Source organism: Salvelinus fontinalis, chromosome 15, assembly GCF_029448725.1.
Source record: "Salvelinus fontinalis isolate EN_2023a chromosome 15, ASM2944872v1, whole genome shotgun sequence".
In the NCBI taxonomy this organism is placed as follows: Eukaryota; Metazoa; Chordata; class Actinopteri; order Salmoniformes; family Salmonidae; genus Salvelinus; species Salvelinus fontinalis.
Genome location: NC_074679.1, coordinates 34834226 through 35410941, shown reverse-complemented (window position 1 = coordinate 35410941; position 576716 = coordinate 34834226). Strand labels below are relative to the sequence as shown.

The 576716-nt window shown below is 43.3% G+C and overlaps 14 protein-coding genes and 2 pseudogenes across 34 annotated transcripts; 7 read left to right on the top strand and 9 right to left on the bottom strand.

Annotated features, from left to right (window-relative positions):
• Window positions 1-79787: 79787 nt before the first annotated feature.
• On the bottom strand, window positions 79788-85200 carry LOC129811875 (pinin-like). Of its 2 annotated transcripts, XM_055863575.1 has the most exons (9): window positions 84862-85200; window positions 84193-84264; window positions 84027-84104; window positions 82841-82916; window positions 82665-82759; window positions 82485-82560; window positions 82123-82278; window positions 81800-81938; window positions 79788-81673 (listed from the first exon to the last, which is right to left on the bottom strand). In XM_055863575.1, exons 1-9 carry the CDS (start codon window positions 84972-84974, stop codon window positions 80385-80387), a joined length of 2094 nt encoding a protein of 697 aa, XP_055719550.1. In that variant the 5' UTR covers window positions 84975-85200; the 3' UTR covers window positions 79788-80384. The 2 variants fall into 2 exon arrangements, with proteins under 2 accessions (XP_055719550.1, XP_055719551.1); XM_055863576.1 differs by lacking the exons at window positions 84027-84104; window positions 84193-84264; window positions 84862-85200 and having other exon boundaries at window positions 82665-82785; window positions 82841-82905.
• A 90-nt stretch (window positions 85201-85290) lies between these two features.
• Window positions 85291-88416, bottom strand: LOC129811876 (gem-associated protein 2-like). 3 transcript variants are annotated; one of them, XM_055863578.1, is made up of 10 exons: window positions 88102-88416; window positions 87908-87992; window positions 87441-87530; window positions 87296-87355; window positions 87094-87207; window positions 86936-86980; window positions 86742-86810; window positions 86153-86263; window positions 85911-85969; window positions 85291-85828 (listed from the first exon to the last, which is right to left on the bottom strand). In XM_055863578.1, exons 1-10 carry the CDS (start codon window positions 88218-88220, stop codon window positions 85789-85791), a joined length of 792 nt encoding a protein of 263 aa, XP_055719553.1. In that variant the 5' UTR covers window positions 88221-88416; the 3' UTR covers window positions 85291-85788. The 3 variants fall into 3 exon arrangements, with proteins under 3 accessions (XP_055719553.1, XP_055719552.1, XP_055719554.1); XM_055863577.1 differs by having other exon boundaries at window positions 88093-88415; XM_055863579.1 differs by lacking the exons at window positions 86742-86810; window positions 86936-86980 and having other exon boundaries at window positions 88093-88415.
• An 11338-nt stretch (window positions 88417-99754) lies between these two features.
• On the top strand, window positions 99755-117051 carry LOC129811871 (melanoma inhibitory activity protein 2-like). 3 transcript variants are annotated; one of them, XM_055863568.1, is made up of 23 exons: window positions 99755-100111; window positions 102416-102547; window positions 102659-102769; window positions 102933-103004; window positions 103102-103212; window positions 103365-103436; window positions 103582-103686; window positions 104137-104259; window positions 106729-106840; window positions 107028-107074; window positions 107166-107256; window positions 107566-107704; window positions 108149-108250; window positions 108511-108571; window positions 108686-108721; window positions 109915-109982; window positions 110086-110168; window positions 110437-110574; window positions 111157-111285; window positions 112958-113101; window positions 115238-115287; window positions 115807-115978; window positions 116209-117051. In XM_055863568.1, exons 1-23 carry the CDS (start codon window positions 100010-100012, stop codon window positions 116382-116384), a joined length of 2376 nt encoding a protein of 791 aa, XP_055719543.1. In that variant the 5' UTR covers window positions 99755-100009; the 3' UTR covers window positions 116385-117051. The 3 variants fall into 3 exon arrangements, with proteins under 3 accessions (XP_055719543.1, XP_055719544.1, XP_055719545.1); XM_055863569.1 differs by having other exon boundaries at window positions 99757-100028; XM_055863570.1 differs by lacking the exon at window positions 99755-100111 and adding an exon at window positions 100508-100590.
• Window positions 117052-118987: 1936 nt separating this feature from the next.
• On the bottom strand, window positions 118988-136170 carry LOC129811873 (F-box only protein 33-like). Its single transcript, XM_055863573.1, has 4 exons — window positions 135604-136170; window positions 127272-127382; window positions 126134-126801; window positions 118988-123472 (listed from the first exon to the last, which is right to left on the bottom strand). The coding sequence occupies exons 1-4, from the start codon at window positions 136029-136031 to the stop codon at window positions 123207-123209; spliced, it is 1473 nt and encodes a 490-aa protein (XP_055719548.1). The 5' UTR covers window positions 136032-136170; the 3' UTR covers window positions 118988-123206.
• A 3979-nt stretch (window positions 136171-140149) lies between these two features.
• Window positions 140150-144054, top strand: LOC129811874 (protein FAM177A1-like). The gene is made up of 5 exons (XM_055863574.1): window positions 140150-141061; window positions 141540-141716; window positions 141814-141880; window positions 142015-142112; window positions 142236-144054. The coding sequence occupies exons 1-5, from the start codon at window positions 141047-141049 to the stop codon at window positions 142419-142421; spliced, it is 543 nt and encodes a 180-aa protein (XP_055719549.1). The 5' UTR covers window positions 140150-141046; the 3' UTR covers window positions 142422-144054.
• A 4768-nt stretch (window positions 144055-148822) lies between these two features.
• LOC129812116 (serine/threonine-protein phosphatase 2A regulatory subunit B'' subunit gamma-like) lies at window positions 148823-151936 on the bottom strand (annotated as a pseudogene).
• A 400-nt stretch (window positions 151937-152336) lies between these two features.
• On the top strand, window positions 152337-175144 carry LOC129811872 (mitochondrial ribonuclease P catalytic subunit-like). Its single transcript, XM_055863571.1, has 7 exons — window positions 152337-153631; window positions 153741-153788; window positions 153973-154105; window positions 164863-164970; window positions 172826-172974; window positions 173194-173389; window positions 173550-175144. Exons 1-7 carry the CDS (start codon window positions 152679-152681, stop codon window positions 173679-173681), a joined length of 1719 nt encoding a protein of 572 aa, XP_055719546.1. The 5' UTR covers window positions 152337-152678; the 3' UTR covers window positions 173682-175144.
• Window positions 175145-181279: 6135 nt separating this feature from the next.
• LOC129811870 (NF-kappa-B inhibitor alpha-like) lies at window positions 181280-184071 on the bottom strand. Of its 2 annotated transcripts, none has more exons than XM_055863566.1 (6): window positions 183742-184071; window positions 183096-183201; window positions 182696-182909; window positions 182402-182490; window positions 182004-182261; window positions 181280-181775 (listed from the first exon to the last, which is right to left on the bottom strand). In XM_055863566.1, the coding sequence occupies exons 1-6, from the start codon at window positions 184032-184034 to the stop codon at window positions 181731-181733; spliced, it is 1005 nt and encodes a 334-aa protein (XP_055719541.1). In that variant the 5' UTR covers window positions 184035-184071; the 3' UTR covers window positions 181280-181730. The 2 variants fall into 2 exon arrangements, with proteins under 2 accessions (XP_055719541.1, XP_055719542.1); XM_055863567.1 differs by lacking the exon at window positions 183742-184071 and adding an exon at window positions 183330-183735.
• A 12858-nt stretch (window positions 184072-196929) lies between these two features.
• LOC129811869 (insulinoma-associated protein 2-like) lies at window positions 196930-200806 on the top strand. The gene has a single exon (XM_055863565.1). The coding sequence runs from the start codon at window positions 197356-197358 to the stop codon at window positions 199009-199011; it is 1656 nt and encodes a 551-aa protein (XP_055719540.1). The 5' UTR covers window positions 196930-197355; the 3' UTR covers window positions 199012-200806.
• On the bottom strand, window positions 199804-280548 carry LOC129811867 (ral GTPase-activating protein subunit alpha-1-like). 10 transcript variants are annotated; one of them, XM_055863553.1, is made up of 43 exons: window positions 280169-280548; window positions 261817-261927; window positions 261677-261726; window positions 260366-260423; window positions 259773-259816; window positions 259364-259541; window positions 259026-259141; window positions 255002-255140; window positions 254329-254543; window positions 253624-253881; window positions 251270-251452; window positions 250983-251054; window positions 250690-250838; window positions 250258-250381; window positions 249683-249852; window positions 249258-249325; window positions 248930-249106; window positions 248111-248251; window positions 245749-247233; window positions 244111-244235; window positions 243591-243807; window positions 243260-243442; window positions 242889-243047; window positions 242600-242793; window positions 242332-242430; window positions 241980-242135; window positions 241756-241884; window positions 238442-238567; window positions 237668-237726; window positions 235161-235269; window positions 233192-233302; window positions 232987-233055; window positions 232645-232779; window positions 230294-230477; window positions 227934-228921; window positions 224610-224681; window positions 224359-224482; window positions 224002-224157; window positions 217538-217696; window positions 216697-216824; window positions 206863-206987; window positions 204158-204266; window positions 199804-203593 (listed from the first exon to the last, which is right to left on the bottom strand). In XM_055863553.1, the coding sequence occupies exons 1-43, from the start codon at window positions 280272-280274 to the stop codon at window positions 203500-203502; spliced, it is 7854 nt and encodes a 2617-aa protein (XP_055719528.1). In that variant the 5' UTR covers window positions 280275-280548; the 3' UTR covers window positions 199804-203499. The 10 variants fall into 10 exon arrangements, with proteins under 10 accessions (XP_055719528.1, XP_055719533.1, XP_055719530.1 ...); XM_055863558.1 differs by having other exon boundaries at window positions 247051-247233; XM_055863555.1 differs by having other exon boundaries at window positions 259035-259141.
• On the bottom strand, window positions 275731-278380 carry LOC129811868 (general transcription factor II-I repeat domain-containing protein 2B-like). The gene is made up of 2 exons (XM_055863564.1): window positions 276347-278380; window positions 275731-276220 (listed from the first exon to the last, which is right to left on the bottom strand). Exons 1-2 carry the CDS (start codon window positions 278161-278163, stop codon window positions 276214-276216), a joined length of 1824 nt encoding a protein of 607 aa, XP_055719539.1. The 5' UTR covers window positions 278164-278380; the 3' UTR covers window positions 275731-276213.
• A 7634-nt stretch (window positions 280549-288182) lies between the features above and the next one.
• On the top strand, window positions 288183-358110 carry ttc7b (tetratricopeptide repeat domain 7B). Of its 3 annotated transcripts, none has more exons than XM_055863552.1 (21): window positions 288183-288374; window positions 292281-292435; window positions 293624-293792; window positions 302646-302779; window positions 305234-305355; window positions 315055-315133; window positions 315249-315427; window positions 317415-317478; window positions 318179-318316; window positions 324786-324869; window positions 324972-325076; window positions 325202-325319; window positions 326063-326120; window positions 326785-326857; window positions 330174-330334; window positions 336867-336983; window positions 338560-338657; window positions 340039-340227; window positions 344604-344744; window positions 348116-348318; window positions 355271-358110. In XM_055863552.1, exons 1-21 carry the CDS (start codon window positions 288254-288256, stop codon window positions 355490-355492), a joined length of 2730 nt encoding a protein of 909 aa, XP_055719527.1. In that variant the 5' UTR covers window positions 288183-288253; the 3' UTR covers window positions 355493-358110. The 3 variants fall into 3 exon arrangements, with proteins under 3 accessions (XP_055719527.1, XP_055719525.1, XP_055719526.1); XM_055863550.1 differs by lacking the exon at window positions 340039-340227 and adding an exon at window positions 341690-341749 and having other exon boundaries at window positions 288184-288374; XM_055863551.1 differs by lacking the exon at window positions 340039-340227 and having other exon boundaries at window positions 288184-288374.
• Window positions 358111-400061: 41951 nt separating this feature from the next.
• Window positions 400062-412394, bottom strand: LOC129811864 (calmodulin-1). The gene is made up of 6 exons (XM_055863549.1): window positions 412278-412394; window positions 407882-407912; window positions 407251-407394; window positions 404699-404805; window positions 401784-401919; window positions 400062-401080 (listed from the first exon to the last, which is right to left on the bottom strand). Exons 1-6 carry the CDS (start codon window positions 412278-412280, stop codon window positions 401052-401054), a joined length of 450 nt encoding a protein of 149 aa, XP_055719524.1. The 5' UTR covers window positions 412281-412394; the 3' UTR covers window positions 400062-401051.
• A 2947-nt stretch (window positions 412395-415341) lies between these two features.
• Window positions 415342-434238, top strand: LOC129812115 (nuclear exosome regulator NRDE2-like; annotated as a pseudogene).
• Window positions 434239-434249: 11 nt separating this feature from the next.
• LOC129811863 (epithelial cell adhesion molecule-like) lies at window positions 434250-437274 on the top strand. 3 transcript variants are annotated; one of them, XM_055863548.1, is made up of 8 exons: window positions 434250-435198; window positions 435423-435660; window positions 435772-435843; window positions 435945-436008; window positions 436266-436367; window positions 436584-436652; window positions 436853-436909; window positions 436994-437274. In XM_055863548.1, exons 1-8 carry the CDS (start codon window positions 435000-435002, stop codon window positions 437054-437056), a joined length of 864 nt encoding a protein of 287 aa, XP_055719523.1. In that variant the 5' UTR covers window positions 434250-434999; the 3' UTR covers window positions 437057-437274. The 3 variants fall into 3 exon arrangements, with proteins under 3 accessions (XP_055719523.1, XP_055719522.1, XP_055719521.1); XM_055863547.1 differs by having other exon boundaries at window positions 436584-436766; XM_055863546.1 differs by having other exon boundaries at window positions 436584-436909; window positions 436994-437273.
• LOC129811862 (26S proteasome regulatory subunit 4) lies at window positions 437264-484891 on the bottom strand. 2 transcript variants are annotated; one of them, XM_055863544.1, is made up of 11 exons: window positions 484817-484891; window positions 445840-445893; window positions 445563-445659; window positions 445207-445331; window positions 444788-444973; window positions 444524-444652; window positions 444170-444266; window positions 443455-443644; window positions 438829-438980; window positions 437835-437989; window positions 437264-437702 (listed from the first exon to the last, which is right to left on the bottom strand). In XM_055863544.1, the coding sequence occupies exons 1-11, from the start codon at window positions 484874-484876 to the stop codon at window positions 437568-437570; spliced, it is 1380 nt and encodes a 459-aa protein (XP_055719519.1). In that variant the 5' UTR covers window positions 484877-484891; the 3' UTR covers window positions 437264-437567. The 2 variants fall into 2 exon arrangements, with proteins under 2 accessions (XP_055719519.1, XP_055719520.1); XM_055863545.1 differs by lacking the exon at window positions 484817-484891 and adding an exon at window positions 446178-446240.
• Between the last annotated feature and the right edge of the window lie 91825 nt (window positions 484892-576716).

Here is a 576716-nt window from a genome sequence, read left to right as displayed (position 1 = left end):
AACAAAGCTTAAAAGTAATAGAATGGCAAAAGTATTAGCATACTTGATACATATCCATCAAATAGGGTTTATAGAAAAATAGACACAAACAAATACAAGAACATGTTTCAGTTGAATACAATACACAAAAGATGATACAGATGTACCAATAATGGCGGTTGATGCCAAAAAGGCTTCCGCTGTCTTGAATTGCCTTTTCTATTCAAATCTTTGGAAACTACATTTTTCCAGCTAAAATAAAAAATGTAATAAAAATATAATAAATGTCCTGAAGCAAAAATTATGTTAATACATTATCTGATGAAATTGCTTCAGAAAAGGAGCACCACACAGGGTTGTCCCCTTTTCCCCCTCCTGTTTGCACTGGCAATTGAACCGCTTGCAAATAAAATTGACATGATCCAAACGTAACAGGTATCAATATCGGTAAACTAAACTCATTTGCAGATCTCCTGGTATACCTGACCAATTTTGAAAACTCGATGCCCCCTTTGTTAAAAATATTTTCAGAATACTCCAAAATCTAAGGTTATAAAATCAACTTGGGAAAAAACTAAATAATGGCAATAGGAAAAAGAATAAATCACAATCTACAGCAATCTTTAAGTGGACCATAAAAAATATGAAAAACTTAGGATGCTTAATAAGTAACAACACATACATAAAGATAACTTTATTCCATTACTTAACAATATGAAAGCCAATTTAATATAATTGAATAATTTTTCCATAAATCTTACAGGTAGAATAAACTTCTTCCGAATGGCATGGCTCCCAAAGTTTTAGTATTTATTTCCGGAAATACCAATTACCCCATCAAAGACATTCTTTAAAAAAGTATACTCGGCCATGACTTTATATGGGCAAGAAAAATTCATAAAATAAAAATGAATGTTTTACGTCCAAAGTCTAAGGGTGGTTTTAACCTTACAGAATTGGAATTGTATCAACTCGATACTCAGGGCTTTTACTTGTGACATATAGTTAAATGCACTAAAGAGTAACTCATTAATTCTTGACTTCTGGGAATATAATAAAATCCTAAAGAAATGGGCGGAGTTGGAAAGATGGATGTCAGAAGTATTACAATGTAAATGTACTTTTAATTTGTCTGTCTGCTTGTTTCAAGACATGGCATATGAGGGTGCAGTGAGATAGTTGATGGGTTGGACAATTCTGTTCTCAGCAATCATCTTAAAATTGATCGATAAAAGCAGGCTTAAAGCTATATCAGGCCATACTCATAATCCAAATGTCAAGATTCTGGGTAAGACGCGTCAAGGCGAGACTTTCATGTCCGCTGATGATATATCAGGAACAATATAAACCCTGGCTGCATGGCAAAGAGTCAGATAGCAATTCAACATATTTAGACGATTAGATTATCTGAAAACAGCAAGGCATGTTTATTTGTTGTGTAAGTATTATCTACAGCTGTACCATCGATACCATACTGACTGGTTGCATCACCAGCTCGTATGGCAACTGCTCAGCCTCCGACCGCAAGACACTACAGGGGGTAGTGCGTACGGCCCAGTACATCACTGGGGCCAAGCTTCCTGCCATCCAGGACCTCTATACCAGGCGGTGTCAGAGGAAGGCCCAAAATTGCCAAGGAAACCAGATGAACGTGGCACCTTCAGGCACTTCAGAATTTTTTTCTGAGGTCTTGGCTGATTTCTTTTGATTTTCCCACCATGATGTCAAGTGAAGAGGCACTGAGTTTGAAGGTAGGATATGAAATACATCCACAGGTACACCTCCAATTGTCTCAAATGATGTCGATTAGCCTATCAGAAACTTCTAAAGCCATGACATCATTTTATGGAATTTTCCAAGCTGTTTAAAGGCACAGTCAGCTTAGTGTATGTAAACTTCTGACCCACTGGAATTGTGATACAGTGAGTTAATGTCACGCCCTGACCTTAGTTCCTTTGTTGTGTCCCTATTTTGGTTTGGTCAGGACGTGAGTTGGGGTGGGCATTCTATGTTGTGTTCTATGTTGTCTAGTTCTATGTGTTTGGCCGGGTGCTGTTCTCAATCAGAGGCAGCTGTCTATCGTTGTCTCTGATTGAGAACCATGCTTAGGTATCCTTTTCCCACCTGTGTTTGTGGGTAGTTGTTTTGTGTGTCTGCACCAGCCAGAACTGTTTCGGTCGTTATCTTTGTTATTTCAGTGTTCATTTAATAAACATGGACACGTACCACGCTGCACCTTGGTCCTCTCCTTCCAACAGCCGTTACAGTTATAAGTGAAATAATCTGTCTGTAAACAATTGTTGGAAAAATGACTTGTCATGCACAAAGTAGATGTCTTAACTGACTTGCCAAAACTATAGTTTGTTAACAAGACATTTTTGGAGTCGATGAAAAACGAGTTTTAATGACTCCAAACTAAGTGTATGTAAACTTCCGTCTTCAACTGTACATATGACCTCGACTAACCATTGCCTGCACATTGACTCTATACCGGAACCCCCTGTACATAGCCTCGCTATTGTTATTTAATTGTTGCACCTTAATTAATTGTTATATTTCTTTTTTTTTTTCTTAAAACTGCATTGTTGGTTAAGGGCTTGTAAGTAAGCATTTCACTGTTAAACTACACCTGTGGTATTCAGCACATGTGACAAATAAAATGTGATTTGTTTTGATTAACCGCTCATCAAAATATTAATCATTGTCGGGGGCTACCATGAGATGGGGAACAAATGAAGACAGACAGAAAATATAAAACAAAAGATATACATTTTAAGAGAAAGTTTGACATTCCCTATTATGCCCCTTAAAATACAGTATTATAAACAGTGGGGTCCGTAATGATTGACACCCTTGATAAAGATGAGCAATAATGACTGCATAAAATAATTAAAATATTGAGCTATAGAAAATGAATAGAAGGGAAATGATATTATTTTATACTTATCACGACTCCGGATATGACCCAGATGCAGACACAGGAGGCAGATGGTTCGGTTCTCAGAATATTTACTATAACAAAGGGCCAGACAAAAGGGCAGGTCGAGGGCAGACAGAGGTTCGTAATCCAAGGCAGTGTCAGGGCAGGCAGAAAGGTCGGAACCGGGAAGACTAGAAAACAAGAACTTGAGAACTGGTAACACACGGAAAACACACTGGGATGTCGAGACAAGACGAACTGGCAGCAGACAAACAGAAAACGCAGGGATAATGGGGGAAAATAGGTGACACTTAGGGTGGAGACAGGCACAAGACAGGTGAAACAGATCAGGGTGTGACAATACAAATACAATTGCTCAGAGAAAGATATTTTGTTTAACTTCTCAAAAATATAAGGGTCAAAATTGAGACCCCTAAAGATTCTTAGTAATAAAAAATGTAGTATTTGGTCCCATATTCTTATCACACAATGACTACATCAAGTGTGTGACTCTACAAACTTGTTGGATGCATTTGCAGTTAGTTTTGCTTGTTTTTCAGATTATTTTATGCCCAATAGAAATTAATGGTAAATAATGAATTGCATTGTTTGAGTCATTTTTATTGTAAATAACAATATAATGTGTTTCTAAACACTTTTACATTCCTGTGAATGCCACCATAAATACAGATAATCCTGAACTAATTGTGAATAATGATGAGGGAGAAAGTCACAGAGGGTCAAAGATCATACCCACAAGTCATGCTAACCTCTCACCTTTACCAATAACGGGAGGTTAGCATGTCTTGGGGGTATGATTTGACCTTCTGTAACTTTCTCACTCACCATTATTCAGTAAATAAAAGTGACTCCAAAATTACACAATACGGTATTTACCATTCATTGAATAGGAAATAATGACATACTCCTTAATATGTGCTCCTTCTAATATTTCAGATGAAACTCTGCAACTACTCAGCACAGCAGCATCTCTAGAACATGGAGAGGCTAAAAACACTCATGTGCTGCAGCAGCAGCAAGTCATTTCCTGCAGCACACAATAGAACTGTCTAGGCCTCAAATTAAATCACTTGAAGTGAACTCCACAAAAACTTTATATATAGGCCTGTTTTCTTCCCTCCGGATTTGCCGATTATTAAGTAAGCACTTATCCCTGCATTCCCGTCCAGATAAGAATAGGCGTTGCACAGCCATTCACTCTGTTTACAGCTCTGCACAGGCGGAGGATCCATGGGGAAGGAAGCAGCTCTAGACAGTAGACACCATGCCAAAGGGAGCTCTGCCGATTTGGCTGTGCTGCTGCGTTTCCAACCACATGGGGGTTTGAAGTGGACATCATTTTAATCATTAATGAGCATATGTCCTTATTGACTAAGTGTTTTGAAGAATTTGAAAAATATTTTTGTGCGAAAGACCGGGGGGATTCTTATTACAGCCAGTGAGCACGCTGTTATTATTGGGATATCTGATGGGTTGTTTGTTAATGTCTCAACTCATCAGCAGTGGTCAGAGGGCAAACTTAGAGCAGGTCGCACCAAGATAACCTACGACAGCGCGATAGATTGAACAATAGCCCAAACAGAGATGCTGGTTAGCGATTTTGCTTTCATATTGTTTACTATACTCGTGTTGTAAGCCGTTGCAATCTGCTTGGAGATTTACACAGCTTTTCAACCTCGAGCTGTAGCCACCCCATTCCCATTCTCTGGGCTACTCATTGTGTGCAGGCAGCTTTGCAGCTTTGTATTGTGTGGTTTATTGTTCTCTGACAATAATTGGGTTTTGGTCAGTCTATCTGGATGTTGTCATCATCACAGAATACTGAGGAAATTACTGGTAAATCAATCCAAAATGTCACTCAGCACCTGCATGCGTAAAGATGACATGGTCCCTGCTTTTATCCCATGGTTCACAGTGATTGAAAGAATCAACATTGTGTGTGTCCTGAACTGCCATGGCTTAATCCTAAAATGATCAAATCCCTTTGGCTAACCCCTGGATTACTCTTGGATTCAGACTTTGTTGTTCTTGTCATAGTGATGATGAAACTGCTGTAGTACATTGGTGTTCGTGAACTGAAGTCTCTTTATTTCTTGTTTGTAAGTCCCTTTCTTTCTTCCAGTTTAATCAATATACTGTATTACTGTGACAGTGTTTGAAGATGGCTGTCCTTACCTCGTCACTCCCTGCCTTTTCACATTTCCCTGCTTTTTCACTTCTCTCTTCACTACCTCATACCCCAAGGGGAATTAAGCTTGAACAACAATACAATTGTGCGTTGATGCTATCGATGGATGTTAAATCAATGGAACTGATTCTTGCTGGTGTTTGTTGTGTTGTGATTATTTGAAGTTGCCACCTAGTACCCAGTGTTTGTTGCTGTACCTGAACAACAAATAACACTTTTTTTACCAGTCCTTTTGATATGACAGATTTTTCAAGAGATGTGCTCAAACATCTCTACTTGCTGTGTCCATCAGAACATACAGTAATATCAAGTTTACACATATGTTTGCATGTGGAATACTTGAAGAGGAAACCCTTGGGTAAGGGCCTCACTTATGTTTGCATGAATGTGAAATATGTTGGTAAACACGTAACTGTGTTGCCTATGTGTGAACAAATATGCATACAAGATTGGTTTGGAATGATTCATTTAATGTTGGCTTGATTTCAAAAATTATTCTAAAGAATGTGTTTAAAAAAAATGCCAGCTTGACATGAAAAGGTTATTTTCTGCATATGATTCCTCTTTTCAACTCCAAATCCACCACTTGTGTTCATGGCCAAAGAGCTCTATTTTCATGTCATCCAACAAATGTAAACACCTGGAGTTTGGTAAACGAGATTGGCACTTGGATTGGAGCCAGTTCTATGGTCAGATGGCATACTAAGAATGGAGTGTTGTAAACAGAAACGGAGAATGGGGAAACCTCCCATAGCTTTAAGCAAAGCCAGTTCAGAAGGGAACCCAGAGAGTTGTGGCATCAGCTGATCGGATATTGCAGCAATTGGATTCATACTCTACTTACATGCGGTTTATTTAAGTTGACCAGTTCTACACATGCTTCCCTGATGCCAGATGTCACACGCACACTTGTGCTTTTATCTCTCCTGCCATTGCGTTGCTGCTGTAACTAGCTGTTACTCGCTATCCTCGCTGTTTTCGGCTATCCAATCTCCACCCCTGCCTCCACCTGTCTGGGTTCTGTGTTCTAATTTTATCATCTTTATATGACGCTCCGCTCTGGCTGTGAGCTGAAGGAGCAGAACCTAAGGCCAAGACCATGCATTGTAATCTTTTCTAAACAGTTCAACGTACACGTTTCCTTTCTGAACTGTATTTCCACTATTTGAAGTGCCTGGTGCTGTAACCCAAACAATTCACGCTGATGGAAGTTAAACTCAAAATGGAAGCAGAGTGCCCATTTATCAAAGCAGTTATCTTTTCATTTCAGATCTATTCTGAAAGAGTAGAGAGGCGGGAAAAATTCTTAATATGTTCAGGGATGTATCTAGCTAGTATCCCATTGGAAGTATTTCATTGGGGACCCAGTGAAGACGCTAATAGCTGGCTGCTGTGTTGCAGTTCTTTCCTTAATGCCTCTCAGTCAAAGTGAAGGTCCAAGCTGCAGGGAAAGCCATTATTCATGCAGCTAAATATCCAGTGGAAAATAAACTTCCTCTCCCTCTGTGACTATTTACATATCACTTACTTGACTATACTGTCTGTATATGAGGCCCTGGTGGAGCCATTCATACATATCACTTACTTGACTATACTGTCTGTATATGAGGCCCTGGTGGAGCCATTCATACATATCACTTACTTGACTATACTGTCTGTATATGAGGCCATGGTGGAGCTATACATACATATCACTTACTTGACTATACTGTCTGTATATGAGGCCCTGGTGGAGCCATACATACAGTTGAAGATGGAAGTTTACATACTCTTAGGTTGAAGTCATTAAAACTCGTTTTTCAACCACTCCAAATTTCTTGTTAACAAACTATCGTTTTGGCAAGTCGGTTAGGACATCTACTTTGTGAATGACACAAGTAATTCTTCCAACAATTGTTGATTATTTCACTTATAATTCACTTATATTACAGATTATTTCACTTATAATTCACTGTATCACAATTCCAGTGGGTCAGAAGTTTACACTAAATTGACTGTGCCTTTAAACAGCTTGGAAAATTCCATTAAATTATGTCATGGCTTTAGAAGCTTCTGATAGGCTAATTGACATCATTTCAGTCAATTGGAGGTGTACCTGTGCGGTGTAAGCACAACCCCCACCTGTGGACGTCGGGCCCTCATACCACCCTCATGGAGTCTGTTTCTGACCGTTTGAGCAGACACATGCACATTTGTGGCCTGCTGGAGGTCATTTTGCAGGGCGCTGGCAGTGCACCTCCTTGCACAAAGGCGGAGGTAGCGGTCCTGCTGCTGGGTTGTTGCCCTCCTACGGCCTCCTCCACATCTCCTGATGTACTGGGCTGTCTCCTGGTAATGCCTGCATGCTCTGGACACTACGCTGACAGACACAGCAAAACTTTTTGCCACAGTTCGCATTGATGTGCCATCCCGGATGAACTGCACTACCTGAGCCACTTGTGTGGGTTGTAGACTCCGTCTCATGCTACCACTAGAGTGAGAGCACCGCCAGCATTCAAAAGTGACCAAAACATCAGCCAGGAAGCATAGGAACTGAGAAGTGGTCTGTGGTCACCACCTGCAGAATCACTCCTGTTTTGGGGTGTCTTGCTAATTGCCTATAATTTCCACCTTTTGTCTATTCCATTTGCACAACAGCATGTGAAATTTACTGTCAATCAGTGTTGCTTCCTAAGTGGACAGTTTGATTTCACAGAAGTGTGATTGACATGGAGTTACATTGTGTTGTTTAAGTGGTCCCTTTATTTTTTTGAGCAGTGTACTTATTCCAGTTACTAATACGCATGCACCCATTAAGAAAATTACTGTAAAAACTGTTAAATCTCCTTGGATTGATGAGGAACTGAAAAATTGTATGGTTGAGAGGGATGAGGCAATAGGTATGGCAATTAAGTCTGCCAGCCCAACTGATTGGCAAACGTACTGCAAATTAAGTAATTATGTGACTAAACTAAATAAAAATAAACTACACTATGAAACAAAGAAATTATATCAAGAATGATAGCAAAAAGCTTTGGGGCACCTTAAATTAAATTTGTGGGGGGGGGGAGAAAAGCCAACTCGGCCCCTTCATTTATTGAATCAGATGGCTCATTCATCACAAAGCCCACTGACATTGCAAACTACTTTAATGACTTTTTCATTGGCAAGATAAGCAAACTTAGGGATGACATGCCAGCAACAAACGCTGACATTACACATCCAAGTATATCGGACCAAATTATGAAAGACAAGAATTGTACTTTTGAATTCTGGAAAGTCAGTGTGGAAGAGGTGAAAAAAAAAATCCCCAGGGTAGCTGTTTAGGCCCCTTGCTTTTTAAAATGTTTACTAACGACATGCCACTGACTTTGAGTAAAGCCAGTGTCTATGCATGTGGATGACTCAACACTATACACGTCAGCTAATACAGCAACTGAAATGACTGCAACACTCAAAGAGTGGGTGGCAAGGAATAAGTTAGCCCTAAATATTTCTAAAACCATTGTATTTGGAATAAAGCACTCACTAATCATCAACTAAATCTTGTAATAAATTGAGCAAGTTGAGATGACTAAACTGCTTGGAGTAACCCTAGATTGTAAACTGTCATGGTCAAAACATATTGATGCAGTAGTAGCGAAGATGCGGAGAAGTCTGTCAATAATAAAGCGATGCTCGGCCTTCTTAATAAGACTGTCAACATGGCAGGTCCTACAGGCCCTAGTTTTGTCGTACCTTGACTACTGTTCAGTCGTGTGGTCAGGTGCCACAAAAAGGACTTAGGACAATTGTAATTAGCTCAGATCAGGACAGCATGGCTGGCCCTTGGATGTACACAGAGAGCTAATATTAATAATATGCATGTCAATCTCTCCTGGCTGAAAGTGGAGGAGAGATTGACTTCATCACTACTTTTATTTATGAGAGGTATTGACATGTTGAATGCACCAAGCTGTCTGTCTAAACTACTGGCACACAGCTCGCACACCCATGCATACCCCACAAGACATGCCACACGAGGTCTCTTCACAGTCCCCAAGCCCAGAACAGACTATGGGAGGCACACAGTACTACATAGAGCCATGACTACATGGAACTCTATTCCATATCAAGTAACTGAAGCAAGTAGTAAAATTAGATTTAAAAAAAACAGATTAAAAAATACCTTATGGACTGCGAAGCAACACAAACATTGGCACAGACACATGCATACACACACGATAACATACGCACTATACATACACATGGATTTAGTACTGTAGATAGATATAGTTGAAGTCGGAAGTTGACATACACCTTAGCCAAATACATTTAAACTCACAATTCCTGACATTTTAATCCTAGTAAAAATTCCCTGTCTTAGGTCAGGTAGGATCACCACTTTATTTTAAGAATATGAAATGTCAGAATAATAGTAGAGAGAATGGTTTATTTCAGCTTTTATTTATTTCATCACATTCCCAGTGAGTCAGAAGTTTACACACACTCAATTAGTATTTGGTAGCATTGTCTTTAAATTGTTTAACTTGGGTCAAACATTTTGGATAGCCTTCCACAAGCTTCCCACAATAAGTTGGGTGAATTTTGGCCCATTCCTCCTGACATAGCTGGTGTAACTGAGTCAGGTTTGCAGGCCTCCTTGCTCGCACAAGCTTTTTCAGTTCTGCCCACAAATTTTCTATGGAATTGAGGTCAGGGCTTTGTGATGCCCTCTCCAATACCTTGACTGTGTTGTACTTATGCCATTTTGCCACAACTTGGGAAGTATGCTTGGGGTCATTTTCCAATTGTAAGACCCATTTGCGACCAAGCTTTAACTTCCTTTAACTGATGTCTTGAGATGTTGCTTCAATATATCCACATAATTTTCCTACCTCATGAGGCTATCTATTTTGAGAAGTGCACCAGTCCCTCCTGCAGCAAAGCACCCCCACAACATGATGCTGCCATCCCTGTGCTTCACGGTTGGGATGGTGTTCTTTGGCTTCCATGCATCCCCCTTTTTCCTCCAAACATAACAATCGTCATTATGGCCAAATAGTTATATTTTCGTTTCATCAAACCAGAGAACATTTCTCCAAAAAGTACAATATTTGTCGCCATGTGCAGTTGCAAACCGTAGTCTGGCTTTTTTATGGCAGTTTTGGAGCAGTGCTTCTTCCTTGCTGAGCAGCCTTTGAGGTTATTTCGATATAGGACTCGTTTTACTGTGGATATAGATACTTTTGTACCTGTTTCTTCCAGCATCTTCACAAGGTCCTTTGCTGTTGTTCTGGGATTGATCTACAATTGTTTTTCTGAGGTCTTGGCTGATTTATTTTATTTTTCCCATGATGTCAAGCAAAGAGGCACTGCGTTTGAAGGTAGGCCTTGAAATATATCCACAGGTACACCTCCAATTGACTCAAATGATATCAATTAGCTTATCAGATGGTTCTAAAGCCATGACATAATTTTCTGGAATTTTCCAAGCTGTTTAAAGGCACAGTCAACTTAGTGTATGTAAACTTCTGACCCACTGGAATTGTGATACAGTGAGTAATTGTTGTGAGTAACACTGAGTTATAAGTCAAATAATCTGTCTGTAAACAATTGTTGGAAAAATGACCTGTGTCATGCACAAAGTAGATGTCCTAACCGACTTCCCAAAACTATAGTTTGTTAACAAGAAATTTGTGGAGTGGTTGAAAAATGAGTTTTAATGACTCCAACCTAAGTGTATATAAACTTCCAACTTCAACTGTATGTGGTAGTTGTGGAGTAGGGGCCTGAGGGCATACAGTGTGTTGTGATATCTGCAATGTTTTGTAATGTTTTTAAAATTGTAGCTGCTGCTTTGGCAGCAGCTAATGGGGATCCATAATAAATACAAATACCACGAGGCTACCTGCCCACCCCATCTTCCTAATATTGAGTTGAACACAGATCAGGGTGAGTGTGACATCAATATTGTGAGTTAAAACAAAGGCAAATAAACGTGATGGTAATTCCAATGTATCCATTTTGACTGAACATGGATGTATGTTTCATGTTTCAAGGATTAAGTAGCTTGATGACAAGAAATGTGTTTCAGATAGTCCTTGGATGTCATTAAAGTTGTGTTTGTGTGTTCATTGCTACATGGATGATTGCATTAACACTTTAGTCATTTAGCAGATGCTCTTACAGGAGCAATTAGGGTTAAGTGCCTTGCTCAAGGGCACATTGACAGATGTTTCCTCTAGTTGGCTCAGAGATTCAAACCAGCAACCTTTTGGTTACCGGCCCAACACTCTAATCCGCTACGCTACCTGCTGCAACTATATTTATCTCTCGAAGTACCTGGAATCTTTCAGGTATGTGTTGCTCTTGCAATTCAATTCTAGAGAGAGGAATTCACTTTTTGGGTTAAGCCATTGTATCAAATCAGTGGATAAAAACTATTATCACTCTTTTGAACACGGTTAGGGTAAAATAACTTATTCTACCCTGCTATTATTTGTTACGTCTGAATTCCTGTTGTTATTGAGATCTGTGACTACTAAAGGGGCAGAGGTAGATAGAGAAAGCTACTTACTGTATGAGCTCCAACCTGTCATTAACTGTTGAAATGGAGGTCCTCAAGCTTCTAAATAGAGCTTTTGCATGTAAAAGTATGTTTAAAAGCCTTCATTTACATTTTTAACAGCTCTTATGAAAAGCATCCATATATCCTGGAGTAATTCATTCCTGGCATGAAGAAGTCAGTAACGCTGCCAAAAGGTAACTGCCAAAATAAAGGAAACACCAACATAAAGTGTCATAACAGGGTGTTGGGCCACCACGAGCCGCCAGAACAGCAATGCGCCACCACGAGCCGCCAGAACAGCAATGCGCCTTGATATAGATTCTACACCATTCTTCCATGAGAAATTCCAGCTGTCTCAGGTGCCACTCCAGAATCTCCCATAAGTGTTCAATTGAGTTGAGATCTGGTGACAGACACACACACTTTAAACCCACCTATGCTCCTTTAAGACCCCTCTTTTAAAGTCAAGTCACTGACATCTCTTCCTCTAGCCATGGAAGGCAAAATAATGAGGAACTGGGCATTTTTAAACATGACCTTAAGCATGATGGGATGCTAATGGCTTAATTAACTCAGGGATCACACCTGTGTGGAAGCACCTGCTTTCAATATACTTTTTAATTTTGATAATTACCTGTACTTCTGGGTTCCAATACTGGGGAAATTAGATGAGAAGAAGGTACTATAGTGCCACCTGGGTGTGTTTTGCAGTACTACTTCATGCAGATCTGTGACTACTTCATGCTGTGCTGCAAAATGATTTATGATTTATGCAATACCCTTACTATTTATGCAATATCCGCTGAGGAATCAATATTTACTGAGAGAGAGAGAGCACTACAGGCCTATATGGACACTGTCTCGGTTCTATGACCTTGTCTGTGATAAGATAGTTAGTCTGACCCCAATACCACTGCAGCATGCTGTACATGCCTACTGTAATATTCCTACACAATGTATCACTTTGACTTCAAGTGTACTCTCCATGAAAAAATCTCAACTCACAACCCCTTAATAGTTTACTATCAGGGCTTGGATAGACAGACACAGTTCAGTTATGTGTTGTTAATATATGATAGACCTACACAGCCTGAACTGCGCAGAGAACAACCACAACCCAGTCCAGTTCAGTGTTGTTCATCTACAGTAGACAACATGAACTGCACACTGAACCACAAGCCTCTAGGGTCAAGTCCTATTTCTCTAAGAGGCAGCAACATCACTGCTTTCTGTCCACATGTCAGCAGCATGGCGTGCTTGGTGTAGAGTGTGTGACAACAATGCTAGATAGAGGTGATGTCATATGCCTGATGCCAGCAGCCGCCAGCAGAGATTGCATACATGTTTAGTATGTATACAGTTGAAGTCGGAAGTTTACATACACCTTAGCCAAATATATAAAAAAAAACAGTGTTTCACAATTCCTGACATTTAATCCATGTAAAAATGCCTTGTCTTAGGTCAGGTAGGATCACCACTTTATTTTAAGAATGTGAAATGTCAGAAAAATAGTAGAGCGAATGATTCATTTCAGCTTTTATTTATTTCATCACATTCCCAGTGGGTCAGAAGTTTACATACACTCAATTAGTATTTGGTAGCATTGCCTTTAAATTGTTTAACTTGGATCAAATGTTTCGGGTGGCCTTCCACAAGCTTCCCACAATAAGTTGGGTGAATTTTGGCCCATTCCTCCTGACAGAGTTGGTGTAACTGAATCAGGTTTGTAGGCTTCCTTGCTCGCACACGCTTTTTCAGTTCTGCCCACACATTTTCTATGGAATTGAGGTCAGGGCCTTGTGATGGCCACTCCAATAGCTTAACTGTGTTGTACTTAAGCCATTTTGTCACAATTTGGAAGTATGCTTGGGGTCATTGTCCATTTGGAAGACCCATTTGTGACCAAGCTTTAACATCCTGACTGATGTCTTGAGATGTTTCTTCGATATATCCACATAATTTTCCAACCTCATGATGCCATCTATTTTGTGAAGTGCACCAGTCCCTCCTGCAGCAAAGCACCCCCACAACATAATGCTGCCAACCCCATGCTTCATGGTTGGGATGATGTTCTTTGGCTTGCAAGCCTCCCCCTTTTTCCTCCAAACATAACGATGGTCATTATGGCCAAACAGCTCTATTTTTGTTTCATCAGATCGGAGGACATTTCTCCAAAAAGTACGATCTTTGTCCCCATGTGCAGTTGCAAACCGTAGTCTGGCTTTTTTATTGCGGTTTTGGAGCAGTGGCTTCTTCCTTGCTGAGCGGCCTTTCAGGTTATGTCGATATAGTACCTGTTTAACTGTGGATATAGATACTTTTGCACCTCTTTCCTCCTGCATCTTCGCATGGTCCTTTGCTGTTGTTCTGGGATTGATTTGCATTTTTCATACCAAAGTACGTTCATCTCTAGGAGACAGAATGCGTCTCCTTCCTGAGCGGTGTGATGGCTACGTGGTCCCATGGTGTTTATACTTGCGTACTATTGTTTGTACAGATGAATGTGGTACCTTCAGGCGTTTGGAAATTGCTCCCAAGGATGCACCAGACTTGTGGAGGTCAACAATTGTTTTTCTGAGGTCTTTGCTGATTTCTTTTCATTTTCCCATGATGTCAAGCAAAGAGGCACTGAGTTTGAAGGTAGGCCTTGAAATACATCCACAGGTACACCTCCAATTGACTCAAATTATGTCCATTTTTGTATCAGAAGCTTCTAAAGCCATGACATAATTTTCTGGAATTTTCCAAGCTGTTTAATGGCACAGTCAACTCAGTGTATGTAAACTTCTGACCCACTGGAATTGTGATAAAGTGAATTATACATGAAATAATCTGTCTGTAAACAACTGTTGGAAAAATTACTTGTGTCATGCACAAAGTAGATGTTCTAACCGACTTGCCAAAACTATAGTTTGTTATCAAGAAATTTGTGGAGTGGTTGAAAAAATAGTTTTAATGACTCCAACCTAAGTGTATGTAAACTTCCGACTTCCACTGTATGTGATCGCCGCGGAAATTGAACCCACAACCTTTGCCATTACTAGCACCACCATCTTGCCAACAAAGCCACACAGAACCATTGTCTTGGAGGTTTGCATGGTGCTGAAGAATGGAGATGTTGTGATACGTTTCAAGCGGCCGCTAGCCTCTCTAACCACTCCCTTCATCAGCCTTATGCCCTCCCGCTTCACTCCCAGACAGGGTTAAATTCACAGCAGCCTGTCATTATAGATTGACATCAGTGTTGGACAGCTCATATTGTTGATGTCAGCTCATTCTGGGAAAGGGGATAAAAGTCAGGGGAGGAGGAGGGGGGTCAAGTGGGAAAGGGTGGTATTACTGTCTCAGAGAATGATGCTATTTTCTGACGGTAGACTTTAAGACGTAGCATCTGACATTGCACTTGTGATACCAGGAGACCATTGTAGCATACTGCAGGACAATCAGTCTTACACTTCTGGCAGTTGACATTACGTTATTATAGTCCTGTTATGAAGCCTACAATGCTTCATATCCCCCCCATTTATTGTGGATCTTCAGTATAGCTATTATAACTAGAGCTTTGACAGTAAAACACATAGTGCCTGCTTACAGAGATCAACAACAATATTTTCTACGTTTAGAATCACAGTAAAGAGTTTTAAATCCACATGGTTGCGAGTGAAACATTTTGCCCAGCAAAGAAAATGTTATACAGGCGTGTGTGTATGCATGTAAAATAAAATGTAAGGGTAAAGAACAGCTCATTAGTTTAGATTTTATCAACTGTCAGAGTCCTTTTAGCAAGACACGCCAGCATCCCAGAAACAGGACTGACATTCTTTCATTTAAGTGAGGTCCTGCGCCACTGCTTGAATGTCATTCAGCTCATGGTTCTGATTCAGCCCAGCATTTGGTCGGTCAGTGGGAGATATCAGTGTAAAATAGAGCTTTGGGATTCAAGCATTTACATTTTCAATCATTCCATTTCTCGCCATTGCCCGATATGTTGCTGAAATGACATGTTTAAAACCATATTTTTCACAAATGGACACAGTGCACAGAGGATACCTATTTGTGTAATGTAAGACACCCAACTGTTCCTTCTGAGCCACTCTCTCGTAAGCAAAATAGTAAATGCAGCTGGGTATAATGACCTGCCAAGATAAAGCAGTTAATTTGTGCTCTATATTATAAATGATATGTCTATATTATAAACAGGATGCATATAAACCAACCATTAAGCCCTTGTATGCACCAAAATATAAGATATAGCATATTCTTACTGATAGTATAAATGTTATTTGTTTGATCAAACATACGTTTTGTGAATGTTTTTTTAGGTTATGCATGTCTGTGACCATTTTTCCTATACCCCAGCCATTTAACTGGGCTCTAGAGAACTAGCAGACAAAAGGAGAGAGAGCGAGAGATGGAGAGAGAGAGAGGAGAACCCAGGATCACACATCTGTTCTAATGCTCCGTCCCCAGAGAGAGATGTCCCCATTCAGAGTTCAGCCCCAGAGGGATTGAAGGATGATGGGCCTTGTTGAAATCCGTATCTGTATCACAGCGGCTAGCTATACTACGTTGGTATTCCATGGCCTTTTTTCTGAGATTTACCCAGACAGCGATGTATAACGCGCCTTCCCCTGAGACATGCATTCACTTTGTTTAGTTGGTTGGTCGATAAGTTGGGTGTCTGTTTGATTGCTCAGTTGCCATACTATAAGAGTCATTTTTAGTCTGATATACAGTAAGGCAGGTGCTCCATCCATGTGTCTAGTCCATTTGAAAACACTGCATCACCTGAGACATGCATTCGATCTGAATGATGGTTGATAAATTGTTGTCTGTTTAATCGTTCATTTGATACCCATAAGAGTAATCACCAGGATAATACAGGGACAGTAGGCGCTGTAGGTCAATTTGGAGTAATTTAATCACCCGAGACATGTTTCCAAGGTTGGTTGATAAATTGTTGTCTGTTTTATTGTTCATTTGCTACCCATAGAGTAAGAGTGATTACCCGTATGAGACAGGTGCTCAGTGTGTCTACCAGGATAAGATGGATGTCCATTTGGAGAACAGTTTATTTTGCATTGGCATGTAATGAAGCGGCTATTCTGACTGTTCATCCATGCATTATCCTCCTCACACACAAATAAATAACTTCCTACCTTGACAGGAAAACATTTGATGTGTCTAAGAATGAATTAAAAAGTAAAATGTCCAATTTGGTTGTTATAACAGTGTGGGAGACTGAGGCTGCATCCCAAACGGCATCGTATTCCCTATATACTGTAGTGCCCTACTTTTGACCAGGACCATTCGGGACACATCCTTAGACTGTTAAAGGGAATGACACATTCCTCCTCTCCCTCATTACAGCGACATCAGAGGCAGGAAACCTGAATGTGGCTCACGCTGCTATCTTAATTACCCATTCCAATTAATGTGTCCTTTACTCTAAGGACATCTGGGCCAGAGTAACACTAAAATGAGGGCTGTAAAGTAAAAAGCTGCTCCTCTTCTATTCTTACCTAGCTAGGCTGTGGTGGGAAAGTACATTTGAGTGAAGTGTGGCCATGACATTTTATTAAGCATCATTATGATGAGTGATGCACACTGAATACCTTAGCAGCTCGTATTAATAATATTTAAGGATCGGACCCTTTTGGGGGGCTTTTTCACCAAAAATTACACACCCAAATCTAATTGCCTGTAGCTCAGTACCTGAAGCAAGGATATGCATATTATTGATACAATTTGAAAGGTAACACTTTGAAGTTTGTGGAAATGTGAAGTTAATGTAGGAGAATATAACACATTAGATCTGGTAAAAGATAATACAAACAAAAAAATGTGTTTTCTATTTTAAAAAATTCAGCATCTTTGAAATGCAAGGGAAAGGCCATACATTGAAATAGGATTGGTGTAATTTAGATGTTGTCCACAAGATGGCAGGAGTGTGTGTGCAAAGTTTCAGACTGATCCAGTGAAGAATTACTTCACGTCACAATATTTTGTATCGAGACTGCCAGGAGTTTGCCCAAATGTACCGAATTGGTCAATTTATACATTTTCAAGTACATAACCATAGAGAACATACAAAAAAATGCTATGGTATTTTTATAATTTTTTTACACAATCCCAAGAATGTCATACATAATGGTTCATTAGCTTCTCTACAGGGAGGGGGGGGCAGAGACAGCAGTGGGGTCAAACTGTAGAACCCAGTACCTACATTTGAATATAAAAATAGATTTTATCAAACAAAACTATGCTACATTTTATCTCTGGGACCCTCAGGGACAGGATTACTGAATGTAAGTACATTTTTGAGTTTCAGTGATAAGTGTTTTTGTTGTTGTGCACTATCCTCAAACAATAACATGGTATTTTTTTTGCTCTAAAAGCTACTGTAAATTGGACACAGCAGTTAGATTAACAAGAATGTAAGCTTTCTGCCCATATAAGATATGTCTATGTCCTGGAATTGGCTGTAGTTTAGAACGTCATTCTAGTCACATCATCGCATATTGAGCATTAACTGTCCCGGTTTAGGGACACCGAATACCTTAACTAGATTGGTTTGAAATTAGCAGCTCATATTAAGAAGGTAAATGCTAGATACAGGAAGATGTACTGTCGTGTCCTGAGGAATGACATGATGATTTTGACCTTGTCCATGGGAACATGTCAAATTGTATTTTCTTGCTTTTGCCAGGTGTTTGTCACTGGTTTGTTAGCTGTCACTATAAAAGCTCACTCATTAATTAAAGCTAGGTTAATCTTATCAGTCAGTTAATGTCTTCATGTAATGCAATGATTAGAGTTTAATCTATTACACTGATATGAGCATTGGTATTATGTAATTAAAGGTGTAAATTTCTGTTAAATGACCCCTCTGCTCCACTCTTAGTGAGAGAGAACTTCTTGTGCTCACAATTCTGCTCCACCTTTGATATGGACCAATGAGCAGAGTATGGCTCCATCCCAAATGACATCATATTCCCTATATAGTGCACTACTTGTAGTACAACAAATGTAGTGCACTAAATAGAGAATAGGGTGCCATTTTGGACAATTCCTATGATTGGCCTCTCTATTGCCTCTTTTAGACAAAAAATGCACTGCCTTTCTTTACAACAGATAGATATATTTTAAACTAATGTCATATTTTTGTTTAATCTGTTCATGTAGCACACAGCTTATTTTCAGTATGTCAGACCAAGTAATTTACTATGCAAAAACTTCAAGGCCTTTCTCCTTTAATGGTACACTCTCAGGTTCATCTGTGATGTCTCTCATTAACTATGAGAAAGCCATAGGAGCAGCTTACTATCGTCTCAATCCAAGGTAGTCAATATGAAGGTAATGAGCATGGCTTTAGTGTACGCACTACACAGAGGCCTGACAGCTGTAACAGATTAACAACTTCTCCAGATGAGTGCAATCCACTGAGTTCTCCATCCCCATTCTCAATAGGACGCTATCACTGTGACAGTGAATGGATAGAGGAGAGCATGGCAGTATGTGCAGAGAGACATTTGAGAAAGATTATACGACAATGAATGGTTGCAGAGTTATAACAGCTTCCATGGTATTATATCAACCAATCTGAACTTTATGCAAAGCGTGGCATTTGAAGTGATGAAATATGTGTGTGTGTGTGTGTGTGTGTGTGTGTGTGTGTGTGTGTGTGTGTGTGTGTGTGTGTGTGTGTGTGTGTGTGTGTGTGTGCATGCGTGGGCTGGTGCCCCATGCCTGCATACAGTATGTACTGTATGTTCAGTATGTGTGTGTGTGGCTAGGTTGGTGGCTACAGCAATATTTAGACCGAGAAAAATCACTCCACTCAATCCCAGGCTGAACAGGAAGGAAATAACTAATGGCACAGAATCTCAAAGAAACCGTTTCTCTAATCAGAACTCTACCACAGACAATTATTGTATTCTAGATTAATGTTCACAACAGAGTGATTCTTAAGACATATTTCACAACCCAATGGGTGTTTTCGCAGACAAGTAAAACAGTCTTGACATAGTGTTTTTTTAGATGTTTCAACTAAGAGAATGTGTTTTAAAGCCATGCTCTGGTAGAGTCAAGTCTCTTCTTCCTAGAAATGTTCCACCACAGATCAGAGTGTTTTTAGAGCCAAGCTGCAATACAAAGAGAATTTCCAGAGTCACACAGATTGCGTGGAGGTATAGGCTGTGAAGGGTCTCTCCCACTTAAAGAGATTGGAGACTGGAAAAATCTGTTTGTAGTCTATGACTGGGAGTGGGAGTTACAAGGTTATGTAAAGGAAAGGCTGTCATATACGGGACGATGTACAGTGCATTTGGAAGGTTTTCAGACGCCTTCACTTTTTCCATATTTTGTTATGTTACAGTCTTATTCTAAAATGGATAATATACTTTTTCCCCCAATCAATCAACACACAATATCCCATAATGACAAAGCAAAAACAGGTCCTCAGACATTTTTACAAATGTACAGAAAAAGAAAAAAATATATATCACATTTATATAAGTATTCAGATCCTTTACTCAGTACTTTGTTGAAGGACCTTTGGCAGCGATTACAGCCTTGAGTTGTCTTGGGTATGACCCTACAAGCTTGGCACAACTGTATTTGGGGAGTTTCTCACATTCTTCGCTGCAGATCCTCTCAAGCTCTGTCAGGTTGGATGGGGAGTGTCGCAGCACAGCTATTTTCAGGTCTCTCTAGAGATGTTAAATCATGTTCAAGTCCGGGCTCTGGCTGGACCACTCAAGGACATTCAGAGACTTGTACCGAAGCCACTCCTGCATTGTCTTGGCTGTGTGCTTAGGGTCATTGTCCTGTTGGAAGGTGAACCTTCGCCCCAGTCTGAGGTCCAGAGTGCTCTGGAGCAGGTTTTCATCAAGGATCTCTCTGTACTTTGCTCCGTTCACCTTTCCCTCGATCTTGATTAGTCTCCCAGTCCCTGCCGCTGAAAACATCCCAACAGCGTGATGCTTCACCGTAGGGATGGTGCCATGTTTCCTCCAGACGTGATGCTTGGCATTCAGGCAAAAGAGTTCAATCTTGATTTCATCAGACCAGAGAATCTTGTTTCTCATGGTCTGAGAGTCCTTTAGGTGCCTTTAGGCAAACTCCAAGCGGGCTGTCATGTGGCTTTTACTGAGGAGTGGCTTCCGTCTGGCCATTCTACCATAAATATCGGGTTCTTGGTCACCTCCCTGACCAAGGCCCTTTTTCCCGATTGCTAAGTTTGGCCGGGCGGCCAGCCCTAGGGAGAGTCTTCTTCCATTTAAGAATGATGGAGGCCACTGTGTTCTTGGGGACCTTCAATGCTGCAGAATGTTTTTGTACCCTTCCCCAGATCTGTGCCTCAACACAATCCTGTCTCGGTGCTCTACGGACAATCCCTTCAACCTCAGGGCTTGGGTTTTGCTTTGACATGCACTGTCAACTGTGGGACCTGATATAGACAGGTGTGTGCCTTTCCAAATGTCCAATCAATAGAATTTACCACAGGTGGACTCCAATCAAGTTGTAGAAACATCTCAAGGAGGATCAATGAAAACAGGATGCACCTGAGCTCAATTTCGAATCTCATAGCAAAGGGTCTGTAAAAAAATATATATATTACACATTTGCAAAAATTTCGAAAAACTTGTTTTCGCTTTGCCCTTGTGGGGTATTGTGTTTAGATTGATGAGGGGAAAAAGGATGGAAACAATTTTAGAATAAGGCTGTAACATAACAAAATGTGGAAAAAGTTAAGGGGTCTGAATACTTTCCAAATGCACTGTATGTGGTATGTAGCATGATCTGTGTGTTTGATGTATGTTAGAATGATCAGAAGTTGTGTATGTGACACACTCTGGAAAGACAGACAGACAGGTTGGAATTCCCATCATCCATCCGTCTGAAGCATCCCTCTCTCAGTGGTGGTAAAAGTAAAGATACCTTGATAGAAAATCACTTAAAAGTGAAAGTTCATTAACTTGAGTTCATTAACACAATCCTTCACTCAGTGACAGTTCTGATAGTTACGTGTAAATGTCGAAATAAAGAAAACACCAACATAAAGTGTCTTAATAGGGCGTTGGGCACCACAAGCCAAAACAGCTTCAATGTGCCTTGGCATAGATTGTGCAAATGTCTGGAACTATATTGGAGGGATGAACACCATTATTCAACAAGAAAGTACATTATTTGGTGTTTTATTGATGGTGGTGGAAAACACTTTCTCAGGCGCCGCTCCAGAATCTCCCATAAATGTTCAGTTGGGTTGATATGTGGTGACTGAGACGGCCATGGCATATGGTTTACATAGTTTTCATGCTCATCAAACCATTCAAGAACACTCGTGCTCTGTGGATGGAAGAATCATCATCCTATGTGGGCATATCCATGACAACCAAAATAATGGCATGCCCAGCATTTTTATACATGACCCTAAACATGATGGGATGTAAATTGCTTAATTAACTCAAGAACCACACCTGTGTGGAAGCAACTTCTTTAAATGTACTTGTATCCCTCATTTACTCAAGTGTTTCCATTATTTTGGCAGTTACAGTACCCATAGATAGCCTCTATCACTATCAACACTCTCAAAATATTAATATAGGATGTGTAGTGTAGACTAGAGGTATGCAATTATGTATCTTCTAGTAAATGCACGTACCAGCTTTTAGTCTGTTTAATTTTAATCAGCGTGGCCGATTTGATGCCCTTCACATACAGTACCAGTCAAAAGTGTGGACACACTTACTCATTCCAGGGTTTTTCTTTATTTTTACTATTTTCTACATTGTAAAATAATAGTGAAGACATCAAAACTATGAAATAACACATATGGAATCATGTAGTAATCAAAAAAGTGTTAAACAAATCAAAATATATTTTAGAGTTTAGATTCTTGCTTTGCACACTCTTGGCATTCTCTCAATCAGCTTCACCTGGAATGCTTTTCCAACAGTCTTGAAGGAGTTCCCACATATAATGAGCACTTGTTGACTGCTTTTCCTTCAATCTGCGGTCCAACTCATCCCAAACCATCTCGTCTTGAACACATACTTTTCATCCCCACAGCCTGGCCATATCATGTATCAGCTACAAATGAGATATACTCTGTTATGATACGCTGCTTTGACAATCCCCTCCATAAGTCACTCTTGGCAGCTCGTGGCTGTTTGCAGTGAGAGTGAATGGAGTTTATCGCTCAACTTATCAGCAGGCGTCCACTCTCCACTTTGCAGCTGGCAGGGGATTGTTGTGGTGTGTGAGTGTCAGTTTGACTCTCTCTCTCATGCACACATAAAAAATGGGGTTGGTGTCAAAAGCGTTACAATGTGTACAAAATCAGATAAGCCTTTCTCTGGAACACCCCATGACAAACAAAGTAGGTTAAGCCTAAGTATCCATGCAAATAAATATTGTATCATAATAATACATCATATGCAGACTCTTATCTTAGTCTTTAGATTCAGTCTTTATATTATCATTCAAAGCAGGCTACAACAGCCAATTATGGAAATAGATGAGAGGCCAGTGTGAAAGCATTCTTGGGGACCGTCATTATTATTTCCTTGGAATGCACCATTTTGAACAGACATGGTTCAACTGCCGCAGTGGTGACTCCTGTTAGTCATCCACAGAGAGAGAGAGTCATGGGAGAATGGTGGAGCTGGAGCTGGAGCAGGAAAACTATTGTATGTCAGAGGATATGAGGACAGATTAGCCATTTTAAAGTAAAGCACATTGAAAAAGGTTCCACCTGAACTATTTAAACTGCTTGGTAGAACTGGATCAGTGACAGTAAATATGTCACAGCAGTTTCACAAGATGCAGACCAGGTCTGAGTTTTCATATAAGAGATGCAGAATGATACATGCAGAGTTAAAGCTGCAAATGACAGCATGTTGCAGTGGTGCATACTGTCTGTAAACAATCTATAATTAGTTTGTGACATAGTGCAGTAATTAACGGGGTTCAGGTGTCCTATCCTCTGCAAACCCAGTTACATTCTAATCTAAACAAATCCAGTGTGTCCCACTTGCTTGGGGGGATAACTTTGTTGGCTCCTGTTGTCCTGCCTGTGCTAATGTTGTCATGAACAAATCTGAATTATCCATTCATCTGCATTTTTCATGGCCCAACACTAGCCTAGCAGGACACGCTAACGCAAACAAGCCTCCCCTCGGTTTCAGCTGGTTTATTTGGAACAAGATGCGATATGGTATTTAAACCCCAACACACACACACACACGCACACACACACGCACACGCACACACATGCACAAAGGCACGGATGCACGCCCCCACACGTGCACACACACGCACACACTCACAAACTCGTAAACACAATCATAAACAGACAGAGGGGATCTGCACTGCAGCTGTGGAAATGAATTATGTATTTTTGGGGTGGAAGGAATTGAAACTCAAAGAGACACATGAATTCCACACACAACTTAATGAATGTGAACAGGAGGGAAGTGGGGAGAACACATTATCTTACTCAGTGTGACTTTCCTTACCCTTCCCTTCCTAAACACACAGATTTACATAATGTACATACATTTACACACACGCACATACATAGTCAAAAACCTCCAGGGTCCCATCTCTCCAGCAGTGATACTCATTAACTGCTGTGTTAAAAGTGCTAACTGACAAGCTCTCCATCTATCCATCTTTCTCTCTCCAACTCTTTCTCTCATCACCTCTCCTTTCCATCTCTCCCACCACACATTTCTCCACCCCTCCCACCATCTTTCCCTCCTTCTCTCCATCAATCTCTCTGTGATCTGTGGACTGTAGAAACAGAGGAGGACTGGCCGCTCCACTTGATACAGTCTCTCTCTATCTTTCTCTCTCCCCTCCCTCAATCTCTGTCTCCATCTCTCCTACCATCTCTTCCTGTGATCTGTAGGCTGTAGAGAGGAAGAATGGCCGCTCCACTTGCTACAAGCCTCTCTCTGTACCCTCCTCATTAATGAGAATCGCTCCTCTCCTTCCCACAATCCCCAGGAGTGTATCTATAAGAGCACAATTCTTCCTGCAGCTTGTTACTGGACAGCAAGGATGTTAAAGCTACATTGTGGGATTTAGGGAACTGTTCAGTGGTCTTTTCAATTCTTGAAATTTAGACATTGATTCTTGAAGAATATAACTTAGAAATGCCTCATGAGCTTAGCACTGTCTGTCTTTATTTTCCCATAATGGCAAAGCAAACATAGATTGTTGAATTTTTTGCAAATGTATTTAAAAAATGAAATATCACATTTACATAAGTATTCAGACCCTTTACTCAATACTTTCTTGAAGCACTTTTGGCAGTGATTACAGCCTTGAGTCTTCTTGGGTATGATGCTACAAACTTGGCACACCTGTATTTGGGGAATTCATCCCATTCTTCTCTGCAGATCCTCTCAAGCTCTGTCAGGTTGGATGGGAAGCGTTGCTGCACAGTTCTTTTCAGGTTTCTCCAGAGATGTCCGATCGGGTTCAAGTCCGGCCTGTGGCTGGGCCACTCAAGGACATTCAGAGACTTGTCTCGGAGCAATTTCTGCATTGTCTTGGCTGTGTGCTTAGGGTTGTTGTCCTGTTGGAAGGTGAACCTTCGCCCCAGTCCTGAGTGCTCTGGAGCAGCTTTTCATCAAGGATCTCTCTTTGTAATATGCTTCAATCATCTTTCCCTTGATCCTGACTAGTATCCCAGTCACTGCCATTGAAAAACAACCCACAGCATGATGCTGCCATCGCCATGCTTCACTGTATTTGTATTTATTATGGATCCAACGCAGCAGCTACTTTTCCTTCGGTCCAGCAAAATTAAGGCAGTTTTTACAATTTTAAAAACATCATGATACATTCACAGACCATGTGCCCTCAGGCACCTACTCCACCACTACCACATATGCACAGTACAAAATCCGTGTGTACGTGTGTGTATAGTGCGTATGCTATCGTGTGTGCGTGTGTGTATAGTGCGTATGCTATCGTGTGTGCGTGTGTGTATGCATGTGCATCTGCGCCTATGTTTGTGTTGCTTCACAGTCCCCGCTGTTCCATGAGGTGTTATATTTATCTGTTTTTTAAATCTAATTTTACTGCTTGCGTGAGATACTTGATGTGGAATAGAGTTCCATGTAGTCATGGCTCTATTTAGTACTGTGTGCCTTCCATAGTCTGTTCTGGACTTGGGGACTGTGAAGAGACCTCTTGTGGCATGTCTTGTGGGGTATGCATGGCTGTCCGAGCTGTGTGCCAGTAGTTCAAACAGATAGCTCGGTGGATACAAGTAGTGATGAAGTCAATCTCTCCTCCACTTTGAGCCAGGAGAGATTAACATGCATATTATTAATATTAGCTCCCTGTATACGTCCTAAGTCCTTTTATACGGCACCTGACCACACGACTGAAAAGTTAGTCCAGGTGCGACAAAACTAGGACCTGTAGGACATGCCTTGTTGACAGCTGTCAAGAATGTAGAGCAGTGCCTTATTATGGACATACTTCTCCCCATTTTAGCTACTGTTGTATCAATATGTTTTGACCATGACTGTTTACAATCCAGGGTAACTCCAAGCAGTTTAGTCACTTCAACTTGCTCAATTTCCACATTATTTATTACAAGATTTAGTTGAGATTAAGGGTTTAGTGAATGATTTGTCCCAAATACAATGCTTTTAGTTTTAGAAATATTTAGGATTAACTTACTCCTTGCCACACTCTGAAACCAACTGCAAGTCTTTGTTTGTGTTGCAGTCATTTCAGTTGATGTAGTAGCTGACATGTATAATGTTGAGTCATCCGCATACATAGACACTCTGGCTTTCCTCAGTCAGTGGAAATTGATTAGTAAAGATTGAAAAAAAATAAAGGGCCTAGACAGCTGCCTTGGGGAATTCCTAATTCTACCTGGAATATGTTGGAGACGCTTACATTAAAGAACAACCTCTGTGTTCTGTTAGACAGGTAACTCTTTCTCCACAATATAGCAGGGGGTGTAAAGCCATAACACATAAGTTTTGCCAGCAGCAGACTATGATTGATAATGTCATAGGCCGCACTGAAGTGTAACAAAACAGCCCCCACAATATTTTTATCATCAATTTCTCTCAGCCAATCAAGTGCTGTGCTTGTTGAATGTCCTTCTCTATAACCGTGCCAAAAGTTTGTTGTCAATTCATTTACTGTAAAATAGCATTTTTATCTGGTCAAACACAAATTTTCCCAAAAGTTTACTAAGGGTTGGTAAAAGGCTGATTGGTCGGCTATTTGAGCCAGTAAAGGGGGATTTACTATTCTTGGGTAGCAAAATGACTTTTGCTTCCCTCCAAGCCTGAGGGCACACTGTCACACCCTGATCTGTTTCACCTGTCCTTGTGCTTGTCTCTACCCCCTCCAAGTGTCACACATCTTCCCCATTATCCCCTGGGTATTCATACCTGTGTTTTCTGTCTGACTATGCCAGTTCGTCTCGTTTGTCAAGTCAACCAGCGTGTTACTCCGTGCTCCTGCTTTTTCCTTTTCTCTGTTTTTTTTCTTGCCTGCCTTGACTCTGAACCTGTCTGCCTGACTATACTGCCTGCCCTGACCTCGAGCCTGCCTGCCACTCTGTACCTCCTGGACTCTGACCTTGTTATGATCTTTTGCCTGTCCACGACCATTCTCTTGCCTGACCCTTGGATTATAATAAATATCAGAGACTCGAACCATCTGCCTCCTGTGTCTGCATCTGGGTCTCGCCCTGTGCCCCTATACACACACTTTCTAGTAGGCTTAAATTGAAGATGTGGCAAATAGGAGTGGCAATATCATCTGCTATAATCCTCAGTAATTTTCCATCCAAGTTGTCAGACCCCGGTGGCTTGTCAATGTTGATAGACAACAACAAATTTCACCTCTAAAAACTAACTTTACATAATTTTAAATTACAATGCTTGTCTTCCATAATTTGGTCAGTTATACTTGGATGTGTATTGTTAGCACTTGTTGCGGGCATGTTATGCCTAAGTTTGCTAACCTTGCCAATGAACAAAATCATTAAAGTAGTTGGCAAAATGAGTTGGTTTTGTGATGAATGAGCCATCTGTTTTAATGAATGATGGAGCTGAGTTTGCCTTCCCAGAATTTCATTTAAGGTGCTCCAAAGCTTTTTACTATCATTCTTTATTTAATTTATCTTGGTTTCATAGTGTAGTTTCTTCTGCTTTTTATTCAGGACCTTATATAGACAGTTGTGTGCCTTTCCAAATCATGTCCAATCAATTGAATTTACCACAGGTGGAGTCAAGTTGTATAAACATCTCAAGGATGATCAATGGAAACAGGATGCACCTGAGCTCAATTTCTAGTCTCATAGCAAAGGGTTTGAACACTTATTGAAAGGTATTTTTGTTTTTTTATTTTTAATACATTTGTAAACATTTCTAAAAATCTGATTTCACTTTGTCATTGTGGGGTATTGTGTGTAGATTGATGAGGAAAAACATTAATCCATTTTAGAAAAAGGCTGTAATGTAACAAAATGTGGAAAAAGTCAAGGGGTATGAATACTTTCAGAATGCGTTGTATATATATATTTGTTCTTTCTGTCACGCAGAGATCCTTTAGAGATCCTTTAAATTCTCTATTTGGTAGGTCAGGGTGTGACTAGGGTGGGAATCCTATGTTTATATTTCTTTGTTGGCCGAGTATGGTTCCCAATCAGAGGCAGCTGTCTATCATTGTCTCTGATTGGGGATCATACTTAGGCAGCCCTTTTTCCCTCCTTCAGTTGTGGGATCTTGTCTTTTTGTGTTGCATGTGTTGCACTCATACCTTTACGTTTGTTGAGTTGTTTATTGTTTTTTGGTGGAACATTTCAAATTAAAAGAAAATGTACGCCTACCACGCTGCACCTTGGTCTTCATTTAACGACGGACGTAACAGAAGATCCCACCACCAACGGACCAAGCAGCGTGTTTAGGAGGACTGGACCTGGGAGGAAATCCTGGAGGGAGCAGGACCCTGGACAAGGGCCGGGGAGTATCGCCGTTCGAAGGAGGAGATAGAGGCAGCGAAAGCGGAACGGCGACGATACGAGGAGATAGCTCAACAAAGCAAGTACGAGAGGCAATTTTTTTGGGAAGGGGGGGGGGGACGGTGAGTTTGGCGGAGTCAGGGTTCAGACCTGAGCCAACTCCCCGTGCTTACCGTGGGGAGCGTGTGACTGGTCAGGCACCGTGTTATGCGGTGGTGCGCACGGTGTCTCCAGTGAGCATTCATATGCCGGTGCGCTCTGTGCCAGCGCCCCGCATTTGCCGGGTGGAAGTGGGCATCCAGCCAGGAAGGGTTGTGCCAGATCTACGCTCGAGACCTCCAGTGCGCCTCCACGGCCCAGTGTATCCGGTGCCTGCTCCACGTACCAGGCCTCCAGTATGTTTCGCCCAGCCTGGTAAGCCCTGTGGCAACTCCACACACCAGGCTTCCAGTGCATCTCCCCAGTCCGGTGAGACCTGTTCCGGTTCCACGTACCAGGCCTCCAGTATGTCTCCCCAGCCTGGTAAGCCCTGTGGCAGCTCCACGCACCAGGCTTCCAGTACGTCTCCTCAGTCCGGTGAGACCTGTTCCGGCTCTAAGGACGAAGCCTCTAATGATGATCCATGGCACGAAGCCTCCAGTGATGATCCATGGCCCGGAGCCTGTAGTGATGATCCATGGCACGAAGCCTCCAGTGATAATCCATGGCCCGGAGCCTCCAGTGATGATCCATGGCACGAAGCCTCCAGTGATGATCAATGGCCCGGAGCCTGTGGTGATCCATGGCAGGAAGCCTCCGGTGATAATCCATGGCCCGGAGCCTCCAGTGATGATCCATGGCACGGAGCCTGCAGTGAACATCCAGGGCACGGAGCCTCCAGCGACGGTCCCCGGTCCGGAGCCCCCAGCGAAGGTCCCCTGTCCGGAGCCTCCAGCGACGGTCCCCAGTCCGGAACCTCCAGCGACGGTCCGGAGTCTCCAGCGACGGTCCGCAGTCCGGAGCCTCCAGCGACGGTCCGCAGTCCGGAGCCTCCAGCGACGGTCCGCAGTCCGGAGCCTCCAGCGACGGTCCGCAGTCCGGAGTCTTCAGCGACGAGCTGCAGTCCAGAGCCTCCAGCGGGGGTTCCCAGTCCGGAGCCTCCGGCGACGATCTGCAGACCAGAGCCTCTAGCGGTAGTTCCCAGTTCAGAGCCTCCGGCGATGATCCACGGTCCGGTTCCTCCGGCAACAATTCACAGTCCGGAGTCTCCGGCGACGATCCACGGTCCGGTTCCACAGAAGCGGTGGGATCAGCGCAGGGAGCGGGGGCTACGTCCCGAACCGGAGCCGCCACCGAGGGTAGATGCCCACCCGGACCCCCCCACCCCCCTTCAAAGGTGCGTCCGGGAGTTCGCACCTTTGAAGGGGGGGGGGGGGGGGGGTACTGTCACGCCCTGACCTGAGATATCTGTTTTCTTTATATTTTGGTTAGGTCAGGGTGTGACTAGGGTGGTTACGTGAGTTTTTGTATTGTCTAGGGTGTTTTGTAAGTCTAGGGTTTTTGTAGGTCTATGGTGGCCTGATATGGTTCCCAATCAGAGGCAGCTGTTTATCGTTGTCTCTGATTGGGGATCATATTTAGGTAGACATTTGCCTTTTGGTGTTCGTGGGTTCTTGTTCTATGTTTAGTTGCCTTTTCTGCACTACTCATATTAGCTTCACGGTTCGTTTTGTTATTTTGTTCGTTTGTTCAGTGTTTGTTCTTATACTAAAGAAGAATGTACGCTTACCACGCTGCGCCTTGGTCTCCTCCTTACAACGGCCGTGACACATCACCCCTCAAAAAAAGTGAATTTCCTTACTGTGATTGTTTTCAATTGAATTAAACAAAAATAGCTTCTTAACAAATAGCAAATTCCCACACAATAATTTTGCGAAGACTGTCTGGGAGGGGTTTAAGTGGGAAGGGAAAAACTGAAAATTCGCTGTTATTGTCAGATAGGTTTGGAACTCTCTTTCTTATTGCCTTGGTCTACTAATTTACCACAAGGTGATGTGACAATGGAAGGCCAAAATCCCTCCCACCAAAACAGGCAGAAATTTCAGGTGGTCTTTTCAAACAGCTCTTACACTCAAAAGGCATTATCATAATTTTCACAATTCCACAGTATTATTCCAACCTCATAGTGTGGAAGTATATATAAAACACAGGAAATCATATTTTTGACTGCACTGGGCCTTTCATATATGTGTTTTTGCATCAAACCAAATCAAATGTTATTTGTGATGTTTTGTAAACAGCACGTGTAGACTAAAAGTGAAATGTTTACTTACGGGCCTGTCATGCCAAATAACGTCCCCCAGCCAAATAGTGTCCCCCTCTACGTTACAATGGGATTCGATAAACTATTAGCGTCCTTTGCTATATCAACGGTGTGATGACCTAATGATTAGAACTTTGGAGATCATTACAGCCTAAATGACGTTATGTTCATCATCGCTATGCAAACAAGGCTGATTTCCACGACAATTTCACTGTTTAAACAAGTTTTGTTTAGCTAATAAAATGAAAACATTAATTCAAACTACTTTTGGGTACCTTGTTAACATTACAATATGAAATTAATGTCTTAAACGTGCTACGTTTCAGAAATGGCAATAAAAATGTGTAATCTGCTTGACACATTAATGTTACTTACCTTATCGATCACGAAGTCAGCTTATTTCCACTCCAATCATATGCAAATCTGTTTGATTCATACACTGGCTCGTCTGGCTGTCATGTTTTTATTTTAACCTGCCCGTCCCTTATTGACACTGAAATAATATAATTTCAGTAGTCCTCTATTATGATAAAAACAATTATATCTCATATAGTTCATTAGTACACCCGTGTGGTTGAATATACGTGAATATTCACTCACGCCGCCAAACTTACCCTAGTAAAACTGACTATCCTACCGATCCTCGACTTCGGCGATGTCATCTACAAAATAGCTTCCAACACTCTACTCAGCAAACTGGATGCAGTTTATCACAGTGCCATTCGTTTTGTTACTAAAGCACCTTATACGACCCACCACTGCGACCTGTATGCCCTAGTCGGCTGGCCCTCGCTACATGTTCGTCGTCAGACCCACTGGCTCCAGGTCATCTACAAGGCTATGCTAGGTAAAGTGCCGCCTTATCTCAGTTCACTGGTCACGATGGCTACACCCACCCGCAGCACGCGCTCCAGCAGGTGTATCTCACTGATCATCCCTAAAGCTAAAACCTCATTTGGACGCCTTTCCTTCCAGTTCTCTGCTGCCTGCGACTGGAACGAATTGCAAAAATCTCTGAAGTTGGAGACTTTTATCTCCCTCAACAACTTTAAAAATCTGCTATCCGAGCAGCTAACCGATCGCTGCAGCTGTACATAGTCCATCTGTAAACTACCCACCCAATTTACCTACCTCACCCCCCATACTGCTTTTATTTATTTACTTTTCTGCTCTTTTGCACACCAGTATCTCTTCTTGCACATGATCATCTGATGATTTATCACTCCAGTGTTAATCTGCTAAATTGTAATTATTCGATTTATTGCCTACCTCATGCCTTTTGCACACATTGTATATAGATTCTCTTTTTTCTACCATGTTATTGACTTGTTTATTGTTTACTCCATGTGTAACTCTGTGTTGTCTGTTCACACTGCTATGCTTTATCTTGGCCAGGTCGCAGTTGCAAATGAGAACTTGTTCTCAACTAGCCTACCTGGTTAAATAAAGGTGAAATAAAAAAAAATAAAAAAAAAAATACTGTATATGTAGCTATTGTAGGTCATAGGATACAACAATGAATAATGTGGAGCAAATAAATGCAATCAAAGGATAACTTACAATAATGAACACCTTGTGAAACAGCTGTGAAAACCAACCTGCCAATATTTAAGATTTTAATACATAAACTTTTATCATTTTTCGTACAATTGTGTCATTCATTTATTTCACAGATTCTTTGTGCATTCACATGGCAATCATATACTAAAATAATGAATTCTGGTGTTTGGAATATAGAGGAGGTGGTTGCGAGGTTCTACCTGTCACTTGTTCTCAACAAGCAGCCAGTCTCAGAAGGGGGACTTGAAGAGGGACACTGCAAAGTCCAGGCACTGCTGCTCTCTTTGTTCTGAGTGTTTGCAGTGCTAGTGTTTTTAGTTCCTCTGTGTATCTCACGTATTATGTGCCCGGTATGATATAGCAAGAATACTTTCTTAACGGATAATGACAACATGACAACAGTAGCTGTAGATGATGTAATGAAAAGTTGGAGGGTGGTTGGTAGTGGAGGACATCAGGTGGATCCACGTCTGGGTGTTGGGCAGAAGCCCTAGGTCCTGGAGAACAGGAGCAGAGTAAAGGGAACAGGGTAGGAGACAGCGACGTAAACAAGCAAACACACCGGTTACACTTTATTGTGAGAAAATGTGATGGATTAGTGCAGTGTTATAAAATGGGAGATATGTACAGTTCAACACTTTTGGAAGGTATAGCCTACCTCAAGCTGGTCTAACTCCAACTCCGAGAATCAGACTGATCCAACCTCAAGGATACCTCCTTGGGGGCAGGTGTTGAAGATGTCCACCATCGCCTTGGAGGTGGCCTCGCTAGTCTCGTCCTTGATGGGTATCATACAAAACGAAAATCTATTTTTTGGTTCCAATCACCCTTTTTAATGGGTTACAGGAGGGAATTTAGAGTTAAGCACATACTCTTCCTTTACTGACCTTAATGGGTATTGCCTTCACCCACTTGGTAAAGTGATCGGTCTCCGTCAGACACCAGCTGTTGCCATTCCTGGATTTCATGAAGGGTTCGATGAGGTCCACCCCTAACATTTAAAGTGTTAGAGAGAAGATTACTTATGCTTACCTGTATCTGTGTCATACAGTATGCAGATGTTCATATTTGTAAGGATACTGACACACACACACACATTCTATAATATTGAACTATGCTGTGGTCAAATAAAGAAACCATTACCAAACTACTTTTCAGGGCAAAATTTGAATTGAGACACTTACCGATCATGTGCGATGATAAAACAACTTTGATGGGTTTCAACTCCTGTGCTACAGTCTTCACCCTCTCAAACTTTTGTTAGGCTCAACAGGGTACTGACCTTTTAAGCAAAAAGTGACAAATTGAAACATTGTGTGCGCTCCGATATGACATTAATTGAAATCATAATAATTTCTGAAATAATAGAATGTGATTGATAAACAAAAGGTTATTTCACTTGCCCAGCTGTCCATCTCCTTGACAATTCCCCGTCAGAAGAAGCGTAGGTTGATTTTGCCAATCATGCGCTGCACTCCGAAATGGCCACCATGCACCTCAGTCAACATCGCCTCCTTAGTAAAAATCACCCTCTTGTGTGGCTGGCCATGATTGCCTAACAAGTTGGAAGAGAAGAGTTGTTGAAATACTCAAGTCTAAGTACAATTGCACTACTGTCTTTCTCTCTCTGTTTCTCTCTCCGTCTTCCACTCTCTTCCCACCTCTCTCTTTCATCTTTTCTTTCTCACCCCCCTCCCCTAGTGAAGACTCCTAGTTAATTAAGGGCATTTGGAATTACCATAACTGCTTACACCTATCCATTTGATTGATGAGGTTTAACTTATCGCTAGACACCTCAATATCACTACCGAGTCGGTGTGCAGGGGTATGAGGTAATCTGAGGTAGATATGTACATATAGGTAGGGATCAAGTGATTAGGCAAGGGGATGTGATAAGTCAAACGCAGTGCAAAAAGGGTCAATGCAGATATTCCCGATGGCTATTGTCATGACGTTGGCCTGGGGGTAGGTTTATGACAGTCATAAATACCTCTTTCCCCCTTTTTCCCTCTCCCTACTATAACTGATGTGACATAAGAAAACCCCTTGGTTAACATAGAGATTCTGGGAACATCAGAAGTTGGGGGGAAATGAACTATATTCTGGTAATCCGACCAACTGAACATATACGGTGGTACTTAAGGTATATTATGTCAGTTCGGTTGCCCTCTGACACATTCTCATCAATGATAGAATGACATAAACTCTACTGTGGAAAGTCTAAACATCAGAGGTATCGGATTCACATGGAATTGTTGTTTAATTCAAATGTTTGAATATTAAATTATTTGTAAAGAGATTAAATGTAATTTTAGCTTCCAAATGAGAGATTTGGGTTTTCATAAGTTTGGGCTTCTGCTCAACCAGGAGCCCGCCCCTGTGAAGAGACATGGGTTATGAACTTTTCAGACACACCCCTCTCCCTCCACTATATAAAACCATTGACAAAAATATAACTTCCTGTTCCGGGTACATTAGGATGACGATCCGATGTCAGAATGGTTCAGATAATAACTACAGAACTAAGCCAACATCAGCATGGACTTTGGTTGTGAATGGTATGAACTTTGAACTCGTATTCACTACAGAAGTGATACCTCCTAGCCGCTGAGTTAGCAACAGCTGCTACAAACGCAGGTTAGGAAGGACAGTTAGAGTATCCCGTCTACTACACAACGACGTTACCACATATCCAGTGACCACCAGAGATATTCTTCAAAGGACAGAGGACTCGGGTTGGCGATACGGTCTTCCATCTACCACCAACCTACTGAAGCGCAGCTCAGAGTAAATATTTATTGCATTTTCCTTTTCCAAATGGGCGGTAATTTAGAATGCATAAGATACTGTATTTACGATAGCACAGCTTCGCCTCTGTCCCAGTCTCCCGCGCTTTCACTAAAACTCAGCCCCTTCCCTTTGTGTAACAAGCTGTCATATCTATTCCGCCCGCTAGGGACGTTTTCCTTTATGACGGCAATTTGTAATCAAGTTATGATTTAATTGTGTATATGTGATTAGTTAGGTATTTAGTAAATAAATAATTAAACCCAATTTTGTATTACTGATTCAACTTGTTAGCCAGGATTCTTGCAGATAACCAAGGATTTACAACTGTCAGAATATGAGACAGTTGATGACGATTGACGTTGACTGCTATTGACGTAAAATACTACTAAATCTTTAAGAGTTAATTCGGAAAATAACAGCACTATAAATATTCTTTCGTGGTGTCCCTCTCTAGTTAATTACATTTACATGATTAGTTCAATCAGGTGATATTAATTACGGAGAAATTATTTTATAGAATAGCAAGTCATAGCAATTAAACTGGCATAGCCAAAGACACGACACTATTAATGAACTATTTAACTAACTATTAAGCAATCTTATGGCTTGGAGGTAGAATCTGTTTCGGGTCCAGTTGGTTCCAGCATTGGTGCATTGGTACCGCTTGCCGTGCGGTAGCAGAGAGAACAGTCTATGACTAGGGTGGCTGGAGTCTTTGACAATTTTTAGGGCCTTCCTCTGACACCGCCTGGTATAGAGGTCCTGCATGGCAAGGAGCTCGGCCCCAGTGATGTATGCACTACCCTCTGTAGCGCCTTGCGGTCAGATGCCATACCAAGCAGTGATGCAACCAGTCAAATATGCTCTCAATGTAGAACTTTTTGAGGATCTGAGGGCCCATGCCGAATCTTTTCAGCCTCCTGGTAGGGAAGAAGCGTTGTCGTGCCCTCTTCACGACTGTGTTGATGTGTGTGGACCATGATAGTTCCCTATTGATGTGGATACAGAGGAACTACTTTTCCTGTAGTCCACGATCAGCTCCTTTTTCTTGTTGACGTTGAGGGAGCGGTTGTTGTCCTGGTGCCACACTGCCAGATTTCTGACCTCCTCTCTGTCGGCTGTCTCATCGTCATCTGTGGTCAGGCCTGCCAACGTTGTGTCGTTTGCAAACTTAATGATGGTGTTGGAGTCGTGCACGTGTAACAGTATAACTTTAGACCGTCCCCTCGCCCCGACACGGGCGCGAACCAGGGACCCTCTGCACACATCGACAACAGTCACCCACGAAGCAGCGTTACCCATCGCTCCACAAAAGCCACGGCCCTTGCAAAGCAAGGGGCAACACTACTTAAGTCTCAGAGCAAGTGACGTAACTGATTGAAATGCTACTAGCGCGTACCCGCTAACTAGCTAGCCATTTCACATCCGTTACACTCACCCCCCTTTCAACCTCCTCCTTTTCCGCAGCAACCAGTGATCCGGGTCAACAGCATCAATGTAACAGTATAACTTTAGACCGTCCCCTCGCCCCGACACGGGCGCGAACCAGGGACCCTCTGCACACATCGACAACAGTCACCCACGAAGCAGCGTTACCCATCGCTCCACAAAAGCCACGGCCCTTGCAAAGCAAGGGGCAACACTACTTAAGTCTCAGAGCAAGTGACGTAACTGATTGAAATGCTACTAGCGCGTACCCGCTAACTAGCTAGCCATTTCACATCCGTTACACACGGCCACGCAGTCATGGGTGAACAGGGAGTACAGGAGGGGACTAAGCATGCACCCCTGAGGGGCCACCGCGTTGAGGATCAGCGTGGTGGATGTCTTGTTGCCTACCCTCACCACCTGGGGGAGGCCCGTCAGGAAGTCCAGGATCCAGTTGCAGGTGGAAGTGTTAAATCCCAGGGTCTTTAGCTTGGTGATGAGCTTGGAGGGCACAATGGTGTGAACACTGAGCTGTAGTCAATGAACAGCAATCTCATGTAGGATGTTAATTTTGTCCAGTTGGGAAAGGGCAGTGTGGAGTTAAATAGAGATTGCATCATCTCTGGATCTGTTGTGGCATTATGCAAATTAGAGTGGGTCCAGAGTGTCTGGGATGATGGTGTTAATGTGAGCCATGATGAGCCTTTCAAAGCTTTTCATGGCTATAGTCATGAGTCCTATGGGGCAATAGTCATTTAGACAGATTACTTTGGCTTTCTTGGGCAAAGGGACAATAGGGGTCTGCTTGAAACATGTACAGTTGAAGTCGGAAGTTTACATACACCTTAGCCAAATACATTTAAACTCAGTTTTTCACAATTCCTGACATTTAATCCTTGTAAAAATTCCCTGTTTTAGGTCAGATAGATCAACACTTTATTTTAAGAATGTGAAATGTCAGAATAATAGCAGAGAGAATGATTTATTTCAGCTTTTATTTCTTCCATCATAATCCCAGTGGGCCAGAAGTTTACATACACTCAATTCGTTTTTTGGTAGCATTGCCTTTAAATTGTTGAACTTGGGTCAAACGTTTCGGGTAGCCTTCCGCAAGCATCCCACAATAAGTTGGGCGAATGTTGGCCCATTCCTCTTGACAGAGCTGGTGTATTGGAGGATGTATTGAAGGATGTGTATTGAAGGATTGTAGGCCTTCTTGCTCGCACACGCTTTTTCAGTTCTGCCCACAGATTTTCTATAGGCTTGAGGTCAGGGCTTTGTGATGGCCACTCCAATACCTTGACTTTGTTGTCCTTAAGCCATTTTGCCACAACTTTGGAAGTAAGCTTGGGGTCATTGTCCATTTGGAAGACCCATTTGCGACCAAGCTTTAACTTCCTGACTGATGTCTTGAGATGTTGCTTCAATATATCCACATAATTGTCCTGCCTCATGATGCCATCTATTTTGTGAAGTGTTAGGTTAGGATGTTAGGATCCTTGGGCAGATTATGTCGGTATTCCAGTCGTGAAGGATCGGCGGGTTTCTGTGCCCTGTACCGGCAGTAGAAGGGGTCCGGATATTGTAGCCGAGGAGTGGGCTTCAGGAGTAGCCCAGGAGCCCTAGCTGGGAGATGGGTCTAGCATGGTCTAGCTCCAGGCTAGTTGGTGCTAGCTCTGGGACGGAAACGTTAGCCAGGAGTAGTCAACCTGGGTTGCGGTTAGCTAGCTGTGATGATCCAGATGAAAAGGTTCAGAGTTTGCGGTAGGAATCCGGGGATATGAAGAGAAAAATAGGTCCGGTATGCTCTGGTTTGAAACGCGTCGTACGAACTAGCAAGAGCTTTCTGAGCTAAAGGTTAGCTGATGACCGCTAGCAATGGTTAGCTGACCGATAGCTGATAGCTGGTAGCTAGATCGCTAGCTAGCTTCAGTTGAGGTATTCCAGTTCGGAGGTAAATAAAAATACTTTAGAAAAAAAAACAGATCCACACCACATTGGGTGAGGCAAGTTGCAGGAGAGTATTTTGAAGTTGAGGTTTAGGAAAAATATTAAAAAGAATGCGAAGAAAAGATATAAAAATATATATACATGGGACAAGACAAAGACATCTGCTGCTATGCTATCTTGGATTGAGATGAATGTACTTTGGTGTGAAAAGTGCAAATCAATCCCAAAACAACACCAAAGGACCTTGTGAAGATGCTGGAGGAAACAGGTACAAAAGTATCTATATCCACAGTAAAACGAGTCCTATATCGACATATCCTGAAAGGCCGCTCAGCAAGGAAGAAGCCACTGCTCCAAAACCGCCATAAAAAAGCCAGACTACGGTTTGCAACTGCACATGGGGACAAAGATTGTACTTTTTGGAGAAATGTCCTCTGGTCTGATGAAACAAAAATAGAACTGTTTGGCCATAATGACCATCGCTATGTTTGGAGGAAAAAGGGGGAGGCTTGCAAGCCAAAGAACACCATCCCAACTGTGAAGCACGGGGGTGGCAGCAGCATGTTGTTGGGGTTCTTTGCTGCAGGAGGGACTGGTGCACTTCACAAAATAGATGGCATAGATGGCTTAACCCAGTGAGAGAAGGTCACAAGTGTTTCCCTAAAAGCTGTCTGGGGTTAAACATCTTCTATTGTACAGAAAGTAAATAGCTTAATCAAGTACGTACATCACTGGGGACAAGATTCCTGCCATCCAGGACCTATATACTAGGCTTTGTCAGAGGAAGGCCCGAAAAATTGTCAGACTGCATTCACCCAACTCATAGACTGTTCTCTCTGCTACTGCAAGGGAAGTGGTCCCGGCCAAGTCCAGGTCCAAAAGGCTCCTGAACAGCTTCTTCCCTGTATATAGCCTCATTATTGTTATTTTATTGTGTTACTTTTTATTTTAAAAATGACTTTCTTTTATTTTGTAAATATTTTCTTAACTCTATTTCTAGAACTGCATTTTTGGTTAAGAGCTTGTTATAAGCATTTCACGGTAAGGTCTACACCTGTTGTATTTGGCGCATGTGACATTCTGGTTAGCGCCAGTTTGCGCTGTTCTGTGAAGGGAGTAGTACACAGCATTGTACAAGATCTTCAGTTTCTTGCCAATTTCTCGTATGGAATAGCCTTCATTTCTCAGAATAAGAATAGACTGACAAGTTTCAGAAGAAAGGTCTTTGTTTCTGGCCTTTTGAGACTTAAATTGAAGTTAGTCTAATTAAAATGAAGACGGTTGAAATGAATTATGCCTCCTCAAATTTGCCTAATTTCAGCACCATGAGCTGTCCATTTCCGATTGATTGTGCAGCAGCTTCAAGTTCGCGCCACAATGTACGTTTCTCAAATCTGGCTTATTGTGAGGTCAATAACTCTGATAAATACATCATGGGCAAGAAACATATTGTTTTTATTAAAATCTAGTATAGTAGTAGCAAGCTATGAAAATTGACCTCTGGCTCTCCTTCTCAAACTGAACAGAACATAGGCTAGTCCGGGCGGAAGAAATCTTTTTGGAAGGAATAGGCCTAATCAAAAAAAAATTGGGGAATAACTATTTGACTCTCCTCCTGAACTGCCACTGTATGCCTACACAGCACATAAATTGTTAAGCAGCACAATAAAAAGTTTTGATCAGCAAGAGCAGAGCAGGCCAGGACTCAGGGTTGGAATATCCATTGCCGAGTGTAATGCAGTCTAGTTTTATCTATACCATCCCAACTACGCAAAAGACTCAGTGCTTCTGTGCTTCTCTGAGCATGAACTATATGTTTCTTTTACTTCCGGCGCCAACCGAGATGGCCGCCTCGCTTCGCGTTCCTAGGAAAATATGCAGTATTTTGTTTTTTTATGTGTTATTCCTTACATTGGTACCCCAGGTAATCTTAGGTTTCATTACATACAGTCGGGAGGAACTAGTGAATATAAGAGCAAATTCAACTCACAATCGTTACAACCAGGAATATGACTTTCCCAAAGCGGATCCAGTGTTTTGCCTTCCACCCAATACAATGGATCTGATCCCAGCCGGCGACCCTAAGCGATGCCGAAAAAGGGGCAAATGAAGCGGTCTCCTGGTCAGGCTTCGGAGACGGGCACATCGCGCTCCACTCCCTAGCATACTACTCGCCAATGTCCAGTCTCTTGACAATAAGGTTGATGAAATCCGAGCACGGGTAACATTCCAGAGAGACATCAGGGATTGTAACGTTCTCTGCTTCATGGAAACATGGCTCACTCAAGAGACGCTAACGGAGTCGGTGCAGCCAGCTGGTTTCTTCACGCATCGTGCCGACAGAAACAAACATCTTTCTGGTAAGAAGAGGGGCGGGGGTGTATGCCTTATGATTAACGAGACGTGGTGTGATCATAGCAACTTACAGGAACTCAAGTCATTCTGTTCACCTGATCTAGAATTCCTCACAATCAAATGTCGACCGCATTATCTACCAAGGGAATTCTCTTCGATTATAATCCCCGCCGCATATATCCCCCCCCAAGCAGACACATCGATGGCCCTGAACGAACTTTATCTGACTCTTTGTAAACTGGAAACCACACACCCTGAGGCTGCATTCATCGTAGCTGGGGATTTTAACAAGGCTAATCTGAAAACAAAACTCCCTAAATTCTATCAGCATATCGATTGTGCTAACAGGGCTGGTAAAATTTTGGATCATTGTTATACTAACTTCCGCGACGCATATAAGGCCCTCCCCCGCCCTCTTCCGGAAAAGCTGACCACGACTCCATTTTGTTGCTTCCAGCCTACAAACAGAAACTAAAACAACAAGCTCCCTCGCTCAGGTCTGTTCAACGCTGGTCCGACCAATCTGATTCCACGCTTCAAGACTGCTTCGCTCACGTGGATTGGGATATGTTCCGCATTGCGTCCAACTACATTATTGACGAATACGCTGATTCGGTGAGCGAATTCATTAGAAAGTGCATTGACGATGTCGTACCCACAGCAACGATTAAAACATTCCCAAACCAGAAACCGTGGATTGATGGCAGCATTCGCGTGAAACTGAAACCGCGAACCACTGCTTTTAACCAGGGCAAGGTGACCAGAAACATGACCGAATACAAACAGTGTAGCTATTCTCTCCGCAAGGCAATCAAACAAGCTAAGTACCAGTATAGAGACAAAGTAGAGTCGCAATTCAACAGCTCAGACACAAGAGGTAGGGTCTACAGTCAATCACGGATTACAAAAAGAAAACCAGCCCCGTTGCGGACCAGGATGTCTTGCTCCCAGACAGGCTAAATAACTTTTTTGCTCGCTTTGAGGACAATACAATGCCACTGACACGGCCCGCTACCAAAACCTGCGGGCTCTCCTTCACTGCAGCTGAGGTGAGTAAAACATTTAAACGTGTTAACCCTCGGGAGGCTGAAGAAATTCGGCTTGTCACCAAAAGCACTCACAAACTTCTACAGATGCACAATCGAGAGCATCCTGTCGGGCTGTATCACCGCCTGGTACGGCAACTGCTCCGACCACAACCGTAAGGCACTCCAGAGGGTAGTGAGGTCTGCACAACGCATCACCGGGGGGAAACTACCCGCCCTCCAGGACACCTACACCACCCGATGTCACAGGAAGGCCATAAAGATCATCAAGGACAACAACCACCCAAGCCACTGCCTGTTCACCCTGCTATCATCCAGAAGGCGAGGTCAGTACAGGTGCATCAAAGCAGGGACCGAGAGACTGAAAAACAGCTTCTATCTCAAGGCCATCAGACTGTTAAACAGCCACCACTAACATTTAGTGGCCGCTGCCAACATACTGACTCAACTCCAGCCACTTTAATAATGGGAATTGATGGAAATTATGTAAAAATGTACCACTAGCCACTTTAAACAATGCCACTTAATATAATGTTTACATACCCTTCATTACTCATCTCATATGTATATACTGTACTCTATATCATCTACTGCATCTTGCCATCTTTATGTAATACATGTATCACTAGCCACTTTAAACTATGTCACTTTATGTTTATATACCCTACATTACTCATCTCATATGTATATACTGTACTCTATACCATCTACTACATCTTGCCTATGCCGTTCTGTACCATCACTCATTCATATATCTTTATGTACATATTCTTTATCCCTTTACACTTGTGTGTATAAGGTAGTAGTTGTGGAATTGTTAGGTTAGATTACTTGTTGGTTATTACTGCATTGTCGGAACTAGAAGCACAAGCATTTCGTATGTGACAAATAAAATTTGATTTGATTTCATAGCCTATAGGCTCTGCAGAGAATCAGAGATGAGGGGCGGCATCGAGCACACATCAATATATAGCCTAATAAGAAACTAATTCTATTGACATATCATAAATTACATGACCCTCCCGTGGGCTAGATAAAAAAAATACTAAACCCTCCCCTTGACTGAAATTGATCAAGCATGACCCTCGCCCATTTTCGTCCAGGTACCCATTCTGTAAATTTCGATCCATCCCTAATTGCTGTTAATATGATTACTACTATCATTATTATTGCTTTATTACAGTCAGTCTTTGTTATTTTGTCAGCTCAGACCAGAGGTACACAACAGATCCATCGAGTAGAGCTCATATTCTTGCTTCTAAGTATTGTTTGTTTGTTTTTTCATTTGGACACTTGAAAACGAGATGGTGCATCTTGCAAAATGTCATATAAATAAATAACACCAGCCTGGTCAAAATCACCCGGCTTCCTCTATGGTAAATGAACAGACCAGAACACACTGAATCAGCATAGGACCCTACTTAGGAAGGCAGGTGATAGTGGAGCGATGACTGTGGCTGGATGGTCGCCCCCCTGCCCCCCCCCCCTCCCCCCCCCGGCTGGGACCCTAATGACTCTGGGAGCAGCAAGCGGAGGCAGAGAGAGCTAAGATGAGGGAGAGTTATGTGATTCAGGGCATCAACAAGAGTCTTCCACTAGAACAAAGTCTCCCTCCAAAGACTATGTTGGTGAGAGTGATCAATTGTCCTAAAAGGACGAGGTAAGCAAAGTGAGGGTTAGAGGGTTAGAAAGCAAAGGCACTTCTGTTGAATTATCGCTGTTGTTGGAGGAGCATGGTGTTTTCAAGTGGTGATTTTTCACGCACGTTAACTAAATGCATGAACAAAGTTGTGTGTGTCTATTCTTCTACCTGGGTGTTTCTATACATTGTTGTGCCAACATAGCTATCAATTGCATTTTGCAGTTGCAATATATTTTCTCCTTGAATAGTCGTTTTTGGATACATGGGCTTACTGTTACTGGTGGTTAACATACTAACTGTACATGTGTCAGCCATGTATTTCTGTGTTTATCTTATCGTAAAATATAACTTTGCCTTTTTTTATATTTATCAGAATTAAGGATGCATGGTGTGTCGGTGGTCTCTTGGAAAAGGGGTTCTTCCCTGGCTGGAACTCAATGCTGATTGGATCACTGTCTGGCTGCCTTTACATTGACCCCCTTTATTATTTATTTATTTATCTTAATTGTTTTGCACTGTCTCTATCCCCACTCTCTAGACTCTACCAACACATACTACAATGACACTCCAACACACACAAACACGCACTACATACGCTCACACACACAAAACACACACATGCATATTGACGCCACACACACACACACACACTTTCACAGTTCACATACGCTGCTGCTACTCTGTTTATTATATATCCTGATTGCCTAGTCACTTGAACCCTTACCCACAGTGCAGTGAAAAAGTATTTGCTCCCTTTCCAATTTTCTCTACTTTCGCATATTTTTGATATTGAATGTTATCAGATCTTCAACCAAAACCTAATATTAGATAAAGGGAACCAGAGTGAACAAGTAACATAAATAGATACTTATTTATTTAATTTCATAAACAAAGTTATGCAACACCCATTGCCCCTGTGTGAAAAAGTAATTGTCCCCTTACACTCAGTAACTGGTTGTGCCACCTTTATCTGCAATGACTGCAACCAAACACTTGGATGACATTTGTCCAATTATGCCTGGTGAAAACCAAACTCTGCATTCTACGTAAGAACCTTATACCAACGGTCAAGCATGGTGGTGGTAGTGTGATGGTTTGGGGATGCTTTGCTGCCTCAGGACCTGGACGACTTGCCTTAATAGAAGGAACCATAAATACTGCTCTGCATCAGAGAATTCTACAGAGGAATGTCAGGCCATCCGTCTGTGAGCTGAAGCTGAAGCGCAGCTGGGTCAGCAAGCAAGACAATGATACAAAACACACAATCAGGTCTATATGAAAATGCACCAATTTCAAGTTTTGGAATGGCCTAGTCAAAGTTCAGACCTATTCCCAGTTGAGATGTTGTGGCAGGACTTGAAACGAGCAGTTCACGCTTGAAAACGCACAAATGTCGCTGAGTAAAGCAGTTCTGCATGCAAGAGTGGGCCAAAATTCCTCCACAGCGATGTGAGAGACTGATCAACAACTACAGGAAGGGTTTGGTTGGAGTCATTGCAGCTAAAGTTGGCACAACCAGTTATTGAGTGTAAGGGGGATATTACTTTTTCACACAGGGGAATTGGGTGTTGCATAACTTTGTTCATGAAAATAAATAAAAATAAGTATATGTAACGGGCTTCCTCCTTCTCCTCATCCGAAGAGGAGTAGCAAGGATTTGACCAACGTGCAGCGGGTTGTGGATACATAATGATTTATTAACACAAAGACGAAACACGAAAACAAACACTTGGAAGGATACAAAATAACAAACCGACCTAAACAGACTTAAACTTAAGAACTTACATGTAACACGAAGAACGCACGGACAGGGAAAACAGACTACACAAAAACCGAACGAACAAACATACCGAAACAGTCCCGTGTGGTGCAACATACACAGACACGGAAGACAACTACCCACAACAAACAATGTGAAACAACCTACCTTAATATGACTCTCAATTAGAGGAAACGCCAAACACCTGCCTCTAATTGAGAGCCATACCAGGCAACCCATTAACCCAACATAGAAAACACATAACATAGACTACCCACCCAAAACTCACGCCCTGGCCAATTAAACACATACCACACAACAGAAAACAGGTCAGGAACGTGACAGTATATTTGTTATGTTGTTATTTGTAAACTCAGGTTGCCTTTACCTAATATTACGTTTTGGATGAAGATCTGATAACATTCAGTATCAAAATGATAGCAAAATATAAGTGCTTAAGGTTTTGCTTAGTTTTAATTGTTACATTTGTTGTCCACTAATCAAACAGATCACTTATGTTTTGTACAGTTCACCCTAAAACTTATGTCACTTGTCCTTTCCGTTGTCCACTGGCCCTATGGTACTGGAAATCCTCCTTTGTGTGCTGCATCTGAACAGACACACACAACATAGTTGCCTTTAAACATATTCAATATTCTGTTTTAAAAAAAGCTATTATAAATACAGCACATAGTCAAGTTAAATCTTTGTTCAATCAAAATCAATGTAAAATCAAACAGATAATGGAAAGGGTTGGTTTTTGTACTTGCCATTTGCCTTCATTGCACATTTATACATCCCACTTAACATGCATTGTACTTAATTGTTTCACTTGTACATTTTTTGTACTCTTTTATTTGCACTTCTGGTCAGATGCGAACTGCATTTCGTTGTACTTGTACTTGTCACGACTTCCGTCGAAGTCAGTCCCTCTCCTTGTTCGGGCGGCGTTCGGCGGTCGACGTCACCGGCCTTCTAGCCATCGCCGATCCACTTTTCATTTTCCATTTGTTTTGTCTTTGTCTTACACACCTGGTTTCAATCCCCCAATTACTTGTTCATTATTTAACCCTCTGTTCCCCCATGTTTGTTTGTATGTAATACGGTCTGTTATGTGGGCTCGCTTTATTGTATTGTATTTGTCTATTTTTGAGTAAATTACGTTTATTTACTCATATCTGCTGTCCTGCGTCTGACTCCTCTACACAAGCTGCACACAGACCTCATTACAGTACTTGTTCAATGACAATAAAGTTGAATCTAATCTAATCTTTTGTACCTTATAAATTCTGTTTTCTGTTCTTACCACTTTTCCAGTGATTGTAAACTCTGTCCAGGTTTATTCCCCCCTCTTCTTGTATGGTAGACTTTATTCTGATGAGCTGATCCAAGTGCTTCACCTGAAGGCAGTTCCTCGATTTAGTTTTGATCTGGTTCATTAGACTGAACCTGCGTTCATTGTCTACGATTGACGCTTGGAAAGTACCACACATGTCAACAAGTTGAGCCACGTCTTCCAACTCCTTACACTTCAGTGTCATCGTTACCATATCTGAAAATGTATTTAACACTCCCATTTTCATTTTCTTCTTTTACAATAAACTTGTAATCTGAGTGTTGCTTGCTGATGCTTTCCGGCTCTGACCTCAGTAGCGCTATGTATTTCTGGGTCTGCCTTTTTCCAGGCATCATCAGTCCCTATGAGCAACGCTGTGATGATCAGTCAGATTGGGTATTTGCGTTTCAATATTGTAGCCACTCCGTTGTGCTTGCCTAACATGACAGACACACCATCAGATGTGAGATCGCCATCTTCTGCAGACCCTGATTGTGTTCTGTGTAGAACTCGGTTACAGCATCCACGATATACTGAGCAGTGCAAACACATTCTGCTCCCTATACTTTTCACTGTGATGTCAGTGTTTTCATCTACCATCAAAGTGTGAAAACTGGCATTGTGGATGTTATTCATTACTTCTGTTTGGACCACTGTGTTTATGGACTCAACAAATTCAAATGCATAATTCTTCCTTCTCAGGGAGGGTGACATATTTAGCCAAGTGATCATGAGTGTCCTGAACAGACAGCATGGACGCATGTGTTCATTGTTATCGCAAGAATCACGTTATCAATGAGTATTTTCGCTTGCTGAGCTTCAGATTTTTTCTTTTGATTACGTGTTTTTTTTGCTCCCTCGCTTCTCTGTCCTGAAAGAAAGCAGAAATGCTTCCGTTGCTGCAAGGCCTTAACAGGATCCAAGTGTATTTTCTGAAGATAGACAACATTTTTATCCTAGACAGGGTGGATTTTTTTTCTGTCTAACTTTCTTTATTGAGACAAATGATGATGGAAACAATGTTTTTAGAATAAATGATGATTGCTGAATCATTTTGAAGGTATGCAGGGGAGGTCGCCGCGTTGCTTAAATATAAAGCTCCACTCCACAATTAACTCAAAATGCCTATGTCTTGCTAAATGCATTTTTTTAACTATAAAAATTGTTTCTTTGCAGGACAAGGATTGTCCTGACTTTCAAGAATGCCTGAATTGCTTTTCTGGTTGCCTGGAAAGTTTCACCATCCAATTATTTCAGCTCTACAGGAGTGCAAGTTTCACCAAGACATCAACCGTGGCGACACATTGGCACATGAGAATATGTCAAATATTAGTCAATTATGGCATTCTATCCATGCTGGCTTTCGCGGGTTACCTGAGACGTGAAACAGATAGGTGGGAGGGCAAACAAGCTCTCAACAATTTATTAATGCGCAATTTGCCTAAATGGATAATGGAAACTCTTCAACAACTACATTTTTATTTGACACTATAGGTTTTTGCAATACTGTAGGCGTGTCATCATTACGTCCAGTTGTTTTCATCGACACAAGATAGTTAAATGGAAACTGGAATTTTCCAAGCTGTTAAAAGGCTCAGTCAACTTAGTGTATGTAAACTTCTGACCCACTGGAATTGTGATACAGTGAATTATAAGTGAAATAATCTGTCTGTAAACAATTGTTGGAAAAACGACTTGTGTCATGCACAAAGTAGATGTCCTAACCGACTTGCCAATACTATAGTTTGTTAACAAGAAATTTGGGGAGTGGTTGAAAAATGAGTTTTAATGACTCCAATTTAAGTGTATGTAAACTTCCGACGTCAACTGTAGCATTCCCAGAAAGCATGGATTATTGAGTCATTATTAGTTTTACACTTCAGACATGACTCTGTCAATGTGCTGTGGAATTTGTGAATTTTGTCTCTTTTATAATACATTCTCTATATTAGCATGTGCTGGATTAAGCATACATTATAATTTTGTTAGATATGCCCCACCTTTCAGTCTTGGTTCCATATGCTTTCTGCAAGGTTTTGTATATCTGCAAACATTCTAAATGTCGACAAAAAAATTGCTTCTCCACACTGCCAGTTTATAATGGAGGAACAGAGTTCCGAGAACAGAGATCTATCCTAATCACTAGTGGAGATCCATTACAAAGCTATAGGGCTAGATTGAACAATTTACACAATCCAAAAAACAAGGAAAAATAAAAAAAATATAAAAATCCATTTTCAACCACACTATAAAAAATCTTTGCAGTGGAGTGTGATGTAGAACTTAATGGTGGATTGGTTTCCAAGGCAACCAGCATTATTTATTTATTTGATAGGAGCTGGCTGGCTGGCTGGCTAGAACCACTCCATCACATACAGGAATTAAACTTACCTGAGGCTTTCGGCTGTTTAAAAATAGAACACCATCGAATTAGAAGCCGTATGCAGAACCTGTCGCATGGGCGGGAGGCGCCCAGGAAAGAAAAACAGACGTAGCTTCAGTCAGAACACTTTATCAGATGTTAACGTCAATAGACTAGAGTCTCAGCTAGAGAAACATGGGGATGAATCCAGTTTGTAAAAAAAATGATGCTTTCTTTTCTTCAAGCAGCTGTGCTACTTTTCAGACTAAAAGGCGAAAGCCAGAAATTCTCTAAAAACAGGATACTTCATTTGGTTTAAACTTCGAAACAGACAGCAAAAGTGTGAGTTATGACAGTATTTTGAGAGGTGTCGTACTGTAAGAAAAACTAGAAAGGTGATGTAGAACTGACACTCTTACCTTGTAGCACAAAGATAACAGGCATTTGTTTGCCACTGACTGTTCCCATATGAGCAGGAAGGGTCTGGTAGACTATTTCTCAGTGGAGGAGAGATGAGCTCAAAAATGTTATCTCTGGCCAAAATTCCACAACAGTCCTCCACATTTAAAACCCTTACAAAAGGTACCCTATTCTCTCTCTACATTTATAACTTCTTCCCAAACTGAAAATAAGCTTCACTTGAAAGCGTTAAAACCCTCACATAAGATGATGTAACCTGGGGAGTATGGTTGCTATTCCCTATTGGCCCTAGTCAAAAGTAGGGCACTATATAAGGAATAGGGTGCCATTTAGGACACAGTCTATGTGTCCTCCTTGGACTCTTAATGCAGCCCTCTGAGGATATCTAACATGAGACAGGGACATGGGCACAGGATTCAGATTAGAACCAGACACATTAACAGTTCTTATGCTAATATTCCTCATCTTATAACCGGCTGTGACATACAGTACACAGGAGACCTGCAGTGGACTTCCCAATTGATCAATCCCCCACTGCCACGACACAAAGTCATCACCCAAATTTAGTTAAGGGTCAATAAACTCAAACTGGTAGATATTCTCTGTGACAATACCCACAGAGCCAACTAGACTAGGTAAACTCTATTCCAAGGTGAAAAGAGCACTGATCTGGCAGCACATTCTTTAACACTGTATCCAGCTACAGCAGTGTGAACAACACAGCTGTCTCCATCACTCACTACAGGATATTATTCTGTGATTGAAGCTGTACAGTACATACACTCGTCATACATATAGATACATAAATGTATGGCTTCCCTGAAACATGCAGTTGGTCTGTTAAGAATGTGTAGCTTTCCCAGTCTATTTTCACGTTGAACATTACCATTCTTTACTTATTCATGAGTGTACGATTTACACATGGTAATAGTTTTGCATAATAACTGTGATTCCAAGAAATTCAAAAGGCCATTGTTCTATGAAAAAGCTAATAGAAACATGGTCGACTGCACTGGAGCTGACAAAAGCGAGCTAGTAACACAAAAGCGCAAGAAGAAGGTTTTTCATTTTGACTGCCCTCCCTGATACTGTATATCAAACGGTGGCCCAGGTGACACTTTACCCTACTATCCTACAGCTCCCCTCTTCCTGACTTGGTGTCTCAGCCAAAGTGGTCAGAGCAGAGGATAGGCTACAGTACCCCCGGATCCCATGGCTCAGCCACTGGCTTTGATTCCCATCCCACCCAACAGGCCCAGGCTTTGTAGTGGGATCTGTCAGAAAGACAATGAGAACATAAGTTACTCCTCCACTCTGCTTGGCTTCCCTTTGTGGGAAAGGGCCAGTACCGCCAACCTATTTCAGCTGGCCAATACTACAAATGGAATAGGATTTTCATGTCTCTCTTTCTCTCTCGGATATTTGCAGGCCTGTGTGCATGCATGTGTATTTCTAAGAGAGAAATAATACACACAATTGAGTGGTGTGTGTGTGTGTGTGAGTTATGCATGGTGAAAATACACACTTAGGAATGTTAATGGGTTATTTAAATGCTCTGACAAAAAGTATGTGGCTTAGGAATCCATTTTACAGAACATCACTAAACAGATAGCTACAGTACTTTTTGACCTTTTTCACATTTTGTTACGTTACAGCCTTTTGTTCTCTTCAATCTACACATAACACACCATAATGGCAAAGCAAAAACAGGATTTTTGAAATCTTTGCAAATTTATGGAAAATAAAAAACATAAATACCTTATTTACATACATATTCAGATCCTTTGCGATGAGACTCAAAATTTGAGCTCAGGTACATCCTGTTTTCATTGATCAACCTTGAGCTGTTTCTACAACTTGATTGGAGTCCACCTGTGGTAAATTCAATTGATTGGACATGATTTGGAAAGGCACACACCTGTCTATATAAGGTACCACAATTGACAGTGCATGGAATTGTCCGTAGAGCGCCGAGACAGGATTGTGTCGAGGCACAGATCTGAGCAAGGATACCAAAACATTTCTGCAGCATTGAAGGTCCCCAAGAACACAGTGGCCTCCATCATTCTTAAATGGAAGAAGTTTGGAACCACCAAGACTCTTCTTAGAGCTGGGCGCCCGGCCAAACTGAGCAATCGGGAGAAGGGCCTTGGTCAGGGAGGTGACCAAGAACCAGAACCAGGTTCTTGGTCACTCTGACAGAGCTCCAGAGTTCCTCTGTGGAGATGGGAGAACCATCCAAAAGGACAACCATCTCTGCAGCACTCCACCAATCAGGCCTTTATGGTAGAGTGGCCACACGGAAGGTACTCCTCAGTAAAAGGCACATGACAGCCCACTTAAAGACTAAAAGACGTTCAGACCACGAGAAACAAAATTCTCTGGTCTGATGAAACCAAGATTGAACTCTTTGGCCTGAATGCCAAGCGTCACGTCTGGAGGAAACCTGGCACCATCCCTACGGTGAAGCATGGTGGTGGCAGCATCATGCTATAGGGATCTTTTTCAGTGGCTGGGACTGTGAGACTTGTCAGGATCGAGGGAAAGATGAACGGAGCAAAGTGCATAGAGATACTTGATGAAAACCTGCTCCAGAGCGCTCAGGACCTCAGACTAGGGTGAAGGTTCAGCTTCCATCAGGACAACAACCCTAAACACACAGCCAAGACAATGTAGGAGTGGCTTTCGGGACAAGTCTCAAAAAAATAAATGTTCACCTTTATTTAACCAGGTATGCCAGTTGAGAACAAGTTCTCATTTACAACTGCGACCTGGCCAAGATAAAGCAAAGCAGTGCGAGAAAAACAACAGAGTTACACATGGGATAAACAAACGTACAGTCAAGAACACAATAGAAAAATCTGTACACAGTGTGTGCAAATGAAGTAAGGAGGTAAGGCAATAAATAGGCCAATAGTGGGCCACTCAATGTCGAGTGGCCCAGCCAGAGCTCGAACCCGATCGAACATTTCTGGAGAGACCTGAATATAGCTGTGCAGCGTATTTTAGACATTTTCAAAAAATGTCTAAAATACAGTTTTTGCTTTGTCATTATGGGGTATTGTGTGTACAATTTTAGAATTAAGCTGTAACATAACGCAATGTTGAAAAGTCAAGGGGTCTGAATACTTTCCAAATGCACTGTATAGCTGTTCCCATAAGATAACCTGGCATATATCACAATGCTAACCTGACCAGCTGGCTGGTGATTATTTCCTGTAACATATTCCGCATCAGCCTATCAAAGATTTGAAACATCATATCCACCAACCAATGGCTTTTTCTTTTGGTCAACTTGGCCACCAGAGAGATATTTTTAAACCTCCAAATTCAAGATTTACTTTTGTTCCATTTGGTCTGTCACAATTTGTGTATGCCAATATTGCATGATGCATCCTTAACTAAGCTATTAGCTACTAATGTTAAGCTATCCATTTCACACATAAAAAAAAAAAAATGCCCATTCACCCTCTGAATGGCACACACACACAATTGATGATTCAATTGTCTCAAGGCTTAAAAATCCATATTTAACCTGGCTTCTCCCCTTCATCTACACTGATTGAAGTGGGATTAACAAGTGACATCAATAAGGGATAAAAGATTTCACCTCGATTCACCTGGCCAGTCTGTCATTGAAAGAACAGGTGTTCTTAATGTTTTGTACACTCAGTGTATGTAGGCCAAATAAACGTAATTATTAGCAGTGGGTTTAATTGTCGACAAGGCTGAAGAAATATGCAGCTTCTCATTAAATGTAGGCTATTCTTAATCTTCATTTTCAATGTGTTGGTTGCATTTCCCTTCGCAACACACTAAAATGTAATTCTACATTTCAAAGGAAAAAAATATATTTCACCTGGGATTTGAATTTGCCGCACCTGCAAATATTACCAGGAACCAGGCTCGCAACACTGAGCTATTCATCCAGTTTAAATGTCACACTTTTAGTAACTTTGATTAGCAGATGTTGCAGTTTGACTACTGTTAAGGACGCTCTCATGGAAAAGTGTTTGATGACGCCCACTACGTCAACATTTGTAATTGGCGGATGCAGAATTTGTTAGTGGACATAATCACTGACACCTGGTCAGGTTAGCATAGGGCTAAATGTGGCAGGTTATGTAATGGGAACAGCAAACGTTTTATCACATGCAATTACATTTTGTCTGATTTGCATTTTAAACTTTTTGAAATATTCACAAGTATGGACCCGATATGTGCAATTCACTGAAATGTTTGCTCATAAATAACATTATTTCTGGGGAACGTTTTAATACTCACAGGCAACATAAGACCATAATAGCTTTCAATACCTTATAAAGATTTAAGAGTGCCACAGAATAGTACGACATATAATAGCCCTACACACACATTATAAAATTAGCTTCAAGCTTGTTATCACTACATCCACACTCTCTCTGCTGACATGTTGGTGCTGAAGCACTTTCCAGCTACAAGTGGAGCTGATCTAAGTGCCTACACGCGCAAAGCAGAGCAGTTGGGTACACAGTAGTTGGGATGGATGATGATGGGTGGTACACATTGAGGAAATTCAACATAATGGTAGCTCTTCATTTTCCAATCCTGCTGTTTCCATGGCACTCTGTCTGCAGGTTAGGTCTGCATAGTTCTGTAAGGAACTACTGGAGCCTGTATAGTGCAAATCTATGTTTTTATAATTTTAACCAGGGAAGTCACATTGAGATTCACATATCCTTTTAAGGTATGGTATGGTATGGCAAGGGATTACCTAGGCAAGGTATGGTATGGCTCATCAGCACCAAGACATTTAGTCAGACAAATCAGATCTCTTAAACATTCATTTTCGTTCTATTATCTACACAATGGGCCATAATTGATTTTGGCCCAATAGGCCTGGCATATTCCCCATGTCAAGGACATTTGTTTTGATTGGGTTATTTTGCCTAAACCTTTAGGCCTACTAAAAACTATTTTTTCAAACAGAAAGGGTGTTTAGCATCCCCAGTGGATCTGCATGTGTGGAGAGGATATTCTCTGCTGCTGGCCAGTTCTCCAGGCAGTGCTTAATTTGAGCCGGAGCAGGATCTTGGTAGTGGTGCTCAGCTATTGAAGAGGACCCTACATAATCACGTCACGAAGCCTAAGGCTAGTCGTCTCCCTACTGAATATGAAACGTGGGAAAGCCAAATAAAAAATGAATAAGAAAAGGCAATCGAGTTTGACATTTTTCAAGTCTAAAAATACAGAGAAAGATGGTGAATCGAACCCAGAACGAACCAGATAACTGTCAGTGCCGGAGGAGAGGAAAGAGGGGCAAACTTTTCCTGATGGCGATGTAATCCTGCCAGTTCAGCATCGCCACTGGCACCTCCACTAGCTAGTAGGCCTACTAGCGAGTCAGACTCAGCGGGAGAAGGAGACATAGAGCTGGGGGGGACAGTGTATCATACACCGATGAAGTGCTCGGAGAAGGTGCAATTTGAAGTTTGCCCCTCATACAGAATTCAAAGCTGAGCTGTACAACATGCAAGAAGGTAGGGAGCTTGGGCCTAGAAACAACTGGAGGGATTAAACTAGAAAAAGAGTGGGTGGAATGTACAGTAATATCCTCTGACGTAAAAATAAACAAAGCTCTCAAAAAAATTGTTTTTGAACATGCCTGAACCAAGGCGCATTTGGTGGCAGCAAGCCTTGTAGACAAGGCTAAAGTGGACACCCAGGTTATAGTTAACACTCAAAATAAAAAATACTGTACAGCCAGAGTCTTCTGAACAGTCTTAGCTCATGGCTTCAAGCAAGAAATTGACTGTCAGGATCTAAATGGACTTGACATGAGTGGAGTCGTTGTGGGAGGTTTTGAAAACAAATGTATTATTTTTTTCTTTACAAACTTGTTCTGTACTGTGAAGTTAATCTGAATATGTGCATTATATCGTCACATAGGCAGGAGGCCTATATATTCTCATGTGTGTTCTGCTTTAGCCTACATTAACCAATGTTATTTGAAGTTATATCCGATATTTGTTCTACTGCTACATTGTCTTGAAAATGATATGAAATTCAGGTCCTGTAAAGCCAACAGCTGAGTATGTGTGCATATGCATATGGCCAGTGTTCTGCAGTGACATCTACAAAATCTGCTGGACATTGATGTCTAGAAAATTAGTCTATAATAAATCTGACTTGTGTAAGCACGCAGCTATACTCAAGTGTGTGGGCATACTACAGTGACATCTAAAATGCTTTGAATTAATCAGCATCTTGGAGAGGGCTGTCCATTTCACCATAGAGAGTAGGCTACTTGGCTGTTTATGCGGTCTGCTGCGCTGCTAAGTTGGGTTTGATACTTTTTTTCTCAATGTGTTTCAGTTCCTCAGAGCCACCCTGATAAACCCCCCCCCCCCCCCCCCCCCCCACACCCACTTACCATGTTTTCCTGGACCCCCGATTTACAAATTAAACACCGTCTCCAGGCACTATCGCATGAGCCTGAAGCCACAGACTGGCCAAACGTGTTTATAAAGATGAATTCAAAGACAAGAAGTCATTTTGTATTTCATTCTAAGTCACAGCCTGTATGCACAATATATAGACTGATTTAATACAACAAAATGCTGAACGCATTATGTCCCTACCAGCCTATTGTGTCGCACACGCAAATGCTTCACAATGTATTTCTTTTTAGGCTAGAGCCTTGAAATTATATAGCTTAAATAATTCATTTTTGTCTCCCTTAGTTGCGGGTTGGCAAAACCTCTGATTATATGCCCTGGTATGGGAGGATGCAGAGCGCTTAAAATCCGCTAGATTTTAAACTTACTTCGACTTGACCTCTAACCTAAACAGGAAACGGCATCACCCAGCCAGCGTCAACAAAACTAGCTTTTACGCTAGCAAGCTACATCTGTTTACATCATACCCAGTGTAGCAGCGTGAGCAACTAGTGATAGCAATCCAGAGAAAGAACTATCCCAGAACGAAAATATTTAACACGAATAACAAGTGACACATATCAATTTTCAGTACCTGTTAATGAATCAAGCTGACACCAACCAGAATAATTTTACATAGGGTCCTCTCGCATATTGCTTGGTCTGCTGCTACATCGGTGTATAAGGGCATAAGGCGAGACACAGATGCAGACACAGGAGGCAGATGGTTAGAGTCCAAGATGTTTATTAACAATCCAAAAGGGGAAGGCAAGAGAATGGTCGTGGACAGGCAAAAGGTCAAAACCAGTTCAGAGTCCCAGAGGTACAGAATGGCAGGCAGAATGGTCAGGCAGGTGGGAATGGAGTCCAGAAAACAGGCAAAGGTCAAAACCGTGAGGAATAGAAAAGCAGGAGCATGGGAAAAACCGCACTGGTTGACTTGGACATACAAGACAAACTGGCACAGAGAGACAGGGATAAATACACCAAGGGGAAATAAGCGACACCTGGAGGTGGTGGAGACAATTACATATGGACAGGTGAAACAGATCTGGGTGTGACAGTTGTGGACGTATAACAGGTAAGCTAAACAACCATTTTTGAGTTTAAGAACGACAAATAGCCAGAATAGTGGTGTTTCACTGTGAAGCTAATATTGCATTGCATTAGGACTGCTGGTGTTTTATTTCAATGAGCAAGCTTGCATTGTGATAACTAACACCCATGCTATTACACCCATGCATATTATCAAATGACACTGATGTTAAAGATAGATTTTATATTCACCTTATGCATACATAACTAATTGATAGGTGATATGATGCATTACTAGATTAGAAAGCCTAGACTACTTCATCCTAATGTAACCTAAATGCATTGAATACAAAACAAACACTGGCATACTACGCGGATTCCCTGTTCCATCTATTGCTGCCCTCTGGACCCTATGATCACTTGGATACATAGCTGATGCCTGCTGGACTGTCCATTAATCACGGTACTCCATTCTGTTTATTATTATTATTTATTTTTTTAATTTTAAATTTTCTCCCCTTTTCTCCCCAATTTTCGTGGTATCCAATCGCTAGTAATTACTATCTTGTCTCATCGCTACAACTCCCGTACGGGCTCGGGAGAGACGAAGGTCGAAAGCTATGCGTCCTCCGAGGCACAACCCAACCAAGCCGCACTGCTTCTTTAACACAGCGCGCCTCCAACCCGGAAGCCAGCCGCACCAATGTGTCGGAGGAAACACCGTGCACCTGGCCCCCTTGGTTAGCACGCACTGCGCCCAGCCCGCCACAGGAGTCGCTGGAGCGCGATGAGACAAGGAAATCCCTACCGGCCAAACCCTCCCTAACCCGGACGACGCTAGCCCAATTGTGCGTCGCCCCACGGACCTCCCGGTCGCGGCCGGCTGCGACAGAGCCTGGGGGCGAACCCAGAGACTCTGGTGGCGCAGTTAGCACTGCGATGCAGTGCCCTAGACCACTGCGCCACCCGGGAGGCCCATTCTGTTTATTTTTTGTTTATCTGTCGGCCCCCGCCGCGAACTCAGGCTCTGTGTGTAGTTAACCGACCCTCTCTGCCCAGTCATTGCCATTTTACCTGTTGTTGTTGTTTTAGCTGATCAGCTGTTGTCTCACCCGTTGTTGTCCAGCTATCTCCCCCAATCAACACCTGTGACTACTTTATGCCTCGCTGTATGTCTCTCTCAAATGACAATATGCCTTGTATATTGTTGTTTAGGTTAGTTATCATTGTTTTAGTTTACAATGGAGCCCCTAGTTCCACTCATCATACCTCTGATACCTCCTTTGTTCCACCTCCCACACATGCGGTGACCTCACCCATTATAACCAGCATGTCCAGAGATACAACCTCTCTTATCATCACTCAGTGCCTGGGCTTACCTCCGCTGTACCCGCACCCCACCATACCCGTCTGCACATTATGCCCTGAATCTATTCTACCACGCCCAGAAATCTGCTCCTTTTATTCTTTGTCCCCAACGCACTAGGCGACCAGTTTTGATAGCCTTTAGCCGTACCCTCATCCTACTCCTCTGTTCCTCGGGTGATGTGGAGGTAAACCCAGGGCCTGCGTGTGCCCAGGCACCCTCATTTGTTGACTTCTGTGATCAAAAAAGCCTTGGTTTCATGCATGTCAACATCAGAAGCCTCCTCCCTAAGTTTGTTTTACTCACTGCTTTAGCAGACTCCGCCAACCCTGATGTCCTTGCCGTGTCTGAATCCTGGCTCAGGAAGGCCACCAAAAATTTTGAGATTTCCATACCCAACTACAACATTTTCCGTCAAGAGGGGGAGGAGTTGCAATCTACTGCAGAGATAGCCTGCAAAGTTCTGTCATACTTTCCAGGTCTATACCCAAACAGTTCAAACTTCTAATCTTAAAAATGTATCTCTCGAGAAATAAGTCTCTCACTGTTGCCGCCTGCTATCGACCCCCCTCCGTGCCCAGCTGTGCCCTGGGCATCATTTGTGAATTGATCGCCCCCCATCTAGCCTCAGAGTTTGTTCTGTTAGGTGACCTAAACTGGGATATGCTTAACACCCCGGCAGTCATACAATCTAAACTAGATGCCCTTAATCTCACACAAATCATCAAGGAACCCACCAGGTACAACCCTAAATCCATAAACATGGGCAACCTCATAGACATTATCCTGACCAACTTGCCCTCCAAATACACCTCCGCTGTTTTCAATCAGGATCTCAGCGATCACTGCCTCATTGCCTGTATCCGCTATGGGTCCGTGGGCAATGGGTCCACCCCTCATCACTGTCAAATGCTCCCTAATACACTTCTGCGAGCAGGCCTTTCTAATCGACCTGACCCGGGTATCCTGGAAGGATATTGACCTCATCCTGTCAGTCGAGGATGCCTGGTCATTCTTAAAGTAATTTCCTCACCATCTTAGATAAGCATGCCTCATTCAAAAAATGCAGAACTAAGAACAGATATAGCCCTTGGTTCACTCCAGACCTGACTGCCCTCGACCAGCACAAAAACATCCTGTGGCGGACTGCAATAGCATCGAATAGTTCCTGCGATATGCAACTGTTCAGGGAAGTCAGGAACCAATACACGCAGTCAGTCAGGAAAGCAAAGGCTAGCTTTTTCAAGCAGAAATTTGCATCCTGTAGCTCTAACTCCAAAAAGTTTTGGGACACTGTAAAGTCCATGGAGAACAGGAGCACCCCCTCCCAGCTTCCCACTGCACTGAGGCTAGATAAAGCGGTCACCACCGATAAATCCATGATAATCTAAAATTTCAATAAGCATTTCTCAACGGCTTGCCATGCCTTCCTCCTGGCTACTCCAACCCCGGCCAACAGCTCCGCCCCCCCCCCCCCCCACATCTGCAGCTACTCGCCCAAGCCTCCCCAGCTTCTCCTTCACCCAAATCCAGATGGCAGATGTTCTGAAAGAGCTGCAAAACCTGGACCCGTACAAATCAGCTAGGCTAAACAATCTGGACCCTCTCTTTCTAAATCTATCCGCCGCCATTGTTGCAACCCCTATTACCAGCCTGTTCAACCTCTCTTTCGTATCGTCCGAGATCCCTAAAGATTGGAAAGCTGACGCGGTCATCCCTCTCTTCAAAGGGGGTGATACCCTAGACCCAAACTGTTACAGACCTATTTCCATCCTGCCCTGCCTATCTAAAGTCTTCGAAAGCCTAGTTAATAAACAGATCACTGACCATTTCGAATCCCACTGTACCTTCTCCGCTGTGCAATCCGGTTTCCGAGCCGGTCACGGGTGCACCTCAGCCACGCTCAAGGTACTAAACGATATTATAACCGCCATCGATAAAAGACAGTACTGTGCAGCGTCTTCATCGACCTGGCCAAGGCTTTCGACTCTGTAATCACCATATTCTTATCGGCAGACTCAATAGCCTTGGTTTATCTAATGACTGTCTCGCCTGGTTCACCAACTACTATGCAGACAGAGTTCAGTGTGTCAAATCGGAAAGCATGTTGTCCGGACCTCTGGCAGTCTCTATGGGGGTACCACAGGGTTAAATTCTCGGGCCGACTCTTTTCTCTGTATATATCGATGATGTCGCTCTTGCTGCGGGCGATTCCCTGATCCACCTCTACGCAGACGACACCATTCTGTATACTTCTGGCCCTTCCTTGGACACTGTGCTAACTAACCTCCAAACGAGCTTCAATGCCATACAACACTCCTTCCGTGGCCTCTAACTGCTCTTAAACGCAAGTAAAACCAAATGCATGCATCACCACCCTGGACCCCAAACGCTAGTAAAACCGCCCGACTAGCATCACCACCCTGGACGGTTCCGACCTAGAATATGTGGACAACTATAAATACCTAGGTGTCTGGTTAGACTGTAAACTCTCCTTCCAGACTGATTATTAAACATCTCCAATCCAAAATCAAATCTAGAATCGGCTTTCTATTTCGCAACAAAGCCTCCTTCACTCACGCCGCCAAACTTACCCTAGTAAAATTGACTATCCTACCGATTCTCGACTTCGGCGATGTCATCTACAAAATAGCTTCCAATACTCTACTCAGCAAACTGGATGCAGTCTATCACAGTGCCGTCCGTTTTGTTAGCAAATCACCTTATACCACCCACCACTGCGACCTGTATGCTCTAGTCGGCTGGCCCTCGCTACATATTCATCGCCAAACCCACTGGCTCCAGGTTATCTATAAGTCTATGCAAAGGTAAAGCTCCGCCTTATCTCAGTTCACTGGTCACGATAACAACACCCACCCGTAGCACACGTTCCAGCAGGTACATCTCACTGATCATCCCCAAAGCCAACACCTCATTTGGCCGCCTTTCCTTCCAGTTCTCTGCTGCCAGTGACTGGAACGAATTGCAAACATCGCTGAAGTTGGAGACTTTTATTTCCCTCACCAACTTTAAACATCAGCTATCTGAGCAGCTAACCGATCGCTGCAGCTGTACATAGTCCATCTGTAAATTGCCCACCCAATCTACCTACCTCAGCCCCATACTGTTTTTATTTTATTTACTTTTCTGCTCTTTTGCACACCAGTGTCTCTACTTGCACATCATCATATGCTCATTTATCACTCCAGTGTTAATCTGCTAAATTGTAATTATTCGCTCCTATGGACTATTTATTGCCTACCTCCTCATGCCTTTTGCACACACTGTATATAGACTTTATTTTTTCTACTTTGTTATTGGCTTGTTTATTGTTTACTTCATGTGTAACTCTGTGTTGTTGTCTGTGTCACACTGCTTTGCTTTATCTTGGCCAGGTCGCAGTTGTAAATGAGAACTTGTTCTCAACTAGCTTACCTGGTTAAATAAAGTTTTTTTTTTTTTTTTAAGGAGAACATGTCCAATTTCCTATTATGCATGCATATCAAACAGGAATATATATGAAATTAAATGAATACACCTTTGAAATATTATTAATGCGTTTCACTCCTTGCAGGGGATTAGACAAATGAAATGCAGTCCCCAGATGCCTAAGCCTCAAAACCAGAACTGTGGGGAGACATCAACACTTGTCATTTCAAAACAATTTGGACCCTTTAATTGGATTTCCTGTATCTGTGTATGAAATCTTACAACACAGTCCGTTGTACAAAAGAAGTAAAATTTCAAGTTTTATTAGTCATATGTACAGGATACACATGGTCCAATGAAATGCTTACTTGCAGGTTCCTTCTCAACTATAAAACAACAATAAATAGTCAAAGATAATACGAACATAAAGTAAATAGCTCAGTAGAATAGAATAAACCTTTTAGCATCCCCAAGTGAGGCACATCAAGGAGATCAACATTCAAAAGCTTGTTCAGTACATGAGGGCACATTTTGTCATAAAAGCCACAGGTTTTTTTATACACAGGACAGGAGTTTACAGGTTTTTGTTCTAGCCTTTCACTAACACCCCATTCAACTTATTGTGGTCTAAATTGTAGACAATGAATAATTGAACATGGTGTTTGCTGGGCAGGAATAAAAATGTGCACACGGTGCAGTACCCTGGGGCAGAAATCACTCGTCTGTATTTTACAATGAGCTTCATGTTACAATGAGCTGACAATTCTGCATGATAGAGAATAACGTGTGGATCTACTTTTAACATAGTGATGTTTCAAGTTCGGGAAAGAGGTTTGCAAGTTCTTTACATCTATCTGGCTGATGGGGTGGGATGTGCTTAAACCTGAGGAGAACAGAGCAGAAACATAATGCCTGGTTCCAGTTGCTGAGAACCACAACAACCTTATCAATGTACAATGATTTTGTAAACAGTTTTACATATTCATAGGCTTGATCAAGTTGTCACTGATTTACTTTCACTTTATCATTTCATTATTTAAAACATTTTCTTTATTTGCAATGGGGAAAGTAACAAGAAAGTTAGCTAACGTCAGGTGAACAGACTGCATGCATGTATTGACTGATCATGTATGAATGCACAAATAACTTGGCTGGCTAGCAAGCCTAGATTGAACAGAACACAGCTAGCTGTATTTCCTACGTTTTTAATCAAATGTTGTTAAAATGTCTTGCCTCCAAACCAGTCGGGCACAAATGTTTTGTCCTGCCATGGAGTGAAATGAACGCATCATTTGCCATCTGTCCCTGAAAACAAAAATACTATTTGCTACATGTTTAATTAGCTGGCTAGCAAGTTCACGAATTCAGGATAATAATAAAAAATGTCCGGGTCTTCAGAATTGACACTGATGATTGTATAATTAGTTTGTTTAGCTAATAACCAGGACGAGATCTCCTGCTAGCTAGCCATCGCTTCCTACGAACTAACTTAGCTTGGCTAGCGGGCTGATAAACAGCGGTGACTTAACATTTGAATTCAAAATTCATATGAAATAATTTGTTTAAAAAAAAAATGGATTGGTAAATAAATGTAATACTTACATTTATCAAAGTAATTTATTCCTTACATTTTCTCCCAAGTGGCAAGATTTTCTTATAAATTTCGCTGTATCGCAAGGTTTTATGGGATAGCTTCCCTGGCGAAGGGAACGAAAAAGTATGCTCCCATGTGTGCTAATAGAACGTCCAGTATACATATTTTGTGGAAATTCTTAAACTGGGACACTCGAAGTCAATCTTAAATCAATCATCGTTTATTGTCAGCGCACTGGTGATGTTGCAACCAACTCAATGCACCATAGTACACATGTCAATCAGGAGTTCTCATTGGGCGGTCCCAGTGTAACGGATGTGAAATGGCTAGCTAGTTAGCGGGTACGCGCTAGTAGCATTTCAATCAGTTACGTCACTTGCTCTGAGACTTAAGTAGGGTTGCCCCTTGCTCTGCAAGAGCCGCGGCTTTTGTGGAGCGATGGGTAACGAGGCTTCGTGGTTGACTGTTGTTGATGTGTGCAGAGGGTCCCTGGTTCGCGCCCGTGTCGGGGCGAGGGGACGGTTTAAAGTTATACTGTTACATTGGTGCCGTGACCCGGATCACTGGTTGCTGCGGAAAAAGGAGGAGGTTGAAAGGGGGGTGAGTGTAACGGACGTGAAATGGCTAGCTAGTTAGCGGGTACGCGCTAGTAGCATTTCAATCAGTTACGTCACTTGCTCTGAGACTTAAGTAGGGTTGCCCCTTGCTCTGCAAGAGCCGCGGCTTTTGTGGAGCGATGGGTAACGAGGCTTCGTGGTTGACTGTTGTTGATGTGTGCAGAGGGTCCCTGGTTCGCGCCCGTGTCGGGGCGAGGGGACGGTTTAAAGTTATACTGTTACACCAGCAGTTGTCTTATATACGGCTATACACAGTTATATTTGCATGATTTAGCATAATTCATTAATCATTACCGTTCTGTTTCATTCATGTGACTGACCAATACTGGTTCATAACATGTGACAGACCAATACCTCACGAGGCTTCTTCTCTCTAAGCTGAGACCTTGAAACTGAGATATCTTTCGTTGTCAAAAAAAGGTCTGGGTGTACTGCCAAATTGCAGCTACTGATAGTGAGGATTCACTTGCAGTCACTTGCATGAACACAGAAATTGGTTATTAGAGCAGCACATGAATAGAACACATAAATGAGTTATAAGAAAAGCACATGTATAACATTTCCATCACACTTTTTTTTTTATATATATATATTGTAATGACCTGACTAGATCATAAAGGAGCAATTGTCCAGACAGAGGATTGAGTTTACAAATTGACGGTTTATTAACCCAACTTTACACAGGCTACTGTTTGGCTGTAGCACACGCCAAATAAATGAAAGATAACCACAAGCCAACCGTGACCTTCTCTTGTGAAGGCCAGACGTAAGAGAGAACAAAGGCTAAACCTGGTCTTAACTTCCAATGCTCCATCCCCCTGCCCAACCCCCCTCCACGCCACTCCGCCAACCGCCAGGATGCCCGGCATCAGAACATTCCAGGCATTCCCGTGATTGGCAGATAGCAGGTTGATTGGCATGTCGGACCCCGCGTACACTGGGTACTGGTAAGTACAACACAACCACCTACTAGCCTAACACATAACACACAGCTGTCTGTGCAGGTCGCTACAATATTTTTTTTTTAATTGAATATCCGAAACATACAATATACTTGCAGTGAAGCCGCTCAACAACTACATCATACCAGTCATCCAACAGATTCCCATTCAGAGCGACACAGAAGCATCCTGGGTCAGTGCCCTGCTCAAGGGCACGTTGACAGATCTACCACCAGGCCAAAAAACGTGAACCCGAACCCTCCAAGATCCCCCCACAGTTCACAATAGCTGTCCCTCAACCATTCGAGACCCCTGCCCCCCCACCCCCCCAGAAGAAGAAAAATAAAAAATACAATGAATTATATTCCCCACCCCCAAGAACCCCCCAGTGCATCAACAACCAAGAGAACGAACTACTGAGAAAAAAGGAAAAGACAGAAGAAATCAGCAAAACAACAATGCAATTTTTGTTACAATAATAATACATTTAAAACAAAGGATATCAAGGACAACTAAAATCATAACAACAATGCCAACTGTATATGTTTGTGTGCATGTCTGGCACTATTACATGTATGTGTGTGTTCTTGTACTCCCACACAGCAACTCCACGCCCACTTGTCTCCAAATCCATCACACTTAGTACTTGCCTTTTCACGTTCTTATGTTTGGAATCGCCCTTGAAAAATGACAGTTTACTTCCGGACTCGCTAAATGCTTTAGTCTAGATAGAACACAAGTATGCATTTTGGAACACACCCCTAGTGTGTTCCAGCTAGTTTGAGCTGGCTTTAGGGGACACACAGCAGCTTCTAAAGAGACCTGTGGTCTCATTAAGCCCAGCTCTACCCCCACCCACTCTCGGCTTTGAAGCTTGAAGGGAAAAATCTCACTATTGATCTGAAAATCAGACTACTCTCAAAACAGCTGACCACTGAGAAAGTACTAGAGCTCAAAGAACACCTAAATGCAAGAGTCAGGAGGATTAGATCATTCAGTTCCGCTGTATAGGATGAAGGGCCAAGAAGAGAAGTATCGTAACTTATTATTAAACCCTCAAAATATTTGTGACGTCATTTCTCCAATAGCTTGCCTCTTTCACAGTCACTTGAACATTTTGGCAATTACCTGATTCTGTAGGAAGACCAGGAACCAAATACATAAAGTTTTTCATAACCCACTCCTGTTTATCATGCTGGTCACTCACACTGCCTCTCTCTACCATAGTACCCCCCTACCCCTGCCTCCCCCTACACCCCAGCACCTAAACTGTCCTGATGGGCAGCTCTCCAAGAACCGTCACTTATAGGCTTGTGGACAATCCTCAAAAAGGGCTTTAGTTTTTGAGATGAACAACCATGTTTTTTTTTACATCTGTAATGTCTCCCATTTATGAAATGGATGGTTGTGAAAAAAAATGTTTTACCCGAAAACGTGGTTAAATTGATAGATATTGTGACACACGCTCTAAACTCAAAAAGTGAATGCCTGGTTGGGGGGAACATAAGCTCATGTAACCCAATATTGCAAGCTCTGATATTGCTAATGTGGAATACAAGTAGTCAGTTGTCTGCACTACATACACAAATAAACAGCATTAGGATATCTTAATGCATCTTGGAAATATAGACCTGTAAACACAGAGATACAATAGGTGGAAATATAAACTATGAATATTTATGAACGTAAGCTTTACTTTTTGGTAGCTGATTAATAGACAACTTGCTCTCATTCAGTGCTGCATGGTCCTGTATGACAAAAATACACACAGTTACACGTTTTTTGATTTTGTGGGTATTGTAATCTAATCTGTTCTAAGGGAAACAAGTGGGCTGAAACAGTGAAAACTGTCATTTCTTTTCAGTAAAAGGTTCCTCTGTGGATTTTATATGTTTAGCCTCTTGCAATTACATAAGGTGGCCCCGCACACATTTGACTACAAATACATTATGGCTGCCACAATACCATTATATGGTGGTTTACAGTTTTCCACAATTGTTTACACACGTTTGCTGAATCTTTGGCTCATTTTCCCAAAACTCTAAACACAAAATGCAAAAAACTCTACAAATCTCTAGCAAAAGCAAACACTGCATTCAAAACTGTTTTCTCTTTCCAAAATGTTTTTTTTTTTTGCATCAAAATGACACACACACGCATCATATGAATACATCTGTCTACCAACCAACAACACACTGATGTGCTCAACACAAAACACTACTATGAATATCCCATAAGTAGGTTTATGCCTTTTGCATTTTCAGTGTTACACTGTAGCCGGTTGTAAAAGATTGTTACAGTAATGTATACCTACTCAAATATACATAAATAAACACACACAAATGCAATACAGTAACAAAAACATTGTCATGTATTTACAAAATGCAGTATTTTTGAACACTTGTGTTTTGTTTGTAACACTTTCCATATCCAACAGGAGAAAACCAGGAAAAACATTCAGTTAATAAAAGACAGAGACTTCATGGAACTGCCACATATCAGGAGGCCATTCAACAGCCAAAATGCCATCTGGAAAGGGCTGCCGTGCACTGCCCTCATACTACATGACCAAAAGTATGTGGAGACCTGCTCGTCGAAGATCTCATTCCAAAATCATGGGTATTAATAGTGAGTTGGTCCCCCATTTGCTGCTATAACAGCCTCCACTCTTCTGGGAAGGCTTTCTACTAGATGTTGGAACATTGCTGCGAGGACCTGCTTCCATTCAGCCACAAGAACATTAGTGAGGTCGGGCGCTGATGTTGGGCGATTAGGCCTGGCTCGCAGTCACGTTCCAATTCATCCCAAAGGTGTTTGATGGGGTTGAGGTCAGGATTCTGTGCAGGCCAGTCAAGTTCTTCCAACCCGATCTCGACAAACCATTTCTGTATGGTGGGCATTTTTATGCTGAAACAGGAAAGGGCCTTTCCTAAACTGTTGCCACACAGTTGTAAGCACAGAATCTTCTAGAATGTCATTGTATGCTTTCGTGTTAAAATATCCCTTTACTTGAACTAAGGGGCCTAGCCCGAACCATGAAATTTGGCCCCAGACCATTATTCCTCCTCCACCAAATTTTACAGTTGGCACTATGCATTCGGGCAGGTAGAATTCTCCTGGCATCCGCCAAACCAAGATTCATCCGTCGGATTGCCAGATGGTGAAGCGTGATTCATCACTGCAGAGAATATGTTTCTACTACTAGTCAAATGGCGGCGAGCTTTACACCACTCCAGCCGATGCTTGTCATTGCACATGGTGATCTTAGGCTTGTGCGGCTGCTCGGCCATGGAAACCTATTTCAGCTCCCGACGAACAGTTCTTGTGCTGACGTTGCTTCCAGAGGCAGTTTGGAACTCGGTAGTGTGTGTTGGAACTGAGGACAGACGATTTTTACGCACTTCGTGCTTCAGCACCTGGCAGTCCCGTTCTGTGTGTGGCCTACCACTTCGCGGCTGAGCCGTTGTTGCTCCTAGACATGTCCACTTCACAATAACAGCACTTACAGTTGCCTGGGGCAGCTTTAGCAGGGCAGAAATTTGACGAACTGACTTGTTGTAAAGGTGGTATCCTATGACGGTGCCAGGTTAAAAGTCATTGAGCTCTTCAGTAAGGCCATTCTACTGCCAATGTTTGTCTATGGAGATTGGTCAGACAAAAAATACCCTTCCAGTCATACAGGAAGGATACTGCCCTTGTCGCTGCATCTTGCCCAGAATGACCAGTTAGCTGTTCAACTAGGTAAGGCCCCAGAACTACAACCACAACTGGCTACTTTGTCTCCTCACCCTGTTAGGACACACTCATGTCTGGGTCACCTCAAAGACTTTGAATCAACCTTTAGTGGGGGAAAGAGGAGAAAAGTTAGACCTGCTATAGTGGCTGACTGTTGTATTAAAGGTTAATTTCCTGCAACTTGGTTATGCTACTATGGTTACCATTACACAGGCAGACCAATTCTGATATCTTTTCCACAAATTGGTCTTTTGACCAATCACATCAGATTTTTTTCAGAGCTAATCTGATTGGTCAAAATACCAATTAGTGAAAAAATTAACAGAATTGGGCTGCCTGTCTAAACACAGTCTATATCCTTGTTTCATGAAACACATTGAAAAGGTAGTTGGCTTCAGCATTGAAAAGGTAGTTGGCTTCAGCTAATCAAACATAACAGAGGCACGGCAGTGCTCATAGTCCTAGTTATAACAAGAGCCGTATGAAACCATTTTAAAGACAGAATAACACAATACAAAATTAACCAGGGCAATTCACATTACCAGTCAAAAGTTTAGACACACCGACTCATTCAAGGGTTTTTATTTTTACTATCTTCTACATTGTAGAATAATAGTGAAGACATCAAAACTATGTATCTCTGTGTTTACCAGTGTTGGGGAGAAGTGAACTGCATGTAGTTCAACTAGTAATTGAACTACATTTTGCAGTAGCTTCATTGTAGTTGAACTTGATTCAAATCTAGGTATTGTTTTCTGTACTTCATTACTATTTTGCTATGTAGTTACCTACTGGAACTACAGTACTATTTTTTGCCTTGTCACTAGCCTATTACTCCACATCTGTTTATCAGGCTGGTCACTCACTGTCCCTCCCCAGCACTCCCTTACTTCACTTCTGTAATATTGAGACCTGAAAATCTTTCAAATACTTTGACCGTTTTCTCACGCCAGCCTGGAGTGCCAGGGTTCAGTTTTAACACTATTCTATTGGTTCCATTGTGCAAGGCAAGCTCAAATAGTATTTGAACCCAGGTCTGGTACTGTTTATCCAGCAGTTTTCTTTCGGTGGGTCAGTCAGTTGGCTGAGGGAGGGAGGATGAGGATCAATAGAAGGGCTGCATTATCCGGCCTCATCAGAGACACAGGACGCTAATGAGCCGGGAAAAAGAACAGCTGACTACTCACTTTTGTCCTGTACACCCCCCCCCGGTCTTCTTCAGAGAATCATGCACATCTTCTGGCCCAACACAATATCAAACACCAACCTCCTTAGACAAACAAAGCAGGAAGCCATGGATGCCATACTCAAGAGACCCTGCTGGATTGGACAGGCCCTGAGAAAGAGTGCAGACTCCATCCCAAGAATAGCTGTCCATTGGACTCCAGAAGGCAGACGTACAGTGCCTTCAGAAAGTATTCATACCCTTGATTTATTCCACATTTTGTTAAATTCAAAATGGATTACATGTTTGTTTTTTCTCAACCATCTAAACACAATACCCCATAATGACCAAGTGAAAACAAGTTTTTAGAAAGTTTTGCAAATTGCTTGAAAATGAAATATAGAAATATATCATTTACATAAGTATTCACACCCCTGAGACACCAATACATGCTAGAATCACCTTTGGCAGCAATTATAGCTGTGAGTCTTTCTGGGTAAATATCTAAGAGCTTTACACACCTGGATTATACAATATTTGCACATGATTCTTTTTTTACATTATTCAAGCTCTTTCAAGTCGGTTGTTGATTATTACTGGACAGCCATTTTCAAGTCTTGCTATAGATTCTCAAGACAATTTAAGTCGAAACTGTCTCTAGGCCAATCAGGGACATTCAATGTCGTCTTGGTAAGCAACTCGTGTACATTTGGCCTTGTGTTTTAGGTTATTGTCCTGCTGAAGGTGAATTTGTCTCCCAGTGTCTGTTGGAAAGCAGACTGAACCAGGTTTTCCTCTAGGATTTGCCTGTGCAGGGCTCTATTCCGTTTATTTGTTTCCTAAAAAACTCCCTAGTCCTTGTCGATGACAAGCATACCCATAACATGATGCAGCCACCACCATGCTTAAAAATATGAAGAGTCGTACAGTGATGCATTGGATTTGCACCAAACATAACACTTTGTATTCAGTACAAAGTTAATTTCTTGGCCCACATTTTTTGCAGTTTTAATTTAGTGCCTTATTGCAAACAGGATGCATGTTTTGAAATATTTTTATTCTGTGCAGGCTTCCTCCTTTACTCTTTCAATTAGGTTCGTGTTGTGGAGTAACTATAATGTTGTTGATCCATCCTCAGTTTTCTCCTATCAAAGCCATTAAACTCGGGGGCGGAGCTAGCATGTTGGAGTGAACGGCTGCGTGTGAGAGGCTCCTGCAACTTTTTTGCGAAATAATCTAACTTAACCTACTTTATGATACTTTTTACAACAAACGTTTCTTTCTAATACAACATCGTAACTTTCTGTGTAAAAATGCCGAGTAATAAGCGACCAAAGGACAATAAATCCACATCGGAGGCCTACTCCACACCAAACAACGAGACAGACATGGCGGAAGGCACAGGCAACAACGTGACACTTAAAGAACTTACCCAGGCTTTGGGAGAACTACGTGTTGCTTTAGCTGAGGATCTTAAGGCTACTATTGCTGAACTGGACACCAAAATCGAGGGCACCATTCGAGCGGTCGCTTCGCAGGGCCAGAGTATTGTGGACCTTGAGAGGGCTTCTGAATTCAGCGCTGGTAGGATCGACGAGTTAGAGAAGCTGTGCTCGTCACTACAGGGTACTGTGCAGAGGCTTTCTGTGAAAGTGGTCGACCTGGAGGGCCGTTCCAGACGTAATAACCTTCGCGTTGTTGGTCTGGCAGAGGGGGTAGAGGCGGGCTCTCGCCCCACCGACTTCTTCGCCAAGCTATTGAAGGATGCAATGGGATCGGACGTTTTGGCTTCGGACCCCCAGCTGGACCGTGCACATCGCGCCCCTGTCCCAGTGCCTGGACCGGGTCAACGCCCTCGCCCAGTAATCATCTGTTGTCACAGTTTCAAGACCAAGGATCTTATCCTGCGCGAGGCCCGAATGAGGGGCAACCTGTTACATAAAGGGCACCCCTTCCGTGTCTATGATGATTATGCGCCCGATGTGGCAAAGGACCGTGGCGGCTACAGAGATGTCATGGCCAAACTCTACAAACTCCATCTTCGCCCAGCCTTGCTCTTCCCTGCAAGACTAAGAATTACCCCGCCCTCTGGTGAGAAGATGTGGCTCTCCTCGGTTTTGGACGCAGAGAAGTTTATCCGGGAACATACGCCAATCCCCCGTACAGGTTAGAGTGCCTTGTCATTGTGTGTTAGGGTCTGCTCATGGAATCGAATCCACACTAAACCATAACGGGTGAAACCGTATTGAACGGTCTCAACAAGGGCTACCGAACATGTAAGTTGCTGTGGAGGGCGGTCTTGGCTCTCAATTAAAGTCACTTTCATTCTGGCTGTATTCAGAGCGATGCCTATTTAGGATGCCTTCCAGGTTTGATCATTGACACTTTAGGATGAATATACGTATACAGTATTCCCCCCATTTTTTTTTGTTTCGTTATTTATTTTTTAATTCTTACATTTATTGTTATTACAATACCATTTATTTGGAGCTTGCAGGGGACTGGGGGTGATGGTGGGGAAGGGGCAGACACAGACACCTGGATAGCAGGTGGATGTTTTGTGCCGTTCTGCCTTTGATATAGCCGAGGGCCGCTCTCCCGATTAGATCCCTACCAGCCCTCTGTAGTGTCTAGGTAGGTGTGCGTACATATAATTATTATTTGTACTTCATAATTATTTTCTCTTAGCATGTTACTATTATGTATGTGTATATTTTAAATTAGTGTAGATTATTACTCTGGGGCATGAATGTTTCTGTATGTATGGGTATGTATGTGTATATGCGCATATGTAGATATGTATGGGTGTGTGTGTGTTTATGTATATTTTTAAATATATACCTTTATATGTATTTTTTGGGGATGTGTGTGTGTGTGTATGTGTTTGTATGTATATATGTATATATATGTGTGTATATGTATGTATGTATGTATGTATGTATATGTATATATATATATATGTATATGGGTAAGTATGTGTATGTGTGTGTATGTATACATGTATATAACCTTTTTATTTATTTATTTTCTGACTGGGGGATACGTTTAATTTAGAAAAATTCTTGTTTCCGATCTAACCCACAATATGTAAATGTACGGCTGTCTAAGTTGGTTGCTGATGGTTCATGTTTAGACCGGCAGTGCTTAGCAAAATAATCTTGTGATGCTATATCTTGCTTATCTCAGGGATAGATAGACCCAAGATGACGCTTAAGTGCGCAATATGTTTAGGTTGAAACTTATTCTCTTTAGGTTTATTAGATGCTAATTGGACACTTTATTCGCGGGAGCCTCCTCAGTTCATATGTTAGTAGAAGTTCTAGGATAGTGAGAGGTGAACGTACAGTTGGGATTTTATTTCTGTTTCACCTCTTGTTCGAGGTCGCGCCGTGCTTTTTTGGCATCGGCCAGACAATGTGTTTATTATTTTTATTTTTATTTTATTTTCTCTCCTATTTGTGTATGCCTGTTAAAGGTGGGTTGGGCGGGGGGGTAAATAGTGGGGAAAGTAGGGGAACAGGGTGGGAAGTAAAGGGGCTTGCAGGGGGGGAGGGGCTGGTTGGATACTGCTCGGGTGTAGCTGCTACATATGCTGATCGTGATGGTTTGGTGCGCTTTCTTACCTTTTTAGTGAGTTACAAGTTATGCAGGCCACCATAGGAACTACAAATGAGAGGGGGGCGGGGCTCACATTCACTTCCTGGAATGTCAGGGGCTTAAACGAACCAATTAAGAGAGGCAAGGTCCTAGCCCACTTGAAAGCACTCTCGTCTGATATTATATTTTTGCAAGAAACCCATCTGAAAAATAATGCTCACAGCAGACTTAAATGTAGGTGGGTGGGGCAAGTGTATCACTCTAACTTCTCTGCCAAAACGAGAGGCACAGCGATTCTGGTACGGAAAGGAATTCCCTTTCTACATAAAACCACTATTGTGGATAAAGAGGGTCGTTATGTGATCGTAATAGGAGAGATCCACTCTACTTCTGTAACTCTACTAAATATCTATGGGCCAAGCATTGATAACCCCTCTTTTTTCAAGAGTCCTTGCCCTGATTCCAGATATCTCCCATACTAACCTGATCATTGGAGGGGACCTTAACTGCGTGCTAGACCAATATTTGGACAGATCCTCTACCCGGCGAACCCCCACCTCCTATTCAAGTGAATTCTTAAATACCTACATAAAGAATTCTAACTTATTTGATATATGGAGGATCACTAACCCTACGGGCAGGGAATACTCCTTTCACTCTCATGTTCACAATGTTTATACTCGAATTGACTACTTTTTGGTTGATGCTAAACTACTCCCCTATACCTGTAATGTGAAGTATCATGATATTATAATCTCGGACCACAGTCCACTCACCTTCTCCCTGAGATTGGGTGACATGGTAACAAACGAGAGGGTCTGGAGGTTAAATCCTCAGCTCCTCACAGAACCAACATTCTGTGAACATCTTAAAGACCAAATAACATTTTTCTTTGATACCAACGACAACACAGAGACTTCCCCAGCATTACTGTGGGAAACACTTAAGGCTTATTTGAGAGGCTGTATCATCTCCTATCAGACTGCCAGGAGTAGGCAAAACAAGGGAAAATTGGTAGAACTGGAGGGACAAATTCACTTACTGGATAGGGAGAATGCTAGACATCCATCTATGGAGAAACATAAAAAAATTACCTCTTTAAAATTTGAATATAATCAGACTCTCTCAGCTAAAATTGCTAAATCTTTTATCTACGCCAAGCAAAAATATTTTGAGTTTGGTGACAAACCACACAAATTACTCGCCAGACAACTTCGAAAAATTGTGAGTGACCGAATGATTCACAAAGTTAAGTCTGCATCTGGGGAATTACTCTCTTCCCCCAAAGACATCAATGACAGATTCCGTCAGTTTTATGAGACTCTATATACATCTAAAGCCGATTCTAACCCCTTAATTATGCAAAACTTTTTGGATGACTGTAATCTTCCTGCCCTGAACCAGGAAGATTCTAACTTCCTGAATAAGGAAATATCTCTTGAAGAAATTCGAGAAACAATCAAAACTCTAAAGAGTGGCAAGACCCCGGGCCCAGATGGATACCCGGGTGAATTCTATAAAACATTCAGCAACATGCTCTCTCCCTACCTGCACAAAATGTTGGTTCAGTCCAGAGAGGATGGAGCTCTCCCATCTACTTTGGATGAAGCATTCATTACAGTTATACATAAGAAGGGTAAAGATCCGGAAGAGGTAGGGTCGTACAGACCAATATCCCTCCTCAATACAGACCAAAAGATTTTAGCAAAAACCCTGGCTAACAGGCTTAGCACTTTAATTGGCAAACTGGTCCATTCGGACCAGACCGGCTTTATCCCGAACAGAAACTCATTCTTCAATCTCAGGCGCCTCTTCAACATTATGTATTCTCAGAGGTTACCAAACATGGACCTTGCCGTTATATCTCTTGACGCCGAGAAGGCTTTTGACCAAGTTGAGTGGTCCTATCTATTCAAAGTCCTACATAAATTTAATATTGGAGATGGGTTCATAAATTGGATCCAGCTTTTATATAGGAACCCCTGTGCGAGAATACTCACTAACCAATCATTGTCGCCCCGATTTAACCTCTACAGAGGGACAAGGCAGGGTTGTGCGCTGTCGCCGATGCTCTTCGCCCTAATCATTGAACCTCTCGCTCAGACGATTAGATCTGATGCAGCAATACACGGCTATAATACTAAAGATACTCTAAATAAGATTTCCCTATATGCAGATGACATTCTCCTCTATGTAACAGAACCCCAAGCTAGTATTCCAGCTATTCTTGATGTGATTAATTTGTTTGGTACCTTCTCGGGATACAGAATAAATTGGAACAAGAGTGAATTAATGCCCATACGGTTACAAAACACCTCCTGGCTAGAACATCTTCCACTTAAGTTATCTTCAGAAAAATTTACCTATCTAGGAATTGTAGTTACCAAACAATATTCCTTACTATTTAAAGAGAATTTCCCCTCGCTGATGCAAAAACTAAAAACAAACATACAATTTTGGAGAACTCTCCCAATTTCTCTGCTCGGAAGAATTAATGCCATTAAAATGGTCTTCCTCCCACAACTGCTCTACCTATACCAGAACATCCCAGTATTCATACCTAAATCCTTTCATAAACAACTGGACTCAATTATCAATCCTTTCATCTGGGATTATAAAACACACAGGATAGGTAAAAAACACCTCTGCAAATCCAAGATGGAAGGAGGATTGTCTCTCCCAAATTTTATATTTTATTATTGGGCCGCTAACCTCCGTGCGGTTACGTTTTTGCTGGATGACGCACGTCCGTCACCCACCTGGCTTAGTATGGAGCGTGAGGAGTGTCACCCCTTCTCTATTGGTGCTGTGATTTTGTCGCCTGTCAATCTGGAGAGGTCACTTTATCGTAACAATCCTATTATACATAGCACAGTCCGAATCTGGAAGCAAATTAAAACCCACTTTGAGCTTAGACCAATGTCATTCATGCTCCCTGTTGCCAGGAACCCCTCCTTTGCCCCCTCCAACCTTGATAACACCTTTGAGCAATGGGGAGAGTTGGGGATAAGTACCATAGGGGATTTATATATAGAAGGGACCTTTGCTTCCTTTGAGTTGCTGAGGGAAACTTATAATCTTCCCAGAAATAACTTTTTCAGATAGCTACAAATCAGAGACTATGTTAGGAAACACCTCCCAACATTTGGGAACGCTAAGCCTTCCATGTTTGACGGATGCATAAAAACATCCCCCACCTCAGACAAACTGATATCTCGTTTATATGACTCTTTTCAATCGGTTAGCACACCCTCTACAGAGGCCATTAAGGCAAAATGGGAGGAAGAACTAGGGACTGACATTTCGATGGCAGACTGGGAAGATAGCTTGGAGTATATCCACACCTGCTCCATTAACTCCAGACATCGGCTCATACAATTCAAGGTATTACACAGATTACACTATTCCAAAACCAAACTGCATAGGATATTTCCTGATACATCCCCTTTGTGTGATAAATGTCAGGCTGCACAGGGTACACTTCTCCACTGCTTTGCCCTATGCTCTAGCTTGCATGGTTACTGGTGTGGAATTTTTAGGATCCTCTCTGAAGTTCTGGAGACTTCAATTGACCCAGAACCGCTTCTGATAATCCTGGGAGTGTCTGATTCCCTAATCGGACTAACCAACCCCCAAAAACAACTCATCTCTTACAGTCTCATTTCGGCAAAAAAACTAATCTTGTTGTTCTGGAAAAAGAGGGAAGCGCCCACTACCAAATTATGGCTCAGCGAATTGGCAAACACTGTACACTTAGAAAGGATTAGATATATTCTGAACAATAAATTATTAACATTTGATCAGATCTGGCAGCCTTTCCTCTCTTACTTGGACCATTCGGCGCTGTGAATTTGTACTTTTTAACGCACTCTCCATTGTAATATTTTAATCCACCTCTGGGCAGCACGTGCTGGCACCGCCACCCGAGCAGCGGGGAGGGGTATAAGGGGAAGGGATAAAGGGGGGGAGGGATAAAGGGGGGGAATAAGGGGGGGGTGACACCCACCCTCTTTCTTTCTACCTGTCCTTGTTTTGTATGTCTTGTTTTGTAATAATTGTTTTGTACCCAGAACTCTGGATCTTTTTATTTCTGTCTGCTCTTTTATGTTTAGTTAAAAATTGTATACCTGCCTTTCATACCTATACACCATTCCTGTGTGTGTTCAATAAAAATATTTGAACGAAAAAAAAAAAGAAAAAAAAAAGCCACTAAACTCAACTGTTTTAAAGTCACCATTTGCCTCATGTTGAAATCCCTGAGCGGTTTCCTTCCTCGCTGGCAAATTAGTTAGGAAGGACGCATGTATGTTTGTATTGATACACCATCGAAAGTGTAATTAATAACTTCACCATCCTAAAAGGGATATTCAATGTGTTTTTTGTTTTTTTTACCCATCTACCAATAGTCACCCTTCTTTGCGCGGCGTTGGAAAACCTCCCTGGTCTTTGTGGTTGAAATTCACTGCTCGAATGAGTGACCTTACAGATCCTTGTATGTGTGTGGTACAGAGATTAGGTGTTAAACACTATTATTGGACCTACGTGACTAAATCCCATTTTTACTCCTGAACTTATTTCGGCTTTCCATAACAATGGGGTTGAATACTTTTTGACTCAAGACATTTCAGCTTTTAATTTTTAATTTTAAAACAGTCTAAAAACATGATCAACTTTGACATTATGGGGTATTGTAATTTAATCAATGTTAAATTCAGGCTGTAACACAACAACATGTAGATAAAGTAAATGGGTGCAAATACTTTTTGAAGGCACTAAGAGGTGGAGGCCCAAGACAATCTGGTGGAGAACAATCAAGACCGAGGTCCAACAACATCAGCAGAGCTGGGGCATGGTGGAGAAGAGTGCCAGAAACAGACAAAAATGGAATGCCTTTGTTGCTGCCCAATGCACAAGCCAGCGTGAAGGGGATGAGTGGGCAATAGAGGAGAATCAAAGTAAGTCATAATTAAAGGAGTCTTGTTTAGATATATTGTATTATAGACATGGCAACACAGTATATGGTTTCAACAAGAACAACTCAGAGCAAATTGTTAGGGGAAACATCTGCCTGGCTACAGCGATTCAGAGGGAGATCTTGGGAACACAGCTGGGCCTCACTATTCACTAGCAGGCCTAGTAAACAACCTTTATCCTTGCACTGACCCCAAATCAAAAGTAAATATGCTACACACTTAAAATATTATAATGAACAACATAGCAATTGATTATGTGGTCGCCTGAGTGGCACAGCGGTCCAAGGCACTACAAGAAGCGTCACTACAGTTCCTGGTTTGATTCCAGGCTGTATCACATCTGGCCATGAATGGGAGTCCCATAGGGCGGCGCACAATTGGCCGGGGTAGGCCGTCATTGTAAATAAGAATTTGTTCTGAACAGACATGCCTAGTTAAAGGTTTAAAAAAAAAATGTACAACCTAGATTTTAGCATTCATATTGTTTGTCCACAAGTACTCAATGGCTGCATTTACACAGGGAGCACAATTCTGATCTTTTGCCCAATTATTGGCGTGAGCCGATCCAATTGTTCCAAGATCAATTAGTGGAAAGAAATCTGAATAGGGCTACCTGTGTAAACGCAGCCAGTGAGTCAGCAACAGAAACTCACTGAGGCACTACTGACACCAAGTGGACTTTACAAGTACTGCGCCTCTGGTATAACTAGAATGAAGGACTGACCACACAAAACATCTATAAAATCTAAAAGTCTCAGAGACAATGTTAATGCCTTTGCATCCAGTATGATTTGTATCCAGTCACACTACCAAATAACCCTGTGTTAATATTTCCATTTATATGCCAGTTATGAAGAGGGTGGTCAGTCCCATCTACAAACTTAAAATTGTCCATCTGTACATTTAGTACTGGACTCATTCAAGTCACTTGATCTAAATAATATAACTAGCAATAGCATTTGAGAAGCACCATGTTCAAATAGGACTACCTTCCATCAAGTCACTTGGCAGGCAGCGGTATGAAGGCTGGGAACTAAGGCAATGAATGTCATATTACAGATTGAACGTCTGTCTAGAACACCATCCTCCATATATCAATGTTAAAATAAAGTCCTAGTCTGTCAGAAGGTCTATCCATGAATTCTATGAAACATGTTTCATCCGTTATTAATCTAAAAACATTCTAAAGCGACATTCCAAAATACATGGAGTCTAGCATCCTAATTTGCATGTGGCATTTAATGACTATGAGGCTGTTAGCACTGAAAATACAAAAATATCTTAGAGCATTGACATGGAGGCATTTCAGACAAGTCAGTCAACAAGTAATCGTTTTTTTTTAATTGAAGATGTTAAGGTTTCATTTGGACAAAAAAAAAAGATTTAACATTACTTTCCAAAACAAGTGTCTTCCACAACGCATAGCTAGACATTGTGCATGGTCAGACTGGCTTTATATGGATCAAAAAGTTGTAGGTTACAAGTGTTTAACATTATACAACTGAAAATGCACAATTACCAGCTTTACAACACTGGATTCAGAGAATACACCAGTATGCAACTTCTTCTCATTACTTGTTCTAAAGCATAGCAGCAGACATTTATGGGAGAGAAAATGTAAACTTGATGCATCAATTACAGTAAAAGCAGACAATATAAAAGTCTAATAAAATAAAAATCGAGGTAAAAGAAGTCCAGAAACCAGAGCGGCAAGACCAAGTCAAAACTGACTGGTGACTAGAGAAAAAGCTTTGATGATTAAAACCCCACATTATTCGAAGAAAATACACTGAGGCAGTTTAGCTGCCCTCTTCTGGTGAATTGCATTTAAGGAAATCCACAACCTTTCAGTTACGAAAATGTATTTATCAAAAGTAGAAACAAAACATGACATGACAGCAGAACTCACTCAACTTTAACGCCTCTTTTCCTTCCTATCTGACTTGCGATCCCTGTCACCGCGAGAGGACCTCTTCCCTGACCGGCTGCCTTCAGAGGTGGTCCTCTTCCTGTCAGACTTGGAGCTCTTATCTTTGGAACCTTTGGATTCGCGACCACTGCCCTTGGACGACTTGTGGCTCCTCTCAACTACTGCCTTCTTCCGCTCCCTGTCCCTCTCGGATGGCCGCCTCCTACGTTTCTTGTCCTTCCTCCCTCGGCTGCGGCTCCTGCTAGAAGAGCTGGAGGAGCTGCCACTGGAGGAGCTGCTCCTGCTGGAGGAGCCACTAGAGGAGGAGCCGGAGCTCCCACTGGACGAGGAGCCGGAGGAGCTGCTAGATGAGCTACTGCTGCTTCTGCCACCACCACCTCCCTTCTTGTCCTTTGACTTCTTACGTCCCCTGCTGGCTTCCTTGCTCGGGGGCACCAGCTCCTTGGGAGCCACAGCATCATCCTGGGCCTGGGCAGGCTGGGCATTAGTGGTCTGCTTTATGGCACCTTGATCAGCCTCTTGGCGCTGCTCGGTTGTGAGCGGCTCTGGATCCATTCCAGGCTCCAGTAGGGGGATCTGAACCTCAGGAGCCATAGATGTTACATCAGAGACTTCCACACTAGGGTTGCACTCTGAGAGCAGGGGTGTGGCCACTTCTGTACATGGCTCGTCATCTTCGGTTGGTTGCATTTCAATGCTCTTCTCCTGGTCGTCTGACACAGCTGTGAGGTCCTGACCGTGAAGGGGCTCCTTTTCTGCCTTAACCAGTTGCTGCTCTTCTACTCCTTTCTCATTACCTACCTCCACTGGACTATCCTCCATCTTCTGATCCCCATCCCTGGCCTGCCCTTCAGCCTCTCTTACTACTGCAGTACCCTCCATCTGCTCCCCCACATCTCTGAACTCCACTATTCTAGTGTCTTGACTGTCTTCCTCAGCCTCCTCCATCTCATCTGCTTTAGTCCCCCCCTTCTTAGACTCCTGCTCCCCAACTTTCTCTACTGGCTTTTTCTTTCTGTCCTCCTTACGCTTTACACCCTCACCCCCCTCTTCCTTCTTTTCCTCCTCTATTGTTGCCTCATCTTCCTCCTCCATCTCCACATCAAACCGGTTACCTGTCACTTTGACTACCTGACCCGTGGGCTTACCCTCCTCTCGATCTTCTTTCTTCAGGTCCTTACCCAGAGCGGTGTCCCTCTGAGACTGGCGCCGAGGCCGAGCCTCCATCTTATTCAGATGCTCAGCAAATGCCTCGCATCTCTCCTCAAACATAACTGAAAGCAGGGATAAAAAAAAATGTTTACGATTCAGTGACACCACAATGCACACCAAGGATAGGAAGTGTATTATGGCTACTTGTTGGAGGGCAGAATAATTTGGCTAATTGCACAATTGCTTACCATTCATTTTTTTCTGAGACTCATCTAAGAGCTTCTGAGTGGCTGAGCACATCCTCCCAGGCAGAAAGAAGATGGGTGGCTTGGTCTTTGTGCGGATGTACTTGACAATTTTTGTGTTGTGCACATTCCACTCCTCTTGCTAGAATACAAAAAAGTTCATGAGCATTCAATCGTCCCATCTACTTATGGGGAAAACTGACACACACACAGGTTTCATTTCACCTTAGTGCAATGTTATTACAGATTAAAACATAACATTTTTTTGGCACCAGCACAACCAATGAGGTTGAATATTGCTTTCAAGTTTCAAGAAAAGTCTTTACCAACTGAGCAAGCTCCACTTTTTGTTCCAACAGTCTCAGCTCTGTCTGCTTGGCACGCCTCTCCTCAAAGAGCTCTCGTCTTTCGCCCTCTACTTTTTTGCGCTCTTGTTCAGCTTGAACTTCCAATTTTTGTTCAATCTCAATGCGTTTCTTTTGCTGAGAAGATATAGATTAAAAAAGTATATATAAATTCACACACATACATACAATTTCCCCATTAGCAAACATTCCAAACTATAGCCTAACGACTGGAATAATTTTCACCAAGCTAGCTTGAAGGCTAATTCTGTAAGGGGACTTTTCATGCATTTACTGTATTAGAGTACTAGTTCACCAGTGTTAAGAGTAAACAATATTCCTACCCTATCCGTTGCCACATTAGATTCCTGCTTGAATTTCTGTAATGTTCCCATCAACAGGCCAAACATACGTCGATTCCTATAGGGAAAAAGGACAAAACAAAGAATAACATTTACATGATTTCTTGGAGATACACAAACTAAAGACCATTATTTCCCTAAGCATGTAAAATGACATGTTACCTTTGTTTTCCCCTCTCATCCATGGTCTGATCCTGGATCAGGTCTCGACGTGTACGCTCCTTGGAGGTAGCTACTACTGATGACTGCAACACTGGCTGTGTTTGGACAAAGGCAAGTTGGACTTTTAAAACATCAAGGTAAAATATTCAGACAGTGAGTGTATAATGATGGTCTACCTTTTTGACATCGTCATCATCTTCAGCGTCGCTGTCATGGCGTGAATCTCTCCTCCCTCTCTGGTCACCGGCCAGCCTATACAACAAAGACATGAGCAACACAAATGTGTGATTTACAGGCCACATCAAATAGAAACCCATTTGAATGCCACCAGGTGTAGGGCAATACCTTTTTAGGAGTGCCCACTGACGATTAATTGACGCCATATAGAAGTGACTGCAATAATCATGCAACAAAGAATGACAGCCTACTAAGTGAAAGTTGGGTTCTTGCACAAGATACCTTTCCCTCTGGCTATCTGCCTTGTCAATATCCTCGGTGTCTATTAGTTTCACTTGTCTGTGCATCCATCCTGTGTACGGTAACTAGTGGATTTGCACTGGTTTTATATTTATTTTGTTAACTACTCAACCGGGCATTAGAAGATGAGGGAAGCAAAAATGACTTAATCTTCCAAATTCTTAATCTCTTTAGAGGACATGTATGAGATCTGTACATTTTATTTTGCTGGATTAATCCCTAAAACATCCTAACACACTGCGAGCCAGTACCAGTTGATCAATTGTTGCAACAGAGAGAGCAAGCTCAAGACAGTAGACAGGCAGAGTAAGAAGATTATGCAATTGAAAGAGAACTTGAACCAACCTCCCTGCATACCCAGTGTGATTTATAGAGGATATTTACTTTTAATAATTATATGTTCTGACAACAGTGTTTTAAAATTTGTCCACTATTTTATAATAAAAAAATATTTAAATTCTCCCCGCCATGCAGATGGCTGTATCGATCCACTAATACAGTAGCAGTAAAGGCCCAGGCACTAACATTACTTTTGTGAGAAAAAAAATCCCTGTGCTGCAGACTGCTATATCAGTCAGTTATTATTAATAATAACTACTACTTTTTAAAAGTAACCTTTATTTAAATAGGACAAATTCTTATTAAGAATGACGGCCTATAGCGGCTAAACACGGACAATGCTGGGTCAATTGTGCGCCGCCCTTTGGGACTCCCTACAGCCCGGATTCCTAATACAGGAAGGCCCATTGAGAATTGTTTTTATAAACATTTTTATTGCAATTTCTTTGGGGGGGGGGGGGGGGGTTGTAACACCCCTACTTCCCAAGGCTATGGACTCATCTCCACTACATCTGGAAGTGGGCTAGATCTACAGATTACTCTTACCTCAGGAGTGCCCCTTCAATATCCCTCTGTTTCACTGGGGGTCCTCCTGGTCCACCGCTGATGTCGGAGAGTCCACGTCTGCAGACAAATACGACATAAAGCTCAATGAAATACAATCACCACACATAATGTTGGTGATAAAGCCTAAATATTAAATGTGTTTTACCTCAACAAGTTGATTCCTCGACCCCTACCTCCTCCAATACCTGGGATGGTTGGCCGTCTAACTTGGCCAGGTCTGTAAGGAAACGTTACATTTAGATGTAATGTTAACATAGATCGACCAGAGCTAGCTGTAACTAACATTGTTTTTAGAAAAACGAGGCCAACGTTACATGGGGGGAGTGTGGCGGGGGTATAGAAAAAAATATATATAAAAAGCAAAAATAAATCAATGTGGCATAGCTAACTGTTACCTCAAGTAACGTTAGTTACTCTGAATAGTCTGGAAATGAAACTGAATCGAAACTAGCCAGCCAAAGGACACTAGCGAGCAACAACCGAGTATCTAGCCAACTTGCTAACTTTACCAGTTGAACAATAATATATGGATATAACGTTAGCTAAGTAAAAACAGTAACGTTAGTTACCTAACTATAGTAATTGCATAAGTATTTGTACTTGCAGCTAGCTAGCCAACTAACACGCGGCCGATTCCATTCGACAGCACAGGCACACAACCAAGCGGCTAGCTGGTTATGCACGAGAATGGGAGATGCCATTTTTGTCGTGGGATTGGCATTTGTTGCTAGCTATTCTGCATAGTTAGCTAGAGGACGAACGAATGCTGAAAATGTTAATGCAATTTACATTTTAAAATGCCTTTTTGTCATACCTCAATTCATTAGGATCCCGACCAGTTAATTTACGAATATTATCGTCTACATTTTTCAAACTCTCTTTCGCTTTCTCAAGCTGGGCTTGCAAAGATCCCACTGCCACCGCCATCTTAGCTACAGTAACTACCTTTCCTCACGGGCACGCCAGCTAAGTGTTGGTCGCAAAGCATCACTGGGTGAAAAGCGCGCTTCACTATCTTGATTGACAACTCAAAAGCCCAATCGGCAACTTCGTTATCTTAACACACGGCCATAAATTGTAAGCTTTCTCCAGTCGACACGTCCATTAGTTTGTTGATCAATGAATGATTTTGATAATGACAAATAATTAGTCATTTGGTTGTTTTGGTCATAGAGTTACACCACAGAACAGTGGAGCCTAAAATATCTGGTAACAGTCACTAAAACACTCATTGAGAATAAAAGGATGTCCAATGTCTTTATGGCATACAGTTTTTCTTGATGGTACATAGCAGTGGTGGGCTTGTAGAGATGGAAGCCACAACAATTGTGAAAGCAAACATGTAACTCCAGCAATAGCAGAAAGTGAACAAAACTGTAATAGAAAAAAATAAACTGTCTAATTGCACCAGGTAGCCTAGCAGTTAAGAGCATTGGACCATTAACCAAAAGTCGCTGGTTTGAATCCTGAGCTAAGTAAAAAAATATGCTGATGTGCCCTTAAGCAAGGTACTTAACCCTAATTGCTTCTGTAAGTCACTCTGGATAAAAGTGTTTGCTAAATGCCAAATGTATTGGGTCAAATGTTCTCCATAAGACTAAATAGTTGCTTTATTTAAAGGCTTCAAATTGCCACAGTACAACTCCCTGTGGATCCTAAATCTGAGCATGGTGATGGGTTCATAGAGCTACAGCTCATGGGGTGATGAGTTTCAACCTCATCGTGGATTTCATCAACCCGTTTAGTCCTCCTTATCGGCCAAGTCGTTTTGATCAAAGTACCTATGTAAAACAAAAACAAAAACATGAGCAATCAAATGACACGGTTTCCTGGCTATAAGTTTGAGAAGTCAAATAAACTTACCTAGCAACAAGGCAGATCATCAAGTTGAGAGGAGACAACCTTTCATCTTCTTGGTGTTCCTGTAATGGGAAAGAAAGAAAAACAAAATAATGACTATAATATACTCTGTTCATCATTATCAAATATTATCATGCAAACATTTGAGCATCTAACATTAATGTAGTTACATTTTAGTTCTCCATAAGGAAGTTGGTTTGCGACCTTTCATCTCAACATTAATACAAGCCACTATATCACCCTACCAGTTTGGCCCGCACTTCAGAACTCCGTCTGGCCAGCTGTCTTATTAGAGAATGTGCTTCAGGGAGGAGAGGTTTCTCAAGGCAAGCCAGCAGTGCATACTGCCATCTTCCCTAGAGAAGTTGAGCACATATTAGCATTAAAAAAAGGCACAAACTCTGTACATAGCCCATCTATAATTTAGCCCAAACAACTACCTCTTTCCCTACTGTATTTATTTATTTAGCTCCTTTGCACCCCATTATTTCTCTCTACTTGCACATTCTTCCACTGCAAATCAACCATTCCAGTGTTTTACTTGCTATATTGTATTTACTTTGCCACCATGGCCTTTTTTTGCCTTTACCTCCCTTATCTCACCTCACTTGCTCACATTGTATATAGACTTATTTTTCTACTGTATTATTGACTGTATGTTTGTTTTACTCCATGTGTAACTCTGTGTTGTTGTATGTGTCGAACTGCTTTGCTTTATCTTGGCCAGGTCGCAATTGTAAATGAGAACGTGTTCTCAACTTGCCTACCTGGTTAAATAAAGGTGAAATAAATAAATACATAAATAAAATAATTAATTAAAGAAACTGAACTTACTAACTGTGGGACAAACTCTCTCTCTTCAAACCAGTTTATCAAGTACTCCAAAACTGCAGAGACTGTGGCCTAGAAGGGAATAATCATTTAGAGAGTGTCAAACACAAGTATTGTCATTTAGGTAATGAAGGAAAGCATCAATTGATGAACAATTAGTGTAGTAAGTATCATGCCAATGCTGTGAAAACACTCACCTGATTTAACCTGCTCACTATGCTAAGGAAAGGTGGAAAACCAACCTGGTGAAACAGGTGGGTAAATATCAAACATGATTAATGTCAATTTTTACACAGAAATCTTGCAAGATGCATCACTTAAATATTTCCTCTGTGGTCTATATACAGTTAGTTACCTTCACATAATCAAGGCCTGGATCTTCAGTAACAGGGTCAGTTGGAGGAGAGTTCAGATAAACATTTTCACCCAGGCAGAACTTTTTCCATTGTTCCTCTGCATCCTGTTTTGGCTAGATACAGACAGAACACATACTTTAGGTTTGCTGTATTTTACAATTCACTTTTACCACCAACAACAAAAATCATCCTCATACTTACCATGAACACATTGTCATCTAAAGCTTGACCACTCCAGTGTAGTCTGTGCTTACTGATACTCTGCAAGTAGTAAAACATTATCAGAATAAGTCACTTCAAAACAAAGCGACAAACAACTCGAAAGGGTAGTGAAATCTATAGTTACCCGTCTTATTTCTGAGAAGTTGCTGACTTGCTGTCGCTGCCATTTTAAACTCGGTGAAAATCCTTGTGGAGCAGCTTGGCAACCCGTGAGCTACCAAATAGAAGATTTGACAGGAAATTATACAGACAGACTCTCTCGCTCTCTCTCCCCTTTATACATTTTTTTTTAATTTCTTTTATTTATTTAACTAGGCAAGTCAGTTAAGAACAAATTCTTATTTACAATGACGGCCTACACTGGCCAAACCTGAACGATGCTGGGCCAATTGTGCACCTCCCTATGGGACTCCCAATCACGGCCGGTTGTGATACAGCCTGGATTCGAACCAGGGTGTCTGTAGTGACGGCACTGAGATGCAGTGCCTTAGACCACAGCGCCCCTCGGGAGCCCAAAAAAATATCTGCGTTGGCTGGGGAAAATCAAGACAGTAGGCTACATTTAATTTGTGTCAGTGTGGTGAAACTTACCGACACATTCACTGTCTGTTTCTTTCTCAATTTCTTTGGGTCAATCTTCGCCACCACAACATCTGGACAGAGAGACGCCTCTAATCTGAAAATGAGAAAGGCAGTGTTGTTTTTACTTAAGTGAATGCGTGTTTCCTGATCATATGCGTGAAAAAAATATCAAAAGATAAAGCTGAGGGACTTACTGAACCTGCCTCAGATATTCCTGGGGATTTCTTGGAGGCTCGTTAAGATTGAAGTCTTCCCCAGTTTCAATGCCGCATGTTTCCACAGGCAGAAGCCTGGGCATCAGTTCCTCCACGTCAGATTTCATGATGATGATGCAAAGTATATGGTCAGTGTTAGACTGATACGACGTTAAATTAACCAATGACCGTTGCACTTACTATTGTACTTCTTAAAATATCAGATTATAAAGGTTATTTTGTTGGATAACGACACAAGTCTCACGTCAAAACAAACGTTGTCGCCATCTTGTTATACTTTCGAATCAAGCCTGACGCATATAGAATGCGCCCGTTGCCATGGCGATTTAAAGAAGATGCTGCACGTGTATTTTGCATTCTAAATTCCACAGGTCAAAGTCGAAAATAGAATGTTCCACATATTTTTTTCTAACAAAATCTACTACGCCATAATGACTATACAAATACTTTAAATCACTTGAAGGGAGATAATTATCAAATCATTGGTTGTTTGTGTTTCTTATTGATCAGCTCTTGATACAATTAAATTGGTATCTTGTTACAAGTTAATCATTACCCCCCTGTTACATTGTATCTTGAATCCCTCATTTAGCTATTGAAACGTCCATACTTGTTGAGATTTAAGTCATTTAACATTTTTGCATTTAAGTCATTTAGCAGACGCTCTTATCCAGAGCGACTTACAAATTGGTGCATTCACCTTATGATATCCAGTGGAACAACCACTTTACAAAAATCTAACTCTTTTAAGGGGGGGGGGGGGGGGGTTAGAAGGATTACTTATCCTATCCTAGGTATTCCTTAAAGAGGTGGGGTTTCAGGTGTCTCCGGAAGGTGGTGATTGACTCCGCTGACCTGGCGTCGTAAGGGAGTTTGTTCCACCATTGGGGTGCCAGAGCAGCGAACAGTTTTGACTGGGCTGAGCGGGAACTGTACTTCCTCAGAGGTAGGGAGGCGAGCAGGCCAGAGGTGGATGAACGCAGTGCCCTTGTTTGGGTGTAGGGCCTGATCAGAGCCTGAAGGTACGGAGGTGCCGTTCCCCTCACAGCTCCGTAGGCAAGCACCATGGTCTTGTAGCGGATGCGAGCTTCAACTGGAAGCCAGTGGAGAGAGCGGAGGAGCGGGGTGACGTGAGAGAACTTGGGAAAGTTGAACACCAGACGGGCTGCGGCGTTCTGGATGAGTTGTAGGGGTTTAATGGCACAGGCAGGGAGCCCAGCCAACAGCGAGTTGCAGTAATCCAGACGGGAGATGACAAGTGCCTGGATTAGGACCTGCGCCGCTTCCTGCGTGAGGCAGGGTCGTACTCTGCGAATGTTGTAGAGCATGAACCTACAGGAACGGGTCACCGCCTTGATGTTAGTTGAGAACGACAGGGTGTTGTCCAGGATCACGCCAAGGTTCTTAGCACTCTGGGAGGAGGACACAATGGAGTTGTCAACCGTGATGGCGAGATCATGGAACGGGCAGTCCTTCCCCGGGAGGAAGAGCAGCTCTGTCTTGCCGAGGTTCAGCTTGAGATGTGACATCAACAGCTTGAAGGCAATGTCAATTTGACACTATGGAATTCAATGCAACCTGACTGTTCACCTCAAGGACGGCTTTAGTCAGGTTTTAGTATCTGGACCATTTTACATGACTGGACTTTCCAACATCAATATGGCTATTTCAACGATATACCTTTGGACATTTACTATTTGCATTTTTCCAACTCTAACTTGTGGATTATGAAAGGAAGTACAGCCGTTGCCAAAAGTTTTGAGAATGAAGCAAATATTAATTTTCACAAAGTTTGCTGCTTCAGTGTCTTTAGATATTTTTGGCACATGTTACTATGGAATACTGAAGTATAATTGCAAGCATTTCATAAGTGTCAAAGGCTTTTATTAACAATTACATGAAGTTGATGCAAAGAGTCAATATTTGCAGTGTTGACCCTTCTTTTTCAAGAGCTCTGCAATCCGCCCTGGCATGCTGTAGATTAACTTCTGGGCCACATCCTGATGGATGGCAGCCCATTCTTGCATAATCAATGCTTGGAGTTTGTCAGAATTTGTGGGTTTTTGTTTGCCCACCCGTCTCTTGAAGATTGACCACAAGTTCTCAATGGGATGAAGGTCTGTGGAGTTTCCTGGCCATGGACCCAAAATATCGATGTTTTGTTCCCCGAGCCACTTAATTATCACTTTTGGCTTATGGCAAGGTGCTCCATCATGCTGGAAAAGGCATTGTTCGTCACCAAACTGTTCCTGGATGGTTGGAATATCAGTCTGTCCCTGATGTTTTTCCTGGAGAGAAGTGGCTTTTTTGCTGCCCTTCTTGACACCAGGCCATTCTCCAAAAGTCTTTGCCTCACTGTGCGTGCAGATGCACTCACACCTGCCTGCTGCCATTCCTGAGCAAGCGCTGTACTGGTGGTGCCACAATTCCCGCAGCTGAATCAACTTTAGGAGACGGTCCTGGCACTTGCTGGACTTTATTGGGCGCCCTGAAGCCTTCTTCACAACAATTGAATCGCTCTCCTTGAAGTTCTTGATGATCCGATAAATGGTTGATTTAGGTGCAATCTTACTGGCAGCAATATCCTTGCCTGTGAAGCCCTTTTTATGCAAAGCAATGATGATGGCACGTGTTTCCTTGCAGGTGACCATGGTTGACAGAGGAAGAACAATGATTCCAAGCACCACCCTCCTTTTGAAGCTTCCAGTCTGTTATTCAAACTCAATCAGCACGACAGAGTGATCTCCAGCCTTGTCCTCGTCAACACTCACACCTGTGTTAACGAGAGAATCACTGACATGATGTTAGCTGGTCCTTTTGTGGCAGGGCTGAAATGCAGTGGAAATGTTTTTGGGGAATTCAGTTCATTTGCATGGCAAAGAGGGACTTTGCAATTAATTGCAATTCATTTGATAACTCTTCATAACATTCTGGAGTATATGCAAATTGCCATCATACAAACTGAGGCAGCAGACTTTGTGAAAATTAATATTTGTGTCATTCTCAAAACTTTTGGCCACGACTGTACACAACAAGAGAAGAAAGAAATATGTATCTCATATAACAAATTCGTTTTTTCCATCCTTTCCTGTAAAGTAAAAATTTCTATGATGACCTTATGTGACTTTTCATAGGCTTTAGTCGGGTCAGGGCCACAAGAGCATCGGGAGAGGACTGGTTTTAGACCCCATCATAGCACTGAGACTGCACTTGTGAAGGTGGTAAATGACCTTTTAATGGTGTCAGACCGAAGCTCTGCATCTGTCCTCGTGCTCCAAGACCTTAGTGCTGCATTTGATACCATCGATCACCACATTCTTTTGGAGAGATTGGAAACCCAAATTGGTCTACATGGACAAGTTCTGGCCTGGTTTAGATCTTATCTGTCGGAAAGATATCAGTTTGTCTCTGTGAATGGTTTGTCCTCTGACAAATCAACTGTACATTTCGGTGTTCCTCAAGGTTCCATTTTAGGACCACTATTGTTTTCACTATATATTTTACCTCTTGGAGATGTCATTCGAAAACATAATGTTAACTTTCACTGCTAAGCGGATGACACACAGCTGTACATTTCAATGAAACACGGCGAAGCCCCAAAATTGCTCTCGCTAGAAGCCTGTGTTTCAGACATAAGGAAGTGGAGGGCTGCAAACTTTCTACTTTTAAACTCGGACAAAACAGAGATGCTTGTTCTAGGTCCCAAGAAACAAAGAGATCTTCTGTTGAATTTGACAATTAATCTTGACGGTTGTAAAGTCGTCCCAAATAAAACTGTGAAGGACCTCGGTGTTACTCTGGACCCTGATCTATCTTTTGACGAACATATCAAGACTGTTTCAAGGACAGCTTTTTTCCATCTACGTGACATTGCAAAAATCTGAAACTTTCTGTCCAAAAATTATGCAGAAAGGTTGATCCATGCTTTTGTTGCTTCTAGGTTGGACTACTGCAATGCTCTACTTTCCGGTTACCCGGATAAAACACTAAATAAACTTCAGTTAGTGCTTATTACGGCTGCTAGAATCCTGACTAGAACCCCAAAATGTGATCATATTACTCCAGTACTAGCCTCCCTACACTGGCTTCCTGTTAAGGCAAGGGCTGATTTCAAGGTTTTACTGCTAACCTACAAAGCATTACATGGGCTTGCTCCTACCTATCTTTCCGATTTGGTCCTGCCGTACATACCTACACGTACGCTACGGTCACAAGACGCAGGCCTCCTAATTGTCCCTAGAATTTCTAAGCAAACAGCTGGAGGCAGGGCTTTCTCCTATAGAGCTCCATTTTTATGGAATGGTCTGCCTACCCATGTGAGAGACGCAGACTCGGTCTCAACCTTTAAGTCTTTACTGAAGACTCATCTCTTCAGTGGGTCATTTGATTGAGTGTAGTCTGGCCCAGGAGTGTGAAGGTGAGCGGAAAGGCTCTGGAGCAACGAACCGCCCTTGCTGTCTCTGCCTGGCCGGTTCCCCTCTCTCCACTGGGATTCTCTGCCTCTAACCCTATTACAGGGGCCGAGTCACTGGCTTACTGGTGCTCTTTCATGCCGTCCCTAGGAGGGGTGCGTCACTTGAGTGGGTTGAGTCACTGGCGTGATCTTCCTGTCTGGGTTGGCGCCCCCCCTTGGGTTGTGCCATGGCGGAGATCTTTGTGGGCTATACTCGGCCTTGTCTCAGGATGGTAAGTTGGTGGTTGAAGTTATCCCTCTAGTGGTGTGGGGGCTGTGCTTTGGCAAATTGGGTGGGGTTATATCCTTCCTGTTTGGCCCTGTCCGGGGGTATCATCGGATGGGTCCACAGTGTCTCCTGGCCCCTCCTGTCTCAGCCTCCAGTATTTATGCTGCAGTAGTTTATGTTTCGGGGGGCTAGGGTCAGTTTGTTATATCTGGAGTACTTTCCTGTCTTATCCGGTGTCCTTTGTGAATTTAAGTATGCTCTCTCTAATTCTCTCTTTCTTTCTCTCTCTCGGAGGACCTGAGCCCTAGGACCATGCCTCAGGACTACCTGGCATGATGACTCCTTGCTGTCCCCAGTCCACCTGGCCGTGCTGCTGCTCCAGTTTCAACTGTTCTGCCTGCGGCTATGGAACCCTGACCTGTTCACCGGATGTGCTACCTGTCCCAGACCTGCTGTTTTCAACTCTCTAGAGACAGCAGGAGCGGTAGAGATACTCTTAATGATCGGCTATGAAAAGCCAACTGACATTTACTCCTGAGGTGCTGACTTGCTGCACCCTCGACAACTACTGTGATTATTAATATTTGTGTTCATTTATGAACATTTGAACATCATGGCCATGTTCTGTTATAATCTCCACCCGGCACAGCCAGAAGAGGACTGGCCACCCCTCATAGCCTGGTTCCTCTCTAGGTTTCTTCCTAGGTTTTGGCCTTTCTAGGGAGTTTTTCCTAGCCACCGTGCTTCTACACCTGCATTGCTTGCTATTTGGGGTTTTAGGCTGGGTTTCTGTACAGCACTTTGAGATATCAGCTGATGTAAGAAGGGATATATAAATAAATTTGATTTGATTTGACTGTAGATTCCTTAACTTCAAAATAGGGGATGTGATATTTGTTTACCACAAACTCAGTGGTAAAGGAGATGATCTATGTACAGGAAGTGTAGGCGTTTTTCATTACAACCCATATTTTTACAGAAAAGTACCACAATACAGCTAAAATTACGATCAATTACATATATTTTGTTGAATGTGAAATATGCAATAATGTTTGTGCACTAAACTGTATTTCGGATTGATAGACGATATTGGTATTTTCTAAAATATGCTGTGAAAATTGAGGAAATTTATGCAAATCACAGAGAAAGAAGTAGCCACACAGGTAATCTTTGCAGTGCTCTATGCATTTCCGTTTTGGGAATGTATATGTGTACTGAAAGTATGTAAATTAAAGGGTGAATAATCGGTGCTTTAAACCTTTCTATTAAAGACATTCTGTTAAAGCTCTTCTTCTGTTCCTTCCAGAAACATGACTTCTTCTGCATTGATGAATATGGCACATTAATTGATAATGACTCCAGTGAGTGGGACAATGAAGTTTATATCAGTTCAGAATTTCAAGAGATCCCAACCAATAATGCTCGAGAATCTAAAACTTCCAAAGATGTCTCTGTGTCCAAACATCGTCATAGAGCAGTGATGAAACAAAAACAAAGATGCCAATCAGGCCGGAATGGAAGACTTCTCCATGAATACCAAACCTGCACCTAGCAAACAAGGTGGGTCTCAGGGGAAAGCCCTGATGATCCCAAAGAAGACATCCCAGAACAGTCTTTCAGGAGCAGGAAACGTGCTTTGGACATTGATGGGAACCAATTGGAGGAAGAGACAAAGCAGACCGAAATGTCTGTCTGGTTTGGAGATGGACTGACTAGTGCCTTCGGTTTTGATGAAAAAGCTCCAGAGCAGGAGAAGCCCATTGAAAAGGAAGTGGAAGAGCAACCCCCAACTTCTAACTCCTGGTTGAAAATTGGCAATAGAGATGTCTTAAATGTTGTCAGTCTTATCAGGATAAAGTTGAAGAGAGAGTATCAGCAGCAGGCAGAGAGGAAAACATTGATCCAGATTAAATGACAGGTATAACAGACCCACAGGACCTTGACTTAAGTCAGTCTCATCATGATGCTACAGTGGAGCAAATAAAAGAAACAGAGCACCAGAGATGATGACACTGGTAAGGAGACAGAGAGAACAGACACACACCCCTCAAAACCTGTTGGGGATTATGACGACGGTCAAGAAGACCGCAGTAAGAAATCACCAAAGGTGGTGAATTTAGAAAAGAGGACGATGCAGGGTGGTATGGCAGAATCTATAACAATGTTGCAGGCCTTTATGGGGAACAGGACAATGAGGAGGAGGAGGATATAGTTATAGACAAGGATAAAGAGTATAAAGATATCAGCCTTCAGTCAGAAACAGAGTCTCAGTCTGTGTTCTCATCCATGTTTGACACTCTGGCATCACTGTTTCAGGCAGATACCGATTACAAAAATGCTCAAAATGACGAGGTAACAGATATAAAACCGGCAGCCACAGATGCCAATAGAGAGATCTCCGCTACTCCTCAGACGGCTATCCCATATGATGGTAATGACAGCAATGAGGCTCCACATCCCCCTCCGTTAGATATAGGTAAGGTTCAGAGTGCTAATGAAATACAGGAGGCATTCAAAAAGCTCTTGACACAAGCAAGAATATTTCATTGTCCCACGACCCTCAATTAAAGAACACAACTGGCATACTGAATCTTGAAGTTGATCCTGAAAAAGCTTTCGCTGAGATCAGTGAAAATTATGAGCATAACTCTGCAGGTAGATTAGAGTTAGATGATGTCACCACCACTAATGAACAGTTTCAGTTGTCATGGAGATGTAGAGCCAAACCAATTTGTGTTGGACAATGAGGACGTGCAAAAATCAACTATGCTCCTCAATGGGCTTATGCATTCAAGTGATGAAGATGTCTCTAATCACCATCAAGAGAGTCCTGCTGCTGACCTCTCTGAAAATAGCCTGAATGATGTTGAGACTGATCATTCAGTTGGTCGGGACATTTTAGAAGGCTCAGGGATTTCAAATCTATCTGATTTGACTCTTATTCAGACAAAACCAGAAATATTAACAGAGGAGCTACTTGATGTATCGAAGGACACGTCTGTAATGCTTGCTGACGTGGAGGACATTGACACTACAGGCATTAAAGTGGTCTCATCCAATCAGACAGGAGAGGACAGTATTCTAGTGTCTCAGTGCTCGGCAGAAGAGGACAGTGATAATCAGACAAACACGCCAGCTACAGATGATGCTTCAGTGCTGAAGGAGATCACACAGACACCTGACCCCTATCTGCATAATGCTGATATAGCTGAATCTATTCTGAATCTATCCCTAGCTGAACCTGTCACTGAAAATGTCTCAGGACAGGAAGGACATAATTTGATTAGGAGGTGGAAAGTAAGGACAAGAATGAGAATACATTCAAGGCACCAGATAAGAATGTTCATGTTGAAGAAATTGACAAAGATTCAATTTCTCTGAAAGACTCGTTCTCTTCTAACTGTGAGGGAAGTAATTCCAATGTAATGTAAGTTGTTGATCAAGAATAATCTATCTCCTCTGATCATTCCAAGGAGTGGCACATTGAGGATGATCCATAGATAAAGTAGGGTTGATAAACATAACCCATGACCCAATGTTAGACTCAACTATACTAAATGATGGCACTACAAGTAACAAACTTGTATCTGATAAAGCCAATGATGGTAGGGAAAGTAATATAGTGGACAAAGCATCTGAGATAGAGGAAGAGGGTTCAAATATTGAAGTTACTGAGACAGAGTGGATAGAACCAGGGAAAATAGTTGAAGTTGAGCGAGACAATGTCTTTGAGAATGATGAAACACAGAGCCGTTCCAGACATGATGCTAAAATCAAAAGTCATCCTGATAGCTCAGAGCTAGTTCCCCCTGAGACAGTAACAGGAAATTAAGAAAGACAGACAGCAATCCTTGAGGAGGCAGATACAGAAAACTTGTCAGTGGAAGATTTCGTTCATGACCACGGGAAGTCAATGAATCTAAAAAAGACAGTGACGAGGAAAACGTCCTGAAGGATAGATCCAGGATGATGAATGACCAGACAACAGCAATTGAGGACAAAAAATCTGCCACAAGAAAACAGGAATCATATGGATGACAATAACCACATCTAAGAGTCAGTAGCAAGGATATACTTTCAAAAAGTACCAAAGGATTGCATAATAAGATCAGTCTTGAGAAGGAGAGAGCACAGGAATTAGGCCAACAGGATAGCGAAACCGATGATGGGCGAATTAGCTTTGATAATTTAAGTGCAGTCAATCAGCTTTCCCCCACTGATGAAGCTAATGATGTCATTACTCTGTCAGAGAGAACAGTAGACCATGATACATTGTATTCAGGTGAGAATTTCCTTTCAGATAGTTGTTCTAATTATCAAGAATTATCAGAACTAAAGAGATGAGAAGAAGAATAACAAGAACCCCTACCTGTTATTCCTGACTTGGACCTCCATGAACCAGAACCACAGTCTCAGTCACCTTCAGTAGAGGACTCTGACAGAACGACAACATTTTTGAAAGAATACAAGAATATCCAAAAGCACCTAAGTGCAGGTGAGATAACTACTTTGTTGTACTTGTTTGGGAAGCACATACTCCTGCGGCTTGACTACAGTCTAAGACGCTCAGAGACTTTGAATGAGGGCCAAGATGGTGATAAGGACCTTGCTATAATATCAGACTTTGAGAGGCTCCTGCAGTATTACATGGATGAGACAAAAACTCCATCTGGTGGATTTCTGGAGGATGAAGACAAATCCACAAAACGTGTGTCACTACAAAAACTAGAAATACTCTTGTAAAACATAACAAAAATATTCCTACCAGTGTTTGCATGTCTCTTGCATGTCAATATTGGAAAGGTTAGCATATTTTGTCAAAGTTTTTTCAATTTGGTCATTGTTAGAAGTGTGCTAAATCTGACCACCATTTATTGACAATGTCTTCATGTTTTAAGAATGAATTGGTGTCATAATACAATATGTTCTATTGCAGATACAGACAAGACAAACTGCATCAATGATGATGCAAGGAAAACGAAGACCTAACCAACCTGAAAAGAAAAGAAATCTCTACTGAGGGGGGCATTCAGACTGGCAGATGGATGGGCAAACCAGGGAGGGAGTTAAAGATAAGCAGTGGTGGAATATCTTTCGACTTCTGCATGTCAAGTCACTGGTGATACTATTGCTCATATGCTGATGGTTAAGGTGCTTCTGAAATGGCTCACTGTACAGGTAAGAATGTTTAAATGACTGCTTTAATATACCCCTTTGTCATCTATTGAGATGTAATGAGATCTAATTTAAAAGGATTGGACTGCACAATGCATGTGTCAATATGAATGCCCCCTCTTCATCATCATTATAATAGAATAGCTTAATTCTTCCAAGAGGGAACTTCGGTTGTGGAATTTGAATTAGACATAACAGCCCAATACACTATTAATTGACCCAATAGCTAAAGAAGCTGGTCCTTTAAAACCTCTGGTATGTTTCTCTGGTATGCAATATATCATCTATCACAGTCATCATCCAACACTTTGAGGAGTTGGCTTTGGTGACTAGGCTATTCACTGCACTGTGGTAGTGCAATAACATGAGCATTTTAAATAGAGAATAGAGAAGGAGGTTCAGGATGTTGACCAGGTGAGTGACAGGTAGTGTTTTGGACATGCACTGAGAAGTTAGCTGAAAGGTTAACACCCAACCAACAACAACTTCTGGGCCTACTCTGAAAGGGCAGGGCAGGTGACAGCAGAGGGACTTTGGTGACAGTTGGTCTCAGCTGGAGGGAAAGGTCACTTATTCCATGTTTATAGATTATTTGAGAATAGGTATAGAGGTTGAATATGTGTTGTTTTCAAAACATTTTTGAAGAGTACTACAATTTGCATTTGTTTCATCCAGGTTTCATCAGTTTGAGTGTCAGCAAGGATTGTCTATTATATTGACAAGATTGTAAAGTGACCCGCTCTAACAATGGAAAAACATGTCCTCAAAGATGGAAGGAGGCGGGATCAGGTGGGACCATTTTAGCCAATGATAAGGTAGATATGCATGTGAACAAAAGTCTATAGAGATAGAGGACTCATCTTTTATCTGTGCCACTATAGCATCTGTGACAGCACGGGCAGCGCCATTGAGGCTATCTCCATTTTAAAGTATTCAATGTTCTCCTTCTTCATTGGCTAATTGCTCCGAATTCAGTTGACTACTTTAAAATGGTGGAACCCTTAATGGGAGCGTTGGGCCAGTAACCGAAAAGTTGCTAGATCGAATCCCCGAGCTGACAAGGTAAAATCTGACGTTCTGCCCCTGAGCAACGCAGTTAACCCACAGTACCCCGGGTGATGATGTGGATGTCTATCAATGCAGCCCCGGCACCTCCAGGATTCAGAGGGTTGGGTTAAATGCAGAATTGTATAACTGACGAGGTATCCCCCTTTACCCACGCTAAAAAGGGTTATGTCCATGCTAAAACTGATTATATCCATCATAAGCACCTACAATAACATCTACAAAATGTGTATGACCAATAATCTCTATGACAACACCAACAACTCCGCTATAGTTTTTTCCCCCAAAGATGCTGAAATGCCATGTGCCTTCACTTATAACAGTGCATTTGTAACAAACTAACCATTACGAAACTTATATTCGACCAAATAAGACTCACATAGCAAATTAGCAATTATATTGTGTTGTTCACCAAATTAGACACTCTCATTGACCTCCATACAAAAATTCCTCACTTCGTGGACCGATTTTGGGGTATTTGGTATCCCTCGGACGTCCCTAAACTAAATATTAACCCCAACCTTAACCTCTACTCTAACCTAACTCTAACTTTAACCATTTTAAATGGCAACGTCATGGGGTAGGGGCGTCCCAATGATGCAAGATAGCGTGGATAGTTCTACAATTGGTGACGTTGAGAATATACCAACTCAACATTAAGGCAGGAAGTGGGGGCGTTGTAACATTTACCAATACTCCTTTTGAGTGAAAAGTCAAATAAAACACATTATTGTGTAGGATTAGAATTATACAAATCAACCAATATTCGTTTTAGGACAATAAAAAAGAAAGTGAGTCGTTTTAGCGAGTTCTGGGTGCATAAAATAGCATCAACCTGCGCACTTTTGAGCGTCATACGTGTCCTAACGCTCTAGTTTCATGTTGCCAACGATATTTCAGGATGACAGCTGGGCATTCGTTTTTTCAATGTTAATATAATCATGGAAATAATATTTCAATGAAATATTCGACAAATGGAAGATCAAACAAGTGGTGAGGCAGTTGCTACCCAATTGGCTGATTTTAAAATGACAGCAAGGACCTATTACACTCTAGCGGTGGAGAAAGTGAGAGATGTGAGTGTCAAATCCAGTTACCATGCTAGATAGCTAACTTGGACTAGTCAATGCTAAAAACATCAAATGGTGTAGCTAGCTAACGTTACCCAAGTTTGTAATTTCTGTGAATTCAATGATTCATTGCGTAGGACTGTAAAATATGGCTTATCTACATTGTTTAGTTGACTAGCTAGCTAGTGTATTGTCTTGTTGTCCACGAGAACACTGTTTCCTGGTAAGATAACGTAAACTAATGACATGTTAGTTAATTTAGCCAGGTAACTAACGTTAGCTATCTGTTGTATCCTAATGTAAGTGTGTTCACACTTGACTTTGTCCCTTTCAGTCCATTTTTGTGAACTCAGTGCGGTTCGCTTAATTATTTATTTTCTGCAGTGTGAACACGCCAAAGGAACTCAGACCCCTCAGAAGAGCCCCCGAAGCGAACCGATACCCTCTCGAGAGGTGGTCTGATTTCAGTTCGCTTGAATTCAGAGGTACGGTTCCCTTTTTAGGGTAATGTGAACACAAAACTTCCCAGGTTCACTTGTAATTATTCCTGCACCACACACTAGACTACTGCAACACCTGGCCCCCTACCATAAACCCTCACATTGGTACAACAAAAGAGAGAAGATGATGTGCAGATTCGCGGGGGAAAAGCGTGCTGTTTTTAGATATTGATTGTCAAGGATGCGCGGAAATTCAAAAATAGTGTGTGTGGTGCGGGAATACTAACAAGCGAACCTGGGAAGCTTTCTGTTCACATTACCATTAAAAAAAGTGAACCGGACTGCAGAATTCGTGCAAACCGATCTAAAAACAAAAAAAATAAGCCAACCGCACTGAGTTAACAAAAATTGACTGAAATGGACCAAGTGTTAAAACACCCTAAGTAGCTAGATTGCTGCCTAGTTAGTTTGAAGTTTTTATGTCACATACACAAGTACAGTGAAATACAGTTCTTGCAAACTCAAAACCCAACAATTCAATAACAATGTAATACAAAAAATATATATACAAATAAACACCCAAGAAATATGACCAACACAATAAGTAAGTAAGCATTCTATATACAGGGTCATTTACAATACCGTATTTACAATGTGCAGAGATACTGGAGTGATGGTAGATATGGGTAAGGTGTCTAGGCATCAAGATATAAGATAGAGTAGTAGCTATTTATCAGTCTTATTGCTTGGGGATAGAACCTGTTCAAAAGGCTGTTGGTGACAGACTTGATGCACCGGTATCACTTGCTGTGCAGAAGCAGAGTGAATAGTCTATGGCTTGGGAGGTTGGAGTCTTCAACGATTTTCCGGGCCTTCCTACAATCAATCAATCAATTTTATTTTATATAGCCCTTCGTACATCAGATAATATCTCGAAGTGCTGTACAGAAACCCAGCCTAAAACCCCAAACAGCTAGAATGCAGGTGTAGAAGCACCATGCCTGATATAAATGTCCTGAATGGCAGGGAGCTCTGCCCCAGTGAAGTACTGGGCTGTCCGCACCACCCTCTGTGTGCCATGCGATCGAGGGCGGTGCTATTGCCATACCAGGCAGTGATGCAGCCAGTCAAAATGCTCTCAATGGTACAGCTGTAGAACTTTGAGGGCCTATGCTATCGCAGCTTCTTCATGACTGTGCGCGTGTGTTTAGACCAAATTAAGTCTTTTGTGATTTGTACACCAAGGAACTTGAAGCTCTCAAACTGCTCCACTGTGTCGATGTGGATGGGGGCATGCTCACTCCTCCTGTTTCCTGTAGTCCACGATCGGCTCCTTGGTCTTACTGACGTTGAGGGATAGGTTGTTGTTCTGGTGCCACACTGCCAGGTCACTGATCGCCACCCTGTAGGGGGACTCATCGTTGCCGGTGATCCGGCCTACCACCGTTGTGTTGTCAGCAAACTTGATGATTGTGTTGGAGCGAGTACAGGAGTGGACTAACCACACAAACCTGTGTTGAGGGTCAGCGTGGCGGAGGTAATGTTGCCTACCCTCACCACCTGGGGTTGGCCCGTCAGGAAGTCCAGGATCCAGTTGCAGAGGGAAGTGTTCAGACCCAGAGTCCTAAGCTTGGTGACGAGATTGGAGTAGACAATGGGGTTAAATGCGAGCTTGTTGTGGCTCCTTGTTGCAATGACAATCACTTTACTTTTCAATCACTCACAACAACTAGCTGTGTGTCTGTGTTTAGAGGAAGTTGGACGTTTGCATTTTGACTGTTACGTACTCGCAATCCAGGGCCTGAAACCTGAATAAAAATACTATAGCAAGTCTTTTGATTGTAAGCAATTTATCTGATTTTCTACCCAGGTTGTTTCATCCCTTCCTGATGACATAAGGCCAGGTCCTGACCTGTATGGACTACCATGGGAAGCTGTCATCGTCACTGCGTTGCTGGGGTTGGGCACCCTCCTATTGTTCACCTGTAGGTTCTACCAATGTGTAAGTTGACTGTCTGATATTTATACCAGCATGCAAGTATAGAGATGAACAACAGCATTCTTTCTTTTGATCGGGGCGTGACCAAGCTCACACAATTGTTCTTGTTTCCAGATAAAGAGCAGACTATATTCTGGCAAAGAGAGGCGGATGGGCCTGAAGGTGGCTCAACTATTAGATGAAAAGTGCAAAGTACTTAAGACTTTGAGTGAGGTTCAACAAAAAGTGAGTCCTATGACAAAGAATGCAGTGTGTGTGTGTTTCTGTCTCACTGGATTCGCACACTATTCAATGCAATGCCCTCGGAAATTACATGTTTTGTATAGACCTGTGTGTTATGAATGCCTTTGCTACTGTTTGTTTATGTTTATTTATGTACATTTTTTAGTATGAAAAACTGGAATCTGCCCTGCGGAATAGTGGCGTTTTGGCTAAAGCCGCAGAGAGGGAGAATCTGGAGGTAAGACACAGAAATTACACAGTATAATTGTTCTCAATACTGAATGAACATTCTCATATTTCAAGTCCGAGTAAACCTATAATGGTCTCCTACTCAGGTGATGTTCCAGAGACTGAAACAGTCAAATACACAGCTTGGAGATGATATAGAAAAGTTAAAGGAGGACCTACATATCCAGAGAGCGAGGAGGTTGCAGCAGGAGAAGACGGTGAGTTTGACTTCGGACTGGACATTTTTTCACCTTTTCCTGTGTTTTGATGTTTATGCGTTGACATCTTTTATTTTTTCAGTTTCACTCTTTGCTCTCATATTTCACAGTTCTTTTATTTTTGAGATGTGGTGATTTGTGTGATTTTACAGATTGCAGATATGCAGGAAACCTTGACAACTGTAGAAGAAGAAACCAGGGACCTCAAGTCCCAGACAGAGCAGGTAAAGTATGACACTGACACATGTCCGCATTACAGTGTTATATATCTTGAACAACACGTTAATTGTAATTCCTTCCTGTTCGGCATGTTAATAATATCCACACACTTAGAGCCAGGATAGATTTAACACATTTTGCCCTTTTCAGGCACAGACAACCCTGAAAATATATGACATGAACAGTGAGAGGAATCAGAATAATCTGGAGGCAGCAAAAGAAGAGAAGGCCTTGCTCCAGGAGAACAATGTACAGGTATGTAACCTGACATATAAGATGTCAATTTACAGCTATAGCGAGGGGGGGGGAAGTATGTGATCCCCTGCTGATTTTGTACGTTTGCCCACTGACAAAGAAATGAACATTTTTGACATGCTTTTTTCTGGATTTTTTTGTTATTCTGTCTCTCACTGTTCAAATAAACCTACCATTAAAATTATAGACTGATCATTTCTTTGTCAGTGGGCAAACGTACAAAATCAGCAGGGGATCAAATACTTTTTTCCCTCACTGTATACAGTACCCACGAATCAGAGCCACTGATATCTAAATGTATGGCTCTGTCACTTATAGTGTTTAAACTCCAGTTCCATATCAGGCTTGGTTGCCGTTTATACAAAGAACCTGCATGGGTTGTGCTGAAGAGAAAGCAGAAATTGTCCTATATTCTGGTGTGGTTCTCACCCTCTCCCCCTCTTCCCACAGCTGGTCCAGGAAGCAGAGGACTGGGGGGAGCGGATGAGTGAACTGGAGGAGGAGATGAGGATGTGTGAGAGCTCCTACACTGGAATGGTGCAGGATGCTGCCACCAAAGACGAGAGCATCAAGGTTTGCATTCATATTACTGCACTGGAAAAAAACACATGCAGCTAAATGTGTGCCTATAACAAACATTTGCATATTCTTCATGTACTGGGAAAAACCAATCACCACACACTTTGAAGATTACTGAGGGTGTCAACTAGGACTGTTGCGGTGACCGTATTACTGCCACACCGGCAGTCATTAAGGCAGTCAAATTCCAGATGACTGTTTAGTCACAGTAATTAAGCTTCTCCAAGGGCTGCTGCTGGTCATTAGTAGCCTACCAAACTTGCTAACTGCCTGGTACTCAGTTCTCTGTTGTCCCTCTAATATCAATGTAAACACTTCATAGGAGCTCATGTTGCGCAACATTTCTATAGGCTATGCAATTGCAGGAGAAAACCGAGTGATGGCCGCTAGTAAAAAGAGGATCCCATCAGCTTTCTATAGGCTAGGAATACTATATTTATTTCTAAACTTTCCTAATGTTAAGCACATTGCTTATATTTACGACAGGAGTATAGCCTACCTGGCTGGCATGAAAATAAACCACGGGGAAAAGCATCCTCTGTTTGCAGGTGCATGATAATGGTCCATTCGAAATCAAGACAAATGTCACATATTATTTAGTATATGTAAAGACAAGATTAAATCAAAGAATAGTCTGATGGGTGACAATATTAGCCTATCACTTGTGAATTATATATAATTTGTGAATGATGCCCATCATAAGAAAATATGCCTTTTTTTTGCGACTTGTTCGAATCATAGTCGCACACCTCATGTAGCCTAGCCCATAGGTCTATATGTTTTAATATGGTTTGTGTCACAACTAAAGTGGCCAAATAACTTCTTAAAATTAAGCACATTGATCAGCTTTACAAGCGGTGTAGACCCTAACTGGCATATACAGTGGGGGGAACAAGTATTTGATACACTGCCGATTTTGCAGGTTTTCCTACTTACAAAGCATGTAGAGGTCTGTCATTTTTATCATAGGTACACTTCAACTGTGAGAGACGGAATCTAAAACAAAAATGCAGAAAATCACATTGTATGATTTTGAAGTAATTAATTAGCATTTTATTGCATAGGTCTCGACCGGCCGCGACCGGGAGGTCCGTGGGGCGACGCACAATTGGCCTAGCGTCGTCCGGGTATGGTAGGGTTTGGCCGGTAGGGATATCCTTGTCTCATCGCGCTCCAGCGACTCCTGTGGCGGGCCGGGCGCAGTGTGCGCTAACCGAGGGGGCCAGGTGCACGGTGTTTCCTCCGACACATTGGTGCAGCTGGCTTCCGGGTTGGAGGCGCGCTGTGTTAAGAAGCATTGCGGCTTGGTTGGGTTGTGCTTCGGAGGACGCATGGCTTTCGACCTTCGTTTCTCCCGAGCCCGTACGGGAGTTGTAGCGATGAGACAAGATAGTAATTGCTAGCGATTGGATACCACCGCTTTTCTCCCCACAAATTGGGCTTAAGGGCTGCTTTGCACATTTGCACATTTGTGGCCTGCTGGAGGTCATTTTGCAGGGCGCTGGCAGTGCACCTCCTTGCACAAAGGCGGAGGTAGCGGTCCTGCTGCTGGGTTGTTGCCCTCCTACGGCCTCCTCCACGTCTCCTGATGTACTGGCCTGTCTCCTGGTAGCGCCTGCATGCTCTGGACACTACGCTGACAGACACAGCAAACCTTTTTGCCACAGTTCGCATTGATGTGCCATCCTGGATGAACTGCACTACCTGAGCCACTTGTGTGGGTTGTAGACTCCGTCTCATGCTACCACTAGAGTGAGAGCACCGCCAGCATTCAAAAGTGACCAAAACATCAGCCAGGAAGCATAGGAACTGAGAAGTGGTCTGTGGTCACCACCTGCAGAATCACTCCTGTTTTGGGGGGTGTCTTGCTAATTGCCTATAATTTCCACCTTTTGTCTATTCCATTTGCACAACAGCATGTGAAATTTATTGTCAATCAGTGTTGCTTCCTAAGTGGATTATTTAAGTGTTCCCTTAATTTTTTTGAGCAGTATATATATATATATATAAACTCTAAACTCTGCCCCTGAGCAAGGCAGTTAACCCACTGTTCCAAGGCGTCATTGTAAATAAGAATTTGTTCTCAACTGACTTGCCTAGTTAAATAAAGGTTTAATAAATGTAAAAAATGTGTGGAAGCCAGGAGATGCTTAATGTTCTTATATTAACGGTCAATTACCGTGAGACCGACATTTTATTTGCTTGACAATCACCGGCTGATGACATTTTGTGACCGCCACAGCCCTAGTGTCAACTAACATTTAGTTAGTTGACACCCTAAGTGGCTATGGTCATAATGGTAATCCTCTATTGCCTGTTAATTATTGTAAATGGTATATACTGTGTTTTGTTGTATGTATCACTCAACAAAATACGTTTCCTTGGGGGAAAAACTATAGTTATTTAAATGGTAAAGCCTTCTCACGCTCTCTCTCGCTCTCACTCTCTCTCTCTCTCCATTAGTCCCTGACAGACTGCCTGTTGAAGATAAAGGACTGGGACTCAGTGCTGGAGGACGGAGCCAACGGAGAGGAGAGAAATGGGACACGAGGGGCGGAAAATGGAGAGGGGCCAGGTGAGGTTATGGTAGATAAGACTATAACCGCCAGTAGGTATGATCAACTGGCTTTCGCTCACCATCTCTTTGTATTATTATGCAAGATCATCGATTGGATTTAAAAAAAAAAAACATTTGTGTCAGGATATTGAGGAAGTGGGATATCTGTCTTCCCAGATTTAACTTTTGTTTTTTTTATACACAGATAACCATCAACGACAAAGAATACAGAAACTAATTCATGCAGCCAAGGTATGTCTTCACTTAAATAAAATTCAGTTTTACAAACAAAACTCTTGTCAGCAATAGATGGGAAATGAGACCTGTTTTTTAACATTTTTAGATGAATGCAGACTTGAAGTCAGTGGATGAAGACAAGGACAGGGTGTTTGCCAAGCTAGCAGATGAAGTCAAGGCCATGGAGGATCTCCAAGGTAAGCAGAGTATTATGCTGTTCAGTAGTAACTTTTCACTGCGGAGAACAAAACAAGAATATAACAAAGTACATTTTATAATGTACATAAAATGTCTGTAGGTTATATTGAAATGAGCTTGAGTTGCTGTTTTCATGATACAACAGACCCAAAGGGTTGGTTTCCCAGATGCATATTAAGCTGTGTCCTCCTGGACTAAAAAGGACATGCGTCAGTGTCCGGGAAACCAGCCTAAACTGCTGTAAACCTCTGACATTTAATGAAAAACCATGTCTAGTTTTTAACACCAGGTTGAAACTTGGGTTGCAGAGGGGATTAAGAAACTTGAGAATGAGAAGGACTCTCTGCAGACCGAGAGTGAGAAGTACACGGGCCAGGTGCAGAAACTACAACAGAAACTGCAGATCATGACAGAGATGTACCAGGAGAATGAGCTCAAACTACACAGGTACTATACTGGAGCCACTCTAAGGCTGACCCAAATGCACAGCTTCATCCATGAACTTTGTCATTTTATACAGGCTGTTCATAACAAACAAAAAAACATTTATGAAGGATTTATAAGCATTTATAATGGCTGATTTATGAAAGTTTGGTTACACTTCATAATAACTATATTCAATAAGTGGGACTATTGAACTGCTGCATGCCTGGTAATATAATAATATATGTAATGTAGCAGACACTTTTGCAAAGCAACTTAGTCATGTGTGCATACCTTTTTTATGTAAGGGTGTCCCCAATGGGAATCGAACCCACTATCTGTGGCATTGCAAGCGCCATGCTCTACCAACTGAGATGCACTGGACCACACATGGCCTGGTAATGTTTGTCTGATCATGGCTGTTCCACTCTGTGGTATGCATATAATGGGTGTTCTCCCTGGTGTCAGGATGCTGACGGTGGAGGAGAGGGAGCGTCTGCAGAAGGAGGAGAAGCTGACCAAGGCTGACAGGAGTATCAGCCTGGCCGTGGAGGAGCTCAGCAGCTACAGGTCGGCTACTGGACATACACACACACAAACCATCCCTGACTCCAGATATCACCTGTCTCCAAACCTACCCTGCAAATCTCTTGTTTACGGTGTTTTCATACAGGCCTGAAATTTAAAGGTATACTTTCAGTACACTTGCTGTCAATCGAATACATCCAATTAATTTTGTGAAACATAGAGTTGCACATGTCCAAAATTTTCGCAGGGCGTTTTGTATTGCGAGTGCTTACATCAAGGTGCTGTTTTGTTTCCACACAAAGGCAAAGAGCACAAGACCTGGAGGATGAGCTGGAGAAGACCAACCAGGCCTACAAGATCCAGGTGGGAGATCTGACAGTCTGTCATAAGAGACTAGAAGAGGGGGGAAAACATAAACCACATGCAATTATCTGATGTATGGCCAATAACAAATGTCATTCTCCCTCCATTTTTCAGATAACCTCCCAGGAAAAGAAGGCACACAATAACTGGGTAAGTACATAGTTGTAACACACTAGGGCGCACACCTCAGCTCATAGTCATGTTAAAGCGCAACTGAATGCATTTCTGGTTGAAAACAGCCTATGTGGCATCGATATTAGAAATTTTTATTCCAGTGCCAAAATTGACTAAAGTGTAAGTAGGATAATTTTGGTCATAAGGTCAGTATATTCCTAAACTGACTTTTGTGAGATTTGTGTAACTGAGGTCATCACAATTTACATAAGGGCTGGGTTTGGATTGCAACCATGCCCACTAACACGAGACGGTAACGGCAAAAATCTGCTCTGATTGCGCTCTATCCAATCGCAGAACCTCCAGGCAGTGAGACAAACTTGCCCAAACACTGCAAGACAGATGCAAACTCTGGTAATAGATTGTTTTTTAAACGGCACCGAAGCGCACACGTCGCCACTCGCCAGTGACTTGATAAGCTGATTTAGCTAACGTGGCCTGCCTGCTCAATGTGCCTGCTGGCTACTACTACATGGAACTTAGCTAGCTAGTGATGTTTGGGCACTGATAAACAGCGTGAAGCTTTTGATTTATTTAAGGTAGTTTGACAGCTTGCTGATGATGTTGTAGACATGTTCTCCGAAATCAGTCCTGAGTGCAGCCAGCAGCAGCTGACTCAGTACTCATACACTTTGCAGTGCACTGACTAGTTTTTTTAAATGTATTTATTTTTTACTTGAAAAATACTGCACCAAACACCTTAGCTAGATGTAAAATTGTGACTAAGACCTCCTTAGATCAATTCTGACAATTTTTAGAAAGTGATAGTGGCTATGTTGTTGCCATGGTGTCTCAAGAGGGACAAACAACAGTAACTTGCCAGGGTACAATATATACGAACATAACACACCCACATACATGTCTTTTTTTAACTTGAGAAATACTGCACCCAACACCTTAGTCACACAATTTTACATCTAGCTAAGAACTTAGATCAATTCTGACTATTTTGAGGAAGTGATAGTGGCTATGTTGTTGCCACGGTGTCTCAAGAGAGACAAACAACAGTAACTGCCATGGTACGATCTACGACCCACATCAAGCCACACCCCCAAGACCCACATACATTTTTCTTGATGAGCAGCAGAAAGACACATGCGGAATCGGAGCTTAAATGGGATTTCCTCAGCTTGGCGACTCATCTGTAATCTCTGTTGTCTGCATTGTAGCTAGCAGCACGAGCTGCTGACCGTGACCTGGCTTACATTAAAAGAGAGAATGCACACCTCAGGCAAAAGTAAGTACTAAAGAATACAGTCAGTTTCATCAGACGTGTTGCTACAAAATAGTATTTCCCTGCCGTGTGGAAAGTATTCTCCAGCTGTGGTGTCTCCATGCAGGTTGACTGATACTCAGTTCAAGCTAGATCTGGTGGAGAAAGACCCCTATGCTCTGGACAATATGGGCAGACCTCCGTTCAGAGGTGAGTCTACAATAACCCTCCTATCACCCTAACTATAATCATATCCTCCTCTGAATCCCAACTCGCTCCTCCCTACATTGAGACGATTGGATAGGTGAAAGCAATATGGCGACAATCCGAAAGTCAAGATTAAGTTATTAACAGAACTACTTACAGTATATCCATCCAATCCTCTCAGATCTACAGGAGTGCCTATCGTGTAATAGGGACTAGGTGTTGAATAGGTCATTATTCTAATATTTGAACTTTCTGTCTCCCTGTCCTGCAGGTGAAAGGTCACCGTATGGCCCCTCCCCCCTGGGTCACCCTGCCGCCGAGAACAGAGCCTTCCTGTCTCCGCCCACCCTGATGGATGGCCAGCCACACCTCTCTCCAAACTTCCCTCCCATGGGACCGGGAGGCAGAGGTGACTTCTCCAGTTCAAACCCCCTCTTCAGTGCAACATGTGGCACTGCACCGTAGCCAAATGTACATGGCTTGAGACGTGTGTCCTAGAAGCATTGCAGAGTATCATGTTCTAATCGTTGGCATGTCATGAGTTTATAAGTAGGATTCTATTTACGTTTTCTATTTAGTACCAACTGATGTGCCATGACATGGTGAAAATGCCATTAAGAAAGCAGGATAAATAGATTTAATTAAGTTTTGATTATTATTTAATCTCCTGTCAATTGAGTTATTGAGTAAAGCAATGCTGAAGTCTGTTCTTAATCACCTGATACAAATACATGCTGAATCTTAATTTGCTAGAAGGTTGATACATCTGTTACAGAGATGCTTATCTTTATAGTCTAAATTTCCTTGGTGGTGAGCATGCACCAGCAAAATAGGGAATGATGTGCAGCTGTATCACCTACAGAGGGAGCATTGTCTTTGCACATGACGTATTGTTCTGGTCTTGTCATCCTTGCTTCATGAACTCATTGACATGCTGTCTCTCTCTTTCTTGCTCACCTACCACTCCCACATCTCTCTCTCTCATAACCAGTATCTCGAGGCCTAGTAGATCCCACCGGTGGGGTGGACTCTGATCGGAGTGGTGGTCCTCACTCTGACAGTGGCTCGATATCTCCCACCTGGGAGAGGGATCGCAGGGGCCCACCTATACCCCCTCCAGGTACAGTGATGACCACCCGCTATCCCCCCCCCTATGATCTCAGCAGCCCCTCTAATCACTACAGACAGAAGATATTCTGATCTTCTAGTCTACTATATTGTGTGTGGAAAAAATACTAATTTGCATTCAGTATCAGCCCTAAAGGGTGTGTGTTTGTTATTTATTTACATCAGTATGTTTTACCATCTTTTGCTGTATAAAAATGTCCAGACTTTCTTTTGGGTTGTAGAGAAATATAATTAGTTATTGGGTGAGAGTGAGTTATATTTGTTAATCGACTGTCAGATTATTTCACAGCTAAACAATTCCCCTCAGTTAGTTACTGTTGTGATCAGCCGGCCCTGTGAGAGGTTTGAGATTCTCTTTATTGGTTCAAATCACTGTTGTCAGTCTGAGGTGCAGACCTAGTCGTGGGCAGTGAGTGTATGACTACTCTATATATACAAATGTATGTGGACACCCCTTCAAATTAGTGGATTCAGCTACTTCAGCCACACCCTTTGCTGACACGTGTATAAAATTGAGCACACCGCCTTAGCCTTACTGAAGAGCTCAATGACTTTCAATGTGGCCACCTTTCCAACAAGTCAGTTTGTCAAATTTCTGCTCTGCTAGAGCTGCCCCGCTCAACTGTAAGTGCTGTTATTGTGAAGTGGAAACGTCTAGGAGCAACAACAGGTCAGCTGCGAAGTGGTAGGACACACAATTTCACAAAACGGGACCACCAAGTGCTGTAGTGCGTAAAAACTGTCTGTCCTTTGTTGCAACACTCGACCTATTTTCCAAACAGCCTCTGGAAGCAACTTCAGCACAAGAACTGTTTGTCAGGAGCTTCATGAATTTTTTTTTTTTTTTTTTTTTACAACGCTACCTGCCCGACTGCGTAGTGCCAACTGTAAAGTTTGGTGGAGGAGGAATAATGGTCTGAGGTTTCAGGGCTAGGCCCCTTAGTTCAAGTGAAGGGAAATCTTAACGCTACAGCATACAGTGACATTCTAGACGATTCTGTGCTTCCAACTTTGTGGCAACAGTTTGGGGAAGGCCCTTTCCTGACAATGCGCCTGTGCACAAAGCGAGATCCTTACAGAAATGGTTTGTCCAGATCGTTGTGGAAGAACTTGACTGGCCTGCACAGAGCCCTGACCTCAACCCCATCGAACACCTTTGGAATGAATTGGAACGCCAACTGCGAGCCAGGCCTAATCGCCCAACCTCACTAATGTATTGAGGAGCCTGAGCCGCCACTGGTTTGTGTCGACTCGAACCAGGATCTCTAGTGGCACAGCTAGCACTGCGATGCAGCGTCTTAGACCACTGCGCCACTCAGGAGGCCCTGGAACTAGGAACCTTTTAACCATTTACTTCCGTTATCATGGGGGAGCGATTTAGCATGTGGCATCACTGTATTTTGATTAGTCAACAAAAAATTCCATCATACCCATTCTACTACTGTCACTCTTTTGTTGTGTACTACGTAAATGCATCATGATTTTATGCTTGTTTTTGTTTTTTTGTGAACTGCAAAGAGGCTTCTGCTTTTGGCTCCAGTCCCCTTTGGACAGCACACTGGTTGTTTTGATTTGGACATTTCTGTTCTGATCCCCATCCTCAGTGCAGCTGGTCTGAATAAGGCTGCTGAAACAGTGTACTTTCTCTCTCACTGCTCATAAAGGGTATATGTATCCAGACCCAGGCCTTCCCTATAGGAGACCCCTGCCCGGAGCCTTTCCCCTCGGGCCTATGGGGCCTCCCCCATCCAGGGGCCCCGGTCCTGCTGAGCCCCACAACTTTGGGCCCCACCCTGGAGATCAATCTGGTGAGAATCCTCCTTTTAGACATTTTCTCTCTGTATTACAGCGACGTATAGTTAGTTTAAAAAAAGTGATTGATACTGTATCTCTGCACCATAGCCACTCTGTCAAATAAACTTCAAAATTAGGTTTAGTGCTTGGAGTATGTAACTGAAGTGATGAAATACATTTCAGGACAGGATCGTTTTAATGCTGACGTGATTCAGACCTAGCTCCTTTGTCAGCAGCACACTGAATTGTAGGAGTGTAGATGATTAGTATACCTCTGAAGAATAATATGTTAGCTAGAGAATGAGCAGGATATTTTGCCCAGTGTTGGGTAACTCATTATGTAATCAGATTACTTTTATGAGTAACGGAGTACATTTTTTAAATTGGGTGATATTATAACATACTTCGTCAACTAACGTGTGCGTTACTTTCAGATTCATATCCCTACTGCATGCGTTTCCATGATCCGATCTCGACTTGTTTCCTCATTTGGTTCTTGAGCAAGCCATTGATGGCTTCTTTGATAGTAAAAGCCCGTAAAGGGCTTTCCCATCTAGTGGCAAGTGTGCCCTCTATACAGCTCTAGGGTCCGTGTATGTGCGATCTATAACCAGAACTGGCGGCTCGAGAGATATTTTGAATGAAAAGATGGCCAGATATCTGTACAGATTTTCTTACAGTGCATTTGGAAAGTATTTAGACCCGTTTTTCCACATTTTACATTACAGCATTATTGTAAAATGTATTAAATAAAACATTTTCCTCAACTATCTACACACAATACCCCACAATGACAAAGCGAAAACGTTTTATTTTTTAGAAATGTTTGTTAATTAAAAAAAATAACAGAACTGAGACTCAAAATTGAGCTCAGGTGCATCCTGTTTACATTGATCATCCTTGATGTTTCTACAACTTGATTGGAGTCCACCTGGGGTAAATTAAATTGATTGGACATGATTTGGACCGCCACACACCTGTCTATATAAGGTCCCACAGTTGACAGTGCATGTCAGAGCAAAAACTAAGCCATGAGGTCCAAGGAAGAGCGCTCAAAGACGGTTGTGTCGAGTCACAGATCTGGGGAAGGGTACCAAAAAATGTCTGCAGCATTGAAGGTCCCCAAGAACACAGTGGCCTCCATCATTCTTAAACGGAATAAGTTTGGAACCACCAAGACTCTTCCTAGAACTGGTCGCCCGGCTAAACTGCACAATCGAGGGAGAAGGGCCTTGCTTAGAGAGGATAACGACCCTACGCACACAGCCAAGACAATGCAGGAGTGGCTTCGGTACAAGTCTCTAAACGTCCTTGAGCCAGAGCCCAGACTTGATCAAACATCTCTGGAGAGACCTGAAAATAGCTGTGCAGCGACACTCCCCATTCAACTTGACAGAGCTTGAGAGGATCTGCAGAGAAGGGGAGAAACTCCAAATATAGGTTTGCCAAGCTTGTAGCATCATACCCAAGAAGACTGGAGGCTGTAATCGCTGCCGAAGGTGCCTCAACAAAGTACTGAGTAAAGGGTCTGACAAATATTGAAATATCACATTTCCACAAGTTATTTATTTTTGACAAGCAATTCTAAAAACCTGTTTTTGCTTTGTTATTGTGTGTAGATAAGGGGATAAAAAAAATCTGTTTTAGAATAAGACTAAGGTACCAATGTGGAAAAAGTCAAGGGGTCTGAATACTTAACGAATGCAGTGTGTGTGTGTAAGCAGCCCATATGATAGTCTACAAAAGCTGCGCCACAGATGAAAGGAGAAACTTGTGATCAAACTTGAGTTAGGCTACTTACTATCTTTGGTAGAGCGTGCGCAGCTCGCCTTGCTCCCTCTGACAGTCAAACAAACTGAGTTTGAGATTTTTTTCATGAAAGTAACTCAAAGTACTGTAACATGTTACTTTCAACACAAAGTAATGCATAATATGTAATGTATTACTTTTTCAAGCAATACATATTAATCAGAACATTGTGCCCAATGTGGAAACTCCCTTGTTTTGACAGAGTTGAGCTGATAGCATTAAAGAGCATGAATGAACCCTCTTTTCATCAAGTTCTTAAGGATTGAATGAAATAAACCTACCAAAGATTGAAGTGGATATAGCTAGGTTCTTACTGTGTTTTTTCTCTTGTGTTCTTGCAGACTCGTCATTTATGGAAAACAGCATGGGTCCTGGTGAAAATGAAAGAGATGTAAGTATTCTAACCCTTATATTAATACATTGGCTCATTCATGTACTGTCTCTCTGTCCATAGGTGCATATTTTGCTGCAAAACCAATTTCCCATTGGGGATAATAAAATGTTCTACTACAGGGATGGTTAACTTTGACGGGGGTGTGGGATTACAAAAAATCTGAGTTTGGCATCATGGCTCAGGGGTCTGCGTACCCACATTCAAACCCACACATTCAGTCAGAGCCGGCCCTAGCATTTTGGGGGCCCTGGGTGAAAGAAATCCCCCCCCCCCCCCCCCCACCAGAGAGAAAAACAGCGCTTTGCTGCAATTCTACTCATTTGCCATGGGGTGGAGAGAAATTAGCAGTTTCACAGATTTTCTGCAATTCTACCACATTTTGAAATTGCACTTGTATTTGACAGTTCAGACCCTGACTAACTAAAATTATTAGTATATATTTTTTTACCTGAACATTTTCCTGTAACGGGGTGATCAAATTAAGATCCTACATCTATATTTAAAATGTTTCCGCAGTCCCACATGTCAGCATCTGGAGATCTGAGGATGGGGCCTCCTCCCTTAGGACCTCCTGGTATGGGTCCCCTCCCCCCCATGGACCCTTACTTTGCACGCAGAGGCCCCCCAGGCCCTTTCGGACCCCCAGACTTCTTCCCCCCACGAGGTCCAGCAGGGCCCCCCATAGGCAGTAAGTATTATTCTCTGTATCCCTTACATATTAAAGGCTTATGTGCTTTGTACTTATAATGCATTTATAACTGAAGGTTATGTAATCATTTGGTTCAATTAACAAGCTATGGGTGAGATGAGGAATATCATTTTATACCACATTCAGTACATCTTGCAGGTTAAATGACTCTGCATGTATACTGTTAGACTAACTAAACATAAAGCTTTCCCCCTTGTTTACCCCTGAAGTGCGAGGACCACCTCCCCCGGGAATGTTTGGGCGATTTCCACCTCTGCTGCATATGGGCTATCCTCCCATGAGGCCACACCCAGACAGTTTTCCCCCTGGACCCCCTCCAAGGCCCTCCCCACCAGACAGCGAACAGCCTCCTGACCAGTCCCCTTCTCCACATGATGTCATCTGAGCCATCTCTCCCCGCCTGCTTCCTGTGTGGAACTTCACTTCCTGTTGTGCTGGTAGTGAGTGACTTAGGGTGTGCTCAAGGACTGTTTCATGAAGTGTAACTTTGTCATTTGACTGTCTTTCCCTTTTTTAGAGGCCGACAGTGGAATTGTTTCCCCACAGTCTCACACACACAAAAAAATAGATTAGTGACTGTTGAGAGAATACAACACCACCATGAATTTTACACAACTGGAACTACTGAGTGATTATCACTGTTGCTATGTGTATTTCTGGTGTTGAATGCAGTGTCTTCTTGAAGAAGTTCCATAGTTGTGTGAATCTGCTGATGGTAAACTGCCTGTGAGACTGCCTTTTTCGGAGTTGTGACTTGGGAAGGCTGTGTTTTCTTCCAATGTCAAAGGCTTTTTAATTTTACTTTGAAATAAGTTACTAATTTCTCCCTTGCATACTTGCCATGTGTATATATTAAGAAATTGTCAATATTGTGAAAGGAAGTGTATCACCCTTAATCCATTCACATTTTCTGTCAATTGACCTGAAAGATGTTCATTACCTTTTAGCTGTGAGTTCTTGACCGTCCATAGTTTGATCAAGAAATTACAGTAGTGTTAGCCTTGAGGGAATGAGATATTGTAAAAGTCTAATAAATTATGTTCAAGTGTTTAGTTGTCTTACATTTTCATAGATCAAATGATTTGGGGGATAAGGATAGAATCACAATATTATAGAATAAATGAATTTCTGCTCAAGTCATATTTACAACTGGCATGCCATATTGGTCCTCTTCATGTAGAACTAACCCTTACATTACCTAAAAAGGACCGTATCAGCTGTGCCGTTACACATCTAGCTCTGACATGTACAGTTGAAGTTGGAATGTTACATACACCTTAGCCAAATACATTTAAACTCAGGTTCACAATTCCTGACATTTAATCCTAGTAGAAATTATTTATTTTACTTTATTTTAAACTTTATTTTAAGAATGTGAAATGTCAATAATAGTGATTTATTTCAGCTTTTATTTCTTTCATCACTTTCCCTGTGGGTCAGAAGTTTACATACACTCAATTAGTATTTGGTAGCGTTGCCTTTAAATTGTTGAACTTGGCTCAAACGTTTCGGGTAGCCTTCCACAACCTTCCCACAATAAGTTGGGTGAATTTTGGCCATTCCCCTGACAGAGCTGGTGTAACTGAGTCAGGTTTGTAGGCTTCCTTGCTCGCACACGCTTTTTCAGTTTTGCCCACAAATGTTCTAGGTTTGAGGTCAGGTTTGAGGTCAGGGCTTCCTGACTGATGTCTTGAGATGCTGCTTCAATATATCCACATCATTTTCTTTCCTCCTGATGCCATCTATTTTGTGAAGTGCACCAGTCCCTGCTGCAGCAAAGCACCCCCAAAACATGATACTGCCACCCCCGTGCTTCACGGTTGGGATGGTGTTCTTCGGCTTGCAAGCCTCCAGCTTTTTCCTCCAAACATAATGATGGTCTGATGAAACAAAAATAGAACTGAGGACATTTCTTTGTGGGGCTGCACAGCCCTCCATGTGCTCGCCAGAGGTAGCCTGACTGCCATTAGGTACCGAGATGAGATCCTCAGACCCCTTGTGAGACCATATGCTGACACATGCACATTTGTGGCCTGCTGGAGGTCATTTTGCAGGGCTCTGGCAGTGCACCTCCTTGCACAAAGGCGGAGGTAGCGGTCCTGCTGCTGGGTTGTTGCCCTCCTACGGCCTCCTCCACGTCACCTGATGTACTGGCCTGTCTCCTGGTAGTGCCTCCATGCTCTGGACACTACGCTGACAGACACAACAAACCTTTTTGCCATAGCTCGCATTGATGTGCCATCCTGGATGAACTGCACTACCTGAGCCACTTGTGTGGGTTGTAGACTCCGTCTCATGCTACCACTAGAGTGAGAGCACCGCCAGCATTCAAAAGTGACCAAAACATCAGCCAGGAAGCATAGGAACTGAGAAGTGGTCTGTGGTCACCACCTGCAGAATCACTCCTTTTTTGGGGGTGTCTTGCTAATTGCCTATAATTTCCACCTTTTGTCTATTCCATTTGCAAAACAGCATGTGAAATTTGTCAATCAGTGTTGCTTCCTAAGTGGACAGTTTGATTTCATAGAAGTGTGATTGATTTGGAGTTACATTGTGTTGTTTAAGTGTCCCCTTTATTTTTTTGAGCAGTGTATATCCACAGGTACACCTCCAATTGACTCAAATGTCAATTAGCCTATCAGAAGCTTCTAAATCCATGACAATTTTCTGGAATTTTCCAAGCTGTTTAAAGGCACAGTCAACTTAGTGTATGTAAACTTTTCCAAACAATTGTTGGAAAAATGACTTGTGTCATGCAAAGTAGATGTCCTAACCGACTTGCCAAAACTATAGTTTGTAAACAATTTGTGGAGTGGTTAAAAAAAGAGTTAATGACTCCAACCTAAGTGTATGTAAACCTCCGACTTCAACTGTACACTGGGTTAATGGGAGGTACAATTACACCAAAGGTAAAGCACTGCCATAAACTAGGATCAGCACAGGATTATTGTAATTTAAATTAAGCCAACATGAATAACAAAGCCCATGTTTGTCTTTTGTAATGCTTTTATTCACTGGTTTAAAAAATAACCATTCAACATTCAGCTGGTTTACCCAATATGTCACTTAGGCTTTTCCTTCTTTAGCTATCTTGCATCACTTTTTCAAATCAAAATTCTCTACACTTGGCATTTTCACACCTGCACCAGTGGATTTCCCATTTGCAGATGTACTGTACATATCCAATGCGCTCACTTGGACAGCTGTTCTGTCAACTATGTCTCAAATATTTAAACATTTAGCAAAAATGGTAAAACCACCTTAAAGCTTAAACGTTCATAAATAGAGCCCCGGAAATATGTTGCATAAGAGTATACATTATGTATTGATATATACAAATACGCAGTTATTTTCTTCCCCGAAAGCTTATAAGGACACAGCCTAGGTGTTCGCACTGCTAGTGCCCCATGGCCACTTGTATGACTTATTTTGCATTAAAATATCCTGATTTTAAACAAATGCACAACATTCATACCACTTAAAACTGGGGCCTGCTGGCCAGTCTCATAGAGACCATGTCTGTAACCCACGGTAGCCTTTGAAACAGAGTTTCGCTTCCAAAGAATCAAGATCTTAAAACAATCACATTGTTATTTCCATTTGTAAGTGACAGAAAAATAAAAGCCACTGGATTATATGCGTTTGACTTGGCTGTAATGCAAGCAAGCCATTAAGAGTTGTGACATGTTTTAAGCTCACCTCCCTCCTGACCCCCACAACAGTGAACTGTGGTATGATAGTGGTGCAGGTTTTTAATAATGGAATAAAACAAAACAGAATCCTCACCTCAGGTCTCTTCAAGCGTTTACGCTCTTAATAAGGCTGGTACGAGGTCATTTAGCTGTAGCTTTCGAAGCACAATGAGGTTCTACAGGTAACAGTTAACTCTGATGGACCTGCCCTCAAGCAGCTCACTGTCGCTATATAGCTTCCTCCTTTTCTACAAGAGAGATGAGGATTGTGATGGCATATAAAATGTCAAGAAAATAAAATAACTGTAATAACTTTTCTCCAGAATATAAAAATAAAATACCTCCACTGCTATGCCTGTTAACATGCAAAGTGAGACTGGGCTGCACAACCACTTCTATATGACTTCACACAGCAAACCATTTTTTCAGCAAAGACCAATTGTGCATCATTTACTGGATCCAATTACCCCTAAAAAAAATATTTAAATTAAAAAAATTCCTTTCATACAGACATTTGGCCATTTTCTGTTGGTTTTTAACTCCCCAGTGGAATGTTCCTGACAGGTCTCATAGCAGCGTACAGGGCTGAAAGAATCAACCAAACTTGATTTTATCTATACTTAAATGACATTCACTTTTCACAATGAAATTGGTGAGCTAGAGCTCTGTTGTTGACCAAGCCACAGCACAGCTGTGCACCACATGTGGTCCAACTTCACCCCATATTCAGTAGGTATATTTCTAGTAGTATTTGTGGAAGAGCAGTCATAGTAGTACTTTGTGGAAGAGCAGTCATAGTAGTACATTTTGGCTGATCAGCCATTGGCCCTGCCCTATGCCAGCACGTTGGCACTTCATAAGGGTCGTTTCCGACAGTTATCTTTGGCAGCTGATGCAGACACGCTGACAGACCGTTTTGTTGAAACCAGTGACTTGTTGGGAGAAAGATTCTTCCTAACTTTCATCATTTATCTTTTAGGTATGGAACACCTCATGGAAAGGTTGTTTCCTGCTCACGGGTGAGAAAGCGGTACACCATGCTTTGCTTCAAGCACACCATACACCCCCTTCTTTGATGTATGCACTTCTGAAACTTTACACACACAACCAGCCCCCACAACAACAAAAAAAATGCAGAAATGCTTTAAACGGTAGTGAAATGCTGTACTAGAACTGAACACACACAAAAAAAAGAGCAAAAGCTACACTGGATTTAGGCACAGCATTAGGATGTTTTACACATTGTAACAATTGTCTGGCATTTGTCATATTCTAACAAGGTCTTACACTACCCCTTTTCAGCATAAACAAGTTAACTCCAAATATAGAATATTATCTACATCCTTTTTGGTGTGGTACTAAAAACAAAAAAAGGTAAGAATCCCTCTGTTAACATGTATATAATTTCAATATTCCTTTATCACTTCTCATGCATCAACCGTCGATAGACTATGTAAGTTTAACCCAAGTGGAACCTTGCATGCAGGCACATATCTTACTGCCACAACTAAACAGGTTAGTAGTGGATCCCATAGGCTGATCGTTACATTGTTTGAACCATGGATAGCACACACCTTGCCATCCGATGCCAGCTGTTTCTAGGCAAACTTATTTTCCCCTCAATATACAGAACTTTGCATACTGTGTTTCTCTTCCTTGACTAAAATGGCTGGCTTTGGTAGTACCAATGAAAGTTATGGGCACGGAGGAACACTACAAATAGTAATAGCCGACCGACAGCTTCACAAATCACACAAGAACAAGAGAAACCTACACTCCTCTTTTCCAGACTGTTCCAACATCTCAGCAGTACAGAACAACCACAGGTCACCTATTCAAAGCCACACACACTACTGCGTTATCAGTCAAGACTGGCTCCCGAAGCTTTACAAGCAACAAAAAAAATATGGATATATAAGGGGAATTCTGGATAGCAGACAACTTTACACATTAAAAAGGTTGTTTGCTCAGTGGTAGAATGTAAATATGAAGCTATCAAACTCAGATTCCCTCTACTACTCTGAGCTCTAAAACGTCAAATACACAATAGAAAACGCCATTAAAAGTATTTTCACAGACGCACATCGAGGATGTTAACCTTTTTAAAAGTTAAGAGGAAACGAGAAGGCGTGTCTAGAAAAATAAAATCAACAACCTCTGGTATGCGTAGTGTTGGAAGAGCTCTTCCCACAGTATTAGTATCCAGTCACACCACCACGCACACTGGCCCGCAGATCAACAGAAAGCTTTATATTAAAAGAAAGCCTTCAAATGGAGACATTTACTGGAAGTGCAAAAATCCTGAGATTTGGAAGCAAGCAAGCAAACGCTTCCCTCCATCCAACGTTCAGCTGGTGAAACACTGTGGCCCTGGAGTCAGCCAACATAGCTGTGAACAAGAGAAACATGTGCAAGGAGTAGCTTTTTGCCATTGTTTAAACACCTTAATCTTAAAACAAATGTACGACTAAGTTTGTTTACCCCACATGGTAAAACGGGCAGATTGGATGGCAAAAACTACTGATACTAGAAAACAAGGGGTTTTCCAAGGCAAATGTGAAGAAAACGGCATTACACCGACAGACTAGCTGATTGTTTCATAGTATATACATCCTCATCATCTTCATATAATCATGTTTTGCCCACCTGAGAGAGGATTTTTCTGAGAGCAAACTGCAGCGTACGACTCGCAACGCTAACCCCTGACTTAAGTACTGCAGCAGAACGTAGGAAACTCTGTGTGGAAACCGATCATATCCCACCTCTGGGTTGAGAAGAACCAGCAGGATCTTAGTCCCGTAACATAGCAACAATATCATCTCCAAAACACAAAAGTAAAGAGCAGACAGGATCTTGCTGGGCTGGGGGGGGGGCCTAACCACACACTCCATCAGCACGGTCCCTCCCTCTGCCGGAAGACTACAAGACTAATCTCCCATTTTAAAAGATTTGCACGAACAAGTACACAGGATTCCATCATTGCAAAAAGCCAAGGTGGATTAACTTCTTAACTCAGCACTTGCTGACAGACAAAACACAAAGCAAAAAAGAAAACTTGCAATACAACTAACTAAGCTAGCTGTGTAGAAAAGCCTCCTTACAACACCAATCGCTCATTTAGCTACTAAACAAATATTCAACTATACTCTCCTAATCATAAGCAGGATATATATAGATAGATATAAATATAGAGCTAATACTGGTAAACACGGCACAAAGGATAAGTTCATGCTACAGAGAAGAAAATAAACACAATTAAAAGATAAACGTATGTAAATGAGATGATGATCTAACCACCTTATAGGTCCCAAGACAAACACTGAGCATGTGCAGCAGTCAAGACCAGACCAGGGTTGTATTCATTAGGTCATTCAATGGAAAACGTTTTGTAACAGAAAATTTGCGTTGCTTATTGGTGAAGTGGGGTCCCTCCTGTTTAGGTCTTGTTTTCTTTTGTTTGACGCCTAATGAACACGACCCAGATGGCTGCCCGGTCTGGCGGCTGCAGCTCTAGCCTACATGCCCAAGCTGAAGCTCTGCATCTCCCTGTGGAAGTGCTGGGTGGGCTCGCTGAGGACCAGGTTGGAGTCCATAGAAGGGTGCCAGACGCGCCCCAGGCCCAGCGACACCTCCTTCACCAGGTTGTGGACGGGGTCACCCTCCATGAAGACCCTCTGGTCTGGGTCGAAGTCAATGCTCTCCTCGGACACAGCCAGGACCTTGAGGCTGGAGCCACGTAGACGGGAGATGGCCACCAGGTTGTGGGACCACACAGTGTAGCCTGTAGTGTTCAGACAGAGGAGAATCACATTGAACGCCACTGTAGAAAGAACATACTGGATACTGAATGTAAAACAACTCCATTTTATCTGTGCTATACATATCAACATGCTGCCAATATGACCTCTATAATACACACACAAGACATTAGGGCTGTCCCCTAATTTTTATTAGTCGACCAAGATACTGTTCTTTCAACCAATCGATAGGTCAGTTTTAAAACATGTATTTTTCCATATACTGACACATCCTATGAGTTTTAATCAAATCAAATATATGCACTGAGCTTGTCTGATGTTTTAAGCAAACCATTTGTTGAAATAATTAAGACACAAATGACTAGAGGGAGTTTGACCGCAATTGATTTGATTGTGCCGGACCTGGCTCAGACATGCTGCGCTGTGTAATAAATAAATAAATAAATAATAATTTTAAAAAAGACAGCGAGTGACTGACTAGCTCCCGTTGTCTCGCTCTCCTCACTGCTGCATCGACACCACAGAACATCAACAGTGTATCGCGCTGTCCGTGTTGCAGAAGCTGCAACATAATTTGCCATCTGAATGAAAAATTGTGTTACCGAAATCCCTAATCCCTAAATATTCCCTATTCCCTCAACCCTTGCTCTCTTTACGTAACCAATAGGGCCTGACCTACAGCATATCATAATAGCATCAATAAATTGGTTAGAAACTCTGAACACGTGACAGCAAATTGGATGCAGAGGACTGACAGGTAAACTCGAAACGGGATAATGTTTACTTGTTGCTTACTGGTAAAGGGGAAGTCAGATGTGTGGAATAAATTTGACTAGTTGTGGAAAATACTGAAGATCAAGAAAAATGAGGTAAGGAGCAAGTGCTGAATGCATATTATGTGTCCCAAACAAGTGTTGTTAGATTACAATTTCATTTCTCTGACCGTTTGGAACAATGTAAACTACACTAAATACATTATAAGTGGACCAGAGAGTTGGTTGAAAATTCTTAACTTAAATGCATTTCAAATTATGAATGACTGATGACATGAATTAATAAATGATTGATTCATGCAGTAGCCTATTAATACTGCCCTTGACTTTATCCCCCCCGTTACGTTAGTCGTATTATAAAATTGATTAAATAAAAACATTTGCTCAGGAGTCTACTCACAATACCCCAAAAAGACAAAGCGAAAACAGGTTCTTAGAAATGTTTGCCCCCCCCCAAAAAAAAAATACCTTATTTACGTAAGTATTCAGACCCTTTGTCACACACCTGTTTATATAAAGGTCCCACAGTTGACAGCGGAGCTCAATTTCGAGTCTCATAGCAAAGGGTCTGAATAATTATGTAGATAAGCCATCTGTTTTTAAATTTTTTATACATTTGCAAACACTTCTAAAAACCTGTTTTCACTTTTTCATTATGGGGTAGTGTGTAGCTTGATGAGGAAAATGTTTTATTGAATCCATTTCAGAATAAGGCTGTAACGTAACAAAATGTGGAAAAAGTCAAGAGGTCTGAACACTTTCCGAATGCCCTGTAAGTACTGAAATATAGGCCTAAGTTACGATATTTATACTAGACAGGATGCGCTCTTAGACCTACAGCTCAATGGTGGTTATACAAGGCTGCTCTACTAAGCCAACTAATGAGAATGAAATAACTTATGATCATAATATTAACAATAAGAAGGAGATCAAGGAAAAAGTGCCAATTGTGCGCCGCCCTGTGGGACTCCCGGGCACAGCCGGTTGTGACACAGCCTGGGATCGAACCAGGGTCTGTAGTGACGCTTCAAGCACAGCAATGCAGTGCCTTTGACCGCTGCACCAGTTGGGAGGCTTATGGATGATTTATAAAGTCAGGCACAATTTTCTTGGACAATTAAGGCAAAGTCTGTTTTCTCATCTCTCCTAACTTCGCTGCTGCCTCCACTGCATTGTTCTCAACACCATGCTGGTTAACTATTACGCACTTAGCAACATGGTCTAGTAAAAGGCGCCAATTCAACAGTGTACTGATGTGTTTCAGAACTGCGGACAGTGACTACATTCAAAAGTGTGAGAGGGCGCATTTGTTAAAAATGTTTGATTTGTGTTGCACCATTGTTCTTACATAATATAACCATATACAGTTTCAGTAGCACATTTCTTAGACTGCTGGACTGCGTCATCCCCACGGCTTCCACAATGGATCAGTCCACTCAGGCAGATGTCTTGTACACCATGATTTTTGTTGTTGTTGTTGCTACTCGGTCGACCAACAGCCTATCGCCCAAAACAATCAATCAACCAGTCGACTAAATGGGGTCAGCCGTACTAGACATTTTATTTTACCTTTACTTAACTAGGCAAGTCAGTTAAGAACAAATTCGTATTGTCAATGACGGCCTAGGAACAGTGGGTTAACTGCCTTGTTCAGGGGCAGAACGACATATTTTGACCTTGTCAGCTCGGGGATTCGCTCTAGCAACCTTTCAGTTATTAGTCTAACGCTCTAACCACTAGGCTACCTGCCGCTGCACATAACATTACTCCCAGAAATAACCAGTAATAAATATTTCTATCAGAAAATCTTATAGAACCCATGCCACTGGAAATCAATAATTCCCATTAAAATGTTAGGCTACACTAAAAGAGTGGTGAGCTATGTAATGCTAACATCTGGGCCAGGCTCACCGTGGATGACCAATACAGAGAGGTGTACGCAGCGCCAGGCCAGTAGGACCAGCGGGTCCTCGTTTCGGTTGATGCCAAGGTCAGGGAAGCCGGTGTCATCCCTCATCAGGACGAAGTGGCTCAGGGTCTTGTTGTACTGCTGGGCAATGAGCTCCAGGGTTCCGTCTGTGACCAAGGTGGAGTAGCTGTCCAGGTGGATCCTCTCCAGAGGCAGGCTTGGTTTTAGCACCCTCAGCAGGTTCTGGCTGCACACATCCAGTGCCATCACGTAGACCCGCAGGTTAGCGCTGCGTTCAACCAGGGCCTTCCAGTCGTCCTCACTGGCGGTGCCATCGAGCGGCTTAGCCTCCAGAGCAGCACCGTTGAGCATCAGGGAGAGACGGTGTAGCGGAGCACGGTCTCCACCAGCCAGTAGGTGGCTCAACTCAGAGGTGAAGTCACAGAAGTCGAGGGCCAGGGAACGCAGGTGGACCAGCCGCTCCAGCTCCACAGGGGAGACCAGGCAAGGCAGCTGGTTGTCCAGCAAGCCGAGGTGCTCCAGGGAGCCTGCGCTGTGGTTGGACAGAGAGGCCAGGGAGCATGGGGTCACCACGCCCAGCATGAAGGCGGACGACAGCCACTTTATCTTCCTGCTGTTAGACAGAACCTCCACTAACAGCTGTTGGATCCTACCCCGGCCCAGAGGAAAACACAGAAAGAAAGTTTGAAAACTCTAGACATTTGTTCTGTTCCATTTCTGCAAATAAAGGCCTACTCACTGACAATGAATACATAAAAAAAACTGTATGGGCAGAACAGAGATCCTATTAAAATGACCTGTGTGTTCTATGTAATTATATGAGGCAGAATTTCAACTGAGGACAGTTTGTACTGTGATTTTGAATGATTGTGAACCTAAGTATTTTGCTGTGCGACCTCAAAGAAAAATCAGGATCCTAGCTTTATTAACTCAAATAATTTTCATTGTGTTCTTAAATTTCTTTATTTGTGCCGACATTTTTCAATTTAGGCGCAAACATGTTCCTTGTAAAAAAAAAAAAAAAGTGTAGAGCCCTGGGCAAAAGTGTAGAGCCCTGGGCAAAAAAAAAAAAAGTGTAGAGCCCTGGGCAAGATGTAGCCTTGCCTAAAAGCTACTCACTCTTTGATTTTCTTGCCTCCTTGGTCAACCTGCTGGAGATAGGCACTGTCCAGAATGCCCTCATCCTGAAGAATGCAGGTATCCCCATACAGACTCAGCTTCTGGAGATTTCTGAGAGAAGGAGCGAGAGAGAAAGGGTCGAGAGAGAGGGTGTGTGTGTGTGTGTGTGTGAGTGAGTGAGTGAATGAATGAGAGAGGGCCAAGAGAGGTGGGTGGGGGGCAGGGAGAGAGAGATATGAGCTTTAGTCAAAACCGGACACAAATCAGCCATAGTATGTTCTAATTGTGGTCTGCAACAAACACAATCAAACAGTATACATGTCCTCACCAATTTGCCAGAAGGCCTCTGACAATAAATACCTTTCAACATCACACACTGGTGTCCACCACAAACCTAGCGGCTAGACACCACAAACATGGCGGACTAAATTCCACTCCATGGTGACTTCCTTCACCATTGAACGGAGTTTGGTCCACTACCACAAACTCAGCTTCCCGCCTTTGATTGTGCCACTAAATATCCCAAACAAGTGTGTTGTAATTGAATGAACACTGGAATTACTTAACAAAGAAATGCCTCAAGACACCTTTAAGCCATCTCTGTGGCAGTGCAAGTGTAACTTTTCAGGACACAAGTGTGTCCAAAAGATATTAGCATACTGAAAGTACACGTTCGAAAAGACAGAGTTGCATATCACCAGGGTTGGGGAGTAATGGATTACATGTAGTCCATTACATGTAAGTAACTACGAAAAAAAAAAAAACTGTCATCCGTTTCCAGCAAAAATATTGTAATCTGGTTACAGACACTTTTGAAAAACTAGATTACTTTAAGGATTACATTAAGGATTACTTTTGAATTCAGAAAGGATGTTTGCGAAAAAGGGGAAAAAGGACACTTCTGTTCAATGACATTCAAATCAGCATTGAAAAGGGTGCAAGTTTAAATCTATTCAACGTGTGCGAGTCTGACAGTAAGTCAGAGACCACTATGACGACAAACCAAATGTCTTTGATGGATCGCGGGAAAACAGCAGGAATATAACGTTTGTAGGCTACAGTCCAAGCTACGTCTTCCAATGGTGTGACTGCTATCGGCATCCAAAGATCATCCAACTTGAATAAATGCTTGGAGGCGAGGATGACAGCAGGTGTAGTCTACAACGATAAAGATATCACTTATTGATATCTACATAGCAGCAGTGTGATTCACATCAATCACACTTGTGAGGCGTCTGAAAAACAGACAAGTACATTAGAGTGTCTAGTTTGAGAAACAGACGCCTCACAAGTCTCCAACTGGTTCATTAAATAATACCGGCAAAACACCAGTCTCAATGTCAACAGTGAAGAGGTGACTCCGGGATGCTGGCCTTCTAGGCCGAGTTATTCTGTCCAGTGTGTGTTCTTTTGCCCATCTTAATCATATTTTTATTGGCAGTCTAAGATATGGCTTTTTCTTTGCAACTCTGCCTAGAAGGCCAGCATCCCGGAGTCGCCTCTTCAATGTTGATGTTGAGACTAGTGTTTTGCAGGGTACTATTGAATGAAGTTGCCAGTTGAGGACTTGAGGCATCTGTCTAGTTTGAGAAATACTCTAATGTACTTGTCCTCTTACTCAGTTGTGCACCGGGGCCTCCCACTCTTTCTATTCTGGTTAGAGCCAGTTTGAGCTGTTCTGTGAAGGGAGTAGTACACAGCGTTGTACGAGATCTTCAGTTTCTTGGCAGTGTCTCACATTAAATAACCTTCATTTCTCAGAACAAGAATAGACTGACGAGTTTCAGAAGAAAGGTCTTTGTTCCTGTCCATTTTGAGCCTGTAATCAAACCCACAAATGCTGATGCTCCAGATACTCATATAGTCTAAAGGCCAGTTTTGTTGCTTCTTTAAATCAGCACAACAGTTTCAGCTGTGCTAACATAATTGCAAAAAGGTTTTCTAATGATCAATTAGCCTTTCAAAATTATAAACTTGGATTTGCTAACACAACGTGCCATTGGAAAACAGGAGTGATGGTTGCTGATAATGGGCCTATGTATTAGAGGTCGACCAATTATCATTTTTCAACGCCGATACCGATTATTGGAGGACCAAAAAAAGCCGATACCGATTAAATCAGCCAATTTTTTAAATTTGTAATAATGACAATTACAACAATACTGAATGAACACTTATTTTAACTTGATACAACAATAAAATCAATTTAGCCTCAAATAAATAATGGAACATGTTGGTTTAAATAATGCAAAAACAAAAAGTGTTGGATAAGAAAGTAAGTGCGCAATATGTGCCATGTAAGAACGCTAACGTTTAAGTTCTTTGCTCAGAACATGAGAACATATGAAAGCTGGTGGTTCCTTTTAACACGAGTCTTCAATATTCTCAGGTAAGAAGATTTAGGTTGTAGTTATTATAGGACTATTTCTCTCTATATGATTTGCATTTCATATACCTTTGACTATTGGATGTTCTTATAGGCACTTTAGTATTGCCAGTGTAACAGTATAGCTTCCGTCCCTCTCCTCGCCCCTACCTGGGCTCGAACCAGGAACACATCGACAACAGCCACACTCGAAGCAGCGTTACCCATGCAGAGCAAGGGGAACAACTACTCCAAGTCTCAGAGCGAGTGACGTCACCGATTGAAACGCTATTAGCGCGCACCCCACTAACTAGCTAGCCATTTCACATCGGTTACACCAGCCTAATCTCGGGAGTTGATAGGCTTGAAGTCATAAACAGCGCAATGCTTGAAGCATTGCGAAGAGCTGCTGTCGAACGCACAAAAGTGTTGTTTGAATGAATGCTCACGAGCCTGCTGGTGCCGACCATCGCTCAGTCAGACTGCTCTATCAAATCAGACTTAATTATAACACACAGAAGTACTAGCCTTTGGTCATTAAAATGGTCGATTCCAGAAACTATCATTTCGAAAACAAAACGTTTATTCTTTCAGTGAAATACGGAACCATTCCGTATTTTATCTAACGGGTGGCATCCTTAAGTCTGAATATTGCTGTTACATTGTATAACCTTCAATGTTATTTCATAATTATGTACAATTCTGGCAAATTAATTAGGGTCTTTGTTAGGAATAAATGGACTTCACAGTTTGCAATGAGCCAGGCGGCCCAAACTGCTGCATATACCCTGACTGCTTGCATGGAACGCAAGAGAAGTGACAATTTCCCTAGTTATAAGAAATGAATGTTAGCAGGAAATATTAACTAAATATGCAGGTTTAAAATATATACTTGTGAATTGATTTTAAAGAAAGGCATTGATGTTTATGGTTAGGTACATTGGTGCAACGACAGTGCTTTTTTTCCGTAAATGCGCTTGTTAAATCATCACCCGTTTGGCAAAGTAGGCTGTGATTAAATGAGAAATTAACAGGCACCGCATCGATTATATGCAATGCAGGACATGCTAGATAAACTAGTAAATCAACCATGTGTAGTTAACTAGTGATTAGGTTAAGTGATTGTTTTTTTATAAGATAAGTTTAATGCTAGCTAGCAACTTACCTTGGCTTCTTGCTGCCCTCGCGTAACAGGTAGTCAGCCTGCCACGCAGGCTCCTTGTGGAGTGCAATGTAAGGCAGGTGGTTAGAGCGTTGGACTAGTAACCGGAAGGTTGCAAAAACAAATCCTCGAGCTGACAAGGTAAAAATGTGTCGTTCTGCCCCTGAACAAAGCATTTAACCCACCGTTCCTAGGCCGTCATTGAAAACAAGAATGAGTTCTTAACTGACTTGCCTAATTAAATAAAAGGTGTAAAAAAATCTAAATATACAAAAATGTTTTTTTTAATTAAAGAAAACATTTTAAAAAAGAAAAAAAATAATCTGCAAAATCGGTTTAACTAATCCAAAAATACCGATTGTTGTGAAAACTTGAAATCGGCCTGAATTAAAATCGGTCGACCTCTACTCTGTATGCCTATCAGCCGTTTCCAGCTACAATAATCATTTACAACATTAACAATCTATTTCTGATCAATTGGATGTTATTTTAAATATGGACAATTTTTTGTCCAAAAACAAGGACATTTCTGAGTGACCCCAAACTTTTGAACGGTAGTGTGACACACAAACACGTCAAAGTTTTAAAACACCTACTCATTTAAGGGTTTTTCTTTATTTTTACTATTTTCTACATTGTAGAATAATAGTGAAGACATCAAAACTATGAAATAACACATGTGGAATCATGTATTAACTAGGGATGCACCAATATGACATTCCGATACCGATATTTTCCTTGCCAAAACACCCGATACCGATAAACGATATTGAACATTTTGGCGCCATTTTAAGCATTCTTGTACAGTTAAATAGTTGAAAACACACAATAAGTTATTTTGTTGGCATATACGTATATCCCCATTACCAGTAAAACAATCAAAACCTATTTCATTTATTGCTGTGCCATTTCGTTGTTCATTTGTTCAGTCGTTATATTCTCAACCAGGATTTCATCAAGCAGTGAAGTTTCAGCGCCGTCTGTCCGTGGCCTTTCTTTCTCGGTGCGCACTGTTACTGTGTCCTTTTCCATCTTGTCCAGCTGTGTCTAATATTTCACATAAACCCCGTTTGTCTGCATCGAAGTAGCGGTCCTTGTACCTAGCATCGAGCATGGTGGCGACACAGTAAAGAGGCTCAGAGAGAATGCCTGTTAACGAAGTAGCGGTTCTTGTACCTAGCATCGAGCATGGTGGAGACACAGTCAAGAGGCTCAGAGAGAATGCCACCGAAAAGCTTGTTCACAGCCTCTAGTAGAGTACTTTTGCACGTTTTAACCCCGCGGTCTGTGTTGGCAGTTTTGTTGAGCAAGCGTTTCAATGACATGACAGATGGTATCACGTCTGCTGCAGATGCAGTTGATGAGCTTATTTCTCGCGTCAGTTGTTCAAATGGCGCTAGGAGTGTGTTCATGTTTCCAAGTTTCAAACATGTTCTCAAATGCCATTGAAATGGCAGCAGCGGTATGAGAACCAGCACATTCTTGAGCATGCAATACAGCTTCTCAGTACGAAATCCTTGTCGACCCACTATGCTGTCAGACTAAGCGCGCTCATGGGGCTGACATAGCTGGTCCAACTGTCAGTCGTGAAGCTAAAAGCATGGATGTGCGTGTCAACAAAACTAACTCTAGTAGGGCAACATCTGAAAAATAGCGCCTACTTGGTAGTGTGCACCGGGGCTCGACGTGCTCGACCAGTCGGCAAAAGCAAACATCATCCACAACAGAGAACGGTTGATTGTGAAGGGCAATGATTTCCATTATCTTGGCGTTAATGGATTTTGCCTTTGAGTTGTCTCGCTGAAATGTTCTTACTCTTTCAAATGACTGCTGGACTTCAACTTGTTTAGTTGTTGGAACTGTGTGCTTAGTTTTTTTTCTGCTTTTGTTCTTAGTAGTTGCTGAATGTCTGGGGGTGATGCACTTTGAAATGACTAATTAGGTTTGTGGTATTGAACGATTTCACTTTCTCCTTGGGAAATAGCAGCACAAACGCTGCATATAGCCTTTCTGTTATCTTCCTTTGAAACTTCAAAATAGATCCACACAGCAGACATTGTGGGCTAGGTTAGGAATGCTGTGTTGCACGTGTAACGCTGTATTTTTCGTGGCGTCATTACACCGACGTTAAACTGGACATCGGGCCAATGCCGATGTTGGCATTTTTAGCTAATGTCGGCCGATTCCGATATGCTTACCAATATATCGTGCATCCCTAGTAGAAACCAGAAGAGTGTTAACCAAATCAAAATATATTTTATATTTGAGATTCTTCAAAGTAGCCACCCTTTACCTTGACAGCGTTACACACTTCGCATTCTCTCAAACAACTTCATGAGGTAGTCAACCTGGACTGCATTTCAATTAACATGTGTGTCTTCTTAAAAGTTAATTTGTGGATTTTCTTTCCTTCTTAATGTGTTGTGACAGAGTATGGGGGGGAGGGGTTATACAGAAGATAGCACTATTTGGTAAAAGACCAAGTCCATATTATGGCAAGAACAGCTCAAATAAGCAGAGCGAAACGACAGACCATCATTACTTCAAGACATAAAGGTCTGTCAATACAGAACATTTCAAGAACTTTGAAAGTTTCTTTAAGTGCAGTCGCAAAAACCATCAAGCGCTATGATGGTTCTACAGCTGCACCATTGAGAGCATCCTGACTAAGAGACTTGTTTGGGCAAAGAAAAACACACAATGGACATTAGACTGGTGGAAATTTGTCCTTTGCTCTGAAGTCCAAATTGGAGCTTGTTGGTTCTAACTGCCGTGTCTTTGTGAGATGCAGTGTGGTTGAACAGATGATCTCTGCATGTGTATTTCCCAATGTAAAGCATGGAGGAAGTGGTGTGATGGTGCTTTGCTGGTGATACTGTCAATGTTCGATTTAGAATTCAAGGCACACTTAACCAGCATGGAAACCACAGCATTCTGCAGTGATACGCCATCCCATCTGGTTTGGGCTTAGTGGGACTATCATTTGTTTTTCAACAGGACAATGACTCAACACACCTCCAGCTGTGTAAGGGCTATTTGATCAAGTAGGAGAGTGATTTAGTGCTGCATCAGATGATCTGGCTTCCACAATCCCTCAACCAAATTGAGATGGTTTGGGATGAGTTGGACCGCAGAGTGAAGGAAAATCGGCCAACAAGTTCTCAGCATATGTGGGAACTCCTTCAAGATTGTTGGAAAAGCATTCCAGGTGAAGCTGGTTGAGAGAATGCCAAGTGTGCAAAGCGGTTATGAAGGCTAAGGTTGGCTGCTTTGTTTGACACTTTTTTGGTTACTACATGATTCCATGTGTTATTTCTTAGTTTTGATGTCTTCCCTATTATTCTACAACGTAGAAAATAGTACAAATTTAAAAAAAACTTGAATGAGTAGGTGTTCTAAAACTTTTGACCGGTAGTGTATATCCATTGATTATTGAAGAATATAACTTAAATACCTCATGAGCTTAGTTCATCTGTCACACTCCATGAGAACCCAACAAAATATAAGCTTGTTTTTCACCAATGTTTGTAAACATTGGAAATGTAAACAAATGCTGGATCAAACTATTTTGATATCATGGATGGTCAGTTCTTGCATCAATAGCTCTGTCTATTAATCTGAGAGTGGTTTCATTTCTCCAGGCCCATCCCTGAGCTTTTTACCAAAAACAGAGGCGGGGCGACCGTTTTGTTATTGTTTCATCTGGATTTGCTCTTAACACAGCTGCATATTATGAATATATCAAAGTGTCACCAACAAAAAAGTAAACAATAGGCCTATAGCAAATGCAGCATATGGCATTCATTTTTCAAATGTAAACAGCACTGTCAATAGTGCTCAAAGCATGCCGTTCCATGAGCCCAGCATTTATTTTTCAACTCGAATCAATGAGCCCAATCAATCCTCCATGACAACAAAATCATAAACAGTAGGGATGGCTAATAAATCCTTAGTTTTGGGGTTATGCTCAAGTAAAACAACTTGGCTAATCTATACCTCCAAGTCCTATTCTTGAAGATCACGTAGTATAACATTTATTGGAATGACTGAACTTCGGTTATTAATGTAAAGATATAATTTAATCGTATTATTATTATGTAGTAGAAATCAATGGGTTAGAAGAGGCCTGAATAACCAACCCATAAAGTAAAATGTAGCATCCATATAAGGCCAGCTATGTAAACTATAACATTGATTTATCCTGCAATAGATATCGTTCAATTGGTAACATACATTTTTGCATTCTTCTTATGCATCTTAAGGGGAAGTCATCTAAAAGTAACTTAATGTAATCACATTACCGAGTTTGGGCAATCCAAAAGTCACGTTACTGATAACTATTTGGGACAGGTAACTAGTAACGGATTACATTTAGAAAGTAACCCACCCAACCCTGAATGACAGCATGCTGCCAATGTCATTGTTGACCTCAGTGGTTGAGCCTAGCTAGATTCCCCGAGCATGACCACCACTGCTGCAATGTTGTTCAAATGTCATTTAAAAAACTCCTTGCAACATTCTTCGCACAGCAAGCAGAAAAACAGACTTCAAACTGACATGCCTTTTCCAAGTAGTTAGATTACAGCTTGAACAGACTGAAAACCACACAAGCAGTATAACGTTAAGCAGAAATCGTTAGTGTAACCACATGACCCGATTACGTAATGATAGTTTGTTTATAGCTAGGCTAGCTACTTAACGTTAGCTGACTACGACCCAACAAACACTCAAATTGACATGTACGGAGTTGCTGACTCAATTTGCTTTAAACATATATTGAATAATTGTAGTAACTATCCAACTACCTGTTGTTTCGAATACATCCGAGCACACACAACACCTGTTCCAAATAGGTGATCATTGAGTCTTTCCAGCGATCAAGCAATTGAGGGTCGCGTTCTACAGGTTCTATCCTGCCCTCCACTCCGCTCAGTGGGCTTAGATATCCGTCCACAGGGGTAACCTCGAGATGTAGCTCCCGCACGAAAGAGCCAAAGTTCCTCATGAGAAATTCTAATCTTGGGGTCTGTTCGGAGCCAGAGCCTTCCCGGTTTGCACCACCTCCGACACGCAACTTCAGCTCCGTCCAAAGCGATGGGTAAAACAGACACTCCCTCCAGCGAGAGCACACGGACGAGGCCCGAAGCTTGTCACGGTCGGACAAGAATGAAAATATATGGACGATAAGCTCGCTAGGTAAAGCCATGGCTCCGACACACCCGTACAAAGCCATGGCGCAGACCACTAAACTACTGTATTAATCGCGGACAGAAAGTGTAAATATAACCGTTGTAAGATTGTGCGACAACAGTCCAGTTCCGGTACTCGCTCTCAGTAAAACTAAACAGCCAGCAGATTTGCGTTCAATACTATTGGATCATACCACTTATGACTACGTGGGGATGAAAACAATACTCTGCAACGTTCCACATTTGAAAACAGGCCGACATCATTTATGTTTAAGTTACATATTCATATGTTAGATCATAATTTGTTTAACTTATATTCATATGTTTGATATACTTTCATTTTCTGTAGAATATGTTGTTAATTTAGTTGTCATCTGCAAATATAGTTATTTTATCAAACCATTTGCAGTAGTGGTTTGGCCCAATTACTTATTTTCGCCATACCTCTCAAGTGCGCAAGGGGGGATCTTTTACTGCAGTTGAGTCCCCCACATAAGGGGGCATTTTATTGAATTCTCTGCCCACGACAAGACCACCTCGTTTTCTCTTTGCACACTCTCTTTACCGTTACAGTGTAGGATACCATATTATTGACCTAACTAGCACAGCCAATGCTGTAGAAATGTAAAAGGAATTATTTTTCAAGGACAATATCCAATAGCAGATACCTTCATCACATTTAGGGGTATTTGATTGAATGCCATATTCACATATTTGGTTGCATCCAACAATTTCTTATCTGTAAACTGATGGAATGGGAAAAAAGAACCAATCAAGTTGAGGCAGGAATCATGGTGTAATTGAATGCCGAGTTTGAAATGAGAAGTGCATCGTGTAGAGAAGGAGAGAAAATGGCATCTTTGGGCTGGATGGCCTGTAAGATAAAGGACCGGTAAAAAATGAGGAAAGTGGAACATATGAGGAAATATGGAGTGGGTGATTGCACAAGCCTGCAAGATCTGACGAGGGAGAAAATGGTGGACAAGGAGAAAAGTGGAACATGTTTTGAGTGAATATGGAAAAGAGGACCATACAGAACTTTTGGAAGAGCTACAGAAGGAAATTGAATGTGACGAGAGTGAGGATGAAGTACCTGCGGTGAAGACCGCCGAGTTGGAGCCTCGCCCCGATGATGACAAGGATGATTCCGGCCCAGTGTGGAGAGAATGGATACTTGTATTCTGGCTGATCCATATGTGGTTTCAGGTTGGATGGAAAAAGAGGTTTGGAACTGTTGAGTTGGTGAAAGTAACTCAACAGTGATTTATTGTGTTTCTTCCATCCAGAGGGAGAGGGCGCTCCGGACCATGCGATTAGGGACAAGAACTGTGACTTGCTTTGCTCTTCGAAGCAGGGCGCTGTTGAAAGGCGTGCTAATGGGGGTGGCATTAAGTATTGCGGAAGATCAGCTGAAATGGTAGATTCCTGGTGTCTGTGAGGCCCGCCCGTTTGGTGCGATGCAGACCTGGTGGAGAGCGTGGTGAAATGGAGAAGACATTGGCTGTTCTGCTGAGTTTTGATGCAGTCTTTGCACAAGACCAAGTTAACATGTGTTAGTTATCCCGTGAGAGTTTTTGTTCCAAAAATACTAGTGTTATAGGTGCCAAGCTTATGGGCATGTTGCAGCAGTGTGTAGGAGGGAGATTCCTAGATGTGAGAAGTGTGCAGGAGGGCATGAGATTAAGGAATGTGTAGTATCGGTGGAGAAAGTTGTGTGTGTAAACTGTGGGGGTGCCCATGGCACTGGAGATCGGAGGTGTCCGGTGAGAGAAAGGCAGGTTGAGGTTTCCAGACGTCAGAGTAGTACAGAAAGTGTCATATGCTGAAGCAGTGAAGAAAGTTGTAGAGAAAGATGGGTACAGGGTGAGAGATCCTGAGGGGATTCCTGTGAGTAGGCAGAGACCAATAGAGAGGGATGGGAATAACATGTGCTTCAGTAAGGTGAGGTTTCTTAGCATTCATAGCCATGGCTGTCAACTGTACTGTAGAAATGGAACATAAGTCACATAAAATAAAGGTGGTGGTGGCAGCTGCAGAGAAGTACTTAGGATTGTGGGGTTGTACTGCAGAAGATTTGCAGGGGGTGTTCTGTTCTCCCAGACCATTGGCCTAGAGTAGGATTAAATAGTGGAATGGGGTGGTGAGTTTTTTAGTGAGGGTTAATAGTTGGCAGGGTAATGTTCCTTTTTCCCAATTTTGTATTACCGGAAGTTAATGTAGGTAGGGCATGACTGGCCTCACACTCCAGTACAGTAGGTGGCAGTGTATTCCCGTAAAGGTTGGTTGCGATCCGTCAAACCAATACCGAAGAAGAATGGACAAAAGTAGTGGTGAAGAAGGGAATGAAAAATAAGTGTGGATAATTGAAGGGGATGATAGTATATCAGACAAGGATTCGTTTCTTGTTGGGATGCGATTTTTTGAAAAGGGTGATTATCTGGGAAATCAGTTTGGCGTCTCGAAGACGGTAAATTGTAGCCTGTCAGGAAAAGGAAAAATCAAATCAGAGTGACCAGGCGTGGGCTTGTCGTCCCTGATTAATTGTGCGTCTGAGGAACAGGGCAGTGGGCCTCACAAGAATCGAGTCACCCGAAGTATCATGCTTCAAACACCGGAGTAGGGGTAGGGCACCTGTTTTAAGGGAGTTATCTCTGGGTTGTCAATGGAAACTGAGGAAAATCTTGCGAAAAGAATCCCTTGCGACAAGAATCCCAGGTGTGGTTAGTGCCCGTCACTTGACCCGCATGGTGGATGGAAGAAAATGTGTTCTATTTTTTTTAATGATGTCACATATTTTTTTTAAATGTATTAAAATGTTTTCTCATCTATCTACACACAATACCCCATAATGACAAAGCAAAAACCAAAAAACCTTATTTACATACTGTAAGTATTCAGACGCTTTATTATGAGACTCAAAATTGAACTCAGGTGCATCCTGTTTCCATTGATCATCCTTGAGATGTTTTTACAACTTGGAGTCCACCTGTGCTAAATTCAATTGATTGGACATGCTTTGGAAAGGCACACACCTGTCTCTACAGTTGACCATGTATGTCAGAGCAAAAACCAAGCCATGAGGTCGAAGGAATTGTCCGTAGAGAGCCGAGACAGGATAGTGTCGAGGCACAGATCTGAGGAAGGGTACCAAAACATTTATGCAGCATTGAAGGTCCCCAAGAACACAGTGGCCTCCATCATTCTTACGTGGAAGAAGTTTTGAACCACCAAGAGTCTTCCTAGAGCTGGCCGCTTGGCCAAACTGAGCAATCGGGGGAGAAGGTCCTTGGTCAGGGATGTGACCAAGAACCCGGTGGTCACTCTAACAAAGCTACAGAGTTCCTCTGTGGAGATGGGAGAACCTTCCAGGACAACCATCTCTGCAGCACTCCACCAATCAGGCCTTTATGGTAGATTGGCCAGACGGAAGCCACTCCTCAGTAAAAAGCACATTACAGCCTGCTTGGAATTTGCCAAAAGGCACTTTTTATATTCACACATTCAACAGACATTCAACAGACATTCGCCAAAAGCCATTTAAAATTGTAAAAATCAATAACTCATTGTCACAGAAACATAAAAATAGATATAGTTTATTCTATACATTTCTAGCATACTTTTACAACCTTTGTTTTGAAAAAAAAATCTAGTTTTGATGGAAATACATAACATCTATAAAATGCCATTTTAAACAGTATAAATCAATAATTAATTCACAGTTTGTCACAGAATCATCAAATTAGGTATGGTTTATTCTATAAATTTCTAGTATACTTGTACAACCTTTGCCTTGAGTAAACATTCCTGTTCTGATTTGATAGAAATACATAAAATCTATAAAATGCCATTTAAAGAAGTATAAATCAATAACTAATTCACCGTTTGTCACAGAAACATCAAACTAGGTATTATTTTTCTATAAATGTCTAGGATACTTTTACAACCTTTGTTTTAGGTGAAAATTACAGGTTTTCATTTTATAGAAATACACAAAATATATTTACATATTTCTATAAAATCAAAACTGGAATTTGTATTCAAAACAAAGGTTGTAAAAGTATGCAAAACGTTTATAGAATAAATCATATCTAGTTTGATGATTATGTGACAAACGGTTAATTAGTTATTGATTTTAACATTTGTAAATGGCCTTTGGCGAATGTCTGTTGAATGTTCGAATGTGTGAATATAAAACCAACTTTACCTCGGTTCTTTAGTGACCATAGAGTTGGGACACCCATTTAAAGTCCCATCTTCAATTTTATTGAGGAACATTCCATTGTTAGTTAGTACTTCAACATTATCAAAATGAAATGAATGTTGTAAAAGTGTATGGTATAAATTACAGCAGCGTTTCTTAAAGAATGGGTCGCAGCGGACCTGTTAATGGTGAGTCGCCACGTAAATGTATAATTATTTTCATTAATTACTGGAATTTATTTGGCCAAGTGCAACTGCGCTCTCTGCTTAGCAGCGGTCTCTGCTCAGTTTGGCGGCTGCGCGAGTGGGAGAGGTAGAGGGAGATGCCCGTGTTCTTCGCGGTTTACCGGATATTTTTTCTGCAGTTTTGTTGAAGATCACTCCGCGACCCACACGCTGCAGCGCTGTCGTTCATGCCACTGACTTATTATTCCCACTCGCCATCACTCACCGCTGTCACGAAATGGACTCATGCTAGCCACAAGTTCTGACTGAGCTCAATCGTCATGAAACGCAAATACAGTGATTACTTTTTGTCTCATTCATACAAACTTTGAGAAATAACGAGGAGCGCCCACAATGTGTTTTGTGTGGGGAAGTGCTTAGAAATTAGTCTCTCATAACGAACAAATTAATAAAACGACACGACCAAACATCCAGGCACAACATGACGGTAAACCCAGGGAGTTCTTTCAGAACAGGGCAGAATGCTTCAGGAAACAGTGCTTCGATTTTTTGCAAGATCAGTTGTCTTGAACAAACTGATGTTGGAAGTAGGACACTTCCGAGTTGATTTGAACGCGGCATAAGAACGGCGTCGCTGTATCTCTCTAATGTCATCATCTCTTTGTGGCAAGCTATGGACACTGAAAAGGTGTGATTATTCAAATGTTATACCTGTTCTCATGAGTTTAGCCAACAAAAAAACGACTGTGTGTGTGTTTTTTTTAGCTAGCTGGCTAGCTACTTCATTGTACTGTAACGTTTGCCTCAGCACCTGGCTAGTAGCTATCTAGCTAGTAGGAAGCTGTCTCGAACAGGAATAAATATGTGCATTCTGTTGCCAATTCGTTCACAATTGTATGTTTATACGATATGCATAGCTAGCTACCATAGTAACAGCCACTAGCACGCTTTCATTCGCTACGGTACGAATTAAACACTCACAGAAACTGCTTGAATAAACATGCTGCGTTGGAATGTTTTCATTCAAATGTGTGACAAATGTCAACAACCATAATGTAGCTGCTATTCTTTCTAGTAGTTAAATTATGATAGTAAAATTCTGTTTCTACCAACTGTATGTAACCAAACACGTCTGGAGAATGAACTGTTGTTATGATGATTGACAGAGCTCCAATATGGTGAAGGAGTTTGAGAGTGTGGAGCTGGGAGACATGGGGATGAAGAAGCAGAAGGTGCCCCGTAGAACGATTTACTTTGCCAGTGGCGAGACCATGGAGGAATACAGCACAGATGAAGATGAGGAAGTGCAAGTTTCTATCGCTGTTAAGACCTCAGCTGACCCGGTTGGTTTCTCTGGACTTTACTCCATGACATGCACTTGAATATAATGAATAATTCCCACATTAACTTTGTTTTCTTATTGTCATGTTTTTGATACAGTCCAAGTTGAATTGGGGTCCATACTTTTGGTTTCACATTTGGAGAGTGGCAACCTCCACTATTACAGGTAAATGTGGTATTTTGTATACTACACTCTAAAGATAAACATGTATGATGAGTGACTTAAAATGTAGCCTATATAAATTGAATGTTCTGTGTGTTTTTAATACTGTGCCTCTGCCTTGTGCTTTTTACTTTCAGTTTGTGACTATCTTGGGGAGAGAATGGCTTCATTGTTCGGAATTACCTCACCCAAGTACCAGTATGCTATTGACGAGTACTACAGAATGAAAAAGGAGGTACGTTGTTGTCTTGTCTTTGTGGAAAGCATCTGTTTACAGACCTTGGAATGCTTCATTACTTCTAATTTGTTACTACTACTTTGTAATATTCCTGCTTCTCATTCATGTTGTGACTGACAGGAGGATGAGGAGGAGGAGGAGAACCGGCTGTCTGAGGAGGCAGAACGTCGTTTTGAGGAGCACAACCAGGAGATCCAGCAGCCAGCCATGGAGCAGCCGGAGGGCAAAGCCTCCTTCGTCAGCTTCGAGCTGGATCAAGATCTCACACCTGATGCCAACAGATGTCCTGCCCCCATCCCCACCTAACAGTTCAATTAAATAGGTGTTTCCATTTTTCTCATTTCCCGATGTTGCCTGCTCAGACTTTTTTTTTTTGCTACAGCATAGAATTCTTATTTTTATCATATTGATTGATATTGATTTAATGATGTATCCTCAACATTTTTTCAATGTACTTTTCTTATTTTTGCCTAAATGATCATGTTCTATGTAAGTCACGGATTTAAAAATATATGTACATTTTTTAGTTGCTGCGTTGTAAATATGCATGAACTTTTGTGTGCAATGAACATTGCTGTGCTGTGTGTCAGTGACAATGAATGAGCACACGGATGATATCTGATGCTGATTTTAACTATTTGCAGGTTTAAGAAAGGTCTTTGATTTATTTTTTCAGGTTACACAATAAGTTAGCAGCTATTTTCAGCCAGTTAGCGGCGATAAGTTACCTTTTTCTAAAACCATTCCAGATGTGCACAATGTTATAGGAATAGTAAAGATTTATTTGAATGGAAAATTATTTATATTAATGACCAACCATGAAAATCTATTTATTTCAGAATGCCCACAATTATGTTACTATGAGAAGTTATGCACAGTGCTTTTCAGAGTCCATCACTTTAATGTTGTGATCTGTCCCCAGGCCTTTCCTGTAATAACTTCACACGTTGCTCATTGGCATCTGTGCGAAGACTTTAGACATTACTGTTGTCCAGGGCCGTATATTAGAAATACAGTGAGCTCCAAAAGTATTGGGACAGTGATTATTTGTTGTTTTGGCTCTGTACTCCAGCACTTGGAAATTGAAATTATACAATGACTGACTTTTTGTACATGGTCCCCTAAAATTGGGGAATTAAAAGTATTGGGACAAATTCACCAATGTATTTGGTCTGATATTCCTAACACAAATTGGGCACAAAATAATCTGAAACACAAACAAAACAGCAAATGACTCCAACGAGTTTGTAGAGTCATATGCTTGATGTAATCATTGTGTGCTAAGAATATGGGACCAAATAAACTTTTGACAACTTTGAATCACAAGTGAATTTGTCACAATACTTTTGGGCCCCTAAAATGGGGGGGGAGACCATGTACAAAAAGTGCTGTCATTTCTAAACGGCTCATATGGATGAAAATACCTTCAAATTAAAGCTGACAGTCTGCATCGAAAGTGCTGTAGTACATAGCCAAAACATGTGTCACTGTCCCTATCCTTTTGGAGCGCACTGTATCTCTGCTAGAGCTGAGCTTATCTGCTATTGTCCCTTCTCAGTGTACAGGGCTTGAGAGGGATGCCTAAGGTAAAGTCAAACATGATAAATTAATGTTAAAATCTGCTACTCTCTTTTGGAATGCAGTATTGTCAAGATAACTACTTTTTACCGTGTATAAGATTGCCCAAAGAGTTTGAAATGCCAAGAGACACTTTATTAAGACAGATGTTAAACAATTTATTTTCCCACCCTACTGTACTATGTACACACAAGGAAAGAAAATCTTAAGAGTCCAACATACTGAAGAAAACAAATATTTTCTAATTTATTAATGTAAACCGGTTTCATTTGAAAGCTTTTTATAATAATTTGTGTAAAATACATAGTATTTTCTTTTTCTATATGAACTGTACATTAATAAACATTTAAATTACATACAACTGTCTTGCCAAGTCCACAGTAGTGTGTGTCAAGAATCTTCAACTGTAACATACAGTCCATTCGGGAAGTATTCAGACCCCTTGACTTTACCACTTTTTTTTTTTTTTTTTTTTTAACGTTAGTCTTATTCTGAAATTGATTTTTTTTTTAAACATGCCTCAATCTACACATAATACCCCATAATGACAAAGCAAAAACAGACCTTTAGAAATATTTACAAATATATCAAATGAAAAAAAAATTTTTTTACTCAGTACTTTGTTAAAGCACCTTTGGCAGTGATCGCAAAGCTTAGCACACCTGTATTTGGGGAGTTCCTCCCATTTTGCTCTGCAGATCCTCACAAGCTCTGACAGGTTGGATGGGGATCGTCGCTGCACAACTATTTTCAGGTCTCTCCAGAGATGTTAGATTGGGCTCTGGCCGGGCCACTCAAGGACATTCAGAGACTTGTCCCAAAGCCACTTCTACATTGACTCGGCTGTGTGCTTAGGGTCGTTGTCCTGTTGGAAGGTGAACCTTCGCCACTCAGAGGTCCTGAGTGCTCTGGAGCAGGTTTTCATTAAGGATCTCTATACTTTGCTCCGTTCAGCTTTCCCTCGATCCTGATTAGTCTCCCAGTCCCTGCAGCTGAAAAACTTCCCCACAGCATGATGCTGCCACCACGCTTCACCCTGGGATTGTGCCAGGTTTCCTCCAGACGTGACGCTTGGCATTCAGGCCAAAGAGTTCAATCTTGGTGCCTTTTGGCAAACTCAATGCAAGCGGTCATGTGCCTTTTACTGAGGAGTGGCTTCCATCTGGCCACTCTACCATAAAGGCCAGATTGGTTGAGTGCTGCAGAGATGGTTGTCCTTCTGGAAGGTTCTCCCATCTCCACAGAGGATCTCTGAAGCTCTGTCAGAGTGGCCATTGGGTTCTTGATCACCTCCCTGACCAAGGCCCTTCTCCCCCAATTGCTCTAAGAAAAGTCTTGGTGGTTCCAAACTTCTTCCACTTAAGAATGTTGGAGGGCAATGTGTTCTTGGGGAGCTTCAATGCTGTAGAAATGTACCCTTCCTCAGATCTGTGCCTCGACACAATCCTGTCTCGGTGCTCTACGGACAATTCCTTCGACCTCATGGCTTGGTTTTTGCTCTGACATACATGGTCAACTGTAGAGACAGGTGTGTGCCTTTCCAAAGCATGTCCAATCAATTGAATTTACCACAGGTGGACTCCAATCAAGTTGTAGAAACATCTCAAGGATGAACAATGGAAACAGGATGCACCTGAGCTCAATTTCGAGTCAAATAGCAAAGGGTCTGAATACGTATTTTATTTTTAATACATTTGCAAAAATGTCTAAAAACCTGTTTTTGCTTTGTATTTATGGGCTATTGTGTGTAGATTGATGAGTTTATTTAATACATTTTTGAATAAGGCTGTAATGTAACAAAATGTGGAAAAAACAAGGGGTAGAAATACTTTCCGAATGCATTGTATATCCTCTTAATGTTGGTCTTGCAGTCCTTCCCAGTTTGACAGAAGATTCATGTATTGTCAAGGTCAGCGGTGTCGCTGTCATTAGCAACCAGAACTTCTGCTTTCAAAAGTCCAGAAGCCGTTGAAATCAATGAGGATGCTGGTTACTGTGTCTCATTGGCTGCTGTTCACTAGATCCTACATGGATCCTTTGGCTTCACCATGTCAAAGATATTATCCTGAAGGCACAACATTGCAAATTGTTTTAAAATTACTTATTATTGAATTAATTATTCAAATCATTATGTAAAGCATTCAAATCCCAACTAGTACAAATGAGAATGCAGGTTGGGTCTGTAAAAAGTTGTCAGGGAACCATAAGATTTAATGGCATGACACATCAGTAGCCATCTTTCCATCCAATTAGCTACAGATTTTCATGGGAATATTCTAAAATCCACATAAAGAAAATATGCACATTTTCCCAACAGCGGTGTTTCCACCAAACTGACTTGAAGATAAACATATGCGTGTGATGATGTAGTGCACACAAAATAAAAAAATTTTGCTAACGTTTTCATGTACCGAATAAAAAACTAAAGTTCAATGTGTTTCCATCGCATTTTCAGCTCTATCGATAGTTGTCACAAACAGCAAATATGACTACTCTCATCTTTGCACTTCCACTCTAGCCAACAGCTCGCAGATACTGTGCGGGTAGGCTATTCTACATGAGACTATTATGGATAAGAGCGAGAATATTTTTATTTGTCAAACGGCAGTCAAGCATCAATCATCATGTCACCAGAATATGACCCTCGATATTTATTGGAAATGAGCATCAATATTACTGTGCACTTTCACACTGTGAAGTTCATCATAATTGATTTAATCTGTCATTTAATAAACTGCATGGTTTCCATAATCGTAGTAGGAGTCAGGACCACACACGTGACTCCAAATTTACTTCAATAGGATGGTTATTATATAAATATTTGCGCATTAAAAAGGTTTCCACCGCTATTTCTCACATAATTAATTCCGTCGAAACAAAAAGATCCCACCATGTCAAATGAACGAATTACTTTTTTTTTTTTTTACGTCAGATAAATAAATAAAAATTATGACAGGTCCTATTGAAAAATTTGTTGGTAAACTTTCCAATTGTCGACAAAACAAAATACGCGAGACAAGGTGGGCTCTTTTTGTGTCGGTCAAATTATTTATACGAGAAATGTCGGTGGAAACGCTTTAAATGCGCAAATATTTATATAATAACCATCATATCGAAGTAAACTTGGGAGTCATGCGATGGCATGTTATGTGGTCCTCCCACTACGACTTTGGAAAGCATAAAGTTTATTAGACTACAGATTTAAAACATGATATACTTCACAGGGTGGTGATAGTGCATGGTGAAGAGATGTGATGCTCCTTTCCAAATACTGTGGGTCTTATTCTGGTGATCATCGATGCTTGGCTGCTGTTTGACAAATGCAAATATTTTCGCCCTTTGTCCATAATAATATCATCATGTAGTAGGCTACCTGTACTGTATCTGAGCTGTTGGCTAGAGCCCACGTGCCAAGACCAGAGTGGGCACATTCGCTATACAACGCAATTTTGTTGTTGTTGACAAAACCACCAGTAGAGTTAAATGCAATGGAAACCCATTTAACTTGTGTTTTCTATTTGATATCTGGGAATTTAACCCAAAAATGTGTTTTATGTGCACTATGTCATCACACACTGTCTTTTATCCGTAACATGTCAATGTGCATATTTATGCTCATTTAAAAAAATATTTGCATGAAAATCTGTCACCAATTGGATAGTTTATGGTGGGAAAATGCACAAATTGTTTTATGCGGATTGTAGAATAGGCCATTCGCATGAATATCTGTCGCCAAATGGATGGAAACCTAGCTACTAACTACATTTTCATTCACAGTTATGTGAGTAAAGTCATACAAATTTCACAGGGTGGTGAAAGTGAACAGTGATGACCTTGATGTAGAGGTCTGCACGAGACTGATTTCTTCAACTCCCACCCACTACTGCAAGAACTGGTCCCGAACCCAACCGCAGTAATTGTGAGTATTTCTGTCTGTAATAATGCCCTTTTGTGGGGAAAATCTCATTCTGATTGGCTGGGCCTGGCTCCCAAGTCGGTGGGTCTATGCCTTCCCAGGCCCACCCATGGCTGTGCCCCTGCCCAGTCATGTGAAATCCATAGATTAGGGCCTAATGAATTTAAGTCAATTAACTGACTTCCTTATATGAACTGTAACTTTGTAAAATTGTTTAAAGTTGCGTTTATATTTTTGTTCAGTGTAGCTAGCTTTTAGCTACTTGAAAACCGAAGCACATGTGTCTCAGTATGGAAAATGCAGCCGAGACATTCGGCCAAACAAAATGCATATGTATCTGGTGGACATCTGGCATTACTGGGCTATATCAGCCAATAGGCTAGATATAGTTTGAAGAGAGCAGAGTTCGGAGCGAGAGCAGACACTTGCACTTTCTCTTGAGCTATGTTTGATAGCCTACTTTTTAAGAGTGGGACGGTTTTCAGACAGAGACAAATATGGGTGATCAATGTGTATTTCTAGGCAATGTAGTAAACTATAGCCTATTCATTTTTAAGAAGGTAATTTCCTTGGAAAGATAACTGCCCCATGCTTCTCCGCCCATGCATAGGCTAGCCTACTATTTTAACCACACACGCACCTGATCTTGTACCTATCTACTGAACTTGAAGCAGCAAGAATGATGAGAGCGAACACTTGATCTTTCTCTTGAGCTAATCATTTTGCATATAGGATATAGCCTACCTTTTAGGAGGACAATTTGCAGGCAAAGACAATTAAATGGGTAATCAATATTTATTGAAAATAAAAAAGGTGCAATGCTCGCTCACCATGGTAGCCAATAAGCGTGTTGACCTTTCAATAGCGACCTAATTTTTGGATTGCAGCTCGACTCAAGTTAGTTGAGCACCCTCCACTTCTTTCCATTATCAATATTAATTTACAGACACTGTAGTAAACTATAGCCTATTCATATTTAAGTTAATTTACTTATTTCATAGAGCCCCACAGTGGAGGTGTCATAATACCCATAAAACCTAGCGGTCAAACAGAGAAATGTTTCCAATCGTTTTTCCACCATTCACTTTTCCCATTGGGTATTTTAGAAAGACTTATATTAAGGGCTGTGTTTTGTGTAGGCTAACCCTGGTGTGAAGTTTTGATAACCGTGTAACAAAACTCTTGGTAGAGTTGAAAATGCGATGGAAACACATTGAACGTTAGATTTGTATTCAGTACATGAAAATTTACACGAAAGAGTACACAAAATGTATTTATCTCATGCACTGAAGTCTGTTTGGTGGAAACACACCACCGGTGGGAAAATAAAACATTTCTTTATGCACACGTTTGTATATTCGCATGAAAATCTGTCACCAACTGGAGGGAAACCAAGCTAGCATTAAATATTGTATCAGCAAACTCAGATAAGATCTTGGGGAAACAAAAGCAGCAGCACTGAACTCCTACTGAGCACTATGAGTTATGGTTAACTCCATACAAATCCTTGACACCCACAACCTAATCCCTCCACAACATTTCTGGATGAGACTTATTTCCGGATACTTCCAGCTGATTTTACAGTAACCAGTAGAACACTTCAGTTACTTCATCCATGGTGAATATGGTAATGGGGCAAAGTCTATTTACCTTGACATCCGGGGAAGAATATTGTCTCCTGCGCATGGAATTTCATCAACTCCTGAAAGGCCTGGTGAGATTTTTATTTTATTTTTACATAATAGATGACAACACTTTTTATACAGTGAGCAGGATAGCAAGGTCCCGCTGTCTGCTGTCTCCATTGACTTCTATTATCTCTGGCCCAATGTGCCATGTTCTGTCAGATGTGCATCTCACCCGGAAGAAGTAATTGAGAGCGAAGACATTGAGGTAGCCCTTGTTCCCCACGTGCGTCTTATAGTCCTGCTAGAGATACACACAGAGTCAAGACCAGATTTAGTATTAAATCAGGTCCTATGTTTCCCCTATATTTGTGGCGGCTGCTATATCGTTGCCACCACACCAAAAAATGTATACAAATCAATAATAATAATTTTTAAGGTAAGAGTGACAAGTTACACATCTTCCTCAGATTCTCATGATTGTCTGAGAAATCTCCAAGGTAACTAGCTAGCTAGCTAGTAATCCTGGAAGTGTAGCCAACCCTATTAATAGATGTACTGTATGTAATAGTTGTTAGCTAAAATACAGTAATGTTACGCTAGCAAAAACATTTTTTGAGTTAATATAGAATTGGCTATGATGTCATTGAGATCAAGACATAAAATTAAACTGTCCTCAATTTTGAGATGAGTTTCAAAGGAAGAGAACATAATTTCATTTTCATGAATTTGAGTAGAGTCCTTTAAAAAAGTTAGCGGAAGTGACCTTCTCACAGTAGTTTAACAAAAAAAAACTCCCAAGGGAAGACCCCATGCAGATAAAGTTTTTACAATTTCTCCGTCGTAGGTGAGGCACTCCCGGTACACGCAGTCCAGAAAGACGCTGGTCAAAGTGCCAGTGCCGTAGCGAGACAGCTCCTCCTTACTGAGCATGCCGTTGTGGTCCTTGTCCAGATTCAGGTATTGACCTGCAAGAGGAAACAGATGATCGACCATCTTACCAAGACAGAACAAAGACATCTAGAGTACCTTTTTTTATTTTAACATTCAGGTATTACCGGCTTCAGATTAGTCCGATGTCTATTAGGCAAAATGTTGAAATCAAATAGCTGCTGCTTACAATAAACTCGAAGAGCAGAGGGTGCAGAGAACCAGTTGGATTCCTGGCTCTTCTTGGAAAGCTCCTCATCTCTTAGCTTAAGTAGATCATCCAAAAAAACTGCAGGCCAAGATGTTTTGAATCTTAATTTTCCCTGGAAATTAACATAAATAAATGGAGCAAGATGTTTGTTTGTAAGAGTGGGCACAGGCAAACAAGTTGTAGGCATGATCAATCATCGGAATCTTACAGATAGGAATTCAAAACCTCAGCGTCTCTTATACATGTATAAGTCTGCACATTTGACTAGTGTTTCTGGTTAGTTATCTAACCAATCCGTAAAGAATCCAGGAAGAAGAAGAACTTGCGGACAGCGGTGCAGACATAGAAGGAATAGAAGGACATCTCCAGGCCATCCAGCTGAGGGAGTGTTAGCACAAAACAGGGCCTCCCGGGTGGCGCAGTGGTCTAAGACCAGGTTGCTAGCTGTGCCACCAGAGACTCTGGGTTCGAGCCCTAGCTCTGTCGCAGCCGGCCGCGACCAGGAGGTCCATGGGGCGACGCACAATTGGCCTAGCGTCGTCCGGGTTAGGGAGGGTCTGGCCGGTAGGGATATCCTTGTCTCATCACGCACTAGCAACTCCTGTGGCGGGCCGGGCGCAGTGCGCGCTGACCAGGTCGCTAGGTGTATGGTGTTTCCTCCGACACATTGGTGCGCCTGGCTTCCAGGTTGGATGCGCATTGTGTTAAAGAAGCAGTGCGGCTTGTTTGGGTTATTTCTCGGAGGACGCATGGCTCTCGACCTTCGTATCTCCCGAGCCCGTACGGGAGTTGTAGCAATGAGACAAGACAGTAACTACTAACAATTGGATACCACGAAATTGGGGATAATTAGGGGGTCACATTTTTTTTTTTTTAAGAAAAAAAAGTGGTGGCTCCAAAATGACTAATATGCAGAGTACTCACTTGCACTTTACTCCTGCTTTGTCTCCAAACTTCAGAAAACAGTCATAGCTTATAATTGCCTCTTCTCCTGTCATGGGTGACACTTGGTCCAGCAGAAACCAAAGGATCTATATAACAGAAAGAAGATTTAGGTCAAATAATTAGGTTTGATTACTTGAATAGACTTATGTACTTTTCTGGTGCTTGTAAAGCTTTCTATTTTAATAAACATGCGTTTGATTCTGCCAGATGTTAGTCTCACTTGTAACTCCTCATTTGTTCAGAAGCTCCAGGCTCTTCCTCTGCAGAAAGATGGCTCTGGACTCCTCTCGCAGTTTCTGTCGGAGAACTTCATCCTCTGCAGGAAGCTATATGGGTCACAAAGATAAAAGACTTCATTAAACATGACACACGTCAATAATATCATACTTATTGTAGGCTATAAAGCTGTTAAAAATTGCTGATTAGTTAAAATGTTTAGTTAGAATGTTAGAGATTGTCAGAAAATGCAATTGCTTGCCCTGTAGTAGAAGCGTGGAATGTTCTTGTAGTTTTCTGTGCTGCTTCCTCCCCTCCACTCTGTGTAGTATTTAGTGAAGAGTATTGTCTCGTCTACTTTCTTCTCCTCAGTCCTCTCATGTGAACAGAAATTGATAAATCAACGTAACATGAAGGTTCAATCATTGAAATACGTGGGTAGATGGCTAGTGTGGCTACCGGTAGTTAGTTATCTAGCTGGATAGCTACTTCTTACTCAAAAATAAAGAAGTAACGTTAACTAGCTATTCAGGTTTCTATTAAATTTGCCTAGCTAGCTACTTAAATAAACACAACCAATATATGGATGCAGCAAACCATTCATGGAGGATGCCAATCTTCTTTTCAAAAGCTCTTTCCACACTACCTTATCGTTTGACATTTTACTTCTGTTTATTCGTAATAACAGGAAAACTAGCTAACCAAAGTTATAACTTCTAACTCCAGCGTCTCTAAAATTTCTAAACAATCGTAGCTCGCTTGGGATTGGTCGGCTATCGACGTGAACTCTGAACTGCAATGTCACATGATTGTGACGTCATGAAACGCGACTTTCTGATCACAGGCATGCCTTCTTCTGCAGGTGAATACTCCGTAAAGTGTTATTTAGCTACATTTATTTAGCCAAATTATCATCCAAAACAAGTGCATGTAGATATTGGGCCTCCTGACTCCTTATCGAAATAATAAAACCGGCAAGCTGGTTGTTTGTTTATAGGTAATGTCAATTAAAGTCTCTAGCTAGCTAATTAGTTTGAAGCTAATTTCTTAGTGTCCCTGACTTCACTTGACTGTTTTTTTTTCAACACAGACATGAGACAGCACATCTGACAGTGTACAGTAGTAGTATATTGTAACTAACTATGAGCTCCCTCCTGATATTAAAAACAAGAATATGTCTGAAATACATTAGCCCACTCTTTAATCCAAGCACTGCTGGCTTTACTCCCCTGAATAATGTGATTAGCAAGCTATCAGTTAGTTCCAGACTTTTATGCACTAAAGGAGGGAGTAGACATGCAGGTAACAACAGGAAAGAGGACAGACAGAGGGAATTCAATATCAGAGAGAGGCTCCCTTTTCCCAAGTCAGTGTTTGCTGCAGGGACAGCCAAGAGAACTGCTGAATACCAAAAGAAGAGGGCTGAGGAGGAACCAAACTTCCCCAGAAAGAACAAGAGAGTGGAACCCCCAGACCACCCTCTCACTGCCTCAGAGTGGAAGAGCCTAAAATTGACTTCACCGAATCCTGATCGCTTTGATGTCCGGATGATGTCATCAATGCTGGCTGATGGGACAGACATCAACGTGGCCAAGTCCCTGCTGGCCTATGTTGCCATGGATACCGGTACGCTGTCTTACGAGCTGCTACTGCGGTACCTCACCCTGTGTGTCGGCAGTGGCCACCACTCTGAGGTGTTTGACATGTATGATATCATGAGGAGCCGGTTCAGGACATTAGACACTGGAGCCTCCAGCCTGTTCATAAAGGGCTTCAGCAGGACAGAACGCTGGAAGGAGGCGCTGACCATCCTGGAGAACATCAAGAGGGCCATCACGCCATCACCGCGTAACTACGGCGATACCATCGCTGGGGCGGTGCTGCATGGTGACGGTGACACTGCCTGGGCCCTGTATGCTGAGCTGATGGAGAAGGGCCTCATTCCCAACCAGGAGACATGGCAGGCCCTGTTCCAGTGTGGTCTCTCTCATCAGGGCCACGAGGACGGGCTGCAGTCCATCCTCCTCCATATGAGGGACAACCAAATCTATCCCGAGGAGACTCTGGCTAAAGATATCAAAGCTTGGTTTGAGAGGTAAGTCCTGAATATAGGTTACTAAATAGGCTTACAATCACACAATGTTATTGGGACAAAGCATGGGTTGTGCCTATTTTGGTTTGATTATGATATCTTCTCCTGCCAGTCTTCCAGAACAGAAGTGGATTGGCAGCTGGTCCCCCGTAGACCCCAGGTAACAATATAAACTTTATTTTCATTTTCTTCATTAAACCATTAGACCTAATGAATTTAGAGTTTGAATCAGCACTTCATACACTACTTCTTTTATACTTCTACTTCTATTCGAAATCTAGATGGCTGGAAAATGTAAATTCTTTATTAACCTCTGACCCTGTTACCTTTGCCTTTTTAACCAGGGGAGTGTGTCGGAGCTGCCAGGCAGAGCTGGAGTCCATCCAGCTGAGTCGGGAGGAGTACGCCCAGCTCAAAGACAGGGTGATGGGGGACGTGATCCAAGGCAGAGACATCTTCAATAAGACCACTCCAGAGGTTTGGGAACCTCTTTTTCTTAGTTTGTCTCCCTCTTGTCCTCTGTCTCTGCATTGATAGTGTCCACACACATTATGCAAATTGTCTACACTACAGATCAGCTTTATGTAATTGGTCAGCCAATCATTTTGAGTACAGTTGGTTGTAATATAAACGCAACATGCAAAAATTTCAAAGATTTTACTGAGTTACAGTTCATATAAGGAAATCAGTCAATTGAAATAAATTAATTTGGCCCTAATATATGGATTTGACTGGGAATACAGATATGCATCTGTTGGTCACAGCTACCTTAAAAAAAAGGTAAGGGTGTGGATCAGAAAACCAGTCAGTATCTGGTGTGACCTCCATTTGCCTCATGCAGTGCGACATATCTCCTTCAAATAGAGTTGATCAGGCTTTTGATTGTGGCCTGTGGAATGTTGTCCCACTCCTCCTCAATGGCTGTGCGAAACTATTGAGCCGTGCATTATCATGCTGAAACATGAGGTGATGGCTGCGAATGAATGGCATGACAATGGGCCTCAGAATCTCGTCACGGTATCTCTGAATTCAAATTGCCATCGATAAAATGCAATTGTGTTCGTTGTCCGTAGTTCATATCTGCCCATACCATAACCCACAGGTGTCAAACTCATTCCACGGGGGGCCGAGTGTCTGCGGGTTTTCGCTCCTCCCTTGTACTTGATTGATGAATTAACATCACTAATTAGTTAGGAACTCCCCACACCTGGTTGTCTAGGGCTTTATTGAAAGGAAAAACCAAAAACCTGCAGACACTAGGCCCTCCGTGGAATGAGTTTGACACCCCTGCCATAACCCCACCACCACCATGGACACTCTGTTGACACAACTTTGACATCAGCAAACCGCTTGCCCACACGATGCCATACACACGGTCTGCGGTTGTGAAGCCAGTTGGACATACTGCCAAATTCTCTAAAATGATGTTGGAGGCGGCTTATGGTAGAGAAATTAACAATCAGTTATCTGACAACAGCTCAGGTGGACATTCCTGCAGTCAGCATGCCAATTTCACGCTCCCTCAAAACTTGAGACATATGTGGCATGTGTTGTGTGACAAAACTGCACATTTTAGAGTGGCCTTTTATTGTCCCCAGCACAAGATACACCTGTGTAATGATCGTGCCATTTAATGAGCTTCTTGATATGCCACACTTGCAGTGGTGTAAAGTATTTAAGTAAAAATACTTTAAAGTACTACTTAAGTAGTTTTCTGGGGTATCTGTATTTGACTTTACTATTCATATTTTTGACTACTTTTACTTCACTACATTCCCCCCAAAAATTATGTACTTTTTACGCCACACATTTTCCCTGACACCTAAAAGTACTTGTTACATTTTGAATGCTTAGCAGCACAGGAAAATGGCGAAATTCACGCACTTATCAAGAGAACATCCCTGGTCATCCATACTGCCTCTAATCTGGAGGACTCATTAAACACAAATGCTTTGTTTGTAAATGATGTCCGACTGTTGGAGTGTGCCCCGTCTATCCATACATTTTAAAAACTAGAAAATTGTGCCGTCTTGTTTGCTTAATTTAAGGAATTTGAAATTATTTACACTTGTACGTTTACTTTAGTATATTTTTAGTATATTTTTGCAAATGTATTTACTTCTGATATTTAAGTATATATAAAACCAGATACTTTTTGACTTTTACTCAAGTAGTATTTTACTGGGTGACTTTTTCACTTTTACTTGAGTCATTTTCTATTAAGGTATCTTTACTTTTACTCAAGTTTGACAATTTGGTACTTTTTCCACCACTGCACACTTGTCAGGTGGATGGATTATCTTGGCAAATGAGAAATGCTCAATAACAGGGATGTTAACAAATTTGTGAACAAAATTTGAGATAAATAAGCTTTTTGTGCTTATGGAACATTTCTGGGATCTTTTATTTAATCTCATGAAACATGGGACCGACACTTGACATGTTGCGTTTATATTTTTGTTCAGTGTGTAGTTCGACAGCAGAAAATAGTTGAGTACAATGGCCACTAGATAGTGCTAGTGTCGTATCAAACCAAATCTGCACATGTGAATTCAACGACAAGCACTGCCGATTTCTCCACATGCACACATTGAGAATTGCACAAGAAATGTGAAAAACCTATGGCAAAGTTTTATTTTGGATTGAACTATTCCTTTGGTACTGGATGTTTTGGGGCTACATTTTTTAAGTATTGGTCAAACTTTTCAGCCATTAAATGCAGTGTTTCATGATTCAGTGTTGTTCAGGGCTGATCTTGCTTTACTCTTAGGGTTTGCTGTTGTTTAGGGGTTTATCTCCTGAATTAAACAAGATATTTTGCTGCATGAGGGCCAGTTGTATGAGCTTGGGGGTCTACTGATTAAAATAGCAAGTCGTCCTTCAAGGGATCAGGCCTGTTCCACAATTAGATGAGATGATGGGGATTTCCAGTTGCAGAACATGTATCTCCCCGTCTCTCTCTCTGCATCTGCACTGAGCCCGCTTTTAGAGTCAGTCAGCACAGCCACACATTTCAAACATTGGTAAAGGCTGGTCAATATGTAAGTGACAAAATACATTTGACCCTTTACTGGCGAAGACCCGTTTCACCTCATTGTAAGGTTATTTGATGATAGCTGCTTGTAGGCTCTTCTCAGGTCAAAATAAGTGTACTGTAACTAGCTTACCTCCATTTGTCATTGTCCTATATGTGGTCATTTATGTTTAAAGTTAAGACATTCTGGATCGTGGACGTGCCTTCTGTTTCCTGCTATGATGATCACAGGCCGTGTTAGGAGTGTCAACAGTTTGGCCCACATTAGAATATAGTTGAATAGCCCTGTCATAGCCCTTCTAAGGATAGCCGTTCCACTCCCTATTTAATCTTGTTCTTGTGACTGACAGGGTTTGAACCAGGGCTCTTGCATGTCACAAGACTTTGTTAGTAGAGCTGGGACGATAAACCGAAAATGATCGACACCGTCCATATCTTTCACTTATTGCTGGCATTTTGCTGATATTGTTCATTACGGTAAGTAGCCTATACCATAGAAATGTAAAGTTTGAAATTAAATATGTTTGCTGATATGGCTGATTGTTAATGGGACAATTGATGGCCACAACCATCAAACTAGTTGTAGTAGTTAATAACAAACAAAACAATTGCACATTGTTATAAACATATCGTTCTATTCATCGTTATTGCATCAATTCAGGCAGTTGATCACAATATGGATTTATACCCATATTACCCTGCTCTATGTGTTAGCCCACTTAGCTAAAGCCTATAGGGATCCGTTCATGAGTTTAATGTAAAGGATGACACATTGCTTGCTTAACGAGTACCGCATCCCCCTGATTCAGCTCATACTGAGACTCGAACACAGGACCTCTGCCTTGCAAACATACTTGACCGCCCTCCTGAAGTGTTCCAACCCACCAAGGTATTTAAAAAGGCCTTCTTCAATTGCACAAGGGTCGAAGCTTCAGGCTTATGAGTGTGTTTCACAGATCCCTATCTGCTACGTTCACCCCCTAAACTCACTCCACAGCGACCCCAGTTGTTGAACCAGCGCATCTGTAGATCCAAGTCCAGTGGCACAATTGTAAAGGACATCACGTTGACTGCTTAGCGAGTACTGCTTCCCCCTGATTCAGCTCATATGGAGAGGCCTTCTTAAATTGCGCAGACTGAGGAGTGAGTTTCACAGATCCCAATCTGCTACACTAATACAAGTATTCAAGATCCAGCAAGGTTACTCATCAAAAGAGCGTGGTTTGGTGATCCATGCTTATGTGATGAGAACCTTGCCTGAGACCTGAAGACGTGTTAGTTTGACATGTGTTAGACGTGTACGTTTTAAGTCTCCGGGCAAGGGTAGTCTTTATAAGGTTAACATGTTTCTGACTGTGTTAGCCTATTGAGCTAAAGCTTAGGCATTGGTCCTGTGGCTTGGATGGGTCTCTTCAAGGAGTAGGTCAAAAGGGGTTGAAGTGTAACACAGGTGGATCAGTGACCATGTTTGTGTGATGAGTAACTTGTCTGAGACCTGAAAAGTTGCATTGTCTGGCACACAGGATATCTGGCTTAGAAAGCGCATCAGTCAAGCTAATTCCGGTCTCAGGCAAGGTTGCTCATCACATGCATGAAACACCAAACCACCTCTGTTGCACTCTCATTGAATGGGGTGCAGAGATCCTTCTGCTTCTGTTTGCCACAGAAAGTGTTGTTGTTGTTGTGCAGTACTTTTAGACTTTTCCTCAAGTAATATTTTACTGCTTGACTCACTTCTACTTGAGTCATTTTTTATTGAGGTATCTTTACTTTTGCTTGAACACCTTCCTAATATTGAGTTGCACCTCTTTTTGCCCTCAGAACAGATTTACTTTGTCAGGGCATGGACTCTACAAGGTGTCAAGTGTTCCACAGGGATGCTATCCCATGTTGACTCCAATACTTCCCACAGTTGTGTCAAGTTGGCTGGATGTCCTTTGGATAGTGGACCATTCTTGATGCACACAGGAAACTATTGAGTGTGAAAAACCCAGCAGCGCCTGGCACCTACTACCATACCCCGTTCAAAGACACTTAAAACTTTTGTCTTGTCCATTCACCGGCGGAATGGCACACATACACAATCCATGTCTCAATTGTCTCAAGGCTTAACAATCCTTCTTTAACCTGTCTCCCCCTTCATATACACTGATTGAAGTGGATTTAACAAGTGACATCAATCAGGGATCATATATTATCTGGATTCACCTGGTCAGTACGTCATGGAAAGAGCAGGTGTTCCTAATGTTTTGTACACTCAGTGTATATTGTATAATAAAGTGATATGCTATTTCATGGCAGTTTATTTGGGAAATGCAATTTCCTTTGATTACTCAATTGCATGTCAGGATGAACTGTAATACATTGTTAAGTCCCTGTTCTGAGCTGTAATCCCTCTTTGTTGCTTTAGATAACACTAGTCTTGTTTATATCTAGGCATAGCTTGGACATTTTCTGGCCTGCTGCAGTCATATAAGCTGCACAAAAGAGTTTCACATTTCAACCCTCAACAGGCTCTCACATGAGTGACCCTGGAAAGTCCCTGTGTGTGTGTGTGTGTGTGTGTGTGTGTGTGTGTGTGTGTGTGTGTGTGTGTGTGTGTGTGTGTGTGTGTGTGTGTGTGTGTGTGTGTGTGTGTGCGCAGACTCTAACCCCCCATGGTTACATGAGTGAGTAGTTTATGATGTGGAAAATAACGCCCTCAGTCCTGGGGCAGCAGCTTTGCTCCTATGCAGCATTGGTGTTTTCTTTGCAAGGTTCAACTTCATTGTAAAGTCTATCACATGAAAGAGTGCAAGAAAAATGCATATAGAACAAATTGAAAAGCAACGGTACCATTTTTTATTAAGTAATTTTGTCTATGATTCACAGATTAAAATTAGAACCCACTCGTTATGGTTTGTCTGCAGTGCAGCACTGCTTTATATTAGCCTATTTCTCGGTCTGTCCCAATTAATACTTTCAGAGGTGAATTCCTAAAATAAGCATAACATAGTCTTGCACTGAGAAGTAAGATATTATTGTTGCTCTGTAACTAACCAGGATATAAAGGGCAACATTTTGCAGCAGGTTGACAGGGAACACCCTGGCTTGCAGGGTTTTAGAATATAGACCCAGTCATAGAACATAACATAACAACCTGTTCCTCGCGCTTCAGACTAGAAGGAGATGACAGACCGGTGGAACAGCCACATGTATTTTTATCTACAATTTTTGTTTTGGGAGGTTGGATTGAATACATTTATGTGGAATGTCACTGTATAGCCTAATGCTATTAAGATATCAAAGCAAATGTTATTTGTCACGTGCTAAATACAACGGGTATAGAATTTACCATGAAATTATTGCTTGGATGAGGTATTTCAGATAGATACCGTGCATTCGGAAGTATTCAGACCCCTTCCCCTTTTCCACATTTTGTTACGTTACAACCTTATTCTAAAATTGATTAAATATCGTTTTTCCTCATCAATCTACACACAATACCACATAATGACAAAGCGAAAACAGGTTTTTAAAACAGTGCATGTCAGAGCAAAAACCAAGCCATGAGATCAAAGGAATTGTCCTTAGAGCTCCGAGACAGGTTTGTGTTGAGGAACAGATCTGGGGAAGGGTACCATAACATTTCTGCTGCATTGAAGGTCCCCAAGAACCTTCCAAAATGACAATCATCTCTGCAGCACTCCACCAATCAGGCCTTTTTGATAGAGTGGCCAGCCTGAAGCCTCTCCTCAGTAAAAGGAACATGACAGCCTGCTTGGAGTTTTCCAAAAGGCACCTAAAGGATTCTCAGACCATGAAAAACAAGATTCTCTGGTCTGATGAAACCAAGATTGAACTCTTTAGCCTGAATGCCAAGAGTCATGTCTGGAGGAAACCTGGCACCATCCCTACGGTAAAGCATGGTGGTGGCAGAATCATGCTTTGGGGATGTTTTTCAGCGACAGGGACTGGGAGACTAGTCTGGATCAAGGGAAAGATGAACGGAGCAAAGTACTGAGAGATCCTTGATGAAAACCTGGTCAGGACCTCAGACTGGGGTCGAAGGTTCACCTTCCAACAGGACAACAACCCTAAGCCCAAAGCCAAGACAACACAGGAGTGGCTTCGGGACAAGTCTCTGAATGTCCTTGAGTGGCCCAGCCATTGCCGGAACCTGATCAAACATCAGAGACCTGAAAATAGCTGTTGGGTGACGTTCCCCATCCCAACCGGCCAGAGCTTGAGAGGATCTGCAGAGAAGAATGGGAGGAACTCCACAAATACCGTGGCAAGATTGTAGCGTCATACCCAAGAAGACTCAAGGCTGTAATCGCTCCAGAGGTGCTTCAACGAAGTACTGAGTAAAGGGTCTGAATACTTATGTTAATGTAGATTTTTTGTTGTTGGAAAAAGTCAAGGGGTCTGAATACTTTCCGAATGCACTGTATGTACACGAAGCAGGGTAAAGTGACATTATCTGGATATATAATAGTAAGAGTAAACTGAAGAACAGAGTAGCAGCAACATATAGTGTAAGAGTGTATGTTTGTTTTGTGTCGGTTTGTGTTTGTGTGCTTATGTAGTGTATGTGATTGTGTTTTGTGTGAAAGTGTCAGTGTAGTGTGTGTATATAGTGTGTATATATAGTCTTGTGAGTTTGCATAGAGACAGTAGGTTCCGGGCAGATAGTCCGGGTAACCATTTGATTAACTATTTAGCAGTCTTGTGGCGTGGGGGTAGAAGCTGACCACATTAAAAATACCCAAATGCGGGACAACAGGATGATTTTGCTGGACAGTGTAGTCTATCTGTGTGACCCCCCTCAACCTTTTTTTCTAAATTAGTAGTGTTTGAATTTGTTGATTAAATGTGGAACATGATTGTTTGGTTGTGGGACACGGGACCAAGGACCAAAATGTAAGACTGTCCTGCACAATCTGGGACATGTGGTCACCCTACTGTGCAGGTGTGAGTGGGCCATGTTAAGTCCTTAATGATGCGGAAGGCAAGGAACGTGAAGCTCACGACCTGCTCCACTACAGCCTGATCGATGTGGATGGGGGCGTGCTCTCCCCTCTTTCTCCTGTAGTCCTCGATCAGCTCCTTGGTCTTACTAGCGTTGAGGGAGAGGTTGGTGTCCTGGCACAACAATGCTATGTCTCTGACCTCCCTGTAGGCTGTCTCATTGCCGTCGGTGATCAGGCCGACCACCGTTGTGTTGCCAGCAAATTTGATGATGTTGTAGTCGTGCGTGGCCACACAGTCTTGGGTGGATAGGGAGTACAGGAGTGGACTAAGCACACACCCCTGAGGGCCCCCCATGTTGAGAGTCAGCGTGGCAGAGGTGTTGTTGCCTACCCTCACCACCTTGGGCCAGCCCGTTAGAAAGTCCATGACCCAGTTGCAGAGGAAGGTGTTCAGTCCCAAGGTCCCCAACTTGGCGATGAGCTTGGAGGGGACTATGGTGTTGAACGCTGAGCTGTAGTCTGAACAACATTCTCACATAGTTTTTTCCCCTCTTGTCCTGGTGGGAGAGGGCAGTGTGAATTGACATTTTGCGTCATCTGTCAATCTATTGGGGCGGTATGCGAATTGGGCTGGGATGATGGTGTTGATGTGTGTCATGACCAGCCTTTCAAAGCACTTCATAATTACAGATGTGAGTGCCAGGATGATTACAGTATTTTAGGCAGGTTACCTTGGAGTTCTTGGGAACTGGGACAATGGTGATCAGTTTGAAGCATGTTGAGATTACAGACTAGGACAAGGAGAGATTGAAATTGTCTGTGAAGTCGCAGTACTGAGGCGCCGCTAAAGCTTGGGGTTCGATCCCGTGACCGGGAGCCCCATAGGGCGGCGCACAATTGGCCCAGCATCGTCCGGGTTAGGGGAGGGTTTGGCTCATCGAGCTCTAGCGACTTGAACTAGTACTTGTCCTCTTGCTCAGTTGTGCACCAGGGCCTCTTTCTATTCTGGTTAGAGCCCGTTTGCGCTGTTCTGTGAAGGGAGTAGTACACAGCATTGTATGAGATCTTCAGTTTCTTTGCCATTTCTCGCATGGAATAGCCTTAATTTCTCAGAACAAGAATAAACTGATGAGTTTCAGAAGAAAGGTCTTTGTTTCTGGCCATTTTGAGCCTGTAATTGAACCCACAAATGCTGATGCTCTAGATACTCATTTAGTCTAAAGAATGACAGTTTTATTGCTTCTTTAAAATCAGCACAACAGTTTTCAGCTGTGCTAACATAATTGCAAAAGGGTTTTCTAATGATCAATTAGCCTTTTAAAATGATAAACTTGGATTAGCTAACACAAACTGCCATTGGAACACAGGAGTGATGGTTGCTGATAATGGGCCTCTGTACACCTATGTAGATATTTCATTAAAAATCTGCTGTTTCCAGCTACAATAGTCATTAACAACATCAACAATGTCCACACTGGATTTCTGATCAATTTGATGTTATTTTAATATACAAAAAATTAGCTTTCTTTCAAAAACAAGGACATTTCTAAGTGACCCCAAACTTTTGAACGGTAATGTAGGCTCCTTGGTGATTTAGACATTTTATTGGTTCCAGACATTATTGCAGATACGCAGTTGATAAAATTGTTTCTCAGCATTGTCTCCTTTTTCCATGTGGAAAACTCAGTTATGCAAGAACAATGAAGAAGAGCCATCAAATGTAAAATCATCTCTCCCTACCAGGGAGAAACTCTGGAGAGATGCAAAGGTGCATCCTATCAAGTGTAACTGGGTGGGTGCCATGCTGTGCTCAGCTAAACCCATTCCCTCCACAATGGAACTAGAGTGGAGATCCATTGTCTCTGACTCCATCAAAAATGACATCTAGGCACAAGTCACGTGACCCTACAACCTCTGGGATTTCCCAGTTCTTCCAGTCCCATTGTGTACCTCAACTCGCCATGACAACTGCTAGTGCTGCAGGGGAGCAGATAGCAACACAACAAGCTGTGTTAATAAGGTAGAGGTGAAGTAAAGGGGAAAGTAAGCTCGTCCCCAGGCTATTAGTTAACAAGATGTATGTGAATGTCTATGGCCTGAAACAGGGCCTGAATGTTTCTTCAATACTTAATGTCCTTTAGTTGCAGAAATCGTTCTCCCTTCTGCACCACAGAGGGATTCCCCAAATATTATTCCTCTTTCCGTCCCATACAGATGTCTCATTGCGATGCTGTTGCTTACAAAGCTTTAGCTAAATTTGCTAGTTTTTTTTCCTTTTTTTCTCTCAGGGGTATACAGTACTTTACGGTTGTTCTGGTGGACTTTTAGGTTTGTATTGGGGGTGTTAGGGGATTTTTCAGGCTCTTTGCTAGCAGAGACAAAGAAGTGAAAGTACTGGCCTGTTCCATGGGCTACAGTATTGTATAATGGACACTTATACCACATTATTTGTTGGTTTGTAGGCTGTAGTTGGTCTGTCTTGTTGCATTCTCAGGGAACATGGTGAATATATTGGCATCTATATGTGATGAAATTAATAAAAATATATATGTCGCAATCCATTTTCTCCCATTTTTTTCATCACATATAGATGCTAATATATACACCATGTTTCCTGAGAATGCAAACAAGACTGACCATGTATGTCGCAATCGAGAAAAAAGTATTTACCAAACTCATAACGTTCATGTGTCAGTGGATCTCTATTTCCTATGTACTAAGCAGCAGTGACAGCAACATGAGACCTATGCATACATGCAGTGTAGAATGTACATGATAGACAGACAGACAGATGGAGGTGTGGCCTGGGTTGGCATGTGGCCTATCCAGAAATTCTGCACTGTACTGTGTCCTGCCAGATTTATATCTGGAGCCAGTCCAGGTTCCCATTGAAACGGAAACAATGAAAGAAAAACAAGAGCGAGAGGGAAGTCCTGGCTGTCGAGTTAAGTAAATATTGACCATGCCATGTTTGATTTATCTTGCCCTGCTACTGAAGTTCATCCTTGTTATGTACAGACCAGCATGCATCCTGAGCTGGTGCTCAAGACTTTCGAGTATTTCTTTGTGAATAAGTATGTGAATTTCCCACCCCCTCATAGATCACCTGATAGCTGTGAGACATTTCATTTAAAAAAATATGAAATATAATATGGACTTGGCATGCACAAACATTTCAAATGGAAGCATAAAACATTCAACCACATAAACCGGAAGCTTGGGTAACCAAGTGTTTCTCCCTCTCCTAGGAGCTGGAGAGCTTCAAGAACTTTGTCAAGCGGAAGCCGGCCTTTGACGTGGTCATAGATGGACTCAACGTGGCCAACATTGGCATCAAAGGGAACCAGTCGCAGACGGTGAGTTCTCTGCGAATGTAAGTCCAGAATACATCATTGTCATGCCTAGTTTCGCAAGCAACAGACCTGCCAAACTCACTGGAACAACAATCACAGTGTATGAAATGTTCTGAGTTGGCACCATTGATCTAACATGTAAGGATGTGGTGTTGATTAGTGATGGGGGGGACGATAGTTACATTTTGGGATAATATTTGATGTCATTTTTTTACCCCCAATTCTGTGGTATCCAATTGTCTGATTGCTGAAACACGACCCAACCAAGCCGCACTGCTTCTTGACACAATGCCCGCTTAACCCGGAAGCCAGCCACACCAATGTGTCGGAGGAAACACTGTAAACCTGGCGACCGTGTCAGCGTGCATGCGCCTGGCCCGCCACAGGAGTCGCTAGAGCGCGGTGGGACAAGGACATCTCTGCCGGTCAAACCCTCCCGGACGACGCTGGGCCAATTGTGTGCCGCCCCATGGGTTTCCCGGTTGTGGCCTGCTGCGACAGAGCCTGGACTCGAACCAGGATCTCTAGTGGCACAGCCAGCAACTGCGATGCAGTGCCTTAGACCACAGCGCCACTCGAGAGGACGACGGGGATATTATTTTTGACGATATATTGTACTGTTCTGACAATATCGCAGTATCATTTTTGCGGAGGTTGGCTGTATCTGCACCAAAACTCCAGTATTTTTCCTTCATAGCTTATTCTCCATCTTCTTTTTAAATAGGGAGCCAATTCGTTTTCAGCACTTTTATTTTATTGACTGATCAACATTCCGTTTATCGTGGCTCTCTATTGTCCCTCTGCAGCAGACATATGGTGAGCAATATGTTTAGAACATCAAATCACAATAAAATCACTGTCCCGATTCACTATATATATATAAATATATGTGAAAAAAAGGAACCGTCCCTTTTTCAGGACATTATCTTTCAAAGATAATTCGTAAAAATCCAAATAACTTCACAGATCTTCATTGTGAAGGGTTTAAACACCGTTTCCCGTGCTTGTTCAGTGAACCATAAACAATTAATGAACATGCACATGTGGAACAGTCGTCAAGACACTAACAGCTTACAGACGGTAGGCAATTAAGGTCACAGTTATGGAAACTAAGGACACTAAAGAGGCCTTTCTACTGACTCTGAAAAACACCAAAAGAAAGATGCCCAGAGTCCCTGCTCATCTGCGTGAACGTGCCTTAGGCATGCTGCAAGGAGGCATGAGGACTGTAGATGTGGTCAGGGCAATAAATTGCCATGTCCATACTATACTCTGAGACGCCTAAGACAGCGCTACAGGGAGACAGGACGGACAGCTGATCGTCCTCGCAGTGGCAGACCACATGTAACAACACCTGCACAGGATCGGTACATCCGAACATCACACCTGCAGGACAGGTACTGGATGGCAACAACATCTGCCCGAGTTACATCAGGAACGCACAATCCCTCCATCAGTGCTCAGACTGTCCGCAATAGGCTGAGAGAGGCTGGACTGAGGGCTTGTAGGCCTGTTGTAAGGCAGGTCCTCACCAGACATCACCGGCAACAACGTCGCCTATGGGCACAAACCCACCGTCACTGGACCAGACAGGACTGGCAAAAAGTGCTCTTCACTGACGAGTCGCGGTTTTGTCTCACCAGGGATGATGGTCGGATTTGCGTTTATCATTGAAGGAATGAGCGTTACACCGAGGCCTGTACTCTGGAGTGGGATCAATTTGGAGGTAAAGGGTTCGTCATGGTCTGGGGGGGGGTGTGTCACAGCATCATCGGACTGAGCTTGTTGTCATTGTAGGCAATCTCAACGCTGTGTGTTACAGGGAACATCCTTCTCCCTCATGTGGTACCCTTCTTGCAGGCTCAGCATGACATGACCCTCCAGCATGACAATGCCACCAGCCATACTGCTCGTTCTGTGTGTGATTTCCTGCAAGACAGGAATGTCAGTGTTCTGCCATGGCCAGCGAAGAGCCCGGATCTCAATCCCATTGAGCACATCTGGGACTTGTTGGATCGAAAAGGGTGAGGGCTAGGGCCATTCCCCCAAGAAATGCCCAGGAACTTGCAGGTGCCTTGGTGGAAGAGTGGGGTAACATCTCACAGCAAAAACTGGCAAATCTGGTGCAGTCCATGAGGAAGAGATGCACTGCAATACTTAATGCAGCTGGTGGCCACACCAGATACTGACTGTTACTTATGATTTTGACCCCCCCCTTGTTCAGGGACACATTATTCAATTTATTTTAGTCACATGTCTGTGGAACTTGTTCAGTTTATGTTTCAGTTGTTGAATCTTATGTTCATACAAATATTTACACATGTTAAGTTTGCTGAAAATAAATGCAGTTGACAGTGAGAGGACGTTTCTTTTTTTGCTGAGTTTATATAGCATTGTGTGAATCACAAATCATATCGTATCGGCATGTAAGTAACGTGATAAGATCGTGAGGTCTCTGGCAATTCCCAGCACTACTATTGATGTGGCTTCTGCATTGCAATTAGACTGCAACCTATCTACAGTAGCTATTAGAATCTAATGCACATGCACAGCTGGTGTTACCACTTCCATTTCAGTGTGTTTAGGTTCATACTGACTCACTGTTAGTCTCACTCAGTCTTCCACACTAACCAAACCACAGTCAGCGTCAATCAAAAGCAATATCCCAATGCAGGGGATGTTTCCTAAATCTGAACTTTTTTACTACTTGAGTGGTCGAGCATCAGTCATCATCATGAAAGCAAATACTCTCGAACATCTCAGACTTGGGTTGAATCGGTGGGAGAAAATAATTTTTTCCCCCACTGATGACTAAGGCTGGAATCACTGTCAATATTACGAATTCCTAGTAATGGAATATAAAGGGTGTCTATCTTGTATTTGTAACTCAGTACAATTAAGTAATTCTGGACAGGATGTACGGTATGTCTGCTCCCTCTCTCCGGTTGCTACTAGGGGATGATATAGTGCACAGCACAGCCACGCCAGCATGTATAGACCCCTCGGAAAGAGCCAAATACAAATATCCGTCTTGAATTCCAATGAAGTGAATAAGTTGTAATGCCAGTCCACATAAGTTACCCATGTGCTTCCCCCACTTGAGACACAGAGGAGATGGCATTGTCACAGCTGCATGGTGCTGTGGGAGGCTGTTAACAAATGACAACACTTTTTCATGTGGGAAAGATGGGTATATTTTTAGTGCTGTGTATATTTATTTAACCATGGGCTCATAGCCGAAGAAACGCACACAGTATTATATCTGTGCTCTGTAAGCAGAACCCTCAGTCACCACAGAGTCTGGCCAGCAGTCTGCCATGCATACACAAACACACACACAGTGTGAATAATCCCTCCACCTCCCCACAGCTGTTTAGCATCTCGTTTCTTTGACAGGTGAGCTAAGCATTAGTGAGGAGCAGGGGGGACTGTGGCCTCAGGGCACTGACTGCATAGAGTAGATATGAAAAACCTGCTCCCAGCTTTCAAATACAGCAGTTCTGTATTTGTATAAATGCAGCACAAGTAGCTTTGTTTCAGCACACCTACAGACTCTGATGCCTTATTGAGGGGATTTCTCTAACATTGTAATATGACTAAAATCAATATTTGTGGTGCTGACTTCTGTCCTAGTTATCAGCTAAAGGTCACATCTCCCCAACCCACTCGTCTGCATTCTCAACCACATCAGACAGACATACATGTCTGAGTTTTTGCATGTGTGTGAAACTATGACTCTACCAACAGATATTTGCACTTAGTTATTATACTGAACAAAAATATAAATGCAACATGCAACAATTTCAAAGATTTTACAGTATTTCACATGACTGGGAATACAGATATGCATCATTGGCCACAGATACCTTAAAAAAAAAAAGTAAAGGGCTGTCCGGGATGACCAAGCAGGCAACGAGAGACAACTTATTAGGGTGCAAACAATATAAGGGTCAGTAACGACGGTGTGTGGGTAAATTCACTGGGGAAACCAGAAAAAAAGCCATATTATAACATATGTGTTGTGATAATTGCGTTGTTTGCTCTATAACCTGATAATTCATATGCCTAAAGGCAGACAGTAAGAAGACAGTGGCAGAATAAATTCAACCATACCTTTATTTTATCACAAAACCGGATAGCAACCTCTGTCTGGTTTAGTCTTCAAAAGCATATTGCATGTAACAGACCGTTACATGACCTACAGCATGGTCAAGCAAGTTAATGTTTCCGACATTTTCGGGACACAAAACAACTATTGATTTAGAACCACAGAGAGTTACCGCAAGTCTCAAAGAAAACAGGAGCTGCCTCCACTATTCCAGCACCATTTCAACTTCAACATCATCAAATCACCTCTGCTTAGTCTAATACAGTGACAACTAAAAGATACCAAAAACAATTTAGCCCAATCAACGTAAGCTGAATATGATGTGGCTGCCCAAGGTTCTGATTTTTGTGTGTGTGCGTGCTCGTTTGTGCAAAAATAAAACTTGACGAAACGGACTATCACTCAGTCATTAGGTACTTGCTTTTATTTATTGTTGTCCTAGGCTACCTGGCTAAAATGCTTGCTCGCTAGCCTAACTTACATTCATGGGCAACGTTAGCTAGTTAACATTAGCCTTCTATATACATATGCTACAGTGCATATTGAACTTCCATCATCTCAGGCCAGGGGCACAACAATGTATGAATTAGTGGTTGGATCAGAATCACCGTTATAATCATTGGCCAGTATGGAGAATGGGGTGAACAGAGCGTTGGCATTTCCCAACGCCCCGCCGGAACCCTATTTTAAGCCTGCGATTCCGTTTGGGCCTCCTTTACCAGAACACCGCGGCATCCATGCTGCAGACATGAGGCTGTTAAAGCCCATTTATGTTTGATCCAAAAATGTGGTCGGAGGCCGTGTGGATGGTGTGACGCAATAGCGGGGCCTCCGAAGGCACGCAGAGGCCAAATCGAGCTCTTTACGGCATCGCTGTGCGCCTCTTAAATGTTGTAACAATGTGGAAAGCTTCGTATAGCTCCGCATGACATGATTGGTTGACGGTAGGCGAGTGTGGGAGGTCCTGTATAAACACAAACTCACTTCCTTGACAACTTCCTTCACAACAGCTCTGCACTACTCAGCGAAGCGCACAAAGTATGAATGCCCTGACTTCTGCAGAGGCCATATCACCGTAAATGCGGCACGATAAATGCCAACGTCAGATTGACCATGTAACGCCGTTAAGACTGCTGGGACACGGAGGTAAAACTAGACATTACATTGAACTGTGACTATTTGCTTGAGAATGGTTAAATGATAAAGTTAGAGAATTGAGTTAAATTATACCAATGACTGTTACCACGTAAACTATGGAGCATGAACTCAACATATAAACAATGATAGCAAATGTCAAACAGTATTTCTGCAATTAAGTTATGTATGGGATATAAGAAACAAGCTATGTGTCACGTCATCATTTATATATTATTTGTATCGCCATATACAGTACATAGTGCAAACTGAGTACATAAAATGAAAGGAATATTTGTTAGGCAGGGGTTTTTACTGTGTGGCTCGTGGTGCGGCTGTCACAGGTGCATGGATCAGAAACCTGTCAATATCTGGTGTGACCACCATTTGCCTCATGCAGCACAACACATCTCCTTTGCATGGAGTTGATCGGGCTGTGGCCTGTGGAATGTTGTCCCACTCCTTTTCCTGAGCGAGGCAGTTAACCCACTGTTCCCCAGGCGCCGAAGACGTGGATGTCGTTTAAGGCAGACCCCGCACCTCTCTGATTCAGAGGGGTTGTGTTAAATGCGGAAAACACATTTCATTTGAAGGCATTCAGTTGTACAACTGACTAGGTATCACCCTTTCCCTTTTAATGGCTGTACGATGTTGCTGGATAATGTCGGGAACTGGAACACGCTGTCGTACACGTCGATCAAGAGCATCCCATATGCAGGCCATGGAAGAACTGAGACATTTTCAACTTCCAGGAATTGTGTACAGATCCTTGCGACATGTGACTGTGCATTATCATGCTGAAACATGAGGTGATGGCGGCAGATGAATGGCACGACAATGGGCCTCAGGATCTTATCGTAGTATCTTTGAATTCAAATTGACATCGATAAAATGCAATTGTGTTCGTTATCCGTAGCTTATGCCTTCCCATACCATAACCCCACTGCCACCATGGGACACTCTGTTCATAACGTTGAAGGCAGCAAACCACTCACCCATATGACGCCATATACAGCGCCTTCGGAAACTTTTTTTGTGTGACTTTTTCCACATTTTCTTACATTACAGCCTTATTCTAAAATGGATTAAATTGTTTTTGTCCCTCATCAATCTACACACAATATTCCATAATGACAAAGCAATAAGTGTTAAGAAATGTTAGCAAATTTATATAAAATATCACGTTTACTTAAGTATTCAGACCAACGTAAGTATTCAGACCGTTTACTCAGTACTTTGTTGAAGCACCTTTGGCAGTGATTACAGCCTCGAGTCTTCTTGGGTATGACACTACAAGCTTGGCACACACAGTTGTGGAGTTTCTCCCCTTCTCTGCAGATCCTCTCAAGCTCTGTCAGGTTGGATGGGGAGCATTGCTGCACATCTATTTTCAGGTCTCTCCAGAGATGTTCGATCGTGTTCAAGTCCGGGATCTGGCTGGGCCACTCAAGTACATTCAGAGACTTGTCCCGAAGCCACTCCTGTTCTGTCTTCGCTGTGTGCTTAGGGTCATTGTTCTTTTTGGAAGGTGAACCTTGCCCCAGTCTGAGGTCCTGAGCGCTCTGTAGCAGGTTTTCATCAAGGATCTCTGTTCTTTGCTCCGTTCATCTTTGCCTCAATCCTGACAAGTCTCCCAGTCCCTGCCACTGAAAAACATCCCCACATTATGATGCTGCCACCACCATGCTTCACTGTAGGGATGTTGCCAGGTTTCAGGCCATCTTGGTTTCATCAGTCCAGAGAAACTTGTTTCTCATGGTCTGAGAGTCTTTAGGTGCCTTTTGCCAAACTCCAAGCGGGTTGTCATGTGCCTTTTACTGAGGAGTGGCTTCCGTCTGGCCACTCTACCATAAAGGCCTGATTGGTGGAGTGCTGCAGAGATGGTTGTCCTTCTGAAAGGTTGTCCCATCTCCACAGAGGAATTCTAGAGCTCTGTCAGAATGACAATCAGGTTCTTGGTCACCTCCCTGACCAAGGCTTTTCTCCCCCAATTGCTCAGTTTGGCCAAGCGGCCAGCTCTAGGAAGAGTCTTGCTGGTTCCAAACTTCTTCCATTTAAGAATGATGAAGGCCACTGTGTTCTTGGGAACCTTCAATGTTGCAGTAATGTTTTGGTACCCTTCCCCAGATCTGTGCCTCGACACAATCTTGTCTCGGAGCCCTACGGACATTTCCTTCGACCTCATGGCTTGGTTTTTGCTCTGACACACTGTCAACTGTGGGACCTTATATAGACAGGTGTGTGCCTTTTCATGTCCTATCAATTGAATTTACCACAGATGGACTCAAATTAAGTTGTAGAAACATCCTCAAGAATCATCAATGGAAACAGGATGCACCTGAGCTATTTTTCAAGTGTTATCGCAAAGGGTCTGAATACTTATGTAAATAAGGTATTTCTATATTTTAGTTTTAATACATTTTCAAAAATGTCTAAAAACCTGTTTTCAATTTGTCATTATGGAGTATTGTGTGTAGATTGAGGGGGAAAAATCAAATTAATCAATTTTAGAAAAGGGCTGTAACGTAACAAAATGTGGATAAAGTCAAGGCATCTGAATACTTTCCGAATGCACTGTATGTGATGATGACTAATTGTGTTGGTGTTTCAATGCAGCTCCTGGAGGTGGTGTCGGAGCTTGAGCGCCAGGGCCTGGTCATCCTGGTCCTGGGGAGGAAGCACATGCAGCGGCCCTCACGCAGCTGGGACAGACATGACATGAGCTTGGTCCAGCAGAAGGCCCACTGCTTCTTCACTGACAACATGTGAGTTCAGCCCTATGTGTCTTGCAAACCATAGCTTTCTGGTAGATCATTCATATCCATATTATAAGAGTACAGGTCACTCTTGCAAAAGAGACTTTATCTCATTGAGAATAACTAAAGGCTGAAAGAAAAAATGTTTTTGTGCAATACATTGGCTAAAGTAACCAATGTGGATTCTTTGGGTTTGTTTGGATGTTGACACCTCTGCTTGTTTGTCAGTTCTGAGGATGACCCTTTCCTGCTGTATGCCACACTGCACTCTGGGAATCACTGCAACTTTGTTAGCCGGGACCTGATGAGGGACCACAAGGCCTGCCTGCCAGACGGTGCCACCCGACGCCTCTTCTTCAAGTGGCAGAGAGGCCACCAGCTGGTGCTGAGCAGCTACACCCCAGGAAAGAGAGTACGATTCCAGGTGAGAGTAACAGGGAGATAGAGCTTGCTTATTTATTACACATCAATGCATAGTATAGTATCTGTTGTCTACATGAGGACCTAAAAGGCACATTGATAAACAAATAAATATGACATGTGTATGTTTATTACAATTCTTGTATTCTGTAAATTTTTTCCAGAGGATATTAAGTTATGACACCATTGTCCAGACAAATGGAGGCTCCTGGCACATCCCCTATGATGAGAATGGGGCAGAGAGATGCACTTATGAAGTTCCACAGAAGTGGCTGTGTCTTACCAAGGCAAAATAAGGACCCACTTAGAACGGTTTGATCTTCACAAACCTGTCAATACAGTGCTCGTTAATGAAACTATAGCATGTGGAAAAGAATAAAAGACTGAAAAAAAAGTTTTGTACTTTTCTTGTAGTCCTAGAATATTTTTTTTCAAAATGCATTCAGTAAGCCAAGAGGTGTCTAAAACAACGTTTGTTGGATTGACCCGGACATCAACTACTGTTCCTAAACCAATTCCGGGATCATTATCGTGCATGTTTTTTCCTCAGTAGTTCTGTTTTCAGTTTGCAACTTTTATACACATTTACTTGTTTACCAACACAATGTCCCGAGGGTCGAGTGCAGGATTTGAACGACATATTACCATCTTCTCTGGAGAGCAGACTCAAAGTCGGTTAGTATGGGATAGTTCTGAAGAAATTAAAATACCAACTTGCCCAGTCATTATTGTAGCCAAACTATAGTAGGTAGTTAATGTTAACTAACCTGGCCATAGCTAACGTTAGCTCAGTTGTAAAATATTAAAGTTAACTAGCTGCTTTATAATGTCAGTGAATGGATAAAGTATGTTAATATTGTCAGATTTCTAACAGCTAGTTTATTGATTATGTTTGCTAACTACAGCAGTTAGGCAATTAACTAAGTTGGCTAGTTAACCTAGCTAACGTTGCAAGCTGATCAAATTCATATCTGCCACTATTCATGCTGAGTTTGAAACAGTTACTATAGTAAGCTAACTTTTAGAACTAGCTTTTCCTGTCATGCTATTTGACAGAAGTAGACCGTTACACCATTGCCATAGGAGGCTAACTTAGTAGCAACTAGCTGTCCAGTAATGAGTTGTCATTCTTTGAGTGTCTTGGCACAGATGCGTTCATGGTCTGAGCACGTCAATGTGGTGAATAGCCTTCATCATGACATGCAGTGACAGCTTTGAAGCTGTTAATCTTTCACCTTGACAAAAGTCTGGAGTGATGCATCATTTTCCCCTGTTCTGTTTTTGCGACTGCACTTGAAGAAACTTTCAAAGTTCTTGAAATGTTCCGTATTGACTGACCTTCATGTCTTAAAGTAATGATGGACTGTCGTCCAGGCGGTGGCTACTTTGAAAAAAAGTAAATTATAAAATATATTTTGATTTGTTTGAGCACGTCTGGGACCTGTTGGATGGAGGGTGAGGGCCAGGGACACCCCCCCCCCCCCAGAACTTGCAGGTGCCTTGGTAGAAGAGTGGGGTAACATCTCACAGCAAGAACTGGCAAATCTGGTGCAGTCCATGAGGAGGAGATGCACTGCAGCACTTAATGCAGCTGGTGGCCACACCAGATACTGACTGTTACTTTTGATTTTGACCCCCCCTTTGTTCAGTGACACATTATTCAATTGCTGTTAGTCACATGTCTGTGGAACTTGTTCAGTTTATGTCTCAGCTGTTGAATCTTATGTTCATACACATGTGAAGTTTGCTGAAAATAAACGCAGTTGACAGTGAGAAGACGTTTATTTTTTTGCTGAGTTTATATATATATATATATATATATCTCTTTGCAGGATCCTGACAGAGACTGAAATTGATGTCCGCCTTGTGTCCCAGTCAGAGCGAGATTGAGTGTTTCCTTGTGTTCCAACCTAGAGGGGAGACTACCCTAGAGAAATGAGAGCACTACCACAGATCTTCAGAACAAAAGCCCTGACTTGCTGTACATTTACGCTGTTCAATTAAAGATAATGTTTTTGAGATTATTTTCCCATATAGATATGGTGCATATATCCAAAGCCTAATGCTGACTATAGAAATCTCTGAAACTCCTCTTACTTACTTACACGCCAGAGTGGCACAGCTGTCTAAGGCACTGCATCTCAGCGCTAGAGGCTTCACTACAGACCCTGGTTGATCCCGAGCTGTACAATTGGCTCAGTGTCGGGTTTGGCCAGGGCAGGCCGTCATTTTAAATAAGAATTTGTTCTTATCTGACTTGCCTAGTTAAATAAAGGTTCAATTAACTTACTAACCGACATAAGTGGTTTCAGCTCTTCTGGAATAAATTGTGGGGCACTCTAGTATTAAGCATGAGAAGAAATACTCACCAGCTCAATACATTAGTGATGCAACAACACAAGAATATTATAATTAATTGATTGCTACTAGCTCCTATCAGTGCAGCAACAATGTCAAACAAGTACACATATAATAAATCACAAATGTCAGAATGAATCCAGTTAACCGAAATAACACTTTCAGTAATCCAAATGCAATCTATGCGTATATACAGTTGAAGTCGGAAGTTAACATACACCTTAGCCAAATACATTTAAACTCAGTTTTTCACATTTCCTGACATTTAATCAGAGTAAAAATGCTCTGTCTTAGGTCAGTTAGGATCACCACTTTATTTTAAGAATGTGAAATGTCAGAATAATAGTTGAGTGATTTATTTCAGCTTTTATTGCTTTTGTCACATTCCCAGTGGGTCAGAAGTTTGCATACACTCAATTAATATTTGGTAACATTGCCTTTAAATTGTTTAAATTGGGTCAAACGTTTCAGGTAAACTTCCACAAGCTTCCCACAATAAGTTGGGTGAATTTTGGCCCATTCCTCCTGACAGAGCTGGTGTACCTGAGTCAGGTTTGTAGGCCTCCTTGCTCGCACAAGCTTTTTCAGTTCTGCCTACAAATTTTCTATAGGATTGAGGTCAGGGCTTTTTGCCATTTTGCCATAACTTTGGACGTATGCTTGGGGTCATTGTCCATTTGGAAGACCCATTTGCAACCAAGCTTTAACTTCCTGACTGATGTCTTGAGATGTTGCTTCAATATATCCACATAATTTTCCTTTCTCATGAAGCCATCTCTTTTTTGAAGTGCACCAGTCCCTCCTGCAGCAAAGCACCCCCACAACATGATGCTGCCACCCCCGTTCTTCACGGTTGGTATGGTGTTCTTTGGCTTGCAAGCTTCTCCCTTTTTCCTCCAAACATAATGATGGTCCTTATGGCCAAACAGTTCTATTTTTGTTTCATCAAACCAGATGACATTTCTCCAAAAAGCACAATCTTTGTCCCCAATGTGCAGTTGCAATCCGTAATCTGGCTTTTTTATGGCGGTTTTGGAGCAGTGGCTTCTACCTTGCTGAGAGGCCTTTCAGGTTATGTCGATATAGGACTCGTTTACTGTGGATATAAATAATTTTGTACCCGTTTCCCCCAGCTTCTTCACATGGTCTGTTGTTCTGCGATTGATTTTCACTTTTCGCACCAAAGTACTGTAACGACCCTGTGTTTATAAGCGCCGAAATTGGCTCTGCCGCACGAGCATGCTTTTGTGGCACAGTCGATAGCGCGCCGGACCTCGGGCTAGAAGGTCGAGGGTTCGAGACCTGCTCCCTGCTGTTTCATTACAGTATGTTCATCTCTAGGAGACAGAACGCGTCTCCTTCCTGATTGGTATGACGGCTGTATGGTCCCATGGTGTTTATACTTGCGTACTATTATTTGTACAGATGAACGTGGTACCTTCAGGCATTTAGAAATTGCTCCCAAGGATGAACCAGACTTGTGGAGGTCTACACATTTTTTTTCTGAGGTCTTGGCTGATTTCTTTTGATTTTCCCATGATGTCAAGCAAAGGGGCACTGAATTTGAAGGTAGGCATTGCAATACATCCACAGGTACACCTCCAATTGACTCAAATGGTGTAAATTAGCCTATCAGAAGCTTCTAAAGCCATGACATCATTTTCTGGAATTTTCCAAGCTGTTTAAAGACAGTCAATTTAATGTATGTAAACTTCTGACCCACTGGAATTGTGATTAAGTGAAATACTCTGTCTGTAAAGAATTGTTGGGAAAATGACTTGTGTCATGCACAAAGTAGATGTCCTAACCGACTTGCCAAAACTATAGTTTGTTACCAAGAAATTTGTGGAGTGGTTGAAAAACGAGTTTTAATGACTCCAACCTAAGTGTATGTAAACTTCCGACTTCAACTGTAGATGGGAGGGGTTGAGGGTAGCTGAATGCTGTGACTGGATGGTCTTCAGATATAGATGGGAGGGGTTGAGGGTAGCTGAATGCTGTGACTGGATGGTCTTCAGATATAGATGGGAGGGGTTGAGGGTAGCTGAATGCTGTGACTGGATGGTCTTCAGATATAGATGGGAGGGTTTGAGGGTAGCTGAAGGCTGGCTCGAAATACCAACAAAAGATAACTAATGTAAGATACAGTGCATTCGGAAAGTATTCAGAACTCTACTTTTTCCACTTTTTCTTACGTTACAGCCGTTTTCCCCCTCAATCTACACACAATACCCCATAATGACAATATCAAAAACAGGTTTAGAATTATTTCGCAAATGTATTAAAAATAAAAACTACACTGCTCAAAAAAATAAAGGGAACACTTAAACAACACAATGTAACTCCAAGTCAATCACACTTCTGTGAAATCAAACTGTCCACTTAGGAAGCAACACTGATTGACAATACATTTCACATGCTGTTGTGCAAATGGAATAGACAAAAGGTGGAAATTATAGGCAATTAGCAAGACACCCCCAAAAAAGGAGTGATTCTGCAGGTGGTGACCACAGACCACTTCTCAGTTCCTATGCTTCCTGGCTGATGTTTTGGTCACTTTTGAATGCTGGCGGTGCTCTCACTCTAGTGGTAGCATGAGACGGAGTCTACAACCCATACAAGTGGCTCAGGTAGTGCAGTTCATCCAGGATGGCACATCAATGCGAGCTGTGGCAAAAAGGTTTGCTGTGTCTGTCAGCGTAGTGTCCAGAGCATGGAGGCGCTACCAGGAGACAGGCCAGTACATCAGGAGACGTGGAGGAGGCCGTAGGAGGGCAACAACCCAGCAGCAGGACCGCTGCCTCCGCCTTTGTGCAAGGAGGTGCACTGCCAGAGCCCTGCAAAATGACCTCCAGCAGGCCACAAATGTGCATGTGTCAGCATAAGGTCTCACAAGGGGTCTGAGGATCTCATCTCGGTACCTAATGGCAGTCAGGCTACCTCTGGCGAGCACATGGAGGGCTGTGCGGCCCCACAAAGAAATGCCACCCCACACCATGACTGACCCATCGCCAAACCGGTCATGCTGGAGGATTTTGCAGGCAGCAGAACGTTCTCCACAGCGTCTCCAGACTCTGTCACGTCTGTCACATGTGCTCATGTGCTCAGTGTGAACCTGCTTTCATCTGTGAAGAGCAGAGGGCGCCAGTGGCGAATTTGCCAATCTTGGTGTTCTCTGGCAAATGCCAAACGTCCTGCACAGTGTTGGGCTGTAAGCACAACCCCCACCTGTGGACGTCGGGCCCTCATACCACCCTCATGGAGTCTGTTTCTGACCGTTTGAGCAGACACATGCACATTTGTGGCCTGCTGGAGGTCATTTTGCAGGGTGCTGGCAGTGCACCTCCTTGCACAACGGCGGGGGTAACGGTCCTGCTGCTGGGTTGTTGCCCTCCTACGGCCTCCTCCACGTCTCCTGATGTACTGGCCTGGATGGTTCTGACTTAGAATATGTGGACAACTACAAATACCTAGGTGTCTGGTAAGACTGTAAACTCTCCTTCCAGACTCACATTAAGCATCTCCTATCCAAAATTAAATCTAGAATCAGCTTCCTATTTCTCAACAAAGTCTCTTTCACTCACGCTGCCAAACCTACCCTCGTAAAACTGACTATCCTACCGATCCTTGATTTCGGCGATGTCATTTACAAAATAGCCTCCAGCACTCTACTCAGCAAATTGTATGTAGTCTATCACGGTGCCATCCGTTTTGTCACCAAAGCCCTATATACCACCCACCACTGCGACCTGTATGCTCTCGTTGGCTGGCCCTCGCTTCATATTCATCGCCAAACCCACTGACTCCAGGTCATCTATTAAGTCTTTGCTAGGTAAAGCCCCGCCTTATCTCAGCTCACTGGTCACCATAGCAGCACCCACCCGTAGCACGCCCTCCTGCAGGTATATTTCACTGGTCATCCCCAAAGCCAACTCCTCATTTGGCCGCCTTTCCTTCCAGTTCTCTGTTGCCAATGACTGTAACGAATTACAAAAATCACTGAAGCTTGAGTCTTATATCTCCCTCGCTAACTTTAAGCATCAGCTGTCAGAGCAGCTTACCAATCATTGCACCTGTACACAGCCATTTGTAAATAGCCCACCCAACATCCCCATATTATTTATTTATTTGCTCCTTTGCACCACAGTATCTCTACTTGCACATTCATCTTCTGCACATCTATCACTCCAGTGTTTAATTGCTAAAATGTAATTATTTCGCCACTATGGACTATTTATTGCCTTACCCCCCTAATCGTACTACATTTTTACACACTGTATATAGATTTTTCTATTGTGTTTTTGACTGTACATTTGTTTATCCCATGTGTAACTCTGTGTTTGTCGCACTGCTTTGCTTTATCCTGGCCAGGTCACAGTTGTTCTCAACTGGCCTAACTGGTTAAATAAAGGTTAAATAAAATAAATAATAATTTGAGTCTCATATTATTCATTTCATTTTTTTTTATACATTTGCAAACATTTCTAAAAACCTCTTTTCTCTTTGTCATTATGGGGTATTGTGTGTAGATTGAGGGAAAACATAATTTTATACATTTTAGGCTGTAACAACAAAATGTTGAAAAAGTGGAAGGGGTCTGAATACTGTCTTCATGAAGACAGTCCGGATTTTCCATCTGAAGGCTTTGTCATTTCTCCTTGTCATGCTGAGTCATACGACTCCCTCTTATCCCCCATTGGGGCTCTTTTCTGAATTGCCTGACTGCCCCTCTGTGTTTCCTGCTCACTTGGGGCTTTGAGGGAGCATGCTATGACTAAATCATTTGCCTTCACTTGCAGAGGTTTCTTTGAGAATATACCACTGAAAAGTAGAGCGTCAGGGGCAATATTACTCATCTTTGTAGTATAAACACTAGTAGCGCTATGGTAGAATCCCGTGAGGTTTTTAGCTTGTACAACCACACTGGCACTAGTCTCAGATTTCTAGCAGACTGTTAAAACACGCAGTTAGTTATACTGCATCTTCACATCACATGACCATAATTACATTGGAGAATCCCTTCTGACTAATTCTAAGTGAGGAATTCCGTGAAGTTCCTCATGTCTGGAATACCGTGTCTGGGAACTATGACTCCCCAGCGGAATTTTCAACACTGCCTGTATTGGCCCTTCCCTTACAGGAAATTCCAGTGTACTCATCTATAATAATATAGATACAGACCTCTACAAGTCTATGGATATATGTTACGGCTCATCCTATGCCTGCGACTCATTCTGAAGCCTGATCTCAAGCATCTTTACACTTCAGTCCCTTATTCTGTTAAGGCATTGGTGATTTGCCATTATATCTTCATAATAATGTGTTTGTCTTGAACACTGACCTTTCATGATCTGTTTGATTTATTTAACATAATTAAATAATTCAGTCTCAGATATGGTCACATTCCAAATAGTCCATTGGGCATGTTGCCTGCACTTTCAAGTACTGGAGAAAACTAATTTTTTCAAGTACTGGAAAAACTAATTTCTTTCATCACCATCTCCCACACTGATGGAAAAACACCAGAAATCAAGAGGAAGTTAAATGTCATATTTTAATTTACTGGAGTTTGTGGCTTGCTTTACCCTTCCACATGCAATGGATAACATTTACAGTAATGTCAAACTTTATACATTTACAGTTATAAAAAAAATATGTATTTGTATTCACAGCCATTTACAATATAATACATGCTGATGCTATTACATCGTTGGTTGGATGTAAGCTTTGTGATAATGAGTCTTTCAGAGAGCCATAAAGAGCATTATTTATTGGCATCCATTTAGTTTATTTGGCATCTTCTCATTGGTTCACACTGTCCATCATCACTATGTCAGTCCTAGGGTGTACCCCAGCCTTCTGCAATCCTCAACCTCTGAGGTTGGCACCACTGCTGGGCATGCCACTGTACCATAGCTAGAGCCTGTGGGCAGAAGAGCTTCTCCCTGTCTGTACTACTGTTCTCTACAGGTTCTTTGGTCTACTTCCTACTTGTGCATATTCCATTGGATGTCATCATACCAACATGTTACCTGCGAAAGGAAAGGAGAAGGTGGATTAGAGCCAAAGTTAATTTATGACTATCTAAAACATCCAATCTGCTAGGTTCACTCATGACATACAGCTAGATATGCTGAACCGTTTTCACAGCTGTTTCACCAGAGAATATATGGAAAAACTCTACGCAGCAATCACACACAGTAGAGATGCCTCACACACACCTACAGTCCACATACTCACATCAGTTCAGTCACACTCACCTCTTCCTCATCAGACTGTCCCTCTTCCTCACTGTCCTCAGACTCACTGTCTGGCAGTTCTCTCAACTCCTGAGCCGTCAGCTCATACAGTTCCCTTTGGATTGCAGCGTTCTGGCGACCGTAGGTCAGGTGGTACGGCGTGTGACCTCCATAGGTTAGGCTGTTGACGTTAGCGCCGTTACTGACCAGGAGCCGTACCAAGTCCAGGTTCTGTAGGTCCACAGCCAGGTGGAGAGGGCTGCGGCCATTACACTGCTCCTGGAATGCCAAACAAGTGTCAAATAAGTTAATGGGAAATACACAGTATTTGGGTGCTTTTTAGGAAATGTGAATGACATAATCAAATGGACTATTGCGAGGGTGGGGTTGAAAAAAGGCTAACTTGCTGCATAGCCTACCTGTGCATCGATGTCAGCTCCGAGAGCAACAAGGCTCTCCACAAGCGAGAGAAAGCCATGGATAGAGACCAGATGCAAACAGTTCTGACCTGAAACAGAGAGCAGAGGAAGACCAATGATCAGAGAACAGGGTAATAATACTTTACGTTAAGTTACTCTTATACCTGTGTAATTACTACAGTAACATTGTTGTTAGACATTATTTTTGTAATTGTTTAGTTCTAGTAATGGCCACAGGTTCCCCACAAGCTGAAATAAGAAACAGAAAATAAACTATGTTTTTCAGTGTCTTACCACTGTAGTTTGGTGTGGCCATGATGGCTGTGAGCTGGGTCGAGCAGCCCTGGGTCTGGGTGAGGACACTGAAGCAGGTGAGAGAGCCCTTCCTACAGGCAATGTGGAGGGCTGTATTGCCACTGTCGTCCACTAGCATTGGGTCACAGCCAGCCTTCAGCAGACGCTCCACTATCTCAGCCTGCTCTGTGATCACAGCCAGATGGAGCGGAGTCTGTATAGGGGAGCAGGACGGGTATGGTTAGGAACTGGAAGTATGAGTCTCTCTCTGCCCCTTTCTCTATCTCTCTCACACACACCTTTTACAGTATTTGTGTATCTACTTAATTCTCTCTCATACACACACCGTGTACTCCATCTAAGCATTTACTGTAATTGTGCAGGTCCTAACTGTATGTACCTGTCTCTGGTAGTTCTGTTGATTGAGGAAAGGCTCATTGCATGACAGCTCTATCAACTTCCTTGCACAGTCCTTGGCTTCATGGATAATGGCAAGGTGGAGAAGCCTGCATAGAAGACAAGGGGGAATTATTAACTGCTCAGACTACTCAAAAATAAATGAACATGAATCCTCAATACGACATAAGGTTAACACTTAGAATGAAAAACAGGCAGCACTTCACAGTCGTCACACCTTTGCTTCAAGCTATTTCTACTAGTGGTGTCTTGACGCACTGGCGCACGTTGCAGCGTATCTGGTTTCTGGCACGAGGCCCGGGACTTTCCCGACCAGCGGAGTGTGAGCGCCGCCTTCTTTGACCCCCAGCCATAGTACATTCCGTTCTGAAAGGTTTGTTTACGTAAAGCCCACAATGGCCATAATCACTCTCCCCCAATACCTTCCTTGTGCATTGTTTAGATTGGAGCTACTTTGCATGCAAATGCAAACGTAACTTTTGCACACTGGAAGACAACCACAATTGCGCTATAATTAGTCGACTACAAAAATGTGCTAATTATATAACCTAGAAATAACAGTCGATTTCATGTAACTCTGGAAACAAAACTTGAATGTCTGTTGATTTGATTATAGTATCTCAACATACGTGTCTCCGTCCTCTAAAACGTGTTCCTTCCAGGGTTCATTGGCGCATTCGTCTCTCTGCGGTGAGGGACAATCCACACGAAGACACTCGAGCTCACTGGCGACAACTTCATATTCCTCGTCTTTGAGAGAGTCAAGACCGCTGTCCAGCCGCTCTTCGTTGATAGATTGCACTTTCCTATCCTTAGAATGTCGACCATCAGTGTTATAATCCATGTGGTTGAGGATACTAGCTCGATGAAGGTCCATTGTTGACACTGGCTGCTGTGCTGGTTGTAATTCGGAATTTGACATACACCAGCGTTAAATTCTCAGTAGTGTCGGAGGGGGGAGGAGTCAACACAGGGTGGGGGATTTCCAGGCGGAACGCAGGACTCCAAACGGTCTCCATGGGGAAATATGGGCCCCACATATTTTAATTCTGCATTTTCATACTTGTGGCCTCAACAGATTAGGTTTATGTTAGAACACTGCAAAGGGGCTTGGATATTTTTGCATAATCCTACATAAAAGCAAAGAATAGCCTAAATGAAAACAAAACAAATAAATTCACTCATGAAATTAAATTGTGTCAAGAAAACAAAATTTGATTTTGTGCATTGAGATTATAGACTATGATCTATTCTGCTAGTAGCCTATTGGCTGAGTAGACCTATCAAATGTTTTTATTTTTAAATATTTTGTGCCTCTGCAATGATATGTCTAATGACAGACATAATATTTCCTAATTGTAATGCAGTTCTAAGGGAAAGTCCTGTGTTTGCTTATTTATCCTGGGTGCCAATTTACTTTACTGTTCAAATTGTGCGGTTCTGAACAACAGGTTATTCTAGGGGTCTTTCCATTTGCATAACACAGGGGATGAAACACAATCACACACGTCAAGGTAAATTTCTCTTCGAATCAAAGCAACATAAACATAGCAACTATCTCCATGTTACCAGACCACACTGGCAGGAACATATGCACTCTAGTGGTAACCACTGTTCATCTGACTTCATAGACTGACAAAACATGACTAATGACTGATACCTCTGACAGGACCCAACTGATCTGGGGGGGGAAATTAAATTAAAAGAAGACCCATTTGTTGACATTCTAGCCCTGTGTATACCTGGTGCTAACATGGGTCCTGTGTCCTGATCTACTCTACATTCTGATTGTGCCCACATTTCCAGAAATTTGTCTACACATGGTATTAAAATGTGTCTGTTGTCTATCCACTGGGTCTGCATTGTGACCAGATTTCCTGGTCTATTCCTTTATGCAAATTATTTCACAACTATTCTTTCTAAATCATATTTATTGTAAGACACATTGATGTTATCAGTCAATGGTGCCACCTGTCAATGATTTTAGAGAACCGAATAATGATGATTTAAATGTTGTTTTCTCTGTTCAGTTCAGTCTACACTTGTAAGATATCCAGACACAATGAGTGTCTGACTACTGTACCTCGGGAGGTGGGCAGGATGAACATTTCACAATGTTCCTTTTGATTGTCTACACCTGTCTAAAAACGTGGGCACAATCAGAATGTCAACAAGATCAGGACAAAAGACACAACCAGGTATAAATGGTGCTTTTGAGTGTATGTCTATGGTTGAACCATGATTTGATCAATAACCAGTATAACAAGACAACTAATCATTTGACGAGGCAGGTGGCAGAAAAATATTTGCAACGAAGGAAAGAAGTCATGTTTAATTCACTGTGACACAGGACCGTGTGTTAAATCTGACTTTAAAGTCTAGGTACGGGAGGCCATCAAGTTTTTGATCTCTTATGAGAGGCCTTGTATGGAATGTTCTCTTGAGATATTCTATTGAGACACATGACTGGGTGGACCAGACGTGGTAGGAAACTCCCGGCACATGGAGTACTTTTTGAGGAACAACAAGAATGTCTTTCTCTAGCTAAATGTGTGTAAATAACAAGGGGGATGGGAGACTCTCTAGTTACACTAATGAGTGTGCAAGCAGAAAGACAGACACACACACACACACACACACACACACACACACACACACACACACACACACACACACACACACACACACACACACACACGTTGCAGCCTAAGTATAAGAAAATGCAGTATATTCATTTTCAAGAGAAAATGTCTCACCTGACATTGTAATAGATAACAACAAGTGTTGCTGCAGGTAGAATGTGTGATGGGTGGATGGGAGTTTCAGAGGAAACTCGACCTTGTAAAAACCAATGACATACAGTATATAGTACACTTAATATACCAAGGAAGGAGACAGAACGTGTCTCCTTCCTGAGCGGCATGACGGCTGCGTGGTCCCATGGTGTTTATACTTGCGTACTATTGTTTGTACAGATTAACGCGGTACCTTCAGGCATTTGGAAATTGCTCCCAAGGATGAACCAGACTTGTGGAGGTCTACATTTCTTTTTTTTCTGACGTCTTGGTTGATTTCTTTTGATTTTCCTACGATGTCAAGCAAAGAGGCACTGAGTTTGAAGGAAGGTCTTGTAATACATCCACAGCTACACCTCCAATTGACTCAAATTATGTCAATTAGCCTATCAGAAGCTTCTAAAATCATGACATCATTTTCTGGAATTTTACAAGCTGTTAAAAGGCACAGTCATCTTAGTGTATGTAAACTTCTGACACACAATTGTGATACAGTGAATTATAAATGAAATGATCTGTCTGAGAACAATTGTTGGAAACATTACTTGTGTCATGCACAAAGTAGATGTCCTAACCGACTTGCCAAAACTATAGTTTGTTAACAAGACATTTGTGTAGTGGTTGAAAAATGAGTTTTAATGACTCCAAACTAAGTAAACCTCCGACTTCAACAGTACCTCTGCTGCAGAGGATAAGTTAATTAGAGTTAACTGCACCTCAGATTGCAGCCCAAATAAATGCTTCACATAGTTCAAGTAACAGACATATCTCAACATCAACTGTTGAGGGGAGGGCATCCTGAGTGGCGTAGTGGTCTAAGTGCTAGCTGTGCCGCTAGAGATCCTGGTTCAAGTCCAGGCCCATGGAGTTGCTACAAGAACATCCCTGCTGCACAATTGTCTGGGTTAGGGGAGGGTTTGGCCAGCAGGGATGCTCTTGCAGCGAATCCTGTGGCGGGCCGGGCACAATGCATGCTGACACAGTTGCCAGGTGTACAGTGTTTCCTCAGACACATTGGGGCGGCTGGCTACTGGGTTAAGCAGCATTGTGTCAAGAAGCAATGTGGCTTGGCTGGGTTGTGTTTCGGAGGATGCATGCCTTTTCCGAGTCTGTATGCATCGATGAGACAAGACTGTAACTGTAACTACCAATTGGATAACACAACATTTCAGAGAGAAATGGGTAAAAGTCAAAAATAAATTAAAATATTCAGAGGAATCAGGCGTGTGTGAATCAGGCCGTCATGGTCGAATTGCTGCAAAGAAACCACTACTAAAGGATGCCAATAATAAGAAGAGACTTGTTTGGGCCAAGAAACACGAGCAATTAGACCAGTTGAAATCTGTCCTTTGGATGATTCCAAATTTGAGATTTTTAGTTTCAACCGTCATGTCTTTGTGAGATGCAGAGTAGGTGAACGGATGATCTTCGCATGTGTGGTTCCCACTGTGAAGCATGGAGGAGGAGGAGGTGTGATCGTGTGAGGTTGCTTTGCTGGACATTGTTGGTGATTTATTTAGAATTCAAGGAATACTTAACCAGCATAGCTACCACAGCATTCTGCAGTGATACGCCATTCCATCTGGTTTGCGCTTAGTGCGACAATCATTTGTTTTTCAACTGGACAATTATCCAAAACACACCTCCAGGCTGTGTAATTGGCTATTTGACCAAGAAGGAGAGTGATTGTGCTGTATCAGATAACCTGGCCTACACAATCACCTGACCTTAACCCAATTGAGATGGTTTGGGATGAGTTAGACCACAGAGTGAAGGAAAAGCAGCCAACAAGTGCTCAGCATATGTGGGAACTCCTTCAAGACTGTTGGAAAAGCATTCCTCATGAAGCTGGTTTAGAGAATGCCAAGAGTGTACAAAGTGACATCAAGGCAAAGGGTGACTACTTTGAAGAGTCTAAAATAGTTGTGATGTCTTCACCATTATTCTACAATGTAGAAAATAGTCAAAATAAAGAAAAACCCTTGAATGAGTAGGTGTGTCCAAACTTTTGACTGGTAATGTAAGTATCGCAATTAATAGTGTAGAAAATCTACTTTTTTGGTCTGTTTTGAGTGACAGACCCCCGAACTCATGACAGCTTGTGGTACTGTGTAACCATAGCAACGCATGTAAGCAAATGTCCATGTATGCTATTCTAGTTTACAAAATGATAGCCCATTGGTGATGTTATTAAGCGTGGATGAAGTGGTGATACATAGCAACTGAACTGTTCTTATGGATTTTCTAATAGTCCTTTCACAACTGTTGAACAAATAGTGCATTGACAATGAATGTACTGTAGTTAACGTTAGCAGCCAACCTAGCATGAAATGATGTATACAAAAAGGCCATCAGTGAAGCAAGTGTTTTTTACAGTCTGAGTGAACAGTTTGTTGTATTAAGAGTCATTTATTGATCTTAACTAATGCAATTTATTTTTTACTGGCTTCACGGGGGAGTAACAAGATGGATCTTAAATTGGTCAGCAATATTAAAAACATATTATTTTGGTATAATGCATTAACTTCTCCAGCTGTACATGACAGTAATCTACATTGTGTTGCTTTGTAGTGTATAGAGATGAGCTGGCTACAGGTTTTGGAAGATGAATATGTTAAAAAAATAAATCATTACAGACACTGTAATAAGTACATTTCTTAAACAATACATAGTACTGTATGAACTGAATAGAAGCCAATATTGTATGAGCTGAATAGAACCCAATTCTTTCTCAAAAGAGAATAGTTTTATTTTATTTTATAGATGTAGTATCTGTGATCTACATCTGTTTATATTAGTTACTATGCTGTTACTAAGCGGTGATGTATTACGACAGTTACTACACCTAATAGGAAATGCACATGCGCACTATTGTGCCCGGAGACTGTAGAGCACGAGAGGTTTTGACTAAACGAAAACTAACTGTACTCCCGTCTCCTGCCTTGTCATTTCTCCACAACACAAATATTACAGTGGCGACGAGGTGATTAAACTTCTTTAACGGACATTGTTTGAAGGGAAGAATGTTGCGTGAGTTATGAAACTCAAAATAATTATGTAATTCGTCAGTTGTTTTTTATTTTCTTTCGCCAGTAAAAAAGGCTAAGCACTGCTAACTGTACAGAATGGGTTTAATGACGTTTTTTTTTATTTAACCACCAGAGGGCAGTGTCACTATTCTGGACTCCAATAGTCTTGCTACTTAGCAGCAAGACTATTGGAGTCCAGAATAGCGACACTGTCCTCTGGTGGTTAAATACAAAAAAATACTTGAACCCATTGAAATTAGGCAATCTCAGTGGAGAAATATTGTCAAGATGAAGAAAAAAAAGGAAGAAGGAACGTAACACGGTGTGTACATTATTACAAATGAGTGCAGTGAATGAAGTAATTGCAGAAACTTCTGAAGTGGAGAATTAGATGAAAATGAAGGAATACAAGGAATAAGGAAACTGAACAATTAACTGTGAAAATGGCAACCATTGGCCGAGTACCAGAGTTTGAGGCTACGAAAGAGGATTTTGATTCCTATGTGGAGCGTTTTGAGCGTTGGCTGGCTGCAGATGAAATCAAAGATGAAAAGAAAGCAGACGTATTTTTCAGTGTTTTGGGTCCAACTGAGTATGGATTGCTGAAAGGTCTCATTGAACCAATAAAAGCAGTGGAGTTGAACTATGCAGAACTGACTGAAACTCTTTCTAGCCTAAGCAAATTCTCATTGCAGAACGTTTCAGATGTTACCAACGTCACCAGAGTCAAGGGGAAACCATGGCTGACTACATCCTTGCTTTGAAAAGGCTGGCAAGTACATGTGAGTTTGCACAATTTCTTGATGATGCTCTGAGACAAGTTTGTATGTGGTCTCACAGGTGAAGCATATCACAGAAGGCTTCTGTCAGAGAAGGACCTGACCTTTAAGAAAGCCTGTGATATCGCACTTGGACTCTAGCTCGCCCACAGGGATACTATTGAGCTATTGGGACATGCAGAACGTCAGAAAGGTGTTCACAAGGTCAGTGATGCACGTGGTGAAAAAGGCTCACAAAAGTCACTTTTCTCAGTCCCTTCCTCAAGGTTACACAAGAACAAAGCAGCCCACATCTCAAAGGTCTAAGCCAAGTTGCTACAGATGTGGGGGAGATAATCATCAGCACAGTGAATGTCGATTCCAAAATGAAAAGTGCCACAATTGTGGAAAGGTTGGACATTTACAGAGACTGTGTAAAGCCTCAAAACGCACAGCAAGAGTGCACAAAGTGTCAGACGCAGCACAAGAAGAGGAAGGTACAACTGAAACAGTATTGGAACTGTTCACAGTGTACACAGCTCAACAACAAAAAGATGGAATCTATCTCAACATGGAGTTAGCGGGAAAACTAACTGTACTCCCGTCTCCTGCCTGGTCATTTCTCCACAACACATATATTACAATAGAGTTCTTATGTTGCAGTCCCCACTAGATCAAAATAAATGCATGTATTTTTGTCCTTGAAACATTACGTTGAAATACTGTAAAATCCCATGAAACCTAGTTTTGTAATGGTGGATGGCGTCTTCGAACAGCGCCCCCTGTCCGTCATCTAGTGAATACATATCACTGGTAAGAACCTATAATCTGCATCTCACTGGTAGAGGAGGACAATGGTGAGGGTGGGCATTGATGGGAATACCTAAAACTCTACAGGACAAGAGTTTCTGAAACACTGAGAGCCGTGAGCAGACAAGAATGGTGACTCATAGTTAATACTTGTGAATTACTGAATCAAAATACAAAGGAAATTGTACAGTAGTGATGAGTGTCAAACATTAACCCAATACAACCCAATGCAAAACAATAAAGTGTGTTAATGAAATGGATGACTGTGTATTTTGTGTGAACTTTGTCTCTACAGATTGCATTGCTTTCTGATATAATTGTGGCATGTTAACAACAGTGACCAAGCATTTTCATACCATCAGCTCTCTAGTCGGACATGGAATAAGAGGAAATGCTCCTGACAGAGCTGATGTAACTGAGTCAGGTTTGTAGGCCTCAATGCTCGCACACGCTTTTTCAGTTCGGCCCACAAATGTTCTATACGATTGAGGTCAGGGCTTTGTGATGGCCACTCCAATACCTTGACTTTGTTGGCCTTAAGCCATTTTGCCACAACTTTAGTAGTATGCTTGGGGTCATTGTCCATTTGGAAGACCCATTTGTGACCAAGCTTCAACTTCCTGACTGATGTCTTGAGATGTTGCTTCAATATATCCACATAATTTACCTACCTCATGATGCCATCTCTTTTGTGAAGTGCACCAGTCCCTCCTGCAGCAAAGCACCCCCCACAGCATGATGCTGCCACCCCCGTGCTTCATGGTTGGGATGGTGTTCTTCGGCTTACAAGCCTCCCCCTTTTTCCTCCAAACATAACGATGGTCATTATGGCCAAACTTTTCTATTTTTGTTTACATTTTGACAATGAAAAATATTTCAAAAGTTCCATTTCTGAACGAAGTAGCATAGGCCTATGAGTGCCATGAACAAATAGTGTCGTAAATGTTTAAAAGCACAGTCAACTTAGTGTATGTAAACTTCTGACCCACTGGAATTGTGATACAGTGAATTATAAGTGAAATAATCTGAAAACAATTGTTGGAAAAATGACTTGTGTCATGCACAAATTAGATGTCCTAACCAAACTATAGTTTGTTAACTAGAAATGTGTGTAGTGGTTGAAAAACGACTGTATATACAAATACTAATCAGTGGGACTAGGGGACACGTGTGTGTGATGAAATTTCCGGAGGGATCTATGACATTTTTGGAGTGTAGTGCACACAAAATGTTCTTTTTCACTTAGGTCTTCATGTGTTGAATAAAAATCTCAAGTTCAATGTTTCCATCGCACTTTCAACTCTTTAGATAGTTTTGTCATAAACACAGAAGCGTTAAATAGGAAACTTGACTACTTTGGTCTTGGCACCTACACTCTAGCCAACAGCTATCAGATACATTGCGGGTAGGCTAGTCTACATGATGAGGTTATTATTACGGAAGTCCAGAGAGGACATATGAATTAAACAGTTAATCCCTTGAGATCACAACTTCTTTGTCTCATAATCACAACAGGAAAAAAGTTGTTTTGTCTAGGTCACAAGATAAACTCTTTAAATAGGAGTGTAAGTATTGATGATAGATTGACAGTATGGCTGAGGCGGCAGAGCCCACGGTGGATCACGCACACATTTTTATTGATTGCTACACTAAGGTATGGTACATTTCATGCTAATATCATGCTTTCATTTGTGGTTTGAGCTCATCAGTAATAAGTCACAATGTTAACAAGCTAAATGTCCCGTACCTTGAGCTAAGAGCATTTGGGGCATCTGTGCCCTCGTGGGGCATTTAAATCCTGATCGTTGCCACCCCCAAGACAAACAGCCAATCGCATGCAAGCAACAACGCAGCTAACTTGGCTAGTCTTGTGAGCAAGCTAGCTAGCTAGGTATTATTATTAGCTAGCTAACTAGCTTGTTATCTGTGCTGGTTGTCAGCTTGCGTAACTGATATGTGTATAATTGTAAGGGACACTGTGTTTTATGGATAATATTCAAATGTACAGAGTGGGTGAGCCTCTAAGGCTGAAATTGAGTCTCATCCACCTGCCAGGAATGCAGCTCACCCACTGTAAATGTTAATATTATCCACAAAACATGTAGTGTCCCCATACACAGATTACAAACAGCATAGATAACAAACTAGATAGCTAACAAAACTACCTAGTTAATCAGATAGCTTACAAGACTAGCCAAGTTAGCTGTGTTGTACCTTGTATGCGATTGGCTGTGGTCTTGGGGCCTGCAGCCTGGGAGACAGTGCCGCTTGTCAGGCAGGCATCTTTCAGGGCTTAAATGCCCCACGAGCTGATTGCATTCAATGCAGCAGCAGCCACGGGACTCCATGATGAGGTGGTTATAGTGCATGGTGCATCTGAACAAATGAATGGATGATGCGTGGTAGCCTATTTTTGATTATCTCATGATCTCCACAAAACAACTTTTGTTACATCGCGATCACAACAAAATGATCTTGTGAACAAAACAACCTTTGCAGTGATCATGAGATAAATCGTGATCTCGACATAATGAGGGGAATATTAGTTTTTTTATTAATATGTCCTCTGGACAATAATATTTTTATTTGTAAAATGGCAGTCAAGCGTCGATCATCATGTCACCAAAATAAGACCATTGATATTTATTGTAAAGTATAGCATCAAGCTCAACACTGTACACTTTCTCCACCCTGTGAAGTTCATCATATGTTATTTCATCTGTACCCTAAGCATGGTTTCCCGAGTTGGAGAACCACACACCATATTATCGCGTGACTCCAAGTTGACTTCAATATGGTGATTATATCAATATTTGCACATAAAGGGGTTCCACTACCATTTCTCGCATAATTAGTTGTACCGACACAAAAATGGTCCCACCATGTCAAATGAACAAATGATCTGTCTGCATTTATAAACTTCTACCGAAATGTTTTTTATTTTTAAAATGTTTTTTTTTATCACAGCTGTCATAATTATTTTTTAATATACAGGTATGACTTTACTCACATAAATACAACTGTGGATGGAAACATGGTTTAAGTCTCAGTTTGGCAACCCTTTAAGCCCAATGATGTGTTTTTCCAACACTTACAGAACTACCTCTCTAGCTCTAGCTCAGAATGTTTGTTTCTCCATCTCTTCAGCCATCTCTTTAAGTCATGTACTTGGCATGGATGGCTTACAACATATGCTTGTGTAGGGGACCAGTGTGGTCTCAGACAAGTGGACAGTTTCTAATGTTTCAGAGGCTACTGATGCCACAATAATCATATTGACACACAAAAAATATTCCTAAGAGATACATCTGGGTCAGAAGAGATGCACTATGTAGTGTTTGACATAATTCTTTAGTTTAGGACCTGTACGGAATGCAGTTTAGGACAAATGCAACCGTGGGTCACACAGGGTTAAAGGCAGACTGAAAACACCTGATTTGGATACATGTGATATATTGGGTTGAAACGATATCACTAGCTACACAACAGCAACATCTCAGTTCAAGCACAGCACAAGAAACATAAGAATCTGACATTCTGAAATAAAGAGAAAAATGTCATATAGATAAACTCTTTAAATAGGAGTGTAAGTATTGATGATACTTACACACTGATTAGTTCGTGCACTAATTTGAGCACGAACTAATCACAAGACACCAGAAGATGGCGACAGAGGACAGACATATTTCTTTAGTTCACGAAGAAAAAAAGCCTATGCATGTTCTGAAGACTTTGATTTACCAGTCGACCTTTACAGCAGTAGGCCTATATTATTCTAACTAGGTAGGATTACATGTAGACAGAGAGAAATAATTAAATAATGGAAAAAGAGAAAGAACGAAAGATGTTTCCGTTTAAGTCATAAACAAGACTGTCCATGTCTTCTTTCTAACGGGCCGGGGCAGAACATGAGTGCTAATTAAGAACAATCAAAAATGTAATTATTGAGCAATCTGTCGGCCAGGGAGCTACCAAATCTTGCAGGGCTGAAGCTGAGGCTGGAGCTGTCCGTCCCCCGCGGTGCTGAAACACCACCGCACCACGCACTAACAAGAGAGCCGACCATGAATCCAACACACACACTTAAACATCGTATAATGCTTAGTAGTACGAGGTCCCCAACAGCGATTAAATAAAAACAAAAAGCATCAGAAAAAATGCATATTATTATAAGGACTAAGCGATTATAGGCCACTGTGACCACATGCCAGGCTGTAGTCCAGACGTAATACTTTAAAACGGATGAAAAAGAAAAATCAATAAATTCATTTTCAGCAGTCTGTGGGATTAGAGGAAGGCATTGATCACACAGATAACATCTCAATAATCTGACATCGGGGCTAATCTTGTCAAAGCAGTAAGTCTATCTAGCAAGAAGAACGTTCGAAAATCCGGCCAAGGTCTAAACAAATGTTGTTTACATTTTGACAATGAAAAATATTTCAAAAGTTCAATTTCTGAACGAAGTAGCATAGGCCTATGAGTGCCATGAACAAATAGTGTTGTAAATGTTTCCCTAATGTTGATTAGATTCCTTTCATTAAACAAGGCGTAGGCTAAGCATGACATAGCCTGCTAAAATAGCTTATAATAAATAATGCAAGCTAGGCCCACAATTAAAATGTATTAGATGTTTTTAATACTACTTGATGCAAAGCCTAATTGTGATTTCCACTGAATGTGCATTGGATGTTATAACACTCTGTACAGAGACACCTCTTAATTCCCGAGGTGGCCCTTGTCAAGCGCACGTCAAAAGGAAGTACCGGTTCTCACGCTCATCCGCTTTGATTAATTTCCAGGGACGCCCCCTAACCACGAACCAACTCGGCACAACATATTGTAAACCACCAGGGCCAGAGCGATACGCTCCCTCGGGATAAAAATGCATTTGCTTCTCTGATCTCTTATCTGCGTCCCCAGCTTCGCAAGGAGGGCAGGAGAAACGTAAATGCTCTCTTTCCCGCTGGCAGGTTATCGGTGGGTTGGGTCTCCGCCACCAATTATCTTCTCTTGTCAGTGCCGTGAGCATCACTAAGCTTCTGCAGCGGAGATAACGCGTTGGTCTCACTAGGGAAAACGGACACGGAGATATTCTGTTAGATATTCCCATCGATAACGCAACAAAGAGAGAACAGATAGGCCTAGTGGAGATAGGGTGCTACGTCCCTAATGAAAAAAGCTATAGCACATCTCATTATCTTATGACCGTAACTGATAAAATAGCCTACATGTTTATACAGGCTGGTTCTGAATGCTGACAAATTAGGATGGCCATTTGTAAAAGCACAGTAGACCTAAAGGCTGAATAAATGAACATGAAGGACAGGCCTATCGATGAAGGTAGGTATACTTACCACTTTAGGCACTACCTAGGCTATATCATTCTGATAAGGGTGTCTGTTTGAATAAAAACAATCTGCATTCAGGCGACAGATAAAAGGTGTGGAGAGACAACATCTGTGTTTTATTGTTGATAGGACTAATTGGGCTCCTCCAATCCGAGTCACTGTACCCAGTTTTAATGACAGTTGGTAAAATCACGCACAAATGTAAAACATGAAGATGTCTGTTAAGGAGACGTATATAGGCTACTCAAGGGGAGCATTCGTAAGTCTAATGGATGTTTCTGTAACATTGTTGGCATAGGTTAGGTCCTACTAATGGCTGTTGAAAGATTGCATCTGGAAGAGCTCCCTCTCAAATTAAACGGCTTAATCGCGCGGTTACATTCGTTACTGCGCGCACAGCTTGCAGCCCCACAAAACAAATGAGAAAGCAGGTAAAGTGCATCAAATGGACAGATTAAGACAACAGACTTCTCATAAATGCTATAAATTACGCGGCATGCCAACAGAACAGAAAACCAAAACAATCATGTCATCTTAATTGCTAGTCGCTTATCAACAGCAGGATAATTCAAATCCGAATAACGAATTCCCAGAAAGGTTAGGCGCGTGAGGAAGCAAATCATTCATTCATTACGCACTTTGCTTGGAGAGAGGGAGTCACTCTATTATAATCAACATGATTTAGGAAATAACGACCTATCCTTGTTGTATTTGTGGCATAATATTAATATTAGTCATATGCAATGACATTATTAGGATTAAACAAAAATGTTATGGGCTATTTCTTATTTTGACATTTTCAACAATATTTGATCAAATTCTGGAGGTCAGTCTGTTTTTTCTTGCATTTGACCAGTTTATTAAACACATACTGTTCCTAAAGGACTTTCATGTATTTGCAGAAACTTGACTGTCTACGAGATAGTATAGTCCTACGCATCTCGGTAACACAGAAAAAACATTGAAAAATCACAAAACATATCTTAATTGCATGGTCAGGTTTTTTTTTATTGTTATACATCACTAATGTCAATGTAATATGGATAGCGTTAATTTAACGTTTTAGGACATCTTCTGATCCGATCTTGCAAATCGTGAATCACTAGGCAAGATGTAACGTTATTGATGGGTTATTAAGGAGAATATGGAAAATCAATGGGATGATAAAATGTTAAGTGTGTAACTGATTTATAATAATCCACTCCACATTAGTAATGCCTTTGTAACTGGATAGTCTCTTAAACGCTCGAGCGTCGCCCACTCCACTGTCCGTGCTGATTGGACAGGGCTTGGCCACAAACGGTGACTTCACAAAAAAACAGAAGGCGACCCCAAAGATAAAAAACAAGCCACGCTCATCGATGTGGCAGTGTCCTCCGTCCCTTTCACCTGTCAGTAGTCACCTCGCCCGCGCGCCTATCAGAAAGCGACCGCGAGCGCTCCTTCACGCGTAACGGCACTTCAAAGTTGACCCAGGAACCGTTCCGTTCCGGCGTTAAGATGCCCAGAGGATTTTTAGTGAAGAGGAGTAAACGCGGCTCAGCGGCTTCTTACAGAACTCGTAATGACAACGAACTGCCAAAAGTGGACATGCATGTGCATACACCGGAGGGGCGAACTGGTGTGCCTAATGCGTACCCAATTGTGCCGTTATCCGAGGATGGTACATTTGGAGAGCCATGGACCAGCGACCCGGCTGAAGCGGATCAGGTTCAGCTGCCGGAGAGCGCAGACAAGGTGGAGATCAGGGAGGACTTTGGGAAATACCCCCTACACTATCCCCTCACTGAACCGGACCATGACGGGTCTCCTGGCCGGGCTGACCTCTCCTATAGCCCGATAAAACCAGTTGGCACTGAGCTGGAAAAATCTTTCTTCGACCGGTGTATGAGTTCACCAACCGTGACAGAGACGTTCCCGATGAGCACGCCCGTGTCCTCAATAGAAAGACTTCTACTAAATCACGCGCCCTTTGGACACTCTGATATGAAATTCGACCCACCTGTGCACCTCTACCCATCTCTCCATCATGCTATGAAGCGCACGTACATGGAGCCGGAGCGAAAGACCAAGCCAGCACCCAAAAAGCCTAAAGTGATCAGGAAGCTCAGTTTAGAGGATGAAATCTTCACCTCACCAGTGCTTGGGCTGAGAATTAAGAAGGAGACCCCTGAATTTAAAGCAGCAACAGCATCTTCTGGTAAAAAGAAACCGTTGGGAGAATTCATCTGCCAACTCTGCAAAGAGGAATATCTTGACCCTTTCTCCCTCGCACAACACAAGTGCTCCAGGATTGTGCGCATAGAGTACCGCTGTCCAGAGTGCGACAAAGTTTTCAGCTGTCCTGCCAACCTGGCCTCTCATCGCAGGTGGCATAAGCCTCGTCCGGTTAACAACGGAGAGGCACAGAGCGCAAAAAAGTCACAACCAGAGGCACAGTTGCACGAGAGGACATCCGTGGAAGGGAAAGAGAATGCGAGCGAGTTGAGAGTTAACAATCAGCACCACGTCTCTCTGGACAGCTCCATTTGTCAGCGGTCCATCACGGTGGACAGCTCCCACAGACAAGAACAGATACTCAGGAGGGCACAGGAGAGCCCGCCGCCCTTCGATCCGCGCTACCGGGTCACGGAGAAAAGCATGGACCTGCACATCAGAGTGGGTGACAGCTCAAGCACAATGCATTGTCCGGAGACTGACGTTGCCTCTCCCTTCTTACAGAACTCCGGGACAGTTGAGGAGATTTACGAATGTCGCTATTGCAGCAAGAAGTTCCGAAGACAAGCGTATCTGAGGAAACATCTTGCGGCGCACGAGACAATCAAAGTCTCGCCCTATAACCAGATAGAGAGTGGGCAAATCACGTTTCCCTGTCACTTGTGCGGTGCCCATTTCCCATCCGCTGAAATTCGGGACAAGCACAGAGTTTGGCATGCAATGAGAGACGACATTCTAATGAATCCAGGGAAGATTGCGGGTAGACCAGAATTAATTAGACCAGACCTTACACAGGGAGATCAACAGATATTCACCTGTAAGCACTGCCCCTCTACCTTCTTCAGTTCTCCTGGGCTCACGAGGCATATCAACAAGTCTCACCCTACAGAGAACCGGCAGGTGATGCTGCTACAGATGGCAGTCCGGCCCGGCTGCTAATAGCCTAGTCTACTGCAACACTGTAACCCATGAGCAACAAGTGGATTCATTCATTACTACATGTGAAAGTATGAATGTGTTTTCTTTGTACTACATGTGATTGTATTGTAACTTATTATACTACCTGATCAGGTCAAAAACATTCACCTATTTTCATTACAAGATAGTATTTTTTGTGTTTGTTGCAATGACAGATTAGCCTACAGCCCACTATGACCACATTTTAACACTTGCTTTTGGCCATATATTCACTAATGTACACTATTGATTGATTTACAGTGTAATGATTGTTGAAACATTTAACAGTGAAAATGGGTATATAAAAATGTTTTAAATATTCAAGAGCTGTCATTTTAAGCATGTAATGAAAATAAGAGGTTGATCCTGTGAATGGGCCATCTCAAGAGTATCAGACCTCACCACCTTTATCTTAAAATGTAGTTCCTATGGAAATTGAATGTGCTTGTTCAGTATAGTTGTGGAATTGATTTCTAAACCAGCAAGGCTATCAAGATTAGTATTTTCATACAGAAAATCAAGCGTACCTGTTAGAGTATAAAACTGTTTTAGTGAGTTTAAAAATGTATTTATTCTATAAAATGTAATTGCTCAATAAATGCCTTCATGATGACGATGGTTACAATTATGTTGTATTTTGATATGTAGCCTAGCGAACATGAAAAAAAACTTACTTTGATTGTCAATAAACACAAGTCTGTGTGCATACTAATGATGGCTACTATACAGTATTTGATGAGATTCTCACAGAGCTATTCCAATAACAAGCAGGTGGTAAGAATACTTTTTATTGTCAAATTCCATTGCACACCCACTCTCTTTCTGGACAGCCATTACAAATGTATAGATACAAGTATGCCAATACTATTTCATTTTGTGTGATTGTGTGTAGATGTTATACCAACACATGCAGTTAGTAGGCCTACTGGCATCATGCAGTATTTGGTCAGTAGTAACATACAGTATAACTCCATAAATGAGCAAGTCATTTCTTTTTTAAATGTTTTTTAAACTTTACAGTATGTACAAGTTTCAGTCCCGTCTGAGTGTAGGGAGAGAGCAAACCAATCTTATCCAATCTCCTCAGCTTTAAGTAAGGATGCAGCATGATTTCCTCACTCTCTCTGGCAAGTTTTTAGTTCTCATCCTCGGTTATCTTATAATAACTCTATCGGAACGGATTTCAAGCTCATATATTCAAACGTAACACAAAAATAACATGGATTTGACCTTAGACATGGCAGCAGTTTTTAAAAGATATTACAACCAAAAAGGTCCAAAACAGGTATTTACAATCCCTTTCCTCTCTAGCAGAGAACCTATAGCTGAAAGCAAATAACGATAAAGTATAGCACAAAATAATAGCAGAATTCAAAGATAAAAATGCAGTGTTTGCCCTGTTAGTGTGTCGTAAAGTTGGACACAGTTGGCAACTGGAGTGACAAAGGGGTGGGTCGTTCTTGAATTGCAGTGGGATTTGCCTCCCTTGCCTTCGCAACCACGAAACACACTTTAAAATGACAAATATAGTTACACATCATACATGCTTTTGTCTATAGGGAACAGTTTATCAATACTAAAACATCATGTAAGTCCTTTATACTGCAACACTTTATGTTTATGCATTGTTTAAAGTACTAAGGATAAGGAAATTGGCTTTTTCCAGTAGTGATGTAGAGTTGTATTGACATGTTTTGGGGATTTAGTGATCGATTATTTTGAATACTAGAAAGTGAACAAAAGTATTTAATAGATTGTATAGATCAGGGATAGGCAACTCCAGTTCTCAGGGGCCGGAGTGCTGTCACACTTTTCCCCCATCCCTATACCTAACACAGCTGATTAAACTAATTGTATTCAAAACTGAAGATCATGATTATTTGATTATTGGAGTCAGGTGTGTTAGCAGGGGTGGGGGCAAAAATGTGACACCAATCAGGCCCCCGAGGATTGGAGTTGCCCATCCCGGGTATAGATAAATAAAAACAGGCCATTTAAAAAAAAAACTGTCCATCAGTTTTATGTCACTGGTGTTACCGCCTTGAAAATCACTCATTGCAAAGATATACAACGACCTTGAGCATTCCCTCCAGTGGCAAACTTATCGGGGAGGGGTCTATATTAAAGAAAATGTTTAGCTAATCACACCCTTTAAGTATGTCATAAATGTGAGGATTCCATTGATAATTTGGTGTTTAAATCCAACAGGTATTACTCAATTTAAATGAAGGGAAATTACATTGTGAGCAAAATTAATCATATCACTTTAGTAAATTATTTATATTTTTAATGACCTTACAAGAAAATCCTCAACCTAAAATGTCTCATCGGTGTTACTACTCCTATTGGTGGCACAATGCTATCATAATGGTAAACATTATTTAAGGTCATTAAGCTGCCATATTAGTTGATTTAGAATGGAACGATGTACCCAAATACATTTTTCTTTTTAAAGAAAAAAATTAATCCCCCCCCCCCCCAAAACTCCATCAGAACTCAAGAACGACCCAGGTACAGGTGTTGTTTGAGAAGCAGGCAAGGGTGGAAGACCACGATGAAGACCTGCTACAATACATGAAGCGGACAGGAGAGAAGTGTTCTAGACAAATAGCACATTAGCTTGCTGTGAAGCCCACCTGCAGAGACCCTAGCTGGAGTTTCAGAAGAACCCAAATAAATAAGTGGTGTCAAACTCATTTTGCCCAAGGGACGGCATTCGGTCTCCAACGAGGTCCAGAGGGCCACACTGAAAATGTTTTATACTCCCTCGCAGCCCAAATTGGCAAAAAATAGACAACAGTCTCGCTAATTTTCGATACTTCCTGTCTAGATTTAATTTAGGTGATTATTAGCGAGCTGGACAGTGAAGAAACGGTATATGGTTGTTTAAGCTCCTATTCAGTACATACTGTGTTAATACCAATACTTTACAGGAGGGAATGTCTCCATATCATAGGAGATGGTCCTCTTTCCATCCACATTTGTGTTGTTGCACAGACAGACACTCGACCATAACAGTAATGAGCTTTTTCTAGCTGTGGACAAAGCTACAGTACAGCGTTGTATTGGCCAACTTCAGGATGCAAGCTTTGTGATGACGTCCGAGGCAGAAGACCTCTTATATGAAACACAAGCAGAAGATCTGATCACACATCCAACCTTTGGTCGACGAATCTTGAAGTTAATAGAAGTTTAGTTTTTTTTTGGCAGCTATATTCAAATATGTACACAGACCAGATATGGTCCTCAACACTATACACCTTAAATATGTATTCTCATATATATAATATAGTCATCATAAGTGAAAAAAGGGCTGGTTCAATACAACACATTGTATATGAACAAAACTAAATAATCAGTAACATTCTTTATCAGGTGAAAAACAATTTTACAATCTCGATAAAAAAAAATACATGTGACCCTCAAAAGAACAACAGTAGTGAACTCAGAATGTCAAACTCAGTTGCACGTTTAGCGTGAAAACCAAAACCAAAATTTAAGTGCTTCACTTTAACCAAACAATTTCCATCTCACAATTCTAGAAACAAACATCTTCCAACTTCAAAACGTTCATCTCATCTTTGAACACTGGCTGACATCGCTTCAGTCCATAAAGAAAGTGACAACTCCTGTATATACAGAATACAGTACAAATATATATATAAATTTGTCTCACGGTGGACACAGTGACCAAATATGACAAATAATATTTTCTTACTTCGTGTTTCTTTGTTCTTTCTTACAAACTCTTACAATCCCTTTCCTAGTGGGTGCAGAGTCAGGTGCCCAGAGACCGGGGCCCAGAGACAGTGGCCCAGAGACAGGGGCCCAGAGAGCAGGGAGGACAGGATATTAGCCACTCTGCTCAGCTACAAGAGCAGAGAAAGACCACACTGTAGTTCATCTCAGTCTAATATCAAGTGATTTCAACCATCAACAATGCTACTTACAATGAACACATCTCGCATGTTGCCTTTATGCTTTCGGTACAAAACCAAACCGATGCTGCTTCTTTTATATATCTATGTATATTATATTTTGTGTAAGGTTTGAGGTGGTAGTGAGCATAGTTAACCTTGCCCAGGGGACTTGTGTATTCTGTTGGAGGCCCTGCTAGCACAAGCTGAGTCCTGGGGGCCCCTGAGGGTCTGGCTCTGTTCAAGGCCTTATCCTGCATCTTGGAAGGGTGGTGCAGTAGGGTTGATGCTAATTCTGACCCTGCAGGGCAGGCGTGTCCATGTCCATATAGTAGTGGGGGTACACAACATGCGATGCAGCACTGTTAGCAGGTAAAGGCTGGTAGTTGCAGTGCAGTCCTAGCTGTACAGTACAGAGAGTCAGTCGGTTTGTCTGAAGGCTGTGACCTCATGCAGGGCGTTGCATGGAGGACGATCAGCGGAGGGAAAGTCCGATCAGGTCTTATTGGCCGAGCCGGAGGAGCGTCGGAGCTTCATGGACATGCGGCTCTTGCTAGTACGAGGGGACATTGGCGAGGCTAACTGGTCGGCCCCGTCTAGCTGCACTGCTGCTGGACTTTCTCCCTCCTGACTCTCGAGGCATGAGCCTGTGGAAGGAGAGAGGGAGGGATGAAGGATAGGGGAAGAAACAGAGGGAGGGAAGGAGAGCACAGGCATTAGAGTCCTCCCGTACCTGCCCAGACAACCCACTACAGTCAATAATAAAACAGCAATGCTGAAGGTAGGGCCAGTTGCTGCCCCCCCAATACTACTGGATCTTACTCCTCCAGTCTACACCCTGCCTTTCTGAGGTTAGTCCCCAGCTCATATTAGCCTTAGTCTAAGGAAAGCGAGGGGAAAGTCAGTACATGCACTTTAGTTTCTACTACAGTGGTAGAGGTGTTACATCTCTTTGAAAATCATTGTTTTGACTTGTGTTTTAGTGACTATATTAAACAGAGAATACAGTTACCACCTCTTTTTAACTGTGATGAATCAAAGCATCAATGTGCATGAAATGAATCCAAACAACTATGGTGGTACTATTAAAACACAGGGATTTGACACCTAGACCGTCAGAGAACAATGCACAGGACACTAAAGAAAGAAGGAAACGGGGTAAGAAGGAACAAGAAAAAATGGTACTTTCACGTGTTCATGTTTTAGCGTACCATTCACAGCTAGCATGAAAGACCTTCCGTTTCAAGCCTTTGCCCTTTACCTTGCCGAGCCCAATGTTTTCTAGTGGAGTTTTGGGGAGGAGCAGAAATATCAAGCTCTCTTTGGTGGGGAAGATGAAGAGAAGCCACAAAGCCACAGGGGAGAGAGAGGGGAGGAGAAGAAAGTAGAAGAGGAGACAACAGGACAACGGAGGTCAGTAGAGGTGAATTGGAAAATGGGGAAGGAGAGGAAAAGGGAAGAGGAAGTAATGAGGCAGTTTGAAGGAATAGGCAGGGAAGGAGCGGTACAGCAGGGTAGAGCAAGCAAGGAAAGGATTGGAAAAACGCAAAAAGAAGAAGACAAAGACAACAGGAGAGAGAAAAGATAAGAGGTGTGAGCAGAGGGGGAATCAATAGAAGGCGCACAGAGAACAAAGACAGCAGAAGCACCACCTAAACACATCATCACACACACACTGTAACTGGCGCATTAATGCAATGATTCCACTTACTTACCAACATTTATGCTGTTTAAATATTGATCTTCAGGGCCAGCCATCTTCAATGGCTACATAACGTGTGTGCGTCTGTCAGTCCATGAGTAAAGAGAGCAACTGTACTGTGCTCTGACTGGGCTCATAAAACAGACTTGACTGCCTAACATTTACTGAACATTTCAGATGTAGTGAACACACATGTAAAGAGGTAAAGAAGCAGAGCTCTAGTAAATTCATGCTCAGGAACAAACAGAGGAACATAGTGGTTAAAATCAAACACAGGATTCAGAGTGGGAGTGATGATGAACAGAGGACAACACGAGAAAAGGCTTGAGCCTGTCATGGTGGAAGCATGCAAGGTCTGAGGTTCAATGTTAAAGTTAAGACACTCATCTGACAACATGATGGAGAAGAAACAAGAAACAGGGAACGATTGAGATCAGCAGATTTGGTCAGTGGAGAGAGAGAGACATAAGGATGGGGAGAAGTAGGGTGCTCATAACATTGTTACAAGTGAATCAGAAGGGAGCGGGGGTTTCCAGGAGTCTTACCTTTAGATATACACAAGTGATAGATTATGATCTAAAGGGGGAAACATAAAAAAAAAAAAAAAATGGAAAACCAAAAAAAAGGAAAAAATAAAAACAAAACAGAAATATGATCATTTGGGGTTAAGAGGAACAGAGTCCGTCGTGGACTGGTGTTATCAACACAAAGGCAAGAATTAAGGCAAGGTTTTAGGGCTGAAAGATACTCATCACATTCTGTACTAGGAGGCTAATGTATGCTAAAGCACAGGTCAATGACATAATTACATTACCATAATAATATTGGGGTATTTTTCAGCCACAAAACATGCTCATTTTTCTCATTGTGCAGAACAAAAACCGTGTACAATACACATGCATCTTTTTACAAATGAAAGGGTCACAAATTCAAACTGTCAAAAAGCAATGTCATGGACAGATTGAAAATCTTTAGTGATTTTTGAAAAAAATTCAAGATTGTATTTATTTTACTCTTAATGTAAGCTACTGCTTTTAATAAGCACACACCTTCTTACATCCGTGACTAACATTAGAAAGAAGAGGACAGGGAGAACTGCTCTGTGTCACAGTATAATGCTCTCCTTTAAGATTGGATATAAGGACAAGTCTTCTGGGTGACTGACCCTTTCATTTTCGGCATGCATGTGATGTAGCCTGTCGCCACCGAGCAGAGACAATGAAGCTGGAGAGAGAATCAATGTGATGTAGCCTGTCGCCACCGAGCAGAGACAATGAAGCTGGAGAGAGAATCAATGTGATGTTGGACCATGAGACCAGGTGTGTCAGCCAAACAAGCCCAGGTCCTGGCAGAGCACTTATCACTCCATGAGGGGCCCTAACTGGGGAGGGAGAGAGGGCACTACGCTATAGAGGGGAGTGTGAGACGTGGCTAACTGCTCCGTATGCGTGTGTGTGTGTGTGTGTGTGTAGGGGGGGGGGGGGGGTCTATCCAGGGAAAACACTTAGTGTGCATTGCTACAATAATACACAAAGAAACAACAGGTGCATAGACAGAACTAGTGCGGTTAAGGTTATTGCAGTAAGTGAAGGAGGTTTTCAATGCCAATACCTCCTAACTCGTAACTACACAGAAGAATTTGCGGATAATATCTCAAATAGGCCAAACTTCTCTACTGCTAACTAACACTACAAGAGCACTTAAGTAAAAACACTTTAAAGACCTACTTAGTTTTTTAGAGTACGCATAATTTGCACAACTTTTATTTCACTAAATTCCTAAAGAACATAACGTAATTTTTACTCCATATATTTTCCCTGACACCCAAAAGTACTCATTACATTTTGAATGCTTAGCAGGACAAGAAAATGGTACAATTCACATACTTGTAAATGATGCCTGAGTGTTGGAGTGTGAGTGTGTCCCTGGTTATCCGTAAAATAAACAACAAAAAAACACGGAAATTAAGCCGTCTGGTTCGCTTAATATACGGAATCGGAAATGATTTATACTTTTGATACTTAAGCATATTCAAACACAATACTTTAAGACTTATATTCAAGTAGTATTTTACTGGGTGACTCACTTTTACTTCAGTCACTTTCTATTAAGGTATCTTAATAGTATGACATTGAGTACTTTTTCCACCACTGGTTGCAATATATGAAAGATGGACTGTGATGGGCTACAGACCGAGTAGAGGGAGTGTCATACCGGGGTCTGAGAGGTGGTGGTGGTAGGGGGCGGGGCAGAAGACCCTCGCTGCGTAGTCCTCAAAGGTGGTTGGCTCTAGGTGGTGCTGGACGATGGTCTCCAGGTAACGGGCTCTCTCCTCGTAGCTGGTCCACAGGTCAAGGGTCAACGGTCATTCAGTATGGAAGACACTAGGGCACAGGACCTCTCTCACAAAAGGGAGGTACAATCTCATAGAAAATGTGAAACTGACCAGGAGGAAAAAATAAGGAGGTTGGCAATAATGCCCTTCGGGACTGCATTACCTGTGCAGCATTGTACCCACATACTTATTCGACAGAGTTATGATCAAATCTTACCCTCTCTCCCCGTGTGTGTGAACCAAATAAGTCTCCCTAATCAGAGACTCTCTGGTCATAATGACAACCATCCACTGCCATTAGAAGCTCCTAGGTAAAAAGAGACGAAAGACACAACCATCTCCGTCCAACCCATAATATCAAAAGTGTGTTAGGAAACCAACATTGGCTTTTCAATATCATGACATTTGGCAAGAGTGGCCTTTTTACTGTCTCTATTATCCAGTTAAGTAAAAATGATGGTATTCTGTTAATGGATTGGATTGGATTAGTTAGAATGTTGCATATGGCTTTCCCACATGAATACGGCAGGCAGATGGGCTAGAGAGAAGTGGAGAGAGAGGGAGCTAAAGACCAGAGAGAAAGAGAGAACATGGGAGAGAGTGACAGAGAGAAAGAGAGAGACAGAAAGGGTGAGGACCCTCTCCTGCTGGAGTGAGGAAGGGAAGAGGATATTTTGGGAGCAGCCGAGTGTTTCACTGCGCAGGGTGAGGAGCCACCTGGCGAACGCTGACACAAGGAACAGCAGCAAAACATTGTTAAACGGTAACACACACACACTGTTTGACATCTAACATGGTAAAGTGTGATAGGCTGCACAGCGGGGGGAGGACAGCACTCCAGTGGATCTGCCACCTGCATTTTCCCAGCACCCCACTTCCTGCTCACAGTTAAAGCTATCAAAGATGCCGCTCAGGGCTGTGAGAAGGCCTTGGAGCAGGGTGTGTGTTCTGTGTGAGTGCCTGTGTGTGTGTCACAGTAATAATGAAGAAACAAGTTAATGCACGTCAGCCAGCAGCCACCAGATGAGACGTCAACACCTCACCTCTTCATGCCGCTTAGAGAGAAAGACGCCCCACACGGCTCCAACACAACACGTCACTCTGACACCAGGGCACACTAACACTGGGAGGAAAACAACACAACCAATCTGGATGGATGTCTGAGATGGAGGGAAAAGGCAGATTCTGCAACACAGTGCTTCATCAAGTCAACAGATTTTCTACAGTTTACCCGCTCCAATGAAATGAAAAACATATCAGTGCGTGTATGTGTGTGTGTGTGTGTCAATTGGGTCTTGACATCAGTGCATCACGCTGATTCATTCAACGCCACCCAGACTGGTTACTGTATGAAGTACGTTCGAACCCAGTAGCAGAGCCTGTGTTTTAGGACACATGCCTATCTGAGTGTATAGTATCAGTACTGTGCATAACCCTCATTCACTGCACAAACGTTACTGTGTGAAGTGCTGCGTTGGGGGACCTGTATGTAGGTAGCCCAACATGCATTGTCGGACAACAGTAGCTGTGGCTGACCTCAGTTTTGAGAGGAGGAGTGAGCCATAGAAGCGCCACTGCTGCGTTATTTAATGGTAATCATTTCAGCCTCCTTTTCTCCTCTTCGCCTGTCCCTGCTCTGCGTGTGTCCGCCAACTCGCCCTGGTGTTGCGTCACTAATGCCACCCTGTCACCACGACAACTAATCCTCTGCACTGTTGACTTGAGATGCTCTTTTGTGTCTTCAAAAAAAAAACAACGAAGTGAAGAGAAAAAACAGATTTTTGCATTACACATCTTTCAACCATCAAACATGCCCTGGCCGGCTACAAATATACTGTAATTGAATTTGATGGGCATTACTTTTAACAGCTTGTTAAAGAAGAAAAGTGTCTTTAGAGAATGTGCATGGTTCTCTCTCCAGCCTTCCAGTCTCTCGAGTGGGGAGTGGAGCAGGAGAGGAGAGAGGGGGAAAAGAAAGGGGGCTTTTGTGTATCACCAGAAACTAATTTTCCCTGTGGATGAAAGGCAAAAAGGCAACAAGGGAAAAATGCACCTGGCTTCTCCCCCCCCCTCCTACAGAGCTTGTCATTGTCACCGCGCTCAACTCCCGGCTCTCGGAGGAAAGAGGACAAATTGCCAGTGAAGAAACACCAGAAGCGAGCTTGTTAGCACATTATCAGTGGTGGAGAGTGTGTGTGCGCGTGTGGCGGATGCTGTGTGTGTGTGGGGGGGGGGGGGGGGGGAACCGTGGTGGGTTACAGGAACAGTTCCCTGGCGTTGTGTTAATTCAGCACACAGAACATGCTGCTGCTGATAGCCTCCAAATGGATCACTTTTTTTGTTGTTGTGCCCTGCCTCCCTCCTTGCCCGTTATGAAGGAGTGAGTGTGCCAGGAGGAGGAGAGAGCTGCCAGCCTCCCCAGAGCACTGTGTTGCTCTAAACAAGCCGTTGCTCTCCTCTCTGCTCAATTTGGAGATGATTCAGGACCAAGAGCGTCGGCCTCTCCACTGAGCAGAGCAGAGCACCACTCCAATCACTGACCTGCTACACAGAGAGAACTCAGGCCCATCACTGACCTGCTACACAGAGAGAACTCAGGCCCATCACTGACCTGCTACACAGAGAGAACTCAGGCCCATCACTGACCTGCTACACAGAGAGAACTCAGGCCCATCACTGACCTGCTACACAGAGAGAACTCAAGCCCATCACTGACCTGCTACAAACCTCAGAGCTCACACACAATGACAACTGAACATGAAAAAAAAAAAAAAAGAATCCAAAACACACACTTCATCTGTAAAAAGAAGAGGAGGAGTCGGGAGAATTGACCCATCAGTTAATGCAGACAATACGCATGAGCTGTACAGAGGGCACATATCAGGCTAGCATTGAATTCTTTTAACGCAGCACTATTCCAAACCGCATGGACCCTTGGTATTTACAACTGTAAACGAGAGGGGAGAGGTGTAAGCCTAGCCAGGGGACCGAACTGACACCTACAGGGTGTCAGACACACACCAGCTGAGAGGATTTTTTTAATTGTACACTTGCTCATTCCTCCTCTCACACCACATCTAGCTCTATTTTAACCTAGCAGTCCTCAGTGGGGTGTTGCACTGCTGGCATCTTCAGAAAGAAAACGCATGCAGAATGTGGAGAGCCCACTGCTCTATTGTGAGACGAGAGCATAGCTACAGAGAGAGAGAGGACACATTTCCCAATGTCTCAGTTACTGTCCCTCTACACTGCCTCAATACAGCTCTGCAATGTGCCAGCCAGGCCACTGGGGCCCCACTAGAATAGCAGAGAGCCAATATGGACATGATCATCAACCCAGTTTAGAACGCACATTACATTCAACATCTGAGGCTCATCGACTGAAGCATACCGAACAGTAAAATGGCCCAACAATAGGGTTTTGGTGAAGGTCGGGGTTTTTGACACTAGATTTCTTCTAGGCTCTGGTCAAAAGTAGTGTACTATATAGGGTATAAGATGCCATTTTGGACGTAGCTCCGGTACTTTGAAATAACCACAGACCCCTGCGTGACTAGCGTTAGTCATCGGACCAGCGACTACAAGAATCCTAGGACTCCATTGCTTATCTCACAGCATGAGAATGATCAAATTGAATGATGGTAAAAAAATAATAATATGGGGTAGCAGAAATGGGCCCAACATCAGTGATTCTGACTGGCAGCGTTCATATAGCTACCTGCTTTATTCTGCGCCACAGGGCAATGGTAGAGAGAACAGAGCAGAAAGAGAGAAAGAAAAAACATCACAAATAATTTAATTTAAGGACTTTTACAGACTATGATTACAGAAATCTGTGTGTGCCCTGAAGTGCAGGGTAATCGGTTTATTCCCCCATCTGATGGCTGTGATATCGAAGCCCTAACAGTGATTTTATTACTGGGAGGACGGAGGGATGGAGGGTGCTGCGGCTGGCTGCCATAGCCCTCCTTGTCATTACAGCCAGTGCCCCCCTCGCTCCATCCCCAGCCACCAGATGAGAGGAGAGATAGCCCAGCTAATGCTTCTCTGCCTGGGGCCACACAGACATAGATCTGGGGCCCTCTGGAGTCAGATCCATTCCTATTAATCTCCTACCAAACCCAATTGGAGGCCTGCCTGTGAAATATTGCTCGCGGACCTGACCTGCAGCCCTGATTTATCTGTCGCCCGTTCTGCCTCTCCCCCCCGTCCGATGGTGAGATGGTGCTCACGCCGTGTGTCTGCTGACGCAAATTCAACGATTATGTAACATTTAAGGGCACAGAGGAGGGAGTGCTAATGTTATCCCGGGCATGAACAAACGCATATACACACTCGTACCTGGTAATTATGATTCATGAATTGCAGAAAGCGGGGCAGTTTACATGCGTTTCTGTCAATTGTTTTCTCCCTGGACTGTGCTCTGTATGTAGGAGAATCATTTATAAATCGTTTTATACAGCCAATACATTATATATTCTGTATATATATTCTATTAATTTGAACTGTACAGCCACATATCAGATGATACATTTCCTTATTATAGTGCAGTTCTCTATTGGTTTAAAAACACATTCCTAAAGGATGCAACAGTGAGGACTCAACGCCGTCACATTAACCTTTTGAAATATTTTTGTTGTTGAGGATTGAAAGCCACTAAGAGGAGATGTGTGCTCTTAAAAATATGGTCTTTATAATGATCTAGGACAGTCAGCTCTATAGTAGCAACAACAGTTACTGGGTGAAGACTGGTTCTGATGTGGTTCTAGTGTGTTTATCCAGGCAGCTGGTGGTCTTGGGCCTAGATGGGTCACAGGTAGTTTGCATTGATTCAGGCTGTGGGCTACCAGTCAGACAGCTCATCTACGAGCATACAGCATGCAACTGACCCGTGGCCAACACACACACACCTCATCTCAGCGCCTGTAGCCAACCTGCGGCGAATCCTAAACACCTTGTCAGAGAGCCCGCTCTCCACATCCGTGCCTCCCAGCCCCCCGAGGGGTTAGCTTGTTTACCCACTTTCCCCAACCAGGAGGGGGGCTGAAAGAACAAACCTTCTTATAAAAACAATCCCCATTATGCCTCTAGCTTATGTGTGAGCACAGTTCTGATGCTGAGGCACGAAAGAGACAACACAACAACATAGCTGGAAAACTAGAAAATGATTAACTAGGAGATAAAACAACAAGGCTGAAGACGTTCCATAAACACTGACTGATATCAACTGTATAAATAGTACGACATTAAGAAAATAATTATGCATAGGAAAATAATAATGTGCTCATGGATGCATCTTGATATATAATTTCACATTAGACTGCAATTAGATCGATAACCAGATCTACTTCTTATCTAAATTCAATTGGCTGACAATGTACGAGAGAGCACGGTAGTCGAGAGATATATCTGAATTAGTGTACAGATTGTTGTCTGTGCTAAATTAATAAATAAGTATATTTCCATGCAGCCAGAGTCATCATCAGCATCACAGAGGTCAGGAGGACAGAGCAGCTAGAGTCAAAGCCAGCCAGAAAATAAACAAAGTGGGTGAGAGCGATTAGTTGTGACCCCGCCTACGTTTATTTACTCCCCCCTTTTATACTTTGACAGGAAACAATTAGCGAGTAGCTAAACCCCCCCCCCCCCACACACACACACACACAGTCCAGCAGGCCACAGTGCTACTGGGACACAATGGGGCCCATTGTGGGAGCTAGCTGTGTGTGGCTGCGCTGCTCGTTAGGCATTTGGCTGGGCCTGGTTGTGTGTGGGGGAGAGTGAAGGGACAAAAGGAGCCCAAGCACAAAGCTCTCATCAGCTCGGTTGCCTTTGGAAAAGGCAGAGTCAGAGCAGAGGGAGGAAGGCACTGACCCAACGCTCCCTCTATCACGATCCACCATATGCTGACCCCAGCAGCAGGGCAGTGATTGCTGCCAATCAGAAGCCAGTGTGTGTGTGTGTGGCTGTCCCTACCGCCATTCTCTCACTGGCTCGCACACAAACCACTGGACTGGCAGGGCCAATGGGGAAGCCGCTTAGCAACTCTCCTCTCCCCCCTCCTCCTCCACAACCAACATTGTCTCCCCGGCTCCACAATCGGCCACTGACAGATGTAAGATGGCCGCGGCTCACACAGTTACATTTTAGTCTGCCTTCCAAACAGCTTGACAGTCCCCTATTCTCCTAAACACACATACCAGATAGGCAAAAACAGAGGGAGACCAGAGGCTGTGTTGTTGAACGTTATCAAGGGGCCTTACCTTGGACAGACCACATGGTCCACCGGCTGTAGAGGTGGTCTAGAGGGTAGATGGTCGGGCCCCTGGCCCTACGGCCAGAGAGGTCAACCTAGCTCTAATCACATCCAAACATTCTAACACTAACTAACCAGCGTGGTCACTCCGTTTGCTGCGCCGCTCAGGCATATGGTTAACTTATCCTGTGCAATGCCAGCTAACAACGTTGCAAGCCGGTACGCTAAAAGCATTTTATCACACTGCCCCCAAACACACTGGGAGGGAGTGCATTTGTGTGTATGTGTGACTGCCACAGAACAGATCTCCAAACTGGCTGTTTGAATGGCTGTTTACATGACCCTTGGATTACTCTTAGCGATGTAGCAACAAAAGCCTGATATCTGCGATAGGATAGAGGCCTGGGTTACGCTGCCTGTGTTACCCTGAGCCTCTCTCTGGCTGTGTTTGCCCAGCAGCTCCATGACGTGCCATGATTCGCAGCGCTGCCTGACGCCAGGTACTGTAGCAGCTATCTGCTATTTGAGTCCACCAGACATTAAGACCAGCAGCAGAAAAAGGGGGCCCTTTTTTCCCTTCCAAGCACTGATTTCACAGTCATGGCAAATGAGGGATCAGTGAGTGGAGGCAGATGGACGAGCCCCGGGGCCAAGAGCATGAACTGAAACTTAGTGTGGAGGAGAGAGTGGGGTCGACGGGCGCATGCAGGAGGAGGGGAGAAGAGGCAGAGGAGAGCGAGAAAAGAGAGGTAAAGGGATAGACGGAGGACAGAGAGAGTGTTCGCAACATCTAAAACCACGACTCAAACAAAAAAGGAAGGCTTCATCGCCTGGCGCTGCTCCGTTCAGAAAAAGGTACGCAGAGGATGAAGAATAAGAGGAGAAAAGGCTCTTTTGATGTGGTTTCACAAAGCAAGGCAGTCGGCAGGCGGGCAGCCTCTGGAGGAGATAAAGAACCCAGTGTTCTCCTTTATGAACAGGATCACTTAGCTGCTCTGGGGTTGGGCACTGCTGCACTCCAGGGGGATTGTGGGGGAACTAACCTACGTCACACCATCACTACAAGCTCCAGTTTGCTGCTGTAACGCAGTTTGACCTGATTTCAAGTCCACTCACAGAGATCATACATTATTAAATAGGGACTCAATATGTAATTCTAGGAGTCCACTATTCAATAGTATATCGGTTGAGTCTTCAATTTCCAATCCGCTGCACCCTGTTTCATAATCGAAAAAGGAAAATTACAGCACTGAATGCTAAATTTGTTCCGTAAAACAAAACAAGAATGCTAAATTTGTTCCGTAAAACAAAACAAGAAATCATTCCAGAACACAGCAGAACACAGGAAATAACCAATCATCCTTAGAGGAAGACAGGAAATCCTTTTCTCCAGTGGATTTCACTAATAACGCCATTACAATCATCATAATCAATAATGTTGTTTGTTCACATTGTACAAGAACGATCCGTCAGAGGTGGTGGTGTGGTGGTGGTGGTAGGGGGGTGGGGGGGGGGGTGTTGTTGCAGAACCATTGTACATCTACTGTTGAGGAATGAAAGGAGAGAATAGCCCAACATGCCCGCCCGCCCGCCCACCCACCGACCAACCAACCAACCGTTTACTGGCTGTGCTCTGCTGCTCTATCAACAGGTAACTAAGTACTGCTCAGTGTCACAGTGTTGCTGGTCCAGTGGGACCACTCAATTCCTTCTGCCTCAGTGCTCCCTAAAAGCCCCTCAGTGGAAGGCATTTAGAGAACATCTCCCTTAACACGCAAACACGAAAGCAGCAACCGCGGGCGCACACACACAGGCTTAAAACATCACTATGAATCATCCCTTACACAGACTTCAATTAGCTGCCTGCTGAAAGACAAGATCTCTCTGTCCCCCTCTCACACACATTTTGTCAAAAGAGTGAGAAAACCTGAAGTAAAAGAAAATAAATAAAAAAAGAGTGGAAAGAAACAAAACAAAGAGGGGCTGGAGGCAGATAGAGAGATAGTCTGGAAAGACATCCGTCGATAATGACAGATTACTGTAATTCTGGCTGTCAGGCCCATCGACCGGTGCAACTCACGCCAATCAATAGCCCAGTCCAGTATCGAGCCCTGCTCTGCCCCCCCCACACACACACACGGGTGAGATTGCTGCGAGCAGTCTCAAGCCGAGCCAAACAATCATTCGCTCCGAGAACATGGCAGATGCGAATGGCTTTTCACCCCCTTATTTTTTGCTTTGTTTTCGAGCAGTATTATCCTTTTTTGAAAAGAGAAGAGCTTGAAAAGAGGGGTTAGAGGTTTGAGATAGAGTATTTAGAGCTGGGGATTTGAAGCATGCGAGCTTGAGTGGTCAACATAGTAGCACTTTCCAGGGAGGAATAAAATAAATGACAAATGGGGAAGAAAGTATAGGTGAAATTACACATTCACTTCAGTACCTAGAAGCAAACTGGACTGGAGGGCAAAGTGGTACTTGGTTATAGATTAGAGTTTATTTCTACATGGCATAGAAACTGCTGGAGGCTTTCTCTATTGAGTCAAGGTATAATATACTGAAGCATTAACGTTCATATTGACATTACATACATTTTGTAACATTGTTACAGCGATATTATTATTGGATAATATTGAAACTATTTGGCAAAATTATGCTACTATTCAAAAGGATCAACATTAGTGATGGACTGAGTTTAAAAGCCATGCTATTAGTGATGGACTGAGTTTAAAAGCCATGCTATTAGTGATGGACTGAGTCAAAGTGAGAAGAAAGAGGAGAGGCCACGAGAAAGAAACTGCTACTGAAGCATTTCATTATTGGACAACATTGAAACAATTTGGCAAAAATTAAGCTACGTAATCACCTCAAAAATGTGCCATTCAAAGGGATCAAGTAAAATTAATGTTTTTAAGAGTAGCCATGATATTGGCGCTGGTGTGAGTCAAAGTAGAGGAGGCAAAATAGAAATCACTACGAAACCATTTCAAAAGCAAATTGCTCTGAATCATCGTTAGGAGACGATGGGCAATGATCAGAGGCTCCTGCGGTTTATTGGAGAAAAATGCTGTCACCTCTTCGCACCAAGCAGAATGTGAAGCTCTACATGTTGAAAAATACAGTGCGGAAGGGGATGAGACATCGATAATTATCGAGCGAGAGAGACGCTGTTCTACCATTACGTCTCTTTAGCTTGCAGTGCAGTCAGGATCTGGTCTGTCCGTCAACCTATTTCCTTTGCCCGTCTCTACAGCAAGTTGACACACACACACTACTGATCTCCCTTGCTAGTGAAAAATAACAAGCTCAACAAACAACACGTTAACGTGACAGCACTAGCCACAGGCGAGGATAGGCGTAACAGATCACGCAGTGTATTGTGGTTTTATCTCCCCCCTACAGGCAGTGTGCTGGACAGCTGAGGTAGGCAGAGTCAGGGTAGAGAGATGGGGAAGGATACAAGTTCTGGTAGAGGGGGATGAGGGATTTTAGAGCCCTGCTGGCATTGAGGGCTGTAGCCCGGACCATGGTGGGAAGGATCTTCTCATCCACTATGGCTCCATCAAACAGCGGCCCGAAAAATGGGACCTAGAGGGGGGATGGTTGGGGGGTAGAGTGAGAAACAGAAAACAACTATGGAAGTTACCATTGATTAGATAAAGCCAGAACGATATAAGAAACTTTATAAACCAATAACAGTAAATAGTGGTCTTTGTCTATCAGATCCCAGGGAATGCAATGTTCATTTGATAAAATAACATAAAAGCACTTTATGGCTGATGTCGTTTCAGTGCCAGAATTGACTTTCATGAAAGCCAGACCTCCTTTCTGTCCTTATCTGGCCATCTTTCCACATTTCCCCAGACTCTGAAGGGACAGACCCATCTTCTAGCCATATCTATACCACAATTTAATTCTAAGAATCCTGTTGACCCGATTAGTCCGGACATAACTGAGCAGGAAGCAGGAGTGCCACGAGACATGTTTATTTGGTTTATATAAATATATATAAAATAGAACACTGCAGCAGGAATAGCTGTTATTGTCCATTGTAATTTTTCAGAACAATTTTTTTTTTTTGTTTGTTGCTTTTAACCCAACCCCCCCATGAGAAACACACACAAAAAAGTGGGTTGGAAGCTAGGGTCAGTCAAGATGCGGCGCTCCTGGAGCAGTTTAGCAGTTAAGTGCCTTGATCAAGGGCAATGACAGGAAATGGGATCTAGGATACCTTAATGTGATGAAGAAAACATCTACAGACATGGGAGATTCGGGTGGATGTGGGACAGATCTGAACCTACCTCTGGCTTCTTGAGGATATGGATGCTGTACATGTGGTTCTTCATGGGGTAGATGATGATGAGGACGTCTCCAAACTCCGTGGGGATGATGCCTCTCCTGTAGTCTCGGGAGTGCTCCGACCACACGATGTGCACCTCATCATTCCCAAGATGGCGTAGCTAGGAGGACAGGTGAGAGGAGGAGAGGGGAAGAGATGAGAGAGAGAGCAACAGGGTGAGTGTCCCCGTCTAGTCAATGTCGACGTTTTCAAAAATAGTGTTCAAGTTCATGTAATTCATTCACATGGCAGAGGACGATTGAACACAGTCACACTAAGTGAGAGCCTGGAGCTTGGCATCCCCGATGAATGTCAAAACTAAGGCCGTCTTTGTCTGATACTCATTCTCTCAGGGCCCCCTATTCAAAAAGCATCTCAGAGTAGGAGTGCTGATCTAGGATCAGTTTCCGCCCCCTGTTCATGTAATCTTTTTCATTGTGTTCTAAAAAGCAAAACTGTTCCTATATCAGCACTCCTACTGTGAAACTCTGAATAAAGTGTCTAAGGCTCCTTCATTCATCCAGGATCTTCTAACACATTGTGTCCTGTGTGGGGCAGGCAGAGAGGTCGCTGGATGCCTAAGACTCCTCTATCATTAACCTTGAAGAGTGACAGGAGCTGCCCCGCCACACGCTGCTTTAGACCCCAGTACCCATCCGTCTTCCACAGCTCACTCCATCTTCTCACATTCACTCCATCTTTCTAAAGCTTTCTCCATCTTACCGTTCACTCAATCACTGAGGGCCACATTGTGTTCATTAGATACAAAAACGGACGAAAACAGGAGGGAGTACATGGACTTATCTAATAAGAAAAGCTCATAAAATGTTTCTGTTGTGTGCCCTAATGAACATGACCCTGGCCTGTATAGCACCTTGTTCTCATCCTCTGCTCTCAATAAATAGGAAACTCATTTTTTCCTCCGAGCAATTCACAAAATGTAATCCTTATCCATTGCAGAGCAGATAGCTGTTAGCTGCTGCATGAAACATCTCCCTCTTCACATATCACATCAGCAGCCCTCATTCATAAATCTTAAGACCCAGAGGGTGTGGATGTATTCTCAGCCTTCAACCTTCGATACGCCTGTCACTGTCTGTGGGGAGAACGGTACTACTCAAAACAACAAATAAATATGCGGGGCTGGAGTGTGTATGTGTGTGAGACTGACTCTGTTTGTGTGTGTGTGTGTGTGTGTGTGTGTGTGTGTGTGTGTGTGTGTGTGTGTGTGTGTGTGTGTGTGTGTGTGTCTGCTGGCTGCTCTCTCGCTGGCTGAGCTGACACGCTTTAGTGTCTGGTTAACATGGTTTAGTGTCTAGCTGCAGATTGCTCTGTTGGATAGCATCTCCTCCAGCCTCTCCAAATCCAATCAGCTGCTGAGGAGTCATGATATGAGTTTAACCAGGGGGACAGCAACGGCCAGATCTAATTTGGCTACATTATGGCCATGTGCAGCGCGGACCGCCGGGTGAAGAGGGAGCAGAAGCGAGAGCTACGCTCCAGGCCCCTCACTATGACAGACATGTGATGGGTCCAAAATGGCACCCTATTCCCTATATAGTGCACTACTGGGCTCTGGTCGAAAGTAGTGCACTACATAGGAGAAGGGGTGCAATTTGGGACAAACAAGGGGTTTGGGGGGCCCCCACCACCCACAGATACACTACATGACCAAAAGTATGTGGACACCTGCTCATCGAACACCTCATTCCAAAATCATGGGCATTAATAGGGAGTTGGTCCCCCCTTTTCTGATATAACAGCTTCCACTCTTCTGGGAAGGCTTTCCTCTAGATGTTGGAACATTGCTGCGGGGATTTGCTTCCATTCAGTCACAAGAGCATTAGTGAAGTCAGGCACTGATGTTGGGCTACTAGGTCTGGCTCGCAGTCGGTGTTCCAATTCATCCCAAAGGTGTTCGATGGGGTTGAGGTCAGGGCTCTGTGCAAGCCAGTCAAGTTCTTCCACACCGATCTCGACAAACCATTTCTGTATGGACCTCGCTTTGTGCACTGGGGCATTGTCATGCTGAAACAGGAAAGGGCTTTCCCCCAAACTGCTGCCACAAAGTTGGAAGCACAGAATCGTCTAGAATGTCATTGTATGCTGTAGCGTTAAAATGTCCGTTCACCTGAACTAAGGGGCCAAGCCCGAACCATTAAAACAACCACAAACCATTATTCCTCTTCCATCAAACTTTACAGTTGGCACTATGCATTGGGGTAGGTAGCGTACTCCTGGCATCCCAATAACCCAGATTCGTTCATCGCACTGCCAGATGAAGAGTGATTCATCACTTCAGAGATCGTTTTTCCACTGCTCCAGAGCCCAATGGCGGCGAGATTTACACCATTCCAGCCGATGCTTGGCATTGCGCATGGTGATCTTAGGCTTGTGTGTGGCTGCTTGGCCATGGAAGCCAATTTCATGAAGCTCGCGACAAACAGTTCTTGTGCTGACGTTTCTTCCAGAGGCAGTTTGGAACTTGGTAGTGAGTGTTGCAACAGAGGACAGACGATTTTTACATGCAACACGCTTCAGCACTCGGCGGTGACATTCTGTGAGCTTGTGTGGCCTACCACTTCACGGCTGAGCCGTTGTGGCTCCTAGACGTTTTCACTTCACAATAAAAGCACTTACAGTTGAAAGGGCAGCTCTAGCAGAGAAGTAATTTGACGAACTAACTTGTGGGAAAGGTGGCATCCTATGACGGTACCACGTTGAAAGTCACTGAGCTCTTCAGTAAGGCCATTCTACTGCCAATGTTTGTCAATGGAGATTGCATGGCTGTGTGCTCAATTTGTCTGAAATAGACAAATCTACTAATTTGAAATACTTTTGGCAATGTAGTGTACAAACCTTGCTTTGCTGCCATACATACCCATCTAAATTGCAGCAACGAATTATGAGTAGCGCGGTGAGGACTGGTGCAGTACATGAAGACAGACAGGCGTTTTGGGGGGCTGGAGGATGGAATGAGTGATTTGAGCAATGAAATGGGAGGCTCATATGTGAGATACGGTGGTTAGAATTTTCCTTCATTTTAGGGTCATATCTTAGAGGTCATCTGACGGACTGGATGCATGTTAGTTCACATTATCAGCAGTGTGAGTGAGGAACCAGACAGTGCTCACAGGAAGCAAGCAATCAGTGGTGTTTCAGGTCGTTATTCAACCCCTCAAATCAGACTGTGATAAAAGACACCCCTCCTCTCTCTAAACCGCTCATCACAGCTAACGATCCATCTGCTTATTACAGGTCATTATACACCACAATGTTCCTCTGGTACAATCCCAATCCTCTCATCTACTATACTCAATATGAAAACACTGCATCTATGCGTGTGTATTATTGGCCATCGCTATAAACCAATTAGAACGTCCCCCCATGAACGTCTTTCTCAGGTCAAACTAGGTTCCTCCCAAAACATACAGTGAGGGAAAAAAGTATTTGATCCCCTGCTGATTTTGTACGTTTGCCCACTGACAAAGAAATGATCAGTCTATAATTTTAATGGTAGGTTTATTTGAACAGTGAGAGACAGAATAACAAAAAAATCCAGAAAAACACAGGTCAAAAATGTTATAAATTGATTTGCTTTTTTAATATAAAATTTTACCCCCTTTTCTCCCCAATTTTGTGGTATCCAATTGTTAGTAATTACTATCTTGTCTCATCGCTACAACTCCCGTACGGGCTCGGGAGAGACGAAGGTCGAAAGCCATTCGTCCTCCGAAACACAACCCAACCAAGCCGCACTGCTTCTTAACACAGCGCGCCTCCAGCCAGCCACACCAATGTGTCGGAGGAAACACTGTGCACCTGGCTCCCTTGATGAGCGCGCACTGCACCCGGCCCGCCACAGGAGTCGCTGGTGCGCGATGAGACAAGGATATCCCTACCGGCCAAACCCCCCTAACCCGGACGACGCTAGGTCAATTGTGCGTCGCCCCACGGACCTCCCGGTCGCGGCTGGCTGCGACAGAGCCTGGGCACGAACCCAGAGTCTCTGGTGGCGCTGCGATGCAGTGCCCTAGACCACTGCTCCACCCAGGAGGCCCTTGATTTGCATTTTAATGAGGGAAATAAGTATTTGACCCCCTCTCAATCAGAAAGATTTCTGGCTCCCAGGTGTCTTTTATACAGGTAACGAGCTGAGATTAGGAGCACACTCTTAAAGGGAGTGCTCCTAATCTCAGTTTGTTACCTGTATAAAAGACACCTGTCCACAGAAGCAATCAATCAATCAGATTTCAAACTCTCCACCATGGCCAAGACCAAAGAGCTCTCCAAGGATGTCAGGGACAAGATTGTAGACCTACACGAGGCTGGAATGTGCTACAAGACCATCGCCAAGCAGCTTGGTGAGAAGGTGACAACAGTTGGTGCGATTATTCGCAAATGGAAGAAACACAAAAGAACTGTCAATCTCCCTCAGCCTGGGGCTCCATGCAAGATCTCACCTCGTGGAGTTGCAATGATCATGAGAACGGTGAGGAATCAGCCCAGAACTACACGGGAGGATCTTGTCAATGATCTCAAGGCAGCTGGGACCATAGTCACCAAGAAAACAATTGGTAACACACTAAGCCGTGAAGGACTGAAATCCTGCAGCGCCCGCAAGGTCCCCCTGCTCAAGAAAGCACATATACATGCCCGTCAGAAGTTTGCCAATGAACATCTGAATGGTTCAGAGGACAACTGGGTGAAAGTGTTGTGGTCAGATGAGACCAAAATGGAGCTCTTTTGCATCAACTCAACTCGCCGTGTTTGGAGGAGGAGGAATGCTGCCTATGACCCCAAGAACATCATCCCCAAACATGGAGTGGGAAACATTATGCTTTGGGGGTGTTTTTCTGCTAAGGGGACAGGACAACTTCACCGCATCAAAGGGACAATGGACGGGGCCATGTACCGTCAAATCTTGGGTGAGAACCTCCTTCCCTCAGCCAGGGCATTGAAAATGGGTCGTGAATGGGTATTCCAGCATGACAATGACCCAAAACACACGGCCAAGGCAACAAAGGAGTGGCTCAAGAAGAAGCACATTAAGGTCCTGGAGTGGCCTAGCCAGTCTCCAGACCTTTATCCCATAGAAAATCTGTGGAGGGAGCTGAAGGTTCGAGTTGCCAAACGTCAGCCTCAACCTTAATGACTTGGAGAAGATCTGCAAAGAGGAGTGGGACAAAATCCCTCCTGAGATGTGTGCAAACCTGGTGGCCAACTACAAGAAACGTCTGACCTCTGTGATTGCCAACAAGGGTTTTGCCACCAAGTACTAAGTCATGTTTTGCAGAGGGGTCAAACACTTATTTCCCTCATTAAAATGCAAATCAATTTATAACATTATTGACCTGTGTTTTTCTGGATTTTTTTGTTATTCTGTCTCTCACTGTTCAAATAAACCTACCATTAAAATTATAGACTGATCATTTCTTTGTCAGTGGGCAAACGTACAAAATCAGCAGGGGATCAAATAGTTTTCTCCCTCACTGTACACACACCATTTCAATATTCCCCCCCTGTCGGTCTGCGTTCATTAATGAGTCTGTTGTTGGTATAAGCAGCACCTTAGTGTCTGGCCAGGGCTGTGTGTGTAATGCCACTGTTGAAGACGGATGCTAGGGGAAGTGAGGGGACAGCTCTAAAGATACTTCAATGTTCATCGCCGCGGACATCTATGGCTACAGGCTGTATCATGGGCCGGCCTCACAGACAAACTCATTACAGCCCAAGCCCTCTGCGCTCTTATTCCATTTCTGCCTGCTGAAAAATAATACCAATGCAGATGGACATTCGTAGAAGAGAACAAAAACAACAGAGAGAGGTGAAGTCTGAGGTAAAGGTAAAAGTTAGGTGAGTGAGGTAAAGGGAGAGAAGGCTAGACGGAAGGAGAAAGGGCTTCATGAGGACATAAGAGAGAGGGGGATTAAGGTGAGAATATTGTTTCTCCCCCTTTCCCCCTGTTGCTGGAAGGACATTTCATTTCCTCTACTTTTCTGTAGCAAAACATGGCATGTTTCTCTGTGGGGCTCAAGTTCACACACACAGCTCTCTGCAGGTAGAAATGTGAGCCACCTGAGAGAGCTGGTCATATAATGGTTAGAAGCGGACTACGAACAGCGCCGTCTGAGACTGTCTTTCTGTTCCGCATTGTAGGAGTCGGGTGGTACAGACAAGCACTACAGAGTGATGTCTGTGTAAGAGACACAGAGCAGACATTGGGTATCTCTCTCTGTAGGGGATCAGTGGTCATCTAAGGTTGCAACACAAAATAACCTACAGCCTGCTGACTGGGTGAAAAGGGAGTGAGCGGTACAGACAGATTGTGCGCATCTCAATAAGAGAGTATAACAGGGTTGCAGTCGGACATTACTTTTTTCCACAAAGACGTCAACTACCATTTCCTGGAACATCATAACAGACCTTTTTGGTGAGTGAGTCGTCAGAGTCGGGGGGCATGCGTGTGGAGACGTGGAACATGACCTCGACGGTAGAGGTGGCGAAGTAAGGCGTGGTCAGACCCGTGCTCTTGTTCCTCTGAAGACCTCCCATGAAGCCACAGTGACTGGTCAGATTCACCTGTTACACACACACAAAGGACCATCATCACTGGACACAACCATACATTAACCCTAACAACCACCCACGTCACAAAGTCCCTCCAAGAGGCAGAAAACAATACAATGTAATATTAATATAACTCACTATTAATGATACATATAAGGCTTATATAAAGTGATGCTGAAAGGCTGTAGTGCAGAGAGTAGGGGTCTGTCTTACCTCCCAGCCCAGCCCAGAGACAAAGTCCTCGTAGGCCTGACTACCACTGGTGTTAGACAGGATAGAGTGCTTGTCCTCTTGCCCCTCCGCCACGTAAAACACGGCTATCTTGTGAGTCTCTCGACTAGAGGAAAAGAGGGGCATTGGGAGAAAAGACAATGAACAAGAAGAGAAAGATAAGGACATATTTGTGTTGTTCCCTAAAAGTAAAACAGTCACTTTTTCAGTCTGAAAGAGAAACAGTAACTTACCACTGCCTGGAGTCGAGGTTCTTCAGCTCTCTAAGCAGTTTCTCGTTCTTCTTCAGGAGATGGAAGTTACTCCTATGACCGAAAACAAGTGTATATGCCATTGGCATAAATAATTGTGGCATAGATTCTACAGAGCCTACAGATTATATTTACAACACCATGAGGTCTTGGTATAGATTCTAAAGATTATCAAGTTAGACTGCAACAACACACGGAGTATGGACAAAGTATCTATTCTAGTCTATTCTACAACAACAAGGCCCTGCATCCTCACTCCCTACAGGCAGACAGTGATCAGGTGATTAGGGCTATAGTCCACATACATTCACTAAGTAGCCCCAGACCTCTCCCTCCAGACTCTCTCTCCACCATGAACAGGCCCACACTACTAAATGGCCACCTCTTCGTTTTAGTCACAGTATTTCCTGGAAAATCAGACCAATCGAGCCAAACAAGACGCATGCAGTGGTGGCAGTAACTCTGAGACCCCCCCCCAAAATAAAATCACTCAAGATTTTTAGCCAAAAACACAACTACTCTGCTACTTTATAGCAAGCATTGCACAGATGATCCTGAGAAATCAATAAGCTTAGATCTTAGTTACCAGCGTCACAACATGAGATATGGAGTTTTTAAAATTGTGCATTATGTTCTCCCATCTGGAGCTTGAACATTAGCAGCTTAGTGTAGGCGAGAGGTCCTCAAGTGGGGGGTGTAAAAGCCACAACTACTTTCATGAAAGGACTTTGTTTCGTGGTGTTTCTCCTCCTCCCACCCTTTCACCATTTGAGTATGGGCCTCTTTATTAGCTTGTTACAACGTAATGGTCTTCATTTTCTCCATTGAAAGTGAGCCATTTCAGAGGCGGCAAGCGGGAACAGCATGAAAGGCCGTTATTACACAGTGCCTGCAAGCTCGCTACCCCGAGAGTGAATTGCAATATATTAGTCTAACGAGGAATAAACGGCAGTGTTTCCACTAGTCAAAATAATTTTCATGATGGAAAATGCTGTCAATGTAAACTTAAACTACTAAAACCAGATAAAGTATGTAGAAAAGATAAAAGGATCTATATATTTTTGATAAGATCATCTTTTAAAACTAACAATCACCAATAAAAAATAGACAGAGTCTAAAGTCGCTAACAGACAGCGCGCACTAGAAAGGTTGGCCCATTCATTTTCAATGAAGCCTAGACCGGGGCAAAATTCTATCCAGGCGGAGCGGTCAGTGGTGCTCGTGCCCGAGGAAGCAAAGCAGCCGAGGCGGAGAAAATAGGATTCTGCTCTATTTTTTAAGCTGTGCTGTCGTTGTTGACCAATCACAGTAGAAAACGTTGCCTGCGTGGTGATACGTCTGTACGCATGTCCAACAGCAGCACCAGCTCACTTGCCCACTCTAGCTAGCTAACACTATCAGTTTACAAAGTCACGTTTGAACAAAAATAATAGTTTTCTAATCCATTTTGGATGAATAATTTATGTTGCATGTATATACGTTTGTATGCATGCTTATAGTCTTATACCGATTATTTATTCGTACGTTGATAATGTTTGTTTATTTTGTTGCTATGGTCACCGGTGGCTGTCGCCCTCGTGTGTGAAGGCACTAGCAGCTTTGACGAGAGCGACAAGTGGTTTACTACGCGGGGTACTCTAGGTGATATTCTGCTGGCTGTCTGAAAAGGGTTAAAAATGCATATATATATTTTTAATAATGCTTGAGCCACTCATGGAAACAGTGTGTAGAATTGGAGGAATTAGCTTTAAAACAGCAAATAAAATATCTGCAGCCATGAGGGCCTTTAAAAACTTTAGTTAAGACCCCGCATTTGGCTACGCCCACTACGCTAACTTTTTTAAAAAAGTTTTAAATTTCCTTTATTTAACTAGGCAAGTCAGTTAAGAACAAATTATTTTTTTCCAATGACGGCCTAGGAACAGTGGGTTAACTGTCTTGTTCAGGGGAAGAACGACAGATTTTTACCTTGTCAGTACAAGGATTCGATCTTGCAACCTTTCGGTTACTAGTCCAAGGCTCTAACAACAAGGCTACCTGCCGCCCCAACTTTGCCACAGCTGCTGAAAACAACCCAAGGGGAAACACTGAATGTGGTATGAATGCCAGGGGAAGGAAAGTGATGCATTTTCCCCCCATTTAAAATCATGATTTAATAAAATGTTTTTTTTAAAGGAGAGAGAGGCAGGGTTTTTAAAAGTATGTGTCCTTTTATTCTCCCTTTCTGTGATGGGAGTAGGCTAATAAATGGATGTTCTAGTGCCTGACCCTCCATTCCACTCATAAGATAAGAGATCTTTCATATAAACCCCATCACACTCATAACCCCCCCCATTCAAAACACATAAACCTGTTAAAGATATATTTTCGGACGAGTAATGAAGGGGAGAAATTAATGGAAGGGGCTATTTTTATGTCGAGCACTGCTCCTGGATAGATGGATGGAGAAAACATGTGTTCACTGATAAACACGGCCATTAGGGCTCGATGTGATGCGCGGTTTCCATTTAGCTCAATTAGTTCTCATCAATAAAGACCCAGCATCCATCTCTCGTAATACAATGAGATAATACTTCAAAGACATCAATGCAATGGGAAAAGCCATCAGAAATAGCTGCTTCGGAAATGAATCTAAGTAAAGTAATTTAAGTGAAGTGTGGTGATAATGAGGTGGATGAGATTATAGAGAGAGAAACAGAAAGAGACAGACAGACGGACACAGAGAGAGAGAGAGAGAGAGAGGGGGAGATGAACAGCGAAAGACAGAGAGGGAGATAAACAGAAATACAAAGAGAGAGAGTGCGAGAGAGAGAGTGAGAGAGCTGGACTAGTCTAAGCTGATTATACTAAATCTGACGGGCTGAGACAAACAAGGCTTGCGGTAGCAGTGACACAGAATGCAGTTTCCCACTATCTGAATTTAGCACAGTACCTAGAACAAGCTAGGAAAACAAGCCAAAGCCGACAACAAGCTAAAGTTAAATCATCACATACCCATCCTCTACCTGAATCTACTGGATCTCTAAAACATTGTCATCAATGTCCCTGTTCTCTAAATTAATACCAACAGAATACATCTATTTCATTATAAAAACTTAAATCAACTGTAAACTATGATTTTGGTTGTGTTCAGTAGGGCATAGCCTAGCAAAACTTTTTGAAACGGTTTGAAATGGAAACTGAAATTGGGCTTTTCATTTTGGACAAGGTAGTACCTCGCTTTCACTCAGTTTCAAAAAGTTCTCTCCTGCTTCATGCCCCACTGAACAGGACCCTAGTTTGTGGTGTGGTTGGTCTCTCTTTCACCTCTTCTCCCAGGAGTTCATGCCCAGGATGTTGAGTAGCAGCCTGCAGTAGTAAAAGGCTGACTGGGGCCTGTGGGGCTCCGGCTCCCCCTGCTCCACAGCCCTCATGCTCAGCCCATTCCCCCTGTGCACCGCAAAGTCCCTCTCCTCAGCACACTGCTTCAGGATGGCATTGATCACGTCGTTCTCCTGCTTCTCCGAGACGCAGACAGGGGGCGGGGCGGGGATGTTGAGGGGGGCTCCGGCGCGCTGCAGACACTCGGGGCTGGAGTAGCCCAGGTACTGCAGCATCTCATCTAGAACGTCATCTTCTCGTAGGGAGTCCCAGGACGGAACCACCTCCCGACACACACGCTTTGCCTGCGGGGCCATCAGCTCCAAGGCACTTTCCTCCTCCCCCTCTTCTTCCTCCTCCACAGCCTCCCCCTGCTCCTCCTCTCCCAGCTCATCCTCTCCCAGCACCACAACCACTTCTTCTTCTTCCTCCTCCTCCAGTGCAGCCCCCTCTTCCCTCTCGCCAAGCTCCCCTGCTCGGTTCTTCTCCCCATCTGTATTCGTTCTCTCTGTAGGTATTTTACTGTAGAGGTGCAGGGGCTGGTTAGGAGCACCACAGTGAGGCGGGCCGTACAGTACAGCCGAGTCCCACGAGTGTTTGCCGGAAATATCCCTAACAATAACCCTCACACAGGCGCTGGTAGTGGTGAGGCCTGCAGACATCCCACCTCCGGGCACACCGTCCTCAGCCCGGATCTGGAGACAGGACAGGAGGGTGGTACCGTTCAGGACAAAGAACTGTAGGTTGGGCCCGTCGAAGAGCTCTGGGGCCAGGTCAGGGCTCTCGCTGTAGGGGTTGTCCATGTTCTCACAGACATGGCTGGTCAAGGTAGCAGGGCCTCCAGACATGGGGTAGTGGCCAAGGTGGTTGACGAGGTGGGTGATGACTGTCCTGGCTGCGATGGAGATCAGACCATGCTGGATACGGCTCCGTACTACAGGGAGAGAGGAAGAATAAGGAGATAAAGAGAGGAAGAGCTCTACAATTAGAACAGGGGTATGTATTGGAATCTGTTTAATGTTGACGTTTCAAGGCCAGTGTCAATAAACAGAGAAGAAATAGAAAAAGAGAAGTCAGCCAGTCAGTCAGTCAGCCAGTCAATAACATGTAGGTATCAGCTCATCCCAGTGGGACCAGGTATTTGTAGTGTCAGAGTTTATCTCCAACAGAGTGTAGAGAGATGAGGGAGAGGACTCTGTCTGTGGAATCTAGCCAATCAAAGCGCATTTAGGGTATGATGAAGAAATCAAGGTCTGTGTAGTAGAGCACTAGATTCCAGTTAGAACACTAGATACCTCAATTGCTCCAACTGAGAATCTCTTTACATTTCTGTGTGGCCCCATGCAGAGAACAAGCCAATGCCATCACACTCCGTGTGCTAGCAGCCATCCCTTTGCAATAAGCATAATTACAGTCCCACAGAGCTGCACAAACCCTGAGCGAGCCATTACAGGGAAAAAAGAATGTGTATCGACAGAACATGATGACAGGTTTCTCTCCCTCTCTCTCCAACAAAATCGAAGGTGCCCTTTCAGGTACAGGTCTCTCTTGCATAAGCAATTTTGATCTCAATGAGGCAAACCTGTATAAATAAAAAGGTAACATCTTCCCTTCCCTCTCTCCATCCAGCCATCCTCTGCCACACCAAAAGAAAAGGAGTGAAATAAACTAATAAATGGATAGATAGAGGATTATAGATAGAGCACCCACCGGAGAGAAAGACAGTTAGTTGCTAACAACTTTGGAAGGAAAGCAGCATGCCTCACAAAGTGCTCCAATGATTAGTCATTTTCTCCTGATGGAAAAAGCTGCAGGTGCCCAGGTACAGAGGCTCCCTGCTGCTCTGAATCTAACACAGGAGTCAGGACACAGAGGAACCTAGCTGCATTCACATCACATTCAGTCCTTAGCACTGCTACCTTTAACAAGCCAGGCCACACCTAGCACTGATATAGTGGTACCCTCCATTAGACACCATGATGAAGAAGGCTACAGACATATCAGGGCTAGGCCAGACCTAAGGCAGAGCAGCCACACTGACTGGACTCAGCTCATCCATGTTCCCTCTCCTCATCAGATAGTTGGTATTATTTCAGTGGGGCAACAAAAATGTCTGGATCGGAATAACGGTAAAAACATGGTTATAGTTACTCTGTAGTGTAAAGTGCAACCAATATGTTTCTAAAAAAGGGGCTTTTGAATATCCACGAGATTATATGGACTAAAACATGAACGAGTAGGATATGTAGAGATGACAATGTGACTGAGAAAAGGAAAAGTAGCAACAGAACAGGTAGTGTTCTTACCCTCGGTGACCGGCTGTAGTTTGGAGGAGCGTTCTGAGTCAGGGGAGTGGAGGGGCTCTGGTTCCTTCAGACTCTCCAGCAGCAGGAAGGGGTCGTAGTCAGGACTGGTCAGGTCTGACAGGTTCATGGGGAAATACCTGGGGCTGTTGAAGTTCTGGGCCCCATACACACAGCCATGCAGCACCTGTGAGTAGAGAAGGGAAGAAAGGGGAGATCGGAGAAAGCCCCAAGAAATCAATCAATTAACACTACCGTATTTCACATGACTGTAGTTTTCTATAGAGAGAGAAAGAAAGAAAGTAATTAAATTATCTGCCAATCCCGTCACTGTGCGTTTCCATGGAGACAGAGAGGGTGGTAATGGGAAGAGAGAATGCTGTGATTGAGTGCTGACTACCGAGGACTGACTACTGAGCAGTGAGTTGTGAGTCTGGGTGCACTGAGTGCCAGCTGTGGCATGCATTAGGAAGGAGTCTCCCCAGTCTGTATTAAAGATGTAACGAAGCAGTCCTGAACTGTTCCACCATTAATGACTCCAGAGACAGATAGACATACTCCCTGCCACAGAAAGCCTCTGCTAATAGCTCCATTACCAAAAAAAAAAAAACTAAACACAAAGAAATATTACTACATGGTTTGTGTTCGACACCCCCACTAGATGCTGCGGTCAACGTGAAGCAGAGATCCCTGCTAGCATATGTACAAGTAAAATCGGATACGTCGGCATTACAGTTGAAGTGAGAAGTTTACATACACTTAGGTTGGAGTCATTAAAACTCGTTTTTCAACCACCACAGATTTCTTGTTAACAAACTATAGTTTTGGCAAGTCGGTTAGGACATCTACTTTGTGCATGACAATTGTTCTCAGACAGATTATTTCACTTATAATTCACTGTATCACAATTCCAGTGGGTCAGAAGTTTACATACACTAAGTTGACTGTGCCTTTCAACAGCTTGGAAAATTCCAGAAAATTATGTCACGGCTTTAGAAGCTTCTGATAGGCTAATTGACATCATTTGAGTCAATTGGAGGTGTACCTGTGGATGTATTTCCAGGCCTACCTTCAAACTCAGTGCCTCTTCGCTTGACATCATGGGAAAATCAAAAGAAATCAGCCAAGACCTCAGATAAAAAGTCTGGTTCATCCTTGGGAGCAATTTCCAAATGCCTGAAGGTACCACGTTCATCTGTACAAACAATAGTACGCAAGTATAAACACCTTGGGACCACGCAGCCGTCATACCGCTCAGGAAGGAGACGCTTTCTGTCTCCTAGAGATTAACGTACTTTGGTATGAAAAGTACCTTGTGCAGATGCTGAGGAAACAGGTACAAAAGTATCTATAGCCACAGTAAAACGAGTCCTATATCGACGTAACCTGAAAGGCCGCTCAGCAAGGAAGAAGCCGCTGCTCCAAAACCGCCATAAAAAAGCCAGACAATGGTTTGCACATGGGGACAAAGATCGTACTTTTTGGAGAAATGTCCTCTGGTCTGATGAAACAAAAATAGAACTGTTTGCCATAATGACCATCGTTATGTTTGGAGGAAAAAGGGGGAGGCTTGTGAGCCGGAAAACACCATCCCAACCGTGTGGCAGCATCACGTTGTGGGGTGCTTTGCTGCAGGAGGGACAGGTGCACTTCACAAAATAGATGGCATCATGAGAAAGTAAAATTATGTGGATATATTGAAGCAATATTTCAAGACATCAGTCAGGAAGCTTGGTCGCAAATGGGTCTTCCAAATGAACAATGACTCCAAGCATACTTCCAAAGTTGTGGCAAAATGGCTTAAGGACAACAAAGTCAAGGTAATGGAGTGGCCATCACAAAGCCCTGACCTCAATTCTATAGAAAATGTGTGGGCAGAACTGGAAAAGCGTGTGCGAGCAAGGAGGCCTACAAACCTGACTCAGTTACACCAGCTCTGTCAGGAGGAATGGCCAAAATTCACCCAACTTATTGTGGGAAGCTTGTGGAAGGCTACCCGAACATTTGACCCAAGTTAAACAATTTAAAGGCAATGCTACCAAATACTAATTGAGTGTATGTACACTTCTGACCCACTGGGAATGTGATGAAAGCAATAAAAGTTGAAATAAATCACTCTACTATTATTCTGACATTTCACATTCTTAAAATAAAGTGGTGATCCTAACTGACCTAAAACAGGGAATTTTTACGAGGATTAAATGTCAGGAATTGTGAAAAACTGAGTTTAAATGTATTTGGCTAAGGTGTATGTAAACTTCCGACAAACTGTATATATTGTCTTGAAGTCAATCAATTCACAATGCTACTTCAGAAAGCTCATATAGAATGTTCCATTTTTGGATTGGGCATACCTTATAGATACAGCTGATGACAGACTTGTCTGGCTTGTCCTTGTCAGGGCTGAGTGTTTGGACAGGCTGCAGCAGAGTCTTAGGAGGCAGAGCCATCACCCAGTCCAGGAGGCACAACAGCAGAGACACCACCAACTAGGGACAGACAGACCACAACAAATACAGTTTGATTACATCCATAAAGCAGAGAACAAAATACTGGATCATGACAGAAAATGAATTGTGCTTCTGCAAAAAAACATGTCAGGCCAGTACTGTAGTACAGAAAACTAACAGTAACATTGTATTATTAATAGGTCTCCATTTGACTAGGAGAGTTGTGTATGAGGTGAGGTGACATACCCTCTTGTCCAGTTCATGAGGGGAAGATTCTGTAGTGGGGAGCAGGTGAGTTACGGTCGCTATGAGGATCTGAAACAAGAGTCAAAACAAAATTGAAAGCAAAAATATATTGTATTGTTTTGTAATTTAAAAAGGATACTCTTGAAAAGTTCCAGGAATAATTTACATACCATAACACATAAATAAAATGGACACGCAAATTTACCTCAACTATTTTCTTTGGAGTGTCTGGGGGGAATTTCTGAAGGTCATCGACATAGTTTATGAGCAAGTGCAGAATGTCGGAGGCCACCAGCGCGACAGTTTTATTTGGAAACTGAAAAACAAAAAACAGACAAAAACACTCACTACTCTCAGCAGATGTAGAGTAGTGTAGAGCAGGGATGGGCAACTTGAGGCCCGCAGGCCCCCCCTTTTGTAGGTCTGCAGATCAATCCCCCCGCCAAAAACACATAAAAAACATCTCAACTTACTGTTGCGAGTTAGAATAGTAGAATACACTATGTGCCATTTTGAAATGTGGTTGCATCAGCATTTTTTCACTTGTTTTGTCAGTAAATGACAGCCACTTAATAAGCACTTGTCAGCTAACATTTTGTAGATTGTAGTGAAGATGGTCGAATTAGCGACCGGGGGCGTCCATTGATTTTGTTAGTCACTCACTTAGATATCATATTAAAAACTGCAAACATTTCTCTACACCCTATGGCATAATTTCTAGAACTGCATGAAATTAGTTATACAAATTGCTAAATCTTCTCTCCCCTCCATGGCAAAATGGTAGAATTGCAGCAAACTTGCTATAAAACTGCCTCCCTCAACACAACTTAACTTAGGGCCCCCAAAAGACTAGGGCTCTGACTGCATGTGTGGGTATGCAGACCCATGAGCCACTGCAGCCCCTCATGATGAGTTCAATTTTTTTGTGGCCCCCACCCCCCATCAAAGTTGCCCATCCCTGTTGTAGAGCCAAGCTGACAGGAGAAAAACAGCACATTGTGTCAGAGACTGTCTTGATCTGTGATCAGGATTAAGGTGTGGATGAGCCTAATTCTGCTGACTGGAAGAGGCCCAAACACTCATTGAGAGGGAGGGTGGGGGGCTTGACCCTCCTCTCACTGTGAGAGGTGTAGGCTGAAGGGGCTCAGGGAGAGGCAACCCTCCTATTCCCTGCTCCTCCTTCTGGCACCATCTTAATTGCTTAAAAATCTCCTCCCCTTCATCTGCACCAATTAGGAAAGACTTGACAGGTGAAAAGGTGACAGGCTACTACCTGGTCAGGTGACAGGCTACTACCTGGCCAGTTATTCAGATCAGTGCAATAAAGGAAAGGAGGAGGTGAAGAAAGGACGGACATTTTCGACAATTGAGGAAGAGCCATTGTGAGTGTGTGAGGAGTGTGTGAGGGGCTCAGGGAGACAACCCTCCTCCTCTCCTTCTCATTGTGACCCTGGCTCAGGAAGACTGCAGAGTGCTTCTCCAGACCAGCAGTGCCAATGCCCACACAAAACAATGGGCCGGATCACCAGCCATCCCATTTGATTGGATAACATTATGGACAGGAGGAGGGAGAGAAGGGGGGCCCGTTGGGCAGGCGCCCTCATTTCAGATGATAGAAATATAATAATTCCTTGAGGTCGGTGGAGCATGCATTCTTCACTGGATTAGCCTTCTGTCTGAGGAGAGTGGAGCGCAGTGGAGAAGCCAAAACATGTTGACAGTCAGGCCAGATTTAGCTGGGTTAGAGTTTGGTGATGTGTGTGTGTGTGTGTGTGTGGGGGGGGGGGGGGGGGCACAGACCAGACCAGTCGGTACTGTCAGTAAGCTTCTTCTGGCTACTCAGTGCAGCCCATCGCTCTCTCCAGGCAGGCTAAAACTAAGTGTGCCAGTAAACACCACACAGACCAGGGCAGCCCCCAGGGAGACTGCTGCTGCTGTGCTACTTCTAACCAGGGACTGCAACAGAACACTTCCCATGGCAAGGGATGAAGGCAAGGCAACACATTTCAAAATTCAAGTCACTGTGCATGGCAGATGACGCCAAAAGCACCAAGGTTAAGGGTTCAATTCCTGCAGCGATCACATACTAGAAATGTACGCACTCACTCACAGAACTATTAGTCACTTTAGACAAAAGCGTCTGCTAAGTAAAGTGGCATATTATATATAGCTACCTTCAGAGTGACACAGATGACGTTGAGGGCTTCTTTGATCTGAGTGTGTTGGGTGCCGTGGACCAACTCCTCACACAGCCAGATACCCAGACTGCACAGGGCCACACACCTGACGGGGGCAAACACAACTACTATTCATTTTCTATTGGGCTGTTTTTTTAACAGACATCTTAGCCCATTATAATGTCACATGTTAAAGTTGGTAACCCATAAACCCACATTAACACATACATACAGTGCATTTGGAAAGTATTCAGACCTCTTGACCTTGTCCACATTTTGTTACGTTACAGCCTTATTCTAAAATTGCTTAAATTGTTTTTTTCCTCTCAATCTACACACAATAATGAGATTTTTTAGAAATGTTAGCAAAATGTATAAAAAAACTGAAATATCACATTTACATAAGTATTCAGAACCTTTACTCAGTACTGTGTTGAAGCACCTCAACGATTACAGCCTCGAGTCTTCTTGGGTATGACGCTACAATCTCTGCAGATCCTCTCAACCTCTGGCAGGTTGGATGGGGAGCTTCGCTGCACAGCTATTTTCAGGTCTCTCCAGAGATGTTAGATCGGGTTCAAAACCGGGCTCTGGTTGGGCCACTCAAGGACATTCAGAAACTTGTCGCGAAGCCACTCCTGCGCTATCTTGGCTGTGTGTTTAGGGTCGTTGTACTGTTGGAAGGTGAACCTCGCCCCAGTCTGAGGTCCTGAGTGCTCTGGAGCAGGTTTTCGTCAAGGATATCTCTGTACTTTTCCTCTGTTCATCTTTCCCTCGACCCTGACTAGTCTTGCAGTCCCTGCCACTGAAAAACATCCCCAAAGCATGATGCTGCCACCACCATGCTTCACAGTAGGGATGGTGCCAGGTTTCTTCCAGATGTGACGCTTGGCAATCAGGCCAAAGAGTTCAATCTTGGTTTCATCAAACCAAAGAATCTTGTTTCTCATGGTCTAAGAGTCATTTTAGTGCCTTTAGGCAAACTCCAAGCGGGCCGTCATGTGCCTTTTACTGAGGTGTGGCTTTTATCTGGCCACTCTACCATAAAGGCCTGATTGGTGGAGTGCTGCAGAGATGGTTGTCCTCCTGGAAGGTTCTTCCATCACCAGAGGAACTCTGGAGCTCTGTCAAAGTGAACATCAGGTTCTTGGTCACCTCCATGACCAAGGTCCTTCTCCCCTGATTTCTCAGTTTGGCTGTGCGGCCAGCTCCAGGAATTGTCTTGGTGGTTCCAAACTTCTTCCATTTATGAATGATGGATGCCACTGTGTTCTTGGGGACCTTCAATACTGCAAAAGAAATGTGGTACCCTTCCCCAGAACTGTGCCTCGACACAATCCTGTCTCGAAGCTCTACGGACCATTCCTTGGACCTCATGGATTGTTTTTTGCTCTGACATGCACTGTCAACTGTGGGACCTTATATAGACAGGTGTGTGGCTTTCCAAATCATGTCCAACCAATTGAATTTACCACAGGTGGACTCCAATCAAGTTGTAGAAACATTTCAAGGATGATCAATGGAAACAGGATGCACCTGAGCTCAATTTCGAGTCGCATAGCAAAGGGTCTGAATGCTTATGTAAATATGGTACCCGTTTATTTTTAATACATTTGCAAACATTTCTAAAAACCTGTTTTCACTGTCATTAAGGGGTATTGTGTGTAGATTGATGAGGAAAAACATGAATTTCATCAAATTTAGAATAAGGCTGTAACGTAACAAAATGTGGAAAAAGGGAAGGGGTCTGAATACTTTCCGAATGCAATGTAAACGCTTAATCAACTGGTAATGTCATTGTCAGTCTGACCTTGTATGAGACGAACAGGGACAATATGCTGTGTAGACTACAGTATAACCAAGGACAGTTCTAAATATCACCAATGTCCTCCCCATTCCCTCACGTCCAGCCCCCCAGGTCTCTCAGTATTTAGCTGTCTAACACCGTGGCACGGACACCCAAACTAGCACCTCTTCCACCGAGGGGGCCCGGTCCTGCAGAAGACAGAGACTGTCCACCAAATAGAACCCTATTCCATATAAAGTATAACATTTCTGACCAGGGCCCATAGGGCTCAAAAAGTAGTGCACTATATAGAGAATAGGGTTCCATTTGGGACACAGTAGACGGCAGGGGGAGTACACTACTCCTCACTCCCCCATAAGCCTACAGTCAGTGGATTACTTCAGATGACACTTGGCTTAATCTGTCTGTCTGGCTAGGTTACAGTATGGATGACCAGACAAATCTGACAGCATTGATTATTTCCCCCTCCAAAACCCCAGCTCTCATGGCCTATTGTCTGCCACAACCATTATCACCATTATTATTACATTAATCTGCTGGGCAGATGTCTTCCTCAGGTCAGAGAGACAAAGACTGCTTACTGTCATATGCTAGTAATCTACCTCACAAATGTCTATGTATGTTTTTCGTATAATCTATGTCAGTGTAAAGTGTTGATTGTCGTTTAATTCAAGAGTTCGTGACGTGAGAAAAATACCTGGCTGGAGCTGAAGGCTCATCTCTTGCTGAACTCAGGATGTGTTTGATGATGTGTTCCTGAAACAAAGAACAGAGTCAATCAATCAATCGACAGATGAATGTACGAATCAGACGGTTTTATTCTTCAGGCTTCAGCAAAATCTGTAGGTCTGCTGAAAACACAGATGCACACACAGACAAAACAGACTCCCTATTGGCTGAATTAACCAGTGCTTTGTCATTCATAGCCAGACCCAGGCTATCAGATGCCATCGTGTGAAATTCTCTGTCCAAATATGAAACGCTCTCATGCATGGAATTAGCTCTTTAACCAGCAATCAACCAAAAGCGACCCAATAACAACAAGGTCCTGTGAATGGGCGCCTGTGGCATAGCTAATCACCCATTAGAGAGTTAGCTAGGCTGGCGTTGATGCTCCCTCAGTACCACAGGGATAGAAATAAAAAAAGGTAATTAGGTTTAATGTGCGTTTGATACAACATCAAACAGTTTGTGGGTTAGGTGGTCTAACGGTTACTAGTGATCTAGTGGTTAATGACGCCACCTCCAGGTCATTAATGCCTATGTCAGTATTGGTAATAAACTCATTGCCCACTGCCCTTTGACAAACTCTGTCCCCCTCCTATCTTTTCAATATACCCCTCTCTCTGACCATCTTGTAAAATAGTACAAAATGACCACTTCTCTGGAACCGGTTCCTACAGGTTGAAGCTATAGAGTAAAGCAGGTTGAAGACAAGAGTTAAGCAACCACCCCACATGAGGACAGTTACCTTGACGTCTCTGAACTTGGTCATGACCACGTCAGCGGTGGTGGGGTGCAGGGCGGGCAGCTCCTCATACAGGTTAGGGAAACACACCAGAGAACCCAGCAGGATCTGAGCCTCCACCCGCGGGGCCTGACAGACGGACGGACGGGTGTCAACTCACATCCACAGTTAAAATCCATATCACAACACTATCCTTTGCAATCCAGTCATGGGCAAACACAGAAGACGACGGTGTTGAAACAGACTATTGAGCTGTACTGGGGGTCAGTGGAGTGTGGTGTGTACAGCAGTGGTCAGCAAAATGTTCTGAGTCAAGATCACTTTCGCAGTCAAAAAGCAAGCCGAGATCTAACACTCAAATTTATATATTTTTTTACATGTACTTAAAAGAAATGTAACATTAACCTAATGAAAACAGTTCTGTAGGAATGAGGTTTGGGCAGTAGGCCAAATAGATTATCACAGCATATTGGCTATATGTCTGGCCTGCCAATATTGTTATTCTCAGACCATATTATATTTCAAAACTAGAGCTTTGATAACAAAACATTATTCCCCGTTGGATCTCATCACTGGCCTATGTCAATCTACTATGCCTGAAGCCTGCCTACGGTTGCCTATGCACTTGAATGAGAAGTGCGCTTCAATTACCAAAAATTGCCCTACTTAAATTGTGGCCATCAAAACTGTTTTTAACACGTGATTGCCTTTACGAATTGTTGTGCAATGATTGGGCTTATAAAACTACGTTTCACTTCACAATAACAGCACTTAGTTGACCAGGACAGCTCTTGCAGAGCAGAAATGTGACTAACTGACTTGTCGGAAAGGTGGCATCCTGTGACAGTGCCACGTTGAAAATCACTGAGCTCTTCAGTAAGGCCATTCTACTGCCAATGTTTGTCTACGGAGATTGCATGGCTGGGCGCTCGATTTTATACACCTGTCTGCAAGAGGTGTGACTGAAATAGCCGAATCCACTCATTTGAAGGGCTGTCCACATACTTTTGTATATATAGTGTACTACATAGCCTACTCCAGCTGTAAAGTGGTGCCATTAACTCAATATTGAGATGTGATAAATGATATTCACATACAACTGTAACTCCCCTCTCTGTAAATAGAATAGTATATTTTTCATCCAATTGCATTTTGAACAACAGTCACATGGTTGTGATTATTAGAATGAACGTCGTTGTGCACAGTAGGAAGAGGGAGCGGCTAGCTCACACAGCAGCCGACAGCGAAACAGGGACAGGCAGATGCGTTCATATGGTTTATTTTTGGTCAATTGCACATTACTGTCAGAATAATGTCATAATACTTTTTTTGTATTTTTATTGTGAGCGAAAAACTAACGTGACAGCCTAAAAGTTTTTTTTTTTATTGGCACCCAAGCTACCACTTAATTTTCTCAATAGGGGGGGCGCTGTTTTCACTTCGTAAAAAATCGTTATTAAACTGCCTCGTACTCAATTCTTGCTCGTACAATATGCATATTATTATTACTATTGGATAGAAAACACTCTAGTTTCTAAAACCGTTTCAATTATATCTGTGAGTAAAACAGAACTCATTTTGCAGCAAAGTTCCTGTCAGGAAGTGAGAAGGTTCCAGGGTCAGCCTATTAATTTGCATGGAATCTATGGGTCTACATGCACTGCATACACCTTCCACTAGATGTCAGTAGGCAGTGAGAGTTGGAATGGGGTGTATAGCTCTATGTGAGGCCGAACAAGACCTCTTGGAACGGTGGGTCCAGTCTTTTGACTGTTCCGCTTGGCGCGAGGGACCTCAGGATTGCGTTCTGAAAAGCTTTCGTTATAGACGTTAGATATATACGGCTCTGATTTTATTTGATATATGTGTTAAAAACATCATAAACGAGTTATTTTAAACCGACTTATAAGTTTATATCAGTTTATTTCGATTTTCTGGATTTTCTTTGTCTTGCGTTATGGTGAGTTGGACACTGCTGCGCCACATGGCTAGCGTTGGCTGCTAATTCTAGAGATGAAGACGACATTCTACAACCGAACAACGTTTATTCTGGACAAAGGACAACTTGTACAAGATTCTGATGGAAGCTCATCAAATAGTAGGAACCATTTATGATGTTATTTCGTATTTCTGTCGAAAATGTTTAGACGTATATTCCGCCAGGATTTTGGGCGCTGTCTCGCTATAACGTAAGCTGTATGTCATACTAAAGTTATTTAAAAAAATCTAACACAGCGGTTGCATTAAGAACTAGTGTATCTTTAATTTGCTGTCCAACATGTATTTTTTTAGTAAAGTTTATGATTAGTTATTTGATTAGATTAGGTGCCTCTCCAAGATTTCTCCGGACAATATTTCTGCATTTTCACTACGTATTCACATTGTAAAACCACGATTTGTGCCGCTAAATATGCACATTTTCGAACAAACCATATATGTATTGTGTAATATGATGTTATAGGACTGTCATCTGATGAAGTTTGAGAAGGTTAGTGAAAAAATGTATATCTTTTGCTGGTTTATTCGCTCTCGCTAACGTTGCCTTGAACGAATGCGGTTGTGTGGTAGGCTATTGTAGTAAGCTAATATAATGCTATATTGTGTTTCGCTGTAAAACACTTAAAAAATCTGAAACATTGGCTGGATTCACAAGATGTTTGTCTTTCATTTGCTGTACACCATGTATTTTTCATAAATGTTTTATGATGAGTATTTAGGTATTTCACGTTGGTCTCTGTAGTTATTCTAGCTGCTTTGGTGAGATTTGTGATGGTGGCTGCAATGTAAAACTATGATTTATACCTGAAATATGCACATTTTTCTAACAAAACATATGCTATACAATAAATATGTTATCAGACTGTCATCTGATGAAGTTGTTTCTTGGTTAGTGACTATTTATATCTTTATTTGGTCGAATTTGTGATAGCTACCTATGCGGTAAAAAAAATTGTGAAAATATGCGGTGTTTTGCTATGGTGGTTAGCTAATAGAAATACATAGTGTTTTCCCTGTAAAACATTTTAAAAATCGGAAATGATGGCTGGATTGACAAGATGTATCTTTCATCTGGTGTCTTGGACTTGTGATTTCATGATATTTAGATGCTAGTATTTACTTGCTAGGCTATGCTAGTCAGCTTTTTTACTGATGAGGGTGCTCCCGGATCCGGGATGAGTACCAAGTAGAAGTTAAAAATGAGTGTCGCACTGCAAAGTCAAAGGGTCGCAAATGAGTATGTTTTGGTGACAGTTTTGAGCCCTGATTATTTTTGTGTATATGGAATCAGAAAGGGTGAATGGTGGTGATGTTCTCACGTTGAGCGAAGAGCAGGCTGTGACTCTGCTGGCTGCGATGATGAAGTCCAGGATGAGCATGGTGGCCCCGGGAAGGCCGATGCAGAAGAACCGAGGAGAACAGTGCTTAATGATGGTGTTCACTATGTCCTGAGAAACACAGAGAGTGAGAGTGTGACAGAGAGAGAGGGAGACCAATATTCACCATGACGCGAGGAGATTGGCAGATTGCCACATACACACACCTGGTCGACGTGCATGAGGCCACAGTGCATGATGTTGTAGAAGTGTGTGAGGAAGTCCGAGTTGGGCGATACGTCCTGCCTCCTCTTCATGATCTTACAGATGAGCTTGTAGGCGTGCAGCTTCCCCTGTTTGTACCTCTCAGTCAGCATGGTCGCCTGTACAGTGGACAACAAGCAGTCAGTGACACAGATACAAGAGTAGAAATATAACTTTGTTCACTTTTACGTCAGGGTCATGGTAAAAAGAAAGCTCGCCTGCATCTGCGCATTTGTTTCCCTGAAATTCAGAGGATAACGTGTGAAGTAACTTTTCCAGAACGGATTATATAAGGGAACGGTGAGAGGTACGTACTTTGAAGAGCCAGGGGGTGAGGATCCGAAGGGGAGGGATGAGGACCGGGGGAGGAGGAGACGACTGGTTGTCCAGAGAGATCCCCAGATTATCCCTGATCTGATGCGAGAGAGAGAGACACAATGAATGATAGAGGCAGAGAGAGAGAGAGGGGAGAGCGAGAGACAGAGTGAGTATCTTGTGTGAACCAGTCTGATGTGTGACGCGATCTAAGGGCCTGTCAATGTATGGAGTACACAGTCGGATTGGTTCCCGTATGATTCCCTACCTTGGCCAGGTTCTGCCACAGCTCACAGAGGTAGTCAAAGACCTGCGCGTGGATCTCTGGGTCCTTAATGGTGTTCACATCTCCCAGAATGCCTAGCATTCTCCGCCACATCACCGTGGCAACGTCAGCGTGCCAACCAGTCAGCGAGCCACCAGCCATCACACTGCAGTCCTCTGTAGGAAATTCACTGGTTTCTGAGAGGATAGAGAAGAGGGACGGCACTTTTAGTATCCAAAAAGGCTGAGTGTGTTGTGCGTTAGGTGATTAGAGCAGTGTGTATGTGTATTACCCAGGTCATCCGGAGTCCGTACTACAGAGTGACGTAGTTTCTCATCCAGCTGCAGGTCCTTGTGCTGCAGAGCTACATGTTCAGCGGTCAGCGTGGCTGGGGACGGGGTCTGAGAGCGGGAACCCCCCAGGGAATGCATCGGGGACGCACTCTCTGAACCTGGAGGGAGTCACAAACAAAGGAATGTCATTAATTAGGTAGTAATAATAGTTGATTGGATTTAATCCATATTTTATTATGGATTTCTATGGGTTTTTCCAGATGATTCAAGTGATTTGGTTAAGTAGGAAAGTCACTAAGATGTAGAAAAGGATGAGTGATGTGGACATTGAAAGGCAATGTATTCTGATTTGTTTATCTGCAGCTCTGACCTGTGATGGTGACGGTATCTGCAGACAGGCCAAGCTGGCTCAGACTACTGGTCTCTGAGTCAATGTGCAGGGTGGTGAGACTGGACAGCTCCGGTTCCTCTGCAGTCTGGGGTACTCCTCCCAGGCTGGTGGTATCCTGGTCCAACGACCCCGCACCACAGCCATCTGGACCAAAGCTGAAATCTAACAGCGCCACAACGGTCAGAGAAATAGTCCTCCTCCAGCATGTCAAGAGCAAGCTACAATCCACTCCACTACTATGTTACTTAGTTACACCGCCATGTTTTTTTACACTGGGAGCGAGCAGCAGCCGTGGTGACGTCAGACTTACTTTCAAACTTGCAGTTGGCGTACTGGAAGGCGTTAAATGAGTCCGATTGGCTGTCGGAGCTGATTAGGTCGCTGCTGCTGCCACTGGCTGGGGAGGTCCACTCGGAGGGCACGCCGGGGTCGTCCACGGGTCGTGTGGAGTTCTGACGGTTCAGGAGTTCTGGCAGGTCCTTAGGGATCTCCAGACTACCGGGGCTGCTGCCACGCCTGGTCATACCCTGCAAAGAGAGGTAGTTAGGACATGTGAGTGAGAGAAAGGGGTAGAGAGAAGATAATACTCTGATGTTAGGAATAAAGTTAACACTCAGGGAGCATGGCTGAGGACATTCATTTACTCACTCAGCTGATAAACTAAGTGTGTGTGTGTGTGTGTGTGTGTGTGTGTGTGTGTGTGTGTGTGTGTGTGTGTGTGTGTGTGTGTGTGTGTGTGTATGTATGTATGTATGTATATGTTTGAGAGAGAGAGAGTGAGAGAGAGACCGCGGGAGGTAGAGAAAATAGAGAATAGAACGGCGACTTACAGAGGTGCCTCCCGCTCGCAGACGCTCTTGGATAAACTCGTCCATCAGGTCTCCAAAGTTTTGGCTGCTGTTGCCTGCGTCACTGGACACAGGCCGCATCTTCTGACAAGTTTCCTCTTTGTTGGCTGTGTTCAGGCAGAGAGCAAAGGAACTACACGTCACACCACCGTTCTAAAAACTGACACACAGTACTACAACTACTAGCATCTTCACCTCACTAGCATACAGATCAACACAATAGCATTGGGAAAAAAATCTTCAACGCATGTCATTCCTATAGGCTGTGGAGAATGTTAAGTTCAGAAATGTGTGCCTGTGTAAAAGTATCAGTCCACACAGTAAGGTGATGTTGGTGTTGTATGTGATGTTATAAAGAGAACAAGAATTAAGGTAACTGATGCACAAAGCTCAACAGAACAACCTTAAAGAAAAGCCAACCAACACAACGGGGTACAACCAGTGAAGCGATGCAGGAGTTACTCACATGCATTCCCAGAGAGAGAGGCCATGAGTACAGCACACCACAGAACAGAGATTAGTCAAGCTATGTTAACTCAACTGTGGTTAGGTGAGAGGGTAGCCAGTGTGTTAACTGGGTAGCCAAGAGGTACTGAAAGATGAGGCAGCATACACAAAAAAGGCCATGACACATTATTAAAACAGAGTGGTAGTGGTTATTATATGTACTTTTTCTCTCCGTTGGGCTGGATTGTCAGAGAGAAGCAGAGAGCAAAGAGTTTGTCCCCATCACGCCCTGTGACTTTCTCTGGTTAGTCTGAGCTTCCAAATTGGTTTTAGTTCTAGTGACCTGCCATTAACAAAAAGTGTCTACTGCCCTAAGACGCCACTAAATCTTTGCGTTAAATGTTAAAATAGTATCAGTAAAACCTATGGGAAGAAAAAAGAAGAGACATGGGACTTTGCGGTAGTGTGTCATTGAGGTGACTCAAGAGGACCCAGCTTAAAGCTTTCCTGCCAGTTGGTAGTGCTGAAATCCTATTATCCATCAGAAGGGCTATACTGCCTCCACCTGGTTGGAGGTATAATGACATGTCAGAGCATCAGCACAGACTAGAGGACAGATACATTTCCCAGGCTCATGTTCCTGTATAAATGAAAGCAATGGACTTCAGAGGACAGTATAATGCTACACTGTGTGTGTTATATGTCAATGTATTATTGAAATTTGTTAGCCTGTTTTGGCCTGATGAGATTGTAGAATTGACCGGTGTGTGTGCAGTGAATGTGTTGTGCTGTATGGTGTTGTGTGATTTGAGGAGGCTGAGGGGGACGTGTGAGGCCGCATGCAGCATCCAGGGAGGGAAGGGGAGGGGCAGCAGAGATTTAGTCCCAGAAGCTGGAGGAAGAGGAGGAGGGGGGAGCCGTCCCAGGAGGAGAGGAAGGGGGGCCTTCGGCCGGGCTTTGGTTCTTTTTTTGGATTGTGTCAGCTACAGTACTTTAAAACAGGGAGCACAAAAAAAAGCTTGAATTCAATCCACATTCAGCAAAAAACTGTTAATTAAAAATGGAAAAGACGGAGGAGATAGAACGGTGGTGCTTTGTGTTTTTGTTTTGTCGTTTTGTTTTCCATGTTGTGGTAGTGCCTTGGAGCACAGCGACGCAACTGAAGTCTCTCACCTGGTGCTTTTCTTCCAAAATAGCCCAATACATGAGTGTACAGGTCCCTCAGGGGCGCCTCTGTGGCCCCGCCGGGGGCTTTGCTGTGCCGCTGGGGAGACGCGGAGCCGGAGGCGTGGGCCTTGGGCTTGGAGAGAGCATGGACCACAGATTTATACACACCGCCCAACAGAGCCCCCTGCTGCTGCCGAGAGGGACTGATCCCCGATTCCGCATCCTGGGATCTGGACCGGGTCCCACGGGGCCGAAGGGCAGAGCGCCCAAGACGGACACGCCCTTGCCCTGTCGCATGACCCCCCACTCCACTGCCCTCCCCATCAGGCTGCTCCCCGTTTCCGCTCACCCCCTCCCCTCCTGATCTCTCTTTACCCTTTGACCCACCCACTCCTGCCCCTCCAGACCCCCCCACTCCTACAGAGTGGCTGCTGAAGTGGCTGAGGCGGCGCAGCCTGGTCCTCCAGTGGGCCTCCTTGGAGTCTAGAGGGTTGTGGAACTGGACAGACTCTGTGGAGGGCCGGAAACTGACGTGCACCCCTCCCCCGTGGTGCTTTTTGAGCCTGCCCCGGACCAACCTAGGCTTGAGGGCGTGGTGGAGGGAATGGGACTGCTGCCGGGGCTGAGGGGCCTGTAAGCCTGAACCTCCTGTCTCGTTATTATACTCACACTCTGTGGCATCCTGCCTGACCAAGTGGGGCTCTCCTCTATTCTCTGTGCCCTGAGGAGTTACCTGCTGGTCTAGACTAGAGTGCCCCCTGCTGGCCAGCTCCCAGTCATCACTCTGCTCCAGACACTCATAAATGCTCCTCTCAGGAGGCTGCTGCTCTGCCTCTGCACTGTCCTCCTCTGCTGAGTCCAAGCTGCTCTGCTGCCTTACCTGGACCTGTCTCCTGACCTGCTGTGACCCTGACTGTACCGTCACAGCCACAGCGCTACCCTCCACAGCCTCACTAGGGCCACCCCTCTCCCCCCCTCCACCTCCCTCCTCCAGGCTTCTTTGCATCAGATACTCCCTGAGAGAGCTAAGCAGGTCCTCCTCACCCTCAGTCTCCCCCTCCTCCTCTCTCTCGGAGGACTGGGTGAGGGTGGAGGAGAAGGAGGTTCCACCACACGTCCAGTCAGGGGAAAGGGGGCGGGGGCCTATCATCTGCCACAGGTGGTCATAAATGCTATCCCCCACCTCCAGAGAGGCCACGCTGTTACCTAGGGTAGTGGGGTTTTTGGAGGGCTGCAGGGCGTGGAGGTGGGGGACAGAGACAGCAGTGGTTGGGTGAGAGGGGGGACTGTCAGGGACAGGAAGTGCACCTTTGACCCTCTCGGCGATGAAGGGCTCCATGATGTCGGAGGCGCTGCTGCTGCGGGGGAGCGTGGACCCCTGGGGGTCCAGGTCGCCAGACGCCGAAAACAACTCCGAGGCTGGGGTATCCTCGCTCTGGGAGCAGTGGCGGATCCTGGGGGTCCGAGAGGCCATCGGGGGATCGTCCATGTCTGGACAGAGAGGGGGGGGGACACAGAGCACAGCTCACTGGAGATGGGTCCTACTAACTCCACATGCAGGAAATACAGCGATGGGAATGGAAACAGTAAAATACACAACAATGTGGTCCAGCGATATGATCTTATATAGTTTGCAGACATATGCAGCTTCTGTGGGCATTGCAAAATCAAATCAATTGCATGTCTATAATTGCCTATACATCTAATATATGTGTATAGGATTAGAGGGTCAGGTGGTAGAAGGTAGGCGAGCATGTATCAATGGTTTATTCTAACCCAATATCGCTGGAACCAGGAGCACCAAACATGTTATGTATGCATGTTCACGGATACAAAAACAATGGTAGACAAAACATGGCAAAAACAGCATTCCTTTTCATGGATAATAAATTAATATTTCAGTTGCATCAAATAATATCCATATCAAAAGACAAAACAGCTGCCACAGAAGAAAAATACTAATTAGAATGCATCAATAATACCAAATGAGAATTCATCCAAAAATCGGCTCTGGGTTGACAATATCTGTCATTTGGAGCAGATGTCATCAAAACCATACAATGATAGGGAATAGGGAGGCACACCAAACCACTTGCAGGACAAACACTTTAAAAAAACTAAAAACACACCCCCAGAGTCTAGGCCTGAGAGAAATATCCTTTCAGATGTTTATGAAATGGTGTGGCAGCAAACAAGATCCCGCCCCCCTCAAGACAAGCAGGCTGTGTGGAGTCGCAAGCATAGAAAACATTGCATACACACATATGCAAAGACAGACAAGAAGTACACACAGATAGTGAGTGAAGAAGTGAAGTTGGTGGAGATACAGATAGAGACACAGGTACAGGCGTAGAGTAGTGGGCTCTACCTGCCAGCTTGTCAGCTAGGGGAGTGAGGACAGAGTCAGGCAGGAGAGGGTGGTGGTGATGGACGAGGACAGGGGCACTTTTAGCGCTGCGGATAAAGGCTTGGGACAGGAGGCTGTCGCCCGTAGAGCAGCTACGCAGGGCTGAGGGACGGATGGCCGCCAAAGAGAGGAGAGAGAAGGGAGGAGAGAAGGGAGAGGTGAAATAACGGGGGGAAGGAAGAGAATAAAAGAACAGTAGGGGTCATGAAAGAGGGACAGAGAGGAAATGGATAGAAAAGGGGGAGTTAAAAAGGGGGAAAGGAGGAAGGAGAGAAGGTGAGAAAGTGAGGGGAAAAAGTGAAGACGGTGACAGCAAGGTAGAGAGCAGTGACCTTCAGAGAGAGGAGGACAAGGAAAAGGCAAAGGTGACAAGCTGCTGTGTGGAGGCAGGTGGCTGTCTGTCTGTGTGGTTGTCTGTCTGCTTGTCTGTCTCTCAGGAGCCAGGTCACAGAGCCCTCCGTGAGCCAACACGATCCTCCTGCTCAGTTTAACGATTCTTCACTGGAGGACGCCTACACAGTACCGATTTCCCATTTCATTGATTATGTATAAATGGCTAAAATAAGAATAACTTGCCGTGGTCAATTTGATGACAGTTAATGGCAACATTGATCATCACACCAAAACCTTAAAATGTACCGTGTATAGATCTACTGGAACCATTACATACAGCATTTTAAACAATGCATAAAAGATAAACACTTTGACACGAGGTTAAGACAACCAACCATCCAGTATATAGACATGTAGTCTGATAAATATGATGGTTGTGACACTAACCCCCAGTCTTCTGGCGTATAGTGTTCCTGGCCTTCTCCATGCCCGGGGAGCCAGCGGTGGTGGCACTGCGCTGCCTCATGGCTGCTGCCTGGCCGCTCCCACTCCCAGGCTGGTCCCTGCTCCAGCCCTTAGAGAATGAACGGTCCACAGCCATTTTCTGGCCCTCGTGAGCTCCCCCTAGTGACCAACACAGAGAAGGGAAAGCTCGGGTACAGGTTGGTTTGTCTCTGTGGTGTTAAATAGAAAGGGAGAGGGAAAGAGAGGGAGAGCTAGAGAGAGTGGAAGCAGTGTGTCTCTAAGAGAGTGTAAAGCAGTGATAGAGTTGTACCTTTTCCTTTGTGTTTCTTCTGTTTCTGTTCGCTCAGCTTGTCCAGCGGCAGCTCGTTGAGGTCCAGACTGCAACATTTAAAAGGGGCCAGCACTTGTTAACTCGAAATGACACAACGACAAGGTTCCAGTTTAACAAAGTTTACTATACTATTCGAACACACTACAAGGTAGCCATTCCACTCAAGGCTAGGTCCATCAACAACAAGACTCCCTGCGCAGGCGCACTCTTGACTGAGTGATAGCCCCATAATAACAGAAATATAGGGATATTTAAAACATGAACTTAACACACTCACTTAGATTTGGTTACAATTTCAACCTCCATTTAATATTCTTTTATTTTCAACATGTCTTAACAAAACCCTTCGGCTTTTGCCTTCCTCAGTATGTGTGTGTGATGAGCACGTTCTCTCATGTTTTTACCTGTACAGGTTGCGGGCCAGAACCTTGGTGAGCGTCTCCATGGTGAGGGACCACTCTGTGACCAGCTCCTCCCAGCAGGTGAGCGAGGACAGCACGGCCAGCAGGTCGTCCCACAGCTCCCTGGAGATGTACACGTTCAGGTTCCCCTTGATCCACGCCACTATCAGGGTCTACCAGAGGAAGAGGCAGAAAGACTAGCATGAAAAGTAGAAACGTCCTTTACAAACTTCCCTTTGTTAGGTTTCATGCGGAGGAAGTTTGTGGCGGCACCATGGCTCTTTCTCAAAAGTCTTTGCTCGATTCCTTGTGTCCTCCTCTTCTGTCATTTCCCAAATTATTTTCAAATTGTCAGTGGGAAGCAAGGAGAGGATTCAAGGAATCAAGAGAAAACCATTGAGAAAGCACCCTCATGTGGTTAGTCACAGTATGTGTCCCAAATGGTTCCGTCTTCCCAATATGGTGCACTAGTTTTGACATCAGCCCTATGGGCCCTGGTGAAAAGTAGTGCACTATATAGGGAATAGGGTGTCATTTTGGGCACATCCACTGTATGTTGTGAGTGCTACGCTGGGTACCTGAAAGACTGCCCCAGCCAGTCTCCCTGAGAGGGTCATGTTCTTCTTGCCGTGGGGCATGATTGAGGGAGGTCTCTTCATCACACATTCGGTTACCCTCAGCAGGACCAGCAGGATCTGCTCCCTGCACAGACAGACAGACAAGCAGATGCACCACAAGTGAGAAGTGGTCACATAGGGATATGTTGCACAAAAAGTAGAAAGGCCCTGGCCCTACCTCTCCACCTGGGCCCTAACCCTTCTGTAGGCATAAGGAAAAACATTTAAGCTCCCCCACTACACTGCTTATACCTATCCAGACCCTTCAGATCTGCAAACATTGAAGGGTTAGGGCTAATGGGAGTTGTGGGGAACAAATTGGGTCTGGCTGTAAATGTATGCTATGCTTCCTCATTAAAATCCATGGGCTGCTCAGTTAGTGTTGTGCTATACCATGTCTTCTGGTCCATGGTTTCATGCATGACCAGGCTTCGGTAGATGTTAAGGACTCTCTTGCACATGTCAACATGTTCCTCTAGCAGCATCTTCAGCTCATTGGCTGGTTCCAGCAGAAACACATTGGCCGAGTTGGTGACAAACACCTGGGGTGGAAGAGAGAGGGAAATGACGGTGTTGAAGAAAGGCACTGAACTGGACAGTACCGTATGGAAGTTAGTGATTGTTACATAATTACTTAATATGGTTGCCTATTGTGCATAATATGTGAGTTGGCCAATAGAATATACCTGTAGAGTGGGCTGAACACCTGCATGCACACTGTACTCCAGCAGCTCTTTCTCAGACCCTTTATTCACCCTCTGAGGACACAGAAAGAACATATGTTAGACTGAGAGACCATGAAGACATGTGTCTACTTCTTTGTCTTGAGGGTCGTGTTCATTACCAAACGTAAGAAAACGGACTGAAAACATGAGTGACTACCTAGACTCATTTTTGTCTTTAGTATGCCCTAATGAATAGGCCCCTGGTGCATCTATCCTCACCCACCCATAGCCCTAGCTCCAGCCCTCACCTCTTCCTTCTCTGGGCCCTGCTGGGGTACAGGCTCCAGGTTAACCTCTCCGGCGGTGGAAAATATCCTCTCCTCCTCCGGCTCCCTCATAAACAAAGGCTTGTCCTCCTGGGCAAACCACTCCTGGTACACCCGCACCACCTTCCTCATGGCTGCAGCCTCACACATTGGCAACAGGAAGGCCTGAGGACAATACAACAACGTCACTGTGCTGGATTCAAATGGAGCTGACTTGTTTATCCTAGCGGCTCTCTGTGGAGCATACAGACACACAATACCAGACTTTTACAGGGATATTTAGTGGGTAGTAGTACTAGTAGATGTAGGGTCGTTCCACGAAATGAGTCCCTTTTGGGTAGTGTAACTTGAAAACTTTGATTTCACCTAATTTTAACATTGTCATGAACAGCACATTCAACTTATTAAAAGAAAACATGTTTTCCAATCTCAAGGAGGTTAAATAAATATAATAAGTGCCTATTAAGTGCCAAATAAAGTAACAGGGATGGCAATTTCATCTGAAATCTGCCACAAATCTCCTTGTGACATGGAAAGGAAGCTTGTGTGCAACAGGGAGGGGCAATTGAATGCAAGCTTCACAATAGTTGTCTTTTTTATATACATTTCTAGCCTGTCTATCTATGAGTAATAGAGTTGACGTGTTATGCTCGACCCACTCAGTTTTCCACCACAAAACACCAAGAAAAAAACAAAGAGTAGAACCAGCTAAACTGCTTTTACACTTTGATTTGACTATTAAATGTTCAATGTTTTTTTGAAAACATAAAAAAAAAAAAAATCAGTTCACGTGACCTTAAAAAATGAGGGACAGTTTTTTTGACCCTACAATGAAGTACTAATCACATGAAATAAATCTTTAAAAATTACTTTGTCAAAGCAACAAACAAGGGCTTTCCACTAACATCGTTTCCATCCAGTTTTTATGCGAATAAAGTCATACCGAAAAAAGAAACAAATCTGTGATGGAAACAGGAAGTTTCGGTACAATTGTATAAATGCTGGCAGATAATTTGTTCATTCGACATGGTGGTATCTTTTTGTATCTGTAAAATTATTAAGTGAGAAACGGCGGTGGAAACACCTTCATGCGCAAATATTGATATAAAAAACATCGTATTGAAGTAAACTTGGGAGTCACGCGATATGGTGTGTGGTCCTCCCACTACAACTTGGGAAACCATGCAGTTTATTAGGCTACAGAATAAATAATTTATGATGAACTTCACAGTGTGGTGAAAGTGCACAGTGATCTTGATGCTCCTTTCAAAAAAAATATTGAGGGTCTGATTCTGGTGACATGCTTGACTGACGTTTGACAAAAAAAACACCATAATAATCTCATTATGGAGACAAGCCTACCTGCACAGCATTCTCGCACTCCATCTGCGAGCTGTTGGCAAGAGCGTACATACCAAGACCAAAGCAGGCACATTTGCTATACGCAGATTGACAAAACTATTTTATTTGGTAGATGAAAACTTAAGCAGAAAAGTACATTTTGTGTGCACTACGTAATCACGTACAGATTTTTTTGGGAAACAAACCACTGGTGGGAAAATGCGCATATTTTCTTTATTCAGATTTTAGAATAGTCGCATGAAACCTAGCTAATGATCGTGAACATTAAGAAATTTGGGGGTTAAGTATCTTAAAACCTTTCTAGAAGTCACAGAAAGGGCACAGAGGTACATGTCAAACTGCTGAATTTTGTCACTTTCGCAAGTCCTCATTCATATAAAGAAATCTGACTTACTGAATTTTCCATGTGGTTCATATTAAAGGGCACTTCATTTAAAGCTGCAACATCTGTAACTTTTTGGGTGACATGACCAAATTCACATGGAAATGTGAGTTATAGATCTGTCGTTCGCATTGAAAGCAGGTGTAAGAAGCAGTAAATCTGTTCTGTGCGCTATTCCTATGCTTCCCGTTCATAAAAACATTTTTTGTTTCTTTTACTTTCAGTTTAGTACACCAGCTTCAAACAGCTGAAAATACATTTTTGGTTTTGGGAAATATGTTTCACAGCGGTTTAGATGGTACAATGATTCTCTAGAGTGTCACGTAATCTGAAATTAGGGGAACAATTACAATTTTAGCAACAAGGAAATGGTCGGAGCAATTTCGGCATAGTGCAGCTTTAATATAACAGGCTTTTACAATTCAATATTGGTGCACAATTTCTACTTAAAATATAACAAGGGACCAAAAGGGGATTTTGTAGAATGACCCAGTAGTAGTAGTAGAAATGTATTGATCCCAAGGACTAAAATGTATTTATTACAAACAGCACCAGCCAAACACAATGTACTGTATGAGTAAGTGTGCTGTACCTGTCGGAAAATCTCAGTGATGAAGTTGACATTGGTCCTGGAGGAACAGAGGACTCTTCTCACAACCTCCATGTCAGTGAGGTGCTCCTCATCCATACTACACAGGCTAGACGAGCTGGGCTCCCTCTCTGTCAGGGTGGAGGTGTTGGAGTGGGACTGCTCCTGCTCACAACCTATCCCTCCATCCAGGCTGTCTGCCCTGGGGCCCAAGTCATCCCCCAGCCCATGTCCCCGCCCTGCCAGCCCAGCTGCTGCCCTCTGGGAGACAACCAGAGAAACACAAATCATTAGTGACCACCGTTACAGCTTCGATAAGGCCTGGCAAATATATATATGTAACACAATGCATGTGTTGGAGATTCACTAGTATAACTCATAGACCGAGCAATATCACAACTCAAAAGCTGTCCCAGAGCCTGTGTTTAATGTGAAGATATAATTATGCTAACTCTTCATACCTCTTACCTTCCCTCAGGTGTGATGATGCCTGCATGACCTACATAGATGTTTTTTTGGCACACTCTCTCTATGATAACTAGACAGGAATGGAAAATATCGCATGGCACAAATTTTGGACCCGGGCTAGTAGAAATTGTTGTCCAGTAGCTCGGCTGCCATGTGCCCAAAAGTTCCATCCATGTAGCTAGATACTATACATTGTGCTAACCCTGGTGAACTCTCCTCGGGTGTGTATATGGCGCTTACCTGGATGTTCTTTGGCACACTCTCCCTCTCTCCGTCCACCCCAGGGATGTGTGTTCCAGTGTTGGAGCGTGGCTCCAGCCAGAAGGACACCAGCCAGCGGATGAAGATGACCCGGGCATTGAGGAGGCTCTCCTTAGTGCAGTACACTGCCTCGTTGGTCTCTGGGTCTTTCTTCACCACACTGTAGTAAGGCTTTGGTCTCATTGATGGAACCTCTGGAGGGGGGACAGACAGAGAGGGTGAATAGAGAATAAGGATGTAACGCTAATCCCCTTCTCACACCATTGTGCTACCCGTACTGTGCTGGCTCTGATATTTTCTTACCAGCATGGTTTAAGCGTATGGTCATATCAAATTATATTGGTCGCATACACATATTTAGCACATGTTATTGCGGGTGTAGCGAAATGCTTGTGTTCCTAGCTCCAACGGTGCAGTCATATCTAACAACACACAATACATAAAGCTAAAATGAAAAGAATGAAGAAATATAGAAGTATTAGGACGAGCAACGTCGAAAAATGTATGTATAACACGGCTCAGTAGTGTCAAAAAGGTTATCAATTGACTTCTATGCACACTGCACCACTATAGTATAATGCAAAACAAAAAAAATCAGCTAAAAATCAGTTTCTGTTTGTTTATCTCATACTAATTCAGATGTTATTCTCACCCAGTATGGGATGGTACAAACTGGTCTCCTTGGAAAAGTTGGGGAATATGTGCGGCAGGTAATATTTCTTGAAGTTTCCAAACAGGAATGCGAAGCCCTTCTCGTGGTTGTCTTTGCACTTCCACTCCAGACTTTTGGCCTGCAGGTTGTAAGACAACAACAGGGTGATTCTCATGAAATTGGTACTTGACAACAAAAAATAATACTAAATAAATATTAAAATTTAAAAAATCTTACCATAATACCTCGTGGATCACGATCTGTATTTATCGAATTCATAACTATTGTTATGTTTACTGATCAGATATTATGCATTTTACAACAATTTCTACAACTACCGACGCCAAAATTATCATTACCACAACAGTTTTTGAAGTCCCAAAAAGTTATCCGAATCAATTTCTAATATTTTTAACATTGCTCACCTAATGAAAAGGCCTGAGTTAAACAAATATACTGAACAAAAATATAAATGAAACATGTAGTGTTGGTCCATATTATAAAATATTATTTCTCTCAAATTTTGTAAACAAATTTGTTTACATCCCTGTTAGTGAGTATTTCACCTTTGACAAGATAATCCATCCACCTGACAGGTGGGGAATATTAAGAAGCTGATTAAACAGCATGATCATTACACAGGTGCAGCTTGTGATGGGGACAATAAAAGGCCACTAAAATGTGCAGTTGTCACACAGTATACTGAGGAGTATTTCTGTCTGTAATAAAGTCCTTTTGTGGGGAAAACTTTGTGACTGGCTGGGCCTGGCTCCCCAGCGGGTGGGCCTGGCTCCCCAGCGGGTAGGTCTATGCCCTTCCAGGCCCAGTCATGTGAAATCCATACAGTGCATTCGGTAAGTATTTAGACCCCGTGACTTTTTCCACATTTTGTTACATTATAGACTAATTCTAAAATGGATTAAAGACAAACATTCTTCAATCTACACACAGCACCCCAAAATGACAAAGCAAAAAAAGGTTTTTAGAAATCTTCGCAAATTATTTCAAAATAAGAAAAAGAAATACCTTATCTACATAAGTATTCAGACCCTTTGCTAAGAGACTCGAAATTGAGCTCAGGTGCATCCTGTTTTAAATGATCATCCTTGAGATGTTTCTCCAACTTGATTAGAGTCCACCTGTGGTAAATTCAATTGATTGGACATGATTTGGAAAGGCATGCACCTGTATGTATAAGGTCCCACAGTTGATAGTGCATGCCAGACCAAAAACAAAGAGGTCAAAAGGAATTGTCCGTAGTGCTCCGAGACAGGATTGTGTCGAGGCACAGATCTGGGGAAGGTTAACAAAAAATGTCTGCAGCATTGATGGTCCCCAGGAACACAGTGGCCTCCATCATTCTTAAATGGAAGAAGATTGGAACCACCAAGACTCTTCCTAGAGCTGGCTGCCCGGCCAAACTGAGCTATCAGGGAAGGGCCTTGGTCAGGGAGGTGACCGAGAACCCGATGGTCACTCTGACGGAGATCCAGAGTTCCTCTGTGGAGAAGAGAAGACCTTCCAGAAGGACAACCATCTCTGCAGCACTCCACCAATCAGACCTAAATGGTAGAGTGGCCAGACGGAAGCCACTCCTCAGTAAAAGGCACATGACAGCCCGCTTGGAGTTTGCTAAAAGGCACCTAAAAAAAACTCAGACCATGAGAAACAAGATTCTCTAGTCAGATGAAACCAAGATTGAACTCTTTGGCCTGAATGCCAAGTGTCACGTCTGGAGAAAACCTGGCATCATCCCTACAGTGAAGCATGGTAGTGGCAGCATCATGCTGTGGGGATGTTTCTCAGCGGCAGGGACTGGGAGACTAGTCAGGACAAAGGGAAAGATAAAAACGGAGCAAAGTACAGAGAGATCCTTGATGAAAACCTGCTCCAGAGCACTCAGGACCTCAGACTGAGGAGAAGTTTCACCTTCCAACAGGACAACAACCCTAAGCACACAGTCAAGACAACGCAGGAGTGGCTTCGGGATAAGTTTCTGAATGTCCTTGAGTGGCTTAGTCGGAGCCTGGACTTGAACCCAATCTAACGTCTCTGGAGACCTGAAAATAGCTGTGCAGCAATGCTCCCCATCCAACCCGACAGAGCTTGAGAGGATCTGCAGAGAAGAATGTGAGAAACTCCCAAAATACAGGAGTGCCAAGTTTGTAGCATCATACCCAAGAAGACTCAAGGTTGTAATCACTGCCAAAGGTCCTTCAACAAAGTACTGAGTAAAGGGCTTGAATACTTATATAAATGTGATATTTCCAGGTTTATGGTTTGTCATTATGGGGTATTATGTGTAGATTGATGAGGGAAAAAATATTTAATCCATTTTAGAATAATGTGGAGAAAGTCAAGGGGTCTGAATACATTCATTAGGGCCTAATGAATGTATTTATATTGATATGAACTGTAACTCAGTAAAATCTTTGAAATTGTTGCATGTTGTGTTTATATTTTTGTTCAGTGTATATTTAAAATGTATTTTGCCATTTCTCTTATTACCACAACCTTTTGTGAATCTCTTCTGTTATAATAGCTTGTGTACAGATGTTATTTTTAAATGGTGGGGTTGCTCTTTGCTGAGAACACAAACTCTAGATAGTGGCTTTATATACCCATATTTATTGACAACCAATCAAATGATTTTTTACAAAAAAATCTATACAATAGGTGTAAGCAGTGGTCCTAGTAAATAATTGAAGTTACCAGCACAGCACACCCACTGATTATATCTTACTAGAATTAGCTTATTATCATTACCGAAATGAAGGTTCGTATTACCGAAATGGACCTAAAAATGATCCAGTAATGAGAAAGTTGTGTTTCGGTAACGAGAGACCCTTAGCTCAATCTGAAAGTAATAGGAGACAGCCATTATCAGTCAGCAAACAGTTGACCACATTACTAAAGCCCATTCATGCCTCCATGTTGGTAAGGTAATGGTTCTCTAAGTTTTCCCCAAGTGGGTGTTTGAGAATAAGATAATAATTCTGGAGGCATATAAGTGAAGAAATTACATTAACTTGTGCTCATCTAAGGACTACTTCTCTAGAAGATGCATGGATAAAACTTTATTTAAAAAAATAAAGCAACTTGAAAAAGTGTTACGGTATTGAGAAATATGACAAGACTTTATTTTACTTAAAAATTATAGTTTAATGTAAACTTCAACTAGTATACAATTTGTATGATTTATGGACAAACCACAGCAACATTGTGTTTTTCGAAAGTAAAATTGTATAAAATAACTGAAGAATTTAATCTGGACGCATTTCGGTAATGAGAATTTGGAGGTGGAAATGTACAAAATTGAGGTGTATTCAAAATAAGACACTGTACCATAAACTAAGCATCTTAGCCTTCAGAATGATAGTTGATTGTTGCAGATGCATCATGGTTTTCTAACACTATTTGCTACTGCCATGGTTACAACTGGTTTCATGAGAACACCCTCAACACAACAACAAGAGACTACTGTTAACAAAGAATAATAGACAGGACAAGAGACAAGCAGGGAGAGGAGGCTTTGTCTGGGAAAGCCACGGAGAGAGAAAGCAGCACAGCCATTAGCTCAGTGAGTGTGTGTCAGTGTACAGTACACTGCAGCGAAAGCATGCAGATGCAAAATGTAATGGGTGTCAGTGTGTTGCTAACAGCTTAGCTTATTCCACTGTCCAACCTCCCCAAACTGAGCTTGAACCAGTGATCCTCTGCTTCGCAACACACGTGACCGTGCTCCTTGACAACGTTGTAATGGGTTGAGCCACCCAAAACGGTACTGATTGGATGGCTCCATCCGCAACATTTCAAGCTAGCAGTAAAGTGGGCCTTTACGGCACGTTCTTAACTCCGTTACACAAGCTTATTTAAAATGATGTAAGCCACTTTTCAGGGGGTTACCGTCGTTTGCACTTGCAAACAGACAGAAGGCCATGTCAAAAGGCTTGCCGGTAGGTAGTAGGTAATGCTGCATCCACGCCAAGCATGTTAGCAGTGTTAGTAATAAAGGGAAGAGTACCTGGTTTACCATGTATTTCAGAAGAGCCTCTAGAAAGTATCCTGTGAGGTCTTCCTGGCCCTTATCCCCTGACTGTGGAGGAACCAGGGGACTGATCTCTTCTGGAGTCACTTGAGCTAAAGGAATGGAAGAGAAAGGAACAAAAGCAGCAGAATCAGCACCTTGAGCGGTACACCCACAGTTATGTGTTCAATAATTTGGTACCTGTATGACTATTAAATTTGAAATAGGCCATATCAGTTTGAATATGAAATATTTGTTGGGTTGCCCTCAAGCTTCTTCCTAATAACATGTCATGAACAAGGTAACAGGTTTAGAGACAAAGCATTAATACTGACTCTCCTGAAAGCTGAGAGGAGGGTTCACCAGGTTGTCCAGGGTACGGGGTCCAAGCTCTGACTGAGGGGATGGGAAGCCAGGGATCAGACAGGCAAATATCCATAGTTGCTCTCTTAGTGCGTTACCCTGCAGGGCCTGCATCCATAGCAGGAACAGACGCACACCCTCCCTTCGGATCTACAGGGGAGAAAGAAAGAGAGTCAGGGACATTCTCATAGAAATCGACTCTAGTCAGTCTATTTCTATGAGCATACCATTACCAAATGCACACAGCAGTTGACACCATTGCAAAATAGGAAGAGAACAGAAAAACAGGAAGACTATTACAAAAACAAAAGTTGTACATTAATCAGAGGCAAGTTGGCTACTGGCGATGCTACTGACGAGTGAAGGACCAATATGATATACCTTTAAAGAGTTCCCAGTGTGCAACAGCTTCTTTAGGATGAGGCCTGTGAGGGGAGAACAATTCATATTAACCAGAATATGAATAACCAGCAACCCCCCCCCCCCCCCCCCAGTACTACAGCACATGTCAGAGTACTCGGTCAGACCTAGGAGACCCTCATCCCCAGGTCCATGGCATTCTCTGTCTTTCTCTGGGTGGCCTTTGTATCCAACTGCACAGTGGTCTCAGTGCAGTGGAAAAGGAGAGACCACCTAGTGGAGGGGTGAGGAGAGGGCAGCGCTGCGCACTACTCTCCTTCCGTTCTCACTCCAAACGCATGTTTGTTACAAATCATGTAGGAAATCAATTACCTACAGCCAGAACTAAGAGACATTGGCAAGGGAGGAGTGTGTGGGCCCAATACCCATGTAACTGGCTTAACCTGATTTCAAACACATGATGGGACCAAATGTCTGATGAGGTAAAAATCTAGAGACCAAAAAAAATAAAAAACACACTCGCACTCCCACTAACGTGAACACGTACCGGTAGCTGATAAAGACGTCCACACTCACAATGGCACAACATGTACAAGGGCCTAGTATAAATGTACCTATGCTGTGGAACTGCCATCGTCCGTGTATTCGCTCTGGTAGGAGTTGCAGAATCTTCTGTAAACAGAACATAAATTACAACAGTCAGAAACGGTATTTAAGTCAGTGGCGGTATTACTACCGTGTTGAAACAAAATAATCTATCTTGGTTGTGGAATATATGGGCAATTATCCAAGTAGTCTGTCAGACGCCTCGCCTCTCTGTCATGGATGAGGTAACCAGCTAAGCGGTAGATATCTCAAGAAGAAGAACATGAGGCAACCTGGGAGAGGTGAGTTGAAGACACACCTTCCCATGGACATCTTTGAAAGACAAGGGAGGGGTGAACATAAACCTACATTACAATAGTTTGACTAATCCCACACATTTCAACACCCGAAACAGGCAGCCTAACGGTTAAGAGGCCAGAACAGTAACTGATAGGTCGCTGGTTCGAATCCCCGAGCCGACTTGGGGACAAATCTGCTGATGTGCCCTTGAGCAAGGCACTTAACCCCAATTCCTCCTGTAAATCGCTCTGGATAAGAGCGTCTGCTAAAAGACTACAATGTAACTGTACTTAAGCCCTGTCACTCTGACACTCAATTCTCTCAGGGAATTGGCAGTGATCTTAGTTGTGAGGTTTCAAAGTTTATTTGTCACGTGCACATGATAGAGCAGGTGTAAAACAGCACAGTGAAATGCTTACTTGCAAGCTCAACTGCAGCATGTGGACTTGGCCCTCCCTGTAAGTAGACTATGAAGATGTAATGCCACATGACTCGTTCACACCCCATGTCAACTGATAAAAGGCCATTAGCTGTTTGGCAAACAAACCCATTTTGTTTGGACCAAAAACCAGCCTCTCAGTTCAACGCATGTGTCCATAAATATCACACACGTGCCTAAGTCATCTTAAATACTTATTGTCAAAGTGTGAGATCATGTAGATCCTTGAAATCTAAACAGAACATCTTGCTACAAGCCTTGAGGCCTCAGTGAATGTAGCCTCCAGTCTAATAACATCCCGTGGCCAGGCATATGCCTGTGTGTGTGTGTTTCAATGGCTCCACACTCAAGGTCTGGGGGATATTTCACACATGGGGATTGAGGAGTTAACAAGCCAACTTTAGAAAACATTCAGAAGCACCCTAATCTCTGATTTACAGTAGCCTACACACTAACCTGCTTAGGCTAACCCTCCGATACACCTACTCCATTCTACTTTCTAGGAATTCTGTGCATTATCGACCAATCAAGTCAGATGCCATCACTCAAGAATTGTGACATTTAAAACAACCCCTCAATATTTCAGAAGTAACAGTCTTACCTCAAATATGAATAGAATGGAGTCAAGTTCTTCCCTTTGCGATTTGTGACCTACAAAAGAGAAGTGAATGTGAGGAAGTGACTGAAACAATACCTGTGTCAGGCCAACCAACCAGAGTATTCTTGACCTTGTATTCTCACCTTTTTGTTTGAGACTGACTTCAATGGTGACAAAGTTCTCAAAGAACACATAGTAGATGTGAGAGTAGTACTGGTCAAAGAAGTGCTTCAGATCCCCCGACTCAGCATTTTCTGCAGAGAGAGAGTGAGAGAAAGAGCGAGAGAGAGGGGTCAGGTCACATGGTCAGAACAAGCTTATGGCCCTACTGTAGCTGTAACTGTACTTCGAAGTGGAGTCAGCCAGTCACTGCTTATTCTCAGCCATTTTCCCGCCCGTTATCAATTACTTCAGAGCTATCCGCCTCGAGGGGCTATTAACCCAAATAAAGAACACAACACTTCCACAACAACGGTAGTGGTGGACAAACACGTAGCAATGTGACCTTGACATCGTAAGCCAAGGCTCGGAGAATTCCAGTTGACCGACGAGTGTTTATGGTCTCATGTGACACACACAGACGGTGATAATAGGGGTGAACACTCAGAGGCACCGGACCCCTGGCACTGTCCTGGCTGAGTGGGCACACGCACATCAGGGTTTCCGTTAACCGGTAACAGCTGGCTTTTGGACAATATTTCTTTATAGAAAAGCAGAAAAATACAATTTCCACCAGCCAATTGTCCGAGAGAAGAAGAACATTAAATAGCAAAATAATATTTTTTTGGCCTATTCATTGATGGAAATACATTTGACTGGTCGTGCTTATCAGTCTATAGGTTCATTTGAATAATTTGGGGGAATTAAATTGCCGTGACTGTAGACTACATATTCGCTATGTAGACTATCACATTTGTACGGCATACAGATCTGTCAGACAGCGCGAGTGCTGCTGCTGCAGCATTTTAAACAGCAAATGCACAGGGAACGGAAGGCAGGCTTCATTAGTGCCTCACAAAACACTTTGCAATGAGCTGGAGGCAGTACCCATTTTGAAAACATGTATTTAATTTAGAGGTTGACCGATTATGATTTTTCAACGCTGATACCGATTATTGGAGGGACAAAAAAGCCGAAACCGATTAAATCGGACGATTTTTTAAATTTATTTGTAATAATGACAATCACAACATTACTGAATGAACACTTATTTTAACTTATTATGATACATCAATGAAATCAATTTAGCCTCAAATAATGAAACATGTTCAATTTGGTTTAAATAATGCAAAAACAAAGTGTTGGAGAAGAAAGTAAAAGTGCAATACGTGCCATGTAAGAAAGCTAACGTTTAAGTTCCTTGCTCAGAACATGAGAACATATGAAAGCTGGTGGTTCCTTTTAACATGAGTATTCAATATTCCCAGGTAAGAAGTTTTAGGTTGTAGTTATTATAGGAATTATAGGACTATTTCTCTCTATACGATTTATATTTCATATACCTTTGACTATTGGATGTTCTTATAGCCAGTGTAACAGTATAGCTTCCGTCCCTCTCCTCGCCGCTACTTGGGCTCGAACCAGGAACACGTCGCCAACAGCCACCCAGCGTTACCCATGCAGAGCAAGGGGAACAACTACTCCAAGTCTCAGAGCGAGTGACGTCACCGATTGAAACGCTATTAGCGCACACCCCGCTAACTAGCTAGCCATTTCACATCGGTTACACCAGCCTAATCTCAGGAGTTGATAGGCTTGAAGTCATAAACAGCACAATGCTTGAAGCATTGCGAAGAGCTGCTGGAAAACGCACGAAAGTGCTGTTTGAATGAATGCTTACGAGCCTGCCGTTGCCTACCATCGCTCAGTCAGACTGCTCTATCAAATCACAGACTTAATTATAACATAACACACAGAAATACGAGCCATAGGTCATTAATATGGTCGAATCCGGAAACTATCATCTCGAAAACAAAACGTTTATTCTTTCAATGAAATACGGAACCGTTCCGTATTTTATCTAACGGGTGGAATTCATAAGTCTAAATATTCCTGTTACATTGCACAACCTTCAATGTAAGGTTATAATTACGTAAAATTCTGGCAAATTAGTTAGCAATGAGCCAGGCGGCCCAAACTGTTGCATATACCCTGACTCTGCGTGCAATGAACGCAAGAGAAGTGACACAATTTCACCTGGTTAATATTGCCTGCTAACCTGGATTTATTTTAGCTAAATATGCAGGTGTAAAAATACATACTTCTGTGTATTGATTTTAAGAAAGGCATTGATGTTTATGGTTAGGTACACGTTGGCGCAACGATAGTCCTTTTTCGCAAATGAGCACCGCATCGATTATATGCAACGCAGGACACGCTAGATAAACTAGTAATATCATCAACCATGTGTTGTGATAGTGATTATGATTGTTTTGATTGATTGTTTTTTATAAGATAAGTTTAATGCTAGCTAGCAACTTACCATGGGTTCTTACTGCATTCGCGTAACAGGCAGGCTTCTCGTGAGGCAGGTGGTTAGAGCGTTGGAATAGTTAACCCTAAGGTTGCAAGATCGAATCCCTGAGCTGACAAGGTAAAAATCTGTCGTTCTGCCCCTGAACAAGGCAGTTAACCCTCTGTACCTAGGCCGTCATTGAAAATAAGAATGTGTTCTTAACTGACTTGCCTAGTTAAATAAAGGTGTACAAAAACTAAAATAAAACATTTTTTAAAATAAATTGGCATCCAAAATTACCAATTTCTGATTGTTATGAAAACTTGAAATCGGCCCCAATTAAAATCGGCCATTCAGATTAATCAGTCGACCTCTATTTTAATTGTTTGAAACCTGAATGTTTTACTACATATGAGGCATTTCTTACTTTGCTTCAAAGTAGCCTAGCCAAAATCAGACCATTTCCATGGAGGCAATTATTTTACCACCCAGTAGCCAAATGCACAATCCTAGTCATATTAGCAACCCATGCTAGTTGTTGCATATTGGATCTCACTTCTTTCTAAATTACTATCGGATCTTTTCATCTCTGTCACAGGAAAACGCTGGCATGTGCTGTGCGCTTTGACACCTGTGTTTTCCCATTAATTGCATTATGGAACAAACATTCACACAAAGCCTACTGTCTAGTGCGCATTGCTGCGCTTATGTGAAGAAATAATAGTTGATCAACATTTTAAGCTAAATGTTCCAATCTTTTGCATCCGACTCGTCGCTTTTAACTTTTCTTTATGTAGCCTAGGCCTACTGGTTGTACGCATTTAGGATCTAGGCTATCGCCCCACAACTGTCCCAGAGTCTATTTGGAATTTCTTTCTCGACAAGCTGACCAATAGAATAGGTACACTTTTCTACTATGGGGGATAGTACATTGACAGAAGCTACTTATTTTTCTGTTTGTTGCTCATCTTGTTGGCTGAGAAAAAGTTAATGTGGACAGTTATTCTATTACCTTCAAAGTGCGCATCAGAATTCGGTAAGACGGACCGCACATTGTTGCATCCTTGACTTGCATGTTCTGTTAATATGAATTACTATAATCTAAATGTGATTTCTGACATTATCTGAGTACAGTTGGTGGATGCGGTAATCTGGTTACGCACCCAATGCATATGGGGTCAGGTACATTTCTCAAAATGTCCAGTAAATTAAAATGCTGTCGGTCAAATGTCCGGTGCCACATTTTGCTAACGGAAACCCTGACACACATACACACAGATCATAGGGAGAGAAGCTCAGAGGCTTCTGACCCCTGGCTGAGTGTCAGATGGTCAGTATAACAACGAATTAGCCTTGAGGATCTGCCTGCTGCCTATCCAAAATGAATTGACACACTAATCAGCCAGGGAGGGTCTTCTGGAGGACGTTGCCAGGACAGTGTTGAGAAGCTTGCCAGTGGGAAAACACTACAGGAATAGGGAGACACATGGAAGCATCCGTCCTCCCTTCCTTTCCAGTCTTACTGAACACTGGAGAATCTCAGCAAAGAGGCTTTTAAATCCCCCATGACATGATTTACCCCTGTAATCCTGAACAGACCCAGAGAGGAGAGGATGGACAAATCAGGAAGAGAGGATGTGTGATTTAGCGAACCGTTTGTAAAATATTTCCAACAGTCATTTTTTCCTCGTCTGAATAATTAGAAAATCATATTAAAAGCCACACAGTGAGTGTTGCCTTCCCTTCTCATATAATGTGCAAACGTCATTCAGGAGTTGAGAACCAATTTGAGGACAAATTCTGGAAACGCTCTCACTGGTGCCACACGCGCAGACACATCAACAGGCTCCAAGAGCTCTTCTCTGACCTCTAAGGGATACGGCGCATATCTCGCATAACTGATGGGACAGACTCTGAACTAGAAGTCGACCCATTATGATTTTTCAACACCGATACCGATTATTGGAGGACCAAAAAAGCCGATACCGATTAATCGGCCAATTTTTTTAGATGTATTTGTAATAATGACAATTACAACAATACTGAATGAACACTTATTTTAACTTAATATAATACATCAATAAAATAAATTTTGCCTCAAATAAATACTGAAACATGTTCAATTTGGTTTAAATAATGCAAAAACAAAGTGTGCAAGTCAAGGATGCAACAATGTGCGGTCCGTCTTACCGAATTCTGATGCGCACTTTGAAGGTAATAGAATAACTGTCCATATGAACTTTTTCTCAGCCAACAAGATGAGCAACAAACAGAAAAATAAGTAGCTTCTGTCAATGTACTATCCCCCATAGTAGAAAAGTGTACCTATTCTATTGGTCAGCTTGTTGTGGGGCGATAGCCTAGATCCCAAATGCGTACAACCAGTAGGCCTAGGCTACATAAAGAAAAGTTAAAAGCGACGAGTCGGATGCAAAAGATTGGAACATTTAGCTTAAAATATGACTAGGATTGTGCATTTGGCTACTGGATGGTAAAATAATTGCCTCCATGGAAATGGTCTGATTTTGGCTAGGCTACTTTGAAGCAAAGTAAGAAATGCCTCATATGTAGTAAAACATTCAGGTTTCAAACAATTAAAATAGAGGTCGACTGATTAATCTGAATGGCCGATTTTAATTAGGGCTAGTTACGGATTTCAAGTTTTCATAACAATCAGAAATTTGTCATTTTGGATGCCAATTTATCTTTAAAAATGTTTTATTTTAGTTTTTGTACACCTTTATTTAACTAGGCAAGTCAGTTAAGAACACATTCTTATTTTCAATGACGGCCTAGGTACAGTGGGTTAACTGCCTTGTTCAGGGGCAGAACGACAGATTTTTACCTTGTCAGCTCAGGGATTCGATCTTGCAACCTTAGGGTTAACTATTCCAGCGCTCTAACCACCTGCCTCACGAGAAGCCTGCCTGTTACGCGAATGCAGTAAGAACCCATGGTAAGTTGCTAGCTAGCATTAAACTTATCTTATAAAAAACAATCAATCAATCACAATCACTATCACAACACATGGTTGATGATATTACTAGTTTATCTAGCGTGTCCTGCGTTGCATATAATCGATGCGGTGCGCATTCGCGAAACAGGACTGTCGTTGCGCCAACGTGTACCTAACCATAAACATCAATGCCTTTCTTAAAATCAATACACAGAAATATATATTTTTAAACCTGCATATTTAGCTAAAAGAAAACCAGGTTAGCAGGCAATATTAACCAGGTGAAATTGTGTCACTTCTTTTGCGTTCATTGCACGCAGAGTCAGGGTATATGCAACAGTTTGGGCCGCCTGGCTCATTGCGAACTAATTTGCCAGAATTTTACGCAATATTGACATAACATTGAAGGTTGTGCAATGTAACAGGAATATTTTGACTTATGGATGCCACCCGTTAGATAAAATACGTTACGGTTCCATATTTCATTGAAAGAATAAATGTTTTGTTTTCGAGATGATAGTTTCCGGATTCGACCATATTAATGACCTATGGCTCGTATTTCTGTGTGTTATGTTATAATTAAGTCTGTGATTTGATAGAGCAGTCTGACTGAGCGATGGTAGGCACCAGCAGGCTCATAAGCATTCATTCAAACAGCACTTTCGTGCGTTTTGCAGCAGCTCTTCGCAATGCATCAAACATTGTGCTGTTTATGACTTCAAGCCTATCAACTCCCGAGATTAGGCTGGTGTAACCGATGTGAAACGGCTAGCTAGTTAGCGGGGTGCGCGCTAATAGCGTTTCAATCGGTGACGTCACTCGCTCTGAGACGTGGAGTAGTTGTTCCCCTTGCTCTGCATGGGTAACGCTGGGTGGCTGTTGGCGACGTGTTCCTGGTTCGAGCCAAGGTAGCGGCGAGGAGAGGGACGGAAGCTGTACTGTTACAGTGGCTATAAGAACATCCAATAGTCAAAGGTATATGAAATACAAATCGTATAGAGAGAAATAGTCCTATAATAACTACAACCTAAAACTTCTTACCTGGGAATATTGAATACTCATGTTAAAAGGAACCACCAGCTTTCATATGTTCTCATGTTCTGAGCAAGGAACTTAAACGTTAGCTTTCTTACATGGCACATCTTGCACTTTTACTTTCTTCTCCAACACTTTGTTTTTGCATTATTTAAACCAAATTGAACATGTTTCATTATTTATTTGAGGCTAAATTGATTTTATTAATGTATCATATTAAGTTAAAATAAGTGCATTCAGTATTGTTGTAATTGGCATTATTACAAATAAAAAAATGTTTTATTTTTTAAAATCGGCATCAGCTTTTTTGCACCTCCAATAATTGGTATCAGCGTTGAAAAATCATAAATCGGTCGACCTCTAGTTTTGTCCAACATGTCTCGTCCACCTGGCCGTGCTGCTGCTCCTGTTTCAACTGTTCTGCCTGCGGCTATGAAACCCTGACCTGTTCACTGTGATTACTATTATTTGACCGTGCTGGTCATTTATGAACATTTGAACATCTTGCCCATGTTCTGTTAAAATCTCCACCCAGCACAGCCAGAAGAGGACTGGCCACCACTCATAGCCTGGTTCCTCTAGGTTTCGGCCTTTCTAGGGAGTTTTTCCTAGCCACCGTGCTTCTACACCTGTATTGCTTGCTGTTTGGGGTTTTAGGCTGGGTTTCTGTACAGCACTTTGATATATCAGCTGATGTAAGAAGGGCTATTTAAATACATTTGGTTTGATTTGATTTAAAACGGAACCCCGCTCTCAAAATCCAGCTTCCTCAGCTGGCCCAGTTGTGTGCCAGAACTGTTCCGTCCTGAACAATAGCCTAGCTTGGGGAAGGGAAGGGGACATGTTCTTGTTGACTTTCTCTGCAGAGATAGCAACAGGCAGAACCACTATTCCACCTCCAAAATAGAACACACGGAAGAGAAAAGTCTCCTTATCAGATAGGCTAGTGCCTGCATCTAAAATTGCACCCTATTCATAACTTCTGACCTAGAATTCTGGTCAAAAGTAGTGCACAATAGGGAATAGTGTGCCATTTGGGAAGCACACAGTTTGTAGAAAAGAGCAGCGTCAGGCGGGTAAGAACACTTAGGAGAGACTAATGGCCCGCTCTCTCTTTCTCGCTCCCTGGTCATGTTTACATGAAGAATGTAGTCAGCAGCACTAAGCCTCTGTCTATAGCACAGAAATATACTACTGCGATTAGGAACATTGACTAGGTCCAACCATACACATTGTCTGTCTGGATTTGTTCTTTTGACATGGTGGTAGTACTAGTACCATTCAAACCTAAATGATGCATTCAGACCAGTGCCTGGCTCCGACATCACTATGGCTGCACCCAAATGCCCCCCTATTGCCTATACAGTGAACTACGTTTGACCAAAGCCCATATGGTTCTGCACTGTATAGGAATAGGGCAACATTTGGTACACAGATTATGGTAGTTACAACAGAAGAGGGCCCCATTCATTTTATGAAATAGCTAACTTCAAGATATCCTAATAATAATAATAATAATCTTGAGCTCATTGGATTGTATGTTACAGCCTCATTTTGGTAGCGTGATGTCCACTGTTGTCTAGAGCTGCTCTCTGATAGGCTAATAGAATTAAACAGCATCTGACTGTAAATAAAAGGCAATAAAGAACAGGGCGTTGACTTGACATTATCAACTCCTCATTCCCAAAGACACAGACAGGCAGATGTTTTTCTGAGTTAGGCTACCACTTGCCAATTGCCATAATGTTTAGTCTACTGCTGCTTGAAATTATCGCCATTTGATAACTAGACCCCCCACCCCTCTATTCGTTTATTTCAATTGAAGATTTTGGTTAAAGAAACTGTTCTGTGAAAATATCACTTTAAAAAAGTTTATTCTCTGTTAATGCATATCCGAATGTTGTTGACTCATCCCATACGCATGTGGCCAAAGCATGAATTCGAGAACAAAAAAACACTTCAAGTTCCCCACCTCAAATTTATATCTCAAACAGAGAGATTCTAAAAAAGCTTGCTATTTCCTAAAAGGATGATGTCATCCTCCTGAGGAGGATGCTGTCTGATGAGGAGTCCACTTGCACAAATGTTTTCAATGACCGATATACACCCACACCATTCTATTGTTGGGGTACACCCACACCATTCCAACACAGAAAAGCTACTTTTTAAACATAGTTAATTGCAATATTTTGGAAGAAAACTATTTCACTCACATTGTTATTTATTGTAGGTTCATATTTCATAGAAATCAGGAAACACTGGACAGTTACTTTAAAGAAGCCCTGGATGTGGATTAAGCTACGGGAAACACTGACATAGGTTACACATCATGTGTGGCGTCATGCCTGAAGCTTGTCCTCTATGGCTCAGCTGCCATTACGGTCAGGTAGCCACACTTCTCTCTATTAGGCCGAGCCTATATCCTCAACATGTTTGCGTGATTCTTATCTGGGCCTGAAATTCCCCATGGATAGTGTGCGTGTCAGGGCACACCCATCCCACTTTCCACAGAGTGCAGTTCCTAGCCTACTCCCTCCTCCTTAGGTAAACTGAAGCCACTGTAGGTGTACACTCTGTGCAGCACTAAAAACCAGGGAACAATACCACTACTTTTGAAATAAAATGTGCATTTACAGTTACCTAGCTAAAGCACAGCACTCAAGTCATGTCTTTAGACTGTCACAATTAACGTATTTTTGCTAGATACTACAGTTGTGATATTAGCCTATAATTTTACATGAATTAACCTACACAATGTTTTCTTAATTCATCAACAACAAATAAGATGAAACGCTAGGCCTAACATCTAATTTAAAACATTACATTATTACACAGCATGTGGCTGTTGTTTCTCAGCAGCACACACGCCTCTCCAAACTCTGCTATTGGCACAGCAGCACAGTGACACGATGACAGTCTGTGCTCCCACAGTAGTTGCTGTACTGGGGGACAATGGAAACAGGAAACCTGGTAACGGCATTGAACACAATAGAGGAAATGGGTTCATGAGATGGAACTGCAATGTTTCACTCACAAGTCACAATGCCATGAAGCTTTCATCTTTTTCAGAGCTACTGCAAAACCAACATCATTCAACCATCTACTCTATTTCCACTCAAGAGCATTTTTTTAAAAAGCCTTTGAACAGACCATGCAACAAGGGGGCCTGTGGCTTTAAACTCAGGACCCTTTGAGAATATAGTATTGCAATTCCATGATAAGAGTGATTCTGGGACTTGAGCTGTGTTTCAATACTCATACTAACCGCACTAACTGTACTATTTGTGATGTGAATTGAGTACATAGTATGCTTATTGATCATAGTATGTCAAAAGTTCCCGGATGTCATACTAAATTCGTCAAAATAAGACGTATACGCGTAGGCTTCACATTGTTTTTAGATTTGAAGAAATTGGCCGAAAATATGCAGCCGAAGTACGAGAGTGGATACAAATTCATTGCTTTAAGTAATTATGACAAATGTTAAGAAAATATTGAGTAATGTAATGACTTCTAAAATAAAGTTACCTTACACGTTATGTTTGCTTACAATTTGTTAGCTATGTTGTCTTTACGAACCACATAACATATCATTACAGCAGTATGTACCGTTTGTTAGCTAGCTACCTAACGGTAAGGTTAGTTGGCTACTTATACATCAAACTTGCCAGTATATTAACTAGAGGCTAACTAACTACTTAACGTTTATTGACTTGATTATTCCCATCATTCTTAGCTTAGCTAAATGGCATAGTCGTTGTGCGTTCTCAATGGACATTCGGGTGCTTTCGTAAATTCACTCTGGCTATCTACTCTGATTTCAGAGCACTCGTCTGAGAGTACCAGAGCGCAGAATAATTAATTTACGAGCACTCAACACCCGTTGAATATGGCTGGTGTCAGTAAACTTCGGCAAAAAAATTGTAATTAAATTGTTGCCAGCAGCACAGTTACAGTCATCAACGCTCTGGATAACATGAAAACTGCTTAACCAGCTATGCTAGGGCGAGTAACATGATCAGAGTGTTCTCATTGTGTCCCTTCTGATTCCTGCTTACAAGCAAAAATTAAAGCAGGAAGCACCAGTGACTCGGTCTATAAAAAAAGTGGTCAGATGAAACAGATGCTAAACCACAGGACTGTTTTGCTAGCACAGACTGGAATATGTTCCGGGATTCTTCTGATGGCATTGAGGAGTACACCACATCTGTCATTGGCTTCATCAATAAGTGCATCGATGACGTCGTCCCACAGTGACTGTACGTACATACCCATACCAGAAGCCATTGATTACAGGCAACATTCACACTGAGCTAAAGTGCAGAGCTGCCGACGAACCATCAACCAGGATAAGTGTCTATACAGGACTAAGATCGAATCGTACTACACTGGCTCCGACGCTTGTTGGATGTGGCAGGGCTTGAAAACTATTACAGACTACAAAGGGAAGCACAGCCGAGAGCTGCCCAGTGACACGAGCCTACCAGACAAGCTAAATAACTTATATGCTCGCTTTGAGGCAAGTAACACTGAAACATGCATGAGAGCATCAGCTGTTCTGGACAACTGTGTGATCACGCTCTCTGCAGTCGATGTGAGTAAGACCTTTAAACAGGTCAACATTCACAAGGCCGCAGGGCGACGGATTACCAGGACGTGAACTCCGAGCATGCGCTGACCAACTGGCAAGTGTCTTCACTGACATTTTCAACCTCTCCCTGTCTGGAGTCCGTAATACCAACATGTTTTATGCAGACCACCATAGTGCCTGTGCCCAAGAACACTAAGGTAACCTGCCTAAATGACTACCGACCCATATCACTCACATCTGTAACCATGAAGTGCTTTGAAAGGCTGGTCATGGCTCACAACACCATTATCCCAGAAACCCTAGACCCACTCCAATTTGCATACCGCCCCAACAGATCCGCAGAAGATGCAATCTCTATCGCACTCCACACTGCCCTTTCCCACCTGGACAAAAGGAACACTTGAGTGAGAATGCTATTCAGACTACAGCTCAGCGTTCAACACCATAGTTCCCTCAAAGCTCATCACTAAGCTAAGGACCCTGGGACTAAACACCCCCCTCTGCAACTGGATCCTGGACTTCCTGACGGGCCGCCCCCAGGTGGTAAGGGTAGGTAACAACACATCCACTACGCTGACCCTTAACTTCTTATGGCTGCAGGGGCAGTATTGAGTAGCTTGGATGAAAGGTGCCCAGAGTAAACGGCCTGCTCCTCAGTCCCAGTTAGTAATATATGCATATTATTATTAGTATTGGATAGAAAACACTCTGAAGTTTCTAAAACTGTTTGAATTATGTATGTGAGTATAACAGAACTCATATGGCAGGCAAAAGCCTGAGAAAAAATCCAAACAGGAAGTGGAAATTCTGAGGCTGATTGATGTTAAACTCATCGCCTATTCAATTCCCTGTAATATATGGATCTGTTTGCACTTCCTACGCCTTCCACTAGATGTCAACAGTCGGTAGAACGTTGAATGAAGTTTATACTGTGTTGTGGGGCCAGATGAGAGGGGAATGAGTCAGTGGTCTGGCAGATTGCCAGTTCCTGGTCACGCGCATTCCTCATGATATGCTCCGGTTGGCACGTTATTGGATATATAAGATGACAACATCCTGAAGATTGATTATCTACTTAGTTTGACCAGTTTATTCGACTTGTAATAACTTTTTGAAGTTTTCGTCCGGCGTTTGCCTGCATCTGCGTGAGCGTTTGGACACATGTACTACACATGCAAGCAAAAGTAGCTACTTGGACATAAGTAATGGACATTATCAAACCAATCAACGATTTAATGTGGAACTAGGATTCCTGGGAGTGCATTCTGATAAATATCATCAAAGGGAATATTTATCATGAAATTTCTGTTGACTCCAACACGGCGGCTAATTTGGCTATTGTTCTGAGCTCCGTCTCAGATTATTGCATGGTTTGCTTTTTCCGAAAAAAATGTGAAATCTGACACAGCGGTTGCATTAAGGAGAGGTATATCTATAATTCCATGTGTATAACTTGTATTATCATCTACATTTATGATGAGTATTTCTGTTGAAACGATGTGGCTATGCAAAATCACTTGATGTTTTTGTAACTAGTGAAACTAACGCGCCAATGTAAACTCAGATTTTTTTATATAAATATGAACTTTATCAAACAAAACATACATTATTGTGTAACATGAAGTCCTATGAGTGTCATCTGATGAAGATCATCAAAGGTTAGTGATTCATTTTATCTCTATTCCTGCTTTTTGTGACTATCTTTCGCTGGAAAAATGGCTGTGCTTATTGTGGTTTGGTGTGACCTAACATAATCGTTTGTAGTGCTTTTGCTGAAAAGCATATTTGAAATTGGACACTTTGATGGGATTAACAACAAGATTACCTTTAAAATGGTATAAGACACATACATGTTTGAGGAATTTTAATTATGAGATTTCCGTTGTTTGAATTTGGCACCCCGCACTTTCACTGGCTGTTGTCATATCGATCCCGTTACCGGGATTGCAGCCATAAGAAGGGGGCCCCTTCAGGTGCATGCTCAGTCCCTTCCTGTACTCCATGTTCACTCTGCACAGCCAGGCACGACTCCAACACCATCATTAAGTTTGCTGATGACAACAGTGGCCTGATCACTGACAATAATGAGATCGCCTATAGGGAGGTCAGAGACCTGACCGTGTGGTGCATGGACAACAACCTCTCCCTCAACGTGATCAAGACAAAGGAGATGATTGCGGACTACAGGAAAAGGAGAACCGAGCACGCCCCCCCATTCCCACCAACAGGGCTGCAGTGGGGCAGGTTGAGAGCTTCAAGTTCCTTGGTTTCCACATCACAGACAAACTAACATGGTGTAAGCGCACCAAGACAGACGTGAAGATGGCACGACAAAACGTACACCCCCTCAGGAGATTGAAAAGATATGGTATGGGCCCTCAGATCCTCAAAAAGGTTTTCCAGCTGCACCATCGAGAGGATCCTGACGGGTTGCATCACTGCCTGGTATGGCAATGGCTCGCCTTCCGACCGCAAGGCACTACAGAGGGTAGTACGTACGGCCCAGTACATCACTGGGGCCGAGCTTCCTGCCATCCAGGACCTCTATACCAAGCGGTGTCAGAGGAAGGCCATAAAAATTGTCAGTTGCCATACTAGGCATTGATGCAACTCGTCACAATGGTGTTGGAGTCCGCTGTTTCAGCCTATGTAAGTGTCCATTGTATTTCTTTGCAGCGCATACATCATTTCAGATTATCGAAATTGATGAAATCTCAAATCTAGTACAAAGACATTTTAGAAGCATTGCCTCTATAGCTAATACCGGACACACACTCATTCTTCATCACGCAGTCTTCTAAACTCCCAACTCCATTTAATGCCAAGATTATTATATACATTTTTGATTATACTTTTGTAATGCTTTTTGTGACATGGATCATAATTACAGTTACAGTCTACCACAGGGGTGTCAAACTCATTTTCACCGAGGGCCACATCAGCATAATGGCTGTCCTCAAAGGGCCAGATGTAACTTATAAATGTAATCGAATGTAATGTAAAATAAATGTAACTCCTCCTTAATGTTAAATAACTCATTATTTATTATAACTTATTCAAGTGACAATTACAGTTGCATAGAAAATATATGTTTGCTTGTAGCTCTAACATAAATCCTTTTAAATTTTGTCAGCTTATGAAAACCCACATAACTCCATTAATGAAGGATCAAACTGTCCAAGTGAATAAAGAAAAATAACATAAAACTTAGCTGCAAAGAACATGTATGACACATGTAGCATTTTACAAAAAAAGGCTGCACACAGCCGTGCACCCAACTGATGGTTTGATGACAATTTGTCTGCATACACACATAAACCTGCAAACATTAAATAATTACTACAGCAGCTACACATAAATAATATGTAATCAACTAAAAATACCAAAATAAAGGTTGACTCAGTTCACAACTATATTGGTCAAGTTTTTCGGTTAGTCTTTGATGAGGAGATGCTGCCTGTCCTTGAACACACCAAGTGGATTCTCTCTCTACTATCGATTGATCATGTTCTGAAAATGATAAACACAAAACAAAATGCAAGCACAATCATTAAATTGCACACAGTTTAACTGTTCTTCTTCTTGGTTGAATTACATTTTATTATATTTTAATTAAGTTTAAAAAAAAATGCTTGCCTGTGTGTTTTCTGACCAGATGTCTGACACCGTTTTCCCGTTACCAGTGTGTCAATGTCTGGTTTTAGGTCCTGTGCTGAGGCAATGCGTAGAACAGCATGGAGGTTGTCATCCGTGAGGCGTGATCTGTGCTTGTTTTTGTTCAGATTCATTATGGAAAAAAACTGTTCGCACAGATAGGTGCTCCCAAACATGGACAGAACACGGGCAGCATGAAGTCGAAGCTGTGGCATCAAACCAGGAGGCAGCAGACGGTAAAAGTCCTGGATTGTAGCATCCTGAAACTTTGCTCTCAGGCCACTGTCGCTTTGAAGCTCAATTAGCTCCATCTGAAGGTGTTGGGGTGCAGTGCAGACATCGGTGGTGAAAGGATTGGCAAAGATGTCAAAGCCAGACTGTTGTGCTCTGAAGTCAGAGAAGCGCCGATCAAACTCAGTCTTTAACCAGCTCAGTTTGGTAGCCAACTGAGCACATGAAAAAGTCTCGGGAAATGAGGCTGACATGCTCTGACAAACAGGAAAGTGAACAAGATTGTCCTGTTTCACTTGCCACATCCATAAGTCCAATTTACGCTGGAAAGCCGTGATCGTGTCGGACATCTGCGTGATGACTTGTTTGCGTCCCTGCAGCTTCTGATTCAGCTGGGCGAGATGGTCGGTTATGTCACACAACACAGCAAAGTCACACATCCACTTTGGATCTGATAGTTCAGACATGAGTTTTCCTTTACTCTGCATAAAAAGAGCAATGTCTTTCCTGAGCTCGAAAAATCGCTTGAGGACTTTGCTCCTACTCAGCCACCGCACTTCTGTATGGTACAGCACATCCCCGTGTTCCGAGCCCATCTCCAGCAAAAACTGCTGGAACTGACGGTGATTCAGGCCACGCGCCCGAATGAAGTTCACTGTTTTCATGACTGTGGTCACAATGTCCTCCATCCCCAGCACCTTCCCACACAAAGCTTCTTGATGGATAATGCAATGATACGTTATCAAAGGCGTGTGACAGTTCATTTTTTGCATTTTCCCCTTCATTAGTCCAACCAAGCCCACTTTTCCTCCACACATTGCCGGTGCACCGTCTGTAGTTAATCCTACCAAGTTTTCCCACTGCAATGCATTTTTACTTACGGACTTCTCTACCGCATCAAAAATGTTCTGTCCCGTCGTGGTCCCATGCATTGCAGCCACATCCAACAGCTCCTCAGTGATAGAGAGGTCCGACTTTACGCCTCTAATAAAAATTGATAACTGCGCTGTGTCCGTGTTATCTGTGCTTTCATCAACAGCTAATGAAAAAGCTGTGTAGCTGCGTGTCTCCTCGGCCAGCTGTGTTGTAAGATTTTCTGCTAGTTCCTTCACTCGGTCGACGATGGTGTTTCTTGATAAACTGACATTTTTAAAAGTCTGTAACTGGTCGGGACACACCTGCTCACAGACCTTCAGCATGCACTGCTTCAAAAACGCTCCCTCTGAAAAAGACTTGGAAGCGTGGGCGATTTCTTCAGCCACAATGAAGCTAGCTTTCACCGCGGCCTCGTTTTTGGCTGTGGATTTCATGAACAAACTCTGCTGCGACCGCAGTTTGCCTTTTAATTCTTGGGCAATTTGTTGCTTTTCTTGAAGGCTAGCTTTAGCGTACTTAGCTCCGTGTTTGGTGTCAAAATGTCGACGCAGATTGTACTCTTTGACAACCGACACCGCCTCGTAACACAAAAGACATACCGGTCTTTCTCCTTGAAGCGCAAACAAGTATTCGCCTTCCCATCTTTCTTGAAACAGTCTTCCGTCTGCATCAACTTTTCTCTTTCTGGACATTTTGGGATCATTATTTATATCTCAATTCCACTCGTTGGCATGGACACTGCCGTGGCTAGCGTAGTCGAAAGGCATTGTGGGAATGTAGTTTTTGGTCAAAGCACGCTCTTAATTTATTTTTTGGTATTTATTTTTAGACACTCAAAACTTTTAAGCTCTCGCGGGCCACATAAAATGACCTGGCGGGCCACATCTGGCCCGCGGGCCTTGAGTTTGACACATGTGGTCTACCAGGTTGCGTGATCCCCGTAATGTTACATGGAAAATACAACTAATGGGACGCAGAATTAAATGTATATCACACTCGCGACCAGTTATTTTTCGTATTTGCATTTAATTTCTTTCACTAGCAAATGCAAGTGAACTGTTGGCACTTTAGAGCCCACTGAATGTCCATCTTATGCTCGCTAACGTTAGCTTAAAACAATTAGTGTTTACCTTTCCACAACAACACAGAGTCGAAAAGGGATTTGTCCATGTGTTAACGTACAGCTGACAGTCAGCAAACTCAGCATCACAACAAACAAGAGGGGTTGACACTGGGTAGCTACGTCAAATAGTAATGTATTAATCTCTATGAAATCTTGACACAAACTCCGTAAATGTCTGTGTGTTGCAGCTCAAGAATCAGGATGTTAGATTTACTCAGTGGATGTATTTTTTATAAAAAAGTGTTTAAAAAATAAAAAGAATCAGGCCCTATTAATTTCTGCATACTTTTAACTCTGATCTCGTACCTGCGTACATAGACAGAGAATTGCGTAGTTGGTACACAAAATGCATGCATGTTGGCAGGTCTGCTGTATTGAAACTTTGCCTGTTTGATGGTTCGTCGGAGGGCATAGCGGGATTTCTTATAAGCTTCTGGGTTGGAGTCCCGCTCCTTCAAAGCATCAGCACTACCTTTTAGCTCAGTGCGAATGTTGCCTGTAATCCATGGCTTCTGTTTGGGGTATGTACGTACAGTCACTGTGGGGACGACGTCCTCGATGCACTTATTGATAAAGCCAGTGACTGATGTGGTGTACTCCTCAATGCCATTGGAAAAATACCGGAACATATTCCAGTTTGTGCTAGCAAAACAGTCCTGTAGTTAAGCATCTGCTTCATCTGACCACTTTTTTTACAGACACTGGCGCTTCCTATGGGGATGCTTTTCCCACAGCAAGGACTGAGAGACTGGTAAGGATAGAGGGAACAATGAATGGAACCAAATGCAGGCAAATCCTCGATGAGAACCTGCTTCAGAATGCAAACAACCTTAGACTGGGGCAAAGAGTGAAGTTCCAACAGGACAATGACCCCAAGCTTACAGCCAACACAACGCTGGAATGGCTTCAGAACTAGAATTTATAAGTCCTTGAGTGGCCTGAGCCAAAACCCAGACTTGAATCCCATTGAAAGTTTGAACATTTCTAAAAACATGTTTTCACTTTGACAATATGGGGTAGTGTGTAGATGGTTAAGAAACACATATATTTAAACAATTTTGAATTCAGGCTGTAACAAAATGTGGAATAAGTCAAGGGGTATTAATCATTCCTGAAGGCACTGTATGCCCATCTTTAGTCCACAAATAGAGAATAAGGCAATTGGCAAAACAGAAATCAAAAACTGCTGACAAATGTGATTAACGTATATCAAAACATGGATAACATCTCGATTTCTTTGCAGAATAGAATAGATATGAACCATCCTAAACCACTGATTACAATCGGTATGCAACCATATTGCTTTGACATAACTTGTACTGTTTGCCACACATTTCAGCACAGCAAATTAATTTCAAGCGTTGCAATACAACAAAATATGATGTAAGCGTACAGTTGTAGCTAGCCATTATAATCTGTCCAATGATGGAGTAGAAACAAGCCAAGGCATGTTAGCTACTCTGCATCAACAGAAAAAGTCGCGAGCTCGCTTCGGGAGCTTTGGTTTAGCTGTAGCATCAAGCTACTGTATAGCCTAGCTAGCTAGCCGACCAAAATGTCTCATTTCGACTTACCACTAACAATCCGCAAGTGTTTCAGACGTGTCAGAACATCTTTTTTTGGATCCAACACTTTCTGTGTAGATTTTTTGACGTCCCCATGAGGCTTTTTGGAAAACATTCCGAAAGCAGAAGACGAAAGAATTTGTAGGGAGCAAGCCCCTTCTAATCTTCTTCAAACGATAGCTAACCACAAGTAAGCTGTGGGACCGTTGTCATTTGATGTAACGTTACTGCGACCTAACAGTCTTATGGACGATAAAATGTATATAAATAGATAAAATTAGTTGAGAGGTGTGCATTTTCCAGGAAAAAAAGCGTATGTAAAATGTTGCTACACTCTCCGTAACCCAACCAACACACCTCTCCGCAAAATCTCAAAACATGGCGGAGTTTGAGATATGAAAAACAAGGTAATGGAAATCAGAGCAATTCAACTACGTAATAGAGTAGCGAAATAATGTAGTGGCTGGTTTGATTCATTAAAACACTGTACATGACATTCAGAACATAATAAATGGCATAATGTTGCCCAAGCAAGAAAGCAATCTTTAATTGTAATTTCAAAGACCACTCAATGAAAACGCTAAAGTTTCATATTATATGGAAAAGTGAATCGATGGCTTTTTCTTCAAGTGTTTATCATGCTGATCTGTCAGACTTCTGTCTGTGTTCTGTCAAACAAGAGGCAGAGAGATCTATGTCTCAGAGAGAGATCTATTATATATTTCACTTGCTTTGGCAATGTTAACATATGTTTCCCATGCCAATAAAGCCCTTGAATTTAATTGAATTCAGAGAGAGAGTTGTTGATGTTGTTTTTATATTTGTATGTGTATCACTCCGCTTTGACAACATTGACCTTGTCATTCGTGCCATTAAAGCATATTGAATTTGAGAGAGAAAGAGTGACCAAAGCAGTGCCAAAAGCTTGACAGTGGAGGCAACAGTAATTAGGACGTGGGAGAGTGGATAGAAGAGGGTCCCTGACTCCCTTTATCCAAATGCACTGATTTGATTGGAACTGGACAGGTAACAGCACATTACTGAAGCCATGCAACTCATTGTTTTCCCCTGTTCTATGATCTGAAAGCTAATTTAGCAAAGTGAAAGTAGTGTAACTAGATATGTACTTACATCAGGTTTCGCGTAGGCTTGAATTATCAGCATATTAATTGAAAATTCGAGACAATTTTCTCATCTAAACTTTTCTTGATTTGATTTGTATGGTCTAACGAGGTGCGCTGCTTTGTCAAACCCTGCGGAGTGTAGTTAGATTCCTCCCTTTTTGTTCAATTACTTAATGGTGAAGTCGTTGTAAAGAAACTACAATTCCCCAGCATCGCAATATACGTCGATTACATTAGGGGGAAATCGTTTTAAAGAAACTACAATTCCCTAGCATCAAAATCTACGTCAACCACAGCGACCGTAAAAATGTACGAAAACAAGAAAATAGGTTGTTGATCTTAATTTGGGGTTAGGCATAAGGCTAGCATTGAGGTTGGGGTTAGGGTTTAAGAAGATCAATTGTAGAAATAGGCGGGCTATAGACATAATTATAACGTTGTGGCTGTGAGAATTAGTCAGTGACGACCCCCAGTGTGGACCACATTTATTGTTTGTTTTTAGCTTGGAAGCTTGCTGGCTAAGTTTAGTTAGCGTTCCTGTCAAAACTTACCTATATTATTCAATCAGACATAAAACTATATTATTTCTTATTTATCTTTATTTATGCTACACATTTGATTGTTTTAATTTTTTTACCACATCAATGTCACCCGATGAACATCTGTGTGATTTTCGAAAGCTAGCTAGTGTTAATTATCTTATTAACGTTAGCTAACGTACATTTTTGGTGATTCTGTTTTGTCGGTTTTATTCTCTAGCTAACGTTACCTAGTTAACCGTTTTTACAATGATTTGTAACTACCCATCTTTTGTTGGAAGTAACACGTTTGAAGAAAATTACTATACTACCAGTTAAAAGGTAACGTAAGTTCAAGCTTTGAATTAGCTAACGTTAACCATTAGGTCCACATTTTATCTGGCATTGATACAACCATTCTGATAAAAATCCACGCAAGGAAGTCAACATGCCGGTACATTCTCAAGAAAAGAAAGAGAGTAACCGGCACGAGGAGATGGAAGTCGATTATCCTGAACAAGAGGGGAGTTCAGACAAGGATGACACTGAGCTCGTCCGTGTCAGATGATGGGGATAGTGTAAGAAATTGTATTAGATATTGGTAACTTGTTTTAACAACTTCTCAACATTACCTATAAGTTGACACAACATACACACCCCCTCTTTCTCTTGGACATATGCTGGACACATAGGACATATACACGGCACCCACAATTCCCCTCCCCCATGACAATCACACAGACACACCCAACCCATGGTTGGACCTCAGGACAAAGAACTCTCAGGAACCAATGGAACGTGGACACCAGGCCTGATCAGGACTACCCAAGACCCAGATCGACCAACCGGAAGGCCGGACTCGCAGATCTACCTACTTTGCTTGTTGACTATATAGTACTGAACATTTCTGGAAACTGTCTCTTTCCCGGACGATTCACTAGGAGTCAGACTGAAAGAGCCTTGCTGCAAGATTTTACTAAGATATCTTTACATGTAATTAAACGGCCTTATTATAAAATATCCACCTCGTCCTATTGTCTCCTCTTGTTCTCCTGTCAACAGTAAACGTTTTACTAACAATAGCTCGGGTAAGAATTGTTTTACCAACCTAGTTTGTAAGCTACAAGTGATTTGCATAGCTACAGATGTTCTAAATGCAGCTAATGTGTTTCATTGGTATATTGGACATCATGCATGCATAGTAGAGATGGACGATGAGGACTGTGAAAGGAGAAGGATAGAGTACCTTGGTGAAATGACAAATCTGGAGAAACAATTTGGAGACCTGAAAGACCATTAAGTCACTGATTGGCATTGAACTTAGAAATATTATTCTAAATTCCATCAGTGTGTCTAAGGTTAACCAATTGCAACCGATGTTGTTTCTGTTCAGGTTGTACAAGGAGAGGTTGAGTCAGGTGGATGCGAAACTCCAGGAGTTGATTGTAGGCAAGGCTTCGGAGTACCTGGACCCCTGGAAAATCTGCAGGAGAACATGCAGATCAGAACAAAGGTTGGTAAGTCTGTCGCAAGCTAATCTTTGGATCATGTTATTTATGTAGCCTTAAACTGATTTCACAAATTGCTGTGGCATTGAACACCAGAGAAATAAAGGTTTCCTAGTTGTCATCCAAAAGTTGATGAAGCAAATTGCATAAACAGTATACTGACATGTCTCACTGTAAAATTATTTTCCTTCCCAGGGATCTACTGGGGGCTCTGTGTAGAGTCTGTAAAAAACAAGTACGACTGTGAAATCCAAGCTGTTTTCCAGCACTGGGAGGTGAGCATTGCTGCTGGGAAGTCCACATTTCATAGATCTACCCATGTCCCAGGGATGCAAGCTGGTTACCTTTTGCCGAAATTTGCCGTTTTGGACCCAAAATAGGTGAACTATGTGATTTGTGTAGATCCAAGGAGAAAAGTTTGGGAAGAGGGTGCTTTGGATCACCACTGGCTGTAGTAAGCGAACGAGTGATGCGTGTGTGGAGCAATACTGGCTGTATCCAAGGCTCATCCAATCGTTCACATAACAACAGAATGCAGCGCAGTACGCGACTGAAGGAAGAAGAGACAACCAAATTGCTTACAGCATCAGCGCGCACACTGGAAAGACAGTGGAGAGTGGAAAGGCAGCTTGCCAGTTACAGCAGCGCATCCCCTGAACAATAATGTAGAGGTAATGTTAGGTGAGAAGCCTGACCACGGAGGTAAGAAGGTGATGAAGCGTACTTCATAAGCTGTAACTGAAAAACAACTGGCATTTGGAACATTTGAAGTGAGGAAGAAAGTGTGGTGGAACAAGTATTGTTAGTGTAACGGATGTGAAATGGCTAGCGGGTACGCGCTAATAGCGTTTCAATCGGTTACGTCACTTGCTCTGAAACCTAGAAGTAGTGTTTCCCCTTGCTCTGCAAGGGCCGCGGCTTTTGTGGAGCGATGGGTAACGACGCTTCGTGGGCGACTGTTGTTGATGTGTGCAGAGGGTCCCTGGTTCGCGCCCGTGTCAGGGCGAGGGGACGGTCTAAAGTTATACTGTTACATTGGTGCCGTGACCCGGATGACTGGTTGCTGCGGAAAAGGAGGAGGTCGAAAGGGGGGTGAGTGTAACGGATGTGAAATGGCTAGCTAGTTAGCGGGTACGCGCTAATAGCGTTTCAATCAGTTACGTCACTTGCTCTGAAACCTAGAATTAGTGTTTCCCCTTGCTCTGCAAGGGCCGCAGCTTTTGTGGAGCGATGGGTAATGATGCTTCGTGGGCGACTGTTGTTGATGTGTGCAGAGGGTCCCTGGTTCGCGCCCGTGTCGGGGCGAGGGGACGGTCTAAAGTTATACTGTTACATTAGCGTTGTTAAGAATCTTGCTAACTTAGCTGGATCGAGTTCTCCGTTAGCCAGCCAGAGAAATGTTGAACAACATTAGCCAACTTATCTGATCAAATTATTGAGTTTTGAAAATTCACTGGCTAATAAAGTCAGACAGCTAACGTTAGTGACCTAACCAATTCGCTATAGTATTAACTGGTATATGACTCCTTGCCGTTCCTAAAGTTATAACGCGTTAGTTGCTTACTGGACCCTGGCAATCTGTGTGAAATGTTAACTAGCTAACGAACTAACCACTATCTGTTAACTAATGTTTCCCGTCTACAGTATGTGGTTCATTTTCAGAATGAGAGAATTCGGTGAAAATGAGGCGTTGCTTGTTTAACAAGTGGATTCGGGGATCAAGTGTATTGTAGCTGGAGCTGGGCCTGGCTTAAGCTGGATGCCACTATAGAGTTGAAAGGACACCACACACTTTACCTCTATCACTTTTTCAATACAGTGGATAAAAAGGGGTATGCTGGGTGTACTCTCCGCGTGAAATAGATCAATTATGCCAACAAATGGTATCATGCTCTGCTGGCACATTGTAGAACAGATGTCCACAGGCAGAAAGTGTAAATGTAATAATGTGCAGTGTAGCCCAAAGATATTGCTTTTGTTATGTTGAATTTGACAGTTACACTTGTGTGTGAGTGAGGGGGGATTATAAAATGTTTTACTCCGTGAACGTTATTTTTGCACACATGTAGCCTTGTGCACTTGATCGACGTCTACTATAGTGCCATTATAATAGAGAAAAAATATAATGCCTGTTTGTGTCATTCTATTTCTAGTGTTAGTGCAATGACTGAAAGTGTATGGTATGTACTAGCATGCTAGCAGGTACTATAGACTTCCAGTCACTAGTTAGCAATTACGCTAACGCTAGTTAACAACTTCCTTCAGACTGCACGCTGAGACATAAAAATGGTATCCACGTATCCAAATCCCTTTAATCTTCTCCCCCCTCTGCCCACAGTGTCATAATAACCACGACGAGGTGTGGTTTAAACGACTTGACAGCAGCAAATCTACACTGTTCATATCTCTGCTCCAGAAAGGAAAATGCACCATCAAACACTCCTAATTCCACAGGTCAACTTGCACCACTCCTAGTCCCTCTCCAAAGTTTAGAGGAGCTCTTCAAAGACCCCCACGGTGTCATCTTTTGCCCAGTTTTGTATTTTCTATAGTACAAGGAAGTCTGAATGGAGTGTTATCTATACTTAAAAGACAATTTATATGAAATACTCTCTTTTATGGGGGGGGGGGTTAATTTGATGAGATGGGTTCGGGTCCTCTGAACTGTATCATGTCACGTGTGTCTGTAGGTGTAAATATAACTAGAGTGAGCTCCAAAAGTATTGGGACGGTGATACATTTGTTGTTGTTTTGACTCTGTATTCCATCACTTTGGATTTAACATTATACAATGAGTTGCTGGCTGTCAGATTTAATTTGATGGTATGTTCATCCATATCAGGTGAACAGTCTAGAAATTACAGCACTTTTTGTACATAGTCCCCCCATTTCTTTTTTGTTTTTATTTTTTTTATTTCACCTTTATTTAACCAGGTAGGCAAGTTGAGAACAAGTTCTCATTTACAATTGCGACCTGGCCAAATAAAGCAAAGCAGTTCGACACATACAACAACACAGAGTTACACATGGAGTAAAACAAACACAGTCAATAATACAGTAGTAAAATAAGTCTATATACAATGTGAGCAAATTACGTGAGAAGGGAGGTAAAGGTATTCGGACAAATTCACTTGTGTATTAAAGTAGTCAAAATGTTTGTATTTGGTCCCATATTCCTAGCATGCAATGATTACATCAAGCTTGGAACTTTACAAACTTGTTGGATGCATTTGCTGTTTGTTTTGGTTATGTTTCAGATAATTTTGTGCCCAACAGAAATCAATGGTAAATCATGTATTGTGTCATTTTGGAGTCACTTTTATTGTAAATAATAATTGAATGTTTATAAACACTTCTACATTAATGTTGACTCTACTATGATTACGGATAGTCGTGAATGATGAGAATGTTAGATTAAAAAATATACATGCTAACCTCTCACCATTAGAATAACTGGAGGTTAGCATTTCTTTGGGGGGGGTTATGATATTTCTCACCATTATTCACAATTCATTCAGGACTATCCGTAACTAAATTAAAGTTGAAAGTCTGTACTTTAAACTCATAGTCATTGTATAATTTAAAATCCAAAGTGCTGGAGTACAGAGCCAAAACAACAACAGAAATGGTCACTGGTCCAATACTTTCGGAGCTCACTGTATGTTCCAATAGCATCTTTAGTGGGCAAGATAAAAACAGATATGGAGAAAATGAATTTCCAGACTCTGATTTTCTACAGGTTTGCCTTAACAGTAGCTCAAAGCCATAGGATAAATGCACAATATAAATGGACCAACACTGTTAGATCTATAGAAAGTTACAGTACATCAGCCTCCAATCTACTGTAACCTTGCCAAATATCCATTATTCTCTCTTGCCATACCTGTCTCTGCCAGTTCTACTTCTTGTATTGTTTAATCACCTATTATTATATTACTAGTAGAGTACCAGAAATGACTGTCTATATCTTTAAGTTGGCTAAATGATGTACACCTTCCAATGTAGTATTCATTTGTTTCTTGCCGTCTATCTTAATGACACTCATACTGCACTTCCAGATGCTGTGTGTTGCTGAGAGCAGAACCAATATGCGTCTTAAAGATGTAGTCCGGGATCTTATGTGGATGACTTAATACACAATGGTGCACAATTTTCAGGGACCTGTTTGGTTCATGAGAACTACTTTTAAAACTACTGGCTCAAATTATACAAAAGCTCTGGAGCATCATTTTAATGTACAAAATAAAGTGGGACTGCATGTTTTAACCTTTATATGGAGCAGGTTTTACTAAAGATATGCCTCTAAACCATAGAGAGCTGGAGTAGTAGCTGGAGTAGTTTGGAGATTCCAATAGATACAAATTCTAGCAATATCATCACCATCTACCACAGCCAGTTTCTTCTACCTAAACAGCCAAGTTTTATTATTCATATGACTTGGGTTAGAAAGCTTTTTTACTTGCCCAAGCTCTACTGCCAAGAATAAGCTCAATATTTTAAATGTGTATTGTAGGGCACTAATGTGAATGGTGTGAAAATAATGAACTGTTTTGTTCTTAAAACTGACTTGGAAGGGATATGTTTGAAAGCAAGATTTCAGCATGTCTGTTCTTGTCCTAAACCCTTTTGGGATAAAGTATCAATATGAATGTGTGGTATTAAAGTATTTGTATTTCATCATGACTGCCTGGTTGTACATTGTAAACATTAGAACCGTTGGCTAAACAAAACAAACATGGTGATATAATACATAGCTATGAATATGTCCTTACATGCGTTTTTGAAAATGGTAATAAAACCTGAATAAAAACATTGACAGTTCAACATCTGACAGATGTGAGAGTGACAGCTACCGGGGGTGTCGCTGTTTCCATTCCAACCCGTACCGCAGCTGATGATTCGTGGCTGTCGTGTTTTGGTCTCTGCTAACGCCGGAGTCTGAAGATGACAGCGAGAAAGTCTGGATCACGACTCGAGACCGAGATAGAACGATGCCGTTCGGAAGGGCAATGGGACAAGATACCAGAGCTTGTACGGCAGCTGTCTGCCAAACTAATATCAAACGGTAAGAAATATGTCTACGATTCGTGATTTACTTTTGCTCTGCGGTTCATTCAGCGATTTGGGGCCTGGACAGGGAGCAGAATCCAAGGGCTTTCTTAACCACGTCAACGTGAATGCAATTTCCATTGCGAGTCGGTTCCAGCTAGCCAGCCATTTCTAGGTCATCTGTAAAAACGAAATAATTATCTTGAAAAACCGTAATGGTTTATAACTATTTAGCGAAAACGTCAAAGCTCATTTGAGTGTGCATGCGCGCTCACTTCCTATTTCTTGTTTTGACAGTTTTCTGTAATTTAAGCCAGGGCTAGCCAGCATAGCTACCACCGTGTGCCTAGCTAAACTTGTCTTGGGCAGAGAGTATTCCTGGCGCTATGCATACTGGTTGAACGTTCTCATCCAGGAAAATTTTCTAAAATATTTTACTGAGCTAACTAGCAGTCTTACCAGTTGCATAAGGTAGACTCCATAAACATAGTTTAAGAATCTAACGTTACTTGTACTCCTGGCTCCATATCAATGACATCATCATAACATCGGGCGACTAACTACTTAATGAAATCAACAAAAAACTAAATTGAAATCTTTGAGCAATGAGTATCCCTCAAGGAGGTGAGAAATATTTGCGGTCTTGGCAGATTTGGGTTCCGTTGGTGTTTGTTGGTCTTCACTAGTTACCACAGACACAAAGTCATGAACCTGCCTATTTCTAAAATGTATCTTCTTAAAATCTAATTTGAAACCTAACCTTAACTACACTGCTAACCTTATGCATAACCCTAACCCTAAATGAAGACTAAAAACACATTTCTGTTTTCATAAATTTTACGATATAGACAATTGTACTTTGTGGCTGTGGTAACCAGTGGAAAACCTGTAAGCAGGAAGTCACTGAGATGGCATGATGATGTCATATTGCTGACTTCACCTTGAAATATCTTATTTTGGAATTAATGTATGTTTGTTGATGTAAACTGACAGGCATACCTATGTCAGTCAGACCAGAGGGTCACACTCTCCTGTCATGCATAATGGGCCAGTTAAACTCGTAACAAACTGGATTAGCCTACAAGTCACCTTAAAATCATAAAAAGCGTGGCATTTAGGGGTTGAATAACACTAATCCTACTAATCTTGTACAAATCTAAGCCTATAATCTTCTTCTAGTCTAACAAACATTGCACCACACCAGGCTTCTCAATGTGTAGTGAGTTGTCTTTTTGCATCAAGGAGAATGAGAGAGTTAGCCTGCCCAGTTCCAACCAGCAGTTTTGGTCCTCCCTATTTAGAGCTCGCCAACTTGTAGTCCTAATAACCGGAAATTAGTTACTTCTGGTTCGTTCAGCCATTCCTATGGAAAAAGAACAGGGTTTTAGGATCAACGGAAAAAATAAGGTCTGAGGTTAACACAGGCTTAGGAGATATTATACGTTTTGTTCTTTGCTATGGTATCAGTCAGTTAACATGATATTCATGAATAATGAAGCCTTTATGTGCTTAGTTTTTTAAAATTTGATTACATACAGTAAATGCTTCATAATTCACAAAAAAGTGAGGCTTGCAGATGAAAATGATCTCGTAGAACAAAACGTGTAAGATCTCCTAAACCTGGGTTCAACACAGACCTTATTTTCGGCATTTATCCCAAAACCGTACAAAAACTCCATTAATTTCCCCAATGGCTTTGTCCAACGAATCATGGCGAAGTTAGTGCCTAAAAAAAGACGCCATTACTATTGCTCTCTCTTCGCTCTTATCCCTGAGACATTCCACCTCAAAAAGGACAAGCGAGAGGATTTCGACACCCACCATCTCAGATTGTTCTGAAGTTGTTTCTGTAGTTAGAAACAGATAAGATTAGCATTCCTGAAACATATTATTTTGTATTATTAATTTGATCTCTAAGAAATGAAACTAATTGATTGCCCCCAAATTGGCCATTTTAATATTTAGGATTCATATAATCTTCAATAAGTATAGTACCTAACATCCGACAATTCCTCCTAATAATGAGGTAGCCTAGTGGTTAGAGCGTTGGGCCAGTAACCGAAAGGTTGCTTGATTGAATCCCCGAGCTGACAAGGTAAAAATCTGTCGCTCTGCCCCTGAGCAATGCGGTTAACCCACTGTTCCCCTGGCGCCGATTTAAATTTAAGGCAGCCCCACACACCTCTCTGATTCAGAGGGGTTGGGTTAAATGCGGAAGACACATTTCAATTGAAGGCATTCAGTTGTACAACTGACTAGGTACCCCCCTTTCCCTTTAAGACATGAGGAATCCTATAAAACTATCAGAAGCCACCCACTGACCCCCCCCCACGCCAATCCTATCCCAAGAACCTATATACAGTTTCAGTTTTCTATGTCTGACAAGTAGTATGGAGATGCTGCTTGTAGTATTGCTTCTTCATTTTTTTGTAATTTATTCCCTGTGAATCTAGGGATGGGTTTTTCCCTTGTTCAGAGAAATTAGCCACTATTTACCATAGTGTGAAAGTACTGCGTTATGCCCACTAGATGCCCCTGTTGATGCAACTGCCACCACATCCATTTTACTGGTCTCTTGTGTTTATTAAATGGATCACAACATTTCCTTTGCAACTTTGGGTAGAAAACCAATAGCTTTTGCTCATGATGAAAATAAATTGTATGGTCATCCTCACAATTCAAGCCAGTCCGCCCTGAAAGCAATTCCGTTTGTCCTTCTCTTAGACTTAATTTGTGTCCAGGAAACGACCCCTCTGTGTGGTTTATTCCGTTAAAAAAAAGGTCTGGATAAGTTAGACCATTCCTTGCATACAAGCAAACCATTAGGCTATAGCAGTTCTAATGGTTTCAATGTTATGGTCTCTAATGGTCTTCAAATAGTGAAAGTCCCAAACACACACTCTATTGCAGGGATCATCAACTAGTTTCAGCTGCTGGACAATTATATATTTTTTTGGAGCAGATGGTTAAGGGGCCAGAACATAGACTCAGACTGCAAATTGAACGCAAGAAGACAAAACAGAATATTTGATTGCTTATGTTTGTATAAAGTCACATACAGTATATCTCTGTATTATGCGTGGCAATGCTTTGGAACAGAGTTCCTAAATTTAAAACCACTTGGAGCTAATTTGCTGGTGTTTTTACAACAACAAAACAATTGAAATAAGGGTATTGGGCGGGGTTTAATGGTAAATGTCATTCATCACACTCCATATAGAGATGTTTTCTTATTGAGAATCATGCTACTGCCATGCAATGGTTTTTAATTGTATTATTTTATTAGGGTTGTCACAACATTTTAGTCACTATCCCTTAGGTGGCTTTTGACCATTTTACTCAATGATAAGAATAAGTTTGGTCCAAATTAGATGTTGGGTACTGTATTTGTTGAATATTGTGTGAAGCTATAAATTAAAAGGGACAGGTTGGGTGAAATCAATTAGCTTGATTTCTCAGAGATCAAATTAGATTTCAGAACAATCTGAGATGGTGAGTGTCACGGCTTGCCCCCCCTATCAACTTTCTGAATACTGATGCTGTAGTATTGTACAGATTGTTAGAGAACCTGCATGTTAGTCAGGGTTGACTGATCTGTCTTTACTGTGATATATTATTGGAACATGATGTGTGTTGTCATGCCACCTATGACTCTGGTAGTTAGCCTAGTTGGTAAAAAATCAGTGCCTTGTTCTAGGTCATATTCATTAGTGAACATCATAGAATTTTTTTTTCAAACTTTATGCACTGGAAAACAAAAACACGTATGTTATTGGACAAGGTCGGGTAGTCCTTCCCGGTTTCAGTCAATTTCCTTACATTTGGTGCCTATTGAATACAAGACCCTGTTGAACTGGGAGGGTAGTCTAATGTACCATGTCATGAAGCATACTGGAGGTGTAGTCTAAACTGTGTGTTTCAGATGACCTGGGGGAGCTGCTGCTGGGGGAGGCCAAGCTCCAGCAGTACATCAAGGAGAACCCCATCAAGCAGGGGGCCAGCCCCAGGGGCCCAAGACCCAGGCTAGTGGAGGTCCACAAGCACCTGACCGCTGCCCTGGACCGAGGGAACCTCAAGGTAGCTGATGTAACACAGTAGACTTCACCTATGACCATTATATTAGTATACATCATCTGTCTACTTTTCAGTCTAGTTCCGTCTTGTAATAGTGTTATAACATTCTAGTTCCGTCTTGTAACAGTGTTATAACAGTCTAGTTCAGTCTTGTAACAGTGTTAACAGTGTAGTGCAGTCTTTAATGCTGAGCGATTAGTGCTTTTTGAGGTCTGTTTCGGTTCGATTATTAAAAAGTAATCACGGTTTTCCATTTTGGTTTCGATTATTTGGATTGAATGCTTTAACAACACAGAATAAAACAATTATTAAAAGCCCTATGATGGTAGTGACTGCCCATTACTGCTTATCACTTATTAACCATCATTTATTTGCATTACTTGAATAAGATATTTTATTTGATAACTTTATTATTTAATTCCAAGTCATTGTCTAATCTCTATAGAGTTCCTGTCTATGCTGCCTGACAAAATCAATCTTTTAGTAATTTTTCGAAGTAAATAAGGCATACATTTATGACTGCTGAATACCAACTATCAATCACTCAGATCATGTATTTTCAGGTAGAGATACCTCGCGAAGCAACAGCTGCTCTATATCCACGATTGTGCATTCTTCTCCCCGTCTCCGTGTCTGCCCCACACGTACCTAACTTAGCAGGTGTAAAACAAACAGACCAGACAAGGGGATGCATAATGGATTGTCATTGTAGTTAATTACCAGGTTTTATTCACTAAATTACCTATAATATTGGCCTGTTGGAAACTATAACTCCCTACTTCATCTCACATCTCACAGTTCAAGCTGGATCTGAATTATCTCTAGAGAAACTGTGCAATGTGCGCGTTGAGCTCACAGAAAACAAACGCCCAAAATGGAATTGATGTCAGTCAATTAGTTGTTTAGAAAACGAAAAATAACTGAAATTCCAGTTAATTGCTCAGAACTGCCAGACTTATAACAGTATTCTAATACTACAAACGATAACACTGGTTTAATCAGTATCTGGCTTTACACTCACTGCCTTCCCAAACTGAGAGAATCCCCTTTGAATTATATAACCTCATAACGCTGCATCACTCCCTCGTGCAGCTTCTATGCCCTCTTTTTCTCTGAAGCGTGTACATTTAGCTACACATCTTTGTGTTCAGGAGAAAACAACACTATCTGTCTCTTTCCTTTCGTGCCTAGCCGGACTACATGCAAGAGGCCAGCATGTTAATGGCCAAGCTGTCCTACGTGGAGGGAGACTACAGTGAAGCCATCAACCAGTATGGCAAAGTGACCCTGGATGAGCTGGCGCTGGTGGGAGCCCCTGTCTACCGTCTCTCCATGATCGCCGAGGCATACGCTACCAAAGGTAAGAGCCTTGGGTACCAATTGTAGTACGCCTTCACATTACACCAGTCCGCGTTTTTCCTGGCTAAAAGAGGCATAGGTGGTGGGCGTGATAAAACCTCTGGGTGGCCCACCACAAAATACCCTGTGCATGAATAACCCTGCAAGTATTTCCCAAATCAAAATCTAGAGACATATTTCTGTTTCAAGGGGACAGAGGTATGGTTAGGGTGGTTCCCGTTAATACATGGAGTAGCCAGCCAAATAAGAAAACGAGCCAGCCAGGGAGTTCCGGGCTGGGGGGGTCCGTTTTTTGTTGTTGTTGCAGAATGTGCTCTATTTTGATGGCTGCTGGTACATTCTAATGCCTTGATTCCATCCGAAATACACAGGTGAATTACTGAATACTTTAACGACTTTACTTCACAGATTGGTAAAATTGGTTGTGGTATTGAGTAGAAAGGCTTTACAATAACAATTACTGAAAATGTATGAATTCAGTGTGTTAGTTTTGGATATCGTTTAGACCTATATGATCAGGACTATTTTCTAAGTAAAATAACCTTTTTTAACATTCAATCTGTCTTATCTTGAGATTAAAGTAATTTTTACAGCGTTACTACAAGATATGAATTGCCACTGATGTTTGTTCTTCAAATTATGTATTTTATTGTCTCTGCTGCTGTGGACACAGGAAAACCAATGTAATTTGGTTGAACTATCCCTTAGAATTTGGCCTGTCAATCAATCACTGTGGGTGGGACTTTGGCGGAAGGAAGTCAGTAGATTAGTAATCTATTTATAAATAGTAGTGTTATCTTTCAAGTTCATTTATTGTGGCAAAGACCTAAGAAAAAAAGGTAAGTAAACATGGATTCCCTGTTGAGAAACAATATAGAATTGCAGTAATTTAGTTACCTCTGCCAGATTGTGCACCCCCAAGTCTAGTTAAATAAATAAAAAATATATAAAAGTCAGGTACCCAAGAATAAACCTACAGGTATGATTTGAAGAATGAAGCAGGTGTTAAACATGGGCTTTACTACTCAGAAAGCAGCAGTTGACTACTCCATTGTCAACACTTTCATCAAATCAGAAGCCTATATCAACATCTAAAATACCATATAAGTTTCATGCCATTAGCTTTTAGAACCTTCAATCTGTTTTCTTGTATCATATTTTGGACCAGAATGAGGCTCTCTCTCCACTACCTATTGTTCCTACAGTGAGGATTAAACATCTTCATCTAATGTTTTCATTATTTATCTCCAGATAGTCACCAAAAAGCAGTAATAGCCTACCGGTATTCAAATTAGTGTGCCAAATGAATGGCTCTCTCACCGATGCAATTTGGTTCCGTTCACCTAAAAGTGCTGATCAAAAAGAGCCGAACAACCCATCACTAGTCTACACTGACGAGTCACTTTAGCGGACACTGGCAAGTCTCGACATGGTCTTTGAATCCTAGGAAAATACAAACAAGATCTTTAGTTTACTTGTCCCGACACGATACAACAGACATATACCTACGTTGTATGATTTATGAATAGCAAAGGGATCTAGGAGATGGACTTTATTCAGTTCGTCCCCTCTTATAAACTAGTCAACAAAAGCAACAGTAAATAGCCTATGCACCCCGAATCCGTGGTTGGCTGTAGGCCTATGAAACACGCAAAAGAAAATAAATGAATGTGCCACAAAACAATAATGAAGTGGATTTCCACTCATTGCTAGTTGCGTGTAAATTCACTCACCAGGAGTCAATAAAGCATCATGCGCTCCCTCTGTGAAAATAAAATTGACTGTAGCCAACCACAGTGCACAAAAATAACACCGGTACTGAGAGGCAGGACCAACAACAGACTGACAAACCAGCAGTGTTTCTCTGTCATCGCTTGCTTTGTGACTGACAGGCGCCTATCCTATCAATATACTGTATAACTAGAAGATGCATATTGTTCATTCTAGTGGGAGAAGGCTATACAGACTTTTCTGACTAGCAAATGTAAACTGTTTTTAAATGAAAAGTGGAAAAAGTAGCCGGCTGACAATTAGTCTATCAGCTGTTTAGCCGACCTCCAGCGCTTCTGGAAAACACTGCATAGCCTGAGTTTCTATTCAACCGCCAAGCCTCAGCTCCATCTCAACTCTGCTTCAGTGCTTTACTCTACTTTACACATTCCATTCCTGTCATTTTGGTGACTAGCTCGATAGGAAGTGTCATCAGTCAATTCCCAAGGACGTTGAGCCTAATCCGAAACCAAACCTGAGGCTACGGCCGAGGACAGGAACAAGTACAAGATGTCCCGCTATGAACTCCGCGGAGTCATCAAATGAGTAAAAGGACAAGGCTTCCAACACCCGCAGCATGTGGCAGAGCTACAGTCCGTTACAGATTACAAAGGAAGACCCAGCTGTGATCTGCCCAACGATGCCTCTCTCCAAGACAAACTCAATGCATTTTTTTTTGCACGCTTCGACAATAGCAACATCGTGTCGGGTGTGAGGGCTGCCACTGACCCCTTAGGATTGGGTAATCTTGTGCTCCGAGGCTGACGTAAGGTCTTTAATCAGTTTAACATCTACAAGGCTGCGGGGCTCGGCGGTTTTCCGGGGAGCGTTCTCAGAGCATGTGCGAACAGCTGGCAGGCATATTCACTGTCATTTTCAACCTCTCCTTGTCCCAGTCTGTAATCCCCACATGTTTTAAAATGATCACCATCATTCCTGTTCCCAAGTACTCTAAAGCTTCATGCCACAATGACTACCGCCTTGTAGCACTCAATCTGTAATCATGAAGTGCTTTGAGAGGCTGGGTATGCCACACCTCAACTCCATCATCCCAGACCCACTCCCAATTTGCATACTGCCTCAACAGATCCATAGATGACGCAATCTCAATTGCACTCCACACTGCCCTCACCCACCTAGATAAGAGGAATTCCTATGAACAGCATTTTCACATTGACTACAGGTTAGCGTTCAACACCATTGTCCCCTCCAAGCCCGTCACCAAGCTTAGGGCCCTGGGATGGGACACCTCCGTCTGCAACTGGATCCTGGACTTCCTGATGGGCTGACCCCAGGTGATGAGGGTAGCTACATCACCTCAGCCATGCTGACCCTCAACACAGGGGCCCCACAGGGGTGTGTGCTTAGTCCCCTCCTGAAGTCCCTGTTCACCCACGACTGCGTTGCCACGCACAACTTCAACACACATCATCAAGTTTGCTGACGACACGTCGGTGGTAGGCCTAATCACCGGCGACGATGAGACAGCCTACAGGGAGGAGGTCAATGACCTGGCAGTGTGGTGCCGGAACAACAACCTCTCCCTCAACGTCAGTAAGACCAAGGAGCTTCTTGTTCCTTGGTGTCCAAATCACAAAGGACTTAAAATGGTACACACGCACACAGTCATGAAGAAGTCGCGACAGCGCCTCTTCTCTCTCAGGAGGTTGAAAAGGTTTGGCATGGGCCCTCAAACTCTCAAAAAGTTCTACAGCTGTACCATTGAGAGCATCTTGACTGGCTGCATCACTGCTTGGTATGGTAATGGCACCGCCCTCGATCGCATGGTGCTACAGAGGGGGATGTGGACAACCCAGTACATCACAGGGGCTGGGCTCCCTGCCATCCAGGACCTCTATATCAGGCGGTGTGAAAGGAAGGCCAGGAAAATCGTTAAAGATTCCAGCTGCCCAAGCCATAAACTGTTCTCTCTGCTTCCAGTGCATCAAGTCTGACACCAACAGGATTCTGAACAGCTTAAGACTGCTAAATAGATAACAAAATGGCTACATGGACTCTAAGAGTTGACCTTTGTATTTAATTAGATTTTTGCACTTTCTCTATGCACACTCGCATGGCCCAACACACTCGTGCGCACTGACACTTCAACACACACACACACAACAACACTCACTCCATAATTTGCTTACACACACATAATATGCACATACATTTATACTGACTCTACACACACGCACACCCACTCGCATACAATCGTCATATATGCTGTTGCTACTCTACATATTATACACTACATGACCAAAAGTATGTGGACACCTGCTCGTTGAACATCTCATTCCAAAATCATGGGTATTAATATGGAGTTGGTCACCCCTTTCCTGCTATAACAGCAACCATTCTTCTGGGAAGGCTTTCCACTAGATGTTGGAACATTGCTGCGGGGATGCTTCCTTTCAGCCACAAGAGCATTAGTGTGGTCGGGCACTGATGTTGGACAATTAGACCTGGCTCGCAGTCGGTGTTCCAATTCAACCCAAAGGTGTTCAATGGGGTTGAGGTCAGAGCTCTGTGCAAGCCAGTCAAGTTCTTCCACACCGATCTCGACAAACCATTTCTGTATGGACCTCACTTTGTGCACGGGGGCATTGTCATGCTGAAACAAGAAAGGACTGTCGCCAAACTGTTGCCACAAATTTGGAAGCACAGAATCGTCTAGAATGTCATTGTATGCTATAGCATTAAAATTTCCCTTCACTGGAACTAAGGGGCCTAGCCCGAACCATGAAAAACAACCCCAGACCATTATTTCTCATCGACCTAACTTTACAGTTGGCACTATGCATTGGGGCAGGTAGCGTTCTCCTGGTATCCGCCAAACCCACATTCGTCAGACTGCCAGATGGTGAAGTGTGATTCATCACTCAAGGGAATGCGTTTCCACTGCTCCAGAGTCCAATGTGGCGAGCTTTACACCACTCCAGCCGATGCTTGGCATAGTGCATGGTGATCTTAGGTTTGTGTGCGGCTGCGAGGCCATGGAAACCCATTTCATGAAGCTCCGGACGAACAGTTCTTGTGCTGACGTTGTTTCCAGAGGCAGTTTGGAACTCGGTAGTGAGTGTTGCAACGGAATACAGACGATTTTTACGCGCTTCTGTGAGCTTGTGTGGGCTGCCACTTCACGGCTGAGCCGTTGTTGCTCCTAGAGGTTTTCACTTCACAATAAAAGCACATAGTTGACCAGGGCAGCTCTAGCAGGGCAGAAATTTGACGAACATATTTTTTGTTGTTTTGGCTCTGTACTCCAGCACTTTGGATTTGAAATGGTACAATGACTATGACTTTTTGTACATAGTTCCCCCATTTTAGGCCACCAAAAGTATTGGGACAAATTCACTTATGTGTATTAAAGTAGTAAAAAGTTTAGGTATTTAGGTATTTAGGTATTTGGTCCCATATACCTGGCATGCAATAATTACATCAAGCTTGTGACTGTACAAACTTTTTGGATTAATTTGCTGTTTGTTTTGTTTGTGTTTCAGATACTTTTGTGCCCAATAGAAATGAATGGTCATTTTGGAGTCCCTTTTTATTGTTAATAAGAATAGAAAATGTTTCTAAACACTTCTAAATTAATTTTGATGCTACCATGGTTACGGTTAATCCTGAATGAATCGTGAATAATGATGAGTGAAAAAGTAACAGACACACAAATATCATACCCCCAAGACATGCTAACCTCTCACCATTACAATAACAGGGGAGGTTAGCATTTTAGGGTGGTATGATATCTGTAACTTTCTCACTCATCATTATTCACGATTCGTTCAGGATTATCTGTAACCATGGTAGCGTCCACATTAAAATAGAAGTGTTTAGAAACATTCTATTCTTAGTCATAATTAAAAGTGACTTTAATTACAATACATTATTTACCATTAATTTTTATTGGGCACAAAATAGTCTGAAACACAACCAAAACAAACAGCAAATGCATCCAACAAATGTGTGGAGTCACAAGTACTCATTGCGTGCGATGAATATGGGACCAAACACATAACTTTTTACTACTTTAATACACATATTAGTGAACACATTTTTAGTACTGCATTGTTATTGATAACTGCATTGTTGGGTTCAGAGCTGTCAAGAAGGGCATTTCACTGTACTTGTGCCTGTGACATTAAAACTTTCAACGTAATATGTGGTGCTGAATCCCTCTGTTCTTCCCCTGTCATTGAGAAAGTGCTGAGGCTGGGGTGACTGTATTAGCTAACTTCGTGCCTGCCCTGCCGTGGCACCCCAGGACGCTGTCGATGTATGCCTACCGAGGGGGGACGCTTAGCTTAGTAGATGAGAACACAATGTGACCTAACCATCATCTCCTCATCAAGCAGGTCTGTGGATGCTCTCATACCTCTCCTTTTAGAACTCTGAGCCAATGTGTTGGATTGACCTGCTGTAAAATGCACACGGTTTTGACGGCGAAGTGGCGGCATTTAAATGTCCGTTGCTGTATACAGTGAGTGTACTTTTTAAAGCTTGATTGAATCTGTTCCTAAGCTGTGACATAGGTCATCTAATCATGCTTTGGAACAACATTATTACCAGTGTGTATTTGAAAATGTACATGACATGGAGGGAAAATGTGTTGTCTCTGAAATGACGAAACTGACACAGCAGGATCAGTACTCGCAGCTTGACCTCGTATCCCCTGCAATGTGTTGTTTGGCCATGTGGTGGCGGTAGAGGTTCACTGTTGTGGCGAGAGGAGTCCTCCGCTCTCATGCAAACACACACACCATACATACCACACACTCTTGCTCTCTCATTTTCTAATGCAGAGCACAGTGGATGTGTCAGCCAGGACTGCAGAGCTTTGATCAGAGTTCTGACAGACCAGCAGCGTTACATTGACTGTGAGCTGAGAAGAAGAAGAAGCACTGCCGTAGTGTGGAGCCTCAGCCTGTCCACCTCAATACAGCAGCCTTGTGTGCACACACACACACACACACACACACACACACACACACACACACACACACACACACACACACACACACACACCTGTCCCCCTCTATACATACACCAGCATACCCTAGGGTTTACACAGACCACCGAACGATGCAAGCCAAGCAGTACAGCATACATCACTGTGGAACGACTGCTTTGCGTAGGCAACCCCACCCCCAAATAGGCACACACACAGATGCACACTTAGGGCTTGACCTGAATGTAGAAAAGCTGACTGTTTTTCTAAAGCCTGAAACATCTTCAAATGAAAGTCTATTCAGATAAAGCTCTATTTTATGCTAACAGCGTCATTTCTTATATAGTCCTTTATTGGCTTTGCGAGGCAGTGTTGACCACATCATCGGAGTTCATTAGTCAGTTGTGTTACTTTGTCTGGACCAGCCATTTTGTTTGTCCGATGGGGGTTAATGGGAAGACTTTACTGCTGTAAAATTTTTATGAGCGTCCTAATCGAGAGGAGTGGAGGGGAGGAGGGGCTCAGGCTGGGCCTGTTTAGAGTAACACAGGAGCCCATTAGGCTGTTAAAGTGCCACAGTGGTATGAATAAGTTATGTGTGGCACGGCAGCAGCGAGAGCAGAACCCCACAACGACAAGAAGATCCACATGCTCCAGTCTTTAACCCACCCACCCGCACCACCACAAGGGTATATCTTTATAAGGCAAAGACAGGCCTGGCCGCTGACGTCCCTCTGCTGCTTCCTCGCTGTCTTTCTGTCTGTCTCTCTCTCTCTCTCAATCGCTCTCTCTCTCTTGCCAGAGGTGGTGATCGAGCATTTTCATCTTTCCATCTCTCTGTCTCTGCCGGCTCTCCTGTTTATCTACGTATACCTCTCTCTCCCCATCTCCCTCTCTGCCTCCATTTATCGCTCGCTCAACACACAGCAGTATTCATGTTCCAGTCATGTCCTATAATGAGAAGACGTCTGCACCTCTATGGTACTGGAGGTTTCAGGGTGTGTAAAGCAATCATGGGGAGTTGATGGATGAACCGTTTGGCTTTTATTGTTTGGACCCTTTTAGTGAATGGCTCCATTTGAGTGCCACACAGTTGCCGTAGTCTTGTGTAATTCCAGAGACTAGAGCTATTTATAATTAATTCGTTATTAAGGCTATCATCTATTATTAATGGTCGTTTTAAAAGGGGGCTTCGGAAACTGCAGCTTGGATTTCATAACAATGAGGTGTGTGTAGCCACAATGGAAGTGTTGCTTTCCTCCATATTATCTCATTACAAACAGAATGGTCTGGTGATTGACAGAGACACGGCCCAATCTACCCAGAGGTCAGACAGGGATACTCTTCCCATGCCAAAGAGTATCCTTTTAGGGCCCCGATTTTATTTTTTTCCTTACCACGTGAGTATACAAATAAAACTGCCTATAACGAGGGGCCCAGGCTACAACAAAGCCCCAGTTTTGTTTCCTTGCCGGTTACAAAATCAGGGAAACTACATGAGAGAAAATAGTGAGAGCCTTTATTTGTGAAACCAAAACAAGCAGCAGCCAGAAGTGGAAGATGATTGTTGTCCCAATGTCCTCTAGAAGAAAGGAAGGGGACTGCTATAAAATAAATCTGTCTCAGGTATCTTCTTCAGTCCTTGGCTGATGTGTGGTGTCCTTGACTCAGATCCCATACACTGGCTCCTGGAGAGCCCAGCCAGCCCCAGGGCCAGACAGAGCAGGACAGTGAGACACTTCCATTGCTCCTAGAGGCCCCAGACAGAGAAGAGCAACGAGACACTTCCATTGCCACCTAACCCTGAGTTTCTGGTTGCTCCTCCAGACGTCTGTCAGGCTAGTGCGTTGTCCTCTGAGCGTGTGATAAAACATTCAGGGGCTCTCTGCTGGCTGTCTGGGAGCCTTGATCACCTACTGATTCATATTGCAGCAGGGGCCCAGCCCGAGTGTGTCACTTTTTCCCTGGCTGAGGACATGCTTGAAGTAGCTAGAGAGGAAAGATGAGTGTACAGTATGCACGCACACAAGTACACACACACTAAAGCTTGAGCATGAACTTTAACCCTTGGTAGGCTGCATTGTGGCCACAATGTGTGTACAGTATACAGCATAATGAACTTCCTCTCTCCAGGTCTGTGTCTAGAGAAAGTCCCGGCTGCGTCTCCGTCCCTGTCCAATCGTAACGTGGACAAAGACCAAGAAGTGATTACCTGCTATGAGAAGTCTGGAGACATCGCCCTGCTCTACCTACAGGAAGTAGAGAAGGTAACCTAGCAACCAGCTGACATTGGCTTTACTTCTGGATGTGTTGACAGGAGGGAGAAGCTGGAGATGCTCTAATAATTTTGACCAAACCAAATAATTTTTAGGGGATCTAGGCTAATACTAACAAAATAACGCACCCTCTTTTAAAATTACAGTTAAGTCGCAATACGAAATACCAAGACCAGCCACCAGCAACTTAAGTAGTGGGGCGGCAGGTAGCCTAGTGGTTAGAGCGTTAGTCTAGTAACCGGAAGGTTGCAAGATTGAATCCCCGAGCTGACAAGGTGAAAATCTGTCGTTCTGCCCCTGAACAAGGCAGTAAACCCACTGTTCCTAGGCCGTCATTGTAAATAAGAATTTATTCTTAACTGACTTGCCTATTTAAATAAAGGTAAAATAAAAAACTAATGTTCTCGGATAGTTTCTGTTTGACCTTTTTAATGAATAGCTATCCATTCTTGGTGTCCCCAATAAGCTGATTGGATTTGGCTGTAATTAACTAATTAATTGATTGATTGGATTTAAATAGGGCTTTTTCAGTGCTCAAAGCGGCAACCATTTTGTGCCAGAATGCTCACCACACATCCGCTAATGTTTGGGAGTTTGATCTGCCTGTGTAGTAGTGCAGTAGGCCTATACCCCATCTGTAGTGCTGGTGTCTAGTATTAGTACCGTAGTGGTGGAAGGGGCCCAGGTCCATCAGGCAGGCAGGTCCTGGAGCTGTTCCAGTCTCCAGCAGCATCGACAGACTGCCCCAGGGTTTGATGATCTTGTTTTCTGACCTTGGCTGCTGTTTTAATCAGCAACTTTTTTTCTCCCCTCTGATTTGTTCTGCCAACACGTTTTTCTCCTACAGTTGTTTTTTTCTCTTTCTGTGTGCTGTTGTTTTTCTAAAATATATATATATATATACTTTTAATTCAGGGGGTGGATCAGCTTTAATATTACAGATTGTTGCTTCCATCAATGTAATTGTCTGCATCATTTCCAATCCCCCATATATGGGAAATGATGCAGACAATGCTCTGTGTTTCTCCCTCTCTCTCTTTCTTGCTCCCCCCCCCCATTCTGCCTTGTCACAGATAAAATAGTTTGTCACATTTTGCTGAGTCATCACTTGCCATTGACTACAATGCATTATGAACATGTGTCTAAAGCTTGGTCGAAAACGCTCCAAAGCAATCCCAAACAAACTCATATTACATCAGAATCCCATTCTGAATGATGTCTCTGCACTCAATTTTAGAAATGTTTTTCCACTGTGCCATAAATCCATGTATGAATGATGCTGTTTACAAAAACAAGATGCAAATATGGATTTATGGGACAGTGGAATTTTTTTCTAAACATTGAGTGCCAAGACATTCAGAATGGGATTCTTAATGGCAAGTGATGACTCAACAAAATGTGACAACTGATTTTTCTCTGTAACGAAATATAAAAAAATTGATGGCCTGTGTCCTTAGTTGACTCATTTGGCCCATTTTGGGCTCATGGTGTCATTTTAGTGACCAAGCCTCCGGATAGAGCTGTGTTGTTGCTCCAAAATGTCATGAAACTGTATCGGCTATTTGAATTCAATATTGAAACTCTAATCTAGTGGCATCGATTCACTCCCCCAAATAGACCCCTCCCTCTGCCTCCCTGTAACTGAACCAGCAGCGGATTCCATACAGCATGCAGAGAGACACTGGTACAACACCCAGGAGATGAATAGGGCAACAGGCCCTAGATAAACACCTGGCTGTAATGCTATCTATCACTCCTCATCTCCACAGAACCAGGCTAGTGCCGCTTTGTTCTGCTGTGTTCTGTTCTACTCTTTTTGGCTTACATAAGGCCAGGCTGCTCTAAGCGCCCTGCCTCTCTCTGCTTTTCTCTCTGCCTCTTTCTCTGTCTCTGTCTCTCTCTCTCTGTGTATTTCTCTCTGTGTATCTCTCTCTCTGTATCTCTCTCCTTCTCAGTCGATCATGTGCCAGGCAGGCAGCACAAGGTACTGTGAGGACACTAGCTACCTGCTGCTGGATGAAATGATTTCATCTGTTTGACAGACAGGGATGAGAGAAGAGTTGGAACACAATGGGGCCCGTCTGGTTGGACTGATGGAGAGAAAATAGGGAGAGGACAGGGATAGGAGGGGGAGGAGAGGGGGATGGTGAGAAGAGAGGAGCAGCCAAGGTTCTTCAATCTGCCCACTCTCCTCTTTTCTCTCTCTTTCCTTCTAGTCCTATTATTATCTCATGTTATCTTGGTTGTGTTTTCTTATCTCTCTGATTGGAGCGTTGCAGGCTGATTTTATGTATTGTGTATACAGTGTGATATTCTTTTGTTGATGCCCAGTGTGAACACTAGGCTGACTTTGTTCTCTGCGTCGTCAAGCGTTCACAGCAGACTGTTCTTAGACCAGTGTGTTGCCTGTGCTGCGTGTTCTCAGGTCAGTTTTGTGTGTTTCAGGCCCTCAGTGCGGGGATGCAGAACCGCAGTCCAAAGCCAGGCCCAGTGGCACAGGAGCAGGAGCTGGGATACTTCCTGGAGACTGGACTTCAGAGGGCACATGTCATCCACTTCAAAAACGGGTAGGAGAGAGGGCGTGTTGTGTCTGAGACAGAGGGCGTGTTTGTGGGCGTTTTTGTGAGCGTGTGTGTGGAATACACCTGGTAATAATAATCATCACTAACCCACTGTGTGTGTTGCTGCTTCACTGTCACTCTTCCCTCTCTGCTCCACACTCTTTCATCCAATCCAAGGGTCCATTTGTCTCAGGACAGATGGTAGGTATTGCTCCACTCCTCTCTGCCCCTCAGCCCCCATAGAGATGAATGCCCTTGTGGTACCATAGAGACTCAAGTTGACTTGCAGCTCAAAGCCAAAATGCTAAGCCTCAAGCCTGCCTGAAGAAGAGTGATTGGACTCAGCAGGCTCAATGGCTTGAACATGGGATTTGAGACAGGGTCCATAGCTGCTGTGGTTTGATCTAGTTAGCCATAGTTTGGTACCTGCCGGTTAGCTCCCCTGTAGGTTAGAGCAATAGCGTGTGTGTGACAATCTAGATCTGTTGATATGGAAGTAATGCTCCTAGGGTGTGGTGGTAAAGTTTTGTGCGTGCATGTGCAGGCTGAGTGCGTGCGTGTGCAGGCTGAGTGCGTGCGTGTGCAGGCTGAGTGCGTGCGTGTGCAGGCTGAGTGCGTGCGTGTGCAGGCTGAGTGCGTGCGTGCGTTTGCAGGCTGAGTGCGTGCGTGCGTTTGCAGGCTGAGTGCGTGCGTGCGTTTGCAGGCTGGGTGCGTGCGTGCGTTTGCAGGCTGAGTGCGTGCGTGCATGTGCAGGCTGAGTGCGAGCGTGCGTGCGTGTGCAGGCTGAGTGCGAGCGTGCGTGCGTGTGCAGGCTGAGTGCGAGCGTGCGTGCGTGTGCAGGCTGAGTGCGTGCGTGTGCAGGCTGAGTGCAAGCGTGCGTGCGTGTGCAGGCTGAGTGCGTGCGTGTGCAGGCTGAGTGCGTGCGTGCGTGTGCAGGCTGAGTGCGTGCGTGTGCAGGCTGAGTGCGTGCGTGCGTGTGCAGGCTGAGTGCGTGCGTGCGTGTGCAGGCTGAGTGCGTGCGTGCGTGTGCAGGCTGAGTGCGTGCGTGTGCAGGCTGAGTGCGTGCGTGCGTTTGCAGGCTGAGTGCGTGCGTGCGTTTGCAGGCTGAGTGCGTGCGTGCGTTTGCAGGCTGAGTGCGTGCGTGCGTTTGCAGGCTGGGTGCGTGCGTGCGTTTGCAGGCTGAGTGCGTGCGTGCATGTGCAGGCTGAGTGCGAGCGTGCGTGCGTGTGCAGGCTGAGTGCGAGCGTGCGTGTGCAGGCTGAGTGCGAGCGTGCGTGCGTGTGCAGGCTGAGTGCGAGCGTGCGTGCGTGTGCAGGCTGAGTGCGAGCGTGCGTGCGTGTGCAGGCTGAGTGCGAGCGTGCGTGCGTGTGCAGGCTGAGTGCGAGCGTGCGTGCGTGTGCAGGCTGAGTGCGAGCGTGCGTGCGTGCGCATGCTGAGTGCGTGCGTGCGTGCGCAGGCTGAGTGCGTGCGTGCGTGCGCAGGCTGAGTCTGCGTGCGTGCGTGCGCAGGCTGAGTGCGTGCGTGCGTGCGTGCGCAGGCTGAGTGCGTGCGTGCGTGCGCAGGCTGAGTGCGTGCGTGCGTGCGTGCGCAGGCTGAGTGCGTGCGTGCGTGCGCAGGCTGAGTGCGTGCGTGCGTGCGCAGGCTGAGTGCGTGCGCAGGCTGAGTGCGTGCGTGCGTGCGTGCGCAGGCTGAGTGCGTGCGTGCGTGCGCAGGCTGAGTGCGTGCGTGCGTGCGTGCGCAGGCTGAGTGCGTGCGTGCGTGCGCAGGCTGAGTGCGTGCGTGCGTGCGCAGGCTGAGTGCGTGCGTGTGCAGGCTGAGTGCGTGCGTGCGTGCGTGCGTGCGCAGGCTGAGTGCGTGCGTGCGTGCGTGCGCAGGCTGAGTGCGTGCGTGCGTGCGTGCGCAGGCTGAGTGCGTGCGTGCGTGCGCAGGCTGAGTGCGTGCGTGTGCAGGCTGAGTCTGCGTGTGTGCTGGCTGTGTTTCAATCAAACCTGAAGGTGGATGATGACCTCTTCCTTTTCGTAGGCCCGCCCCCATACTGACATCATGACCTCCACTATCCCAGCATGCTTAGAGCTCATCTCACAAAGGCCAAGAGCCTATAGGGCTCTGGATGAAAGTAATGCACCTTAAAGAGATACTTGTGCAATTTAGTATGCACACCATTATCAACCCTTTTCTTAATCGCTCTTTTTGCTATTGCCAATTCCCATACATTAATTATTTATCTCTCATGGAAGTTATGCGGAACTTGATCTTCTCATTTTAATACAGCTACATATTAAATCCACCATTAAATTCTCCTCAAGCATCCATTTGGACTGGTTGGTTCTCCTGGGAGGACCTATCCTTACCACAGTCTGCCTGGGAAACACTGTCTGTGTCCCAAAGGGCACATTATACTCTATGTGGTGCACTACTTTTGATGAGGGCCCATAGGGCTCTGGTCCAAAGTAGTGCACTACTGTATATAGGGAATAGGGTGCCATTTGGTACACGGACACTGTTCTAGAGCAAGGTCGATTTTTCCCATGGAAAATAGAGAGAACGGTTTCCCACTTCAAAGCAAGAGAGAAGAGATAAAAAGAAAAGGCTGCTGCTGAAGCTAATAGTTAATAGATGATGCAACACAGTCTCTTTCATGTTGAAAGCTACATATCTTCACCTACACTCAGCCTCCCCCTCCACACAGCTCTCTCTCTCGCTCACTCTCACTAATGAAACAACATGGGACACACACACACACACACACTGGTATAGTGGTGTAAAGACATATACACTACATAAAAACACCCTACGTACAAATCTCTCACACAGTCCACACACAGTTCCCACAGTATTTCAAGTGGGAAGGTGCTTTTCCTATCCTCGAGAATGCCAACGCTAAAAAGGAAACGTCTTCACTAAATAGCCAGCTGCGTACATGGCTAATGTGTAGGCTGTGAGTAGCGGTAAGTTTCTGTGGCTAAAGGTGTCTGCTAAGCTCATGAATAATGCGGTAGCGTTCCTGCCTGTGAATCTCGTGCTGCTCTCTCTGCTCGTAGATTTTTGAGGATCGAAATAATAAAACAAATCTTCCAGCAGTTTTTGTAGTTCATGAGGAGGAGGCCTTTTTGACTGGGCATGGACCAAGCCAATTCTTCAAACTATGCCTTTTTAATAATATGCCTTTATTGAAGTGTCATGTTAAATAGAACAGATTGTTTTGTTGTTAAATCTGATGCATCTTGTCCTTGGTCAGGGAGTGATTTCTGATTTCCTACAAGGAAAAGGTTTGGTTGGTTGGATAAGACTTTTTCTAGCGTACAAATGAACCAACTGGATGGATGCAAGGTGTGAGTCCCAGATGGTACCCTATATAGTGCACTACGTTCTACCAGAGGCCTGTGGGCCCTGGTCAAAATTAGTGCACTACATGGGGAATAGGTTGCTATTTGGGATGAATACTTGGTCTGTGCTTCCTCACTTCTTATTATCAAGCCACACACACACACACACACACACACACACACACACACACACACACACACACACACACACACACATTCCTTCCAGCCTATCTCCTTACTGTCAGTGCTACGTTGATTTGAGTTGATTTATGAAAAGGTGGCCTGACAGCAAATACGCATTAAGCCTGTGATGATGCCCTCATTTGCAAACACATACGCACCACCACGTTACACACCACACACACACAAGCCACCAATGATTCTGATGTACTCCCATGTAATGAACAGTTGCGCCAAGCACACCAATGAAAGACCGCAAAACCTACCCACCACGTTAACGCACACTATAAGAAATTGCCTAGTTTACTCATGAGACACACACTCGCACACAAAGACGATCGACCAAAACCAAAGCTAGCTTAGCGGCTGTACATGACCCTTCAGAAGTGTACATTGCGGTTCTAATGTGAGCGGTGGTCAAGCTATCGGTTAGCTCTACAGAGATGTGACAGTCAGTAAGTGATGCTGACACTTTGCTCTCTCTCTCCCAGCATCACCCCCTGTTCACCACACATTTAGATGGAGCTATGTATTCAGCATTTTTCTGCTTCTATTTGCGTTTCCTAGCCTGGGCCTGGGGCTGTATACTGTTTTCCACCCCTCCTCTCTTCTCTCTGGTCATTGGGACAGGGAGATGGGGGAGGAGAAGAGCGGAGAGGAGCCGCTTGGAGCTGGGCCGCGCTCTCGTCTGGTGTTACCGGGCAGTTTAGCACTCTGATCTGAACCCTAGTCAGCAGCTCTCCAAAGTTACAGTGTGACTCATCGACAACACAACAAATGCTCGCGGGCACATAAGATACTTTCTTGCGTTACGCACATAAACACCATCCCATGATGCTGTGATGCAGTCAGATAATGCATGTGAAAGGTGTGTGTGTGTGTTGTCAGTTCAGCGGGGGGAGTGTTAGCTGAGTAGGTGTGTCAGCATTGCTGTGTGTCTGATCCATAGAGGAGTGTTGAGCCAGGGTATTGACACCTACCATCAACTGACTCCCTCAGCTCAGTGACACACACACACACACACACACACTGATATGGGCATATTCACAGTATTTATAGGAAATCTATAGATTTTTTTTATTGCTTGTTTGTACAGGTCTATAATTCTGAGAACAGATTTTCTCAGAATAATCTATTTTCTGCTTGGTCTGTATCTGATACCGGTACAATATGTATCCACACTATCACTACTATGTATCATCTATCTACTATCACCACTATATATCATCTATCTACTATCACCACTATATATCATCTATCACCACTATATATCATCTATCTACTATCACCACTATAAACTCAGCAAAAAAAGAAACGTCCTCTCACTGTTGACTGCGTTTATTTTCATCAAACTTAACATGTGTAAATATTTGTATGAACATAAGATTCAACAACTGAGACATAAACTGAACAAGTTCCACAGACATGTGACTAACAGAAATGGAATCATGTGTCCCTGACCAAAGGGGGGGTCAAAATCAAAAGTAACAGTAACAGTCAGTATCTGGTGTGGCCACCAGCTGCATTAAGTACTGCAGTGAATCTCCTCTTCATGGACAGCACCAGATTTGCCAGGTCTTGCTGTGAGATGTTACCCCACTCTCCCACCAAGGCACCTGCAAGTTCCCAGACATTTCTTGGGGGAATGGCCCTAGCCCTCACCCTCCGATCCAACAGGTCCCAGACGTGCTCAATGGGATTGAGATCCGGGCTCTTCGCTGGCCATGGCATAACACTGACATTCCCGTCTTTCAGGAAATCACACACAGGATGAGCAGTATGGCTGGTGGCATTGTCATGCTGGAGGGTCATGTCAGGATCAGCCTGCAGGAAGGCTACCACATGAGGGAGGAGGATGTCTTCCCTGTAACGCACAGAGTTGAGATTGTCTGCAATGACAACCTGCTCAGTCCGATGATGCTGTGACACACCGCCCCAGACCATGACGGACCCTCCATCTCCAAATCAATCCCCTCCAGAGTACAGGCCTTGGTGTAACGCTTATTCCTTCGATGATAAACGCAAATCCGACCATCATTCCTGGTGAGACATAACCACGACTCGTCAGTGAAGATCCCTTTTTGCCAGTCCTGTCTGGTCCAGCGACAGTGGGTTTGTGCCCATAGGTGACGTTGTTGTCGGTGATGTCTGGTGAGGACCTACCTTACAACATGCCTACAAGCACTCAGTCCAGCCTCTCTCAGCCTATTGCGGATAGTCTGAGCACTGATGGAGGGATTGTGCGTTCCTGGTGTAACTCGGGTAGTTGTTGTTGCCATCCTGTACCTGTCCCGCAGGTGTAATGTTCGCATGTACCAATCCTGTGCAGGTGTTGTTACACGTGGTCTGCCACTGTGAGTACGATCAGCTGTCCGTCCTGTCTCCCTGTAGCGCTGTCTTAGGCGTCTCACAGTACGGACATTGCAATTTATTGCCCTGGCCACATCTGCAGTCCTCATGCCTCCTTGCAGCATGCCTAAGGCACATTCACGCAGATGAACAGGGACCCTGGGCATTTTTCTTTTGGTGTTTTTCAGAGTCAGTATTAGGCCTCTTTAGTGTCCGAAGTTTCCATAACTGACCTTTAATTGCCTACCGTCTGTAAGCTGTTAGGGTCTTAACGACCGTTCCACAGGTTCATGTTCATTAATTGTTTATGGTTCATTGAACAAGCATGGGAAACAGTGTTTAAACCTATTACAATGAAGATCTGTGAAGTTATTTGGATTTTTACGAATTATCTTTGAAAGACAGGGTCCTGAAAAAGGGATGTTTCTTTTTTTGCTGAGTTGAGTCTACTGTATAGCATCTGTATCTGCCATCGCCACTGTATAGCATCTGTATCTGCCATCGCCACTGTATAGCATCTGTATCTGCCATCGCCACTGTATAGCATCTGTATCTGCCATCGCCACTGTATAGCATCTGTGTCTACTATCGCTACTGTATAGCATCTGTATCTGCCATCGCCACTGTATAGCATCTGTATCTGCCATCGCTACTGTGTAGCATCTGTATCTGCCATCGCTACTGTATAGCATCTGTATCTGCCATCGCCACTGTATAGCATCTGTATCTGCCATCGCTACTGTATAGCATCTGTATCTGCCATCGCCACTGTATAGCATCTGTATCTGCCATCGCTACTGTATAGCATCTGTATCTGCCATCGCCACTGTATAGCATCTGTATCTGCCATCGCCACTGTATAGCATCTGTATCTGCCATCGCTACTGTATAGCATCTGTATCTGCCATCGCCACTGTATAGCATCTGTATCTGCCATCGCCACTGTATAGCATCTGTGTCTACTATCGCCACTGTATAGCATCTGTGTCTACTATCGCCACTGTATAGCATCTGTATCTGCCATCGCCACTGTGTAGCATCTGTGTCTGCAATCACCACTGTGTAGTATCTGCTATCGCCACTGTATAGTATCTGTATCTGCCATCGCCACTGTATAGCATCTGTGTCTACTATCGCCACTGAATAGCATCTGTGTCTACTATCGCCACTGTATAGCATCTGTGTCTGCAATCACCACTGTGTAGTATCTGCTATCGCCACTGTATAGCATCTGTATCTGCCATCGCTACTGTATAGCATCTGTATCTGCAATCACCACTGTGTAGTATCTGCTATCGCCACTGTATAGCATCTGTATCTGCCATCGCCACTGTATAGCATCTGTATCTGCTATCGCCACTATACAGTACCAGTCAAAAGTTTGGACACACCTACTCATTCAAGGGTTTTTCTTTATTTTTACTATTTTATACATTGTAGAATAATTGTGAAGACATCAAAAATAACACACATGGAATCATGTAGTAACCAAAAAAGTGTTCAATACATCAAAATATATTTTGGATTCTTCAAAGTAGTCACCCTTTGCCTTGATGACAGTTTTGCACACTCTTGGCATTCTCTCAACCAGCTTCATGAGGAATGTTTTTCCAACGGTCTTGAAGGAGTTCCCACATATATGCTGAGTACTTTTCCTTCACTCTGCGGTCCAACTCATCCCAAACCATCTCAATTGGGTTGAGGTCAGGTGATTTTGGAGGCCAGGTCATCTGATTCAGCACTCCATCACTCTCCTTCTTGGTCAAATGGCCCTTACACAGCCTGGAGGTGTGTTGGGTCATTGTCCTGTTGAAGAACAAATGATAGTCCCACTAAGCGCAAACCAGATGGTATGGTGTATTGCTGCAGGATGCTGTGGTAGCCATGCTGGTTAAGTGTGCCTTGAATTTTAAATAAATCAGACAAAGGCAAAGCACCATCACACCACCTCCTTGCTTCACGGTGGGAACCACACATGTGGAGATCATCCATTCACCTACTCTGCGTCTCACAAAGACACGGCGGTTGGAACCGGATATCTCAAATTAGGACTCATCAGACCAAAGGATAGATTTCCACCGGTCTAATGCCCATTGCCATTTCTTGGACCAAGCAAGTCTCTTCTTATTATTGGTGTCCTTTAGTAGTGGTTTATTTGCAGAATTTCAACCATGAAGGCCTGATTCACGCAGTCTCATCTGAACAGTTGATGTTGAGATTTGTCTGTTACTTTGAGGCATTTATTTGGAATGCAATTTCTGAGGTTTGTAACTCTAATTGTAGCTCCCTCCAGTAACCACGAGCACAAGCGTTCCTTGATTTTAACTGGCGGCTTTATTCTGTAGTTTTAGTCAGAATGATCACCTTCCGTTGTCACGAACCGGCTCGAAGCCCGTAACAAAAAAGGAGACAACGTGGAGATAAGGAATAAATAAAAAAATGTATTAAATAAGGTAACCTATATACAAATAAACAATAGTGTGTCTGCGTGGAGTGAATGTGGAAGAGGTCTATTTATCCTGGGACACACCCGGGCCCAGGTGTTTCCCATGTCGCTGACGACCGTCCCGGCTCCGCCCACCGGCATCCTAATAAGGAAACAAGAGCAAAGAGCGAGAATAGTGCAGACAGAGTGGGAGGGTCGTCACACCGTGAGAACTATAAAGTAAATGAAAATACAGTTAAGCACACTCGTACAACTTTCTTGTCTTACGAGTGACTTATTAGCTTGGAATAACTCTGAAGTGCTCACATACATAAACAGTTTAGCCGGAGCTATAACAGTATCAGATTAAACACATGAATAAAGGAAAAATACCTAATTGGCTGCTTATTACAGAAGGGAGGAAATCAAAACGTAACACTTATTATTCCTGGCATGAATTCACGCTTCATCCTTACTTATTATCACGTTACCATCCTAACATACACACTTCAACCTTGACGAACTACACCCGAAGACATATAAACTTAGCTAACACAGCGCGGGATTGCCTTCACTCCAAAGGTGTGTTGCTACGATAATGATCCCCGTTACAACAGTTATTAGCCACCTAGTTCCGCTTGTCTTATCATTTCCCCCACATAGCGAACACGTAAACAATTCAAACGACGACAGACTTACAGGTTAATTGTCAGTTACACTAATGAACTTATCCTCTGCAGCAGAAGTAACTCTGGGTCTTCCTTTCCTGTGGAGGTTCCTCATGAGAGCCAGTTTCATCATAGCGCTTGATGGTTTTTGCGACTGCAATTGAAGAAACTTTCTTGAAATGTTCTGCATTGAGTGAACTTCATGTTTTAAAGTAATGATGGACTGTCATTTCTCTTTGCTTATTTGTGCTGTTCTTTCCATAATATGGACTTGGTCTTTTACAAAATAGGGCTTTCTTCTGTATACCACCCCTACCTTGTCACAACACAACTGATTGGCTCAAACGCATTAAGAACGGAAGAAATTACACCAATTAACTTTTAACAAGGCACACCTGTTAATTAAAATGCATTCCAGGTGACTACCTCATGAAGCTGGTTGAGAGAATGCCAAGCTTGTGCAAAGCTGTCAAGGCACAGGGTGGCTACTTTGAAGAATCTCAAACATAAATTATATATATATATTTTTTTTTATATACTTTTTTTTGGTTACACATGATTCCATGTGTGTTATTTCATAGTTTTGATGTCTTCACTATTGTTATACTATGTAGAAAATAGTAAAAATAAATGAATGAGTAGGTGTGTCCCAAATTTTTGACTGGTACTGTATATAATCTGTGGCCTCAGATTTCCAGAACATTCCTCCATACTTTAGAGACAGATCATGACCTTAAGATATTTTTTGTTGCCGCAGTAACCTGACCCGGGGAGTGGGCCGCTTCCGGGAGATCCTCCGAGCTGTAGAGACCAGGACCACACAGAACCTACGAATGGTGGGTACTAGTGTGTGCCTGTGTGCGTTGTTCCTGCGTGTGAGTGTGTGCTTGCCCGCACGTGCACCCATGTGCTGTAAAACTATATGTGTGTGTGTTCTGTTTCCCTTTGTAGACCATAGCGCGACAGCTAGCAGAGATCCTGCTGAGGGGGATGTGTGAGCAGAGCTACTGGAGTCCTCTGGAGGACCCGCCCAGCCAGTCCCCCCTGGATGACCCCCTACTACGCCAGGGAGCCCCCTACACCAAGGACTACGCACTCAGCCGCAGGCCACGTGTCTACTCCGGAGAGAAGTATGGACCAACCTCTGCCTGTCTACTGGCTCTCTCTCTATTCTCTCGCTCTGCCTGTCTTTTTCACTACTGTGTTGCATTAAAAAGTCCTGTCCAGACTTTAATTGATATTCTCATATCATAATACTAGCCTGTGTACAGACAACACAATCCATGTGCCAATTCCAATTTTATTTTTCAGATTTTATGCACCAAATAGAACATGTGTAGACCTTACCGTGAAATGCTTACTTACAAGCCCTTAACCAACAATGCACTTCAAGAAATAGATGTAAGAAAATATTTACTAAATAAACGAAAGTATATAAAATAAATGATAACACAATAAAATAACAATAACGAGACTATATACAGGGGGTACCGGTACTGAGTCAATGTGCAGGGGTACAGGTTAGTCGAGGTCATTTGTACATGTAGGTAGGGGTAAAGAGACTATGCAAAGATAACTAACAGCGAGTAGCAGCAGTGTAAAAACAAAGTGGGGGTGTCAATGTAAATAGTCCGGGTGGCCATTTGATTAATTGTTCAGCAGTCTTATGTCTTGGGGATAGAAGCTGTTAAGGAGCCCTTTGGACCTAGACGTGGCGCTCCGGTACCGCTTGCCGTGCAGTAGCAGAGAGAACAGTCTATGACTTGGGCGACTGGAGTCCTTGACAATTTTTTGGGCCTTCCTCTGACACCGCCTAGTATATAGGTCCTGGATGGCAGGATGCTTGGCCCCAGTGATGTACTGGGCCGTACGCATTACCCTATGTAGCGCCTTATGGTCGGATGCCGAGCTGGTGTCATACCAGGCGGTGATGCAACCGGTCAGGATGCTCTCGATGGTGCAGCTGTAGAACTTTTTGAGGATCTGGGCACCCATGACAAATATTTTCAGTCTCCTGAGGGGGAAAAGGTGTTGTCGTGCCCGCTTCACGACTGTCTTGGTGTGTTTGGACCATGATAGTTTGTTGGTGATGTGGAAACCAAGGAACTTGAAACTCTCGACCCGCTCCACTGCAGCCCTGTCGATGTTAATGGGGGCGTGTTCGGCCCTCCTTTTCCTGTAGTCCACAATCAGCTCCTTTGTCTTGCTCACATTGAGGGAGAGGTTGTTGTCCTGGCAACTCACTGCCAGGGCTCTGACCTCTCTATAGGCTGTCTCGTTGTTGTAGGTGATCAGGCCTACCACTGTTGTGTCGTCAGCAAATTTAATGATGGTGTTGGAGTCATGCCTGGCCACGCAGTCGTGGGTGTACAGGAGGGGACTGAGCACGCACCCCTGAGGGGCCCAGTGTTAAGGATCAGCGTGGCAGATGTGTTGTTGCCTAGCCATACCACCTGGGGTCAGCCCATCAAGAAGTCCTGGATCCAGTTGCAGAGGGAGGTGTTTAGTCCCAGGGTCCTAAGCTTAGTGATGAGCTTTGTGGGCACTATGGTGTTACTATGGTGTTGAACACTATGGTGTTGAATGTTGAGCTGTAGTCAATTAACAGCATTCTCATATAGGTGTTCCTCTTGTCCATGTGGGAAAGGGCAGTGTGGAGTGCAATAGATTTGCATCATCTGTGGATCTGTTGTGGCGGTATGCGAATTGGAGTGGGTCTAGGGTTTCTGGGATGATGGTGTTGATGTGAGCCATGACCAGCCTTTCAAAGCACTTAATGGTTACAGACGTGAGTGCTACGGGGCGGTAGTCATTTAGCCAGGTTACCTTTGCTTTCTTGGGCACAGGGAATATGATGGTCTGCTTGAAACCTGTCGGTATTACTGACTCGGTTAGGAAGAGGTTGTGTGTATCTGCATTGGCAAAATGTGACACTTCTAGGCAGTTTACCTACAATCGGTTGCTAACTATCTCTCCCTCTCTTTCTATTGCCCTCTTTCCTCTTTTTCTCTCTCTCTGTTCATCCCCCTCACTGTCTTTGTCTCCTCTCTCTTTGTCTCTCTCTGTCTCTCTCACTATCTTTGCTTCCTCCCACCTGCTCTCTTTCCCTCCCCTCAGTCTGTTTTGTCCACAGGAAAACACAGAAGAGGCTCTGCTCCTGTTGCTGATCAGTGAATCTATGGTAAGACTATACACAAACACATACACACACACATCTTTTATCCCGCTATCCTGGCAGGTTGATTAATCTTTCAGATCACGCACCTTTTCAACAATAAAAACCGAAATCCCTTTGTTCAAATGTTAATGCATTCAAAGTTAATTTATTTTTTCTCCGTCACCAACTGTTTCATTCAGTAGAGTTTCCCCATCACACTCCCAAAGCAAGGCAAAGCATTGCATTGAAGTCCATGTTTGGAGGGCCTACTTTAAAAAAATCTTTCTTTCCTTTGGTCCATTAGTTAATTGGGTGTTAGATTTCCATGCTGTTAGTTTTTCCCTTCTAATGGGTGCTTTTAAAATCAGGGGCCCCAATCATCCTGTTTTCTGCCCAGTCAAACACAACACTCGTCTTTCTACTCTCCTCCTCACCACACACACACCACGTGTTTTACTATCCTTGTGGGGACCTAAAATTGATTTCCATTCAAAATCCTATTTTCCCTAAACCTCAACATGACCCTAACTTCTAACCCTAACCCCTAAGCTTAAAATAGCGTTTGTCCTCGTCAGATAATTTTCCTTGTATACTATCCTTGTGGGGATTTCTGGTACCCATGAGTTAAGTAATACCACACACACGTACACAAGCTCCTCTTTCTATTCTTCTCTGTCACTGTGTGTGTGTGTGTGAAATGATGATGTGTGTGTTCTCCCTGCAGGCCAACAGAGATGCGGTGCTGAGCAGGATTCCAGAGCACAACAGCGACCGCATCATCAGCCTGCAGAGTGCCTCTGTGGTCTACGACCTACTGACCATCGCCCTGGGCCGACGGGGACAGTACGAGATGCTCTCTGAGGTTAGGACACACACACACACACACACTGGACATATATATATATATATATATATATATATGTGTGTATATATATATGTGTGTGTGTGTGTGTTGAAGTTGGAAGTTTACATACACTTAGGTTGAAGTCATTAACTCGTTTTTTAACCTCTCCACAAATTTCTTGTTAACAAACTATAGTTTTGGCAAGTCGGTTAGGACATCTACTTTGTGCATGACACAAGTAATTTTTCCAACAATTGTTTACAGACAGATTATTTCACTTATAATTCACTGAATAACAATTCCAGTGGGTCAGAAGTTTACATACACTAAGTTGACTGTGCCATTAAACAGGTTGGAAAATTCCAGAAAATGATGTCATGGCTTTAGAAGCTTCTGATAGGCTAATGGACATAATTTGAGTCAATTGGAGGTGCACCTGTGGATGTATTTCAAGGCCTACCTTCAAACTCAGTGCCACTTTGCTTGACATCATGGGAAAATCAAAAGAAATCAGCCAAGACCTCAAAAATAAAAATGTAGACCTCCACAAGTCTGGTTCATCCTTGGGAGCAATTTCCAAACGCCTGAAGATACCACGTTCATCTGTACAAACAATAGTACGCAAGTATGAACACCATGGGACCACACAGACTTCATACCGCTCAGGAAGGAGACGCATTCTGTCTCCTAGAGATGAACGTACTTTTGTGCGAAAAGTGCAAATCAATCCCAGAACAACAGCAAAGGACCTTGTGAAGATGCTGGAGGAAACAGGTACAAAAGTATCTATATCCACAGGAAAACGAGTCCTATATCGACATAACCTGAAAGGCCGCTCAACAAGGAAGAAGCCACTGCTCCAAAACCGCCATAAAAAAGCCAGACTACGGTTTGCAGCTGCACATCGGGACGAAGATCGTACTTTTTGGAGAAATGTCCTCTGGTCTGATGAAACAAAAATGGAACTGTTTGGCCATAATGACCATCGTTTTGTTTGGAGAAAAAAGGGGGAGGCTTGCAAGCCGAAGAACAACATCCCAACTGTGAAGCACGGGGGTGGCAGCATCATGTTGTGGGGGTGCTTTGCTGCAGGAGGGACAGGTGCACTTCACAAAATAGATGCCATCATGAGGAGGAAAATTATGTGGATATATTGAAGCAAAATCTCAAGACATCAGTCAGGAAGTTGAAGCTTGGTTGCAAATAGGTCTTCCAAATGGACAATGACCCAAGCGTACTTCCAAAGTTGTGGCAAAATGGCTTAAGGACCACAAAGTCAAGGTATTGTAGTGGCCATCACAAAGCCATGACCTCAATCTTATAGAAAATTTGTGGGCATAACTGAAAAAGCGTGTGTGAGGAAGGAGGCCTACAAACCTGACTCAGTTACACCAGCTCTGTCAGGAGGAATGGGCCAAAATTCACCCAACTTATTGTGGGAAGCTTGTGGAAGGCTATCCAAAATGTTTGACCCAAGTTAAACAATTTAAAGGCAATGCTACCAAATACTAATTGAGTGGATGTACACTTCTGACCCACTGGGAATGTGATGAAAGAAATAAAAGCTGAAATAAATAATTCTCTCTACTATTATTCTGACATTTCACATTCTTAAAATAAAGTGGTGATCCTAACTGACCCAAGACAGGAAATTATTACGAGGATTAAATGTCAGGAATTGTGTGAAAAAGTGAGTTTAATTGTATTTGGCTAAGGTAAGGTGTATGCAAACTGTACACACACACACACACACACACACACACACACACACACACACACACACACACACACACACACACACACACACACACACACACACACACAGTGCATTCGGAAAGTATTCAGATCCCTTGACTTTTTCCACATTTTGTTAGGTTACAGCCTTATTATAAAATGGGTTAAATAAATGTTTTCCCTTATCAATCTACATACAATATCCCATAATAACAAAGCGAAAACAGGTTTTTAAAAATGTATTACAAATTAAAAACAGAAATACCTTATTTACAAGTTTTCAGACCCTTTGCTATGAGTCTCAACTGTTTCCATTGATCATCCTTGATTGGAGTCCACCTGTGGTAAATTCAATGGATTGGACATTATTTGGAAAGGCACACACCTATATAAGGTCCCACAGTTGACAGTGCATGTCAGAGCAAAAACCAAGCCATGAGGTCGAAGGAATTGTCCCTAGCGCTCCGAGACAGGATTGTGTCGATGCACAGATCTGGGGGAAGGGTACCCCAAAATTTCTGCAGCAGTAAAGGTCCCCAAGAACACGGTGGCCTCCATCATTCTTAAATAGAAATAGTTTGGAGCCAGCAATACTCTTTCTAGAGCTGGCCGCCCGGCCAAAACGAAGCAATCGGGGTAGAAGGGCCCTGGTCAGGAAGGTGACTGCGTTGTCTTGTTTCGATCACGTGGACTAGGATATGTTCCGGGTAGCCTCAGAGAATAACATTGACGTGGAAACCGTGGATAGTTGCCAGCATTCGCACAAAACTGAAAGCGCAAACCACAGCACCCCCCTGGTATATGGTTGAAAACAAACAGTGTGTTATTCCCTCCGTAAGGCAATCCTACAGGCAAAACGTCAGTACAGAGACAAAGTCAAGTCACAATTCAATGGCTCAGACATGAGACGTATGTGGCAAGGTCTACAGACGATCACCGCTTACAAAGGGAAAACCAGCCGTGTTGCAGACACCGACATCTTGCTCCCAGACAAGCTAAACACCTTCTTCGCGCGTTTTGAGGATAACATAGTGCCACCGACACGGCCCGCTCCCAAGGACTGTGGGCTCTCGTTCTCCGTGGCCGACGTGAGTAAGTAATTTAAGCGTGTTAACCCTCGCAAGGCTGCCGGCCCAGACGACATCCCTAGTTGCGTCCTCAGAGCGTGCACAGACCAGCTGGCTGGAGTGTTTACGGACATATTCAATCTCTCCCTATCCCAGTCGGCTGTCTCCACTTGCGTCAAGATGGCCACCATTGTTCCTGTACCCAAGAAAGCAAACATAACTGAACTAAATTACTTTCGCCCCGTAGCACTCACTTCTGTCATCATGAAGTGCTTTGAGTGGCAAGTTAAGGATCATATTACCTCTACCTTACCTGACACCCTAGACCACAGGTGTCAAACTCATTCCACGGGGGGCCGAGTGTCTGCGGGTTTTCGCTCCTCCCTTGTACTTGATTGATGAATTAACATCACTAATTAGTTAGGAACTCCCCACACCTGGTTGTCTAGGGCTTTATTGAAAGGAAAAACAAAAAACCTGCAGACACTAGGCCCTCCGTGCAATGAGTTTGACACCCCTGCCCTAGACCCACTTCAGTTTGCTTACCGCCCCAACAGATCCACAAACGATGCAATCGCCATCGCACTGCACACTCTCCTATCCCATCTGGACAAGAGGAATACCTATGTCAGAATGCTGTTCATTGACTATAGCTCAGCCTTCAACACCATAGTACCCTCCAAGCTCATCATTAAGCTTGGGCCTTGGGTCTGAATCCCACCCTGTGCAACTGGGTCCTGGACTTCCTGACGGGCCGCTCTCAGGGGGTGAAGGTAGGAAACAACATCCCCACTTCACTGATCCACAACACAGGGGCCCACACAAGGGTGCGTGCTCAGCCCCCTCCTGTACTCCCTGTTAACCCATGACATGCGTGGCCACGCTCGCCTCCAACTCAATCATCAAGTTTGCATACGACACAACAGTTTAAATGTATTTGCCTAAGGTGTATGTAAACTTCTGACTTCAACTGTATATTCTAGGCGGTGTCAGAGGAAGGCCCAACAAATTGTCAGACTCCAGTCACCCAAGTCAGACTGTTCTATCTGCTTACCGCGCGGCAAGCAGTCCTGGAGCACCAAGTCTAGGACCAAAACGCTCCTTAACAGCTTCTACCCCCCCAAGCCATAAGACTGCTGAACAATTCATCAAATGGCCACCTGGACTATTTACATTGACACCTCCCCTCTCTGTTTTTACACTGCTGCTACTCACTGTTTATTATCTATGCATATTCACTTTACAAATTACCTCGACTAACCTGTATCCCCGCACATTGACTCTGTATATAGCTTCTTTATTTGTTCCTTTTTGATCTCTTTTTTTCACTTTAGTTTATTTTGTAAATATTTTCTTCACTATTTCTTGAACTGCGTTGTTGGTTAAGGGCTTGTAAGTAAGCATTTCATGGTAAGGTCTACTACACCTGTTGTATTCGGCGCATGTGACATAACATTTGATTTGATGTGTGCCTTGAATTTGAAATAAATCACAGACAATGTCACCAGCAAAGCACCCCCACACCAACATACCACCTCCTCCTTGCTTCACGGTGGGAACCACACATGTAGAGATCATCTGTTCACCTACTCTGCATCTCACAAAGACACAGTGGTTGGAACCAAAACTCTCTCATTTGAACTCATCAGACCAAAGGACAGATTTCCACCGGTCTAATGTCTATTGCTCGTGTTTCTTCGCCCAAGCAAGTCTTCTCTTCTTATTGCTGTCCTTTAGTAGTGGTTTCTCTGCAGCAATTCGACCATGAAGACCTGATTCATGCAGTCTCCTCTGAACAGTTGATGTTGGGATGTGTCTGTTACTTGAACTCGGTGAAGCATTTTTTGGGGCTGCAATTTCTGAGGCTGGTAACTCTAATGAACTTATCCTCTGCAGCAGAGGTAACTCTGGGTCTTCCTTTCCTGTGGCGGTCCTCATGAGAGCCAGTTTCATCATAGAGCTTGATGGTTTTTGCGACTGCACTTAAGAAACTTTCAAAGTTCTTGAAATGTTCTGCATGGAATGACGATCATGTTTTAAAGTAATGATGGACTGCCGTTTCTCTTTGCTTATTTGAGCAGTTCTTTCCATAAAATGGACTAGGTCTTTTACCAAATAGGGCTATCTTCTGCATACCACCCCTACCTTGTCACAACACAACTGATTGGCTTAAATTCCACAAATTAACTTTTTAACCAGGCACACCTGTTAATTGAAATGCGTTCCAGGTGACTACCTCGTGAAGCTGGTTGAGAGAATGCCAAGAGTGTGCAAAGCTGTCATCAAGGCAAAGGGTGGATACTTTGAAGAATCTCTTTTTTTGGTTACTCCATGAATGAGTAGGTTTGTCCAAACTTTTGACTGGTTGTGTGTGTGTGTGTGTGTGTGTGCACACTTATCCTACACATACACACACACCTATCCCCTAACCACCCCATCAGTAACCGTGGGAACACTCGAAAGGGCCCACTGGGACCAATCACGGCCTATCGTTGCCCTGGACACCTTAGCTGCCACTCTTCATTTACCGTGTCTCTGGAACCGGGAGCCGTCCTTCGGTCCGGTCGATGGCTGAATGGATCTAATCTCATTGATTTGGAGGCCCTCTGAAGTCAATCCCTCCATCCCCCAGCGCTGCTCTCTCTCTCTCTTACTGAACAAGAGATAAAGCACAAAGTCTCACTAACTGCAGAGACTCCAAGACACTGCTACTGTTACTGCAGTCATCAGAAACACTAATCCAAAACACTTTTTTTTTTTTTTAAACCTGTCTTTCTCCTTGAGAGAGAGAATTGTGTTGATCAAGGTTGTGATAGCAGAGACAGCCAATGGTCTGGCTTGTGAATACAACAAGCAGCCTGGGGGAGTATTTTGTGCCAACACTCTGTAAAGTATGGTCTTGAATTATCAACATTGTGTTGTTTGTGTTAGCCCTGTGTCTTAAAATGCTGCCCTTAGTCATCTGCCTGTACTGAAACACACTTGGAGCATTATACAGGCCTGTCTCCTTCCTTTCTTGTCTTCCTCTGGCTTTCTTAAGTGTGTGTGTGTTACACTGCCTTTTAATCTGCCTTTGATTGTTCTGCCTGGGCCACCCTGCCACCCTGTTCAATTAAAATGTCCCCAGTAAGCTCTTTGTGTGTGATTAGTCCTAATACCCCCACAGCCTGCCTAGAAACCCTTTCAGATCAGCTCCTTGCAATGCTGCAGACACGGCCTCCTGCTGCCGCAATCTCCTGCTGCCGCAACCTCCTGCAGTCACAACCTACTACTGCCACAATCTACTGTGGCCACAGCCTGCCGTACTCCAACCACAACATACTGCACACACACTCTGGGTTGATCTAAATATGTCTCCCTGCCTGGTACTTCGCCTTGTTCCTTGAGGTGATTTATTATTTATTTTTTCATATACAGTACCAGTCAAAGGTTTGGACACACCTACTCATTCAAGGGTTTTTCTTTATTTTTACTATTTTCTACATGAAGACATTAAAACTAAGGCTCCAAAGGCTGTTCAAATAAAGCCTTTCATGGGTTTGACTTTAACACTCTCAAAATGTATTTACTTTCTTGAGTAGCATTGTAATGCCTGAGGAATGTTGAATTCAGATATTTCTCAATTTTAATTGACATGTAAATGTGATATCAAGTGAGTGTTATTGATCTTTGTCTTGCGTCTGCAGTGTCTTGAGAGGGCCATGAAGTTTGCCTTTGAGGAGTTCCATCTCTGGTACCAGCTGGCCCTTTCACTGATGGCTGCTGGGAAGGTAAGTCTGACATCACTGCTGTGACATCATGCTTATTTCATTTATGTACAGCATTACTCTGTCCTTGACCGTGTGTGTTTGTGTGTGTGTGTGTGTGTGTAGTCGGCCCGAGCGGTAAAGGTACTGAAGGAGTGTATCCGTCTGAAGCCCGACGACCCAACCATTCCCCTGCTAGCCGTCAAGCTGTGCATCGGAGCACTCCATTGGGTGAGAGACAACAAGCCCAGCAACGGCCCTCGCATATCTCTCATAGAAATCATGACATTATTTTTCCCATGTGATTAACTTTCTCCATTATAGGACTCTAATAGTCTCTCTCTCGTTCTGTCTAGCTGGAGGAAGGAGAGTGTTTTGCTAAGATGGTGGTGGACATGGGGGAGAAGGCCTCAGAGTTCCGAGCTAAAGGTTACCTAGCCATCGGCCTGGTGTATAGCCTCAAGGCTACAGACGGTGAGGGACCGCTCCCACTTTCAGCCACTGACATCGTACAGTATTCCACCTAGGGCCAGGGCTCTGTCTCAATTGCTTAAAAACATGTCCTTTCCTCGTCTCCTCCCTTTCGTTTGAACTGCTTGGACGGGTAAAAGCAATGGTGGAAAATCAGTAGGATTGCTTTCATCTGCTCAGTTCTTTTAGATCAGAGTGAGGTAAGGAGGGGAAGGATTGTTAATGTGACATGACCATAACACATTAATGTCCACAGTTATCAGTCACACCTCACCCAGACACACTAACAGCCACTGACTATCTCTGGTGTATGACAGTCCTACATTGCCCTCCTCTCACTCCCACATTCAGCTTATCTCCACTGTAACATACGGCGTACACAAGCTGAATATTTATGACTTAACGAACTCTAATGTAAGCACCCTTCCCTTCCTCCTGAACCTAATCACTCTCTCCCTTTTTGTTTCTCATTCTCTTGCCTTCTCTCAATCTCCTTCCTCTCCTCCCGTCTGTTCTTCACTCCATTTCCCTCGCTCTGTCTCTCCATTTCACTCGCTCTTAAATTCTCACTCAATTGATGTGGCTCTCCCATCTGCTGCCATCTCTGTTCTCTGCTCTGTTTACTCCTTTCTCTCCTGCTGTTTGTCCACTTTCTCTTCATTTTTTTCTCTCATTTCCTCTCCATCTCCCACACCCCTCATCCCCTTCCTGTCTCTCCCTCTCTCTCTCCCTCTTTCTGCCTACAGCGTCCCTACGGGGGATGCAGGAGGAGTATCAAAGGAAGGCCCTGGGTGCATTCCAGAGGTGAGTCCCCGTACCGCTCAGTTTTTAAAGAATTCAGCAATATGGATATCCCTGTCTCCCCTGTCCCTGTCTCCCTGCCCCTGCTGTCTCTCTAATGGTGGTGTCGTCTGACACCACTCTCCTTGTCCCCTGTACCCCATCCCATCCCCGTGTCTCCTCTTTCCTGTCTCTGTCCCTGCCTCTGCTCCCCTCTGTGGCTTCTCGGCCCTGGCTCCCATAATGGAGGTTGAATCTTCCTCAGTCTCACACCCCTCTCCTGACACATTAACTAGGCACTGGTGTAAAAGAGCCAGTTTAAGCACAGAGATCATTTGGAGAGAACCATGTAAGCCCACCTCAAGTGGTTTGGGGCAGGCCAAGACAGGACAGGGCTTGGGGAGGCTGGTTCAGTAGGGGATTGGATGGATGGATACCTCACTCTAGGTTAGTCCCCTGGTGGTTCCAGTGTAATAGGACCTGATACTGTAGGATAGTGGTTAAAAAAAGTCCCGGTGAGTGCATTCATTTCCCTGATTTATGAAACTGCAAGCAATCAGCATTCTCAGCAGCCATGCAAGTGTATATATATATTTTTATAATGCCATAGTGGATCAGTGGTGCCTGCTGATAGTATTTGAAGGACACTATGTACCTACTCACTCACTACTCCTCATCTCTGTTTCAGAGCCCAGAGCTTGTCCCCCACAGACCACCTGGCTGCCTTCTACCTGGCCCTGCAGCTGGCTGTGTCACGGCAGGTAAGGCCACACACACACTGTGGCTCAGAGTCAGGATGGGACTAATGAGCTTCGCTGCGTGTCGGAGCTGGTTTAGCAACACTGATACTCCCTGTAGATAGATGTGTGTGTGTCCGCTCAGTGCCTCAACCCCCTACGAGGTTAAGGTGCTCATCTTTCACACGGGTCAATCTAAGGTCAATGTAATCTTGCTCTTTCTCTCCCTCTTCTGTCTCATTCGGTTTCTCTCTCCATGTATTTTGTCTCTTTCTCAACGCTATACTCTCCTCTCTATACCCCCCCCCCCCCCCCCCCCGTGGATCTTTCTCCTTTTTCTTTGTCTTCTCTCTGTCCTTCCTCTGTAATCTCTCCTCGATCCTCCCAGCAGAGAGTGGGAGATAGATGAAATCTAACCACTGATACAGAGACCAGGACTGTTTCCATGGTGACAAAGACCCAAATAAAGTGTTGGTTTGAGACACGGGGAGTCTGGAAATAATGTGACATTAAAATTGATTTAAAAACCATGAGACGGAAATGTCAAGGGTGCATTTCTGACGGGAGCAGGTCTGGAGAGGGGAGTGGAGAGGAGAGGATAGAGAGGGATTGTGAATTGTAATTACATTCAGTGATAGACAACCATTGTACTGTATTATTATAAAACCCCCAGGTGCCTCTAATACCAAATGTAGTCTCTGATTAGATTCCATCTGTTGGCCAGTATTGATTCACACACACACACACACACACACACACACACACACACACACACACACACACACACACACACACACACACACACACACAGCTAACATATACCATTGATTTTCGAAAGTGGAAGACAAATGTAAAGGACCTTATATTAGTCATTACCGGGTAGATGGAAGCAGGTGTTAACGAGTAAGCTGTTTTTGAGCATGTATCTACTCCATCAGAAGTGTGATTGGCCCGAGCTGTGAGAGCATAGATATAACCGTGTTATGTCTGTAATTGGTTTTCACAAGATGGGCATGGGGGGCGGGGGTGTGTATATAAAACCTCCTGAGCAAGTATATGAGATGTTTGCCCTAAATTAGGTTAGGGCAGTGGTTCACAACTCCTGTCCTCCAGTACCCCCAATAGTACACATTTTCATTGTTGCCCTGGAAAAGCACACCTCTATTTAACTTGTCAACTAATCATCAGGTCCTCAAAGAGTTGAATCAGGTATTTGTCCCGGGACTGCTGTTTGGGGTACTGGAGGACTGGAGATGGGAACCATTGGGTTAGGGGTTAGTGATTAGAATGACATTTGTGGTAGAGGTCGACTGATTTATGACTATTCAACGCCGATACCGATACCGATTATTGGAGGCCCAAAAAAAGCCGATACTGATTAATCCGTTTTTTAAAATGTATTTGTAATAATGACAATTACAACAATACTGAATGAACACTTATTTTAACTTAATATAATACATCAATAAAATAAATTTAGCCTCAAATAAATAATGAAACATGTTCAATTTGGTTTAAATAATGCAAAAACAAAGTGTTGGAGAAGAAAGTAAAAGTGCAATATGTGCCATGTAAGAAAGCTAACGTTTAAGTTCCTTGCTCAGAACATGAGAACATATGAAAGCTGGTGGTTCCTTTTAACATGAGTCTTCAATATTCCCAGGAAAGAAGTTTTAGGTTGTAGTTATTATAGGAATTATAGGACTATTTCTCTCTATACGATTTGTATTTCATATACCTTTGACTATTGGATGTTCTTATAGGCACTTTAGTATTGCCAGTGTAACAGTATAGCTTCCATCCCTCTCCTCGCCCCTACCTGGGCTCAAACCAGGAACACATCAACAACAGCCACACTCGAAGCAGCGTTACCCATGCAGAGCAAGGGGAACAACTACTCCAAGTCTCAGAGCAAGTGACGTCACCGATTGAAACGCTATTAGCGTGCACCCCACTAACTAGCTAGCCATTTCACATCGGTTACACCAGCCTAATCTCGGGAGTTGATAGGCTTGAAGTCATAAACAGCGCAATGTTTGAAGCATTGCGAAGAGCTGCTGGCAAAACGCACGAAAGTGCTGTTTGAATGAATGCTTACGAGCCTGCTGGTGCCTACCATCGCTCAGTCAGACTGCTCTATCAAATCATAGACTTAATTATAACATAACACACAGAAATACGACCCATAGGTCATTAAAATGGTCGAATCTGGAAACTATCGTTTCGAAAACAAAACGTTTATTCTTTCAGTGAAATACGGAACCGTTTCCGTATTTTATCTAACGGATGGCATACCTAAGTCTAAATATTGCTGTTACATTGTACAACCTTCAATGTTATGTCATAATTATGTACAATTCTGGCAAATTAATTACGGTCTTTGTTAGGAATAAATGGACTTCACACAGTTCGCAAAGAGCCAGGCGGCCCAAACTACTGCATATACCCTGACTGCTTGCATGGAACGCAAGAGAAGTGACAATTTCCCTAGTTATAAGAAATTAATGTTAGCCTGCAATATTAACTAAATATGCAGGTTTAAAATATATACTTGTGAATTGATTTTAAAGAAAGGCATTGATGTTTATGGTTAGGTACATTGGTGCAACGACAGTGCTTTTTTTCGCAAATGCGCTTGTTAAATCATCACCCGTTTGGCAAAGTAGGCTGTGATTAAATGAGAAATTAACAGGCACCGCATCGATTATATGCAACGCAGGACATGCTAGATAAACTAGTAAATCAACCATGTGTAGTTAACTAGTGATTATGTTAAGATTGATTGTTTTTTATAAGATAAGTTTAATGCTAGCTAGCAACTTACCTTGGCTTCTTGCTGCCCTCGTGTAACAGGTAGTCAGCCTGCCACGCAGGCTCCTCGTGGAGTGCAATGTAAGGCAGGTGGTTAGAGCGTTGGACTAGTAACCGGAAGGTTGCAAAAACGAATCCCCGAGCTGACAAGGTAAAAATCTGTCGTTCTGCCCCTGAACAAGGCAGTTATCCCACTGTTCCTAGGCCGTCATTGAAAATAAGAATGTGTTAACTGACTTGCCTAGTTAAATAAAGATGTAAAAAATAAAACGTCAAATCGGTGTAAAAATACCGATTTGTTATGAAAACTTGAAATCGGCCCTAATTAATCGGCCATTCCGATTAATCGGGCGACCTCTAAGTTGTGGTCAGAAAGTGCTTTCTACTGTAACTTTAGCCAGATAAAGATTTCAGATGTAGTAGGGGTGAAGTTTAGGGTACCTATATACTTGTGTCCTCTCCAGCATGGCCAGATAGCAGCACCTCTGGCTGTGGATGACTGGTGGTGTATGTGATCTGTGTGCTGTAGATCCCGGAGGCTCTGGGGTACGTGCGTCAGGCTCTGCAGCTGCAGGGAGACGACGTGCACTCTCTCCACCTGCTGGCCCTGCTGCTGTCGGCCCAGAAACACTACCACGACGCTCTCAACATCATCGAGATGGCGCTCAGCGAGTACCCAGAAAGCTTCATGTGAGTCTGGAATCTTTCTCCACATCGGACTCTCATACTCACTCTAAACTCCTCATACTCACGCAGGCCATCACAGAGGCCTTAGTCTATAGCGTTGGTGCTGGCATGTGAACAAACACACTAACCAAAGGATCAGTCAGCGTGCCACTCTGCTCAGTGTGTTATTAACATTGTCCTGGGCATCAGGGAGATCAGCACCTGGCATCCTTAATTAGACCAGTGTGATGACTGGGGATGGGGGGGGGGGGGGTTCTACCAGGACGGGCAGAGGGAGTGGGCAGTGGGTACGGCATGCCAGCCATCCACACACACACACAGACCCGCACACAGACCCGCTTGGTTATTTTGGCAGCAGAGAGAGACAGCAATTTCCAATTAATTGTATTTTCAGAGCTGTGTGTTAGTTACTGATAGAAATCAGAGTGGTAGCTATACAGATGATTTCTTCGTTGCTTTTTCCTTTGCCTTCTCTCCATCTCCTCTGTCTGATGGTTAATTTGTGCACAAACCCTGCCCCTCTCACACTCCTGACTCTACGGAACTCTGAGATCCCAATTTTTTTCTCTCTCTTTTCCCTGCTCTGTTTGTTTCCGGTGTTTGAATTTCACAATATCTAATAGATTTAGTCTGCTGTACCCTCAGGGCACCACAGTATTGGCTTCTGTGCCTCAGTATCTCTGCCTCAGCCACTTACATAACATTAAAAAGAACACGCTTTTTCATTTTCCAATTTTGTATTCTTTTTTTGCCCTGTTTTTACACAAGCTTGATTGAGCTTCGGCTTTCCCTGGGGGAGAGTGAAGTGTGTGTGTGTGTGTGTGTGCGCGCCTGTGAGTGCGTGTAAAAACATGACACTGAGGGTGAGTTCTGTGAATATTTACTGTGCCTTGTGTTACAGCCTGAATTTAAAATGGATTAAATTGACATTTTGTGTCACCGGCCTACACACAATACCTCATAATGTCAAATTGGAATTATGTTTTTAGAATTGTTTTAACTAATTAATTAAAAATGAAAAGTTGAAATGTCTTGACTCTTTAACCCCTTTGTTATGGCAAGCCTTGTTATACTTAACTTCTCTGCGCTACGGATCCCTTTAGCGGGAGCATTTTCCTACACAACCGCTGAATTGCAGGGCGCAAAATATTACAAAAAATATTTATAATCATGCAATCACAAGTGAAATATACCAAAACACAGCTTAGCTTGTTGTTAATCCACCTATCGTGTCAGATTTAGAAAATATGCTTTACAGCGAAAGAAATCCAAGCTTTTGTGAGTGTATCAATCAATGCTAGAACACTTAGCCCCAAATTATCATGGTCACGAAAGTCAGAAAAGCAATCAAATTAATCGCTTACCTTTGATAACGTGACTACTTTTGAAAAATCTCGCTCATTTTTCAAAATAAAAGCCTGAAACTATGTCTAAAGCCTGGTCACAGCCTGAGGAAGCCATTGGAAAAGGAATCTGGTTGATACCCCTTTAAATGGAAGAAAGACGGGCAAGGAAACACAGATGTTTTAAATCACTCCCGGGTTAGATTTGCAGAATCAGTTTTGTTATACTCAAAGACAATATTTTGACAGTTTTGGAAACTTTGGAGTGTTTTCTATCCTAATCTGTAAATTATATGCATATTCTACGATCTGGACCTGAGAAATAGTCCGTTTACCTTGGGAACGTTATTTTAAAAATAAAAATAAATCTGACCACTAGCGTCGAGGTTATTAGCAAGTCACATAATAAGTTACACGGACTCACTCTGTGTGCAATATTAGTGTTTAACATGATATTTGAATGACTACCTCGTCTCTGTACCCCATACATACAATTAATTACCTGTTAAGGTTCCTCAGTCGAGCAGTGAATTTCAAACACAGATTCAATCACAAAGACCAGGGAGGTTTTCCAATGCCTCGCAAATAAGGGCACCTGAATAAACTGACATTGAATATCCCTTTGAGCATGGTGAAGTTATTAATGACACTTTGGATGGTGTATCAATACACCCAGTCACTATAAAGATGTAGGCATCCTTCATAACTCAGTTGCCAAAGAGGAAGAAAACCGCTCAAGGATTTTCCATGAGGCCAATGGTGACTTTAAAACAGAGTTTAATGGCTGTGATAGGAGAAAAGTGAGGATGGATCAACAACATTGTAGTTACTCCACAATACTAACAGAAATTATAGAAGGAAACATGTACAGAATAAAAAATATTCTAAAACATGCATCCTGTTTGTCAGGCAATATAGTAAAACTGCAAAACATTTGGCAAAGAAATTAAGTTTATGTCCTGAATACAAAGTGTTATGTTTCAGGCAAATCCAAGAGTACCTCTCTTCATATTTTCAAGCATAGTGGTGGCTGCACCATGTTATGGGTATGCTTGTGTAACGGATGTGAAATGGCTAGCTAGTTAGCGGGTGCGCGCTAGTAGCATTTCAATCAGTTACGTCACTTGCTCTGAGACTAAAGTAGTGTTGCCCCTTGCTCTGCAAGGGCCGCGGCTTTTGTGGAGCGATGGGTAACGACTGTGCTTCGTGGGCGACCGTTGTTGATGTGTGCAGAAGGTCCCTGGTTCGCGCCCGTGTCGGGGCGAGGGGACGGTTTAAAGTTATACTGTTACATTGGTGCCGTGACCCGGATCACTGGTTGCTGCGGAAAAAAGGAGGAGGTTGAAAGGGGGGTGAGTGTAACGGATGTGAAATGGCTAGCTAGTTAGCGGGTGCGCGCTAGTAGCATTTCAATCAGTTACGTCACTTGCTCTGAGACTTAAGTAGTGTTGCCCCTTGCTCTGCAAGGGCCGCGGCTTTTGTGGAGCGATGGGTAACGACTGTGCTTCGTGGGCGACCGTTGTTGATGTGTGCAGAGGGTCCCTGGTTCGCGCCCGTGTCGGGGCGAGGGGACGGTTTAAAGTTATACTGTTACATTGGTGCCGTGACCCGGATCACTGGTTGCTGCGGAAAAGGAGGAGGTTGAAAGGGGGGTGAGTGTAACGGATGTGAAATGGCTAGCTAGTTAGCGGGTACGCGCTAGTAGCATTTCAATCAGTTACGTCACTTGCTCTGAGACTTTAAGTAGGGTTGCCCCTTGCTCTACAAGGGCCGCGGCCTTTGTGGAGCGATGGGTAGCGCTGCTTCGTGGGCAACCGTTGTTGATGTGTGCAGAGGGTCCCTGGTTCGCGCCCGTGTCGGGGCGAGGGGACGGTTTAAAGTTATACTGTTACATTGGTGCCGTGACCCGGATCACTGGTTGCTGCGGAAAAAAGGAGGAGGTTGAAAGGGGGGTGAGTGTAACGGATGTGAAATGGCTAGCTAGTTAGCGGGTGCGCGCTAGTAGCATTTCAATCAGTTACGTCACTTGCTCTGAGACTTAAGTAGTGTTGCCCCTTGCTCTGCAAGGGCCGCGGCTTTTGTGGAGCGATGGGTAACGACTGTGCTTCGTGGGCGACCGTTGTTGATGTGTGCAGAGGGTCCCTGGTTCGCGCCCGTGTCGGGGCGAGGGGACGGTTTAAAGTTATACTGTTACATTGGTGCCGTGACCCGGATCACTGGTTGCTGCGGAAAAGGAGGAGGTTGAAAGGGGGGTGAGTGTAACGGATGTGAAATGGCTAGCTAGTTAGCGGGTACGCGCTAGTAGCATTTCAATCAGTTACGTCACTTGCTCTGAGCCTTTAAGTAGGGTTGCCCCTTGCTCTGCAAGGGCCGCGGCCTTTGTGGAGCGATGGGTAGCGCTGCTTCGTGGGCAACCGTTGTTGATGTGTGCAGAGGGTCCCTGGTTCGCGCCCGTGTCGGGGCGAGGGGACGGTTTAAAGTTATACTGTTACATTGATGCTGTTGACCCGGATCACTGGTTGCTGCGGAAAAAAGGAGGAGGTTGAAAGGGGGGTGAGTGTAACGGATGTGAAATGGCTAGCTAGTTAGCGGGTGCGCGCTAGTAGCATTTCAATCAGTTACGTCACTTGCTCTGAGACTTAAGTAGTGTTGCCCCTTGCTCTGCAAGGGCCGCGGCTTTTGTGGAGCGATGGGTAACGACTGTGCTTCGTGGGCGACCGTTGTTGATGTGTGCAGAGGGTCCCTGGTTCGCGCCCGTGTCGGGGCGAGGGGACGGTTTAAAGTTATACTGTTACACTTGTCATCGGCTTGTCATCAAGTACTAGGGAGTTTTTTGGGGGATAAAAAGCAACGGAATAGAACTAAGTCCAGGCAAAATCTTAGATGAAAACCTGGTTCAGTCTGCTTTCCAACAGACACTGGGAGACAAATTCACCTTTCAGCAGGTCAATAACCTAAAACACAAGGCCAAATATACACTGGAGTAGCTTACCAAAATGACGTTGAATGTTCCTGAGCAGCGTAGTTACAGTTTTGACTTAAATCGTCTTCAAAATCTATGACAAGACTTGTAAATGGCTGTCGACAATGATAAACAACCAACTTGACAGCGCTTGATTAATTTTAAAAAGAATAATGTGCAAATATTGTACAATCCAGGTGGGGAAAGCTCTTCGAGACTTACCGAGAAAGACACAGCTGTAATCACTGCCGAAGATGATTCTAACATGTACTAACTCAGGGGTATGAATACTTACAGTTGAAGCCGGAAGTTTACAATTAACCTACATTTCATCTCAGTTTTTCACAATTCCTGACATTTAGTCCTAGTAAAAATTCCCTGTCTTGGGTCAGTTAGGATCACCACTTTATTTTAAGAATATGAAACGTCAGTATAATAGTATAGAGAATGATTTATTTCAGCTTTTATTTCATCACATTCCCAGTGGGTCAGAAGTTTACATACACTCAATTAGTATTTGGTAGCATTACCTTTAAATTGTTTAACTTGGGTCAAACGTTTCGGGTAGCCTTCCACAAGCTTCCCATAATAAGTTGGTTGAATTTTGGTCCATTCCTCCTGACAGAGCTGGTGTAACTGAGTCAGGTTTGTAGGCCTCCTTGCTCACAAATGCTTTTTCAGTTCTGCCCACACATTTTCTATAGGATTGAAGTCAGGGCTTTTTGTGATGGCCACTCCAATACCTTGACTTTGTTGTCCTTAAGCCATTTTGCCACAACTTTAGAAGTATGCTTGGGGTCACTTTCCATTTGGAAGACCCGTTTGCTACCAAGCTTTAACTTTCTGACTGATGTCTTGAGATTTTTTTTTAATGGAGGTTTTGGAGCAGTGGCTTCTTCCTTGCTGAGCGGCCTTTCAGGTTATGTCGACTCGTTTTCCTGTGGATATGGATACTTTTGTACCTGTTTCCTCCAGCATCTTCACAAGGTCCTTTGCTGTTGTTCTGGGATTGATTTGCACTTGTCGCACCAAAGTACGTTCATCTCTAGGAGACAGAATGCGTCTCCTTCCTGAGCGGTATGACAGCTGCGTGGTCCCATGGTGTTTATACTTGCGTACTATTGTTTGTACAGATGAACGTGGTACCTTCAGGCGTTTGGAGGTCTTGGCTGATTTATTTTGATTTTCCCATGATGTCAAGCAAAGAGGCACTGAGTTTGAAGGTAGGCCTTGAAATACATCCACAGGTACACCTCCAATTGACTCAAATGATGTCAATTAGCCTATCAGAAGCTTCTAAAGCCATGACATAATTTTCTGGAATTTTCCAAGCTGTTTAAAGGCACAGTCAACTTAGTGTATGTAAACTTCTGACCCACTGGAATTGTGATACAGTGAATTATAAGTGAAATAATCTGTCTTTAAACAATTGCTGGAAAAATTACTTGTCATGCACAAAGTAGGTGTCCTAACCGACTTGCCAAAACTATAGTTTGTTAACAAGACATTTGTGGAGTGGTTGAAAAACAATTTTTAACGACTCCAACCTAAGTTTATGGAAACTTACGACTTCAGCTGTATGTATTCAATATATATTAGTGTTTTATTTTCATTTAAAAAAAAATATATACAAATTGGGAAGGGGGGGACGGTTGTGTGTATGTTGGGATGAGGAGGAGATGGAGAGGTGACGGTAAGGTCATGTTGTATTTATATCACAGTGCTGCACTGGGAGGAACGCGTTCGCCTAGGAGAAAAGGGTGGGTGAGATGGGGGAGGGGTCTATAAATGGAAACTTAATTCACAGCACTATCCACCCCCACCACACCAGACCAATGGAATTTTCTCACTCTCGCACTCTGCTCTCTCTCTGGGAGCGAATTAGTGTCCACATAGGCTTTCATCAAATGCTACTCTTCTCTTGGTGAATGTACCCCTCCTCCACTAGAGCTCCTCCGAGGCACCCTGGAGATAGAATTCTAATGCTACTCATTGACGATGGAGTGTGTAGCAGGCAGTGAAGGGTGCTCTACTCTCTCTGCAACCTCACAACATTGTGTACACATAGCTTAGGTGCTGGGTGGAAAATAACTACATTTCTCTCCCACCCATGAGTTGTATCATTATAGAGAGATGCAGAGAGTCCACTCTGTAGATAACTGTTTGTCGCTGTGTTTTAAAGTGTGTCATCCCGTGTCTCAAACTGCGTCACCTGGGTGTCTCCCCGCAGCCTGTTGTTCACCAAGGTGAAGCTGGAGACGTTGTGTCGAGGACCTGAGGAGGCTCTGCTCACCTGCAAACACATGCTGCAGATCTGGAAGTCCTGTTACAACCTCACCAACCCCAGGTACAGTATAGTAGTACCCATTACAGAGGCAACATGTTTTGTCCGCTAGATAGAACGGAACTGTGTATGAAAATAGCAGTAAAATATGTTGGACAGACCTACCATTGCAACCTGCAGTATTACAAACCACCTTCAGGAATATTATGGCGTATAATGTAGTGTTTTGGAATGTCAGAAAAGGACGAGCGAGTGGGACTGGCTTGAGTCTGGGGCCAAATGTGCATTATCCCGATCTCCTTTTGTAAATATGTGCACCGACTTTAGCCACAATCTCCTGCAAAACACTGGAATTAACTATCACGAGAGATCGAGCAGCACTGCTTCCCTGATTTTTATCCATGGCTTTTTAAGACGCTTTAAAAAATCCACTAAAGCTTTGCTTAGAGAAACACAGGCCTGAGAGCAGAGTACTGGAAGGCACTTTGTAACTACTATTGATATAAAAAGGTTTTTATAAATACAATGATTGATTGAGCTAAATGACGTATTACATCACTGGACTCCCTTCCTTACTATTAGTGAATCCCGTCTAGCCATGACCCAAAATCTCCAGAGTGTGCGTCCCAAATGGTGCCTATTCCCTAGTTAGTGCACTACATTAAGGACTCCTGTCAAAAGTGGTGAACTACAATATGGATATGGTGCCATTTGGGACACAGCCCGTCTGCAGCTAATGGTAGCCATGCAGCAGAGAGACAGCGAATCAGCGTGGACAGATCAGTCCCTCACTTCCGTGTCAGACTCTCGTTAAACTGAAGAAGTTTAGTCCACGGAGATCAATTACAAGTAACCAGACTCCTCTCCTCCTGGTCCTCTGCTGCACCCACCACACACCCCATAGACAGGGGCCGAGGCTACTGTCGCCCTACTATTCCTATACTGTATTGTCTGTGTATACTCGCTGGTCATTATAGACGGTGAAATAGCGTTTACCTCAGCCAAACCCTACAGGAGGGGAATATACTGGATGCTAACATATTGCTGTGTTAAAGTTCGTCAGGAGCTCTGTTTTATGGCTGTTCTTCTGTCTCGCATTTTGAGTTTTACTGCCTCTGCGTGCGTAGAAGTTTCCCGTCAATGCTGTTGAAATATACCATCCCGAACAAACGACAGAACATAACTGGACTCTGCACTCTCCTTTCGCTTGTGGCTGTGATTTCCTGGATATGACAGAATGAGTAGAAAGATGCAGGAGTTCAGACAGGGACCAGTAATCCACCCAGACCAATGCATCAGAATGTTTAACTGTCCCTGTGACATTTGACTAGGGGATATCTCCAAATTCGTGACTATCCAGTCCATCCTTCTGTTTCATGAACTGGATTTTGCATTAGTCTTTGTAGCAGAGGCAGACCCAGTCCGCTGCCTGCTACCTTACCCCTTCCTAAACGTGGAGCGTTGCTCTCGGTTTCATCACCTACCCCATGCAGTAACTGTAAATCTTACCTAAGACAGACAAAAACACAGCTCTTAACCTGCGCAGCAGTCATGCTAAGAGAATAGATTGGCAGGGAGGGTTTTCAGGAAACTCAGCGGTCTAGTTGGTGTTTTACCTATTTTCTCTGTGTGTGTCCAGTGATTCAGGTCGAGGCAGCAGTCTGTTGGACAGAGCCATAGCAGACCGAAGGACGCTCAATGCCATGACGCTGCCTGACTTCAGTGATCCAGAGACGGGTAAGCCTCACCCCACTACCACTACCTCACAACATTAGAGAAATGGAGAGGAGTTATAAAGCAGAACACTAGCTTACCCCAGGACACTTAACATGTAGCCTGAGTGTGTGTCTGTTTGTGCCATCATGGGCTTGACAGTGACAGCAGTGGAGTTGGCAAGAGAACAAACAGATATGTGACCAGGCTACTTAACATGGTCGCTATCCCATTATGAGGGAAGCAGAAACCTTCAAATGCCTGTAGGCCATGTAAATGTATTACAATTAATCCCCGGGACATGCAGGTTAAAGCCTCTCTAGCAGCAGCTCCATATATTCACAGTATCTACTACTGTGACTGTACATCCATGTCCAAGTCACTGTAGTCACACTGTGTCCTGTCTCAACATGACTACTGTATCTACAACCACACCTGTATATTGCTCTTTGTCTCCATGGCTACAGGGTTTATGGCCATACTGGAGTAAACTACAAGCTGCTGCTGTTAAGGGCTGAACCTCCGAACAACCACTCAGCCTTTTACTGAGTGATCAGAGCAGTAGAAGTGGTGGGTTGGAGATTCAGCCAAGGAATACCATTCTAGCAGCGGGGGCTGGTGGGAGGAGCTATAGGAGGACGGGCTCTTTGTAATGACTGGAATGGAGTTCAACATGTGGTTTTCATTTGTTTGATGTGATTTATTCCATTCCAGCCATTTAAAATGAGCCCTTCCTCCTATAGCTCCTCTCACCAGCCTCCTCAGCATTCTATACTTTTATATATATATATAATCACACACACACATATGGATTAGATGTAGGTCTCTTGTCATTGCAGCTAGAAAACGTCACTAAAGCAGTCTGTCCCGACATTTTAACATCACATCTTGTATTTCCCCATTCTGTCTCTGTCAGAGGTGTGAAGACACACCCTGTAGACTACATCCTGTCAAAGTGTGTGACCGTTGATCAACATCTTTCATTTTCTAAATATTAACGTTTTTTACTGCAGTGTTCAATGTCCAACAGCTTTTCCTTCCTATCACAATAAAGGCTTTTATCTGTGTGTTACACCATACCGTATCAGAGTATACTGAACAAAAATATAAACACAACATTTTTACAGTTCATATAAGGAATCAGTCAATTTAAGTCAGTTCATTAGGCCCTAATCTATTTTACATGACTGGGTAGAGGTGGGGGAGCCAGGCCCAGCCAATCAGAATTAGTTTTTCCCCACAAAGACAGAAATACTCCTCAGACTGATCAACCGAAAGGTCTCTGTAAGTCAGCTATGCCATTTTTCTCTACTTTCAGTTAGCTGTTGCTAAGAAAAGGCTGCAGTCTTCATATGTTCTGTGTTTTATATATCTGTGTCATCTTTTACTTTTCTGTTGTTTTTAGTCTCTGGCTCCTCCTCTCTCTCGGGGTCCGAGCCCGCCTCCCCTTCTTCCCCTCTCTTTCACGCCGGCCCCTCCCACCACCCTCCTCCCATCACACCCCCCAAGGCCGACCCCCCTCTGCACCCCCCGAAGCCGGCCGGCAGCCATCATGCTTTCTGTGACCACACCCCTCGGCGACAGTCCACCAATAGTAATGCTCCTCTGCACCACGTGCGGCCAATGGCATGTTGTGGTGTGCGTGACTCACTGCCCAATCACAACAATGCTTGCTGAGTGTGCGTTTTTTAACTCGTCCAAAATGGCACACTTTTCCCTACGTAGTGCACTAGTTTTGACTCTGGTGTAGTGCACTATAGGCAATGGGGTGCCATTTAGAAAGTGACTTCACTGATTAAGCCCTAGATACAGTAGTGTACTAGTGTTCTGTGCTGTGGTGTGGTGTGTGTTCTATGTATAGTTCCTTAACAGTGCTAAAAACCATGCTGGAAAGGACAAGGTGAAAACATATCATAGCCAGCCAGCACAGTAGGATTTGGGTCGGCCCAATAGTGAGTCAGGTGTGTCCAGTCCTGTGGGCATAACGGGATCCTGTCAGCCTATCACCATCCCATCGCCACGGAGACACTGAGTGGACGACGTTAAGTCCCTAATCTGCCTGAGTGGCCACCCCGTCCGGCTTCGACTGAGTGAGTCAGCAGACACGGAGGATATGAGAAGGAAAGAAAGAAAGAGTGAAAGAGAAGCGAATGAACGGCCCCGTATCCTATCTATCTATCTGACTGACTGGGTTTTAAGACAGATGAAACAACAACCTCTGACAAACAAGATGTCAGTTCAGTTAGCATGGAGTTTGTATGTTTTGGGGTTAACAGAGGAAGTGTAGGATACAGAGTGTGAGGAGAGGTTCTGGCACTAGACACTAGAACTACAGGTACACTACACTAGAACTACTAGGCACTAGAACTACAGGTACACTCTACCGGCAATACAGGTAAAAACCCACCCGCACTCGTTCAAGCACGCTCACTCTCCACACACGTCACAGTACTTCCTGTTATGTTCTCTCCTCTTTCTAGCTCTCTGTGTCCCCTGGCTTTCTCTTTCTATTCATCACTCTGTTCATTTGTCCTTTGGCGTTCTAGTATCTTTCCCTCGCCACCTTCCATTGTACCATTTTATGTTTTACTGCTCGATAAAGGGCTGGATTGAGGCATTTCAAATAACCACAGTGTATTTACACCTGCAATAGAGGTCCAAGGTTTTTGTGTTTGCCATCATAATGTATGTTTGATGTTTAAATAAGGAAAATGATAAAGGTGATTTAAGGAAGGAAAAGCTTGCACTGGTGGCAATAGCAACCACAAACGCGTGCAGGGGTGAAGCAGTTTAGGTTGGATTGGATTGACACATTGATAGTGAATCATTGTGTGGATCCATTTTCACTGGCACTAACTTAGCATAAATAACTTCAGCATTCACTAATGTTAGTGTCTTTTGAAATGTTTCTGTTAAGTATACTTCAGTTTTGTTGTTGAGTGGAAGTGATTTTAAAGTTTTCTCCTAGCTGTATCTCTTTAATTTTCCCTCTTTAATTAATTTTCTCTTTTAAGTAATCTTTGTTCTTTGTTGTTTGTTGATTTGTTATTTTAAAGGCAGCCCTCCAGATGCTAACTTTCATCAGTATCATGGTTTTTACTCCATGTTTTCAGTTTGTAAGTAGCGCTTTTCTCCCTCCGCTCCCTCTCTCTTTGCCCACTGACGCTGGACTCTGACTGATGTATCACGCCTCCTGGCCTTGGCCTGATTTTTCCTCCACAGTCAATGTATCCATCCGTCACCACCAACCACCTGCCTGTCCCTCTGTCTGTCTGTGCTCCTAAAGTCAGTCAGTCATCCACCATGTGTGGACCATACTGGAGGCTGTCCGGCCGCTATTCGCTAGCTCACCTTATTTTCTGTTTTTGTTTAGTTTTTTGTTTAATTTATTTATTTTTGTCCTCAGGCCCTTTGTGCTACAGCTAAACAATTAGCTCACTGAGCTTCCTGACTCGGTGGGCCAGCTATGGAGTAGGCAGCTCCATAATTAAAGAGGCAGTATCATTTCCCCTGGCTAGCTGCTCTATTCTATCCACCAGACACACAGCCTTATCGTATGGGCTCCCTCCACCATACAATACAGAGCTCATTAGCCAGACCAGTCCCAGACGGGCTAGCTTTGTTTTTGTTTTTGTTTTTTTCATTTGTAATTTTATTTGTGTTTAGTTAAAGGGCTATGGACTATGTTGTCCATGACTGGCTGTTGTGTTGTGGAGACCAGTTAGTTTCACTGCTGGGCCTCTAGGCTTTCACAGACTATTAATAGGTTTCCTTTAACCTTCCCGGACAGCAAACACACACAGGCCACTCTCTTGTCATACGGCCAGCCCGGTGTTCTTTGACATTCTCTTGGACTTCACTAGAAACAAAACAAAAGAGGGGAATGGATGAGGAGGAAGCAGCTCTGTCCTCTCATGCCCCGGTGAAATGGATACTGTTTCTTTAAGAACATGTAGATTCTTTCTGTGCTGCTGTGAACTGACAACCCACCCTCCACATCGCTCTCCATTAGTGCCTTGCGCTTTGTACCTTGCATGAAGGCACTTTTGGCTACCCTTTTAGGCCGCTGTGTGTGTGCGTGTGAGAGAGTGTTTGTGTACTTTTTCCTAACTGCATGGATTACCATTTTCACTCATCCAGGTTAAGATCACACCGGTTTAATCCAGGCTTAATTTGACCCATTCACCTGCAGTGGGTGCCATTTAATTGACTTCATTGGATAAAATGAGTGTCTACAGCCTGCTTGGTGACACAGCTGTCTGTCTTGATGGTACAGCTCCTGGTGCTCTTTCTCCATCTATCCAGGGACCTTTTAAAACAATCAATCGCTCTACTCAACCTGGTGTTCCTTCCTTCTGCGATAAATCTTCTTCAGCCATATCAAGTTGGTGTGTCCATAGAAATAGAATGACTAGAACAGGTAAAGCCCTTCAGACCTTGCCAATACGCTCAATTTGGCTGAAGTGGTCTATGGCTGTGGAGTTCCATGGTTGATGCTCTATGCATCCCAAATGGCACCCTATAGAGTGCACTACTTTTCAACAGAGCCGGTGTCTGCGTGCTAAATGTGGGCGCTAGGGCTGAGACTGGGGCTCTGTAGGCTTAGTGCTGCTGTGAGGGAGGGAAGAGTATCGATCTCAGGGCATGAGTCCCAAATGGCACCCTATTCCCTTTACAGTGCACTACTTTTGACCAGGGTACATAGGGCTCTGATCAAAAGTAGTGCGCCATATATGGAATAGGATGCAATTTGGGACACTACCAGGGTTTTTAGATGCATACTGTGTGACTGTCACTTCAGTCAATAACCAGGGAGCCAGAGAGAAAGCAAACGTGTTATTTTTCTGATATGAGAATAGAGAAGAGTGAAGCAGTTTGACGCGAAAGGCTGCCTGCCTGCCTGTAATCCTGTGGTGTAGGTGTTCAGAGAGACAGAGTGAAGGATGAGGATGTGTAGTGGTAGGAGAGAGAGTTCTTAGAGGAGCTATTGTGTTCAGATCATAGAGCTATAACCATATAGAACGGTCCTATGTCTGGTTCAGATTGTGTTCATCACTAGTGTGTTGAGGTAATAAAAGGAGTCAGTGTTGTGTTTTATGGCCAGTCGGTAGTAATGGTGAGTGACGTGTGTTAAGGAGAAGAGTACGTGTTAAAGCATTCATGTGGACCATAGATGGATGCTACTGGTTGTTAAAGGGTCTATAGCGTAAAAGAGTCACTTAGCTCCAGTATGCAGAAAGTGTGGTGTGTGTGTGTGAAGTGGCCGTGTGTGCCTCACCAAAAGCCTGCCATGCAGATTGAGAACCCAGAGACTGATTCCCATTTCACTAAATCCTCTTAGCAGCATTCCAGCTTAAACACAAATCAAATCTCTCCTCCCAACTCGCAAGACCTTATCAAAAACATCTCTTTATAGCCAGGGATATTTTCTCTCCCCCCTAAATTCATCACAGGACTTTTCTTTGCCCCGGTGCTTTCACTAGATCTTCTTGACAGGATTTGACGATAGGGACCATTTGTGCTTTAATCTAAAGCTCTTTAAGGCCAATAATGAAAGCTCTCTTGCTCTTTAGAGCCCGGGGAAAGTAGTATCCACTCCAAATAGTATTTTCAACCAACTCCAGTCCCAAATCAGTTGGCCTAGTTTGTACAGCTACAGCCAGGTTATTGTACGTCTATACGTCTGGATATGTGAATCAGTGGTTTGCAAGGATAATAGACAGTTAATAGCTGCTGACTTAGTAACGCTGCCTGTCACTAGTAGCCTATATAACATGAAGCTTTTTGTGAAGGCATGAAGCCGTCTGTGTGTAAAGTTTTGTGCAGCTAATGTCCTGAACGATGGATGCAGAATGAGTGGAGTAACATTAGCCTACAATTGCATCCTTTTACCATAAGGAGGTGCTGGTACTGCTGTGCTTACCCCCTCTTCTCCCCTGTCGTCCTCTCCTCCTCCCCCTCTCTCTGCAGGCTCGGTCCACGCCACATCCATGGCGGCGTCGCGGGTGGAACAGGCCCTGTCAGAGGTGGCATCCTCCATGCAGAGCAGTGCCCCCAAACATGGACCCCTACACCCCTGGATGACTCTGGCTCAGATCTGGCTCCACGCAGGTATGATAGTACACTATAACACACAGCTATGGTAGTACACTACGCCACTATAACACACAGCTATGGTAGTACACTATACCACTATAACACACAGCTATGGTAGTACACTATACCACTATAACACACAGCTATGGTAGTACACTACGCCACTATAACACACAGCTATGGTAGTACACTATACCACTATAACACACAGCTATGGTAGTACACTATACCACTATAACACACAGCTATGGTAGTACACTGAGTCACTACACCACACAGCTATGGTAGTACACTATACCACTATAACACACAGCTATGGTAGTACACTATACCACTATAACACACAGCTATGGTAGTACACTATACCACTATAACACACAGCTATGGTAGTACACTATACCACTATAACACACAGCTATGGTAGTACACTGAGTCACTACACCACACAGCTATGGTAGTACACTATACCACTATAACACACAGCTATGGTAGTACACTGAGTCACTACACCACACAGCTATGGTAGTACACTATACCACTATAACACACAGCTATGGTAGTACACTGAGTCACTACACCACACAGCTATGGTAGTACACTATACCACTATAACACACAGCTATGGTAGTACACTATACCACTATAACACACAGCTATGGTAGTACACTGAGTCACTACACCACACAGCTATGGTAGTACACTATACCACTATAACACACAGCTATGGTAGTACACTATACCACTATAACACACAGCTATGGTAGTACACTATACCACTATAACACACAGCTATGGTAGTACACTATACCACTATAACACACAGCTATGGTAGTACACTATACCACTATAACACACAGCTATGGTAGTACACTATACCACTATAACACACAGTTATGGTAGTACACTACGCCACTATAACACACAGCTATGGTAGTACACTGAGTCACTACACCACACAGCTATGGTAGTACACTACGCCACTATAACACACAGCTATGGTAGTACACTGAGTCACTACACCACACAGCTATGGTAGTACACTATACCACTATAACACACAGCTATGGTAGTACACTGAGTCACTACACCACACAGCTATGGTAGTACACTATACCACTATAACACACAGCTATGGTAGTACACTGAGTCACTACACCACACAGCTATGGTAGTACACTATACCACTATAACACACAGCTATGGTAGTACACTGAGTCACTACACCACACAGCTATGGTAGTACACTATACCACTATAACACACAGCTATGGTAGTACACTGAGTCACTACACCTCTGTAAGTAACACACAGGCTGGACAGCCAGAGGGGAGTTAGTATAATGCTGCTGTACTATCCTGCTGTTATTGTATTCTACCCTTATCCTACTCTCATTAATTATGTGTACCAAAAATGATATCCATTATCCAGAATGATATCCTGGAGTTGTATGTGCACTTGTGTTCATGCATGTGTGTGGTGTTAGTGATTGGCAGGGTGTGTGTGGGAGTGGTAATCCATTGACTCAGGGGAGGTGGGGTAGCAGACAGCAGCTTAATGGAATCGATATGTTCCTGTGAGGTGGTCTGACTGTTTGTAACGTTCCTGACCTGTTTTCTGTTGTTTTTGTATGTGTATATGGTCAGGGCGTGAGTTTTGGGTGGGCAGTCTATGTTTTCTGTTTCTATGTTGGTTTTGGGTTGCCTGGTATGGCTCTTAATTAGAGGCAGGTGTTTTGCGTTTTCCTCTAATTGAGAGTCTTATTTAGGTAGGGTGTTCTCACTGTTTGTTGGTGGGTGATTGTCTCCTGTTTCGTTCATGTCTATACCATACGGGACTGTTTGGCTGTTCGTTTCGTTTTGATGTAGTCTGTTCCTGTCCGTGAGTTTTACGTTAGTTATGTAAGTTCATGTTCAGGTTTTTCGTCTACGTCGTTTTCTTGTTTTGTATTTTGAAAGTGTTTTGTTTTCGTGTTGCCATCGTCGTTTAAAATAAAGAGATGGCTTATTTCCCTAATGCTGCGTATTGGTCCACTGATCCTTCTCTCCTCTCCTCATCTGAGGAAGAGGAGAACGACAGCCCTTACACTGTTAAGCGTTAACATATCACAGGCAGGGCCTCCTGGACTGTTGCTACTGCCTTTCATTTGCAGTCCTCCTGCGATGGGTGGGAAAGAACACACACACACACACACTGACTGCTTTATTTGATCATTATCCTTATTACCAGCCTTAGATACTTAGATACTCACACTGATGATAACACCAAGGGGACGTCACCTCCCAATAAAACTGCCTCTCTTTGAATCAGCTCTGAAAGGGAGATATAAGGATGGATGGGGGGGGGGCATTGTGAGAGGAGAGGGGGGCATTGAGAGAAGGAAATGGGGTGAGAGAAAGAAGGGGAAGGTAGAGAGAGGATAGAGAAATGGGGAGAAGGCAAGTAGAGAGAAGACGAGAAGGAGGGGGGGTGCAGGGAGAGGGAGGTAAATCCGCTCCTGCTCTCACTGCCGAGCGTTGAAATGCCAGAAGAGGAGGCCAGAGCAGAGCACGGTCCCCTCCCTTCCTCAGCCAGCTGCTACTGCTTGCCTATCTAGTAGTGCTGCTGAGGCTTTGTGAACCAACCCCAAACAGTCTCGTCCACACGCACACACGCTGCTGGAGGCTGTGTCACTCCATGAACATTTTCCAAAATGCCAGAGAATAGAGAGATGGGGGATGGTGTCCTGGATATAACCTCCTTTCTCTGGGACCAACAAATGAGGACAGCACTGGAGGCTTAGCTGGCTGCTTAGAGAACAGCCTGCCTGGAGACAGACAGACAGACAGACAGACAGACAGACAGACAGACAGACAGACAGACAGACAGACAGACAGACAGACAGACAGACAGACAGACAGAGTCAGTCAAATACAGAAACAGTTTTGCACAATCAGAATCACACACACACACATCAGTGCCACTGTAAGGTCATGTTTGCTCATAATTATTATAGTTTTTCAGCTATTTCACCCAAAAGGAAGACAAATAGAAGACATGATATGATCTTTGGATATAAGTCTGTTTTTTATTGCTTTTGAAAAGCTCACTTTCAAGTCTCTGTCTGAATGTAATCTATGGGCTTTACTTTAAATCCCTATTTTCAGGCTGGCTGCCACCTGCTAGAAGCTCTCATTTCCTCTCTTGATGAAATCATTAAGTCAAAAGACAGCTATCACCTCTCTTGTCTGCTGCACCTCCCATTACCATAGGAAGTGTGTGTCTGTGGGTCTGTCTGAAACGGTTTCTGTTAGTCAGTCGGTGTATGTCCTAGTTATTTGTGTCAGTGTGTCACCTCACGGTCCTCCTCTCCCCTATCTACTCTCTCTCTCTCTCCTTTCTCTCTCTAGCGGAGGTGTACATTGGCATGGGCAAGCCTGCGGAGGCGACGGCCTGCACCCAGGAGGCTGCCAACCTGTTCCCCATGTCCCACAACGTGCTGTTTATGCGGGGCCAGGTGGCTGAGCTGCGGGGCAACGTGGACGAGGCCAAACGCTGGTACGAGGAGGCCCTCTCCATCAGCCCCACCCACGTCAAGACCATGCAAAGACTGGTGAGTCTCTCTTTTCTTCTGTTCCTCTCTTCTATCTCTCTCTCCATCATCAGCCCCAGCCACGTCAAGACTATGCAGAGACTGGTGAGTCCTGAACCTCTACAGCCCTCTGTTCACATCTGTTCTGTTTTCCCTCTCTCTCATCTTCCCTACTACTGCCACGTCAACCATGCAGTCTGACAGCTGACATTCTGTCACTCTTATGGGCCACACAGTCCCGTATCCATAATGCCTCCCATAGAGTCGCTCTCTCAGGTCATAGTCAAGTGGTGCAGACAGAGGGGGGAAGCCCATTGTTACTGTCACCCTGTAAACCTCCATGCTGCTTGCTCATCACTTTGAATGGAGAGACTGCAGGTCTGACTCATGCTGTTAGCAGATTAGCTTTCCCTTCTGTTTATTACAAACGAGACACTTTTGGGATGAAAAGGCTGCATTGAGCCTAATGAAAAGGGCCTTTTGGAGGAGAAGGAGAGATACCGAGAGAGAACAAGAACAAGAGACACAGCATCTCTCTATCTGATGAGCTCATAGTAAAAACCCAATTATGGAAATTGAAAATGGAAGCTTGTGATTGGTTGGTGGTGAATGCAGAATAAACCACCACATTGTGCTGTGTCAGCACCTCAAGCAGGGGGATTGTCCAATCTGTTCTTTTTACTCGCTCTCTCACTCTTACTCTCTCTCTCACACTCTTTCTCTCTCTCTCACTCTTTCTTTCACTATTTCTCTCTCTCTCTCACTTACTCACTCACACTTTCTTTCTCTCCCTCGCTATTTCTTTCTCGCACTCTTTCTTGCTCTTTCTCTCTCTCTCATATACTGTACAGCTTAGCGCAAAAGTGAGAAGTTTAGAGCTTCTCTACTGTGTTGTGACTGTAAACAGTCTGGCTAGAATGGGATAATGCATGGGGCTGTAGTGGAGAACTGTCTTATTGTGTGTGCCTGTTCACTCAACTGTGCGCGCGTGCGGTTCTGTGTGCGCGTGCGGATCTGTGTCCTTGCGTTTCTAGGATGAGGTGGTGCTGAGACAGGAACAGGATTAGTCCTCTAGCAGCAAAGAGCAGAGCAGCTTTATTGGCTGACTGACTGAAGAAATAGTCCTTATTCACCATGACCTGATTTGTGTTCTCTGCTGATAACTCTTCTCGCTCTGTGTTCGATTTCCCAGTTCAAAGTCTCTGCTTTAACTGTGTTCTAGTAGAACGACCGTGCTCCTGTATCCTGCTGAAAATGAAATCTAAAAATGTGTGTGTCCATGCGCGAGTCTGTTTTCAATGCCTTATTTTGTCTTCTACACCAAGCTAAGCTGATCACTGGGTGGAGACCTCCTTCCAACGCCTGTTGAATTATAAATGAGCCTCTTTCTTCTAGAGAAACACTAAGGAGAGCAGTCCTGACTGCTGCCATAGTGGGGACACACACATCCCTTACTGAGCTGAATAGTGGAGCCTCGTCCCTCTGACTGTAGTTTGTGTTGTGATGGTGACTGGACTAGTTTGTGTTGTGATGGTGACTGGACTAGTTTGTGTTGTGATGGTGACTGGACTAGTTTGTGTTGTGATGGTGACTGGACTAGTTTGTGTTGTGATGGTGACTGGACTAGTTTGTGTTGTGATGGTGACTGGACTAGTTTGTGTTGTGATGGTGACTGGACTAGTTTGTGTTGTGATGGTGACTGGACTAGTTTGTGTTGTGATGGTGACTGGACTAGTTTGCCTGGTGTGATGGTGACTGGACTAGTTTGTGTTGTGATGGTGACTGGACTAGTTTGTGTTGTGATGGTGACTGGACTAGTTTGTGTTGTGATGGTGACTGGACTAGTTTGTGGTGTGATGGTGACTGGACTAGTTTGTGTTGTGATGGTGACTGGACTAGTTTGTGTTGTGATGGTGACTGGACTAGTTTGTGTTGGGATGGTGACTGGACTAGTTTGCCTGGTGTGATAGTGACTGGACTAGTTTGTGTTGTGATGGTGACTGGACTAGTTTGTGTTGTGATGGTGACTGGACTAGTTTGTGTTGGGATGGTGACTGGACTAGTTTGCCTGGTGTGATGGTGACTGGACTAGTTTGTGTTGTGATGGTGACTGGACTAGTTTGTGTTGTGATGGTGACTGGACTAGTTTGTGTTGGGATGGTGACTGGACTAGTTTGTTGTGATGGTGACTGTCACTGTACTAGTTTGTAACTGGTGTGATGGTGACTGGACTAGTTTGTAACTGGTGTGATGGTGACTGGACTAGTTTGTAACTGGTGTGATGGTGACTGGACTAGTTTGTAACTGGTGTGATGGTGACTGGACTAGTTTGTAACTGGTGTGATGGTGACTGGACTAGTTTGTAACTGGTGTGATGGTGACTGGACTAGTTTGTAACTGGTGTGATGGTGACTGGACTAGTTTGTAACTGGTGTGATGGTGACTGGACTAGTTTGTAACTGGTGTGATGGTGACTGGACTAGTTTGTAACTGGTGTGATGGTGACTGGACTAGTTTGTAACTGGTGTGATGGTGACTGGACTAGTTTGCCTGGTGTGATGGTGACTGGACTAGTTTGTAACTGGTGTGATGGTGACTGGACTAGTTTGTAACTGGTGTGATGGTGACTGGACTAGTTTGTAACTGGTGTGATGGTGACTGGACTAGTTTGTAACTGGTGTGATGGTGACTGGACTAGTTTGTAACTGGTGTGATGGTGACTGGACTAGTTTGTAACTGGTGTGATGGTGACTGGACTAGTTTGTAACTGGTGTGATGGTGACTGGACTAGTTTGTAACTGGTGTGATGGTGACTGGACTAGTTTGTAACTGGTGTGATGGTGACTGGACTAGTTTGTAACTGGTGTGATGGTGACTGGACTAGTTTGTAACTGGTGTGATGGTGACTGGACTAGTTTGTAACTGGTGTGATGGTGACTGGACTAGTTTGTAACTGGTGTGATGGTGACTGGACTAGTTTGTAACTGGTGTGATGGTGACTGGACTAGTTTGTAACTGGTGTGATGGTGACTGGACTAGTTTGTAACTGGTGTGATGGTGACTGGACTAGTTTGTAACTGGTGTGATGGTGACTGGACTAGTTTGTAACTGGTGTGATGGTGACTGGACTAGTTTGTAACTGGTGTGATGGTGACTGGACTAGTTTGTAACTGGTGTGATGGTGACTGGACTAGTTTGCCTGGTGTGATGGTGACTGGACTAGTTTGTAACTGGTGTGATGGTGACTGGACTAGTTTGTAACTGGTGTGATGGTGACTGGACTAGTTTGCCTGGTGTGATGGTGACTGGACTAGTTTGCCTGGTGTGATGGTGACTGGACTAGTTTGTAACTGGTGTGATGGTGACTGGACTAGTTTGTAACTGGTGTGATGGTGACTGGACTAGTTTGTAACTGGTGTGATGGTGACTGGACTAGTTTGCCTGGTGTGATGGTGGATGGACTAGTTTTCCTGGTGTGATGGTGACTGGACTAGTTTGCCTGGTGTGATGGTGACTGGACTAGTTTGCCTGGTGTGATAGATGACGTTGGGTGCTGTGTTTGGCTGCTGGGTGGTGTGATTGTTCCGCCGTGTATCGCGTTTGTGTCACCTCTGGGATGCACAATGTTTGTCAGTCAGTCTGTCAGAGCTCATAAAGCGACGTGGTAATGGGTCTTGCACACTGTATGGCACGATTTATACACTCTTATACACTCCTCTCCATCCCTCTCCCTCCATCCACCACTCTTTCCATCCCTCTGCCTTGACAGGCCAGTTTGTGGAGGGCTGTGCATCACTCCAGCACTCTGACTGACAAACGGAAAGCGGGCGAGAGATGCGGCGAGGGATGGAGCGAGGGAGCACAAGAAAGAGCGGGAGGGAGGGAGGGGTCCTGCTGATACAGCTGTGACTTCTAGACTGAATCCAAGAATCAGGCTGAGATTCCTCTCCACATTTCATCCCTCAAATCTTCCCTCCACTTTTCATGAGATATTAATTTCCTCTCCGGACCGGCTACGACCATACTGTCCTTGGATCTACTGTGTCTGTCCGTGTGGTAACACAGATTAGTGTTGCACCGTATATACCAAAACTGTTCTGTTCTTTTTCGATACTAGAACATGAAAAACGGTGCAAATTTTTTATTATTATAAAAGAAATTACGCCTTCTCCGTGTCTCCTCCGTGCCTTCTCCGTGTCTCCTCCGTGTCTCCTCCGTGCCTCCTCCGTGTCTGCTCCACTTACTCATTGCCAGCTCTGGCCTGTCCTGAGGAGCCACTGCCTTCACTGGGAGTCTGGCCTGTCCTGAGGAGCCACTGCCTTCACTGGGAGTCTGGGCTGTCCTGAGGAGCCACTGCCTTCACTGGGAGTCTGGCCTGTCCTGAGGAGCCACTGCCTTCACTGGGAGTCTGGCCTGTCCTGAGGAGCCACTGCCTTCACTGGGAGTCTGGGCTGTCCTGAGGAGCCACTGCCTTCACTGGGAGTCTGGGCTGTTCTGAGGAACCACTGCCCTCACTGGGAGTCTGGGCTGTTCTGAGGAGCCACTGCCTTCACTGGGAGTCTGGGCTGTCCTGAGGAGCCCCTGCCCTCACTGGGAGTCTGGGCTGCATCACCACTTAAGCTGCACAGAAGTTAACACACATCAATAATGCAACACGGCATGTAGAAAGGTTGAAACTGTTAATTACTGTTAACAAAACAATGTCCATTACAGGCTGGAACACTATAAAATTCAAGAAGATACCAGTAGCTTCCAGCTTTGTAGGCTAACTTTCCGTCAATTCACTACCCTAGTACCTTGTTTGGGATAATATGCAAACTATAACGCAAAATATTGCTGATTTCAAAGCTGATTGTGACAAAAAACATTTTCATTCACTTCGTCTCCCCCACCTCACATCTCTTCCAGGCAAGATCATATTTGCTTGTACCTCGAACTGTGTTTGTGAATGATGTCATGGGTCTTGAAGAGACAGTACACACTTTTATAAAAGAAGAGATTGCTTATTCTATGCAAATGTTGTTGATCAGTACCATTTTAAAATAAGTGACTTCCTCATGAAGCTGGTTGAGAGAATGCCAAGCGTGTGCAACACTGTCATCAAGGCAAAGGGTGGCTACTTTGAAGAATCTGAAATATAAAATATATTTAGACTTGTTAAATCTAAAATCTACATCTTTTTGGTTACTACATGATTCCATATGTGTTATTTCATAGTTTTGATGTCTTCACTATTATTCTACAATGTAGAAAATAGTAACAATAAATAAAAACCCTTGAATGAGTAGGTGTGTCCAAACTTTTGACTGGTACTCTATGTCTGGATCAAGTTCTATTCTGTGACTTTGGCTAATAACCCCTTCTTTTTTTGCCCTGGTATCGTTTTGGTATCCAGTATTGTGATGGTAGCGAGTATCGTGATACTAAATCTGGTATCGGTATTGAAGTCAAAATTCTGGTATCGCGACAACAGTAACACAGATCCTGTATCCCCCAACTAGTCTGTGTTACTGAGCTCTTTGATAGGCATAGACGGGCTTATCTAGTGATGGTGCTGCACCTCTTCCAGTTTGGTGGTGGTATTATACGGGTAGTGTTTCTCCATTAATGCTAACTCGCTGCAAACCACTACTTGATCGATCAGGTTACAGTGGTATCAGTTGAGCTGTTGCACGTTGTTGGGACCAGACCGGTAGCTTGATGCTGTAGCAGTGGTGTGCCAGCTCTTTGATGCAGTGGGACAGTTATTAGATGTAGTTATCACTGTTTCTACTGAGAAGATGCCAACGATGCGCCGCACTGGCAGCAGCAGCCAGCGACTTTTTAACAGTTAATGCTGTTAAAGGGGCAATGACTTTTACTCCTTCTTTATTTTCTCTCTCTCTCTCTCTCTCTGTCTCTCAAAATGTTCCATTTAAATGGAGTTGGTGTTAATGCAGGAAGGGCAGGGTCCAGACTTCTCCTATTTCTGTATTCTATTTCCTTTTCTCTACATATCACTCTCTCCATCTATCCTTGTGGCGTGTCCCAGGGGTGTCTGTCTCTGGCTACAGTGCCGGTCCTGCTTTCCCACACACATTTGACTAATTAAGCAGCGTAGCAGCTCAGAGCAGCTTGCTGCGGCCGGGACCACAGCCACACATCACTCTGTGTCAGTTCTGCTGTATCTGAGCTTTTCATTTTGGATTTATTTTGGCGTCTGTCTCGTTGGTCTCCGCAATAAGCAGGCTTGTCACATCTCAACAGCCTGTCAACTCGGGGGAGCGACAGGGGGCACATATACACACACACACACACCTCTTTCTGTCATTCAGCCAGAGTTCTGTGGAGAGGTACAGGGTGGAGGAGATGGCTCTCCTTGGCCTCTAACTGTGCTGACTGCTCTCTCCTCTCTTGCTCTTTCTCTCTCTCGCCCTCTCTATTTCCCTGTCTCGCTCTCTTCTCAATCTCTCTTTCCTCTCTCTTCTCTTTCTCTCTCTCTCTCTCTCTCTCTCTCTCTGTGTGTGTCTGTCCGTTTGAGCCCTTTTCTCTCCATGTAGCCTTGGGGAAAGAGCCTCAAGGTTGCTCTGTAAAAATTTAGCTGTCTACTGTAGCGACAACGGCTGACCTTTTGTGTTAGATTAACAGTTACTTAGCCTGGTTTTTAAAGGCTGGCTGCTTTGAGAAGTTAATTGAAAGGATGAGATTACATGAGTGTAGGATGTGACTAAATGGAGTATGTGATTGTACAGTTCTCTATCTCTCGTGTGTGTGTCACTAGGATGGAGTCAGCTGGGCAGTGATAAACAGAAGGGTTTAAACTCCTCGCTCCTCTCTGAGTCAGTGTTACAGGCTGTATTAGCTCTCCCTCTGTCCTAGGATCTGATCCTGCACCAGCTGCAGCCGTACAGCCTGGCAGAGAACATCGTTCACCCCCCTCTCTCACTCCTTCACTATGTCACTCACTCACTCCTTCTCTCTCCCTATCTCCTAGGGTCTGATCCTGCACCAGCTGCAGCGGTACAGCCTGGCAGAGAAGATCCTTCGGGATGCGGTGCAGGTGAACTCGACGGCCCACGACGTGTGGAACAGCCTGGGGGAGGTGCTGCAGGCTCAGGGCAATGCTGCTGCCGCTACAGAGTGTTTCCTCACCGCCCTGGAGCTAGAGGCCTCCAGCCCCATACTCCCCTTCACCATCATACCACGACAACTCTGACCTGGGAGAGAGACGCGCACATACACACACACACACAAGCTGCTTTATCCCCCCAGTGTGAAGGTGCCAAAAACCTTCCTCAGAAGCGCCACCATCAACCACCCTGTGATGTCTTGGGCCCACCTCTTTCATCCTAATGAGATTAGACAACTACCTCTCTCCTCTCGAGGCCATTCATAGGCCTAGCTAGATGAGCTGGAGGGAGGGACCATGGACAAAAAATCCAAACACTGATTATCTGGTCCAATAATGTACATCAATGTAACTGTTGTTGCCATGCCAACACCAATGTGCTGTCTCCGCCCCCTAGTCTCTGCTGTGACCACTGTATCGTATACCACAACCCCTTGCTGTGCCTGACTATGACTCCTGCACTCCAGCCTTTATCTAATCTACACTGAGCAAAAATATAAACGCAACATGTAAAGTGTTGGTCCCATGTTTCATGAACTGAAAGATCCCAGAAATTGCACAAGAAGGTTATTTCTCTCAAATGTTGTGCATACATTTGTTTACATCCCTGTTATTGAGCATTTCTCCTGTGCCAAGAAAGTCCATCCACCTGACAGGTGTGGCATATCAAGAAGCTGATTAAACAGCATGATCATTACATAGGTGCACCTTGTGCTGGGGACAATAAAATGCCACTCTAAAAAGTGCAGTTTTGTCACACAACACAATGCCACAGATGTCTCAAGTTGAGGAAGTGTGCAATTGACATGCCGACTGCAGGAATGTCCACCAGAGGTGTTCCCAGATAATTGAATGTTCATTTCTCTACCATAAGCCGCCTCCAACGTTGTTTTAGAAAATGTGGCAGTTGGTCCAACCGGCCTCACAACCGTAGACCACATGTAACCACGCCAGCCCAGGACCTCATCCGGTTTCTTCACCTGTGGGATCGTCTGAGACCAGCCATCCAGGCAGCTGATGAAACTGAGTATTTCTGTCTGTAATAAAGCCCTTTTGTGGGGGAAAATTATTTCTGATCGGCTGGGCCTGGCTCCCAAGTAGGTGGGCCTATGCCCTCCCAAGCCCACACATGGCTGCGCAGCCATGCCCAATCATGTAAAATTCATAGATTAGGGCCTAATGAATTTATTTCAATTGACTGATTTCTCCTTTGCCAAGATAATCCATCCACCTGACAGGTGTGAACTGTAACTCTGTAAACTATGAACTGTAAAATTGTTGAAATTGTTGTATGTTGCATTTTAAATTTTTGTTCAGTATACATGGTGGGGAGAGGGGGGGAGTTAGCCATACAGGCTGTCTACTCACTGATCCATCTGTTTTCTCTGGCTGTTGATTGACGGGAGAGGAGACGGAGGGTGCAGAGGGACTTTCAGGCAGACAGAGTTGCAGAGGTTTGCATTCCAGATGACATGGACAATGTAGTGCTATGCAGCGGACAATGGCTGGCCACAGTAGTACATACCATCACCCGCCCCCCCCCCCCCCCCCCCCCCATGTCTGTGCTGGTGCATTGTTGTAGCTTTCAACCCAAATGATGCTGACTGTGTTTAACCTGACAATGCTTGTATGTATGTACGGTATGCGTGTCTCTGCGTGTGTATATATGCACTTGTTTGTATGTGCGTTTGTACATTTGTGTGTTCAAAAGGCTTTTCGTTATTTGTTCATGGGGGAAAAACTGTTAAAGAAGTTACACACTGTCACTTGAAAGATGTATATTTTATGGTGAAACTATAGTTTACATGATATCCCACACTCTGAGTGTGGAAGGCCTCACACACACGTGTGTCGTGAGGTTGTGTCCTTTTGCTGTTCCTCTGCATCCCAAAATGCAACAGTTTAAAAACAGGTGATGCTACTGTGTTTGAAATGAGCTCCTCCTCCTCGATAAACTTCATCAGATGCACCCTCAGCGGGTTCGGTATGACCGGAAACATCTGATTTACCGTATCTTCAACTTCGCTTCCTTTTCCCCTGGAAACAGGATGTGGGGACCCCATTCAGGCAAGTGTTTAATGCCTGCTACGTTAGGTTACATCAGATGTAGTTATTTCAGTTACTGTAACCTTCTATCAGTTAGTTAGGTCACAAGCTCACTGATGTGAATGCCAAAAACAGTAATTCTAAAACACTTAATGTCTTGTCTATGGTTTCTTTCTGTCCAAAACAAAGGACTTTTTTTTTCTCTTCACATTACCCTTGATTATAAGTGCAGATTATTATTATTATTTCTGACTGGTAATTATTAGATGTTCATTATTTTAGACGTTTAAAAGAGATTTTACAGTGAATGACATTACGGAGGCGTCACAAACACTGCAATATGTTTCTTTGAGTAGATTGTACTTGAAGTATACAACGGAGAGGAGCTGACTGTTTTCAGCTCAGTTATAGGGTAAATATATAAATGTTTCTAGTCTGCTGTAGTGCTTCTCTGAATGCAGAATCTACCTAGCAACCACAATAGGAGCCTGCATGGCATGTCCCGTTGTGAATGGCCAGTATGCCCCAGGCCTCTGGTTTGATATGGTCCAATCAACAGCAGCATTGAGACAGCATGTCTGTCTGTCTGGTCCTATAGCACATATATGATACAACTGGACAAACTATAATGATGTCAATAAAAAAGTGATTGGAATAAATACAGTGACGTAATGTAATATACACTAATGTGATCAGGTATGGTTATGTATTGGACACACACAAATTCAGTGTATCATCCATGTTAAGAATCCCTTGCACTTTGAAATACATCAGAGAGCAAGACACTTCTTGGGCCTGTTGTTACGGTAACATCTAGTGATGTGAGACATTTCCAGGACTTCAGTGTTGTGTGTTGCTGGACTAAGAAGACGTAGGCCTGTGTGTTTGGGGATCTAGTGGCAGCCAGGTTCTGTCTGCACTGTTGTCTGTTTTGTACTAGAAAGACCAGAGCAGTCAGTCTGGATAAGAACAAACAGTCCATCTCAACAGGGAATGAATGGCTTACATGTTAGATGGTGATGGCAGAGTGAGTTACCTCTTGTTTATTTTCCCCTAATCTTTACTCTTTCAAGAAGAGAAGCATCATCGCCATTCATGAATATTGGATGAGTTCTGAGTCTCCCTGATTTGTTATGCGTGTGCGTATGTACTGTATGTGCACGCGTACGTTTGCGCATACCTTGTTATAAGTTCTAAAAAATATCATAGATTGATGTAGGCATTTCAGGAGTTCAAAAATAAGTACAAACCGAGGGGATAGACGAAGCGCTTCCAGAAGAAAAACGAAGGAGGAACATAATGGATGAGGGAGGGTTATAAAACCAGAAAGGCTGACAGGAGAAAGGAGGGACGGAGTAGAGGAATGAAGGAAATGGGAGGAAGGGGATGATTTAATGCACAACAGCTCTGCCTTAAACAAATGAGAGTTCCCTGCCTGGCTCGACTCTGCTCAGGACGGAGCATGCGGCGTGGCGCTGTGTAGTAAATCTCCAGGGGAATGCCGGGCTGTGTTCTGTAATTGAAAATGTATAGAAGTGATTGAGCAGGAGGTTATTAAGAACATTGAGAGAGAGAGTGCGGTGGGGGTGAGGACAGCAGCGTTATTACAGTGCCAAGGCCCCTGGGAGACCCCACTGCCTGGCTGTTTGCTCTAAATCTGATACGGCGACTCACACACACACACACACACACAGAGCAGTGCGGCAGTGCAGCACTCTCGTCTGCCCAGAGTTACCCAGGACTTCAAACTCAGTCACCTCACAGCTCAACTCACACTGGAATAGACTCAGTGGGCTGGCTCAAGACGGCAGCAGCCTCAACCATACAGACAGCCCATTTAGTGCCACTGAGTCTGTCTCCTCTCCTCCCTGGCTGCTCTTGCTAGGTGAGAAGAAGCACCCATGTCCCTGCCTGCCACAGCAACACTACAGCAACACTCAGTTCTCCCTCCACTGCAACCCTCCTCCTCCTGTCGTCCTCACTCTCCCTTTCCCTCATTCTCCTTCCTTCCTTCTACATACCAGACAGGGTTGTAATGCAGTTCAGTTCAGAGGTGGCTAGAGCTTTCTCTGTAGCTCACACAGGCAGCTGCAGTTGAGCTGGACAATCATCTGTTCATTTATTTGTAAGTAAGGAAATGGGAAACTAAGAGTAGTGACCTTGGGTTTATGCTGAGGTAACAACCTAAAAACACAAGGAAGGGGTAGAGAGAAAGACTGACTGAATGAGAGGCCCTGCTGCAGTCCCCCCTCCTATCCCCACAGGTCTTTGCTGCTGACAGGGAATGGTGAGTGAAACGTAGACCGGACTCTCCTCCCCTCTGACCTCCATCCCTGCAACACACACATACCCCTCCTCTCCCCACCCTGCAGTCCAATCCACATCACTTCTGCTGGCTCATCCCTTTCTGTCAGCTGCCACTCTCTCCCTCCCTCGCTGCCTGCCTTCCTCCCCGCTGAACCAACGCTAATGCGGCACGGCGGTCTCCTCCAGCCACACAGCCAATTACACACGCACACACCTACCCACAAACACGCACACCACTCCCCCATCGTCCGTCCCTGACCTGGGCACCTGCCAACTACCTCTCTCAGATGTACAGCTGAACTGCTTACCCACCAATCACAGCTCTTTCACACTGCTTCGTTACGTCCCGACCAATCACAGTGAATGCCTGTAGCCCTGGACTGATTACTGGTACACCACAGCTCAGTCTCGTGAGTTTGCCAGCCAATTACAGCGTTCCACACTGTGGCACACTAAAAACCTCTTGCCCAATCACAGTGCTCCACAGTGGAATCTGAACTGGGTTAGCAGTGCAGTGACAGGCTGCTCTACATACAAGCCCTCTGGGATAAGTTCATTACATATACTTAGAAAGAGAGAAGTCAGTACCACTTACCCTGAATGGAGAACTCTGTAATAAAAGACTGATTAAATCTCATTGACATATGACACACATGGACACGGTATATCCTCAGTCATAATGTACTGGATCTCTATATATGGCTCTGACAGGGTGGGTTAATTGTGGAAGACATTTTGGTTGAATGCATTCAGCTATGCAACTGAATAGGTATCCCCTTAATATCCTCTCATCATGTTTGTGGAATGTCATAATGATTTATTCATTTCTGGATCCGTTGTGGGTGCTGTGTGCACCAGAGTCTTGTATTGAGATGGATATAACTGGTGGGTTCTGTTTGTGTACCATCTTGGGAATTCCCATCTGTATGTATGGAGCAACTCACCACTACCCGTCCTCCACGTTGGTCCTCCTTTGTTTGCTTGTTAGTTATCTCAGAGGGCCAGGTCTCTATGGAGAGAGGGGCTGGATGGGCCTAGTATTTTTTTGGCAGGGGCTGGTGTTGTGTTGGAGGTGCCAGGGGCACCCTGGGATACGGAGTGGGCAGCTCAGAGGACTTGGCAGCTGTCTCGTGATCACTCCATGGCAGTCTGTTCCTGGTTCTGTTTCCACTACCCCCTCAAAAACACAAATGATCAGATCACAGCAACAATGCATCCTGGCTGCTGAAAAGAAACGAGAAACCTGCCCTTGACACTAACAGTACTGATGAGAATGTACTTTATTTTTTATGGTGATGTTCTGTGTCAGGCTGCATTAAAGTCATTGAGATCCTGTCTGTAGAAACAACCCACTGGGCACTAACAGTGTCATTTGTCAACGCATTGTGACGTGGAATCTATGTGGAAAATACATTGCACTGTTGGTTACTTTTTTCAAATCCAATCTGAGCTGGGTTAGCAGTGTAGTGTCAGGCTGCTCTACATACAGTGGCAAGAAAAAGTATGTGAACCCTTTGGAATTAATAACACACAAATTATTGTGTTTTTCTTGTCTATATTGAATACATCATTTAAACATTCACAGTGTAGGTTGGAGAAAGTATGTGAACCCCTAGGCCAATGACTTCTCCAAAAGCTAATTGGAGGCAGGAGTCAGCTAACCTGGAGTCCAATCAATGAGACGAGATTGGATATGTTGGTTAGAACTGTCTTGCCCAATAAAAAACACACAACATTTGAGTTTGCTATTCACAAGAAGCATTGCCTAATGTGAACCATGCCTCGAACAAAAGAGATCGCAGAAGACATAGACTTTCATAAAGCTGGAAACGGTTACAAAAGTATCTCTAAAAGCCTTGATGTTCATCAGTCCACAGTAAGACAAACTGTGTGTAAATGGAGAAAATTCAGCACTGTTGCTACTCTGGCCGTCCTGCAAAGATAACTACAAGAGCACAGCGCAGAATGCTCAATGAGAGGGCCTCCCGGGTGGCGCAGTGGTCTAGGGCACTGCATCGCAGTGCTAACTGCGCCACCAGAGTCTCTGGGTTCGCGCCCAGGCTCTGTCGCAGCCGGCCGCGACCGGGAGGTCCGTGGGGCGACGCACAATTGGCATAGCGTCGTCCGGGGTAGGGAGGGTTTGGCCGGTAGGGATATCCTTGTCGCATCGCGCTCCAGCGACTCCTGTGGCGGGCCGGGCGCAGTGCGCGCCAACCAAGGGGGCCAGGTACACGGTGTTTCCTCCGACACATTGGTGCGGCTGGCTTCCGGGTTGGAGGCGCGCTGTGTTAAGAAGCAGTACGGCTGGTTGGGTTGTGCTACGGAGGACGCATGGCTTTCGACCTTCGTCTCTCCCGAGCCCGTACGGGAGTTGTAGCGATGAGACAAGGTAGTAATTACTAGCGATTGGATACCACGAAAATTGGGGAGAAAATGGGATAAAAATTAAAAAAAAAAAAAAAAAAAAGAAGAATCCTAGTGTCAGCTAAAGACTTACAGAAATCTCTAGAACATGCTAACATCTCTGTTGACGAGTCTACGATACGTAAAACACTAAACAAGATGGTGTTCATGGGAGGACTCCACGGAAAAAGCCACTGCTGTCCAAAAAAAACATTGCTGCACGTCTGAAGTTTACAAAAGTGCACATGGATGTTCCACAGTGCTACTGGCAAAATATTCTGTGGACAGATGAAACTACAGTTGAGTTGTTTAGAAGGAACACACAACACTATGTGTGGAGGGGAAAAGGCACAGCACATCAACACCTCATCCCAACTGTAAAGTACAGTGGAGGAGCATCATAGTTTGGGGCTGCTTTCCTGCCTCAGGGCCTGGACAGCTTGCTATCATGGGAAACGAATTCCCAAGTTTATCAAGACATTTTGCAGGAGAATGTTAGGCTATCTGTCCGCCAATTGAAGCTCAACAGAAGTTGGGTGATGCAACAGGACAACAACCCAAAACACAGAAGTAAATCAACAACAGAAGAAATATGCCTTCTGGAGTGGCCCAGTCAGAGTCCTGACCTCAATCCGATTGAGATGCTGTGGCATGACCTCGAGCAGTTCACACCAGACATCCCAATAATTTTGCTGAACTGAAACAATTTTGTAAAGAGGAATGGTCCAAAATTCCTCCTGGCCGTTGTGCAGGTCTGATCCGCAACTACAGAAAACCATTGGTTGAGGTTATTGCTGCCAAAGAAGGGTCAACCAGTTAATAAATCCAAGGGTTCACATACTTTTTCCACCCTGTACTGTGAATGTTTACACAATGTGTTCAATAAAGACATGAAAACGTATAATTGTTTGTGTTACCAGTTTAAGCAGACTGTGTTTGTCTGTTGTGACCTAGATGTAGGTCATCTGATCAATTTATGTAGAAATCCAGGTATTTCCAAAGGATTCACATACTTTTTCTCGTCACTGTACAAGCCCTCTGGCAGAAGTTCATTACATACAGTACCAGTCAAAAGTTTGGAGACACCTATTCATTCGAGGCTTTTTCTTTATTTTGACTATTTTCTACATTGTCGAATAATAGTGACGACATCAAACATATGGAATCATGTCCTAACCAAAAAAGTGTTAAACAAATCTAAATATATTTTAGACTCTTCAAAGTAGTCACCCTTTGTCTTGATGACAGCTTTGCACACTCTTGGAATTCCTTCAACCAGTTTCATGAGGTAGTCACCTGGAATGCATTTCAATTAACAGGTGTGCCTTGTTAATTTGTGGAATTTCTTCATTAATGCGTTTGAGCCAATCAGGTGTGTTGTGACAAGGTAGGGTTGGAACACAGAAGATAGCCCAATTTGGTTAAAAAAAACGTGTCCATATTATGGCAAGAACAGCTCAAATAAGCAAAGAGAAATGACAGTCCATCGTTACTTTAAGACATGAAGGTCAGTCAATACGGAACATTTCAAGAACTGGAAAGGAAACTGGCTCTCATGAGGACCGCCACAGTTACCACTGCTGCAGAGGATAAGTTCAATAGAGTTACCAGCCTCAGAAATTGCAGACCAAATAAATGCTTCACCGAGTTCAAGTAACAGACACATCTCAACATCAACTGTTCAGAGGAGACTGCATGAATCAGGCCTTCATGGTCGAATTGCTGCAAAGAAACCACTACTAAAGGACACCAATAATAAGAAGAGACTTGCTTGGGTCAAGAAACACGGGCAATCGACGTTAGACCGGTACCAATCTGTCCTTTAGTCTGATGAGTCCAAATGAGAGATTTTTGGTTCCAACCGCCGTGTCTTTGTGAGACGCAGAGTAGGTGAATGGATGATCTCGGCATGTGTGGTTCCCACCGTGAAGCATGGAGGAGGAGGTGTGATGGTGTGGGGGATGCTTTGCCTTTGATACTGTCTGTGATTTATTTAGAATTCAAGGCACACTTAACCAGCATGGTTACCACAGCATTCGGCAGTGATATGCCATCCCATCTGGTTTGGGCTTAGTGGGACTATCATTTTGTTTTTCAACAGGACAATGACCCAACACACCTCCAGGCTGTGTAAGGGCTATTTGACCAAGAAAGAGAGTGATGGAGTGCTGCATCAGATGAACTGGCATCCACAATCGCCCGACCTCAACTCAATTGAGATGGTTTGGGATGAGTTCGACCGCAGAGTGAAGGAAAAGCAGCCAACAAGAGCTCAGCATATGTGGGAACTCCTTCAAGACCGTTGGAAAACCATTACAGGTGAAACTGGTTGAGAGAACACAGTGTGCAAAGCTGTCATCAAGGCAAGGGGTGGCTACATTGAAGAATATGAAATATATTTTGATTTGTTTGTGATTTCTTTTGTGATTTTTTTGGTTACTACATGATTCCATGTGTTATTTCATATGTTTGATGTCTTCATTATTATTCTACAATGTAGAAAATAGTAAAATAAAGAAAAACCCTTGAATGAGTAAGTATGTCCAAACTTTTGTCTGGTACTGTATACTTAGAAAGAGAGAAGTTGGCACCACTTAGCCTGAATGGAGAACTCTGTAATAAAATACTGATTAAATCTCATTGACATATGACACACACAGGCCTCAGTCATAATATACTGAATCTCTCTAAAAATATGGCTTTGAATATCCTTTCATCATCTTTGTGGAATGTCACAGCTACACATCATAATTATTTATGAATTCCTGGATCCTCTGTGGGTGTTGTGTTTTGAGGGTGATATTTCAACCACAGGATTATGTCATCATGGTAACCAAATTTCAACGTAGACAACCCTTGTGTAAAATATGTTGAATTTTCTACCTTTAAAACAACGTCAGATCTTCAACGTTATATCCACAATCAGACATTTTTTTTGCCTGGGCAGCACCTCCTACTAGAGAATTGATTGATCTACAGGTACCCTTTGATCTCTCATGCAGGGTTTTAACCAAGCCCAGCCCTTATTAGCTATGATATTTGTCACTGACTATTACCAATGTGATATCGTGAGAATGATTGTTGAGAGATCTACACTTAAAAATGAAATACTCTGTCAATTGACTTGCTATCCAAGTCATTCCCAAGGGTAGGTTCAACAGAGAAAATTAAATGTAACCATAATTTGTCACTCATATATCATCAGTGATGCTATTGAGGCCTATGCAGTGCCTTCAAAAAGTATTCGCATCCCTTAAATAAATCATTTAAATAAAAAATTACTTGGCTAATCAGGAACATTCACTGTCTTCTAGGTAAGCAACTCCAGTGTAGATTTGGCCTTGTGTTTAAGGTTATTGTCCGGCTGAAAGGTGAATTCAGCTCCCAGTGTCCGGTGGAATGCAGACAACCAGGTTTTCCTCTAGGATTTTGCCTGTGTTTAGTTCCATTATGTTTAGTTTTATCCTGAAAAACTCCCCAGTCCTTAATGATTACAAGCATACCCATAACATGATGCAGCTATCACTATGCTTGAAAATATGGAGAGTGTTACTCCGTAATGTGTTGTATTGGATTTGGTGCAAACATAACACTTTGTATTCAGGACAAAAAGTAAAATTTCTTTGCCACAATTTTAGCAGTATTACTTAAGCGCCTTGTTGCAAACAGGATGCATGTTTTGTAATATTTTTTATTCTGTACAGGCCTCCTTCTTTTCACTCTGTCAATTAGGTTAGTATTGTGGATTAACTACAATGTTGTTGATCCATCCTCAGTTTTCTCCTTTCAGAGCCATTCAACTCTGTAACTGTTTTAAAATCACCATTGGCCTCATGGTGAAATCCCTGAGCGGTTTCCTTCCTCTCTGGCAACTGAGTTTGGGAACATTTAAAAAACAGACTAAATGTGTTCTGGGAACGTTATTGTAACATCAGGTGAATGTTTTTTGCACACTAAAAGAAACATTGTAGAGTCATCCACACAATTGTACAGTTTTTGTGTTTTGAGACCATATCTTTTGTGATGTCCCCACAATGTTTTCACCAGACTGTTCCCACAACCTAATACAAACATTATTGAATCTTCAGCACAACTGGACAGCTTTTGTGTTATGAGAACATTTGCCACAACATAACGAATGTTCTGGGAACTTTTACAGAAACAATTTTGGTTTGTTAGGCTGGCACTCCGGAAATATATCACGGACACAATTATGGAATCAATCTTCAAGCTGCTGAAATATTCCCACAGTCAGAGGCTGCCCCTTCTCTCTCTTTTCCCTCTCTCTCCTTACTCTCTCCTCCCTCCCTCTCACTTCTCTTTTATTTGGTTACAAAGTACCCAATGTACTGTAATTGAGTGACAATCAAAGGGACGTCATCTTGGCCTTGCAATGTTAGCGGTCTTCACAAAGTGGTTCAACAGGGAAATGGCCCTGCACAGTTTATCTTTATGAGGAGAAGGCAGGGTTCGTGCGTACATCAGAGTGTATGTGTGTGCGTGCATGTGAGCTCAACCATAGTGGTGCTAGTACTGTGTGTCACTGATAGCCTACGGCTCAGATCCCATCAATGTGTTTAAAGGGAATTTCTGATCAATATGTTCTCTCCTGGGAAACCCATACAGCCTTTTTAGTAAATGTCTCAAAATGGTGTGTGTTTTGTATTTGTTTGTGTCTGTGTGTGCGAGCGAGCGAGCGAGCGAGTGTGTGCATGCACACATGCATGTGTACAATGTGCATATCTCTGCTTGGGGTCACTGCAGTGTCACAGTCTGTACTGATGCCTCAACAGTTCACTACTGCCATCAAGACAAGTGATATGGATAACACCGCTAACAAGCATTTAGACTCTTGCATGTAGACTGGAGATATACAAGTACACACATAGCAATCATTGTCAAAGACTTCTACAGAGAAAATGTGTATTATGATCTTTGGCCTGTGAAGTGGTTTAAATATGAGCTTATCTAATGACAGATGGGCAGTTTGTGTCTTTTTGAGTGAATAAAAGCCAGGCTCTAATGTAATCTCTGTGTGAAGCCAGAGGTGAACTAAGAATAGAGCTGAGCCAGGTATTAATAGAGCTGTTCTATCTGGGCTTCTCAGAGCAGCTAGCCGCAAAACCAGGAGAATCCAGGAGAGACCTCTATTCTCTCTCTATTCTCTCTTTATTTACTCTGTCTCTCTCTTGCTTGCTCTCTTGTTTTCTCTCTCGCCGTTTGTCGCTCTCTTTCTATTCTCGCTCACATTCTTTCTCACGTTTTCTCCTCTCTCACGCCTCTCTACCTTTCTCTTTCTTTTTTCTCTATCTCTCTCTCACCTCCTGTAAGTGCTGCTTTCTAAGATATCTGGCTGCCTAGCAACATCCCTCCGGATGGACACACATTTTTCTCAGAATGGAAGTTAACATGAAAACCAGGTTCATTATTACACCAACTTAATTACCAGTAAAGTACAATTATCTCATTTAGAAAATGTCCACCTGAATGGGCAGCCTCTTGTTTTAGGTGATAATAGATATGGTGCCCTGTTGACAACAGAGCAGTGTTTATGTGTGCTAGTTGGTGACGTGTGTTTCCATTAGTTTAGACCCATGGGTCTTATGAGCAGCAGAAGATAAACACTGCAAGCATACTGTGTGTTTTTTTTGTGTGTGTGTGTGTGTGTGTGTGTGTGTGTGTGTGTGCGCGCACACGTGCCTGTTTGTGTGTATGAGGTATAGTAGATCCCCCCCAGACTCCATAGTTCATGACCCCGCGACCTGAGGATGGACAGGGGATGGCACCTGGTCCTGGTGGTCGCTGCCACTGTCATTAGTGGATTAGCGCGCTGTTTGTGACGGTGCTGACGTGACGCCCATTGTGTGACGGCTGTGACGGCCCCCACTGTAGCCACATTGGCTGGTTCACCACCACCTAGGATACAGCCTCATCAGGGAGGCAGGGTCAAGCTGGGGCCACACACACTGCCTGTGTGTGTGTGTGTGCGCCACAGCCCTGACCACCAGGCCCAGGTTTTAGATTTCTCCCTGAGCACAGTGACACTGCAGCCCTGAGGGCCATGAACTTCTCACACCAACCAACCCTACCCTGCATCTGCTTAGAGCCACATCCTTAATTGCCCCCCCCCCCCCCCCCCCCCCCCGCCTCTCGAGACTGATTACAGACAGATTGAAGTGTACTGGATGAATGGACAGTCAGGTCAAAAATGATTGGCACCCTTGATAAAGATGAGCAAAAACACAGTATCAAATAAATAATACAAATATTGAGTTATTTTGTACGCAAAACAAATGAGGAAATCCTAACATTTTATACTAATACAACTGCTTAGAGAGAGATTTTGCTTAATAAGTCATAGTTTTTCCCCCAAAAAACATAGGGGTTAAAATTGTTGCCACCCTTGTTTTCAATATCTTTTAATACTTCACTTTGCAAGGATAATGGCACTGAGCCTTTTCCAAAATGTTTTATGAGTTGGAGAACACATTGGGAGTAATCTTAGACCATTCCTCCATAAACAATCTTTCCAGATCCTTGATATCCTTCGTCTGCGCTTATGGTCCCTCTTCAAATAAAACTAAAAACAGCATCACCCTTTCACTGTCCCTCTCCCCCGGCCCTGTAGAGAGTGCCCAGTGAGTCGTACAATAACACTTAAGAAAAGCCACAAGCTACAGTAAAGCTGCCACCATTTTATGTCTATAGCCCTATGGATGTGTGCCCCATGTATAGCACTCTCTATCTCTCTCTAATACACACGCATACATTACACACACACACATTCACGCAGACATACTCACACTAGGCCCTTTTAGACACCCAAAAACCTATTGTTTTCAAACACTTGTATATTGCGGTCAAATGTCAACAGCCAGGTTTTATTAAGGTAGATGTGAGTTAAATGGTAGGAAGCATGAGTTTTTACTCACCAATGTAACAACCCAGTGTAGTCAAAGACTCGTAACTTAGTTGTAGTCACGATCTATTACCTATAAGTACAAACATAATACATTTTGGGGGTTTTTACATATTACATCTACTTCATCTACTTCTGGATATCTTCTAAACTAACCACAATGCACTATTTCTCAACGTCATGTGGAGTATTTACTCTGTGCTACCGAGTTCGTATGCTACACTACATGACCAAAAGTATGTGGACATCTGCTCTTCGAACATCTCATTCCGAAATCATGGGCATTAATATGGAGTTGGTCCCTCCTTTGCTGCTACAACAGCTTCCGCTCTTCTGGGAAGGCTTTCCACTAGATGTTGGAACATTGCTGCGGGGTCTTGCTTCCATTCAGCCACAAGAGCATTAGTGAGGTCGGGCACTGATGTTGGGCAACTAGGCCTGGCTCGTAGTCAGCGTTCCAATTCATCCCAAAGGTGTTTGATGGGGTTGAGGTCAGGGCTCTGTGCAGGCCAGTCAAGTTCTTCCACACTGATCTCGACAAACCATTTCTGTATGGGCCTCGCTTTGTGCACGGGGGCATTGTCATGCTGAAACAGGAAAGGACCTTCCCCAAACGGTTGCCACAAAGTTGGATGCACAGAATTGTCTAGAATGTCATTCCATGCTGTAATATTAAGATTTCCCTTCAGTTGAACTAACCCTTATTCCTCCTCCACCAAACTTTACAATTGGCACCATGCATTCGGGCAGGTAGCGTTCTCCTGGCATCTGCCAAACCCACAGGAGTTTTGTAACTTTTTCCACCTTGGCTTAGTGCTAGTGGACTAGCTGATGGACATCTGGAATCTATCTATTTTGGATTTCCCTGACTCTCTCTCAGCCCGGCGATGTGCCTGCCTCCCCCTCACTTTGGTAGCTAACTCAGCCTTCACTGTTTTAATCTGTATATCTGCTCTCTCTTTGATTTTAATCTGCAGTTATATTATGTTTTGGTTGTGTTGTGTTCTAGCTGGTCTCCAATAGTTGGGCTCCAGCTTGCCAACCATAACAAGTATGGGTAACTGCATTCGTGGAGTGTGTCTGAAAGTGTGCATGTCTGCAGAAGTGGGAGGATCAACAGCGATAGGCGTTACACCAGTGCTCTTTAATTGGTTAGATGGTTTTGATTGAGCATGTTGTTTTTCATTCCTTAACACATTTTTGGATCAGTTTCCGACCGTGTGAAACAAGACTGGAAGAGCTAGAAGGCGTTCCATTCTTGATAGAGAATCATAATGTGCCATTTGAATGTTAACAAAACAAACAACAAACACCTCCCTTATAGCCTAAATACGAACTCTTTATTTACCAGTTTTTCATTTACTAAAATAAATACATCTGAATTATTAGGCCAAAACGCATTATGGCGTCTGTTCAGCTATCATATGATGATGACAATAAATGTGTGTTTTGTGAATAAGACTTATTATAATTACTCTTGTATAATTTGGCAGCAAACAGCCTTCAGGTTTTTCATTTACCAATAAATGTATGATTGATTATTATAACTCATGGCATCTATTTGACTATCATCAAATGATGACAATAAATTGTGTTTGGCTCAATATAATTACTCTTGTAGAATTGGGCAGCAAGCCAGCTAGGGAATGAAAAGTATTAAAGGACAAGGGTTAAAAATAAAATCCATTACTAATATGACTCCCACCAGAAAACAGACGAAAAGACAACGGCAAATGATGAACTTAATGACTTTTACATAAAGTTTGGCTGACATTACTTCGCTGACAGGTGTGTTAACATGCTCAACACCATTGTTATTGATGGCTGTGACCCCAAGTTAGAATTTAACCCTAGAGAGGCCACAAGAGTCTTTAAGCAAACTGGCAACAGGCCCCCTTGGCGTCTCTACTTTGTGCAGAGGAACTCCCACCAGCCGAGGTCCCTGTCTTTCAGAGGTCTGTACATTCCAACACAGTTCCACTCATGCGGAAGAAGGCGATCATCACCCCTCTTCCCCAAAAGCCTTCTCCCTAAGAAAACAAAGACTGTAGACCTGTTGCTCTGACCTCCGTTATAATGAAGTGTCTTGACAAAATCAAGCTTCCTACATACATAACACGCTGTTGGACCCGTATCCGTTAGCTTACAAACACAAATGTGGCACTGATGTATCAATCCTCAGCATAGTGCATCTCATGCTCCTCATTTGGAGAACCCCAAGGCCTATGGTCGACTGCTATTTGTGGATTTTAGTTAATCATTGAACATCTTGAAGACACACATCCTACAAAGTAAACTCAGACAGGCGTCAGTGAACCCCTATACCATCAGGTGGTATTACTCATTTACTCAACAGGACCAAGCAGGTCCGAGGGAACGAGACCTTGTCTGAGCCCAAGGTCATTAAGGTCCCCCCAAAGGCTGAGTTCACCCATCCTATTCACACCGTATACAAATGAATGTACAAGTACACACACTAATAACTATATTCTCATGTTTTCTGAGTATACTGCCATTCTGGGTCTAATGTATAGACCCTGACACTACTGTGTATAGGTCAGAGGTCAGAGATACAGAGCTTTGTGCAGTGGTGTGATGACCACATCCTCATCCTAAATGTCAAGCAAACAGTTTCTGACCCCAAATCTCTTGGTGACCACTCACCTGTGGTGGTCTATAATGTAGACATTACTCAGGTCCACTCTTACAAATGCTCAAGGGTCCAACAACGCCTTTATATTCTGCGTAGCTTCAGGGTTTCAAACAGAAGGTTATGCTCATATTCTACCAGGCTGTCATAGAGTGCATTCTATTCTATGGCATTTCAGCCTGGTTTGGCAACTTGTCTGTTACTTTAAATTCACAAATTAATCTCAAATCAAATCAAAGTTTATTTGTCACGTGCGCCGAATACAACAGGTGTAGACCTTACAGTGAAATGCTTACTTACAGGCTCTTACCAATAATGTGAGAAAAAAAAAGGTCCAGGAGAGGGGAGGTGGGCGGGGTCTGTTGGATGAGTGACAACCCACCTTCCTCCCAGGGTTAAATTAAGCCTGGTGGATAGACATCAATATTTTACATGTAGGGCAGCCGTGCTCAGCGCAGTGGGGGCAGTAAGCGGAGATGTGTGTGTGTGTGTGTGTGTGTGTGTGTGTGTGTGTGTGTGTGTGTGTGTGTGTGTGTGTGTGTGTGTGTGTAAAGAAATAAAACAACAGTAAAAAGACATTTGAAAACAAGAGTAGCAAGGCTATATACAGACACCGGTTAGTCAGGCTTATTGAGGTAGAATGTACATGTAGGTATGGTTAAAGTGACTATGCATATATGATGAACAGAGAGTAGCAGTAGCGTAAAAAGAGGGGTTGGCAGGTGGTGGGACACAATGCAAATAGTCCGGGTAACCATTTGGTTACCTGTTCAGGAGTCTTATGGCTTGGGGGTAAAAACTGTTGAGAAGCCTTTTTGTCCTAGACTTGGCACTCCGGTACTGCTTGCCATGCGGTAGTAGAGAGAACAGTCTATGACTGGGGTGGCTGGGGTCTTTGACAATTTTTAGGGCCTTCCTCTGGCACCGCCTGGTGTAGAGGTCCTGGATGGCAGGCAGCTTTGCCTCAGTGATGTACTGGGCCGTACACACTACCCTCTGAAGTGCCTTGCGGTCGGAGGCCGAGCAATTGCCGTACCAGGCAGTGATGCAACCGGTCAGGATGCTCTCGATGTTGCAGCTGTAGAACCGTTTGAGGATCTCAGGACCCATGCCAAATCTTTTTAGTTTCCTGAGGTGGAATAGGCTTTGTCGTGCCCTCTTCATGACTGTCTTGGTGTGTTTGGACCATTCTAGTTTGTTGTTGATGTGGACACCAAGGAACTTGAAGCTCTCAATCTGCTCCACTACAGCCCCGTCGATGAGAATGGGGGCGTGCTCGGTGCTCCTTTTCCTGTAGTCCACAATCATCTCCTTAGTCTTGGTTACATTGAGGGATAGGTTATTATTCTGGCACCACCCGGCCAGGTCTCTGACCTCCTCCCTATAGGGTGTCTCGTCGTTGCCTGTGATCAGGCCTACCACTGTTGTGTTGTCTGCAAACTTAATGATGGTGTTGGAGTCGTGCCTGGCCATGCAGTCGTGGGTGAACAGGGAGTACAGGAGGGGACTGAGCACGCACCCCTGGGGAGCTCCAGTGTTGAGGATCAGCGTGGCAGATATGTTGCTGCCTACCCTCACCACCTGGGGGTGGCCCGTCAGGAAGTCCAGGATCCAGTTGCAGAGGGAGGTGTTTAGTCCCAGGTTCCTTAGCTTGGTGTGGAGCTTTGCTGTTACTATGGTGTTGAACGCTGAGCTGTAGTCAAGGAATAGCATTCTCACATAGGTGTTCCTTTTGTCCAGGTGGGAAAGGGCAGTGTGGAGTGCAATAGTTATTGCATCATCTGTGGATCTGTTTGGGCGGTATGCAAATTGAAGTGGGTCTAGGGTTTCTGGGATAATGGTGTTGATGTGAGCCATTACCAGCCTTTTAAAGCACGTCATGGCTACGGACGTGAGTGCTACGGGTCTGTAGTCATTTAGGCAGGTTGCCTTTGTGTTCTTGGGCACAGGGACTATGGTGGTCTGCTTGAAACATGTTGGTATTACAGACTCAATCAGGGACATGTTGAAAATGTCAGTGAAGACACCTGCCAGTTGGTCAGCACATGCCCGGAGCACACGTCCTGGTAATCCGTCTGGCCCCGCAGACTTGTGTATGTTGACCTGTTTAAAGGTCTTACTCACGTCGGCTACGGAGAGCGAGCATAGAAGTGACTTAGCTCGTCTGGTAGGCTCGTGTCACTGGGCAGCTCGTGGCTGTGCTTCCCTTTGTAGTCTGTAATAGTTTGCAAGCCCTGCCACATCCGACGAGCGTCGGAGCCGGTGTAGTATGATTCAATCTTAGCCCTGTATTGACGCTTTGCCTGTTTGATGGTTCGTTGCAGGGCATAGCGGGATTTCTTGTCAACTTCCGGGTTAGAGTCCCGCACCTTGAAAGTGGCAGCTCTACCCTTTAGCTCAGTGCGAATGTTGCCTGTAATCCATGGCTTCTGGTTGGGGTATGTACGTACAGTCACTGTGGGAACGACGTCCTCAATGCACTTATTGATAAAGCCAGTGACTGATGTGGTGTGCTCCTCAATGTCATCGGAAGAATCCCGGGAACATGTTCCAGTCTGTGATATCAAAACAGTCCTGTAGTTTAGCATCTGCTTTATCTGAACACTTTTTTATAGACTGAATCACTGGTGCTTCCTGCTTTAATTTTTGCTTGTAAGCAGGAATCAGGAAGATAGAGTTGTGGTCGGATTTACCAAATGGAGGGCGAGGGAGAGCTTTGTACGCGTCTCTGTGTGTGGAGTACAGGTGATCTAGAATTTTTTACCTCTGGTTGCACATTTAACATGTTGATAGAGATTTGGTAGAACTGATTTAAGTTTCCCTGCATTAAAGTCTCCGGCCACTAGGAGCACCACCTCTGGGTGAGCGGTTTCCTGTTTGCTTGTTTTCTTATACAGCTGACTGAGTGTGATCTTAGTGCCCGTATCTGTTTGTGGTGGTAAATAAACAGCCACGAAAAGTATAGCTGAGAACTCTCTAGGCAAGTAGTGTGGCCTGCAATTTATAACAATATACTTTACTTCAGGCGAGCAAAGTCTAGAGACTTCCTTAGATTTCGTGCACCAGCTGTTGTTTACAAATATGCACAGACACACCCCACCCCCCGTCTTACCGGAGTGTGCTGTTCTATCTTGCTGGTGCTGCGTATATCCCGCTAGCTGAATATCCATGTCGTCATTCAGCCATGATTCCGTGAAACATAGGATATTACAATTTTTGATGTACCGTTGGAAGGATATTCATGATCGTACCTCATCTAATTTATTGTCCAATGATTGCACGCTGGCGAGTAATATTGACGGTAACGGCAGCTTTCCCAGTCGCCTTCGCCGGGTCCTGACCAGGCATCCGGCTCTTTGTCCTCTGTACCTGCGTCGCTTCCTCTTGCAAATACCGGGGATGTTGGTCCTGTGGGGTGTTTGGAGAATGTCTTGTGCGTCTTCTCTGTTGTAGAAAAAATCTTTGTCTAATCCCAGGTGAGTGATCGCTGTCCTGATATCCAGAAGCTATTTTTTTGCCGTAAGATATGGAGGCAGAAACATTATGTACAAAATAAGTTACAAATAACGTGAAACAAAACACATAATAGCACAATTGGTTGGGCGCCCGTAAAACTGCTAACATTTCTTCCGGCGCCATTTTAGAATAAGTATATATACATATATTGTCTATTGTCTACAGTATATATAATATATACTGTAGTATAAGTCAAAAGTTTGGGCACACCTACTAATTCAAGGGTTTTTCTTTATCTTTACTAGTTTCTACATTGTCGAATAACTGTGAAGACATCAATACGATTAAATAACAGATATGGAATCATGTAGTAACCAAAAAAGTGTTAAACATTTTTTTTTAAGTATATTTGAGATTCTTCAAAGTAACCACCCTTTGCCTTGATGACAGCTTTGCACACTCTTGGCATTCTCTTAACCAGCTTCATGAGTTAGTCACCTGGAATACATTTCAATTAACAGGTGTGCCTTGTTAATTTCTTTCCTTCTTAATGCGTTTGAGCCAATCAGTTGTGTTGTGACAAGGTAGGGTTGGTATACAGAAGATTAGGTTAAAAAAAACACGTCCATCAAATTAGTGAAGAGAAATGACAGTCCATCATTACTTTAAGGCATGAAGGTCAGTCAATACGGGACATTTCAAGAACTTTGAAAGTTTCTTCAAGTGCAGTGGCAAAAACCATCAAATGCTATGATGAAACTGTCTCTCATGAGGACCGCCAGAGGAAGGGAAGACCCAGAGTTACCTCTGCTGCAGAGGATAAGTTCATTAGAGTTACCAGCCTCAGAAATTGCAGCCCCAGTAAATGCTTCACAGAGTTCAAGTAACAGACACATCTCAACATGAACTGTTCAGAGGAGACTGCATGAATCAGGCCTTCATGGCTGAATTGCTGCAAAGAAACTACTACTAACAAGGACACCAATAATAAAAAGAGACTTGCTTGGGCCAAGAAACATGAGCAATAGATATTAGACCCGGTGGAACTCTGTCCTTTGGTCTGATTTTGAGGTGTTTGGTTCTAACCGCCATGTCTTTGTGAGATATAGAGTAGGTGAACAGATTATCTCTGCATATGTGGTTTCCACTGTGAAGCATGGAGGAGGAGGTGTGATGGTGTGGGGGTGCTGTGCTGGTGACACTGTGATTTATTTAAAATTCAAGGCACACTTAACCAGCATGGCTACCACAGCGATACGCCATCCCATCAGGTTTGTGCTTAGTGGGACTATCATTTGTTTTTCAACAGGACGATGACCCAACATACCTCCAGACTCTGTAAGGGCTATTTGACCAAGAAGGAAAGTGGTGGAGTGCTGCATCAGATGACCTGGCCTCCACAATCACCCGACCTCAACTCAATTGAGATGGTTGAGATTAGCTACTGAGATACGCTTTACACCTGATGAAATGTTGTTAAAATGTGTCTGTGGTTTTAAATGTGTTTGTCCATAATGTTGTCATGTTTACATTGCCTATCCAGCTTAAGCTGGACAATCCTGAACCACAGGATTGTATGTAGTAACGATAGATGGACTCTCAAAATCACACATCCATTTTTAGCTTGGTCTGATGGTTTCCCATGTGAACACCATCCAAACGTATAATGTAGGACAATAATGAAGGACAGAATTCAATTATGGAAGAGGGCATTTTAATGGGAGTAATTCATCAAACAAAATACCGCCCCAACAGAATGGCATTTAGAGTATATTTGAGGAGGTACTAGGTCTTGACTTGGAGAGGTGTCATGATGTTATTATGTCAGTGTTATCATCATGACTAAACCAGTTGGAGATTACAAGCGTCTATGCCTAAACTGAATCCTAAAGAAACCCACCCCTCGTCACAGACCTCTAATTATACACTTGACATTTCTGACAATACAAAGTACAAATTCTAGCTTAGCATGGCAACATGACAATCATGAACGCCAGAAATAAATAATGAAAGAGTTTTTTTTTTACTGTGCAATATTTATAGTATTTCCATGATTTATCAACACTTGTTCTCTCATGTGTCTCTCTTGTCCCTCTGCAGCAGACATACAGTATAGTGTGCAAAATGTTTGGAGCATCGAATCACAGTATTGAATCGCAATACATTACAATACATGCATTGGCTGTCGTGATATGGTATTGTGAGGTCCCTGGTGATTCCCAGAAGAATGTCATGATTTTCCCCCCTTTTTTACTCGTTTGTCACAAACTGTATTCCCACATACACATTTTTAGAAACAACTGCTCTAAAATATGGGCATTGTTGTGTGTGTGTGTGTGTGTGTGTGTGTGTGTGTGTGTATATATTTATGTTTGGTTCCACAAATGGGAAAACATTCCTTCTAAACTTTAAGGATATTAAAGTACAAAAGAACAGTCTTTAAACAGTCTTTAAGCAGCCAGACGTCTAGAGCTCCATTATATTATCTATGCATGACGTCTTCCTCTCGCTGGGGAGGCCGAAAGAATCCTCACCATGTTCTCCTTTATGGAGTCCTTCACTATGAATTTAGTGATGACAACGTCTCTCTTCTGGCCGAGGCAGTGACACACTGGTCCTCTGTTGCTGGGTTCCAAGCTTGGTCCATGAGGAAGACGCCCCAGGAGGCTGTGAGGTTTAGCCCGACCCTTCCGGCTTCGAACGACAGCAGCATGATCAATGAGCTGCCAGGTGCATCGCTCTGAAACTCCTGGATCACCTGAGCCAGCCTCTTCTGACACAGTGCCGTCCAGACTCACAAGCTTGAAACCCTCCTCCCTGTGTGGGACCTCCAGTTAGAGTGAGGAAGCGTGTGAACAGAGACAACCAGACTCTTGATGCAGTTGTCTTGTGCAGTCCTTACACTGTTCCTGGAGAGCTACCCTCCTGTAGGTTTTTGCTACAAACCCAGTTGTAACTAACCTGATTCAGCTTACCAACCAGCTAATTATTAGAATCAGGTGTGCTAGATTAGTGTTGGAATGATAACCTACAGGACGGTAGCTCTCCAGGAACAGGGTTGGATAGCCCTGCTTTAGAGCCTCCACCTTGGAGCTGCTCCTCCAGTTCTCTGAGAGGTTGTTCTCTACTTGATCTGTCCCTCTGCACAGAGGACACACCTGCTCGGTACATATGACCTCTGCGATGTGATGAAGGGCAGACAGACAGTCCAGACACACAGCACACTCCTCATCAGAGCCACTGCCTAGCACCAGCCTCAGTCTCTCTATCAGACATCCTCTCAACTCTGCAGGAGTCAGAGCTACCACACCTGTGTGTGTAGTGGTCTTGCCCGGTAGGTCATGGTGGCAGCAGAACTGTCTCAGCCTGATCAGGATAGCCAGAACATCCGCACAGTTCCTGATGATGGTCCCCTCCGCAACATACCTGCTGATGGTGGTGCATCCCTCTGTGCGTGCCAGCTCGTATTCCTCCCTCTCTTTGTCAGCTTCACCTCTTCTACACTAACGCTCTTCTCCGGCAGAGAGACTAGAGGCTGCCCACACACACGGCTGGTCTTCGTACGATGCAGCGTGATACACTTCACCAGAACTTGTAGGTTCTGAAGGCCGGTCCTGTCCCCCTGTGTGACAAGTCTCTGTATGACTCTGTTCCACCACTCTCTCATGTCGAACGGCTTCAGACGCAGAAATGCCACCAGCATCCACAGATCCCTCTGAAATGGAAAAAAACCCCACTAAGTAAGTGTTCATAGAAGGGGAGGCAAATAGCCTGGCTAGCCTATATTAATCATGGTATCATGTGATGACAGGTGCTGACCTAGTCTAATGGTCAGCTGTATGTGGCTAGTAGGCCTATGTGTAGCTATCTGTAACATCACTATCCACCCCCCACTGGGAAATCATCATTGTCATATTCAATTTTTTTTATAGGATGGCGCAATTACTGTAGCTACATGTGCTTACCTCTACGCACCACAGCCTTCAATATGTGAGACTCAATGTGTGCCCACAAACTGGTATAGTCTCGGGGATTGATAATGGAGAAATTATACAATCGGCACTTCTGGCACTGGGATAAAACCATGCAGCCAAGAGGCAGCTTTAAAAACTGTGATATGCTGTCAAACACACACATAAATGACAAATAGTTTAGTAAGCTAGCTAGCTAGTTAGTTAGATGAGTTGATCATGTTGGCTAACAGTCACTCACAGCAAACAGGACCCTCTGTGATGATAACTACTTTAACAAACTAGGTTAGCTAACCTTAGCTTGGTAGATTATAGCCACAGCAATGATAAACAGCAATAAAAAGCTAGTATACTATGAATATCTACGAATACCTTAGGTAGCTACACCAAAGACACAGCTCCAAGTGAATGGAAAAATGTTAGCCTAACTGAAATTCCATCTCTGCTGACCAAGACCACACTCAACAAAACACAGCAGCCACGCAAAACGGTCTTGAGTGGCAACAAATCTGCCCAATTAGCTGATTAGTTTTCCATACACCCACTACTTGTGATCCTTCCACTTCTGTTGATCCTCCCACTCTGTTGACACATCCACTTCCAGACACACTCCACATATGCAGTTACCCTTGACTCGACTGTAACCGTGGTGGTTGGCTAGGCTGGCTAGGCTAATAGCTAGTTGTCTAAATAGCTAACGTTAGTTGGCTGGCTAGCTTGCTGGCTAAGATAACTGTATATAGCTAACATTCTTTGAAAGCTGGTTGGATGGCATTATGTATTTCCAAAACTTTGGTTTCCAAAACTTTGGTTTACTTAATTGTAGCTATAAGCTAGATGTTGATAGCAACTGGCTGACTCATGCACAGACTGGTAGGGCTTGTAACAATAAATGTATAAAGTATTTTCTTGTAAGTTGGCTGAAAATGTAATTGAAACCAGTAGTCATCGATACAAACAATTTGGTTTAATTTGAAGTTATACATTTGAAGTTATTTCTGTTAGAGTTTACATTATAGAGAATAGGCTGGCTTGCCGGGTCCTCTATATTACATCACACCCGGGAAAACATTTTCCGACATGACTTTGGCATTCTTTGGAATTTTATGTAATAACTTGAAAATTGAAGTGAACTTTGCATTGGGACTTTTGATGCGTATACTAATGCAAATCCATATGTTACATGTGGTTACGTTTATGCTACCTTCCTTACTTCATACCCATCCCGGATCTGGGAGCATCCTCATCAAAAAAGCTGACTAGCCTAGCCTAACGGGACAGGGATATCATATAATATAATTTCATGAAATCACAAGTCCAATACAGCAAATGAAAGATAAACATCTTGTGAATCCAGCCATCATTTCTGATTTTTAAAATGTTTTACAGCGAAAACACTATGTATTTATATTAGCTAACCACAATAGCCAAACACACAACGGCATATTTTCACCATGTTTCCACCGCATAGGTAGTCTTCACAAAACCCACAAATAGAGATAAAATTAATCACTAACCTTGAACAACTTCTTCAGATGACAGTCTTTGTGCTGTCAAACTGCCTGGGAGCTCCTCAGTGGTGAAACTCCTCCTCCTTCAATCAGTGGTGAACCAGGTGGAACAAATCTTCCAGGCAATCTGGGCGTGCCAGCACCTGGCTCTGCTGTTGTCTTTAGAACGCAGTGAAAGGAGCATTTATAGCACCACAAGACCAAGGAAACTTCATCTATGTGATCAAGGTGACTGTGCAAGTCCAAGCCCTTCACAAAACTGTGAAAGACAGCCGGTAAGCGCCATATTGGCCATGTTTTGTTAGACTGACTTAAGCAGTGCACTGCTAATGATACTCTGGAAAACACAGACTTAACTCTTAACTTTGATAGGACTTTTGCAGTGGTATTTATAACTTCAAATGTTGTTTGTGGGGTATAAAGTAAGAAGAGCCAAATTCATTGTTGATAGAACTTGTTTGAAATGGTTAAAAGTAAGTTAAACTTTGTAGAAATCTTAGTAAACCAAGTTCTTAATTCAGTAACAAATGTATAGTCTGGAAAATCTTTGGCTAAAAGATGTAGGATTTGTCTGCTTAACTGCTGATTAGAAAATAAGTGTGGTTTTTTGCTACTAGAGGTATTTTGAATGTGTTTGGCTAAAATGCAAATTTGGATAAAAGTGTACTGATTCTGCTCATTTGATTAAAAATGGTGGGTTTCTATTTTGGGAAACATTTGCTTAACAGTGGAAACCTTGTATTTGATAATGGCAGAAATGTGTTTCTGAGGTGGATGTGGATAATTTTGTGTATTTAATTAGGCTGTCAACTCAAATAATCACTTGTATTTGTCATCTCTTTTTTGAGGTTTTTCACCTGTTTACTGCCAACCAAAGAATGGTAAATAAAAGACAAACAACTGATTCTATGGCTGTTTATTGAGTGAAATCCAGTTAAAATCTTCACGTGGAGGGATTGTCCTTTTCAAGTGGGGAATTGCACAAGAAAGAGGTCAACTTGACAGTCTTATAACATCATGTTATACCATTTATGTTTTGTTCGAAAATGTGCATATTTATAGCTACAAATCCTGGTTTTACATTGCAGCCACCATCACAAATAGCACCAAAGCAGCCAGAATAATTACAGAGAGCAACGTGAAATGCATAAATACTCATCATAAAACATTTATGAAAAATACATGGTGTACAGCAAATGAAAGATAAACATCTTGTGAATCGAGCCAATATTTCCGATTTTTTTTAAGTGTTTTACAGCGAAAACACAATATAGAATTATATTAGCTCATCACAATAGCCAAACACACAAAGCTATTTATCCACCGCCAGCATAGATTTCACAAAAACAGCAATATAGATAAAATTAATCACTAACCTTTGGACAACTTCATCAGATGACAGTCTTATAACATCATGTTATACAATACATTTATGTTTTGTTTGAAAATCTGCATATTTAGAGCTGCAAAACGTGGTTATACATTGTGAATATGTAGCAACAATTCACCAAAATCTCTGGAGATATTTTGGACAGTCACCTAATCAAAGAACTCATCAAACTTTACTAACAAATACATATTGTACAGCAAATGAAAGATACACTGGTTCTTAATACTAGATTTAAAAAAATAACTTTACTACAACATACAAAATGCATTATTGTGAGACAGCGCTCACATATTCTCCACCCTGTAAGGGTCAACATATTCCACAGAAATACGAAATAACATCATAAATTGTGTCTTACTTTTGCTGAGCTTTCATCAGAATGTTGTGCAAGGAGTCCTTGGTCCAGAATAAATCGTTGTTTGGTTTTAGAATGTCCATTTCTTCTGTCGAATTAGCAACCTTGGCTAGCCATGTGGCGCGAACATGCCCATCAACTCTTGGCGCAAAACGGAAAATTCCAAGAGTCCCAATAAACGTTGAATAAACTGATACAACTCGGTTGAAAAATCCTTTATGATGTTTTTCTCTCATGTGTATCAAATAAAATCAGAGCCGGAGCAATTCGCCGTGTATACCGAACGCTCTTCAGAAGACAATGTCGAGGTCCCCCGCGCGCCGTCGACAACAAACAAAATACCGGACCTGCCACTCAAAGCTCTTATTCGGCCTCAGATCAAGTTAGACACCCCATTCAACCTTCCACTGCCTGTTGACATCTAGTGGAAGGCATATGAAGTGCATACATATCGATAAATAAAAGCCAGTTGAATAGGCAGGCCCTGAAACAGAGCCTCGTTTTCAGATTTTTCACTTCCTGTATGGAAGTTTGCTGCCAAATGAGTTCTGTTTTACTCACAGATATAATTCAAACAGTTTTAGAAACTTCTGAGTGTTTTCTATCCAATAGTAATAATAATATGCATATTGTATGATCTAGAACAGAGTACGAGGCCGTTTAATTTGGGCACGATTTTTTCCAAAGTGAAAACAGCGCCCCCCTATTGACAAGAAGTTTTAAGGACACTGACACACATGGATGTTACAGCCCGGTCTCCCCTCCTTAACTAACCCCCTTCCCTGGGGGGCTATGGTGTGCTGGGTGTGGGACTGCCCTTTCCAGGCATATGTGGGTTTGGTGATGCGGAGCGACTCAAGCCCTAATGCCTATCCCGGAAGGACGCCGGGGGACAGGGGAGGAGGATGAGCAGATGGACGAGTAAGGGGATGGGAGGAGTACAGGGAGGGATATGAGGGAGGGGGAGGGGCAAGGGAATCCTATGGGAGCCCAGACAACGGAGAGAGAGAGGAGGAAGGGCTCTGAGCAGTGAGCACTTCCCAGATTAGCAGAGTAGTGGAGAGCAGAGCTGGAGATAAAGAGAGTCGCCAAACTTACTTACATTTAAACCGTCTTCATTTTAATTTGACTTTAGTAACAACGAGGGCTTTGTGTTGGAGCCTATTTCTTCCTTTTTAAGAAATAAGAGCTACCTGTTTGACAGACGGAATTAGGCTACCAGCTGCTATATCCAAATTTGTAGGTAAATTCCTCCACCCACCATGCACTCTTTAAATAGCCTACTTCCATGTGAATGTCTGTTAAAACCAAGACTTGAATTGAGGGGGTATGGGAGGGTATGCCTACCTTTTATTAAAGAAAATGGCAAAAAGCACAGGCTAGTGTCTGGCTAGACTGTAAACTCTCCTTCCAGACTCACATTAAGCATCTCCAATCCAAAATTAAATTTAGAATCGCCTTTCTATTTCGCAACAAAGCCTCCTTCACTCACGCTGCCAAACATACCCTTGTAAAACTGACTATCCTACCAATCCTCAACTTCAGCGATGTCATTTACAAAATAGCCTCCAACACTCTACTCAGCAAATTGGATGTAGTCTATCACAGTGCCATCCGTTTTGTCATCCAAAGCCCCATATACCACCCACCACTGCGACCTGTATGCTCTCGTCGGCTGGCCCTCGCTACATATTCGTCGCCAGACCCACTGGCTCCAGGTCATCTATACGTCTTTGCTAGGTAAAGCTCCGCATTATCTCAGCTCACTGGTCACCATAACAACACTCACCCGTAGCACGCGCTCCAGCAGGTATATCTCACTGGTCATCCCCAAAGCCAACACTTCCTTTCGCCGTCTTTCCTTCCAGTTCTCTGCTGCCAATGACTGGAACGAATTGCAAAAATCTCTCACTAGATTTAAGCATCAGCTATCTGTGCAGCTTACCGATCGCTGTAGTTGTACACAGCCCATCTGTAAATAGCCCATCCAACTACCTACCTCATCCCCATCCCCATTGTTTTTATCAATTTTTTTTGCTCTTTTGCACACCAGTACTTCTACTTGCATCTGCACATCTATCACTCCAGTATTAATTTGCTAAATTGTAATTACTTCACTACTGTGGCCTATTTATTGCCTTACCTCCTTACTCCCTTTGCACACAATGTATAAAGATTTTTCCTATTGTGTTTTTGACTGTACTTTTGTTTATCCCATGTGTAACTCTGTGTTGTTTTTTGTCGCACTGCTTTGCTTTATCTTGACCAGGTCGCAGTTGTAAATGAGAACTTGTTCTCAACTAGCCTACCTGGTTAAATAAAGGTGAAATTAAAAATTAATAAATAAAAACAGGCCTGATCCTTGTTATTTTAATATTTTGAAGAAAATAAAACATCTGATCATATAAAGTGATCTATAACTTTATGCTAGAAAGAAACAAGCTGTAAAATACCTGGGAAATACGTGACTCTGATGCATAAGGGGATATCATTGTTTTGATTATTTGACATTCAGAGGCTGATCTACAACTTTCTATAGCCGAGGAGACTTTGCTTGGAAAGTAATCTAATTTTGTCACTATTCATTGATTTTAAGCTATTCACTTTCTATACAATAGAATATGTTTAAACCAATAAATATTTTAGGGAAACACTTGTGACCTTCTCTCGTTGGGTTAAGCCACAGAAGAAGAGAGGCCAGCCATAGGAGTCGCTAGAGCGCGATGGGACAAGGACATCCTGGCCAGCCAGACCCTCCCCTAACCTGGATGACTCTGGGCAAATTGTGCCCCTCATGGGTCTCCCGGTCGCGGCCGGCTGTGACACAGCCTGGGATCAAACCCTGATCTATCACTGCCTTAGACCGCTGCACTACTCAGGAGGCCATGCTCAGATTCTTAATTACATCTCAGATTGAACTATTTGCCAACAGGGACAGTTTCATCGCAAACAAGACCTACTGATGTGGCATTGGAGAAATATGAATAGATGAACACATAGGCCTATCTCTCTGTCCATTCTTAGCCTGGAATTTCGGTCATTTGTGTGCTATAAAAAACGATTCTGCTAATATGTCAAATTAAGTACAATTGCATGAAATGTTTATTAAAGGCAATTTTTTTTCTCTGACCTGCAAATACAATGATCGATTCATGCAATGCTTTTACTATAAAGGAGATCTTTCCACCCCTACTGTTGTCTACAGTGGTTATCAAACCCATAACAACAAAAGTCCTGTATTGCCAAGCAATGCTTAGTTTCTAAAACTGCATATCTAAGGCTCTGGTCTGTCCAAGTGTCACGATCTTCATAAGGACTGGACCAAAATGCAGCGTGGTATGTTTCCATCCTTTTTATTAGGAAGAGAAAACTCAAATAACAAAAACGCGAACAAACAAAACGTGAAGCTGAGAGTAGTGTTCACAGGCAACTATACCTAGACAAGATCCCACAAAGGGGAAATGGCTGCCTAAATATGATCCCCAATCAGAGACTACGATAAACAGCTGCCTCTGATTGGGAATCACACCAGGCCAACATAGATATATAATTACCTAAATGACCCACCCTAGTCACACCCCGACCTAACCAACATAGAGAATAACAGGCTCTCTATGGTCAGGGCGTGACACCAAGAAGTGAGGGTACACAGTAGACATGTTCTCTGCTATCCACTTTGTTTTAATTATTATTTTGAGAATAGAGAAATGTCACTTATTTGTTTTTAAGCGTCCAGGGAGGGTTTATAGAAGTCTGTTTTTCTCCATGTAAACCTTATTATAAATAAAGTTCACTCCCTGATTTTCTTTTCTTATATTAAGCACTTTAACATAGCACTTACTTTTGCAGCACTTAATCCCTTTTTCCCTTGGTATGATTTTTCATTATATTCTTTACTTATTAAATCATTTATCTATTAATTTATTGATCCAGCTTGCATGGTTTATTATTATTTATTTGTTTCTACTTGTTTCCCCCTTAGCACTTATTTAACCCTGGTCTTCCTCTTATTGTTGTTTCCCTGTCATTGAACCGTTGCATGTGACCCCTCTGAGTTCTCATGTCCACACCCTGGCTTAACCCTACCCCCTAGCTAACAGCCTTAGTTTCCCTCATCGGGTTGACCCATTTTGGTGTGGTAGTAGGGGGTTGGGGGCAGCAGGGTGCAGGGGTGTTTTAAGGAGGGGCTAAGTGCAGGGGGGAGAGGCGTGGCAGGCGGAGCAGCTGGAGTTAAATAAAGCTGTCAGCTGGCATTCCTGAAATTCACTCTCTCATCTATGATCAGTTAGTCTACATGGGTGTGTTCCCTCCCTTCCAACATCCTCATTTCAGGACATGAAGTCATGCAGTGCGGTGTTGGTGTGTGTGTGTGTGTTTGTTGGCTGACAAGATAGAGAACCCATGTTGAGGGGTCAGAGGTCAAAGAGTTGGGCGGTGTCAGAAACAGACCGACAGACAGACTGCAGAGCTAGGGGACAGTTATGAGAACAGGGAAATAGGATGGAACTGTAACCTCTGTCTTCTCTGTCTCTGGAGTAGGAACCATTTAATTTCCCTTGAGCCCCTTCAATCATTCTTATTGTGAGGAGAGAGAAAGGAAATAATTAATATGCTATTCTCCACTGATCACTAACGTAACGTCCTCTGCAACCCAAGCAAAGTCATGCTCCCTCTCAGGTCGGCTCATGGTAGCTCATTTGTTTATCAGATATACAGTACGAGGGAGACTTTCAACTAGAGTGTTTATGAACTGGAAAAAGAGATTTACCCATTGTGCCCTAGGAGTTCAGCTCAGGCTAGCTACATGCAATTTGTTGATCAGATATACAGTATGAGTGAGTTGATGAACTAGAAAAGGAAGACTGAGTTTACACTTTTTGTCACAGTTTACATGGTGTAAATAATGTATGATACATACAGTTAGGCCTGGTGTATGGCTCTGAGGGATTTACAGTAAGGCTAAGGGGTTTTGTTCTACCACATTTGATGATAGCGTGCAGTTATTTCCTCATGGCCAATGTATGAACTGAAGTTGCATAGTCAATATGCTGTGTCTGTAAAATAGCTCGCAGTTGTTAGCCACTTCATGTACCCCACATGACCAAAAAAAGTTCGGATTCGGCTATTTCAGCCACACCCGTGAACTGCACACAAGCCTAAGATCGCCATGCGCCATGCCCAAGTGTCGGCTTGAGTGGTGTAAAGCTTGCCGCTATTGGATTCCAGAGCAGAAGAGACGCCTCTGGAGTGATGAATCACACTTCACCATCTGGCAGTCCGATGGACGAATCTGGGTTTGGTGGATGCCAGTAGAATGTTACCTGCCCGAATGCATAGTGCCAACTGTAAAGTTGGGTGGAGGAGGAATAATGGTTTGGGACTGTTTTCATGGATCGGGCTAGGCCCCTTAGTTCCAATGAAGGAACACTTAACGCTACAGCATACAATGACATTCTAGATGATTCTTTGTGGCAACAGTTTGGGGAAGGCCCTTTCCTGTTTCAGCATGACACGGTCGCCAGATGTGCAGTGTTTCCTCTGACACATTGGTATGGCTGGCTTCCGGGTTAAGTGGGCATTGTGTCAAGAAGCAGTGTGGCTTGGTTGGGTTGTGTTTCGGAGGACGCACGGCTCTTGACCTGTGCCTCTCCAGAGTCCGTACAGGAGTTGCAGCGATGAGACAAGACTGTAACTACCAATTGGATACCACAAAATTGGGGAGAAACCGGGGTAGAAAAAAAGAAGAAATGGTCTGTCGAGATCAGTGTGGAAGAACTTGACAGGCCTGCAGAGAGCCCTGACCTCATCCCCATGGAACACCTTTGGGATGAATTGGAACACCGACTGCCAGCCAGACCTAATCTCCCAACATCAGTACCCGACTTCACTAATATTCTTTGTGACTGAATGAAAGCAAGTCCCCGCAGGAATGTTCCAACATCTAGTGAAAAGCTATACCAGAAGAGTGGAGGCTGTTATAGCAACAAAGGGGGGGGGACAAACTCCATATTAATGTCCATGATTTTGGAATGAGATGTTCGACGAACTTTTGGCCAAGTGTATGTAGTAAATGGCTTGTATAAAACAGCCTGCAGGTGTTTTGTTGTATTACAGTAAAAGCTTGCTGTGGTTTGCAGTGTGAAATGTTTGGCCGACAGCTGGCATTTAATAAGAGTAATTTTGGGGGTGCTTATACTTGTCCTATTTCACACGTATGTATTTATACACCTGTGGGAATTGGAAATTCGTTTTTTGCATATCCCAACTCTCCGTGAGAGTGGGGCCACAGCCTGCCATTATCAACGGTGACCCTGGAGGAATTAGGCTAAAGTGCCTTGCTCAAGGGCACATTAACAGATTTTTTACATTGTTGACTCAGGGATTCAAACTAGCAACCCAACACTCTAACCGCTAGGCTACCTGCCACCACCATTTTAGCAATGGGATTGTAGCTCCCATTTTGTGTCTTTGGTGTGGGTGTTGGTTGCTGACTGTGCTCTGTGTGTTGCTGTGTGTTGTAGCTCCTACAACATCTCCTGCAGCTGTGATATGAGAATAATCCCTCTCCCCATACTACCCCTGCTGTGCACCGCTACATGCATACGCACGCACGCGCACGCGCACGCGCACACACACACACACACACACACACACACACACACACACACACACACACACACACACACACACACACACACACACACACACACACACACACACACACACACACACACACACACACACATCTCCGCTTACTGCCCCCACTGCGCTGAGCACGGCTGCCCTACATGTAAAATATTGATGTCTATCCACCAGGCTTAATTTAACCCTGGGAGGAAGGTGGGTTGTCACTCATCCAACAGACCCCACCCACCTCCCCTCTCCTGGAATCGGAGCAGCAACCTTTCCCGAACTGACTCACTCTAGACATAACACCAAGAAATGGACAGGTTACTGGCCAGCTGGATTAGAATATCTGTAAATACTCTGCCTCTGTCTCTGTCGGTTATAATTACTTGGCTGTAAACAACATTGCTGTAAACAACAACCATTGTTTCCCACTTCCCACATTGGGTGTTATTGTGTGTGTGGTCTGAGCTTTCCAGCTTGGTCATATAGTGGGAATTAAGTGGGGTGGCAGGTAGCCTAGTAGTTAGAGTGTTGGGCCAGTAACTGAAAGGTTGCTGGATCGAATCCCCCGGCTGACAAGGTAAAAATCTGCTGTTTTGCCCCTGAACAAGGCAGCTAACACACTGTTTTCCGGTAGGCCGTCATTGTAAATAAGAATTTGTTTTTAACTGACTTGCTAGTTAAATAAAGGTTAAATATATTTTTTTAAATACATATATTTTTTAAAATACATTTAAATTGGCTGGCTCCCTACAATATTTATCCCAGTTTCTATGAATAATCCAGTATGGATGGTTTCTCCCACAATGGAAAATAAGGTGAGGATGCTCCTTAAGGATTTTGAACTCAGGTTATAGTGGAACTGAGGAGCGTTCGTGTGTGTGCGTATGTATGCGTGAGGATGGTTATACTATTCTGAGGACTTGCTCAGGATATGGGCGATACTGATTGATCAAGGTGGTTTGTGAGAGGATGTAGTTTCCAGCTATACTGTAAACTGCTGATAAATAATAGGTCCATTAAAGGTGATCAATAATGAAGAACATGTATTTGTGTTGTGTACGTATGGCCACCTGGTTGCTTCGATTGAGGGTTTTCCCTTTCACTGACATTAAGCCTAGTGGTACTGCTGTACCCTATAGGTGTGTCAATGGAAACAATGTCACTGGGGATTTTGTTGAGTTATGTACAGTCGTGGCCAAAAGTTTTGAGAATGACACAAATATTAATTTCCACAAGGTTTGCTGCTTCAGTGTCTTTAGATATTTTTGTCAGATGTTACTATGGAATACTGAAGTATAATTACAAGCATTTCATGTGTCAAAGGCTTTTATTGACAATTACATGAAGTTGATGCAAAGAGTCAATATTTGCAAGACCTCTGCAATCCGCCCTGGCATGCTGTCAATTAACTTCTGAGCCACATCCTGACTGATGGCAGCTCATTCTTGCATAATCAATGCTTGGAGTTTGTCAGAATTTGTGGGTTTTTGTTTGTCCACCCGCCTCTTGAGGTTTGACCACAAGTTCTCAATGGGATTAAGGTCTGGGGAGTTTCCTGGCCATGGACCCAAAATATCAATGTTTTGTTCCCCGAGCCACTTAGTTATCACTTTTGCCTTATGGCAAGGTGCTCCATCATGCTGGAAAAGGCATTGTTCGTCACCAAACTGTTCCTGGATGGTTGGGAGAAGTTGCTCTTTGAGGATGTGTTGGTAGCATTCTTTATTCATGGCTATGTTCTTAGGCAAAATTGTGAGTGAGCCCACTCCCTTGGCTGAGAAGCAACCCGACACATGAATGGTCTCAGGATGCTTTACTGTTGGCATGACACAGGACTGATGGTAGCGCTCACCTTGTCTTCTCTGGGCAAGTTTTTTTCTGGATGCCCCAAACAATCGGAAAGGGGATTCATTAGAGAAAATTACTTTACCCCAGTCCTCAGCAGTCCAATCCCTGTACCTTTTGCAGAATATCAGTCTGTCCCTGATGTTTTTCCTGGATGGAAGTGGCTTCTTTGCTGCCCTTATTGACACCAGGCCATCCTCCAAAAGTCTTCACCTCACTGTGCGTGCAAATGCACTCACACCTGCCTGCTGCCATTCCTGAGTAAGCTCTGTACTGGTGGTGCCCCAATCCCGCAGCTGAATCAACTTTAGGAGACGGTCCTGGCGCTTGCTGGACTTTCTTGGGCACCCTGAAGCCTTCTTCACAACAATTGAACCGCTCTCCTTGAAGTTCTTGATGATCTGATAAATGGTTGATTTAGGTGCAATCTTACTGGCAGCAATATCATTGCCTGTGAAGCCCTTTTTGTGCAAAGCAATGATGATGGCACGTGTTTCCTTGCAGGTAACCATGATTGACAGAGGAAGAACAATGATTCCAAGCACCACCCTCCTTTTGAAGCTTCCAGTCTGTTATTTGAACTCAATCAGCATGACAGAGTTATATCCAGCTTTGTCCTCATCAACACTCACACCTGTGTTAACGAGAGAATCACTGACATGATGTCAGCAGGTCCTTTTGTGGCAGGGCTGAAATGCAGTGGAAATGTTTATTTGGGATTCAGCTCTTTTGCATGGCAAAGAGGGACTTTGCAATTAATTGCAATTCATCTGATCACTCTTCATAACATTCTGGAGTATATGCAAATTGCCACCAGGCAGCAGACTTTGTGAAAATTAACATTTGTGTCATTCTCAACTTTTGGCCATGACTGTACATTTATTCATAAATGCTGGAAATGTGTAAATTTCACAAGAATAGACATCATGCTTGGTAAACAACAGATGTAGACGAACAGTGAAAATGCTTAGTTACGGGCCCTTCCCAACAATGCAGAGAAAAATGAGTAATGATAACTTGGCTATATACACGGGGTACCAGTACCGAGTCCATGTACAGGGGTACAAAATAAGGTAGTTATGTACACATAGTTAGGGGTAAAGTGACTAGGCAACATGATAGATAATGAAACATTAATTAGCAGCAGTGTATGTGATTAATCAAAAGGGGTCAATGCAGATAGTCCGGGCAGCTAGTTTGTTAACTATATAGCAGTCTTATGGCTTGGGGTAGAAGCTGTTCAGGATCCTCTTGGTTCCAGACTTGGTGCATTGGTACAGTTTGCTGTGCGGTAGCAGAGAAAACAATCTATGACTTGGGTGGCTAGAGTCTTTGACAATATTTAGGGCCTTCCTCTGACAACGCCTGGTATAATGATGTACTGGGCCATTCACACTACCCTCTTTAGCACCTTGCGGTTGGATGCCATACCAAGAAGTGATGCAGCCAGTCAAGATGCTCTCAGTGGTGCTGCTGTATAACTTTTTGAGGATCTGAGGGCCCATGCTAAATCTATTCAGCCTCTTGAGGGTGAAGAGGCGTTGTCGTGCCTTCTTCACGACCGTGTTGGTGTGTGTGGACCATGTTAATTACTTAGTGATGTGGAAACAGAGGAACTTGAAGCTATTGACCAGCTCCACTACAGCCCCATCGATGTGGATGGGAGTGTGCTCGGCCCTCCGTTTCCTGTAGTCCACTATCAGCTCCTTTGTCTTGCTGACATTGAGGGAGAAGTTGTGGTCCTGGCACCACACTGCCAGGTCACTGTACTCCCTATAGGCTGTCTCATCGTCGTCAGTGATGAGGCCTACCACCATCGTGTCATCAGCAAACTTCATGACAGTGTTGTAGACATGGGTGAACAGGGAGTACAGTACTCATGTTATACTTATAGTACTCATGTTGAGGGTCAGCGTGACAAATGGGTTTTTGCCTACCCTGACCATCTGGGGGCGGCCATCTGGTGGTCAGTCCCAGTGTTCTGAGCTTAGTGATGAGCTTGGAGGGCACTATGATGTTGAATGCTGAGCTGTAGTCAATGAAGAGCATTCTCACATAGGTGTTCCTCTTGTCCTAGTGGGAGAGGGCGGTGTGGAGTGCAATAGAGATTGCATCATCTGTCGATCTGTTTGGGCGGTGTGGGAATTGGAGTGGGTCCAGGGTGTCTGGGATGATAGTGTTGATGTGAGCCAATACCAGCCTTTCAAAGCATTTCAGGCTACAGATGTGAATACTATGGGCCGACAGTTTAGACAGGTTACCTTGGCGTTCTTGGGCACAGGGCCTATGGTAGTTTGCTTGAATCATGTAAGTATTACAGACTGCGTCAGGGAGCGATTGAAAATGTCAGCACTTGCAAGCTGGTCACGACTGCTCTGAGTACACGTCCTGGTAATTTTATTTTTTATTTTACCTTTATTTAACTAGGCAAGTTAGTTAAGAACAAATTCTTATTTTCAATGATGGCCTAGGAACAGTGGGTTAACTGCCTTGTTCAGGGGCAGAACAACATCATTTTTTACCTTGTCAGATCAGGGATTCGATCTTGCAATCTTTCGGTTACTAGTCCAACGCTCTAACCACGAGGCTACCTGCCGCCCCTTGGCCTTGTGAATATTAACCTGTTTGAAGGTCTTCCTCACATCGGCTATGGGGAGAGAGAGCACACAGTCATCTGAAATAGCTAGTGCTCTCATGTATGGTTCAGTGTTGCTTGCCACGAAGCGAGCATAAAAGGCATTTAGCTTGTCTGGTCCCATTTTGACAAAATGAACCTTCCTACCATAAGCATACGCGCACACGCACACACACACAATATATATATATATAGTATAGGCCTAGTGCACACTGAGTGTACAAAAACACTAAGGACACCTGCTCTTTCTATGACATAGACTGACCAGGTGAATCCAATGATCCTTTATTGATGTCACTTGTAAAATCAACTTCCATCAGTGTAGATGAAGGGGAGGAAACAGATGTAAGAAGGATTGTTAAGCCTTGAGACAATTGAGACATGGATTGTGTATGCTTTCCATTCAGAGGGTGAATGTGCAAGACAAAATATTTAAGTGCCTTTGAACGGGGTATGGTAGTATGTACTGCAACACTGCTGGGTTTTTCACGCTCAACAGTTTCCTATGTGGATCAACAATGGTCTACCACCTAAAGGACATCGAGTCCAATTTGACACAACTGTGGGTAGCATTGGCGCCCATATGGACCAGCATCCCTATGGAATGCTTTCGACAACTTGTAGAGTCATACCTCAACGAATTGAGTCATACCTCAGCACATCTCAATATTAGGAAGGTGTTCTTAATGTTTTGTACACTCAGTGTATATGCCTCTTCAACAGGAATTGGCAGAGTTTCAAGCAGCAGAAAGACTGTTATTCCATCTTCTCCCCCCCATCATGCACCATGCTCTTCTGCTCTACTGGACACCAACACACAGAGATCTTTAAATAATGATTTTGCATGGGTCGCTGCCTGCGCCTCGCATCCAGGAGAGATGGGAGAGAGTGCTTTAATTGTCCAGTGCGCTCCAGCGGCTCGAATATGAGAGGGGAGTTAAGAGTTCGCAACCTTCAATCATTTCTGAATTAAATATGCCCTGCAAGCACACTGTGCACGCACACACACACACACTGGTGCGTGCACACACAGACACACACACACACAGCGCAGAGTTCATTCAGGAGCCAACGGTATCAGGTGCTATATTTCAGCACTGTGGTGTTAGAAAGGGAGGGAGACGTTGAGTGACAGAGTTACTCACCCACAACCACAGAGAGGTGACATACCAGGGTGACCAGAGCTGCATACCAAATGGAACCCTATTCCCTATATAGTGGACTACTTTTCAGGGCTCTGGTCAAATGTAGTGCACTATATAGGGATTAGGTTGCCATTTAAGACACTGCCCAGGTCCTAGGGAGGTCCGGTCAACAGTATGCTTTACACTACCTCTGTCTCCCAGGCCAGAACAAGAAGTAAACCCTCTCAACCCTTTCATTTCCCTGACTACATCTTTCACTGTGTTTTTGGTGCCTACTTGTTGTTTTGTTCACAAAGCGCCTCTGTCATTGGGGATTACTGTTTCATTTCCTTGGCTGGGTTAGCACTGGGCATATGAGGGAGGGAGTGAGCGATGGATGCACAAGGAGAGAGGGGAAGAGAGGTAGGCAGAGGGAGGAAGGCAAATGAAGGAGATAGTAGGCCATGAACCTCCAGCGCTGAATGCCAAATCGGGTGCATCCGATTGATGCAATCACAGTCAGTCTCAGTGCAGGGCCCAGCACAGGGCTGAGCTGTCTTCTGAGCATGCTGTCAGCCAAGCATCATACACTGTCTGGTTTTGTGGGATTAAAGCGTGTGGGATTGAGTGTGAGGATAGTAGTAAGGCCTGCAGGTCCCGGGAAATGGAACAGGTTCCATCTTGCCCCCCAGTAAAGGAAATGGGACAGGTTCCCTCTTAGCCCCAGTTAAGGTCGTGGGACACGTCCCCTCTGTGGAATGGTACTTTTACATGACCGCCTGTGTTGCGTACGCAAGCGTTGTAAAATAAATGTACTGTACACATACATGTTAATCAATAATTTCACTCGTCAACGGGCCTCTGCGTCGCCAGGGGCTAAAATAGAACTTGGTTGTATTTTAGACGCTTGACACACTGCAAGTCCTGCCTCTCCCATCTACTCATTGGTTTTTACGAGCATGTGCCCAAGGTGGTGATTGCAGTAGTAGTGCGTGGGTCAAAACAAATGGGGAAGCCAAGCAAAAAAACAAAACATATTACAACCTATGTGTTGTGATAATTGCATTGTTTGCTCTATAACCTGTTAGTTCATATGCCTTAACACCGTGATATATAGGCCTAAAGCCTAGACAATAAGAAGACAGTGGCATAATAAACTCAACTACACATTTCATTCATTACAAAACCAGAGAGCAACATCTGTCTGATGAAGTCCACAAAGCATATTGCATGTAACAAACAGTTACATGACCTACAGCGTGGTCAAGCATGGTAATGTTTAGGACATTTTCGGACTACTAAACTATTGATTTAGAACCACAGAGAGTTACCGCAAGTCTCAAAGAAAACAGGAGCTGCCTCCACTTTCCAGCACCATTTCAACTTCAACATCATCTAATCACCTACGCTTACTCTAATACAGTGACACCTAAAAGATACCAGAAACAATTTGGTCAATCAACGTAAGCTAAATATGATGTCTCTGTCCATGGTGCTGATTTCTGTGTGTGCGTGCAATTAGAAAAACATGTTGACTCACCCTACTTGTAGAGAAACACCAATGCCATTTCTTCTCTTTCATGTTGCCTAAATGGTCTATGACTATCATACAGTACAAGCTTTTAGTTTTTGTTATCCTAGGCTAGCTGTCTAAAATGCTTGCTCACTAGCCTAACTGCCTTTCATGGCAACGATGTGCCAGGCCAGCTACTGTAGTTACCATTAGCATACTACATCTAGCTACATATTGAACTTCCATCCTCTCAGGCCAGGTGCACAATGTCTGAATTTATGGTTGGATCAGAATCGCCTTAATTCTCCGTACTGGCTAATGATTATAAAGTAAAAGTCCAAATCCCTATCTCCATCCATGGAAAATTTAGGAAAGGGACAACTTTAGCTAACTAACTACAATGTAAAAAATGGTAAAAATAAAGAAAAACCCTTGAATGAGTAGGTGTTCTACAACTTTGACCGGTAGTTTATGTGTGTGTATATACACACACTACCGTTCATACGTTTGGGGTACTTAGAAATGTCCTTGTTTTTGAAAGAAAAGCAAATTTTTTGTCCATTAAAATAACATCAAATTGATCAGAAATACAGTGTAGACATTGTTAATGTTGTAAATTAGTATTGTAGCTGGAAACAGCTGATAGGTGTACAGAGGCTCATTATCAGCAACCATCACTCCTGTGTTCCAATGGCATGTTGTGTAAGCTAATCCAAATGTATAATTTTAAAAGGCTAATTGATCATTAGAAAACCCTTTTGCAATTATGTTAGCAAGCTGAAAACTGTTGTGCTGATTTTAAAGAAGCAATACAACTGGCCTTTTTTAGACTAGTTGAGTATCTGGAGCATCAGCATTTGTGGGTTCGATTACAGGCTCAAAATGGTCAAAAACAAATAACTTTCTTATGAAACTCATCAGTCTATTCTTGTTCTGAGAAATGAAGGCTATTCCATGCGAGAAATTGCCAAGAAACTGAAGATCTCGTACAACGCTGTGTACTACTCCCTTCACAGAACAGTGCAAACTGGATCTAACCAGAATAGAAAGAGTGGGAGGCCCCGGTGCACAACTGAGCAAGAGGACAAGTACATTAGAGTGTCCAGTTTGAGAAACAGACGCCTCTAAAGTCCTCAACTGGCAGCTTCATTAAATAGTAGCCGCAAAACACCAGTCTCAACAGTGAAGAGGCGACTCCGGGATGCTGGCCTTCTAGGCAAAGTTGCAAAGAAGAAGCCATATCTCAGACTGGCCAATAAAAAGAAAAGATTAAGATGGGCCAAAGAACACAGACACTGGAGAGAGGAAGATTGGAAAAAAAGTGTTATGGACAGACGAATCTAAGTTTGAGGTGTTCGGATCACAAAGAGGAACATTCGTGAGACACAGAAAATATTTAAAGATGCTGGAGGAGCGCTTGACGCCATCTGTCAAGCATGGTGGAGGCAATGTGATGGTCTGGGGGTGCTTTGATGGTGGTAAAGTGGGAGATTTATACATGGTAAAAGGGATCTTGAAGAAGGAAGGCTATCTCTCCATTTTGCAACGCCATATTCTGTTGATGGCGCTTAATTGGAGCAAATTTCCTCCTACAACAGGACAATGACCCAAAGCACAGCTCCAAACTATGCAATAACTATTTAGGGAAGAAGCAGTCAGCTGATATTCTGTCTATAATGAAGTGGCCAGCAGTCATCGGATCCCAACCCTATTGAGCTTTTGTGAGAGCAGCTTGACAGTATGGTACGTAAGAAGTGCCCATCAAGCCAATACAATTTGGGGGAGGTGTTTCAGGAAGCATGGGGTGAAATCTCTTCAGATTACCTCAACAAATTGACAACTAGAATGCCAAAGCTCTGCAAGGCTGTAATTGCTGCAAATGGAGGATTCTTTGACAAAAGCAAAGTTCAAAAATCATTATTTATAACCTTGTCAACATCTAGACTATATTTTCTATTCATTTTGCAACTCATTTCATGTATGTTTTCATGGAAAACAAGGACATTTCTAATTTACACTAAACTTTTAACTGGTAGAGTACATATATTATTATCAAGGACAAATTAGCTAGCAACAGCAAGCAAGCTAAATGCCCATGAATGTTTGTGTGTTTCAACCTGTCCCCAAATGAATATAGTTGGTTCACAGTTTTCGTATTTAAACCGGCGTGTCATGAACACATCTGGGCACGATGGAGCCGGTCTGGTCAGCATGTTAGGTTTAGTTCGAAACATTTTACAATAAACTACAGGAGCATTCATCAGTGTATTGGTCTCCATCTTAATTTCATTAATGTTTTGTACCCAGCACCTGCAAGTTATCAGATGTGCGTTCTCTATATTTGTGTTAGGACCAAACCTAGTGAGAGTGTTGTCAAGTCATCTTCCATAGGAGGATCTGATCCAGCTTGACACAAACAGATTAATGGACCCATTTTTGTGCTTTTCTGGGAAAATAATGGCTAGTACACTCCTTTCGACCTTTCAGAAAATAAATGTTTCCAGTCGGTCAAACAGCCATGGTGGAGCTCATTAGGGTGTGTGTGTGTGTGTTCAGAGGAAGACATTGTTAGTGCCAATCATAACCTCTCACCATATCTGCTTTACAGGTCTGAATTCTCTCCCTGGGTTTGCTAACCGGCCTCAGACAGGGAAGCTGAAATGATCAGTTGACACAAACGTCGGGTCACGGGCTGCTTGTCAGAGGGGCCAAGAGGTGTGGGCCGCCGGCACGCCACGCTGAGAACCCCCCCACGCGCCTGTCATTGCGCTCCGTTCCCCACCACTGAACAGCACAGCAGCCAGTACACACACTACAGCACAGCTCAAGTGAACACGGACACAAGGCAGAGAAATGCCCATCCATGGTTGTCTACATCTTCCCTAATTGGCCAACTGTATGTAGCTGTCTTCAAGCCTTTGCCGCTCTCAGCTACATGTTGAGGAACGATGACTGGGGTTGAGCAGTACGTGGGGGAGATTACCAGCAGCACTTCTGAAAAGGAGGACATTAATAAACCGGTCTGATTACATCACTGGAAGCAGGGAGACACATATGCTTCCCTACATCACTGGGAGGGGTGGGAAAATCAATTGATTCCGTGGCTTTGTGTGCCGAGAGCCCTATACAACAGCAGATAAATATTCTCCATTTCTCCCTTTCCAAACTCCCACGTGCCTTTTCAAATCCGTCATCCCAGCCCCAGCATGGGCCCTCCACTGCTGTTGCTTGGCAACCCTCGGTCTCGCTCTCTCTCTGTGAAGGAAGACGCTCTCGACAGCCGACCGCTCTGCTTGGAAAAGTGAAGTCCTCATGAAACACAACACGTAATCATATTGAGTAACACAGCTCCCAAAAAAGATACGTGTTGCTATGGTGATCCCAGTCTAGCTCATTCTCTGCTGTAAGTGGTTCCTAGAGTATAGGCAGCAGTGAGCGGTAGATTTGGTTGGCTGGGAAGGGAAGCAGGCTCAGCTCAGGATCGTTGCAAGACTTTTAGGACAGCCATTCGTTTCAAGCTAACGTGTCGACATCTGGTATAGGGTGGAGGGGGTACTGCCAAATGAACAGGTGGGGGGGGGGGGGGGGGGTTCGCACCAAACCCATTCAGCCACTTAACTTCCCAGATAGTGATCTCCTTCAGGTTTCTGATATAATAAAATGAAACGTGGGCTGTATCTAAAATTAGATGCCAGTCATCAAATCATAGGTCAGGCAATTATCAGAATGGATAATTAATGTCAGTGAAGAAGCAGGGTGAGCATTAATAAGTTGAAGGACAGCATGAGATATATATTTGGGTTATCAAACCGGTCCTATTCTAAATGTAATACAATTCCTTCACAACAAACAGATCCGCACGCATCATGCACACACACATAAAGGAAAGGAGTTAAGGTTAAGTTCATGGTCTTTTATTGGAAAAAAAAATTAAAAGACTAGCATGTACAACTTGGAATGAACTAAACTGAACTCAAGATGAACAGTCTAGAGAAGACTCAGGTGTTGAAGACCCTAGATGCACTGTAGATCGATTAAAACCCACACTCAACCATGGTCAGAGTCGAGAAACAGAAGATAAAAACATTGACGATACAACCGCGTTTCCTTGCCAAAAAGACTTCCCCTAGCAGGTAAATAGAGTCCGGAAAAACCAGACTCTCCAGCTCACCTCCTACCCCCTCGAATCATACCCAAAGTTCAACGCATAACAAGGAAACAGAAATCCAAATATTCCCAACATGCCAAACAATTCTAAAATGATAATTTTTTTAAACGATCATTTTCTTAAAAATATATTTTTGTAATTAAGCAAACTGCAAAGGTCCCATTCATTTCATCTCTATGCGAGTTTAGTATGCCCCCCCCATATCCCATCCGAGCTCTTCTCTTTCTCTCAACATAGACTGTACCAAAACCCCACGGCGGTACCCTCGACACCGCTGTGGAATCAGAGTGAGCCCATTGGCTAGACTGCGTCGTCAGTCTCAAGCTGCATGCATGAAGAACAGAAACAGGAAAAGAAAAGAAGACGATTGGCCAGCCCAAACGTTACCATTAGCAACTGGAACCAATAAGCAGTTCGCCAAGTGCTTTCTTTAGTTGTTGACGGTTTTGTTTACAGGTATTATTTCTGTTATTACTGATGTCTAACTCATCTTTGGGGACAGGACCACTAACCAGTACATGCAGATAATGTTTATCATTATTATTTTTTTAATTTGTATTTATTTTTACTTTTATGTGGACAGATTTTTTCATTTTTCAACATTCAGTTATGTTTTCTATACAGAAACAGTATGAATAAATGTATATTTTTGCAAGAGGTAAGTAAAACATTTGACTGATTTTTTTTGTCTTCTAAGGTCAGGAGAAAGGTAGGGGAGCTTCATTTTGCTGTCATCATTTGTACAAATTCTGTGAACAAAAGAACAAAACAAAAACACATTAGGAGAATGAAGAAAACAACCAACCACTGATCAAGGCAGCAATTACATGTCAGATCCAGACAATAAAAAAAAATGTCAAAGACAAATCATAATACACTTAAATGAATCATCATGAAGACTGTTTACGTAAGCCAAATATCCCATTAGAGAGATGGACCAATTCTATAAGAAAGGGATCAGGATGACAGAACAGGTGGATCGGGCAGTAATAGGATGAGAAAAGAGGGTGGTCGCAGTTGAGTGAAGAGAGGGGGATCAGGACGGTAAAAAGGAGAAGAGGGGCAATCAGGCAGTAGAAAATAATGAGGGGGATGAGAGTGGTAGAGTGAAGAGGGATCAGGCAGCAGAAAATTAGAAGAGGATCAGGGCAATAGAAAAGGGATGAGGAGAAATAAAACAATTGGGATGGTAGAAAGGGATCAGGGCGCTAGAAAGTGAGAGAAGAGGGGGACGAGAGTGGGATCAGGTAGTAGAAAGGGATCAGAAAAGAGAGGAATTGGAGCTGTAGAAAGGGATGAGGGGAGCGGCAGAAAACCAAGACTGGCTGTACAGTAGCATGCGAGTATGAGTTCGTGGGTGACAGCTCTACTGACTACAGGCCCCCATAGGGACACTGCTGAGATCTACTGTACACTCCTACACAGCAGAACGAAGCACTGTCCTCTTCTTACCTTCATAGTTGACCTGTCCGTCTCCGTCAATGTCGGCTTCTCTGATCATCTCATCGACCTCCTCGTCTGTTAACTTCTCTCCCAGGTTTGTCATGACGTGACGGAGCTCTGCTGCACTGATGTAGCCATTCCCATCCTGCAAGGGAGAGGTGGTGAGCGTGTGACATCTTACGGCAAACACACCAGCCTTTTCCAAAGGGACTTTACCATACTAATTTAATGTATGCTTGCAGTACGCTCACTAGGACTGGCATGCATGCTACGTGTCACAGTACACTAGTGTGGATATTGGAACAAAGCCATGAAAGTATTTTTACAAAAGGGACTACCTTGTAACTGCGTATGCAGAAAGAGCAACCATACATGATATCACTGATCATTAGGGCTAACCCCATTTAGTTGACGGTCAATAGGCCGTTGGTCGTCCGAGATTTCTTTGGGTCAAGCAGTGGCAAAGATCTGTCTGATTGACGCATGCCTGAGTGGACTGCTCCATTGTGGATGCTGTTTGGATGACACGGTTCATCAGTCTAAGACATTGTATATGGTTATATATTATGTAGTCACAATGGTGCAACAAATTTTAAAATATATATTTTATAACAAACGCATTTTCTCCCGCTTTGGATAGGGGCCACTGTCCACGGTTCTGAAGCACATCAGTGCGCTGTTGAATGGGCCCCTTTTCCTAGCCCATGTTGCTAAGTGCATAATAGCAAAGTTAGCAAGCATATTGGTGTTGAGAACAATGTGGTGGAGGCAGCAGAGTTAAGAGATGAGAAAACAGCCCTTGCCTTAAATTGTCAAAGAAAATGTATTAGGACTATAATCAATAGCCTGACTGTTAAATGTGCCTGGCTTTAGGCTTAGTATAGCAGCCTTGTATAACCACCATTGAGCTGTAGGTCTAAGAGTGCATCCTGTCTAGTATAAATACCGTAACTTGGGCCTATACAGGCTACTGTATCAATCATTCATTTGTACATGTTCTCACACAGCATTCATGATTTGAAATGCAATCAAGCATTTTATTTTTACAATAAAGCGAGCCTGGAATAATAAGCTTATACAATAAACCGTTCCATTTCGTAAATTGCATTCAATTGTTTAGTCTTTGCTCTAATAATAGGCTTAACAAAAAAAACATTAGACTCTGGTAAGCTTATAATTTATGTAGTGTTATTTACATTGTTCCAACCAGTCAAATTATATTGTCACCTATACAGTATCTGTTTGGCACACATACTATGCACGCAGCACTTGCTCCTTACCATTCTCTTGACCTCCAGTATTTTCCACAACTAGTCAAATTACACATCTGACTTCCCCTTTACCTCCTGAGCAACCAGTAAACATTCTGCCATTTCAAATGTATTTTTCATGTCCATTTTGCTGTCACGTGTTACAGTTCATGGCGACATGCATGAGATACATGTATGTATCACATAGAGGGAGCAAGGGTTGAGGGAATAGAGAATGTTGTTTTTCCCTTAACAAATTAGGGATTTTGGTAACAAAGGGTGCTAGTCACACAGTAACTCGCTGGCTTTCAAAAAAAAAGAAAAAAAGTTTAAGTCAATCAAATCAATTGCTGGTCAGACCGCCTCTAGGCATTTGTGTGAGTCTTAATTATTTCAAAACAGTTCACTTAAAGAATCAGACAAGCGCAGTGCATATAGTTGATTAAAAACAAGTAGGATGTGTCAATATGGAAAAACACACATTTTAACCAATTGATGGTGGAAAGAACTCTTGGTCGACCAAGATTTTTATTTCGTTGGGACAGTCCTACCGATCATACACTGCTTGACAAAGAGAGAGTGTGTGTATATATATATATATATAATTATTCCAGGCTCGCTATATATTATATGATCGGTAGGGCTTTTACATATATATATATATATATATATATATATATATATATATATATATATATATATATATATATAAAATAAAATAAAACTGTGCATTTGGAAAGTATTCAGACCCATTGACTTCTCCAGCAGCCTTATTCTTAAATTGATTAAATAGCCCCCCCCCCCCAATTTGCACACAATACCCCATAATGTGAAAGCAAAAACAGGCTTGTAGAAATGGTTGCCAATTTATTTAAAAAAAAAAAAAACACCCTGAAATATCACATTTGCATAAGCATTCAGACCCTTTACTTTTTTGGTATCTGTACATTACTATTTTTGATAACTTTAACTTCACTACATTCCTAAAGAAAACACTGTACTTTTAACTCCATCCATTTTCCCCCGACACCTAAAAGTACTTGTTACATTTTGAATGCTTAGCAGGACAGGAAAATGGTCCAATTCACACACTTTAAGAGAACATTCCTGGTCATCTACTGCCTCTGATCTGGATGACTCACTAACACAAATGCTTTGTTTGTAAATGTCTGAGTGTTGGTGTGCCCCTGGCTATCCGTAAATCAAAATCAAAATGGTGCCATCTGGTTTGCTTAATATAAGGAATTTGAAATGAGTTAAACTTTTGATACTTAAGTACATTTAAAACCAAATACGTTTACTCTAGTATTTTACTGGGTGAATTTTACTTGAGTAATTTTCTATTAACTTATCTTTAAATTATTCTCAAGTATGACAATTGGGTACTTTTTCCACCACTGCAATTAGAGTGCAGGAAATGCAGAAATGATAAGTGCTGAAATTTGTTTTGGTTGAATTGAACAGTATAAAACAAAATCAGAATGAAGACTCATCTAAATCACTTAGAATGTATATATGTTGCCAGCCTAGGATCACTCACTACTCATAAAGCAAATGTACAACTTTTATTATTCAAAAACTAAAATAAAGTCAATTTTTAAAAAACAAATGTGACATAATATTTTGGCCATGTCGCCCAGCCCTAACACACCACACGGCTGGCACTATCCTTACCTTGTCGAATACCCTGAACGCCTCGCGAATCTCCTCCTCGCTGTCTGTGTCCTTCATTTTCCTGGCCATCATAGTGAGGAACTCGGGGAAATCAATGGTGCCGTTGCCTGTGGGGGAAGAAAGAAAAGCTTTTTTTTTTTATATATATATAAAAAAAAAAAACTTTAGACAGAAATAATTGAAAGTTGCTTATCAGGGATTTAAGCCCCTGTCACAGTGGGCCATGCGTGGTCCAGAGTGGGCTGTGTACCACTACAACAGGCTCTGGAAGGGGTTGAGCTGTCTCTAATGCAAAGCAAAAGGGAGCCATGACAGGATCACAGAGAGAGGTGAAGGTCACTGGATCAGAACTTCAGGGGGCCTGACTAAACCCTTTGGAGCAGACACTCACACCAACACCGATCACATTTAACCTGGATTAGTCTTGGCTCGTCAAGAGTGTGTGTGTGACGGGGAGGGGGGGGCTCCAGGTACAGCGGAGTGAGTTTGTATGTGATCATGTGTGTGATTCCTGGTTAAGACCATTCCTCTGAGCACAGAGCTGTTCCCTCCTGACATACAGTTCCCCAGTTAATTAATGCATGTCTGTTCTGTTCTCCACTCCACATGTCCTTGTTCGCTTGGTCTGTGTGTATGATATATACAGTTGAAGTCGGAAGTTCACCCCAGGCTTAGCCAAATACATTTAAACTCAGTTTCACAATGCCTGACATTTAATCCTAGTAAAAATTCCCCGTCTTAGGTCAGTTAGGATTACCACTTTATTTTAAGAATGTGAAATGTCAGAATAGTAGAGAGAATTATTTATTTCAGCTTTTATATATTTCATCACATTCCCAATGGGTCAGAAGTTTGCATACACTCAATTAGTATTTGGTAGCATTGTATTTAAAATTGTTGAACTTGGGTCAAACGTTTCAGGTAGACTTCCACAAGCTTCCCACAATAAGTTGGGTGAATTCTGGCCCATTCCCCTGACAGAGCTGGTGTAACTGAGTCAGGTTTGTAGGCCTCCTTGCTCACACACGCTTTTTCAGTTCTGCCCACATTTTCCATAGGATTGAGGTCAGGGCTTTGTGATGGCCACTCCAATACCTTAACTTTGTAGTCCTTAAGCCATTTTGCCACAACTTTGGAAGTATGCTTGGGGTCATTGTCCATTTGGAAGACCCATTTGCGACCAAGCTTTAACTTCCTGATTGATGTCTTGAGATGTTGCGTCAATATATCCACAATTTTCCATCCTCATGATGCCATCTACTTTGTGAAGTGCACCAGTCCCTCCTGCAGCAAAGCACCCCCACAACATGATGCTGCCACACCTGTGCTTCACGGCTGGGATGGTGTTCTTCGGATTGCAAAGAGGCACTGAGTTTGAAAGTAGGCCTTGAAATATATCCACAGGTACACCTCCAATTGACTCAAATTATGTCAATTAGCCAATCAGAATCTTCTAACGCCATGACATCATTTTCTGGATTTTTCTAAGCTGTTTAAAAGGCAGTCAACTTAGTGTATGTAAACTTCTGACCTACTGAAATTGTGATACAGTGAAGTGAAAAAAATCTGTCTAAACAATTGTTGGAAAAATTACTTGTGTCATGCACAAAGTAGACGTCCTAACCGACTTTCCACAAATTTCTTGTTAACAAACTGTAGTTTTGGCGTGGTTGAAAAAGTAGTTTTAATGACTCCAACCTACGTGTATGTAAACTTCCGACTTCAATTGTATATATCATTCCATTACATATACAGGGCAGTATAGTACAGACTGACTGTTCCCCAGTGTGTGTGTGTGTGTGTGTGTGTGTGTGTGTGTTACATTCTATATACAGGGTGGGCCGAGTCCCTCATGTATAACGCACAGACTGGGTGTTTCAACTTCCCCATTGAGTGAATGGACGGGTACTACCGTGTGTGTAAACAGGGTGTACCGCGGCTGCTCTGAGCTCCTTCCCTGGGCCCTCAGAGAATGTGCATCCCAGCAGAGCAGAGCTCAGAGTGGATTATGTCATGGATTTCACCAGGCCATTATTACCTGCTGCCATTATTCAACTGGCTTTGTTGCAGGCAGTCGCTAGGTCTGACTGACCTAAATAGTGACAGTCAGTCATTATAATCAATGCAAGTACTCCCAGCACTAAGTTAGGCCGTGGATAAACTTGTCAATAACTCTATCAATAAGAATCAATGTTCATCACTGTTGGGTTGACTTCCAGAAGGGAGAGCAGAGAAGTGACTGAACACACCCACATCTGCATTATAACATAGCCCAAGGAGATGGAGCAGTACTTCGGTCTTGCTTAAAATTCCCAGCTTTTACAGAAATTCCTTTCTTGCTTATTCCCTCCAGTTTGCAGGAATCCACCACAGGGTGATTTCTGGAAATCCTGGGAACTTTACAACCCTAGTAGGATCCACTCCACAGTGATGTTTCCCCATAGGTACACATCTAGGATCAGCTTTCTCTTCTCTAACCTTAACTATTAGTGAGAAAAATGCACATTCTGGTGCAACTTCACCCTACACCGTAGCAGGTGGAACGAACTCACCATCAGCGTCGACCTCGTTGATCATGTCCTGCAGCTCTGCCTCTGTGGGGTTCTGTCCCAGCGACCTCATAACGGTGCCCAGCTCTTTGGTTGTGATGGTGCCATCGCCGTCTTTATCGAACAAGGAGAACGCCTCCTTGAACTCTGCAGAGAAGACAGCAACAGTTAGTTGTGTCCAAAATAAGGAAAGATCACAGCTGAGCTACATTAAAACAACTTGATTAGACAGTCACTGACTTCTCATAATGTATGCCATTTAGCAGACACTTATCCAAAGCGACTTAGTCATGCGTGCATACAATTTACGTACGGGCCATCTCATCTAGGTTACATTTGTTCATTGGATTGAGTGACATTTTCAAGCAATAATAAATCACAACTCAGTTTGACCTCATGGGCTATGATATGGCCTCAGCTTGAAAGGATTACATTTGTTTATTGTAAAGGTGAGTGGATAAAACGTCTCGTCAACCACAGGTATGTCTGCTAGGTCTCTGTAAATCCTGCTCTGGATGTAATGGCAGACAATCAGCCATCCGGAGCGAGCTAGCTGACATGCCTTACTCACATGAAATATTCATACACAGCTGAAAACTGAAATGTGTGCGTGCATGTGCGTTCAACTGTTTACCGGCAATCTGCTCCTCTGTTAGTTGGTCGGCCTGAGGAGGGGGGGGGGGGGGGGGGGGGGGAGGAATAAAAAAAAAAAAAGATCAGTCACAATACAAAGCCATTGAAGACCGAACACAAGCAGCACTACAGAAAAACTGACCCATTTCTTCCTTTCTCCTTCCCAGTCCACCTCCGAGCAACAGATACAATACTACACAGTCTAGGCAATGATCCATCTAAGGCAGAGCAGAGAATACAGTAACCTGATGTTGAAGACACACGGTCAGACTGCCTGTCTCTACTCTGTGACTGCTGAGCTACATTGCACATTAATGCCACGGAGGAGAGGCCAGGCATTCCCCACTTGAATTTAATATAGTCCTGGCCTACATACACACAATGCAGGAGTACAGTTAAGACACTGACAGTCACCTACACAGAATCATATACACTTCAAGCTAAACCAGCCATGTTTCCCACAAAATCTGATATCACTCATGCAACTACACAGGTGTCCTGACCAAAATGACCTACAATTAGAAAGCAACAGAAGGGTAGGCTAACTGGTTAATCTAGACTAGAGCGTGTGTTTCTGCTTACACACCACATGCATCCCTCATCACGCAACCAGTTTCAGCTCCCCTATCATTCATACAGAGGGCATAGTAGAGTTTGGGGACCTGAAACTCGCCAAAGTGCAGGTCGGTGAGGTCAGCCACCAGCTTCTTTGCCTTAGGCTGGTCCTGCCAGGTGTCTGCCTTCCTCGCGTCTGGCTTGCTGTCCAGACATAGATTACTCTTCTTCGGCTTTCCATCGAACACCCCAGCCTTGGAGGCGAGGGCATCCATGGCCTCCCGCACAATCACCAGCCCCTCAGCCAGGCACTCTGCCCGCTTGGCATTTATGTTGCCCTGGCGCCTGACGTCCACCAGTTCAGTCTTGGTAATATGCAGGCCGTTCTTCATGTCCTGGACCTCTTTGACCACGTTGTCAATGCGACTGTTGATGGAGTCCACCAGCATTTGTAAGAAGGTCTTGAAGTTCCTCTCCTGCTGCTCAATCAGCTCCTTGTAGAAGAACTGCTGCTGGTCCAGAAGCTCATACACCATGGATAGAGAAACCAAGTCATCATCCCGGTAGCAGGGTGCCTTCTTGGGCAACATGGTTCTCTTATGTCTCCTCAGCCTGCCTGTCTGGAGCTATGTTGGTCAGGTCTCTGGCTCCTAGACGTGGGGAGCGGTGTCAAGTCTCTGGGAGTGGGGCTCAGCTGGCTGAACTTAGCACCAGACAGAGAGGAGGACTAGACTGACCGATAGTGAAGCAGGGTTTACCTGACCTGAAGCAGGCTACTGTGGCAGTGATGTGACTGACTGGCTACCTCCCACTGTAGTGGCAGCCTAACAAACGTGGGGCTGCTGTCTGTATTTGGATATCTTTGGGAATCCTAACTTCCACATGGGTCGTTTCAACAGAAGCTCTGGGGTTGATGTATCGTGTTGTGCTTTTCGCCACCTCGCAATCTGGGCTGTCACCGTGGTGGTATGGTTACAGAAACCAACAAGGGGCCCTGAAGGATCGTTTCCATGATTAAAGCCCAGGCACGTGGTGCTTAGGGCCCCCCACCAGGTTGGTTGGACAGAAAGAGCATCCAGGGTCAGAGGCTAGATGCTGATGGCTCCCTGTCTGGCAGCACCCCACACACAGAACACCCAGAGCCTGGCAGTGGCTGACTGTCACATCAAGGTGTCAGGTCTATTGTACAGTCGCTGTCAACTAACCCCTCTCTGATATATTGGCTTTCATCTAAGCTATACCTTGGCTTTGTTTCTCTGAACCATCAGCAGTATTCTTTGGCAGTGTCCCCAGAGGGGAGGTCCTCCTCCTTACCCCTGCTGGCTCTTCAGGGCTAGCCCAGTACAGCCCCAGCCTACAGGACCCCAGCCAGGAACACCCTTCTTCCCTCCAGCAACCCAGGCAGGGAACAGGACCCCTAAAACACACACTCACACCACTATACACACAGCCACACACCCATCTGCCAGGAATCTGACCTGGATTCACAAGCGCCACACAGCCTCTCCAGGAATCTGGCCTCGATATGAGAACTAAAAACAGCATAGCTGCTGATCAGCGTGGTATTGCCACTTTCACACAACATTGACAAGTGGTCCCCGAGGGCCATGTGGTGGTAGTGTAGTGCCACAGAGAAAAACGTTTGTGAGCGATAGGCTTCTTGTCACTGCTATGTCCCGTTTGTGTTTCTGCCCACATGACTTGAGCTCCACTTTCCTCCTGAACACATCACATAGGCCTGTAGCAGAGGGATGGAGTTAATCAGACACTACCACATCATATGAGCGTGTGATATAATGTGCAGTGATATCATGGGGCATAGTAATCCACTAAGCTATATGATCATACACCAAACCCACCCTTGCTCATCAATCTCTTGCAGAAATATTCAACACATTGGTTATTGCTGCTTATTGTGGAAATAGCATGAACATGGTAAATGTGCAACTTTTCGTCACAGAATGCGTTAGAATTACCCTACTTGGGATAAATAATATAATTTGAGCTGGTTGTCCTCACGCGGAGTTGGGAGGCACTGCTAAGACAGTCAGTCACCCTGCATGTATACTAACAAAGCCCGTGGCCATTCAATGCCAGTAAAGCGAGAACAAAAAACAGTCCAGTCACAGTGCAAGGCATTTTTCCTACATTGTGTCAAAATACTAACTAATAGAGCAGATAATCTCAGAGTCTGTCTTTTAGCCATTTCTGCATGGAAACACACATTCATTTCCTGGTCATGGCACACAACAGGACACCGTGTAAGGGTCAATGACTCCACAACTACAGCAGAGAGCACAGAGGACCCACAATCTTTCCGTTCACACCCTCACAGCACAGCAGCACACAAACAAACACACACATCTAAAAAGATTTTCTGATTGCCCACCACACCCAATCAAACATCCGAGCAAGGGACAAAACAGTGGACCCAATGTTCCCAGGCCAGTGGGCACACTAATGTGCGTGTCCATATGAAAGGCTTGATTCAGAGTCTACAATCAGTAGCTTTGTTATCACCACTTTGGTGGAGACATTCCTTCCATGCTTTCGGAGAAACAATGTGTGCATTGAGCACAAGAACATCATTTACTTAGAGATCAATGTTTTCACGCTGTCCTCCGGCTGCTTATACAACACAATTAAGCCCTGCAATTTAGGCAGGCGAGAGAAATCTCATTGACGTTGATCCTCCTGTGACAACCGTAGAGTTAATTACTAACGGAAAACCACATGATATTCAATACATTGTTCTCCATTCGTGTATAAAAAGTGATAAGACCAAGGCATAAGTCAAGCATCTGCATGTCCTGTCAGAGATAGGGCAGCTATTCTAAAAGTATTACCATGTTGGCTATATCATCACTTTCGATCTCACACATAACAATGGCGCAGATTACATTTTCGATTATATAAAGAGTCCATAAATGACCAGAAAGCGTGATAAAAATAACAAGTCCATAAATGATTTGTAAGCATTGATGAACATTGAAAAGTGGGATAAGCAGATTGGAATATTAATGGAGTTTGGTTCACAAAGTAGCCTATAATTCCATAGATGGGGTTCCCCTGCTGTCTCCTGAGGCCAAAAGATACATGAAACGACACATTTACATCGTTCAGACTAGTAACAGAACCTGAAAAAGATTGATAATATATCAAATTATAAGATCAAGTGCATTGCTGAATCAGATCAAAATCGCCTAATGAAAAAAATGCAACATCGTGTCAAATGTATTTAATCATTTATATAATTCTGAATGATAGTGGTTTTCTGGGGGGGGGGGGGGGGGGTGATGTGCGGTAGGCACAGCAGCATGCACAGGTCCCTCGAACAGCATCAACAGATAGCTACATTCGTTCGTCTGCCTGTGCATGTGGCAAAGGACAGAAATCTCAAGGGTTTCACAGCTTCCGTTTGATCAAAATTGGATAGCTCACATATTTTCTGTTACATGACCTTAATTAACACGTAACACTACCGGCTCATAACACCGATTTTGTTAAACATTAAAATCAGAAACTGCGCCTGATTCACGGACGCGTATAGTTAGGTCTGGCTCGCTGACATGATGAAGCCATTGCCTCAATTATCAGCCAAAAATAAACTTTTTAAAATAGTTATCATGCGTCTTATATCCGAACAATATGAATTGTAGCCTCCAATACTCAAAGATATAACACCCAACAATCTGACAAGCCAGCATCGACGCATGATCACTCGAACCGTTCAACGGTTCACGCGAATCCTCCTCTGCAGGCAAACTTTGCATTCCTGCCTTTCATTATATTTGACTTAAAAAGGATAATATTTCGAATGCATCACAAAATATTATACTTACCATGTCTGACGGCGCTGGATGGGTTGGTTTTCTAAAACTAGACTACGAGACTGACCAGCTCCCGTGGACCTCTAATGATGGGCTGAAGTTGAGTATCTCTCGCGATCTGTGTCTATATAGCTTGGTGTATTCCTCCGCCGCTGAAAACCGTCCTCACTCACTTCCGCATTTTCCCACTGCAGGACAGGCAGCCTGGATCCCTCACTCCTCAGCATCAACTTTCCTAGTAGAGATTAATTGGCACTAAAAAAGCTATTGACCACACAACAGCACAACATGGTGAAAGTAGGCTACTTACACACTCAACTATTCATACATCTACATTTGACCAGCCATTCCTTTATTTTTGCATTGTAGATGAGCAGCACCAGATAGAGATTTATATTTCAAAGGAAAAGGCACACATATGCATTACATTATGTTATTGGTGCATAAGGTGATAATGATAATCTGAGAATAATAGAGATTTATTTCAACCGATGAAAGAGCTGGGAAAGTATAAACACAAAGTGATTAAAAGTTTTCGTGGCAAATTAACCATTTAAACCTCTGCAACAGAAGTAGGCAAGTGTATTGATATTGAATTCATATCCATTCCCCAATATCAGTCACTGACAAATGTACCAATAATGGAGTTTTATAGTTGGACTCCTTGGTAATACAACTGGTGAAAATAAAATATTTATTTCCAATGTTTTGCAAACTCAGAACCAACTTGTTTCCAGAAGATTTCATGATATCCTAAATCTGTAATTTCTTCGAATAATTAAATTATAGAGAGCATGCCTTAGTAGGGGATCCATATTCAATATCATAGCCTATTCTTTGTTATTCTCAAATAAAGTGAAAAGCATATATTCAATTCATGCATTTGTATTTTGATCAGTGTATGCAAATAATTACTAGGTTGTGTATCTCAATTCTGCATGCTGTTTGTGATAATAAAAAACCTAACATATAAGGTGTCATATTTACAAAAAAACAGTTGCAAAAAAACCTGTAAATTGTTGACATAGGCAGAGAATAGGTTGTGGCAGCGGCTTTGGTCATATGGCAAACAGTACAGATTGTCGTTCACTTCGACAAATGTCTGTCTGTGCACTGTAAAGTACTCAATGGAACCCGTGCCTTTGAATTGACAGGTTTCTGATGAGCTCGAGCTGGAACACGGGCGCTCTACTTTTTGCAACGCACTGTTTTATCTATGCGGAAGAATACTTTAAAACACACGGGCCTGTCTCTTTGTTGACGCTGGAGAAATTGCGGTTATCTTTGAGACGGCGCTCCTCATTGGCTACTGTGGACCTGCAATATTCTGTTCACTGTACGAACGCCTAAGATTGGCTACGTTGGATCTGCAATGCGTCAAGCAATGGCGCCTAATGTTACCTCAGTAGTTTTGGAAAACGGTGTAACCGGACAGTCTACATTGTAACACAGAGTATTTTTGCAATACTGTAATAATTGCTTACGACAAGACGTTTCTTTCAGTCTTTGTAGTTTCTCAAAATGTTTCCTCCTCACCTGGCAAAGGCTCGATTTTAGTTTTTCGGTAGGAGTGGTGGTGATAGGCGATTGGTCACCGCAAACATACACGGCACATGTAGTCGCGGGATTTTAAATGACGGGTTTCGATGAAGGAATAGAGAATTACAATATTAGAAAGCTTGTGCTGATTCCAAGTCTATTTTCTAAATTAGACCAGTACTGGATACAAAAATCAAGATTTACTATGGCTAAACAAACTGTTTAATAGTAATTATGATTGATTTTACAATCAATGGACTGGCAAACCATTGAATTAACGATGAGTCCCAACAATATTCACGCTTTAATCAGTCTATGGAAGTGACTGATTGATTCATGCTCAAAGATGAATAGGCTAAACTAAATCATAAAATGTGCATTCAAGATAACATGATTTAGCCTAAAATTATAGCTACTACCCCTCCAACAAACCACAGTCGCTTCCTGGATGACGTCATATTTATCCGACTGTTTACATGCAGAGGAGAACAACACATGGCTCTATTTCCATCTTTTGCAGGATTATCAAATACAAAACCTGAGAATGCACCTAAAGGTAATAACGAAAATGTTTATTTATGTTTAGTGGATGTGTGAACCTCTTTCTGTGACGGCCCGGGACTTCGAAAGATAGATCTAGTGAAAGTAAACGCAAGTGCAACGTTTCTGCCTTTGACAGAACGTATTAAAAGCGCTGTCAAAGTCAGCTTGATAGTTTCTCTAGTTTGTTAGCTAAATAGCTTCCAACACAATTTTACTATAGCTAGCTAAGTGTCTTTGCCATCGGTAACACAGTCTGCTCGTAACATAGCTAACGTCCCCCCCAAAATGCAAAACCCTAAACCCATTGACACTGCGGGAACTAATTGCTATTGATTAGACATGCCTCCTCTCTCTCTCCTCTGAACTAGAATGGCTGAGCAATCAAAGTTTCTGCACCAACGATGTTCTTTCTGTCCACCAGCGAGCCACTGAGAAAGCCAATGAGACACAACCAGCAGAAACAAGATTTGTGTTATTATCATACAATTGTTTAATCGTTATTCAGTTATTTCCCTTTCTCTGTGACAGAATAGTATTTCATGCTCCATTGTACAGGAGAAAGGATAAGGCATTCTGTCCTCTTTGAGAAGCACTGGAGGTTTTATCGAGTGGCTTTGAATGTTATTGCATAGTCTTGTTGTTATTACACAATTGACCTCAAATGATCTCTTACTTTTGTGGGATGATATGATCTGAGCATTGACCGTTGTTGAGAGTTTCACCCAAAAGTCAATAGCTTGTGGTATTTGTACTTAAATGTTTACTCCTAACATTTCTGAACATACAACAGATAGGGAGGATAAGAATGACGTCCCATCCAAGAAGATAAAAAGAAGAAGCACAAGAAGAAGAGCGGAGAACCCTCTACAGCAAGCAGTGGCTCATATTCAAATACTATCTACCCCAGTGATCTCCTGAAAAAGGCTGAGAGCACTCCTCACTAGTATGACGTCACACCCTTTGTTCCCAGTGAGACCCAGTCACTCAGGTCTACATGCTCTGGTAGGGATGTCAGGACTGTGCTCAAATGTATAAAGCATCTCAGAGTAGGAGTGCTGATATAGGATGAGTTGGACAAGGGGTGAACTGTTCCTAGACCAGCACTCCTACCCTAGGATGCTTTTTAAATACTTGCCCATGACTGGTAATACTGTACTGGTTGTTGCTGGGTAGGAGTGAGATTCAGTGTCTGTGGCTCAGTGCGTTACAGGAGGTCTACTCTGGGTGTCTAGACTGACTGCCAGTTGAAGTAGCTCTTCTTGACAGACTGAACTAACTACGACACACACACACGTCTCTATGTCTCTCTTTCAGGGACTGACTCCTAAACAGGAAACTTGTGTAACTCATCTTTGAAGCTACAGTTAAATTAGCCTAATGTAAGGATTATGATTTGGATCTGTTCTGTACTACCAATGTTTTACAACTAATCTGTGCTGTACTATCAATGTTTCTGACTTAAAGTACACCATTATATTTAAGCTCTGTACTCTACTCTTATTGTATTTGTATTGCATTTTTATACAATCATGAAAACGCTAACTTGCTACTTGCTACAACCCTTCTTTAGAGGTGTATACTCTGCATTGATCCTAACGGTGTTGTTCTTTCTGTCTACAGTGAGGAGGTGCAGTGTCAGCTGGAGGGGTCTTTTGTGTGGCTGGACGACCTCTAGACCCCCACCGATTGGCCCTTCTGTGTGGACAGAAGAGCAGAACTCTCCAACTAGGAGTACAAATTGCTCTACAGAGAAGACATCGCTAAGTAGGTAACCTCCCTTCCACTGCACCACCTTCCACTCTCCGCCTCTCCCCTTCACCCCCCCCTCATCTCTGCACCACTACAGCCATATCAGCTCTTGTGTAGCCGCTCATCAGCCATCATCTGCCCACTCTTACCCTGTCCATGCTAGTGAGCTGAACAGAGCTGAGCCGAGCTAAACTATACTGCACTGGCCTGGCATAGAAAATATCTGAGCCAGCACAGTCCGGTTCAGGTTGGCACAATAGTGTGAAAAGGGTATCTGTTGGCCAGCAGCCTGGTTCTGCTCCCAACTCAAGGTCAGTCAGAGAGGGAGTCAGTCAGCTCCAGCTGCAGGTGCCATAGCCTTCATTACAGTACGCATCATCACGGGGGGGGGGGGGGGGTGATAATAAATGCTGCACTGAGAGTTTTGGGTCTGCAGTCCTGCAGTAATCCATATCTCACAGGCGGTTTTACTACTTCAGCCCTCTTGCCTGCCTGCAGCCCACAGTCAGGGTGCGGAAATCCAAACGTTCACCTGCTGTAAATTCCTTCCTTCCTGTCAGAGCGCTTCTTAGATATAAGCTTTATGCCCTAGTGAGTTTAATAATAGGATGTATGCTTGTGGAGGGGAATATAGAAAGTGCCTATGGAAAGTCTACACCCCCTTGAACTTTTTTCACATTTTGTTGCGTTAGAAAGTGGGATTAAAATAATAGATTTAATTGTAATTTCTTGTCATTGAGCTACACAAAATACTCCATAATGTCAAAGTGAAAAGACAATTATACAAATCTTTACAAATTAATACAAATGTATTAACTAAAATATAATTGTTGCATTCTGTAAGTATTCACCCCTTCTGTTTAGGCAAGCCTAAATTAGTTCAGAAGTAAAATTTGGCTTAACAAATCACTAAAGTTATATGGACTCTGTGTGAAATAATAGGGGTTGACATAATTTTTGAAATACTGCCCCTTCTGTCCCCTAAACATTCAACATCTGTAAGGTACCTCAGTAAAGTATTGAATTTCAAGCACAAATTCAACTGCAAAGACCAGGGAGCTTTTCCTCATAAAGCCTCATAAAGAAGGGCAGTGATTGGTAGATGGTTAACAATAACAAATCAGACATTGAATATATCTTTAAGAATGGGACCATTGGAGATTTTAATAGGTACAGAGTTCATTGGCTTTGATAGTAGAACACTGAGGATGGATCAACAACATTGTAGTGACTCCACAATAATGACCTAAATGACAGAGTGGAAAGAAGAATACAAATATACAGTGCCTTCAGAAAATATTCCCTTGACTTATTCCATGTTTTGTTGTTACACCCTGAATTTAATTCAAATAGATGAACTAGATTTGTTTCTGAACCATCTACACTACACACAATACCCCATGTTTTTATTTTTGCAAATGTTTTTGAAAAATTAAATACAGAAATATCACATTGACATACAGTACCAGTCAAAAGTTTGGACACACCTACTCATTCCAGGGTTTTTCTTTATTTGTACTATTTTCTACATTGTAGAATAATAGTGAAGGCATCAAAACTATGAAATAACACATATGGAATCATGTAGTAACCAATAAAGTGTTAAACAATCAATCTATTTTATATTTAAGATTCTTCAAAGTAGCCACCCTTTGACTTGATGACAGCTGTGCACAATCTTGGCATTCTCTCAACCAGCTTCATGAGGTAGTCACCTGGAATGCATTTCAATTAACAGGTGTGCCTGGTTAAAAGTTAATTTGTTGCAATTTCTTAATGCTTTTGAGCCAGGGCTGGGCGGTATACCGTATTTGACTATATACCTGTATTTATGCACGGACCGGTTTGGGTTTTTACTTTACCTTCTATAACGGAATTTGAATGTTGGGTTTGTTAAATGTGATACCCCGTGTGTAACGTCCATTTTTATAGTTTACTCCGCTACAGCAAATCAAATTTTATTGGTCACATACACATGGTTAGCAGATGTTAATGCGAGTGTAGCGAAATGCTTGTGCTTCTAGTTCCAACAGTGCAGTAATATCTAACAAGTAATCTAACAATTCCCAACAATTACCTAATACACACAAATCTAAAGGGGTGAATGAGAATATGTACATATAAGTATATGGATGAGCGATGGCCGTTCGGCATAGGCAAGGTGCAGTAGATGGTATAAAATACGGTATATACATGTGATATGAGTAATGTAAGATATGTAGACATTATTTAGAGTGGCATTGTTTAAAGTGACCAATGATCCATTTTAAGTGTCCAGTGATTGAGTCTCAATGTAGGCAGCAGCCTCTCTGAGTTAGTGATGGCTGTTTAGCAGTCTGATGGCCTTGAGATAGAAGCTGTTTCTCAATCTCTCGGTCCCAGCTTTGATGCATCTCGCCTTCTGGATGATAGCGGTGTGAAAAGGCAGTGGCTCAGGTGGTTGTTGTCCTTAATGATCTTTATGGCCTTCCTGTGACATCGGGTGTTGTAGGTGTTCTGGATGGCAGGTAGTTTGCCCCCGGTGATGCGTTGTGCAGACCGCACCACCGTCTGGAGAGCCTTGCGGTTGAGGGCGGTGCAGTTGCCTTACCAGGCTGTGGTAAGCCCGACAGGATGCTCTCGATTGTGCATCTGTAAAAGTTTGTCAGGGGTTTGGGTGACAAGCCAAATTTCTTCAGCCTCCTGAGGTTGTCTGTGTGGGTGGACCATTTCAGTTTGTCTGTGATGTGTACGCCCAGGAACTTAAAACTTTCCACCTTTTCCACTGCTGTCCCTTCGATGTGGATAGAGGGGTGCTCCCTCTGCTGTTTCCTGAAGTCCACGATCATCTCCTTTGTTTTGTTGACGTTGAGTGAGAGGTTGTTTTCCTGACACCACACTCTGAGTGCCCTCACCTCCTCCCTGTAGGCTGTCTCGTCGTTGTTGGTGATCAAGCCCACTACTGTTGTGTTGTCTGCAAACTTGATGATTGAGTTGGAGGTGTGCATGGCCACGCAGTCGTGGGTGAACAGGGAGTACAGGAGAGTGCTGAGCACACACCCTTGTGGGGCCCCAGTGTTGAGGGTCAGCGAACTTGAGTCATCCCTCTCTCTCTCTCTCTCTCTCTCTCTCTCTCTCTCCATGCAGCTTTCCACACAGATCTAGTCCCACCCCCTGTCACTCAAGGAGCGCATTTGTTATTGCTTGACCACAAGACACTTTCGTTCAGTCTGCAGGGTCAATGTAGCACATGCAACAATGTTGATGACAACAACGTTGTTTACACTTTGATCTTAATATAAATCCACAAGCGTTATATAATTACAATATTAGTTTGTGTTTCTTACATCTGCAAACAGCTAGTTTGTATTTTCTTAGCAAGTTAAGCTAAATTGTGATAGCCACTAATGCTAATCATTAGTTTGCTGGCTAGCTAATAAAGTACTGAGTCAGAGCAAATGTTGCTAGCCAATACAGTCTGATACCAGTACTGGTGGAGGCTTAAATCAGCATGTTGTTTGTGCAACAGTATCTTCTAAATCAGGGATGCAGGATTTAAAAAAGACATACAAAATTGTGGAAAAACGACGTCTAGAGGTTTTTTTTTTACAAAATTTTTTTAATTTATGAATTGGCTCGGGGGCCTGATCAAACGGTCTCGTAGGCCATATACGGCCCAGAGGCCGGACGTCCCCCACTCCTGTTCTAAATGAAAGAGGAATAGGCGAAGCATGAATATGTTGGCTATATGAATAAAGATTTAATGTAGCCAAAGATTGTAGGGTCCCCGAGGAAACACTGAAAATCACTTTGGTTCCTATCCTGTCACAATAACTTGTCCATGGCATTTTCATTCGTTGTCATGTTAAACAACACTGTATTCAAAGTGCCCACTATTATTTATACTCTAACTATTGAATTATAATAAACATTTTATTTCCATGATTCCAAAAGTTCACCCAAGTGTTTCGATCTAAATCGCAATTGCAACATTTGGTTAAAAATAAGGCCTAGTATTTTTGCCCATATCGTGGCAGTGGAAATGATCTCAAATGAGTGCAGGAAATGCAGAAATAAATGGAAATGCAGGAAATGATTTTAGGTTGAAGTTGAATTGAACAGTATTAAACAATCAGAATGGAGAAGGACCCATTGAAATCATTTAGAATATATGTGTTGCCACCCTAGGGTCACGAACTACTCATAAAGCAAATTTAGAACTTTTATTAATCAAAAACATAAAATACAGTCAAATAACGTCATACTGTCAAAAATGTGAAAAATACCATGATATGATATTTTGGCCATATCGCCCAGCCCTAGTTTGAGCTAATCAGTTGTGTTGTGACAAGATATGGTTGGTAAACAGAAGATGGTGGCCTCCATTCTTAAATGTAAAATGTTTGGAACCACCAAGACTCTTCCTAGAGCTGGTCAGGGAGGTGATCAAGAACCCGATGGTCACTCTGACAGAGCTCCAAAGTTCCTCTGTGGTGTTGGGAGAACGTTCCAGAAGGACAACTATCTCTGCAGCACTCTACCAATAAGGCCTTTATGGTAGAGTGGCCAGACGGAAGCCACTCCTCAGTAAAAGGCACATGACAGCCCGCTTGGTTTGCCAAAAGGCACCTAAAGGACTCTCAGATCGTGAGAAACAAGATTCTCTGATGAAACCAAGGTTGAAATCTCACTCACTCACTCACTCACTCACTCACTCACTCACTCACTCACTCACTCACTCACTCACTCACTCACTCACTCACTCACAGCAAGCTAAGATAAATGTGATCAATATAGCCAATGATTGGACTGGTGCTTGGTGTTTTGCTGTAAGGGGGACTTTGGTTTTACCTTTTGGATGAGGTCAGGTGATGCTGAACCCCTTTCACAACTCTCTCAAAACAACCATTTCTCAAGACATTCCACTACTGTGTTTTCTTTACAGGGATTCTACATGTTACTGTAATGATTATAATGTCTTTCAAGGTACAAGAGGAAAGGCCGTTCTTCTCTGGGTTTTGACCCGCGATCTCAGGCCGTGAGCTGTTCTGAGTCCGGCCCAGAGAAGAAGAGAGTTGACAGAGACCCGACCGCTACTTCTCCCTCACCGTCCGCCAGCTGCTGAGGTCAAATCCACGCTGCCTAGACCACCACCAGAGGTCACTACCACCCTACCCTTCATCCCTGTGCCCCCTTGCCTGGAAGGTGAGGCTGAGGGGGGTGGTTCTTCCCTGGGCCAGGCCCCCTGGGTCAACCCGCTGGGGGTGTATGACTCCTCCACCTCCCTGTGGCTTCAGGGGAAGGCGGAGCAGGGCAGGGCAGAGGAACAACCCTCTATTCCCAGAGACAATGCTGCCGCCCTGCTGGCTGAACAGGTTTAGGACTTTAACAGGAGGCTGAGGGAAAGCACAACAGGCACACACACCTGGCTGCAGTTTGTCCACTTCCAGGTACGGTATTCAACGTTAAAATCCCACAATTACAACCACACCAATCAGTGCCATCACATCACATTAGATTTCACTAGGATTTCAAAATAGTTTTTGCTGGCCTTTTCACCAGGACAGGAAATGTCTTGATACAAAAAAAATCACATGATTATGTACTAGCTACTATCATAACCTTTAAATGATAATAACTTCCCGATCTGTATTACAGGACGAAGTGGCGAGTGCCCCCGGGGTGTTTGGTGACTTCTCTGAGAACGAGACAGAGCGCCAGAAGAGGTCAGTGAGGCCATGCATTTTGGATCGAGCGATGGACAGTAACCCCAGCTGTGTGGAGCTGAAGCTGGAGCTACTGCGTCTGTGCAGGGAGCTGTGGGAGCTACTGCGTCTGTGTAGGGAGCTGTGGGAGCTACTGCGTCTGTGCAGGGAGCTGTGGGAGCTACTGCGTCTGTGCAGGGAGCTGTGGGAGCTACTGCGTCTGTGCAGGGAGCTGTGGGAGCTACTGCGTCTGTGCAGGGAGCTGTGGGAGCCAGCTGCTCTGTTGAAGGAGTGGAAGAAACTGGTGTTCCTGCACCCCAACAACGCCCCCCCCCCACTGTGGAGGAAGTACCTGCTGTTTGTGCAAAGCCACTCAGCACCTTCTATGTGTCAAAGGTCAATACGGTGTACGGGAAGTGTCTGAGCACGCTGGCGGTAGTGCAGGACGGGAGCATGTTGTCTCACCGGGCGCTGCCGGGCACTGATGAACACATGCTGGGTAATTGTCCAAGCCACATGCAATATACACTACATATTATTATGTTTTAAATTCAATTTAGCATGAATAACGTCTAACTTATTTAAGGTAGACTCAGCGATATGGCGTCGATGCAGAAAGTAAACGGCATAGTGGGGCAATTTCCGCAGCAACTAAGAGCGTTGACGCGTGACGCTCAATTTCTCCGCTGTTTTGGTGCTCTAGCTACCACACTGTGAACAGCGCGTAGCGAACCCCTGCACGTACAGATACTGTGTGAGAGCGAAGTCTTGCATCTTATTCATCTCAATGTCTGCGTTGCTGCTCGTGGCAACATCATTTCTCACTCACTGCCTGCTCTCTGGACATAATACTGTACATTCAAGCTTGTTCTGATTTTTTGTTCTCATCCTTCGTTCGCACAGGGCCGTCCTGTAGAGGGGCTGACACAGAGAGCGAGAATTATGGTTCAAGTTTCTCCTCGTCAGTATGTTATGTGCTGGTGCTGTATTGAACTGTTTGTGGTTCATTGTGCATGTTTGGACTGTTACCGTGAGAGTGGAAGAGAAGAGTTGATGAGTCGTCATTTTGGTGGAAGAGAAAGGTGCCGTTGTCTAATATCATGTTGTAGGGATGGTTTCGATGGTCTAGACATGGAGGGAGTGATTGAGAGCTATGTCATTCTTCTACTGGGGTCAGCTAATAGATAACCTGTGTGTGTGTGTGTGTGTGTGTGTGTGTGTGTGTGTGTGTTTATGTATCTTTCAACTCCTTTCAGAAGCCTTTGGTATGGATTTGATGAGCTTGTAATCTCTCGTGATAGACTAACTTGTGATAGCTGGCTAGCTGGGCTCCCGAGTGGGTCAGCGGTCTAAGGCACTGCATCTCCGTGCTTGAGGAGTCACTACAGACACCCTGGTTCGAATCCAGGCTGTATCACAACCGGCCGTGATTGGGAGTCCCATAGGGCGGCGCACAATTGGCCCAGCGTTGTCCGGGTTTGGCCAGTGTAGGCCGTGATTGTAAATAAGAATTTGTTCTTAACTGACTTGCCTAGTTAAATAAAGGTAAGAAAAGAAAGAAGAAAGCATTATTGTGGTTATGTCTATCATGATGTCATTGCCACATGTCTATGGGTGTAGCAGAGCCATAGTACCAGGGCCTCATCAGCAGGCGAACGTTGTGGAATGGTGCAGATAGATGTCATAAATAGAACTGACATGATTCCTTCTACATGACAGTTATATCTGCAACTTTCTGTAACATCTTTCACCTTCCTGAAAAGACCCCTAAACAGGTTTGTGCTGTGTCATGTTTCTGACCACTGACAGGAGAAAAGGACCCGAAAGGAGAGGGAGGGAGGGAGGGAGAAGGAGAGACGAGAGACGAGAGACGGAGTGGGAGAGGCAGAAAGAGGGAGGATAATGGATATCCAGTGTCTATCCTGCTGATCCATGATATGAATACTGCAGCGATGGCTTAGCCTCCTGGCCCTCTGGCAGCTGCCCCTCAATTTGTCTAATGAAACTATTATCTAGTTAGACTGGCTGGCCATCGGTCAGTCTGGGTAGGGCTGTCACTGGGCTGATCCTGGAACTATCCTGTCAGGGCTTTAGCCTGTTGAACAATGATAAGGATGGGACGCACTCCAGGCACAATTCAAGCCTTTTTTCCCCCTGTCTAAATAATACGATTTAAACAAACAGAAGCCAGTCCTCGGCATTCATTAGCCTACTGGAACAATTTGTCTGTCTACCACAGCTTACTGTTATTACAACAATGACTGGTTGTCTAAGGGTGGAATAACATGATATAGATTTGATGTTATCCAGTGATGCCCCGCTTATTCAAATCACCTGGAATTTTGTTTAACATACTGTAACTATTTGGGTTCATAGATCACCTGCTGCAACTCAGGAAACAGGCTAGCTGTTTCAGGTTCAACACATGTACGTAATCACTTGTAGAATCTTTGGTATTCTCAACTCGACTTGATAGGTACAGAAAGCTCTTTTATTTGAGTGATTCTCTTGTTACAATATGATGGTCACAGACTCCCTCTTGTGGTTGGATAGTACATATTTGAGCGTTTCTGCAGCTGCACCGTTGACAGCTCAAACAGTGTGGGAGATCTAAGCATGGAATAAGCAGTATGTGCTAAAACTGGACCATAGCCTCTGCTTACATAAGAATGCTGGTCATATATCTACACCGGGCTCCTTGCATTCCGCTGAGGGAGACTGTCAGTATCTTTGACTGTTTGTTTCCTTTTAGAAAATGCTGACGGCAGGTAGCCTGGTACCAGATCTGTTTGTGCTGTCTTGCCAACTCCTATGGTCATTGTCATGCCAGTGATTATAGGTGTTGAGCAAGACAGTACAAACATATTTGGGACCAGGCTACAAGGCAGGGCAATGAAAACCCCAACTTGTAGGGAACATCTGCAGGAGACGGCAGCATTAATTATAACTTGATAAGGATTTAATGAATAATGAAGACCGCTTTTGAGAAGCTGCCATTTAATGTGACCTCAAGCATGTGTACCTTTAATTGGCCTGCTGAATTTTTCATCCAGGAAAGATTAGCTATCTGTTATTACTTTTCAAACTTTTTTTCCTGCCATCTCTCACTTTATTTTCCTCATCATTCTCAGTTTTTTCTTCACTCAAAGTCTGAGGATATATTCATCTTTAATAGCTCGTACTAAACTAACGGACCTGTGCTGGTTCTAATAAGTGGGATTGAAGTGGGTGCTTTGTGTCAAGGCAATTGAAGTGGGTGCTTTGTGTCACTTTGCGTCTAGTATAAAGAGATGGCCAGTTTACAGAGGAGTACAATAAGGACGTCATTCTCAGATTGGTAGGTAAGGGTGCACTTGATCGGCTAGATGTTCTGTACCATTCTGCCATCCGATTTGCAATGGCAGAAAGGTACAGAACATCTAGCCGGTCAAGTGCACTCTTACCTGCCGATCTGAGAATAACATCTCCATAATCTAACATTTGATTCAGGGTTAGTTTGGCAGAGGAGCGATTACAATACAGAAAACCAAGCCTAGATTAGATGGCCTGATTTAATGATGTGGTATTGAATGTTCCCTCTGTCTCTGTCTTTATCTCTGCAGCCATCTTCCTCCAGCAGTGTCATTTCCTCAGGCATGCAGGCCACTCAGAAAAGGCTGTGCGCCTGTTCCAGTGCCTGCTGGACTTCACCTTCTTCAAGCCAGACACTGTCAAGGACCTATCCACCAGACAACAGGTAGACACACACACAGTCATTCCCCATGTACCTCTGCAAAGAACACGCATGCATCCGGCTGGTTGCTCTCTCCAGAACAGACTCAGGATGAATTGGGGGTCTGTGTTACCGTATTGGCTGTTTATCCAGAGCCAGTGCACCAGTGGGATGTGTTTACCTTAGACTAGGGCTGTGTGTTTTCCGTCACAGGCATTAAAGCAGTGCTGGGGACCCATCCAGAGAGTGCCCTTCAGGCTATGGTCTGGGCCTTGTCACTTTACTTTAATCTCTACATGGAAACTTTGCTAAGGGGGCATTTAAAATGCACGATCAGCTTTTAATAGAGGCTTTTTACCAGCAGTGGTGCATTCTAATTCCTATCCAAATGAGCCCTGGCTTTCTCATCCAAATCCCTTTCTGCTGAGTGAAAGGTAGAAGAAGGAATATTACCTTTATCAAGTATTGGGAGAGAGAGAGGTCTCCCTTTCCTCTGTGAGTTTATACTGACAACTAGCTGGCCAAATAGAGAGGTACAATAGAAAACATTTTGAGAGGTTTCATATTCATGGGATATTCAAGCATGGAATACGAATTAGTGTTTAATAACTTAGCTACTATACGTGCTGAATTATGAACAATGTTGCTTGCGATCCTCCGAAGGATGTGTCTGGGGGCTAAGCTTCTGCTCACTATGTCTGGCCAGCAACCTTCATCTGTCAGCAGAAAAAGCTTTCACAGGCTCATCATTTGTACAAATATAGAAGGTAACCCACTTCATTACTTTAATACATTTGAAAACCCAATTGTGTAACAACATAATTTATGTAAACTGACATTATTTGTTGACACATACAGTTGAAGTTCGAATTTTACATACACCTCAGCCGTATACATTTAAACTCAGTTTTTCACAATTCCTGACATTTAATCCTAGTAAAAATTCCCTGTCTTAGGTCAGTTAGGATCACCACTTTATTTTAAGAATGTGAAATGTCAGAATAATAGTAGAGAGAATTATTTATTTCAGCTTTTATTTCTTTCATCACATTCCCAGTGGGTCAGAAGTTTACATACACTCAATTAGTATTTGGTAGCATTGCCTTTAAATTGTTTAACTTGGGTCAAACGTTTTGGGTAGCCTTCCACAAGCTTCCCACAATAAGTTGGGTGAAGTTGGGCCCATTCCTCCTGACAGAGCTGGTGTAACTGAGTCAGGATATTAGGCCTCCTTCCTTTCACACGCTTTTTCAGTTCTGCCCACATATTTTCTATAGGATTGAGGTCAGGGCTTTGTGATGGACACTCCAATACCTTAACTTTGTTGTCCTTAAGCCATTTTGCCACAACTTTGGAAGTATGCTTGGGGTCATTGTCCATTTGGAAGACCCATTTGCGACCAAGCTTTAACTTCCTGATTGATGTCTTGAGATTTTGCTTCAATATATCCACATCATTTTCACTACTCATGACGCCATCTATTTTGTGAAGTGCACCAGTCCCTCCTGCAGCAAAGCACCAACACAACATGATGCTGTCACCCCCGTGTTTCGCGGTTGGGATGGTGTTCTTTGGCTTGCAAGCCTCCCCCTTTTTCCTACAAACATAAAGATGGTCATTATGGTCAAACAGTTCTATTTTTGTTTCATCAGACGAGTGGACATTTCTCTAAAAAGTACGATCTTTGTCCCCATGTGCAGTTGCAAACCGAAGTCTGGCTTTTTTTATGGCGGTTTTGGAGCAGCTGAGCAACCTTTCAGGTTATGTCGATATAGGACTCGTTTTACTGTGGATATAGATACTTTTGTACCTGTTTCCTCCAGCATCTTCACAAGGTCCTTTGCTGTTCTGGGATTGATTTGCACTTTTCGCACCAAAGTACGTTCATCTCTAGGAGACAGAACGCATCTCCTTCCTGAGCGGTATGACGGCTGCGTGGTCCCATGGTGTTTATACTTGCGTACTATTGTTTGTACAGATGAACGTTTGGAAATTGCTCCCAAGGATGAACCAGACTGTTCGAGGTCTACAATAGTTTTTCTGAGGTCATGGCTGATTTCTTTTGATTTTCCCATGATGTCAAGCAAAGCGGTGAGTTTGAGTTTGAAGGTAGGCCTTGAAATACATCCACAGGTGCACCTCCAATTGACTCAAATGATGTCAATTAGCCTACCAGAAGCTTCTAAAGCTATGACATAATTTTCTGGAATTTTCCAAGCTGTTTAAAAGCACAGTCAACTTAGTGAATGTAAACTGACCCACTGGAATTGTGATACAGTGAAATAATCTGTCTGAAAACAATTGTTGGAAAAATTACTTGTCATGCACAAAGTAGATGTCCTGACCGACTTGCCAAAACTAAACTTTGTTCACAAGAAATTTGTGGAGTGGTGGAAAAAGAGGCCCATTATCAGCAACCATCACTCCTGTGTTCCAATGGCACATTGTGTTAGCTAATCCAAGTTTATAATTTTAAAAGGCTAATTGATCATTAGAAAACCCTTTTGTAATTATGTTAGCACAGCTAAAAACTGTTGTCCTGATTGAAGAAGCAATAAAACTGGCCTTCTTTAGACTAGTTGAGTACAACGCTGTGTACTACTCCCTTCACAGAACAGCGCAAACTGGCTCTAACCAGAATAGAAAGAGGAGTGGGAGGCCCCGAAGCACAACTGAGCAAGAGGACAAGTACATTAGAGTGTCTAGTTTGAGAAACAGACGCCTCACAAGTCCTCAACTGGCAGCTTCATTGAATAGTACCCGCAAAACACGTCTCAACGTCAATAGTGAAGAGGCGACTCCGGGATGCTGGCCTTCTAGGCAGAGTTCCTCTGCCCAGTGTCTGTGTTCTTTGTCCCATCTTAATCTTTTCTTTTTATTGGCCAGTTTGAGATTTGGCTTTTTTTTTGCAACTCTGACTAGAATGCTAGCATCCCGGAGTCGCCTCCTCACTGTTGACGTTGGGACTGGTGAACAGCTGTGGGCAAGGTTCTGACAAGCTTCTGGGTTTTGTTGGTGGTGGCAAGGACACACCCAAGAAACACCCACATCAAACCACACCCCCAAATCAACTCACGTTTGGCTTCTGTCATGGCCGCCAGCATTTCTTGAGGAGCGAGCCAAAAAACTATGCCAAATCAGCGGGTGCAGTTCCCCTTTAATGAGGAAGAGAGAGACTCCCTGTGGCTTTACTCTGTAATCATCTGATTATTAGAAAATGATCTGAGCAATTTCTCCAGAAATTAGAGCAGTATAAACAGTACCACCTTAAATTCTACACTAATGAGTTTCTGCTGTTCTCCATGGAGGTCTGGTTTGCTAATCACTGCAGCACTCTGTTGATGGCAGCCAGAGACGTGCACTGGCAGCATTATGTTGATGGCAGAGAGACACATGCTGTCCTGCCATGGTCCTGTTACTGTCCTGCAGGCTATCCTGTAGTGCAGCCTAATGTTCTTCCTGTCAGGAGAACTGCTGACCTCAGCGCAGACAGAGACAACTGCCCTCAACCCATGAAATGATTACATTGTTGAAATAACTGACATTCCCACTCCTCCACCCACTCTGTGATTGTGCTTAGTGTTAATTACTGTGTTATTTATGAATTGATTGATATAAATATATTTTTTGTATTGTATTAAACCATACCATTGACCTTTGCCCTTTGTGGTCCCCTAGGTGGAGTTCTTTGAGCCCTTCTGGGACAGTGGGGAGCCCTGTGTCGGGGAGAGGGGGGTCAAGGTGTGGAGAGCCTAGATGATGCAGCAGGAGAGTGGAGGCTGGCTCCAACCCAGTGAACAAGGTCAGTCACATTATAGCTAGCCTATACTAAAACCTGTGGTAACACACATGAAGTCGGCTCACAAAACGACTTCTAACTTCCTTCAGACTGGACACAGAGGCATACAAATGGTATCCACAAGTGTCCCTTTAACCTTCCTGTGTTGTATCACTAATTGCACTAGTAACATCATTGTATAAGGACATTTTGGCGATATAAGTCGTAGTGTTGTAATCTTAAAGGAATACATCAGGATTTTGGCAATGAGGCCCTTTATCAACTTCCCCAGAGTCGGATGAACTCGTGGATACCATTTTTATGTCTGCATGGGATTTGAAGGAAGTTGCTAACTAGCCTTAGTGCATCTGCTAACTAGCGTTAGCACAATGCCTGGAAGTCTATGGGTATCTGCTAATGCTAGTTAGCCTTGGCTCACAAAACGACTTCTAACTTCCTTCATACTGGACACAGAGACATATAAATGGTATCCCTTTAACCTTTAGAACCTCTGTGTGACAGATGATGAAGATGATAAAGATCAGGAGGAATCAGAGGTGAAGGATAAGACCTGGCCCAAGTGGAGGATCTGGTTGGACGTGGCGACGTCACATAAGGCCATCTATTGGCTGCCTTGGAGGGCAGACAAAACCAAAGGCCAATTTGTGGAGGACTGTGAGGACCCGGACTGACAGGTATTGGCTGTAATCACTGGTGATAGTGGTGCCAAACCTGGGATATATCTACCATTAAGAATGGGTCCTAGCGTTGCTATTTACATTGCATTCGGAATGTATTCAGACCCCTTGACTTTTTCCACATTTTGTTACGTTACAGCCTTATTCTAAAATGTATTAAATAGTTTTTTCCCCTCATTAATCTACACACAATACCCCATAATGACAAAGCAAAAACAGGTTTTTAAAAATGTTTAGAAATGTATAAAAATAAATACAACTGAAATATCATATTTACATAAGTATTCAGACCCTTTACTCGCTACTTTGTTGAAGCACCTTTGACAGCAATTACATCCTCGATTTGGGGAGTTCCTCCCATTCTTTTCTGCAGATCCTCTCAAGCTCTGTCAGGTTGGATGGGGATCGGGTTCAAGTCTGGGCTCTGGCTTGGACATTCAGAGACCAGAAGCCACTACTGTGTTGTCTTGGCTGTGTGCTTAGGGTCGTTATCCTGTTGGAAGGTGAACCTTCAACCCCCGTCTGATGTCCTGAGCAGGTTTTAATCAAGGATCTCTGTACTTTTCTCCGTTCACCTTTCCATCGATCTTGACTAGTCTCCCAGTCCCTGCCGCTGAAATACATCCCCACAGCATGATGCTGTCACCACCATGCTTCACCGTAGCGATGGTGCCAGGTTTCCTCCAGACGTGACACTTGGTATTCAGGCGAAAGGGTTTAATCTTGGTTTCATCAGACCAGAGAATCTTGTTTGTCATGGTCTGAGAGTCCTTTAGGTGCCTCTTGGCAAACGCCAAGCAGGCTGTCATGTGCCTTTTACTGAGGAGTGGCTTCCGTCTGGCCACTCTACCATAAAGGCCTGATTGGTGGAGTGCTGCTGAGATGGTTGTCCTTCTGGAACGTTCTGCCATCTCCACAGAGGAACTCTGGAGCTCTGTCAGAGTGACCATTTGGTTCTTGATTACCTCCCTGACCAAGGCCCTTCTCTCCCGATTGCTCAGTTTGACCGGGAGGCCAGCTCTAGGAAGAGTCTTGGTGGTTTCAAACTTCTTTCATTTAAGAATGATGGAGGCCACTGTGTTCTTGGGGACCTTCAATGCTGTGAAATGTTTTTCTTCGACCTCATGGCTTGGATTTTGCTCTGACATGCACTGTCAACTGTGGGACTTTATATAGACAGGTGTGTGCCTTTCCAAATCATGTCCAATAAATTTAATTTACCACAGGTGGACTCCAATCAAGTTGTAGAAGGATGATCAATGGAAACAGGATGCACCTGATATCAATTTTGAGTCTCATAGCAAAGAGTCTGAATACTTATGCAAATTATTTCTGTTTTTTATTTTAATACATTTGCAAAAATTTCTAAAAACCTGTTTTGGCTTTGTCATTAGGGGGTATTGTGTGTAGATTGATGAGGAAAATATTTATTAAATCCTGCTGACACTTCCTGTTATAGTCTACAGTTCCTGGAGCCTGCTGCTGGAGGACCTGGCTCTGCTGGGAGACGTTCATGATCCTGACTCACCTCTGATGACCTTCCCGTCAGCCCCGTGGGTCACATAACTTTGATGCAGGGCACCAGGAGGGGGGCTTGGCTGTGTAAGCAGGGGGAGGAGTTTCTGTTCTCTGCTCAGGAGAGAGCCGTCTTCTCACTGCACTGGATCCAGAATGAGAAGCTCAAGGTAACACCAGGTTACCCTAGCTACAAGCTTTAGAGTCAGGCAAGCATGTGCTCAGCCAAGGGCAGTTCCTTTGGTTTGAAAGGCTTTTTCTAATCGTGAAGGAATTAAAAGTAATTGTAAATGTACATGTCTTCAGTCCTTATTAATGCCGAACCATGTGTCCTTCCCCCTCTCATTCTCCACTGAGATTCTCCCACTAATGCTCATGTCTCTCTGTGTCCCTTCTCCTTCGCTATATGGAACATGAAGGTGCTGAGGTACGTGTGTGGAAGAAACGGGAAGCGTGTGAAAGCCCAGGGGAAGAGGAGCAAGCGCCTGGCCAAGCGCTGGCTGAGCCTGCGGAGGGAGTACGCCCACCTGGAGTGGCTGCTAGGGAATCTGGACGAGGCCCACATGGTGTTCGACACGGGTCTGGGCGTGGCAGGGGGGCTGGAGGTGAAGGAGGCCTGGCGAGGGGGTACGGGCGGAGCAGTGGCAGGGAAGACTGTCACTTGGTTAAGTAGGCTCTAGTGTTGTCTAATCTTGATTATTGTCCAGTCGTGTGGTCCAGCGCTGCAAGGAAAGACCTAGTTAAGCTGCAGCTGGCCCAGAACAGAGCGGCACGTTCTGCTCTTCATTGTAATCAGAGGGCTGATATAAATACTATGCATGCCAGTCTCTCTTGGCTAAGAGTTGAGGAGAGACTGACTGCATCACATTAATCTGTTGAAAATCCCAAATTGTTTGCATAGTCAAGTTACACACACCTCTGACACACACACTTATCCCACCAGACATGCCACCAGGGGTGTTTTCACAGTCCCCAAATCCAGAACAAGTTCAAGAAAGCGTACACTATTATATAGAGCCCTTGATGCATGGAACTTCCTTCCATCTCATATTGCTCAAAGAAACAGCAAACCTGGTTTCAAAAAACAAATAAAGCAACACCTCAGAGCACAACTCCTCTCCCCTATTTGACCTAGACAGTTGGTCTGTATGCATTGATATGTAAGCTATGTGTGCCTTTATACAGTTCTGTCCTTGAGCTGTTCTTGTCTGTTGATGTTCTGTATTATGTCATTCTGTATTATGTTTCATGTTTTGTGTGGACGCCAGGAAGAGTAGCTGCTGCTTTTGCAACAGCTAATGGGGATCCTAATAAAATACCAAATACCACTACCGCCGTGTCTTCACCAGCAGTCTATATCCTCACCAAGTTAGCAGAGGGTAGTTCGTATGCCCCCTTCACTGGACAGGTGGCTCCAGTGGCCGTTCTGAAGCCCAGGAAGGCATATGAGCAGGCGGTGGTGAGCTCCCTGCCGGGCAGGTCAAAGGGCTAGTGGGGTGTTATGCCCTGTTCCATTACCTGATGCTGCAGATGTCAGCCTGGCCAGGGAGAGGCTGGAGCAACACCCCAGTATCTCAGCCCAGGGGTCAGCTAGCAGCGAGCGACACAGACACAGAGCTCTGCTGCCTCAGCGTGTGAGGCCCTGGCTGTCCAGCAGGCGGCACTGCTGTGCTACCACAACAGCACCAGCGTGTACCCAGTCAGCCATCTCAGACTGGCGTTGACCTCGGCACTAGCCTGCTCTGGCTCGAGTGCCCCCCGTGGCAGCTCTATGTGCAGATGGAGAACCGCTACCACAGCGGCGGCAGGGCACGCCGCTTATTCCACAGCGTGGCCAAGGCTAGTGCCAGTGTTGTGCCGTGCCTGTTCGCCATCAGTGCAGAGCAGCAGAGGAAGCAGCTGGTGGACTCTACAGACGTGGGAACACTGAGGATGGAAGACTTTAATCAGTATCAATTTAATCAAATAATGTTGATAACAACACACACACAAATAGATAGTACTAGTCTGCAGTCTGCAGTAGCTCACATTTAGATTGAAGTTAATTTGGTTAGCCAACTGGATGTTTTTTCGCGAGTTGTAATTGCTTTCTTGGCAGGTCTGGTTGCTATGGCGACACCTTCTCCACCCTTCCAGAGAACGGCCTAAGCAACCGTATTCGCTCACTGTTTGAGAACGCCATAGCAACAGAGCACGGGGTCCCACGGTCCGTTGCTGTGGAGGATGTACATGAATTTCCTGGTAAGACACCTCTTTAAAACATACCCCTAAATCATTATCCAGTTATCAGAACCTCTGTTTGTTCCAATAGCCGAATGATGAACGAGCATTGGAAGTATGGCTGAAGCTGACTTCTGGTGTTTTGTTGTGTACTATAGGTGTCAGAAGGGAAAGTGGAGAAGGGAAGAGAGCTCTCTAGGATGGGCCAAGGTGAGCACAGTGACAGATGAAATGATGAAACAGTGATAATTAGTAGCTCTTTGGTGTGTTCTAGTCAGAATATATGAACCTGTTTCTGACGTGTGTGTTTGTGTGTGTCTATCCACAGGGTTTATACATGGACACGGTGCAGCTCTTTCCTGAGCACGTGCAGGAGTTCCTGGACCTGATGACAGCAGGAGCTCAAACAGAGTTCCCATGGAGGAGGTGGACATACTGCTGGAGGACTGAGGCTCTAAAACTCTTCCCACAGTGCAACAGGGCCCTGGCTTCCTCAGACACTACTGTGGACACTCAGACGTCGTGCACTGACCAATAGAACAGTGTCCTCAGAAAAAATAGCATTTTACTTTTCAAACAGTGTGAATAAATGATTTTACACATATACTGTATTATGTGTTAATTCAAAAATGTCCATATTTTGATGGATTTAATATCTATTTTTATGTCAAGGACTTGAGTTTTAAAATTATAAAAAATAGATTACTCTGATAATTTAAAATGAATGTTTTGTTTCCCAACACTGGTCTGCCAACCTTTATTTAAAAATAAGCTCTAAGCCTTTCACACATTGTGAATCCTGAGGGATGCTTGTGTGCATTTCCTGCGGGATAACGACATCACAGCTTAATGGTGTGGAACAGAGCACACCGGAGTGTACACTTTAGAGTCAGGAGGGAAGCAGAGAGGAAACACAGACATGAGGGTAGAGAAGCTTTATATAGTCTCATTACTGCTTATCCTTCAGAGTAGTAGAGCATCCACTCTGGCTGTCTCAGGTGAGTCTGACACTTCAGATGACCTTTAACCTATTATAATGTGCTTCTGAGAGTTTACTGGATTGGCCTCTGCCTTTACATGCTACTAACTATATGCTACATTTCTACTTGATACCAACTACTCAGGCTGTGCTATGGTGATGAAGAATTTCATTAGTGAAATATATGGTAACAAAGATATCATGTAGTCTTCATAGCTTCTAACTTTATAGCTTTCTCATAGCTGTATTTACATTTTTTCCTGAAATCAGATCAACAGAACTTTGACCTTTTCTATATTTGAAAATAACTTCCATTCATGATGTTCTTTATTCTGATCACAGATAAAGAATGTAATGATGATGCATTTCCTGTCCGGGAAGACTGTGAAGTTGACACAGTGTGTGGAGAAGCTGTATGTTATCACAACCAGTATGTCACCTGCCATGTCAACCGCTGTGGCACCTGTGAACCTGTGTTCCGAGGCTATGACAACATCACTGTCAACTGCACCCAGTGTAAGACCATCTTCTGTGGCTTAAATCTCTTATCTGCAGTGGGATTTGCCTTGTATATCAGTATGATTTTAGACATTTAGGCTTGGACATAAATTAAGTGGTTCAATTGCTTCCTTTGTATAAATCCACACACATTACTCTAGACTATGTCTATCTGATATCTGAGTAAGTTTGGAATGATATATGAAATTGGAAATATCTCATGTTATTGAACTCTTCATCAGTGACTCCCAAGTGTCGTCTAATACACCTGGAGATGTTGAGCAAGCACAGGACAGGAACCATGTTAACTGGGGGGAGTTTAGGGACAAAGTACCATCCAAACTGTGATGGAGCTGGTATGTTCAGACCTAAACAGTGCAGAGAGGACACCAAACTATGCTGGTGTGTTAACAAGGCTGGAGTCCCAGTCTCTGACAAGACACATGACCCCCTCAAATGTGACAGGCTGGTCACAGTCCAGTGAGTGAAATCATGAAGAAAACTATATTTTTTATCATTAATATGTATTATATATTGTTTCTAAAATACATGATAGGTGACCAATAACTATGTTCTCTCTTTCATTTGTAGTGTAATTGATATTCAATTCACATTTAAAGTGGCGTTCACACCTGTTGCAAAAACCATGGATGAGATACGAAGGTTTGTGTCCTTCCTCTTGATATGCAGTTTTTATTAAATACAATTTTTATTGAAAAGTTATGTTGTCACGGCACCATGTCACGGCACCATTGTTGTTTCAGGCAGTTGGTATTAAAGCTGGACAGGGAATATACGCTGGATAAAACACAGATCTTAGACATAACTGTGAGTAAGCAGGCATGTTTCCTCACAGATTATCGTTTGAGATTGTGAGGGAGCTCTGTCTTTATGCATTTACATTTACATTTAAGTCATTTAGCAGACGCTCTTATCCAGAGCGACTTACAAATTGGTGCATTCACCTTATGACATCCAGTGGAACAGCCACTTTACAATAGTGCATCTAGATCTTTTAAGGGGGGGGGGGGGGGGGAATGAATGTTTATGAATGTGTTATTTGTGCCGGTCGGCCACCTCCTCAGGTGCGGGAACTGTATCAAGTAGTGTCCATCCGCCTGACTGACAACAGGACAGACAAAGAGCCAGTGGACATAGCAACTGTGGCCTACTACATTGAGAGAGATGTGAGACATTTTGTAAGAGCTGTATCTGCTTTCAGACCTTTCAAAAAGGCTGTTTGCTTGTAAAGTCATTGAATATTTCTTTAACAGTCGATGGGGGCTCCATATTTTAAGAAATAATCATTTTTTGTATAAAGGTCTGTTCAATCTGGCATGCCTGGTGCTAATATTTTGCTTTAACTATGCAGTGAAATGTAACTGTTTTGCCATCCCGTCTAGTTGAAAAGCAACAAGTTTGGGTTTGAGGTGGACGGCCGGAGACTAGCAGTGGCGAGGGACTCCGTCAAGGTCCTATTCTTTCACTATGACCACCCACACATGGAAATGATGACCATCAATCCAGGCTTTGCTGCCCTCATCCTCATCATTGCTCTGGCCATTATCATTGGTGTTTCTGTGTCTGTGAGTAAGAGCAAAACTAATTGTACAATACCACTGCCATCCTCACATCACAACTTCTCTCTCTCTTTGTCCATCACTATTGTCAGGTGGTGGTACAAAGGAAAGGTCTGCTGGAGAGGAGATTCCAGTTTGAAGTCATTGAGGTATAGTCTGATACAGCAAATCGCTGCATTAATCTAAACTCTTAATGTATTGTCCTGTGTTTTACTCTCCCTTTTTAAATGCAGGTTCAAGGGCAGGACAACCACCTGGAACAGCAAGAAGCTACCATGACCTACTTTGTTATGTGACATACTTTAATATCTTTGTTGGTTTAGTAGATTTGTTTGTTTTTTAGTTGTCACTCAGTTCATTTATATGCAAAGTTGTCCAATTATCTCTTTCCCTGCCTGAAACAATAGTCAGCTGCACATTATGGAAATATTGTAATTGGTTGATTTCTTAACATGGATTCTAACCTGTTGCTTTAATTAAATATTAAACAAGAATGACCATGGTTGAAAAAAAAAATCAATATGTACTTTATTTGAAATAAAAATCTGAATTGTTTCAAATTGTTTATTTACTATTATTGTACTTCAAGAGGTGATACTTAGGTTATGGTAACAGACCATAATACAAGATTGCTCATTTGTTCAGAAAGCCAACTTTCTTTAATAGCTGCAGAATTGAATACCAAACAGCTGGCTACATCTAGTCCAAACTATACAATGAACATGTATGAAAGGTTTTACTAGTCAATAACAGTTTTGAAGCAGTAAGTGAAAGAACAGGACATTTCTGAAGTGCGTTCCGTCCCTGTTAGAGGTATAGTCCCTCTGGTGTCCCTTCCTGTTTCTTATACAACACGTTCTCCTTTGACTTCTTAAAGTCCTCGTTCGTCACCTTCATCCTGCGCTCTCTCAGAGCCATCAGTCCTGCCTCTGTACAAATGGCCTGAAATGAGAGAAATAAGTTAAACACATCAGTGAAAATTCTTTGAGGTGCCACAGGATGGCAGCAAAACCAGAAGGTAAAAGTTGAATAGAAGGGCATACAGTCTTTCTATCTCCCAGCTTGTTACTGCACCTTGATGTCAGCTCCGGAGAGGTCATCCTTGGCCAGGATCAGTTCGTCCAGGGTCACATCGTCTGCCACAGTCATCCTGCTGGTGTGGATCTGGAAGATCCTTCGCTTGGTCTTCTCATCCGGCAGGGGAAACTCTATTTTACGGTCAATACGGCCTGAGGAGTGGGGGACAAAAAGATATACCAAATCAGAGGACATGCTCCTTGGGGCAATCACATAAGATACGTGATCTTCCTGTCTGGGTTGGATTAGTGCAGTGGGGGAGATCTTCATGGGCTATACTCGGCCTTGTCTCAGGGTAGTAAGTTGGTGATTTGAAGATATCCCTCTAGTGGTGTGGGGGCTGTGCTTTGGCAAAGTGGGTGGGGGTTATATCCTGCCTGGTTGGCCCTGTTCGGGGGTATCGCCGGACAGGGTCTCCCGACCCCTCCTGTCTCAGCCTCCAGTGTTTATGCTGCAATAGTTTGTGTTGGGGTGATAGGATCAGTCTGTTGTTTTCTCCGGTCTTGTCCTGTGTGAATTTAAGTATGCTCCCCCTAACTCTCTTCTCTCGGACGACCTGAGCCCTAGGACCATGCCTCGGGAATACCTGGCCTGCTGACCTGTTGCACCCTCTACAACCACTGTTATTATTCGCCCCTGCTGGTCATCTACGAACGTTTGAACATCTTGGCCATGTACTGTTATAATCTCCACCAGGCACAGCCAGAAGAGGACTGGCCACCCCTCAGAGCCTGGTTCCTTTTCTAGGTTCTGGCCTTTCTAGGGAGTTTTTCCTAGCCACCGTGCTTCTAGAGCTGCATTGCTTGCTGTTTGGGGTTTTAGGCTGGGTTTCTGTACAGCACTTTGTGACATCGGCTGATGAAAAAAGGGTTTTACAAATAAATTTGATACTGCATCTCCAATCATTACTTGCTCAAAGTCAGTATTAATTTAGGTTGGCATTGTAATTTCAATTGAAGATTCATAGTCGTATAATAATGTTATCGTGTACCTGGTCTGATGAGTGCAGGGTCCAGGGTCTCTATCCTGTTGGTGGCCATAATGACCTTGACATCGCCTCTGGAATCAAAGCCATCCAGCTGGTTAAGCAGCTCCAGCAAAGTCCTCTGGATCTCCCGCTCTCCTCCTGAGTTAGAGTCATACCTGCAGAGGACACAGTACTCAGCCCACACCCTCAACCACTGAGACACACCATACAATTGTAGAGATTACCTCCTATACATGGAGGCTCATTGAAGTATACAAAACATAGTACTGTAATCCAGTGGCAGTCGGTGCCGTTTAAGATGAGGGAGGACAATTTTTTTTTGGAGCATGGCCTTATTTCTATTACAGCATATTGGATGATTGTCATACATATTCCATTCACCCAGCTCAATGTAATAGCAATAGGTTTAGGCTACTACATGATACTCTAATTTCCCCTATACACATCATGAGGTTTGGGTAATCAAGGTGAGAGGCAGTGACACGTTCAATACCGCCTTGCACACTCTTGCCTGCATCTACATACAAACAGCATTTACATTTGAGTCATTTAGCAGACACTCTAGATAAGAGCGACTTACAATAGTGAGTGCTAGTGGTGTAACGGACCGTAGTTGATCCATGATCCGTACGGATCACCCCCCCCACACGGTTCGGCATGCATGTGAACCTCGGATCAATTACAAAGTTTAACCATCATAGTGTGAAATACAGTTTTACTGCCGCTGTTACTTTTATAAAGTAATAATTCCCTAAATCTCGATGCAGAGTTGCAGTGAAAAGAAAGACAAGACAGATGCTGTGTTTTACTCTGAAGCCTGAAGGTTGATTTGATTATTTTGGCATGTTGAAACCCAACGAATCAATCCTGGATGCTCGCGTTGCAAAAAGCAAAGAAGAAAAAAGAGCAGTGACAGCCATGGCTGGCGGAGGAGCTGAAGAACTGGAAAAGCCTCCTGCTTCATTTAAGTCTCATGTATGGGAGGATTTTGGCTTCCCTGTCAAATATGATGACGGAAGAAGGGTGGTGGACAACACCATTACGGTGTGTAGGCATTGTGCCACAAGAAAGCCGTATGATCATGGAAATACATAGAGCGTGGCCACACATTTAAAGCTTCATCACCCTGGTGTGTCAGTGACGGGAGCCAACTCAGCCAAGAGGCAACTTCTCACAGCAGCGTTTAAGCCCTTTGCTGCAGAATCAGACCAGGCTGAAGCCATCACCAAATCTATTGGGATGTTTATAGCTGCAGACATGAGGCCATACTCTGTTGTGGAAAACAAAGTGTTTAAAAATATGGTGGAAGTGCTTGAGCCACGCTACGAAATTCCCTCTCGCCCCCACTTCAGTATGAAGATCGCGCCAGATCTTTATGAACAGGAAAATATCAAAACTGTCAACGAATTATCCAAGGCATCCTCTGTTGCCCTCACCACAAACTGGTGGACCTCCAGGGCAACGGAAAGCGACGTGACTGACTGCTCACTACACCACAGAGGAGTGGACCTCCAGGGCAACGTAAAGCTACGTGACTGACTGCTCACTACACCACAGAGGAGTGGACCTCCAGGGCAACGTAAAGCTACGTGACTGACTGCTCACTACACCACAGAGGAGTGGACCTCCAGGGCAACGTAAAGCTACGTGACTGACTGCTCACTACACCACAGAGGAGTCGACCTCCAGGATAACAGAAAGCTACGTGACTGTGACTGCTCACTACACCACAGACGGGTGGTCCTCCAAGGTAACGGAAAGCTACGTGACTGACTGCTCACTACACCATAGAGGAGTGGGAGATGCGAAGTCCGGTGCTACAGACACGCTCCCTCTATGAGTGACACAGGCCCAAATCTGGCACAGGTACTGCTAGAAGCAGTAGCAGAGTGGAAGCTTGTGGACTTCAGTTCACAACACATCAGCTGTCTGTGACTGGACAAAAAATTATTTCTAAGCCAAACTTTCATATCATAACTGCTAACTGCCACACACAGCCTACATCGTTGTCACCATATTAACGTCATAGCTACTAGAATTAACGCGTTAGTAAACCTGCTATAATACTGCAATCATGCTGTACAGAGTAGTCAGCAGCAAACAGTTTAGCAGTTACACTAGCGGGTCCCGGCGGCAATAAATTAATAAAACCAAAATCGTACCTTGGCTTGGAAGAGTTCCAGTGTTGGATAGTCATAGCCAGCTAGCTAACATAGCATCCCTCTCTGTTTGAGCTGGGTGTTTGAGAAGGCTAAACTAGCTAGCTGCATTTGCTAGCTAAGTAAGTGAATTTGTGATATACACTGCTCAAAAAAATAAAGGGAACACTTAAACAACACAATGTAACTCCAAGTCAATCACACTTCTGTGAAATCAAACTGCCCACTTAGGAAGCAACACTGATTGACAATAAATGTCACATGCTGTTGTGCAAATGGAATAGACAAAAGGTGGAAATTATAGGCAATTAGCAAGACACCCCCAATAAAGGAGTGGTTCTGCAGGTGGTGACCACAGACCACTTCTCAATTCATATGCTTCCTGGCTGATGTTTTGGTCACTTTTGAATGCTGGCGGTGCTCTCACTCTAGTGGTAGCATGAGACGGAGTCTACAACCCACACAAGTGGCTCAGGTAGTGCAACTCATCCAGGATGGCACATCAATGCGAGCTGTGGCAAGAAGGTTTGCTGTGTCTGTCAGCGTAGTGTCCAGAGCATGGAGGCGCTACCAGGAGACAGGCCAGTACATCAGGAGATGTGGAGGAGGCCGTAGGAGGGCAACAACCCAGCAGCAGGACCGCTACCTCCGCCTTTGTGCAAGGAGGAGCACTGCCAGAGCCCTGCAAAATGACCTCCAGCAGGCCACAAATGTGCATGTGTCAGCATATGGTCTCACAAGGGCTCTGAGGATCTCATCTCGGTACCTAATGGCAGTCAGGCTACCTCTGGCGAGCACATGGAGGGCTGTGCGGCCCCACAAAGAAATTCATTCATGCTTTTGTTACTTCTAGGTTAGACTACTGCAATGCTCTACTTTCCGGCTACCCAGATAAAGCACTAAATAAACTTCAGTTAGTGCTAAATACGGCTGCTAGAATCCTGACTAGAACCAAAACATTTGATCATATTACTCCAGTGCTAGCCTCCCTACACTGGCTTCCTGTTAAGGCCGGGGCTGATTTCAAGGTTTTACTGCTAACCTACAAAGCATTACATGGGCTTGCTCCTACCCATCTTTCCGATTTGGTCCTGCCGTACTTACCTACACGTACGCTACGGTCACAAGACGCAGGCCTCCTAATTGTCACTAGAATTTCTAAGCAAACAGCTGGAGGCAGGGCTTTCTCCTATAGATCTCAATTTTTATGGAATGGTCTGCCTACCCATGTGAGAGACGCAGACTCAACTTTTAAGTCTTTACTGAAGACTCATCTCTTCAGTGGGTCATATGATTGAGTGTAGTCTGGCCCAGGAGTGTGAAGGTGAACGGAAAAGCTCTGGAGCAACGAACCGCCCTTGCTGTCCCTGCCATTTATGAATATTTGAACATCTTGGCCATGTTCTGTTATAATCTCCACCCGGCACAGCCAGAAGAGGACTGGCCACCCCTCATAGCCTGGTTCCTCTCTAGGTTTCTTCCTAGGTTTTGGCCTTTCTAGGGAGTTTTTCCTAGCCACCGTGCTTCTACACCTGCATTGCTTGCTGTTTGGGGTTTTAGGCTGCGTTTCTGTACAGCACTTTGAGATATCAGCTGATGTAAGAAGGGCTATATAAATACATTTGATTTGCTTATTTCCCCAAATTGTGTTCTCATTAATTTCCTGGTTTTAGGAAAAAATTACAATTGTTCATAGAGAAACAACAAAATGGGATGTTCTGATGTTCCACGTTAACGCTTACACCATATAAGAAAGTTTCCCAGAATTTTTAAAAATACACATTTAGATTTGAGTGTCATTCCCCTTTAATTGCGCATCTATCGAGTCTGAAATGTCCCGTCTAATGTGCCAGTTTTGCGATGGTTCTGTACTGTTGCTAATTTCATGGCAAAGTTTGCAAATAACAAATAATAGATACAAATAATATACTTACTCATGATATACTTCTGCCAGGTAAGCCTACTTTGCAGTTAGCAGTTAATTGAGAAGGTTATGGGGAAAGTACTTCTTTCAATCCACAAGATGGTTATCACATTGTTTATGACAGGTGGAATTGTTTGACGAGCTACTCATGGGTGGGATGCAAGCTACTGGTATCTCGCGATCGACCTGTTGGAGACCCCTGCTATAAAACAATAACTATTCAGTACCATCACATGTGAAGACGTGTGCCTTATATAATGTTTAAGTTTTTGATATTGTGATATGCTCTAGGCCAGCCCAAGATAATGTAAAATACTTAATGACAACTGTTGTATTTAGGGGGATGGCGGTAGGAAAGTGGGTTTGTGTGTGCTTGTTTGTACTTTTTCCCCCACTGTGCAATAATGTAACAATAAAGTAGTCTATAGATTTGTGAACATGAAATGAGCCTACTGTATTTTTTCATTATAATTATGATGAACTCCTCATCAACATAAGACACATACTCTGCACACAACCTCAATGACCACGGTCCGCTAGCCTTGCCTTTTAGTCCCGATGGCATCGATCTCATCGATGAAGACGATGGAGGGTGCGTGTTCCTCGGCCACCCTGAACAGCTCTCGGACCAGCTTAGGCCCATCGCCCAGGTACTTCTGGATCAGCTCAGAGCCCACCACACGCAGGAAAGTTGCGGACGTCTGGTTAGCCACCGCCTTGGCCAGTAGGGTCTTCCCTAACACATCATAAGAACAGTGTCAAACTATGCCACTTTTAGAGGCGGTTTCTAGATGTAGTTTTGGACTACAAAGCAAGTTCAATGGAGAATCTCCCTTTTAAAATGCTTTTTAGTCCAGGATTAGGCTTAAAGTTGCAATCAGCAGTTGAAACTATAACAAAGTGTTTCAGTAAAAAGCTGAAGGATGGGGCTGGAGAAATGTAACCACTTAAATTCATAGACTGAGCTATGGACTGACCATCCATGATATCAAAATTATAGCTTTAACCATGTTGAGGCTATACAGTGTTTGTTTACATTTACTTTGTTTACAAACATTGGAGTAGAAAAAGCTCATCTTTTGGGTTCTGATGGGATATGACAGTTGAACTTAAGTCCATGAGACATTTATAAGTTATATTCTTGAAGAATCAATGGGAAAATATAATTAATGAATAACTCTGAAATCAAATGTAGCAACTGCAGATTGCCCTTTTAATCTGTGCACAGGAAAACTGTCTGCAATTGTTTTAGTTGTTTTACCTGTCCCTGGTGCGCCATATAAAATGACTCCTTTAGGAGGTTTGATGCCCATCTCTTCATAGTACTCCGGATGGGTCAGAGGGAGCTCCACAGACTCCTGAGAGGAACACAGGGAGCCACAAGTATAGTTGTCAATCAGGAAAAATGTTTACCATGTGTTTGATATCGTTCCATATAAGCCATTACAATGACTCTGTACTCCAATTTAAAGTGACACTAGCCTCCACGGACCCAGCTGTAACCATTTACATTAAGCATACAGAATATTTGGTTTGGGAAAATCTTGGGAGTCTTATGCATTGAAACGCTATGACAGAGTAGAGCATTAACATGACCTGTTGTATTTTACTCTACCTTAATTTCCTGGATCTGGTTATCCAGTCCACCAATGTCAGCGTACGTCTCCTGTGGGGCCTTCTCCACCTTCATCACTGTCACAAGAGGATCAGTGTCATCCATTAGGACCCCAATGACGGCATGGACCTGTGAACACACACGTCACTCAATGGCAGTGTACAGTAAATATCAGCTTTCAATAAATGCTTTGCCAGAGGCAGGGCAACAGCCAAACACAGCTTAGTGGCAGACTCTGTCAGTAATGGCAGACTCGGTCAGTACCTTGTGGTTGAGAAGGACGGAACAGCCCGGCTCCAGCAGGTCCTTGTCTACAAAGGAGAGGATGCTGACATAGTGCTCAGAGCCCACAGACGTAGAAACGATGGCGTGGTTGTCATCGATGATCTCTTCCAGGTTCCCCACTGACATGGGGGTTCCTCTCAGATCATCTACCTTAGACCTCTCCTCCTGTAGGACAACAGAGGATGGATGAATTCATTAATATTTAGATAAAAAGGTGCAGTGTGAAGGCTTTATAGTGTAATGTTTTATAGGGATGCAAAGAGATCGACTGATAAATATTTTACTGATAGGACCATATGAACAGTATGTAGCCTGTGTTTTATATGCTGCCTGCACATTAAGTGCCCTTCGGGACCAATAAAGATCAAGACGTTTTAATAGATTTTCTAGTACACTACCTCTTGTTTCTCCTCAAGGGGCTTCATCTGTTCCTGGTTCCTGATAAACTCCTCCTCCATCAGCAGGTAGTCTTTGATCCGCTCCTGCTTCAGCAGCTTCAGCCTGCAGTGCGTGTGGGGAGTTACTGAGAGAGAGAGAGAGAGAGAGAGAGAGAGAGAGAGAGAGAGAGAGAGAGAGAGAGAGAGAGAGAGAGATCATTCAGTTGTATGGAACGGGTAAAATTGTCTGGAAAAGCAGCAGTTGTAAAATTGTAAACAGCAGTCCGTCACAGTTTACAATTCAACATCAGTAAGTAGAAAGGATCTCTGCCATGACAATGAAAAGTATAAAGTTAAATGTAGCCCAACTAACTTACCAAGAGGTAGCTTGCTGGCAGCATCAGGTCCCTTGCTCTTCTTCTTCCTCTTCCCAACCCTGGTGGGGATTGGTGGTTCATATTTCTTTTTCTTATCCTGAACAGTCCAGCAAAAGTTTACAGAACAGTGTGACCAGTTATCAGACATAAAGAGTCGATGTGTAGCAAACTGGTTAGATGAATATTCAAGTTCACAAGATTGGCTTTAGTGTTATTAACAACATTAGATAGAGTAACGTTAGCTAGCTAGCTAACGTTACTAGTATGGATTATTTACCTTGTCGTCTTTTTTTCCTCCCCCGGGACCATGTCCTCCACTCTGACTTTGACCCTTGTCAAATAAATCACATATCGAACACACAGTGAAGATACAGTCAAAAGCACTTAGCTAGTAACAGTAAGTTAGCTGCACTTCAAACCTATAACAAGTTGCTAGCCATAATCTACCTAGCTAGCTAACATGTTTCCACTGGCTGCAAATGGCAGATTGGAATTAAAATGCAGCAAACACGTTCAACAAAATGACAGTTTAGAATGTGATCATAAATTAAGTTAAAAAGTGATGAAATCCTTTAAAATACTAGAAATATTGATTTGGAGAAACTGCTGGCTCACCATAGCTTTCTATCCGGTCTGTCAGCGTCGCTTACGTAATACGTCAGAGTAAGGCAAGCGAAGCATATCAAAATGAAGAAAAATCGAACATATGAAAACTGATGGAAAATGATGGCTGTTTTGTGAGAACCAAATCAATGGCGAAGACGCTGTCGCCAGGACATACAGAGTTATCAATAAATGTATATTCATGGTGATTAATTTGCATTTTAAACCAATTCCCAACACATACAACCAGGCCTTTAAACATTTAAGTACATTCAATCGGCACATGAAGCCTATCATGCTCTGCAAATGGGTCCTGGCTAGAAGGAGTACAGCTTTTGTCAAATTGAGATCAAAAGTAGATTTTGTTTAGTATTTTGGCTAACCCTAACCCAACCCTTTTCCTAAACTTAACCTAATTATCCTAACCTGCTATGTTAATTCTCCTTACCTGCTGGGTAAATTCTCCTAACCTTCTACGAAAGTCAAATCTGACAAAATCTGTGTCCCATCTAGTCAAAACCCTGAAAATGGTGGAGACCTCCCAGTGAGTAAAATTAGACATCTCTTCCAGATGTTGAAATTAGGTAAACGGTTCTGAAATAAAGTTGAAAATACATACATTCCAAATGTTTAAAATATTTTTTTCCGGATGTTGAAAAACATATTTTCCAGACATTGAGAAGACATCTTGCATTTCATAAATGCATGCTTTTCAACCGATTGCTGCCCGCACCCGCCCGACTAGCATCACTACTCTGGATGGTTCTGACTTAGAATATGTGGACAACTACAAATACCTAGGTGTCTGGTTAGACTGTAAACTCTCCTTCCAGACTCACATTAAGGATCTCCAATCCAAAATTAAATCTAGAATTGGCTTCCCATTTCACAACAAAGCCTCCTTCACTCCTGCTAAACATACCCTAGTAAAACTGACTATCCTACCGATCCTTGACTTTGGCGATGTCATTTACAAAATAGCCTCCAACATTCTACTCAGCAAATTAGATGTAGTCTATCACAGTGCCATCCGTTTGTCATCCAAAGCCCCATATACTACCCACCTCTGCGACCTGTATGCTCTCGTTGGCTGGTCCTCGCTTCATATTCGTCGCCAGACCCACTGGCTCCAGGTCATCTATAAGTCTTTGCTAGGTAAAGCCCCGCCTTATCTCAGCTCACTGGTCACCATAGCAACACCCACAAGTAGCACGCGCTCCAGCAGGTATATTTCACTGGTCATCCCCAAAGCCAATTCCTACTTTGGCCGCCTTTCCTTCCAGTTCTCTGCTGCCAATGACTGGAACGAATTGCAAAAATCACTGAAGCTGGAGACTCCCTCACTAACTTTAAGCATCAGCTGTCATAGCAGCTTACCGATCCCTGTACCTGTACACAGCCCATCTATAAATAGCCCATCCAACTACCTCATACCCATATTGTTATTTATTTTTGCTCTTTTGCACCCCAGTATCTCTACTTGCACATCATCATCTGCACATCTATCACTCCAGTGTTAATGCTAAATTGTAATTATTTCGCCACTATTGCCTATTTATTGCCTGACCTCCCTAATCTTACTACATTTGCACACACTGTATATTTTTCTATTGTGTTATTGACTGTACATTTGTTTATCCCATGTGTAACTCTGTGTTGTTGTTTGTGTCACACTGCTTTGCTTTATCTTGGCCAGGTGACAGTTGTAAATGAGAACTTGTTCTCAACTGGCCTACCTGGTTAAATGAAATTGAAAAAAAAAAAAAATCTTCTACAGAAGAGGTCTTTTACGGATGTTGAAAATATGTAATTTTTTGGTCATTGTTTCTATGGCCAAATTTCAACAGTATACATTCACTTATATCTACATGTCAATGAAGAAAGAATTATATCACATTCAAAAAATTATGTTCCAATTAAAATTGAAAAAATGGAGTGAACTGAAGATTGCAGTATTAAATCTGGTTGCGAAAATAGTTCAGGAGAGATCCCCAAAACGACCATATTGTTCAATTTGGTATAGAAGCGTGAAAATTGGCACACAACAAAACCCTGATATTGTGCTATTTCAGCGACGTCTCGGGTCGGCCTGTAGCGCACCCTATAGTTCAATGATGAAAATGCAATTGCCAGATTTTTTAAGTTTTGGGTCATGGCTTCCCTTGTGTTAGGTCGAAATGGACCCAAAATAGCGTTAAATGTTTGTATTGGTTTGGGGAACACATTGAATCAACAACCAAAACCATATGGTCCTTGCTTTTACCTTGATGATTGAAACAATGATGAAAAGCCATCAGAAATCACAGTCAGATTTGTATATTCAAACTTTCAAAGTAGTGTATTACATAAAAAGTTACCTTTTACACTTTAAAAAAGTTAGGTAAGTATTCCTTAACCTGTCTAGCCCCGGGGTGCCGCTAGCGGCACTCCTCCCACATTCCACTGAAAAGGCAGAGCGCGAAATTCAATTATTATTATTTTTTTTTATATTTAACTTTCACACATTAACAAGTCCAATACAGCTAATGAAAGACACAGATCGTGTGAATCCAGCCAACATGTCCGATTTTTAAAATGTTTTACAGGGAAGACACAATATGTAAATCTATTAGCTAAACACCTTAGCAAAAGACACCATATTTTCTTTGTCCACCAACACCACTAGCTATCACCAATTCGGCTAAACTAAGATATTGATAGCCACTAACCAAGAAAAAACCTCATCAGATGACAGTCTGATAACATATTTATGGTATAGGATAGGTTTTGTTAGAAAAATGTGCATATTTCAGGTAGATATCATAGTTTACAATTGCACCCACCGTCACAAATCGACTAGAATAAATACATAGAGCAACGTGTATTACCTAATTACTAATCATCAAACATTTCGTAAAAATACACAGCATACACTAATCGAAAGACACAGATCCTGTGAATACAGACAATATTTCAGATTTTCTAAGTGTCTTACAGCGAAAACACAATAAATCGTTATATTAGCATACCACATGTGCAAACATTACCAGAGCATTGATTCTAGCCAAAGAGAGCGATAACGTCAACATCGCCAAAATATATTAATTTTTTCACTAACCTTCTCAGAATTCTTCAGATGACACTCCTGTAACATCATATTACAACATACATATAGAGTTTGTTCTAAATTGTGCATATTTAGCCACCAAAATCATGGTTAGACAATGACAAAAGTTGCCCAGCTGGTCAGACAATGTCGTGCGCCATATTAGGCAATGATCTAGTCGTATACATAAATACTCATAAACGTGACTAAAAAATATAGGGTGGACAGCGATTGATAGACAATTTAATTCTTAATACAATCGCTGATTTACATTTTTTAATTTATCCTTACTTTTCAATACAGTTTGCGCCAAGCGAAGCTACGTCTAACAAAATGGCGTCATAAGCGATTAACATTTTTCGACAGAAACACGATTTATCATAATAAATTGTTCTTACTTTGAGCTGTTCTTCCATCAGAATCTTGGGCAAAGAATCCTTTCTTGGGTCTAATCGTCTTTTGGTCGAAAGCTGTCCTCTTGCCATGTGGAAATGCCCACTGCGTTCGGCATGAACTGGAAACGTGCCCAGAGATTCAAAGTGTATCAGAAATAAATGTCCCAAAATCGCACTAAACGGATATAAATTGCTATAAAACGGTTTAAATTAACTACCTTATGATGTCTTTAACACCTATTACAAGTAAAAACATGACCGGAAAAATATTACTGGCTACACTAAAGCTTGGAAAAAGAGCAGGTCGGTGTCCACCGCGCGTCCGGCGCAGCTGGAAAAGAGTTACTACCTACACGTTGATCTGATTTATAGAGGCTGTGATTGCGCAATCGACTCCATTCAAATCGTCATCACGTAAAGACATCCAGGGGAAGACGTAAGCAGTGTTAGTATCCTCATAGCATTCACAGCGACCTTTAAACTGACTCCAGATCAGGGGCCAAGATGTGTGAAATCTGACTCCATGTCAGGGAAATTGCTGTAGAATGAGTTCTGTTCCACTCAGAGACAAAATTTCAACGGCTATAGAAACTAGAGACTGTTTTCTATCCAATAATAATATTAATATGCATATTGTACGAGCAAGAATTGAGTAGGAAGCCGTTTAAAAATTACACGATTTCCAGAAAAAGTGACAACAGCACCCCCTATCCTATTAAGACTGCTTGTTACAATGATATATATATATATATATATCACTTTTTTCACATTGTGACATTACAGCCTTATTCTAAAAATGCTGAAAAATATTGATTATAAAAATGTCTTCATGAAAAAATGCATTTCAAAAAATAAAACTTAAATATCACATTTACGTAAGTATTCAGACCCTTTACTCAGTACTTTGCGTAAGCACCTTTGGTAGCGATTACAGCTTCAAGTCTTCTTGGGTATGACGCTACAAGCGTGGCACACCTGTATTTGGGGAGTTTCTCCCATTCTCTGCAGATCCTCTCAAGCTCGGTCAGGTTGGTTGGGGAGTGTCGCTGCACAGCTATTTTTAGGTTTCTCCAGAGATGTTTGATCGGGATCAAGTCCAGGATCTGGCTGGGCCAATAAGGACATTCAGAGACTTGTCCCAAAGCCACTCCTGTGTTGTCTTGGCTGTGTGCTTGGGATTGTTGTCCTGTTGGAAGGTGAACCGTCACCCCAGTCTGAGGTCCTGAGCAGGTTTTCATCAAGGAACTCTCTGTACTTTGCTCCGTTCATCTTTCCCTCGATCCTGACTAGTCCCTAGTCCCTGCCGCTGAAAACCTTCCCACAGCATGATGCTGCCACCACCATGCTCCGCCGTAGGGATGGTGCCAGGTTTCCTCCAGACGTGGCGCTTGGCATTCAGGCCAAAGAGTTCAATCTTGGTTTCATCAGACCAGAGAATCTTGTTTCTCATGATCTGAGAATCATTTAGGTGCCTTTTGGAAAACTCCAAGCAGGCTGTAATGTGCCTTTTACTGTGGATTGGCCCTTCTCCCCCGTTTGCTCTGTTTGGCTGGGCCGCCAGCTCTAAATGTCATGCCCTGATCTGTTTCACCTGTCTTTGTCTTTCCACCCACCTTCAGGTGTCACCTGTTTTCCTCATTAGTCCCTGGGTACTTATTCAAGTGTTCCCTGTTTGTCTGTTGCCAGTTCGTTTTGTCAAGCCAACCAGCGTGTTTTTTACGTGCTCCTGTTTGTTCCTTTTCTCTGTTTTTGCTAGTCCTCCCGGGTTTTGACCTTTGCCTGCCTTGACTCTGAACCCACCTGCTTGACCATACTGCCTGCCCTAACCTGCCTGCCACCCTGTACTCTGACTTTATGATCCTTTGCCTGTCCACGACCATTCTCTTGACTGCCCCTTGGAATTATGATAAATATCAGAGACTTGAACCATCTGCCTCCCGTGTCTGCATCTGGGTCAAGCCCTGTGCCCTTATACTAGGAAGAGTCTTGGTGGTTCCAAACCTCTTCCATTTAAGAGTGATGGAGGCTACTGTGTTTTTGGGGACCATCAATGCTGCAGACATTTTTGGGTACATTTCCCCAGATCTGTACCTTAACACAATCCTGTCTCTGAGCTCTACGGACAATTCCTTCAACCTCATGGCTTGGTTTTTGCTCTGACATGCACTCTCAACTGTGGGACCTTATACAGACAGGTGTGTGCCTTTCCAAATCATGTCCAATCAATTGAATTTACCACAGGTGGACTCAATCAAGTTGAATAAACATCTCTAGGATGGAAACAGGATGCACCTGAGCTCAATTTCAAGTCTCATAGCAAAGGGTCTGAATACTTATGTAAATAAGGTATTTCTGTTTTTAATACATTTGCAAGCATTTCTAAAAACCTGTTTTCACTTTGTCATTATGGGGTATTGTGTGTAGATTTAATCTATTTAAGAATAAGGCTGTAACATAAATCAATGTGGAAAAAGGATATAAATACATGTACATACATACTGTACGTCCCCTGTCTATTACTAATGTTGAATAAAATTTCATTTGAACTTACTCTCTGTTGTCCTCTGATTTCAACCTTTTGTGGGTAGAAATTTATGACAAAATATCCACATCCCAATGTGTCCAATTATTTATATTTTGACCGATCAGATATTTTGCCAATAACTGGACAAAAGATCACAATTGGGCTTCCTGTGTAAACGCAGCCTAGATAATTTTTCTCCACTCCTAAAGGAGTAATAAAGTTGTAGTTCACTTTTTTTTTTGTCAATTTCGAATTATCAGGGGTGCTGCAGCAGCCTCAACACCATCAGCAGCCCTCAGCAGCCATCAGCAGCCTCCAGCATCCTTAGCAGCCGTCAGCATTCTCAGCACCCTTAGTAGCTTCAGCAGCCCTCAGCAGTCATCAGCACCCTAAGTAACCTCATCAGCATCATCAGCCTCAGCACCCTCAGCAGCACTCAGAACCCTCAGCACCCCTCGGCAGCCCTCAGCAGCCTCAGCACCCTTAGCAGCCTCAACAGGCCTTATCACCCTTAGCAGCCATCAGCAGCCTCAGCAAACCTCAGCAGCCTCAGAAAACCTCAGCAGCCATGAAGAGCCTTAGCAACCCTCAGCAGCCCTCAGCTGCCCTCAGCAGCCGTCAGCAGCCCTCAATACCCTCAGCAGCCCTCAGCAGCCATCAGCACCCATCAGCACCCATCAGCAGCCCCAAGCAGTCCTCAGCAGTCCTCAGCAGCCTCAACAGCCCTCACCACCCATCAGCATCCTCACCAGCCCTCAGCAGCCTCCAGCAGCAGCCCTCAGCAGCCCTCAGCACCCCTCATCAGCCATCAGCAGCCCTCAGCACCCACAGGAGCCCTCAGCAAACCTCAGCAGCCATCAACACCCTCAGCAGCCCACAGCAGCAATCAGTGCCCTAAGCAGCCCTCAGCGCCCTCATTAACCCTCATTAGCTCTCAGCACCTTCAGCAGCCCTCAGCGCCCTGAGCAGCCATCAGCAGCTCTCAGCACCACTTGGCACCCTCAGCGCCCTCAGCAGCCATCAACACCCTCAGCAGCCCGCAGCAGCAATCAGTGCCCTAAGCAGCCCTCAGCGCCCTCATTAACCCTCATTAGCTCTCAGCACCTTCAGCAGCACTCAGCGACCTGAGCAGCCATCAGCAGCTCTCAGCACCCCTTGGCACCCTCAGCGCCCTGAGCAGCCATCAGCAGCTCTCAGCACCACTTGGCACCCTCAGCGCCCTGAGCAGCCATCAGCAGCTCTCAGCACCACTTGGCACCCTCAGCGCCCTGAGCAGCCATCAGCAGCTCTCAGCACCACTTGGCACCCTCAGCGCCCTGAGCAGCCATCAGCAGCTCTCAGCACCCCTTGGCGCCCTGAGCAGCCATCAGCAGCTCTCAGCACCCCTTGGCACCCTCAGCGCCCTGAGCAGCCATCAGCAGCTCTCAGCACCCCTTGGCACCCTCAGCAACTCTCAACAACCTCAGGAGCCCTCAGCACCCGTAGCAGCCTCCAGCAGCCCTCAGCACCAATCAGCAGCCCTCAGCAGCCCTGAGCACCGTCAGCAGCCCTCAGCAGCCCTCAGCAGTCTCACCAGCCCTCAACACCCTCAGCAGCCCTACTTCCCGCAGCTTTGTATTTCAATACCCATGGCACATGCACTTATATATATTTTTTATCTTAATACAAGTGCCTCTTCACCTTGTGAGACCTGGGAGATCATTTGAAAGCATTAGCATTTGTTCATAATGAGAGTCTGGCAGTGAGACGCGACAGCATCACATTTATCTTTTCAAAAGCCAGAGAGAGATAAAACCTAATAATGCTCTACGATACGGGAAGTAAGTACACCTCCAGACTGATGAAACATGGAAATGACTCTTGTTTGTTCAGTGTGGTCTGCATTTGCTGCTGACATTTCCAAACATAAAGCCACTGTAAGCCTATTAATTTGAGGGCCATTTCAAATGAAAACTACTGTGGAACAGAAATAAGCTTCCTGTGTGTCATAACTTTTATGCAACCCACTCTTATGCTTAAATGAGGACATGCAGATGCTGAACTCTGTACAGTGCATTCAGAAAGTATTCAGACCCCTTGACTTTTTCTACATTTTGTCACGTTACAGCCTTATTCTAAAATGGACTAAATAAAAAAAAAATGTCACCAATCGACACACAATACCCTATAATGACAAAACCAGAACAGGTTTTTAGAAATTGTTGCAAATGTATTAACAATATAAAACAGAAATACCCTTGTTTACTTAAGTACACAGACCCTTTGCTATGTGACTCGAAATTGAGCTCAGGTGCATCCTGTTTACATTGATACTCTTTGAGATGTTTCTGCAACTTGATTGAGTCCACCTGTGGTAAATTCAATTGATTTGGAAAGGCACACACCTGTCTTTATAATGTCCCACCGTTGACAGTTCATATCAGAGGAAAAACCGAGCCATGAGGTCGAAGGAATTGTCCGTAAAACTCAGACAGGATTGAGTAGAAGCACAGATCTGGGGAAGGGTACCACAAAATGAAGGTCCCCAAGAACACAGTGGCCTCCATCAATATTAAATAGAAGAATTTTGGAACAAGCAAGACTCTTCCTAGAGCTGGCCGCACAGACAAACTGAGCAATCGGGGGAGAAGGGCCTTGGTCCTTCTGTCTGAGTGAACCCGATGGTCACTCAGACGGAGCTCCAGAGTTCCTCTGTGGAGATGGGCGAACCTTTCAGAAGGACATCAATCCCTGCAGCACTCTACCAATCAGGCCTTTATGGAAGAGTGGCCAGATGGAAACCACTCCTCAGTAAAAGGCACATGACAGTCTGCTTGGAGTTTGCCAAGAGGCACCTAAATACTCTCAGACCATAAGGAACAAGATTCTCTGGTCTGATGAAACCAAGATTTAACTTTTTGGCCTGAATGCCAAGTGTATGGAGGAAACTTGGCACCATCCCTACGGTGAAGCATGGGGATGGCAGCATCATGCTGTGGGGATGTTTTTCAGCGGCAGTGACTGGGAGACTAATCAGGATCGAGGGAAAGATGAACGGAGAAAAGTACAGAAAGATCCTTGATGAAAACAAGACAACAACCCTAAACACACAGTCAAGACAACGCAGGTGTGGCTTCGGGACTAGTCTCTGAATGTCCTTGAGTGGCCCAGCCAGAGCTTGGACTTGAACCCGATCTAACTTCTCTGGAGAGACCTGAAAATAGCTGTGCAGCGACGCTCCCCATCCTACTTGACAAAGCTTGAGAGGACCTGCAGAAAAGAATGGGAGAAACTGTCACACCCTGACCTTAGAGATCCCTTTTATGTCTCTATTTGGTTTGGTCAGGGTGTGATTTGGGGTGGGGATTCTATGTTTTGTTTTCTATGTTTCTATGTTTTGGCCAGGTATTGTTCTCAATCAGGGACAACTGTCTATCGTTGTCTTTGATTGGGAATCATACTGAGGTAGCCCTTTTTCCCTCCTTTCAGTGTGGGTAGTTAACTTTGTTTGTGGCACTAATGCCCTGTAAGCTTCACGGTTGTTTCTTTCGTTTGTTGTTTTGTTGGCGACATTTTAAATAAAGAGGAAAATGTACGCTCACCACGCTGCACCTTGGTCTTCTTCCAGCATCGGCCGTGACAGAAGCTCCCCCAAATACAGGTGTGCCAAGCTTGTAGTGTCATACCCAAGAAGACTCAAGGCTGTGATCGCTGCCAAAGGTGCTTCAACAAAGTACTGAGTAAAGGGCCTGAATACTTAGGTAAATATTATATTTTCGTTTATTTTGAATAAATGTGCAAAAATGTCTTAACCTGTTTTTGCTTTGTCAGTATGGGGTATTGTGTGTAGATTGATGGGGGGGGGGCGGGGGGGGACGACGACAATGTAATCCATGTTAGAATTAGGCTGTAACATAACAAAATGTGGAAAATGTCAACGAGCATAATACTTTCCCAATGCACCGTATAAGTAATCCATCCACACATTATAAAGGGCCATGTACAGAAAAGTTATATTCCCAAAGTCATTTGAATACATTAAGATACAGTTGCAAAAATAATGATTGATTACTAATTGAGTCTTTCAGTAGAACATTCTATAGCTGAACCACCACAACTTGAGGTGAAACTCGTTGATGAACAGCATTTGTTCCAGACACATTATTTCAATGAACTATGGACCATCAAGTAGTTGTTTCTTTGAAATGACTCTAATGATTAGTTATTTGTTTACAAAGACTTCACTGCCTTAGCAGACTCTCTTTAAGGGCACATTATAGAGTACAAGTCGTTCCATAATTACATGTCAGATCTGTAATTGACAGTTGTAATGAATGAGATCAGTGTATATCAATCTTAGCACCATAATTGTCTTGTCATCCATCTCCTGCTAGGGGAAGAATTGGTCTGGACAGATGCACTTTGTCATATTCTCATCAGGGAGTAACTAATTAACTGGAAGACATTTGCACACCTGTCCTTCTGCTGTCTTGTCCTGCAGCAAAGTATGGAATGAGAAAATACGTATGTATGTATGTAGGGCAGAGAGCTTCTTATCAACATGTAATCATCTGAGAATTTAGGTCAAGTCAGCAACGGGGACAGATATCTATAAATGTCATGGTTTGGTTTATATATTCCTCTCCATTGTCATACACAGATTAGACATGAGGAACTAACACATTGTGCTCATTTCTCCAGTAGATGGGGATGTGTTACTGTGGACAAATAGCCCGTCTATACACAATATGTGTTATCTTGGATCCTTGGGACGTCCCTACTCCTTTGGAGTTGACATTGTAAATGGTAATTGTAAGGGTTAAGGTTACGGTTAGGGTTAGGTAAGGGACATTTTAAATGGTTACGTTAAGGTTAGAGTTAGGGTAAGGGTAAGGGAAAGGGTGAAGGTTAGGGTTAGTGTTTAGGGTATGGACGTCCCAATGATCCCAGATAGCAATTCCCATCTATACACGACTCACTGGTTGGTATTTTTCCATTCAAGAACACAGCTATTTAAAGTAGCCTGCAGTGGCATTCCAAGGCCAGACAACATTCTGAAGGTCAGTCAGTTCCTTGAACACTCACCCCACAAAGGAACATCTACTACTCGCGCGATCAAGACACTACCCACTTTATATTTGTTAATATAGTCATACTTGACTTAGCACATTGTTTACCTAGACTGTGTCTCCTATTGTGGACATATCAGGCTATTACTATGCATTATATTACTGGTTATTTTTTATTTGCCTTCTTATTATTGATATTGATTATTGTACTGCAATGTTGTGAGAGTTGGCGCATGACCACTTCGCTGCAACTTTTATACCTGCTGTAAACTGTGTATGTGACTAATAAAATGTTATTAGAAGACAACACAGCTACCTGGAAATACCTAATAACTCCCATATGCCTGATATCCTCCTCTGACTGGGGAATTTAGCAAGCCATAGCAAGACCTGTGAAATGACAATAACTTTGGTGGGAAGGTTAGCATAGTCGTTGCAGACAGAAGAATAACAATTGGGAAAGGATGTCCTATACCTTTGATTGTCACTCCATTCCTGATCACATTGTGACGAGGCCTCTTATTTCATTGTACCGGTAGTTCAACACTTTAGTGTCAAACATAGTAACACAGTATTGCAGAATCACCTAGTAAAATGAAATTCATTTGATCGGTGCCTTTGATAGGGCATAGAGTCTCACGGTTTAATATCTTTGAAAGAAAATGACTTTTTCATGACCGTCAGAGGATCTTCTGGTTTTTCTTACAGCCCTTTTGTGTCTGGTGGTCCGGATGCCAACAGGGGCGGAGGGCAGAGGACAAGGCAGCCTATTTGGAGCACTTTTCACCAGTGGTGGAAAAAAAGTACTCAATTGTAATACTTGAGTAAAAGTAAAGATACCTTAATAGAAAATGACTCAAGTAAAAGTGAAAGTCACTCAGTAAAATACTACTTGATTAAAAGTATTTGGTTTTAAATATACTTAAGTGTTAAAAGTAAATGTAAAAGTACGAATAATAAAAAAAATCCTCATATTAAGCAAACCAGACGGCACAATTTTCTTGTTTTTTGTTTATTTACAGATAGGCAGGGTCACACTCCAACACTCAGACATAATTTAAAAACAAAACATTTGTTTAGTGAGTCCGCCAGATCAGAGGCAGCATGGATGACCAGGGATGTTCTCTTGATAAGTGTGCGAATTGGAACGTTTTCTGTCCTGCTAAACATTCAAAATGTAACGAGTACTTTTGAGTGTCAGGGAAAATGTACGGAGTAAAAATAACAATTTTCTTTAGGAAGTAAAAGTTAACGTGGTCAAGAATATAAATAGTAAAGTACAGATACCCCAAAAAACGACTTAAGTAAAAACACTTTAAAGCACTACTGAAGTACTTTACACAACCGCTTTTGACACAGCATACCTTCCTCAGCCTCCTGTTGGCATCCTCAGCTTCAGCCCTATTACCTGCAGCAATGGGGATTTCACTAGCCTTTGCCAAGTCAGCCTCTAGAAATGTAGACTACTTGGACAGTGCTGTTCCCTTCAGGATAGAGTCTTCCTCTGCATTGAAACATTTTTCTCTCTCTCAAGGTTTCACCTATTTACTAAGCGTGCCAAGAATGAGAATGAGCATAGTTCATGTAGTTGGCTGTCACTGGAATAGCGCTTTAGTTTTACATGCATATATACTCTTCTTTGGATTGTGTTAGTCATGTATTTGCATGGGTATCTTTAATACATGCATCATCAATGAAGTAGCTAGACAGTAGACACATACTGTAGCAGTTATCTAGCAGCTTTCCCAATCTTTCACAGTTGGTCTCCAGCCCGTCATTATGTGTCTTACTCCTACGATTCTATTAATGCAGCGAATCAGCGACCTAGTATTCCAGACTACAGTATTTACATTCTAAACCACAGACTTTAGGGGAGAAACCTGGAGAGATCATGTAAGATGTATGAGGCTTGAATCCTACTGACACTGTGCTTGTCACTGGCATTAACTCTTCACCTCTGTCACCCTACTCTGCAATTACTAAGGATCCCATACCTAAACCCCTCAAATAGAGGGCAGAGAGGACCTGACTTATCCTATTAAAACTACTGCACCTGAGATGGGTTAATAACCGTTTGGATATTCCCAACAGCTCAATTATTTACATGAATCTAGTTACTCTCACTCCGTATAAATGTATGGAGGGCACACTTACCACAAATCCTGTTTTAGCATGGGCAACACCATTGTCCTCTTACCATACCTATCTCACATGAAAAAATACTACAGTTTACTGTAGAATTATATAGTAAACTTAAATTATATAGCAAACTGTAGAATACTGTACTGCACACTGTAGTATCCCTCGATCCTGTTTAGTACTTACTATTGAATGTTGTAGTATACTGTAGAATACCATAGTAAATACACTTTTTTAACTACAGTAAATACTACAGTATTTCGTTGTCATATACCCTGCCATTCCCTTCCCCCATATCACAATTTGTGCACCAAGGGAGAAACCTACATGCCAAGTATAGACCATATATTGTGTTCCCTACAGGTCATACATAAGAGCAGAAGCTCTGAACTATCCGTTCAGACCCCAGTACTATCTACCTACAGGTTTTAGAAAATGTGCTCTTTTAATATTTCTCCAGTAGGTCTCCTCAAGGATAAAGCCTTCACTTCTATATCAAAGATAATAAAATAAAAACACTATAGTCAACACTACAATAAATACTACAGTATACAACAGTCCGCAAAAACACTACATTCATTGCTATAGCATTTACAATAGTTTTATTTTACTACAGTATTTATACTATACTTAACATACCTACTACAGTATACTACCGTAAATACTACAGTAAAGTCCGCAAAAACACTATAGTGAATACTATCGTACTTATACCGTAGATACTGTAGTATTTTTTTTTAAATGTGGGATGTCCTTGGATGTCTACTATGTACAGTCAGGAGCTGGAGAGTTTCATGGATTTGAACAGCCCTTGCCAATGACAGCTGGACGAGCTGAGATCTATCTTTGATGGGAGGAAGCTGGGCTCTGGCAGTTTATTAGAGTCATCAAAAGAGATGGGTTATGGGTAATACCACTGCCCTGGGGGTCAGTGGAAATGGAGCCACTCTCCTTCTTCATCAAGTCCTTATATGCTGTAAGATAGTACAGTTAGATTGCCTATTTGTAGAACATTGTTTAAATTGTTTACTGGAAATGCAGTTTTTCGTATTTACATTCTCAGACAGATTAAATAGTGGGCCATGGATGCTCAGTATTTATCATTCACTTTCACAAACAAAAACATACAATAGTTTTCGGCTAAAAAGGGCACTATAAAATCATGGAAACTAAAAACATAACCTTGAGGTTATATTGTGATGTTTTTCAACATTTCAGCACATTTTTCATAAATGAAAACCCACAGAGGCGGAATTAAATATACTTACAGTAAAAAAGCATTGTGAAATTCAGTTACAGTTTGTCACAAAATATAATCAACACACTTTTTCCACACTGAAAATACTTTAGAGATTTAGAGACAAAAGCTTTTATACATAAGTCATAGTAAATCAAAACAGTATCTCTAAACGGCTATGTGTTGAGCTGCCTGCCTTCCCCTCACCCCCATTAACCAGCCGATGGGTTGACACATACATTTTCTCTGCTAATTCTATGTGGGGTACGAAGTCATTGCACATGGTAGATATTACTTACTCCACTGCCTCATATTCATCAATGACAGCGGCAGCCTCATTTATTGCATCTTATTTCGCTTGATCTGCTTTCTCTTCATTAAAGGAAAACTAAAAGGGCATAAGAACAGAGGCTAATGTAAGCCCGGATAATCTTTTTCAATTGTCAATCTAAGATTTGGTATAGAGCTATGCAAATATCAGCCTACATTTTCTGATAACTTAATTAATAGGCATATATTCTTTCAACTCTTTTATGTTTGAAAACTTATTGAAGTTATTACTAAATAATGAGCATTTGACAATATAATTTCTTTGTAAATACCTGGTCATTTCAGTACAGTAAATAAAGTGTTACCTGTACGGTATGTCTGACAGTCATTGAAGTCCATTAGGCATTAGCCTTTACAGAGGAGAGAACACCACCTGAGCTCTCTTTTCCTCTAGTATCAGATCAGTAAAGTTGGCTGTGTCAGGTCACTGCCAAGGAGCTGACTGTGCCACCTGTCTGCACTCTACCCAGGTGGTTTTTTCTCCTCATCCCACGCGTCAGTAGATCCCGCTACCGTGGGAGGGTTGTGATGAAGGGGAAGTGGATCACCCAGCCAGGAAGGATGACAAGAGAGCAGAGGGCAATCTGACACAAGGGAGAGAACAGTAATCTTTGGAAATGGCCACAGCTTTGGCATGAACACCTGTGTGCAACAACAAACCACATGATCTTCTCAGTTAATCAATAGGAATTTGTATGTCTTCTACTAGTACACACTTACTACTTTTACCACCCCCACAACTACTGCTACTTTATCTAATATAATGAGATATGCCACTTGTATCCTTACAGAACAGTGAGTGCATGCATATTCAGTATGTGTATGTGATCCCTGCGGGAATTGAACCCATGACCTTGGCTCTGCCAGTGCCACTCTTCCTTTCTGAGCCACACTGTCAGGTTGCATTAATCATCCTCGTGACTAGTAACACTTTTTCCCTGTCTTGTACGTGGCAGCATCGTGTTCCGGGGATTGGGGCTGCAGTGATGCCGTTAGTACTGGATTCATTACAGTTGAAGCGTTACCTTGTGGAAAGCAGGAGGCTCTAATAGTCTAATTCCAGCTGTACATTGGGAACAGGGGGCTCAGTCAGAACACAACCCGGTGAATCCATTAATATCCAAATATGAAAGTGAAAAAATGATTGGTTGTAAGTCCGTGGGCTGATGATGCTGAACAAATACATGGGGATTTATTAGTTTGGAAAGATGGTTGTTGGAATGAGAATTGGTGAAATTAGAAGGTGGTTGTTGAAAGGAGAATTCTGGTACTTACTTGCATTGTATATTTACATTTTAGTATTTTAGCAGACACTCTTATCCAGAGTGATTTACAGTCAGAATTTCATGGTAAAGGTCAATATTGAGTGGATCCCTGGCGTTCAACCCTTATCCAGTATTATTGTTTATTGATATGATACCATAAAGCAAGAACATCTTAGTATTAAGTCTTCCAATGGTAACGCCAACACTGTGTTAGACATGTACATTGCTGTAGAAATGGTCCACAGGTGATTTCAAGAGGAGACTTTAAATCAGTTTTTATGGCCTTCATTTTCCTCTCTGTCCTCTCTTTCCTCCATGTCATCTCTATCGATATAATTTACAGTACTGTTGCATTGATTAGTGTGTTAGTCATTGGTATTAAGTGAAGAACAGGCCTATTTCATCCCTGTGTTCTTAGACTGTTGAAGATGCAATCATGATTTATTGTTGTCATGTGGAGGGAATGGGGAGTTACAAGGTAGAGTGTTGAGGCCAGAATGCAATTATCATTATAGACAGCTGACAATCCAGTCCTTCTGTGTGAGATGAGCCCGACAGCCACATATTACAATAGCCAAGGTGATTTCTTCTGCATGTATTGATCTATTTTACAAGATGAAAATGGCAGATACTTCCGGCGCCGACCGAGATGGCCGCCTCGCTTCGCGTTCCTTGGAAAATATGCAGTATTTTGTTTTTTTATGTGTTATTTCTTACATTGGTACCCCAGGTGATCTTAGGTTTCATTACATACAGTCGGGAGGAACTACTGAATATACGATTAACGTCAACTAACCATCGTTCCTACCAGGAATATGACTTTCCTGAAACGGATCCAGTGTTTTGCCTTCCACCCAATACAATGGATCTGATCCCAGCCGGCGACCCTACGCGACGCCGTAAAAGGGGCAAACGTAGCGGTCTCCTGGTCAGGCTTCGGAGACGGGCACATCGCGCTCCACTCCCTAGCATACTACTCGCCAATGTCCAGTCTCTTGACAATAAGGTTGATGAAATCCGAGCACGGGTAACATTCCAGAGAGACATCAGGGATTGCAACGTGCTCTGCTTCACGGAAACATGGCTAACTCAAGAGACGCTAACGGAGCCGGTGCAGCCAGCTGGTTTCTTCACGCATCGCGCCGACAGAAACAAACATCTTTCTGGTAAGAAGAGGGGCGGGGGGGTATGCCTTATGATTAACGAGACGTGGTGTGATCATCATAACAACACACAGGAACTCAAGTCATTCTGTTCACCTGATCTAGAACTCCTCACAATCAAATGTCGACCGCATTATCTACCAAGGGAATTCTCTTCGATCATAATCACAGCCGTATATATTCCCCCCCAAGCAGACACAGATGGCCCTGAACGAACTCTATCTGACTCTTTGTAAACTGGAAACCACACACCCTAAGGCTGCATTCATCGTAGCTGGGGATTTTAACAAGGCTAATCTAAAAACAAAACTCCCTAAATTCTATCAGCATATCGATTGTGCTACCAGGGCTGGTAAAACCCTGGATCATTGTTATACTAACTTCCGCGACGCATATAAGGCCCTCCCCCGCCCTCCTTTCGGAAAAGCTGACCACGACTCCATTTTGTTGATTCCAGCCTACAAACAGAAACTAAAACAACAAGCTCCCGCGCTCAGGTCTGTTCAACGCTGGTCCGACCAATCTGATTCCACGCTTCAAGACTGCTTCGATCACGCGGATTGGAATATGTTCCGCATTGCGTCCAACAACAACATTGAAGAATATGCTGATTCGGTGAGCGAGTTCATTAGGAAGTGCATTGACGATGTCGTACCCACAGCAACGATTAAAACACTCCCAAACCAGAAACCGTGGATTGACGGCAGCATTCGCGTGAAACTGAAAGCGCGAACCACTGCTTTTAACCAGGGCAAGGTGACCGGAAACATGACCGAATACACACAGTGTAGCTATTCTCTCCGCAAGGCTATCAAACAGGCTAAGTCCCAGTACAGAGACAAAATAGAGTCGCAGTTCAACAGCTCAGACACAAGAGGTGTGTGGCAGGGTCTACAGTCTATCACGGATTACAAAAAGAAAACCAGCCCCGTCGCGGACCAGGATGTCTTGCTCCCAGACAGGCTAAATAACTTTTTTGCCCGCTTTGAGGACAATACAGTGCCACTGACACGGCCCGCTACCAAAACCTGCGGGCTCTCCTTCACTGCAGCCGAGGTGAGTAAAACATTTAAACGTGTTAACCCTCGCAAGGCTGCAGGCCCAGACGACATTCCCAGCCGCGTCCTCAGAGCATGCGCAGACCAGCTGGCTGGTGTGTTTACGGACATATTCAATCAATCCTTATCCCAGTCTGCTGTTCCCACATGCTTCAAGAGGGCCACCATTGTTCCTGTTCCCAAGAAAGCTAAGGTAACTGAGCTAAACGACTACCGCCCCGTAGCACTCACTTCCGTCATCATGAAGTGCTTTGAGAGACTAGTCAAGGACCATATCACCTCCACCCTACCGGACACCCTAGACCCACTCCAATTTGTTTACCGACCCAATAGGTCCACAGACGACGCAATCGCAACCACACTGCACACTGCCCTAACCCATCTGGACAAGAGGAATACCTATGTGAGAATGCTGTTCATCGACTACAGCTCAGCATTTAACACCATAGTACCCTCCAAACTCGTCATCAAGCTCGAGACCCTGGGTCTCGACCCCGCCCTGTGCAACTGGGTCCTGGACTTCCTGACGGGCCACCCCCAGGTGGTGAGGGTAGGTAACAACATCTCCACCCCGCTGATCCTCAACACTGGGGCCCCACAAGGGTGCGTTCTGAGCCCTCTCCTGTACTTCCTGTTCACCCACGACTGTGTGGCCATGCACGCCTCCAACTCAATCATCAAGTTTGCGGATGACACTACAGTGGTAGGCTTGATTACCAACAACGACGAGACGGCCTACAGGGAGGAGGTGAGGGCCCTCGGAGTGTGGTGTCAGGAAAATAACCTCACACTCAACGTCAACAAAACAAAGGAGATGATTGTGGACTTCAGGAAACAGCAGAGGGAGCACCCCCCTATCCACATCGACGGGTCAGTAGTGGAGAAGGTGGAAAGTTTTAAGTTCCTCGGTGTACACATCACGGACAAACTGAATTGGTCCACCCACACAGACAGCGTTGTGAAGAAGGCGCAGCAGCGCCTCTTCAACCTCAGGAGGCTGAAGAAATTCGGCTTGTCACCAAAAGCACTCACAAACTTCTACAGATGCACAATCGAGAGCATCCTGTCGGGCTGTATCACCGCCTGGTACGGCAACTGCTCCGCCCACAACCGTAAGGCTCTCCAGAGGGTAGTGAGGTCTGCAGAACGCATCACCGGGGGCAAACTACCTGCCCTCCAGGACACCTACACCACCCGATGTCACAGGAAGGCCATAAAGATCATCAAGGACAACAACCACCCAAGCCACTGCCTGTTCACCCCGCTATCATCCAGAAGGCGAGGTCAGTACAGGTGCATCAAAGCAGGGACCGAGAGACTGAAAAACAGCTTCTATCTCAAGGCCATCAGACTGTTAAACAGCCACCACTAACATTTAGCGGCCGCTGCCAACATACTGACTCAACTCCAGCCACTTTAAAAATGGGAATTGATGGAAATTATGTAAAAATGTACCACTAGCCACTTTAAACAATGCCACCTAATATAATGTTTACATACCCTACATTACCCATCTCATATGTATATGTATATACTGTACTCTATATCATCTACTGCATCTTGCCATCTTTATGTAATACATGTACCACTAGCCACTTTAAACTATGCCACTTTATGTTTACATACCCTACAGTACCCATCTCATATGTATATACCGTACTCTATACCATCTACAGCATCTTGCCTATGCCGTTCTGTACCATCACTCATTCATATATCTTTATGTACATATTCTTTATCCCTTTACACTTGCGTGTATAAGGTAGTAGTTGTGGAATTGTTAGGTTAGATTACTTGTTGTTATTACTGCATTGTCGAAACTAGAAGCACAAGCATTTCGCTACACTCGCATTAACATCTGCTAACCATGTGTATGTGACAAATAAAATTTGATTTGATTTGAGATGAAAAAGGATGAGAGAAAGACAGAGGAAGAGTGCAGCTTGGCAACACTGGCAAGCTGCGAGCTATTCAGACTGAATTTAGGATTCCATCCTTCTTGAGTGTGTCTTACTGTTGTACCTTTGTTAATGACAATAAAAATGAGAGAGAGATAGCCACATTAGACTCACACACTTCAAAGAACTCACAGAGCTGTTGGCTGAAGTGCAGCCTTCTATTCAAACTATCCTCCCTTAATGTATCCACTGAAGCTATTAGTTGGATGTATTCCTATCTGACAAACAGAAGTCAAAGGGTTAGTTTGGGGGACACTCAGTCGGACTCTCTTTACTATAACATTGGGGTCCCACAAAGGTCAATATTAGGCCCCCTTCTGTTTACCATCCATATAAATGATCTCCCACCATACAGCTCTGTATGTACACTCAAAAAATAGACAACTAGTTGTTGACAAGTTAACTGAAACTATGGTACATGTTTCTAAATGGATGACTAATTCTTGCCTGCATTTAAATATCGACAAGACTGTTTGTATGTACTTCTCCATTGATTCTTCCCAACGAGCTGGGGAGAATCTGAGAGTTGGGTCTAACTTCAGATATCTCTGTGTCATTTCGGACTCCAACTTCACATTTAAGAAACATGTGAAGAAGGTGATTAAGAAGGTTAAGTTTGGATTATCCAACTTTTGGTTTACAGGACCTTTCGTTCCTCTGGAAGCCGCCAAACTATATAGGCATCTTCTCACATCTGAGATATTGCCTCACAGGCTGGTCACAAGAAGGAGCTACTATTCTGAAACCAATCGAATCACTCTAAAAACAAACATTTTAGATTTTTGATAACAAACCAAACAGTTACCACCATTGTCACATAATTTACAAACATAATTTATTTAGTCTGGATAGCTTTAAGCAGTATGTAGATGCAAGCCTTGTCTTTAAGATCCTGCATGGTCTTGGCCCTCCACCCCTATACCGGCATATCATGCTCAAGGAAAGCACCTCCAGAATAACAAGGGCAGTAACTAGAGGGGATCGATGTCCCTTTTCGACACAGTAAAATCAGCCAATCAGTCTTCTCTGTTAGAGCTACAATATACTGGAATGCAACGCCCATGGACTTGAGAAGCTGCACTGATCATTGTATTTTTATTTAGTTATTGAAAACATATCTCAGATCTATCCAAACCTGTACACATGAGTTGTGGTTCCTCATATGTAAGACGACAGTTGATGATAGTGTTGTTGTTGTTAGAATGATATACTATTGGATGTAATGTATTTGTATTTTGTATTGTTTTTGTATAGTGGTTGTGTAAAGGCCCTTACCTGCCCGGGCGCAAATGATCTTTTGGCTAACCCCGGCATATTTACATGGATGTTGCATTATTGTAATATAGATGTTGATTAATGTGCATTGTCCCCTATAAATAAATACATAGATTTTTCATAGCCGAAATGATAAACATTGCAATTATCAAACCGCACCCCTCCCTCATATACACACATACTGTACCTTTCTCCCATAAATCCACAGGGAACACCTCAATCCCACTGGAGAGAAATGCCAGCTTTACATTTGTCAATCAAACCAAACACCCAGACATACAGACCATGGGTGCTCAATAACAATCTGTTTTTCCTTGAGCGACAGGATAATCTTTCTGGATGTTTCAGAGAGACCATGTACATATGTACATGCCAAGGATATCAAGCACCTACTCCACAGTGGGGAATCTCTCTGGCTGCATGCCTGCAGGGATGTTGAGGTTCCTAATAACAAACAGGCTGGGAATAAGAGACTATCTAAAGCCCCCATCTACAGGAGGAAAATAAGGTTAGGATGCAGGGGATAGGGAGGGGAAGCACAGCCTCAAGTGTTGTTGTGTCTTTGATGCTGCTGGCTACAATACACAAAAGATCTGGCAGTTACAGAGGTTGTAATATCATTACTAACTTACGTTTATCTTGACAACGAATGGTTTAGCGGGGAACAGCCCCTCACACTGTGTTGAGTTAAAGCCAAGGAAGGAAATTAGTTAGCGTCTAGTGGTGCCACTGCCTTAAGTCTGACCAATCCTTCAAACAAATATAAGCCTACGGCGCACACTGAGAGCGTGAAGGAGAGATTTAATAACTGACAAGCCTGGCAGTCATTTACTGCTGTTTTATTTAAATGTGGAGGAGAGAGATTACCTTCGTCATGCAGAGAGAACCCCTCCATCCACCTCTCAACATGGCAGCTTGAATATGTCCTGTCATTCTTCCTTTCAACCTTCAATCTATTTCTAACCCACAGGTTTCCCCACCCAATCCCAGCATGCATTGCACCACCACAAGTTTAGTTTAGCCACCTGGATTTAAAAAAGATGTATGCTGCAGTAATGCTTTAAACTTCCTTCTTCTTGCCTTCCATTTTAATCTCTTGTGTTCATGCTGCCTACTTAGAGGAGGAGGAGCTCTGTTTCTTCTCCAGAGTGTGTCCTCAGGGTCTGATTCACCCAGCTGTGGTGGTAGACAGGCAGACTGATTGCCTTTCGGGGGGAGACTAGTGCTTCTTTTCTTCATCATGCCAGAAAAAGAACGAAAGAAGTGCTATATTCAGTCCATTGTTTCCCTTAATACGATTTTCATCAAGGGGGCTTTTTGACTCCCATTTGATTGAGCGACTGCTTTAATCACATGTAATGGGTTTAAGTGTAACCTTTTGCTCCCAATAAAGATATGAAGACAGCTTAATCAATTACAGAGCCATAACGAGGAGATTTCTGACTGGAGATAATACTGCACTGGATTATGGATAAACAATAAAGAATGTATTTGAGTAGTTCTGGAGCTGCGTACAGTGAGCGTGCATAAGTATAGGAAACAGAGCGCATTTCTATTTCACAGGTCATTATGGTTATATACCTGTTGAATGAATAGCAAGTGAATGTTCATGCATGTATGTACAGAATAACTAAAAGTGTACGTGTTCGTGCATGTGTGTATATGTATTTGTGTGTATGCCAGTGTGTGTGTGTGTAGTCTTCTATTCATACAGAGTCAGTAAATGGATTCTGCTGTCTATTCCAATGAGGTCACCCATTATACAAGTCAGTATTTGACGTCCATCCATGTCCGAGGACGTCAGGAGATGTGGAAACCGGCCACAGGGGCAACAGTGAGTGTCGTTACCTTCAGGTAGGTTTTGGTTTTGCTAGGGTGCGGTTGGCAGATGGGTATATGCATCTGCCTCTGATTCCAAATGTTGTAAGACCAAATCCAGTGATAGAAAGTTGTTTTTCATAGTTTTGTTTTAAGCCTATCCCAAAACTTAACCCTTACCTTAACATTTGGAGTTAATGCCTGAACTTAACCCTAACCTTAAAAATGATTCGGAGTTAATACCTAAACCTAACCTTCAACACTTCGAAATTTGACGTTTGAGAAACATGGATGAACTTCTAATTCTGATGTGAGACTGTGAGAGCTGGTAGTCTATTCGGTGGCCGAGCTAGAGATGATTAAAGAGCTGTCCAGGGACGTTGTTTTTGAGAGCTGCTTTGGCGAGTCCACTGTGACATCATCCTATTAGGAATGGATCCAGCCCATGGTACCTTGGGGAGTTAGCTGCACCAGGATGCACTCAATCACACACCCACCCACAACACACAGTCTCTCTCTCCTTCACTTTCCCTGGCTCTCCACCTCTCTCTCCCCACCTGTCTTTCTCTCTCCACTGCTCTCTGCCTCTCCTGTATATCCTTCTGCTCTCTGCCTCTACTGTATATCCTTCTGCCTCTCTACTGTATATCCTTCTGCTCTCTGCCTCTCTACTGTATATCCTTCTGCTCTCTGCCTCTCTACTGTATATCCTTCTGCTCTCTGCCTCTCTACTGTATATCCTTCTGCTCTCTGCCTCTCTACTGTATATCCTTCTGCTCTCTGCCTCTCTACTGTATATCCTTCTGCTCTCTGCCTCTCTACTGTATATCCTTCTGCTCTCTGCCTCTCTACTGTATATCCTTCTGCTCTCTGCCTCTCTACTGTATATCCTTCTGCTCTCTGCCTCTCTACTGTATATCCTTCTGCTCTCTGCCTCTCTACTGTATATCCTTCTGCTCTCTGCCTCTCTACTGTATATCCTTCTGCTCTCTGCCTCTCTACTGCATATCCTTCTGCTCTCTGCCTCTCTACTGTATATCCTTCTGCTCTCTGCCTCTCTACTGTATATCCTTCTGCTCTCTGCCTCTCTACTGTATATCCTTCTGCTCTCTGCCTCTCTACTGTATATCCTTCTGCTCTCTGCCTCTCTACTGCATATCCTTCTGCTCTATTTCTCTTCTTATAAATTCACACACTGCAGTTAAAGGTCATGAAGAAACTCTGTGTGCCACCATAGAGCTCCATGCAGTTGTCAGAGTCTCCTTTATCTTCTTAATGGCTGATTCATCTAAGTCGTTGCTTGTCACACCAGCGTGTGAGGATTTGCAGTGTTGTCATTTGTGGACGTTTAAATCTAACACCATATAAATATGGTTAGCGTTGATTTCCAACTCCAACCTGGATGGGGTTTGTAGCCTGTCGAGATGTTAAATACAGACAAAACTGAGAGACACCACTTTGTTAGATGACTGCCTGAGCCATCTCAGTCCACATCAATGTTGGTTTTCATCTTCCTTCTCTGATCAATGGCTGCCTCAGAACTGAAAAACCAGGTGAGTGGACTTTCTGGCCAATAGGTTATATTTACCAATGAACTACTAGGGAGAAAAGAGAACCAGCAGTATGATATCAACTGTCATCACTGTAAGGTTCATGTACTGTGCATTCAGAAAGTATTCACATCCCGTTTTGAAAATGTGTCATAGCCTGAATTTTAAACAGATTAAATTGAGTTCCGTCACTGTCATACACATGATACCCCATAATGTTAAAGTGGAATTATATATTTTAAATTAATAAAAAATGAAAAGCTGAAATGCCTTGTCAATAAGTATTCACCACCTTTGTTATGGGAAGCTTAAATAAGTTCAGAAGTAAACCTATACTTAAATAAAAATTAATTAACAAGTCACATAATAAGTTGCATGGACTCACTGTATGCAATAATTGTGTTTAAAATGATTTTTGAATGACTACCTCATCTCTGTACCTGACATATCCAATTATCTGTAAGATCCCTCAGTCGAGCAGTGAATTTCAAACACAGACTCAACCACAAAGACCAGGGAGGTTTTCCAGTGCCTTGCAAAGATGGGCACCTATTGGTTGATGGATAAAAAAAAACAGACATTGAATATCCCTTTGAGCATGGTGAGGTTATTAATTACACTTTGGATGGAACACCCAGTCACTACAAAGATACAGGTGTCCTTCCTAACTCAGTTGCAGGAGCGGAAGGAAACCGCTCAGGTATTTCACAATCAGGTAAATGGTGACTTTAAAACAGTTACAGAGTTTAATGGATGTGACAGGAGAAAACTGATGATGGATCAACAACATTGTAGTTACTCCACAATACTTACCTAATTGATAGAGTGAAAAGGAAGCTTGTACAGAATATATTCCAAAACATATATCCTGTTTGCAACAAAGCACTAAAGTAATACTGCAAAAAAATGTGGCAAAGCAATTCACTTTTTGTGCTGAATACAAAGTGTTAAGTCTTGGGTAAATACAGTACAACATTAATGAGGACCACCCTCCATATTTTCAAGCATAGTGGTAGCCGCATCATGTTATGGGTATGCTTGTAATCATTAAGGACTAGGGAATTTTTCAGGATAAAAAAAGAAATGGAATGGCGCTAAGCATAGGCAAAATCCTAGAGGAAAACCTGGTTCAGTCTGCTTTCCACTAGACACTGGGAGATGAATTCACCTTTCAGAAGGACAATAAACACAAGGCCAAATCTACACTGGAATTGCTTACCAAGAAGAGAATGTTCCTGAGTGGCCGACTTACAGGTTCGACTTAAATCTGCTTGCATATCTATGGGAATACTTGCAATGATCAACAACCAATTTGACAGAGCTTGAAGAATTTTGAAAATGTGCAAATATTGTTAAATCCTGTAATTGCCAAATGTGATTTTAACATGGGTGTGAATGCTTATGTAAATTAGATATTTCTGTATTTCATTTTCAATAAATTTGCTAAAATGTCTAAATACATGTTTTCACATGGGGTGTGAATACTTATGTAAATGAGACATCTACTACTGTGTGTAGATGGCACTGTAAATCTGTAGAACTATTATACTGATTCTCTCTCTCTCTCAACAGGCTTTATTGAAATTGGAAACATGTTTACATTGCCAAATCAAGCGAAATGGATAAAAAACAAAAGTGAAATAAACATTATAGAATAAAGACATTTCAAATATCATATTATGGCTATATGCAGTGTTATAATTATGTGTAATTAGTTAAAGTACAAAAGGGAAAATAAATGAACACATGGTTTGTATTTACAATGGTGTATGTTCTTCACTGGTTGCACTTTTCTTGTGACAACCGGTCACAAGTCTTGCTGCTGTGATGGTATTTCACCCAGTAGATATGAGAGTTTATCAAAATTTGATTTTCAAATTCTTTGTGGGTCTGTGTAATCTGAGGGAAATATGTGTCTCTAATATGTTCATACATTGGGCAGGAGGTTAGGAAGTGCAGCTCAGTTTCCACCTCATTTTGTGGGCAGGTGCACATAGCCGGTCTTCTCTTGAGATCCAGGTCTGCCTACGGCGGCCTCTCTCAATAGCAAGGCTATGCTCACTGAGTCTGTACAGGTATTCTGCCAGGATGTACTCTGTTAAGGGCCAAATAGCATTCTACTGTAGTTTGCTCAGTTTTTTTGTTGATTCATTCCAATGTGTCAAGTAATTATCTGTTTGTTTTCTCATGACTTGGTTATGTCTCTCTCTGTATCTCTCGCTGTGTCTCTGTCTCTCTCTACACTAAGTTAGAGCTACTGTACCCCCAAGAGCAAAATGAGACACCACAGAATGCTTGATCTTATATGATCTCTTTCAAGTCAGGACTTTCTCAGCTTGGAGACACAGCATCGGCATGACAAGTCAGACAGCCGCCGTTTGAGAGTGCCAACTCAGTGCAGCAGGCACCTGTGAATGAAAGGGAGAGAAAGAGGAGGGCAGAGAAATAATTTAGAGCTAGAGAGAGGGTGGAGAGGGAGAGAAAGAGGGAAGGAGAGAGAGAAAACGAGGGAATGAGTGAGGGAGAGAAAGAGAGAGGGGGAGATGGCGTGTGGGGTGTGTGTGTGTGAGAGAGGTAAAAGCACCCCTGACATATGTCACTGAGTGACATGATGAGTTTACATGTACCTGCTCTCCTCCTTTTGATCTTTTTCTTTCCGCCCTCCTGCTGTGGAAGGTCAGGAGCGGGAGAGGGGAGATAATACATGGGGGTTTGAGTAGGCGTGTGGGAGAGTAGGTGTATGTTTGAGTGTGTGTCTGTACATAAGTGTGTGTAGGTGTGTGTGAGTGGGTTTGTGTGAGTCAGTGCAGTGCACTGACCCCTGGCAAGAGATGGCTGGTTGCAGTGTGCTATGTGATGTACGGCAGGTGCAGGGAGAGTGATGGGAGGCAGACGGGGGGAGAATTCCTACAAGGTGGAACAGCAAACGGGGAGGCAAGACCCCAATAGATGGCACAGTTAATGGGGGGCAAGGCCCCACTAGGTGGGACAGCATGCAACGCTATAGAGGTGGTGGTGGTGGGGGACACTAGGTAGAACAACAGGTGATGGTGCACGGCTGGGTGTCAGGTTTGAATCGTATTTTATGTATTGTAAAGGGTCAACCAAGCATGAAGGATCAACTCATCCGCTGTCTCTCTGGCTGGGACTGCTGCCTCGCTTGACAGCTCCCCGTATTCTCCCCTCTCTCCACCTTGTATTCTCTCCACTCTATTCTCTGCCTGCCTCCTCCCTGTACTCTCCCTCCTCCCTATATGCTCTCTCCACACTGTATTCCCTCCCGGTATTCTCTCCACATTGTATTCTCTCCTCCCTGTATTCTCTCCTCCTCTCCTTGTATTCTCTCCTCCTCTCCTTGTATTCTCTCCTCCTCTCCTTGTATTCTCTACTCACCGTACTCTCTAATCCCTCCTTGTATTCTTTCCTCCCTGTATTCTCTCCTCTCTCCCCCCGCTCCCTGTATTCTCTCCCCCTTGTATTCTCCCTCCCTCATCTCTGCATTCTCTCCTCCTTGTATTCTCTCCTCCTCCTCCCTGTATTCTCTCCCTGTATTCTCCCTCCCTCCTCCCTGTATTCTCTCCTCCTCCCTGTATTCTCCCTCCCTCCTCCTCCCTGTATTCTCTCCTCCCTGTATTCTCCCTCCCTCCTCCTCCCTGTATTCTCTCCTCCCTGTATTCTCCCTTTTTCCTCCCTCCCTCCTCCTCCCTGTATTCCCTACTCACCGTACTCTACTCACCGTACTCTCTAATCCCTCCTTGTATTCTCTCCTCCCTGTATTCTCTCCTCTCGCTCCCTGTATTCTCTCCCCCTTGTATTCTCCCACCCTCATCTCTGCATTCTCTCCTCTCTTCATTGAATTCTCCTCTCTCCTCCCTGTATTCTGTCCTCCTTGTATTCTCCCTCCCTCCCCCATCCTCGTATTCTCTCCTCCCTCCTCATATTCTCTCCTCCCTCCTCATATTCTCTCCTCCCTCCTCATATTCTCTCCTCCCTCCTCATATTCTCTCCTCCCTCCTCATATTCTCTCCTCCCTCCTCATATTCTCTCCTCCCTCCTCATATTCTCTCCTCCCTCCTCATATTCTCTCCTCCCTCCTCATATTCTCTCCTCCCTCCTCATATTCTCTCCTCCCTCCTCATATTCTCTCCTCCCTCCTCATATTCTCTCTCCATTTTCTCCTCTCTGTATTTTCCCTCAGATGCCCTCTTTTGGATGTCTTGCCACAGTTGAGAACACCGTTGAGAGGGTGGGGGGGGGGGGGGGGGGGGGGGGGGGGGTTCTCTTTGTTTGCTTGAAGGGGTTTCCAAACTACATGGTGTGAGGGGGGGGGGGGGTTGTTATAATTTTTGTGCCTTCATTTTGTAGTAAAACACAAAGTGTAATAAAGAACTGAAGCCCAGTGAGAGACAGCGGGACAATCCCCCCAACCCGCCACTGTCCCTTGCTCCCTAACACACACACACAGCAGAGTTTATGCAGTTTGACCGCAGGAAACTGCCATTCATCTTTCCCACGCTTAATTTCACTGCATAAAACCACCCAATGACAGCAGTACTCACACTTCAATTTTTTTGAGTAAATACACCCTTTATTTGAAGCATTTTATCAAGCCTTAATTACAGTCTCTCTGCCAAACAAACACACTTCATGCCCAATCTAATGCTTCTATTGCTACTGCTTTGTTTATCTGGGCGAGATAGTTATAAATGGAGGATCATTTCTCTGAATATGCACCCCGTTGTTGTTGGTTATCGAGCTTTACTGCAGACTATCAGTTACATTTCAACTATCTTCTAACCCTTATCCTTACCTTAAACTTAACCTGTACCCTAACCCTGCACCTAGCAAACAGTTGCTTATCAACAGAGTTTGTTGCTAGTATGACAATCTGTAGAGCATATATCCAAATAAAGTGTTCTGGTTAACAATTAAGTACCTTACTATGATTGTATTCAATTAAAATTTTCAAAAAGCTATAATTTTGCTAGGACTGTCTGGGAGTGGTCTGAATTGGGAGGGGAAACGAATGGTTATTGGCAGAGAGGTTTGGAACTCTTTCTTATTGGCCTATTAACTTAGGCAGGCCAAAAATCCACCCCACCAAAACAGGCTGACATTGCAGGCAATTCAAACAGCTCTTACACTAAAAGGGCAATATCATAATTTTCACAATTGAACACTTTCTGTATTTGTCATATTCTCAGCGATTGTTTGAGCATACTACATTCAAAATGTGATAGGAACAACTTCCATCTGTCAGCTACAAATTAGTAAAGGTATTATCTCTAAATCAGACAAGGTGTGACTGTCTCAAATACAAGGATTCAAATGCTACAATTTATCCCACCTCCCTGGTCATAAATCATAAAATGCAACAAAATATTGAAAGCCTTTGAGAACAACACTGCCATGATTAACATTGTGGCAGAAATAAAATATTAATACAAATCATAATGTTTATTTTTTTTACACTCCATTAACTGTCCCAACATAACATCTGAACTAAAAAACAGAATGTTTGTGGTCTGTGTGTTTAACAGAGAGTTTAAGAGCGAGAGAGCGGTGTGTGTATGAGGGAATGTTGTTGGACATGTTCAATCAGAATCAGCTGTGACTGGTATGAAAGTCCCGGGTTACAGACTTGGTGGACCCATCATTTGCATTCCCAACACTGCACCCAGACCTCATTAGGCTTGTTACAACTAACTAACCATGACCCTTTCAGCCATTAGCTAACTTCAGTTTTAGCTACATGTTAACTTTAGTATTGCTAACTTACATCAAATATAACTACACACACTGGTGGTTGTAAACCTGATATGTCTGGTGAATGCAGGTGATGCCATCACAAAAACAAATTTGTTCAAAAAATTACTTTGACCTCAAAATCAGATCTCAAAAAAATTTGCAGTATCTATCGAAGGATCTTGCTTTTTTCGAGGGTTGCGGACTAAACTGAGCATGTGCGCAGCGAGTCACATGATTCTAGCTTGGAGATATTTTATTTTATTTTCAGAATCACTTTTATTCGCCAAGTACATTGGTGACCCGTTTCAAGAAGCCAGGCGGTTGTCACGTCAGCCATGATTGGCTGAGATAATGGATGGGCTGGACATTCCGAGAGATGAGATTGCATTGGTCTGCCATGTAGCATGCTCCTGTTTATAACATTAGCTGCTCAGTATGTGTAGGTAATCCTTGCTACCGCTGCTTTTTTTAAAAGATAACGTTAGCCATGGAGAACGTTAGCCATGGAGAACTGCAAAAGCGTTGCTGCCCTGAACTTATCAGGCGCTATCGACAAAGATCAGTGGGAAAAAGTTGTGACTACTTTCTGCACACGTTCAGTGTGAACCGGACTGACTTGACACATCGGACCAAACAAGCTGTAGCTACAAACTCAGAAATGACAGGACGTCTTACTTAGGGGTTCTAATCTGCCGTGAAGCGTTCATCCAAGTAAACGGGTAAGAGTCTAGCTACATTTTTAGATATTGTATGTTTATAATTTAGTCAGAAAGTAATTTTCATTACAAGTTAAAGCGCACTGTTAGCTAGCTAGCGAACATTAGCCTGCTGGCTCGCTCGCTAACATTACGTGTATGGTCTAGTAATATTACCACTACTAGTGGTCCCGTGTGGCTCAGTTGGTAGAGCATGGCGCTTGCAACGCCAGGGTTGTGGGTTCAATTCCCACGGGGGGGACCAGGGTTCAATACCCACGGGGGGACCAGGATGAATATGTATGAACTTTCCAATTTGTAAGTCGCTCTGGATAAGAGCGTCTGCTAAATGACTTAAATGTAAATTATTTGTATAACATAAAGTGATTTGCATTGCCAGTTATAGCCTAATGTTAGCTAGCATTAAAGCTAGTTGGTTAGCTTTAGCTACCTGCAGATTCATACTACGGCATTTCATGCATGGAGGCTAGCTATGACAATCTGTTTGTATTGCTAGCTAGTACTGTATGGGTTGGGATTATGGTTCATTGTTTAGCTAGCTAGCTACATATCTAAACAAAAGACTCCACTTCGCCAGTTGATTACATGACCCATCAAATTAGCCAGGTGTGTTAGGGGGTGATTATGGCCATCTATTGTATTTCACGAAACATGTGTACATGTCTCGACAATAGTGAACCATCCACTTAGCTAGATGTGGCTGGGGGCGGTAAAAGCCTTTTTCACATAACCCATCAATTTAGACAAATCTGTCTGGGTAAGCATCATCTAATAATTATAAAATACACTGCTCAAAAAAATAAAGGGAACACTTAAACAACACAATGTAACTCCAAGTCATTCACACTTCTGTGAAATCAAACTGTCCACTTAGGAAGCAACACTGATTGACAATAAATTTCACATGCTGTTGTGCAAATGGAATAGACAAAAGTTGGAAATTATAGGCAATTAGCAAGACACCCCCAATAAAGGAGTGATTCTGCAGGTGGTGACCACAGACCACTTCTCAATTCATATGCTTCCTGGCTGATGTTTTGGTCACTTTTGAATGCTGTGTTGTGTTGTTTAAGTGTTCCCTTTATTTTTTTGAGCAGTGTATTTTATAATTATTAGATGATGCTTACCCAGACAGATGTCTAAATTGATGGGTTATGTGAAAAAGGCTTTTACCGCCCCCAGCCACATCTAGCTAAGTGGATGGTTCACTATTGTCGAGACATGTACACATGTTTCGTGAAATACAATAGATGGCCATAATCACCCCCTAACACACCTGGCTAATTTGATGGGTCATGTAATCAACTGGCGAAGTGGAGTCTTTTGTTTAGATATGTAGCTAGCTAGCTAAACAAAGGCCACAGTGGCCTGCTGGAGGTCATTTTGCAGGGCTCTGGCAGTGCACCTCCTTGCACTAAGGCGGAGGTACCGGTCCTGCTGCTGGGTTGTTGCCCTCCTACGGCCTCCTCCACGTCTCCTGATGTACTGGCCTGTCTCCTGGTAGCGCCTGCATGCTCTGGACACTACGCTGACAGACACAGCAAACCTTCTTGCCACAGCTCGCATTGATGTGCCATCCTGGATGAGCTGCACTACCTGAGCCACTTGTGTGGGTTGTAGACTCCGTCTCATGCTACCACTAGAGTGAGAGCACCGCCAGCATTCATAAGTGACCAAAACATCAGCCAGGAAGCATAGGAACTGAGAATGGGTCTGTGGTCACCACCTGCAGAATCACTCCTGTTTTGGGGGGGTGTCTTGCTAATTGCCTATAATTTCCACCTTTTGTCTATTCCATTTGCACAACAGCATGTGAAATTTATTGTCAATCAGTGTTGCTTCCTAAGTGGACAGTTTGATTTCACAGAAGTGTGATTGACTTGGAGTTACATTGTGTTGTTTAAGTGTTCCCTTTATTTTTTTGAGCAGTGTAGTTAATTAGTTACGTTATTACTCAAGTGATAGCGTAATCCCTAATTACAGGAATCTTTTATAAAAACTATAAGTCTTCAATTTAACGATAGCAAAGACACGACACTTGCATGAGGTAGAATACCTCATGACAAGCTGTAGATAAATCTACCAAGAGATTTCTTATATATATATTATTCGTAGCCATCTATTTACCACCACAAACCGATGCTGGCACTCAACACGCTGTATAAGGCCATAAGCAAACAAGAAAATGCTCATCCAGACATGGTGCTCCTAGCAGCTGGGGACTTTAATGCAGGCAAACTGAAATCTGTTTTACCTCATTTCTACCAGCATGTCACATGTGCAACCAGAGGAAAGAAACTCTAGACCACCTTTACTCCAGAGGCATACAAAGCTTTCCCTCGCTCTCCATTTGGCAAATTTGACCACAATTCTATCCTCCTGATTCCTGCTTACTAGCAAAAACTATAGCAGGAAGTACCAGTGACTTGTTCAATATGGAAGTGGTCAGATGATGTGGATGCTACAGGACTGTTTTGTTAGATTGGAAAATGTTCCGGGATTCAGCCAATGGAATTGAGGAGTATACCACATCAGTCACTGGCTTCAATAAGTGCATCGACGAGGTCGTCCCCACAGTGACACATCCCAACCAGAAGTCATGGATTACAGGCAACATCCGGACCGAGCTAAAGGCTAGAGCTGCCGCTTTCAAGGAGCGGGACACTAATCCCGGACGCTTACAAGAAATCCCACTATGCCCTCAGATGAACCATCAAACACGCAAAGCGTCAATAAAGGACTAAGATTGAATCCTACTACACCTGCTCGTCGGATGTGGCAGGGCTTGCAAACTATTACGGACTACAATGGGAAACCCAGCCGCGAGCTGCCCAGTGACGCGAGCCTAACAGACAAGCTAAATGCCTTTTATGCTCTTTGAGGCAAGCAACACTGAAGCAAGCATGAGAACACAAGCTGTCCGGACGACTGTGTCCAGGGGTGCGTGTTTAGTCCCCTCCTGTACTCCCTGTTCACTAACGACTGCACGGCCAAAGCACGACTCCAACACCATCATTAAGTTTGCTGACGACATAAGTCGACAATGATGAGACAGCCTATTTGGAGGAGGTCAGAGACCTGGTAGTTTGGTGCCAGAACAACTTCTCCCTCAAAATGTGAGCAAGACAAAGGAGCTGATTGTGGACTATAGTAAACGGAGGGCTGAACAGGCCCCCCATTAACATCGACGGGGCTGTAGTGGAGCGGGTCGAAAGGTATGTTCCTTGGTGTCCACATCACCAACGAACTATCATGGTCCAAACACACCTAGACAGTTGTGAAGAGGGCACGACAACACTTTTTCCACCTCAGGAGACTGAAATGATTTGGCATGGGTCCCAAGATCCTCAAAATGTTCTATATCTGCACCATCGAGAGCATCCTGACCGGTTCCATCACCACCTGGTATGGCAACTGCTCGGCATCTGACCGCAAGGCGCTATAGAGGGTAATGAGTACGGCCCAGTACATCACTGTGGCCAAGCTTCCTGCCATCCAGAACCTACTAGGCGGTGTCAGAGGAAGGCCCCAAAAAAATTGTCAAGGACTCCAGACTCCAGACACCATAGACGATTCTTTCTTTCTGCTATCGCATGGCAAGCAGTACTGGAATGCCAAGTCTAGGTCCAAAAGGCTTTTACCCCCAAGCCATATTACTGCTGAACAATTAATCAAATGGCCACCTGGACAATTTACATTGACACCCCCCCTTTGTTTATACACTGCTGCTACTCGCTGTTTGTTATCTATGCATAGTCACGTTACCCCTGCCTACATGTACAAATTACCTCAACTAACCTGTTGTCAGACCCTGACCATAGTTTGCTTTGTATGTTTTGGTCCTCCTCTCTTTCTCCCAAAGAAGAGCGTGACAGAATAACCCACCAACCAAGGACCAAGCAGCGTGGTAACGAGCAGGAGAGGCAGCGATGTCAGGATTTCTGGACATGGGAGCAGAATCTGGACTATACAACTTGGGAAGAGAGACAGATGGGCGGTCGACCCAGGGAGAGTTCCGGAGCCCGCCTGGGATTCGCTGGAGCAGTGCGAGGAGGGATACAGGAGAACGGAGTTGGCGAAACGAGCACGGCGGCGTGGTAGGAAGCCCGAGAGGCAGCCCCAAACTCCCCGTGCTTACTATGGAGAGAGAGAGAGCGTCGTACTGGTCGGGCACCGTGTTATGCGGTAGAACGCACGGTGTCTCCAGTACGCGTGCTTAGCCCGGTGCGCTACATACCAGCTCCCCGCATCTGCCGAGCTAGGGTGAGGATCCAGCCAGGGAAGATGGTGCCAGCCCTGCTCTCCAGACAGCCAGCGGGTCTCCTTGGGCCAGGATATCCTGCGCCGGCTTTGCGCACTGTGTCTCCCGTATGTCTGCACAGCCCAGTGCGTCCTGTGCCTCGCACGTGCCGAGCTAGAGTTACCATCCAGCCAGGAAGGGTTGTGCAGGCCATTAGCTCGAGACCTCCAGTGAGTCTTCACGGTCCGGTCTATCCAGTACCACCAGTGCCAACACCACGCACCAGGCTTCCTGTGCGTCTCCAGAGCCCTGTAAGCCCAGTTCCTCCTCCCCGCACTCGCCCAGTGGTTTGTGTCCCCAGTCCGGTACCACCAGTTCCGGCACCAGGCCTACTGTGCGCCTCCAGCGTCCAGTATGCCCTATTCCTGCTCGCCGCACAGTGCGCCTCGGCAAGCCTGAGCCGCCCGTCCTGAGCCGCTAGAGCCGCCCGTCCTGAGCCGCTAGAGCCGCCCGTCCGGAGCCGCTAGAGCCGCCCGTCCGGAGCCGCCAGAGCCGTCCGTCAGGAGCCGCCGGAGCCGTCCGTCAGGAGCCGCCGGAGCTGCCCCTCAGTCCAGAGGCGCCCCTCAGTCCAGAGGCGCCCCTCAGTCCAGAGGCGCCCCTCAGTCCAGAGGCGCCCCTCAGTCCAGAGGCGCCCCTCAGTCCTCCCCTATAGGTTCAGGGTTTTGCGGCCGGAGTCCAAACCTTGGGGGGGGGGGGGGTTTGTCACACCCTGACCCTAGTTGCTTTGTATGTTTTATGTTTTGGTCTTCCTCTCTTTCTCCCAAAGAAGAGCGTGACACCTGTACCCCCGCACATTGACTTGGTACCTCCTGTATATAGCCTCGTTATTTTGTAATTTTCTTGTGTTACTTTAGTTTATTTAGCAAATATTTTCTTAACTCTATTTCTTGAACTGCATTGTTGGTTAGGGGTTTGTAAGTAAGCATTTCACGGTATCCGTTGTATTCGGCACACGTGACAAATAACATTTGATATAGGCCAAGGACTAGATAGTCTATTTTTACCTGAACTTTTTCCTTATTGTAGACTACTACTTTTAGTCTTGAAATCTTTGGTTGTTTACTACTTTACCTTACTCACTCTGTTTAGCATACGGTCTCACATGTGAATCCTTAAAGAGATGGGTGGGGCTATGGCATAATAGGGAGTGAACAATGCTGAATACGTGTAGACAAAGAGGACCTCTCCAGACGGTGTACCAAAATGATTCATGGGCTTTTTCAAAAGTGGTGTTACAAATTGATCAACTTTCAAAGAAGGATTACTTTCCCATTGTACCTCAACTGCAGTCTATGATATACCATTTTATAGTTCTAATACTCGACTTTTTTACAATGTAAATAAAAACACTATTTAAAATGTTGCAACATAAGACCGACTACAGGTGGTCGGTCACATTTACAAATATCCTTGCCTTAGTGTGTACTGTAGGTGCTGCCAGCAGTAGACAATATACAAGCAGAATACAGACAAGTCCACAGACGTTAAACAGAATATGCAATATCGGTACAGTAAACATTCAACATCAAACTCTGGAGTATAGACTGATTGCAGTGGGAACATACCATTTACAGAGGGGATGTATCTATATAAGCAGAGGGAGGGATGCTGCCATGGCAAATATATCCAGTGGATATACAGTGTTGTGCGGACGTGTACATAGTGCAAACGCAGATCAGTATTTGAGGTCATATCCTGTTTTACAACCACTTTTCCCTTACTTTTCCAACCTCATAATGTGGAAATATACATTGTGTACAAAACATTAGGAACATGACTGACCAGGTGAAAGCTAGGATCCCTCACTGAGGTCACCTGTTGAATCCACTTTAATCAGTGGAGATGAAGGGGAGGAGAACGGTTAAAGAAGGATTTTTACGCCTTCAGACAATTGAGAAATGGATTGCGTATGTGTGCCAGAGGGGGAATGGGCAAGACAAAATATTTAAGTGCCTTTGAACGGGGTATGGTAGTAGGTGCCAGGCACACCGGTTTGAGTGTGTCAAGAACTGCAATGCTGCTGGGTTTTTCACACTCAACAAATTTACTGTGTGTATCAAGAATGGTCCACCCCCCAAAGGTTATCTAGCTAACTTCACACAACTGTGGGAAGCATTGGAGTCAACATAGGCCAGCATCCCTTTGGAACGCTTTATACACCTTGTGGAGTCCATTACCACACAATTTGAGGCTGTTCTGAGGGCAAAAGGGGTGCAACTCAATATTAGGATGGTGTTCCTAATGTTTTGTATGCTCAATGTATGTAAAACACAGGAAAACCACATTAGTGTTGGCCTAGCCAGCATCTCAACTGTGAGCAGGGTATTAGATAAAACATGCAATGTTTTGTCTCATCAGGCTGCTCTCTATTCATTACTCAGCTCCACTTTGGGAGACAGCCATTCAATTCAGATCATTTGAGGCAACCAAATAACTGTCAGTCATCTCACTAAAGGATTTGTATTGGTATGACTGAAAGCTAATTAATAATAAACTCATACGATTGTCATTCAAGCACACCATGGCTCTAAAAACAGCCCTCAATGCACGCTGAGTGTTACAAATTACTTAAGAGAACATGATAATTGTTGACTTGTATTAGCTCTGATTAACATTAGTGTCTGTTGCTTTTTGATGTCAATGGCGTATTGAAGAGCATACATTTACTTTTGTTTGCTTTGTGAGTGTGTGTGCGCGTGTGGCCCACAGCAACACACGTTTCTGTCAGTAAGCGTCATGCTTCAGCTCAACTCTATACAGTATGCAATTATACTGTGGGATAGAGGGAGGCAGGGTGTCAATGGTATTGATCAGAAACCTCCATTGATCTGTCTCACCTGGCATTTAAATCGCCAACACACATACACACATTTAGATAGCGTGAGGGAGTCAATGGTATAGATCAGACACACACCCATTGCCTAACTATCACACTGTTACTATGGTTACTCCATGTATTTTCAGTCTGCCCGAAGTCGCCCTAAAAAAGACGAAAGAGTCTTTACAAGCCAGAATGTTGAAAAGAATTGTATTTACACTTACTTTACCGGTTGTACATGCTGTTGGTCCTTTTGGTGGTAGGTGGAGATTTCGTATCCACATATTTGCGGCAACGGTACGTTCTGTCGCTTGTATTTTCAATCTCTTGACTCATTGCAGTTGATGCACAATATGTCAACAATAACCGCATATCGACCGGTCGTTCATATTGTGGAAGTGTCTGTCACTAGCGAATTTGATCAGTATTGACAATAAGAAATAAAAAAAAAGGAAATCCAAATCGATATACAGACCATTTTACTGAAGGTTGGGTTGATAATCCATTTACAAAATATCCACAGGGAAGTTCTCAGACAGAGGGACAAAGTTGACAAACAGGTAAAGAAAGTTGGAATTAAGTTTGTTCAACATTTATTTTTACTGTTCGGGAATGCTGAGCCTACATGTTAGAGAGGAGTGTGTAAGTATTTCACTCTTGGATTCTAAAGGAGGCTAACGCACACCCAGTCTGCGGTGGATTCTGGGGCTGAGAGCACATACAGTAGCTGCAAACAAACCAAATAAGGCTGCCTTCATTAGAATGCACAGGGATCATACAGAAACACACACATTCGTATGCGTGCGTGTTTAGGGATTTTGCTTGTTTTGTGGGTTGTTCCGCCAATTGAGTACCTTTTGGGTTGTGTAACTTTAAAAACATTTAAACGTTTCATTTCACCTAATTTTAACATTCTGTCATGTTCTACTTCATAAAACTGTTTTCCATGTTTTCCATCCATCTATAGTAAGTACCTTGTGACAGGAAAATTTAATGCAATTTTTTAAAAATTGTTAAACATTTCTAGCCTATCTATGAGTAACAGAGTTGACGTGTTATGTTTGACTCGCTCAGTTTTTCACCACAAAATGGCCAAAAACAGTAGAACCAGCTCCCCTACTGTTACACTACGATTTGGCTATTGGATGTTTCTAAGATGGCGTAACAGTCGGACGTCTGTTTGTCTTGTCCCATCCAATGTATATATATATATATATTTTTTTTTTCTTTGTGTATATATATATATATATATATATATTTGTAAAATCTTAATTTCCATTTACGGACTGAACATACTCTGCTGCAACCCGGCTCACCCAATGTGGTATGGATCTGCTTTTTTTTTTACACTTCAGAACCGGAACCCCCATCAGAAGCTAGCCAGCTAACTAGCAGTCAGTTAGCCACTGCTAGCGGTCATCACCGTTAACCCGGACATCAGCCAGCCTCAGCCCGATCAATTCCCGCCAGTCTGCACAGCGTGATATCAACCCAGAGCATATCGTACTGCTTTTTCTCTACCACATCTCCAGATTCCTACCGCAAGCTTTGAACCTTTACACCGGACCATCGCAGCTAGCATGGCTGCTATCAGAGTGGCTACTCCTGGCTAACATCTGTCCCGAAGCGAGCACCAGTTAGCCTGGAGCTAGGCCCATCTCCTGGCTAGCTGAAGAGGTCCATCTGCCAATTCTTGGGCTACAATACCTATTTTGCCAATTGGCCTGGACCTTTTTACTTCTGACAGAGCCCCGCTGATCGATCACAACTGGTCTGCCGACGTAACCGTCCGAGGGGGTTTCAACAGGCTCTTCCGTTGCGACATCCCCCGAAGGCCCATCTGCTAGCCCCGGCCTGCTAGCTGTCTGAATCGCCTTGTCTCCAACTTGCCTAGCTACTCACTGGTCCGTATGATCACTCGGATTCACAAGCCTCTACCTAATGTCAATATGCCTTGTCTATTGCTGTTTTGGTTAGTGATTAGTGTCTTATTTCACTGTAGAGCCTCCAGCTCTGCTCAATATGCCTTAGATAGCCCTTTTGTTCCACCCCCCACACAAGCGGTGACCTCACCTGGCTTAAATGGTGCCTCTAGAGACAAAACCTCTCTCATCGTCACTCAATGCCTAGGTTTACCGCCACTGTACTCACATCCTACCATACCCTTGTCTGTACATTATGCCTTGAATCTATTCTTCCGCGCACAAAAGCCTGCTCATTTTACTCTGTTCCGAAAGCACTAGACGACCAGTTCTTATAGCCAATAGCCTTACCCTACTCCTCTGTTGATGCAGAGGTTAACCCAGGCCCTGCAGCCCCTAGCTCAACTCTCATTCCCCAGGCGCTCTCATTTGTTGACTTCTGTAACCATAAAAGCTTAACATTAGAAGCCTCCTCCCTAAGTTTGTTTTATTCACTGCTTTAGCACAATCCGCCAACCCGGATGACCTAGCCGTGTCTGAATCCTGGCTTAGTAAGTCCACCAAAAATCCTGAAATCTCCATCCCTAACTATAACATTTGACAAGATAGAACTGCCAAAGGGAGCGGAGTTGCAATCTACTGCAGAGAGCCTGCAGAGTTCTGTCATACCATCCAGTTCTGTTCCCAAACAATTCGAGCTTTGACTTTTATAAATCCACCTTTCCAGAAACAAGTCTCTCACCATTGCCGCTTGTTATAGACCCCCTTCAGCCCCCAGCTGTGCCCTGGACACCATATGTGAATAGATCGCCCCCCCCCCCCCCGCCCCATCTATCTTCAGAGTTTGTACTGTTAAGTGACCTAAACTGGGACATGCTTAACCTCTCTAGGGTATGTGGGACAGTAGCGTCCTACCTCGTCAACAGCCAGTAAAACTGCAGGGCGCCAAATTCAAAAACAGAAATCCCATAATTTAAATTCCTCAAGCATACAAGTATTTTACACCATTTTAAAGCTACACTTGTTGTAAATCCAGCCATTTGTTGTAAATGAGCTCCACTTGTTGTAAATCCGGTCATTTTGCAGGGCTCTGGCAGTGCGCCTCCTTGCACAAAGGCGGAGGTAGCGGTCCTGCTGCTGGGTTGTTGCCCTCCTACGGCCTCCTCCACGTCTCCTGATGTACTGGCCTGTATCCTGGTAGCGCCTCCATTCTCTGGACACTACGCTGACCGACACAGCAAACCTTTTTGCCACAGCTCGCATTGATGTGCCATCCTGGATGAGCTGCACTACCTGAGCCACTTGTGTGGGTTGTAGACTCCGTCTCATGCTACCACTAGAGTGAAAGCACCGCCAGCATTCAAAAGTGACCAAAACATCAGCCAGGAAGCATAGGAACTGAGAAGTGGTTTGTGGTCAGCACCTGCAGAATCACTCCTTTATTGGGGGTGTCTTGCTAATTGCCTATAATTTCCACCTTTTGTCTATTCCATTTGCACAACAGCATGTGAAATTTATTGTCAATCAGTGTTGCTTCCTAAGTGGACAGTTTGATTTCACAGAAGTGTGACTGACTTGGAGTTACATTGTGTTGTTTAAGTGTTCCCTTTATTTTTCTGAGCAATGTAGTAGAGAGAACTGTAGAGATCTTTCATCACATTCCCAGTGGGTCAGAAGTTTACATACACTCGATTAGTATGTGGTAGCATTGCATTTAAATTGTTGAACTTGGGCCAAACGTTTCGGGTAGCCTTCCACAAGCTTCCCACAATAAGTTTTGGCTCATTCCACCTGACAGAGCTGCTGCAACTGAGTCAGGTTTGTAGGCCTCACTACACACACTTTTTCAGTTATGCCCACAAATGTTCTATAGGATTGAGGTCAGGGCTTTGTGAAGGCCACTCCAATACCTTGACTTTGTTGTCCTTAAGCCATTTTGCCACAACTTTGGAAGTACGCTTGGGGTCATTGTCCATTTGGAAGACCCATTTGCGACCAAGCTTTAACTTCATGACTGATGTCTTGAGATTTTGCGTCAATACATCCACAGAATTTTCCACCCTCATGATGCCATCTATTTTGTGAAGTGCACCAGTCCCTCCTGCAGCAAAGCACCCCCACATGCTGCCACCCCCTTGCTTCACGGTTGGGCTGGTGTCCTTCGTCTTGCAAGCATTTCCCTTTTTTCTCCAAACATAACGATGGTCATTATGGCCAAACAGTTCTATATTATTTTCTTCAGAAGAGGGGACATTTCTCCACCAGCAGTTGCAAACTGTAGTCTTTTTTATGGCGGTTTTGGAGCAGTGGCTTCTTCCTTGCTGAGCAGCCTTTCAGGTTATGTCGATATAGGACTCGTTTTACTGTGGATATAGATACTTTTGTACCCGTTTTCTCCAGCATCCTTTGCTGTTATGGGATCGATTTGCACTTTTCGCACCAAATTATGTTCATTCTAGGAGACAGAACGCATCTACTTCCTGAGTGATATGACAGCTGCGTGGTCCCATGGTGTTTATACTTGCGTACTATTGTTTGTACAGATTAACGTGGTACCTTCAGACGTTTGGAAATTGCTCCCAAGGATGAACCAGACCTGTGGAGGTCTACAATATTTTTTCTGAGGTCTTGGCTAATTTATTTTGATTTTCCCATGATGTCAAGCAAAGAGGCACTGAGTTTGAAGGTAGGCCTTGAAATACATCCACAGGTACACCTCCAATTGACTGAAATGATGTCAATTAGCCTATCAGAAGCTTCTAAAGCCATGACAATTCTGTAATTTTCCAAGCTGTTTAAAGGCAGTCAACTTAGTGTATGTAAACTTCTGACCCACTGGAATTGTGATAGTGAATTATAAGTGAAATAATCGGTCTGTAAACAATTGTTGGAAAAATTACATGTCACTCACAGTAGATGTCTTTAACCGACTTGCCAAAACTATAGTTTGTTAAAAATAAATTTGTTGAGAGGATGAAAAACTAGTTTAAGTGACTTCCGACTTCAACTGTATATCCATCCTGCCCTGCTTTTCTAAAATCTTCGAAAGCCAAGTTAACCAACAGATCACCGACCATTTCGAATCCTATCGTCTCAACTATGCAATCTGGTTTCCGAGCTGGTCATGGGTGCACCTCAGCCACGCTAAAGGTCTTAAATGATATCATAACTGCCATTGATAAAAGACAGTATTGTGCAGCCGTCTTCAAAGACCTGGCTAAGGCTTTCGACAGTCAATCACCGCATTATTATCGTCAGACTCAATAGCCTTGGCTTCTCAAATGACTGCCTTGCCTGGTTCACCAACTACTTCTCAGTGTGTCAAATCAGAATGCCTGTTGTATCAATGATGTCGCTCTTGATTCTGGTGATTCTCTGATCCACCTCTACGCAGACTACATAATTCTGTATACCTCTGGCCTTTCGTTGGACACTGTTAACTAACCTCCAGATGAGCTTCAATGCCATACAACTCTCCTTCCGTGGCCTCCAACTGCTCTTAAATGCAAGTAAAACTAAATGCATGCGCTTCAACCGATACTCCGGACAGTTCTTACTTAGGTATTTGTCCACATATTCTAGGTGTCAGGTTAGACTGTAAACTCTCCTTAAACATCAGCTTACTATTTCAGCAAAACAAAGCCTCCTTCACCCATGCTGCCAAAGATACCCTCGTAAAACTGACTATCCTACCGATCCTTGACTTCGGCGGTGTCATTTACAAAATAACCTCCAACACTCTACTCAGCAAACTGGACGTAGTCTATCACAGTGCCATCCATTGTCACCAAAGCCCCATATACTACCCACCACTGCAACCTGTATGCTCTCGTTGGCTAGCCCTCACTACATACCCGTTGCCAAACCCACTGGCTCCTGGTCATCTATAAGTATTTGCAAGGTAAAGCCCCGCCTTATCTCAGTTCACTGGCCACCATAGCAACACCCACCCGTAGCACGCGCTCAAGTAAGTATATTTCACTGGTCACCCCGAAAGCCAACACTTGCTTTGGCCGCCTTTCCTTCCAGTTCTCTGCTGCCAATGACTGGAAAGAATTGCCAAATTTTTTTTTTGAAATAAAATAAAATTTCACTGAGGCTGGAGACTCCCTCTCTAACTTTAAGTATTAGCTGTCAGAGCAACTTACCGATCACTGTACACAGCCAATCTGTAAATAGCACACCCAACTACCTCATCCCCATATTGTTACTTATCCTCTTGCACTCCAGTATCTCTACTTGCACATCATCATCATCTGCACATCTATCACTCCAGTGTTAATGCTAAATTGTAATTATTTCACCTCCATGGCCTATTTATTGCCTTACCTCCCTACATTTGCACACACTGTACATAGATTTTCTCTATTGTGTTATTGACTGTACGTTTGTTATGTGTAACTCTGTGTTGTTGTTTTTGTCACACTGCTTTGCTTTATCTTGGCCAGGTTGCAGTTGTAAATGAGAACTTGTTCTCAACTGGCCTACCGGGTTAAATTAAAAATAGAAAGATGTTCAATGTTTCTTTTGAAAAAAATTATTTCAAAAGGAATAGTTTCACCATATTAAAACGAGAGTTCAGTTCACATAACAGGGTTGATCTTAAAATGAGGGACAGATGTAAATGCATCACTAATCACATGAAATAAATCTTCAGACATGACTTTGTCAAAGCAGCAAAATAACTGTGGCTTTACAATGGTGAGAACTTTGAGGGTTAAGATGTAACAGAGGGTGCACAGAGGGACATGCTAAAGTAACAACATTCTGCATTTTGACAAGTCTTTATTCATATACAATATTTGATTTATTGAATTTTCCATGTGGTCTACATTAATTTAATTTAATACAACAGGCTTCTAAAAAATGCAGTATTGGTGCACAATTTCTACTTAAAATATCAAAGGGCACTCTTTTCATGGAATGACCCATGTATGATTAATCTGGTTACAGAGTGATTTGCATTATGTGCTCAGGTGAAGAGCAAATTTATCTTGAGTGTTTTTTGTTTAGTAGCTATTTAAGATGATTTCCTACCAAACACATCCTCAATGTGGCACTTAAGTGAAATTTTCACAGTTTGAATTTAGAGACTTGCAGTTTGGCAGATACAGGACCACTGGGGAAATGAGTTGAAATGTTTTGCAGATGGAGGAGCAGAATCTGACATACCTTATGTTGATATCATTCTGATACTCCATACTCTCAAGCCTGAAGGGTCTGGAGTACTGCTGGTTTTCTTTTCAGTTCTTAAAGGGAAGATTGCAGAATTAGGTTGTTACGGCTCTCGTTGGTGGTATGAAGAGTGGACCAAGGCGCAGCGTGGTAAGTGTTGATGATTCTTTAATTTCAAAAAACACTCAAACTATTTTTTATTTTTTTTGAAAGCGCACAGTTCTGTCAGGCAGAAACACTAAACAGAACACAAGATCCCACAAAACCCAAAAGGAAAATGAAAACTTATATATGATCCCCAATCAGAGACAACGATAGACAGCTGCCTCTGACTGGGAAACACACGGCCAAAAACAAAGAAATAGAAAACATAGACTTTCCCACCCTAGTCACACCCTGATCTAACCAAACATAGAAGATAATAAGGAACTCTAAGGTCAGGGCGTGACATAGGTTGATGTTAAACATTCTGATTGGTTTCATCCTCCCAACTAAAAGATCCAATACGACATATCATTTTACATTTATATTTTGGGGGAAAAATACAGTACCAGTAAAATGTTTGGACACCTACTCATTAAAGGGTTTTTCTTTATTTTCACTATTTTCTACATTGTAGAATAATATTGAAGACATCAAAACTATGACATGACACATATGGAATCATGTAGTAACCAAAAAAGTGTTAAAGAAATCAAAATATATTTTATATTTGAGATTCTTCAAAGTAGCCAACCTTTGCCTTGATGACAGCTTTGCACTCTCTTGGCATTCTCTCAGCCAGCTACATGAGGTGGAACACATTTCAATTAACATGTGTGTCTTGTTAAAAGTTCATTTGTGGAATTTCTTTCCTTCTTTATCCGTTTGAGCCAATCAGTTGTGTTGTGACAAGGTAGGGGTGGTATACAGAAGATAGCCCTATTTGGTAAAAGACCAAGTCCATATTATGGTAAGAACAGCTCCAATAAGCAAAGAGAAACATCAGTCCATCATAACTTTAAGACATGAAGATCAGTCAATCTGGAAAATGTTCAATGTTTCTTCAATTACAGTCGCAAAAACCATCAAGCGCTATGATGAAACTGGCTCTCACGAGGACCGCCACAGGAAAGGAAGACCCAGAGTTACCTCTGCTGCAGAGGATAAGTTCATTCGAGTTACCAGCTTTGGAAATTGCAGCCCAAATAAATGCTTCACAGAATTCAAGTAACAGACACATCTCAACATCAGCTGTTCAGAGGAGACTGCATGAATCAGGCCATGGTAAAATTTCTGCAAAGAAACCACTACTAAAGGACACCAATAGGAAGAATAGACTTGCTTGAGCCAAGAAACACTAGCAATGGAGATTAGATCAGTGGAAATCTGTCCTTTGGTCTGATGAGTACAAATTTGCAATTTTTGATTCCAACCGCTGTGTCTTTGTGAGATGCAGAGTAGGTAAACAGATGATCTCCGCATGTGTGGTTCCCACCGTGAAGCATGGTGGAGGAGGAGGTGTGATGGTGTGGGGGTGCTTTGCTGGTGACACTGTCGGTGATTTATTTAGAATTTAAGACACACTTAACTTCTTGGCGCACAGATCCCGATTTAAGGGATCATTTTCGTAAACAACCGCTGAATTGGCAGCGCGCCAAACTCAAAAATAATACTAAAAATATTTATAATCATGGAATCACAAGTGAAATATACCAAAACACAGCTTAGCTTGTTGTTAATCCACCTATCGTGTCAGATTTTGAAAATATGATTTACAGCGAAAGTAATCCAAGTGTTTGTGAGTTTATCAATCACTAGACAAAACAGTAAGAACAGCTTGCCCCAATTTAGCATGGTCACGAAAGTCAGAAAAGCAATAAAATGAATCGCTTACCTTTGATAATCTTCGGATGTTTGCACTCACGAGACTCCCAGTTACACAATAAATGTTATTTTTGTTCGATAAATATTTTGTTCGATAATATATATAATTTTATAAACAAAATCCGCCATTTTGTTTGCCCGTTATGTTCAGAAAACCACAAGCTCGTTCCGGCCCTGAAAGGCAGACACAAATTCCAAAGAGTATCAAGTTCAAAAATAATACTAAAAATATTTATAATCATGAAATCACAAGTGAAATATACCAAAACACAGCTTAGCTTGTTGTTAATCCACCTATGGTGTCAGATTTTGAAAATATGCTTTACAGCGAAAGCAATCCAAGTGTTTGTGAGTTTATCATTCACTAGACAAAGCACAAAGAATAACTAGAACAGTTAGCCTTAAATTTGCTTGGTCACGAAAGTCAGAAAAGCAATACAATTAATCGCTTACCTTTGATAATCTTCGGATGTTTGTACTCACGAGACTCCCAGTTACACAATAAATGTTATTTTTGTTCTATAAAGATTAGCTTTATAACCAAAAATCGCTATTTGGTTTGCGCGTTATGTTCAGAAAACCACAAGCTCGTTCTGAAACTGAGGGGCAGGCGAAAATTCCAAATAGTATCCGTAATGTTCGTAGAAACATGTCAAAGGTTTTTTATAATCAATCCTCAGGTTGTTTTTAACCTGTCTAGGATCAGCGTGCCGCTAGCGGCACACCCCCCCCCCCCCCCCCCCACTGAAAAACCAGTGCCGCGAAATTCAAAAAAAATATTTTTTTAAAATATTTAACTTTCACACATTAAAGTCCAATACAGCTAATGAAAGACACAGATCTTGTGAATCCAGTCAACATGTCCGATTTTTAAAATGTTTTACAGGGAAGACACAATATGTAAAGATGTACATCTATTACCTAAAAACACATTAGCATAATCCACCATCTTTTATTTGTCCACCAACACCAGTAGCCATCACCAATTCGGCTAAACTAAGATATTTATAGCCCCTAACCAACAAAAAAACTCATCAGATGACAGTCTGATAACATATTTATGGTATGGGATAGGTTTTGTTAGAAAAAAGTGCATATTTCAGGTAGATGGCATAGGTTACAATTGCACCCACCGTCACAAATGGACTAGAAAAACTACATTGAGCAACGTGTTTACCTACTTACTAATCATCAAACATTTCGTAAAAATACACAGCATACACGAATCGAAAGACACAGATCCTGTGAATACAGACAATATTTCAGATTTTCTAAGTGTCTTACAGCGAAAACACAATAAATCGTTATATTAGCATAGCACATAGCACATAGCAGCCCAGCATTGATTCTAGCCAAAGTGGGCGATAACGTCAACATCGCCAAAAATATATTAATTTTTTCACTAACCTTCTCAGAATTCTTCAGATGACACTCCTGTAACATCATATTACACAATCCATATAGAGTTTGATCGAAAATGTTTATATTTAGCCACCAAAATCATGGTTAGACAATGTGAAATGTAGCTCAGCTGGTCAGAAAATGTCCTTGCGCCACTTAGACAGTGATCTACTCTTATACATAAATACTCATAAACGTGACTAAAAAATATAGGGTGGACAGGGATTGATAGACAATTTAATTCTTAATACAATTGCGGAATTACATTTTTTAATTTATCCTTACTTTTCAATACAGTTTGCGCCAAGCGAAGCTACGTCAAAAAACATGGCGTCCTAAGCCACTAAAATGTTTCGACAGAAACACGATTTATCATAATAAAAATGTCCTACTTTGAGCTGTTCTTCCATCAGTATCTTGGGCAAAGGATCCTTTCTTGGGAGTAATCGTCTTTTGGTGGAAAGCTGTCCTCTTGCCATGTGGAAATGCCAACTGCGTTCGGGATGAACTGAAAGCGTGCCCAGCTATTCACAGCGTTAAAGAAATAAATGTCCCAAAATCGCACTAAACGGATATAAATTGCTATAAAACGCTTTAAATTAACTACCTTATGATGTTTTTAACTCCCATAACGAGTAGAAACATGACCCGAGTAATATTACCCCCTTCACTAATGCTTGGAACAGGTGCGGGCCGGTGTCCTCTAGGCGCATGACTTAGCTCCAAAAGAATGACTAGCCTCAGGGTTTTTTCATTTGTAGTGCCTGTGAACGCGCAATCGACCCCATTGAAATCGTCATCACGTAAAGGCATCCAGGGGAAGACGTAAGCAGTGTCTGTATAGTCATAGCAATAACAGTGCCCTTTTAACTGACTCCAGAACAGTGGCCAACATTTCTGAAATCTGACTCCATGTCAGGGAAATTGCTGTAGAATGGGCTCTGTTCCACTTAGAGACAAAATTTCAACTCCTATAGAAACTATAGACTGTTTTCTATCCAATAATAATAATAATATGCATATTGTACGATCAAGGATTTTGTGGGAAGCCGTTTCAAAAATTACCCGATTAGCATAAATAGTCTCAACAGCGCCCCCATCCTCAACAGGTTTTAAACATACATAATCGATCATATTTCAACCAGACAGTAAACTGTTCAATTCTACAGAGATAGAAAATGTCAAGCAAAATCCCTCTTGCGCAGGAACCAATCAAAGGACACCTGGTCATCCACTGACGCGTTTTGATAAGTCTCGCTAATTTTTCAAAATAAAAGCCTGAAACTATGTCTAAAGCCTGGTCACAGCCTGAGGAAGCCATAAAAGAAATCTGGTTGTTACGCCTTTAAATGGAGGACGGGCAAGCAATGTAACAAGGATTTTTTTTTTTTAAAGCACCTCCGGGTTGGAGTTCCTCAGGTTATCGTCTGCAAATTCAGTTCTGTTATACTCACAAACAATATTTTGACAATTTTGGAAACTTTAGATTATTTTCTATCCTAATCTGTCAATTATATGCATATTCTAATATCTGAGCCTGAGAAATAGTCTGTTTACCTTGGGAATGTTATTTTTTCCAAATATAAAAATTCTGCCCCCTAGCTTCAAGAGGTTTTAAACAGCATGGCTACCACACCATTCTGGACAATGACCCAATACACCTCCAGGCTGTGTAAGGGCTATTTGACCACGACCAAGGGCTATTTGGCCTCCACAATCCCTCAACCTCAACCCAATTGAGATGATTTGGAATGAGTTGGACCGAGTGAAGGAAAAGCAGCCAAGAAGTGCTGAAATATATTTTGATTTGTTTAACACTTTTTTGTTTACTACATAATTCCATATGTGTTATTTCATAGTTGTGATGTCTTCACTATTATTCTACAATGTAGAAAATAGTAAATATAAAGAAAAACCTTTGAATGAGATGGTGTGTCCAAAGTTTTGACTGGTACTGTATATTTTATAAGAATTTGACCGAAGTTGGCAAAGTGTTCGGGAATGTGACGTCAAGAGAAGAATACAAGATTGAATAAACAGCAGGAGAGAATATACTATCCACAAAAGACGTTAAAGACCCACATCATATCGATGAGTCCTCATTGTTTAAAAAAAATATTTTGGCACTCTGAATAAAGCCAACTTATCATCTGACCATATACCTGTGAAGTCTTTATTCTGTATCAGCTAGAAACATTTTTATCACTTATTCATCACTTATTCAGCGCACAGACTTGTGATCATAACAACATAACAACTTGTGCACCGACTTGTGATCATAACAACATACAGGAACTCAAGTCATTCTGTTCACCTGACTTTGAATTCCTCACAATCAAATGTCGACAGCATTATCTACCAAGGGAATTCTCTTCGATTATAATCACAGCCGTATATATTCCCCCCCAAGCAGACACATCGATGGCCCTGAACGAACTTTATCTGACTCTATGTAAACTAGAAACCAGACACCCTGAGGCTGCATTCATCGTAGCTGGGGATTTTAACAAGGCTAATCTGAAAACAAAACCCCCTAAGTTCTATCAGCATATCGATTGTGCTACCAGGGCTGGTAAAACCCTAGATCATTGTTATTCTAACTTCCACGATGCAAATAAGGCCCTCCCCCGCCCTCCTTTCGGAAAAGCTGACCACGACTCCATTTTGTTGCTTCCAGCCTACAAACAGAAACTAAAACAAGAAGTTCCCGCGCTCAGGTCTGTTCAACGCTGGTCCGACCAATCTGATTCCACGCTTCAAGACTGCTTCGATCACGTGGATTGGGATATGTTCCGCATTGCGTCCAACAACAACATTGACGAATACGCTGATTCGGTGAGCGAGTTCATTAGAAAGTGCATCAGTGACGTAATACCCACAGCAAAGATTAAAACACTCCCAAACCAGAAACCGTGGATTGATGGCAGCATTCACGCGAAACTGAAGCGCAAACCACTGCTTTTAACCAGGGCAAGATGACCGGAAACATGAGCGAATACAAACAATGTAGCTATTCCCTCCGCAAGGCAATCAAACAAGCTAAGTGCCAGTATAGAGACAAAGTAGAGTCGCAATTCAACAGCTCAGACACAAGAGGTATGTGGCAGGGTCTACAGTCAATCACGGATTACAAAAAGAAGACCAGCCCCGTCGCAGACCAGGATGTCTTGCTCCCAGACAGACTAAATAACTTTTTTGCTCACTTTGAGGACAATACAGTGCCACTGACATGGCCCGCTACCAAAACCTGCGGGCTCTCCTTCACTGCAGCCGAGGTGAGTAAAACATTTAAACATGTTAACCCTCGCAAGGCTGCAAGCCCAGATGGCATTCCCAGCCGCGTCCTCAGAGCATGCGCAGACCAGCTGGCTGGTGTGTTTACGGACATATTCAATCAATCCTTATCCCAGTCCGCTGTTCCCACATGCTTCAAGAGGGCCACCATTGTTTCTGTTCCCAAGAAATCTAAGGTAACTGAGCTAAACGACTACCGCCCCGTAGCACTCACTGCCGTCATCATGAAGTGCTTTGAGAGACTAGTCAAGGACCATATCACCTCCACTCTACCTGACACTCTAGACCCACTCCAATTTGCTTACCGACCCAATAGGTTCACGGACGACGCAATCACAACCACACTGCACACTGCCCTAACCCATCTGGACAAGAGGATTACCTATGTGAGAATGCTGTTCATTGACTACAGCTCAGCATTTAACACCATAGTACCCTCCAAACTCGTCATCAAGCTCGAGACCCTGGGTCTCAACCCCGCCCTGTGCAACTTGGTACTGGACTTTCTGACGGGCCGCCCCCAGGTGGTGAGGGTAGGTAACAACATCTCCACCCCGCTGATCCTCTACACTGGGGCCCCACAAGGGTGCATTCTGAGCCATCTCCTGTACTCCCTGTTCACCCACGACTGCGTGGCCATGCATGCCTACAACTCAATCATCAAGTTTGCGGACGACACTACAGTGGTAGGCTTGATTACCAACAACGACGAGACGGCCTACAGGGAGGGGGTGAGGGCCCTCGGAGTGTGGTGTCAGGAAAATAACCTCACACTCAACTTCAACAAGACAAAGGAGATGATTGTGGACTTCAGGAAACAGCAGAGGGAGCACCCCCCCTATCCACATCAACGGGACAGTAGTGGAGAGGGTAGTAAGTTTTAAGTTCCTCGGCGTACACATCATGGACAAACTGAATTGGTCCACCCACACAGACAGCGTTGTGAAGAAGGCGCAGCAGCGCCTCTTCAACCTCAGGAGGCTGAAGAAATTCGGCTTGTAACCAAAAGCACTCACAAACTTCTACAGATGCACAATCGAGAGCATCCTGTCGGGCTGTATCACCGCCTGGTACGGCAACTGCTCCGCCCACAACTGTAAGGCTCTCCAGAGGGTAGTGAGGTCTGCACAACGCATCACCGGGGGCAAACTACCTGCCCTCCAGGACACCTACACCACCCGATGTCACAGGAAGGCCACAAAGATCATCAACGACAACAACCACCAGAGCCACTGCCTGTTCACCCCGCTATCATCCAGAAGGCGAGGTCAGTACAGGTGCATCAAAGCAGGGACTGAGAGACTGAAAAACAGCTTCTATCTCAAGGCCATCAGACTGTTAAACAGCTACCACTAACATTTAGTGGCTGCTGCCAACATACTGACTCAACTCCAGCCACTTTAATAATGGGAATTGATGGAAATGTATGTAAAAATATATCACTAGCCACTTTAAACAAGGCCACTTAAAATAATGTTTACATACCCTACATTACTCATCTCATATGTATATACTGTACTCTATATCATCTACTGCATCTTGCCATCTTTATGTAATACATGTATCACTAGCCACTTTAAACTATGCCCCTTTATGTTTATATACCCTACATTACTCATCTCATATGTATATACTGTACTCTATACCATCTACTGCATCTTGCCTATGCCGTTCTGTACCATCATTCATTCATATATCTTTATGTACATATTCTTTATCCCTTTACACTTGTGTGTATAAGGTAGTAGTTGTGGAATTGTTAGGTTAGATTACTCGTTGGTTATTACTGCATTGTCAGAACTAGAAGCACAAGCATTTCGCTACACTCACATTACCATCTGCTAACCATGTGTATGTGACAAATAAAATTTGATTTGATTTGATTTGGACTTTTAGCATAGCCCCTTTTACGCCCCTGTTGGCTTACCCCTACTAGTTAACCACTAGCAGCCTTGAAACACATCACATCAGCATTTCTCATACTGCTACACAAAATCAAGATAAACCTTTACCATAATAGTAAATATTGAACGCCTCTGACCAAACTGGCAAAAAACCTGTTGTTGGCCAATGGTAGCTACAGCCAGCCACATGCTAACCTGAGTGCTAATGTTACTTACGTTACTAGCTAGTAGCAGTAACAGTACATTCGGGTATAATGGCTAGCACAAACATTGGCTACCATAATATTCTGCAAGTTATATTGGTCAATAAAGATCAGGCATTTCAGCAAATCTAAAGACATACCTTGAAATTAACAATGAAATGAATCCAATTGGTATTTGACCATTCATTTCTGCAAAACATGTAGTGTTGGAGTTGTCGCTTGCTTTCTAGCTTGATTGCTTTCTTATTCCATACCCAAACACCATGCAAGATCTGAGTGAGCCAGTCCGGTGCACTTACTGTACATAGCTGGCTACCTTTGTTTTTTTTATCATCTGATAACAGCATAACATGACAAAACTCTTTGGGGACTTTAGTCCCTACTTACCCGATTCACCTCCATCACCGAAACCACCAGCAGGCTGTTCCTTTTTTGATGTCAATGTATTGTTGGTATATGGGTGTTTGATAAATGTGAAAATTGCAACAATAGAAGTGTATAATTTATTTAACTTTTCTACATTTTTGCATGAAGACCGTTGCGATGGAATATAACCTCTACGTTGTTAGATTTGTGGAATATATATTGTGCAACCTTTCCTTTCAGAACGGAAATAAGCAGTGGAACTGGCTTCAAGATCCAGATTTGATTTTGTCTGGTTTAACTGTATGGCAGTTTATCAATTGAATCTAACTTACAATGTTGCAGGCCACAAACCTCTCCACAGTCCTACCAACCATGACAATAATGTTTTTGTTCAGAATTCATGGATTTAAGGAGCTCTTTCCTGTTCAGTGTCAGGCCAACTCTCAGAGGAACTCATCAAACCAACCATAGGTATGCACTCACTGCTCATGAGTGGAAAACTGTCAAGATCTTCCCAAGCAATCTGCTTCTGTAGGTTCGTAATCTATTATTCCTGATTTAGCTGTTATCTGCTGTTTTATGCTAATCAATTTGTTTGACGGGAGAATACTAACTTGGTCAGTGAAGGGGAGAGCCTCCACTTTATGCTCAATAGCCATGTAAACAGCCAGAACAAAACATCTGCCTTTTTCCTTTTCTTTCACCACCAGCCAGCCAGCCAGCCCCTAGTCGCCATATAAATAAATTGACCCAGTTTGCTTGTCGGCTGCATTGAGATTTACTGTGGTCAATTAACACAAGAGCACCTTCAGATAAGTGAGATAATGAATAGATTCATCAGAGCCTGTCCCCCCCCAACAAACAGGGTGTTTTTTGCCTCTCTGCTCCGCTGGGTGCATGGCGGAGCTGGTGCTGAGCCCTGTCCTGTCTGGCTGGGACCTTCCGGATGCACGCAAGCACACACAACCAGCCAGGGGGGGACTTTGTCCTCTCTCAATACCAGGTTAATGTGTCTGTCCAAATAAAGTGAGGAACACACACACACACACACACACACACACACACACACACACACACACACACACACACACACACACACACACACACACACACACACACACACACACACACACACACACACACACAAACAGTCCTCAGGGAGGAGAGTCAGTGTGTTGATTCCTCTTTGCAACTCCAGATAGGTGCAGGTAACAAGCTGGGAGTGGAGCCTAAAATGAGATAGGTGGATTGGATAGGAGAGCTTTCACTCTTAACTGGAACCCCATCCAACCCGCCCAAACAAATGGATCGGATAGAGAGCTTGCCTGTGCACCCGCCTCCAACCTCTCCCCTACCAAACCCAGAATGAGTGACACATCAAGAGAGGATCCACTGTAGGCTATCAGAGCTTAGCGTCCAATCTCAAATTTCACATGGGAAAATTATAAACATTTCTGAATGAATTAATTGCATACACCTACAGAAAAGCAAATAAATTCACTGGAGACGACTTGATATACACTGCTCAAAAAAATAAAGGTAACACTTAAACAACACAATGTAACTCCAAGTCAATCACACTTCTGTGAAATCAAACTGTCCACTTAGGAAGCAACACTGATTGACAATAAATTTCACATGCTGTTGTGCAAATGGAATAGACAAAAGGTGGAAATTATAGGCAATTAGCAAGACACCCCCAAAAAAGGAGTGATTCTGCGGGTGGTGATCACAGACCACTTCTCAGTTCCTATGCTTCCTGGCTGATGTTTTGGTCACTTTTGAATGCTGGCGGTGCTTTCACTCTAGTGGTAGCATGAGACGGAGTCTACAACCCACACAAGTGGCTCAGGTAGTGCAGTTCATCCAGGATGGCACATCAATGCGAGCTGTGGCAAAAAGGTTTGCTGTGTCTGTCAGCGTAGTGTCCAGAGCATGGAGGCGCTACCAGGAGACAGGCCAGTACATCAGGAGACGTGGAGGAGGCCGTAGGAGGGCAACAACCCAGCAGCAGGACCGCTACCTCCGCCTTTGTGCAAGGAGGTGTACTGCCAGCGCCCTGCAAAATGACCTCCAGCAGGCCACAAATGTGCATGTGTCTGCTCAAACGGTCAGAAACAGACTCCATGAGGGTGGTATGAGGGCCCGACGTCCAGAGGTGGGGGTTGTGCTTACAGCCCAACACCGTGCAGGACGTTTGGCTTTTGCCAGAGAACACCAAGATTGGCAAATTCGCCACTGACGCCCTGTGCTCTTCACAGATGAAAGCAGGTTCACACTGAGCACATGAGCACATGTGACAGACGTGACAGAGTCTGGAGACGCCGTGGAGAACGTTCTGCTGCCTGCAACATCCTCCAGCATGACCGGTTTGGCGATGGGTCAGTCATGGTGTGGGGCGGCATTTCTTTGTGGGGCCGCACAGCCCTCCATGTGCTCGCCAGAGGTAGCCTGACTGCCAATAGGTACCGAGATGAGATCCTCAGACCCCTTGTGAGACCATATGCTGACACATGCACATTTGTGGCCTGCTGGAGGTCATTTTGCAGGGCTCTGGCAGTGCACCTCCTTGCACAAAGGCGGAGGTAGCGGTCCTGCTGCTGGGTTGTTGCGCTCCTACGGCCTCCACCACGTCTCCTGATGTACTGGCCTGTCTCCTGGTAGCGCCTCCATGCTCTGGACACTACGCTGACAGACACAGCAAACCTTTTTGCCACAGCTCGCATTGATGTGCCATCCTGGATGAACTGCACTACCTGAGCCACTTGTGTGGGTTGTAGACTCCGTCTCATGCTACCACTAGAGTGAGAGCACCGCCAGCATTCAAAAGTGACCAAAACATCAGCCAGGAAGCATAGGAACTGAGAAGTGGTCTGTGGTCACCACCTGCAGAATCACTCCTTTTTTGGGGGTGTCTTGCTAATTGCCTATAATTTCCACCTTTTGTCTATTCCATTTGCACAACAGCATGTGAAATTTATTGTCAATCAGTGTTGCTTCCTAAGTGGACAGTTTGATTTCACAGAAGTGTGATTGACTTGGAGTTACATTGTGTTGTTTAAGTGTTCCCTTTATTTTTTTGAGCAGTGTATTAAGAAATAGAAAACTCAACCTTCTCTTGACCATGCATCTGTCTCCCCTCTGAGAGGAGAAGGGCTACTCTTCTCTTGACCATGCATTTGTCTCCACTCTGAGAGGAGAAGGGCTACTCTTCTCTTGACCATGCATCTGTCTCCACTCTGAGAGGAGAAGGGCTACTCTTCTCTTGACCATGCATCTGTCTCCACTCTGAGAGGAGAAGGGCTACTCTTCTCTTGACCATGCATCTGTCTCCCCTCTGAGAGGAGAAGGGCTACTCTTCTCTTGACCATGCATCTGTCTCCACTCTGAGAGGAGAAGGGCTACTCTTCCAAGGTCCAACAATGCGCCTCGGCCTCTGTCCGGATGATTTCACAAGCGACAACACACTCCCCTCTCCCTGTCACGTCGGACAGACACCTTTGATCCGTCCCTGTCTCCTAGAACCCCTCCCAGACCCAGACTGGAGGAGAGGCTTAGGCTGCACTAATGGCTAACAACCGTTATGACCCTTCTGATCTGCTTTCACACGTCGCACAGCTCGTCTTGCTGGATAGACAGACAGACAGCCTGAGAGGTTGATCGACCTGACATGCCCTTCCACTCCGCTGGCTAGCAATTGTCATAGGAAACAAGTGCTCTTCACTGAAGCCTGTTTATTCAGTCTTTCATACTCTGTCTCTCACTCTTTCTCTCGCTCTCTTTTATGTTTTTCGCTCTCCTTTCTATCCTTTGTTTTGACCTGACTCCTCCTCCCTTTCAGTGTTAAAGTAACTGTCCTTTGAAAATCGCACTAATAAAAGTTAATATTCTGTTAACTCATACCCAAATAATGTTGTTGACTCAGCTTATACTTGTATTTGTGTCCAAAGCATAAATTGGAGAAAAAAAGCACTTAAAAAAAAACCCCACCTCAAAACAAAAAAATGCTTGCTATTTCTTCATAGAGAATGTCATCCTGCCTCATTGAGCTGGCAAATCAGCGGTTTACTCGTATTAATATTCGTATTAATATTTTTATGACTGTTGTTGGGATACACCTACACCATTCCAACACAGATTTATTTTTTCCAACATACTTAATAATTAAGATTTTTTGGAAGGAAAAGTATTTCACTCATATTGTAATTAATTATAGGTCACATTTATTAGAAATCTGGAAACACTGGACAGTTACTTTAAGAAAGAAAGCTGTCAATGTCTACTATAATTTATTCTGACGCACCAATGTTTTGTAGTTTTGTGTCATTTCTATTATTATTATTTTTTTCTATTTTTATTAGAAATTCAGTTTAGTTTCAGTTAGTTTTCAGACCTGATTAACTTGTTTTTATTTAGTTGTAGATGATTTAGTTTCAGTTTTAGTGTTAGCAACAAAAAGCCTATGCGTTAGAGCTCTGCTACCCGATCCGAGCCCGACGGCCCCCACACTATACATCAGGTTTTCCATCAATAACTAGGGTATGGGCAGGGCTCGGGTATCACTAAATTCATCACTAACAGCCGAGACCCAGAGCCCCATTCATTTTCAATGGATGGAAGCGAAGTGGGCCAGTGGACCGTTGGGCGATGCGAGCATGGCAAGGGAGCGTGAACAGGGTGAGACCTAAATTGTGGAAAGCTGATCTTTATGCAAATACTTGTGATTGACCAATCAAAGCTCACTATAGCTTCCAGCCCCTACTTGATTGGCTGTTGATACCTAGCACTAGCTAGCATGATTGCTATCCAAATTATCACGTTATAGTGGATCCGTACTGTAATATTTTGAAGCTGAGCCATTTGCTTGTGTTCTGCTGCTTGGTACAGTCATATCTTAATAAGATCATAAGATGATGTCAGAAGTGCTTCAACCTCATCAAATATGAGACCATAACATTGTCCGACAGGAAAGATTATTTCACAGAAAATAATAACGTTCCGGGCCTCCCGGGTGGCGCAGTGGTCTAGGGCACTGCATCGCAGTGCTAACTGCGCCACCAGAGTCTCTGGGTTCGCCCCCAGGCTCTGTCGCAGCCGGCCGCGACCGGGAGGCCCGTGGGGCGACGCACAATTGGGCTAGCGTCGTCCGGGTTAGGGAGGGTTTGGCCGGTAGGGATTTCCTTGTCTCATCGCGCTCCAGCGACTCCTGTGGCGGGCTGGGCGCAGTGCGCGCTAACCAAGGGGGCCAGGTGCAATGTGTTTCCTCCGACACATTGGTGCGGCTGGCTTCCGGGTTGGAGGCGCGCTGTGTTAAAGAAGCAGTGCGGCTTGGTTGGGTTGTGCCTCGGAGGACGCATGGCTTTCGACCTTCGTCTCTCCCGAGCCCGTACGGGAGTTGTAGCGATGAGACAAGATAGTAATTACTAGCGATTGGATACCACGAAAATTGGGGAGAAAAGGGGATAAAAAAATAAAAAAAATAATAATAATAAATAATAATAATAATAACGTTCCTTGAGTTTTGCTGGAGTTTAGAGTGCCGAAAAGTAGCTAGCTAACAGCTAACTGCTCTCTCAAGTCTTGTCATTGAGCAGCCCAAGGTGGAGTGGTTGCTATGGATACTCAAACACTCAGACTAGCAGCAGAGCATATGCAGTGCAAGAAGCGCATGGAGAGAGGGAAAGACAAAGACGAGCAGCTAATGGATACTAACGAAGGAAGTTATTTCTGATTTCGGGCAGGATCTGGCATTAAATTTGGCAGAAGCTATTTGTCCTGGGTAGAGTAGGGCCTGAACTCTGTGGGCATGGGTAGGGCTCGGCCTTTAAATTCAAACCTGTGCAGGCCTCAACTATTTGTGGGAGGCTAGGAAACATTTATGTGTTTTGTGTTTTTTGGGTGTCATTTCTTGCCACTGGGGGGCAGTAATACATAAGGTGATTGTTCAGGTCATTGGTTCAATTTAAATGATAAAGTCAATCTCAAAGATTAGTGCATAGACCGGTGAAAGAAAAATGGTGTAAGGAAACTCTGTCGAATGACCACTGGTCACCCTTTGGTTAGGCTAATTACATAGCAGATTTGTTCCCTGTTAGCAAGTGATAGCTAGTGATAGTGATGCCCTAACTGAAACATCGCCATCACCTGGCAACATTTACCACCAGATTCAGAAACTTGAAAACCCAATGAAAATGTAAAAAAAGCTTAAACTCCAGTTGATTTCTGCCCAAAGTTTAGGGGAAAAACTACAACTGAACATAATAATTAAGTATAGTTTTTATTTTATTTTAGTTTGTTTTGGAGTCAAATAATAGTTTCAGTTTAGTTTTAGTTTGTCTAATGGGTTTGTGAATTGTTTTATTTCAGTTTACGAAATTGTTTTTCCATGATTAGTTTTTGTTGAAATGTAAGTTTATTTTTGTGTAATAACCTTGGTACACACACACACACACACACACACACACACACACACACACACACACACACACACACACACACACACACACACACACACACACACACACACACACACACACACACACACACACACACACACACACACACATACACAGAGTCTTGCGCAGCTAACCTCAATAAAAAATGATGTATTTATTTGCTCAATCTGGTTTTGTCTTTATGATTTATTATATACAATTTGTTTTAAAATGAAACTTGTTTACCCTCAGCACTTGATCAACAATTGTCTTCCTACTGTTGTTGAACTGTGATGGGTGACCCCTCGGAGCTCTCGGCCTTCCATGTTCTCTCACCCTCTCCAGACTGGTATGATGTACAGTATAGAAACATGGCAGAAAGTTGCAATAGGCCCATGCAACCCATGGTTTGATACCAGAATAAACAGAAACCATCTTAAACCTAAACCCAACCCTAAAACTTACCCTAGCTCCTAACTCTAAAACTAACCCTAGCTCCTAACCCTAAAACTAACCCTAGCTCCTAACTCTAAAACTAACCCTAGCTCCTAACTCTAAAACTAACCGTAGCTCCTAACCCTAAAACTAACCCTAGCTCCTAACCCTAAAACTAACCCTAGCTCCTAACTCTAAAACTAACCCTAGCTCCTAACTCTAAAACTAACCCTAGCTCCTAACCCTAAAACTAACCCTAGCTCCTAACTCTAAAACTAAGCCTAGCTCCTAACCCCAATTCTAACCTTAACCATAAACCCCCTAGAAATAGCATTTGACCTTGTGGGGACCAACAAAATGTTCCCAGTTGGTCAAATTTGTGTTTGTTTATTGTTCTTGTGGGGACTTCTGGACCAGAAGTCCCCACAAGTATAGTTAAACACGTCACACACACACACACACACACACACACACACACACACACACACACACACACACACACACACACACACACACACACACACACACACACACACACACACACACACACACACACACACACACACACACACACACACACACACACACACACACACACACACACACACACACACGTCACCGGGCCACAGCAGCAGGTCACACTGCCTCATTTAGTCTTCAGCAGCCAGGCCTACCAGCACCACAGGCACTCAGGCAGCCTCCTGGGAACATTATATGAACATTAAAACATTACTGTGACTAAAGACATGCAGGTGGAGTAAATACAGGAATCAGCATATGTGTTGCTAAATCATTTAGGCCCTCCAGGCTGACAGTCAGGTCTCCTAGGTTTGAGAAAATATGAACTGACAATGACAAATGGTGACACCACCAGAATGGTTGTGGATAACAGAAAAGCACCGTTTTATTACATTCACTCCCCATTTTTGGTTTATTTTGTCTCACCACATTTTAGAGCAAAATTCAAATGCACTTCCTTTTTATTGTCTCAGGTAAATAATGCATTACTGCCTATCAATTGTTTGTGTATCTCTCTCTACAAACCTGTAAACTTGAAATATTCATGCATTATTTGCTGTGAACTGCAAATAACTTTCAGCCATTACCAATTATAATTAATATTAACAGTCTCTTTGCCTCAGCAGCACTGAATAATACAAGCAGGTTATTTCAAACCAAACCAAAACAAGTATAGTACAGATCAGAGCAGAGCTGGGAGCCAGAACAGAAAGCCATGCTGGTTCTATCCTGCAGAAGAAGAAGAAAAACAGAACAGAATAATATTTTTAGAACTCTTAAAATGTCTCATTGTTCTCCATTGTGTATGTGTATGTTCTCCATTTTTCTATTCCACTCAAGTCATTAAGAAGAAAAGCTAAACAGGAAATGACAGATTAACAGCCTAAATTTCCTTCCAGCCCCCATTTACCATCTCCACACATCGCTCCTTCTCTCCCCCCCCTCCCTCTCTCCCCCTCCCTTCCTCCCTCTCGCTCTCTCTCTCTCCCTCCCTCTCTCTCTCCCCTTCCCTCTCTCCCCCTCCCTCTCTCCCTCGCTCCCTCTCTCCTTCCTAGGGGTGTCAAACTCATTCCGTGGAGGGTCTAGTGTCCGCTGGTTTTTGGGATTTTCTTTCAATTAAGAGCTAGAAAACCAGGTGAGGGGAGTTCAGTGACCTTAATTCATCAATCAAGGACATGGGAGGAGCGAAATCCCACAGACACATGTGTTGTATTCTCTCTCTCTCTGAACACCATGACTTGTTCGGTGTTTCAGTTTTAACGAGTTAGATCCAAATGTTCAGAGGATAATCCCTAAGGAAGATGAACGGTTCAGAGAGAGAGAGTGGGAGAAGGAAAGGGAAAGGGAGAGAGGAAGGAGAGAGAGAGGGAGATATGTGCAACAGAGACAGAGAGAGAAAGTACTCTTGTGGTGCGTGCGTTTTAGCAGAATTAGTTTTCCCTTATGGAAATGTAGGGTGGATCATGATTCTTGCAACTGTGCCGTCCTCCGCAATTACTTGTCTGCAATGGAGTGATTCCATTAGACATTACCACACACAGTAAAGCTGTCAGCTACCGCGTGGTTTATACGCCTCTAAATATGGCTGCTCCATTCCCACTAACAGTCCAATGAGCTTGTAATCACTGCCCCCCACCCCCACAAGTTCTGCTGCACACTTGTGACACCACACCACCACCGCCTGCACATTTAAGTGTCTTCTGCACCGCAACCCTCCCAGTGCTTAATTTGTCACCCCATAAAACACACAGGCTCCTGCGGCCTGCCACCGCTATCTAACACCACCACGGTACTGACACACCTGGAGCCGGAGAGGACACACACATATGCACATGCAAGCCAAGTACGCACACACACACTTACGCACACAGACAGGCTCTCTCACACACACACACGCACGCACACACACGCACGCACACACACACACAAACACACACACACTGAACCACAACAATACAGCTTTACCTAGAGTAGGGAAGGTGAGGGGCAGGACTGACTCATCCTTCTAATGGCGTCCTAACGGTACACAGCTGTAGGAAAGGTTGGTACTGTGTCTCTTTGTTTAGTGGTGTTTCTGAGATTGAGGTCACAGTCAAATGCTCTGTAAGCGATTGCAGTTGGAATGGCTCCAGGTTTGTTTTAGAGATGTGGGGTTTGTTAATAGCTTTTGCTTGAACGTTTGCTGTTATCGTTGAGTAGGATGCTTTCCTTTCACACAGCATAGGACCAAGGATAATAAAGACACTCAAACATGGAAAATAAATAGCACCTTATTACCTGTTGAAAAAAATACTTTCATAGCAAATGATTTAGTATTTAATAATGAATTATTTACACTACACTGTGTTTACCCCTGAAACACGGACGGTAGCCAATAATAATACTAAAGTAGCCAGCCAGGGTTTACACAGACTCTACAGGGCTAACGTACCCAAGGTTTTGCCCCTCACAAGATCACCAGCCAGTCTGATAACATCAGTCAATCATAAGCACTAGTCATAAATCATCATTATCAGCAATATGACATTGGCTGGTGTGTGTGTGTGACATCTGCTATTATGCGTGTTTCAGGAATAATACAGAACAGGAAGAGCTCCATTTGAACCATATTGTATGAGGAGAGAAGTGTGTTATTTTGCTGAGCCAATCTCCACTAACAACTCTCTCCTGATTATTCATAATCATTTGTGCAAACGCCAAAATGGAAGGTAAAAGCACTCATCTAATCACACCAGTCACGACTGTATGTAATTTTCACCTCTATTTTCAAACGCCATTATTTTTAACCACTTCAAACATTTTTCTGCATCTTCACCATGGTTACAGCATGTAGTGATCACCATATTGTGGTTTTGAGAATCTTATGAAGGCAAGAAACCCAAGAATGTTATGAAGGCTTATGAAGCCCAATAATGTTTCATAGGATATTGCTAGTATTATCTAGATATCAATATCCTATGAAACATTCTTTGGCTCTTAAAATTGTCTTCATAAGATTCTCAAAGTCTCTCTGATGAAGATGAAAATGCTTCCCTAAATGAACATAACATTAACATTTTAACACGAACGCCCTGTGTGCCTGCCATACGTCATAGTTTGTAGGTTCCACACAGACAGTGATTTCAGATATCTAGTATCTCTGTGGTGTCTGTACGTGTGTGTGCACGGGTGTGTGTGTGTGGAGCTGTGGCTCTCTGGCTTCTCTCAGACTAGACTGATTAATCACCCACTGGTCACATACAGCCAAGCAGCACACTGTCTGCCTGCCTAGTGGTGGCCTTCCTTCACACAAAGACCCCTGTACCACCGTGCCAGACATAGGAACCATATGAATGTAGGTTAACACCTTCATACATTCAAGTACACTGTAGCTATAGAAGTAGGCTGGAAAATAACCTTGAGATATTGCATCCAGTACATTTACCTGAAATTCAGCAACTGGTGGTTAATTTGGGTATAGTTTTTGTAGAGGTTTTTGATGGGTTGTAATCAACAGCTTTCACAAAATAAATGTTGAGAAACATCTATGGAAATGTAAAAGCTTGGAAGATCAAACAAAATGGATTCTTCCAACATCTGAAACAATGTGTTCCATGTTCCAAAGAGTGCTGTGAAAAAGAGAGGAGAAAAACCACTCACTCCTGATCACCGTATCTGTGTGTGTGTGTGTGTGTGTGTGTGTGTGTGTGTGTGTGTGTGTGTGTGTGTGTGTGTGTGTGTGTGTGTGTGTGTGTGTGTGTGTGTGTGTGTGTGTGTGTGTGTGTGTGTGTGTGAGTGAGTTATGAAGTCCAGCCTGTTAGTGAAGAGAGAAGAGAGTGTGGAAGAAGAGGATCACATCATCATCTCTATGAAACACAACATTGGATTGTATTTGAAATAGTCCATTGCATATCATGACTACTACTACTTTCCATTTATCGCTCCTCTGGCAGCACCAGGCTATTTCTGTTAAATCATACTTTTTTATGACCATCTGTCGCAGATGGATATTTTAATTAGAAATTACTCTCTGCCGTTTCCCAGTGCCAGTTTTTTTTTTTAAATAACGTTTTTGAACATATGACGATATCAACCAGTATTATAAGTCAAAGCCAAATCGGAGCACATGTTCATGCTGATTCGTTATTGTTGCTCTTTCCATATGAATGTCCTTCTCCGCCAACATTACTAACAACGACATCATTGCCAACTTCCAGATCAATTACTTACTCGAAGTAAAATGAATATATAATTTAATGTGCCACCTTGCAGACACTTTTATCCCAGCCTGATCTCTCATGTTGTTCATCCAAAGCGACTTAGTGAATGATCGCATATTAAACGACTGCGTACACTTTAAGTATGTGTGTTTCTTCTTTGCCAGGTAATCCAATGAGTATTTAAGAGCAATGGCCACGTCAAGGTCTTTAAAATGTGAGGCCACAACATGCTCAATAACATGATCAATATTGAACAAATTCCTGACTCGGACAAGAACAAGACCACATGATCTCTTCTTCTTCCCTGCAGGCATAGAAACTAGAATCACTGGTTGACATGGTAACTTGGGCTCCTGAACCCATAGCCACTCACAAGAAAATATAATACGTTATTGATTAGCAATGCAGATCACCGGTCAATAAGGTACAAGCTCCAACACATGACACCTAATACCTCTCCCAAGTAATTGAAAATGAATGAGTTCTCCACAAAAGCATTTTTAAAGGGTTGACATTCAACAGGGAAAGGGGGATACCTAGTCAGTTGTACAACTGAATGCATTCAACTGAAATGTGTCTTCCACATTTAACCCAACCCCTCTGAATCAGAGAGGTGCAGGGGGCTGCCATAATCGACATCCACGTCTTCGGCGCCCGGGGGTTAACTGTGGGTTAACTGCCTTGCTCAGGGGCAGAACGACAGATGTTTACCTTGTCTGCTCGGGGATTCTATCCTGCAACCTTTCGGTTACTGGCCCAACGCTCTAACCACTAAGGGTCTTCAGTCATGAAAAATAAAAATTCATAGCAATGACATCTGTGCTGTGATGTTTCCCCATGGCATGCAAACTCAGCAAAAAAATAAACATCCCTTTTCAGGACCCTGTCTTTCAAAGATAATTCGTAAAAATCCAAATAACTTCACAGATCTTCATTGTAAAGGGTTTAAACACTGTTTCCCATGCTTGTTCAATGAACCATAAACAATTAATGAACATGCACTTGTGGAACGGTCGTTAAGACCCTAACAGCTTTCAGTCGGTAGGCAATTAAGGTCACAGTTATGAAAACTTCAGACACTAAAGAGACCTTTCTACTGACTCTGAAAAACACCAAAAGAAAAATGCCCAGGGTCCCTGCTCATCTGCGTGAAAGTGCCTTAGGCATGCTGCAAGGAGGTATAAGGACTGCAGATGTGGCCAGGGCAATAAATTGCAATGTCCGTTCTATGAGACGCCTAAGACAGCGCTACAGGGAGACAGGACGGACAGCTGATTGTCCTCGCAGTGGCAGACCACGTGTAACAACACCTGCACAGGATCGATACATCCGAACATCACACCTGCAGGACAGGTACAGGATGGCAACAACAACTGCCCGAGTTACACCAGGAACGCACAATCCCTCCATAGGTGCTCAGTCTGTCCGCAATAGGCTGAGAGAGGCTGGACTGAGGGCTTGTAGGCCTGTTGTAAGGCAGGTCCTCACCAGGCATCACCGACAACAACGTCACCTATGGGCACAAACCCACTGTCGCTTGACCAGACAGGACTGGCAAAAAGTGCTCTTCACTGACGAGTCGCGGTTGTTGAAAAAAGAAATATTTACACTTGTTAAGTTAGCTGTAAATAAACGCAGTTGACAGTGAGAGGACGTTTATTTTTTTGCTGAGTTTATGTGCCAACAATGGAATCACACCTAACATCAGAATCTATGGTGTCATGCCATTAGGGGGCACATGCCCCCTCTGATTTTTCCTGTTTGAAAAAATGTCAGATGTTAAATGATTTACTAAACTTAATTGTTTAGCCTATGTTTTATCATAATTATTTATAAAAAGATCTGTCAGCAGAGGGGGCACAATGACTGGACTAGTCAAAGAGTACCCCCCTATTCTCCCTAGTAAAGTGGTTCCTTCCAAAGGTGCACCATGGAGCAAAGATATGCTAGGCAGGACGCTAGATACTCTAGTGTGTACATTATTGTCAGTGGAGGAAGAGAGAGTGTCGAGTGACATACACAGCGTTTGTTTCTCTGTTATACTAGGATCTAGCAATTTTATGAAGTTGGCTTTAGTTAGCCAGCTAGATAGGTTCCCAATCTCCCAACCTCATAACTAGCAACCAAGCCTTTCAGGCTATTAATCAAGTTAGAGAAGCTTGTCTATCTTTGCTGGCATGCCTGCTGACAAGGCTACTAGACCTTAGAAAATATTATTGGTTTATGATAGACGAGAACGGGGATGGTTGTAACACGTTTTGCATTTTTTTGTCAATATCTCAGAGATTTATTTAGCTACTACATTCAAAATGTGATAGGAACAGCTTCCATCTGTCTGCTACAAATTGGTAAAGGTATTATCTCTAAATCAGACAAGGTGTGACTGTCTCAAATACATGGAGTCAAATGCTACAATTTATCCCACCTCTCGGTCAGTTGTAACAGGTCTTGGGGTGAAATGTAGCAGTTAGATTTAAAAAATAAATAAATCATGACATGCAACAAAATATAGAAAGCCTTTATTGAGAACATGAGAACAACATTGCCATGATTAACATTTTGTGTGGCAGAAATAATAAAATCATAATACAAATCATAAAATCACTCCATTAACTGTCCTATCTCAACTCAACATCTGAACTAAAAAACTGAATGTTTGTGGTCTGTGTGTGTGTGTGAATTTGAGAGAGAGAGGTGGTGTGTTTGTGTGTGTGTGTGTGTGTGTGAATGTTGAACTTGTTGTGACAGTGGTATGGTAGTCCTGGGGTACAGGCTTGGTGGGCCCAAATTTGCATTCCCAGCACTGCACCCAGACCTCATTCGGCTTGACCCTTCCAACTCCCCGCACTTGCCGGGCTACAGGGGGGATCTAACCCTGACCCTTGCAGCCATTACCTAGCTGAAATTTTAACTACATGTTCAGACTTTTGCATTGCTAACTTACATTAAATATATCTACACAAACTGATTATAAACCTTACATAAGTTTGGTGAATCTACTGTAACTACAAAGCAAGTGATGCCATCACAAAAACAAATTTGGCCCCAAAAAAGGATGTCTTACCTCAAAATCTGTACAGAAAACCTGCAGAGTTTATCACAGGGTCTTGCTTCTTCACATGAGGGTTGAGGACTAAACTTAGCATGTGCAAAGTGAGTCACATGATTTTAGCTTGTTCCTGATTGGAGATATTGAGTGTTACAACTATCGTATGTTACAACCATCCTGGTCTCCCCTTCTATGTACCACTGTGACAGTTGTATTAAACTCCTAAGGCATAAAAGTTCTTAAAAAATCAATGTTTATCATTAATTAAAATTACAATTGAACAGGTAAAGAGTTATATTTAGATAATCCATGCAGAAAAATAAGCATGTTTTAGACATAGAATTAGGCATAATGATCTAGATCGCAGGAAAAGCTGTTTTAGGTGTTTGAAAAATGTTAAATTCTCCGTCTTCCTCACATACTTTGTGGCCCCTCTAAAATAATGGGTGCATGATGCTCCAGATCAGAATCCCAGGATCACTTCTCTCCATGGAGACAAAATGGCAACACATAGTGAAAGGTGTTTCTCCATTTCAAAACGAAAAGGACTTTCATTACATCTGACAATGGGAAATATAGTTCATAATTGGGTAAAAATGTGTGTGACAGAGAGGGAGAAACCAGGAGCCAGTGGTCACTAGCTGGCACAGCCAAAAAGTAATAAAATCAGATTTTAAGCCTAACTCTAACATTAACCTTAAGTTTAACCACACTACTAACCCTAATGCCTAACATGCTGACCCCACCGCTCACGTCACGTGCGCGAGAGTTGCAAAAATAAATGTACACATACATGTTATTCAATCATTGAACCCACACTGCTCACGCGCGACAGCGAGCGTCTATGTGGCCAGGTGCTAAAATAGAAGTTGGTTCTATTTGTGATGCAAGTCCTGCCTCTCAAATCTCCTCATTGGTTTTTAGAAGCATATACCCACGTGGGTGATTGAAAAATGAGTTGACGTCCACACTCCAGTCGGTTGTAGTAATGCACCGTAAAGTTGGTTGCCAACCGCCATATATAGTCCAAAGAAGTAAAAGAAGCCTGTGGGAAAGAGGAGAGATGACGAGAAACTAATTTGGTTCACTGTTTTACCTGTGGATTAATTGTAGAGGACCTTGTGCATTTCATGTAAAATAACAACCCAATGTTTATATCCCAGGACAAATTAGCTAGCGACAGCAAGCTAGATATCTAAATTGCCATAAATGTTTAATCTTTTTGACCTGTGCACAAATGAACATAATTGGTTCAGAGTTTGTTTTGATACTTCCACCTGCGTGTCCTGATGGCCTCTGGTGTGGGTGAACTAAATCAATGTGCACACGCAGGCAAGGTTTGGTCAGCATGTAACCTTAAATTTCGACCAAAAAGCTACATTTAGTTCTCATGAATTTTTACAATATAGACAACTTTGACTTTGCAGCTGGCCCACTTAGCGGAAATTGCTCAGTTCTGCTCAAGTACAAGACTCGTCTTAAAAACTTCAACCTGTATCTAGGTGACTCTGACACAGAGGGAGAAAGAGCACAATGCAGAGGTGTTGATTTGATAGGGCTGATGTCATCTTGACTTTCTCTGAAGCGAGGCGGGCAGTCAGGGAGTCATCTATAGAGTACATGTCACGAGTGGAGAGGTGAGTAGCCTACTGCTAGTAAGACCAGAATATATACTGAACAAAAACATAAATGCAACATCAAAGATTTTATAAGATCATATAAGGAAATCAATCAATTTAAATAAATTCATTAGGCCCTAATCCATGGATTTCACATGACTGGGAATACAGATATGCATCTTTTGGTCACAAATATCCCCAAAAAAGGTAGTGGCGTGGATCAGTAAACCAGTCAGTATCTGGTGTGACCATCATTTGCCTCATGCAGCGCGTGTCACGATCGTCGTCTGGAGAAGGAGAGGAGGACCAAGGTGCAGCGTGGTAAGTGTTCATTATTTTAATTAAAATATGAATCACTTGACAAAACAACAAAAACGATAAACGAACAGTCCTGTAAGGTGAACACACAAACCAGAAAACAACCACCCACAAACACAGGTGGGAACAGGCTACCTAAGTATGATTCTCAATCAGAGACAACGATAGTCAGCTGCCTCTGATTGAGAACCATACCAGGCCAAACACATAGAAATACAAAACAAGGACAACATAGAACACCAGACATAGAATGCCCACTCAAACAAAATAGAGACATAAAAAGGATCTCTACGGTCAGGGCGTGACAGCGTGACACATCTCCTTTGCATAGAGTTGATCAGGCTGTTGATTGTGGCCTGTGGAATGTTGTCCCACTCCTCTTCAATGGCTGTGCGAAGTTGCTGGATATTGGCTTACACGTTGATTAAGAGCATCCCAAACATGATTCTGCTGTTTAATCAAGTTCTTGATTTGCCACACTTGTCAGGTGGATGGATTATCTTGGTGAAGGTGAAATGCTCACTAACAGGGATGTAAACAAATGTGTGCACAAAATTGCGAGAACTATGCTTTGTTTGCTTTTGGAACATTTCTGGGATCTTTTATTTCAGCCCATGAAACATGGGACTAACACTTTACATGTTGCATTCATATTTTTGTTCAGAATAGATTGTAAAAAAGTCTATCTCTCTGACACCAGGTTCTTAACAATTCCCAAGACACCACAGACAGCAAGGTTGCAGATAAAATAAAATGTTTTATTACAATTCAATGAATAAATACAATACAGTTCATAGAGGGAGTTGTATGAGACTATTGCAGAGGGTAGATTGTACAAGTGGGGCTGATATAGGAAATCTGGCAACTAGACACACACTGAAAACCCAAGTCCTATTTTCCAGTTCACTCAGAAAATCACTACAAACATTCTCAAATTCAAAATCCACAGCAAACGGTATATCTATATATATCCTTTTTGAGGATATATATATATATATATATATATATATATATATATATATATATATATATATATATATATATATATATATATATATCACTCATAGGTATAGGGTTTACAGCAAAACACACAAATATTTTACAATCAATTATCATGTAATCAGTAAAAACACCAAAAGTCATTCAATAACCAATGAAGTTATACACACGTGCTCCATGGAATGGCCAAAGTAACAAAACCAGAGAGAAAACAGACATATGCCCCGACCAGTTCCCTACGAGCAGCCCCACTCTGTAGTCTACAGGCAATCTCTAACAAAAAAACAGCTAATGTCACGCCCTGGCCTTAGTATTCTTTGTTTTCTTTATGTTTTTTAGTTAGGTCAGGGTGTGACATGGGGAATGTATGTGTTTTGGTTTGTCAAGGGGTTTGTACATTTTATGGGTCAGAGACTTGTCTAGGTGTTTGTATGTCTATGGCTGCCTAGATTGGTTCTCAATTAGAGGCAGCTGTGGTTTATTGTCTCTGATTGAGAGCCATATTTAAGGCAGTCATAGGCATTGGGGTTTTGTGGGTAATTGTCTATGTTGAACGTTTGTTGCTTGTCTATGCACTTACGTCATTAGCTTCACGGTCGTTTGTTGTTTTGTTTAGTTTGTATTCAGTGTTCGTTTTGTGTTTTTCCCTTCTCTGAATAAAAGAGAATGTATTTTGCACACGCTGCGCCTTGGTCCTCTCTCTCACGCATAGACAATCGTGACAGAATTACCCACCAGAATCGGACCAAGCGGCGTGTAAAGCAGCAACGGGAGCAGCGCATAAAAGGATTCATGGACATGGGAGGAGATATTGGATGGAAAGGGACCTTGGGCACAACCGGGAGAATATCGCCTCCCTCGTGAAGAGCTAGAGGCAGCTAAAGCCGAGAGGAGGCGATATGAGGAGTCAGGTAGGAGACCTGCGCATACTCCCTGTACTTAACGTGGAGAGCGAGAGTACGGGCAGACACCGTGTTACGCAGTAGAGAGCATGGTGTCTCCTGTATGCCTGCATAGCCCGGTTCGGTACATTCCAGCTCCACGTATCGGCCGGGCTAGATTGAGCATTGAGCCAGGTGCCATGAAGCTTGCTCAACGCGTCTGGTCTCCAGTGCGTCTCCTCGGGCCGGCTTACATGGCACCAGCCTTACGCATGGTGTCCCCGGTTCGCCTACATAGCCCTGTGCGGGTTATTCCACCTCCCCGCACTGGTCAGGCGACGGGGAGCATACAACCAGGTAAGGTTGGGCAGGCTCAGTGCTCAAGGGAGCCAGTACGCCTGCACGGTCCGTTATTTCCGGTGCCACCTCCCCGCCCAAACCCAGTACCACCAGTGCCTACACCACGCACCAGGCTTCCTGTGCGTCTCCAGAGCCCTGTTCCTCCTCCACGTACTAGCCCTATGGTGCGTGTCTCCAGCCCATTACCACCAGTGCCTACACCACGCACTAGGCCTAATGTGCGTCTCCAGGGTCCAGTATGCCCTGTTCCTTCTCCCCGTACTCGCCCTGATGTGCGTGCCCTCAGCCCGGTACCACCAGTGCCGGTACCACACATCAGGCCTATAGTACGCCTTGAGAGTCCAGTGTGCCCTGTTGCTGCTCCCCGCACTAGCCTGAAGGTGCGTGTCTTTAGCCCGGTACCTCCAGTTCCGGCACCACGCACCAGGCCTACAGTGTGTCTCAGCCGGCCAGAGTTTGCCGTCTGCCCAGCGGCGCCTGAACTGCCCATCTGCCCAGCGGCGCCTGAACTGCCCGTCTGCCCAACGGCGCCTGAACTGCCCGTCTGCCCAACGGCGCCTGAACTGCCCGTCTGCCCAACGGCGCCTGAACAACCCGTCTGCCCAACGGCGTCTGAACTGTCCGTCTGCCATGAGCCTTCAAAGCCGTCCGTCTGTACTGAGCCTGCAAAGCCGCCCGTCTGCCATGAGCCTTCAGAGCCGCCCGCCAGACAGGAGCCGCTAGAGCCGTCCGCCAGACAGGAGCCGCTAGAGCCGTCCGCCAGACAGGAGCCGCTAGAGCCGTCCGCCAGACAGGATCAGCCAGAGCCGTCCGCCAGACAGGATCAGCCAGAGCCGTCCGCCAGCCATGAGCAGCCAGATCCGTCAGCCAGCCATGAGCAGCCAGATCCGTCAGCCAGCCATGAGCAGCCAGATCCGTCCGTCAGCCAGGATCAGCCAGAGCCGTCCGTCAGCCAGGATCAGCCAGAGCCGTCCGTCCGCCAGGATCAGCCAGATCCGTCAGCCAGCCATGAGCAGCCAGATCCGTCAGCCAGCCATGAGCAGCCAGATCCGTCAGCCAGCCATGAGCAGCCAGAGCCTTCCGCCAGACAGGATCAGCCAGAGCCGTCCGTCTGCCAGGATCAGCCAGAGCCGTCCGTCAGCCATGACCAGCAAGAGCCGTCCGCCAGCCATGACCAGCCAGAGCCGTCCGCCAGCCATGACCAGCCAGAGCAGCCAGAGCCGTCAGCCAGCCATGACCAGCCAGAGCCGTCAGCCAGCCATGACCAGCCAGAGCCGTCAGCCAGCCATGACCAGCCAGAGCCGTCAGCCAGCCATGACCAGCCAGCCAGCCAGCCAGGATCCGCCAGCCAGCCAGGATCCGCCTGCCAGCCAGGATCCGCCAGCCAGCCAGGATCCGCCAGCCAGCCAGGATCCGCCAGCCAGCCAGGATCCGCCAGAGCCAGCCAGCCAGGATCCGCCAGAGCCAGCCAGCCAGGATCCGCCATCCAGTCCGGTGCTGCCCCTCAGTCCGGAGCTGCCCCTCAGTCCGGAGCTGCCCCTCAGTCCGGAGCTGCCCCTCAGTCCGGAGCTGCCCCTCAGTCCGGTGGGGTTAATTTGGAGGGTGGCCATTTGGAGGAGGCTACCAAAGCGGGTATTGACAATGGTGGAGTGGGGGCCACGTCCCGCACCCGAGCCGCCGCCATGATGGGGCCCACCCCGGACCCTCCCCTTTCTGTGTCAGGTTTTGCGGCCGGAGTCCGCATCTTTGGGGGGGGGGGGGGGGGGGGGGGGGTACTGTCACGCCCTGGCCTTAGTATTCTTTGTTTTCTTTATGTTTTTTAGTTAGGTCAGGGTGTGACATGGGGAATGTATGTGTTTTGGTTTGTCAAGGGGTTTGTACGTTTTATGGGTCAGAGTCTTCTCTAGGTGTTTGTATGTCTATGGCTGCCTAGATTGGTTCTCAATTGGAGGCAGCTGTGGTTTATTGTCTCTGATTGAGAGCCATATTTAAGGCAGTCATAGGCATTGGGGTTTTGTGGGTAATTGTCTATGTTGAACGTTTGTTGCTTGTCTATGCACTTACGTCGTTAGCTTCACGGTCGTTTGTTGTTTTGTTTAGTTTGTATTCAGTGTTCGTTTTGTGTTTTTCCCTTCTCTGAATAAAAGAGAATGTATTTTGCACACGCTGCGCCTTGGTCCTCTCTCTCACGCATAGACAATCGTGACAGAATTACCCACCAGAATCGGACCAAGCGGCGTGTAAAGCAGCAACGGGAGCAGCGCATAAAAGGATTCATGGACATGGGAGGAGATATTGGATGGAAAGGGACCTTGGGCACAACCGGGAGAATATCGCCTCCCTCGTGAAGAGCTAGAGGCAGCTAAAGCCGAGAGGAGGCGATATGAGGAGTCAGGTAGGAGACCTGCGCATACTCCCTGTACTTACCGTGGAGAGCGAGAGTACGGGCAGACACCGTGTTACGCAGTAGAGCGCATGGTGTCTCCTGTACGCGTGCATAGCCCGGTTCGGTACATTCCAGCTCCACGTATCGGCCGGGCTAGATTGAGCATTGAGCCAGGTGCCATGAAGCTTGCTCAACGCGTCTGGTCTCCAGTGCGTCTCCTCGGGCCGGCTTACATGGCACCAGCCTTACGCATGGTGTCCCCGGTTCGCCTACATAGCCCGGTGCGGGTTATTCCACCTCCCCGCACTGGTCAGGCGACGGGGAGCATACAACCAGGTAAGGTTGGGCAGGCTCAGTGCTCAAGGGAGCCAGTACGCCTGCACGGTCCGGTATTTCCGGTGCCACCTCCCCGCCCAAACCCAGTACCACCAGTGCCTACACCACGCACCAGGCTTCCTGTGCGTCTCCAGAGCCCTGTTCCTCCTCCACGTACTAGCCCTATGGTGCGTGTCTCCAGCCCATTACCACCAGTGCCTACACCACGCACTAGGCCTAATGTGCGTCTCCAGGGTCCAGTATGCCCTGTTCCTTCTCCCCGTACTCGCCCTGATGTGCGTGCCCTCAGCCCGGTACCACCAGTGCCGGTACCACACATCAGGCCTATAGTACGCCTTGAGAGTCCAGTGTGCCCTGTTGCTGCTCCCCGCACTAGCCTGAAGGTGCGTGTCTTTAGCCCGGTACCTCCAGTTCCGGCACCACGCACCAGGCCTACAGTGTGTCTCAGCCGGCCAGAGTTTGCCGTCTGCCCAGCGACGCCTGAACTGCCCATCTGCCCAGCGGCGCCTGAACTGCCCGTCTGCCCAACGGCGCCTGAACTGCCCGTCTGCCCAACGGCGCCTGAACTGCCCGTCTGCCCAACGGCGCCTGAACAACCCGTCTGCCCAACGGCGTCTGAACTGTCCGTCTGCCATGAGCCTTCAAAGCCGTCCGTCTGTACTGAGCCTGCAAAGCCGCCCGTCTGCCATGAGCCTTCAGAGCCGCCCGCCAGACAGGAGCCGCTAGAGCCGTCCGCCAGACAGGAGCCGCTAGAGCCGTCCGCCAGACAGGAGCCGCTAGAGCCGTCCGCCAGACAGGATCAGCCAGAGCCGTCCGCCAGACAGGATCAGCCAGAGCCGTCCGCCAGCCATGAGCAGCCAGATCCGTCAGCCAGCCATGAGCAGCAAGATCCGTCAGCCAGCCATGAGCAGCCAGATCCGTCCGTCAGCCAGGATCAGCCAGAGCCGTCCGTCAGCCAGGATCAGCCAGAGCCGTCCGTCAGCCAGAATCAGCCAGATCCGTCAGCCAGCCATGAGCAGCCAGATCCGTCAGCCAGCCATGAGCAGCCAGATCGTCAGCCAGCCATGAGCAGCCAGAGCCTTCCGCCAGACAGGATCAGCCAGAGCCGTCCGTCTGCCAGGATCAGCCAGAGCCGTCCGTCAGCCATGACCAGCAAGAGCCGTCCGCCAGCCATGACCAGCCAGAGCCGTCCGCCAGCCATGACCAGCCAGAGCAGCCAGAGCCGTCAGCCAGCCATGACCAGCCAGAGCCGTCAGCCAGCCATGACCAGCCAGAGCCGTCAGCCAGCCATGACCAGCCAGCCAGCCAGGATCTGCCAGCCAGCCAGGATCCGCCTGCCAGCCAGGATCCGCCAGCCAGGATCCGCCAGAGCCAGCCAGCCAGGATCCGCCAGAGCCAGCCAGCCAGGATCCGCCAGAGCCAGCCAGCCAGGATCCGCCATCCAGTCCGGTGCTGCCCCTCAGTCCGGAGCTGCCCCTCAGTCCGGAGCTGCCCCTCAGTCCGGAGCTGCCCCTCAGTCCGGAGCTGCCCCTCAGTCCGGTGGGGTTAATTTGGAGGGTGGCCATTTGGAGGAGGCTACCAAAGCGGGTATTGACAATGGTGGATGAGCCTTCAAAGCCGCCCGTCTGTACTGAGCCTGCAAAGCCGCCCGTCTGCCATGAGCCTTCAGAGCCGCCCGCCAGACAGGAGCCGCTAGAGCCGTCCGCCAGACAGGAGCCGCTAGAGCCGTCCGCCAGACAGGATCAGCCAGAGCCGTCCGCCAGACAGGATCAGCCAGAGCCGTCCGCCAGCCATGAGCAGCCAGATCCGTCAGCCAGCCATGAGCAGCCAGATCCGTCAGCCAGCCATGAGCAGCCAGATCCGTCCGTCAGCCAGGATCAGCCAGAGCCGTCCGTCAGCCAGGATCAGCCAGAGCCGTCCGTCAGCCAGGATCAGCCAGATCCGTCAGCCAGCCATGGGCAGCCATATCCGTCAGCCAGCCATGAGCAGCCAGATCCGTCAGCCAGCCATGAGCAGCCAGAGCCTTCCGCCAGACAGGATCAGCCAGAGCCGTCCATCCGCCAGGATCAGCCAGAGCCGTCCGTCAGCCATGACCAGCAAGAGCCGTCCGCCAGCCATGACCAGCCAGAGCCGTCCACCAGCCATGACCAGCCAGAGCCGTCAGCCAGCCATGACCAGCCAGAGCCGTCAGCCAGCCATGACCAGCCAGAGCCGTCAGCCAGCCATGACCAGCCAGCCAGCCAGCCAGGATCCGCCAGCCAGCCAGGATCCGCCTGCCAGCCAGGATCCGCCAGCCAGCCAGGATCCGCCAGCCAGCCAGGATCCGCCAGCCAGCCAGGATCCGCCAGAGCCAGCCAGCCAGGATCCGCCAGAGCCAGCCAGCCAGGATCCGCCATCCAGTCCGGTGCTGCCCCTCAGTCCGGAGCTGCCCCTCAGTCCGGAGCTGCCCCTCAGTCCGGAGCTGCCCCTCAGTCCGGAGCTGCCCCTCAGTCCGGTGGGGTTAATTTGGAGGGTGGCCATTTGGAGGAGGCTACCAAAGCGGGTATTGACAATGGTGGAGTGGGGGCCACGTCCCGCACCCGAGCCGCCGCCATGATGGGGCCCACCCCGGACCCTCCCCTTTCTGTGTCAGGTTTTGCGGCCGGAGTCCGCATCTTTGGGGAGGGGGGGGGTACTGTCACGCCCTGGCCTTAGTATTCTTTGTTTTCTTTATGTTTTTTAGTTAGGTCAGGGTGTGACATGGGGAATGTATGTGTTTTGGTTTGTCAAGGGGTTTGTACGTTTTATGGGTCAGAGTCTTGTCTAGGTGTTTGTATGTCTATGGCTGCCTAGATTGGTTCTCAATTAGAGGCAGCTGTGGTTTATTGTCTCTGATTGAGAGCCATATTTAAGGCAGTCATAGGCATTGGGGTTTTGTGGGTAATTGTCTATGTTGAACGTTTGTTGCTTGTCTATGCACTTACGTCGTTAGCTTCACGGTCGTTTGTTGTTTTGTTTAGTTTGTATTCAGTGTTCGTTTTGTGTTTTTCCCTTCTCTGAATAAAAGAGAATGTATTTTGCACACGCTGCGCCTTGGTCCTCTCTCTCACGCATAGACAATCGTGACAGAATTACCCACCAGAATCGGACCAAGCGGCGTGTAAAGCAGCAACGGGAGCAGAGCATAAAGGATTCATGGACATGGGAGGAGATATTGGATGGAAAGGGACCTTGGGCACAACCGGGAGAATATCGCCTCCCTCGTGAAGAGCTAGAGGCAGCTAAAGCCGAGAGGAGGCGATATGAGGAGTCAGGTAGGAGACCTGCGCATATTCCCTGTACTTACCGTGGAGAGCGAGAGTACGGGCAGACACCGTGTTACGCAGTAGAGCGCATGGTGTCTCCTGTACGCGTGCATAGCCCGGTTCGGTACATTCCAGCTCCACGTATCGGCCGGGCTAGATTGAGCATTGAGCCAGGTGCCATGAAGCTTGCTCAACGCGTCTGGTCTCCAGTGCGTCTCCTCGGGCCGGCTTACATGGCACCAGCCTTACGCATGGTGTCCCCGGTTCGCCTACATATCCCGGTGCGGGTTATTCCACCTCCCCGCACTGGTCAGGCGACGGGGAGCATACAACCAGGTAAGGTTGGGCAGGCTCAGTGCTCAAGGGAGCCAGTACGCCTGCACGGTCCGGTATTTCCGGTGCCACCTCCCCGCCCAAACCCAGTACCACCAGTGCCTACACCACGCACCAGGCTTCCTGTGCGTCTCCAGAGCCCTGTTCCTCCTCCACGTACTAGCCCTATGGTGCGTGTCTCCAGCCCATTACCACCAGTGCCTACACCACGCACTAGGCCTAATGTGCGTCTCCAGGGTCCAGTATGCCCTGTTCCTTCTCCCCGTACTCGCCCTGATGTGAGTGCCCTCAGCCCGGTACCACCAGTGCCGGTACCACACATCAGGCCTATAGTACGCCTTGAGAGTCCAGTGTGCCCTGTTGCTGCTCCCCGCACTAGCCTGAAGGTGCGTGTCTTTAGCCCGGTACCTCCAGTTCCGGCACCACGCACCAGGCCTACAGTGCGTCTCAGCCGGCCAGAGTTTGCCGTCTGCCCAGCGGCGCCTGAACTGCCCGTCTGCCCAGCGGCGCCTGAACTGCCCGTCTGCCCAACGGCGCCTGAACTGCCCGTCTGCCCAACGGCGTCTGAACTGTCCGTCTGCCATGAGCCTTCAAAGCCGCCCGTCTGTACTGAGCCTGCAAAGCCGCCCGTCTGCCATGAGCCTTCAGAGCCGCCCGCCAGACAGGAGCCGCTAGAGCCGTCCGCCAGACAGGAGCCGCTAGAGCCGTCCGCCAGACAGGAGCCGCTAGAGCCGTCCGCCAGACAGGATCAGCCAGAGCCGTCCGCCAGACAGGATCAGCCAGAGCCGTCCGCCAGCCATGAGCAGCCAGATCCGTCAGCCAGCCATGAGCAGCCAGATCCGTCAGCCAGCCGTGAGCAGCCAGATCCGTCCGTCAGCCAGGATCAGCCAGAGCCGTCCGTCAGCCAGGATCAGCCAGAGCCGTCCGTCAGCCAGAATCAGCCAGATCCGTCAGCCAGCCATGAGCAGCCAGATCCGTCAGCCAGCCATGAGCAGCCAGATCCGTCAGCCAGCCATGAGCAGCCAGAGCCTTCCGCCAGACAGGATCAGCCAGAGCCGTCCATCCGCCAGGATCAGCCAGAGCCGTCCGTCAGCCATGACCAGCAAGAGCCGTCCGCCAGCCATGACCAGCCAGAGCCGTCCACCAGCCATGACCAGCCAGAGCCGTCAGCCAGCCATGACCAGCCAGAGCCGTCAGCCAGCCATGACCAGCCAGAGCCGTCAGCCAGCCATGACCAGCCAGCCAGCCAGCCAGGATCCACCAGCCAGCCAGGATCCGCCTGCCAGCCAGGATCCGCCAGCCAGCCAGGATCCGCCAGCCAGCCAGGATCCGCCAGCCAGCCAGGATCCGCCAGAGCCAGCCAGCCAGGATCCGCCAGAGCCGGCCAGCCAGGATCCGCCAGAGCCAGCCAGCCAGGATCCGCCATCCAGTCCGGTGCTGCCCCTCAGTCCGGAGCTGCCCCTCAGTCCGGAGCTGCCCCTCAGTCCGGAGCTGCCCCTCAGTCCGGAGCTGCCCCTCAGTCCGGTGGGGTTAATTTGGAGGGTGGCCATTTGGAGGAGGCTACCAAAGCGGGTATTGACAATGGTGGAGTGGGGGCCACGTCCCGCACCCGAGCCGCCGCCATGATGGGGCCCACCCCGGACCCTCCCCTTTCTGTGTCAGGTTTTGCGGCCGGAGTCCGCATCTTTGGGGGGGGGGGGGGGGGGTACTGTCACGCCCTGGCCTTAGTATTCTTTGTTTTCTTTATGTTTTTTAGTTAGGTCAGGGTGTGACATGGGGAATGTATGTGTTTTGGTTTGTCAAGGGGTTTGTACGTTTTATGGGTCAGAGTCTTGTCTAGGTGTTTGTATGTCTATGGCTGCCTAGATTGGTTCTCAATTAGAGGCAGCTGTGGTTTATTGTCTCTGATTGAGAGCCATATTTAAGGCAGTCATAGGCATTGGGGTTTTGTGGGTAATTGTCTATGTTGAACGTTTGTTGCTTGTCTATGCACTTACGTCGTTAGCTTCACGTCGTTTGTTGTTTTGTTTAGTTTGTATTCAGTGTTCGTTTCGTGTTTTTCCCTTCTCTGAATAAAAGAGAATGTATTTTGCACACGCTGCGCCTTGGTCCTCTCTCTCACCCATAGACGATCGTGACAGCTAAAGCATTTACAAGTATTTACAAAATAACTTTAGTCCATATTTCACGTCCCAGAACCTGGTGCTACCTCCAGTTGGTTAGGCCAACTTTGCAAAAACTCACATCTACAAGTGTTTTGAGCAGTCTAGGATTCCATGGCCGCCTTTAGCAGTCCAATGTTCTCGGATGAGCCGGTCACTGTCTCTCTCAAATCAAATCAAATAAAATGTTATTTGTCACACGCTTCGTAAACAACAGGTGAAGTTTAACAGTGAATTGCTTACTTACGGGCCCTTCGCAACAATTCAGAGAGAAAGAAAATAGAGAAATTATATAAAAGTAATAGCACGTAATAGTACAAGTAATAATTACACAATTAGTAACAATAATTTGTCTATACACAGGGTACCAGTACAGAGTCGATGTGCAGGGGTACGAGGTAACTGAGGTAGATATGTATATATAACTGGGAATTAAGTGACTAAGCAACAAAATGGATAATAAACAGTAGAAGCAGTGTAGGTAATGAGTAAAAATAAAAGCTAGTGCAAAAAGGATCAATGCAGACAGTTAAATAGTTAACCAAATAGCTACCCGGACTAACTATTTAGCAGTAATATGGCTTGTTGGTAGAAACTGTTCAGAGCCCTGTTGTTTCCAGACTGTTAGTGCATCATTGACAATTTTTAGGGCCTTCCTCAGACCCCGCCTGGTATAGAGGTCCTGAATGGCAGGGAACTTGGCTCCAGTGATGTACTGGGTTGTACGCATTACTCTCTGTAGCACCTTGCGGTCAGATGCCAAGAAGTTGCCATACCAAGCGGTGATCAGCCAGTCAAGATGCTCTCAATGGTGCAGCTGTATAACTTTGTGAGGATCTGAAGGCCATGCCGAATCTTTTCAGCCTCCTGAGGGGGAAGAGGCGTCGTGCCCTCTTCATGACTATTGGTGTGTGTGGACCATGATAGATCCTTAGTGATGTGGACACCGAAGAACTTGAAGCTCTCGACCCGCTCCACTACAGCCCCGTTGATGTAAATTATCATGTTTCAGGAGAAGACCAAGATGCAGACAGTGTCGAAGTACACTACCGTTCAAAAGTTTGGGGACACATAGAAATGTCCTTGTTTTTGAAAGAAAAGCAACATTTTTGTCCATTAAAATAGCATCAAATTGATGAGAAATACATTGTTAGCTAATCCAAGTTTATCATTTTAAAAGGATAAATGATTATTATAAACCCTTTCACAATTACGTTAGCTCAGGTGAAAACTGTTGTTCTGATTAAGAAGCAACAAAACTGGCCTTCTTTAAACTAATTGAGTTTCTAGAGCATTAGCATTTGTGGGTTCGATTACAGGCTCAAAATGTCCAGAAACAAATAACTTTCTTCTGAAACTTGTCAGTCTATTCTTGTTCTGAGAAATGAAGGCTATTCCATGCGAGAAATTGCCAAGAAACTGAAGATCTCGTACAACACTGTGTACCACTCCCTTCATAGAACATCGCACACTGTTTCTAACCAGAATAGAAAGAGGAGTGGGAGGCCCCAGTGCACAACTGAGCAAGAGGACAAGTACATTAGAGCGTCTAGTTTGAGAAACAGACACCTCAAAAGGCCTCAACTGGCAGCTTCATTACATAGTACTCGCAAAACACCAGTCTCAACGTCAACAGTGAAGAGGCAATTCCAGGATGCTGGCCTTCTGTTGGTGGTGATTAGGCCTACCACCGTCATGTCCTCAGCAAACTTAATGATGACATGTGGCCATGCAGTCGTGGGTGAACAGGGAGTACAGGAGCAGACTAAGCACGCACCCCTGAGGGGGCCCCAGTGTGGCGGTCAGCGTGGCGGATGTGTTGTAGTCTAAACTCACCACCTGGGGGCGGCCGGTCAGGAAGTCCAGGATCCAGTTGCAGAGGGAAGTGTTCAGTCCCAGGGTCCTTGGCTTAGTGATGAGCTTGGAGAGCACTATGGTGTGAACACTGAGCTGTAGTCAATGAATACCATTCTCACATAGGTGTTCCTCTTGTCCAGGTGGCAGAGGGCAGTGTTGAGTGCAAGAGAGATTGTGTCATCTGTGGATCTGTTGGGGCGGTATGCGAATTGCAGTGGGTCCAGGGTGACTGGGATGTTGGTGTTGATGGGAGCCATGACCAGCATTTCAAAGCATTTCATATCTATAGACAGGTTACCTTGTTGTTCATGTAGGTATTACAGACTCAGTCAGGGAGAGGTTAAAATATCAGTGAAGACACTGGCCAGCTGGTCAATGCGTGCTCTGAGTATGTGTCCTGGTTATCCCTCTGGCCCTGCGGCCTTGTGAATTTTAACCTGTTTAAGAGGTCTTACCCACAATTGCTACGGAGACCGTCATCACACAGTCGTCCAGAACAGCTAGTGCTCTCATGAATGGCTCAGTGTCGCTTGCCTCGAAGCGAGCATAGAAGGCATTTAGCTCGTCTGGTAGGCTCGCGTCATTGGGCCACTCTCGGCTGGGTTTCCCCTTGTAATCCATGATAGTTTGCAAGCCCTGCCACATCCGACAAGCATCAGAGCCAGCATAGTAGGATTCGATCTTGTTCCTGTATTGACGCTGTGCCTGTTTGATGGCTTGTCGGAGGTTGTAGCGGGATTTCTTATAAGCGTCCGGATTAGTGTCCCGCTCCTTGAAAGCAGGACACTTTAGCTCAGTCCGGATATTGCCTGTAATCAATGGCTTCTAGTTTGGATATGTACGTACAGTCACTGTGGGGACACCGTCGTCGATGCACTTATTAATGAAGCCGGTGACTGATATGGTAAACTCCTCAATGCCATCATATAACTCCTGGAACATCTTCTAGTCTGTGCTAGCGAAGCAATCCTGTAGCTTAGCCTCCGCTTCATCTGACCACTTCCGTATTGGGCACTGCTACCTTCTGTTTGAGTTTTTGCTTGTATGCAGGAATCAGGAGGATAGAGTTATGGTCAGATTTGCCAAATGGAGGGCGAGGGAGAGCTTTGTATGCGTCTTTGTGTGTGGAGCAAAGGTGGTATAGAATTTTTCACCGCTATTTGCACAGGTGACATGCTGGTAGAAATTTTGTAAGACGCATTTCAGTTTCCCTGCATTAAAATCACTAGCCACTAGGAGCGCTGCCTCTTGCCCTATACAGCTTATTGAGTGCGGTTTTAGTACCAGCATCCGTTTGCGGTGGTAAATAGACAGCTACGAAAAATATAGATGAAAACTAATTTGGTAAATAGTATGGTCTACAGCTTATCATGAGGTATTCTAACTCAGGCGAGCAGAACCTTTAGACTTATTTAATAGTAGAGATTGCGTAGCAGGTGTTATTAACAAAAAGACACACACTGTCAGGATTTGGCCAGGATTGTTCAGGTTTTGGTCACTTTTTTGCACCTTTTTTGAACCTTTTGTTTTTTCCTTGCTCTAATTATTGTTTGCACCTGTGTGTCGTTTTCTTGTTGGTATTTAAACCCTGTGTGTTCCTCAGTTCTTTGCTCAGTGTTTGTATGTTAGCACCCAGCCCCAGCCTTGTTGTGAACATATATTTATCTTGTTGGATTTTCCAGAGGTTCTCTGGTTTTGTTCTTGTTTATTTTTGATTAGTCTTTTGAGGTTTGTTTTTTCCCTGATGTTCTTACCACTTTGTGGATTTTCTTTGTATTTTGGAGGATATCCATTTTTTCCTCTTGGCTTTATTTTTGTCGTTGTGGATTTAGATTCTTTGCCTGAAGATCTTTTTTCTTTTATTAAACCACCATCTCTAGTACTGCTGTGTCTGCCTCATCTTCTGGGTTCTGCCGACTATTAGTGACTGTTCCTCACACCGGGTCCTGACACACACCTCCCCTTTGAGCTTACCCTAAGCTGCTGTTCTGTCCTGCCGATGCATAGAAAAAACAGCTAGATGTATATTATTCATGTCCTCGTTCAGCCACAATTCCAAGAAACATAGGATATTACAGTTCTTCAGGTCCGGTTGATAGGATAGGCCCGAACAGAGGTCTTCCTGTTTGTTCTCCAGTGATTGTACGTTCGTCAATAGAACGCAAGGTAGAGGCAGTTTTTTACACTCCGACGTAGTTTTGTCAGGATGCCCACACGTCAGCCTCTCTTGCGTTGTCTCCGGGATTACGTCCTTATCCAGGGTGAGCAGTATATCCTGCGCCGCCGAGTCACTGAAGTAGAAATCTTAATCCAAATCGAGGTTAGTGATCTCTGTTCTGATGTCCAGAAGCTCTTTTGGTCATAGGAAACGATGGGGGAAACATTATGTATAAGAAAGTTAAGATCAGCGCAAAAAAAACCCCACACAAAATAGCAAAATTGGCCAGGAGCTCGGTAAAATGGCAGCTATCAATTCTAGCGCCATTCTCCTGAGAGAAGGCGTGAAGAGAGACCACACTGTTGCACCCGGACACTAGGAGAGGCGGCAAACCACACAGGATGAGTGCAATATCTGGAAGAATAATAGTAGCTTACTCACGCCAACGTTTGAGGTAATCGGAAGATCGTCCCTTAACAGCAGGGCTAGAGGCCGTCTTCTGGAAGGTAGGATACACGGGATGAGATGAATAACTCACGCTGTATTAGTACGTTAAGGAAATTACCATCCCTCAATAGCATAGTTAGAGAGCATTGTATCCTGTAGCATTTCCTCCTCCGCCTCTCGTTTTGGGCTCGGAGCAGCGGCCAAGTTTCTTCTCCCCCGGAGTTGCGTGCCTCTGTTTGGAATCACCACCTTTTTATGCAGGTAATCAGTCAATGTAGAAACTTGTATGAGATAGTTTGTTAATCAGTTCAATTAATTCTCAGTCTATAAACATTAGTTCAGAATTTATGTCAAACGGTGACATTCTCTCTCTCTCTCTCTCTGATGTCAAGTAACTAGGGGGGTAGAAAAAGGCAGTGATAGGAATGAGGAGGAGAAACTTGATTTCTGCTATCTGGCTGCCACATATATTGTGGTTATGTGGAGGGGAAAGAATAAATTGCTAGCATCTATGATTAATGGAATAAAGTCCATAAGGAAGTCATGCGAGCCATTCATTGTCATGCCTGCTCCTGCTCTCCCTCTGGCTCTTGAGGGACCCAGGTTGCCCTTCATTACGCACACCTGTCACCATCATTACGCGCAGCTGCGCAATATTGGACTCACCTGGACTCCATTACTTTGTTGATTACCACCTATATATCTGTCTGCTCTTCACTTTGTTCCCCGTGTCAGCATTGATGTCGTTACTTTTCCCCTGTCCTGTCGCTGTTCCTGTTCTGTTTCATATCCGTTGTTTATTAAATGTTCACTCCCTGTACTTCTCGTCTCCAGCGTATTTCCTCACAGAATGCTAACACCACTAAAAGAATCATCAGGGAGTTTTTTGTTTTTGTATTGGTTGGTGACGCCGGGTCTGGGTGCCGGGGGTGCCTCAGCTAGCTAGCTTGTCGGGCTTCCACACCTTAGCTGGCTCGAGAGGTCTTCTTGCCTCGGTGGGCTCGGCAGGCGCCCACCCCATGTCATGCTTCAGCCGCCCCATCAGGCTCCCACGCCTCAGCCGGTTCGTCAGGCTCCCACGCCCCAGCGGGATCATCAGGCTTTCACACCTAAGCCGGCTTGCCAGGGTCCCACGCCTCAGCCGGCTCGCCTGGCTCCCACGCCTCAGCCGGCTTGCCAGGCTCCCACGCCTCAGCCGGCTTGTCCAGCGCCCATGCCTCGGCCGTCCGTCAGGCTCACCCAGGTGGGACGCCGGGTGGCGCCCCTAAAGGTGGGGGGTACTGTCACTCCATCATTGATCCTCACATTCATAGGTCATATATAGTCTATCAATTGGACTTGAGCTATCATGATTCATATCACGTTCCTCACAGTCTTTTCCTCATGAAGCTCATTTAGCATTCGTCAATCATATGGAATTCTGCATGTGAGAAAGGTGCAGGGCCTAATTGAAGCAGACAGATCATTCCGATTGCAATCACGATCATTTTGCGCATATGTGCGGCTGTTGGCTGGCTGTTTGTACTGTAGCGGTAGTTAGCTGACTTATCACACAACGCCCTTTCCAAATTCCCCTGAAGTGTGTTTGCTGAGTGAGTGGGGTAATGAGTGAGGGGAGAATGGCAGAGGGTTTGTGGGTGGATAGGCTATGCATTGTGTGTGATAAATGTCAGTAAATGTTGTTGAAGTAGTGGAGGATAGAAAAACACTGTCAGACAGCAGGAGATCATCCAGCAAGGAAGCGTATGTAAGTTGGCCATGTAAATCATCTCCCCTTCTCCCGCAGAAACATAAATACCAAGGCCATCAGGCAACAATTTACAATCGAGGGAAGCATCTATTCCTATGGACATATGCAGAACTTATCTGCTTAGCGAGGGAACAGCAAACAGGTGTATTTCACCACAGAAAGGTGTGATTAGTTTAAGAGCTTTGACAGGCAACATGCGTTTGGTTCCCCACCACCTGGCACTGAGAATGGGCCAGGTTAGAGGTGTGAGCTGTGACTAACACAAGGGCCAGGCTTACAGAACAAGGGGCATTACAACTTCTTTGGGCTAGGCATCCCTCTAGCGGGACACCTGTTGACAACCTCCGGTGTAATTGGAGGGCATGCAATTCAAATAAATAATCATAAAAATGATGGATATTAAACATTTAGGTACTTACAAGTGTCTTATATCGGTTAAAAGTTTAAATTCTTGTTAATCTAACTGCACAGTCAGATTTACAATAGGCTTTACAGCGAAAGCATGCCATGCGATTGTTTGAGGACGGTGCCCCACATCAAAATATTTATCCACCAGCACAGGTTTCATAAATTCACAAACAGCGATTAAATATTCACTTACTTTTTGAAAATCTTCCTCTGATTTGTCATCCAAAGGGTCACAGCTACAACATGTAGTGTCGTTTTGTTAGATAAAATCCTTCTTTATATCCCAAAAGTCTGTTTAGTTGGCGCCATCGATTTGAGTAATCCACTCGTTCAACATGCAGAGAAAGGAATCCAAAAACTACCGCTAAACTTTGCTAAAACAAGTCAAAATACATTTCTATGCAATCCTCAGATACCCTAAAATGTAATTAAACTATAATATTTCATACGGAAAGAAGTATGTTCAATAGGAAAGCGATATTTGCAGGTGCGCGTCCTCTTCTTCGTGCGCGTCCTCTTCATTGTGCGCGCACACACGAATTTCCAACTCTGTATCCCTCAAGTAAAACTCAATATTCTTACTCATTTGGGAAGAAACAAGCCTGAAACCTTGAACAAAGACTACTGACACCCAGTGGAAGCCATAGGAATTGCATGCTAGGAGCTGGGTTTATTTATTCCCTATACGTTTCATTGGAAGAGCATGGGATCTCCAAAAATAACATTTCCGGATGTTTTTTCTTTGGATTCTCTCCTACCATATCTATTGTGTTATAGTCTCCTACATTATTTTAACATTTCTACAAACTTTCTACAAAGTGTCTTCTTTCCAATGGTACCAGTTATATGCACATAATGGCTTCAGGGCCAGAGCAACAGGCAGTTTACTTTGGGCACGTCAGTCAGACAGGAAGTGGAAAAAAATAGACCCTAGCCTGAAGCTTCCTGGTGTCATCAGGGATATCAGGCAGGACTATCTGTGCTAACTGACTGAATGGCTGGATTGGTGGCTAGGTTGCTGACTGACTGACTACAAGTCTCAATGCATATCATCTCTCTGTTGCTTTGCTGCTTGACAATAGGGGCCCTGTGGGTTTAAAGTACAGGCCCTTCAGTGGATTTCCCCAAGCTTCCTTACTAGAGCAGACCTTGTTAATGTGGAACATTAATTCACATTTGATGTTTTATTACACATTTCTCTATCTTCTGTACAGGGATGATAGGGAGGATCGACCGTCCGAGGAATGGGCTCCCATGAATTCCCTGGCCCACACTTATTAGGTTATGTCCCAAATGACAACCTATTTCCTACATATTGCACTACTCTTGACTATGGGCCCTGGTCAAACGTAGTGCCTTACTCAGGGAATAGGGTGCCATTTGTAACGCAACCTGTGGTGGTGTCTGGCTCCATATCTCCTCTCTCTCCCCTGGGTTGATTGTTAAGTACTTCTTCACACAGAGAATTGCTCTGAGAGTAATTACCTGACTTCTTAGAAGAGGAAAATTACACCACACAGATGCTCTCTCTCTCTCTCTCTCTCTCTCTCTCTCTCTCTCTCTCTCTCTCTCTCTCTCTCTCTCTCTCTCTCTCTCTCTCTCTCTCTCTCTCTCTCTCTCTCTCTCTCTCTCTCTCTCTCTCTCTCTCTCTCTCTCTCTCTCTCTCTCTCTCTCTCTCTCTCTCTCTCTCTCTCTCTCTCTCTCTCTCTCTCTCTCTCTCTCTCTCGCTCTCTCAAGATGAGAGAAGTGGAGAGGCTGCCATCTTCACCCCTGATAATCGCTCTCCAAATTGGTCCCCTTTACTTTTTCTCTGGTTCAGGTGAAGCAGATTAATATGGCTTACAGCACATACAAGCCTCCACGTTTATCCTCTATGGTCAGCCCTGCGGTAAATGTCCCTACTTTCCTGTGATGCTATTGCCATCAATCTCAAAAGCACCCAAAAGAGGTGCTCCAACAGATTGTCCATGCAGGGCCTCTCCCTCGCCGTTTCATCCATGTACATTACCTTCTATACCTTGTGTCTGTGTGTGGGTGGTGTGCGTGGGGGTTTCACTTAGACATAGTTAAACACTATACAGAAGTGCTGTAGCTATTTATTTGTGCTAGTAACCCTCATGGAAAGCCAACTTGATACCCAGGCAGTTCAAACCCCGTAAGACAAGTGTGCTGCCTCCCTAGTTGCATGCAGGCACACTGTGGCTGTGCTGCGGAGGCTAAACTCACTGCAAGCAGAGTGTGCAGAGTAACCTACAGCGAAGGTCAATCATGTCATATTACATTATTGATGAAATCTGATCCCTAACAAAAATTATCAATAATATTTGCCTTGTTTAATAAGAGCTAAAAGAGGTATTATAATGATGCACACGGAGGAGCTGCAGCAACTCCAATGGTAAACTTTGTTGCCAAGATGGAAAATACCCTATAAACCTAGAGATTAGTAGTACTAGTATTGTAGCATTGTCTCTACTTCTTCTAAACACTGCAATGCAGACAGCGGATAAAATGCTATATGATCGAAAACAGAGAAGATGAGGCAAAAGCTGCATAGTTATCGAAATCTGGGCATTTGGAATTGGCAGCTCTTGAGCCTTAGCTATCATGCCAACCCACTTATACTGAGAAGACTGTGGGATTCAGAGCTAAAGCTGGAGGATGATATGTCTTGGCTGGTTCTTGGAAGGAGATGCATGACCAACCTCTTAAATATTCATAATTTGTTCTCTGAAATGAAGACAGAACGGAGGTGCTTGAATATCTGTGATTACCTTACATTTACATACCCATCAACCACCACCATCCACTCTGAGTGCAGAATGAATGCTTTAGCCATTGATTATATTTGCTCATTGAATGAAGTTATATTGAATGGGATCAGATGGTTCTCGTGTTATATGACTTGAACGGAGCATTGGCCAATACTCACAGTCGGTATTAGATAGAATGTTGCGGCCCCGTCCGCCGTTAGGGAAAATAACCAGTGGTTAGTTACTTTGGTTACTCAATTGGCTCACAGGAAAAACCTTTTTCAAACAATTTTCTTGTCTGCTTGTTTTAGCCATTTACGAAATTAGATTACTTTACAACATTACTTTCTCCCGAGCGTTCACACTACTTAGAAAAACATAATATTGTAGTGCTTCCTCCTGTGCTAGCAAGAGTGAGTACTAGCTAGCTAACAACCGGAACATAACGCTAGCCAAGACCACACAATCAAATGGACTAGTATATAGATACAAGTAGTAAGTGGAGTTACAAACGGACTACACTAAACAAGTTAAATGTCTTACTTGTGATTAAATGTTTTCCACACACACACTTGTACATGAAAACCGAGTCCCCACAATTTCCCACTCTCCTACGCCGTATAGCCTGAAGCCACAGGGCTCTTCTTTTGACCTGGTTTATATGTACTGTACATTGAACAACACAGCAGCTTTTAGGCATGTTTTGTTATTTATCTATAATCAAATGAAACTACTTATACAGGACATTTCAGACATGGAATGCAATGCAATGTGCTTCACAGGAAAAAAAAAAAAAAAAAAAAAAGTAATATTTACTACACAACAAACATAAGAGAAACATAAAAAGCTGTGTTTTAAGATCTCTTTTAAATGTGCCCACAGTGTTGCCCCCCCTCAGGTTCTCTGGCAGGCTATTCCAGAGGCTGGGGGCATAGTAACTAAAGGCTGCCTCTCCATGTCTCTTGGTCTTTGGGATAGTTAAAAGGCCAGTGCCAGAAGACCTGAGGGTGCTATTGGGTACATGACTTGAAAGCATGCCTGACATGTATTTGGGTGCCCAATTGTGGATGATTTCAAAACCAAAAGAATAATCTTAAAATGTATTCTAAAACTCACAGGCAGCCAGTGCAGAGACCTTAAAACCGGTGTAATGTGAGCTCTCCGTCTGGTCTTGGTCAGTACCCGTGCTGCAGCATTCTGTATGTTTTGCAGTTGACCACATGGCATAACAAATAATCTATGACGAAGTTGACCCTTTTACAATAGGAGTCAATGGGAAAGACTGTTTGTGGGCGTGGATGAGGACTATTCCTTTTTATGACGTGAAAAACGACCCAGAGTATACATTAGCTGACCCAACAAACAGGCATCAGTTAAAACTGGCAACATAACTGATCTTTTTCCCAATTGGGATTGTACCGTACCATTCCCTATCCATATAGTATTCCAATTATCTCGCTCTTCCCTCTCTCTCCATCTGTCTTTATCTCACTCACCCTCCCTCCCTCCCTGATGTTTACCCTGTCTATGATTGTGATGATGCATTATTGACCAGCCTGGCAGCAAGGTAAATAAAGGAAATATAATATGACGTCAGGCCAGGGGTGGTCTGATCAGCGAGCGGCAGACAGACGGACCTACAGGGTCAGAATGGAGAGGAGTTGTTTTCTCCCCTCATAACTCACAGGTTACTGGGACCTTGCTGATCTGATGTCAACCCCACCCACTGGCTTACGGACCAGGGGAGGGTGAGAGAGAGGGAAGGAGAAAGAGGGAGAGATAGAGAGAGAAATTGGAATTGTCCCCGCAGTGTCCATTTGTTCGGCCCCTGCACTTCTGGACAAAAACACTATGAATATCGTATAATTTGAATATAGACTGATATCATCCGCAGGCCCCCTTTGACAGACACAGTACCAGTCAAAAGTTTAGGCACACCTACTCACTCAAGGATTTTCTTTGTGTCACGCCCTGACCTTAGAGATCCTTTTTATGTCTCTATTTTGGTTTGGTCAGGGTGTGAGTTGGGGTGGGTATTCTATATTCTATGTTTTTTCGTTCTATTATTTACATTTCTATGTTTTGGCCGGGTAGGGATCTCAATCAGGGACAGCTGTCTATCGTTGTCTCTGATTGAGAACCATACTTAGGTATCCCTTTTTTCCACCTGTCTTGGTGGGAAGTTGACTTTGTTTGTGGCACATAGCCTTAAGCTACACGGTTTGTTTTGTATTGTTTATTGTTTTGTCGGCGTCATTTCTAATAAAAAGAAAATGTACGCTCACCACGCTGCACCTTGGTCCACTTCATTCAACAGCTGTGACAGAACTTCCCACCACAAACGGACCAAGCAGCGTGGTAAGGAGGAGCAGCGTGTTCAGGAGGACTGGACATGGGAGGACATCCTAAATGGCAAAGGATCCTGGACATGGGAGGAGATCCTGGCGGGAAAGGATCGCCTGCCATGGAAGCAGCTGGAAGCAGAGAGGAAGGTGGAGGCAACGAGAAAGAGGGCCCAGGATTACACAGGGTCACGGCTGGCACTAAAGACCGGGAGGCCACTCCCCCCCAATTTTTTTGGGGGGGCACACAGGGTTTTTGGCTGAGTCAGGTTGGAGACCTGAGCCAACTCCCCGTGCTTACCGTGGCGAGCGTCGTACTGGTCAGGCACCGTGTTACGCGGTGGAGCGCACGGTGTCTCCAGTACGCGTTCTTAGCCCGGTGCTCTACATTCAGAACGGCTGGATGCTTATAGCACGAAGCCTCCAGCGACGGTCTCCAGTCCGGAGCCTCCAGCGACGGTCCCCAGTCCGGAGCCTCCAGCAACGGTCTCCAGTCCGGAACCTCCAGCGACGGTCTCCAGTCCGGAGACCTTGTTTGCGCTTAGTGGGACTATCATTTGTTTTTCAACAGGACAATGACCCAACACACCTCCAGGCTGTCTAAGGGCTATTTGACCAAGAAGGAGAGTGATGGAGTGCTGCATCATATGACCTGGCCTCCGCAATCACCCGACCTCAACCCAATTGAGATGGTTCGGGATGAAAAGGAAAAGCAGCCAACAAGTTCTCAGCATATGTGGGAACTCCTTCAAGACTGTTAGAAAAGCATTCCAGGTGAAGATGGTTTAGAGAATGCCAAGAGTTTACAAAGCTGTCATCAAGGCAAAGGGTGGCTACTTAAATATAAAATATGTTTTGATTTGTTTAACACTTTTTTGGTTACTATATAATTTCATATGTGTTATTTCATAGTTTTGATGTCTTCACAATTTTTCAACAATGTAGAAAATAGCCAAAAATTAAGAAAAACCCTTGAATAAGTAGGTGCGTTATAACTTTTGACTGGTACTGTACATGTAATTTATAGAAATGTAACCCTAACCAACACTCACCCATGCTGGGGTCAAATATTCACATCATCAGCATTATCGAACATCTTTGAGTGCACATGACAGCCATATACAGTAGACACACACACACACACACACACACACACACACACACACACACACACACACACACACACACACACACACACACACACACACACACACACACACAGAGATACCTGGTTGCTAAGCAGTACTCTACTGAGCAGCATTTTGAGAGTGATGCCATACATTTTTCAATTCTAAAATGAACCAAAGTGCAGTAAGACTGTGGAATTTATTTTAACAAACCTGACACAATGAATCTTAGCGTTGGCGGTAGCTTCATAGGTTTGGAGGTGTTTTCACAACTGTAATTATGGACTCAGTAGCTGGCGGTGATGCGAAAGTGCTGGGTTTTGATTACAGTTTTTTTCAATTGTTTAAGCACAATTTTGAAAACAGGGCCTGGTTTGTCAAAACACTACACACAATTAGCACAACCCTACACCAAAGTAGCACAACACTTCAGATCATTTGCAAAATGGAACACTTTTGTCAAAACTATACACGACTTCATAAAAATAATATTTTGTTACCATACGAAACATACACATTTCATATGACTTCAATCTTTTTGAACCAGTTACACACTGCTGTTGCTAACCTAAAACACTTTTAGCAAGTCTAATTGTCAGTGATTAGAGTAGTGTAAATGAAGTACACAGAGAAAGTGCAACTATACAAACACTACACAAGACCAACGCTGCAGACTGAGGAAAATATCATTTATTTCTCTCCATATACCCAAATCAGTCAACATGTCAACATGGAGAATCACAACAAAACATGTCCCAGTTTTCATGCTACTACAGTAGTGTGCATAACACTGTTAGCTCAGCAAACAACAGACAAACTTAAAATACTGTATCCAGTACAGGTTACAATTACAGTAAATAACAACAAACATAAAACATTATCTGAAAAAAACTGACAATATTGTACAGAAAATACTACAGTAAACATACTATACATTATCTCTTCGCCTAGCTGGATCTGGCCAGAGAATTTCATCAACATCACAAGCAATATCGTCATTAGCAAGACAACGCGGGAAGAACCGTCTTGAATGTCGAATCCATCCTTGCACAGCTGCGCCGTCGACTTGGTCACAGGCGTCCTCTATGGCCTGAATGAGGGGTACCTGAGCCTGGGGCTGGAGATCGTAAACCTTCAACCGCCATGCAGAGAAAAACTCTTCGATAGGGTTTAGAAACAGAGAGTATGGTGGAAGGTATAGTACTGTCAACTGTGGATGGTGTTGAAACCAGTTCTGGACCAAAGCAGAGCGGTGGAATGACACATTGTCCCAGAAGACCGTGTATTGCATCTGGTGCATTTCATTACCTACTGTGACGATGTGGTGCAATCGGTCCAAAAATGTGAGAATGTGAGGTGTGTTGTAAAGGCCCATTTTGGCATGATGGAGGACAACCCCATGCTGTGAAATGGCAGCGCAAAGGGTGATGTTCTCCCCACGTTGCCCTGGGACATTGATTATAGCCCTGTGGCCAATGATATTTCTGCCTCGCCTTCTTGCTTTTGTGAGGTTGAACCCTGCCTCATCAGAATACAGTATATGAATTCATGCAGGATTTCCTCAGCATCCATCTGCAAAACTCCCTGAAATACAGGGAAAGACAAGATTGTGTAGTTCAGGATAGGTCTAGTATACAGTCAATGTTAAAAAGTCATGTGTGCAGTATGCAACATCACAGTGCTAAAGTGAACACTACAAACCTCCACATACTCATGCCGCAGCCATTTGACCCTCTCTGAATTCCGCTCAAAAGGCGGAAAAGTTGTTGTTTCATTTGAACCTGATGTCTTTTCAGGATGCATGCCAGTGTTGACTGAGAGACCTGATGGACATTATTGAAAATGGCATGGTCACCGATAATGTTGGCTTGTAGTTCTCTGAGCCTGATAGCATTATTGGCCAAAACCATGTCTATTTTCTCTCTCTCTTGTTCTTGCGTGAATATGGGCCCCCTTCCTCCTTGTCCTTCCCAACCCTCAATCCTATGTAGAGAATAATACATGTAACTTACTGTACAATGTCACAGGAAAGGGTATCACAAGTGCAGATATGGTGCATACAATAAGCGGCTGATTACTGTAACTGTAGACAGATCTTCTTTTACCTGTTTTCCTGTCGAAAAGTGACATTATGACAGATGCCACTGTATATCTGCTAAGATTTGGCTGAACTCTCACTCCAGCCTCCCTCAGCGTCAATCTGTGGTTCACAACATGGTCCACTAGTGTTGCACGAATGTCATTTGATAAGTTTGGTCCTCTTCTTCTTTGTGCACATTCTCCTCCTGCTTCAGGTCTTCCTCGACCTCTGACTCTGACTCTGACTCGGCCTCTGCCTCTGCCTCTTCCTCTACCTCCTTCTCTGTGTACTCCTCCTCTCACCCTCACTCTTCTTCTGACTCCTTCCATTGTGGTTGAAGGCAGGTGAACCTACCTCCTGCATTTTTATAGTGCTTAAACCTGATTGGTGTGTCTACAATTTAGCAATCATGTGTTTGTGCACCTGATGGCTGTGTTTAACAGATTGGCTCATAGGTGTGGTAATTTGACAGTCAGTGCTTTTGAATTGCAAGGAAGTGACATCATGATATACTTCTGTGTCTGATGTATACAAGTGTGTTTAGTGTTTTGCAAATCACTGTGTGTAATGTTTTGCAAATAGTGTGAAGCTGACAATGTGCTTACAGTTGTGCAAATCTAGCCTTGTGTTTTGCTCCTTGAGTGTAAGGTTTTGCTAATTGTGGGAAAAGTTAAATTGTAGTGTGTCAGCAATCGTAAAAAAACTGTAATAAACAAGTTGTGTGTGTGTGGAGGATTGACCCCTCACTGGCCAATCAGAAATTGCTCCATGGCTAAATATGTGGTTGCTTCAAGTTCTGTATTGACGGTCTTTTATGTGTTGCGATGTCATCAACTCCAATTAGAATGTTAGTCTGTTATAACCTAGTTTGTTAAATATGAGAATCTATGTTGAACATGTTTGCAGTCTACATTGTTCTAATTGCGTTGCTTTAATATGGAAATACTTTGTTAAACACAGGCTATAGCATTCACACTAATATAGGGGCTAGGCATACTGTAAATTGCAGTGTGGACATGGACATGCCAAACGTAGTCAATAAGCAATATTACATTCACTAGGCTATTGATGAGGCTTAAGTAGACAGTGAATAATTCTAATAAAATTCTAATAAAAACTTATTAGAATTTTTTTTAAACAGTCATAGCAACATTTACATTTTCGTCATTCAGTAGATGCTCTTATCCAGAGTGACTTACAGTCAGTGCATTCAACTAATGTAGATAAACAACAATATATCACAGTCATAGCAAGAAAAAACTAATATGTAAGCGTTACTCAGAATGTTATTGTGGTTGAAGTGGTCTGGTAGTTTATTCTGTAGGTTGGACTTCTTTGAGCATCATCGCTGCCAGTTTGAAAGCTTTTAAAAGAGCTAATGAATTTTTACCAGCAAAACCACTCCACAACACAACACTAAACAATAGATTAATTGCACAACAACGGTGACAAACGGTGCCCACAAACTGTTAGGGCCTACATTAAGCTGTCCCAACAGCAGAGTACCAACAGCAGTCCCAACACCTTACCACTGCTACACATGGCTATCAGCGGAGCCTTGTCTGGCAGCGAAACAGTTCATTCAGCCTCATTTACTGCCTTTAAAAAAAACAAAGCTGATATGGCTGACTTGCTAATTAAATAAATGTGGTTTCTATTGACATTTGAGATGTACAAACTATGGCATAAGGGGACGACAAGCGGATAAGAGGCAATCAGTAATTTCGATTAAGACAATAATGAGAGAGCTAGGACAGGCGTAGCCAATATAGCTATTTGTTCAGCCCTTTTTAAATTTACAGCGACATAATTCAGAACGTTCTTACAGTATTCTCCCTGTACACCAAGTCAGAACCATAGGATAAATAAAGAGGGCATATAAGCAGACAATGAAAGCGCTTACAATATTCAATGATTACATTTCTCTAAAACAGGTTATATGTGTGCACCACCAAATCAGAACAGTAGAGAACAGATTAAAAGGGGAAAATTGACCAAATTATTAGGGTGATGCACATGGGCTACTAACAGCTTACTACACAACATACAATTAGTATTACTTGCTTAGCTACAGTATGCATACTACTACATAATTTATGCAGCAGCATACAAGACATTTATGGACTCACCTTGTTGTGCTGTGCTCACTTGAACAGGAAGGTTGCGCGGCGGTCCTTCATGGGCAAATTTTGTCATCAAACTTTGTCATCAAAGTCTGGCATTCTCTGGATTTATGGTGCTTTCAAGACAACAAGGAACTCCGAAAATAAACAAGGTTGAATCATGACGACGTCAGTCATCTTCAGGTCGTAGGTCTAGAAAGAGGCCTGAGTTCCCGACTTACAATTCCGAGTTGGATGACCGTTCAAAACATGTTTTCCCTGTCAGAGCTCGTTTTTTTCCGAGTTCCCAGTTATCTTGAACTCACTAAAGTCAGATTTCCCAGTTCTGGGATAACATTTGTTTTGAGTGCGGCAGAAATCATGTTGGATTGACAGCATGGCCAATGTTGAACGTTAATAATCATTTTAAACTTGGAAAATAGACCCTTGAACCCAGACTTGGGACCACACAGCCACTCCACTGAATAGCAGGCTAGTGATTGCTTTGCAATGCTTGCAGTTAGCCACTGATTCATTTCAAACCACTCGTTGTTGAATTTGGGATTTACAACTTGTTGAGTAATGTTTATGTCCAATGGCCGATGAGCACCGATACGTTTTATCTATAATTTCTCTTCATGATTTCTCTTCATTTGACAAGGATTAAAAAGGATTTGCCAGCAGATTGTCGACTTGATTCATGATGGTGACTGCTGGCTAAGATTTTGAAAGTATGATGTTGACATGATAATTCCAATCAAAGCCACTCTAGATATGACTTGATTTGACGTCATTTTATCTGTGGCCAATAACCTTGAGCCTTCTTGATGGACACCTCTAATGTAACTATATGACGGCACCCAAGGGGCTTACATTTTCGACCTCTATCCTTAAATTTGGCGGTGATGTAGTGTCCCCATGAGTAACAGAACACTGAGCAGATCACAGCGCAACTAGAAAACATTACCTACGCTCTGTATTTTCCGCAGGCTGCCCCACCACCACAGAAAGCACTGAGCTAGGCTGAAACACCTGTATTTTGGTGTTGTCTTAGTCAAGAAAGCAAAAAAGAGACCATGTTTGTATATGGCTTTATTAACGCAATGATTATTATTTATTTTTTTACATTGTTTGCAAACTGATATGTGTTTGTATTTTGGTATTAATGCCAAAATAACATGCAAAACAGGCAAACATGTGGGGCTCAAAACAGGTGGGGCTCTGCCCCATCTGCCCTGAATGACGGGTCGCAACTAAGTGCATGTGATAGATGTGAGCAATAATACATATTTTATTGCAATCTTTCCAATTAATGGAGAATGTATAGTTGGTATAGAATCAATGACCAAAAATGACGTGTTTTCAATGTCTATAAATTACGTGTTTTCAATGCCCGGAAAATACTATTTTTACCTTTCATTCAGCCCCTAAAATGCACCGGATTTCAATGTCCGGCAATTAAGAATTTTCAACATCCGTCAAATATTAATTTTCAATGTCCGGAAAATACATTTTTTCCTTCCATGTAAGACTTATTTTCAACCTCTGTCACGCTCGTCTGATGAAGAAGGAGGGTCCAAAGCGTAGCGTGGTACGTGTTCATGATATTTATTTAAATCTGAACACTAGAACAAAAATAACAAAGCGAGAAACGAACAGTTCTGTAAGGTAACTAAAACTATACAGAAAACAACTACCCACAAACACAGGTGGGAAAAGGCTACCTAAGTATGATTCTCAATCAGAGACGACAATAGACAGCTGCCTCTGATTGAGAACCACACCCGGCCAAACAAAAAGAAATAGAAAACATAGAAATAAAGAAACTAGAATGCCCACCCTAGTCACACCCTGGCCTAACCAAAATAGAGAATAAAAGCCTCTCTATGGCCAGGGTGTGACAACCTCCTCATAAGACGTATTTTCAATGTTTGGAAAATACATCTTCTAACCTTTCATTCAGCACCTGAAATGCACTTGATGTAAAAGTCTGGAAAATACATCTGAAATACGTATTTTCTACGTAAGTTTGACTACGGGGAAGGCAACCTTTTACACGGGACTTGTATTACTATAGAACATCGGTTATGTAAATATTACCCACCCCAGCATGTCTGATTTTCCAGTGGACAATTCGGAGGAGATTAGATATACCAAACTGCCCCCTGTATTTCTTTTCTTCTCTCTTTCAAAAGCGACCGTTATGATTGAAGCCTGGAGGCTGTTCTATGCATGAAAATATTTCCATTTGTCTAGGGATAGCCTAATATTGTCTGTCAGTTCGGAAAGTGTCTAAATAATATCAATAAGAACCGTGAACTGTAGGCTATGCTGACATTTAATTAAACTCTCTAATATCCCTCAAAACACAGGGGTGTCGATTCGCACAAGATAAATATTATCAGAGGACATGGGAGTTTGCCGAAAAACAGTAGGTTATTCTGGCTTGAATTATTACTCTCCCACCATGTGAAAATTACTGACATGGCAGAATCGCACGGGACTAAAATTACGGATGTGGCGTTTTGTGCTCGTGCACGTAATTACATTTAGGGCTCCCGAGTGGCGCAGCGATCTAAGGCACTGCATCTCAGTGCTAGAGGCATCACTACAGACCCTGGTTTGATTCCAGGCTGTATCATTGGGAGTCCCATAGGGCGGCGCACAAAGCGCAGCGTCGTTAGGGTTTGGTCAGAGTAGGCCATCATTGTAAATAAGAATGTGTTCTTAACTGACTTGCCTAGTTAAATAAAGGTTAAACAAATATTACCTGATCTCCCCCAGTAAAATGTATCTGTCCGAATATGGCTTGACAATGGAGGGTTTTTCTGCACATCCTATCTTTCCAAAGGAGCTGTATAAAGATCCAATATAAAGAGAAAGGGGGACTGTCTACTCACCAAATGAGATATTTTATAAAGATCATGTAACCATTTTACAAATCATATTTGCACTTCGCCAGAAACAGCAGACAAAATTGCATTGCATTCGAGCCATGTATGTTCTCACCATAAACCCAAGCATGGTGAATCTTTATAATAAGTTTTGCTTCTAATCAAATGAAAATAAAAACAATCAATCTGTTATTTAAACCAACAACAATATTTCTAAATAGGATCAGGTCAGAAGCATCATCGCTTCTCTAGTCATGCACACGTAGGCCTAAATACACAGAAAATTAATGTTGAACATTTAACTCTGAAAGTGTAAAACGTACTCTAAGTTCAGTGAACGTCTGTCTCACTGTACCGGTGTTAAATAACACTTTTGAAAGTGTAAAATGTAAACTCTTTTCAGTGGTATTTGCATAGATCTACTGTAGTGTAACACTTTATTTGGAGTAAACTGGATACACTTTGCATAGTGCTGACCCTGTTACAAATTCCTAGTGTAATAAATTAACACCTGCAGTGTTACAGTATGACATTTTGGGTTGTTGTTTTAACACTGATTGTTGTAAAGCCTAATTTGCATATCTCCCAGGGTGCCTTTTCTTTTTGAGTAAATTGTAGAGTTAACACCCATGACTGTAGTGACAGAGACATGGTTGTTGAATCATTTAATTTTAAAGGTGTGTTCCTAGGTTCATTTTATCAATAAAAATGTAACTCTATGACAATACATTGCAGATATGATAAGGCCTTAAATCTTCGCCTAGTTAATGGCCTAGTTTTATCCAAACAAAGTGGTGTTAGTAAACTCCTGGTTTACAGGCCACATCAGGCCTGCAAATTACACTAAGTGTAACGGCTTTCCTCCTCCTCTTCATCAGAAGAGGAGGAGCAGGGATCGAACCAAAATGCAGCTGAGTTTGTAGACATGATTTATTAACGAAAAACACGAACTCGAATAATACACTAACAAAACAAATAAACGGTGTAGACAGATCTGAACGACGGACTCACATAACACACGAGAACGCACGAACAGGGAAAAAAGCCTACACATAAATGACACTGAACAAACAAAAACCGAAACCAGTCCCGTGTGGCGTAACGACATACACAAACACAGGAGACAATCACCCACAACGAACACTGTGAAAACACCTACCTAAATATGACTCTTAATTAGAGGAACGCCAAACACCTGCCTCTAATTAAGAGCCATACCAGGCAACCCATAAACCAACATAGAAACAGAAAACATAGAATGCCCACCCAAACTCACGTCCTGACCAACTAACACATAACAAACTAACAGAAATAGGTCAGGAACGTGACACTAAGCTGGCTTGCAAAGGTTTAATTCCTATTGGAATCCAGCCAGAGTTAAGATATCCAACAGCTGCAATTTTTATATACCCACAACCTGCATTCAGGTCTAGGAAACTTGATAAAAAAGCACGATCTAAAACGTTTAATCCGGAACAATAATTTCAGTAACGTGTGCAATACTTCTAACTGATTGAATTAGTTTAGAAAAATGCATGTTATTTATCTTTGTGTAGAATAAGAATAGTCAATCAATCAATGTACATGCAAAAACATAGTTATTAAAAATAATCCATAAAATAATCAACCTGCAGTAGAGCATGCTGGGAAATATGATAATGATGGGTGTGGTTTTGTTACGACTGTTTTGCTCTCCACAGTGTAAAAAGATAACTCTGGTTATTAACGGCAACACTGGGGGTTATTTTACACCAGTGAGTGTTAATTTCACTCTTAAAGAATGAATTTAACTCCTGAAATGTTACACTGGCCAATTTGTTGTGTGTTTTTACGCATAAAATTCAGATTTCTATACAAAATACTAGGCTCCTGTCAATTGTATCATTGCCTATGTGAGAGGCAGAGTCTCAAACAAATCTGATAAGGCATTATAGGAGGACTGAATAGTGAGGAGCGTGTGTTTGGTAATAGGACGAGGGGCACTCTGAAAAATGGGGATGATAGCCTACTTGAACAAGCGAAATGCAGGTACTGTATGTGAATTGTGAATAATGGAAAAACATGAGGGCGAAAACCTCAAAAACATTTCAAAGCACTCTCAGTAGACCATTTAAAACCACTTTATTCACAGCCTACTTTTTGGTAATGGACAGGATAAAAAGACACACCTATGTGAAGCTGCTAAACCAGCCTTGACTAAGGGGAGGGTAGGCTATGCTTGGTTTTAATAAAATGTAACCAAATTGGGGGGGAAACCAATACTTTTTTAAATGTAGACACAGCAGGGGTTGAAACTGTAGAACCCAGTTCCTACATTTGAATATTAAAAGGTATTTTTTCAAACAAAACGATGTTACGTTTTATCTCTGGGACCCTCAGGATGACAAATCAGAGCAAGATTACTGAATGTAAGTACATTATTTACCTTCAGAGGTGACTGTATCAAACAAGTTGCCGTGATAAAAGTTTTGAGGTTGTGCACTTTCCTCAAACAATAGCTTGGCATTTTGTTACTGTGATAGCTACTGTAAATTGGACAGTGCAGTTAGATTAAAAATGATATAACATGTCTGCCCATATAAGACATACTTTTTTATTCAACCAGGCAAGTCAGTTAAGAACAGATTATTTTTTACAATGACGGCCTACCCTGGCCAAACCCTGGACGACGCTGGGCCAATTGTGTGCCGCCCTATGGGACTCCCAATGATGGCCGTATGTGATGAAGCCTGGACTCGAAGCAGGAACTGTAATGACGCCTCTTGGACTGAGATACAGTGCCTTAGACCGCTGCACCACTCGGGAACCCATGGCTATGTCCTGGGAAATGTACTTGTTACTTACAATGTCATGCTAATCACATTAGCACACATTAGCTCATCCGTCCGGGGGGGAGACACCGGTTCCATAGAGGATTTTCAAGCTAAATGAAGAGGGCACAACTAATTCAACTAATTATTTAATACCTTTTATTATGAACTCAATATTGAAATTGTGTCAGTGGGAAGATCAGGAGGAGTACAGTGCATTCAGAAAATATTCACATCCCTTGACTTTTAGTCACATTTTGTTACGATACAGCATTATTCTACAATGTATATATATTTTTTAATCATCATCATTCTACACACCATACCCCAGAATGACTAAGCAGAAGCAGGTTTTAAGAAATAAATATCACATTTACAAGTATTCATACCCTTTACTCAGTACTTTGTTGAAGGACCTTTGGCAGCGCTTAGAGCCTCGAGTCTGCTAGGATATGACGCTACTTGGCACACCTTTATGTGAGGAGTTTCTCCCACTCTTCTCTGCAGATCCTCTCAAGCTGTGCCAGGTTGGATGGGGAGCATAACTGCACATCTATTTTCCGTTCTCTCCAGAGATGAAAGATCGGGTTCAAGTCCGGGCTCTGGCTGAACAACTCAAGGACATTCAGAGACTTGTCCCAAAGCCACTCCTGCCACTCTTGGCTGTGTGCTTAGGGTCGTTGTCCTGTTGGAAGGTGAACCTTCGCCCCAGCCTGAGGTCCTGAGCACTCTGGAGCAAGTTTTATCAAGTATCTCTCTGTACTTTACTCTGTTCATCTTTTCCTCGATGTTGACAAGTCTCCCAGTCCCTTCCGCTGAAAAACATCCCCACAGCATGATGCTGCCACCACTATGCTTATCTGTAGGGATGGTGCCAGGTTTCCTCCAGACGTGACGCTTGGCATTCAGGCCAAAGAGTTCAATCTTGGTTGCATCAGACCAGAGAATCTTGTTTGTCATGATCTGAGAGTCCTTTAGGTGCCTTTTGGCAAACTCCAAGCAGGCTGTCATGTGCCGTTTACTGAGGAGTGGTTTCCATCTGGCCACTCTACCATAAAGACCTGATTGGCGGAGTGCTGCAAAGATGGTTGTCCTTCTGGAAGGTTCTTCGATCTCCACAGAGGAACTCTAGAGCTCTGTCAGAATGACCATCGGGTTCTTGGTCACCTCCCTGACCAAGGCCCTTCTCCCCCGATTACTCAGTTTGGCCGGGCGGCCAGCTCTAGGAAGAGTTGGTGGTTCCAAACTTATTCCATTTAAGAATGATGGAGGCCACTGTGTTGTTGGGGACCTTCAATGCTTCATAAATTCTTTGGTAGCCTTCTACGGACAATTCCTTCAACCTCATGGCTTGGTTTTTGCTCTGACATGCAATGTCAACTGTGGGACCTTAAATAGACAGGTGTGTGCCTTTCCAAATCATGTCCAATGAATTGAATATACCACAGGTGGACTGCAATCAAGTTGTAGAAACATCTCAAGGATGATCAATGGAAACAGGATGCACCTGAGCTCAATTTCCAGTCTCGTAGCAAAGGGTCTGAATATTTATGTAAATAAGGTATTTCTGTTTATTTTGACCCCTATCTTTTTTAGATTATTTGTATTACTTGTTAAACAAAACCTCTTTCTCTGAGCAATTGTGTGAAAAAGTATTTGAAGCCAGGTCTGACATGAATACAACATCAAAGGGCCTACTCAATTCAGATCAAAGCTGTAGCAGGGTTATAAAATGGCCTTAACCATGGAGAAGCCCTCTATACTGGCTAGCAATCTACAGGCCCCTCCTTTGGCCAGGGGCCTGGACCACGGCCGAGGCTGGGCTGAGGAGGATTAGTATCTCTGTGATGATGAGGAGTGTGTTGATGTAGACTTAGCAGGGGTCCATGGGAGGAAGGGGGGTAAGATGTTAACATGTGGTGTCTTATGCAGCAAGCTCTGCTGGATGGTGTGTGTGTGTGTGTGTGCTTGAGTGTGTGTGTGTGTGTGTGTGTGTGTGGTGGGCGATGAGAAGTCCCTCCCGGGGGTGTGGGTCGAATCGGAGGACACGTGCCAGCGGGTTGCTAGCAGCTCCTTCATTCCCCGTTTACCTGGGCCACCTCCTAGCTGACACAGTAGGAGGCCAATGTGTTTCTCTCTCCTGAGCTAATGTGCCTGAAAAAGGGCCATGTTTATTATTAATCATCCATCTAAACCACCAGCTCTCACCTGCATGACTCCCTGATGACAGAAATAAAACACAGCGCCGCAGCGGGGGCAGGCTCCATCCGTGCTCCATCCGTGCCTGGTCTACAACACAGCAACAGGCTGCAGAGCTCTCTTTCGCTCCCCCAAAAACATAGATATTGAAACAAACAATTCTAAAAGATCTAACGGCAACAAAGCATGCTGGGGAATATGATAATGATTGGCATGGTTTTGGTTCAACTCTGGTTATTAACACCGTCACTGGGGTTCTTTTACACATTTACATTTAAGTCATTTAGCAGACACTCTTATCCAGAGCAACTTACAAATTGGAAGTTCATACATATTCATCCTGGTCCCCCCGTGGGAATTGAACCCACAACCCTGGCGTTGCAAGTGCAATGCTCTACCAACTGAGCCACACGGGACCACCAATGCATGTTAATTGAATACTTACAATTAATTGTACTTACAACCCTAGAAATGTTACACTGAGAAATCACCACTACACTCTTAGAAAAAGGATTCCAAAAGGCTTAGGCTGTCCCCATAGAAGAACCCCTTTGGGTTCCATGTAGAACCCTCTGTGAAAAGGATTCTACATGGAACCCAAAGCGATCTACATGGAATCAAAAAGGGTTCTTCAAAGGGTTCTCCTATGGAGACAGCCGAAGAACCCTTTTAGGTTCCAGATAGCTCCTTTTTTTCTAAGAGTGCAGGTAACACTGACCAATTTGCTGTTAGCTGTTGTCAAATACATGTGGGTATGAAAAGGCGATTCTCTTCCTCAGTATTATGCAGCGATTCGTACTACATACTGTCAGTGGTGTAAAGTACTTAGGTAAAAATACTTTAAAGTACTACTTAAGTAGTTTTTTGGGGTATCTGTACTTTACATTACTATTTATATTTTTGGCAACTTTTACTTTTACTTCCCTACATTCCCAAAGAAAATAATGTACTTTTTACTCCAAAAGTTTTCCCTGACACCCAAAACTACTCGTTACATTTTGACAGGAAAATGGTCCAATTCACACACTTATCAAGAGAACATCCCTGGTCATCCCTCTTGCTTCTGATCTGGCGGACTAAACACAAATGATTAATTTGTAAATGATGTCTGGGTGTTGTAGTGTGCCCCTTGCTATCCGTCAATAAGAAAGAAACAGGACGATGACGTGTGATATGTTCTTTCTCTGTCATGTCTAAATGCCATGTGTCAAATGATGTACTGGGAGCGAATCTACCTCCCAAATGGCACCCTATTCCCTATATAGTGCACTACTTTCGACCATAGTAGTGCACTACAGTATATAGGGAATAGGGTATCATTTGGGATACAGAGAGTGTGATGTTGACATGACATTCCTAGCATGTTGTTTCTTGAAGGCTTTTTTTTTCTCCCTCTCATGTGCTGTTGTTTGGTTTTATTCTTTAAGGCTATTTCTAATGATTCAATTGGCACACTGTCAATGCTGAAGTGACTTCTCAGACTTGGAGTTTGTTGCTCCTGTTTTCCAGTAGTGGGACTGTACTACAGTAGCCAGCAGGGCTTTTAAACCAGGATTTTTCCCACTTTGACAGCGGCAAGATTTGATTCACAAGCCCTTACTCAATGCAATGTTGATTGAGTGGCTCCAGTAAAAAAAACAGATATGCCAGATAAGTGACCAAGAAGTGAAATAATTGTTCTCCTTGTCAATTTAACGTTTCTTTTGGGCATAATTCTGTGAAAGTGTACATCTTGAGAATAAGCACACTTGATTTTTGGGGTCATTCTCTTTGTTAACTTTCATTATCAAAGCAACACCTAAGGCCTTCTATTTGCTGTAAATTGTTCCGCCTACCTAAAACTCTGTTTAAACTGCATTAATAAGGTTCGGATTTGATTACTCTGCTATAAATGTACACTTAAATAGGTCAATTTTATATCAATAAGCCAGCAAATGAATAGGCCTATACGTCTACACACAATATAGAGATCAGAGGGGTACACTACAAAGCAGGATGAAGGGGTTAGCCAGCTAACCTGCCTGAATATTCTGAAACATCCTTTTAGTCTTCAGAAAAGTACGCTTGAAATGGGTATGGCCTAATTTACTGAACAACCAAAAACACATATCTATACTGAGCAAAAATATGAACGCAACATGTAAAGTGTTGGTCCCATGTTTCATGAGCTGAAATAAAAGATCCCAGAAATGTTTCATGCGTACAGTACAAAAAGTTTGTCTCTCATATTTTGTGCACAACTTTGTTTACATCTCTGTTAATGAGCATTTCTCCTTTGCCAAGATAATCCATCCACCTGACAAGTGTGGCATGTGAAGCTGATTAAACAGCATGATCATTACACAGGTGCACCTTGTGCTGGGGACAATAAAAGGCCACTCTAAAATGTGCAGTTTTGTCACACAACACAATGCCACAGAAGTCTCTTGGCATGCTGACTGCAGGAATGTCCACCAGAGCTGTTGGCAGATAATTTTATGTTATTTTCTCTAATTTCTCAACGTCGTTTTAGAGAATTTGGCAGTATGTCCAACCGGCCTCACAACCGCAGACCACGTGAGCCCAGGACCTCCACATCCGGCTTCTTCTCCTGAGACCAGCCACATGGACAGCTGATAAAATTGAGGCGTATTTCTGTCTGTAATAAAACCCTTTTGTGGGGAAAAACTCATTCTGATTGGCTGGGCCTGGCTCCCCAGTGGGTGGGCCTATGGTTGAGCCCCTGCCCAGTCATGTGGAATCCATAGATTAGGGCCTAATGAATTCATTTCAATTGACTGATTTCCTCATATGAACTGTAACTCAGTAAAATCATTGAAATTGTTGCATGTTGCCTTTAGCTTTCTTAATGAACCAGAAAATCTACTTTTAGTTCTGTTTGTTTATCAAAGTTAGCTGGCTAACTCATTGATCCTTCTTTGTAGTATACCCCTCAGACCTGATCTCACTGCAACTAGGCAGGAAAAAGTCATGAGAAGCAGAAGATTTCTGATAATACAACAGTGGAATAAAAGATGACACCAGTATCCCATCTGTCTCAGAGAGCAGATTTAGGCTTAGATTGTCCTAAAAAAAAAATGTCTGCATGTTAGAACCAACGGGGAGGCTCACCATAAGAAGCATTTTGCCTTGTGCTGCTCTACACTGGGGAGAGCACACAAAGTACACAGGACAGAACAAGCCTTCTGAAGCGTCACATTCAGACATTAGGATTCAAAACAAGAGGCAGTTCTTTGGTTCTCACTGAGCTCCGTCTGCTGTGCTGAGACAAGGAGAGGAGAGCTGCAGCTAGCCAACTTACTCTACTACAACATGGCTGGGAGGAGGCCTGCTTTCTCTCTCTGACAGCTGTTTCTATTGCAATTCGCAGCTCAAGATTTGCAGCAGTTCGAAGAGCTTCTTTGTAGAAGAGGCAGCCAGCGAAGAGCGAGGGTTCGTTTCTTCAGGAATAACTCATGAACACGGGGGCATGTAAAATCATGTAAAATCATTGAAATAATTTGGTTTCTTCAGGAATAACTCATGAACAGTCAAAGAGCACTCTGCTAGTGGCAACCTTTCCCAATGGCTCTACAATGAAAAGCGAATACAAACGCTAATACAGACATCAGACGCATAGCATAGATACTGTATAGTAAAAGTCAAATGAAGATAACTTGACATTGATCTTGCAGCCTTATTGAACTAACTGCAATATAGCCAAGGCAGGCGGGCATTAGATATTACATATGCAGCATGTGTCAGTTCGAGTCTTACCCGGGCACGCTATACAGCATCAGCTGTTCAACTCAAGAGCATGTCAAGGGCACAAATTAATTGCCTGGGTTTTCACCCAGCTTCAGTTCAAAAGTGACATTAAAAGTGTAAGTAAATAACAGGTACTAAATGTAAAGACAGTTGTCCTTTTTTCACCTCTACGTCATCCAGACAGTCACACACTTAATCTCACATTGGGAAACGAGAAAGTGCTGTAGCTGCAGAATAATCTTCTATTCGTCTTCTGACTCTGCCATTATATATTCAACTTGAACTGTTGATCATCCTCCCTGTTTTCAAGAAAACATTGGGCAAACAAGAAGACGCCCGCATGAACGCACCCACAAACATACTCCACTGAGAGATGATGGGCACAGAATGTTCACAAGGACCAGGGTGAATACATCACTGATGGCTGATAGGTAAATCTCTCTTTCTCTCTCCCTCTCGCTATCTCATTAGCCTGACTGTAGGCCTACAACAAGAGGTGTGGTTAACGTATAAGTCATAGTACCAAACACAGGGCATCTGTGTGTCAGGAATTCGACAGGTTACAGAGAGAGTGTATTTGTACCTCCTGTAAGTGGTTTCATAATCAATGAAGATGAACATGCAGACAGTGGGACAGATGACACAATAGAATGGCATACAGAATAGACTAGACAGACTCTATGCCTCAGGAGTCACTCTTAATGTTTTATTTTTGTCATTTTTGATTTCCATTTTATTTCATCGTGACATACAGAGTTTTCCATGGGCTCTGGCAGTACATTCAGGCCCAGGGAATGTAGAGTGTGTCTGACATTTACTGGGATGTGCAGAGATGCAAAGCATCTGTGAAACAGAGAGACAGTGAGATGCCTTTTAACAGGCTCTCAATCAATGAGAGCGGGTCTGATATTGGCCCCTGTGGTTTACCCAGCGGAGTGTTCTTTATGTCTGAGTTAGGTTAAAGGGATAGTTCACCCAATTTCCAAAATTACATATTGGTTTACTTACCTGTAAGCGGTCTATGGACAAGGTATGACAGCAACCCATGCTTTTGTTTCCACATGCTAACATTTTAGCATTTGTGGCACAAATCCCATTCAAGTCATGGGACTGATTGTAGAATTTTTCACTCATCATGTTCAAAACATCCATAAGTGACTGTTGAGCTTCACAATCAAGTTGAGATAATTTCGGAAGAAATAGATTAACAAATAAAACAGGCAATCGCCAGGGCACAGCATAAAGCCTGATGGACTGGGGGACAGGGGTCCAGTTCAACCTGCTGGGGTGGTTAAGACATTCCATCTGTCTTTTTTCACATCAAAACAAACCAAGCACTGTATTTCCGCATAGTATGAGACGCAACACAAATAAACACCGAGGGCTTTTTTGTCATCTCTGAATGATAGTATTCATGGTATGAGATGCACATATGAGTTGGTTTATATTGGATGGCCTAGACATTGACAGCTATGACATGGTAATGTTCAGAAATAAGAAAATATCAGAAAGAAATGTAAATAATATCAAATGGCAGGGGTACTAAATGTTATGCCATAATATAAGGGTATTGTTTTCTCAAAAGCAGAAGTAGGTCTACAACAAGAGATTTGGTTTGTGTACAAGTCATAGCACCAAACACAGGGCACCTGTACATCAGTAAGATAAATAAAGGGATAGCGAGGGGTGATTGCAAGGTTGAACACATCAGTGGGAGGAGGATGAAGATAAGATGTTTGTTTTGTAACTAGGGCAGCCGATGGAGATGGAGTTCTGTGTAGTTGCAGGGATGGAGGGGATGTCAAGTTTCAGAATGGGATTGAAGCTAAAGAATAAAGTAACTGCATGAAGAAAATGCCACCAGGGACAAGAAACAGGTTCTAGAATCTTGATTGTGACATCGCATTCTAAGAATGAACGAAGCTCCAATGATGGTGCAGGGATTAGGATGAGAAATGGAATTGAAAATAACATAGGAGGGGGATGACTTGAAGAGTTACACGTGCTGATTTAAGTTATGTTGGGTGTATGGGTGGGAGAAGAATATATACTGTACATATTCTGCACCTCTAAGAAAATATATAAAACAAATTATGAAATAGTCTTAGAAACCCCTACCCATCTACCCTTTTTTTGTTTTTCTTCTCCACCTGACTCCACCACACACACACACACACACACACACACACACACACACACACACACACACACACACACACACACACACACACACACACACACACACACACACACACACACACACAGCCAGGGTGTTTATTCTTGTAGGCACAACTCTAAGCACAAGCTGTGTGTTAACAAATTCTCCAGAAGCAATATTCTTCTTTTTTTGTTTTTCTTCTCCACCTAACTTGCACACACACACACACACACACACACACACACACACACACACACACACACACACACACACACACACACACACACACACACACACACACACACACACACACACACACACACACACACACACACACACACACACACACACACACACACACACACAGTCAAAGCCAGGGTGTTTATTCTTGTAGGCACAACTCTAAGCACAAGCTGTGTGTTAACAAATTCTCCAGATGCAATATTCTTCTGCAATATTTCCCAGCTTAGCATTGATAAGGAAAATATTGCCAGACAGAGCAATAAGTAAGGGGTTATTCCTTATATAAGCACACATGGACAGGGCCTAGATGTAAATGAATCCTTCACTCCCCGTGGCTATGTCCTGTAATCTGCAGCAGAGTGGCATTTATTTTTAAATAATGCCACACATATTAATATCTTAAGGCGTTTATTATCCTGCGTCGGCTTTGATCACAGTAGAGAGTAACGCTCCAGCAACCAAGTACATGACTCACCCTTTGAAGATAATGTCAGAGGAACCAAAAAGTCAATCTCCATACTTTCCTAGAAAACAAAACCTATAGTTTCTCCGTCTGTATTTTCAATTTAAACTTCCTTCCATCCTCCTACCCTCCTCACCTCCCGTGCCCCGTTTCTATCTGGGTCTGCAGTCAAAAGAGTGATTTGTCAAACATGTCTATTTCTTTTACTCTAAATGTCAACAAATAAAAGGGAGTTTTAGACAGCTACTGGTAGATAGCTCTGTATTCCTCCCAGAAGCAGAGAAGACTGTTTACAGCCTGCTTGGTGATAATGCACTCCCTTAATGGCGATTTAAAGTCATAAGGAGTGAAATACATGAATTTCTCAACAATTTCTAACCATCCTCTGGCATCATCTTTATTTAGTTGCGTACATACACCCAAAATAGCCTAGCTCTCACAGTCAGATATATTATTTTGTTTTTCTTTTGGAGTTGGCACTGCATGAATATGCAAATTAAGGACCAACATAGAAACATTTGTTTGTTTCCGATCAATTAGCTATCTGTGCGAATATATTCAGTCAATTAAGAAGAGATGTCCTAATTACAATGAACACATCAATAACCACATACAGTATACATATTTATATACACATCAATTGCACAATACATGAAAATACACAAGACACAAAAAGCAAAACACAATCATGTGAAACAAACAGATTCTTCAGTAAAAAGGTCCTCTAACATCTGCCTGAATTGCTTGAGAGGCTCCAAATCCAGCAACTTTAAGGACTTTTGGAGATCGTTCCACATGAGAGGCAGGAAAAAACTACAGATATACCCAACTCAGTGGAGATTGAAGGGATCTCCAGGGTTAGCCACCCCTGAGTCAGGGTCTGATAACTCGTACGTCTGAAGGTTAACAATAAGGTAAGGTACGGTGGAAGTTTATGCAAGAGGGCTTTATACGTAGACAAAAAGAGTGCAGATTTTCTTACAATGCATGTGCTTACCATGCATGTCCTTACCATGCATGTCCTTACCATGCATGTGCTTATAATACATGTCCTTGCCATGCATGTCCTTACCATGCATGTGCTTATAATACATGTTCGTACCATGCATGTCCTTACCATGCATGTGCTTATAATGCATGTCCTTACCATGCATGTGCTTATAATACATGTCCTTACCATGCATGTCCTTACCATGCATGTGCTTATAATACATGTCCTTACCATGCATGTCCTTACCATGCATGTGCTTATAATACATGTCCTTACCATGCATGTCCTTACCATGCATGTGCTTATAATACATGTTCGTACCATGCATGTCCTTACCATGCATGTCCTTACCATGCATGTCCTTACCATGCATGTGCTTATAATACATGTCCTTACCATGCATGTGCTTATAATACATGTCCTTACCATGCATGTCCTTACCATGCATGTCCTTACCATGCATGTGCTTATAATACATGTCCTTACCATGCATGTCCTTACCATGCATGTCCTTACCATGCATGTCCTTACCATGCATGTGCTTATAATACATGTCCTTACCATGCATGTCCTTACCATGCATGTCCTTACCATGCATGTGCTTATAATACATGTCCTTACCATGCATGTGCTTATAATACATGTCCTTACCATGCATGTGCTTATAATACATGTCCTTACCATGCATGTGCTTATAATACATGTCCTTATAATACATGTCCTTACCATGCATGTGCTTATAATACATGTCCTTACCATGCATGTGCTTATAATACATGTCCTTACCATGCATGTGCTTATAATACATGTCCTTATAATACATGTCCTTACCATGCATGTCCTTACCATGCATGTCCTTACCATGCATGTGCTTATAATACATGTCCTTACCATGCATGTGCTTATAATACATGTCCTTACCATGCATGTGCTTATAATACATGTCCTTACCATGCATGTCCTTACCATGCATGTGCTTATAATACATGTCCTTACCATGCATGTCCTTACCATGCATGTCCTTACCATGCATGTCCTTATAATACATGTCCTTACCATGCATGTCCTTACCATGCATGTGCTTATAATACATGTCCTTACCATGCATGTCCTTACCATGCATGTGCTTATAATACATGTCCTTACCATGCATGTCCTTACCATGCATGTCCTTACCATGCATGTCCTTACCATGCATGTCCTTACCATGCATGTGCTTATAATACATGTCCTTACCATGCATGTCCTTACCATGCATGTCCTTACCATGCATGTCCTTACCATGCATGTCCTTACCATGCATGTGCTTATAATACATGTCCTTACCATGCATGTCCTTACCATGCATGTCCTTACCATGCATGTGCTTATAATACATGTCCTTACCATGCATGTGCTTATAATACATGTCCTTACCATGCATGTGCTTATAATACATGTCCTTACCATGCATGTGCTTATAATACATGTCCTTACCATGCATGTGCTTATAATACATGTCCTTACCATGCATGTCCTTACCATGCGTGTGCTTATAATACATGTCCTTACCATGCATGTGCTTATAATACATGTCCTTATAATACATGTCCTTACCATGCATGTGCTTATAATACATGTCCTTATAATACATGTCCTTACCATGCATGTGCTTATAATACATGTCCTTACCATGCATGTCCTTACCATGCATGTCCTTACCATGCATGTGCTTATAATACATGTCCTTACCATGCATGTGCTTATAATACATGTCCTTACCATGCATGTGCTTATAATACATGTCCTTACCATGCATGTGCTTATAATACATGTCCTTACCATGCATGTGCTTATAATACATGTCCTTACCATGCATGTCCTTACCATGCGTGTGCTTATAATACATGTCCTTACCATGCATGTGCTTATAATACATGTCCTTATAATACATGTCCTTACCATGCATGTGCTTATAATACATGTCCTTATAATACATGTCCTTACCATGCATGTCCTTACCAACATCACTACTTTGGACGGCTCTGACTTAGAATATGTGGACAACTACAAATACCTAGGTGTCTGGTTAGACTGTAAACTCTCCTTCCAGACCCACATCAAACATCTCCAATCCAAAGTCAAATCTAGAATTGGCTTCCTATTCCGCAACAAAGCATCCTTTACTCATGCTGCCAAACATACCCTTGTAAAACTGACCATCCTACCAATCCTCGACTTCGGTGATGTCATTTACAAAATAGCCTCCAAAACCCTACTCAATAAATTGGATGCAGTCTATCACAGTGCCATCCGTTTTGTCACCAAAGCCCCATATACTACCCACCACTGCGACCTGTACACTCTCGTTGGCTGGCCCTCGCTTCATACTCGTCGCCAAACCCATTGGTTCCAGGTCATCTACAAGACCCTGCTAGGTAAAGTCCCCCCTTATCTCAGCTCGCTGGTCACCATAGCAGCACCTACCCGTAGCACGCGCTCCAGCAGGTATATCTCTCTAGTCACCCCCAAAACCAATTCTTCCTTTGGACGCCTCTCCTTCCAGTTCTCTGCTGCCAATGACTGGAACGAACTACAAAAATCTCTGAAACTGGAAACACCTATCTCCCTCACTAGCTTTAAGCACCAGCTGTCAGAGCAGCTCATAGATTACTGCACCTGTACATAACCCATCTACAATTTAGCCCAAACAACTACCTCTTTACCTACTGTATTTATTTATTAATTTATTTTGCTCCTTTGCACCCCATTATTTCTGTCTCTACTTTGCACTTTCTTCCAATGCAAACCAACCATTCCAGTGTTTTTTTTAGTTTTTATTTTACTTGCTGTGTTGTACTCACTTCGCCTCCATGGCCTTTTTATATTTTTATTTATTTATACATATATCTGTTTGCCTTCACCCCCCTTATCTCACCTCACTTGCTCACATTGTATATACTGTAGACTTATTTTTTTCACTGTATTATTGACTATATGTTTGTTTTTACTCCATGTGTAACTATGTGTTGTTGTATGTGTCGAACTGCTTTGCTTTATCTTGGCCAGGTCGCAATTGTAAATGAGAACGTGTTCTCAATTTGCCTACCTGGTTAAATAAAGGTTAAATAAAAAAAATAAAAAAAAAATGTGCTTATAATACATGTCCTTACCATGCATGTCCTTACCATGCATGTCCTTACCATGCATGTCCTTACCATGCATGTCCTTACCATGCATGTCCTTACATCTCCCTCACTAGCTTTAAGCACCAGCTGTCAGAGCAGCTCATAGATTACTGCACCTGTACATAGCCCATCTATAATTTAGCCCAAACAACTACCTCTTTACCTACTGTATTTATTTATTTTGCTCCTTTGCACCCCATTATTTCTATCTCTACTTTGCACCTTCTTCCACTGCAAACCAACCATTCCAGTGTTATTTTTTTAACTTGCTATATTGTATTTACTTCGCCACCATGGCCTTTTTATATATATTTTTATTTATTTATATATATATTTTGTTTGCCTTCACCTCCCTTATCTCACCTCACTTGCTCATATTGTATATAGACTTATTTTCACTGTATTATTGACTGTATGTTTGTTTTACTCCATGTGTAACTATGTGTTGTTGTATGTGTCGAACTGCTTTGCTTTATCTTGGCCAGGTCGCAATTGTAAATGAGAACGTGTTCTCAATTTGCCTACCTGGTTAAATAAAGGTGAAAAAAAAAAAAAAAAATGTCCTTACCATGCATGTGCTTATAATACATATCCTTACCATGCATGTGCTTATAATACATGTCTTTACCATGCATGTCCTTACCATGCATGTCCTTACCATGCATGTGCTTATAATACATGTCCTTACCATGCATGTCCTTACCATGCATGTGCTTATAATACATGTCCTTACCATGCATGTGCTTATAATACATGTCCTTACCATGCATGTGCTTATAATACATGTCCTTACCATGCATGTGCTTATAATACATGTTCTTACCATGCATGTCCTTACCATGCATGTGCTTATAATACATGTCTTTACCATGCATGTCCTTACCATGCATGTCCTTACCATGCATGTGCTTATAATACATGTTCTTACCATGCATGTCCTTACCATGCATGTGCTTATAATACATGTCCTTACCATGCATGTCCTTACCATGCATGTGCTTATAATACATGTCCTTACCATGCATGTCCTTACCATGCATGTCCTTACCATGCATGTCCTTACCATGCATGTCCTTACCATGCATGTGCTTATAATACATGTCCTTACCATGCATGTGCTTATAATACATGTCCTTACCATGCATGTCCTTACCATGCATGTCCTTACCATGCATGTGCTTACCATGCATGTGCTTATAATACATGTCCTTACCATGCATGTCCTTACCATGCATGTCCTTACCATGCATGTCCTTACCATGCATGTGCTTATAATACATGTCCTTACCATGCATGTGCTTATAATACATGTCCTTACCATGCATGTGCTTATAATACATGTCCTTACCATGCATGTCCTTACCATGCATGTCCTTACCATGCATGTCCTTACCATGCATGTCCTTACCACGCATGTGCTTATAATACATGTCCTTACCATGCATGTGCTTATAATACATGTCCTTACCATGCATGTCCTTACTATGCATGTCCTTACCATGCATGTGCTTATAATACATGTCCTTACCATGCATGTCCTTACCATGCATGTCCTTACCATGCATGTCCTTACCATGCATGTGCTTATAATACATGTCCTTACAATGCAAATGCATGTCCTTATAATACATGTCATTATCATGCATTTGCTTAAAATACATGTCTTTATAACCCAAGCCACCACTACAAAGACCAGACAGGGCAGTGTTTTATTTAAACCAGCCAGGAAATCACACAGTAAGCAACCATGTGCTGCAGATAGGCACTTAAAGGGGTAATCTGCAGTTGCTACATATTTTTTTAAACTTATGAATTATTAATACGTACCTACTTAAAGAACATATCTTATAAATGACTCATCAGCCTAGTTTAATTGCCATACCCAATCAGAACCCCCCAAAAATATAAGCTTGTTTTACGCAAATGTTTGTAAACAAGGCAAATGTAAACAAACACTCTAACATGGTTAAAACTGTATTTTTTATATCATAAATCAGGGATCATCAATTAGATTCAGCCGCGGACTGATTTTTTTCTGAGGGGATGGTCAGGGTGCAGGAACATAATTACTGCCTAGAAGACCAGCATCCCGGAGTCGCCTCTTCACTGTTGACATTGAGACTGGTGTTTTGTGGGTACTATTTAATGAAGCTGCCAGTTGAGGACTTGTGAGGCGTCTGTTTCTCAAACTAGACACTCTAATGTACTTGTCCTCTTGCTCAGTTGTGCACCGGGACCTCTCACTCCTCTTTATATTCTGGCTAGAGCCTGTTTGAGCTGTTCTGTGAAGTGAGTAGTACACAGCATTGTACGAGATCTTCAGTTTCTTGGCAATTTCTCGCATGGAAAAGCCTTCATTTCTCAGAACAAGAATAGACTGACAAGTTCCAGAAGAAAGTTCTTTGTTTCTGGCCATTTTCAGCCTGTAGTCGAACCCACAAATGCTGATGCTCCAGATACTCAACTATTATAAAGAAGGACAGTTGTATTGCTTCTTCAATCAGGACAACAGTTTTTAGCTGTGCTAACATAATTGCAAAAGGGTATTCTAATGATCAATTAGCCTTTTAAAATGATACATTTGGATTAGCTAACACAATGTGTCATTGGAACACAGGCGTGATGGTTGCTGATTATGGGCCTCTGTATGCCTATGTAGATATTCCATTTAAAAAATCTGCCAATTCCAGTTACAATAGTCATTTACAATATTAAAAATGTCTACACTGTATTTCTGATCAATTGTATGTTATTTTAATCGTCAAAAATATTTGCTTTCTTTCAAAAACAAGGAAATGTCTAAGTGACCCCAAACTTTTGAAAGGTAGTGTACATTGGAACAGATTTCCTAAATTAAAATCACTTCGAGCTGATTTGCTGATGTTTTAGGTCTTTTATGTTCAACATTTCTTTTTGGGAGTCAGAAAACTTGGGTGGCCAAATAAAAATACCCTGCAGGCCAAATTCGGCACCCACGGCACTCAGGGAACCCTGTCATAAATGGTCAGTTCTTGCATCCATTGGTCTGTCTTTGAATGTGAGAGTGGTAACATTTCTCCAATACCATCCCTCAGCTTTTTACTGCAACAGTGGCGGGGTGAACGCTGTTATTGTTTCAACTGCTGATTTCCCTTTAAATAATTTCCCTATGCTGGATAAATACAACATGATGAAAGGTGTTTGGGTGTCAGCAGATCAGCGGCTTATGAAAACGAAGTGCAACCTGCAAGGTTCTTTGGATGATGAGTGTTCCCACTGGCACAGATAGGCTCTCTCTCATGACAGGAAAATGAGTCTGAAAAAACCCTATATCAGCTAGAGTGTCAGGAGTAAAGGTCACAAGTAATTCTCACATTGAGTTTAGTCCAGCGGATGGACAGTAGACTACCGTACATTTAAAGGAACCAGGGAGAAGAGTTACCAAATTATCATTTTATTGAATTGAGCTCAGCTAAATGGAAGCGTTACACTTGAATTATTAATGAACTTTGATACTGTAGCTTATCTCCCATATTACAGCTTAATGATATTCTTTTGACATTTTAGCTTTTGAAAATGCAGTATAAGGCAATAGTGGCTAGCTAAGTTACTATAGTTGTCACTCTCTGTTGAATTAGGTATATTTGAACTTCTAAGTATTAATTTCAATGATTTTACATGTATTGATCTTACATTTTTCAAGTTTAAGCTGGTACATTAACATGAGGAGGTACATGTAAAATTTATATCAAAAGCTTGATAGTATAAAACTCAAAAGGAATTTATAGCATTTCTTAAATTAAAAAACACCTTGAAAAGACAGGCCGATCTGTTCCACAGAGATAGACAAATTTAAATCCTCTTCTCTAAGATTTGATTATTAATAGACTCAATGATTAATCACCTTCCTCCTCAGCTCTATTATCTAAAATAGGGGGGGTTGCTTTTAGCATTGCGCTTGGCAAAGAACTCCTGCACTGAATCAGAATCTCTTTCTATGTGTGGGCTATGAAACACAACTTTTCTCCCTATTTTGAGAGAATCATTCCTAATTGAGGTGTGATAATTCTGCTCTGGCCTATCTCAGTGGAGCAGACCTTAGCTGCCATCATCTTTCCTTCCTATTACAGAACTGATCCAGTTTAGAGCTTAATAGATTCTCCCAAGAGGAGCACCCGGGGCGTTGGTCACTGAGCTTCAAAGCTTTCTGCCTGCTCACTCTATATATTATATTACAATACTCATTTTATAATGCATTAATTGAGACCAAAGGAAGATACATTACATGGTACAGTATATGCATTTGTATGTGACACTTCTGTTCATAAATGTTTGTGGTATTGTTTGAATTTATGAATAAATCCAAAAAGAATGTTCTAAATAGCAAATAAATAATTTTCCTGCAACTAACGTTTACTTATTCACACTTTTCTAACACACTAACACTGTATCTCATAAGTGTCGCAAATATTAAATTGTGTTTTTTCCCTTGTAACACAAAGCAGAGACAATTTCATATGTGAAGTGCAATTAAATAGGTATTATTCACACGATGCAGATTCACCACCACCTCCATGCTGTGTATGTCTATGAGGAGGTTTTTAATAACAGCAAATGCAAAGTCATCTTGATCCTTGTTAGGCTGAATTGCATCTGATATATTATTCAGGCCACAACAGCAGCAGTGGGATTTATGGGTATAATCGCGGAGACTACATTCGTGGTAAAAGCTGCATATGTTGGCTCAATCGGAAATTATCTTTCAATGCAACTAAAGCAGCATTGCTGAAAAAATAAAAGATTTACAGGGTCAAACTAATTAAAACAAAAAACTTGGAATCCAATTAAAAAGATGTTTGAAGCATTCTGCCTTAAGCTACAGTAATTACACATTTTCCATAAGATGTCCTGAAATTCAACTTTTTACATTACTCTAAGTGAAATGATGAATCATTATTTTGAAGCCAGAAAAAGTTTTGGCGTTATCATAAATGTCCGGACAGCAACTTCTCTCCCGTTGTAAATCATCACTTATCAAATGACAGATACGATGCCAGAGTAATGCTGACAAAGTGTGAGCCAAGTGGTTTTAATGTAACAAAGTGCTCACTGCGTTTAGCTTTAAAATTGATCAAACGGCAATAAACTTGAGAAGACATTACAACACTAACTGTCCCTATTCTCTCACCTGGGTATGGTGACACATGAACGCAAATGACAAATTAGCCTAAATCTGACAGTGGTTGTGACATATAGCCATTATGTGCGTCAAGGAAAGTCGATGTCAGTATATTCTGAATGGGAGATGGAGAAAACCTCAGACCCCCGTGATGCACACAACTCATTTGGAATTAAATGTTCATAGCAGGAACTCCTGTTTATGTCCGACTGCACATAATTCAAACTTCTCTTGAATAGAAAGGGGAAGAAACAACTTGTTTCAGTTAATGAATAGAGATGCTTGTTATACTGAACAAAAATATCAAATGCAATGTGAAGTGTTAGTCCAATGTTTCACGAGCTGAAATAAAAGATCTCAGAAATGTTCCACAAATTAGTTTATATCCCTGTTAGTGAGGATTTATCCTTTGCCAAGATGATCCCTATACCTGACAGGTGTAAAATGTGCAGTTTTGCCACACAACACAATGCCACAGATGTCTCAAGTTTTGAGGGAGCGTGCAATTGGCATGCTGACTGCAGGAATGTCCACCAGAGCTGTTACTAGAGAATGGAAGCCGCCTCCAACGTCGTTTCAGAGGATTTAGCAGTACGTCCGACCGGCCTGACAACCGCAGACCACGTGTATGGTGTTTTGTGGCCGAACGGTTTGCTTACGTCAACATTGTGAACAGAGTGCCCCATGGTGGCAGTACGGTTATGGTATAGGCAGGCATAAGCTACTTACAACGAACACAATTGCATTGTATCTATGGCAATTTGACTCCACAGAGATACAGTGACGAGATCCTGAGACCCATTGTCGTGCCATTCATCCGCCTCCATCACCTCATGTTTCAGCATGATAATGCACAGCCACATGTCGCAAGGATCTGTACACAATTCCTGGAAGCTGGCCTGCATACACACCAGAAATGTCACCCATTGAGCATGTTTGGAAAGCTCTGGATCAACATTTACGACAGCGTGTTCCAATTCCCGCCAACATCCAGCAACCCGGGGTCTCCCGGGTGGCGCAGTGGTCTAGGGCACTGCATCGCAGCGCTAGCTGTGCCACCAGAGTCTCTGGGTTTGCGCCCAGGCTCTGTCGCAGCCGACCGCGACCGGGGGGTCCGTGGGGCGACGCACAATTGGCCTAGCTTCGTCCGGGTTAGGGAGGGTTTGGCCGGTAGGGATATCCTTGTCTCATCGCGCTCCAGCGACTCCTGTGGCGGGCCGGGCGCAGTGCGCGCTAAGGGGGTCGGGTGCACGGTGTTTCCTCCAGCACATTGGTGCGGCTGGCTTCCGGGTTGGAGGCGCGCTGTGTTAAGAAGCAGTGCGGCTTGGTTGGGTTGTGCTTCGGAGGACACATGACTTTCGACCTTCGTCTCTCCCGAGCCCGTACGGGATTTGTAGCGATGAGACAAGATAGTAATTACTAGCGATTGGATACCACGAAAATTGGGGAGAAAAGGGGGTAAAATTTATTTTAAAAATAAAATAAAAAATAAAAATAAAAACATCCAGCAACCCTCACACAGTCATTGAAGAGGAGTGGGACAACATTCCACAGGCCACAATCAACAGCCTGATCAACTCTATGCAAAGGAGATGTGTCGCGCTGCAGGAGGCAAATGGTGGTCACACCAGATACTGACTGGTTTTCTGATCCACCTTTTTTTAAGGTATCTGTGACTAACAGATTGTATCGGGTGACGCTCTCCTCATCCTCGGAAGAGGTGAGGAGAGAAGGATCTTCAGACCAAAACGCAGGCTCAGGGAAATAAGCCATCTTTATTATAAATTACGATGGCACACGAAACGAAACAAAACACTTTCCAAACTACAAAATAAGAAAACGACGTTGACGCAACCTGAACATAAACTTACATAACTAAACATAAACTTACGTACAGGAAAACAGACGACATCGCAACGAAACGAAACAAACAAACGCTACAGTCCCATGTGGTACGAACAGACATACGGACACAGGAGACAATCACCCACAAACAAACAGTGAGAATGCCCTACCTAAATATGACTCTTAATTAGAGGCAAACGCAAACCACCTGCCTCTAATCAAGAGCCATACCAGGCAAACCAAAACCAACATAGAAACAGATAACATAGAATGCCCACCCAACCTCACGTCCTGACCAACTAACACACAAAAACTAACATAAATAGGTCAGGAACGTGACAGTACCCCCCCCACAAGGTGCGAACTCCGGACGCACCAGCACAAAGTCTAGGGGAGGGTCTGGGTGGGCATCTAACCACGGTGGTGGTTCAGGCTCGGGGCGCGGTTCCCACCCCACCATAATCCATCCTAACTTCCTCCCTCCAAGAATGTCCACCCTCTTTTGACCCCCACAAAATTCCCTTAACCACATATCTAATAGGGACAACACCGGGACAGAGAGATAAATCAAGAAAGAGGGATAGATAAGAATATAGAGATAGATGAAGATAGAGAGGGAGATTAGGATAGAGGGGCAACTCCGGACTGAAAGGCAGCTCCGGACAGAGAGACAGCTCTGGACTGATGGGCAGTTCTGGGTATCCAGCCTTTTCAGGCTGAAGGACAGCTCATGGCTGACTGACGAATCTCGATGCTCATGGCTGGCTGACGGCTCTCGACGCTCATGGCAGGCTGACGGCTCTCGACGCTCATGGCAGGCTGACGGCTCTCGACGCTCATGGCAGGCTGACGGCTCTCGACGCTCATGGCAGGCTGACGGCTCTCGACGCTCATGGCAGGCTGACGGCTCTCGACGCTCATGGCGCTCTGACGGCTCTGGCTGCTCATGGCGCTCTGACGGCTCTGGCTGCTCATGGCGCTCTGACGGCTCTGGCTGCTCATGGCGCTCTGACGGCTCTGACTGCTCATGGCTCGCTGGCGGCTCTGGCAGATCCTGTCTGGTTGGCGGCTCTGGCAGATCCTGTCTGGTTGGCGGCTCTGGCAGATCCTGTCTGGTTGGCGGCTCTGGCAGATCCTGTCTGGTTGGCGGCTCTGGCAGATCCTGTCTGGCTGACGGCTCTAGCGGCTCCTGTCTGGCTGATGGCTCTAGCGGCTCCTGTCTGGCTGACGGCTCTGTAGGCTCATGGCAGACGGGCGGCTTTGCAGGCTCATGGCAGACGGGCGGCTTTGCAGGCTCCTGGCAGACGGATGGCTCAGACGGCGCTGGGGAGACGGATGGCTCAGATGGCGCTGGGGAGACGGATGGCTCAGATGGCGCTGGGGAGACGGATGGCTCAGATGGCGCTGGGGAGACGGATGGCTCAGATGGCGCTGGGGAGACGGATGGCTCTGGCCGGATATGGCGCACTGTAGACCTGGTGCGTGGTGCCAGAACTGGAGGCACCGTGCTAATGACAAGCACCTTCCTACTAGTGCGGGGAGCAGGGACAGGGCACACTGTATTCTCAAAGCCTACTCTACCCCTGATGCGTGGTACCGGCACTGGTGACGCCGGGCTGAGGACAAGCACATCAGGATTAGTAGGGGGAGAATATACAGTGTGTACAGGGCTCTGGAGACGCACTGGTAGCTTAGTGCGTGGGGCCGGAACTGGAGGCACCGAGCTAGATACACGCACTACAGGGAGAGTGCGTGGAGGAGGAACAGGGCTCAGGATACGCACTGGTAGCCTAGTGCGTAGTGTAGACACTGTAGGTACTAGGCTGGGGCGGGGAGGTGGTGCCGGAAATACCGGACCGTGGAGGCGTACTGGCACTCTTGAGCATTGAGCTTGCCCAACCTTACCTGGTTGAATGCTCCCGGTTGCCCGACCAGTGCGGGGAGGTGGAATAACCCGCACCGGCCTATGTAGGCGAACCGGAGAAACCATGCGTAAGGCCGGTGCCATGTATGCCGGCCCGAGGAGACGCACTGGAGACCAGACGCGTTGAGCCGGCCTCATGACACCTGGCTCAATACCCAATCTAGCCCTCCCAGTGCGGGGAGGTGGAATAACCCGCACCGGGCTATGCACTCGTACAGGAGACACCGTGCGCTCTACTGCGTAACACGGCGCCTGCCCGTACTCCCGCTCTCCACGGTAAGCCTGGGAAGTGGGCGCAGGTCTCCTACCTGCCCTTGGCCCACTATCTCCTAGCCCCCCCCCAAGAAATTTTTGGGAATTACTTACGGGCTTTTTCGGCTTCCGTGCCAGACGCGTTCCCTCATAGCTCCGGTTCCTCTCTCCGGTAGCCTCTGCTCTCCTCAGTGCCTCCAGCTGTTCCCATGGGAGGCGATCTCTACCAGCTAGGATCTCCTCCCATGTGTAGACACCCTTTCCATCCAAAACATCGTCCCATGTCCATTGCTCCTTTCTCTCCTGTCCCTTACTCCGTTTAGTTTCCCTTTGCCGCTTGGTCTTAGCGTGGTGGGTGATTCTGTATCGGGTGACGCTCTCCTCATCCTCGGAAGAGGTGAGGAGAGAAGGATCTTCAGACCAAAACGCAGGCTCAGGGAAATAAGCCATCTTTATTATAAATTACGATGGCACACGAAACGAAACAAAACACTTTCCAAACTACAAAATAAGAAAACGACGTTGACGCAACCTGAACATAAACTTACATAACTAAACATAAACTTACGTACAGGAAAACAGACGACATCGCAACGAAACGAAACAAACAAACGCTACAGTCCCATGTGGTACGAACAGACATACGGACACAGGAGACAATCACCCACAAACAAACAGTGAGAATGCCCTACCTAAATATGACTCTTAATTAGAGGCAAACGCAAACCACCTGCCTCTAATCAAGAGCCATACCAGGCAAACCAAAACCAACATAGAAACAGATAACATAGAATGCCCACCCAACCTCACGTCCTGACCAACTAACACACAAAAACTAACATAAATAGGTCAGGAACGTGACACAGATGCATATCTGTATTCCTAGTCATGTGAAAGCCATAGATTAGGGCCGAATTAATTTATTTCAATTGACTGATTTCCTTACATGAAATGTAACTCAGCAAAATCTTTGAAATTGTTCTATGTTGGGTTTATATTTTTGTTCAGTATACTTTGTGAATTCCTTTTCTTTTATCAGCATGTTTGCGTACCCATATGATTCAGTGCAATTCCGCCTCACAACAAGACAAGTAACTACACACATTGTGATGAGTCCTCTAATTGAATAAAGCTTTACATCCATTGAGGAGAAAATACAGTATATAAAAGCACAATCCTACTCTGTTATAATTTTAAAACACAGACGTCCTCATAGCTCAAAACCAATACAAGAGGTGCTGCTTTCAGATAAGCAGAGCAATGAGCAACCACTTTTACCCTGTTTGGTAAAAGAGAGAGGGTGGAGAGAGAGAGAGAGGCAGAAACAGTGAGAGAGAAAGAGGAAGAGATGAAGCAGAGTGAGTAGCGGAGCCAGAGCTGGATCCAGAGCATCCCTGCCTTCCTGCCTGCCGGGTGGGTGACTGTTCCCATGCTGGGTGTGATCTTCCTCAATGAGGTTAGTTTGATATGTAATGGTGGTTTGATATGTAATGGCTTTCCGCAGGCGTCCTACTGGCTCACACAGCTGGAGTAGCTAGGGCTCCAAGAAGTTCTGAGCCCAGCGGGCTAGCAGCAGTCAAACTGAGATCCACTGTATAGAAATGTACTGCAAATGACATTCATGATACGCAAATTACAGTTTTTGTTAACCAAAGCACAAGCATTTGTGATGGCTGTTTATACTATCTGAGAGGAAGAGAGGTAAAAAAAAAACGCCATAGCGAGTATGAACTACTACTCAAAGCTACACTATATATACTAAAGTATTTTGCCACTCCTTTAAATTAGTGGATTAGGCTACACCGTTGCTGACAGGTGAATAAAATTGAGCGACAGTCATGCAATCTCCATAGACCAACATTGGTAGTAGAATGGCCTTACTGAAGAGCTCAGTGACTTTCAACATGGCACCATCATATTCCAACAAGTCAGTTCGTCAGATTTTTGGAGGAGGAATAATGGTCTGGGGCTGTTTTTCATGGTTCGTGCTAAGCCCCTTAGTTCCAGTGAAGGAAAATCTTAACGCCACAGCATAAAATGACATTCGAGACGATTCTGTGCCTCCAACTTTGTGGCAAAAGTTTGGGGAAGGCCCTTTCCTGTTTCAGCATGACAATGCCCCCGTACACAAAGGGAGGTTAATACTGAAACGGTTTGTCGAGATTGGTATGGAAGAACTTGACTGGTGTGCACAGAGCCCTGACCTCATTCCTATCGAACACCTTTGGGATGAATTGGAACGCCGACTGTGAGCCAGGCCTAATTGCCCAACTTCAGTGCCCGACCTCTGTTATGGAGGCTGTTATATCAGCAAAGTCGGGACCAACTCCACATTAATGCCCATGATTATGCAGACAATCTGTCAAGGAAGACACTTCATATTTTAAACTGTTGATCAACAATCAATAACTGCAAAAAGTTTTGAAATCATTACAGCCACATTTTAATCAAACTAATGTTCAATTGTTTACTGGGCATGCTAGCAATTTTTTCTCTCATGTTTAAATTGTTACTTTGATCACAGATTAAGGGTAAACGTGAGAGTGTTTCTCTATGAAGAATTAAATAGCTTGATTCTTAAAATGGCCCCTAAATACGCACACTCACCAGACAGTTTATTAGGTACACCACCCCATTCACGGAATTGGATCGCTCCTGCAGACAGCGAGTCACGTGGCTGTGGCTTGCTATATAAAGCAGGCTGACAGGCATCGAGGCATTCAGTTACTGTTCGATTGAACATTAGAATGGGCAAAACGAGTGACCTAAGCGACTTTTAGTGTGCTATGATTGCAGTGTCCGCTGGATCCAGTATCTCAGAAACGGCCGCCCTCCTGGGATTGTCATGCACGACAGTGTCTAGGGTTTACCTAAAATGGTGCGACAAACAAAAAACATCCAGTCAGCGGCAGTCCTGTGGGTGAGAAAAGCTCATTGATGAGAGAGGTCTAAGGAGAATAGCAAGAATCGTGCAAGCTAAAAGGCGGGTCACAAAGAGACAAACAACGGCGCAGAGGTGTGCAGAAAGCCACTGGGAACTCATAACTCGTCGATCCTTGTCACGGATGGATTATTGCAGCAGATGACCACACCAAGTTCCACTCCTATCAGCTACAAACAAGAACAAGAGACTTCAGTGGGCACAAGTGGAAAACCATTGGCTGGAACATGACAGCGAGTTTTAGAGGCAAATGGGGGGTTCCGACCCAGTAATATAAGGGTGTACCTAATAAACTGGCTTGTGAGTGTATATGGAACTAAATGGTTTAACTTTTTCATCCTCAGTCAAATGTTCCTTATTTTACAAATGATGTTGTCTGCTTACGTGTAATTCACAAGATTTCATGAGGATATTTTTATTTATTTACAGTGCTCTCCAAATGCATTGGGACAGTGACAAATGTGTTGTTGTTTTGGCTCTGTACTCCAGAACTTTGGATTTGAAATGATACAATGACTATGAGGTTAAAGTGCAGACTGGCAGCTTTAATTTGAGTGTATTTTCATGCATATCGGGTGAACCGATTAGAAATACAGGACTTTTTGTACATATTACCCAACTTTTTTTGAACAATTTGTTTTCTTAGAACAATAAAAACCAAACGTGCGAGTGCGGGGAAGAGGAACAGGACACACCTGAATGGAAAAGCGCACTTGAGGGAGAGTGCGAGGAGTTGGCACAGGACGTACTGGGTTGTGAAGGTACATTGGAGACCTAGTGTGTATAGCCGGCAGCAATTGTTCCGAACTTTAACACACGTTTCAGGACGAGTACGAGGAACTGGCACAGGTGGCATCGGACAGCTA

Coding starts and splice junctions, on each gene's coding strand:
- LOC129811875 (XM_055863575.1), bottom strand. CDS start 84,974: ATGGCGGTGGCAGTGGGATCTTTGCAAGCCCAGCTTGAGAAAGCGAAA. Junction 84,265..84,861: donor CGGGATCCTAATGAATTGAG/GTATGACAAAAA, acceptor GTTTCCTTACAG/ACCTGGCCAAGTTAGACGGC. Junction 82,917..84,026: donor ATTGAAGGGGCACTCCTGAG/GTAAGAGTAATC, acceptor TTTGTTGTATAG/GCTGGCCGGTGACCAGAGAG.
- LOC129811876 (XM_055863577.1), bottom strand. CDS start 88,220: ATGAAATCTGACGTGGAGGAACTGATGCCCAGGCTTCTGCCTGTGGAA. Junction 87,208..87,295: donor TAGATGACAATGTGTTCATG/GTAAGTATGAGG, acceptor GTCTGTATCTAG/CCAAAACAGGATGCAGAGGA. Junction 86,264..86,741: donor GAGAGTTTGTCCCACAGTTA/GTAAGTTCAGTT, acceptor CAACTTCTCTAG/GGAAGATGGCAGTATGCACT.
- LOC129811871 (XM_055863568.1), top strand. CDS start 100,010: ATGGAAGATCAAACAAGTGGTGAGGCAGTTGCTACCCAATTGGCTGAT. Junction 102,770..102,932: donor TGAGTGAGGTTCAACAAAAA/GTGAGTCCTATG, acceptor TACATTTTTTAG/TATGAAAAACTGGAATCTGC. Junction 110,169..110,436: donor GGGCAGACCTCCGTTCAGAG/GTGAGTCTACAA, acceptor CCTGTCCTGCAG/GTGAAAGGTCACCGTATGGC.
- LOC129811873 (XM_055863573.1), bottom strand. CDS start 136,031: ATGGCTTTGTACGGGTGTGTCGGAGCCATGGCTTTACCTAGCGAGCTT. Junction 127,383..135,603: donor GGATGTATTCGAAACAACAG/GTAGTTGGATAG, acceptor TCCTTCTCTCAG/AAATCTCCAGAAGCTGAGTC. Junction 123,473..126,133: donor CTCTGTATTGGTCATCCACG/GTGAGCCTGGCC, acceptor TGAACACTACAG/GCTACACTGTGTGGTCCCAC.
- LOC129811874 (XM_055863574.1), top strand. Junction 141,717..141,813: donor TTAAGACCTCAGCTGACCCG/GTTGGTTTCTCT, acceptor TTTTTGATACAG/TCCAAGTTGAATTGGGGTCC. Junction 141,881..142,014: donor GGCAACCTCCACTATTACAG/GTAAATGTGGTA, acceptor TTTTACTTTCAG/TTTGTGACTATCTTGGGGAG.
- LOC129811872 (XM_055863571.1), top strand. CDS start 152,679: ATGAGCTCCCTCCTGATATTAAAAACAAGAATATGTCTGAAATACATT. Junction 153,632..153,740: donor ATCAAAGCTTGGTTTGAGAG/GTAAGTCCTGAA, acceptor TTCTCCTGCCAG/TCTTCCAGAACAGAAGTGGA. Junction 153,789..153,972: donor TGGTCCCCCGTAGACCCCAG/GTAACAATATAA, acceptor CTTTTTAACCAG/GGGAGTGTGTCGGAGCTGCC.
- LOC129811870 (XM_055863566.1), bottom strand. CDS start 184,034: ATGTCAAATTCCGAATTACAACCAGCACAGCAGCCAGTGTCAACAATG. Junction 183,202..183,741: donor GTTTTAGAGGACGGAGACAC/GTATGTTGAGAT, acceptor TCTTCTATGCAG/GCTTCTCCACCTTGCCATTA. Junction 181,776..182,003: donor GACAGTCTGATGAGGAAGAG/GTGAGTGTGACT, acceptor TTCCTTTCGCAG/GTAACATGTTGGTATGATGA.
- LOC129811869 (XM_055863565.1), top strand. CDS start 197,356: ATGCCCAGAGGATTTTTAGTGAAGAGGAGTAAACGCGGCTCAGCGGCT.
- LOC129811868 (XM_055863564.1), bottom strand. CDS start 278,163: ATGTCCAGAAAGAGAAAAGTTGATGCAGACGGAAGACTGTTTCAAGAA.
- LOC129811867 (XM_055863553.1), bottom strand. CDS start 280,274: ATGTTTTCCAAAAAGCCTCATGGGGACGTCAAAAAATCTACACAGAAA. Junction 244,236..245,748: donor TTTTGGAAGAAAAGCACCAG/GTGAGAGACTTC, acceptor GCCTGAACACAG/CCAACAAAGAGGAAACTTGT. Junction 242,794..242,888: donor ACGGACTCCGGATGACCTGG/GTAATACACATA, acceptor CTATCCTCTCAG/AAACCAGTGAATTTCCTACA.
- ttc7b (XM_055863552.1), top strand. CDS start 288,254: ATGACAGCGAGAAAGTCTGGATCACGACTCGAGACCGAGATAGAACGA. Junction 305,356..315,054: donor GTCATCCACTTCAAAAACGG/GTAGGAGAGAGG, acceptor TTGTTGCCGCAG/TAACCTGACCCGGGGAGTGG. Junction 324,870..324,971: donor CACTGATGGCTGCTGGGAAG/GTAAGTCTGACA, acceptor GTGTGTGTGTAG/TCGGCCCGAGCGGTAAAGGT.
- LOC129811864 (XM_055863549.1), bottom strand. Junction 407,395..407,881: donor AACAGAGGAGCAGATTGCCG/GTAAACAGTTGA, acceptor TCTTCTCTGCAG/AGTTCAAGGAGGCGTTCTCC. Junction 404,806..407,250: donor CAACGAGGTCGACGCTGATG/GTGAGTTCGTTC, acceptor CTTCCCCCACAG/GCAACGGCACCATTGATTTC.
- LOC129811863 (XM_055863546.1), top strand. CDS start 435,000: ATGATGTTCTTTATTCTGATCACAGATAAAGAATGTAATGATGATGCA. Junction 435,199..435,422: donor CACTGTCAACTGCACCCAGT/GTAAGACCATCT, acceptor ACTCTTCATCAG/TGACTCCCAAGTGTCGTCTA. Junction 435,844..435,944: donor ACCATGGATGAGATACGAAG/GTTTGTGTCCTT, acceptor TTGTTGTTTCAG/GCAGTTGGTATTAAAGCTGG.
- LOC129811862 (XM_055863544.1), bottom strand. CDS start 484,876: ATGTGGATACGAAATCTCCACCTACCACCAAAAGGACCAACAGCATGT. Junction 445,332..445,562: donor TGCCAGCAAGCTACCTCTTG/GTAAGTTAGTTG, acceptor TCTCTCTCTCAG/TAACTCCCCACACGCACTGC. Junction 444,974..445,206: donor CCCTTGAGGAGAAACAAGAG/GTAGTGTACTAG, acceptor GTTGTCCTACAG/GAGGAGAGGTCTAAGGTAGA.